Raw genomic sequence first — 553,170 nt, 5'->3', positions numbered from 1 at the left:
TGCATTTAAAGCACAGATCGGAGGATAGTTGGCATTGTTTCTATGGAAACTATTGGAGCTCTGCAGCAGGAGCGAAGATGCTTGTTGCTATGTCAAAGATGCCATGATGGGTTACCTTGGAGACTGTTCAGAATAAATAGTGAACATGGAGGGAGATCAGTGTTTACTCATACAGGTAGTTTCCTCGTAGAATAAGAAACCGTTTTGTAAATCATAGCACTTTTTATTTGTAACTGATCAAAGATAAAACAGATGAGACAACCAGCCGCTTAATGATGTCAAACCATGAATTTATTTATTAATTTTTTTGACTCTTCATGTATAGAGGCAATGAGGTACAGAAAAAAAACAAAGTGCTGAGACAAGGCTCCAGAATGACTAAATTGAACTCCCAAAAGTAAGCAACATTCACTGCTACATGACTGTGCCAACAGCAGAGACCAGTGACCAATACAAGTCAAACAAATAATACAAAATCAAACAGGATGAATCACTGCTGAGTGTCCACACTTATTAAATAAAAAAAGAAAAAAACAGGGCTATTGGTGGTTTATGCTGAGTTAAAGCGCAGAGGGATGAGATGATATCCTGATGTATTTTTTCAGTCATCATCATTCATCTGATCCAAAGCTTTCCCTCCCTCTCTGCATGTGGCTTCTGGTTGTATTACATATATGTACAGCATGTTATAGCAGGGGGCTGTTCTCCTCAAGCACAGCCTACAGCCCTATCAACAGAGCTACAGACTATAGTTTTCCTGAGTGCTAAGAGCAGGGCATGCTACTCTGCTGTTATTTACAGTACTAGTTCCAGGGCTACAGTGTTTTCTGTTGCATGGCTTATGGACAATAGGGAGCACCAGGCCAACAAAACAAAAAGCAGCGGGAAAAGCATTAACATTAAGGTCATTAAAGGCTACACATGGCCATATGTTTAATCAGTGGATCATCTTTACTCCCCTAAACCTGATATAAGAGTGCTACAGGTAAAGGGCTTGCATTAAATTTAGGAGCATTTAGGTGCCTTCTAGTTCAGAGAAAAGATAGGTGATATATGCACTAATTTTCAGCACATAACCACCAATAAAACCCTGCCAGCTACTATAACAAAAACAGTCATTAGCTCACACTGGAACACAACTCCGTAGGAAAATATAGTATAAAACTTTAGTCAGTTTTGACTTGTACAAAGAAAGAAACCCTAGAGACAGAAAAGTAATGAACAGTAAAGAAAACAAGAAATAGGCTTTGCAAATGATGATGTTGTGACAAAGTGGCTAGTGTGATCAATGTTCAGTGAGTGTTTTATTTTGACTCTTTTTCATAATCCTTTTATTAACAAAAATAGAAGCTTTTGAGTTATCTTTGAAAAGCCAGCAAGCTTAGCCCTGGTTTAGGACACAGGGTTGAACAAAATCTAGGATGAGTATAGTAGACAGCTCTGGTTTTGGTTTGGAAGGGACTGTACAGCAAGGGTACTATATACATAACATCCAACAGGATAGTCTACATACAGAAAGGCTTCTATAGGCATTACATCAAAAGCACAAAAGAAAAAAAAAAAAAAAAAAAAATCAAATATGTCGGTCAAAAAAAAAAAAAAAAGAAATATACAATTGGTACTCATTGGGCTTCATTTCTAAGCAAACTCTAGCACTGTGGCTGAAATGTACATACAAGATTTAAGCCATTCTCAAAAATTTATTTTGTTCTTTTGCTTGATGAACAGAAGCCAACATTCTCCATTTGGCTGGTCTCCATGGCACAATAATAATAATAATAATAATAATAATAATAATAATAATAATAATAATAATAATAATAATAATAATAATAATAATAATAAGATATAGTTAGGTATTTTCAGTGTTTTTGCAGATTTTGCATAAAAATAGTCTCCAAAATGCCTGCATGGCAACATAGATTCTTCAAATAATGCTACAAAACAGGCTGTTGCTGTGGGCATGGTGCTGCAGTCAGAACATCCCACATGCAAAAAAATACACCTAAGTCATTAATGGTACCTGCAGGCACAGAAGTTTAACACGTTATTCCAAAAAGGTGCAGAACATATATTGAATCATTTCATTTGTGATAGTATGACCCCTTTCATTTCTATAAGCATAGTGAAATGAACACTTGGAATAGAAAAAACGGGAAAAAAAAGATTGAGAATGAGATGACCATAGGAAAAATTCTAAAGAATAGAAGTAGTAAGAATGAGAGAATAAAAAAACCTGAAAGAACACAATACAGGAATGAACTGTGTGCTGAATGCCAAACATAGAGACGTATATGACATTTTAGAAATCTACAAAGAAACTTCAGAGGTCTTTGGACTGATAACGTCCTATCACAATCAGAGACATTTGACCAGACCATGCAGCAATGAAACAGCACAATTGTAGCAATTTATCAAGTAGAAGCTCCTGCATTGACAGCAAGGCTTCTGGTAGCAGGCAACAATTTTCAACAATTTGTAGCAAGGGGAGTTAACAGTTTGACAAAGTTGTATTGAATAACCATGAACTTAATCTGCCCATAAAATCAGTCTCTGGCTTGCTATCCTGACTGGCTTGTGGCCTTGTCAATCACTCAGAAGCTAATGTGCAAACCACAAACAGAGAAAAAAAAAAGGAAAAAACAAATCCACCCGCACCATTCCAATGTGACCAACTCAAAGTGAACATTAGTGTCTTTTCTCTTCATGTAGTCCCATATGATTCTGTGAGAGAATGCATGGTGACAGCTGACCCTCTTTCTCAGGATCGTTTCAGCTGTGCCAGCCGCTGCAGAAGTTGTAGCTGCTTTGCTTTCAGCTGCTTCCTCTCTTGAGCTTTTTGCCTCTCGCTGATGTGCAGCTGCTGCAGGTACTCTGTGGCGCGTGTCAGGATCGCCACTTTAGGGGTTTTGGGGCAGTCCGCTAAGCCTGGGATCTCGTCCCGCAGCGACAGGAAGCGTGAGCGCAGGTCGTTCCGTCGTTTGCGTTCGAGGAAGTTGTGCGCCTTGCGTTTGTCTGTGTCCTCGCAGTCAGAAGACTGAGGGCTGGAGAGGTGGGACAGGGAGTGAGGCTTCGAGGGAGAGCTTTGGGGGTGAAAGGATGAGGAGGAGGAGGGAGGAGAGGAAGGAGATGTAGCGGAGGTAGGAGACGAGGCGCTGAGGCTGGGTGACTCTGACCTTACTCCAGCCATGGTCACATGAGACTTTCTGCTGTCTAAGTTCAGGGGGGCATGGCCAGGCTGAGGCTGGTGGTAATGAGAGTTCTGGTGCAGCTGAAACACCTGGGAGGCCTCCTGGCGAACCCTTTTTCGTGGTGGTTCCACTGGAGCGGGGAGTGTGTCAGGGGAGGGTGCAGCGTAGTTGTGCTGCTGTTGGTGAATAGAGATGTGGAAACGCTTCATTCCGGGGTCGAGGGGGTCGGCTCGCACCGTTATGGTCACAGGTTTTCGGCTGTTGACCAGTCGACGAGGTTTGCGTTGCTGCTTGTGCTCCACTGTCACCACATCAATCTCCTCTTCATCCTCATCTTTGTCATCCTCATCATCTAAAAAGTACAAAAAAGTATACGCATTTAAAAAATTTCCCTGCCACACACAAACAAAATAAATGACAATGTGAGAGAATAAGCCACAGAGCATAGAGTGTATTAGTTTGTAGACTACAGTTTTGCGTCTCAAGTTTGGCATTTTGGTTGCCATCATGAGGCCTTTGGAGCCACTGTGTCTGAACAAGGGAGGAGCTGGGTAAGTGCAATGGGCAAGAAATTGCCAACCTAATGCTACTGTTACCTTAGTAAAAATAGCACCTGCAATGCTCACTAACACCTTTATGCAACTACTTTCAAGTATACTTGCGTTAAATAACAGTCATTTCAGCTTTGCCAAAGGTATTGTCAGTTGCACATCTAGTAACAAAATCTTGTGTTGTTGGTGTAAATTCGTAACTACAGTGGAGTCATCTATCAGAAAAAAGTACATTTGTATTCAATAAACTGAAGTTCAAAAGTTCAACTCTGCTGGCGAATGCACTGTAGAGCAGACATCAAAGCCTTCCATTAGCTTTGAAACCTTATTACTGGAGCAATAATCTTCAAAAAGGACCACCAGAACAGTTATTAGAAAATCTAAATAAAATGAACAAGACCAGAATTGACTCCTTGAAAAGAAAAGAAAGGATGCCATTTTTTCACTTTTTGGACTAGGAGTCAATTAAAGCTTTTTTTTTTTAAGCCAACACTGAATGGTCGACAGCATCACTACATTTAAGATACTTCCCAAAAAATGCCATTCTAAGTTGTTGCTCCTTGTTATGGACACACTCGCCCAGGCCTGCTCTCCCCATAAGCTAATTAAATGCTTCTACACACCCTCACGAAACCTAGAAACTCTCACACACGCTACAGAATACACACTCTCACCAATACTGTGAATCATTGCTGCATTAGGTCAGCCCCCTAAGTGGAAATTCCCTCCCTTCACTCATGTGGATGGAAAGAGGCTGAGAGGGAAAGACAAGGCTATAATAAGAGGCACACAGGTGCAAATCAACCCGTCAGCTTGTTAAAACGATAACTAATATTCAACACATTTAAATCCACTTGACGCTGCATTTAGTATAACAGTTAAGTGGAAGTAAAAGGTCCTATTGACTCCATTCCCACCGACGATGAGACCCCTGGGAGATTTTTGATGCCGTTGTAAACTGAAACACACTTTTAAAGTAATTGCACCTTTGCAGATATGACTGCTCAGAACGTGATCTCTAAATGAACAAAAGTGAAGAGAGGATGAACAAAAGGTTTAGCAGGGAGGGGTGCCTGCCTATTATTTCTACAGCATTTATGACAAAAGGTGACATCTCATATTACAAGGCATCCAGAGGAAGTGACACCACAGCAGTGAGTCTATTTATTGTAACTTTATCACCAATGATTGCTCATTCGCCTCTCTTTAAGTTCATATTATACCCCGAAAATGGTGTGAAATGCTCTTGTCAAAGCATTCTGTGGGTCTAGTCGACCCCTTAAATGGCTAATCCCATTCTATTCACAGCCCAGTCTGGCTACGACCAAAATCCACCCACTGACACAATTGGCGCTGCAGCCTGTTGAGCAGAGGAATGCAGCAACAAGTTCCCTTTGTGGCATTCCACAAACCATTATGCATGGTCCAAGCTCAACATCACATGGTAGCCTACATACCAAACTCAATCATATGTGAGTGGAAAAGAAAAAATTAGGTCTGGAAAATTTAAGCTATAGAATAACAACTGAAAGAGGGGAGATTTTCCCTCCTCTACCCACTCCCACCTTCTCCTTCTTGTTACATAAAGTTCCAATAATGAGTACTCTTATTGAATTCATGTCAGATCCAAGCCAGGGGCTGCGGAGAGGATATTGTTATCATAAGTCAGACTGGAGGAACAGGGAGAGAGAGCAGCTGGTCTGCTGGAGCCTTGCCAGGCAGCAGATGTTTCAATGGGCGTGTCACTCTGAGCTTCAAGCATGTGTTGCATGCACCAAGGTAACGCAATGCAGTCATCATGTGCTATACTAGTCATTAGTTCAAGATAAGAGCTAACCAATGCAAAATACTGACACATGAGGAAGACAGAGACATTTCAGGTCAAATAGAAAAAAAGTCACTCTTACAAAAAGAGGTAGTAATATTCTCCTGGAAAGGTTCTAGGAAAACTATGAAGCAGTTGTAAAATTCGAGTAAATTAACAAGAAAAAACTGTGCACACTAGTACAGAGATGTTCTAAAGCTCCTAACACTGTAGAATTTAAAAGGCAGCAGTGTTAGAGGTGTGTCTACACAGAACCTGCACAGTCCAACCGGTACTGACCTGATGAGTCTGTATGGGATTCCGAACCAGAAGACACTTGTTTCTTGCATCCTCCGCCCACAGGGAACGTGAGCACCGCGGCCGGGTCCACACAGTCCGCCGCCAGCCCGCTGATTGCAGCCCCGTCCCCGGAGGCACACTGCGCCTTCCCCGCAGGAGCCGGAGCTGCAGACCCGGTCGCCGCCACCGCCGCCGCCGCGACTTTGGCGGCGGCGGCAGCGGCAGCGGCGGCCCCCGTCCCGGGATAGGACGCGCACCTCTCCCCTACAACTCTCTCCAGCTGCTGTCCGGCGGAGAAGCCGCTCCACATACAGTCCTGGATGATGATGGAGCTCAGGTTCCCGAAGGAGTCACTAGCCGTGGTCAGTTTGCAAGGCAGATCCTGCTGGTCGTCTTCTTGTCCCAGGAACTGTGACACCCACTCCAGCTTGTCCCCCAGGGACGGGTACACCAGCCCGACCCTCCCCGACCCTTCCACCGCCCTGATGGGGGACATGGGCGGGGTCGGTACCAGCTCGAATTTCTTCCATATGTCCTCGCTGGGAGCCGTGGACTTGAAGAAATCCTCATCCGGGTCGTGGTCGTCGTAGAAATAGTGTTGGTAGTGGTCGAGGTGGTCCATGTCCCAGTTTTCATACCGAGGCGCGGTGGAGCTGATGCCCGGCATGGGGCTGCAGGCGGCGGGCTCAATCACTCCCTGTTCCCTCCGTCTGCGGAGACACAGCCAACAGTCAACAACTGAGCCTTATTCTCATCAAAATAATCACAGCTCTGTCTGTCTGTTCACACTTCGCCCTCCGGAGAGAAACGGTTCAATGTGTGACAATGTATCCTGGGATGCAGCTGCTGGAGGACGCATCACAGTTTAGTGTGGAACTATCAGAACACTGGAAACCAATTAAGGCAGCAACTGGAAATGAGCGACTACCATTAAGTCTAGAGTCATGCAAAGTATCTCCTGCTTAAATACCGCAGAGTTAAACTTCTCTGCGTTTTGTTGCTGCTGAGAAGTTCAAGTTTCGCAACAGTGTTTCATTACATAACAGTGTTTTAGTAGTAGCCGTGTCAGGGGGAGTGGAGGATGGGGTTAAAGGGTTCAACTCACTGCTCAGCACAAAATACACTGATGAAATTACATGGAGATTGATTTTTTTTCCCCTTTGGGGTAAGCCAGGTATTTGTCAGTGGACCTGCTCATATGGAGTAGTTTGTTGGTTTGATAAGGAGTTGAACCTCCTCGGTTGAACTCCTTATCAAGCTCCAAGAATTCAGCTGCGACCAAACAGCACCGACCAGTTCAATTCACCAGCACACGCAGGAAAACAAACTTCCACTGCTCTCGAACACACACATTCCACTGTCTCTCCCCTAACACGTCAAACAAGTTTTACTGAAATAAAAAAAAAATTTAAAAAAAGACTTTTACCTGGTGCTGAGAATGAAACCCCTGCCTGCGTCCTCATAGATCCACTGTGCGCAAAATTAAACGTTCAGACACCAGTGAGTCGTTGCGGTATCGCGCGCGACCAAACGCACCTTGTTCTTCCCACGTCGTGTCCGCGTGTTTTCTGTTCGCTCGGGGTTGTGAACAGTATTTGAGAAAAACGAGCCCCTTTGGTCGCAGTCTCGCCGCTCTAACGCGCTGCTGGATGGGCTTCGGCTGATGCTACTTTCTTTGCAGACTACTGCACTGTATGATCCGGTGAAACAGACTTGGCTATTATGCATAAAAGGCGGGTCGTAGTAGGAGAGCCACGCCTACCATTTAAAGGGCCAGTGCGCTCAAAACACGCACGCAAAGAGGGTCTACAGCAGTGATCTCAAACACAAAATTAGAATTTTACATCTCAGAATTTTACATAACGTATATCCCTCCAATGTTATTTTGTCTTGATTTTCTAATGTGGAAGAAATATGTAACTTTTGTCATTCTTACTCTGAAAATACTCTACACTTATTCTTTTTACACTACCAGTCAAAAGTTTGGACTCACCAGTTTTTTCTTTATTTTCATGACTATTTACATTGTAGATTCTCACTGAAGGCATCAAAACTATGAATGAACACATTTGGAGTTATGTACTTAAAAAACGTGTGACATAACTTAAAGCATGTTTTATATTTTAGATTCTTCAAAATAGCTACATTTTGCTTTTATTACTGCTTTGCACATTCTTGGCATTGTCTCGATGAGCTTCATGTGGTAAATTCACCTGAAATGTTTTCCAAAAGTCTTGATGGAGTTTCCAGTGATGCTGAGCACATGGTTGGCCATCTGTGGTCCATCTAATGCCATTTAAATGAGAAGGTGAGTCCAAACTTTTGACTGGTAGTGTATGTGAACATTCTTTTAATTTCTGGTCCAAAACTGAAAAATATATCATATCTAAAAGTAATAATAAGATACTTATAACATCCCAAAATGTAATTACATATTTTAAACATGATATTCACAATTTAGCATTTGTTGTAAATTTGTTCATCTTATTTGGAAAATTTCATATACATGAAAATAAATACACTAAAACATACCCAAATTTTAAAATCTTCCAATTGGAATTTGAAAATTATGTTAAATCTTCAGAATGTATCCATAATTTAAAAAAGCTCTAACACCCTGGCTATTTATAAAAAAATTATTTAATATTGACTGAACTCTCTGTTGTATTTATTTATTTATTTATTTATTTATATTTGTTAGATCTGTTATTTTTATATTTTTATTTACATTTCTGTACTATTATTTGTATATAATGCTTTGTATCTTTCATTATTTTCTTAAACTTATATATTCAAATGCCTTTTCCCTTTTGACATCTTGTTGTTTGTTCAAATTTTTGTACTGTGTAATTAAATGTTTTCAATAAAGTTGGGGAAAAAAAGCAAAGACAAAAAAAATACTCTGAGTCACAATGAAAAAAAAAAAAAAAAAGCAGGGATCTCAAACTCATTTTCTTTCAGGGGCCTCATGGAGCGCGATTTTATCTCAACTGGGCCAGACCAGTAAAACAATAACATAATAGCCTATAAATAATGACAACTCCAAATTGTTGTCTTTGTTTTAGTGCAAAAAAAAAAAAAAAAAACACCATTAAATTATGAAAATACTTACTTTTATAAACTATCCAAACAAAAAAGATGTGAATAACCTGAAAAAACTGAAATTTCGTAAGAAAAATAAATGCAGTTTTAACAATATTATGCCTCAACTTATCATTTCTACATGTGCATTCTGGATCAGATCTACAAAGACACTAAACACTGAGTGACAGGCAGAAAATTGTTAAAATTGTGCTCAGTTTTCTTTAGGTTGTTCATATTTGTTCAGGTTATTCATGTTTTATTGTTACAGGATAGTTTGTAAATGTAAATATTTTCATAATTTAATGTTATTTTTTGCACTAAAACAAAGACAAAAAAATGAAGTTGTCATTATTTATAGGCATAATGTAAGATTATTTTTTTTCACATCAAACCAAGAAGAAAATATGGAGTCATTATATTCTGTAGGTTATTATGTTATTATTTTACTTTAGATCATATTGGTCTGTATGTGGAACCTGAACTAGCATAAATTCGACAGCGTTGACTGTGGAATTATTGCACTTTGCTAATTCATTCCACGGGCTGGATTGGAACCTTTGGCAGGTCACATTTGGCCCCCGGGCCGCATGTTTGAGACCCCTGGTCTACAGTATAGGGTTATGTGACACGGATTTCATAGGGCAGCTGGTTCTCTGCTTTTGCAAGAATTATACATAACATAAAAACGAAGATGCATGTGTGTTTAAGAGGGAACACACTAAATCTATGAGGATTTATTACATGCACAGTCGAGACAGAAATTGACTCTTTGTTTAAATGTGATTTATTTTCCGATAGAATTCTATGAAACTGATGAGATGCTTATAATTGTGCAACAGAGCTTGTGAAAACTGCCAAAACTTTTCATAGCGTGACTGCACAATGACGGTTAATGTTGGAAGAAATACATATTTTGATTAAGATGGACAAAACTACCAACACAATGATGAAAACCTACTTCATTATGAGTCAAATTAAATATTATAAATCTTATTGGAGTAAAAGTATACAGGTATGAGCAGTAAAATGTAGCTTTGATTATACTCAAACATCAGCACCATTTTGCTACAGTAAGGAAGAAAGATATTTTGATTAAGATGGACAAAACTACCAATACGACAATGAAAAACTACTTCATTGTGAGTCAAATTAAACATTACAAATCCTATTTGAGTAAAAGTATACAGGTATGAGCAGTAAAATGTAGCTGTGTTAATACTGAAACATCAGCACCAAGTTGTTACAGGAAGGAAGAAATAGATATTTTGATTAAGATGGAAAAACTACCAATACAATGATGGAAAACGCTTCAATACATGTTGACGTTTTTGCATTTAAAGTCATATTTAAGTAAAAGTATGCTGGTATCAGCAGTAAAATGCAGCTGTGTAAATCATGCTGATTCAATCGATCAAGCAATCAATCACAATGTTACTATAGGATGTGAGGGTTCATCACATGAAGATTGAGGCAACAAAGAGTCAAAAACAAAGCTGTGATATACAAATCTGTTTTTAGTTTGGACTAATTGGTGAAGCTGTTAATAACTCAGACATCTGACATCAGAAGCCAAAAAGGTTGGAAATAACTGGTCTTTTGGGTTAAAATGATATTATTTCTGATCCACATTCAAGCATAGTATTAACATCAGGTATCACCTATTACTAAACAAGGAAAAAAAGAGTCCACTTTGTAGAAACATAAGGCAAAAATAAAAACAAAAACAAATAATGCACAGGTGAAAATATGATTCTAAATATTACCTTGAGTTTGATTCACCAAGATATTACGGATTTTGCCTTTGATAGTAAACAAGTAGAACAAATAAAGACATTTCAATCAGACTTCAAAATTCAGTTTTACTTCAATTTGTACTGAAATATTCACACATGTACAAGAAATACACGCTCTTTGAATCACCAGGGTTGAGCAGAACTGCACTGTAACAAGTTACACATGATGATAAATCACTTTGAAAATAAAAGCACCAGATAATTGGCTTGAGTTGCATGGTTTGCACTACAGAAATGAGCAGCAGACATTTCTCATATTAATGAAAAAATAATAATTGTAGGCCAACTGATTTTCATTTCATTTATTTCCTTTCTTTTCTGTATCTACATGTCTACATTTCTTTTTTCTTTGCCTCTTGTTCAGTCATTTTTTAAAATATTTGTTGTCACATGATCATCCCGTTATGCACTGAGGTTATAAAATCGACCACATCTTTTGTATTATTGTTATGTTCTCACAAAGACTCTGTGTAGTGGAAACACGTCAAAGATAGTGTCAATATAGGTTAAAAAGGACTTTTATTTTTCTGTCAGAGTGACTCAGAGTTGTTTCTGGCTATTGCATTTTTACAAAATTCCTTTTTGCTCTGTTGCTTTTCTTATCTTAACCCTCTGAGGCTTAAAACTATTTTGGTGGTGACCTTTAAATAAATTTTTCTCTACATTTTAACATTTCCTAAGTAATTTATCACCATTTATTACAATATCATCCTTTGTATTTTTCCCTTTTCAGTGAAAATCTGGTGTTTTACTATATTTAATTTACTAATCATGTAGATGTTCATAAAAGCTCAGAGTAAATTCAAAGGTTATTACATGAAAGCAGAGAAAACTGAGGAAAAAGTGAACTGAACCATAAAAACAAGTGTTTACAACCACTGCTATTTGTCAAACTACATAGGTTTTACTGGTCAATCAATGTTGCAGAAAATAACAGTGTTTCCACTTTTTCCACAGAGTCTTTGAACGTACAGATAGGTCAAATCTGATGCCAATGAAAAGCTGAGAAACTGCATTTTATCCAGAGTACATAAATGTATTCATAGGATTAATAATTTCAAAATTATTAAATATTTTAGATCAGTAGATGTTTTGGTCATCAGCAGCTGTTTAGGTCTTTGAGGATTTAATGTATAAAAAAAAGACAATAGATAAGATAATTTATATGAGCATATGAGGACAGTAACTTTATTATACCTTAAAAAAACCTAACTTGGTAGATATATGTCGTAGTGAACTCATAAGTGAAATATTTGCCTCTGAGAGGTATAAAGATACAGAGAATGGAAATCCAAGATAAATAACTCCAATCCATACTTTAACCTGCAGGTAAAAATGCCAGAATCTCTAAACAGACAGCTTTCTTCTGCATCTCTCTCCTCTTAAAACTAAAAATTGAATGTATAGATCACAGGTGTCAAACATGCGGCCCGGGGGCCAAATCCAGCCCGCCACAGGGTCTAGTCTGGCCCTTGGGATGAATTTGTGAAATGCAAAAATTACACTAAAATATTAACAATCCTTTTAGTTCAGGTTCCACATTCAGACCAATTCAATCTCAAGTGGGCAGAACCAGTAAAATACTATCATAATAACATATAAATAATGTCAACTCCAATTTTTTCTCTTTGTAAATGTAAATGTAAATATTTTCATGTATTTACACTAAAACAAAGTATTACCTCCTCAGACCCAGCTATGGGTTTTCTGTCCACATTTGTGGACAAGAGTTTCACAACTTTATTCAAAAAAAAAGAAAAGAAAACTGTCCACCACAAAGGACATTCCATAAAAATTTTAAAAACTGCATCTGAAAAAACTGTTGCATCATGATGTTTCCAATATAGGCACTTATTTAATACAAAACAAAAAAAGCTGGTACATTGCTGACATTTCCTGGGTCTTAAGAGGATAATTTTGCGAAAAATGTGAATAACCTGAAATGTCTTAAGAGAAGTAAGTACAATTTTAACAATATTCTGTCTGTTACTAAATGTTTTGTGTGTATTTGTAGATCCACTGTGATCTGTAAGTTATAATGTACATGTGTAAATGATAAACTGGGGCAGAATATTGTTAAAATTACACTTATTTTTTCAGTTTGTTCATGTTATTCACATCTTTTTAAAGGATAGTTTGTAGATGTAAATCTTTTCATAATGTAAATTAAGTTTTTTCACAGTAAAACATAGAGAAAAGTTTGGAGTTGACATTATTTATATATTATTATGTTATTATTTTACTGGTTTGGCCCACTGGACATCAAATTTGGCTGAATCTGGCCCATGACCTAAAATGAGTTTGACACCCCTGGTATAGATAGATGATGGTGCTTTTTTACACCACTGTACTTTACACTAAGCTTCTGTTTCGAGTAGAGCAGTGTCGTCACATCTCATGTCATGTGATCAGTGATTGAAACAGCCATAAGTCAGGTATTTAACCCCCTATCTGACTGAAAATATCTATGATTAAACAAAGTCTGCATCACTGAGCAGATTATCTGCAGCCTGAGTCCACAGTAGTAAGTAGATTTCTATTTTCATGTTAGATCAGTGTATTTATAAATATTTATTCTCCATTTCTCTCCTCTCAAAACTAAAAACTGAAGGTATAGATAGATCTAATGTATAGATAGATGACCTGGTGCTGTTTTACACCACTGTACTTTACACTAAGTTTCTGTTTCGAGTACAGCAGTGTCGTCACATCTCATGTAATGTGATCAGCGATTGAAACAGCTGTAAATCAGGCATTCAACCCTCTATCTGACTGAAAACATCTATGATTAAACAAAGTCTGTATCACTGAGTAGTGTTTCTGAGTCCACAGAAGTAGGTAGATTTCTTTGTTCATCTTAGACCACTTGAATGACAACATGTTGAAAGGTAACTATGGAATTTATGCGAAAGGGCAATTAAAAAAAAAATCAACCACCTTAAAATATGTAGCTTTAAATACTGAAATGCATACACGCTTGTCAACTCAGGAGTGAGCCTGAAAAACCTCAACACAAACTCTCCTAAATACAGGAGGATGTGTGAGTCTTAAATAATGAACCTTTAGTTTAATATCAGTAAATTCACATTAGCTTAAAATGAAATAAATATAATGGTGTAAAAAGTTCACTATGCACCTGAGAGCCAGGAAGGAAAAGTTTGTTCTTTTTTAAATTAAATACATGTCTCAGGTGAAAACAGCATGATGCAATAATTTTTTCAGATAGATCTTTTTATTTTTATTTTTTTTATGGAATATGCTGTGCTTTTTTTTTTTTTTTAACCCATACAGGCCCAGCACTACTTTTGTGTCAGTTCCCAAATGAATTTTCTCTATATCTAACCTTTCTTAAGTGATTTATCACCATTATATACCACCAATATTATCTTCTGTACTTTGCATTTTATCATTATAAATCAGGTATTTTCCTATATTTAATTCACTGATCATGAAGATGTTCATAAAAGATCAGATTAAAGTTGGGGGCATTATATCAAAAACAGAGAAAACTGCAGAAAAAGTGTCTTTTTCTGTAAAATCTATCATTCTATCTGAACATAACACAAGCATTTCCATCCATCATTGATCCAACTCCATGGGTTTTACTGGTGAATCAATGTTGTAGAAGATGACTGTGTTTCCACGTTCACTATGGAGCCCCTGAACATCAAAATGGGTCATATCTGATGACCATGAAAAGATGACAAACTACATTTTACACCAATAATTTAAATGGATTGATAGGATTAGTGGATCAACATGTATTAAATAGTTTAGATCAGTAGATGGTTTTGGTTGGTGATGGATGTTCGGGTTTTTATGGGTTAAATAAAGCTGTGAAACTCTCGTGCCCTTCAGTGAACAAAGATGCACTAATCTCTTTGATGTAGTACAGCAGATGAGCAGGTTTCATAAAACAAAAATTCTCCAATAAAGTAAACGTATAGACTTTATGTTGGTGGTATGAGTATGTGTTATCACAATAGCTTCATGTGGGCATATGGCTGCAGCATCTGATACCTTGGATGCATCTCACAGTTTCTGTAATCAATATCATGCTCATGATGTAGAGCCCACCCTCTGGGAAAAGTCAATATGGAAGCAGTGCTCTGTCTGCCATGTCATGCATGTTCTGTGTGTGTCCTTGACAGCTGCACACACACACACACACACACACACACACACACACACACACACACACACACACACACACACACACATATATGCCTGCAGACAACTGCTGACACCAGGTTTTCTTGCCATATGAAGCCATCTTCTTTTTCAAGTCATGAAACTGTACGCCGCACAAACTCAGCCGCTGTTGCTCTTCGGCGCCGAATGAAGAATCATCCTTCCCCATAACTGCTCCTCTGAAGTTCCTCCTCCAGCTCAGCAGCAAAGCAGACACCGTGAAATCATTGTCTGTCCAGCTCATCTTCCCATCATCCTCAGACCCCCCTCAAACCCCTTCTTCTGTCACTCATCCTCTTAGTTTCCCTTCACTCACTTCCCCCACCCCCACTTGAGCTTTTATCCTCAGTCACCCCTGATCAAAAAGATCTTGACCCTACATGAAACAGGGAGACTTTAGAGGGTTATATCCATCGTTTCCCAGGAGAGAAGCCTACAAAGACACCGAACTAACAGACTGAGAAAGCCAAGAGCGATCCTTCAGTTTTCTTGTCTGCATCACTTTCTCTCACTCGGCTCATCCCTTTCCTGATCTCTCTGTCTCTTCACGCTTTTATCTCATTCCTCTCTGTCCTCAGCGTGGTTTCATACTCTGAGATGCTTAATCTTCCTCTCCCTTTGAATTAATGATCAAAAGTGAACAGGTGCAAGGACCTTATGCACTTAAAATGTACAAAGAAATGATATGTCTTTTTGGATAAAATCAGTAGACTTTGCGAGCTTAGTTACCAAAGAGGGTCCCCGCTCTGTTAATTATTTATGTCTACAAAAAACTTAAGTGCTTCTCATATTAAAGCAACATTTTATTGGTATGCAAATGTTCCTGCACGGATGTGTTGTGGTGGTGCTGTGAGAGAAATAACTCATTTAGAGTTATTCCCTTATGGATTATTGAACCTAGTTTGCATGAAAATAGGAGGGCCAACTTGTGATGAGCGCTAAAACCTCTGATCTGTCTCTTTATATCCACGACAGACAGTCTCATAGGATTATTATCACTCATAAGGTACCAATTAAGTGCTATGTGAGCCAACAATAGTGTTGATGTAACCTATGCATACTGTTTGGAGGGTTACTTATGTATTTCAGTATGACTACAGTATTACAGCATACACAACATATAATTTAAGGTTCAGTATGTGTTTACATTATATTTGAATCTGTGTGGTCTTTTGTGGAAGTTACCTATGTTCAGCAACAGCTAATGGTTGCTAGTGCTACACACAAACACAATGATATCTTCCTTTTTTTCACTGAAGATAAAAAATGACAGTATTTACATGTGACACCAAGAAAGATATGACATATACACAATGAGAAATGATAGTAATAGTAATAATAACTAGAAAAGTACTTGGAGAGCACAGACCCCCGTCAAGGCAGATCAGTTCCCCCCTGATCACCATCAAAATTTAATCATTTGTTTCTTGTGCCAGTATCAGCATTTCCTGAAAATTTCATCCAAATCCATCCATAACTTTTTGAGTTATCTTGTTAAAAGACAGACAAACAGACAAACAAACCCCGATGAAAACATAACTGCTATTACACTTGGTGGAAGTAAAAATGAATAAAAACACAATAACTCAAAAAGGGAATGCTGACATGACAGTCCTGATAATATATTTCCCAAATAAGAAAAGCACTTGAAGAGCGCAGACCTCCGCCAAGACAGATCTGCCCCCCGATCCCCACCAAAATTTAATCATTTCTTCTTTGTGCCAGTCTCAACATTTCCTGAAAATTTCATGAAAATCCGTCCATAATTTTTCGAGTTATCTTGCTAACAAACAAACAAACAAACAAACACGTAAACACACAAAGCAAAGCGATCACAATACCTCCTGGCAGAGGTAATAAGCAGTGTGTTGTGTATGCAGACAAATCACTGTATGTGCTGTTACTATGATGATTCAGGTAAACTAAGGCTATTTTCACACTGCAGGCAAAAGAGGCCCATATCTGATTTTTTATGACAGTTTGAACAGCCCGATTCTGATGTGTTTTAAATCTGACTCATATGGGGTCTTAATCATACGTATCTGGTGTTTTTCAATGCAACTTTAGTCTGAACAGTTATGTCACATTAAATCTGATTTTTACATCAATGAAACGCGACAGATGTCACAATTCTGCTCTGTGTGACATCATGTCTTATTCTGTGCATGGTTCACTTCAGAACCATAGACTGTCCACACGAGTCTGATGGCAGTGGCATTTAAATTATAATGTGAACAACCAGCATTACAGAAAAAAATCAGACTTGAGTACTAAGACCCGCAATGTGCAATAAACCGACGCAATCATTATCTTAGAATCACAACCATCAACAATCCCAGCAACACAAACTTTACACAAGAAAAACAAGTGAATATATCGTTTCAATATTCAACAGCTGCTGTACTAAGTGTACGTAAACACAAAAGAAATGTGTCATGTTTTGTCTGGCAGCGTATGAAAAGACAATTTTTCCTTGACCTATTTTCCACTTCATAATGTTAGCAAGTGAAAACCAGTAAACAAAGATGAATAACACTTATTTCCTGAAGTGCATTTTGTGGCAACTGATCATATAAGGAAGCTGTTATATTCTCTGTTTTCTTATGAAATGGGTGAAAAACAGATTAAATTAAAAAAACAATGTAAACTTACTGTTAAATTGAACATACTTGATGACCTAGTGTAACTCCATGTCCTTGTAATATTTACCTGTTTTCAACTATATTTCAGAGCAAATAATGTAGGTTTTAACTGTATATCTACTCCTATAATGACATATAACATTACATAACAGTACTGACATACAAAAAATACATTCTGAAGTTATACTAACGGTTGCATTAGTAATATATCCTCTGTTAATACTTGTACTTAGAGTAGTAGTATTAACAGTTACGGACATTTGTTGTAGCTTTTGGTAATTATACTAGCACAAGCTGTTCTCGTTTTTAACAGTTCTTGTTCAGTTTGCTGTGCATCCACGTGCCTCCCCCTATTTTCCCCCTCCCTCAGTCTCTCTTTCTCTTTCTCATCCTTTAACCCTCTCTCTTTAACCCCAGCTGGTAGATGGCAGATGACCATCCTCCAGGAGTTGTGGTCTGCTTGAGGTTTCTGCCCTTTTAAAAGGAAGTTTTTCCTCACCACTGTCACTAAGTGTTTGCACCTGGAGGATTCTGTTGGGTTTCTGTAAATTGGCTTAAGAGTCTGCTTTCGACCGGCTCTTTATGTAAAGTGTCATGAGGTAACTTTTGTTATGACTTGACACTATATGAATAAAATTTGATAGATTGATTAGATTGAGTTGTTGTAAACCTCAGTCCTGATTCCATCACAGCACAAAAAACAGCAACTACACAGTAAAAAAAAATCTGTAATTAAACACAATTTTCACTGTTTATTTTACAGATTTTTCCTGTATTTTCAAGAGACAGGAAAATAGCAACAAAATGACAAAAATAGTCTGTGATTTTACATTTCAAATGTAAAATAACATGAAAAAACTGTGACTGTGAATAACCATAAAATTTCCATTTTTTAAAAGAATTTTTTCCTTTTTTTCTCATAAAAATACAGTTAAAATACATTTGCAAATGTATCGTAATTTCACAAATATTTCTTTTCTATTTATGAGATTACATTGTTAATTTAAAGTTTAATACTATAAAACAAAATAATAAAACGAGATAAAATTACTAACAGTTAACCGTAAAACAAGTATTTGTTCTATAAGTTTAACAAGACTTGTTTGTTAATTGACACATATCTTGTGTAATTACAGGAGGTTTCACAATAAAAATAAATGTACACTTATTGTTTATCTGTTTATTTCTGATGATTTATTTAATGTGAAGACTCAAAGTGCTTGAAATGTCTTATGTTGTTTGCTTATATACTATATATTGCTCTGTTTTTTGTCTGTTTCAATTTTTAATTCTCTAATCTTTGTCTTTAAGGTCCGCCCAGTCATGTGCCCTCTCCCTATATTTAGGAGGATCCATATAGGCGGCCTTCTTATATCAGCCCTGATGAAGGCCCATAGGCCGCAAAGCATCGGCTCAGTTTTTATTTGTTTGGCCATGCTTAAATAAAGGCTTTTTAATTTCAGTCCCACTCTGAGTGCCTCAGTTTTTACAAACAAAAAATAAATGTACTTTTGTGAATGTATAACATGTATAAGCACTGATAAACTGTCAAAATACAGTTTTTATCAGTGGATTGTACAACTTAGTCTCATTGAAAATTATTTTTATATATATATTTATAGGTAATTTGATTGTTTTAATACATGTAAATATTCTTTATTAAACATTAAAAAGTCAAAAAAAAAAAAAAGAAGCCAAATCTCATGTAAAGTTAGGACAAAAAACTGTATTTTAATTATGGAAAATTACCGTATTTTTATGAGATGGTTATTTTCTGTTATTTAACAGTATTTTTTCGGCACCCCTGCTGCTGGAATATTACCGTTTTTTTATGTTGGTTTTTTTTTTTTTACAGTGTGTGCTAAAACTTCAAGACCTCCATGTCCTGTCTGAGCCAGAGCTTTTTAACCCTTTTACCTCCTCAGTTTGTTAGTGAACTTTTACAAACATCTTCTTTGAAGGTTTGACCGCTTCAAGCAGTATTTCTCTCCCTGCAGTCTCTGTTATAACATGTTGTGGTTTTATTTGAATATGGTTGCTTCTAATCATTATATTAGAGAAGATCAAATGAAAACATAATGATCCCTGTGGGCTGCTGCGGTAGGATATGATACTACTTTAAAATACTGAACACTGCAAATAATTCAAGAGATTACACTTAACATGCAAGGAGGGAGAAAGTGGTGCAGTGGATATTAAAAGCAACAGGAACTAATTTAAATATGTATATACTGTATATCCCCCAATACATGTATTTTTGTTGCATATTTAGGCCATATCTGTGCAAAAACCATCATGTATTTGACAAGTTGACAGCAGGGAAGCCTTAACCCTCATGAAAAGCACAGCAAAGTCTGACAGAAGGACTGGAACCATTTATCTTTTATTTCACTCACATTTCAATTGTGTCTGGTATGTTAGGTGTATGTGCTGAGTTTGACAGTGTAGAATGTGATATGTAAAAAAACAAACAAAAAAACAAACAAAAAAAAAACATCAGTATTCCTCGCTTATTGCAGACATCCTCCTCTTCTATTTAATGGTGAGTTGCAACCAGCATTATGGTGTATTACCATGACCTGATGTACTGGAATGTGGGTCTATTTTGAATTTTACAAATCCAAAACCATGTACTGCAGGGGAAACAAGTGACTACAGGTGTAAGTATATAAAACTGCTACAGTAAATAATAGCAGAGTCTTGCAGCTGGAAACACTGAATGAAGCTAATAAGCTACCAAACGATATGAATAATCTGAGGTAGTGGTGCAGTGGACAGCACTGTCACCTCACAGCAAGAAGGTCTTGGGTATGATTCCAACCAGGGACCTTTCTGTGCGGAGTTTGCATGTTCTCCCTGTGTCTGCATGGGTTAGTTGTTAAAAAAGTAACTGCCTTGATTTAACTAAGCAAATAGTTCAGATTCTTCCATGGGTAAATACTGTAATGTTTCAGCTGTAACAGGTTATTTAACTCTAACTGCCATAATTAGCCTGTTATGTCTCTAATGTCAAAAGGATTGGAGAATGCCAGGGCTGATCAGGATCATCAGGCTTGTGACAGAATGGTTCAGGGAGAATGAGACATCATTTTCACACATGGATCAGCCTCCATAAAGTCCAAACACTAACATGGGATGTGATGAAGATTTGATAATAAAAAATTAATGCAACTATGGATGAACACTATATAAGCATTAAGTGACAAAAGTTGCCACAGTGAATGTCTCCTGTAATCAAAACCAAAGGTGGAGCAGTCAAATATTGCATGTGCGACTTTTTTTTTTTTGCCAGGCAGTGTACATTAGTATGTATTTCTCCCTACAGGGATAATAAAGCAAGTTAACCTTTATAATGCTTCTTCTCACTCCTTTTCAAATATGACTTTTTTCCTTTTTCTTTTTTTGTGTGTATTATTATTTTAATGCTTCCTTGAATTTTCATTTCTATTTTATGTTGTGCAAAGAACTCAATTAGTAGCAATCACTAAGCTTGTATCATTTCCATATTCAAAATAAATCAATAAAAAAAACTACCTTCATAACCTCAAAAGACAGCAAAGAAAAATAATTATATGTACGATCTGTAGATCAGGCAGAACTAAACAAAGTGATTACGGTATGATGTTGAAAACAAGTAACCAGTGTCAACAGAGACTAACAAGTACAACAAAGAGACCTTAAGAGACACAGTAGACCATTATGCAGAGATGTTCTCAGCTCCCTACTAAGTAATTTTCATCATCGCAGTAATAGGTACAATGTTAAATAATATCTGATATAGTCTCACTCTGTTTGCATCAATTACAGAACAGAAATGTTTCTAAGAAAAGCAAGTAACTTTTCCTTGTAACTAATTGCTTTTTAAATGCAGTGCCCTATTGCATAATTACCAATTCTTACTAAGTTGCAAAATGCTGGTATTGTCCATGAGCTCTGGTATGTTATATAAGCCACATCCTAATGATCTAGTTCCATCACTGGGGTATTGGGTAATAGACAACCAGGCGATGTGTGTAATAGGCTGATTTATTGATTAATTAAAGAAGAGGGAAGTAAAGGCAGCAAACCTTTAAAGAAATGGATGGAATGGAGCATGTGAAAGCAGACAGTAATTCCTGTGTCCTCCTCCACTCCACACCCTCCTCTGTGGGTCAGACCTCATGTCATTTCTCCTCCCACCCCCACTCCACCTGACACTGACCTCCCAGACTAATCAATGAACACCTAGTCTGGGATCCACCCATCAGTGTGTCTGTGTGTCTGGGCCGTCGCAGGTTCATTTGTATGTAATCTGGGAGAGCGACCAGGAAAAATGACAGCTGCTACCCACTGGATGGTGTCGACCTCCTACTGACACACCGGAGCTACAATGTCACACACAAGCAGAGGATTGCCTTTCAGCCCAGATGCTCATTACACTGCGCTATCGAAGCTGCACACACTCACACTCACTCACACACACACACACTCATGTACGCACAATTTATTTCTCTGTCTAACCCTTTCACCTCACGCTTTGCTTATTTTAAAGCATCTGTGCATTCAGATTGATTTTTTTTTTCTGTTTACCTTCCTAGTTTAGTTTTTCTCCAGGTTTTAAGACATCTCCTGCCTACACATGGAGATAAATTTAAGGCTACAATAAAAAAGGGACATTTTTATGTCTTCTTGTACAAACAAGGATGGTTACAACATAAAACCAATGTGTGACCTACAATGAGATGGAGGAGGAACACATGAGCTTCTGTGAAAACATGGCCGACGTTTGCTGGAAAACATTGACAATGTGCTATTTTTTCATTGCATTGTATCTTTGTCATCATGGATCATGGATAAAACTGTGCAATTATGGATGTATGATTCATACACCATGAGTCATCAGTTCATCATCACTTCATTAAACATGCATTCATGCTATTGCATCACCAACAAAGTGTGGCAGTGATGTCATAAGCTTCATTCACTTGCACATGAAGGTAAGAAGAAAGCAAATTTTCCACATAATACTATCGTTAAGAACCAAAGTATAAAATGAAGTATAAAGATTCCTAGTTTGTTAAGTAGGAGTGTAATGGTGCACTTGTTTGTACTGAACCGTTTTGGGCCTTTGATACAATACGGAGGTGTACCGAATGCATAAATGTAGCCTGTGTGAAGAACGCAAACACTCGCCTTAAGTTTCCACATTAACCTTGAAATGGAACGCACATAATATGAGCAGGGTGGCCACAAGCAGAACTCATGTGCAGGGTTCCCCCTATAAACATTCTGCAGAGATGCCGCTGCAGAAGAGAGTCTTCCGTAAGTAGCGTGACATACATTACTTCGGAAGACCGGGGCGCATGCGCAATGGGAGGCTACTGTGACACAATGACCGCCTTTGAATCCATTAGGATGATGGAGATCAGTTACTGCAGGACGATAAATGATTTCACGTTATAGTCTCCAAAATGCCATAAAAGTCTCCATCACCACCACAAAAGTCACTGGATTTATCACTTGCCACTTTTGAAGAAAAAGTCGCCAAGAGGGTTTGAAAAGTTGCGAACCAAAGACCCCTGTACCGAAAATTTTCTGTACTGTTACACCCCTACTGTTAAGGAAAAGAAAAACATTCATCAAAAAGTCTAACCATTATTGTGAAGAGCAGCTTGAGCTAAAGCTGTTTTCAAAAAACAAACTGAAACAAGCTGAAAATGTCAACACTGATGATAACATTACAATTATATCTTTTACCTTGAGGAAATTAAACATTATTTATTATTCATTACTTGAACATATTCTCTATCAGAGATTAACTACAGCTGTTATTCTTTAAAATATACAACACACACAGCAGGCAACGGTGGCTACTTTTCTAGTATTTGTCAGTACCTGATCTGAACCTGAAAATGCGATTTGTCAAACATGTGATAATATGACTTCATGTCACCTCTAATAATAAAATGTATCTTCAATGGTTTTGTACTAATGGAGAAATAGTGGATTGACATGATTTTGTATGAGAGACATCTTTTTCTTTCATGGACTGTCTAACAAAAGATACAGATGAAATAGAAGGTTAGCTACATTTTTCCAGAGCCTGTATAAGAAAGTGTGAGAAGTGTCCAAAATCCAACATCATAAGTAAGCTGAAGTGGTATGCGGTGTTTTTTAGTCTACTGGAAACCATAGTGTGAAACAAATAGTATGTGAGTTCCATGCTACTTAGAGGTAAATCAAGTATGAAAGACACTTTACCAGCATACATATCCCATGATTCAGTGCAGCCGTGGAAACAACTTGGACTAGGACAGAATGACAGATGGTTGTAGCAGATGGCAAACACAATTCAGTAGCCAGTAGTCAATAGTATTATACAGATACCAGTACTATCCATAATATTACATACATATCAGGACAGTCCATAGTATCACACAGATGCCAATACAGTGTGTAGTATTATCTTTTAGAAAGTAACATGTATTTGCACCTGAGCAGAACATCCATAAAGATACATTATACTGTTTATTTACACAAAAGTATGGTGAACAAATATCTTTTTTAATGTATATAGCACATTTCAGATTTCAGACAGACTGTGTTATGTGTCTCCTTGAACTAGGAATATATTAATAAAATAAAAATACAGATAGCACCAATGTAAAATTAATATATACACTTACATAGGGTTGCAGCTACAAATGATCCCTCAAAAGCTGTAAATCTTTGGAATTTTAAACTTAACTAGTAATTGCCCATGACTGACCCTGACTGACAATGATTATTTTACTAGCTACCATTAGCCACTGCTAACTCATTAACTAGTAATAGATGATGAACTGTTTAAAAAAAAACAAAAAAACTTCAATGTATTTCATTAAAAATGTATCTCACTTTTTAGCAGTTCTGAAACCAGGGTAAAACAGTCATATCTATTGTCTTTAAAATCCCAGAAACAGTCAAAAATTAAGAAATACATAAGACAGGAAGTAGTGAACAAATGACAAAGAGTCCCACCCCTTCTGTTGTGGCCAATGAGGAACAGTTTTACAGCAAACTGCAACTATCATGAATATAAAATTATCCTGTAAATTGTTAACCATTGTATGTTTAAATGATGAAGAGGATAAAAAAGGACTTACTTACTTTCACCACTGATTGTAATACAATATCTTTCTGAAATATGGTCCTATGGGGCACAAACAAAAGGAGCAGGACTTTGGATCTCTGTTGGGTTTCAGGTTCAAGTAGAGACAGTTTTTGTAATTGTGTGTTTTGATGGATGCGGTTCAGTTGTTGCCTGCACTAACAATGGCTTGTGTTGTTCACTGTCGCCACCATAGAGAAGCTGAAGAGATGAAATGAAGAACTTGGTTAAACATTTTCACACAAAAAATAGCTCTTTAAAGACAATGCGTGTGGACATGGATTGAGGCAAGTGAAACAGCTGCTGCTTAGAGATGGTCTTAGCTAAGATTAACACATGCTACAACCACTAAATTCATTGAAATTACAAACTTTACAGAAATAAACAAGCATGCCAAATGTTAAATGTTGAAATATTAACAGAAATAATGATTAAGAAAAGCTAACGAGTTAGGCTGTCAAAATTAACTCATTGACGCAAATTAATCCATCATCATGATTAATCTGATTAAAAATTTTAACGCAATTAACCCATCTGCAGCGCAGAAGGACTCTGAACATCTCTGGCAACGCATTTCAGGCAGTTTGTCTAAGTAGAGTTAGCGTCGAGCATGCGCAGATGGGCAGTTGACCCAGTAGTGACAGGCAGCAGAACTAGCCCATAAAGATGGAAGACGCTAAACAGTACATTGGCCCTCTGGATGGAAATATGAGGACAAAAATAACCCAAGACGGAACAGTCGACTGACATAAAGTATTATGCACACTCTGCAGGAAGGAGTTTTCTTTTTACCGAAGCACTTCCAGCTAAAAATGCCACATTAATGTGAAGCATATGTTAGTTGGAGATTCTGCTAGCGCTTCAGCTAACGTGTTGCGCAGCTTGGACAAACACGTTAAGTGCATATATATTCCCTTCTTTCTTGAGTGTGTTTGCTCATGCAAAATTATATATATATATATATATATATATATATGTAAGAAACTGCATTTATAAAGCACTTTTCATTCAACAGAATCTCAAAGTACCACAGAGAAAAGACAGTCCAATAAAAAATAAAAGAATAAAAATAAAATAAATAAATAAATATACTGTATCAGGAATAAAAGATTAGGCGAATAAAACAGAGCATCAAGGTGGTCCATAAAAAGCCTGTCTAAACAGGAATGTTTTCAGCCCCTTTTTGAAGGAGTCCAGGGACTGAGGAGCTCTTAGGTGGTCAGGGAGGGAGTTCCAGATATGGGAGGAGAAGGCCTGGTCGCCCATGGTCCGAAGTTTAGTTCTGGGGGGCAGGAGGAGGTTGGAGCTGTGAGGCCGGAGACTACGGGTGGAAGTGTGAGGGGTGAGAAGATCCTTGAGGTAGTTGGAGGTATTATTATGGAGGCACTTGAAGGTGATGAGGGCGGTCTAATAAGTAATTCTGAAGGGGATTGGTAGCCAGTGGAGGTTATGATGAATGGGAGTGATGTGTTCGTGTCTATGGGTCCATCTGAGAATTCTGGCAACACTATTTTGAATGGACTGAAGTTTTTGCAGCTGTTTTTTGGGGATCCCATAGAGAAGGGCATTACAGTAGTCGAGCCTTGAGGAGAGAAAGGTGTGGACAAGCTTTTCTGTATCTGAAACACTGAGTGAGGGGTGGAGTTTGGAGATGTTCTTAAGGTGAAACAAGCAGGTTTTAAACAGGTGTTTGATGTGATTTTCGAATGTGAGGTGAGGGGCCAGTTTCACACCAAGTTTTGTTACAGGGGTTGAGAGTGGTATGGTCTGGTTAGAGAAAGAGATGGAGTTCGGTTTTATCACTGTTAAGATGGAAGAAGTTGTGATTAGTCCATGCCTTTGTCTCCTCAAGGCAGATGGTGAGGGTGGAGAGTGAGGGGAGGGATGTGGAGGACGATGGTACAGATGATAAGGGGGGAGAGGGGTTGGGGTGGGTTTTGAAGTAGAGTTGCGTGTCATCAGCATAACAGTGAAAAGAGACACCTTGACGGCCCAGAGGAAGGATGTGTGTGATGAAGAGAAGCGGGCCGAGGACAGAACCCTGGGGGACCCAACAGGTGACCGGGGCTGTTTGGGAGTTGGTGTTTCCCAAGCTGACGTACATATATATGTATATATATATATATATATATATATATATATATATATAAACACTCTTTTAAACACAAATAGTACACTAATTTGTACAATGTGTGCTAGACATTATACTATCAATATGATTATTTAAGAAATATACATAAATAAGCGCAAATATATTGTTGTGTTATTAAAATGATATGGTCATAAATAATGCTATGTCTGTTGTTTCTGATGACAAATATAGTGATTAGCTAATATAATATTATTACTTATATTAAATTCACTGAAAATAAATCTCTCGACACTGCAGCTCCTTTGACCCTATGATCTTCATGCATTATTGAATTTTTGTTGCCATTATTATCTGCACAAAAATGAGTGCATGTACTCAAATGAAGAATCAATTGTAATCAAATGGCAGCACAGCTAATCATTAGCAGTTATAGAAAAAGCAACAAGGTGGCAGGAAATCCATGGAGCCTGATGAGAGTACGAATACCAAGGGTGTGCTTTCACATGTAATGAAATCACTGTGTCTGTAATGTATAGACAGATAAGTCAACTCTGTACATGCTTTATGTAGGACAGTCAAACCTCAGCCTATATTACACACAACACACTCACGAGAGGGGACTGATTGACAGGTTGTTGTTCCTCACTTGCTCCTCTTCTTTCTTCAGTGACTTTTATTGCATTCTGGGTAGAAATCAATTCTGGAGGAACAGGCTGTCAGCACAGACTGTACTCTGGAGAGACTGGGGGGGGGGGGGTAAAGACGGAGACGGAGAGAGGGCGTGAGTGTGAAAAAGAGAGGGGTCTATGCGTTTGTGTCAGGAAGAAGGGAATAACAAGTGTCTGCAGGAAAAAGGACAGAAGATGAGGATGAAACAGGGGAAGATGAGGGATGCTGAGGAAAACATAATGATTTAGAGGAGGATATGACGGATGTAGAGGCAACCGGGGTATGGCGGGAGAAGGCACAGAGAGGAAGAAGCAGCATGATGAGAGATTTAGGGAGGTGAAGAGATAGCAGTTCACAGGAACAGACTTGAAGAAAACGACGCAATTACATAACTGATATTTGGCAGGGCAGCTTTATTGAGCATTCTTGAAGCGTTGCACACTCTGACACATACACAGACAGGCAGATAATATATACAACTCTCTCACACGTATAGTCAACAGGAGTGCTGATAAGCCCACTTATATGCATACAAATCATAGTAAACAAATACAACTAAACACTTCTATGCAAACACTTCCACTAAATCGTCTGCTTTTTTGTCTTCATGTTACATAACTGTCTGGGAAATTATCAGTCACTGTGTGTATGTGTGTGCTTGTCTCTATGTATTAGAGGCTACTGAGCTGATTGTTTTGTTTGTGTCTTCAGAATAAGGATGTACATATGCATGGCATTCTAGTGATGTTGTAAGAAGGGGATGCAATTGGTTAAAGTCCCTAATAAAAAATTAACTTTCTACAATTTTAGACTGCATAAGCTTGGACTGTTTACTGTTGAAGATCCAATACCTTAAGTTCAGGCACAGTTGTGTACAGGTGTCAAATTTGGGTAAGTGTTGTGCTGGGGTCTTTTGTTGATGAAATGCTGCATTCCGGAGTACTGGGAGATGGGAAGGTTCCGACATCCAACTTGGTAAAATGCATTGGAGCGCCTGTCCAAGCTGGTGGTCCTTGTTGCAAAGTGGAGTCAGATAGAAGTACCCCGACCTCACAGCGAACTACAACATAACGTCAACACAACAATGGTGGCACACAGTGTGCAAGTTTGCAATGAAAAAAAACTTCACAATGTATAATTAGTTCAGCCATCATTTTGCTTCTTCCATCTCGTTTGTGTAAATGAGAACACTGCACTGTTGACAGTCACAATGCCTCTTCAGTAACAGATCAAATAGGAGCTGCGATCTCCATATTTGTTGTTTATGTTCAACATGGATTACCTGGAATACTTTGAGGTGGGATGTAGTTAACGCCAATGCCGCGTTTCCACTGCGTGGTACCGGCTCGATTCAACTCAACTCGGCTCGGCCTTTTTGTGTTGCCATTATGAAAAAGGACCTGGAATCTGGTACCCGATACTAGTTTTTTGGAATCACCTCCACCGAGGTTCCAAGCGATACTAAACCGTGACATATAACACTGCAGACCACTGATTGGTCAGTCAGTTTTCTCTGTGACCTGCCGTTTTACAAAAAACAGATGCGGAAGTTGACAGTAAATATAGCGGTACATTAATCCACATGATAACAGCCCAAAACTACACCAGGGTCGGTCGAGGAGATTCAGTCTTTGGTGGCCGACGTAAAAATTCAGATGAGACAACATGCAACAAGCGAGTTTATCAGCAACTCTCTGAGCAGACAACATGGAAATAACAAACTGCATCGCTATGACGTCCAGGTACTATAAAGTCAGTAGTATCCTGTAATGGAAACGGTCTCCAGGAATACCAAGTCGAGCCGAGCCGAGTTGAGCTGGTTTCACATAGTGGAACCACGGCACAAGTGAGACATATTCTACCTCCCAGCACTCTGGAATGCAGGATTAGTCTCAAAGTTAACTGTAATGAGTATTGCACATTGTTGCTGCTACAGAGGAGCAGATGAGAGATACAGAATGAAGAATTTGGGAGTAAGTGTAACGCCACCGCTAAGCAAAGGTATTTGGAAAAGATCAGAGATATTAAGGATATAGACCCTTACAAGCTACCAGTGTTCACCAGCGTCTGATTGGTGCAGGGATCTGGACTCTCTGCCGCTCTGTACCTACATGCAGTTAGTTAACTATCTCATTTTTGGCATAAGTTACTACACAGTGCAAGAATTCAAAGCCTCAAGTCCCTTGACAGCTATGAACAGTTTTGCTGCAGCTGGGTTCAAAATTTGGTGATCTACAAGCCCGATGACTGTGAAAACACTGTACTGCTGGTACAAAGGTAACCCCATGGATAGTGCAATGTTTACATGTTGTAACCAAGGGGGTAGTAATGGTGAAATACTATCAACATTCTTTCATGGTCAATAGATAGTGTTGTTTATGTTTTTTACTCCCTACATTACTCCCTACATTTTTGTTCCATGTATCTGCGAAGTGACCAGGGTTCGATTCTAGTTTAGTGATGACCTGGTTAGTGTGTTGGGTGGGTCAGTGTGTGGGAATTGTGAGCGCATTAAACTAGTCGGAAACCTAAAATAACGTACCTCCGGGTCTCTAGGTTTCGGTGCCTGGAAAAGTTTTTAATGCAGCAGTGTGTCCCAGGCATCTTCGATCGGATGGATTTTACAGAGAACTTACAAAAACAATTAACGCTCTGCTATGGAACTGTTGGCACCTGTAGGTTCAAAATGGCGAAATGGGGCCGGGATGCTGGTTGTTACATCATCTCCTCAATCCTAATTTACAGGCAGACCATGGATGGCAGCAATTCAGACAATCATTATCTTAGAGTAGAGTTATCTTATGTCAAGAAAAAAACTGCCTTTCTACACAAAACAGATGTTAATGCAAACTTCACTGAAGCACAGAAGCATTGAACTGAACCCAACTGAACTTACGTTGGATCCTTTTAGAAAATCACATCTCCGCAGAAAAATGATTAGTAAGCTAATAGAAAGACTGTCAGAATTCGAAAAAAACATTGGACCTCATGCAGAACATTACTTCTGTTCTTTTTAATTCTTGAATTCAAAAGATAAGTAGATTTTTAAAGTTAAGAAAGTCTCAGTTTGTTGTAAAACTGTTGAACTATCAGATGGTGAAAATATATAAATACAAAGACTACACACCAGGAAGTCCAGGAGGTGATGTCATGGTAACCATCTCTCTCCACAAACTGTTCTGCATCATTATAGATACCTTCGTAGCTTCCACAGGACCAGACTTCTTTCACTTCTTTTAATACTTTTTCACCTTGTTCTTGAAATTGGAGGTAAAATGTGTCAAGGCAGCACTCATTTTGACGAATACCACATGCAATAACAGATGATGTCCATTGAGATTTCTTTTTGCCATCTCTGCCACAAATGTTGACCTTCTTGGCTCATAAAATTGTAATTTAAATCTACAAAAATCACATGTGTAAGAAGTGGCAAAAGAATGTTCTCATCGCACTGACCATTGTTTGTACTTTCTCAAACGACGCAGTGGGAGGGACAGGAGTTCAACTCTCTATTATGAAATGTATGAAATATACCATCATTTAGTGGAAAAAATGATTGTATATGAAAAAGTTGAATATAGTAACGTAGTCTAAATCACTTAACAAATTGGAAAGTACTTGTGGTTTTTGCATGAGGTTCTCTGACCTGCAGAATAGCTTGGTATTCCAGAGGCAGCACCATCCATCTTTTGTCATTGGACTAGGTCGGTTGTGTCCATGTGCTATGGTGTAACGTTTTCTATTTTAAGTCGGTGATCACAGTTGAGCTACTTTCGTAAACAGACTCCTGTGTCGATGGATGCCGCGACCTTGGCTGTCGATCACAAACAGTCAGTGATGGGTTCAACTCAACCACCTTGAAGGATGGTCCTAAAATATGAGGTTTTTTTTTATAAGCTTCTGAAAATAATAAAAGGACCACTGGTATAGGTTGCTTAAACATAGTTTCCGTCGATATACTTGTTAGGACAGTGTTTTTCAACCTTGGGGTCAGGGTCACCTGGAATTTAAATGGGGTCGCCTGAAAAACAAAACAACTTACTGATTAAAATATATGATGACTTGAGAGACAATCACAAAACATAAAAGACATGACAGACTCTCAAGCTGAAACTGAAGCACTGTGGTACTGTTTGTCTTTCAAATGTTCATTGTGGTCAGTTTCAGATGCTGCAGCTCTTTCATAATTCATAGTTTGAGTTCTTGTTTGTTCAGTATTAATTGTCAGCCTTGTAAATCCAAGCTGGTCTGACTGTACATATCCTGACCAAGGAAAATAAAATTCTCACTTGGTGCAGTAATCTACACCTGGCTTTTCTGCCTCTGTCCATAATAATATACATTATATAGACTAAATGTCATCTAAAATTAATGTTTATTTGCAACATAGTATAGCAAACTATTACATGATCAAAAACAAATTAATTTTAGCCAAAAAATGTCTCCGTTTTGAATGTCTAGGGTCACTAGAAATTTGTGATGTTAAAATGGGGTCACGAGCCAAAAAATGTTGGGAACCACTGTGTTAGGATGATGTGATTATTGTTAAAAAGACAAAAAGTGAGAATGCAGAACCATAACTTGATTTGTTATTTGTATAAGGAATGGATTTACTCCTCTGTTTAGGCACAAAGCACAAATTTTCTTTACTAAAAAAATGCATGTTTTGACTAGAAAGTAGATGTATCAATGGTGCAACAGTGCTCGAAAAGAAAGACTTAAGTAAATGTAGCTGTTTTCTAAGTGTTCCTATGTAATGTGCTCACCTGTTACATTCATACTCACTTTTCACTAAAGCTGTGTCTTTTTCAACCCCTGAATTAAAACTTCATGATGTGCCTCCTCCATTTTCCTCTCCATCCTTGTCTGTTGTCACATAAAACCTCATTCAGAATCGATGTATTCCTCCCATCACAGCATCTTGGTTCATTGCATGACTCCCTCACCACTTCAGATCAGAACATAATGTTCAGTAGTGAGACATCTAGTGGTGAGAAGAACAGCTCCGGCCTTGACACTGAAGATGACCACAGAAAACTTCTCTGTTTCGTCTGCACTGCACTATCAGTCAAATTCTATTACTTTATTTATGATGTACAAATTGAAAGCAGCAATAGCACAAGAAAGCAAAACAGTTTTCAAGGTAGCGAAGTATAATACTGAAATGATTTTGTGCTTATGTGGTGTTCCACTGGAGCATTTAAGGCTGTACTAATTCATCAAAGAATGTACAGACAATGAAAATAGGTGCTGGAATCTTAGCCTTGAATGTTCTCTCTGCTTTACTGACAAAACTAAAGACCTCACATGGCTTTTGAAAGCAGAAGATGTAACCTTGATGAGCAGATACAGAACAGTCTACGTATGTTAGTGGCATTTGTACAGACAAAAACATGGTTAGCAACAGAGCTGATGCAGAGCAGATGTCAAAACAACAACCTTCTGTTGAGAATAAAAAGTACACATGAATGAATGAACCTTAATTAGACAGCATGGGGCGAGTGTATTCTTCTTAACACTTTCAGAGATCCCATTTGTTTAGGTTTTATTTGTATAAAAAAGTCACCTCAGTAAATTTAACATATTAAAGTCAACAAGACCTCACCATGAAAATGACAAAATAACTTGATCTTACAAACAGAAAAAGGGAGATATACCAGTTGATGTTACTGAATAGGGACAATATTCAAAAGAACAAAAAAACAATTGTTCATGTTCTGTTCCTCACTGATGGTAAATGCTGTTTGTTTTTGTTCCTTTTTCTCCTTTTATTTATTTTTCTTGCCTATTTTCCTGATTTTAACCACACTGTTTTTGTGCCCAATCCTAACCAACTTTTGCCATAATGTTGTCACAGCCCAAATTCAATGGTTCTGCAGTATTTTATAACCTTGTTAATGGTATATGTTTCTTTAGATTTTGTATATAGGTTCTGTTTTGGACATGGGTAGTAGGTGACCCATGCATGAGGACAAATCCATCCAGTTTGACAAACCCTTGTGCCATGTATATATGTAGACAGGAAAAACTGGTATTTTCTGGTATGGTGTTTACCTTTCATCCACATGAAACCTCACTGAAAATGATAGAATAATTTCAAAGTGCAGATTTTGGAAAACTCTGTTTCTGTGTTTGCATGTATACAGAGGAAACAGAGTTTTAGGGTCTTGAACGTCACATTATGCAACAAAAAATGCCTTAACATCATGTGAACAACATTTTTTTTTATCCTAAGCCTAACCCCATGATAGTGCTCTATTTATGCAGGTTGAGGTAGATACAAACTTTTCCAAAAATGATCTGGTGTGTACGATGTTGTTATTGAAAATAGAGGTGGAGCAATATTTGTTTCTATAAATTCCGGTTATACATGCCTTGGTAATAGCAGGGAGGAAAAACAGGATGAAACCTAAAGCACATCATGGGGGGAGGTAGAAGACAGAGGAAAAAAAGCCCAAACTCTGGGGTATATGGTGGTATATAAATGCATGGAGCGTGAAAGAAAGGAGAGGAGAGGTGCACAGTGCATCATGGGAGGTCCACCAGCTGCTTTTGTCTTTAGCATCATAAGTAAGAAATGGTTCGGAATCGCCTGAACTGATCCTAACTATAAAGTTTATCTTAAAAGTCGAGAGGCTACCTGCTGTCCGAACACAAACTGGGCACTGATTCCACAGGTTTCCAACTGAGACAGACTTCACTGTAATCATATGACCCCTGATAGAGAAACAACATGTGCTGCAAGATTCTTCTCACACTGCAGGCGGCTGAGCCATTCACCACAATAAATACTGCAATACTGCATCATGTCTGTAACCTATAGACACATCTTTTATTGCTTATAGATGTGGCGAATCTCTTATGAACTGAAAATCAACTTTTCTAGATACATGTAAGTTATGGTGTTCTGAGTTCTTATTGTTTTTTCTCAGAAATCCCCTTCATATTCAACTACTTAATCATTTGTTTATTGTTGGGTTACAGCAGGAATTCTAGTGCTGCACAAAAATCTGAGGCTGCCTTTAGCTTTGTTATTTTTAAGGGTTATAATGAGCATATATTTATTTCTCAGTCTGTTTATTAGCATACAAGAAACAAAAAAATATATGCACAGTATTAAGATATACACAAAAATTATAACTAAATGGCCTCTGCAGTTAAAAGTCAGTAAATATAAGAATAAGTACAAGCAGAATCATGAGGAAGTTTACGGTTATTGTATATTTACGACAAAATTCAGTTTAACACTCCCAACGAGCAAAAGACAAAAACACATAAACATCACAACAAGACAAAAACAGCAATTAAACAGTCAATAAATAGGTAATAAAACAATAGTATAGAGTGTGGCTTTTTCTTAAATAATCTTATTGTATATTATACCAAGTTTTTCTGTTTTTCTTACACTTGGACTGTCTTTTATAACTTTCTCTGTATAGATGATCCCATACAGCTCCTATAATATTCATGTTTTTATTTTCAGTGCCATTCACATACATCCTGTACATTCAAGTCATGCATATGTTGATACAGAGACTGAAAAATGCATGTGTATTTGTATATGTGTATTTTATGGTCATAGATTTTTGCACAGTACTATACCATAAGATGATTCTTGCAATAAGTTTTACACACAGTAATTGGTCAGGGTTTGGAAAAGACACTAAGGGTTGGTTTCAATACAGAAAAACTCTCCACAGATTACGTAAAAATGACTCGTAATAAATTTAATACCATCTAATCTAATACCACAATCTTTTAATACTCTAACCAAAGTACTTTTATTCCTTAAAGACTGGCAGGAAGTTGTGGACCTCAACGAGAAAAGTGCCTTTTTCCAGTAAAATCTATCATTAACTGAACATAAAACAAGTATCTATATCTATGTTATTTATCAAACTCCATGGGTTTTACTGGCCAATCAATGTTGTAGAAGATGACAGTGTTTACATGGTAACTACGGAGCCTCTTAACGTCCCAGTGGATCATATCTGATGGCCATGAAAAAATGACAAATTCCCAAATGATTTTTTTCTCCCTATTTACGGTAAACTTTCTTAAGCGATTCATTACCAATTATTATGAAATAATCCATAATATTTTACATTTTCCAGGGAAAATCAGGTATTATTCAAAATTTGATGTATTGATCATGTAGATGTTCATAAAAGCCCAGTTTAAAGTTGAGGATAAAAACAAAGAAAACTGAAGAAAAATACTTTTTTCAGTAAAGATATCAATAACTGAACACAAAAGCACATATATCCATCCACTGTCATTGATCCAACTCCATGGGTTTTACTGGTGAATCAATGTTGTGGAAGATGACGCTGTTTCCACAGTAACTACGGAGCCTCTGAACGTCCAAATGGATCATATCTGATCACCATGAAAAGATGACAAACTGTATTTTACACCTATTATTCACATGTATTGATAGGATTAGCGGATCAAAAGGTATTAAACAGTTTAGATCAGGAGATGGTTTTGGTCGCTGGTGGATGTTTGGGTCTTTATGGGTTAAATATTTGGATCAATCATGGCCAGTATACTGACAGAGATCTCCTATCACACATACAGGTGCTTCATTTTAATCTTTCTCTTTTCATTCATAAATACTGTACATACTACCATGGAGATAACCATGAAAACCTTTAGAGCTCATTCTTTTTATGCCATGGGACCAGTTTAATATCCTACAGCATGTGCATTTGGTTTTAAGGTATGCAGCTGAAGTGTTTTGGCTCATCTTATCCCTCTGTGTGGTTCTTCTAAGTTAAAGTGTGCCATTTTTTTTTTTTTTTTTTCAGCAAAACAGGGATGTGGCATGTTGACTTGTAAAAGCCCAATTAAGTAATTAAAATAGCTCAGGGGCAGATGGTAAACAGGATGTGTGTTTGTTGGTGGGATAAGATATAGATTTTCCAGCAGCAAATTGCACTTTTGTGACTTTTGAAGCTGGAAGTGTTATTTTTTTGTAGCTTTAACAACAGGTTTCCGCTGCTGATGATGTGATGTTACTGTTGATCCTGTGCTGGTCTTGTAGCTTGGAGGCAGGGAGGTGTGGTAACCTACAGATGGACACCCAGACACAGATGGGCACACAAACACATTCACACACAAAGAACCCCCGATGGGAGATCAAAAGAAGGAGTGTGGCTTCAGCTTGTCAGCAGAGAAGACTGATAGACGGTGGCATCTGTGTTGGTCGGAGACTGGATGAAACTGGAAGAGGAAGGAGAGATCAGAACATGCAAATCAACACCAGGGCCTTGAAAATAGTGACCCACTGAGAGCATAGCAGACTAAAAGAAACACATAGATTGAATAACATTCAGTTATCGGCCTCACTCCGCTCACTTCATGGCAGGATTAAATCAGTCTATTTGTTATTCAGATGAGCCGTACCTGAAGAACCACATCTGCGTTCTTCCTCCTTTGTCATTTTAAAGGAAACAGAAATGAACAAAGCCCTAAACAGAGTTGCCCGCACAACAGAGGAGGATAAGTGGGGATAAAAGGAACCAGGAGAGACCCCCCTCTCCTCATAATTATTCCTAATTAAGATTAATTGTCTTTCTGAGAGCTGGGGTAATTCCTATTGGCCACGTGGGTGTGATTTCCTACGCAAGGATGAATCAAAACAAAACAAGACTGGCGACACAGATTGCCTCAGTAGTTTGCATTGTCTCACAGTGCACTGTTCAATTTATTTCACTACACCGGTGCATTAATCAAAGTAGCACTTACGAATTACACAACACAAAAGTGGTAGCATGTGTGAATTCTATAAACATTACAAGGAAACCCATTTTGTTCCTCACAAGTACATTTTTTATTGGTTTGAAGCAGTGGTCATTAGCGCTGCTATTCCATTATCCCTACTATAGCTATATTTTTATCTGTACAAATGAGGTTTAACCCATAAAGACCCAGTGGTGCTTTTGTGTCAGCTCCCAAAGGATTTTTTTCTCTCTATTTAACCTTTCTTAAATGATTTATTACCAATTATTATGAAATAATTCTTCGTATTTTACATTTTCCAGTGAACATCAGGTATTTTCCAATATTTGATGTCTTGATCATGTAGATATTCATAAAAGCCCAGTTTAAAGTTGAAGATTATTATCAGAAACAGAGAAAACTGAAGAAAAAGTGACATTTTCAGTCAAATCTACCATTAACTGAACATAAACCCAGTGTGTCCATCCAATATCATTGATCCAACTCCATGGGTTTTACTGGTGAATCAATGCTGTCGAAGATGACGGTATTTCCACCTTCACTACAGAGCCTCTGAACGTCCAAATGGGTCATATCTGATGACCATGAAAAGATGACAAACTGTATTTTACACCAATTATTTGCATGTATTGATAGGATTAGTGGATCAACAAGTATTGAATGTTTTACAACAGTAAATGATTTTGTTTGATGGTGGATGTTTGGGTCTTTATGGGTTAAGGCCACACTGTAGGCCACTTTTTTAGGTACACCTTGCTAGTTCTTGGTTAGACCCCTTTATCTTCCAAAATTGCTTTAATTTTTCATTTCTCAGAGGTTTTGGTCCAGGTTGACAAGATGACAAGCTGTAAGGTTTGTGACTTGGAGAGTTACCCATCAAAAGACAGTGTACTGTGGTCATATAGGAATGGACATGGTCAACATCAGTGGTCCAAAGTGTGCCAACAAAACATCCCTCACACCATTAAACCACCACCAGCCTAAACCAATGGATCCATCTGCCATGTTTATTTTCTGACCCTACCATCCAAATGTCGGGGTATGAAGGACTCATCAGACCCAGCACTGCTTTTCCAGTCTCCTACTGTCCCATTTGGGTGAGTCCGTGTTAATTGTAGCCTGGGTTTCCTGTTCTCAGCTGACAGGAGTGGCACCCAGTGTGGTCTTCAGCTGCTGGAGACCATCTGCTTCAAGGTTTGGTGTGTTCAGAGATGTACTTCTGCATACCTGGGTCGTAAACAGTGGTTATTTGAGTTGCTTTTCCCTCAGTTTGCACCAGTTGGGCCATTCTCTGTCTCTCACTGGATATTTCCTCTTTTTGGACCATTCTCTGTGAACCCTAGGGGTGGTAATGCATGAAAATTCCAGTACATCAGCAGTTTCTGAAATAGTCAGACCAACCCAACAACCACACCATGTTCAAAGCCACTTAAATCATAAGTAACTAGAAGCACTCGGAGAGCGCAGACCTCCACCAAGGCTGATCAGTGGGCCCCCCCGTGGGCCCCCCCACCCCCGATCACCACCAAAATTTAATCATTTCTTCCTTATCCCATTTCCAACAAACCCTGAAAATTTCATCCAAATCTGTCCATAACTTTTTGAGTTATGTTGCACACTAACGGACAGACAAACAAACAAACAAACAAACAGACAAACAAACAAACAAACAAAAAACAAACAAACAAACAAACCCTGGCAAAAACATAACCTCCTTGGCGGAGGTAAATATTGAGTACATATTGTATTAATATAGATTGATATAGTTTGTGTGCAGTATTGTAATAAAAGGGTGTTATTAAATATGTGTTTACTTCTTCCCACTTCTTTTCAGATGTGTAAAAAATGCTAATTCAGTGCAATTCAATTCAAAATTTCTTACAAAATTATTACAAACAATTATTAAAATCAACAATTGATCAACAAAATACATTTTGTAATAGGACACCCCTGTTTTGTATGGTATTATAAATTTCTTTTTTTGTTCTGTTTTTGTTGTCTTATGTTGTTAATTTGCTTCGCTTTGTGCTTTTCATATACCTGAAATAAAACATCCGTTCACTCATTCATTCATTCCTTCAGTCACCTATATTCTCCATTCTATGCTTGGTCTGAACCTAATAAAGTGGCCAGTGAGTGTATAATATTATGAGAAAGACATCATAGTAAAAAGACTTAATAGTACAAGAGTTGCCAATATTACCAAAGGACACATATACAGCTGTTGAACATAGAAGCTGTTTGTATTTGATAAAGATGTATTGCGTGCTGAGTTAACAGTCTCCTTTTTCATTACATAATTTAACACAGCATCATTTCTTAATTTAGGGTGACATGGTGGTGCAGTGGATAGCACTGTCGCCTCACAGCAAGAAGGTCCTGGGTTGACTGATTGATTGATGTATTTATTATGAATATGAATGTCAAAACAGAAGAAAATAAATAAACATAACACTTAAACATAAGACAGAAGACATATAATACATATTTGAAAAGGAGTGAGAAGAAGCATGTCTTATAAACTCCCACCCCTTCTCCTTAAATAATTAATAACAGTAATAATCCTCCTAGTCTAAGCATATCAATACTATATACTATAATATGCCTGATAATTATTAAATAATTTGTTTTCTGGCTTTATATTATTATGAATGAATATAATATGATTTACATAAACACAAAATACAATAACACATATATGTAAATACATATTCATACACAGATATATACATATAGATAAATACACACATATACACATATATACTGGGTTCGATTCCAACCAGGGGCCTTGGAGTTTGTGTGGGTTCTCTCTGGGTACTCCGGCTTCCTCCCACCATCCAAACACATGCACTGATAGGTTAATTGGTCAACCTAAAGTCACTCATAGGTGTGAATGTGTGAATGTGAGTGTGATTGGTTGTTTGTCTCTATATGTCAGCCCTGCGATGAACTGGTGACTTGAAGATGAATGACTGAATAATCTGTGTATATCTAGCAATTTGTATAAATATAATGTAGAGGTAAAATATAACAACTTTTACATTTCTTGTAATATTATGACTTTTACTTTAAGTATTATGTCTAATATTAAAATACCAGATTTTTCCCTCACAGTGTGGCCATAATCCTCTGCTCTTTATCTGTTCTGTTGAATCAGACTGTAATGTTCTGTGATGATGATTGACTCCTATTCAAGTATAAAATAATCTGAATAAATGCCGAACCAGCCTCATATGCTTCATTCTGATGTATGAATTGGCTTCTTGGAAATGGTAAAATCTTGTGCCAACCATTCAAGTGCATGAGTAAAGCATTATTAGATGGAGATTGATGTTGTTCCCCTTTCTGATTCAGCAGACAAGGATAAAACTCTTCCACTTATGAATCCAATCCTATTCTTTTTTGCATCATTTTGCAGGCAATCACAGAGTAGATAAAAACATCTCCTCTGTTTACCAATCCACACATGACAAATAACATTAGTGTGATTATGTTTCCCCAGACCATATGAGTATGAATGTATGTAACGTATATGAAAATTCCATATTTCCAATTCACACATGCATTTCCTTAAACAAAGTTTATTAATTTGTTAGAGTCTGTGTTGTTAGCTAACTTCACTCCTGGACTATTTTACAATATGTAATAGCTGATAAAGAACTGGAGTCAGTTACATTTAACCAATGGCCAGTTCTCAGTACAAAACAAGCTCCAAACCAAATTGAACATAAGTACTTTAGGACATGAAAATCTAATGCATTGAGCATTTTAATTTGTCAAATATATAGTGCATAATTACAGGAATGAAAACTGGACTCATAGCACACAGCTCAAGATGACATCAGTCTTCATTAAAACAGGAAAAATACAAGGCAGACATACCCTTACCATCAGGTCTGTGATCCAGAATCTGAAATAAGAAAAACCTGAGCATGGACCAAGCACTAAGAGCAGGAGAATCAAACAGAGGTACCAGAATCAGAAATAATGAAATTCAATTCATGCAAATGTTTATTCCTCTGTTCTGCTAATTCTTTGGCCTGTGAGTCCTGTATAATGTTTTTAGACACCTGCAGCTCATATTGGACGTCCATAATTTCCTTTGAATGTACCCTTTCCTTGTCTTTTCTCCCTCTGATCCATATTTTTCAATCAGGGCTTTAATATTGTAAAGCCTGAACCATTAAGTTTCAATTTTGTATCATATTTGACACATCGGATCTCAGTGCTCAAATGTTATTATTTTTGAACAAACTAAAACATAGTATAACACAAACATGTCTAACAAATTGGTTATTCCTTTTCAAAATTGTTAAAGTTCTGCCTCCTTCCTCATTAATGACATTCGTGTAGTGTCACTGGAAAGGCCTCTGGTGAATGAATTCCTTTCCCCTGGTGGATTATCCATGTATTGCATGTATCTAATTGTATACATCAGATTTTTCAAGAAAAAAATAATCACACTGATCATGTAGAGGGCTTCAAAACTCATGTATCAAATATGATACGTTTGGCGTCATAGGGTTAACCTTTTGGTGACTGTTCACTGTCTGCATTTATTTTAGTTTTCTTTTGTGTTTTTTGTTCAGTTCATTGGTGATATTGTTGATCTTTTTTTCTCCCCAAGTTCATTTATCTTAACCTTTTGGTTTTACAGTTCACATTTGGGAGATGCTATTGAATGTTCTAATTGTTCATGCGCTCTGATTGGTTTAAAGTACATTTCCTGCCCAGTGTTTACTGATCATACTCTGTCCTTCCATATGGTCTGGCAGTTAGGATTCCTGGTGTTCACCTAGATGGTCTGGGTTCAACTCCTGGTATGGGAGCAGCTTTTTTAAATTTCTCCCTTGGCAATCAATAAAGTTTGTCTTAAGACACTTTTACACAGAGATTGTGGAAAAAAGGTGAGATTATGATCCCACCTTTTTTCCACCATTGACTGATTTCCACAGCCAAGCCAAAGGAGTAACAGAGGCGAGATAGGCTGGACTTCTACACAGCGCACCTGCGTTCCGGAATCAAATGGACGGTGACGCAGTTCAGCGCATCGTGTCGTATAACTTGCATGTCGGAAATACCCTGAGCATAGTGGTGTTGCTAACCTCTTTCACTGTTCCACAAATGTTAGCATGGATAGAATCCTCCGCCCGAAGTGACAATAGCTGGCGGATCTTGACATCTTCCCAGTTCGACATCTTTCTGGTCATGTTGATGTGTTTGTTTACTGTACTTGACCTGCGCTCAGTTTTAAATCCCCCAGGCGAAGGGGTTGCACACGCAATACGTCATCAAAACAACACCTTGGTTGCAGATCAACAGGTGTTCCTTTTACATAGCGTTCCGGAATCATGATTCGACCTTTATCACGGCTTTGTTACTACCTCCAGAGGTACGATAAAGGTGGGACCAAATGATCCCACCCTTTCATTTACACGTGTTGTTCTGGAATAAAGGCAAAATATTCCCGTAACAGAAGTGCCGTGTAAAAGGGGCTTTAATTTCTCTAAAAATTTTTAATTGTCTCTAAAAATATGAAAATGATTTTAAAACTACAATGAATAGTGATCCACAAATAAAAATAAAACACAATTACAGGTAAAGTAATCCTATTTTTGTTGTACATCACATTTGATTTCATTTATTCTTTCAACCTGACATGCTGTTATTACTGAAAGATTTTGTAGCTATAAAACAACCAAACTAAAAATTGACCAAAATGAAAAAAAAAAACAAACAAACTTATGCACCAGTAAAACGAACTTAAATGAAATCAAGACCCAAATTGAAAGAAAATAAACATGAAACTAATGAAATTTTCAAGTCCCAGAAGAACTGTGGGTGTTTTTCTTCATTTTTCATTGTGTGGGTATTTTACCAGTGACACATAGTGAGTGTTCATTGCCCAAACAATCTGCCTCTGGAGTCCTTATATTCATTGGTCTGTTTGGGTCTTCACTTCAGCACAGAGCCTTTCAGCTCTCCCTTCACCCTTCACAAACTCCTTACCTCCCACTCTGTGGCCTTAGACACACCCTGCAATTGTGCCTCCTCATGCCTGCTGAGGAAGACACAATGGTTAACTTTAACAATACCTCCTCCAGCCCCTCCTCAAAGGTAGTCAAACTGTGTGTATCTTCTCCCCATTGTCTGTGAAGCATATGGCCTTCTGACATCGCGAGCAGAAGGTCACTGACTAAAGGAATTCAAGAGATGCTGGGAATCTTTCAGTCGCGCTTTCTCCTTAACAAACTTAGTTATAAGGCGCTCATGCTTAAAAATGCTCAGAAACCCCCACACAGTGCTGTCTGTGGAAAAGGACGTTTACTCCTTCACACAGGTTTAACACAGGTTTTTCAGTTTACATGACAATTGTAACCCTGTCACACTTATAAATGATGTAACTGCAGACTGCTCAGCACAATACAGTCCAAATACAATATACTACGGGAAACTTTAACTCAGTGTTATAGTTTCTTCCTCTTCACTAGTCACTTTTCCACTGGACATCTGTGCAAAACTTTACCAATATTTACTAAATGTCGAAAAAACAGAACTGCGTAATGTCGGTTTTTCCATTAAATCACAAATGCGATGATTTGTTTATTTATTATCATGAGATGACACGAGAACTCATTCCAAAAACATGGTGACCAACGTAAATATGGTGTTGATTTATGGATATATTCATAATTATTATATATTATCCCTCTATCTCATAAATTAAAAAATGATTGGGTATCCTGGTGTGTCCACACATACCGTGACATGTTTCTTCTTCGTCTTCGCTTGTTGTAACGTACGTCAACATCCGTTTTTTTAATTCACCTGACTCTAGTTGTGAAAAAAAGGTCTTTCCATTGCAGTTCTGCATGATATACCATTTGTGCTATGGCCAAAAAACCAGTTCTTTTATCGAAAAAGGAGACTTTTGGCAAAATTGTCATTTTTCCTTTACGTAAATATTTATGCATAAGTTATATTTGCGCAATTTGAGGGTCAATGGAAAAGTGACTACTGAGGGAAATATGGCACTTGTAGTAAGAAAAGCACTTGAAGAGCGCAGACCTCCACCAAGACAGATCTGCCCCACCCCCACCCCCACCCCCCACCCCCCACCCCCAGCCACCACCAAAATGTAATCATTTCTTTCTTGTGCCAGTATCAACATTTCCTGAAAATTTCATAAAAATCCGTCCATAACTTTTTGAGTTATCTTGCTAACAAACAAACAAACAAACAAACACGCAAACACGCACACAAACACACAAAGCAAAGCGATCACAATACCTACTGGCGGAGGTAACTATATTAAATCAAAGGAATTATAGTTTTTTACTTATTTCATTTCAGTTCAGGGGAGTGCCAGAGAACATTTCTTTACAGATTTAAAGATTAAAAAAAAAAAAAAAAAAAAACGAGCCCAGATGCTAAAATAAGAAAAAATCTGAAACATTTGGTGGACTGGCTGTAACACTAAAATTCAACTTCATTTGTCAGTGGCTTTAATGGTATAAACAGCACAAGCAGCCCAAAGTGATGTACAAAGATATGAGTAAAGTACATAACATGATAAAATAGGAAAAAAGAATAAGTATAAAGATTCAAAATAAAATATCATAAAAAAAAAACAGCTAAAACACAAATGGAAGATAAAATAAATAAAAGTCCCACACCTGTAGAAAAAAAACAACGCAAATAAGTGCGTCTTTAAAAGAGATTTAAAGTGCTCAATGGATTGTACACATGTAATTTCTTGGGCCAGAGTGTTCTAGAGTCTGGGACCAGCCACAGAAAAGGTTTTGTTGCCTGTAGTCTTCAAATGGGTTCTTCTTGGTACATCTAAAACCAGGAGATTTGAGCAACATACAAACATACAAATGTAAAACACACTTAAAAAAACATGCAATAAAATCTTGTGTAAGTGACAGGAAGCCAGCACAGGGGTGATGTGGTCTGGCATTTGTTTCCACTCAGTCACATTTTGGACCATCTGTAGCTGGTAACCCAGTGGAGATGTAAAAAACATATGGACCACATGCTCGAACTGGCTCGTGGGCACATAGAGCTTCACCTTTGCTAAAAGATGTAGCTGGAAGAAGCTGGTCTTAACTAATTTTAAAAACACTATCTAAGATGACACCAAGGTTTTCTTTTTTTTTTAAAAGCATCAAGAGGGCCCAGAGCACTGTCAGCAGATAAAATAAAAAGGTGACCAAGTAAAACAATCCCCGTCTTATTATCATTTAAACTTAAAAAATTCAAACCCATTCAGGTTTTAATAGCACGCAGACAACTACCAAGATTGTGTATGCAGCCTGGATTGTTTCATGTGCAAAACAATAGAAGGAGATGTTGTGATTCTTCAGGTTGGATCTTGGTGGTAACATGGAGAAGATAAAAAAGAATTGGGCTAAAGATGGAGCCTTGGGGCACTCCACACTCAAGAGGGGCTATCCCAGAGTTATTTGTACATTGAATGACCTCTGTGGTAAATAAGACTGAAACCACTTGAGGACCATGCCTCAGAGGCAGACACATAACTCCATGTGAGAGTAAAATGTGGTGGTCAACTGTGTCAAAGGCTAATGGCAGGTCAAAAAGCAATAGGCCAGCTGGATATCCAGTCAACTGTTAAGACTTTTGAAACTGCACTTTCAGTACTATGACATGCTTTAAAACCAGACTGAAATCGTTCATAAATGCCCCTGTGATCCACACTGCAATTATTATTACCTCTGCCAAGGAGTCGCCGGTGTTGGTTTGTCTGTCTGTCTGTCTGTCTGTCTGTCTGTGTGCAAGATAACTCAAAAAGTTATGGACGGATTTGGATGAAAATTTCAGGAAATGTTGAAATTGGCACAAGGAACAAATGATAAAATTGTGGTGGTGATTGGGGGGGCACACTGATCTGCCTTGGTGGAGGTCTGCGTTCTCCAAGTGCTTTTCTAGTTTTATATATTTTTATTATCAATTATTATTTTCAAAGTTGGCCTGGTCCTATGGTTGTGCTACTGGGCCCATTTAGATGACCATAAAAATCTAATAACTGGGAGTAATCAGATAATTGTAATAATCAGATCTGACGTCTTTACATGCACTTCAGAAATTTATTAATCAAAAAACCCTGGTTTAGACGTTTCAGTCCATTATTAATTGATTTCTTACATGTGACCGCAGACTCAAACTTCCTTTTATTGTCTTCCGTTTATATTTATACTGAACATCAAAAGAAACTTATCACATATTCTATATGATGCCATTTCCCACCATTTTATTAAATATGAAAACAAATTATTTCTTGTTCTTAAAAAACATTTAATTAACAAATAAAATACAACAAACAACGAGTATCCAGAGGATAATGTAAAATATGACAAAGGGTAGTTCAACAAAGTTCACATTTAGCAACAAGCAACATTATTAATTTACAGCAAGTCAAAGATTGACCAAATGGTCCAGATCAATGTCCTCAGTACTGGGTATGTCCTCCCTGAGCCCTAACACAGGCTGTGCACCTTCTGCGCATACTGTGAACTTTGTTGAACTACCCTTTGTCATATTTTACATTATCCTCTGGATACTCAGTCACTGTTTTGCTGTTTGTTGTATTTTGTTTGTTAATTAAATGTTTTTTAAGAACAAGAAAGAATTTGTTGTCGTATTTAATAAAATGGTGTGAAATGGCATCCCATAGAATTTGTGATAAGTTTCTTTTGATGTTCAGTTTACCTCCGCCAAAGACGTCATGTTTTTGCCGGCGTTGGTTTGTTTGTTTGTTTGTCTGTCTGTCCGTGTCCAAGATAACTCAAAAAGTTATGGACAGATTTGGATGAAAATTTCAGGAAATGTTGATATTGGCACAAGTAAGAAATGATTCAATTTTGGTGGTGATCGGGGGGGGGGGGGGGGGGGGGGGGCACTGATCTGCCTTGGCGGAGGTCTGTGCTCTCTGACTGCTTTTCTAGTTAACTATGTCACTTCCGTCTTCTAGGATTTTTTTTTTTTTTACACATGCACAGATGTTAAAGAATTAAATAAATTAGGGTATTCATGCATGAAAAACTGATAACTGCTGTTATGTGGTAACTGGTAGCAGATTATGCTACTTACATAATTGCTTGAATAATCTGATAACTCCAGAAATTGAAAACTGCTTTTTGATACGGAGTTTTAGTGTAGATGCAAATGGGCTTAATGTGTGTATCAGACACAGATGAATTTGATTTGTGACATGACAACAGTAGAATTCAACCTATAAACAGGTCAATCAGCATTAAACTGCTTATCCACAATAAATAAATCAGAATGAAATAGACCATTGACAATGTCCTGCAGTCTGATTAGTGCATATACACTATACGTCCAATCAAAATGTCTAACATTCTATAAAAATGTACAGTGACATAATCTGCTAAGAAAAAAACGCAGCGTAATCAGCCAATCAGGATCAGCTGTGTTGCTATAGACACTGCACCAGCTGTGATGGTGTCAGGTTACAGACACGCTTCACTCTACTCAGCCTTTGAGTTTCCCTCAGAGAAAGCAGTCAAACAGAAGCTTCTGAGGGTAAGCTGTACAAGATATCGCAAAAAGCCCCTGACCAATGCAGACAGAAGAATCTGCTTGACACATTGGCAATTTGTTGTCCAAAAAAGGTGAAAAACAAGCATCTGAATTCTGTATTTGCTCCAAGGTTTCAGATAATAATAGCATTAGATTGAATGGAAGAGTAGATAATAAAAATGATAATAATAATAATAAGCAAAAGAAGAAGAAGCAGAAAAAGAAGAAATATGAAATGAGTAAATTACTTTTAGGTTGAGCATCAAACAACCATGTACACATGAGCAGAAATTCATGCAACAAAAAGTTACAACGACATCAGATTTTTTTCTTTGTGCTATTTTACACATTTTTTTTAAAGTAATGCGATTTATTGATTAATCGTTTAAATGAGGTGTAGATTAATTGTTAATGAGAATTTTTTTTAAAACTTTTATTTAACCGGGAAGAAATTCCATTGAGATTAAGAACCTCTTTTACAAGCGAGTCCTGGCCAAATTAAGCAGCAGCAAATACAACACACAGTTAAAACACATGTAACAAACACATTTAATAATAAACGGTAACAACAACATAAGATCCTATTCACAAGTAAAAAAAAAAAAGCACTTAATATCTAATAAAATAGTTAAAGCTAACACTGATCAGACAGACGCATGCAAAAGGACATGCTGCCACCTTGGATCTTGGATCCACCCCAGAATAAATAAAAATAATAATACAACAAAAGAGAATAAAGTGAACCAAAAACCTGTTTTTTGATATTGTTTGCCAGTATTATTTCTTTGTGACAGAAGTTAATGCTTCAGCTTATATTGTGTACACCCAGTAGGACTAACATGTAACAAACACACAAACTTTTATAACTGTATTTTAATAAGTACATAATGTGTGTATATTTTTGTGTGTATTTTTATAGGGGTGGTGCAGGCCATGGGACTGTGGCAGACAGTTCAGGATCTGGGCCACCTTCAGCAGGTCGACCAGAAGACCATCTCTGCTGGTCCACAACACTCAGAGACATCAGCTCAATGTCAAGAATTAATGTGCACAACCAGGACAATAACAAACCAGACATAAACCACTAGATGGAGACATTATGGTGGAGCTGTCATTAATGAGGGCACAGAGGCCTCAGTTAAAGCTGGATACAAGCCTGAAGTAATTACAACCTGTTAGCTTTTATTGAAAGACTCTTTTTCCCTTTTGATATATATATATATATATATATATATATATATATATATATATATATATATATATATATATATATATATATATATATATGTATATATATATATATATATATATATATATATATATATATATATATATCTCAGTGAAGACTGGACATGGAAACTCAGAAAGGCAACAGAGTATATACACAATCAACACACCACCATTTCAAAGGACTAAAACCAATATAGCATGTTTGCAGAAACACTTGAGGAGATTAAAATAGACTTTGACTAAAAAATTAAGCATGCCTTTCCATGAGTTTCCCATTGCAGACAAACATGCAAGGATGTATACAATTCAGTTCCTAGGGTACAAGGAGGGTCATGCAATAAATATCCTCTCACCAAAATTTCTTTCAATAAAAACAGAAATACAGATCTTGACAGGTCCCTTCAGAGTTTATGGCAAAGCAATAGCTGTTTGAAAGGTATCATCAGTAGGAGTACATCTACAGTTAAAAAAAAAATCCATGTTGGGACTCACTAGTTTTTCATGCTGGAAACCGCTCCTCCAGAAGTGAACTGATTTTAGCCGTCTTATTACGCTCATCATACTTCTTCTGGGTCCTCTTTGACCTCTTCTTGTTCAGGACCTCTTCCTCCTCAGAAGTCTACAGAAGAAGGACAAAGGTCATCAGAGGAACATGGTACATTGTCTACACTTCACTTAGTGGCAAATACTGACAATAGACCAGTCTTTCTCAGAGTCTTCATTATCACCACTTACATTCACTAGCAGAACTGGACAAAGTTATCTTCATGGAAGGACAGGCACCGTAGGCAGCTGATATGAAAATCTGAACTACTGAAGGTAAATCTGTCAATCTATTGAATTCAGTGAGATAAAAGGAAGGGTTGAATGTAAGGTCTTCATGCCATTGTCAGGTGAAAACTTTTGTTCTTCCTACTTTGTTTCCTACCTTCCTTCCTGGGGAACTCCTTCTGCTGCTCTGTCAACTCTGTGGATGAAGCAGCCAAAAGCCTTACATTTTTCAACAAATGAGACCTGTAAATGACTCTTGTTGGTCGCATGCTTATATACACACTGAAGAAGTCACTGTACTTGATCCTGCTGTCCAACAGCAACAATTAAGATAAAGTTAAAAATTGTGAGCCTAAAATAATGTAATTATGAAACATACAGGGTGGGGAAGCAAAATTTACAATGAACATTTAGTTGTTTTTTCTCAGCAGGCACTACGTCAATTGTTTTGAAACCAAACATATATTGATGTCATAATCATACCTAACACTATTATCCATACCTTTTCAGAAACTTTTGCCCATATGAGTAATCAGGAAAACAAACGTCAAAGAGTGTGTGATTTGCTGAATGCACTCGTCACACCAAAGGAGATTTCAAAAATAGTTGGAGTGTCCAGAAAGACTGTTTATAATGTAAAGAAGAGAATGACTATGAGCAAAACTATTATGAGAAAGTCTGGAAGATACTATTAAAGAAGAATGGGAGAAGTTGTCACCCGAATATTTGAGGAACACTTGCGCAAGTTTCAGGAAGCGTGTGAAGGCAGTTATTGAGAAAGAAGGAGGACACATAGAATAAAAACATTTTCTATTATGTCAATTTTCTTGTGGCAAATAAATTCTCATGACTTTCAATAAACTAATTGGTCATACACTGTCTTTCAATCCCTGCCTCAAAATATTGTAAATTTTGCTTCCTCACCCTGTACATGTAATCATTTTTAGGATTACATATGGAATTAAAAAATATCATCTGCCTTAATTTATAACTTTTATATCCCAATAATACTTTATTCTCAGCCGTATTCATCTGCATTTCCCTTATTGCTTAAGACCCAGTTTACAGTTGTGAAAAGTCCATTCAGCTGATGTTACCACCACCTTATATTATGGTTCAACATTTCCTGGTCTCCTTTTGTTAAGGATGCTCCAGTGCATTCTATGCTAAAAATATGAAGGGAGGCACTGATGCTCATTTCCCTTGCATTCAGAAAACTCAGACAGCTCTTATCAACACTGTCACTGAGACACTTACAGTTAAAGAAAAACTATTCAAAAGCAAAATTTTACCTCTCTGTTTTATTGTGTCTCTATCCCAACTTTCTGATAGTGTGTTGCAGGCATCAAAATGTAAATGTAAATAAATTGGCTAGTGAAACCATTAACAATATTCTCTTTGTGCTTCTTTATATAAAAAAAAACTTTGAGAACATTAACAAATCACTGAATTAAGTTTTTATTACATTTTGGACATTTTTCTTTGTCTCTCAGTTGATATTTTGTGATACCTGTCATGATGGTAATTGTGACAACTTTGTTATAGGTTTGGTACAACGGTACTCAAGATATATTTTCTTCTAACAGGAATGAGACAGTCAGTATAACATCCTGTATAATCTGAATCATTGTTTTAGACCACAGGTGTCAAACATGAGGCCCGTGAGCCAAAACCAGCCCTCCAAAGGTTCCAATCTGGCCCACGGCATGATTTTATGGAGTGCAAAAATTACTCTGAAAATATTAACACTCAAGGGTGTTGAACTGGTTTTAGCCCAGTGTGATCTAAATTAAAATAACAGCCTTTACCCTTACAATAAAATGTGAACAACCTGAAAATTACATGCAATTTTAACAATATTCTGCCTGTTACTAAATGTTTTGTGGATTTGTAGATCCGATTTGTAAGTTGTGTTAATAAGTTGGCAGATAGTATTGTAAACATTCTTATTTTAATTACACATTCCAAACTTCAAAATTTCAACAATATTCTGTTTGTGTAACATTGTGTGTAACGCACATGTACAAGTGATAAGTTGAGGCATAATATTGTTCAAATTTAGCTTATTTTTCTTAAGAAATTCAATTTTTTTTCTGGTTCTTCACATCTTTTTTGTGAAAACATAGTTTGTAAATGTAAACATTTTCATAATTTAATGTTTTTTATTGCACTAAAATGAAGAGAAAAACTTTTTTATGCTATAATTTTAATGGTTTGGCCCGCTTGAGATCGAACTGGGCTGAATGTGGCCCGTGAAAGAAAATGAGTTTGACACCCGTGTTTTAGACATTCAAGTTGGCTGCACTGAAAACACAGTAGGCTGTAACACACAACCTCAGGGTCAGATGGCAAACACACACACACACACACACACACACACACACACACACACACACACACACACTGCAAACAGCCAATCAGAAACTGGAATCACCAAATGTTAATTAAAAGCTTGTTATATTATTGCCTCCTCATTAGCCATGGGATTGAAATGCTGTGCGCTGCTCTATTAATTAGTTTTGTGAGAAAGTGAAAGTGTTTTTAAAACAGCCTGCTAGTCTGACACCTAACTGGTCCCAGTAGTTTAATGGTCTATCTGCTCAACTAATCCTCTAACGACCTTAAGGTTTTACCAGAACATGCTTTCTCTCTTCCACTCCTTTTCTCATTGTTACATTGTTTAGATCAGTGGTGTTAACATAAGGCCCGTGGGCCAAAATGGGCCTGTGAAAAGGGTCCAATCCGGCCCACAGGATGAATTTGCAATGTCCAAAAAATTACACTAAAGATGTCACAATCAACAGTCACTCATTTTAGTTCAACCACACACAAACCCAAATTGATCTCAGATGGATCAGACCCGTAAAATATTGTTGTAATGCTATTGCTATTTTCTATTTATTATCATTTGACAGCACAGAGTACATACAGAACAGAGTACATCAAACGAGACTGTGATCAGTGATTAGGGACATTGGGCCACCGCAATTGGTGCGCTGCCACATAACCCTTTTCTTCGAAATTTGCAGTAAAGAACACAGGATAATGCAAAGCACAAATGTAAGACATCATACAGTTTTCACACATTACACGTGGACACATGCTGGTATTTTTTCATGGATTTGATAGAATTCGGGGGATAGGGTAATGACGTATAAATGATGAAAATTCATGTGATGCATGATGAAAACTTTGACATTTACAAACTGTTCTTTCATTAAAAAAAAAAAAAAAAAAAAAAAAGCGAATAATCTGAACCTGAAATTTATTCAGAAAAATAAATGGAATTTTAACAATATTCTGCCTGTAACTAAATACTTTGTATCTTTGTAGATCCACTGTGATCTGTAAGTTGTAATTCACGTGTGTAAATGAGAAGCTGAAATACAATATTGGTAAAAATGCGCTTATATGTTTTTTGCTCTAAAACAAAGACAACAATTTAGAATTATTATTCACAGGTAATTATTGCTGTTATTTTACTGGTTGGGATCCAGTTGGGCTGAATATGGCTGCTGAAGTAAAAAAAAAAGTTTGACACCCCTGGTTTATTTTTTTATTCGGATAGACAGCAGCTGAACCTTACCTGTAGAAGGTGCACAGCTTCCAGAACATCTATTTATTCACACTGAAGTCATAGACAAAAACCCACAGATGCTGTAAGTAACCCTGGTGTTGACTTTGGATCCAATACATGTATCTGTGTCTATCCTTTTATTTTTCCAGTGGCAGAGTTTTCCCCACAATCTGACAGAGAGGAGACTGTCTCTATTCTCTGACAGGCCTTCAGCACTGTTGAAATGTGTACTGTGTGTCTATACCGTCTCCCTTCAGGCCCTGTTAAGAGAAAATCAGAAGACAGAGGAGGGAGAAGGCAAAGACGGCCATAAAACAGTTGATCTGGGATGCTGCAGTCTGCACACCGAAAGAGGTGAGGAGGTTTTAAATGGTTTAATGCAGCACTGAAAACTCCAGGCAGTCTGAAAAAGACTTTAGCAAAAGGCAAAACTGATAATCACATTTTATTCCATGCTGATTTATTTTGGTATGTAATTTGATAATGAGTATCCCAATGAGGCCTGAAAGCTGAAGAAAGAAGGTTCATAAGTTAAATGTTATAATATCAACATGGGATATTATTGTTATCCTCAGTGTAATATGATTTACAGTTAGGTCTGGGTTCCAGACTTCATTCATTCATTCATTCATTTTCTGAACCGCATATTCCTCCTTAATTCCATGGGGATGCTACAGAAAGCATTAAAAATAATATTTATCATGACCTTAGTTTGTCCAATTACCTTTGAGCCTCTGAAAATGGAGGGACTGGGTTTTAAATGGTTGTAATTTGTAAATGATTAACCCATAAAGACCCAAACATCCACCATCTACCAAAACCACCTGCTGAAACTGTTTAATCCCTGTTGATCCACTGATACATTTAAGTAATTGGTATAAAATGCAGTCTCTAATTTTTTTCATAGTCATCACATATGACCCATTCGGACGTTCAGGAGCTCCATAATTACCATAAAAACACTGTCATCTTCTACAACATTGATTCACCAGCAAAATCCATCAAGTTTGAACAATGACAGTGGATGGAGACACTTGGTTTATGTTCAATTAAAGATGGATTTTACTGAAAAATTCACTATTTCTTCAGTTTTCTCTGTTTTTGATAAAGTAACATTTCAATTTACTCTGAGCTTTAATTAATATCTATGTGATCAGTGAATCAAATATAGGAAAATACATGATTTACACTGCAAAAAAACTCAAACTAAAGAGGCTGATATTACAATAAATGGTGATAAATCACTTAAGAAAAGTTAAATATAGAGGAAAAAAATCATTTGGGAACTGACACAAATGTCACACTGGGTCCTTATGGGTTAATACAGTATTTCTATTCAGTCCCTTGAATTAAAGCTAGTCCACAATCCAATCACATCTGGATTGTTTCATTTCAGATCCGCTCTGATGGGGGTAAAACTACATTTGTGTCACTGCCTAAATACTCATGGATCTGACTATATTTAACCCATAAAGACCCAGTATTACTTTTACGGCAGTTCCCAAATGATTTTTTTTTTCTCTGGTCAACCTTTCTTAATTGATTTATCACCATTTATTATAATATTACCCTCTGTATTTTGCATTTTGTACTGTAAATCATGCATTTTCCTATATTTAATTTACTATATTCAATGTAGATGTTCATGAAAACTTAAAATTAATTCAAAGGTTATAATATCAAAACTGGCAAAACTGAAGAAAAAGCAACTTTTTTCCGGCAAAGACATCAATAACTGAAAGTAAAAACAAGTGTCTCCATCCACTGTCATTTGTCAAACTCCATGGGTTTTACTAGATAATCTATGTTGTTTCTATGTTCACTACGGAGCCTCTGAACGTCCAAATGGGTCATATCTGATGACCACGAAAAGATGACAAACTGTATATTACATCATTTATTTACATGTATTGATAGGATTAGTGGATCAGAAGTTATTAAACATTTTAGATCAGTTGATGCCTTTGGTCACCAGTGGAGGTTTGGGTCTTTATGGGTTAAGCAAAGGAAAAAAGGAAAAACTCAAATTTAAACCATGCCCGTGCTCATATGAATATGAATTTACTAGGTGTGATTGAATGCTACATTATGTTGGTCAGTACTTACACCTGTTGAGCTGAAGACAGCATGAATCTGTATCAGACTGTGATAGAGGCAGCAGCACTGTCTGTAAATGAATTTTTTCTATGACTAGTCTGGCTCATTTGAATTAATCAGGTCTGGAATAAGTGTGAACATTTCCATCATATTTCATAATGTGAAACTGAATGAGGAAAGGCTGTTTTCGAGATACATGAGAGTGAATATGAAGCATTAATACACACACACACACACACACACCCACATAACCCATTTAATATAAGTCCTTCAAAAATTCTAAAAGTGAATATATTTCAATGTGCAGACAATGTTTTAAAGTAGAACTGGTACATTAAATATAAAACTGCAAGATAAAATATTCCCTTTGAGTTAAATCCATTCATAGAATTTCACATTCTGACCCAACGCTGTATCTCACCTACACTCACCAAGCAACAGTTTTGACTTCATTTTTATTTATTAATGACCCAAATTGTATGAACTTTAACTGGTTTTATTCTGGAAGCAATTTGCTATATAGACCAAAGGAATGTGATTGTGTAAGAGGTCATTGTGGTCATTTATTCATTCTTACATGAAGAAATCAAGGATTTTAATGTAATTATTGACTAAAACTAGCAGTGGTAAAGTAATCTCATTACACTTTTGTACAATAAACTTATATGAATGTAAAAAAAAATATACGTCTTTCTTCATAAATCCCGGGATGAATTAAAACTAAATTAAAAGAAAATGCTTTATTTACTTACATTAATATTAAAACAAAACTGAAACTGAAAATCAAACTAAAAGGCTAAAAATAATAACTAACAAGTACTATGAAATGTTAATAAGTCTGTTCTGTATTTGGAACACCATTAGAACTTAATCCCTCAGAGATGCTTCTTTAGCACAGAGTGTGTCTGCATCTATCATCACACTTTTAATTCAAATATCAGCAACTTCTTATTTGTTAAAGGAACCATCACACCTCCTTTTTCCAACAGAACCCAAGCCTCTTCTGACCATCTGGACCAGGAACAGTAAACTCATACAAATTCATTAAAGTGATGAGAGACAAAAAAGGGAAAAAAAAAAAAAAAAACAGGAAATAGGTTTGCAGAGACTTTATATGACAGTGTATACACTTATTTGTTCTCTGTTAGACGAAATAACATGATTTCCCAGTAAAAGCCATAAAAGACTTCCGAATTACATTAAAGCACTATTAGCATATTATCTTTTTTTTGTGCTCTGAATATTTTCAAAAGTATTTTACAATTACTTTTTTCGCATCTATAACAAACACACCAGACAGACATACAGACAGACAGGCAGACAGATAGATGTAATCAGCAGAGGATATCAGTGCATCTTGTTGTTAAAACATTGCAAAAAGAGGGAGGACTAATGATCACACTGCCCCCATTGTAACACCACATTTGGAGGAGGGGGTGTAGAGACAGAGGGGGGGTGGGATGATGATAGAAATGATACTGATGCTTTGTATAGTCATCAATAGAATCTAACTCTCTAAGGAAAAAGGTGACAAAAAGTGTGGTAGTGGAACTAAGTATGATGACATATTCAGTAGTAAGATACTGTAAGGGTTACATATGGTTTAAGTATGCGAGTGTGTGGGGGTGAAGTGATCTGGCCCAACGGGGACGGTCTCCTGGTGGGCCATGGTGTCTCAGGTGGTCGACATTTGCCTCAGGGTTGGGGGTGGCCTTCCATGCGCCTGTGCTGACTAGTGACAGCTGTCTATGTGTCTGTCTAACCAGCTGATACTGTAACACAGGAGAGGAGAGCTGAAAAAGTATGGAGTATGGAACCCATCACATTCACACAAAAACACAAATTAGACATTGTATTGAGTACAAGATCTCATATTTATGAGGAAAGATTAAATATGCCATCAGGATCTTTTTTTAATGCAATAAAAAGAGGTATGTTAAATTTATCCCATGTTGTACTGGTTGCACCGGGCCACATAACAAGGATTGTATTCAAAGATGCAAATGTTTCCAAGAAAATTGGATGTTTTCTTTTAATATGTGTGACCTTCCATTTTATGTGTCCCAGTGACTCTAAATCTGTATCAAATTATAGTAGTATACCTGACAAATAAAATAAACCAATACTTTATGCTGATAAAGATACAGATAAGCCTTACTAATCCCCAATGAAAATAACATAAAATTTAATTTTATGAATAAATTTTTTTGTGTCTATTGACTATAGACACAAAAAGTGAAAAGAATTTCAAGAATTTCAAAAGGCACAACATAATTTAAACTAAAAATATAAAGGACATTTTACGGAAATTCTATGTTCAATGACAATGTCTATTGATTTATTGATTTATTTTGCACATACATAACATATATCATAGACATAATAAAACAGTAAAGGTGCAGGGAGAGGCGAAAAGCCTAAAATGGCTTGTTTTAATGCCTCCATTGTCTAAATTCATGAACATTAGAAAAGTTATGAGGCTTCCATAGTCCATACACATATTTCAAAAAAAGATATATATATATATATATATATATATATATATATATATATATATATATATATATATATATATATATATATATATGTACACATACACACACATACATATACATACATATACATATATATACACACACACACACACACACACACACACATATATATATATATATACATACATACATACATACATACATATATATATATATGTGTGTGTGTGTGTGTGTGTGTGTGTATATATATATATATATATATATGATATCTCAGTGTGATATCATAATTCATTTTCTTAAATATTTCTCAGTGGATATCTCTGGTCTGCTATTTCTAAGAACATGTGACCATTTACTCCACAGTTTACACCCTCTATACCTTATACAAAACTGAACCTTGATTTGACACATTTAGGCAAATGAAAATGTTGATTTTGATGAGTATTGTATTGATGAACTGCAACACTGGTTGCAAAATGGAAAATGAAATGCTCCAGCAAGGTACTTTGATTATACTGAATTTTATACATAAAAATACAAATCTGGTAAGCATTAATATCAAAAATATTAAGTAAATTTAGTTTGAATAATAAATAGCAGAAGAGGTCAGTGCCTTAGAATGGGACAACTGTTTGACACCTAATAATTGGGGGGGGGTTACTGATCTGCCTCTGTAGAGGTCTGTGCTCTATGAGCGCTTTTCTAGTTTTATTTTCCTTTTGTGGTAAATTCCGTGCATATCAGTAGGGGTTGGGGTAGAATGGGTGAGTATTCCTTTATTCTGAAAATGTGTGATACAGCACTTTTTTCTGTGTCCATCTCCTCTGAGTATTTGTGCACGTGTTAGCACATGGCTACATTCAGTCTTACAGTGGTCAGTCCATTTGTCTCTAAATGCGCTCCATCCCTCTCCCCCCTCAGGGGATACAGTGACTGTGATGAGAATGTGTCACTGACATGAATAGATGGTGAGGATCACAAACTGCTCAGTGCGTCTGACTCATCACAGTAAATCCATCCCTACTCAGGCTGTAATAATCAGACCTGTATCAGGGTGTATTTCTCCCATGTTGACATATACTTCAAGGGTGGATGTGGCAACAAGCCAGCACCCATGGGTGAGTTGTGCTGTGATGGCACTTTGCATTTATAGCGTCGGTGTCTTTGACTGTGTGTATGTGTCCATGTCTGTTTGCCTGTGTTCATTTATGTGTATGTGTGAGCCTGTATCTGAGCGCGGTGATGTAGTATCCTCCAGAGATGCTGATCCTCACATCGAGACTATCAATCACTGTGATTGATCAGCGTTCTGCCCCACCCTTCCTCATTCCAATCCGATCCCACTTGCCCTCTCCTCCCACTCCAGGCCCCGTGGTGATTAATCACTCAGTCAGTCTGACAGGTAGCTGTGACATCATCCAGTGCACCCCCACAATGCTTAAAGGGACCTGATGAAGGCCGCTGGTGTCCTGGAATGGATGAATCCAGATTAGACAAAACACCTCCTGTGTCAGCATTCCTTCAGTTACCAGAGACTGAATTAAATAAGTAGTGACCCATTGGTTTATCAGTGACTCTGCTGAAGTTTGGCAGTTTGCCTTTTGCTATGTTGTTTCTTTTCCTTGGAGCCAGAAGTGACCATATCAGATGAAGAGAGGTGCTAGGAGTAAAACTAGTGATACCAATGTTACTGCAAAATCTACCAACTGCACTAGTAAGTAATAACAATAATAGAGAGCAGAAGTCCTGTCCCTTCCAGTTGTGTCCCATAGGGCCTGAAATGGGGGAGGGGATGCTTTGCAGTCAAGGCAAGGGAGAGAATTTATTTTTTGATCTTTTTCTTGATTGAATTATGCCATCATTTACACATATACAGTTTTATAAATCAAGAAAATAGCAGTTTGTGGTAAAACTGTGTAAGTATCAGAATGTGGAAGCCTGTAAATAGAGAGACTGCACACATGTCATCATAGCAGTCTCTGATCTGCTGATATGCTCAAAGTCACTGAGAATGTCTCTGCAGCATCAAAATGACCAGACTGCAGTGATTTTCACCTCTATTTCACCAAAAATTTAGATGGAATATGTCAACTCAACAGCCATTTTGGTGCTGGTGTATCATGTGACAAGGGATGCAGTCCATTCAGCTGCTTAATATAAAACTAGATGTTTCTTTACTATTTTTTTCTTATTTTATCAAATTATATTTTTGACAAACTTCATAAGTGTAAATGACATCACAATTCAAACACAATAAAAACTTATCTGTCTCCCACCACTAATTGTTGTCCATATTTTTTAAGTCACATGGGTCACACCAGAAGGGGTGGGACTTTGTCTTTGTGTCTCTATGTTAACTTTGTGCTAAATGCCACTTACTGATAAATGCCTGTCCACACAATGCAGCAATCATCAGCTTATGTACACGACCAGTCAAAAGTTTGGACTCACCAGTTTTTTCTTTATTTTCATGACTATTTACATTGTAGATTCTCACTGAAGGCATCAAAATTATGAATGAACACATTTGGAGTTATGTACTTAAAAAAGGTGTGACACAACTTAAAGCATGTTTTATATTTTAGATTCTTCAAAATAGCTACATTTTGCTTTTATTACTGCTTTGCACATTCTTGGCATTGTCTCGATGAGCTTCATGTGGTAAATTCACCTGAAATGTTTTCCTAAAGTCTTGAAGGAGTTACCAGTGATGCTGAGCACATAGTTGGTCATCTGTGGTCCATCTGATGCCATTTAAGTGAGAAGGTGAGTCCAAACTTTTGACTGGTAGTGTAAGTTAAGCTAAATGCTAGTGTAGTCATGCATACTTCACATTTTTGTGTCAGAATCCTTTTTTTAGTCTTGATAGTGTCACTTTTCAACATCAACAACAACAAATCTTTCTGTTACAGGGGACAAAAACTTTCAAATACATATTCAATACAAAGAAGCTCTGAATGATGAACTCAGCAAGTTAGCAAGCTGTCAATCGCTTTTTGGAGCCTGAAGTGACCATATTTGGACAAAGAGGGTGGAGATCTAGGGGTGGGAGGGGTCAGATGTGAGCTACTGTTAAATAGCTTATTGTTTTAGTAAAGCGGTGAAATTTATCATGGACAGTCTAACAACATAACTGCCTAGTTAGTGAGACCTGTTAACCATCAACTACGTAGAGTCGAACTATCTATCAGGAATAGATGCACTTGATGAAGTAAAGCGAAACTCTTAAAGTGTGATTTAGCAGGCTAACAGGCTGTCATCTACCTGTCAGTCAAACCTAGACATGGGAGATGTAAAAGATTCTATCTGACCTGAGATCTCACAAATAGAGCAATAATTTAAAGATAAGGTGCCATTTACTAGAGCTTCCATAAAAAACAGATGAGACTGGAATGAGTGTTGCAAAAAGAATGCTCACATGACAGCCATTACGGGATAATGATTTACTAAAGAAAGAGCCAGTACTCTTATTAGAGGATCCATGTAGAGCAAATAAGATTAACCCTTTCATGCACAGTGGTCACTACAGTAGCCAGTTATTCTACAGCTGTTCTCTTGTATATTCATAAGTTTTGTTGGTTTATTTGCATTTCAGCCAACACAGTGGACGCTTATGCATCATCCCATACATTGACATGCATACCATTACTGTAATTTTGCTGTTCTTGATAAACTTGATCTGCACTGACATGTTTTTGTTTTTTTGTTTTTTTTAATTGTAAATCAATTGCTAATTATTAGATTGTAACAGGTTTTTTTTTTTTCTTTTCTTTTTTTTTTTTTTTTTTGCGTATTATCTCCATGAAATGAATAACTAGTATTAGAGTGTGTTAAATTGTGAGAAGACATCTGATTAGCAGCATTAAAAATGTTTTTATTGTATAGTTTTCCATATAATTTTCTGATATTAGGTTTCAAATACATGTTTCTTTGCCTCAAAAATTAAATACATGGAGTGGCCATTTTTCTAACTTCTTAACAAAAATAAATAAATAAATAAAAACACCTCAATTGCATTGTTTTTTTCATGCCTAAAAAGGAATAAAAACACTCAGGAAAAATATATTGGGTAAGGATATCATAATTCATGCATGAAAGGGTTAAAGTGACTAAAGAAAAAAAAAAAAATACTGATCTGTTATTTCAAGAGAGACTTCAAGATACTTTCACATTAGCTTCAGTTTCAGGCTTTATTTGTTCAAGTGGGTGTATTACATTGTGTCACACTATCACATTTTCAGTGTATATCTTTACCAGTGATCTAAATTTTCCAGATTAAATTTACCAGAAAATCTATGTTAAAACAAAGTGAAGTGAATTATCAACATCCCACTTTAAACCTAAAGTAACAACAGCCAAAATGTACACCAGTTCTCCATGTCCAATACCAAAATGTATGAAAATAGCAGGACAGTAAGTCACAAATCAGTTGTGTTCCATTTCCTGATGTGGCATTTTATCAACTCAAGCATGAAAACCGCTGCTCCATCTCAAGGACTTATTCTGTTGGTTGACAGAACATAATGTGCAAGTGTGAATACAATGTCTTTTTTGAAGATTACTGAACATATTAAATATTGCAGTCATGTTTAACCCACACAATAGGGAAATTCCAGAAAAAGTCCACCAGTACTGTTATGTTATGTTATGTTATGTTATGTTATGTTATGTTATGTTATGTTATGTTATGTTATGTTATGTTATGTTATGTTATGTTATGTTATGTTATAATTGCTTTCAGAAGAGAAAAACGTTTCTTTGGTTGATCTCACTTAAGTCCTCTATACTGGACTAAATGTCTACTTAACCCTTTCATGCATGAATTATGAGAACCATAATCAAGATTTTTTTCCTGAGTGTTTTGATTCCTCTTTAGGCATGAAAAAAACATGCCTAAAGAAAATTTTCATATGAACCTATTTTTCATGGAGTTGCAAAAAGTGTCCACTCAGCTGGACACCATGCCTTTAATTTTTAAAGAAAAGAAACATGCATTTAGTGATATACTGTGTGAAGACTATGAAATAAACATTTTTTATGCAGCTAATGTGATGTTATCTCGCATTTTAACATACTCTAATACCAGTCATTACTCACTTCATGGAGATAATATGCAAAAAACAAAAACAAAAAAACCCCCAAACTTTTGTTTAAAAAAACCTGGTAATTACAATCTAATGACAATAACAAGCAACTGATTTACACTCAATCATATTACTGCAGATCAGGTTTATCAAGAACAGTTACAGTAATGGTATGACTTGCAGTGTATGGGATGATGCATAAGCGTCCACTGTGTTGGCTGATATGGAACTAAAACAACAAAATCCATGAATATACAAGAGAACAGGTCTGAATAGCTGTCCACTGTAGTGACCACTATGCATGAAAGGGTTAAGTATGGCACATCTTCCAGTTTTTAGCCTGGTTGCTTTGACTTTTACTGCCCCCTGCTGGACATCTGGATAATTCCTTAAAAGAACCATGACTGTAGGTGTCCAAATTCACCAACAGGTGGCAGCAAAGTTTTAATTTTGGATTAAATAAAGCCATACAAGCACTTTGAGAGGGCAAACGTCACGTTCCTCAGAATACAGAAGCAGCAAACACATATATCTCTGAAAGTTACTGCACTGACCCTGAATCAGTCACTCAGTCTAATGATTCTCACATGGTATAAAGCATGAAGCTGTGAATCTGAAAATATGCTCATAAAACCACCATTGCACCTGTCAAAGTGTCCTTGCAGCTTCAGCAATAGTTCCTTGGAGCTTTGAAAGACATTTGATCAGTTAAGGCTTAAACATAGGGCCTGCAGGCTAAAACCGGTCCTCCAGAGGGTTCAGTCGGGGCCACGGGATCATTTTGCAAAGTGCAAGAATTACACAGAAGACACTGACAGTCAAGGGTGTCTCTAAGTACTAACAAACTGTTTTGATCATGAAGTTAAATGCTATATTTTTCAGTTCTAGATGCCTTTTACTACATATTTTGTGCATTTGTAGATTCACTGCGATATGTAAGTTGTGCATATGTGTAAATGAGAAGCTCAGGCATATTATTGGTTTTGCAGTAAAACTAAAAGTAAGTAAGTAAAGCTTTATTTATATAGCACTTTTTAAAACAACATGTGACAAAGTGCTTCACATAAAGGGGAGATAGATCAAATCAAATCAAATTTTAAGCCAATTTACAGAAACCCAACAGAACCCTCCAGGAGCAAACACTTATGACTGGTGACAGTGGTGAGGAAAAACTTCCCTTTAACAGCAAAAACCTCGAGCAGACCCAGACTCCTGAAGGATGGCCGTCTGCCTTGGCCAGTTGGGGTTAGAGTGAGAAAGTAAAGGAGGAGAAAAGAGAGAGCGATAGAGATAGAGAGAGACTGGGGGAGAGGGGGGAGGTAGGGGGAGACACATGCACAGATAACTGAACTAGAACATGTATAGAACTGTATAATATAATAAAAGGAATATTTGGAGTTATTATCTTTAAGGTCTGCCTGTTTGAGGTAAAATGATGCTATATGTGACCATGAACTAAGATAAGTTGACACCCCTGACATAAGGTCTAATGTATATTTATATATGTTTGCACTTGCTTGTGTTTGTGCATTAACTTTGTGAGTCTCTTTTTCTTGGGAAGCCATTATCTTTTATAGATATTTGCTGGCTCCATTTCTAACTTAGTGTTGCCTATTCTTGCTGCTGTAGAGGAGTTGTAGAAAGTATTGAAAATAATCTTGAGTGAGCAAAACATTTTTCATAAGTTTCATAAGTTCCACCTATAAAGGGTGTAGGCAAGTGAGGCAGTTTAAAAATGGAGTTGCTAATGTCAACAAAACACAAAAGTCTCCAGGAGTAAAACAGAAACACAAGCATGAGTGAATCTGACATGTTCAAGCTTGAATAGTGCAATACTTTAAAAGCACGTTTTAATAATTGTAACTCATTGTCATTGTTATTTAATGTAGCATCTCGGAGATTTGTGTGGTGGTCTGAAAACTGACCCATTTTCACTCTGGTATCCCACATTTCATAGCCACTCTATTCAGAAGAGACAAAGCATTTGTAGAGTACAGGAAGCAGGAAGCATTGACAGGAATATCTGTTAAAGATAATGGACAATGATTTTAGATATTGATGGTGTATACTTGGAGATAAGTGGCCCACAAGTGTTCTTATGATCATCAGAAACATTCAAGGGATTATAGGTGAATGATCTGCTTAAATCAGATGACACATGAATAAAGCAGCAGTAGAGGAGGTACACGGTGTTAAATGGAGTCATCTGGCAGTGAATCTGTGAACTCCAAATTTCTTTGTGACTGTCCTCGTCTATTTTCTCTCAGGGGACAGAGGTGGACATGCCAGTAGATGGGTGCACGACACACACACACACGCACACACACACACACACACACACACACACACACACACACACACACACTGACTATTTCACACGTCACAGTTTCCATTCTAAACATAAATACATGCAGTGTACCTCTGGAGAGCATACCCATACACAGTTAGCCATGTGAAGACTGTTAGGACACTCCAGCTGCTCTTGTCTGCGTTCTGTCCAGTGTCACATGAGTTAATCTATTAGGATCTGAACTCTGCTGTCGTCATGTCGTCGTCAGTGACACCCGATGGAACATCAGAAACAAACCCAGCTACTTTATAATAAACAAATCAATGTTTTGCTGTCTATATTTTGACCTGGACTACCCTAGAAGCTGAAATAACCTCCAGTAACATCAAAAACTCGTGGATAAATCATTACTCAGTCACATCATTATGAAACTTCCACGTGACAGTCAAAACACAACCTTTGGGGTTAATCTGAAATGTAATTGCCTCTACTGCTGTTATCAAGTTAATAGATGTTGTAAAAGCTTCATTTTATTACCTGCAATAATATAAAATAGTTAACACATTGACAATATTGTTTTATTAGCTGGATTTCAGTGAATATAGCCACAGCTAATTCCTAAATGTCTTGCCTAAATTAGTGGACTTTAGTTTATAGCTGCTCTAGTTATTCCTGTGTGAGATCGTGTTGGTCATTTATGCAGTAGGTGTGTATATAATTAAATGTTGCCAGCCTTAAAGCTGGAGGAGACAAAATCATGGGGTAAAAATGACTGAATGATGAATTTAATAAATATACCAACATGAATTTATGTGTATGTTTTTTACCATGTGAAAAATTAAATTAAAAAAAATAAAAAATATACCTTCTTTCTGCAGCTCCATAGACTCAAGACTAAATATAAATGTATATAACCTGATGCTGTTTCACCCCGCTGTGGAAATGTGACACCACTTTGCCATAATGAAAGCCATCAGTCACATATTTAACCTCTCTCCCTGTCTAAAATCACCTATGAGCAGACAAAACGTCCTGTCATGGGGTACATTTTCTGCACCCCAAAAACTGAATTCAGAGAAAACCCTTTCTCTGTCAAATAATGACCCTGGCTCCCAATGGCCTCCTTCATCATCATAATAGAATTAGACAAATAGACAAATTCCTGTTTCCTCTCATATTATTAGAAGTTGAAATGTAGTTAAAGATTTTCAGTCAATCAGTTGAAAAGAATGAATGAATGAATCAATCAATCAATCAATCAATCAAATACTGCAGCTTTAACCATACATGTAGGCCATGGTTTACATGAGTGCCCTTTACCCTCCTTTCTGTTGTCACATTACTTACCAGCCCACCTGGTTCATACACGGTGTTCCACAAAAACACAGCTATATTGATCTGAACCTTTCACCTATTTTAACATAGTCTGCAGTGTATTCACTGTGAACGATGATGAACTAGAGTCTGCTTCTTGGAGGCATGAGTGCAATAAACCAGGCGAGTTGTGTGGTGTTGAAAGAGTGTATTTTTTGGTCAAATTGAGGCTTTCACTCTATTAATGACTCCAGTAAATGAGAAACATGCTGTCTCCACTCAGGAGAGCGGTGTCAAATAATGGACAGAAATCTGTTTTTGCAGAACATTTTGCACTCACATTAAATTTGACCTTTTAGGTATGAATGTAATCAAGCCATTATTTTATCTTGTTCCTTATTAGAGGTCATGTGTGGCTGCAGAAGAGAAGGTAGATAGTATATGTAGTTTATGTAATATATAGTCAGTGGGTTTTATTTTCCATTCAGTGTATGTGCTCTAATTACATCTTGGCTTTTTATCTGTGTTTCTTCATCTTATGTTAAAGATATTATCTCATTTGATCATTTTTTTATGTACATTCATCTACTACATGAGCTGCATTTGCTGTTTGAATGGTGCTATACAAATAAAGTTTTTTTTTTTTAATTATTTGTATGAAATATTATCATAAATAGCCAATGGATACTTGAATTATGGCCATGACAGTGTATTGTTAAGCCACATATTCCTTGACCTGTGAGCTCTGGTGTCCAAAAGCTAATCAGTTTTACCACAAATCCAATGGATGATTGTGCCAAGAAATCCCCTCTGGGTGTTTGTGACTGTGAGAACAGGAAGGTGAAGTTGTGCTTTGAGATGTAACGTGATCATTTTAATCTGTTACAAATTTATGCAAATTTAATTATCAAATTAAATCTCTTCTTTTCTTTTCTTTTTTTTTTGACAGTTGGGGGCTTCTATGAAACTGGTCCCTAAAACAGGACATGGGGGCTAAAAATTTGAACCAGATGTTGACTAATGTTATGAAGCAAGTTTAGAAGCACTTTGGGTCTGTTCTAAGAATAAATATATACTGAGATAAAAGAGAAACTATTTTTCAGATAAAAACACATTTTCATATTTTTTTAGATTGTTTTTTATACAAAAATCTGCATGTAACACGGTCAAAGGGACACAAAAATTTCACGCTACTATTTTTTAAATATCTTTTTATTCTCTCACAGCTACATTTTGGGAGTTGAACTAATAATGCAAGGCAGAGTGCTTCACAAAAATAATTGCTGTTGCAAAATAACAATTTATTTGTCTTTAAATGGGCAGGTTCCGCATGTAACGCAAGTGGTCACAATGGGTTAGACGTGAAACCTGGAATGAGACTGCCAATTCATGAAAAACCCAATGTCTGGATTAGAAAAACCACTAGAATCTTCAAATTTAACACAGTGTCTTTATTTATAGTACTACATAAGACCATTTCAAGCCATGTTTTCCAGATCAAATGCACTGACACCTAGGTAGCTTTTCACATCCCAATTTTGGTCCTATTTTTGGCCCCAATATTTTATTAAAAATTCTGTCATGTCTGCTCCCAGACAGTGTCTGGATTTGCCTGTCTTTTCTGTTTTGTCTGTCATTCCCTGTTTTATTTTGTTAAGTATCCCTCATGTCCCATTGCCTCCTGAATTGCCCTCCTGTGTATGACCTGGCTTGTTTTTTGACTATCCTCTGTTTTGCCCTAGTCGGGGTGTTGACGGGAATCCTCCGGCTCGGCCGTGCTGACCATCCATATTCCCCGCTCACAGCCCAGACGAAGAGTCCTGAATCACACGCCTTCATAGACGTGTCAATTATTCTGTGCTGTGTTTTTCCTACTGTGATTGTGTTTAATAAACACTCTCAATTGGTCATCTGCGTTCTGGTCTTGCATTTGGGTTCAGCCTTTGTACTAGTCCCATCACAAATTCATTAATTTTGGGATGGCTCAGAGCAGGAGTATATTTTTTTGCATTTATCTGAGGTCATCATTAGGTACATCTTGGGGGGAAATATTATTATTGGGTCTAAAAAGCTGGAAAAGTGCCAGATACCAAAATGAACCCAGTTTCGTAGAAGCACCCAGTTATTTTTAATTTAGACCTTTAACCATCAGCTCATCCATAAATAAAAAGGGACATTTGTGACGAATTTGAAGAAATTACTTAAAAGCGTTCCTGAAATATTGTTCCAATCAGAGTGGGACATCAGGAGGATGAAGATGAGAAAGAAAACAACACAGAATGACGTCCACTTTTCTTCTTTTATACTCATATAGGGCTTAAACTCATCTGATCTGTGCTGAAGCCACAGCCATCTTCAAAATCTGTTTGATAACATAACATCCAGTCTACTCCCTATAATTCCTGACAGCTCCTTTAAGCATTCATCTAGGTTCTTTGTGTTATTATATGCCTGTATTAGTGATGACAGGAAATAGAGGAGCAACTGACATATGTACTAAAGGGGATTTCAACTGTGGACAGTGTGGGTGGGTATGGGTGGGTGTGGGTGGGTGGCGTGAAGCCATTAGACTTACATGGACACTCAGATGCTATTTTATTTCTGATGGAGTGAGTCATGAGTGGCAAGTGGAGCTAAGTGAGGACTGACTGCAATTAGTGAGGAGATATTTGATGTGTCATAAAATGTTGCAACCACACTGATGAGAATCACTAAATATGGAGGATTGATGAAAGAATGATCATATGTCAAAGCACAGTGTTTATCTCTGAGTTCATATTCATTCATTCATTTGAATTCTCTGGAAGCTCAGGGATTCTGGAGCCTGTTCCAGCTACTTAGAGGTGAAGTACACTCATATTTCATCCCATAATTGAAGTCCCTTCAGACCAGTAAATATTAATCCATTCTTTCACTGACTCAATCACTCATTCACTCCTTCATTCACTTTCTGAACAGCTTTTTGGGTCTATCTTGGGATCTCCAGTTACACCAAGTGTTAAAATGTGCAGTTGTGCTTGGTACCAGTCCCATCTTACTGTAATATATAACCACATTTGCATAACAGACAGAATTAGGAACATCTCGTCCCAAAGCAACACTGAAAAGTATCTTGGTGGACATGCAAATATAAAGTTGCTTTGCATTTATCATTTCTATGTACTATCAGGATGTCCAAATAATTTCCATAAAGCCTTCAGTTAATTGAAAATAAAAAATACTGAAAAATTTTCAGTCAAGTTACAAAGCCCTAAACAATAAGCTCCGTCAGATGTTGGAGATCTTCTAGTGTCTGACAATCCCAACTGAGCATTTCGCTCTTAGAGTTCAGATTTACTTACAGTTCCTTAAACTAGACATGGAGGTCAAGCCTTCAGTTACCAAGCTCCTCTCATGTGGAATCCATGGATCCAAGAGCCAGACACCCTCTACACCTTTAAGACATTTGTGACAAAGTATATGGTTAGTGTTGAACCATCCCTTAGTTTCCTCTTCATAGTCCTACACTGCTGAGGGACAGTGACGTATTGAACACCTCTCCTCCTCTGATTTCCGCTGTAGGTGGTTACAGCAGCTGCAGGTTTTTGCGTTTTCATGATGTCTTCATTCTCCAGCCCTGGAGTTTTCTGCTCATCTCTCACAAACACAAATGAAGGTGTAACCATTTGCACACTGTTTTAATTAACTCACTCCAGAACAGCAAAACTAAAGGGAACACTGCACATCTTATAATACAAGTGGACACTTAGCAGTATCTGTACTGTTCAAAACTATTATAAATATATAAATAAATAAACCTCTGATTCACTAAATTCACAGTACAATCAAGTAAAACAGGTGGGGTGCAGGTACTAGTATATTATGTATTTTCACAGGAATGTGCAGATCAATCTTACTTAACCTATAAAGACCCAAACATGCACTGGTTACCAAAAGCGTCTACTGATCCTAAATATTTAATAAGTCTTGATCCATTAATCCTATGAATCCATGTCAGTAATTGGTGTAAAATGCAGTTTGTCATCTTTTCATAGTCACCCGATATGACCCATTTGGACATTCAGAGGCTCCGTAGTAAACATGGAAACACTGTCATCTTCTACAGCATTGATTTGCCAGAAAAACCAATGGAGTTTGACAAATGACAGTAGAAGGAGACTTGTTTTATGTTCAGTTATTGACAGATTTGCTGAAAAAGTCACTTTCTCAGAAATTTTCTCTGTTTTGATATAATAACCTTTGAATTTTCATGAACATTTACATAGCCAGCTTATTGAATATACGGAAATGTACGTGTTTTACACCCAAAAATGCAAAATAGAAAGGATAATATGACAATAAATGGTGATAAATCACTTTAGAAAAGTTATATATAGAGGAAAAATTCATTTTGGAACTGACACAAAAGTAGCACTGGGTCTTTATGGGTTAAGTTATTGCATCTATATTACGTTCTTGTCTTTTCAACTGAGTCAAGCACAACTAATTTTTGTGTATGTGGATGTGTCAACATGTTCTCTTTTTCTTTTTCTCACAATTCTTCTGTTCATGACTGGAAATCCCTGGAGCTTCTCTGATACCTGAAGCTTCTCCTCAAGATACTATAGACACACCAAGCTGTTGATAATAGAAATACAACTCATGTTACAGAAATCTCCCACCCAAAGGTTTTTTATTATTGCTCTATAGCTTCTGAAACATCTTGAACCGTTGGTTAAACAAGAGAATATGACTGAAAAGACTCTAATCACATCTTCTAACATGGTAGTTTTGATAAAATGAATGAGACCTCTTTCCAAACCTGCTATTTCCCCTTTTTTCAACTAGCGGCATTGTACCCGTGGTGCCATTGTATGATAGCATGAGAGGCTAAAACCGCCCAGCATACCTCACAACATTTGAATACGGACATAAAATTGTGCCTAGTAGATAGTCAGGTGATGTTTCTATTCATTTGGCGAGTTTGGCGGAGATCGGGCCAGTGAAGGCAGAGGAAAATCCGTACAAACGCCCTCCTGTGCTGCAACATCGATTGGACAGACACAGAATGTGCATTATATAGTAGGATACTTCCAGGAGCATAAATTTTAGTATACAGGGTGTCCCATAAGTCTCCATACATAGGAGACATAATACATTCCATACATATATGGTTCTAATATGTATTTCTTTATATTTTTTCTTTATAGTTCTTCAGCAGTGGAGGACACGCATTGAAATGTGTTCCCGACAAAATGGCAGTTATATAGAGCATATTATATAAATAAAAATGGTTTATGTCAAGAAAAGTTTATTTTTCCTATGTATGGAGACTTATGGGACACCCTGTACACTCATCTATTTGTATAATTTCTTGTACTGTTTTACTAAAGTCTTTCCAATGTAACAGCTCCAGTGCCAATAACCTGCGGATGTGACAGCAGCCAGACAGCCAACGTAAACACAATGACATCACCAGTCTGGGTGAGATGTCACGATGCCAACGGGGTCAGTTCATTTTCATATCAGTGAAGTTCAATGTTCTCTTTCTCACAGCCACACTGTCAAGAAGCATGGACTCTGAAACTATCACCTCAGTTTCCTAAACATCAGGTGATTTGTTGTGTCTAGAACAGAGGTGTTGTCATTGCTGAGAATAGAGCGGCACTTCAAAAGGGCTGAAATTCATCATTTATATATTTATGTATGTACAGTACAAGTAATATAAATTGCAGATTTCTCTCTGTATTTCATGTGTCGCACTTGAATGTTTCTGCCTGTCTTTTTTGTACTTTGTTTTGTTTTTTATTTGGCAGTTATTAACACTGAATTGTGCCCGAAGTGTGATCAATAAAGTCATAATCTGTCTTATATTAACAGAAAATCTCAATGCCTTACTGTTTTTTTGGGAAATATGAATGCTTAATTACTTTTTTAATTGTTTTAGCCACTTTCTTTTGCAGAAAATTATCTTGAATATCTGTGTCTCCCCAGCAGCACTTGTTGTATAGAAGAACTTTACTTGATTTTAAATAAAATTATATTATTTAGATTAAAATATTGTTCTTCTGCTGCTGGAGTTTGTGACCTGTAGGAAGGCTCTATGTGCCTTGGAAGTAGATGAAGTTGTGCCAGATCCTTCTATTTGATTTACTTCTTATGTTTCCCATAATACATTTTTCCCTATCCACATTCAAATGTGTTTTCTTGTTGGTTAGACTACTCATCCATGTATAAACAAAGGTTCACATCACTAAATTTAAAATCTTTTAAAGCACTATCTGAAGTGAAGATTTTAAAATGTTAAATAAAATTCATTTATTCAGATTTTTTGAAGCATAACTCTAAATAGGCATTAGCTAACAAGGTGCCATCACATGTTTCCATCATTTAACTGTCATTATCAGTTGTATTACAGTACAAAAATGACAGATTGGACATCATATTAATTTCACTAAAAGAAATAGCATTTCCATAATTTTACCATCAGTTTTCTTCCTTATTCTGCCATTAGCTGCACTACTACTTGGGAAAGAAATCTGCATACCTTTGCACCAGAGGTTGAACCAAGATTAAAAGGGTGCAGCTTTTGATGCAAGTTAGAACAAGCGGCCATTTAACGAGAATCTTAACCCATTGTTGTTGGATAGCCTGTCTTTATGCCCACAGGGAAAACTGTGATACACAAACAAATACTTTGTAAGATAAAATAGCCACGCCAAGGTGGTTTAAGGTAAAGTAGACACGCCAAGGTGGTTTAAGGACACATTATGTAAAACACATTTGTGACTGACTTTGGTTGAATAAGTTTTTGGGTTAAAGGTTCTACTTGTAACAGTCATACATATGAAGCAGGTTGTTTGTTGCCATTAGCCAACTCCTTTTTATTAGTTAACAGCGGCTACCGTTGCAAACTACTGCACAAAGAAGACAGAGGAGAGGCACTGAAAAAAAGGGAAAGAAGACAAGGATTTTCCTCCTCACAGAAATCAATCATCAATCAAATTTTATCAATACAGCGCCAAATTATAACAAAAGGTATCTCATGACACTTTACATATAGAGCTGGTCGAAACTAGACTCTCAAGCCAATTTACAGAAACCTAACAGAATCCTCGAGGAGCAAACATCTGGTGACAGTGATGAAGAAAAACTTCCTTTTAACAGGTAGAAACCTGGAGCAGACCCTGACTCCTGGAGGATGGACGTTTGCCCTGACCAGCTGGGGTTAAAGAGATAGGGAAAAGGAGGAGAAAGAGAGAGAGAGAGATTGGGGGGGAAGGGGGGGAGTAGGGGGAGACACATGGATGCACAGCAAACTGAACTTGAACTGTTAAAAAGTAGAACAGCTGGTGTTAGTATAATTACCAATAACTAGATCAAATGTCCGTAACTGTTAATACTACTACTACAAATACAAGTTTTAAGGGTGGATATACTACTACTACTGCAACTGTTAGTACAAATAATAGAAACCACTACCATCTATGTAACTATATAATAAACACTATCATAACTATATGGATAAATGAGTGTTGACGATGAAGGCAGGAGAGACGGACCACAGTAGTAGGTCCAAGGATTATCCAGGGAAAAACAAAGAAATCCGTGTACAGTTATCATGGATGAAATCAGCCAAGGCAGGCTTTGAAAATGAGCTGGGGAACAAAAAAGACCAGCTCCTATGACAAAAACACTCCCAACACAAACTTCTAGAAAGTACACAAGCACAAATACTTCATAAAATTATAAAGTGCACCTAAAAAAATAAATACTATTACTGTGGTTTAGTTTCTTTGCACCTGAGGCAAAACATGGCGCAACAAAAGTAGATATTCATTGAATTTTACTGGAAACCCAGATTATATTTCATTGTTTTTTACTGTGTTTACTTTAATAACTCCTGCTAGTGAAAAAGCTAAACCCAAATGTGTTGACATCATCAGCTTGTTTCAAGATGGCTGCACCTGGCTGGTGATAAAGTGTGAAACAATAATTTCCTGATGAATCTAAGTGAATAACAAGTTTAATTTCAGCGCCATATGTTACCCAAGGTACAAAGAAAAGACACCGCAGTTTTAAGTCTTGTGTCTCATGTAGATCACAGATTTATTAAATGGTGTGGAAGTTGATACAAAGTGACTGAGAAAGGGATCAACAACTGCCCCTCTGATCTTAAGTCTTCTCTGAAAGCCAGTTCATGGGAAACTACCTGAACTTCAGGACACAAAGCACATGACAGCTCCTCCTTTTCCCCTTGACCAGCCTCACTCAACTTTATGTGTGTTTATGTTTTCATATGTGTGTTATTCCGTCCCTTCTGAGTTTCCATCCCACCTGGAGCTATGAATACCCTGCAGCTTGGATGACATGACGCAAACAAAGCTCAATCTATTGGACGCCCGCTACATTCACTGCATTGCACTCTCACACGCTGTGTTTGGCAACAAATACGGCTGTAGTCGTACATATTGTATGTACACAGGAACGCAAAATAAATTCAAACTTTAACAGAACCACTTTATGGTCACAAGTACCAATGTGATGTCTATCAACAAGTGGAGTGACTTTGACAACGGTAGAGTCACTGAATGCCAAGTGGGAGGCCCCTCTGAGTGGAGGTGGCACAAAGGACACACACACACACACACACACACACATACACACCTGCAAACACAAATACATGCCAGACAACTTAGGCTTGTACTTGCTGTGCCAGGGCCTGGATAAAGCTTTTCCAGTGAGACCCTGTCCCTGTCTGCACTCAGTTTTCCAATACCACAAACACAGCAACACAAGCCAAATCCAAGGCATTATTTCAACAAATTCAAGAGTTCTTTCAAGTTACAGTCAGGGGGCCCACCGAGCCATACATTGTGTTACATTTACAGTAGACACGCATGAGGAAATGGGACGAGTAAGATGATCCATGGGAAAACTACCTTGTGAGATCAGGGTCAGGTCTCTCAGGATGAGTGCAGTATGCTTTGTCCTGTTGTGATAAAATGCAATAGGATTGGGTTTCTGTTGAGTTAGGACAAGTGCCCCTCTGTTTAAATCAGCTTTGGGAACACAAACACATTCATTCAAGAAGCTTAAAGGTACAATGTGTAATTATTAGATGTACATGTATTAATCACCTTTTTTATTTCCATGCTTTAGACTCAAGGGTATCTAAATTAATAAGTCAAATGGAATATTCATAATTATACATTTTTTAGGCTGTAATTGTTTCAGTTGTTAACTTAAAATCATAATTGAGAATTTTTTCACAACTGAACATCACTGTTATATAGCTCTTTCTTTCTTTCTTTCTTTCTTTCTTTCTTTCTTCTTTAAACTGACATTTTTAAGCTGTCTTAGATGTATAACCTCCTAAGACTCCTAAATGTCAGCCAAGTACAAGCTTTTTTTTTTTTTTTTTATTAAATAAACGCCTATATTTGAAACATCATGATGCAACAGTTTTTTCAGAAGCAGTTTTTAAAATTTTTATGGAATGCCCTTTGTAGTGGACAGTTTTATTTATTTATTTATTTTTTTGTATAAAGTTGTGAAACTCTTGTCCACAAATGTGGACAGAAAACCCATAGCTGGGTCTTAGGAGGTTTAATAGGTTTTAGGTGCTGCCTCTGCTTGGGGACAGTCAGAAACACAGAGAAGGATGCGTACTGATTGTATTGGTCATTGCCGGAGCGGTAAAGCTGAAGTTTCATAACAAACCTCAGGGACAACAGCCCTTTTCAGTCGTGACATTAGCACACATTTTTTTGTCATCTGATCACTCACTGGTATCTGTATGTGCGTCTGTTCACACCTGGCATTGGAATGCATGTCTACATGTGTCTTGAGGGACCACTCTGTCATTGGGTCGAACTTCACTGCTCTATATGGAAATGAACAAGCTCTCCAACATTCTACCACATTTCAAGTTTAATGAATTGGGTTTGTAATTTAAGGTGGTATTTTCTTGCCTGTGAATACACATTAAGTATCAAATAAAAGAGTTCAGACTGTATGTCACATATTCAGGCTATAGAAAGATACACAGAGGAAACCCAAGGAACTCATTTTGACTAATTAACCCTTGAACAACATCAGTTTCTCCGGCGCTGCATTTTGCACTTTACAGCATTCAAATTACTGTAACTCCTGAACCATTTGTGGTATCAACAAAATTCAAATGGCATCAGAAAGCTGAGATCCTGAGCATGTTTGTGCAAATGTAAAATAGTTGAAAGTTTATTTCTGCAATCTCAAAAACTTTCATTATGAACATTTACAGTTGTTTTTGATAGTAAATTTGCTTAAACTTCCAGTCCGTTTTTCTCTTTTTTTTACTAAAACACACTGTTTTAAGCTTTTATTATTTATAATAATGATAATTAATGGCCAGATATTTAAAGTCAAGTTCTTCCTGAAAACAAAGGTGCAAAAGAATTGGCAAAATGACATTTTCTGACACATTCATTGCAAAGAAAACATGAAGATGCCTAGGCAGCCTGTTATAATGGCAGTCTTAAAAGGGTTAATTAATTTGGTTTCTTGGATAAAATAATTTCCAATGCTAAGTCAATCTTCATGTGCCTAAAACAGAATTGTAAAATAGCAATATTGTTTTTCCTCATGGTGAGAAAAATGGCAGAGAATATTTCTGTAACACTTTGCAGAAATCCAACTTTGCACAATGCCACATCATTTATTTCCATTATTTCAGTGTTGCCAAACCTAGATATGACCAGCTGAATCACCCCCACATCATAACACTGCCCCCACAGGCTTGTACTGTAGGCACTCAGCATGATGGGTAATCACCTCATCCACTCTGGAACAGGGTCAATCTGGACTCATCAGACCACATGACCTTTATTCATTGAAACACAGTCCACTTTTTATGTTCTCTATCAAACTGATGGTTGTTTAAGAAATGAGAAACTCCTCACTGCATCAGTTACAGTTAAAGAAGTCATTGCAGCTGAAAGACATTAATCACTGCACTAATTATCCAATGGAAAGATCTTGTCTATTTGCTCAGTATTCAATATTCACTAAAACCATGTGAGAATGGATGAGATGTGTCCTCAGTGCATCCTCAGAATGTTCCCATAATGCATCAGAGCCGTACACATGTGACTGAATCATCTGAATTGGCCTATACAATGAAAAAACAAATCATATGACCCACCCATGCTTGCAGTAGCATGAGCAACATTCTGCGAAGTGGATGTTGTAAATTTAACCAACAAAGAACAATCTGCAATACAAAAGCAAAAGTACAGAACAGCAGTTTCAAAATATACAACTGAAGTTTCAGGGTAATTCCGCTACCATGTTCTCTCTTCCCTCTGAAAACTGAATATCTAACATTGACTTCTGTCTCGATGAACTTTTGAAACATATTGCAAGATTGACCTCAACATGTTTCAAAAGTTCATTGTCCTCTGCTGAAATTAGACTTGAAGGGGCACAGACTGTTCCTACTGGCAGATCAGGAAGATTTCAACATGTCCATAGCTCTCTTCAACAGAATAACTCATTGTTCAGATTTATAATAATGACAATGAAATGTACTTAAATGTTCTCAAATAACTATTAACAGTATTAGAAAATCCTCTTCACCTTAAAAACAACTATTTTTCAATGTTTGTTCAATATAATCTTTAATATTTTCGTACAATGATGCCTGAGTAGAGTTCAGGACCCCATCACACCTGATTTCAATGAACATATTTTGTGATGACACGTGGCATTATGCATTTCCACATGTGTTTCCCAGTGATTTATGATCAGATTTCTGTATGACTCAATATGCAAATCAATAAGCTCACAGTGAACCACAAGTGTTAATGTCCTTGAGGGTATTCTGGGTGTAGCACAAGCTGTTTAACTTTAACAGACTGGCTTTGTAATGTTTGTGAATTATTAAAAAAAAAAAAAAAAAAAAAAAAAAAAATACAGCTGTGCTCAGCAGAGACCTGAATTTTCCAAGGGTTACCAGAAATATTTCCACCACAAAAGTTTAGATCTAATTGTAGTTTCATAACTGTGCAACCTTATCAAGTGTAACATGGAAATTAAAAGCCAAAAGAGCATGAAAGTGATGAAGGTGATTTTTTAAGGAAGTAGAGAACATATCGTAGCAGTAGCCAAGAAAATTTATTTCATAATTTAAAATATTAATATATTAATGATTTTGAGAATCCCAATTTGATTCAATGATTCTGGAGGAGGAGATGTCAGTTTATAACAAGGTCAGTGCACTTTTTTGATGTGGGGTTTGTGTTAAGGTTTGTTATATGTTGGGAGTCAGCTGTTTGCTGAGGTTAGCTACCCTGCACTTCTAAGCTAACGGCTGCCTTGGTTGTCTACATCTATAAAAGCCTACACAGCGGTAATTTCTATGTAAAGGACTGAGGTTAGGTTTTTTTGGCAAAAATCCTTGAGGTCTTTGGGGTTTCTCTTCTGCCCCTCTACAGATTTAATGTACGAAGTGACCTGGATACAGCAACAGCACTCTGAACTTTCCATAAACTTCACTTGAGCATGTGACAATTTTACATATTGAACCTTTAATATTTTCTTAAGCATGTGATCTAATATGCAATATGCAATCAGTGCCCTATTTAGCGCAGATTTTAGTCTACATTCTTTTACCCCAAAGTGTTACGAGCTATTTTACACATCACTGGTATTTACTAACACAAGTTATATTGGGCCATGAAATCTTATCTTATCCTCCATATGTTGACACACATTGATTAGTCTGTATCATCAAAAACTTGCAACACGTGTGCACATGGCCTGACTGTACAGTTGGCAAGGTCATGGTTCACCTATCAGGAGTTTATTAGTGATATCGGGAGATTCCCTTTTTAAAGGTGTGTCTATTGGGTGTGTGTAAACGAATAAGTGTATGGCTCAGAGATAAAGCTGCTTTGTAAATCAATGTTAGAACTGTGGGAGGTGGCAGAAGTGTGTTTTAGCGGTGTGAGGTGTGTGTGTGTGTGTGTGTGTGTGTGTGTGTGTGTGTGTGTGTGTGTGTGGAAAAAGTATGAGCCAACAGGAGCATACAAACATTGCAGAGATCTATACATCATCTACCTTTTCTACAGGTCGGTGCCAGACACACAGATCAGTATTGAGACTAGTGGTATAGTGAGAACTCTGCATGTGTATACATAGGCCTTATGGTATGTATGCTCAGCTAAATAGGGAATTTATACATCCACAGTCAGAGCATGAGACGTTTTGTAAATAAAGACCTGAGATTGAGAAAACCTTGGCGGCAAGTTGGCAGACTCAGGCTAGCGGCATGAGAAAAGTCTTTGTTTGTTTTACCACACATGAGGAATCTGGTGTATGTTCCCATTTATGTAGCAACGAGGCTAAATGTGTGATCAAATAAAAAGATGCTAAAGTGGTCTGACTTTGAACTGTTCTCATTGAAGGTAAGTACAGAAGAAGGAGGTCACTTTGAGCTGACAGTAGAATGTGATGGACATGTGATTTGAAGGCAACACACCCACAAACATACACATTCTCTCACTTTTTTTCTGGTAGATCAACGTACGTGCCAAAGTACACATTTTATGCAAACAAGGTGTTTGTATATGTAAATGACTGCTTGAAAGTCATCTACACTACACAGTAAGTTAGAGTAGATTCTGGACATTTGTATCTGTAAAATATTATTATCCACTACTATTACCCTTTGCATCATGTTGTTTATAATATGACAGATCATATAACTAATCACCCCAGGGTCAACTAAGCGCACTGTCTATTTTTGGTTTTCATATATAGTAGGTCTATGTAAACCTTCTTAATGCAAAAGAATAGATAAATCTAGTGATTAAAAATATGGTAATAATGACTCCAATTTATGTATTAGAAATCTTAGTACAGAGATAAATTTTTAATAAACATAAGGCTGATGGCTGGTAAAAGACTCTTACCAGGAAATGGCTAAATGAATGCATGGAAATTACCACAGGCAATTAGTCTATAAAATATAGAACAGCCTTAGTAACAATTCGAGAAAAAAAAGGCTAATTATGTATTGTTAATTTTACTTCTACAAGTAACAGTCACCCCTATCCATTTATGTATTGTTTTTCTTTTTTTCTCTATGTATGATCTATTTGGTAAATACTATGTTAAATACCAGATAAAATACATATGATAGAAATGCCTGCCTGATGCTGAATGCTAATAAAATATGTTCAATTAAACAAAGAACTTTCAACACAATAATATTCATTTATCAAACATTTTCAGGCCATTTTAAGTCTAGCACCTGAACATAAATTGAATTTTACTAAAACCTCAAACCCACTTAATGCTCAAATGTAATATTACGGACACTCTGAATTACTGCATAGTAGAACAAGCAACACATCCTGGGCGCTCCCACTGGGTGGAACCTCTACAACCCTCTTGAAGATTAAGCAGCTCAGAAAATAGATGGATAAATGTTTATGAATATGCAAACAGAATATGTACAGAGTGTTTTCTGGAACATTTAAACATATTAAGATATGTATGTGCAACATATAATACCATAAAATAATCATCTGCATACAGTGTGTTTATTATACAATGTACGGTTGTTACATACGTTGGGTATAGACACTAATAAAAACTAGTTTAAATACTATGCTGGCATAAAAGTCCTGTTAAAACTGTAAAAAGTCAGACTGAGCACAATTGGAACTTGGTCAAACAAATGCAACACTGAATTGAACATTTAAATAATTGCTTAAATACATTTCAAACAACTTCAGTAGAAAAAACTAAACTAAAAATGCACTTCAAAGAGTAAGGAAATGAATGTGTTTTACTGATTTTGAACTCACTGATCTCCATCATTCTGAATTCCCATTAAAATGTGTTGCTTTTTAAAATAGGATTCATTAAATAAATGGAAAGTTTTTTAATTTATTGTGTAAATTGTATATCATTTGTGCAAATCTTGTGAATAATAAGAAATGTTTTTGAAGACTAAATTGTAGCAACAAAATTACACTTAGTGGTATTGAAGAAATAATCGTAAGATTAAAACTGTAAAATTCATGTAACTGAATTTTACCCGGAGCTTTAGTGAATCTACAGTACTGTGCAAAAAAAAAAAAAAAAACAAAAAAAACCCACTAACATGAGATTTACTTATGATACATATGCATTTGTCTGCATCATGATACAGTTGGAATTTCCAACAAATATTAATGAGCATTAAAAACCAAAATGGGATCATCTGGACAGACAATAAAAGAATAGAGAAGTTCAGATTTGTCTAAAAAGAAGAAGTAGAAATATGCTTGGTCTCACATGACGTAAAAACCATTCAAGATAAATAGAGAAATACTCACTACATGTAGAAACCATTTAGTTCTGATTTTTTTTTTTTTTTTTTTTTTCAAAAAATCCTGTTCATACATCTCCTCTATTTTATTAGTAGATGGACTGAGAAAGAAATACATAGAATCAGTTTAATTCAGGAGAACCTCCATTTAATCTGGTGAGTTTTAAGTCACAATTTTACATTTGATTGTCTGAGAAAGAATGAATTTATTAGAAAAAAATACTGTATTGTAAATACTAATGGTTTTTAATGTGTTACCTGTTAACATGTGATTGCCGGAACATACAATAGATGACTCAGACTTCCAAATGAATTATTGTCCACAATCAACCTTTTGAATGTGTTTTTCCCTACATTTAACCTTTCCTTGGTGATTCATCACTATTGATCATAACATTATCCTTTGCATTTTGCTTTGTTCAGTAAAAATCAGGTATTTTCCTATACTTAATTTACTAATAATGTAGATGCTCATAAAGCCAAGATTAAAATCAGAAGTTATTCTATGAAAACAGCAGAAAAAGTGACTTTTTCAGCAAAATATGTAATTAACTGAACATAAAAACAAGTGTCAACAACCACTGTCATGACAAACTAAATGGGTTTTATTGGTGAATTAATGTTGCAGAAAGTGAGTGTTTCCATGTTGACTCTTCTGAACTTGAAGCAGGTTATATGTGATATTGAAATGACATTTTACCAGAAAATATTTAATCTGATATAATAACTTTTGAATTTACTCCAAACTTTTGTGAACATAGGACATGAGAGAATAGCTGATTTTCACTGAAAAATACAAAATGCAGAGGTAATATTATAATAAATGGTGATGAATCATTTATGGATGATTACATGTGGGGAAAAGTTCATTTGGAAGTTGCCACAAGAATAGTTGTGGGTCTTTAAGGGTGAAGTAACCAATGGATTATCAGAGGCAAATATGAGATATATTAGACACCCCCCCCCCCCCCCAACTTTATTGAAAACATTTGAGTATACAGTACAAAAATTTAAACAAACAACAAGATGTCAAAAGGGGAAAAGCATTTGAACATATACGTTTAGGAAAATAATGCATAGATTTAAAGATCCAAAGCATAATATACAAATAATAGTATAAAAAGTAAATAAATAAATAAAAATAACAAATCTAACAAATATGAATAAATAATGCAACAGAGAGTTCAGTCAGTGTTAAAGAATTGTTTATAAATAGCCAGGGTGTTGGAGCTTTTTTTTTTTTTTGGTTATACATAAATTCTAAAGATTTAATATAATTTTCAAATTCCAATAGGAACATTTTAAAATTTGGATGTTTTCGTACATTTATTTTTTATGTATATGAAATTTTCCAAATAAGATGAACAAGTTTACAACAAATTTTAAATTGTGAATATCATGTTTAAAATATGTAATTACATTTTCGGATGTTATAGTTATCTTTTTATTACTTTTAGATATGATATATTTTTCAATTTTGGACTAGAAATTAGAAGAATGTTCATATAAAAAGAATAAGTGTAGGGTAGTTTCAGAGTAAGAATGACAAAGATATATTAGATTCCTTATGGAAAGTGATATGGGTAGTGATGTATGCAACATGTGATATTCGCAGAAATTATATCGTGTAAAATGTAAACAAACGTAATGACTCCATGCACTGGGAGTGTTATCTGTCCAGCACAGGGGCCGCGGACCCGCCTATGGGGGGGCGGGCCCAAACATGGGGTGAATGGCAACGTTGAAAAAGGGGCGGGGCGCTCTAAAAATTACTACATCCACCCATTCCTCCACCGCATCTTCAGTTTTCAAACACATTGAGTAGACTATCGTGACTCCACTAGACGCGTTTCATTCAACTGGAAAAAAAAAAGAAAAGAAAACAACACACAGCTGATTTTTCTACATTTTTAAGGGTGTAAGGTTCATCAACGAAAAAGAAACAAGAAGACCTGCTATGGCAAAAGGAGAAGGAGGAGAACAATACTCCAACGCCAGTTTATTAAATAAACCGGTCAGCTCGGATGGCATTCAGCTCGCCAGGAAGGTAAGTTCATTCGTTTTTTGTTTTTTGTTTTCTTTTTTCATTTAATTCTGTTTTTTTTTCACCCCAAATCTAAATATTCACATAGTACAAAACGTAGAGTGGTATCTACTTTAAACCACTGAATGAATGAAGCATGCCTGGTTCACTGACATTTGTAGGGAGTGACTCATGGTGCTAAAACGCTCGTGCATAACCGTATTTTAAACCAACGTACGTCTTATAACTGAATTAGGTTCGATATATTAAACGAATTCACATAAAATTCGACGTATTGACTGACTAAATCAATTTAACCGGACACATTTCAAGCCGCCTATAAAAGAAACCGCCGTAGTAGTCGGTCAGTTAAATATAGAAACTGTAATTCACTACCTGGATTTGAACTAAACACTTACTCGTACTCATTAGCCTTAGGCGCGCACTGCTAGCTAATTTTTCTTCTTTTTTTTATAGCGAAGATGCTAACGTGCATCTCATTAAATTGATCACAGCTTTGATTCTACGCCTCAAATAAAAGTGACTAGGTTAATACATGTGGTTCCACTTGTTCTGCCAGCTGTTGGGTGTTCGGAATCGATAATAAATTCAGGTTAAAGATGCTACATTATTGATTTTATATTTCAGATTAAGCCGGTAAAAAAAATGGTGTGTGACTGTGCTGCGTTCAGATCCGTCGTTTATCGTAGGACATCAAAGCAGCCTTGTTGAGGTTTTTCCTCTTTTAAGCGCGTATCAATTACATTTTAAGCCTTCAATCTAACCTATGTGATCAAATGTCTTATCTTGATAGCTTAGTTGCAATGAGAAAGTCCCTTGAGAGCTTTACTGTCACAGATAGGTTTGATTTCCCATATACGTGAATGCAGCAATCAGGAGCACCCACGAAGGCGACGTGTCAGTCACACTGGGGTAAGCTAGTAGGTAATTTTATTTTACATTGAACCACAGGCGAATTATACTGTTATTCACGCCCATGTGATGAATCCAAAGTGGTTAGAATTTATCCTAATACTTTTTTTTCCTCCACGTTTTTAATCACCTTTTAGAATTCACCCCCCACCCCTATCTGCCACATCAGTATACAGTAGCAGCATGTCATTACAGGTAGCACTGATAACAGAAGTACAAGTAACAGTTGAAGTGGCCATATAAAGCTGTTTTTCCTGTCACACTCTTTTAGTGAATTTTATTAGTATGACCTGTGTGATGCAGAACACACACAGTCTCAGTTCTATAACTTATGTAACTGCATACCAAATGCAACTAGGAGTTATTTCAGTTAGTTGCTGAGTGACAGTGACATACATTCACACGCTCTTGGTAATACACACTCAGGTAGAAGGAGGAATATGGGGAGGGCATATGATTAAAAGGCAATGGAATGCATCAGCACAGGAACTGGCTCTAATTACCTATGAGGAAAGAAGGGGGGGGCATTGGAATTCCACAGTTGGTACCCTTTTCAGCTTGCAAGGGCAAATATGTATCACACAGTTGAGTTTGATGCATAGGATGTTATATTCTTTAACCATGGAGACATAATTACCAGGTAGCCCAACTGTTTTAAAGCCAGCCATTGTATTTGGACTTTAGTTTGAATAATTGCCTCTCTGTTATGTTGGTTTCACTATCTCATTTCAGCTATTTGTCACCTAAACAAAGGCTGAGTTGGGTGTATCAACAAAACAGAGGCTGGTTTATCCACAGTAATGCGGTCACAGTGATGTGTTTGTGTCCCAGACTGATCTTACATCAAGAAGTGTCTGTTTTCTTCTCATTGAAAACATGTAGAGCAGTGAAACTTGTCTACAAGGTCACAATGATGTTATCTGGCAAAAGTTTTTCTCTTTGTTTGAGACTCTTAATATGAGCTGTTTGAACATTCAGCCCCATTTATGAGGCGTACTTTTGTCTGCCACATAAAAAAACAAATCAGGCCACACTAAACACAAACTTCTGATTGGTCAGGGAGACAGGTGTGTTTTGACCCTTCTGCCTGCTCACTGTGGCCCAGTGGCAGTCACATCATCGGTCAAACCTGGCAGCCATCCCCAATTGGGTGATTATCCAGCTCAGACAGCTGCCAAGGGGCTGTCCGCCCGGCTTTTGGGCGAGCGTGACACGATGGTGTTGTCATGCCCTGGCACAAGTCAGCAGAGATTTGTGTTTGTATTCAAAGAGTTGTGTAGTGTTTGTCTCTTGAGGAAATTATTACATCTACAGTGGAGAAAATAGAGAAGAATGGGGGCTTGTTAGAATACCAAAGGGTTCTTGTCTCTCAGTGGCTGTCCCTCACTAATGCCAAATACGCTCCATTATGGTTAACTTTTTGCCAGCTGAACCCTCTGACTTATAAGATTCCTTGGCGATTAAGAATTTGGGCCGCATTCTTTGAACTACACTGCAAAATGTGTTATTTTCATAATCTGGCTTAGAAGAAACAGGCTAGACTAAAGATTTAAAGAACGAAAGGTTGAAGATTAGACTTTGGGAAAAATTCAGCAAGTTGCCTATTTTAAAGCAGTACGAATATAACTGTATACTGCTGCTGTCACCCTGCAAGCTCCTGCCGTCAAGTCTGCAGAATCGACCCCTCCTATAATTACAAGGCCAAGGCCTTGCCAAAACCTGAATGGGACTGTGAACAGCTGCACTTGCTTGACTCAAAGGACACTGCCCCAAAAGTAGATAATACTGAATATGCAAGATTTGACAATTTGGTATAATTTGTCAGGCATTGTCTTTCCAATCATTTGCTGATGTATTCTATATTTCGTAAATCTTCCTCTCTGTCTAATGTAATGTCTTGGAATTTTATTCTGAAATTTTTCTATTTCTGTTCTCTTCTTTTTTTTTCTTTAGCATGAGCGCAGGAACAGGTTGTCAGTCTGCAGCAAGATATGCTACGCTATTGGTGGAGCGCCCTACCAGATAACAGGATGTGCCTTGGGCTTTTTTCTGCAGATCTATCTCCTGGATGTGGCTCAGGTGAGTTGGATGGGATTCTTTTACACTTGTCCAGACATTAAGTGGCACTTTAAAATCCTACAGCATGGATAAATATAGCCTCCCCACTGGGGTTGAGGACATCTTAGAATCATAGTATGTATCCAGTACTGTCTTTGCCCTTTAGTCTGTACTGTATACCCCTGCACAGCATGTGAGTTGGCCTTTACGACACCTCCCTCGTTGTGTCCACCAAAGCTCAGAAACTAAAGGGCAGTAGTCCTGGAAAAAGTTTCCCTATTGTTTCCATTGCAGATGCCAGAGGTGTAACATCAAAAGGCTTACCGTGGCTTACTGTTTAAAAAAAAAGTGTTTGGAGAGGAGGGGTGGTAGCACAGCAAGGAGGGGCTCGATTTAATGGGCTCTGACACTAATCTGATGCTTAAGACCCAGATAGCATGTAAGTCAGTGGTATCCAAGGGTTTGGCTTTGTCTGGCTACTTTTGATTGTTGATTAAAAGTCTATTGGGTAACACAGCAAGGAGCAAATTGTACAGTCAGGAGCATTCATTGCGCCTGGCTTCCACTCAGGCGTGTCTCTTTACACAATGCAGGATGAATAGACTACAGATGGGGCTGCCAAATGGCACCATCGCTGACAGGATTGCTGGAGGATATATTTTTTGTAACTTTCACAAAGCTGACCTAAACACTTCTAATTCATGCCATGTCATACCACACACATCTTCGTCAGGCCATTGATATCTGAAGCATAGATACACTCTATAAAACAAGCAGACATAGCCTTTGTGTCTAACCTGTAATTTGTTCAAGAGGAGAAAATGGTTTTGAAATTTAAACTTGTTGGTAAATGGAGAAGATGTGGAGCTGGGCAAGAGTGAGTTGTGAAATTACTGCAAAGTTACTGAAAATACTGTCCACATGTAAGAAATGTTGTTAGTTAATGTAGGCTATTTGCAAAATGTTAACACATGCAGTACCAGTAATGCCAGCTCTGTATGGCAATTTAGCTGCCTCATTAGGAGGCTAGCCAGCATACCATATAATGCAAAACAAAATGAATGCTAATATCAGCTCCTATTGCTAATAAAATCTAATAGGATGGGGTTGTAATTAAATAGTGGCAAAGTTCAAGTGACATTTACTTCCCTTGACAGTCTTGTTAGTATAACTTGACAGCTTCAAAGTACAGTAGGAAGACAAATTTTTTTTATTAATTTAAACAGAAGCTCCAAAAGCCCATAAAACAGAAAAAGCCTACTGTTAGCCTTCTTATCAACTGAGTATTTATTACAAAAGACACCAAACAAACATTCCTGGAAAAAATGACTGACTACAGAGAAGTATATGTTTGTTTGTTTTTTAATATAAGTCAAGTGGTTACACATGTATTTGATGCTAGCATTTAGTGAGCATCAATGGTATTACAGCATAAAGATACTTCTGCGTCAGTTTGAAGCTGTGGTTGTTTCTCCTTCAGTCTAAATTCAGGGATTTAGTGACCGCTGGCATTTAGTCATGAAGTGGATAACCTACTTGCACTCATGTGTAACACCTTTGGCTCATTTCCTTACAGCGCTCATGTACTTTAAGGGTGTGCCTGTTTTATTAGTTTATTGTTTCTTTCCTGAATTAAGTCTTCCTCTGCCTTTACAGTTGGATCCCTTCTATGCATCCATCATCCTGTTTGTGGGCCGAGCCTGGGACGCAGTAACAGACCCCACAGTGGGCTTCCTCGTCTCCAGAACCCCATGGACACGTTTCGGACGCATGCTGCCTTGGTAAGCCTTTCCTGGAACTGGTTTGATAATTTACAATTTAGAAGGAAATGGGTCTAATTTTACCAGGAAGCCCCTCCTTCTACGGTATCATTCCCGTCGCCATAAACCTGTTTGCATTACCTGGCTGATAAAATCAAAGGGAGCGACCACCAAGAGCCTTATTACTCATCATTTTTACTCCAAAAATATCTATTTGGTCATTTCTGTCGGCAGCTGTGAGTCAGACCTTTCAGTGGAAGTTTTCACAGCTCTACATGGCACATGTGTCAGTGTTTGGGGGCGGGGTCTCGTGCAGGGGCTCCGGTACCAGCGTCATCAACTCCTCACGGAGGTTACTGTGGGTCATTCTGATGCAATCTCTCCCATAACACTTCCTCATTGCCCACGCATGTGTCTGTTTAAACTCTATAACCCCACCCACCAAATACCTCCCAACACTCAGACACACACTCAGCTGCTACAATGCATTCATACTGTGAAATATCCTATATACAAATGCGTTTAATTTATATATAAATGCTTGAAACACAACTACCTTTAATTTTTTTTTTTTTTTTTTTTTTTTGGGCTACACAATTACCCCTGGTTCTTGTGTATGTGCTGGCCTTGCACATTTCCCACAGCATAGCCTTTGGCGTGGAGCTGGTAAATATAACTCCTGCCTGTGAAGAGATCTCTGTGTTTTTTCCACAGAGAATTCCTCACACTTTCATCTCTGTATATTCCTAATGAATGTATCTTTTTTTTTTTTTTTTTTTTGTCAATTTCAATCAAACTAAAAAATTCCGCTCTGAGGAGCAGCATTGCCATGAGAAAAGCTACCACTGCCTTGTATGATTGTCTTTTTGGCAGTTCCTAAGCGTGGCAAGCTAAGGGCGTGGGATGCCTGTGATGCTGCAGGCCTTTTTCACTGAAAGGTTACTGACCGATTTTCTTTATAGCTGCTATATCCCTTCCTCCACCTCCCTACTCCTCGGCCTCGCCTATAATCGCAGAGTTCTAAGTGTGGCCTTGAATATTATAGGACTGTCAAACTTTGTGGTCAGAAAAGTCACATGCTCTTCTTTTGGCCTGTGTGTGAGGGGTAAAATTCACACTGTTAATACGACAGCAGCACAGGGTAGAGTTTCACCATGAAGTGATGGCCTATTAACGTTAAAGATCACACACTTGCTGATAAAGTATTGTTATAGCCTGATCAGAGGGAGATGTACAGGCAATAGGAGGAAGAAGATGCAGAGCTAGATGGGGAGGTGAGAAACGGACGTTACTGTGACGGGCCAAGGTAAATGTCCCAAGGGTCAGGGTGGCTTTGTAATGAGCACCACAGGGCAACAGAGGGTTTGACTGTTTGGCTTGATTAGAAAACTAAAATCCCCCAAGAAATACATGTGGGCTTGGGGTTAATATGGGCTCATCTGGGAGGTGAAAGTCCCAGATGGTTGTCTCTTCACTCAACTGTGTTAACGCTCCTTTGGGTGCAGTACCTGCATAGATAATTATAAAACAAAATGAATTATCAGCTGTTCCCTAGCCATAAATACAGTTCTTTGGCAGTTCTATTAATCTAATTTGCACCATTTATTTCAATTATTTTTCTATGGAGGTTTTACGATATAAGGATGGTGCTTGTGAAATAGAGAAAATACCGTTTGAGGAATAGGCGGTTTTAATAAAGATAGTCTGGAGAAGGGAAAAGCAGGTAATCAAGTAATCAACCGACACGTGACTTTGGTAGAAATGAACAGCCTCATTAGAAACTAGCTAAATGTCAGAGCCAAATTATCTAAATAAATGAATAAAATATGCATCACACTAGCTAAAAACAGTGTGTCTTGCAGCAGTTTTTTATTACCTCCGCCACGAGGTATTTTGATCACTTTGCTTTGTGTGTTTGCATATTTGTTTGTTTGTTAGCAAGATAACTCAAAAAGTTATGGATGGATTTTCATGAAATTTTCAGGAAATGTTGATACTGGCGCAAGGAACAAATGATTAAATTTTGGTGGTGATAGGGGGGGAACAGATCTGTCTTGGCAGAGGTCTGCGCTCTCCGAGTGCTTTTCTTGTTTAAGATACTTTCCCTCGAAGTCCGACATTCCAGTTGAGATGCCTGATAATAGCTGTGCAGATAGTTTAGTGTAAAAAGTAGAAATTTCCTCCAGCAGCTACAAAAGACAGGAAAGGGACATTTTTTTGAAGGTAATTATTCATATTGTTTTAAGATCTGTTATATTAAAGATGTATAATGTTGATGTAGTCAACCGAATGTGCATTGTACATCCTTGAGCTGCTCGTAACAGCTGTGCTTTATGCATGAATATCTGCTTAACTAAGCATCTTGTAATTGTTGTCCTGGATGTGTGAGGTCGGTATCATTACTATGATTTTCTGTCGGCATGGAGAAGCTGACATTTGAAGCAAAGTCTCACAGAAGTGGGTCATGCTGGATGCTGCTTATGCTGAGTGAGATTCATTTTGTCCATTTGTTGAGGGGCGGGGGCGGGGATGTAGGCGAAGAAAAGATGCAGGAATGACTGGCATGTTTGGTCACATTACGATCAGTTCAGTTGTGAAGATGTGGGGATGAGTGCGGCGGCTCTATGCTTTCGCCTCAGAGAAGGGCGGAAACGAGAAGAGAAAAAAGGCGCTCCATCTTAAAAGCTGGGGGAGGGGTGGCACACATCAGGCTCGCTCCTCATTGGTCCAGCCCATAACACACCACTGATCTCAGCCAATAGGGGCCCGGCTCTCGGCTATGAAGGCCCATTTGGATTTTTAAAGAGTGGCTGAGGAATCCTCGGGGTTACTGCAGTTCAAGTCGTGAAGCAGCGGCAGAATGACTTTTACTGTTGCTGCAGTGCTACCGGAGGAGTCAGAAGTGACACTGTGCACATTTATTAAACAAAATAATGACTTTCTTTTGATGCTTTCTGTTAAGTTTCCATTGAGTTTAATGACACAAACTACCTGTCTTTCTTCATATATAATGAAGCAACTGGGATTTTTTTTCTTCCCCATAAGCCAAATTTTTTGTTAAAACATAACACACAAAACTTATTTTTTAAGCTCTTTCAGACTAGAATTCTTTTTTTCTTCTATTGCAGGTGTTCAGTCACCAAACCCTATAATTATGCTGAGGAAAAAACAAGTTTGGATATCGCTCCCAGCTTATAGAACAAGTATTGACTGTAACTATAACCTGCCTGAATAGTGTCACCCCTCCCATGTCAACACTGCTATTTCAAACAGAGATGGCACTTTTATAACCTACAGTGTCATTCAAGATCTGTGGCGATGGGGCAAGTCTGGGCTTCGCCTTGTAAACGGAAGAAAGATGTGACTTTTCTGTGGAAAGTCTTTTGCAAACGACATGGGATGCTTGTGAAACTTTTTGATCTTCTTTTTGTCTTGGGGTTTTCATCATTGTTGCTTCATTTGTATTATAGGTTAAATGTGATTTACTGACACATTCAGGTCAAGTAGAACTGAGTGATTTGGCTCCAAACGTATTCATGACAGTCTTTTGATCATTTTAACGATAAATGCTTAATTTTTATTTCTTATAATGTGTTTTATTGAAATTTAACAGAATAAATTGGCTATTGGTGGTTGTAATCTATTATGGAGAGGTACAAATCAGTCTGTAAGAGTGTCTTTTTTTTTTTAATCACTGTGTATGTATTACACAATTTTAATATCACACAACCATTTTTCAGATCATATGTTACCCTTTGCCTAACTCATTAACCCCGTCTGCTGTGGTTAAATGTTGCCAAGCAGCTTGTTTAGCCAGTAGGGTATGAACAAAACTTTTTTTTAATTAATCTTGGCACATGCTCATACTAGCGAGGTGGAGATGAGAGAAAAGTGCCTGAGGTTGAATGATGCAGAAAATCTGCAGATTACATTATGTTCATACCTGTTTAGTAGGACGACTGCAAAAAATACCTTCCTAACTGTAGTGTCATATTGGTGTAAGGCAACATTCGATCTCATACGCCACTCCTGTACACTCCCACACATGGAATCATCACTGAGGTGTCAGACATAAGAAATTCTCTTGAAAGCTCTGTTGCTTTAAACCACATAAAAAGACTGATTCGTGGAAATTCTCAGCTGTTTTAATTTGGGATGAAAATCATGTGAATAAGGAGTAATAATAAGTTGCATCATTTTGTTTCTATGCATTCCACTGTGATGCTTACGTGGCTTCATATCCTAACTGGTGACGCTAAATCACCTGATGTGATCACAGTCAATGTTTCCCGGTCGATTGTAGTACAGTGAGCAGGATGCTGACGGTTGCTTCCTGCTCTACAAGTCAGCCTCTTATTTCCAGAGGCGTGGCCACACTCGCAATCCTGCATGTGATTGGAGAATGTTGATCTGACCATAGGAAGCAGACGAACTGGAGAGAGGAAGTGACCAAAGGCTTTCCTCTCAACTGTTCCACAGGATTTTGGGATTTTTTTGTTCCCAGCAGAGTGACATCATGGTGTGATTATGTGGGATGTTAAATATGTGAGGAGGGGTACAGGATTTCAGCAGAAGCGTATTTACAAAACTCTGCTAACATGGTCTTAGTCACACTCCTTCCTTCCTCAGGAATCTGCATATGATTTAACTGCACGTAAAACAGTAGATAGTGAATTGGTCATCCCTAGATAAAAAGAAAAGAATGTGTGAGCTCTTTCACAACATGTCACAACAGTCTTATATCTTCTTCCAACTCGTTCATCAAGTCATACTGGGAACTGCACCCATTTCATGCATGTGAATACCAGGACCATTGTGTTTGTGTTCATGATAATCATGCTAAATGGTGAAATACTCATTAGTGCTGGCACAGACTGAATAAAAGACACTTAAATGGCCTCTATACGTTATGTAACGACCGAAGCCTTTCCTCATAAAGACAACTGTTTACAGCGTAAATGCTTCATGCACGAGTAGGATCACGTTTTTCTTCCACTAATGTTGTTGTTGTCGTCTTTTCTCATTCCCCCCCCCATGCATCCTTCCTGTCCACCTGCAGGATCGCGCTGTCAACCCCTCTGGCTGTGCTCGCCTATTTCCTCGTGTGGTACGTCCCTCCTTTTGAAGATGGCAAAGTCATCTGGTACCTTTTCTTCTACTGCCTCTTCCAGACCCTTCAAACGGTGAGTGTGACATATGTGCAAACACTGAAAAACAGCTACTTGTAAGCAGCATAAACAGTGATTTCCAAATAACATAACATACAAAGTATAATCTGTTTAATATGAAATAACCTTAAATTTAAATACATTATTAGAGCTAATTTGGGCACCACATGTAAACATTCAATATAGATATAAAGTGGGTTTTTCTTGAACTACAGTGGTGGGAGACAAAAAAAAGATTTCAGACATCTCGTGTATTTGTGATCTATTGCATTAAGAACCACTCTGAAGTCATTGAACTCTACCAAGTGTTGTGTCAAACTCCAAACACTCATGCTCCCTTCTGCATGTGCACCATCATGTTGAGGTCAAAAATGGGTGTTTCAGCAAGACAATGACCCTTAAAACACATTCAGGTCATGACATATTGAAACTGCCAAGAATTTAGCTTGCATTGGATTTGTGTCTGTCTGATGCAGCCATGCCTTTTAAAACATTTTTCTTGGTAGTTCTTCTAAGTTCAACTGAAAATGAGCAAAAGTAGTACAGTTGAACCTAAAACTACCAAGACAAACGATGACCTGGGATGAAAAAGCCTTTTGAAACGTAAAAAAGACTGTTCCGCAAATATTTTATGCTAATATTTGAGATTGAGTACAATTTTAAGGGTGTCTGAAACCGTATTTCCTCTGCCATATTTTGGTGTCATTTAGTAAATAGATTTTGGAAATCCGTTTTCTAGCAGAACCATCGTAATTCTAAATATGTTTACTTTTAAACAATTTTTGGAGTCTCTGAGCTCCTTTTAAGTTTTCCTTATTTTTGTATTTTTTTTTTTTTTTTATTTCTTCTTGTGTTTAAGTGAAACCAGCCCTGTTCATTCTTTGACTACTTAAGTTTAATCCAGCAGCTAATATTTTACTCTTTCTTGCACTACTATTCAGCTTTTCTCGAATCTCTGGTGACCAAATCACTACTCCACTGAATGCATTTTTTTTTTTTAAACAGTGGTTTCTCGTCATTGTTTCCTCTTTTTCCAATCTGTTGAATCACCCAACTCCATTTTAGTTTCATCTGTGAAGTGATTTTCCTGGTTCCGGACCAATTTATTTTTCATTGGAACACTCTGAACCATTACAATAGTGTGTGGAAAAAGTGTAGTAGTGTAGCAGTCTTTCCAAATCTGTCAGCGGTGTAGTAAGCTACCATGCCTTAAAGTCTCTGCATGACCAAAAATTGAAAGAAAGCCTTGCATTCATGTGTCTCATCTCTGTGCTTTCAGTGTTTCCATGTGCCATACTCTGCCCTCACCATGTTCATCAGCTCCGAGCAGAAAGAGAGAGACTCTGCCACCGCATACAGTGAGTACCGGAGCTAAAACTCAGGATGGGAAATTATTATCCTGACATATAACTTTTATTTAGTGTGTCACCACCTCATTAAATGTCTGCCATGTGTCCTCCTGTGTTCAGGGATGACGGTGGAGGTTTTGGGCACTGTAGTCGGCACAGCCATCCAGGGACAAATAGTGGGCATGGCAAACGCTCCCTGCCTTCCAGGACCTGCTGACCTCTTGGCGTTGGGCAACACCTCTGCCTCTCACGGAATCAATGACACCGAACACGGCATTTCTCTGGACCACACGGTAGACTCTGCACCCTGTCATTGTCACACATATTAACCCATGAAGACCCAGTGCTACTTCTGTGTCAGTTCCCAAATTTTCCTCTAGATTGAATCTTTCTTAAATGATTTATCACCATTTATTATGATATTATCCTGTGTATTTAGCGGTTTTTCAGAAATCAAAATCATGTATTTTCCAATATTTCATTTCCTGGGCATGTAGATGTTCATGGAAGTTCAGATTAAAGCTGAGGGTTATTATGTTAAAAAAGGGAATTTTTAAGCAAGTGTCTCCATCCACTGTCATTTATCAAACTCCATGGATTTTACTGGTTAATCAGTGTTGTTGATGACTGTTTCCACGTTCACTTTCGAACCTCTGAACGTCCAAGCGGGTCATATCTGATGACAAATTGCATTTTACACCAATTGCTTACATGGATTGATAGAATTAGTGGCTCAACAGGTATTAAACAGTTTAGATCAGTAGATGATTTTAGTCACCAGTGCATGTTTGGGTCTTTATAGGTTAAATAAGAAGGCTTAAGTTGACATTTTGGTGCTACATGCACTTGCTCATTGCTTTTCTTCTTATTCCCCTATAGAAAGTGGCCTACATGATTGCATCTGGTGTCATCTGCTTAATCTACATCATCTGTGCGATTGTCGTCTTCTGTGGTGTGAGAGAACAAAAGGGTAAGCACTGTGGTTTCCAGTCTGCCTTATTTTGACTTTGAAGGAAGTGAAAGCGTAAATGAGGATAAAAAACCCTTCATCTTGTATCACATATATCATAATTTTTGCTTAAAATGCTAGATATGAAGTGCAGTTTTGATTCGAAAACTCACATAGTTGCATAGAGGCTGTGAATGTGGCTTTAACTCAGGGTTAAACTGCCATAAAAAGCCTCAGTTGAAGTAAAATTCCTGATCAGATGCAGAGGAATACCCATCATCCATGTGACGAAGCTGTTTTGTTCTCGTCCAATGAGGATCCACAGTCATTGCCGTGAACTGTGGTATGAGTGTGGGCTGACGTGAGCTCACACTGTTAAATTAGAAGCCTTGTGACCAGTGATGGAACTAATGGACATGCTTGTCCAGTACAGAGCGAGCCTGAATGGCAGCTCCTTATTAAGAATCAGCTAAAAAACAACACGTGCTGTTAGAAATGAGGGATTTGTAAATGAATTAAATTAACGCTACATCTTCATTTGTGCTTTCCTTTGTTTTTTCCTCCTCCAGAATCTTGTCGTCCCAGGTCAGAGCCCATGTCGTTCTTCCAGGGGATTAGGCTGGTGATGGGCCATGGACCGTACGCCAAACTGGTCATGGTCTTCCTCTTTACGTCACTGGGCTTCATGGTGAGTCAAGAGTTACACATTTAATGTATAGACACTTTCTGAAGTTTCCCCTAAGATTTTTCTCCAAGTTTATGAATAAAAAAGGGCTTTATTTTTGTTTATTTTTATTTAGCTGGTTTTAATCATTTCAACTCTTTCCTCTTTATTTGAAATGCTAAATCTCTGGATAATTTTTGCACTTTACTTTGTGTAAAGCACACGTCCTGTTTATGTCTGAGTGGAGTCCCTGTGGATCCTTACTTAAAACCCATCACAATAAAAGTAATTGTTATTGAAATGTCTTGAATCAATTGTAAATATGGATTTAATTGACATTGTGTATCATGTTAGCCAGCTCCATTTCTAAGCAGTAACTACTGTAGTTCAAACAGTAGCGAGTGTTGAACTTTGACCCTAGTGACCCTAATGATTTTCACAGAAAAATCACCTGGAGTCATCTACGTAGAAATGACAACACAAGCAGCAGAGGCACAGGGCTCATGGATGAGGGTGAAAGAGACAGTTGTTGGCATTGATTGATTGAATGAATGCTTATTAAAAGTACAAGACACTTTAACTAGGACGACCGTAGACCACTCATAATTTACAATTCCAAATGAAAATGTTAAATAACACACAACTTGCATGCAAAAGGCCTCATCTGCATTCAGCTCAGACAGAGGACACTGTCTCAGCCATCCTTTAGTGAAGTTAGTGAAGTTTTTTTTGTTATGTCCTAAAATCTCAAAAGTAATTTGTAACATTTATTTTACAACTACTCATCAAAGGCCTTTCTTATTCAGTAAATTTGTTTACACCAACAAACAACCACATCGATGATAATCATTCACTGATTTCTGTGAAGATGACAGTTTTTCCACAAATGTCTGTCCTCTAGAAACTAGACACTGTTCACCTGGAAATGGAGTTGGTGAATGTCAACACTGAGGCACAAATCCCATGTACTAAAACTGAAAGGCCTTGTTTTATGTTAATGAATTGAACTCTTAAATTAAACTCTGAGTGACAGTGTTGATAAACTTTAATCTAACTTTCCTGACATCTTTCAGTTCCTAGTTAAACCTGTAAAACCGGACTCAAATGTGATTTGTGCTTTGCAGCTCCTGGAGGGAAACTTCGCTCTGTTCTGCAGCTACACTCTGGGCTTCAGAAACGACTTCCAGAATATTCTGCTGGTCATCATGGTGAGTACGAACACACAGGTAGCCCTTTCAGACACACAGACAGAAAGATGCAGTGTTCCCATAGCAATGACCACATTTCCCTCAGCGCATGAAGCCATGAGCAGCTCCTTTTTAATGCAGAATAAGTTAAACCGTCGGCCTCTGAGTGCACACAAAAGGGCCAGCGCATAAATTGTCTTCAATTACAAGGTGGCTCTGTACTTGGTTTAGAATGTATTGTCTCAGGGCTGCCCATTACCATGATGTGTGTCCACTCAACTTGAATGCCATCCCATTCCCACAGACGGTAACGGAGACACTCAGCCTCCCTCCTCATCTCGCTTTATTTTGGATCTCAAGACAAGGTTTTTACATCAAAGACTTGTGATTCTGACAGGTTTTATCCACCGTTAATCCATAGATATGTCTACTGTAGCACGCACAGGCCAACTGTAAAGAGTGAGAAAGCGCAGGTTAGTGAGTTTGAAAAGATTACATGGTTTGATCCTTTGCTTTATGGAAAGGATTACAGAGCCAAAGCAGTGACCTTTTTAAAGTACATTTATTTAGTGAAATGACTTCTCGGAGGCTCCGACATGGTGAGCTTATGTTATGAAGTTATCCATGATCGGAGCTAAATGATCCTAATCCGCACCTTCAGTAATTTTGAAGAGACTAATCCAAAGCTAATTGGAAAAGAAGTAGACATAATAGAAGGAAATGACTAAGAGGCGGTGGTTTCACTGTTCGTTACATAATCCAGTCAAATGCCCCTCAAATTAATAGAAGGTCCAAAGACAGGAGACGTTGTCTGAGAGCAAAGGGGGAGTTCATCAGATGAACACAGAGGAGCTTTGTGTGCATTCTGCTAATGGGAAACACGTTGCAGAAAACAGGCTGCATGGCTAGCATATTGTTCTCCACCTTGAGTCACAGTGAATGATTAATTTGATCAGGCTGCTCAGTATTTGTGTTAGAGGTGTAACTGTGCTCCACTCCCATGGAGAAGGAAGTGCATTTGAATGTAATTATGATGTTTGTTATAACGATAAAGACTTACAACCTGATGATAACGGTGTTTTATTTTATTGAATTGGCTGATAAGGCTGATTAATACAGATTTATTACAGTTAAACTAAAACTAGGAGCAAAATAGTATCAAAAACAAAGATGAAACAGTTTTCCAAAATAAAATAAAGCTACAATGAATCATGCAATGAAATAGTTACAGGTATAGCCAACTTAATGGATGATGTACAAGAGTAAAATTACAATCATGCATTCCTCCATCCTGTTTTGCAGCCTCTGTAAATCCAGGTTTGATTCATAAGACTCAAACTAAGTAAAAGCTAGACTAAAACCAGTCAGTTCCTCAAATTAAAATGACTTGTACACTTTCAAAACTGACTGAAACCAAGACTAAACAAAAGTAAGAACTAATGCATATTTCAAGATTGAAGTGGTAGATTAAGATCTGAAATGAATCAGGAAGTGCCCGTAGATGTAGTTGGGGAAGAAGATATGCATCTAATCAAGCTGCTGACAAATCATTTCAGATCTGTTGCATGTGAATATGCACTCACTCGCAGTGACAAACCACAAAAAACAGGTTTTTTTAACGGAACAGAAGGAAGTAATTGTAACACTGATGACTATGCAGAGGCAGACAACTGATGTGTGGGAGCATTATCTGTTAAAGAAAAGGTGGGAAAAACACTGTAGCACCAGGGATTTGTGTAATCTTTACCTTAGTCAAACATAGAGAGGTCAGAGGTCAAAGCGATTGGAGCGAGTCCTCCGCTGGACCAGATGATGACCCCCTGCAGATTTCTGCCTTGCATTAAGATCGAGTTTGTTTTGGGAAGCGCTGTTGTTGCCGTATTGTCTCCGTGTGCACTGTTATGTTTTGCAGACATGAGAGGTCAGATGTGCTTCTGCATCAGCACGCTTAAATTCCTGTCGAACCCAAACGGAAACACAAGCATTTAGAGTATGCAGCTCAGTGGTCACTGCTTCTTTAGTGTTACATAATTTCCACACAGGTTTCGTTATACTGCCCCCGCTAAATCCTGTTATCCTGCAATAATAATAATAATCTAAGGCCTTCTGTGGAATTAGCTGGACATGTCAAAACAAAACTGTTCCTTTAACCGACTCTTAATGTTTTTTTTCTGGTTTCCCTCAGCTCTCCGCTACTCTGGCCATCCCCTTCTGGCAGTGGTTTCTGACTCGCTTTGGGAAAAAGACGGCGGTTTACGTTGGAACCCTGGTAAGGCCCACAGTCATGTCCAGACACCGCTTTAAACCACGTGAAACCTGCAAGATTGACAGGAATTAAGGATTTAATATTCTCCAACAAATACGGAGTAGGGAAATGGTTCAAGCGTCGTCAAAAGTAAATCTCCAGTGTTTCACCAGAAGTCTCATGTCGTGTGTTTGTCTTCCCTCCAGTCTGTGGTTCCTTTTATGATCCTGGTGGTGTGTGTGAGGAGTAATCTGATTGTCACCTACATCGTGTCCTTCGCTGCTGGCGTTGGAGTGGCCGCAGCCTTCCTGTTACCCTGGTAAGACACCTGTTCTCACTCACTACATGTGCAGAATATTCAGGTTTTATTGCCTTGGATTTAGAAAAAGACAGTCTCCCTTCTAAAGTTTGATGACCCTTGAATAGCAAGATGAACAGCCACTGATTTTTCTTTCTACAAACCCTTGTTCGTTTTAGGTCGATGCTTCCCGATGTCGTTGATGATTTCCAAGTGCAGAACCCTGACTCCACCGGCCACGAAGCGCTTTTCTACTCCTTCTATGTTTTCTTCACCAAATTTGCATCTGGAGTCTCATTGGGCATCTCTACACTTAGTTTAGAGTAAGTGTTCTCATAAAAACATATGCATGCACAGCAAATAATTAGAACGTGATGCAGGCCCGTGAATCAACTTAGTTTGACACAATAAAAGTCATGAATGAGGTTAAGCCAAATCTCTCAGACAGAAAATCCAACATCAAAGTAGGAATTTTTCTGCTTTTATTAGATTAAGTACAGTAAGGCTGAGTGTAGAGTGTGACTTGTGTGCACATCACATGACTGACCCTCCAGCAGAATGGGAGTCTTTGATCAGTGATTACAAAGCTTGGAGTAGTTGTGTATTTTTTGTATGTTTTGATTGTCTTTTTACTTTTCATTTTGAATGTATTTTTTGAGGCAGGTTTTATAGGTATTTCGTCTCTTAAGTTTTGCTTTCATTAGTTTTGGTGCTAGTGTTTGTCTTTTTTTTTTTTTTTTTTTTTTTTTTAGTAGTATTAACCAGAGGAGGCGAAAAAGTCTAGCAATACAGATGTGCTGCCCTCTGCTGGGGTGAAATTGTCACACAGCTAAAAATATGGACATAATATTTCATGTTCACAACACTAACCCTATGTAGATTAGATGCTTTCTCTGTAATTTTTATATTTTTTTTGCAATTGAAATACATAATCAATAACTTATCTTTATCCAGTAAATCTTAATTTTCTTTGCTTTTATCTTAATTAATCAAAATTTCCCACCTAGTTTTTGTTATTTTGTTTTCATTAATGTCTGTTACCTTTATGATTAAAGTGAGTTTATTTTCAATTTAACTCACTCTTCTAAGGCTAATGTTTAGTGGTTCATGATGAATAGAATAGAATAGTCTTGGTAGGTATTTGCATTCCAGTTTGAGCTGCTGCTTCAGTGTCACTATTTTGTAGTCATTTTTGGCAGTAATGGCGTAAGTTTTTTTTAATATAGTAACTTTTTGCATATGACGCTGTTTTACTTGCCAGTCATTTTAAGCAGGGTGTGTTCTTCCTGTTCTAGTTTTGCGGGCTACATTACCCGTGGCTGCAGCCAACCAGAGGCCGTGGATTTAACGCTGAAGCTCCTGGTCTCTGCCGCCCCCATCGCACTCATCCTAATTGGTCTGGGTATATTGTACTCTTATCCAATCGATGAGGAGAGGAGGCAAGGCAACCGCAAACTGCTCCAGGAACAGAGGTACAAAAGGCTCAGGTTGCGCAAATATTTGTGTTTGTGTGTCTGTGAGGCAGGACTCCAAACTGACGTCAGTTTTTGTTCTCTCTCAGGGACAACGAGGCAGATTCGGAAACCGACTCAACAGAGCTGGCCAACATGGTGTAGCACAAGCCCCCGGACCCCTGGACCAATCGAGTGATCGGTTGGTACTTTGCACTTAGCGGGACCAACGGACCTGGGACTGATGAAATCCACAGGACCTGCCTCGTCCAATCACACTGCTGCTGTTCAATGTCTACAAAAACTTGACTTTTTCAAAACGTGTCATGGCTTCTGCCACGTTGAAGCCTTTGGAAAACAATTCCCCTACCCTGAACGTGTGATACTCACCCTCTTCTTCTGTTCTTTCAGATCTTAAAAGCCTTAGTTTTTTTACAGCACACTACTTTTGAGTACTGCCAAAAACCTTTTTCTAAAGTTTGGTGTTGTCCTCAAGTTGAAATTGCACAAATATGGAATTGTGTTGAGGGCAGTCGACATGTTTTGTCAGTGCCACCTGCCACTGATGGTGCTATTCGCTTGAACTGAACAGTTTCCATCTTTGTACACAACGGCATTGAACATTAATGACCTTGAGCACTGCGTTAAAAACGTTTCAAAGTTCAGACATTTAAACATCACGAGAAACTTGAACAAACAGTGAAAAACGCCTTAATTTCAGCTCCGTCTGGGGTTAAAATTTCCAAACTGACACTTGGATCAGTCACTTGCTCTTGAGTCATTGACTCAGTGTGTATTACAAACACATTTTAAATGTGTGCAGACTTTCTTTGTTTTCACAGTATCTCAAAGTTTACAGAAACCATTCGGTCAGATTGTTTCTATCTCATTCCCATCCTACTGGCTTTTCTTGAAGAGGCAGTAATGTGGTGTCGGACCTTGTGGCATCAGAAAAACAGGCTTGTTTTAGTTCTCCACCATCATACTGAAACCACTACAACAGTAACGCAGTTATTTGCACAGATAGCAGCAATGTTAATCCCACAAATACATAATTTATATGAAATAATTTAGAGGACAGCTACTGAAGATGCTTTCATTTACTGCATACTGAGAAAAACCATGACCTCAGACGGTACTAATTTAGAGCTATGACTATTTAATTATTTATTAGTTCTGATTTTACTGTGTTTTGTTTGCTGGAGAATAATATTTTTGCAGTATTTAAACCTCTTTAAGGCCTGTAAGGTTTTCAGATTAGGGCTGGGCAAAAAAAAAAAAAAAAACTTTTTCCAGTGTATCCAATGGACGACTAAAGATTTTAATTTTTTCCCCATCAATATAAACTTTAAAAAAAGAGAAAAACAGTTTATTAGAAGAATACATCATATGTGCAGAGAACAAATAACAAAAAATCTGAACTTGTACAGGTGTGAATGTCTGTCTGTTAAAAAACACAAATAATTTACTATAACTTTACAAAACAAAGCACAACCATTAGGAAACAACTGCCAAAATATGTTCATCATTAATATATTCCAATAAAATGGTTATGTTGAATATTTGATGAGCAAGAAGGGTATTCAGAGGAAGCACTTACCTACATTTTTCATCCTAAATTGTTTAAAAATCAGTATGATTAATCCGACTGATGAGATATTTTGCCCAGCCCTGGCTCCAACTGAACTGAGGGTTTCAAAGTGCTAAAAATTCAGTTAGTTAGAAAAAAAAAAATCAGATTTTTAAAAGATTCACACTTTTTAATGCATGCTACCATCACTACTGTCTTTGCTCCGTGTGCAATTGAAAAGGGAAACGTAAAAAAAAAAAAAATTGCGGGCTGAGGAACGTCTTGTAGCCTCCCATGGGTGTGTCTGAATGTTGCTTTTCTTTGTATATATGCGTTTATTGAAGGAACAACCAGAATGCTTTGCTGTCATCTCAGTCCCAGTCATGAAAATGACGACTGGCATATTTCATATCTGTTGATATGGAAATGTGTACATACAGTGTCATATGTTATACATACTGTTCCATCTTTGACATGTTACTTCTGACAACCGGGTTGCCGATGTGAAAAGTGTCATATTACATCCACATTTTTTTTTTATTTTTTGTTCTTTCTTCCATTCTGAGTAGAGTACTGTACATGTTAACACTGTGCCATTTGATTTGTTAATACCCCCTGTATGAAATGTACATCCTGTAAATCTCTTATTTTATTTGTCAGTGTATTGTCTTTTTATGCCAGTGAACTTCCCTCATGACTCTTGAGGCCGTAGCCAAATGTGTGAGCTTTAACCCCACAGGGGCACACAAATGCCTTGTGACACGCCTCTTGTGCATATGTATATATTGTATGTAAACATGTAAATACCTTTGATATTTGGTGCTACAAGTGAAATGATCGTATGTACATTGTACTGTAGTTATTTAAGGAAAACAAATGTTGCGAATGAAGATATTGTTAATAAATACTAATTGTTTACTGTGAGCAAGTTGCAAGACATTTTTTTTTTTACTTGTCAGTTCTGTTGAGAAATTGTATTTACACTTTAGAGTCTGACTCAAACGCTTTTGTTTTCAGCAGGAAATATTAAAGGTTGTATACATATACTACAGGTCATACTAAAAAAACAGACCAGCAAAAATGTAGATTTTACAAAGAAATGCTCATTCACGACATTGGAATTGGAAAAAAAACAACTTTTTAATGAATTAAGTACATGTGAATTATAAATGATATAAGGACAAATCACTGTCTTGCACCAAGTTCATCTTATTTAAGTTTATATATAGACTACTACTGACACCCAGTGTATTAGTTTAGTTTTGATTTTAACAGAAAAAAGTCATGATAATCAGCTTTTTTTAAATATAATGAATACCATATTAACATGTAAGAAAATAAATAACATTTAAATCAATATATGTTGTTGTATATGTAATCTTGGTGAACCTTTTCCCATGGTATTCCTCACAAAGGGATGAGCTTGACTTGGCTTTGACTTAAATGTGCTTTTGTAAATGTATACATTGTAATACTTTTATATTGGGAATGGACCCCAGGAAGAATAGTCTACTTTGGTAGAGACTAATTGGGATCCAAGAATAAAGAATAAATCAGCTGCCAAACACTGTCCCTTGACTTCTTCCAAATGTTAGAGGTCTTGTTGTTGAGATTCACATTATGCTTTTAAGATAAAAAAAAAAAACAAAAAACATGGTTGTTAAACAGTTCTGTTGCATCACTGCTCATATGGAAGAAAAAGGCAATGATCAAAAAGACAAATGGAAAAGGGTCCTACAACATATAAGAGTAAAATGATTACAGTAGTTTGTGGAAGGAAAAAGTCAAAACCATACGTTAGATCCATATATAAAACCCTGAAAAAGGAACATGACGCACATGCTACATATAGACATTACTGATGTCTGTAATAGTCTATGTTCAACAGGTAGGAGCTCATGAATGATGAGAGCAGGTGATTATTACATGGTTATGGTTTGGGGAGGCAGGTTTCAATCCTGCACCATATGTCATGGAGAAAAGTTAGACCCATTAGTCTCAGTGGTGTAATAGTTTGGAAGACATAGAACATACTGTCATGATAGTGATAAATATGATCAAGAGAGGAGGTATAAAGAAATATACTGCAGAAGGCAGGTCCAGTCTGGTGTCTTGTGTTGTTTTTGAATACAGGACAGGAATGTGGTGAAAACAGAAACAGAAAAGGGTGTAGGATATGTATTTTAGACTGGGATAACAAACAGGCTGTAGGTGTTTTTGTTTTTTTGGGGGTTTTTTTGGGGGGGGGGGTCATGAATCAGTAACTTTAAAATTAATGAAATATCTATGTATTGTAATTTAACATCACTCTTTAATGATTAAACTGTGTATATATATTGACCACTCAAATTGATTCAGATTTAATAAATAAATATTTTAATAATCTTTTATTCAACTTAATATTTCTTGAGACTGTTGACACTTTTATTCAGTGATTTGTGTCCTTCCTGGTTAAGCATTAATTCTTTCCAGTCATTCCAGTGTGTCTGATCTGGAAATCAGGATCTTTATGGTGGTCTCCAAGTCTATAACATTATTAAAGATCAGGATGTTGTATGCAAGGGAGTAGGTTGGATTCTGACATTGGTGGGGACACAAAAGTGCTCCAAGGCAGCACTCCTGAAAGTTGATGTTTTTTTTGCATTTGCGATCATAATTTCACGTCATGTAGAGCTGATCAAACAAGCAAACAATCAGTCAGTCAGTCGGTTGTAGCCATTTTGGCATCCTAGGCGAGATATGAATTTGGTGCCCCCTCCTTAAAAAACACATACATGCACACAAACACACATGCATTTCTGCTCATCTATAGATGGTTATTTAATGCTCAACCTAAATGTTATTTACTAATTTCAAATTTCTTTCTTGTTATTATTATTAATATTAACATTATTATTAATAATGATAATATTAATAATATTAATATTAATAATGAGATATGATAGTAATATTAATAATAATAATTATTATTATTATTAATAATGATAATATTAATAATATTAATATTAATAATGACCAATTAAATATACTTCGATGCGGTAGGTGGCGTTGTGCACATAACGTTTATCCGCCAGTAAACCCCAAGAAGAAGAAACAAAAGAAGAAGCAGCAGCAGCAGCAGAAGAAGAAGACAACGTCACTTCCGGTTGTGTAGATACTTTGTTTTCTTCTATGGTTTTCCTACAGCACTGAGTGAGAAGCGCTCTTTGTAATCCACTCTGGCTGACTTTTTTTTCTATTTTTTTCTCCTCAATGTGTGTCACCTTTAAGAACCCCTAGCTGGATCTACTCTGAAGTGTTCCAAAGTGTGAGCTGATGGCTCTCTGACACTACCAGCCCTTCACCCCGCTGTTAGCTAAGTAGTCATGGCTGCCAACCCTCCAGGACAAGGCTTTCAGAACAAGACCCGGGTGGCCATCCTGGCAGAGCTGGACAAAGAGAAGAGGCGGCTGATGCAGGGCCAGTCCATGAACAGCCCCGGAGCCAACATCCCGCTGTCCTCCAGACCCAGCCTGAAGGAGGTGAGGGATAGCGCCGAGCAGCAGCACATCGCCGCCCAGCAGAAGGCGGCCCTGCAGCACGCCCACGTCCACTCGTCGGGCTTCTTCATCACTCAGGACTCCTCCTTTGGGAACCTCATCCTCCCGGTGCTCCCTCGTCTAGAGCCTGACTTCTGACTCACTGCCTCGGATGGTCAGTTTGTGGGATGAACATTAACAAGAGCTCTTTTAAAAATCAGCCACATCATGGACATTTTCCATTTAGAGTAAAAGTTTTTGATAAAACCCTACCTGGATAAAAGTATGTATAAAAGTGTTAAAGCAGGAAAAGTGCAGGTAGTCTGTAAAGATCTCTAACAGTGTTTTTTCTCTTATATATGACAGTTATGGATGTATGTAATCACTGCATTAATGTTGGTTAATTAATGGGTGTGTTACATGTACTGCAGTTGAACTCATTAGAACTGCTTTACGAAATGACAGAGTTAAATATACAGCAGTGCATCATGTTCCAGAAGATCATGTGTTTTTCTAGCCCTATAAAAAACATGTATCACTCAAAAGTAGGGATACACTGATGTATCAGACAGACAATTTACTTGTGATGCCATTTCACCAAGGTCAGCGAGTGACATTTATCTTTTTTTTTTTACTCGAGATTTTTTCATAAATTTGCATAACTGAAATTGTGCTCTTTCAAAGATAATCTGATGAAGGGCTGAAAGACTTCATTACGGCTGATTTAACTGCTTTTTGTATTCTTAAAATCAGGATTTCCCTGCAAGAGAAGGGGGGATGAATAACAAAAACAAAACAAATAGAAAATTGCATAAGTATTTGTGATGCTGTTTCTCAAATAGTCATTTTAGATATTTGTTTTGGCCTAGTGTTTGAAATATGTGCATCCCTACTAAAGTAAACTTTTGTGATAAATGGGTTTTCAAAAAATTTTTTTAGGTAATAAATGAGAAATATAACCAATAATAAAGGTAAATGTTTTCCAGTATTCTGTTTTTCACAGTTTTCTCTTTCATAAACATAGTTGGAAGCAAGTGGTATTCATTAAACTGGAGATAAAAATAAACCTCAACAGTCAAATGGAGTTGACAAAAGTACTATATTTACCTGTGAAGTTACATAAAATGGAAGTGCTCAAACTACGTCAGGTTTATTCAGGGGTGAAATTACATACATTCCACAGGTGAATCTATTCATACACGGTCTCCAGTTTAATAGTATTTTTATCATAAAAAAATCAGTTGTTGGTGCTTTTGAATAGAATTTGGCATTTAAATGACATGTTGTCTTATTGATTAGAAGTTTAGTAGAAAAGGTGCCCCCCCCATTATAGTGATATGTTTGTTTTGTATCTATAATCATCTCAGTGTTAAATGAAGCAGTTATGTACATTGTACTTAGAAAGTACCCCCATGATACCATAACACTAAGTGATGTAAAAGTATAATTGGACCAAATGCTTTGTTATGACATTTGTTATAACTGTGGAATGCTAACTTTCTCTTAACACTCAAATTTATTTTGAAAGTGATCTACATTTCATGAACAGGGGAAACAGTTTGTCCACTAAAGAGACAAGGATGTTTTACCAAACAGAACAACTGAATTACATTAAATTAATTAGTTTGTTTACAATAAAACAAGACAGTCATGATTTGTCAAAACCAAACTGTTTTAAAAGCTGTACAGTGTGGACCAGTGTTTCTCTGACGTCTACACCATTGAACAAAAAAAAAAAAAAAAAGGCCTGTGTTCATTAGAAAATTATGCTCCCAAAATATATGTATTTTTCTCTACACTTAAAACAATGTATTTAATGCAACTGAAATACTGAATATAACCATGAATTTCAAGAGAGAAATAAACAATCTTGTTATATATTTGTCAAAAGTTTACTGTTATTTTATTGCCACTGTACTGCTCAATAACATGTCTCACTGGTCACAGAATTTACATAAATGGTATAAGTAGCTCATTATATAAAATATATCATTTTCTCACTCTTTCATTATCAAAGTCTACTTCTTATATCGAGAATAATAATAATAATAATAATAATAATAATAATAATAATTATTATTATTATTATTATTATTATTATTATTGGTAGTATGTTTCGGTAATGCTTCTACAACACGAAGACCAACCTCTCTGTACTCGATTACTTCTGCCTGGAGGTCATAGTGTGTCGATGCCAGAGCTGAATCTGTCGCTGATGCAACACACTGACAGGTCCGACCGGCTTCTCACATCATCCACCTCCTGTCTCGGGTAGAAGCCAGGTTTTGAGGTAAGTCCGCAGGTTCTACTGTACAGTTTTATTTTCGTCTTATACTGCCTTCACATAAACTCAACATGTATCCGGATATTAAGCTAGTTTTCCATCCCTGTAAGCCAGCGGAGCTAAGTATCGTTAGCTGCACATGGTTGTGTAGCTAGGTGGCTAAACAGTTCTAGCTGACTCGTTCATTCATTATCAGCGTGACGCGTCGTGGAGCTGGGCTGTGGGGGGTCACCAGATTAAATGTGAGTAGACTGACTGACCTGTGAGTGACATATGGACGAAACTGGGCTCTTATGAACTCGGACCCACTGGTTCTCATACACTGCCGAGCTTTCATAGCAGCTAACAGGCTAACAGGTAAAGCGTCAAACCTGTAATTAAGACAGTTTAAGTGTTAAAGTGAGATCTGTAGTTAATATCGGTTTTGTATTCAGAGTGACTGAATCTATAATGTGTGCTCACTGTTAGCTGTCGCAATGCAGTGGTGGAAGTAACACAGAAGTAGAAATTTGAGGTACCTTTACTGGTACATTCACATTTCAACTCCACCACATTTGAAGTCTATATTTACTACAAGGCATGTTTTGTATTTTTTACTTCTCTACATTTGCTTGACAGCTTTGAAATCAAATTATTCATCCCCATCCTTTCCATTTAATACCAGTTATAAACAAATGTGTAGATTGTGAATGTTTCTGGTGAAGTGTTCCATAAAGGGTTTTGTCTGAAATCGTCCTCCTTTTTCTTCAAATATTTAACCTAAGTCTTTAAATCCCTAAATTAAAGAGCTGGAAAATACTTTGCCACAGAACTGAGCACAGGCCTGTTTAACTGAGCTCCTGTAAAGATGAGTTTTAAGAAATAAATTAGGTGTTTCTAAAAAAAACGGAATATTTTAGGGGTGGTATTCTCAATGTTACTATAATGACATGTTGCTCATTATGACAGTAGTGTTGGAATACAGCAATTCTGTGAAACATGACAAGACAAACATTAATGACACTTTATGTTTTAGCCGCACTGTCTTGCGATGAATATGACATATGGGTAAAACAGAGTAATACTGTTATTGTAGTGAATTCTTTTTTAAAGTACTCTTGTCCTCCCAGTCCAGAAGGCCTTGCATCATGGCGGATCAACTAAGCCCAGATGAAAAGTTTGATCTCATCACCAGGAACCTCCAGGTGAGAACCCCCCCCCCCCCCCCCCCACACACACACACACACACACACACACACACGATGCATCTAGACTCTACTGAGGTTCCTGAATCCCTTCTATTGCTTGGACTTATCTCTGTGGTTGAACCTGCAGGAGGTTCTTGGAGAGGAGAAGCTGAAGCAGGTTCTTCAGGAGAGAGAGCTCAGGGTGTACTGGGGTACAGCAACTACAGGGAAGCCCCACGTGGCTTACTTTGTCCCCATGTCCAAAATAGCGGACTTCCTGAAGGCTGGCTGTGAGGTCGGTACATCTCAGTAATTCTTATTTTCTGCTTAGTCAGAGCTCTCCTGTTAAGTGTGTTTTCTCCTTGTTCTTCTTCTCCACAGGTCACTATCCTGTTTGCAGACCTGCATGCCTACCTGGACAACATGAAGGCTCCCTGGGAGTTGCTGGAGCTCAGGGTTAAGTACTATGAGCAGGTCATCAAGGCTATGTTGGAGAGCATCGGAGTACCTCTGGAAAAACTGAAGTTTGTCAAAGGAACGGACTACCAGCTCAGCAGGTTGGTTGTTTGGTTTGGTGCTTTGCCCAGAAGCACAGTGTGAAGCTGGTGTTGAAGGATATGTTTTTAATCTGCTTTTGCAGAGAATACACTCTGGATGTGTACCGTCTATCCTCCATGGTGACAGAACATGATGCCAAGAAGGCTGGAGCTGAGGTTGTGAAACAGGTGGAGCATCCTCTTCTCAGCGGTCTGCTTTACCCTGGACTTCAGGTAATCACAAGGAAGTACAGATGAAAAACTTTAGGGACTGCTTCCATTCAAGTTTTATTATTTTCTTTATGGGATGGAATGTCCTGTTGCAGCTCATAATGTAAAAAACATTAAAAAATTCTGTAATTACTGAAATCATGTAAATGATGTTGTTTAATATAAAATTTCACACCATTATCCAGTAACACCCACATTTTGTTTTAACTAATTATATATTGTGATAATTACAAAATACAAGAATTGCTGTCAAGAGAACAGTGCAGTTGTAAAAATGTTGGGAGCAAAGAGTTTTTCCCGTTCAGCTTTGATATGAAGTCCCTGAGTTTAGCTGTTTGTGAAGATAAATGTGGGGAAAAGCTGCTCCTCTTAGGGATTTTTTTATTTACCTAAATGGACTCAACGTGCACTGTAATTCTTGACTAATACTTTTTAGGACATTTAATGTTTCACATTTGCATTTTAACACATTTACATATTTTTTATGAAAAAAAATCAGTAGTTGTACTACTGTGTATTTAAAAATTGTAAATGTTGCATAGTTGAGTGAAATGTTTGAATTTATCAGGCTATCACTTAATGTTGCATGTTCTTTTATCGTTGTATCAATGTGTAAATTGAGATTTGAAGAATGTATACTTACATTTTAAAGGAACTTATTTCGCATAAAGACTGACTGTGAAATTTCTCTTTGGCTTCAGGCTCTGGATGAGGAGTACCTGAAGGTGGACGCCCAATTCGGAGGAGTCGACCAGAGGAAGATTTTCACTCTGGCAGAGAAGGTACCAGCTCACTCCTTCTCATTACATTTATTTTTAAACTTCCTTCTCTCATTTTTTTCATTAATAAGACATCAGTTATCCCTCAGTTCCTGATGCTCTTAGTGATTTGAAACATTCTGATGTGTGTTCTGACTCTCTTTTGTATTCTTTTAGAAATTAAACTAACCTGGGTTACTACACACAAATAGTTGCTTCAACTCAGTAAAGATTACATAGATCTAATACATTGTTAAGAGAAAGTTAAACTCCAGGAAATCACAACCTCCTGTTGTTTTAATATCTCTAGTCACAAGGTGTAACTGTTATCATCGTTTGTTTCTAGTATTTGCCTTCTCTTGGCTATGCAAAGCGTTCTCATCTGATGAACCCCATGGTTCCAGGATTGACAGGAGCCAAGATGAGCTCCTCAGAAGAAGTAAGTCTGGAGATTCATTATTCGTTTAGAGAGAATGACATAAGAAATGCTGTCCCTAGAGCATCTCCTTTTTTACTTTGACTGCAGGAGTCAAAGATTGATCTGCTGGACTCAAAAGAAGATGTGAAAAAGAAGTTGAAGAAAGCTTTCTGTGAACCAGGAAACATCCAGAACAACGGAGTTCTCTCCTTTGTCAAATATGTCCTGTTTCCACTACGCGGAGGTAAAACTCTGCCTCTGTTTACTTGGCTTCAGATTGTCCAACAACATCTTAACATAATGTAACAGTAGAGTGACTCTTTTCAGAATTCTGCGTCAAAAGGGACCCCAAGTGGGGAGGTGACAAAGTCTACACTGTATTTGAGGAGGTGGAGAAGGACTTTGCTGAGGAGGTAAAGCACAGATTTACTGGTTTATTCAAGTGTTTAAACACCACAAACCTGCTCTTTGTACCAGTCATACTCAAGTACAACTTTAACTTTATATTTTATTAGTCGATCCACCCTGGAGATTTGAAGGCCTCTGTTGAAGCAGCACTAAACCAACTCCTGGAACCAATCAGAAAAAAGTTTGAGTCGCCTGAACTCCGCAAACTCACCAACTCTGCCTACCCTGACCCCTCTAAGACAAGTCAGTATTTTATCCACAATGGTTTTCTGACCTTAGTGCAGTTATCAATGGGCAGCAGATTGGTTTAATGTGATTCTTCATGTGTTGTTGTGGTGATCAGAATCTGGAGGTAAGGGCGCCAAAGGAGGAGGAGGAGGTGGTGGAGATGACGATGAGCTGGCCCCGTCCAGACTGGATGTACGGGTGGGCAAAATCATCAGTGTGGACAAGGTAGGACATCAGTGAAGCAAACCTGGTGTTTAGATACATAGTAGATATTTTTCTCTTTTTTGGGCAAGTATTGGTTGAAGCCAATGCTGACAAACCATATCCCATACTATACTTATCCCATACCTTATTACTGATCTACTACTTGACATCAAATCATATTTGTCATGCGCCAGCTTTTTAACCAGAATTTGCAGGCTGTCAGATCACACACTTGAATTTCAGATCTAGGTTGATCACACTGGTTCCAACAAAAAATAGAAGAAAATAGTTTTGCTTACATTTTGCACTGTTTTCATGATACCGTATTTCTGCTCAGTGTCACTGAATTCTATATATCACTATAGAACAGAGGTTGTGTTTATGTAGTTTTTCCACTTCTGGAAGATGATCATCCTTAATCATCATAAATGTGCACCCTCAAATTGTTGCCTTTTGCAGTTTTTGTATAATTATGATTACCACATTGTATTTCACCATATTGTTATATGGTCTATGAGCTAGCATGCTAATTTGACATGGTAACCAAAGAATTAGTGTTTTTATATGTTTACAAACCAGGTTAAATAACTTTACTTGATATACCACTTCTTGGTAGAGTAGCATTAGCATATGCGTGACTCAGCTTTTACTCTTCTTCTAGCACCACTCGCGTGTACAAACAAGGCAATACCCCACACTTAAATAGGAAAAAAAAAATTAAAAAAGGAATCAAATAAATGAATAATAGAGAAAACTAAACAAGTAGGTTGCAATAGCCAAAATGCCAAACCCAAGGCTGGTCATAGTCATGTCATGGTGGTTATATCCATTTATTTTATTCAGTCTGTTTCAGATAAACCATTCAAAAACCTATGTTCAAATGGGTTAATAATCAAACTCACTTTCTCATTGTATATTAAATTGGAATACAATGGAACATAGAATTTAAACTGCTGATCTGTGGTAATTATTGTTTGTGTTAAATTGTGTATTTTTAAGTCATATAGACTCATTTCATTCCTTACAATATTACCAGCGTTTTATGACTAATAGTCCTGTACTTATTATCTGTGTGTTTTGTGGTTTTAAAGTGACTTTCTTCAAATGTGCGTTACATTTTTCAGCATCCAGATGCAGATTCTCTGTACCTGGAGAAGATCGATGTCGGAGAGGCGGAGCCAAGGACGGTCGTCAGTGGGCTGGTCGCATATGTTTCACAAGAGGACTTGCAGGACAGACTGGTGTTAGTGCTGTGCAACCTCAAACCCCAGAAGATGCGAGGAATTGAATCTCAAGCCATGCTGCTATGTGCCTCCATGTGAGTATTTGGAACGTTTTGGACACACTCACTACATGTCTCTTGGCTTTTTATTTCTGGAACTCCTCCTCTCTCTTTTTTTGTAGTGAGGGTGATCCCAGGAGGGTGGAGCCTCTGGACCCTCCAGAAGGTTCTTCACCAGGGGAACGGGTCTTTGTTGAGGGGTATGAGACAGGAAAACCAGACGACAGACTCAACCCAAAGAAGAAAATCTGGGAGAAACTACAGGTTGGTTTCAGCTTGATTTTACCAGTTCTCTGTGTGAAATCCCGATACAGTAAAAATAAACCGGAAAATAATGGATAACGTAAAATGTTTTTCTCTGAACCCCAGGTTGACTTGAAGATATCAGACGAGTGTGTAGCCCAGTGGAAAGACAAGCACCTGATGACCAAACTAGGACAGATCACATGTAAGACACTAAAAGGAGGTAACATCAGTTAAATACACACATCGTACAAGCTGCTTCTGCCAACCGTGCTACACCAAGAATATGTTCATCGCCCATCGCCGTGGCAACAACATTAGAACTTCATCAGGATGGTTCTTGGAGAATGAATGGACAGTGATAGTACAACTCTGTTATTTTGTTTCAACCAAAATACGCAACTTCAAGAGCCACATATGAAGCGTACTTACCTGTAATTTTGACAACGTGTGATACATTAGACTTGTCAGTTATATAAACAAAATGAATCAACCGACTTGGTGTTTCTTGATCGCTGCAGCCCAGGTCACTTACTTCTTCAATTAGCGTATAAGAAATAGCTCAGGTGTCTTCAAGGGAATTCGTGTCACATTACTGTTAAAAATTTTCCATAGTCAGATGCTTTTTTGCCTTCAAAATAAATGTTGGTAGTGGCCAAATTAATCAACACAGATTGTGTACTTCATTGCAGACAATATTTGTATGTCGGGGATAGTACTGTAACTGTCATAATCCAACAATGCATCATCTCTAATATGAAATAAACAGTGGTTAAATTCTGTGGCGTGCAGAAATTAAATATTTTTGTGTTGAATGCATAATACACACAATAACAAGATGTCTGTTGTAGCTTTAAAGAACAACTCACACATCCTTTAATACACTTAAATTTTATTTATAGAAGTAATAACTGTACATAATTCTGTATAATCATCAAAATGTATATTTCCGACCCATTACAAAGAGCCTGTGTAATTCACTCACCAATGATTTCGCTGGGAGAAAGCATTTGTGCAAATAGACAAGAACTGGATTTTTTTCCGCCAAAAAATTTCAACGTGGAGAAAGTATCAGTTCACATTTAGTAATAAAGAAAATCTGATCTCACACTACGTCTACTCCAGTGTATCAATCATCCAGGGCCAATCACATCTCTAGCCCTAAAAGTGGTTTTCAGATGTCCTAAAGATTTAATAATTTGGTAGGAAAAGGTGACTGACAGTGCTAGAATGGAAAGAACTACATATAAATAAATAGGTTACTTGTTCTCAGGATGTGTTGGTTTTTACCCAAGAAGAGATTGTGCAGATCAGGTAGAAACACGATGATTATGATGGATTTTTCAATTAACAGTTTCAGTTATCAGATTCTTTTTTCTGAAGTCTGGTTCATCTGTTGCCTTACAAAAGTGCTTCTGTTCAATCTCATTAAATGTTGGGTTCTTGTTCTTTCGAGTGTGCAGCATTCATTGTTAAATAATTCCTTTTTTTTTTTTTTTTTTTTTTACTCACAATGAAAAACTGAACAGAAACATGTATAACAGTTTCAATTGAATGAAATGTCAAACTTTTTTTGATTTGTTCTGTAATGACAGCGCCTGTAGTGGATGCAGTTGACAGCTTTGTTTTCTGGCAACTCCTTAAATTTTAAGAATTTATATTATATTACAACAACAACAACAACAACAAAAGACTTATCAGACAATAAACCTTTGTACAGAAATGCTTTATCAAGAGAAGTCCTTTGCTGTTTGGGGTAGTGACCACTACCTAATCCTGCCAGTGGGAGGCGATGTTACACAAGCCAAATATTTACAGTTCAGCTAATGGCCAAAGTACGCCACTTCATCCTGAGGGGCCTTAATAAGAGATAAATTATAGCTTAGAAAAATACTCCAGAATAAAGCTGTGATAAGAAATTGGGAGCAACATATTTTTTGCATAAATACAGAGGAAGGCCATTGCAGGCTAAGGCTTTTGGAGAAGACTTGACACACAACAACTAGTTAGTTGAGCTTAATGTGTTTCAGTATGGTCAGTCCTCGCTTTTGTTTTCTTGTTCGGTACATGTTCGTCTCGTCTTCGGTTAAGCATCAAGCGCTCTCAGAACAGGGTTTCAATTGTGTCTGCTGTCACTCTCGTCGCTAGAGGGGGAAGATGAGAGAAGGTTAGACATAATGGCATCACCATAATACAGTTACAGGAACATACTTATGAGTGGTCTGTCCTAATCTAATTCAGTTAGTGAGTCAGGATCATGAGCTTTAGGTTAGGGAAGCACATGCTTACACATTTGACTGGAAAAAGCTTCATGCAAGCAGGCATACTTCATATTGTTTGTGTGGAAGAAGGTTTGTGTGTGCAGTTTTCTCCTGGTGGTAGACAAAGTAAAGGAAATATGCTTCTCAAAGCACTGTTAAGTGCTGAGGTGTTCGAGATTATGGTATCATAGTATTTACACAAGGGTCACTTCAGTGGTTTCACAAAATCAGCAGTACCGTGAAGTTATGTTTACATGCACAAAATATTTGTTTTTTGCTTTTATTCCAATAAGACAATATTCCTACTTAGCTAGTTTTACATGGTGCATGAAAATGAGTATTCCTTTAATATTCCTGTTCATGTGCAGCTGTGCATACGCCTTAATAATTCCTTAACATTTATCACATCAAAATATGGAAGCATAAAAAGCTGCTTGTGCTATAATGTCTGAATATTATATCTTATTGTATTTTATGATAGTATTCTACTGTGTGGGTCTTCTTATCTACACTTCACTGACTGAACAGAAGACAGTACTGACAATGATCAAAGTTGGAATGGTGTCATATAATGGATTGGTGTTCATCTTTATATGGTAGCCCTGTAATGAACTGGCAACACATCCAGTGTGTACCCTGCCTTCCCTTGATGGTAGGTGGGGTAGGTTCCAGCCCCCAGACAGCCCTCCCGAGGATTAAGCACATCAGAAAATGAATGAATGAATATTACTGTGCATGCAAACATAGTAACTGACAAATGTGGCAATCGGTCATGTTTTTCATACAGACAATCACAGTAAATAAAAGTGAAAAATGCTGTAGTTCTTACTTGTCTCTGGAAGTGTTATTTTGCCCACGTGTTGACCTGTTCCCATTGTTCCATTTCCAGCAACACTGAGGTCCATTTTTACTGTACAAGTAGGAAGATTCTGTGAAGGACTGACACTGCCATGGGCTGGTTTTTTAGCTACTGGTGGAGGAACTTTTTCTGATCTGATCCCACCATTGGAGAAAGCCTTTGAGTGGTCAGAGAACTGCATGAGTTCAGCGGCCAAACTTTGCTTCAGATTTGCCTGAGTCTCTGGAGAGGAGGCGGCAGCAGTCTCTATGACGACCTTTTTAGTGCTCCGGGAGAAGATAAAGCTGGCGGTAGAGGCTGGGGACTTCTGCAGGTCACAACCTTCTGGGGATTTCAAAGACAGGGCCCCTGGTTCACTTACAGAGCTGTACGTGGACGTCCTCATACTTAGCCTCGATGGAAGCCCGTCCCTAGAGGACATGGCTGCAGTCTTCATGCGTATGGCTTCCTGTAAGCGCATAGAAGGGGTGTTCAGCATCACAGAGGATGTTTTTAGTGTCTGTGGAGGAGACTTCAGAGACAGAGACTTGCGGATAGGTTTCTGTGGAGTGCTTTGCGGTCCTGGTGTTGAAACGGGGCTGTTTTCTTGAACCCCCAGACTCTCATTTGTTGACTTGTCCTCTGAAGGGGTTTTTATCTCATCTTCAGCCATGTTGACTGATCTGAGGCGAACCATCTGAAGCAGGGAGGGGGTGACAAGAGGAATATTAGCATCTTCTTTGGGAATTGGTGCACTTTTATGGCGGGAAAGGAGCTCCTTGCTTCTGGTGTCTCTGTTTGCTACACTGGGCTGTCTTCTGAAATTAACAGCAGATGTTAAGTTCTCCACTGGCAGAGGAGGGGCTTCTGGGGCAGTAATTGGAGGTGGAGCACTGACAAGAGGCTCTGAGGGAGTTGGCCCTTCAGTTTTCACAGAGTTTTGCTTCAGACTGTTGGTAGAAAGTAAAACAGATGCTGGGATTTCTGGTTTTGTAAATGGTGGTAAAGGTGGTGTCTCAAGTGTGGGAGGTGTGTCATTGTTAGATGAACTGTCCAACACTGGTCTGCAAGAAAACTCAACAGTTGTATTAGCTTGTAAAACTTCCTTGACAACCTCTGGTTTGTTGTCAGCCACAGGTTGAAGGACATCAGGAGGTTTTACTGGTCCACGTGTTTCAGCATCACTTGAGAGGATGACTGTCTCTTCAACATTTTCTGGTAGCCTGTTTTGGACCTCTATTTTCATGATAACTTTGTCAGTTTCTTCTGGCACACTGTCTGTCGATACAAGGGGAGGAGGGGGAAGAGGGAAATCAATGTCATCCCCTCCCTCAAAGACAGAGTCCCCTTCCAAAGGAGGTGGAGGAGGCGGCCAGCAACATTCTGAGACTTGGATTTCTTCCTGTACTCTTTGTAAATCATCAGGAGCCACAGATACTGACGAGGGAGGTGTTTTTCTCGATAGAGGGGGTGTAGGGTGGTAGGAAGGTGGAGGAGTAGGTGGAGGTGAGTCTTTATTAGCTTTAGTGACGTTGATAGAAAGTGTATGAATGGATGCAGTTTCACCTCCATCTGTAACTTCATTCTGTGAGAAGGTTGTGCGGTTCTCAACAGGTAAATAAACTGTTGAGGCACTGCTACTCTCTTCCATTTGTTGTTTCTTGACTGACTGCTCCTCTGATAGTGGTTTTTCTCTGTTTATTACTGTCATGGGTTTCTTCATGACCTGAGGGGGGTCTTTCTTTGGGAGAGCCTCTGTATCTACCACTAGAGGGCTGGGGACCTCTTGGCATTGAACATCTGTACCTGCTTCTGTCCTGTCCTGGATTAAATATGCTTCCTGTTTTGTACCTGGACATTCCTTTTTCTGTGTAGAGACACCATCAGGGACTACAGGAACTATGGTTAGTAAAGTCAGAGGCTGTTCCTCAAGGGATGGTTCTCTGTTTTCTGAAGAGTCTACCATAGGTTTGTCTGTAGTTGTATGTTTTTCAACTGGTGACTCCTCGCCAGATTCTGTTTGGGTTCCTGCTTGTTTCATTGTGCTTTCCTCCATTTGTCTTGATGCCTTGTTGTTGACATTAACATAGGGTGCACAGAGAAGCTCAAATGTGTGTCTGTTGTGAACCCATGTCTCTGGAGGAGGTGGACATGGTGCTTTGACTTTGGGAGGGGGTGGGATGTTTAACAGATCTCTGATTTCCACTCTCAGTACTGCAGAATTGCTACAGGGTGTGGGCTCTTTTGTGGGGATTGTAAGACTAGGGGTACATTTGGAAACATCTTGGTTGACTGGCTCAGGTGTACCACATGATAGAGAGGTAAGAGAAGGTGAAGGAGAAGCTGCTGAGGATGAGGCCCGAGACACAGATCTCTCCGGTTTGACCGGCGTCTTCTTCTGTTTGTCTGGGGAGGTTGGTGAAATGCCTTTTGGGGAAAGTGTTGGCGTGCCACTTTGACTGGAGTAACCACTGGAAGGAGACATTGTCCGTTCAAACTTTCCCCCATCTGATGGTGTTTTCTGAGGGGAGGAGCCACTGGACTCTAATTGGGGCTGTGGTCCTCCATCCTCCTTGGCGGGGACTTGAACAATGCTGTCAGTATCGGAGGAAGCATCTGGTGAGTTAGTGTTTGATAGAGGGGTTAGGATCCTGCTGTCTTCGGCAGTAACTGATTTAATTTCATTGTTTCCTACAATGTTCTCTGCTGCAGTCCACACCTCTCCAGACACAGATTCATTTAGAGTTTTGCTGTCCACCAGTGCACCGGCATAAGCCCTGATCTTATTATTATGTAGAGAGTTTGTTCTTCGTGGGGGTGCTGGAGGTTGCTTGGTCTTTACAATAGAAAGACTACGAGCAAAGTTACGTTTGTTCTTTGCATCCTCAGCAGCAGTAACTGACTGTGATATGAACTCTTGAACTTCACCAACATTTTCATGCTTGGTGATGGGGCTGCAAAGTACATCAGTGGAGCTCTGGAGGCTAACAAGGTCTTGGTTCTCACCAGACTGCACTTGAAGGCTCCCCTGCCCACTGAGACCCACTCGCTGTGACTTATCACTATATGAACTCCCCTTAGAAAAGGTGGGGGAGGTATTTGAAATTATAGTCTTTGAAGATGGTGTCTCGCTAAGATTTGACCCTGAAACTGATGTGGGCATCAGTATGGAGGTGTTGTGGGAAATGTCAGTCTGAGAATCATCATCGTCTGATCTTCTGGACAACAAAGGACTGACTGATGAGTCCCCAGATGCCAGGCTGCTTTTGCTTACAGTGCGAACACTCCCACTATAGCCGACACTGCTGCCTCGTGTCCTGCTACCGTGGTCGATCTCAATGACTTCAATGGAGGCCGGCAGGACTGCATTAGGGATGATTGTGGACATATAGGTTGCCTGAGGAGAAATGGACATCACTGGACCCTAGAAAAGACCAGAAACATTAATGTTTATAGCTACAGGTGACAAGTCAGAGTGGTCTAATTTGCATTCACGTATTGTACATCGACTGAATGCATCTGGAGACCAGTTTTTTAACTCCGGGGTTTTCACAGCTGGAGTTTTAGTTTGACTAAATAGGGCTCTGGTTAATTTTTCCCCCAGGCTGGATTCTTTCAAGCAAGTGCAAATGCAGTAATCTCAGTTTAGTGTAGACCAAAGCCACACAAGACCCTTTAGAACAGACGGTCTTAGTGCAGTCCTAAATGAACTCTGGAGGGGCTCGTTTGTGGCAGGACCTGACCTGACCAAAGGTGTGCTTTTCATTCTGGGATGCAGTTGTTAATACTGATTTTAATACTGACCATAAGTCTTCTCTTAGTTTAGAAGACATCTGTGATGGGTCTTCAGTTTTCATTCTCTTTCTAACCACAGGCCTAGATATGAATGTTTCCTCTCAGTCAGTTTCTCAATTCTGCTTGTTTTCTAAGCTACTTTATCTCTAACGATACCACAAGGTACAGCATAACCCAACTCCCTAAAACTTCCCAGGACAACTCCAAGGTCTTGCATTCTGTCTGTTTTTATCTTATTTTCTTTCTTCTGCTTAGCGACAGCATCATACATCATATTAACCAATGCCATTTAAGCTTAGCGCAGGCTACTATAAGTTAGATTGACTTCCTGGACAGGTCAGAACTGACTTCTGAGAGAGGGCGAAGCTTCGTCTGTCAGTTTCTCACTTGTGCGCAATAAAGAAAGGCCTGATTGACAACCAATCCATTCTCTACGAATTTCTTTGTTGTTTACGCCTCCATGACACAGCAGTGTGCAAACTAGTAAATTCCAGTATAGGAGTAACAGCATCTAGTCAATTCCATGTTAAACCCCTTGTATCCAATTTCTGCTATTTGAGGTCTCTAAATCCAAACAATCATAATGTCACAGATGTTGGGATGATGATGGGAGAAGATCTACCTGATGTGACTTCGGCAAGACAAGGTAATGTGTTAAAGTAATACATATTCATGTTGTCATGCCGATGTCATATCATTCTAATGAAGCAGCCTCACATGATGTTAAATGTTGACATTACTGTAGTTGTTTTTGATGCCGTTGACAAGTGACCAAATAAAATTGATGGTTATATTGAACAACAATAGCAGATGTGTCTGAATTTGGATATTGCTTAAAACATTTGATATAATGTAAGGACATATGTCAAAATATATAATGTTGACATCAATGTTTTTAGATATTTTAATGTGGAAATGTTACATTTGGTTGCTTCAAATTGCACGTTTCTCTCACAGAAATCTGTCATAGCCTGGAACACAGTGCATCTTCCATCAATGTTTTTTTTTTTTTTTTTTCCTGCCTCTGCAGATGGTTTGGAGTAATGCATTCTGGGTCCAGATAGCTCTCCTAAGGAGGGGAGTGTCTAACAATATGAAGTCTGTTTTCAAGAACCTTGTTTTTTTCTCTGACCAACACTTACACTTTGATTGTTGCATCACTAATGTTCAGACATGGTCCTTTCAGTTGAGAAATATTGCAATAATCAAAACCATTCTGTCAGCAAAAACATTTTAGTAAATACTTGTCTTTTTGCATTTAGACTACTGTAATATTTACTCCCTGGTGTCAGTAAGTCCTTTGTTGCTTGTCTTCAGTTGCTGTCAGGTTCCCAATTGAATTTACAGGGTGGGGAAGCAAAATTTACAATGAGCATTTAGTTGTTTTTTCTCAGCAGGCACTACGTCAGTTGTTTTGAAACCAAACATATACTGATGTCATAATCATACCTAACACTATTATCCATACCTTTTCAGAAACTTTTGCCCATATGAGTAATCAGGAAAGCAAACGTCAAAGAGTGTGTGATTTGCTGAATGCACTCGTCACACCAAAGGAGATTTCAAAAATAATTGGAGTGTCCATAAAGACTGTTTATAATGTAAAGAAGAGAATGACTATGAGCAAAACTATTACGAGAAAGTCTGGAAGATACTATTAAAGAAGAATGGGAGAAGTTGTCACCCGAATATTTGAGGAACACTTGCGCAAGTTTCAGGAAGCATGTGAAGGCAGTTATTGAGAAAGAAGGAGGACACATAGAATAAAAACATTTTCTATTATGTCAATTTTCTTGTGGCAAATAAATTCTCATGACTTTCAATAAACTAATTGGTCATACACTGTCTTTCAATCCCTGCCTCAAAATATTGTAAATTTTGCTTCCCCACCCTGTAGTTATTTATCCCATTTAAACAACAGTTCTTAATTCCCTTCACTGGCTTCTAATCAAATACAGAATTGATTACAAAATCTTACTGATTACATATAAAGCCATACATGGCCTGGCCCTACCACACTTAAAAGAGCTCCTGAGACATTATTCCAGCTTCTGTACTCTCAGATCATTAACTAAAGGACTTATTCCACTTTCTCATTGTAAATCCAAAGGTGGCTGTGCCTTTGCCGTCTTGCCTCCACATCACCTTCCTGTTTTAATCTGATCAGCTGAATCGGTTTTGTGCTTTAAGCAGTTGCATAAAACACCTTTAAAGGCCAGCTTTTTTTTTTTATCTAAGACCATACTTTGGTTTGCACATTTGGGTTATATTTGATGTATGTCTGAACATAATATACTCAGACATGTATTTGTGAAGCACTTTGTACCTTTGTATTTTAAACAGTACTACATAAATAAAAAAAAAAAAATATATAGCAATAAGGCCAAAACCTCTCCTAAGTGCACCATATTTAGGTAGAGTAATATGATGTTGCTCTAACCTGTGGTTCTTGTAGGAAGCTAAACATTTGTGCTGGAGAGGAGCAGGAAGTGGTCATGCCAGGTACTGCTACAGATTTGGGTCTTAGCATGGAGGTGGGGCCAAGGTGGGGGCTGAATCCCTGGAGGTTGTTGTGATGCTCCTCTTGGTACACTGCCTGGAGGTGCTTCTTCAAGAGCTTCTCATCTCTGGATGTCTGCTTTTTAGAGAAAATAGGACAGAGGAAAAAAACATAGACGTGGCAAAGAACTTGTATAAAACTGTATGATGACACAAATTGTCAATGCATGTCTTATAAAAATCCTCACCTCCAGCTCTGACAGGTGCACCCTCGCTCCTTCTTTATTTGCTATTGGAGTCCCTCCATCCACCGTAGGTATGATGACAACACTTGACTGGCTCTCGCTGACCTGTTTATCATGGTCAGGAAGCTGCTGGAACGTTGAGTGCCGGTGCAGTGCTGTAAAAATGCATGTTAATATCATATTTCTTAATAAGGCCACATTATGTCTTGTGGTTGTGTAATAATAATGTGGACATACCAAGCTCTTTTTGGACCTGGTTGGGGATGCCCATGATGGTAGTCCTCCTGCCCCTCTTCTTGGTCTTTTCTATCCGTTTCACTGGATGTAGAGGCTTGAATGTAGAACCTGAGAGCCAGAGGAAAACCTTTACTTAGACTGAAGAATGCACAGTAAAACTATGATGCACAAGAGGAAAACTAGATTGAGGATCAGATTGATGGAGCTAAAATAGGAAAATTCAGTATATTTAGAAACACTATATCTGAATTTCGAAAAGAAAGTTGAACGTGTGGATCAGAATACAAATCACTTATATGGCTCATCACACATACACATACAGAACTTCATACTTCATCCTTCTACTGTGATGTGCAGAGGCAGCCGCAGTGCTTTCTCCAGACACTTTGAGTAACCGAAAAAAGCTTCAGCTGTGTATATGAGTGTGTGGGAAAAGTGTATGTGTGTATGTCAAGTTCCTCTCCTTTGATTTCACACCATAACTGCAGAGGCACCAAGCAGCTGGAATGAGGATGTGCATGCTAAATAAGTACATGCCTGTGAGTTGTCATATAACAGCATAACCAAGAACAAACCTTAAACTGTTACAGACACAGCTGTAATGATTATCTCCTATTTCTCTGAGATGAATGAAATATGGATTCTTCCTGTACTGCATGATTGAAAAAAAAAAAAAGAATTAATGCACAAAACAGTTTACCTTGGCGTGTGAGTACAGGCCTAGTTGACACGGCAGAGGTTACTGTGGTATCAGTATTCCCGGTGGTGGATCTTGACTCCGGAGAGGCATCTCTGTCCTTGGAGCTGATATCCTGCTGCGGACACAGGGTGGTTGTAGACTGCAGGAACACACACACACACACACACACACACGTTAGTGCTTAGAAATGTGTTGAAAATGATCAAAGAGGTAAGCATTAGAGGGTTTTTTGTACTTACAGCAATAGTGTCATCGTCAGGAAAGGTCACTCCATTCTTGTTTTCTGTGTGGAACAAATTGGTAAGATTAATACACAATAACCTGAATATACACACATTCTATTAATAAACATGCATATACTGTATGTAAAGAATAATGTAACCAAGATCCATCAGCACAGGGGTAGGGACTTATCTGGGCTAATTTTGCAAAAATGACTGGCACTTACTAAAGTAATAACCGATGAGGAATAATTCAACTAAAAATATTGTTTAAATAATACTGGACTGATTTGAAAAAAAAAATATATAGATTTTTTTTAACTCTACAGTGTGTTATACAGAAAGAGCAAATCATAGTGTTGTTCTTGCCATTTAAGTTTCATTAATCTATTAACACAATTAAATTGCTTATTTGTGTTGAAAACGTCACAACTGTCAACACAATTATCCTGAAATAATACTAATATGATCCAAAGGCATCCTCCAATTGGTGCATGTGTAACATTCCATCACATTGAAAATAAATACGAGCATACACATATGCATGCATTCATAATTCATAATCAAATAAATAAAAGCTTTACCTAAAAGATCCCTCTCCTATGTCTTAACCATTGCTAACTTTATGGAGCTATGGTCAAATGTGTTGCAAAGCTTTATTCATTGGTTTTATATCAAAAATCTGCAACCACTTACTACTTACTTACTTATTAAAACCTAAATGTTCCAGTCTCTAACATTGGTCTATAAGCAAAATGCCTCCAGAAAAAAGTAGTAACATATTAACAATTTGAACCACTAATAAAGAAAAATTAATTCAAAAATGCTGGTTGGTTGTACTAAATAGTAAGATACAGTATTGGTTCTAAATGTAAAATTTTTATGATTTAATGAAATTCATGGAGTTTACTCAAAAGGAATGATTTTCTCTTGAACACTGTCAGTATATTGAATACATTCATTTTTCCACATTCCTTCTAATGTTCATTTATCATATACATTGGACACATTAACCAACCAGTACTTTTGTCATTTATTTTCCATTTCATTATGTAACATTTTGCACATCTTATCTCTGCAGTGGATATTTTCCAAAACCTTGTCCACCAGCAGTACACTATTATCTCCTTACATTTTCTTAGGACTAGTAAAGGCCCACTAAATATGTCTGACCTTCCTGTTGTAGTATTTTCAGTCCCTCCTGGGCCTCAGTGTGCAGGTCCTCCAGATACTGTGGCCTGCTGCCCTCGATGAAAACATTCTCCTGGTAGTGCTGTGAGGCCGTGTAATGCACTGACAACCTCTTGTGGTCTTCATTCCCCTTTGGCCCAGCTGTTGATGTGACACACAGACAAGGTTATTTGTTGGAGGAATCGCAGACAGAGGTGAAATGATGCTAGGCTAACACTGAGCAGCTTGTAGGCTTTCCATAGGTCCTCTCAGGATAAACACAGACAGACAGGTACAAGTGTACTCAACAGGTGTGTCTTTTCTAGAGCTTTTCTCAGCTTTGCAGTGAACCCTCTGCACCTCCATCTGGCATGAGTCTATGTGTTTTAATTGACACAGCACACTCTCACAGTCTCCTCAGTCAAGCAGCTGGGTGGGCAGACGTCCCAGCCTGGTCAAGTGTGCAACATTAAACCAGCCTGCCTAATCTCGCCGCGTATCTTTCTTCCTTGCTTGTCCGTTGGGGATTAGGTAATCTGATTGTCCACATGTAAAGATGCCGGTGGGCCTCCTGCTGTGGAACTTACTAGAACAGTCTCCCCTTCCAGAGGACATTACTTAGTGGTTCAGGGCAGCCAGATATCGCAGAGACCAAGTATGATATGCAGAAAATACAAACCTACAGTTACCACCTTGGGGGAATTCCCCAGGAACCTTTAGAGGATCTCAGTACTTTTCCACCCAAGGGAGCAGGTGATTAATTTACTTCTGGGAACTTGATTTTACACCAAAACTAGAGTCCTGACTTGCAGCTGTTTGCCTCCATGTAGTAGTCAAGTGTATTTTGGTGGAAGGGAAGTTCTCTCCATAGTTACTCCAACAAATCTATTCTAGTGGGACTGCTTTTACAAAGGAGTAGTTTCATAACAGAGAAGTGTTTCTAAAGAACATGATGATGTCAAAAATAAAGTTGACCTTTGGCCTTTTACATGCAAACTGTTGTCACTTTTTGCAATTTACTGTATTACACATTTGGACCATGGTGGAAATAGAGCCAACCAACAGTCTAAAAGAACATACAAGCTGTGTGGACTAGAGTTGCAGCCACTTCCTACTGAGCAACACTTTTCTGTTTTGCTGAATTTCTTTTAATTTATGAATGCCTCGCCAGACCATCCATGAATTAGTAAAACCATGATGCTATAGCATAATGGGAGTACAACCTATGGAAAAACTATGTTGTTAAGTAGCTGCTCCTTTTGCCAGTCAAGCTCAATACAAGGTGTCCACTTTCCCTCCTTTGTCATTTTCAACACTGCAGGGCTTTCAGTTTCCACTGGTTAGGTAATACTGTGTGTGTGTGTGTGTGGTCAGTCATACTGTACATGTCTGTGTGTTCCTGTAGGTGCATTTACAGACTATCCCACCCCTATCCACCTTCACTCACACAGGTGAGGCAGCCATTCCTGCTCAGACACAATACCCTCCCCTGTCTGTGGCTGTGGGAAATCTCTGTTCACTGTGAACAAAATCCAAGGAACTAAACAACCAGTTTCAGGACTGCAATGCTTGAGACACCATTAAGGACTTCATCACATACATTATTCACATTTAAGGGTTCCCAAAAAAATGATGTGATGATTTGGAAAAGTAGCCCTCGTTTGGTATTCTGTCAGATCACTGCAGGAGCTTAGGGCTTTCGGTTGATTAAGACGATCGCCAAAAAAGTCAGTTAAGCTCTTTATCTTATTAGAGAGACCCCCCAAATTGCCCTCAGCGCTAACTCTTATTTGCCAAAATGTGTGTGTTTGCAGATAAATGCAAAGATTGGCATGTGAAATCAACTATCATAACACCTATCCACCAAGAAACACAACCTCAACACAAACTTTTTATGGTGAGAGAAAGTTAACTAGACTCCAGAAAGGTCCGTCATTGCAAAGTTAAGAGCATTAATGTATGAAAATATAGCACTGTAATTTGTGCAGCTTATAGCTAAGGCTACAGCTTGTCATATTCTACTGTTTGAGTCAGCACTCACCCTTCTTTTTGAAGACTGACAGCAGAGAGTGGATGCTTTTCCTCAAGTAGACCACCATGCCTAAACTGGCAACATGACAGATATGAATTCCACTCTTAAATGTAAAAAAGAGGTAAAAAAAAAAAAAAAAGCTGCAAGTCCTTCTTCTCTGAGCAGCAAACAAGATGCAGATGCTCCACACTATGCAGAAAAATCAAACTCTGAACAGGAAGACGTCATAACTGGACTGCTGTCACTTCGAGTCACTCTTCGCTCCCTCTGCAGACTATCTGAGTGACTTGGGAAGGACAAGTGCACAATAAGATCTGCTCCCAGCCAGGCAGCCTGTCCCAGCTGCCTTATCCCTGAGTCTGATACCCTCGTCCCTTCCCCCTTCTGCTCCCTCCCTCTCTGTCTATTTTCCTCTCAGACTGTCTCTCTCTCCATTGCGATTCTCTCTCTATTGTCAAATGAATGAACCCCCTCGGCCGACACAACGGCTGTCAGAGTTTGGCTTTCAGGAGGCATCCACCCCCACCCCATGCAGTATAAACAGACACGTGTGTGATAATGCCCGTACACCGACCATGTGAATCTTCTCTTTAATTAAGTGGAGTGGATTCCCTTTTTATGTTGAAATTTTTAAATTGTAAATAAATCATTCAATAAAAGTCATGTCTCCTTAAGTATTTCATGAGCTGTCAGGGCAAGTTTTTTTCAGGGGGGTTGGGTTCACATTGAGTTGTGTGGGTCAGCAGGACAACACCCACACACATCTAAACTGCAAGTACAACAAAGGTAGAGCTCCAGCACAATCACAAGGAAAATATTAAAGGAGAAAAGACATGATGTCACACGTAGCACACTGTGTTTATGGAAGTAAATATGGAGTTTACCGGGTCCTGCTTCATCCAGCACAGAAATGGGACATCTGTCATATTTCACTGATGTAAAAGTCAGATGAAATATGACAGAACTGTTCAGACAGTTGCATACAAAACATTAGACATGCATCTGATTTAGGACCACATGTGAAAGTGGCCTGGGTCTGACATGAAAATAAATCAGGTTTGTGCTTTTCACACTGTTATAAAAAAAAAGCAGATATAGGTCACATATGGGCAAAAACATCACATTTGGGCCACTTTTGCCTGCAGTGTGAACATAGACCATGTGGAGGACCAAGGTTGGATTTTCTGCAGAAATGATTAAGCCATAAAGACCCAAACAACTGCCATCGAGCAAAAATGTCTACCCACCTAAAATATTTAATTCCTGTTGATACATGTAAATAATTGGTGGAAAATGCAGTTTGTCATCTTTTCATAGTCATCAGATATGACCCATTAGGATGTTTAGAGGCTCCATAGTGAACGTGGAAACACTGTTGTTTTCTACAACATTGATTCATCAGTAAAACCCATTGAGTTTGAGAAATGACAGTGGATGGAAACACTTGGTTTATGTTCAGTTAATGATATATTTTACTGAAAAAGTCATTTTTTTCATTTTCATTGTTTTGATATAATAACCATTGAATTTACTCTGAGCTTTTATGAATATCTACATGATCAGTGAATTAAATAAGAGGAAAATACCTGATTTTAACTGAAAAAAACATAAAATATAGAGGATAATATTATCATAAATAGTGATAAATCACTTAAGAAATGTTAAATTAGAGAGAAAAAGTTTGGGAAGTGCCATAAAAGTAGCACTGGGTCTTTATGGGTCAAACTCACCCTTGAGATTTTCATTACTTTTCTTCTTCTCTGCAGAAGCGACGATGTGCAACCCTAGCTATTGTTAGTTGACAGGTGGAGTTGGATAATGTCAACAACGATTAGATCCTAGCACAAAGTTCAAGACAAAGCTCACAGCCTTTAATATAGGGGCTAATGCTTGACAACACTTAAAATATGTTGCTCTACGTTGCTCTTGCGATCTATATTTAAATCTGTCTTCGCTGTTTGCACCTTTATTGTCTATTTATTGTCTCCTCAACCCCCTGCTGTTCATTGTTATATTCTGTGTCTATAGTTATATGGTTTAGTGTTTATAGGTTATAGTTATATTCTATTCTATTTTTTGATACTTTTTGATATTGTTTTCTACTATGTTCCTTTTGCACCGTGGCGCTTTAGAGTAGTTTTGTAATTTCAGTTTTCTGTATGTGATGCACATATGGCAAATGACAATAAAGTTGACATTGACTTTGACAAATGCCAGGCTTCACCCAGACGAGTAGAAGACAAAGCTTAAAAAAGATGAAGATCAGGCTTTTATAACTGTGTGTGGATTGTGGTCAAGTCATTTCAAACATGGGAGAGGCAGCGCTAGCTAATTATGCCCCATCATCTTATTTTATTCTTATTTGCTGCTCGAGTCCTCACTAAGACCAAGAGAGTGGACCACATCACTCCAGTTCTGAGGTCTCTACTCTGGCTCCCTGTCTCTCAGAGAATAAACTTTAAAATTCTCTTGCTAGCATATAAAGCACTGAATGGTTTAGGTCCAAAATACATCAGAGACCTTCTAGTCCAGTATGAACCATCCAGACCACTCAGGTCATCTGGTGCAGGTCTGCTCTGTGTTCCCAAAGTCAGAACTAAACATGGAGATTCAGCGTTCAGTTTCTATGCTCCGTATATCTGGAACAAACTACCAGAAAATATCAGGTCTGCTGAGAGTCTGAGTTCTTTTAAGTCAAGGTTAAAGACTCACCTGTTCACTGCTGCCTTTGACTAAAAGGCTTTTGACTTTTTAAATTTTATATTCTCTTTTGAAACTCTGCACTGCAACTCTTTTACTTTAATATTTTTGGGTTTTATGTGTTGTTTTCTTACTTGCTGTTTTTAATCACCTTTTACATGTTTCTTTTATACTGTTTTAAATATGTTTCTTGTTCTCTTGTCATTGTATTTCAATGTCCTGTGTGAAGCACCTTGAATTGCCTTGTTGCTGAAATGTGCTATACATATAAACTTGTCTTGCCTTGCCTTGCCTTATTTTACACAGATGTTTTAGAGCATGTCATGGAAAAGTCACAGAACCTAATGGTAACCTTGATCACTGCAACACACATAAGTGGGTGGAAAGATGTCACATGAAAAGAAAAAAAGTGTGAACACAGACATAACACACATACAGAATATTACTAACCTGATCATGTTTAGAAATGAATTAAAAATAGATGGCATAGACTTATTACATCTTATTACATCATTATCCTAAAGGTTTCATTGAAAAGCTTTGAAACAGATGGTGCAACTTTGATGTAAACTTTAAATAACTCACCAAAAATAATAATTTTCTGTGATAGATATATACTTCTGGCATATTCCTGCTTTCATTTATCATGTATGTACTGCTAGAAACCAGTGTTTTTGTGTCTCTAATCAGTAATTACAATACTAGCTGTAATTAAGCTAAAGTAACAGCCTCATCATTAATACACTTATTTTAGGATTAGAAGTTGTGTATGTCCTTGTCCTGTCTCTAATGGACGCCTTCAGCATCATGTTTCTCTTTGACACTCTGTCTCATTATCTAAGGGCTACAGGGGCTGAAGTTGACAGTAGAGGTTGCGTCCTCGCGGTGAAAACTAAACCAATTCATTGTATGTTTGATCCTCCTTTGCATCACTTCTCCTGTGTTCTCTGTCCGCCCTTTGTCTCTGCTCATCTCACTTCCTTCACATCTCCTCTTTCCTTGCATTTCCCTCCGTCTGCCCCCTTTGCCTTATAGCCACAAAGGTCTAGTTGGAGTTATAAATAGCTGACACAGCCTCAGTTCATCATCACAGCTCTAATGCTGCTGTGTCTGAGTTTATGCAAGTCTTCTAATGTTTCCTGACAAACTGCAGAGAGTACGAAATACAACACGCATTAAAAAAAAAAAAAAAAGCTGCTAATAAGATGATTGCATTGCTGTTCTTGGATTATTGTTCTGTTTTAAAAAGGGCACTAACATCCACAGGCTGCATGAATGGGTGTTTTTTTTCAAATCAAGCGGCACAACAGGGGGCTACAGCTGGTCCATACACCCGCACCAGCTGGAGGGACACGGTAGTAACACAATTACTTTCAACTATACACACACCATGCCTCCTTGCACCACAACAAACTCATATTAAGACTGTCAGCACATGGGAGAAGGTTATCCTCAGGACTTTGAAGCAGAAAAAAAAGAGTACCAAACCATGATCTTTTAAAACTGACCGAATATTTGTGTGGTTAAAGCTCACGAAAAATTTTGTAGTCTAAACCAATAAAAATAATGATGAAGAAACTGAGAATAGTCAATAAAAGTCTAAAAATCATCATATATGTGTTTAAAAAAATGTAGAATAAAGAATACGCATTTGTACAAATTCTTTTTACCTTGTTTATTCGTTATGTTTCTCTGGTACAGAGTTGGCCTTTTGTATATTTTCAGTATTTCTTTGTATTTTTGTATATTGTCAGTATTTTTCAGTATATGTTTTCAGAATAATTTTTGTGTGATAGATTTTATATACAGTCTTTCTTTTGCACTTTAATATTTCCAACCTGCTCTTTTACAGTATATAAACAATGACAAAAACTTGACAAAAAAAGTATCTGTATTTGTGTATACACGTGTATAAGCAACTATTAATACAATAAAATGGAAATACATTGATTAAAAAAAAAGAATCTGAAAACAGAGGTGCTAAACTGATTTCTATTCTATTCTATTCTATTCTATTCTATTCTATTCTATTCTATTCTATTCTATTCTAAACAATCTGGGGTGGTGGTACTGTTCACTGGTTGCTGAATGGCTCTTTTCTATCTTAGTTTGTCTTTTTTTTTTTACTTTCTCTGGAGGTTTCTAACATCTTATAGATGTTGTTGGACAATAAACCAAAACATAACATTAATTTCTGTCATTTTTTGGATGCATAATGTTGCTGATCCTAGACCTGACCAACTGAACCAATCCTATCCCATAACATTACCCCTTAGGCTTATACTGTAAGCACTAGGCATGATGGGTAATCACTTCTTATGCCTCTCTTCTCACCCTGATCCACCCCTTACTCTGGACCAGGGTCAGTCTGAACTCATCAGACCACATGACCTTTTTCCATTGAAACACAGACACACACACTCTTTCTGCTCTCTATCAAACTGATGAATGTTGAAGAAATGAGAAGTTACTGACTGCATTATTTAGAATTAAAGAACATGTTGCTGAAACATATTAATTATCCAATAGAATATATCCATATATCCAAATACAATAGTGCATTTTACAAGGATGTGTAGTCATAGCAGTAATCATAGCAGACAAACCCTCCCAGAATCCTCTTTGGCAGTCCTGTGTCATACAGTAACTCCTTTTTAACTCTTTCTACTGCCTTATTTAAGATTTTTCTGCCAGAAACCTTGAGGCTAAAATCTCTTTTTTCATGATTCTAAGCATCTCCTCTAAAGAAATTTCTACCCTGATGTCTGGGGTCAGACCGGCCAGTACTGCCCAGGGTTCTGGCTCTGACTCTGCCTCAGGGCGAGCGGGTCCTGGAATAAGACGAGGCATTCGGGAGAGCAGCTTTAGCCTTGGGAGCATTGCCAGAGGATTAACTTTGCCAGTGGCTTAACCTGTCCATCTCTTCACATTGCACCCGTTTACTTCTGACATTTGTTTCCCCCTCTATCAGCACTGCTCATCTCACTCCAACAACCTTTTGCTCAAACAAACCTCTTTCAATTTACATTTTACAATAACATTTGTCTACTTTAGGCTTGAAATATGCTCTAGGTGACATTATTCATACTCATGGATTCCTAATCCATATTAATGTGTGCAAGACAGTGTATCAATAAGGCACATGCAGCAGCTTATGAGCATGAGAAAAGAGCTTTGTTTTGTGGTCAAGCATCGTTTAAGATCCAAACACTCCCTTTCCTCAAAATGAAATCCTTCCACACCCGGTCCCTTCAATGCAGACCTTTACTATGTGCCAGTTTGAGGGTCTCTGCACCGCCTGTTGTTAACCAAGACCCCTCATATCAATATTCATTAGAGGGCCTAAAGAGACACCATCTGGTCCTGGGGGAGAGGGCAGAGGGGACAGAGGGAGAGCTCCAAATGCCTTTGATTCAACACAAACAACACACCATTCCACTGCACAAGCTAAAGCACACACTGCATTACAATAGAAGAAAAAGACAGAGTGTCAAACCTACATATATTTTCTACATTTAAGAAAGAAAAAGTAGAATTTTGGAGGCTACTTGAGATTTAGATTTATTGTCTTGATTGTGTATTTCTGCAAATAACACCATAAATCAATGATTGTGCTCTGTTGGTAGCTCATAAAATTAACTAAAACATGTCAAGTTAACATGTCAAGGGCCACAAAGCACTCCCCTCACTAAACTAACATCATAGTTAACTATAATAATATGACACATCTTTTATTTGATCAGCATTTAATACTCCTGTTTTCAAGTGTAGATGAGTGAAACATACCTATATTTTTATTATAATCAAGACAAGACTTCATCACATCATTGACAATGGCCAATTTAATACATTAATAACACACTAAATCTGTATAAAAAAAAAAGTTACATCTGTACTATTATGAATCAAGAAATGTCATGTCGCCTCACACCACTTGAATAACAATATGCTTATAGATGATTATGGATTTTTTTCCCCCAATGACGCTAAAAACTATGAAGTATTGCAACTTTAACCCATAAAGACCCAGTGTGACTTTTGTGGCAGTTTCCAAATTAATTTTTTCCTCTATTTAACCTTACTTAATTGATTTATCACCATTTAGTATAATATTGCCCTCTGAATTTTGCATTTTTTCCAGTGAAAATCATTTAATTTTTCTGTGTTTAATTAACTGATCATGTAAATCAGGGGTGCCAAACATGCGGCCCAGGGACCAAATGCGGCCCACCAAAGGGTCCAGTTCAGCCCCTGGGATGTTTTTGCTAAGTGCAAAAATTCCACAGTCTTGAATTGAATTAAGCAAAAAAAAATTTAGCTTGAATTAAGGAAAAAATCTTCAATTAAGCCAAAAAAAAAAGTCTTCAATTAAGTAAAAAAAAACCTTGAATTAAGCCAAAAAAAAAAAAGAAATTTTCAATTAAGTAAAAAAAAAAAATCTTCAATTAAGCCATAAAAAATCTTCAATTAAGTAAAAAGAAAAATCTTGAATTGAGCCATAAAAAAATCTTCAATTAAGTAAAAAAAAAAAATAAAAATCTTGAATTAAGCCAAAAAATAATCTAGAATTAACAACTTTTTTTTTCTTTGTTTTAGTGCAAAAAATAACATTATGAAAATATTTACATTTACAAACTATCCTATAACAATAAAATGTGAATAACCTGAACAAATATGAACAACCTGAAATGTCTAAAGAAAACTGAGCACAATTTTAAACATTTTTCTGCCTGTTCCACAGTGTTTAGTGTCTTTGTAGATCTGATCCATAATGATAACAAATGATAAGTTGAGGAGTAATACTGTTAAAATTGCACTAAATTTTCGTACGTTTTTGAATTTAAATTTCAGTTTTTTCAGTTTTTCTTTCTTTTTTTTTTTTTTTGGATAGTTTATAAAAGTAAGTATTTTCATAATTTAATGGTTTGTTTTTTTTTACACTAAAACAAAGACAAAAATTTGGAGTTGTCATTATTTATAGGTTATTATGTTATTATTTTTCTGGTTCGGCCCACTTCAGATCAAATTCCACTGAATATGGCTCCTGAACTAAAATGAGTTTGACACCCCTGATGTAAATGTTTATAAAAGCTCAGAGTAAAGTCAAAGGTTATTATATTAAAATAGAAAAAAAAACTGAAGAAAAAGTCACTTTTTCAGTCAAATCTATCATTAACTGAACACAAACCTAGTATCTCCATCCACTGTCATTGATCCAACTCTATGGGTTTTACTGGTGAATCAGTGTTGTAGAAGATGACGGTGTTTCCACGTTCGCTATGGAGCCTCTGAACGTCCAAATGGGTCATATCTGATGACCATGAAAAGACGACAAACTGCATTTTACACCAATTATTTACATGTATTGGAAGGATTAGTGGATGAAGAGTTTAGATCAGTTGATGCTTTTGGTCGACGGTGGATGTTTAGGTCTTTATGGGTTAAGTGTATATTAAGCCTGGTCTACATTCAATTATAGAAGGTGAAGGTGATGCATCAGTAGCAGCACAGCACCATGTGTACAGATATAAGAGGAATTAGAAGAAATAAAATGAAAAGAAAATATTAATAACTATAGAAACAAGCAATTGTACATTAGAAATACTAGTAATATGTAATATAAGGAACAACAATAATAATAATATGAACAATAATAATAATAATGATAATGGTAATAAGCAATAAAAAATAGCAGTATAGACTACTGCTCTGAAATGAACCACTCCACTGACTACTGCAGACATCTGAAATATCAGTCCAACCAAGTAGAAATGGTCAGACGTCATCCCTCTGAGGAGAAATCACTCAACAAAGCGTGTCATGTCTTGTACACACCCATATAACGCCTTAGTCCACTAGAGAGTGCTATATCAACCCTGACTGAGCCTGCAAGTATGAGACTGCAAAAACAGCAGGTCATTTGATGAGGACGTTCACTGTAGAATCTATGACTCCCATTGGACTGACCAAGCCCAACACTGACGCTAACACACACACACGTAGACACACATACACACTTATCGGAAAATGTAATACAGCGACCGCAGGCTGAGTATGAGCTCACACCACAGCTTCGACTCACCCTCTCATTCGCTGCACAGGAGACGAAGGAGGTAAACAGAGAAACAGTCAGAAAATGAGAGAGAGGAGTGACTGCCGTTGTGTCTTTTGTCTTAACCTCAGCATCAGTATCAGGTGGATATGTAGGCCACTGGACCGTTAGACCTGATGGGATTTCCACTTCCTGTCAGCCTGGGCTTGAAAACATAATAATGGGTGTGTGCCTCAGTGTTTATGTGCTCTGTTTGAGAGAGTGACAGGACTGTAAATGTACTAAACAACACAGGTGAAAATAAAATACTGACCATCACACTTTTAATACAGGTGCTGTCCACCGGTTCTAAGACACATAAATGACACGGTTGTAAAAAATGAGGACAACTGGCGCCTGTTCCAGACACAGAACTGGGATTTCCTCATTCTTGTTTCTAGAGGCAGCCCAGATTTAGGCCAAAAATACTGCAGTTTTCTATTGTCAGAGTAGAAACAACAAAAGACCAACCCTTCCCCGGTGCCAACTACTTTCATGTAACAGAAATGACAAAATAAGTTACAGTTACTTACATAAACATAAATTTGTAATTGGTTTAACTAATTGTAATTAACCCTTAGGGACCCCCTCAGGCCATTTCCGTATCTCTTGTCATTTTTCTTGTTTGATTTGGTGATAATTATGTCTGTGTTACAGTTTATGGCGTGGATTTCTGCCAGAATGTTGTTTTTTTTTTTTTAATGTCAGTTACTCTTCTCTCTCATACATTAGAACATTTTTTTCTACACATAGCTCTTAAACCACTTCAGCTCTTCTCAAAACTATTGAATGTTTAATCATTTACAGGATTTTAACCCTTTAGATGCCAGTTCCTTCTATTGGATAATTACTGCAGTGATTAATATGTTTCAGCTACAAGTTTAACTCTAACTGATGCAGTAAGGAGCTTCTCATTTCTTTAATATTCATCAGTTTGATAGAGAGCATAAAGATTGGACTGTTATTCAATGGAAAAAAAAACAACATCTGATGTGGTCTGATGAGTCCAGATTGACCCAGTTCTAGAGTGATGGGTGGATCAGGGTGAGAACAATATTTACATGATGTTAGAAACCTCCGGAGAAAGTGAAAAAGACAAAGAAAGAAAACAGCCATTCAGGAAACAGTATCAGTTGTGAATCAGTTGGAACAGAACAGAACAGAACAGAACAGAATAGAACAGAACAGAATAGAATAGAATTTTTGGTCACTGTTACAGGAGCAGGGAAAAACAGTTTAGCAGCTCTGTTTCCTATTTAGCAGCAAAAACACTTATAATAATAATAATAATAATAATAATAATAATAATAATAATAATAATAATAATAATAATAATAATAATAATGATGGATTCAATTTCTATAGTGCTTTTCAAGGCATCCAAAGCACTTTACATTATTGATTCATTATTCATTCACTCTCACATTCACACACTTGTGGTGGGAAACTGCATTTTGTATCCACAGCGGCCCTGGGGTAGGCTGACGGAAACACTACAAGACACAACAAGATTGTCATTAATGAGAAAGGAGGCATAATTGTGACCATTTTCAAAAGGAATTACCAATTTGTTAGACATGTTTGTGTTATATTATGTTTTTGTTTGTTGAAAAATAATAATAGTTGAGCATTGAGACCCTATGTATCAGATATGATACAAAATTGAAACTCATACATGGAAATTGATATTTTAATTTTTTTTTTTTTTTTGGGGGGGGGGGGGGGGGGGGGGGGGACTGTTCAGAAGGACCAATAAAGGCTCCAGTTTCATAGAATTGGAATTTTCTGTCAATGATTTAATGGTTCAGGCTTCACAGGGTTAAAGTGCAAAAAGACTGTATAAAAATATCACACAAAATTATAATGAAAATCTATACTAAAAAGTATTGACAATTTTCAAAAAACTACAACAACATACTAAAATATATAAAAGCCAACTACATACTATAGATAAAATAAATATATACAACATATAAATATATTCAGGCAGTATAGGATATGTACAGGTAAAATAAAAAAAACAACAAAAAAACGAGGTGCATGGGTTGTGATTATTGCACTGAGGAAGGGTGAATATTGTATTGCATTAATGCATGGAGTTGAGGTTCTAGTAAAAGAATCTCCTTTACCATAATCATACTGTAGCTTGTGATCCACATACTCCTTATTTGTTTTGGTGCTTGTGATTAGAATCAAAACATTCCAATCCTAATCCCTGTTACATTGAGGAGCTTTTATTTAAGGTTTGACATTAATCAGTGTTGAGTTGTGAGGTTTACACCACCTGCTTTAAATTACGTCTTCAGCACGGTTCGCTGCTGGGAACCAGTCGTCTACTGACGTTGGCTAATTTCATTTCTAATGGATGTCTCGGTTACACAGCCTGTACATGGAGTTCTACAGAAGGGACTTTTATCATGAAATTCCTCATGCTCACTTATTCCAATACCATGGACTTCATGTAAGTGCGTGCAGTTCTTCATAATAACCTTCATAACAGTCCTGTGTTAGAAAACTTACTCATCTGATCTCATCACATTCTGAGTTTGTTTGGATAAAGACGTGATACTTTTAAGCCTAGAAATGCAATAGTTGCTTTATTATGAAGTGGCAACCTGTCATTTCATATTTTAACAATCTGTCCTGATTGCGTCTTGATAAATTATATTCGTTTTTTTTTTTTTTTTTAATCTGTCCTCTCCTCATGCATAGATTTGCAGCAAAAACACACTATTACAGAGTCGTATTTACATGACTTCTAAGGCTAAAGGTAGCTGGGAGGGACTTTACCTCATTTGATTTAATTTATTTCTTTTTATTTTTGTCTCTTTTCCTCTTTCACCCTATTTGTTTTGCTACTTTTTTCATTGCATGACGCTTAGAGAGGAGTTAGATATGGATATCTTGTGTTATACTATTTATTTCCATCTTTAAAGAATTGAATTTATGTAATTAAAAAGTGATCATTAACAAGTTACATTATTGTAGTGAAGTAATTACTAGTAATCTGAGTCCCATTACATTTCACATAACCTTCCCTACACTTCTAACATTTACCTGAATCAAAGCCATTTCCTTTTTACTGTCACATAATCCAATTAGTGGTGTGGAATGATAACATTTACACGATTTGTGTGCACTAAATAATAATTCCATTGCCCTATTTGTCCTCCTTGGCATTTCCCTTCAAACCAGCCTCTCTCTTTCTTGTTCCTGCTTTATCTCACTTCCTAATATATGTGTGTGCTCTTGCATATTCAACTTTTAAGGTCAAACAAGCTGGTGAACAGAGGTGCCTCCAGGGATTTGGGACTCATAAAAATTATCACTTTGGGCTCCATCACGTTAATGCTGCAAACCATACAAACCCTGCAAAGAGATAACACTGTGTAGGCATGAATCAATATTCTTAAGAATTTATGATTTTGTGCATCATTAATGAGAAAGGTGCCATCTTTTACATTTTATTAAGATTTTTTTTTTCAAAGATAACGTATTACTTTGTCTTTTACATTATATTTATGTAGACTGATATACAGATAGAAAAAAATATAGTTTTTTATGCTTTGGATGAGACTAAATTTAATTCCCTTTGCCTTTCTCTCTCCTCTCATGTCCTTCTTCCTCATCATATATTCTTTTTTTTTTTTTTTTTGCAAAAACCAAACAATTGTTGGAGCAATTATTGGTACTTGGGAAGCAAACATTCTTTTGTGACAATAGGTTAAAAATTTGTGTTAAATAAACAGACTAATACTCTATTATTTTCTAGGGGCCCTGTCAGTCATGGGTCCTTGGAATCACCATCACTTTTCTCCCCAATGCTGGTAAAATTTAAAAATAGGACCAATGGCCCTGTATCTCACCTGCATGTTCTATTAAAAAATCAATGACAACTTGAATTTGTGAGGTTGTCAGGTTCTGGCGCTATGTTAGAGTCCTGTGGTCTGGATGCAGATCAATATCCCAATAGAAGTGGGTGGTACTTTTTGGTTTTCCCAGGATCATCACAGGTTTTCCCAGGATCATCTCTAGACCTGCTGCTGTCGTCCTGCCTCTCTCCTGCCTTCATCGTCATCACTCACTTATCCATGGAGTTATGATAGTGTTTATTATATAGTTCCATAGGTGTTCTAGTTCAGTTATCTGTGCATCAACTGCATCCATGTGTCTCCCCCTACTTCCCCCCTTCTCCCCCAATCTCTCTCTATCTCTATTGCTCTCTCTTTTTCTCTTCCTTTACCCTCTCTCTTTAACCCCAACTGGTCAAGGCAGATGGCCATCCTCCAGGAGTCTGGGTCTGCTCGAGGTTTCTGCTGTTAAAGGGAAGTTTTTCCTCGCCACTGTCACCAGTCACAAGTGTTTGCTCCTGGAGGATTCTGTTGGGTTTCTGTAGAATTGACTTAGAGTCTGGTTTTGACCAACTCTATATGTAAAGTGTCATGAGATAACTTTTGTTATGATTTGGCGCTATATAAATAACATTTGATTTGATTTGATTTACTTTCACTGGAGGAGAACTCAGCAAATAATATGAAAGTCCATATATCAGTGCTCAATAGTCACTATATTGCTATCTCTAACAATTTCTATTTTATAAGCCATCAAAATCTGACCCATTATAAGTAAACAACAATTTAAAATTTTCAACACTTTGTAAAAACCTGCAAAAATCAGTATCAAACCTGTGAACAAACTTTATAAGACCAGTCGTTTCATCTGAGAAGATGTTTGAATAAATTGCTAATGATGTCTGCAATCTTTAAACACTGTTTATCATTGTGCATTAGAATTCATCATGGGTTGTTGTCGTCTCACTCAACAACTGGCCTTCACTGAGCTCCCGAAGGTTCACCCACTGGTTGTCCCTGAACTATAAGGCTCTTCTTGGGTTGGTTCCATCATGTTTGTCTTCTCTTCTTCAGAGAACCAATAGCCCTTATGCCCTATGGACATGTGATATATATCACCTGAATGTTCCAAGTGCTCGAACAAAAATGGGAAAGTGAGCCTTCAGTGTTGCCACCCCCTCTGCCTGCCTCTTCAATCAGAACTAAAAATACCAGAACTCAACTCACTACAAGCTTTTCATACTATTTTACTGACTAGAGAGCGAAAGTCCTTTGGATAGCGCCTGTGTTTTTAAGTTGCTTGCTGACCTCAACCAGATCTTGCGCTTAAAAAAAACTGTTTGTGACCTAAACTACACTGCACTTTAAAATTCTGTTGAACTGTTATTATTTTGTAACATTCCTAAATGACCTGTCTTTCATTATGGTGTGTCCTGCTTGACCTCTTGGCCAGGTCACCCATGTAAAAGAGATCTCAATCTCAATGGGATTTTATCTGGTTAAATAAAGGTTGAATAAAATAAAAATGACAAAGATGACAACGATGAAGACAGCAGAGGACAAAGATGGTGGTGGACGAAGACGACGGTGGATGAGGACGGCGGTGGACACAGCATCTTCATAATAGCTCAGAGCTAAAAAGAAGAAATAACCTGTCAAAGAAACGAGCCTCCACTGCCTTGATTTTAAACATTTCACCTGAATTTCTTCCTGCTTTTGGCAGCACAAAGACACTTTAATCCATCAATCTAGAAACATCCCATTTCACTTTCTTTTTCTCCCACCTGGAAATATCAAGTATAAGACAGGTGTCTAGAGTTTCTGCTGCAGCTGAAGTCGTGCAATTTTTTTTTTCCTCGTCTCCTCACAGCTCTCTCTCTCTCTCTCTCTCTCTCTCTCTCTCTCTCTCAATGCAATGCACCATCTCTTTCTCCCAGTTGTTCTTTCAGGCTCTAAAAGGTAATGAAACTGCCAGTACACAGGAAGAGAAGGTTAAAATGTGACCAACAATAAACCTCCCATCACCCGAATACTCAAGCACACAACACACACATATGCAGGTGCTGTCATTCACCTCATTGCTGCTCCCCTGATTTGTATTCTACGGCCGCCACGCTGGACTTGACTTATGAGCTCTTCTATGTTCAATAGTGTAGTATTAACCAGAGGCAGACGGATGCAGACCACCCCCACCCCCCCTGTTCACATATCTAGTAGAATATTTCATGTTTTTCGTATCTTGTTATGATAATCCTGTAGCCTGTTCAGGTGACATACTGAGAATAAAATATACTCTGAAATGGAGCCAATTCATCACTGCATTTATCTGATGAGTGAGGATGTTTGTAGACGGTCAAAACGGGGGGTGGAGTGATGACTGCAGGAGGGTGAGGAAATCTGAGAAGGAACTGAGGAGATAGAGGGTAGAGGGCAGGGGGGAAAGAAATAAATCATCAAGTACAGTAACTGTGTCACTTCACACAGACGCATGTGCATTTCTGATTTCCTCTGGGTGGAAAACAGAAGGAATGGGATTGAAAAAGTGAGAACAGAAAAGAGGGAGACTTGTTTGAAGGGAAACACCAAGACGGACCATATTATTTAATGCATGTCAGTAATTGGATCATGTGACAGAGAATGTAAAATAGTATGATTAAGGTAAAGGTTTGCAGTTGAAAATGTAATAAATCACACATTAGTAGTTAAACCAAAATTCTCAAACTGACTGCACATTATTTATTGTCGTCTGATGAGCTGCTTTGGTTGACTGATATTCAGTTTGATCACATTTTTTGTTCTCCTTTTCCCTTCAAGTGTTTTTTTTTTTTTTTTTGCACTTTCCAGGCTGACATGATTAATAAGAAACTGCTCTTAACATGTTGTCTGATATAATAAAGGTTACAATAAAATAAAAAAAATTAAAGTAATATCAGCATTATTTGATCAAAATAATATAACTTGGTTGATTATTTGTCTGACAAATGTTTTAAAAGTTCAATATGTAAAAGGGACAGAAGACAGACAGTTCTTATTAAATTCTAATAAATGCTTTAAAGACAATATTTAGATTAAATTGCATAGAAACAGAGAAAAAAATAAGGAAACTGTGCTCAAATTTATGCTAAAGCTAACACAGTTCTTTTGAAATAAGATTACATGTTTAGGGATCAACCAGTACTTTGCTATGTATAGGATAATACAGAAGTGAAGTTGATAGAGGTTTGATCGCTTAGTTTCCTCTTTCAAGTGATTTCTGGCATTTTTTGAGGCTAACATGATAAACTGGAAAAGCACTCGGAGAGCACAGACCTCCACCCCCCCCCCCACCCCCCCCGATCACCACCAAAATTTAATCATTTGTTCCTTGTGCCAGTATCAACATTTCCTGAAATTTTCATCCAAATCCATCCATAACTTTTTGAGTTATCTTGCACACGGACAGACAGACAAACCAATGCCAGCAAAAACATAACCATCTTGGCGGTGGTAATGACATCACAAATATTGACTAGCTAAGTATCCCTATTTGCTAAGAAAAAGTACAATTATTTGGACACAAAGAAAAAAAATAAGTAAAATGTGCTGAAATTTAGGATACTGGAAGTACCATTGTTTTAAAATGAGGCTTGTTTAGGAAGGAAATATTAAAACCAATTCAATGTAAAGTACAGTATGATAAAATTATTCTTAAGGAAATGTGGCACAGGCTAAATATCAGTGTAAAAAATGCAGAAATAATGTATAATGATAATTCCAAACAGGCTATCAAGTGAGCACATGAACACAATGACACTATTCATTCCTTTTCATTCATTTTCTGAACCACTTAATCCTCCAGAGTTTTGGGGGATTCTAAAGCCGATCCCAGCTACTAATGGGTGAAAGAGGGGTACACCCTGGATATGTGACCAGTTCATGGTACAGCTGAAATATACAGATAAGCATTCACTCACATTTAGACTGACCGGTTATCCTATTTGACTTTGGACGATGGGATGCAGCCAGACTAGAGCGTTTACTAAATTTAAGCAGTTTTTCCTGTATAAGAGAACGAATCATACCTTCACTTATGTTTGGAGTGACTGCCTTACATCTGAAGACTTTCATCTAGATCTTTAAAAACCAGAGGGAGTTAAATGTTCCTTTTGTGCTGAAACATGATTTTGCTGATTTTCAGTAATATCTACCCCATTTCACTGCCTTCTCTTTATATTTCTGAGCTGATTCTTTTGCCCTACTCAGGCAGATCTCATTCAGACTTCTATTATTTAAAAAACCTGAGCTGAAGCGACTGATTTCCCTTCAGGACCCCCTACGAGGACACACAAACAAACATCTAAACTTAGCTCCTGCAGAACCCACCGCTCTTAAAATAGTAACTGTCAGTCGTTTTGTAATTATCCCGCTCTCACTCGTCACTCCCTCCTGTTCCTTTTCTCTCTCTCTGTGATAAGGGGATTGTGGGTATTTTTCCTCAAGGAGGATGAGCTGTTTTTTTCTGCTTGTCAACTTACAGCCTTTTCAAGAGCCAAACTGAAAGCTCTGTAAACACAGATACAGATATGGATGCCTCACAGCTGAGCCACAGTTGACCCACTGTTCTCTTCATCCCTAAACGAGATAGTAAATCTGTTTATTGCCAATAGGTGCGTGGGAGAGAGCAAAGAAGTCCCTGGGGTGACCCTGGAAAATGAAAGGGTATGAACAGACGCAAAGACCTCTAAACAAAACACCCAGAGGGCAGACAGAATACAAGAGAAAAGCGAAACCAGTAACTACATAAGTAATACTATGGTATCTTCAAACTACGATACATGAAAGCACAACTTGAAGTTTAGGAAAGCGTCACCACCTTTCTATACAAACAAAAATGAGATATACTTGGTTTGTAGACAAAATGGTTTGTTAAGAGGGATCATCTTTGCAACAACATAAGTGCGTTCACCATCATACTTTGTATGCTACGGCTGGATTCCCTTCTCTGTATGTTCACAGGTGGTCTCATCAGTTGATTTTCCTTTACAAATGCATTCTCGGGCTCCTCCCATCTTACCTCTGTATTTATATGTGGAAAAACCAACAAAAGTATGCTCTGTGTTCCCAGAAAAACATACTGATGGTAATTCCTAGAGCCAGAACAGAGGTGGGTAAGACTGCTTTCAATATGCTCCCCCTCTGCATGGAATACCCTGCAAAACAACCTAAATCTATCTGAACTGGTTACTATAGCTGAATTTAAAGCTATTTTAAAGGAGTGTGAGATCAATGAGCTTGGTCAATATGACTGTTTTTAAATGGGCACAAATGATTGTTTTGTCACAATCGATTGTAAGTTTTTGTATTATAAATTGATAATGTCTTGTCTTGTCAGAAACTGTGTGTTAGGCTGCTTTTCTTGGCCAGGTCACTCTTGAAGAGATTTGTAATCTCAATGAGGCTTTTTTTTACCTGGTTAAATAAAGGATATATACATAGTTTAATAATGTAAATATCAGAGGATCATCAGAGTTATTATTTACACCAGCATTGTTTTTGAAAATCTCAACTCATGGTTGCATTAAAGTATAGTCAAAGTACTTTATTTCTACCTGTATGAGATCTGTTTTGCAGTAAGCTGATGACATCCACTGTAACAGCTAAAAAACAAAACAATGTAACACACAACATAATAGATGCTATATTAATAAAACATGATAAAAAAAAAAAGTACTGCAGGCTCCACCAATCAGGACAGAAAAGAAATAAAAACTAATATGAATGAATAAGTAAGAATTAAAAAGGGAAAAAGCAGATAAATTAATAACACATTTGTATGTTTGATGGATATTCATGTAATACATTATATCAAAACAACTACAAGTTTTATTTGCAAATGTAATGCTAACGGGGACATACTTTAGTTTTAGCTCAAAAGCTACACTTTTTTCTTCATTGTACCATGTCTATATACTCCTGTTTCTAAATCCAGAGCCAAACAGGCTGTTTCTGTTGCTTTAAATGCATGATCTGCTGCTGCTATGGATGCCTTTTTCCTGTCAGTGCCATGGATATCATCATCCAAACACCTTGGCACATTATGTCTGCTTTAATGCTACATTAACATTACACAATCTGGCTGTTAGCATAACGTTACTGTACACATCGGCTTTGCCACTGGTTGCAAATCATAATGCTCTAAATCAATACTGAAATACATCAGTGATTTAGCTCTCCACTGGACTACTGTGTTGCAAGTAGCATTCAGATAAATCAAAAATGCAATGTGGTTTAGAAACAAAAACTTCTTTTTCTCCAGGTATTTGTGACTGAAAAAAACAGACCTGATCATTTTGAGATATTTCAATGTCAGAATGTTACATACTACAGCTTTAAGTCTATAAAAGTTATACATTAGAGCAGGTTATTTGAGGCCATAGCTCCCTAATGGTGATGGGCCTCATTTAGCATGACTGATGAGTTAATGAGAGACCTACAGTTTCCGCAGAGGCAGAGACTCATCTCCGAACATTAAAGTTCATCAAGTTCATCAGTTTTGAGTGCAATTCTTTTATTGGACCTAAAATCCCACTGTAATGATGTTATATGTTTGTTTCTTAATTCGCTGGTGTAACTGAAGGAAACTTAAAAAAAAAAAGTTAAAATACTCACTTTAAGATCTTATTTATTGTATGTATTTTTTTAGGTTGTGGATAATGAATGGCAAACTTTTTTTTGTGAGTTTATCCATATTATTACAGTTCACCCATGAACTTTTTGGGCTAATTCATTTCGTGCTATACAGACAATACAGACATTTAACAACGGAAAAAATCAGACTATATATTCAAGATAAAGTACTTCCACTGATTACAACTGGCTGCTAGTATTGAGTTGAAATGAGTGGATTCACAATATATTCATCAGCCCATGCGTCATCTGCATCATCCTAAACACATTACAACTGAACAGATGCAGCCTGTTTTCAATGCACACTACACCACACATATGACACCCAATCATAAATGAACAAAGACTAAATGTATTGGACTACACCAGTAGTGTGTGTATGTGAGGAAAAGATATGCAGAGAATGAGTGTGTGTGTGTGTGTGTGTAGGTGTGTGTGTGTGTGTGTGTGTGTGTGTGAAATCGTGCATGTGCTTCCAGCCCACAGAAAACAACAACTCATTCTGCCAATTGTGAGTCTTCATTAATGTCACAGAAACACTCTTCCTCGTCACTCTTCCTCACTCAAATCCCATTATGCACGGCCAACGAACTAAGCTTCGTTTTCGTAAACAAGTTGAAACTATTTTGACTGAATCAGACTCAAAAACACTAGTAAATCCCCGTGAAAAGACGACAGCATGTTAGAGTAAACCTGCTGCCAATGTGCCCGAGTACAAAAAGTCTGAGGCTGGCAAAGACTTAGCGCCATCTGCTTGGCACAGATATTACGCTCCCTACTCTAACCTCTTCAACTACATGATCCAGGGTCTACTGACACCAGTCAGATGACATAACTGCTGTTATGGAAACAATATGTGTGCAAATACCATGTAAACATTATTTTCTTGAAATGATGATTTTTTCCTTCAAATAAAACTACAAAACCCATGTCCAGCTCTTATTCTGACCTAAGCTAAAAACAATTCTCCAAATACATGATGCATAAAATAATTTAAAGGTACTCAAGTTTTTTTTTGTTTTTTTTTAAGTGCTACAACTGCCACAGACCTGAGTATGGAGCTAATTTTGTACCAAAAATTTACAAAAAAACCCATAACAGCATGTTGATTAAATGCTTTACAGGTCACAGTTTGGGTTGGAAATACACAACTAATGTATTTCTTGGCAAATATACAATTAAACATTGTGATTATATCTGGCTTGTTTTAAAAACATAAGTCATCATTTTGGGTGATGCATACAATGGGAAAGAGCTGTCTACGTGTTACTATGGCAACCTGTCCACGTATTACCACATTCTCATCAACAAAACTGAGACTTTTCAATATTTTACTCCAAAATTTATTTTCAGCATAGTTGAACATAATATCTAAAAGATTTTGTTCTACTTGATATCAATTTCTGTCGAGAACTGCATGTTTTGAATGTTTGCGTAAAGCTTAGAAAATTTATATCTGTTTCAAGTCCACGTGTTACCGAGCAGTAATTTGACATTTCTCACCTAAAAATTTTATCTCCCCAAATTTTGTTATACATAATGTTAAAGTGCTTATAAATACCTACTCAAATATGTATAATACATGTACATAAGTTACTCTGCTTACATGACAGAGACTGTTGAACACCAAATGTGTCCATCTGTTACTGCTTGATCAGACCCTTTAGCAGCTCTTTCTGTTAAGATGCAGATTCTTAAAGTGCACATATATCACATAATAAAAGTTTAACTACAGCTTTAAAATGCAAAAATGCATGTATTTTAGAATGGAAATGGCCATCCCTTGCTAGAAATTCCTAATTTTGGTAATCCAGAAATACTGGTTTCAGTGACAGAACATAACTCAGTAATTACAGCAGCTCATCCAACCAGATTTAGTCGGGTTTTTTTTCTTTTCCGGTCTGAACTCTTGTAATGGGCACTCTGAGACAAGCAGTAAAACCTCCTTTTGATTGATGGCTAATTTAATTTCAGTGAAGTTTAATCTTAGGTCCTCTTTCTTCTCTAACTACTGGGCAGGACATGTTAAGACTGTCACAAGTTTGAAATTACAGCTGGGATAGTCATGTCAGACAGCGAAGCCTTGCATAAGCAGTAGAAGATGATTCTGTTCCTATTTCAGAATGATAAACATCCAGTCCAAGTCATGTCAAAAGTTCAAACAGTGACCCGTGGACAGCAGCGCTTCACGCAGGCCTGTATTTTTGTGTTTTCTGATTATAAGCCACCCAAACACAGAATAAAAGACCATTCATTGAAGCTGATACACTGCAGATATAGGAGATGACAGCAGCATGTAGGGTTGACTGCTGTCATTTTTATTCAGCTTAAAACTGAAGTAAAATATGGCTCTAGTTGGCTGAGATCACTAAACTGATAAAAACATTTATTTTGTTATACCATATTAGCAAACAGCAAATACAGAAAAAGACAATGGATCCAGTATTTACCACTATATCCCAGATTACATCCCACTTTTTTTTAAACTTCAAAATAGTGACTTATTTTTGCAAAAATGAGTTGCAAATATACTGAAAATATGAATTTCTTAAAACTATTTAAACCTCTTAAAATGCTTTTATAGATAATGAAAATAAGTTAATACTAAAAAGTAAAATAAGTTTATACTTCTAAGATAACTAAGATAAATAAGTTTATATTTCTTCCTACTCCTTTTCGACCATGCAAAATTCAGACTTGCACAAACTTTGAAGATAGATTCTGTTCATTTAAATGTTATTTTGTTTTTGTCTTAATTTGCTTCGTTTTGTTTTATTTTGTTTCTTTGCAAGTTCTAAATCACAGGTGTCAAACATGCGGCTCGGGGGCCAAATCTGGCCCGCCAAAGGTTCCATTCCGGCCCGCGGGATGAAAGTGCAAAAATTAACCTGAACAGTCCAGGTTGTCAAAATCATTCTGGTCCAGGTTCCACAAACAGACCGATGTGATCTCAAGTTAAAATAACAACACAATAACCCATAATTAATGACAACTACAAATTTTCTTTGTGAAAAATTATGTGGAAAAAATTTAAGTAAAAAAAGAATTACACTGTGAAAATATTTACATTTACAAAATGATTCTTTCACAATACAATGCAAATAAATACATCAATAAAAACAAAGATAAACAACCCGAAATGTGCAATTTTAACAATATTCTGCCTGTTACTAAATGTTTTGTGCATTTATGGATCCACTGTGATCTGGAGTTGTATTAATAATAAGAGATGTAATACTGTAGAAATTGTTCAAATTTTAGTTCCAAACTCCAAAATGTTAACAATATTCTGCCTGTTACCAAATGTTTATGTAACATTGTGTGTAATGCACATGAATAAATAATAAGTCAAGGCATAAATATTGTTAAAATTGCACTAATTTTTCAAATGAAATTTCTGTTTTTTCAGATCACATCTTTTTTGTAAAATGTAAATATTTTCATAATTTAATTGTTTTTTGTTTTTGTTTTTTTGTACTAAAACAAAATGAAAAACTTGGAATTGTCATTATTTATAGGTTATTAAGTCATTATTTTTCTGGTCTGGCCCGCTTGAGATCAAATTGGGCTAAATATGGCCCCTGAACCAAAATGAGTTTGACACCCCTGTTCTAAATAAATAAATAAATAAATTCTGTTTTCCAAAATAATGGGCTACAGAGTAATGATTGTTGATATTTCATCATTATGAAACTAGATTGCATATACTAGTAGCACCATGAACTGTGCCATTTTTCACCCACAAGCTGCTCCATTTTAAACACCTCTTCACCAAAGATCTCCCACTAATGAAATGCCAGTGCAAACAGGCCCATAAAGTTTTGCACCTGGCTGCAATTTACTTTTGGTTTGCATCTTATTAACTGAGAGCTGTTTATTGACCAGACTTGTATCAACTGGTCCGTGTTAAACTGCACTTCATTAACACAAATGTGTACACACTGAGCTCTACACAACTTCAAACGAACTTTCATGCATTTCGCCTCTAGCATTTCATGTGTATTACACAATCTACTGAAATGCTCATCAAAATATGATCCCACTACTAATGTGACACAAAGATTTAAAGGGAAATAGATAGTGAGGAGTGAGTGTGGGTTCAATAAACACCAGCCTCTGCCTCTGCCAGTGTGTGTCAACGTGTGCTGCACTTTGACAGTTTTTGCAAAGGGTTTATTTGAAAAGAAAGATGCAGATTTTATGCTTACTGTGTGAATAATACCTCACATCCATGCATATAAGACCAAAAAATAGGCTTTTTTTTTTTACAGAAGCAAATCATCCTTTCCTCTTTATTGCAGGAAGAAACTTATTGAGGCAACTTTTATGTCAGTTTTAGATTATGGAGACATTTCATACAGGCATGCATCAGCTGCAACTCTGCATCCACTTGACACTGTTTATCATTCAGCCCTGAGATTTATTACAAACGACAGCCACAACACTCACTATTGTGACCTGTATTCTAAAGTTGAATAGCCCCGTCTATCTAACAGGCGTGATAGACATTGGATTTTATTTGTTTTTAAAGCCCTCACTGGTCTTTTACTATATTAACTCTTTAGTATTTTTTAATGTAAGTCACTGTCATACACACTCAGAGGAATGGCTCACACTGCAGGTTCCTTCAGTGCGTGCTGAATTACTACTACTATGGTTTATTTGACTGTTATGTACTTGTTTTCATACCCAACTAAAGGTTTTGTTTTTTTTTTAATTATGTTTTTTATGTTATATACCTGTTGTGAAGCACCTTGAGTGCATGAAATGTGCTTTATAAATAAGGTTGAATTGAATTGAATTGAATTGAATTAGGAAATTCCAGTTTTTTACCCCTTGACCAACTTCTGTCCAGAGGGTTATTGTAATCGTTTCGTCATCTGTCCATTCAATGACATAATCACATTATCTGAAGAATGCATTGAGATATCTACACCAGATTTATACCGTGGATACATTTTAGCATGGAGCAGAAGCCTACTGAAAATGGGTGACCTTGACCTACTTTCTCAAGGTCAAATAGCCTTGTACAGTTATAATATCTGAGTACTTTCAAATATGAATACATATGTAACTAGAAGCACTCGGAGAGCGCAGACCTCCGCCAAGGCTGATCAGTGGCCCCCCCTGTGGGCCCCCCCACCCCCGATCACCACCAAAATTTAATCATTTCTTCCTTATCCCATTTCCAACAAACCCTGAAAATTTCATCCAAATCTGTCCAGAACTTTTTGAGTTATGTTGCACAGTAACGATCAGTGCCCGCCCCCCCCCCCCCCCCCCCACCCCCCGTGGGCCCCCCCACCCCCGATCACCACCAAAATTTAATCATTTCTTCCTTATCCCATTTCCAACAAACCCTGAAAATTTCATCCAAATCTGTCCTTAACTTTTTGAGTTATGTTGCACACTAACGGACAGACAAACAAACAGACAGACAAACAAACAAACAAACAAACAAACCCTGGCAAAAACATAACCTCCTTGGCGGAGGTAATAAGTTTTACACAAGAACAATCTAATCTAAATTATAGGGCAGTAACTTTCAGCACAATCTTAAACTGTATTTGGCTGAGGGGGATTAAAAATGCACAGCACATTATGTTCTTACTGTGCACCTGCAACCTGGAACACTCTGCAAAACCATCTGAAACTTACCACACTTTTATCATTAGGACAATCTAAATCCATAATTGCATCTTATTTTACCTCGAGCCGCTCCTGTTTTTTATTAGACTTCTCTGTTTTTAATTTGTCTTTGTCACTTTTACTTTTTGGTATTTCTGTTATGTTCATTGTATGTTTCAAATGTTTTGTGTTTTGTCTCAGCTATATTGTAAATGATTTTGCTTCCTCAATATATTTCTGAGTGTAAATAAAGGTTATGAATGAATGAATATGACATCAGAAAACACTGTTACTGCCACTGAACTTTGCAGCTTTGCACACTATATTTTTTCTCTCATTTGCACTAGTTTAGTGGTCACCAGAGCAATACTTGTGCAACACTTTTGTGACCTTTTATTTTAACTCAGCAGGTCAGAGGGTATCATGCATATATTCACCAAATTATTGATAATTTTGTCTTCCTGGCATCGGTGTTGAGTGGGCAGTGTGTTGTGCTTTTATCAGAACTTTTGCATTGATATAAAGTTGCCTGGAAAGAAGGGTTATGGAGGAAGGAAAAACTGAAGACTGGAACTGAAATTTGTTTAATTTACAGTGATATTATAGACTAATTCTGCTTAATTAATACAAGAAAATAAACTGTGTCCTTGGGATGTGGCACATTAAAGTCATTATACTGTTTTTTTTTTAATGTGCAAAGCTTCCAGCTGCTTTGTTCATGGATGAAACAGCAGGATTAATTTCCCAGTGAGAGCTTAAGGTAAATTTTGGTGAAGTCATTAAATATCAAACACACAATATGCATGTTCTTTAAACATGCATGAAATTCATCAATGGTTTGTAGATCATTTAGAGCAAATTACTGACTTGACTTGAGTGTTAAGTGGATTTAAAACAGACATTTCTATTCTACATTTAGGGCTAAAACATGCAGACTAGCCACAGTTGTATGCTGCCAAAAATGAATTTATTGAAACGAAACAGAGGTTTGTTTTCTTACAGCTAAGGGGCATGGGAGAACAGGGCTGAGGAAGACGGTAATGACCTGCTTTCATCTGTACGTGAGCATGACACCTCGGTGGAACAGGTCCGAACAAAAACGACAACAATTAAAACACGCTGCCCTCGAGGTCGTAAAGGAGCTGAGGGGTGATGAATGACAGGGTTTTTCACTGCCTTTAAACAGACCGCAGGCATCTATCGCTCTGACAAAACAAAGTTGTAGAGAGGAATGAGAGGAAAGGACCACTCCCACTGTGGTGTCTCCTGTGGCAGCTCTGAAGATTTTGGATGTAGTCAAACAGTAGAAGAGGGGAATGATATATTCGTATGTTCTAGATATACACAGACAGAAACAACAACGGAACATAAAAAGATCAGGGTTGGAAGACAAGATGAAGGAGGGGTAGACGGCACAAATGGAAAGTCATCATGTTCTTCTTATCCAACTTAGCTCTCTGTAGGGAGTACATGACTTTGACAGTGGCGCAGTAAATGGGATCTTCAAAGCAGGACCAAGAAGAGAGTGTCTAAACCCTGCTTACAGAAAATCAAAAGGCTTAGGCGAGCAGCAGGATAATAGGAATATAGAACATCACCCTCTGCACGAGACAGCCGTAATGAAAATGGCAAGAAAATCTGCAGGCAGTCTTGTTAGCGAATTACACGCATCCATTAACAACATGTTATCCTCACTTCTAAAATTCGGACTTCACTCTGTTGTCACTGTTCACCTTTGCTCACCTCTATAAATCTAAACATTTCACAGCTGAAGGTAAGCTTTTAGTTGAAATGTGCACACATCCCTTTTGGTATACTGCGAGATGAATAACTCGCCAAAGATCCAAGGTCACAAAGATAACAGTGTAAAAGGAAAGGAAGCTCAGTGCACCAATATGATGAACTGAAACACAAACGGAGGAGTTTGTATTCAGGACTACGTGCTGATATTTCATCTTATTTTGTCACATGGATTATTTGACGTCTTGTCTGAGACAGTGCGTCTCTATCCGGTGATGAAAGCCAGCTGAGGTTATCCCCGAGGACCGGACAGTTATGAGAACATAATATGAAACATCTGCAGGTCCATCAGCTGCATCACATGATGCATGAACCCTCAGAGGGACTTATGCATCAAAGGATGATACTGCAAAGAAACAGTGTGTCTGTGTCAACACTGTGACCACCTGTGGATGCAGTAGAATGCTAATCCTGTCCTGTGTAGCATCTTTCCTATCATTTATATGAGCAACCGTAGGCTATAACTCATGCAGAGTGATGGTGAAAGCAACAAATTAATGGAGAAAAAAAAACATGCATGCTTTAACTGGTCTAAATCTTACAAAAAAGGAAAGCAATAAAATGTCAGCAGGTGGAGGTGATGACTGCTTTGATAAATGACCAGTGATGAAGTTGTTACTGAGTTCATTGCTTTTCTGTTTCATTAAACTGCTACAGCTAGAGGCAGAACTAATAGACTATAGATGTGGTCGTTGCCTTTTCTGTGGATCTGATGCATTAACTACGTTTAACTGGGACATAAACAGTCTATTTATAGTTCTACTTGGAGAAAACATTGCATAAACATTTAACACTACTTATACATTATTGGTGTTTGGATGACTCTTTCGAATCCTCAGTCTTTGTATTTTAGTCATCACCATCTTATTTTCTGGTGACCAGAGGGTAGAGCTGGGGAAGAATGAGAACACCGAGCAAAGTGCCACATAGGAAATGTTAACTCCAAGTAAATTCAGCTACACAAATAGAGTTGTGTTTGCTGTAAGTTATGTCACTGTCATGTTAATGACTGTGAGACACATGAATTAGCAGGGTAACTAGCCTAATTAGCATGTTATCTTCCAGATCATTTAACGACATAGTAAACATTAGCTAATGCAGTTAAACTGAGTAAACACACTGAGTAGTCTTTAATCTCCTGACAGTCTTATTAGTAACTTCTTAACCATACCGTCTGCTGCAAAAAATTGTTTTAACCAAACACAATATTTGCATAATTGGGCAAAATTAAATAATTATCACTAATCCATAACAGCGTATAATCTATTTAGTGTTTTGATTTGGACCGAGAGGAGAGAGCTGTAGAGGGAGAGTTAGGTCCTGCAGTTTTACAGTCATCTTAATAGAGATAAAAACAACAACCAGAGCCAACTGCAGTCCTCTGTGGTACAAGACTTTAACATGCTTCTGCACTGACTTCCATTTCCAGCTGTTGTTGTTTCCCCTTTGTTGCAAAGATGTATATTACAGTGCATTCTTCTTCTTAATCAGGTTCAGTCAGGGTTTTTTTGGACAACAGTGGAGCAAAGACACAGATACAAAGCTTCTCCATAAGCAATAATTGAGTCTAATTTAGAAATGTCAAAAGAAGCTGTGTGTTTGTGTGCTGGATGGGTGCCCATGCGTAAGGAAATCGTCTGGAATGTCGGAATGTATTCACACCCCAAGTTTCTGAATAAACTGCCCGTGAATGAGACAGCGAACACAGGCGAACAGAAGATGACCGTCACATGCACACGCACATGCACGACCACCCTGAGAGAAAATGAACTCGGCATGTGCCCGTATACACACATTAACACGGTCAATGTCTTATTTTTATACTTAGACACCATTGCTATGTTTTCATTGGAGGTTTCTTAACTCTGTTAATTTTAGTCACACAGCTGACGCATACCACCATACCATTAACAATCAGGGTTCAGTAGGGTCAGCTGTCTCCACGGAAACCAGTAGGTCTAGGTCCACAGACGGAGACATACAATCACATTTTCAGATCTCAGCAATGTTTGCAAAACATGAGGAGCTTCAAAGGCTGAATAGGAACAATTCAAACAATTTAAAAATAGATTGAAAGGAGGAAAACAGGTTGTAATGTCTGATAAATTCTAACAAGAAACACACACTTAGGAAAAAAATATTTTTAATAACTAATCTGGTCATGTGTTTGTCTGTTATTGCTGTACCATGCGATTGTTACATAACCACCTCTAATAAAAGATGAAATGTACAGCACTGATTTGTTGATCTATATATTTACTCCAGGGTTTATCATTAAAACTGCCAGCATCAGAAATATCATCAGTAAAGGGGATTAAGATTTAACACAGCAGCATATCCTTTTCCTAAAGTTACCAAACTCGTAAACTGGATAAAGTAAAAATGAAACTAAAGTAAAAATGAAACTGAATGAATATAGCTCCTTCCAGGCATATGCTGGGAACCCATTAGTATCTTCCAAGGTATTAGAGAACTAGTCAAACCAAACATTAAAGAGAAGCATGAATGTGGTTCATATTTATTACATGTCTCCAGGCATCTCTGACTTCAGCTCTGTTCTAGTCTCCAACAACTGCAGAAATATATAGCTGTTTTTAAGCAGCGAAATGATCCACCGTACTGAGCTCACATCATAGTGACCGGGACCAAACAACATGAATCAAATTGTGTATGTTTGGATGATTTGCGCATGTAGATTTCTTTTTCTGTCACGCAGGCATTTACAAATTTTACATAAGTTGAGTTCCATCAACATATTGTCATGCATATATTAAAGGATCGCATTAGAAATAGTTTATGGGAATGGCAAAATTATGGAAAAAAATGTAGTTAATTTGTTTAAAGGTTCAATATGTAAGATTTACACATGATTGTGTCTTGGGTTTGTGTTTTAATCAGTGCTGGGAGTGTCAGCTGAGGTCATTTCTAAGCTAATGACTGATTCGGTTGCCTACATCCATGATCAGTTTTCTGTTTTGGCCACTGCAGAGTTTTTAAATAATCTGTCTGTTCTGCTCATCTACAGCAGCAACAGTGTGCAAAAATCACAGCCATTTTAGATGGAAATCAGCAGTAAAATACCACTATCTGGGTTTTACTCATCACATTCTGATGAATCTACACACTACACCAATTCATGAAAACGCACTTAAATCACATTTTCATCCTTTTTTCCAACACTTAAAAAGTTCATTTGTTTGTTTTCATGAAGGGATTACCCTAAGACTAAGTATTAAGATGAAGAACAAAACGGACAAAACAGAAAGTATGAAACACCTGACAAAGACAAATCTCAGTGGATTCTCAGACCATTATCTGACAATCTGTCTGTGTGACTTTGTGTTAAACCTGTTTGTCTGGTGTTTTTTGTTATTCCTGCGAGTGCTTACACAGACAATGATCAATGTGGTACAGACTAACCTCTGTTTTCCCCTGCAGGTACATAAGGTCTGAAAAAAACAACTTAAAGTCTTGAAGAATAGCCCTAGTCCTTCAAAGCACAAACAACAAACTGTGGAACTGGCAATGTGGTCTTAAAAAATACCTTCCATTATTTACTCATCTTACAGCAGAAAAAAAAAAATTGTCAAAACAGGAAAAAAAAAGACACCCTTGGATCCACACTTTCACCCACAACCTTCTTCTGCACAGCAGTGCAATAAGCAGGAAACCATGAAGCTGACTAAGGTAAAGTCAGCATGGGAATATTGTCACTCTGCACTTACAAAGCACACTGTAGGAATTCATTTACACACACACCGTACACAGCTGACCACATAACTTCCAAACACGCCTCCTCTTAACACCAAAAACACATGTATATCTGCTCCATTTTACCTGTTTTTATCTTGTCGGAGTGTCCAAATAGCCAGAACCCCTTCTGATTCTCCCTGCTGGAGCTGGGTGAATGAGGTGGAGAGAAGTTCTTTTCTCTCTGGATCTTCTTTTTCTTCTGGATGCTGTTCCCCATTTTGGGGCAGTCCCAAAGCCCCTAAATGGGGTCTACCATCTCATGTACCATTGTTCCTTCTCTGAAACCTTCCCTCACTATCCTGACACAGAGTCAATAATGTACTCCTGAGTCCCTGTGGTCAAATCATTCCCCCTGATTCAGTCCTGCTGACACACACACAGCATAGAGTATGTGCACTAAAGACCCACTGACACCATTCCTAACAACCATGCTCCAGCTTGGACCACTTCATGCAAATAGATCCAAAAATACACATGCACACGCTCCAATCAGTGCTATTCTCCGAGCTGACACACTTCCAGCCGCGTACATCCAGCTGCTGAAGCGACGGCAGCATCCAACACTGACAAGCTCACTACCAAGTGTGTGTATGTATCTGTGTGACTCTATGTGCAAGTGCCCCTCCCACTCTCTGCCTCTGAGTATGCACACAGCAGAGCATTGTCATGGACTGCTGAGAAAAATCATCCCATCATTTCCATACACCTTTCAGTTCAGTCCAATCCAATTCAATCCAATCCAATTCAAATTCAGTCCTATTCCATCCAATTCAATTCTATTCAATTCAATCCAATCCAATCCAGTCCAATTCAATTCAATCCAAACCAATCCAATTCAATTCAGTTCCAATCCAATTCAGTTTGATTACTTTCTCTTCACTGCAATTCACTTCAGTGCAATGCAATTCATTTCTGTTCCATTTCATTGTAGTTCAGGCAAATTACATTCAATCTGCCAGTTATTCAGTTCAGTTCAATTTCTGTTCATTTCAGTTACATTCAGATCAGTTAAATTTCATTCATTTCATTTCAATTCAGTAACTTCAGTTTGATTAAATATAACTGACTGAAAATCAGTTGAGTTAAATGCGATTCAATTTAGTTCAGTTCAATTCAATTCAATTTAGTCTGGCTCTTATTCCACTTGATTTCATTTTATTTCACATTATTTTTATTATTATTTCATTTTTATATTCAATCATTTGTTATTCAGTTCAGTTAAATTCAATTCAATTAATGTCACTTAATTTAAGTTTAATTCAATTCCCTTCCACTTAATTCAACATTGATAAAGTGTCAAGGCACTTGAATAGTGAACCTCCTTTAATCCCATCTTTTAGAGAATGTGATCAGGTATCTTTATTGTGAGCCATTTTAAGCAGAGCTGACAGATCCTGTCAACACACTGCGTTGATGGAGAAAACACAGATCCTGCCATCACAGCCGCACACATATTCACAGACAGCTGTTGATGTGAAGAGAACAGAATATCAGCTGTGTTTATGAGTGGGAATGTGTATCACATGGAGGAAATAAATGCTGAGATAAAGGCCACAACTGATGGAATAGAAAGAGGAGCGCTAAATAATTCACAGGTGCAGGTAGTCTGTCTGATGCCTTTTGAAATTCCTCACATATCCCCTGTGGAAATGTAATACCTAACATATATGCACTTGTATCAAGAGTTATATTGCCCTTTATGTCACCTATATGACCATATTTCTAATCACAAACATACATTCTCTGGATATACGAAGGCGCACATTCATTATATACAGCAAATGTGCATTGTAAAATATGTATATAGATTTAAATTATCTACATATGATTCCATATGTGATATTATAGAGTATACTGTACATATTTTGTACATACATTTTATTTCATAAAATGTATGTAATATAAATTCAGACAGTAACACAAGCACATTTTCCTATCAATAAACAGTAATTAGAAAGTTATGGAGCGTAAACTGTAAATTAATGGCCTAGTAGTTGTAAAATATTGTCATAAGCCAAAATGCTACTAATATGAAGGTGAACAATCTGCAAGTTAACCCTGTAAAGCCTGAAACATTAAATCATTGGCGAATATTCCAGTTCTTTGAAACCTTCTGAAGAACCAATTTTTTTTTTTCAAATATCAATTTCTATGTATGAATTTCAATTTTGTATCATGTTTGATACATTGGGTCTCAATGCTCAAATATTATTATTTTTAAACAAAAAAAAATCATAACACAAACATGTCTAACAAATTGGTAATTCCTTTTCAAAATTGTCAAAGTTCTGCCTCCTTCCTCATTAATGACAATCTTGTAGTGACACTGGAAAGGCCTGTGATTAATGAATTCCTCCCCCCTGGTGGATTGTCCATGTATTACATGTATCTAATTGTATACATCAGGTTTTTCAAGAAAAAAAATATCACACCGATCATATAGAGCACAGGTATCAAACTCCGGTCCTCGAGGGCCGGTATCCTGCATGTTTTAGATGTTTCCCTCTGCCAGCACACCTGACTGTCGCTATCAGGCTTCTGCAGAGTTGGATGATAGGCTTATCATTTGAATCAGGTGTGTTGGAAGAGGGAAACATCTGAAACATGCAGGATACCGGCCCTTGAGGATCTGAGTTTGACACCCCTGATATAGAGGGTTTCAAAACACATGTATTAAATATGATACGTTTGGTGTCATAGGGTTAATGGTGAATATGTGCATGTTAATATACAGTCTATAATGTCTGTATATGTGCAATGTGTTATATTTGCGTATATACAAACTTGCCAAACAGATAAAAGCTAGAAAGAGTAGGATATATTATAGCAGTAAACCAGACAGAGAGATCAAAGCATGTTTTCTGTGATGAGAACATTCTTGCTATGCTTAGAAGAAGTGCAGATGCTGCTCCAGATGGGTGAGTTACAAAAAAAGAAAGGCAGGGGGATTCCAGAGAAGCATAATTCGTTGACTTAACCATAGCTCAGTAATGTGAGATAGTATTTGGCAAACCCAAGGAAGCATGCCTTAAAAAAACATCTCCCAGTGTTTATAGCAACTCATCATCTACCTCATTCCTCATGTTTGTCTCTTTGCATCCCTTTTCATTTGCTATATTTTAAATAATATGACAACTTGTCATTGGGGCGAATCAGAGCTTGTCCCACACTGATGATGTCAAGACACCTGTCATCGCCCAATGCTACCGACACTGTTCCAAGTATCTGCAGATCGATGGTGTTCGTCCAAAACAAGGTCAGTGGGAGACACTTGGAAGATGATGAAACGACATCAGTACCATCCGCATGTACAAGCTGCTCATATCATGTGAAACTGAGATTCCTCCCAGGAACAAAATGGACGAAGCGATGAGGAGGAAGAACAAGAAAATGAAACCACACACTTCTTATCGTGGTCACCCTGATCATGTTTCCTCCCAGCCCTTCATCTCTTACCCTTCTGATGTGTAGAAAGGAAGATAAAAAGCCTCCAATAAAAAGCAGATTTACTGACTGGAGGGGGAAGGGAGGGGGGGCTGCTGGGTAAAGAATTTACAATCCCTCGTTTTTCTACAAGAGGAATCGATTTGGATGGTAAAGGCATGGAGGAGCTACTTAGATTTTCCACATAAGAATATGCCAGGGCACTGCTATGTGTAAAAACTACTGTAAAACAAGACATGATGATATTCCTACAGTGTCTCGTTGCAGTGTAAAATGATCTGTTATATATGGCTCTGAGAGAGCTGCTGCCTCTTAATGCAGCCCCAACAGAACCACACCCAGTACATTTGTGCCGGTGGAGTACTCAGATCTCACTATCTCATCAGTCACGGAACTATGGCTTAGATTGTGTTGGTGTGTGTGCATCTGTGTGTGTTAGTGTGTGTCAGGAGCTCTATACCCTGGCATCACCTATGAGCTGCAAAGCACAAGCAAAAAAAAAAAAAAAACTGCCCTAGATACATTTAAATATCATAGTGATCAAAGTCTGTGTCACTGTCAGCAGAGAATTTTAGTTTTGACAGCTGCAGGGAAGTCAAAGGAAAGCACAAGCACGTCAACCTGCACGTGTACGTGTGTGTGTGTGTGTGTGTGTGTGTGTGTGCATGTGCATGTACATGTACGCTTGCATACAATAAATGACATTTGTGAAGAGGAATGCCATCGTCAGGGGATAGTCGTCAGGGAAAGTGGTTGTCAGGGTGACCATCACCATGGCTTTAAGACAGGATTAAGGAATTTACTTTTGTTAGTGTTTTGATTTTTTGTTTTTTTTATCAGTGAGTATGTGCTCGAAGTCGGTGAGCGATCTGGATGAGCATCTCTTTCTTGAGGTTGCTCAGCTAAAGGCTTTAATAAAGACTGACCTATATAACCTTGAAGTCATCTTTTCTCCATACTCCAAGTCTTCATCCTTACGTTTCCACATCCAGTGACTATGTAAACATCAGCCAAGTACTCCCATCTTGTGGCAAGACACTGCTAACACAAAAGCAGCCAGTGATCAAATATTTGCATTTCTGTTATTTATTTGCTCAATCTCTGAAGATTAAGTGCCTATAGCTTCCTCAGGTGTTAAAAGTATAATGTTACTCATGACGAGGCGACAATCATCAGTACAGTCTGTATTGAATAAACTGTATAAAACCAGAAGATAACTGTATAAAGAAGTGACTAGCACTGACATATTGAAAACACTGACCACACCTCTAATGAAAACAATTTCACCTGACTGATATATGTAATATATTCAGGTGTCTTTCATAACAGTCGAGCCTACTTTATGCAGTGTATATGCTAATTAGCATGCTAGCTAGCCTAATCAACAGGCGAGCTGACAGATAATATTATGAAACGCTAAATCGACTTTAACATTAACTAAAATCGTGTGACACATGAACACACTAATTAGCAGGTTAGCTGATAATCTACTGTATTTGCTTACACAGTGTCCAGGCCTTTATGCTGTAGAAGGTACCAGGACTTTATCTGCAGGTTTGTATTCGAGCCAGGCCTTTATTTCTAATTCCCTGTTTAATCAGTTCTATTTATTACAAAACATTGTTTTTATCCACTCCAGTTTGTGATGTTAGCAGTACTTCATCATGCTTGTCTACAAACATTTCACCTCTGAACATAAAAAAAAAAAAAAAAAAAAAAACACCCCAAAAAAACCCAAAAAACATTTAACTCAACATGTATTTGAGGACTGCTTTTTAGTTTTTGAATCAGCCTCGTCCTTTGCTATTTTTAGATAATAATTTTTTGATTTATAATACAAGCATAATCTAATGTAACTCAGTTGTGACAAGCATTTCCTTATAATAAAGTTTTGGTAACTTCTTATTTCTGGACAAACTGATGTATTTTTGGGAGGTGGGATTTTTTGTGGGTCATCATCTAGTGGTCATCAGTGGTACTGCATGTTAAGACACTTTCACATTAGCATTAATTTCAAATATGTTTCTTATTCTAGATGACAAACAGCAACAAAACTCCAAAGCACTCTCTTTAAGCATTAAAATGTCTTTATTCTCACCGCATGGTCATATATAGACCTTAAAAAAACTGGGAAAAAACCCCCAAAACTTAAGGTCTATACATGACCATGCCATAAGAATAAAAGCATTTTAATGCTGAAAGAGAGTGCTTTGGAGTTTTCTTCCTGTTTGTAATCTACTTTATGAATCCCTTTTTCCGCAGAGCACCTTAAACAAACTCTTTTTTGGGTCCTAGAAGTATTCCTTCCCATGATTTTTTGAATGTTTCTTATTCTGTTGTTCTGTTTGTTTGTCAGCAGGATTTTACAAAAACTGCTATAGTGATTTTAATAAAATTGCAAACAATAGGGTCAGCGAAAGAATGAATGAATAGTGCATTTGATTGAATAACAGGACTTGGTGGTCTTAACTAGCCCTACCTTTAACTGAATATTAATCATCTGTTTGTATAATTAACATTTAAAACAACAGTCACTGTGCATCTCTTATTATAATCACATTTTAGTATTGCAGCAAAAAACCGAAACAAACGCCAGATGAAATATCTTTGGTTAGTGTTCCACAAAGTTTTACACAGTTCAAGTCATCAGAAAATTCTGTATATGGTTTTAAGTGTCACAGTCCTCAAGGCTGACTGAATTCCTGAGGTCATGTGTCATTTGTCAGGTCTATTCTTCATAGAGCGAACACACAGCTGGATCAGGTAAACACTGTTCAACAGGTGTATCCATTACTGAAAGTTACGTAACAGGAGCCACACATGCACAGTCTTAGGGGTAAATCAGTTGTATATCCCTGTGTATACTCACTCCCACTGCCTCAGACCCCACACTGATGTTTTCCAGCTGCCGCCTCGCCACATCAAACACACCCTAAGTCCTATAAAACAACCCACTATCTTTCATTCCATAAACAATACCTCTGGGTTGTTATCGAAATGTTTAAAGGAAAATTACAATTTCACCATTGTCTATGACAGATACACATTAACAATGTAAAACTGCATTTCAGTGATTTGAAATGGTCTGTGCTGTATTTATCTGTGCACACATATTCCTGCATCCATCATCACAGAGACATATAAAATCTGATTTAATACAAAAGCAGTGGTAAGGAAGGGTGATTCAAATACTGATCATAATCTTCAATAATGCTGTATATTATATTTGTAGTGGTTTAATGATTTAATGTAATAATTTTTATTATTTTGCCCTTATAAGATGCTACAAGAAAATATAATGCATGTATTTGTATTATTGTCATGTTGGTAATTGTTTATAGTAGCATTACAAATGAATTGTTGCCAAGTTATCATTCTTAAACCTTTATTAACCCATAAAGACCCAGTCCTACTTCTGTGGCAGCTCCCAAATAAAATTTTCTCCATATTTAACCCTCCTTAGGTGATTTATCACCATTTATTGTAATATTATCTTCTTTATTTTGCAGTTTTTCAGTGAAAATCTGGTGTTTTTGTACATTTAATTCACTGATCATGTAGATTTTCATTAAAGCACAGAATAAAGATGAGGGTTATTCTATCAGAAACAGAAAAACTGAAGAAAAATGGACTTTTACAGTAAAATATATCATTAACTGAACATAAACCCAGTGTGTCTATCTACTGTCATTGACCCAACTCCATGGGTTTTACTGGTGGCTCAATGTTGTAGAAGATAATGGTGTTTCCACGTTCACTACGGAGCCTCTGAATGTCCAAATGGGTCATATCTGATGACCATGAAAAGATGACAAACTGCATTTTACACCAATTATTTACATGTATTTGTAGGACTAGCGGCATTGTACCTGTGGTGCCATTGTACGATAGTGCCCTCCCGTGGTGCAACAGCAGCATTGCACCCATATGCCCTCCCGTGCTGCAACATCGGGACACGTGTCGGACAAAGACGTGCCAGACACAGAACGTCCATTATAGTAGGATTACTGGAGTAGAAGTTATTAAACAGTTTAGATCAGCAGGTGGTTATAGTCTTCAGTGGCTGTTTGGGTCTTTATGGGTTAAGCTCTTTTGTTGCTTTATTAACATGCTTTATCATACATTTACTAATAGTTAACTATGCACTTATTAACAGTTCAGTGATTGAAGGATCTAAAGCAAGAACATCATCTTATTTATGTTAATGAATACTTGATTAAATTAACTGCGCTTGTTATTTTCTATCTTTGAGATATAGTGATAAATAAACTGAACTGTAGAGACTGAACTAGTAACACTGTAGTCTATTTATTTATTTATGTATTTATTTATTTGCAGCTACCACATGTGGAACGTCCATTACATGTTGTCAAAGTTAAAATGCGGCAAAAAATAACATATAAATACATAGCTTTAGTTGTGATGCAGCTATAAGAAAGTCAGAATGTGTTTATTAATGTTCTGAAGCAATCAATACACTGTTCTAAAAAAAAAAGCTAAAGAAATTCCTTATAATGTTACAATAAATGTAATTATTGTGCTGTTGCCTGAACTTATATGGTCTATAATAATGTTGATAAGCATTTTATGAACTCTTACATGGGTGTTATGATGTATTTACTGATATTTATACCAAGAAACTTAATTCAAAGTCATCTCTCCTTTATTCTTTTACGTCGCTGCAAGACATCTCTGCATTGCAGCTCATCCTTGGATTAAATGTGACTTGAAGGACGAGTAATGTTTTACTTCAACATCACAGTCAGACCTTATTGTTACCTCATGGTATTGCAGCGACAGCATCGTGTACCTCGCAGCGCAGTTGCCTGGGAAACGTTTCACCAGAGTTGCTTTAGGTCTGCGGTGATGGATGAGGGTAAAAGGTATCTGCTTACCCAGGTAAAATTACCTCCCTCATCAAAGTGTGTGTGAGTGGTGAATGATGTGTGCGCAGGACATTGTGTGGATGCATTAAACTTTCACACTCCTCCCTCTGTGCCGCCCGCTTTTATTTGCCTCCTCATCTTGTCAAACTGTATTAAAGTAGGCCTGAGTTGTGGCCTGTAATAGAGCAGAGGCTGTATGCAGGGTTCTCCATGTAATGAGATGTTTGCTCTTCAATTACTCTGCCAGGTCTGTAATCTGCATTATAGTTTGTGAATCTACACACCCTTGCTGTGTTTTGTGTGATGTGGCAACCACACACACACAAAAGCAAATGAAGTAAAGAATGGGATCCATTACAAACAGATTTACCAGGCCTACATTAAAGTATTCTCACACACACACACACTGCTTCACACATGTAAAAAAAACAATGACTACACACATGGACACACTCGTGGAATCCCAGGGATTGCGCAAAATGACCTCACCATTCAAACAGCCTGCAGCTGAAGATGGGCTGTGCTGGACAAAGCAGGTAGTTGCAGGGCTCTGTATGCCCTTGTGTGTGTGTGGAGGTGATGTAATGAGCGCCGGCGCTGGGTTGGCGCCGCCATAAGCCTAGCAATATGCCACTGACAAACAAACACAGAGATACCCTCTGATACAGGCTAGCACGATGTCACACAGAACACCGCAGACGTCCACACACAGCCTTAAATATACGGTACACTGATTGCACAATAATAAGCATGGAAGAGCAGCACACCCACAGTGGTGTTGAATAGAGGGTATTAAGCAATCTGAGAAGCAAATCAAAAACTGTAATATACAGTAATGAATAGGCAACAAAATTGCAGCAACCTGAGAGACACAGTGGATAAGTGATATGTGTTTGTGTATGTGTGTGTGCGGAGGTCGATCTAATTAAAAAAGCATTGAGAGAGTTTCCCTAAGAGTCCTCTCAAGGCTGAATAGGGCTTTGTGATTTGTTGTAATCTGTCCTCTCCATCGCATAACTCTAGGCCCAATCTGGCTACCAGGCTGCTACACACACACACACTAACAGATCTAAGCACACACACAAACCTTGCACATACACAGATTCCAGGAATTCAGCACATTTAAGAGTGTTTTTCTTTATAGTCGAGGAATCTGTTTTAAATGTTACTGGCAGTCACAAGTGGACTCTTGGTCATGGAGGTTCATCACCGGCAATGGTACCATAGATTCACCCACAGAATCATAGTACAGTTATAGGTATAGAAGGTAGGAACTGTTACCTTTATCTTTGTGCACATTAATCCTTGTCTGAGAGCATTTAGACCTGAAATCTGTTCTATATAAATGTCTCATTCATGAAGACTATAATGACTGCCAGGTTTGTTTATATAAGGCCAAAGTAAGGTGGTAGTGATTTGGTATTGTATTGTGCAATGTAGTACTGTGTGTGTCGGTGAGGACGTGTTCATCAACATCACCTATAGAAATATGCACTTGCTGACCAGAAAAAAAAGGATTTATTCTAGATAATGAGTTTCTGTTCTTTTGTCATTTCCAGGATAAACAGAAAGATTCCATGAAAAATAAAAATGACTATTTTAACAGAAGTGATGAGCTCCTGTCTAGACCAGTGGTTCTCAACTGGTCAGTTTGACAGAAATCAAACCAAGCAAATGTGTTCTTAACAAACAGGCTGGTGAACACATATGTAAGTTAAAGAAAACATACACATATTTTAATCTCCACATTCAGACACACCATTCTAATAATCAGCAGAATCAAGGTTTAGAACCTGGATGCTTCCACCTGATACACATTGTTAGGTGAAATCAGTGGATGTTTCGGTTTGGTTCAGTTCTGACATATCACATGCAGCATTTTTAACACTGGTGTTTAGAAATCCGGAGTCGTATTTGCACTGTTCCAGCAAACAACAAATGCTAACTTAGCCTTTCATCAGCAGCCAGCTCACTGCACCAGTGGTTCAGTGGTTCTCAGCTGATCTCAACTTGGGATCCACATGAGGTTTATAAGATTACACATATAAAACAGGCTCATAAACACATCGAATGTCATTGTCAAAATTCTGTTACAAAATGTACATTGTATACACATTGGATATACAGTAAGATACACATTGCTCAGCAAAAACAGTGTGTTTCATTTCTAAATGGCATTTCAGTTTTGATAGTTCAGTTCTAATTTATCATACACTTGGGTTTTAGTCTGTGTTTAAAAATACATACTGAAGACACTCATGAGCATATATATCTCACCATTAAATCACAGCATAAACTTCCAGTCAAATCCTTGCTTTACCATTACAATAGCTAAAACTCTGACATCGAATAACATTTAAAGCAACAAAAACAACTAAATGCTTTCCTTTGACCACTTACTTTGCAATTTACTAAGAAACCACTTTGAATTTGGAGTCACAATCCAACAGTGGAGGAAGTTGGTACTATACATCTGACATCTACTGCCTTTAATGCTGCAAAAAGTGATGAAATATTTTTTAAAATTCACTCAGAAGAAGTGGGTCACCAACTAGTTAAGAAATCTGGGTCTGGCCTGTACTGAATAATCCATCAATATATACTGAAGACACCACTGAACAGTCTGACAATGAATTAAAACAACAAACAATGGTCGTAAATCAAAAAGAACTTGTTCAGATGCATGTTGGTCCATTTGTGATCCTCGGGCACTTTCTCAGTGAACACTATTTCTTTGTCTCGTTAGGTCGGTTAAGTTGCCCATCGAGTTTAGAAATAATGGCGGGCAGCAGTGAGGAGAGAGATGCCATGCACCAATTATTTACTGGTGAGAAAACTGGCCTCGCTCATGTTCTCTTCTGATATTAGACAAAAGTGCCAAAGAAAACAGGACAGACGACACCAAACAATTTGTTCTCACACACACACACACACACACACACACACAGGTGAGTCAGAAAGCAGAAAGCTGTGAAATGGAATCATTGTTCCTTTGTTGTTGTGTTGAAAACCATGGGATTCCCCAGACCTCCTGGATCTGTTAGTTGGAGATTTAGACTGATGTACTCACAATAATGTCCACCTTTAGACGGACCAAAATAGATGTCTCATGAGGCATCTCTCAATCAAAATAATACAAAAGACACACTTTACTGACCTTGTGTAGCATGGAATCATGGGAAATATTTTCACCACCACTATCAGTGAATATCTGTCTGGTGTGACTCAGGCAGAAATCATGTTTACAGATGTATTAAAGTTGTATTTAGATGACATTTTTCAGACTTGTATTCACATTGTCCAAGCCCGGATTAACCATATGGGCAACTGGGCAATTGCCCAGGGGCCCGTGACCTCTGAAGGGCCCTGGGTAGCTCGGGCATAACGAAAATATCTGGTTATCTTTTGCTTATAAATGAAACTGTCCGCTGCCCGGAGCCATTGCACTGCACAGAAACCCTGCTCCTGCTGTCTGTGACCGTGAGCTGAGACCCTCTCCTCATTGGTCAGTCATAAAAAGCGAATCAGCGGTGACGCAAATCAACGTGCATGCACTGAGTGGGATGTGAGACATCAAGAACAGCGCGACATACGCAAATCAAAACATTGCAAACATGGTGAAGCAGCTAAGTGGGAGCGCCAAACGAAAATTAAAAAAAGAGAGGGACATTAAAAATTAGAAATTTAAACATGCACTTCCCCATCATTTAGAATACAAATTTTGTATTGGTCAGATAAGTATTTCTTTGAGAGAAATTGACGGTTTTCCAGATGTTTATAGTATTTAGTATTGTAGTGTTTAGTATTAAAATGTTTAACCCTTGCCTTGACATGCCTTGAATTGTGATGTGTTTTCTGTTTAAAAGTTAAACTGGGACCAAAATGTTTATTTTAGCAGATTATACTGCATTATATTTATTTTTTCCTTGTGGTGGCTCCATGAAAATGTTGAGATATGTTCATTGTTGAGAGAATGCAGATTTCAAGATGTTTACATTGCACTTACTTTAACTCTCTTCTTGAATTCTGAGGTGACAAGGGGATTTCTGTTTAAAATTCATATCTGATTCTATCAGATTATGTTTGTGTTTTGTCTGTGGGCTTTTTCTGATGATTCAATACATTTGTGTTGGCAAAAAGTGTTCTTAAATAAATACTGGATACTTTGGAAATGGTTTCTTATTTATTTTTTGTGAAAATGGAGGACACGTCCCTCTCTTTCTAATGTAGTGGATCAATTTTAGATTATACTGATGCTAATGTGTTTTGTTTTCATATCATCATATGCAAGTGAGTGGCCTTGACAAGAGGCTATAGTGGTGCACTTGTGGTTCTACGAGCATTTACTCATTTGTACATCAAAATGCATTTGATGATAGTTAGATATTGAAGTATGGGGTATATTTACATATATTCCTGGAACTTATTCTGTATTTTGCCAGATTATAGGGATCCTGGGGTTGTGATGATGCGGCCCTTGAATATGGTTGCCCAGGGTACAATGAAGTGTTAATCTGGCCCTGCATGGTCACAAGAAACAGCTGCATTGTTACTAATGTAATGTAGAAGTTTCAATATGTGAGGACTGTGGGAGTGAGTCCTTTTATATTGTGTGTATGTCACAGTCTGGTAGTTACTTCCACTTCATTACTGGGTGAGGTCAAGGACGTCACAGATGGACAGTCCACTACTTTCTGATTCATAACTTTTGAACCAGACAAGTTTAAGACAAATATTACACATAATTGGAAAAGTCTAAATGCCATCTTAAACATACTCAAAGGGCAAAATTTAGTTTCAAATATTTTTAAATGAAAAATATCAAAAACTACTGCATCAAGGATGGAAAAAAAATTAACGTCTATTTTTTTTGCAAGAATTACAATGTTCTCCAGAGTGAAGTTCCTATGACATTTTTATCCAAAAATGTATTCAGTGTATTCCTTAAACCCTCTATTTTACAACCTAATAATTGGTTAGAGGAAAAAAATATTTTATCATACCTAAACAGCAAGAGTTTTAACAAATGGCAGTGTCATGGATGGACAACAAAGTAAATATCAAATTAAACTTTTGTTTTCAATTATCAATATCATATACTTTTTTTTTTTTTTTTTTTTTTTTTTTTTTACAATATTTACAACATACAAATAACATTAACATTATATTCAAATGAATTTTGCAAAGATATGCATTTATTAATTTTAAACACTGTGTGTTTAGAATATGACATAAGTTACATAATAGTCAAATATCAATGTATTTGGAGTAAATTTAGTTTATTTATGAGAGTTTATAAACTTAACCCAGAATGACAGCAGAAGACTTTGTCACTTTCCAAACATTTACACTCATAAAACTCCTCAAATTCTTGTTCACAAATTTTTTCTCATTTCAAAATACATTCTCCTGAAAATACAAGTAATTACCTACCAAAACATGTACGTTTGGTGTAGATTATTGTAATTCACTTTTTTTGATCAGATGTTAGCCTTCCCTTGACTTTGCGCTAAAAAACTAAAGACTGTGTCATTTCTCACCTCCATAATAATAGACTGTGCACTGATCTCCATGTACAGGACATGGGTTTTTCTTTTCTTTGATAATACTTATGTTCACTGCTGAGTTGCTCAATACATTTCTTGTATTCTTCTGCAGGCTTTAATGAATCTTATAAATTGAATATAAATATACTGCATACATACTGTATTAACACGAGGTCAGTGTTATCAATTGTAAATGATCCATTCCCTATTTACTGTTAAGCTAATAGCTACTGTCAATGGACGATTTGAGTCTATGGATAATGTGAGTTGAGCATGAGTAGAAGTGTTTATGTCTGTTGGCCAAGTTTGACGACTCAATACGGCAACCTCACCAGGACAATCACTGGTGTATGAGTCAAATTATGTAAAAGTACAGAGACTTAACTTTACCTTCAAGGAGTATCTTTCTAGCAATCAGAAGTGATTTTGAGAGTCAATTTATATGCCTTCTTTCAGTTTATCATCCAGCTGACAAACATTTTGATCTAAATCTGGGGCAAACTGAGTGGTGCAGCGTAACTGCGGCGCCGTAGTAAGTCGTTTGTCCTAGTGAGGTTGCCATAGTGAGTCGTAAAAGATGGCCGACAGAAAATCGTCCCTTGACAGCTGCTATTTAACTCTTTATATCACTAAATTGTAACTCGTTGACATAATTATATTGCAAAATGCCATACAAATACTGATTTATTACTGTTACTTAAGATTAATTCTGTAACATTATATGGATTTAACAAACTTTACAACCTGTGTATGTATTCCACTGTTATGTTTTAGACTGTTGTTGTAAACACAGTTATACAAATAGAAGGTGGAGATAGGTAATATGGTCAAAAAGTTAAATGTTGACTTTTTTTCACTCATATGATTTACAGTTTTGATCGACCTTTTTGCAGCAAGATGAAATAAAAACAAAGTAGGATTCATGAATTCTCTTTCTTTAATCAAACTCTATGCCATATATGACTGGAAAATGGCATTCACATTTACTAGATAACAAATAGCAAACAGGTTGCATTTTTAATTTTTGTTGAATATCAAGTCACCAGAGGAATAAACGCAATTTTACAAGTTTTAGACAGCAAAATCTTAATTAATCAAATTAATCTGATATATTTACTAGTCCTAGTCGTGCATCAGTGATGACAAAGTAAGAATTCACTGTAAAGGGAAGAGAAATAGGCTACTGTGTGACATTTTACCATTGTTGGAAACATTTGAATCTAAGTTCTCAGGTCAACTAAATATTATAGGTCTTGTTTGTTTTATTATATCTTAAAGCAGATACTGTCCATAGTTTATTTTAATATCATCTTGTATTTGGACTCTTCATGATTGTCTAAGATTGCTTTTTTGGATATTCTCACAGTTGTCTTTAATATCACTGGGAAAAATGTCAAAAAATAAGTTTCTCATACATTCTTACCATCGGCCTCTGACCACATCCTCTGCTGAGGAATTATTAGCCCTATAACTAGTTAATCTTTGGTTTACACAGAGTCACTGTCTGTTACCCCCACAGTATTCATAGCTCTCAGCAGACCTTACAAAACCACAATGTACAGCCAGAAAAACTTCATGGAAAAAAAAAAAAAAAAACAACACAAAAACTAACCAATAAAAGTCTGAAAACGCTGTGAATCTGGATTGTTGGATGGTTTCTATGACACACACATGTACACACATACACTTACAAAGACAGAGGAGAAAGGGATGGCTTTAGAGGGGGAATAAAAACAGGAACTGGGGACTGTTGGTAATCTCTATCCTGTCGACCAAGCAAACGCATCAGTAAACAGAAAAGAGGATTAGACCCAGAGTCAGTCGTTGTGTCTGTAAATCAGCCTGATGTCCTGACGATAACTCTTTAAAACGCACTTAACTTTTCATCTTCATCCAAAAGTGAAAACATTTCTGCTAAGCATCATATCAAGATCCAAATTTATAACAGATTGCAATAACTACAGTGAGCCACTACATCAGAAGTTGGATCCTCAATCAGCCTGACAAAGAACATTCATCTTAACCTTGGTGCAACATCTGTATCAACAGAGGCCTCTTCCAGTGACGCCAATCGGATTTCTATGCTACGTTTTTGGTTTTCTTATCCACATACCAAGCCTAAATGTGCTTATGAAAAGTAAAATGACATTCACACTAAAATGGCACATTACAATGTGTTTTGAATGTAAACGACCTCCATCCACACCAGTTTTAGTGAAGTACCACACCTCAAACATAACTAATGACAGGAGGACTCATAACATCACTAAACAAAACAACTGTAGGTAGTAGTCGAGACTTTTATCTAGTTTTTTTCTTGAAGGAGTCATGTGACATGAGCATAAAAAAAGAAAAGTCTACATAACTACTGATAAGACCCAATGACAATGGCCGGATCATTGTTTCCAAACATTTTTGTCCATCATATCCATCAAATCCTGAGTAAAAGTTCTGCACAGCTTACAAAAGTGTCTGTTTTAAGGCTAAAATGTTGGGATAGTGGAGACAAAGGTTGTTACATATTTTGAAGCAAAAATCTTTGCGGCAACTAAATGTAACTATACCATTAAAAGACCTTGGATGTGAAAGGATATTTAATACCGCCTAACCAATACATATGACTTTTTAGGTTGTAAATCCTGCACTAAACTCACAAAATGGTGACTTCTATACCCTGTTTGCAGGTGGTCCACAATGATTTTATCAGACCAATGAAAACTCCCTACAAAATGAAGACTGCCAGGCACTGCCAACTTAATTTGTATGTCTTCAGTATAGTGGTATTAAATTCCATTTGATGTTTAAGTCTTCAGGTCAGAGAACATTGAAAAGATGCTATAGTTTTGAGGATTTCATACATTGCATTGTATAGATGTACCTTACGATGATAAGTGATTAGCTTGACTCATATGTTAAAGTCAGAGAGCAATGTATTAATGTTAGAAAATAAATACGTAAAAATGAAAAATAAAAATGACCCCTTATACACAAATACAATTAGCATTCCCCAAGGTTTCATCCTGGGCCCACTGCATTTTAGTCTGCTTATAAATGTCCTGTCGACAAGGTGCAAAGAAGCTGACCATCAGCTTTTTGCAGATGACATGATCATATTCTGTACAGTTACCAAATGATTTACCTAGCAACACCTTTTCTCCTTAGCACCAGTTATTCACACACTTTATGATCTTCGCTCATTTTCCATGACAGTATGGGTTCAAACATCACCACGTATCTTCAGTAAACCCACATCCTTAAACAGCGAGACTCTGAAAATATGAACAAAAGCCTCATCCAGTGGCAGATGATACATTCTGAAAAGAAAATGAACAATGTACTTTTGAGAGGTTTTCTCTCTTCTGTTTTATGTAATTAGTCTATAAATATATTAATAGTTAAGTGCCCAGGCCTCTTCCAGATACAGGACAACCAAAAAAAATTACGTAACAAGGTAGTCTGGCTCACAGGAAGTAGTCTGTTGGAATAACCATTGAGTGACGATTTCAGTCAACATCCTCCTCCCTTTCTGCTATTTCTGTAACCATTTTTAAAGCCCCTCTTGCTATACGGAAGAACAACAAACTCCAAGTGGCAACTACAGGCTGAAAATGGAAAGTTTTATGTCTATTTATGGGGCCGTAATTCAGTCATTTCAGTACACAGTGTTCTTCACCACATGCACATGTTCAACCAAAACAAGCTCTCCCTACACATTTTTATGAATGCATTCTTACTCTATCTGGAGGTTAGTGTTATCCAATGGGAAACCAATTAGTTTAAAGAAATACAAACTAGCCAAATAATGCAGTTTTCACCACAACTGAATAAATACATCTAAATAAAGTTTGTTCTACCATCTTACAATGTGTAACATAACACAAGTGTAGATATATAACAATAGCTAACTCACCTTTAGAGGATTCTTGGTTCTGTAGTCCCAGTTTGGCATCTGTCACACCAATACCAGTTCGGTTCAGTCCATTACCAATGGTTTTCTTCTTCCGGCTTCCCTTTAACCAACTGAATGCCTGTCCCAGGGAGCTTCCTGACTTCCTTTGCCCACGCTGAGCCCTTGCCTCCCAAGCTAAGATCTCAGTGATGTCCCTGGGCACCAAGTCTCCTGTAGACCTCCTCCGGGACATCCTGGAGGTCGAGCTTGGGGAAAGCACAGCCTTGTACTTCCACCCAAACCAGCGTCTTCTATTAATAAAAGGTTACAGGATCTGCAGAGTCACTGCTTGTGGAGGTTTGGTAAACCCCTCTCTGGTTCCTCTCTGCCGCTGTCTCTGTTTTTACTGCCTGTCACCACCTGGGATAACAATGAGATCAGCAGGATGAGAGGCAGAGGGCAAGATGGATAGACTTTGACAAAAAATGCAAATGACATGAAGGAGAATGAAAGCTTGAAGACTGAGAGTGATGAGAATGCAAGAACAAGGCCAAGAAAGAGAGCAGAGTAATTAGAATAGGGAGATTAGCTGGGATAAACCTAACTCACATAGGACCATTACACTATAATAAGGGGAAAATACTGCAGAGCAAAGAACAGAAGAAGATACATCAATCGGACTGTTAACAGTGTTACAAGAGCATTGTCCTACTAAAGTTTTCCCTGTAGTTCTCTGCCCCCACTCTTTTTTCCTGTTTTCAGTCAGTACAGTTTTGTGTATGTAGACGAGAAGCCCAAAAGAAAGAGAGCTGGACCTCTGCAGCATTCATGTATGTGTGTGTGTCTGACATGTGGTTCACATCAGCTAAAAACGTGTGTATATATACAGTGAATAGACTGTATGTGTGTATGGGTAAGTTACAATAGCAAGAGAGTCTCAGTTAAATTAAACTGCTCACAGTGGAAAAATACCTACATCGTACTTTACTCTTTATGGAGGTGCGTAACTAAAATATGCAGATACACACACATGCAGTACTTCTATGTGTTGTTGGTAAACCTAGGTTTTAAATAGAAGAGATAGGATATAACTGCATGCAACTTACTCAGCAAGCGTGTCGTCCTCTCCTCAGCTCCCCTCTTTTCCCTCAGTCTGAGAACAGCCTTGCAGAGCATGCATGTGTGTGTGTGTGTGTGTGTGTGTGTGTGTGTGTTTAGCTGCGTGAATGAAGCTCCATGCTCTGTGAACAGTGAGTCCCTCCCTCTGTACGAGAGCCAGCCTCTCCACCCACCTCTCACTGCGCTGTTAGGAGTTAGTCACACCATTCCAGCGCTGGTCTCTTATCCGTATGAACAGCTGGGATTTGGCATTTTAGCTTTAGCAGTGAGTCCTTCACCTGAGATGCACACCTTCACCTGCACAACCACAATGCAGTCTCGACTCCTATTGTCTTTCTAGTCTCCTTTCTGGGGATCAGGTGCAGTCATCCCAGAATCCCTCTGGAGGGGAACCCCTGGGCCTTGAGGCATCACAGCAGCAGGGGGGAAAAACACTCTGCTAAGGCGTATCCATACTACAAGCAAGAACACAAGAGAGAAAGAAGAAATAGCTGAATAATGCAAAAAGAAGAGCAAAAAGTGCCGAAAAGTCCCTTGTAATTCCTGCTGACTAGTGTTTAAAGGTGAAGAGGTTCAGCTGCTTTTCAGCTGAAAAGGGGGAGTGTCTGTGTCCTGTCACTGTGCAGCCAGGTGGAAACCTGATGCCCCTTGTTAAACAAGACAGACACACACAGTCAGACAGACAGGTAGGGCGAGTCACAGGGGGCCCGTTACCTGTAGAGCTTGTCCAGTTGTACTCAGCCTTAACGCACAACAACCCCCCCCCCCACCCCCTTAAATCTGAAATGTGTTTCAGATGTCTCTGTGGTAAAGACAAGATGACGGCACTGTGTTTGGGTGAGTTGGTGGGTGGAGGGTGACAGAAGTGGCTGGATGTGTGTCTGTCATGGGACTGGTTCATCTGGTTAGAATGAGTAAAAAACCCACTGGGGAAACTGGAGGAGACACACAGGAGGAGGTGAACAGGATGACGCTCCTCTGACTATAGTCGACAACAGCAATTGGACCAGTCAGCAAGAAGAGCCTTCACTAAGTTCATAGTTTATCAGTTATTATAGATAAACAATTTAATGTGTTTTTATTTCGGATTTTTTTTTTCACTTTCATTGTTTGTTTTTTTTTTATGTCGGTTTAGTTTTGGTTATTGCATAACTACTTTGAAGTTTTGTTATTTTGATCAACTGGCTGGTTTTGCTTTAGCTATTTTATTCGTTTAAGTTCAGATGGTAGAGGCCTTGATTTATAGGAGCTGTTCCATACTGCACAAGCACATTTGTTTTTCATCATTCATTCTGTTTGAGCAGTTGGCCATCCTGTCCTTTTTATCTGTGTTTTCATGGCTGGATGTGTGAAGTCCAGGTCTTGAACCATTCACTGCCAGAATCCAGCTCAGTGCCATCCACCCATAAAAATACATTCTTTTCTTTCTGATGCACAAAACATGTATAAATCTCTTTATTCATTGCTTATCCATATCGCTGTACACCTGTCTTCCTGTTTGGAAGTTTGTACCATTTATTTTTTCCTCAGGGTGGAATTTTTCTTCACTTCAACCAAGTTCTAAGGACAGAGCACACTGTTTATTGCACAGATAGTAAAGCTCTACAAGATAAATCTCTGATTTGTGATACTGGGTTACATAAATAAAACTGAAATAATTGAAATGAATCATTTTAGTGCTGTGAGAGGAAGAAACAAATTGATGCCTGAAATCATCACAAAGCTGATTTCATCTGCGAATCTTATCTCATTTTAATACATTTGCATTTCCGATCATATTTTTCACTTAATTTTTACTCTTTTTTTTGTTTTGTTTTTTTTTTTGTTTTTTACATTTTGGGCAAGGTTCAATATGAAAGATTAATGTATGTTTGTGTGATAGCATTGAGTTTGTGTTGGAGTTAGCATCCATTAATGCTAATAACATCAAGCTGGCATTCTAACAACAGACTTGCCTCATTAATTCCTAATTCTATGACGATGACACTCAATTTCACTTATATTGGACTTGGGACAGGGTGTCAGTAAAAAATTCATATGCTTGACGCAAAGTTCTTCAGGGCTTAAATTTGTCTATAGTAGTGACAGTGTAAAACATTAGCTTAGAAACTAAACTCCCAGCATGACTGCAAATGTCGTACAAGTACAAATCTGAAATGATGAACCTTAAACTGTTTTTTACTTTTACTTTTACATTTTCTGACTACAATAATAAATGCCATGCAGCTTACTGTATTATTTATCTCCCATATATGGTATTCTGAGACTTAACTCCCAGGTATTTCCCATGCATGGCTTCCTGATTCATCAATCAGACTGACTTTTTAAAGGGGACATATGTTTTTCAGCTCATCCAAATATTGACTTCCACTGTAGCCACAATGCTTCTTTATCCTCTCAGCTGCTGCCATAATTGATTCTTGATGGGCAGAATAAATATTAGAGTCATTGTAAATTATATCCAGACCCAGTGGATTTCAGAATCCAGTCATATGTGCCTTATTTGTCATTGTCTAACACTTCCGCACTTGCACTGTCTGATCCCTAAAGTCTGTTTCATCTGCAGTGTACTTAGTGAGCTGTGGGTCAATTTCTTCTTTTAGCTCTTGCAATGAAGCAGCCACTTACTTACCTGTCTGATGGGATTCCTGGGCTAATTCTGGCACACAGCCAAAAGATATCAATGTCAGCGCTTGTAAAAATGTCACAGCATGCAGTACACAGCAGTTTTAATGCCTTTTAACCAGTGGTGGACTGAAAATACTTGAACACATATAAGTACACTGCAAAAATCAAAATCTTACCAAGTGTATTTTCTCATTTCCAGACAAAATATTTCATCAAACTTAAAATAAGACATAATCACATAAATGAGTAACTTGTGAGATATAAGAACTTATATTTACGTAATAGATCTTGAAAATCTTATTTCAAGAAATCTTACATTCTATTGGCAGATGTTTTTTTGCTTAATTCAAGTTTTTGCTTAATTCAAGCAAAAAAAAATCTGCCAATGGAACAGGTGAAAATTACCTTGGTAAGATTTCTTGAAATAATATTTTCAAGATCTGTTGTCTAAAAATAAGTTCTTACATATCACTTATAAGATACTCTTTAGGTGATTATGTCTTATTTTAAGTGTGATGAGATATTTTGACTAGAAATGAGAAAAACGCACTTGGTAAGATTTTGATTTTTGCAGTATATAATAAGAAATAATAGTAAATAGCAGTAAATTGGCCATGTCAGCAGTGTTTTTCTTATGGATAGAATGTTTTTGGCTCATTCTTTTGCTGCATTCTGTATGTATATTCTGCATTTGAAGTTGCAGATGTGTAAGGTTGTGCACACTTTAACTACTTTACACAGTGAGGTCTATAAGAATTTGGAGAGTAACCCAAATTTTGTAACTTTCCCTCTGTACACCACCACAGTGGATCTGAAATGAAGCAATCAGCATGTAATTGTAGTGTGGACTTACATACATTGGGTTAAACAAAAATATTATATTGCCTGTTCAGAAATTACAATCATTTTTGGATGTGGTCCCTCCGTTATCAGAGGCTCAAAAGTAAAAAAAAAAAAAAACAAACTTAGACAGCTATAAATATGAGGATTGCTTCTCATACTTGGATGAAAATGAGTTTCCTCCTGGAGATACTACTCCAAGTCTTTTCTACAGCTGCCTTCTGTTTCTGCTCATCTGTGGGTTTTTTATGTCTTCATTTTACTCTTCAATAACTGAAAAACTGCTCTATTAGGTTGAAATTAGGTGCTTCTATGAAACTGGTCCCTAAACACAGGACAGAGGAGCTAAAAATTCAAACCAGATGTAGACTAATGTTATGAAGCAAGTTTGGAAGCAATTTGAGTCTATTTTTAAAAAAAGAAATATTGACCGAGATAAAAGAGAAACTATTTTTCAGATAAAAGACAGTTTTATATTATTTTTATACAAAAATCTGCATGTAACACAGTAAAAAGGACACAAAAATTATGTGCTACTATTTTTTCCAAATATCTCTTTATTCTCTCACAGGTAAATTTTGGGAATTGAAGTAAATATGCAAGGCAGAGTGTTTCACAAAAATGGCTGCAGTTGCAAAATCACTCGCGATTTATTTGTATATAAATGGGCAGGTTCTGCATGTAATGCCAGTGGACACTATGGGTTGCATACAAAACCTGGAATGAGACTGAGATTCATGAAAAACCCATGTCTGGATTAGAAAAACCACTAGGATGCTCACATTTAACACAGTGTCTTTATTTATAGCGGTATATAAGACCATTTCAAGTCATGTTTTCCAGATAAAACACACTGACACTTAGGTAGCTTTTCATGTCCCAATTTTGGTCCTGTTTTTGGCCCCAATATTTTATTAAAAAGTCTTTAATTTTGGGATGGCTCAGAGCAAGGGTATAATTTTTGTGCATTTATCTGAGGTCATTATTAGCTACATCCTGGGGGGAAATATGTCTGAATTTCTCTTTTATTATTGGGTCTAAAAAGCTGGAAAAGCGCCAGATACCAAAATTAACCCAGTTTCACAGAAGCACCCATTTAAGTGACCAACTCTGCCACTGAACATCTAATTTCTTTACCTTCAAAAGCTCTTGGGTTGCTTTTTATCCACGGCCTTCGCCACAGGGTATTATCATCAGTTCATTGTCTGTCTATCCATATGTGCAAAAACTTTGGCGTGGACTGAAGGCTGAGGGTTTTCAAGTGCAGGCACATTATGTTACAGTATGTTTTGGGTCATGATCCATCTGCAATGTAAAGTGCCGTCCTATCAGTTTTACACTTGTCTGAGTCTGAGCAGAAAGGAGAGACTTATATACTTCAGAACTCATCCTGTTGCTTCTATCAGCATCATATCTTTAATAAACACCAGTGACCCAGTTCCAATCTACAGCAATGCACCATGTTATATTTTACCAGTGCTGCCCTTTGAAATCCATGCATATCCAAAAAGTCAGCTCAGAAAAACAGGCCTTTTTTTTTTTAGCTTTATGATTTTATCCAAGAATTTATTCAGCTTAAGAAGATGACAAAACCCTGCCCATAAAGGAACACATCACCCTTCAGTTGATCCCAAATGCAAACAACTAAGTCATATTCCTGTCTCGGGACAAAAATCTGAAAAGTAATTACCTAAAGCTGCCAGTCAAATTAAAGTGGAATAAAGAGCGCTATATTTGCCTCTGAGAAGTGGTGAAATAGATGTATAGAGCTGAATAAACTGCAGTACTTAAGTAAAAGTAGATCCCACTACAGCCTGTATAGTTAGTCAGCAGCGTCTTCCTATATTGGATGTACAAAAAAGTAGAAAAATAAGGATGCTCTTCGGCCAAAAGTGAGTACATACTTATAAACTGGTCTTTATTAGGTACTCTCAACACTGTGCCAAATCAAAACGATGTCTTTTACGAGTTAGTTGGGGTTTTTTCTTTCTTCAAATAAGTAACACAAGTGGTGGGGGAATCCATGCTGAATGTATGCACTGCTGTGCTGGGAGGGGTTCACATGAGTCATAGCTCACATCACAGTATGCCTCACACACTGAAATGTTTTAATGTTTCCATGGTGATGCAACAGAAAACACCACCCTTTGTATGTCTAGGGAGAGCTACAGAGTGTCCATGTGGTTGTGTGTCTGTGTGCTGTGAGAAGCACAAAATCATTAACCAAAAGAACACTCTGAGCCTACTGGGGAATGTATCACCAATCCTCCTCTGCTCAGGTTCCCCCTGTTTTTTATGGCTGTGATTCCATGCATACAGATATTCCCTTTCAGGTGAATGCCATACTAGTGAATGGATTAAAATGAATAAAAATGTGCATAGTTTTAAAGGGGTCATGTTTTGCTTAACCCACTTTTATTAGTCTTTGGTACATTTATTTGTGTATTTGGACCCTAATAGTTCATAAAGTTTGAATTTGAATCCTCCAGGTGCTGCAAAGCTGTCTTTATATTCATTGTGGCAAAAATCGAGTGGATTTCTACAACCTGTTTTAATTCCTGCTTAATTTGTTACATTTTATAACTAGTTATGTCATGACATTTGCACATATAACGTCAAGACTTCCGGCGAACATTTCTCCAAGTATGCCATAATTGTTTGTCAGCAGTAGCTGCTGTAGTCCATACTGAAAATATGTCCAAACTTCGACCTGATTACCTAAAATGTTCTGAACACAAGTGGCTGAATGGGACAGAAAGCACGGACAACAATCTGGAGGGGGTGGGGCGTGAAGTGGCTCATTTGCATTTAAAGGCCCAGCGCTCAAAACTACCTTTCTGGTGTCATTACTCAGAAATAGGGTTGAAAATGGACCTGTGGAGTTGAATTAATGAAGAATTCAGACCCAAGCAGAGCATTTACAGTTTATGTAGACCACAAGGAAATGTTTTAAAATGCAGAATTCCATTTTAAAAAGCAAAATATCACTCTTTTAAATGAACGGCAAATGGTTTTCCAATTAACTGAATGTGATTGTCATATATGTATAAGCAGAGTAAAGAGATGGTTTTGCAGTTATGGGTGCTGTGGTTTTTTTTGGTAACCTAGCCTTAGTTACAGCTAATAAGAGCTTAGATCCACAAAGACAGGGGCGTCAAACCTGCAGCCCCAAACTGGCCTACCAAAGGGTTCAATCCAGCCATTGGATGAATTTGTAAAGTGCAACAATTACACTGAAGATATTAACAGTGAAGGGTGTTGAAGTCGTTTTAGTTCATAGGCCACATTCAAGCCAATTATAGTCTCAAGTAAATTAATATCATAATAACCTAGAAATAATGACTCCAAATTTTCTTGGTTTAATGTGAAAAACACTACATTATGCCGATAAATAATGACAAATCCAAATTTTTGTTTTAGTGCAAAAACACCATTAAATTATGAAAATATTAACATTAACAAACTATCCTTTAAAGTGCATGTCCTGCATGTGCATGTAAAGTGCATGCAGTCTGTCTCCCAAATGCATCTGTGCTGACTGTGATCTACTGCAGGTAAAGCATTGCAGGATATTTACATCTGGGTGCTTCGATGAAACTGGGTTCATTTGGTACCTAGCACTTTGCCACCTTTTTTACACCCAATAATAAAAGAGAAATTTAGACATATTTCCCCCCAGGATGTACCTAATGATGACCTCAGATAAATGAAAAAAATATATATACTCTTGCTCTGAGCCATCCCAAAGTTAATGAATTTTTAGTAAGATATTGGGGCCAAAAACAGGACCAAAACTGGGACAGGAAAAGCTACCTAGGTGTCAGTGCATTTGATCTGGAACACATCGCTTGAAATGGTCTTATATAGCGCTATAAATAAAGACACTGTTAAATTTGAGGATCCTAGTGGTTTTTCTAATCCAGACATGCTGGTTTTTCATGAATCTGCGGTCTCATTCCAGGTTTCGTGTGTAACCCATCATGTCCACTTGCATTACATATGGAATCTGTCCATTTAAACACATATAAATCACGAGGGATTTTGCAACAGCGGTCATTTTTGTGAAACACTGCCTTACATAATTAGTTCAATTCCCAAAATGTACCTGAGAGAGAATAACAAGATATTCGAAAAAATAATAGCACGTAATTTTTGTGTCCTTTTTACCATGTTACATGCAGATTTTTGTATAAAAATACTACAAAAATAATAGAAAAATATGAAAATAGACCCAAAGTGCTTCCAAACTTGCTTCATAACATTAGTCTATATCTGGTTTGAATTTTTAGCCCCCAAATCCTGTTTTTATAGGTACCAGTTTCATAGACGCACCTATCTATACTTGATGTTTCTGATGCTGTTTCATTACACAAAGCCCCAAGAGGCATACATGAATTGGGGTGTGATGCCAGTGTTTTCTATGTGACACAAACCAACCTGAAGCACGGAGAAAAATATCTGCATTGGTGCGGATGGGGCACTGATTACCATTTTGTCTATATCATCAGAGGAATTCTGTTTATGTGATGAATACATGATTACCCACAGGGTATTGTTACTACTACTATTTATAGATAATGAACGGGCGACTATGTGCATATAAACATAATCTATGTGCAAATCACTGGAAACTGTGATGACATATTGAGTATATACTATATAACAGTAAGAATATACTCTATATACATACATATACAAATATACATGTACAAATGCAGAACTCCAGTATTATTTAATCTTTTTATTTTTATTTCATTAATCTTATTTTATTTTTTTTTTTAAATTCTATTTATTATTTTTTATATTTTTTGTTAATATTTATTTATTTATTTATTTATTCATTTATTATTTTTCCCCTCATTCCTACATATTCTGTCCTCTAATTACAAGAGAGTTTCTACTTACTCCCACTTGGTGCCTAAAAACTTTTTGCTGTTGTCTCACTGGTTGCCACACCTGCAGTCCATGAGTATAAGTTAGTGTAAATACATTTTTCTTTCTTTGTGACACCCTGAGGAAGGCTCATGAAATAAAAGCTTTATACAATTTCAAATTTTTCCAACCAAGTGAGTGCCTGGATTTTTGTCTTTTTCTAACATACTCTATATGTTGGAAAATGTGATGTTTTGAACACCCTCAACATGTACAGAGAGTTGATGACCTGTGTGTGAGTGTGTGTTCAATGCAACTGAAAGGAGGCTGCCCACAGGAAATCCATGCTGCCGGTTGGGATAAGCCTGGCTCTCTCGGTCCAGCATTATCATTCCTGACCTGCCTTTGTCCTGCAACAGACCCATTCTTTATGCACTAACTGCTTCTCTCTGTTCATTTCACCAAAAACAGCAAACAGTTGTTAAACTTCATCTAAAAAGGAACCTTAACGGTTAAGATTTGGCCATTAAACCCGTTCACATGTGTATATTTATAACCAGGGAGTAACAAAAGCACAGAAAAAAAAAGAAAAATCCAAAATTATATTCTGTAGTTACCAATTTATCACATTAAACAGCTGAGAGGATGGGTGGAGTGGAAAGGGAGGTGAGAAAGAGAAAGAAAGCAGAACAGGAAGGGAATCATGGTAAGTAATAATAGTTCTAGAGAGAAGAGTGTGCTGTTCCAGGTTGATACTCAGCTGTGAAACACACAGAAGGATTCGTCCATACAGAGGAGGCTTTGTCTTGGCAGCCTACGACCAGAACAGCCTGAAAAATCTTCCTCGACACTGAGTTTTGGGAATGGATGGACAGAAAAATGAGCAAAAGTGAAGCAAAGTAATGGTCAAAAGAGGAGCTGAAAGATTCTCTGACCCCTACTGCACTCCAGTTTTTCCTGTCCAGGCATGTTTCTGTCTGTCTACTGAATGCCACATTCTTCTAAACTGCCCTTCAGAGACACAAAAGGATTAGTTTAAAATGCTAAGAGAGAGGAAAAGACATATCCATTTCATTACCTGGATGAGAAAATGGAGAGAGTCCAAGAAATACTGTAGAGTTGTGCTGGATGAGGAGGCGAAAACGACAAAATATGGGTTGAACTTGCTGAAAATGAAGTTGAAAGGGGTGTCTGCGATGTGTTTTATGGGGTCTCTGGGGAGCAATTTTGTTTAGGAGCCAGACAGATGATGTTAAAACGAGGGTTTTTTTTTTTTTTTTTTACAAGCTTCGTTTACCCGAAAAAAAAAAAAAAAAAAAAAAAAAGTAATATCTTTAAAGATTCAGTCTGTAGGATTTACATGAGTTGGTGTACTTATCTAAGTTTTTATATGAGTCTGTTTTGTCCTGGGAGCTGAGTATTTGGTCCGAAGAAAAAAAATAAGAACGGTGGTCGATGCCAAGAGACAAATAATTTGACCTACATATATTAGTCCACTTAAAATATGTCACATGACTTTAATTCATTGATTGATTTATTAATTTACAATAGGGGGCAGCCGAGGTGGAGTTTGTGCCTGGGTTGCCCATTTGATTTCCTAGACCGGCAGAGGAAGTGGTAGCTGGTGTGCCCTTGAGCAAGGCACCCAGACACCCAACGTGGCAGCCCACTGCTTCTATCTGCAGTGTGTGGCGTTTTCCTGTGTGTTCAGCAGCTAGTGATGGGTTAAAGGCAAAGGGTCGGTTTTGGTGTGTGTTGCGTGTCTGCATGTGCAATAAATACAGACAGAAATCTTAATTTTACAAGAAAATCACAGTTTGTGGTAAAGATAGTAAAGAAACTCCTAGTTTTATGTGAAACAGCTCAGTGCACTGCATCTGTGTGGCATTACCACACATAATACATGCCACCAACCCCAAAATGAGAATTATCTCTGCATATTTCATATTATACTTAAGAGGGGAGGTGAAAATGTATGAAAAGAGGTGAAAATTACTTGAAGTCTGGTGTGTTAAAGCTGCAGAGACACCTTAAACAACTCTATACAGATTCTCAATAAAGCTACAATGACAGCTATTCCATGACTTTCTGATGTGTGGTCTTTATTTTTTCTTTTAAAAAGAAAAGAAGAAAAAGATAAAAACAGGTACATACAGTGTATTCTTCATTCTCCCTTCACCATCATGCTGATGTAGATCTGGTGTTGGTTGGAGCACCTTCAATGGCAGCTCACTGCTCCTAATGTGTGCCATGTGCTAATGCTAACTGCTAATGCAATACATGCAATAATGCAATAACCAATAGGTCTGTGTGTAATTAGGATGGGTGAAATGCAGAGACAAAGTTTTAAAGCAAATGCCATATTTTTTCTATTTATGTATTTTCATAGTCTTATATTTCAGCAGTTTTACAGCAAACTGCAACCTTCTTGACTTGTAAAATCACATTTAAAACTGGTACCAAATGTGCATATAATGGCAGGATTCAAACGATCACAAAATGACATGTCTCTGGTCATTGACTATAATGCAGTAAAGGTCCAATTGGATTGTTTCACCTCCCCATTTCTAAGATAACAGTATACGCTGTTGCTGCTGTGTAGGAACAGAAGAATGTCATTAACCCTTTAACCCCTGAAACATTATTCCAAGTAAATGTGCTGCTGTGAATTTGCATCTGTTCCAGTGTCATAAAAGCAGCTGTGAGTATGTGTTTGTCTTCCTTTTCTTCAGTGGTTTTGCTGTAATGTGTGTTTTAGGGTCAAAACAGGGTGGAATAACAGAAAAAGACAAAGAGAGGACTTAAAGTTTGACAGGTTTTTACTAAATAAAGCACTCAGAATTTATATCAAAAAGAGATTTAGGATGTTGAACATGAATTGTGAACTGGAACACACTGAATAACCACCATTATTTGAATTTTGGCCCAGTAGTTTTTGTTTTGGGACTTTTTTTTTTTTTCTAAATAAGTCCAGCTGCTTTTTGGCATCTGGTTGAACTCCAAAAAGCAGTTACACGGTCAAAACTTGGTAAAAACACAGTCAAAAACCAAAAAATAGATAAATAAAGGAAAATTCACAACACTGTAAACAACAGTAAAAACAAAAAAATGACAATGAAAACTATGTTTAAAACTAGAAAAGCACTTGGAGAGCGCAGACCTCCACCAAGGCAGATCAGTCCCCCCCTTCCCCCAACACCACCAAAATTTAATCATTTGTTCCTTGTGCCAGTATCAACATTTCCTGAAAATTTCATCAAAATCCGTCCATAACTTTTTGAGTTATCTTGCTAACAGACAGAAAGACAGACAAACCCAGATGAAAACATAACCTCTGCCTTTGGCGGAGGTAAAAAAAAAAAAAAAAAAATTCCACAGGCAACGGGGGGTACACTGAGCATGCTCAAATGTCTATGGAAAGAACAAGGTCTATTCTATCAGCACGTTTCGAAAATGTTCCTGTTGAGCAAGTGCTTTAAATGTTATGAATATTCAAAATAAATCATACCTACATAATGCTCACCACAGACACAACAGGGATTAAAGGGTTAAAGAACCCTAAATTTTTAAGATAATCCAACCTGAGTCCTCTATGTAGAAATCAGTGTACAGGTTGTAAACATGGGTTAGTTTATCAATGATCATTTCCTAGGAAAAAACAGACTCCAACACAAACTTCACCAAAGTACATGAACATATGTGAATCAATGCAGTTTGGGAATCTCACAGTTCAAGACACATATGAATTTCATATCCTCAAGCTGATAAATTTCTCTCCATACTTGCTCTACAAATATTTCACTGTGTAGTACCATAATACCAGCCCTCTGGACAACCTTCTGCTTGTCAGTGAAGGCACATCTGTAGTGATGTTTCCTCAAACAACACATTTTAACCAAATGTGAAGCTTTGAACTTAACTTAAAAGCAGTGATGTAATGGAAAAACTGAACTGCAATGCTGAAACAAGATTAGTTTTCTTGTGATCTCTATCAGTCCGATGCTATCTCGGGAAGAAGACGTGGGTGGGAGTTTTATGTGTTTAACCCTGTCATAGAGCAACCTTGTGACCCGCAGTCATTCATCAATTTATTGGCCAATCAGTGTTTCCTTCTGCCTGAACATGTTGGAGCTGGTCTGTGGATGGTTTTAGATTTGAGCTGTCTTGAGGATTCTTGAATATATGTACAAAGATGGCCATTAAATCCATTGAACTATGTCATGTTATGGTCTGTGTCAAGTTACAGCATTCTTTGTGTTTTTAGCGAGAGATAAAACAATAAAAAACAGTCCGAGAAAACACATAAAGCCCTGTGTGTCCACCGTTCAGAGAGAAACTGTCTTCACATTAGACAGTAAAGTACTTCTGAGAATCAAGGAGTGGTCGGAGACAAAACACACTGACAGTGTACAGAGCCATCTGGACGATAATTCATGCAAAGACATGCACGCTCACACACAATCCATTTAAATAGAAAACTGAGAAAACCTTTACATTTTGATTAATTAATGTTATACCTTAGATTTACAGGAGCTTAAAGGGGTCATATTTTGTTTTGTTTTTTTAAAGAAATTATGCATTTTAAAACATTTCCCTGTGGTCTACATAAACTGTAAATGCTATGCTTGGGTCTGAATTCTTCATTAATTCAACTCCACAGGTCCATCTTCAACCCTATTTCTGAGTAATGACACCAGAAAGGTCGTTTTCAGTGCTAGCCCTTTAAATGCAAATGAGCCACTTCACGCCCCACCCCCTCCAGGTTTTTGACCGTGCTGCTCGTACTCTGAGAGATGTTTGTCTGAAGTCTTGACCTTATATGTGCATATATCGTGGCACAACTAGTTATAGACGCAACAAATTTAGAAGGAATTAAAACAGGTTGTAGAAACCCACTTGATTTTTGCCAAAATGAATATAAAGATAGCTTTGCAGCACCTGGAGGATTCAAATTCAAACTTTTAGAACTATTAGGGTCTGCAAACACACAAATAAATGTACCAAAAACTAATAAAAGTGAGTTTAGCAAAATATGACCCCTTTAATACTAGAGTTTGTCACTTCCACCACTAGGGGGTGTCTCATTCAAAACAATATGAATATCAACACAATATCATATTGTGAAATAGCGCAGGATCACCACAATAAAAATGTGTGTGGCTCAGGAAGAAATTGCATTCACAAATGAAGTAATAAATGTTTTATTCATATTATACTTAAGAAAAGTCACATCCTGTCTTTTCATTGTAGTGAATTATATATACATAACCAATAAAGTATGTAATGTGAAATGCAAACAATAGATGAGTTGACATATGTAATTACATTACCTTATACTGCATATTAACTCTGTGGTTTGATAAAATAATGATCACACATTACAACAAGCCCCTTCAATACTGAACTACACACAGATCAGCCATAACATTCTGATCACCGACAGGCGAAGTCTGCCAGTGTGTCTGTATTGTATTTTTTTTCCTTTCACATGCACTTATTCATACAACCAGCACGAATTACCAAAAAGAGTGCACAAGGACAAAAAATTAATTAGCAGTGGAATTTTTCTGGTGAGGTCTGACTTTGCAAAGAGGATCTGACTGCACTCAGGGGCAAACAAATGAATAGAAATACTAAAACTGTACAGACAGTATTTCTCTGATTTTCAGGCTTGTCGTAAACATCTGATATAAGCAAATATATTAAGAGTCCCAGTTGTTTTTGAAGATTTTAACACAGAAATTATTACAATAATATACTGCTATACTTTATGTAGTGTTCTTTGTCTACATGGTTCAAAATGTGCATATAATGTGTTAACATATGCTCAGAATATATGTTTTGACTGAGGCTCTGGATCCCCCTATGTGCACATCAAGGGGACTTTCAGGGTCAAAAATACTGAACATGTTGTGATAAGGGTGAACTGCTCCTTTAAAAACATGACATGAAATATTTTTGCAGCAGGAATTCCTGAGAGGGTGTGGTGGCTGCTGGGTTGTTTGGGACTGGACAGAAACTGGCCACAGCTTTCCATGCATCCCTCTTTCTTTTCTCTTTCGTTCTTTGTCTTTCCCTCCCTCCATCTGCAGAGGAACTGTCTCTCTGTTTTCACTCCCTCCAGGGGGCCATTGAAATGAGGCACTGACGTCACAGCCAGGAAACCTGAGGTGACCTCTGTCAAACCTTTATTAAAATAACACGACTGCCACTTACACACTGTCTAATTAAGAGAGATGGAAACAGAGAGTGAACCTAGTTTCACTCTGTGGTGGTTTGGACTGATGAAACAGTTTCTGAAAAACAACAGGGGTTAAGATCTCATCTGAGTGCAGTCTAAACACTGTGAGGGTTTTGGAATTGTGCAAGAACAAACTTGTTAACTTCTTAAAAGTCATAAGTTATTTCACTGTAAATAGCCATCACAATATTTACTATATCTGTGTCTCAAAATTACATTTATACCATGCTGTTAAACATCTCCGAACAGCAGACAATAACTCCTTTAAAGGATGTGAACCAGTACAAACTCCTGTGAGTAACAGCAGTATGAGTCGTATGAGCCTTTACTGAAGAGATGAGTTAGATCAGAGGAATGCTTCTTATACACTCTGTAGACTGGAACATACTTCAATATGTCAGTATGCTATCTGCGAATGTTTCTGCAGCTAATTCCTCAGTATGTAAAAAATTAAAAAACTGGAATTTGTCCTTCTGATGTTTCTCATGACATGGAAGCATTTCGGACACACACATAAAAAAGAACTTAGATCCATTGCTCCCAGTTGGAACAAAAAACATTTCTATCTTGACAATGACTAAACCCAGTGCTTGCTGGTGATTTAAGCATTTACTGAGTTTAAGGAAAAGCTAGAAAGTAGCACAAAAAGAAGTGAGCAAGTTTCTCACATACACACACACACACACACACACACACCTACACACAAATATAACAAACTCAAAAAACTTAACCCATAAAGACCCAGTGCTACCTTTGTGGCAGATTCCAATTTTTTTTTTCTCTATTTTTTACCTTTTCTTAAGTGATTTATGACCATTTATTCTAATAATATGGTCAGCATTTTGCATTCTTAAGTGAAAATCAGGTATTTTTCTACATTTAATTTACTGATCATGATTGATATCCATAAAAGCTCCAACTAGAAAAGCACTCGGAGAGCACAGACCTCCTGCCAAGGCAGATGAGCCCCCCCCCCCCATCACCACCAAAATTTAATCATTTGTTCTTTGTGCCAGTATCAACATTTCCTAAAAATTTCATGCGAATCCATCCATAACTTTTTGAGTTATCTTGCTAACAGACAGACAAACCCCGATGAAAACATAACCTCTGCCGCTCCTTGGCGGAGGTAATTAAAGTTGAGGGTTATTATATCAAAAACAGAGAAATTGGAGGAAAAAGTGACTTTTTCAGTAAAATATATCATTAACTGAACATAAACCCAGTGTCTCAATCCACTGTCATTGATCCAACTCCATGGGTTTTACTTGTGAATCAATGTTGTAAAGATGACAGTGTTCCCACGTTCACTACTCTGAACGTCCAAATGGGTCATATCTGATGACCATGAAAAGATGACAAATTGTATTTTACACCAATTATTTACATGTTTTGATAGGATTAGTGGATCAACAATTATTTAATTTTTTATAGCAGTAAATTATTTTGGTCGCCAGTGGGTGTTTGAGTCTTTTTGGGTTAATGATACTGAGACTGGAAAAAAAAAACTTGTGTCAGGATAAGGTGTTAGTATATTATGTCCTATTGTGCATTGTACACTGGCCTCCATTAATAGTTCCATCCAAAACCTGTGGAAATACAGGTCATTTCCAGGAATCTTCAACAAAACCAGGTCACAAAGCAGAACTAATTTAGTGGAAAAGACCTATCAGATAAAATCATAGAAGATAGACAGCATTAAGTCATGGGAGATGTTGTTATCAGTGCCATTGAAGGTAAATATCCGTATATATTCACATTATGTTTAGTGACGTGCATTTCAAACAAGTGATAGACAATGCGAGTTTTGTCAGTTATGTCATTAAAGATGTTTCTAAGTCACAAGTGAATGTGAATTAAAGAAATGAATGTAAAGAACAGAGCAGACTGAAATTTGCACAAAAAAGTTATGGATTGATCATTTCTTTGCATAACCTTAATCCATAAAGACCCAAACAGCCACCGTCAACCAAAACCATCTATTGATATAAAATGTTTAATACCTGTTGATCCGTTAATCCTGTCAATACAAGCTAATAATTGATGTAAAATGCAGTTTGTCATCTTTTCATGGTCATCAGATATGACCCATTTGGACGTTCAGAGGCTCTGTAGTGAATGTGGAAACACCGTCATCTTCTACAACATTGATTCACCAGTAAAACCAATGGAGTTGAATCAATGACAGGGAATGGACACACTTTGTTTATGTTCAGTTAATGATATATTTTACTGAAAAAGTAACTTTTTTTCAGTTTTCCTTGTTTTTGATGTATGAAACCTCAAGTTTAATTTAAGCTTTTATGAACATTTTCATGAACAACAAATTGAATAATGGAAAATACCAGATTTTGACTGAAAAAAATGCAAAATACAGAGGATAATTGTACAATAAGTGGTGATAAATTATTTAAGAAAGGTTAAATAGAGAGAAAAATTCATTTGGGAACTGACACCAAAGTAGCTATGGGTCTTTATGGGTTAAGGCTTTGAGAACAGCTGGAAATATTTGACAGGATACATATACTGTCAAGCAGAAAAAAAAAAGACATTGATCCTACAGCTTTGATTACTGAACATATTGGCATTGTTTATGTCACACAACACATATGCAATATCACAATAAATGTCACAACTTTTATTTGCAGCCGTAGTTGCATTCATTTTTGCCAAATTTATTGTATTGATGGTTTTAAGTCTTCTCCATCACATCCCAAAGATTATGAATGATGTTCAGGTCTGGACTCCATGGAGGCCAATCCGTGTGTTAAAATGATATTTCATGCTTCCTGAACCACTCTTTCACAATCAGATCAGGACAAATCCTATCATTGTCATCTTGGAATATGTCTGTGTCATCAAATCCACTGATGTTCAAACCTGGTCATTCAGTATATTCAGGTTCAACTAACCTCATTTTATGGACACATAATGTTAATAAACCAAGACCTGAACCAACTGAATCAACCCCAGATCATAACACTGTCCCCACAGGCTTGTATTGTAGACATTAGGCATGATGGGTAATCACTTCATCCACCTTTCTCATCACTCTGGACCAGAGTCAATCTGGATTCGCCAGACCACATGACCTATTTCCATTGAAATACAGTCCAGTCTTGATGCTCTCTGTCAAACTCACTGTATCAGTTAGAGTTAAGGAACTTGTTGCAGCTAAAACATCAACTACTATAGTGATTATCCAATGAAAGGAACTAAACTATTTTTGTAGTTTAACCCATAAAGACTCAAACAGCCACCAGCAATCAAAACCATCCACTGATCTAAAATGTTTAATACCTGTTGATCCCCTAATTCTATCAATACATGTAAATAATTGTTGTAAAATGCCGTTTGTCATCTTTTCATGATCATCAGATATGACCCATTTGGACATTCAGAGGCTCCGTAGTTACCATGGAAACGCTGTCATCTTCTACACCATTGATTCACCAGTAAAACCCATGGAGCTGGATCAATGACACTGAATGGACACACTATGTTTATGTTCAGTTAATGATATATTTTACTGAAAAGGTCACGTTTTCTTCAGTTTTCCGTGTTTTTGATGTAAGAAACCTCAAGTTTAATCTACAGGGTGGGGAAGCAAAATTTACAATATTTTGAGGCAGGGATTGAAAGACAGTGTATGACCAATTAGTTTATTGAAAGTCATGAGAATTTATTTGCCACAAGAAAATTGACATAATAGAAAATGTTTTTATTCTATGTGTCCTCCTTCTTTCTCAATAACTGCCTTCACACGCTTCCTGAAACTTGCGCAAGTGTTCCTCAAATATTGGGGTGACAACTTCTCCCATTCTTCTTTAATAGTATCTTCCAGACTTTCTCGTAATAGTTTTGCTCATAGTCATTCTCTTCTTTACATTATAAACAGTCTTTATGGACACTCCAACTATTTTTGAAATCTCCTTTGGTGTGACGAGTGCATTCAGCAAATCACACACTCTTTGACGTTTGCTTTCCTGATTACTCATATGGGCAAAAGTTTCTGAAAAGGTATGGATAATAGTGTTAGGTATGATTATGACATCAATATATGTTTGGTTTCAAAACAATTGACGTAGTGTCTGCTGAGAAAAAACAACTAAATGTTCATTGTAAATTTTGCTTCCCCACCCTGTATGCTTTTATGAACATTTTCATGAACAACAAATTAAATAATGGAAAATACCTGATTTTGAGTGAAAAAATGCAAAATACTGAGGATAATGTTATAATAAATGATGATAAATTATTTAAGAAAGTTTAAACAGAGAGACAAATTCATTTGGGAACTGACACAAAAGTAGCACTGGGTTAAAGTGTAATCCCAATGATGGCAACTAGAGGCTGGCAAAGCAATGATCACCTGTCAGTGATCATATAATGGCTGATTGGTATCAATACACACATCAATGAAATATACTGTGTAAATATTAACTTTAAATCAGATTAAATATACCACTCTGTTGTTCCTTTTCCATAATAAATCATATTACGAAACCTCTTATCAAACTAACTCATCTTGCTAAGAGTTATGTTTGTACTTGTAACACTAGACTCAGACACACAAACAGGTACAGCACATGCGGAATATGTACCGAACAGAGACTCCAGCTCCCATTTAAACCTACACTGGACGTTCACATTAATTACAGATTTACAGATCATCCTTGATTATCTCCCTCATGGCTTCATTTGTTGACTCAGTTCACTCTGTGGATTAAATCTATCATTTCTGACTGAACCCACTGCGTGATCCACACTAACTGAACACATGTGATCTAATCTCTCAGCTCGTCTCAGCTGTTCTTATCTGATGTTTTTATCTGCCACTTCATGGGAACTAGACGTGATTTCACAGCAGTATCAAAGCGATAAACGGCAAGAGATTGTGAAAAAAAGTGAAAAAGGTTGGTGAAATACAGATAGGTAATCAACACATACAGAAAATTACAAGCATATACTCTGTGTTCACATTTCACACACAAAAAAATATGTATTTACATGTATGCAGATAGTTTAGTGAGATAAACAATACATAAAAAAAAACCTCTATGGGAACAAGCCGTAACTGTTCTGTATCTATTTAAGGATACGCATGACTGTCATCTTTAAATGGGGGAAACATGGTTAATCCAGAACAGTGGAAAAAACACACTGAAGGAGGACACTGGGCCCCATACTTCATTAGATTAAGTGGTCCCTTAAGACCATGAAATGCCAGTTGGTACAAACACTAGGTGGCTGATGACAGTAAGAAGATGGCAGTTGACAATTATGCAGCTAAGGTACTCTGTGTAAAATAAACATTCCATAAGGTCGCTGTCATTAAAACACACTTTGCCAAAGTGAGACAACGCTGTATGATGACCTGCACGACAGACCGGTTCAACAGCAAAGAGCAAAAATACAGAAGAGGAGTAGAGACTGAGAAAGTGGTTGTTGTACCAGATAAAATAGCCAGACCTGCCTGAGGATACTGCTCACCTAATACATGTAATGATGGACAGATTTCAATGTAGCCTGGAGCAAGGGATCTTCATAGAGGACATGGGGAGCACACAGGTGTCAGAATGACAGAAAATAAGATGTCAGCTGGTGGAAATCTGTCATTTAACACATGACAGAAACACATTTTTCCAACACAGGAAGTGGTATATTTAGAAAACCCTTTGAATGTTTGAGTAGGCCTGTTGCAAAATATTTCATGTGCTAGTGTCAGGGATTTGACAAGTTTCAACAAGATAAATGTGAGGCTTTTAAAGACCGTTTTAAGACCATTAAGAGTTGTTTTGCAATTTTGTCTCATCACTCTGGAGCCAGTGACGATCCTGATGTAGATATACAACAATCTTAGGTGGGTGTTTGCTGGTGGCGTTTTACATCAGCTGGATGTTTTTCTGACTTCCACAGTGACCTTATTACCTTTTATATCTAATTAAATAGTTTAAAGCCTAAGATTTAAGTCATAAAAACCCAAACAGCCACTGGCAACCAAAATCATCTACTAATCAAAAATGTTTAATAACTGTTAATCTACAAATCCTATCAATACATGTAAATAATTGGTGTAAAATACAGTTTGTCATCTTTTCATGGTCATCAGATATGACCCATTTGGAGGTTCAGAGGCTCCTTAGTGAACGTAGAAACACCGTCATCTTCTACAACATTGATTCATCAGTAAAACCCATGGAGTTGGATCAATGACAATGGATGGACACAGTTGTTTTAATCTTCAGTTAATGATATATTTTACTGAAAAAGTCACTTTTTGTTCAGTTTTCCTTGTTTTTGATGAACGAAACCTCAAGTTCAATGTAAGCATTTATGAACATTTTCATGAACAACAAATTAAATAATGGAAAATATCTGATTTTGCTTCTTCTTCAGTTTAACCCTCAACTTTAATCTGAGCTTTTATGAACATCTACAGGGTGTCCCATAAGTCTCCATACATAGGAGACATAATACATATGGTTCTAACATGTATTTCTTTATATTTCTTCTTTATAGTTCTTCAGCAGTGGAGGACACGCATTGAAATGTGTTCCCGACAAAATGGCAGTCATATAGAGCATATTATATTTTAAAAAATGGTTTATGTCAAGAAACGTTTATTTTTCCTATGTATGGAGACTTATGGGACACCCTGTACATGATCAGTAAATTATATACAGGAAAATACATGATTTTCACACACACACACAAAAAAAAAAACACAAAATACAGTAGATAATATTATCACTTAAGAAGGGTTAAATAGAGAGAAAAATTCATTTGGAAAGTGACACAAAAGTAGCACTGGGTCTTTTTGTATATTGGATTTTGTCATGATGGGAGCTGGTCATTAACCAACTGTATTTGGCAGTGAACGATTGTCTCTTGCCTACATAACAGCCTGCACACTGATTTCTTTAAATAGGACTCAGTTTAGTTTTTCCACAACAAATCCTTATGCTTCGTCCCATAGTCTCCAATGTTTTTAAAACAGCAACATAATAATAATATTACCCACCACTGGCTTAGAAACAGCACTCCCACCCACACTTCATGTAAGCACTAAAGCACATGCACATTTGAGAGACTTTTTTAATCACATTGGATTTTAGATTTAAAGGTCTAAGAAAAGCCTGAGTTTTCACATTGATACATAGGATCTGTGGACTCCTTATTAGTAATCTGAACAGCTCAAGTTAATACCACTAAGTCCAAATTCAATGGATATATTTGGTGTATATCTGTAAACATGTACAATAAACTACTGCTGGCTCTTCTTGTTTTTAAATGGGTATAAATTAAGAAAATATATACTCCAAAGTTATCTTATAAATTAAATTATCTTTTGAATGAACCTGAGGATCTATTTGTTCATCATACTGGTTTGTTAATGGGGATGGATGTACATTTTTGTTAAATATTTTGCACTGTTTACAGTTTACCATCTTAACTCTTCAGTGGTCAAATGTGGGAAGGCCAAAAACAGCATGTGAACACATTACAATGATCAAACCCAGTAGAACCACTTGTAAAGAATCCCATCCTCTTTGCAAAAATACATTTCTTCAAAAGTACAATACTAATGATCAATTCTGGTTTGTTTTTTTTGTTTTTTTTACCTTGGGACAATTCCGGAGATGGAATAAAGGGCAGCTTGGATCAAACAGGAACAGACCAATCCAAATGAAGGTACAGCATATGGACCATCTCAGTAGGACTTAAGCCCCCGGACACAAACTCCCCCCCCAAATATTTAGTTTCCTCTTGTTCCCTACACCCACACTGATGATTGCTCCATATTTTAGTAGGAAATCACAGAATAAAGGCAAAGGAAAAGACACAAAGTTTTTGCATTTTGTCATTTTACAAGAGAAAAGTCGTGTCTCATTGTGCGTGGGTGTAAACCGGCACAACAGAGCTAATCTCTAGAGTCCCTGGACATAACGTCATGTAAATTACTGTCTCTCCTGGAGGCTAGACTTGCCAAAACACAGAGATATAGTGATCAACAAGAGTGAATTCAATAAACATTACAGCTCTACTGAGAAACAAGTCATGGAAACATTGAATCAGAGTCTTAAAAAATAGCTTTCATCACCTCTTTGAATTTATTTAATGGACTGAAAAATAAAGTATATTTAGAACATGCAAGTACAAGGCAGATCATGCTGCCAATGTCTGTTTTAGAATAGAAAATGTTTTGTAATTATAATTGTCTTGTAAATCTTCTTTCAAAGGTAAATTTAACAAAAAGGAATACAAAACACATGCAGATATACTGACAGAGATAACATACAGGAATGCTAAAATGTTTGTCACACCATCTTTTAGGTGCCATAAATCTATTTAACAGTACAGGTGACAGAAGGTTTTTGTTTTGGGGTTTTTTTTAACACTAAACAGGCTGTTCAGAGTGAGGCTGTGAACATTAATGTTACTGTAAAGGAGAACTTGTCTTTCAAGTCACACATTGAGAAACTGCAACTTAAATTGTGGTCCGGTTTGGTTTATTATCGAATCCAGTTTTAGCAAAATTATCTTTACACTGCGAAAACTGAAGTCTTACCAAGGGTATTTTTCTCATTTCTCGTCAAAATATCTCCTCAAACTTAAAATAAGACAGTCACATAAAGAGTAACTTCTAAATAAGATATAATAACTTATTTTTAGACAACAGATCTTGAAAATCTTATTTCAAGAAATCTTACCAAGATAATTTTCACTTGATTCATTGGCAGAATTTTTTGCTTGAACGAGGCAAAAAAACAAACAAACCTTGAATTAAGCAAAAAAAAAAATCTGCCACTGGAAGAAGTGAAAATCATCTTGGTAAGATTTCTTGAAATAAGATTTTCAAGATCTATTGTCTAAAAACAAGTTCTTATATCTCACTGAAAAGTTACTTTTTAGGTGATTTTGTTTTATTTTAAGTGTGATATTTTGCCTAGAAATGAGAAAAATACACTTGGTAAGATTTTGATTTTTTGCAGTGTATGAATTCACCTGAACAGCAGCTAAAGGAGATAAATACTGATTATTGGATGTGAAAATCTGGATGCAGCTGCTAAGCTTCCTTCTCCACATGTGCAGAGATTCTAACACTGGTCATCATCATCATTTACTTTTGAATCTTTTTTTTTTTTTTTTTTTTAATCTTTGTACATAAATGTTTAAAACTCAAAATCAATATGGTCTGCACTCTCAGGACATCCTACAAATAGTGGACCCTAGAGTTACAAAAGATGATGGTATAACAGCTTTTCAATACGCTGCCTACAATGGGAGGATTCACAAAACAACTTATTGTTCAACCCTTTATCGGGCAAGTGACTATTTTTGGTAATTTCCACACACATTACAAGATAGTGACAGCAACAGTTCCAGGGAGGACAGTGAGTCAACAATTTCAGGCCCAATGTGGTCTACAGGGTCTGTAAGGTCCACTCTGCATGAACAGTGAGTGGACCTGCTTTGTTAGGTACCATGAAGTAATGGTACTAATGTAAAGAATGATGTTCAAAGGGAGAATGTGGACAGGTGTCTGGATCAGCACTTATGTTGGTCCAGTGTTCTAAAATACATATTTCTTTCACCTTACATGTGTTTTTCATGTATCTTTTATATTTACATCTTGAATTTTTAAAATGTATTTACTTACATTTTGCCACTTACAGGTAAGGAACCAAATATGGTAACTTCACTGACCATGATTTTCGACATAATAAAAAATTTTGAAAAATTTCGCAAAAGTAATAAAGTCTTGTTAGGTCTTCCAATAACACACTAAGGTTGAAATTTTGAATTTCAGAGAATTTCTGACTGCCCTATAAAGGGCTAATAGGTATCTTTTTACAATTGATTGATTGATTGATTGACAGACAGCACTTCTTTTAGCTGTTCTTAAATTGCTTTATAGATAAAGTTTAACTGTCTAAACTCAGGGGAAGTTAAATCTATTGCACGAACTCAAGAAGATATTACTCTTAGTCTCATGACATAACTGCTTGTAAAAGTGACACTGGAATTATGTTTGAATATTAATTAATTTATTGTGTTCAGAAGTTGTTTCCTCTGTCAGTGTTTACTGTTGTGACAATGCTGCTCTCCCAACCAGGTCACTTCTGAGATCTCTTACAGGTCTTTTCCATCAAGTAAAATGAAGGATAAATACAGGTTAAATATTAAACTTTGGCACCATCTAGTGGTGTCTTCTCTTACAGTTTTATGTTTGGTCTGCCCTGTCCTCAAACTACAGAAGACCACCACCTGTCCATGGGTCCATTGTTGGGGTCAGGAGTTTATGCGAAAACCAATCCTCCCATGGGAAGCAGCCAGAAAAGTGCAGGCTGCTATTTAGAGACCACTTGATAATGAGGAGGCGCGGGTGGAATCTTGGAGCAATGTTCCCTTTCATCAACGCATATACACACCTCCCAAAAGCTGTAAAGATGAGTCCAGCTGTACCTCCTCCAATCCCACCACTTTTACTCAGGGGGCAATAATAAGGTTCTATTTGTGCTTTTGAAGAATAAAAAAAGCAAAGAGTGACCATAAAAAGGGCTTTAGGTTGATTTTATTATGCTGATATGAAATGAAGCACAAATGAAATCAGGGTGTGAGTTCACTTTACTTTCCATTACAAAAAGTTGCTAAAGTACACATGTCTGCTACTCAAGTAGAAGACAAAAAAACAAAGACTGGTTAAAATGGAAGTACTGATTCAACTTCTTTGGTCAAATTAATGGAAAAAAAATTACAAACTCTGACATGTACTCTAAGTACAAAGTTAAAAAGCAAAGCACATTCTAGCAGCTGTTTGCGTGCAAATTAAACCTGACACTATATTAATAAAATATGAAGTCTATTAAACTATTCTACCTTCACTGCCAATCACTTTTCAGTGTTAGTGACTGGTTGAATCATTATGACACATTTTCCTCTCAGTTCAGTCTCTGTTTCATGCCTGTTTCATTATGTTTGATATTTTTCGGCCATTTTTGTCCTGTTAAGTTGTTCTGCATGATATCAAGAACATGGATCATTCCATCCTTTTTGGCTGAAATCTGTTTTGTTGTTGGGAAGGCGTGAAAAATGCAAAGTAAAAAATAATCTATAATTCCCTTCAAATTCTTCAAAAATTAGTAACAGGCCTGTTTTGAAATTGGAGTTAAAAGTACAGATATTTATGTTAAAATACACAGAGTAAAAGCAGACAGTTAGACAAGTAAATACACAAGTATTGTGCAGATACTTGAAAACTCTGCTAATAGTATTTTGCATAGTTACTTGACCCTAAAATAGCACAAAATAGCATCAAGTGGTTCAAGAAATTGCATATACATTCAACATGTCAACCATCTAGAAAGACTTTTTTTAAGAATGTTATTCTCAAAGAAAATAAAAATAGACTAGATGGATATCAACACAAAGTAACCAGGTGCAATTCCTAAAGGTCTATTTTGTCAAATCCTTTATGTGGGGGGTTAAACCAGCCTGCTGTGGTTCCCCTCTCTCCCAGCCCAGTGTTTATTAATAAACCTAAACAGACTTGAGGTAGTCATGGCCACACATAACATCCCACTGACTGAGAGGAGGCTGGGTCAACTGTCCTACCCCCCCTCCTCCTTCACTTCATCGGAGCACACTGCTCCCGCTCATTCTTTGCTTTGTCGTTGGAACCACAACCTCTTTCTAACGGATCCACACTGAGGATTCTGCACATGAGCAAAGGAAACAGAAGCATCTACTGACAGGTAAGTTCATCTAAGGTCCTGTGTGTGACATCGATACTTTCTGAATGATAAACGTTTGCAGAAATGGTACAACTGGAAGGTTTATAAAGTCAGTTTTCAATTATTGGCTTACATGCTGCAGAAATAGTTGAGAATTATATTTGTTTAATGTCTAAGCGAAACAGAAACGTGTTGAGAATATAGGTCAGAGCTGTTTGTGGGTGGGGAAGGGTCTACAGGAATGTGGCCCATGCCCATGCCTGTGCTGCAGGAGGACAGCTGGTCAGTGTCATGCCTTCCCCAGGGCTTCAGTTGGCATGTTCAACACAACCCAGCTCCTGGGTCTTTAGGGATACTCGGACGAATAAAAGTATGTGAGGGCAGTAGAAAGAAAAGACTTACTGACTTGTAATTGAACAGAATCTGACTTAACCACAGAAACCAAACCTATAGCTTATATTTTGTTCAATAACGTTTTGGCCTCAACCAAGAACCTCTCAAATAAATGTCACTTTCACCTTCACATTCACCTTCTACATTACTAATCTCAATACAATGACAGTATTAGGTCAGTTTACTCTCAGAGTCTCTGGCTAGTGTTAGCAAACACCTCAGAGGGTGAAATTTCAGCCACATTATTCACCAGGGTAGAGTGTGAATGCCCATCTATCGGAGCGACGACATGTTATGATAATCCTCTGGCTAAGGTAGTCTGTGTAATGCCAGTGTGTGGAGCTTCAGAAGAGACTTGTTGGTGTGTATTTATCATAACTGAGCCGCAGTGTTGGCGTGAATGCATGATTAGGTCCTGTCTGAGGTGTGTCAGTTGGTCTATTGGGCTTCCAGCGCAAGGCAACAGCTGTCACTGGAATACTGTCTGTGGAACTGCTCAACATGCCTCCCAGTGATAATGACCTCAGCAGAAGTTTGACCAAAATATTAACCTAACTCATCTCCTGACATGCTGCCAGCGCAAGCCAGGGCTACTATTTATGACAGACAACATGACAGCCAACAACTACAGTGGCTTAACTGTTTTAGCTACTCTTGTGCTAGTTTGTGTGTTAGTTATTCATTATTATGATGTTATTATTTTTGCTGTTCTTATGTTGGGTATTCATTATCATTAGGATTTCATTATTCCTCATTAATTTGCTACTGTTGTGTTAGTGTTAGTATATTTTATCATTTGGTTATTCTTCTTTACTATTTTGTTGTTTTTGTGTTGGTTCTTGAGTTTGGTGTTCATTATTATTTGGTCATTCCTCATTATTTCATTATTATTTGTAATTTTTGCATGTGTAGGTTTGTGTGTTAGTATACTTTGATATCACTCACTGGTTTTCTTAACTGCTTGTGAGTCCTGTGTTTTTAGGTGCATAAACTACTGAATTCCTTTATTTCTTTTTGGATTAAAAACTCTATATCTATCCGACAGGTTCGTCGGCTTTTTGTGAGGAATGTAAATTAGTTTTGAAGAAGTCTTTCACATCAAAACACACCAACAAATATTAAGTTAAACCCATGGAGGATATGGATGACAATGTTTCGTCCTCTGGGTTTGCTCCACTCTTCATTCAAGAAGAGGATGGAGAGTCGAAGGGAGGTCTCAGGGAGGAACACTTGGAGAGCAGCACTTCACAGTCTGGTCTCACCTTCACTGGAGCTCAGCTCAGTCAAACAGCTTTAATGAGGCCATATTTACAGGAGATGGATGAGCTACTGAAGAGCTGTGAGGAGCTCACGGGCATTCCTTTCGGCTCCCGCTTTTCCACAAGTTTAACCGACGTCAGTTTGAGTGAGTCAAATCGGAGCAGAGACGACATCACAATGGAAACAAAAGCATCTCCCCAAGCTTATCTTTCCACAAACTACTTGGACACACAAGTGAATATGGCTGGAATAGAAGATCAACCAGGACAAGGCGACTGCAGAAGTAACAGCAGATGTGATGTGGGCCCAGAAGTCTCTCCCTTAATGCCTCTAACCTCAGCAGGTAATAAACTCAGTGAAAACATGGTGGAGTATGAAAACCAGCTCTTAGGGATGTTGGCCATGCTGGAGGGTTGTATGGAAGAGGCTGGAATGGATTATGAGACGCAAGAAAGCCAAGAATATGTGCACATCAGTAAGAACACCAATCATTTCAGGGGTACAACTCTGACACCCCTAGAACAAGGGAAGCCAATGAAGCTGGAGACTCAGACGATGCCGCTTCAATCCTTTATGAACCAAGATGACACAAGAAATATGGTTTTCCAGGAAGGCAGACGTGAAGCTACAAGAGGGCCGCCGCAGAATTCTTTATTTAGCTGCAATACTGCCAGTAGCTTTCTGGAGGAGAGACTGGAAAGGTCTGGTGGAACTGAGCTTTGTGAAAAACTTGACACAGACAAAAGCGATCTTGAACCTCAGTCAATGTATTCAGGGCCACAGATGACAGTAGAAAGCACAGACAATGAGCACATGTGCTGTGAAGAGACAAAAACAGATTACATGTCCACTGAAGATGAAGGCATGAACACTGAACAGCCTGATGAGGAAAAACAAGAGCTGAGGATGGACACCGGTGGACTGAGACCTGGCGTTAATGACCTGGATGTACTGGGGTCTCAGCTGGAGGAGTGTATAGAGGAGGTGCAGCGCTTGGAGATGAGGAGGAAAGAACTTCTGGCTGAGGTGTTGGAGCTGAGAGGGCATGAATGTCAAGGTGAAACACAGGAGGAAGAGAGGACGGAGGAGCAAATTGAAAGAAAAGTGGCAGAGCTGATGAAAGCATTTAAGAAGGAGGAAGAAGGGAGGAGAGAGGAGAGGAAGGGAGAAATCCAGAGTATTAGGGAGGAAAGGGCAGAGGAGGAGAGGAGGATGTGGAAGGTGAACCTGGAGAGACAAGGGCTACAGGATGAGCTCAGAAAGCTGAAGAGGAGGCTGTTCACCATGGCTGTGGATGGTGCCCACACCCAGGCGGCCTTGAACACCCAGCACCGACATGTGGAGCTGCTGAAGAGAGAAGAGGTAAAAAAAAAATGGATATCAACGAAAATCATCTCTGAAACATGACGACGTGTCAACCAAACTCTTTTTGTCCGATCTTTTAGGAGAAGCTGCAGTCCATGGTCGACCAGCTGAGAGAAGAGGGGTCCCAGATCCGGACCGCCCATCAACAGCAGGTCTTACGTCTAGAAGCAGAGATTCACGCCACAAGTTCCACCCAGATCTCCAACACTCAGGAGGAGCTGACTGAGTGCAGGAGGCACTCCTGTGGGGACATCCAGCAGTATGTGCAGGGTGGACTGAAAGCACTGGAGCAAAGGTGAGGTCACTGGATGGGTAATTCTACTGAACTAATGCAAAAAAAATTTTTTTTAAAAGACAAAGAATGAGAATCGAAGCTTAATAGATCCTTCTACTATCTATTCAAAACTAAAATGAGATGGATGTAAGATGAATATTGATAAAATGCATTTTCATGTCACCTCTGTCTGTGTCTCCCTCTGGCTGCATGTTTGATATCATCAGTCATTTCTGTTTCAGTAGTGACAGTTTTTAGATCATTTTAAGCCTAACTCAAAAATGCCACTCAGCACACGGTTAGCTAGCACAGATCTGAACAATTTTATATAAAAGCTACATTCTCTGTAATAATGTGCAAAAGCATATTGCAGAAAATGGGTATTTGGTAGAGAAGTTCCTTAAAATTACAAGGATTTTCAACATATTGACATCAATAATGGGATTACGTATGCATCCATGAAAGAGGAGGATGTTGACATACTTCCTCCCCAAAACTATTGGTACAAATGCAAATATCATTTCTGTATGAAGTTAAGATTTAGGGTTTTGGACAACCACTCCCACATGAAAAAAAGTACCCTATACATGATTATATACATTATATATTTATATGTCAGATTTGCATACTTTGATTCTAATTCTGTTTTTGTCCTAGTTTTGCCTCATTCCCTGACATTAAAACATACTTTTATGATTATATGTTTCATGACTGTCAGCATTTTAAGACCCAGTCAGCTCCCAAATGAAATCTCTAACCTTTCTTAAGTGATTTATCACCATTTATTTATAATAGTATCCTCTGTATTTTGTATTTTATCAGTATAAATCAGGTATTTTCCTGTATTTAATTTACTGATCATGAAGATGTTCATAAAAGCTCAGAGTAAAGTAGAATATAATTATATCAAGAACAGAGAAAACTGAAGAAAAAGTGACTTTTTCTGTAAAATCTATCATTAACTGAACATAAACCAAGCATTTCCATCCACTGTCATTGATCCAGCTCAATGGGTTTTACTGGTGAATCAATGTTGTTGAAGATGGTGTTTCCGTGGTAACCACAGAGCCTCTGACCGTCTGAATGGGTCATATCTGATGACCATGAAAAGATGACAAACTGCATTTTACACCAATTATTTTATATGTATTAACATGATTAGTGGATCATCTGGTATTAAAAATTTAAATCAGTAGATGATTTTGGTCAGTGATAGATGTTTGGGTTTTTATGGGTTAAATGCAGTAGTTGCTCATTAAAATGCTATTTCCCCAAAGTTAAATTCACAACTTTTTCCACGTGTTTATTGAACATCACTGGCCTTTAATGTCCGTCTTGGACAGGTATGAACCCATTTTGCTGGCACTGCTGAAGAGGAGAGAGGCAGCAGCCGGAGGTTTGGTGAAAGCCAAAGAACAGGCCCAGGAAATGAAAGCCCAGCTGAGCCCACTGAGGGAGGAGATCCAAAAGTTGAAGCTCCAGAAGGCTTGTCTGGAAGAAAAACTCAAACTAATTCACCTTCACAGGAGAGAGAATGTGGGGCAGTATAAGGTAAGGAGAAGAGATGAATAGAAATTTAAAACGTAACTGTAAATGAAAACTATCCTTCAAGTGTAGAACTATGAATGAATAAATTAGCTTAAGGAAACTAAAGTTATGTGTGATGTTACAGGAGACGGTGCACTATCTGGAGGAGAGAAGCAGAGAACTGAGGACAGAGTTAAACATTCAGAAGAAGAACACTAAAGAGATGGAGGAGCTGAAGGAGAGGCTTAACAAAAAACTCCTCATGTACAGGCAGGTTCATTTTGAAGCTGAATGTTTAAGCTTATTTGCAACAAGATAAAATCACTTTTAAACATATCTAACTGAACTATTTTTCTTACAGGTCTGCTATTGAGAACCACAACAAGCATGGCCCTGAGGTGAAAACATAATCTTATGTCCATCCTGATGTCACATTAAAACTAAGCTGATTTAGTGATGTGCTTTCTATGTGTAACAGTTTTAACCAATGCACTTTAAACACATCAAGTGATGCTGTTTTTAGAAAACACTAAAGACAAGCTTGACCGCTGCTGGTAAATGGGGTTTTGTTATGAATAAAGGCTTTGTATTTGTTGTAACCTGAGTGCTACTTAATGTGTCTGGGTGAAGCAGAGTGGGGTTCATGTGCATATAAGGACAATGTAGCTGAGAGCTAAACACTGAGACAGAGTAATAGAGTGAGAGTAAACTCTGGAGACGGGAAAGAATCAAGACATGACACCAGACACCGAAAAAAAAGGCTGAGTAAAACATGAGGCAGAACTGAAGCTTCCACTAAAAGGATGAGTAGAAGGTTGTTTAAGAATTCTTTGAACCTTAGCTGTTAATTCTATTCATTAAACATCAGGCTTACTGTAGGAGCTATTTGTCCGTTTAGTTTTTTGTTTAAAGTTTACATTTTTTGTTTACTAACTTAGTATTTTTTTTTGCTAATTGTTTATTTTGATTAGTTTATTTTTTGTTTGTTTAATATTTTTTGATTGTTTTTATGGTTATTGTTTTCATTCTTTGGTATTTAGCACCTTTTTGTTTTGTGTTTTCTTATTGGTTTAGACCGTGTGCACCTGGGTATAAATAGGGAGCACAAAGATAGACCAGCATGCACCTGGGTGGGCCTATGGTTTTTTACCCGTCACAGTCACAGACACACAGTGGATCAGACAGGATGAGCAGGAGAGACATCACAAAAGGCCTTAGTTGTTGTTTGCCTGCGAAATCTTGAAAATAAACCATTTGAACTACATCTATGATATGGACATTGTGTTTTGACCAAGGTTATAATAGTTTTGGATTTTTAATTATAGTTTAGTTATAATTAGTTTTGACTTTTTTTTCTCTAATTCAGTTAGTTTTAATTAGTTTTTAGAGCAGGTTTGCTAGTTTTTATTAGTTTTTTTTTTTTTTTCTGAATGCTTAGTTTTAGTTTAGTTTTAGTTATTTCATATATTTTATCTTCCTCACCATCCTATTCAAAGAAATTAGTGAGGTGCGAATCAGCGGGTTACTCTGGACGCTTTATTTGGGGGTCAGGTTAGGGCGGCTCATTGACTGAGCAGAGACACAAACACATGTACAGTGCAATGTATAAATTCCCTATAGCAGGTTGAGGAGGGTGCGATCCATATACAATGTCACTTATGTGAAAACAATGCGAAGATGTACAAAGCGTGAGAGGAGATGCACAAAGCAGCCAGCAGTAAACCAGATACAAACATAATATAAACCAGCTAACCAGCAGTTAAAGCAGATAGAAACATATATAACCCAGCTAACCAGCAGTTAAACCGAATAGAAACGTATATAAACCAGCTAACCAGCAGTTAAACCACATAGAAACATATAAAAACCATATAGAAACATATATAAACCACTTATAAACATATATAACCCAGTCCATCATCAGTAAACCACACCTTAGCAGATATCTCATGTCTTAATCATCTCCAGTTCCATTATTAACCAACTTTGCTTCATTTCAGTTCAGCTAGCTGTAGCTAGTAACATCAAACGTTTTTTTAACATTATATCAGGTTCCATACCTCTGTAATTGGATTAGTTGTCATCCTCCTCTTCTCTCCTCTTCTAAACTGTGCAGTTAAGGCCTTGGAAGGCCTTTTCATGGTGATAAACTCTCCGGTCTTTACCTGGATGCTAGTTCAACACTGACGCTGTCATTCAGCTCCACTGTCTCCGTCACTCATGCACACACAGTGAGTGCAAAAAAACAAAAAAAAACCGACCCTACTCATCACTACAGTAAATCCCAGACAGGACTGTGCTGCTTTGTCCCAGCTTTAGTCTGTATGTTCCAGGTAGAGTGGGGACCAGAAGACGACTGGAAACCACCACTGACCAGACATGACAGACTGAAGTGCCGTATGGTGTCACCAGCTCAAATTGCTGAAGCGAAATAAATCAATTTCATATCAATCCGACATTGACAAAGATGAAAACGAAGGGAATTTTATCCATAAATTTTATACGTTTTAGTTTTGTAAGCTCACAATACAGTTTCAGTTAGTTATCGTTTTTTTTCTTTTAATTAGATTCTTTATTTCAGTTAACGAAAATGTTTACAATTTTAGTTTTCGTCATTTTGTTCGTTTTCGTTAATGATAATAACCTTGGTTTTGACTGCTTAAACCACAAACCCATGGTGCATCTAGTGGTTATTTGAGTTATGTTACAGTCTTAAGTTGTGTCACCTTTAAGTTGATTTAATTTTGATGACAAATAGCCGCTACACTTACAATGAGGAGATATTTTTATTAAATGATCAATAGCATGAACAAACACCAATGAAAGAACATTTTATCTAGAGTTAATGAATACATTTGGAAATATTACAGATTCAGCAATTCAGCAATTCAGCAATTCCATATTAAATGAGGAGACATTATAAACAGATTCCACTCTGAAATGCTTTTTCTTTCAAGGAGCAGCTTGTGTGAAAATCAGTCTCCAGTAGGTGGTGAACAGACATAAGCAATGACTGTAAAATATGTTATGCAATGACATTATCAATGTAAGAGCAGGTTTAAAATGCACAGTTCAATTAATGAACACTTGAGATCTGTCCGTTTGATCAAAAACTTGCACTGTGGGAAGTTAACTTCATAAATACAAAAAAAGCCTGACCTGAATATAAAAATACATCTGCTGTGACAATGTAAGCGGATGCCTGGGACCAACTCATTCTACTTTACTGTATTCAGTGATTTGTTGTTGCTGTTAAAGCAGGAGGGATGGGACGGAAGCAACTGCATGAACTACTGAGGTGGCCCTTTTCCCACAAAGACCCCATCACACACTGCAAATTGTCTAGAGGGTGTGTTGAGCTTTAACGATGACTCTGGTGGAGTTCTTCAGCCTATAAAATAAAGAGAGAAAAAAAATAATTGAGTCACAAGCCACAAACTGTCAAATTTACTTACAGATCAATGTCAAGTTCCATCTGGCATTTGAAGTGTAATTTTAATAACAAATACTAGTACATTCTTAACTTTTAGCTTTTTTTTATGTCAAATATGTTATAGTAATACTGACAGAATTGGAGTACTTATAGCTTTTTTTTTTTCAGAAACTTAACTTGAGTAGGATGCAATATTCTCACTGAATTTAGTTTTTTTTTTTTAATTACAGCAAGATTATGCAGTATTTTCCCCTTACTGTATTAAATAGCTGAATTGTCAGGAAACTCTGATCATAACGTTACCTCTTACAATCTCTTCTATATTTGGTACTTTTGCGGATTTTTACATAATTGCCACGGCATCATATACTAGGGAGAGTGGACAATTAAAATAATCTCAGATGATACACACACACCTTTTTACAGAATTAACGGTGTGATCTAGATGACTACCGCTAAACATGTTTGACTCACAAGCCTCAGTCTCACCATTTGCCATATTTGCAGGATGTTGTCTTCAGAAACGGAGCACATGACCCATCGCTCTTTGGCGTTCCAGCAAAAGTCAGAGACTTTGGCTGTGTGGCCTCCATGAACAAACTGGACGATACAAGTAGAAGCAGTTTTCATTACTAAGGTACAATAGTGTTGAGATGGAGATCCAAGTTAGCCGTCTACCGAGATGTTTGTGCAGCTGTTGATGTTGCAAGGTGCTGATATATAATGACAATATCAGGTGGTTGTCGGTTTTGTATCTGATAGTACAGAATTTTAAAAATTAGAAAATTGCTCCTCCTGTGACCATATTTCTTCATATACTCCTTGCTTAAAAGGAGGGATATTTTACCTTTTTAGACAGAATTAAGCATTTTAAAACATTTCCCTGTCGTCTACATAAACTGTAAATGCTATGCTTGCATCTGAATTCCTCATTAATTCAACTCCACAGGTCCATCTTCAACCCCATTTCTGAGTAATGACACCAGAAAGGTCATTTTGAGCGCTGTCCCTTTAAATGCAAATGAGCCACTTCACACCCCACCCCCTCCAGGTTGTTGGCTGTGCTGCTCTGTCCCATTCAACCACTTGTGTTCATTAATACAACTAACAACTGAACATTGTCGGTAATCGGCTCGAAGTTTGGACATATTTTCAGTATGGACTACAACCGCTGCTGCTGACAAACAATTATGGCGTTCTCGGAGAAATGTTCATCAGAAGTCTTGACCTTATATGTGCAAATGTTGTGTAACTAGTTATAGACGTAACAAACTAAGCAGGAATTAAAACAGGTTGTAGAAATCCACTCGATTTTTGCCACAATGAATATAAAGTTAGCTTTGCAGCACCTGGAGGGTTCAAATTCAAACTTTGTGAACTATTAGGGTCCAAATACACAAATAAATGTACCAAAGTTAATAAAAGTGGGTTGAGCAAAATACGACCCCTTTAACGCAATTAATCCATGATTAATCCAAGTAAGTGTAATCAGTTCATCCTTCAGTCCAAGTGGGAAAAAACCCACAAGGGGTTCCTGAGATATCACAAGATCGAAGTCCTATTGCATGTTAAATGTCTTCATAATCTGATAATTAATTAATGAACTCTCGAGTCAAAGTGAAGGCTTATGCCAAATTACAAATTTTTAAGCCAAAATGTATCCTCTCAACATGTATCACTTTCTGAATTTACGGGGAACAGACTGAAAGAGCTCTCAGAGGATGGCATATCCCTCTAGCCGCCACAAATCAAAAAGAACATCAGCTTAGTTTCACTGACTTTGCTCAATGACAGCAGAGGAGAGGAGTCATTTTCCTGGAGAAACACTGAATGCTTTTCTAGTTCAGCACCAGCAATGAAATGACCATGTCATGACAGACCAGCATTTAATCATCCTGATTAATCTACTGCTAACAAACTGAAAAGCAGGCCTACCAGTAGCTCAGCTGGGCCATCCGCTGCATCTTCTGCTGACTGTTCCTCTCCGATTTTACTACAAATACAGACAGAAGTATTTAGCTTTTTACCAGATGATGACAAAATATGACTCAGGTGTAGAGATGCTTACCTGAGGTCCCAAATGATGATGCTGCCGTCGCTTCCACTGGATGCCAGTATGGTCTCATTATGGGGTGACCACTGGACCTGAAACAGCCAGGAAGAAAACACAAATCACACACCACATACTTCAAATATATGTAAGGAAAAAATGCTTTACATGTTAACTTAAAGGAGTGAGGAGGAATTATGCATTTTAAGACATTTCCCTGTGGTCTACATAAACTGTAAATGCTATGCTTGGGTCTGAATTCTTCATTAATTCAACTCCACAGGTCCATCTTTAACCCTATTTCTGAGTAATGACACCAGAAAGGTCATTTTGAACGCTGGCCCTTTAAATGCAAATGAGCCACATCACACCCCACCCCCTCCAGGTTGTTGGCTGTGCTGCTCTGTCCCGTTCAACCAACAACTGAACATTTTAGGTAATCGGCTCCAAGTTTGGACATATTTTCATGGACTACAACAGCTGCTGCTGACAAACAATTATGGCGTACTCAGAGAAATGTTCACCGAAAGTCTTGACCTTATATGTGCAAATATTGTGACATAACAAATTAAGCAGGAATTGAAATATAAAAATGATCCCCAGTTTACATAGATTCCTGGCTGAATTTGAAATATATATATATATATACACACACATACACACAAATACATACAGTATTAAGCTTATAGACTGCTCCAAATGCGAAATGCAAATGCAAATGCTCCAAACTATATGAAGAACATTTTACAGAGAACTAATGTTTAAGAATCCCTTTGTATGTATTTGTTTGTATGTTAAGATTGTTGTAAGTTCTTGTGGCCTTGTCGATTGTATATTTGATCTTTGCTAACTGTAGTCTTTGAAATAAAGGTAAAAAAAAAAAAAAAAGAAAAGCAGGACTTAAAACGGGTTGTAGAAATCCACTAGATTCTTGCCAAACTTAATATAAAGATAGCTTTGCAGCAGCTAGAGGGTTCAAATCCAAACTTTTTGAACTATTAAGGTCCAAATACACAAATAAATGTACCAAAGAATATTAAAAGTGGGTTTAGCAAAATATGACACCTTTAAAGCTGCATAGTTTGATAGTTTTTTGGCATCATTGGGTAAAAATTCCTTAATCACCTCTGAGCATACTGTAATTCAAGTGCTCTGAGACAAAACAGGAATTCTATCATCTCCTGAGGTTTTCATCCTGTAGAAAATCTACCCTGACAGAGTTTTGGCTGGCTGTAATTACTGATCGCTGTTAAGGTGTCCTCAAATCCAAATTACTGCCCTAAAGCTGCAGAAAGTTGGTGTACGTTCCGAAAATCTGCCATTTTTCTATTAATTTTAGATCTGGAGGCTTTTTCTTATATATGTCAGGGATTCTTTTTGAGGCTTTGCAAATGTTTAGTTTAAGAACTCAAATGTTTGTATTTTCATCGCATTATGTCATCTTGACCTACTTTTCAACAGATTACACAGATCTAAACAGAAGATATAAAGGTGCCATTAATTCCAGGAAATGTTTGGAGAGTCAAAGCTCTTACCTGGAAGATCTCATCCTTGTGTGACTCCAAGGAATGAAGCTTCACCTTTGGGTTTCTCAAGTCAAAGAGAGCTACCGTCTGCGAGTTTGGAGACATATCAGCTATATTACAGTCTTCTGGGGCCATACTGTAGCCTTGTAACATCAAAAACTGTCTAAAATTGATAATTAATGGAGTATTGCTTTACCTTGTCTGCAGAGCCGGTGGCGACGTAAACTTCGCTGAATGGGTTAAATGACAGACAGTTGACCTCTTCTTTGTGAGCATTTATTGAATGGGTGGGTTTGACAGTGCTGCTTTCACGGGTATCCCAACTGATGGAAAAGAGGCAGAGCCATGTCATTTACATCATTTGATCAATGGCAAACACACCTTTTTAAAGTATAAAAAAAAAGTTTCTCACAGCATGAACTTCCTGTCATGTGATACAGATCCAAACAGTGATTCGTGGACTAAGTGCCAGGCAACGTCTTCCACCACATCAGTGTGACCGGTAAAGGTTGAAATGGGATCAAGCCCATCCCCCGTGGGTATACTACAAAGATTCCACAGGCAAACTGTCTAAAGATGAAGGACAGATGAAAGGGTTTAATGCTCTAACATTTACTTTCACATCACAAGCAAGAGATAGGAATATGTCTCACATGTAGAGTAGGTCAAATGTGCACAAAATGCATCTTAACCCTAAAGACCTAGAACAATTTTTGTAGCAACTTCCAACTTACATTTAACCTTTCCTCATTGATTCATCCCCACTTATTGTAATATTATCCTCTGAATTTCTCTGTGAAAATCAGGTTTTTTTTTTATATTTAATTTACTGATGATGTAGATGTCCATAATAGCTCAGAATAATTTCCAAAGTTATTATATTAACCTCCTGAGACCCAGGAGAGTACAAATTTCTGATTTTTTTAATGAAAAAATTGCCTAGACTGAAAACAGCATGACACTGATGCATTTTTTCAGAAACATTTTTTTTTTCTCCGAGTGTCCTGTGCAATGGCTTTTTTTTTTTTTTTTTTTGAAGATAAAGCTGTGGAACTCTTGTCCACAAATATGGACCAAAAAACATAGCTGGGTCTTAAGAGGTTAAAGCAGAAAATTCAGAAAGGGTGAACTTTTCAGCAAAATATATGATTAAATAAAGAAAAAGAAGTGTCTTCAAGCACTTATTTGTCAAACTACATGGGCTTTACTAGTATATCAATCACACACCCGATGCTGCTGAAAAGCTGAGAAACTGCATTTTACCTGAACTATTAAAATGCACTAGTGGATCAAAAGTTAGTAGACATTTTAGATTACTAGATGCTTGTGGTCCCAGATGGCTGTGTAGGTTTTAGAGGATTAAATAGCATATTAGAAGGATTATACCAATTCAAAAAATGTATATACTATATGTAGCAGGAAAAAATAGCTCACTTTAAAATTAAGTTTGGTTAAAAACAAATGCTCTAAGGTTTTATGTTAATAGAGAAATCAGACCAGAGTTTAGTGAGGGGGATAAATGACAGCGCTCCATATTTAATTGAATTACAACCTCAGTTTAAAAGTCCAGAGCCTCTATGATGATATTTTCCATTCAGTGGCACTGAGCAGTTTATAAAAAACTATAAAAAAATGGAAGATGCTTTTGAATTTTCATGTTTAATATATTAAATTTGTATATTTGAGATGCAAGAAAAATATACATTTTTGTTGATAACCAAGTAAAAATTGTCAAAAATAAAACGCAATAGCGCAGTCCTACAGTGGTATTATGGGTCAGATTCAATTGAAAGACATGGCCACAAAACCTTGTTCTGTAATTGTTCTTCTATTTGGTTTATACATCTAAAATGGGTTGGTGTGCCTATAGATTGACAATGTAATGTTGTTTGGCCAAGTTTATTACGAGACCCTCGGGTGAGAGATTATACAATGACTAAGATACATATTTTAAAGTTTTCTTGTCACAAATGTTCTTGCATTTTTCTGCTGTGAACCTCTCTTTGGAGAAAACATGTATGCTGTGTGGTCATTATTTCCCAGGACCAGTGTAGCTGCAAAGACAAGTGACAATACTTTAAGGAAGAATCTTAAATGATTTCTTACATGGTCATCAGATGCACTAATCAGGCTGCCAAGCACATTTTCATTCCAGGAAATACCATAGCCTTCTTTCGTATGACCTCTGAGACGCATTTCAGGCCGACACTCTCCAGATGGATCTGAGGACAATTAAATTAAGTGCAAAAGAGTCTGTAGATTTTCACTGGATGAACACAGGATAAGAATATAAGACACAAGTTCTTTTAGTACGTCTTTAGTTCATAGGCTGTCTAAACATCAGTTAACTCATGGGCTTTTCTTCATGACTTATGTACCTGGCTTTGAGGTGTGTTTGGTGCAGTCAAACACTAGCACCTCTGAGGAGGGACTCTTGGTGGCAATAATGGAGGGGTTCTGGGGCATGTAGCGGGCACGGTTCACCTCTCCCTCATGGTTAATCTTGGTTTCTATCTCAAACTTGCCAATCATTGAGCCAAAGCCTCCAAATTCTGAACAGGGAAATACAGATGCAAATAAAAACACTACATGCATTTTAAGCCTGGTTTTGTACACTGTTGCCCATAAAGTTGGAATGAAATATCTTTACATCTTCTCATGAAATGATTGTGACAATGTGATGTATTCTAGATATATAAAGTGTAACGTGGACTCTGTATGTATTTACTGCACCTGATCAAAAAGGATTACTGATGTGTATAAATAGGAATAAAAAGAGTGTCTGGAAACAAAATTACTCCAGTGTTATAGGAAACAGTGTTTAATGTGGAAGATTCATAGAAAACATCACCATGAACCCCCTGACTGCCTGCCTTAATTAACACGTGAGTTTAATTTTCGCCAACCTTTTTCACCATCATACTCTGAGACCTCAGCCTCGTAATCGTCGTTTGGCATATGGACACTTGCAATGACCAGGTGATTCTGCTCATCAGTTGTGTGAGTCCCCAAAAGCAACTGCTGCACATTGTAATCCTCCCCATCTGGCCTGGCAGGGGACAAAACATTGGCATCATTATTATGCATGTTGTTACATCCACATGCTAAACATCTACTAGCCAAGGGTGTTCTCATACCTGAAAATGTTTGTTATATTGAAAACATTTGGTCAGTTTAGTTTGTTTTCATGCTGCACTTTTGTTTTTTTCCAAATATGCTACATCTCCCTTACTGGTAGCCATATTCCAATGTCATTATCTTGTTCATTTGCCACATTTAACTTTTTCTGCTTGTTTTTCTACTGTTGATGGTAATGATAGCCTTGCATAACATCCTGTGATTGGTACAAACGATCCAAAAAATGTTTTTGCCCTACACATGAACCAAACCATGGTTAGTTAGTTTGGTCCGGACCAAGAACAACTCTTTTAGGCACCTGTTTGGTCTGCAATGTGGTAAGGAGGTTTCATAAGTGTAAATTTGGCTCAAATCAAACTTGAATGTCCGAAAGTCCAGAGCAAATGAGATACAGTTGTTGTGAAAGTATCCTTAACCACACGTAATGATAATAATGGTGTTTACTTTGTGACCTCAGGCATCCACTGAACTGTGAGGCTAGGCCACTCCAATGCATGGGACATAATGAGGTCATACAGGAATGGAGTGTTTTTCTTCCAGATCTCATACTCCTCATTTCTCATGTTCTCCAGAACTGCCTCATCCGCTGCACCTGCACCAGCACCAGCAGATGCACCAGCACCGGCAGATGGACCAGCACCGGCAGATGGACCAGCACCTGCAGATGGACCAGCACCTGCAGAGGCAGAGAGCAGAGCAAGATGTCAGAACCTGCAACTTTGCTTCAGTTTGTTTTAAAACCTTCAACAAGATCTAACAGCAGATTTCAATTGCAAATAGTGACAGAAACTGCCATTACGTCTCAGCAATTGTCACATTCCTATTGACTAAAGCAGTTCCTTGAAAAGGGTGTACATTTCATTTAGACAAAAATTAACTCCCACTACCAGCAGGGGGCAGTAGTGTACAGTCTATCTGCCAACAGGTGGGTTAGCCAGGTGACTACATGTCATATTATATTATGTTACTTGCCGTTGCATCCATTGACTTTACCCTCCGTGTCTGCCATTGTGGGTTAAATAAATAGTTGAGCTCCAGACGTTCGGATTAACCGAGACGATTAAAGTCTCAGATCCTCCTGTCGTGTGCTAACAAACCCCGCTGGTATTCCTACACAGAGGCTTTTTCTGACGTTAATGAGTTAAACAAACAGCTGTGAGTAATTGATGCAATGTGGGAATATAACCTATTGGTACAGAGAAAGCGTCCTTTGACCAATCAGGACGCAGCAGATGCGCTCGTGTCTATCAGGGGGTGGTGTTAACTCTTTAATTATTTCATTATTATTATCATTACATATAATTTTCTTTTTATTTATGTTTATTTCAGTCACAAACGGAAAGGTTAACTTGAGTTTGGTCTATACAATACTTTTGTGAAATGTTCAAATTATCTAACCTTTACAAACATAGCTGTTTTTCTACGGACTTTTTCCACAAGCTGGCTTTTTACTGCTTATTATTTCACACGTGGGCCTGTCTGTCCATCTTGACAGCAAAACTGAAGAAAGACAACATTCACTATCTTACTTGCTATTGGTCGACAGTGAATCGTCGTTTGAGTATAACACGATATGATTGGTTGGATATAGAAAGCGGATCTCTTATTGGTTGTTGCTGACGCGGGTTGTTAAAACAGTACATTTGCTCCACATTCACCGTATAGAGGCTGATATGCCAGGAATAACAAGACAGCCAGTATGTCTACGACTGATCTGTCCCGTGTACTTGACATTCTCCGGGTAATATATCGCCATGTACAGACGCTGGAGGAGTTTGCAGACAGCATCGTTTTCAGAGAAGGCCAGAGAGCAGTGCCCGTTGAACAAGGTGACACGAACCGCTTCAAGACATTCGTCCGGGGCGTTTTTGTCTGTGCTGACAAAGAACTACAGCAAGTGCCGAGCTGCAACCAGGTAACTTTTGTGAATGTACATGTAACTCTTTTGTCGATAGGCGTTAACTCTAGTACAGTGGACAAAACCTTCGCGATATGGCTCTTTAGCTAGCTGCTACATGCTACTGCTATCATGGCTATGGAGCAATGTCTGAGAATGAGGCTATGATAGAAAAAGTCAACAATATATTAGATAATGATCCTTTTTTTATCACAAGTAGAGCTGCAACCGATTAATCGACTCAAAGTGATCCCAAAAAAAGGCATTCAACCACAATTCTCCTGAATCAAAGCTTTTTTTCCCCTTCATTTCTCTGCTGTTAAACATTGGTTCCACTGTTGTGTTTCACACGGATGCTTATTGTGACGCACAAAGAAGCTTCAATTCAGGAAAAGTGCAATAGAATATCTCCCTTCAATCAATTCGAGTCGATAAATCGAGTCGGGACTTTTTGCATTGACTTCAAGCACCTAGTTGATTAATCGGTTGCAGCTCTAATTACAAGTTAATCACTTTGGTCTGGTAGCTTTCAGCTTTGTTTCATGGGTTAGGACAAAAAAAAGCTCAATTCAATCTACAATCAATGAAAACAGTGAGCCTCACAAGACATGGATTAGTCGTAAATCATTTATTGATACATATGATAAAATAAACAGTGTATTGGTATGTTGCTGTTTCATAGAAATATACTATGAACTGAAACTTGCACACATAAGCATTGAGATTAGTAAGGTTTAGTTTATAAAACCACAAACAAAAAGATGGTACTAGACTGAAAGATTTCAATTCATTGACAATTAAATGAGTTGTGTACCTTTTGTCTCAATGTACTTAAAATATGATGTTATACTTTCCACAGATCTGTACTTTGCCTGAATTGCTGGCCTTTGTTCTTAACAGTCTGAAGAGGAAGAGAAAAAGAAATGTGTTGGTGCACGGTTACAACTTTCTGACTGTGGCTCAGGAGGAAAGAGATGCAGACCACTTCAAATTCCAAGGAGATATCACTCAAAGCGCCGCTTACATCCATGGTAGCGATTTATGGAAGAAAGTGACTAAACGACTGGGCACAGACATCACACGGTATCTCTTTGAGAGCTGTTCAGTGTTTGTGGCAGTCCCCCCTTCATGTGTTTTCCAGGTTTGCGGTAATCCTGTCTATGACAGGGTGTCTGTGACAACTCCCACCTCAGGGATTTCTCTCCAGCCTCGATTAAAGACACACATTAGCCATCAGACCAGACATCATGGAGGTGTGGTGAGTCTGAAAAGGAGATGGGGAGCTAGTAACCCATCTAACAGCAAAAAGAGGTGGAGAAAGGATGATGGAGAGAAAATACAAAGGAAAAGAAAGAGGGAAATTGAAGATGATGAGAGTATTAAATCTGCAAAAAGGAGAGCAGCTGAACAACCTGAACTCACACTAGACAATCACAAAGCTTGCTATGAAACAGCAGTAGAGCAGACCATGTCAGTAGAACCAACACCATTTGTGAAATCTGTGGAAAACAATTGCACTGCTTCTAGAAATTACACAGAAAAGCAAACAACTACTGTTCCTGTGGAGGGAGGACCCAGCTGGAGATCAGGGATTTTCCCCCCTTTGCCTCCCTCACAGTGTTTTTTCCGCACATTGGGGATATTGTATGGGGGCAGGGGGATGCGTGGCTTTCTTCTCAACAGGAAGAAAAAGAGTTTGCAGGGATCTAAACAACTTCAAGGGAAAGATTTGATAAGAGTTATATTCTTTGAGGGACAGGCATATCTAAGTGGAGTAGAAAGAAAACCGAAGAAACTTCCCCGGCGTTTTTTTAATATGGTTCCTGTATTTAATCAGCTGTTAAATCGACACCGGAGGTTTCCCTATGTGAGAATACTTCAGAGGCTATGCCCAGACTTGGAAGACAAGGATGCAGGTGAAGCAGAGTTAACCTCGCTCGTCTGTCAGCACTGTGCACCTCACCGGGTCTACCTCTTCATCAGGCAGTGCCTCATAGCTGTCATCCCTCAGGAGCTCTGGGGTTCTGACCACAACCGGGTTCATTTTTGTTCAAAGGTCAGAGGCTTCCTGTGCAGTGGGAAATATGAGAGGCTCTCACTGGCTGAACTGATGTGGAAGATAAAGGTGAATGATTGTGATTGGCTGAAGATCCGTAAAACAGGTAGGATTATCTCAAAATTATAAATCTGTTTCCCTTCTGATATGTCTGTTTTGACCACAGTACACTACAAGATTAAAATTAATGTATGAAAATGTTCATGCTTCTGTAAGAGCATGTAAATTGGTACACTTGAGCAGTTTGGGGCATAAACCTTTTAAGAAAAGAGACCAAACTGCTTCCTGGTGGCCATGGTGTTACTCTACTTAGAAATTATTTAACCAATCTAAGCAGAAAAGGTGATGCCCACTCCTGTGTTTTGATGATTGATGCTCTGATAGAATATAAAACATCAATGGTGAATTCAGTGATTTGAGAAAAAAAATCATGGTGTCTCATGGCATAGGCTACACTTAATATCATGTCTGGTGCATGCCTGTAGTGCAGAGTAAATACTTGGTTTATTTACTCCGATGTTACAGATTCAATATAAATATAGCCTTAGCGACTTTACTTTCACTCTATCTCCATTTCCTTCAGGCTTCTCCCGATGCCATTAAATTCACTATTAACTATAGTTTGGAATTTGGTATCATTATAATCCTTAACCATCCAAAAATAAAAGAAAACATAACCTTTTCTGAATCATGACGTTTTGTTATAGGCCGCTTCCCACCCAGTGAGCTTGCGTATCGAACACAGGTCCTGGGTCAGTTCCTGGCTTGGCTTTTAGATGGCTACGTTGTAGGTTTGGTCCGAGCTTGCTTCTATGTCACTGAGAGTGTGGGACAGAAAAACGCCCTGAGGTTCTACAGACAGGAAGTCTGGGCCAGACTGCAGGACATGGCCTTCAGGTACAAACACATTTACAGTGGTGCATTTGTGCTGTTGTGGGACACAAGCTGACAAAACGTAAACCATTGTTGTGATTTAGAGGTCACCTCTCTAAGGGTCAGATGGAGGAGCTGACTCCAGCTCAGGTGGCGTCCCTCCCTAAAGCTACGGTGATCTCCCGCCTTCGCTTTATTCCCAAGACTGATGGCATGAGGCCGATTACACGAGTCATCGGAGCCAATACCAAAACCAGGGTTCGTTCTCACTATAACCATGACACCGACAAGTGCCTGCTGTGATGACTTGTTTGAAAACATGTAAAGATTGTTTGGTGCTCCCTTTTTGCTCTTGTAGCTGTACAGAGGTCGTGTTCGTGATTTGATGGACGTGCTTCAAGCCTGTGTGCACTCCACTCCATCCCTCCTGGGCTCCACAGTGTGGGGAATGACTGACATCCACAAGGTGTTGAGTTCTCTGGCTCCGTCCCAAAAGGAAAAACCACAACCACTCTACTTTGTTAAGGTTTTAAATTTTCTTAAGTTTTTATGTCCTATTCTTCTGAACACAGTATTTCAATATTACCATGTAGGAGTTTCCTCAGATTTGGCAAAAAGGTTCATTTGGACCCAAGGATGATTAGGCCTAATTCGATTCGGACCAACGGAGGTCACTGTGAACGTCACAATACACATTTTTAGTCAAGTATTCATACTCAAATTATGATAGAATTCCACATACACTCAACAAAAATATAAACGCACCACTTTTGTTTTTGCTCCCATTTTTCATGAGCTGAACTCAAAGATCTAAAACTTTTTCTATGTACACAAAAGGCCTATTTCTCTCAAATATTGTTCATAAATTTGTCTAAATCTGTGTTAGTGAGCACTTCTCCTTTGTCCTTTGCTGAGATAATCCATCCACCTCACAGGTGTGGCATATCAAGATGCTGATTAGACAGCATGATTATTGCACAGGTGTGACTTAGGCTGGCCACAATAAAAGGCCACTCTAAAATGTGCACTTTTACTGTATTGGGTGGTCCAGGGGGGTCAGAAAACCAGTCAGTATTTGGTGTGACCACCATTTTCCTCGCAGTCTTCATGAATTCTCTGAAACAGCTTTGGAGATGGCTTATGGTAGAGAAATGAACATTCAGTTCACAGGCAAAAGCTCTGGTGGAGATTCCTGAAGTCAGCATGCTGATTGCATATTCCCTCAAAACTTGTGACATCTGTGGTATTGTGCTGTGTGATAAAACTGCACATTTTGGAGTGGCCTTTTATTGTGGCCAGCCTAAGGCACACCTGTGCAAAAATCATGCTATCTAATCAGCATCTTGATATGCCACACCTGTGAGGTGGATGGATTATCTCAGCAAAGAAGAAGTGTTCACTAACACAAATTTAGACAGATTTGTGAACAATATTTGAGAGAAATAAACCTTGTGTGTACACAGAAAAAGTTTTAGATCTTTGAGTTCAGCTCATGACAAATGGGAGCAAAAACAAAAGTGGTGCGTTTATATTTTTGTTGAGTGTACATCTGCAATAGGGTCAGAATAATATGTTAACTTTAACCGTAACTAAAACTATCAGTGGAAAAATGTCAATAACTGTAATCAAAATTAAAACGGTTTTCATGAAAATTAAAGAAAACATGATACTGTCAATTATGCAGCATGAAATAAAATAAACTGTTCAACTGTAGGTTAAATCAGCTTCATTTTTGTTTAACCTTTATTTGTATTGTGGTTGCTATACTACAAATATAATCATTATATTCGACATTTTAATAAAATTTTGTGATAAAATGGCTTTTCACAACTTGGGACCTTTGGATTACCAGTGGTTTTGTAAGTCATATTTGATTTCATCTTATCTTTGTCAGTCTCACCATTAATATCTGTAAAACTAAAACACCAACACTGAATAGAAACAGACCAAAAGCTAGATAATTACTTCAACTTCAACTTTATTTGTCCCTTGAAGGGCGATTTGTTTTGCAGCAGTTACACAAGTGTTCACAATAAACAAACAATAAAACACAGTAAAAACACAATAAAAACAATAAAATACAGTAAAAACAATAAAAATATCAGAAACATAAAATAGACAAAAAATAGAATAGAAAAATAGAATACTTATAAAACTATTTTCATGCTCATGAAACTAACAGAGCAAACTAAAATCTCTCTGAAAGACTAAAAAGAAATGTATCAACTTCAAAACTATAACTCTGACCTTATTGTATTATTAATCCATTTTATTCAAAGGTCAACTTCAGTGTGACTCACTGTGACTTACCAAATCACTTTTTCTGGTCTATCTTCAACACCATAGTCCCATCATACCTGTGGATCTAGTAAGAAATGTATTTGTTCTCTGTTTAAGGTGGATGTGAGTGGAGCCTATGAGAGTCTGCCACATGATAAACTCATGGAGGTGATTGGGGAGGCTCTGGCCCCTGTCCTGGAGGAGCCCTTCACCATACGGCGCTATGCCAAGGTCTGGGCAGACTCCTATGAGGGCCTGAAAAAGACTTTTGTTAGACAGGTATCGTCTTATACACAAAAACACGTATTTACACAATTGGACCACAATTATTTCATGATTTCCTGTTCATAGTTGAAATAATTTTCCTTCATCTAAATAAAAATCTGTCCACAAAGATATACTATCATCATTTCCATGTTATTGTCCATAGTTTGAGGTTTGGTTTGTGCTTTGTTAATGATAAAGAAATATGGCCAAAAGTATTGGGACACATTGAATTTAGGTGTGTCTTTTCTAACAAGGGTCTGGGCTACAAAACAGTAATGACAAATCTCCTTATATAGTTTTATATTGTAAGATAAGACTTTATCCCACCATGGGGAAATTTCACAGTTAACAGCAGCAACATACAACAAGCAATTGTAGAGAGAAAAGACAGGCAGAAAAACCACACAAATGAAAAATATAAAGAGAATTGGATAGTTTCGTTTAAATTGTTATCTTTGCTTCCAAAATGCCTTAGATGGGGTTTTTGCTTAATTTCATTCAACACTGATATTTTTGGGTTTTTTTGTCCATAACTATAATTTTAAAAGTTCTACCTCTAAATTTGTAAAATGTTTTTTGTGCTTTGATTGTAAATAATAATTTTCTATCACAACTAACCATCTACTTTCTTCACATCTCACTTAGGAAGAAAAATCTCCCATTAAACGTTAAGGAAATATTGACATTTAAGTCTCAAATCAGCATGAACAGGACATCTTACAAGCTGTAGCCATGATGTGTCCCAATATTTTTGTCCACATAATTTATAAACATTAATATTTCCTTTATATACAATGATCATAGTCATGGATTAAAAAAAAAAAAACCTCTCTCTGAGCCATTTTAGAAGCAAAGATAACAATTTAAGCAAAACTAACCAATGCAGTGATATTTATCACAATATAAAACTATATTATGATGTTTGTCATCATTGTTTTGTAGCCCAGACCCCTGTTGGAAAACAAACACCTAAATTCAGTGTGTCTTAATACTTTTGTCCATGTAGTGTATCTCATTGTGCTCCCTGTGCCATTGTTTAATCGCACTCGAGTGGAAAATTAGGTCTACCAATTGTTCAATTTCTGAGATTTGGTTTTCTGATTTACTGTATTTTTTCATGAGTTAGCTGCAAATGGCATCACGCTGCACCATGTTCAGTGCCAACAAGTGTCTTGTCCTCATTAGGTGTATGATATTATTAGGCTTCTACTATAATGATAGAAAAACATATTTAGTCAAATCAAATGTGATTATCACGATAGTCCAGTGCATGATATTTGATGGTGTTGTTATTTTGTGGTATTGTAGGCAGATCTATTAGAGGATAACATGGGTTCCACCAGCATGAAGGGGTTTGTAATGTCGCTGCAAAAAAAGGGAAAAATTCATCACACAATACTGGTTGAGCAGGTGAGATCTGGACACATCCTTAAATTTGAAGTTAATTAATATTTTCCTACAAGATGCATTTTCTTTTCTTCCTTTCAGCATTTCTGCTCAGATCTTCACGGCAGAGAGGCATTAGAGTTCTTCACACAGATGCTGACTGGAAGTGTTGTTCAGTTTGGGAAGAAGTGAGCTTTGTTCACATGTCACGTAGTTACACATGTGATGTCATTTGTTGACAGTTACAGTGTGTGATGGTCACCGTTCATGTCATTATGTCCCTGTGTGTTCCAGAACATACCGTCAGTGTCGTGGGATTCCTCAGGGATCAGTTGTGTCCAGTCTGCTCTGCTGTCTCTGCTACGGTCACATGGAAAATGTGCTGTTCAAAGACATAACTGAAAACAAAGTGTGGGGTGGATGTTTCTGCTTCTCAGTCTGCATGAGCTTCTGTCGCTGTAGTAACGCATCAGCTCCAGTAGCGAGCAGCCTTACTGTTTCGAGGTTATTTACACCTGTGGATTATTCCTGTGTCTCTTTAGGTGTTTAATGAGACTCGTGGACGACTTCCTTCTGATCACCCCAGACCTACATGAAGCACAAACCTTTCTCAAGTATGTCTTTATTTCTTGTGCAATATAAACAACAACATCGTAATCACAAATAACTAACAGTACAATGTGTGACGTACATTTGACTTGAAAGGAAAGTGCTTTTAAAAACTGTGTGAATGGAAATGAAATCTGAATAGGAAAACAAAAAAATATTACAATAAGCTAATTCATGGGGGAAATGATTAATCTGGGGGGAAAAAAACAAATTTTGTATGTTTATGTATACAAAGCAAAAGCTTAATAATTGTTAGAAGATCTTACCAATTTTTTTGTTTCATTGTTAAGATAGAAAATATATTTTTTTTGTTTATGTATTTCTGAATGTTAACATGGAATGTGTGTAATATTGAACAACATGAGGAAAACGTTATTTGTAGTTGATTTGTAATTGTAGTTGTAATTGATGTCATTTTCATGAAATGAACGCACATTATCATTAATATTAAAACATATCTTTTTAAAATATTTTGACAAAGCCTGATCTAGGAGGAATGAAACAGTTTAGTGCAGTATCGGTCTTAATCCACTAAACTAAGCATGAAAGGAACGGTTGAGGGACACAGATTGAACTCAACATTATCCTGCATTCACACTTTGACACTTGTATTGTCTCTGTAGGATGTTGCTGGCTGGAGTTCCGGAGTACGGTCTGGTGGTCAACCCGCAGAAGGTGGTGGTCAACTTTCAAGTGTCGGGCAGGGTGGGCTCTTATCCAGATTTTCGCGTGCTGCCCCCTCACTGCCTTTTCCCCTGGTGTGGTTTGCTGATAGACACACATTCACTAGATGTCTACAAAGACTATTCCAGGTCAGGTCATTGCTGTCACATGTAAACAAAACATAGATTTAATATGTTAACTGCTCCTACGTGATACGTTGCTGTGCATTTGGCTGTCTTTATGGTTTCTTGTAACCTGTCTGAAACCCCTTCTGTACTTTGCACTTTCTCATAAACAAGTGACAACTCCCAGACTGGATGATTCATATTCTGGCATAAAACCCAGTAAAAGATTTAGCTTCTTGACCATTTTACAACATTTTTTTTTTATATTGTTTTTCTTCTTGTCTACTTATTAATTTTCATTCCTCACAGCTATGCGGGCCTGTCTCTGCGCTACAGCCTCACTCTGGGCTCTTTCCACTCGGCGGGACAGCAAATGAGACGAAAACTACTGGCGATACTCAGACTCAAGTGCCATGCCCTGTTCTTGGACCTGAAGGTCAGGGAAATACTAAGTATAGAAATATGTTATCAAAACACAAGTGAAATCAAAATCCTCCTGATTATTACATGTATAGACAAATACTCAACAGTATTTGATGTCTGATGATGTTTAGGCCACAGGTCTTTATTGTTGCTTGTTTGTTTTTTATTTTCATGGACATGAGGTGCACAAAACAGCAAAAATCATTATTTCCTTTACAGCTTTGTGCCTAAAATATACCACTCTTCATAGATGGATGGCTGGATGGATAACTTGCTTTGTCCCACAATTGTCAGTTCAGTTCAGTCCCCAAATGCAGTTCAAGTGTATCATTGTACAACATACAAAACACACAACACAGACATGGACCATTTCATCCATCATGTATACTGTCAGTGTGAGCAGCTCAGTGCAGTCATTCAGATATACAGGGTGTCCCAAAAAATGTATACACACTTTAAACAATTGTAAAGTAGGTGTTTATTAAAATTAATTTAATTTTCAAAATGTAATAGAATTTATGAACATCATTTTGTTGTTTTGTCACTGCCTGTTCTCAAACTGACGTGCGTTCTGGTCCAGACACTGCTGACAACGCCAAGCAATGGAATCGCACACATCACACAAAAAAAAGTCTAGTGGTGTGAGGTCTGGTGAACACAGAGGGTATTCAACAAAACCCCTCTGTCCAATTCACCTGTTTTGCAATTTCACCAGACCTCACACCACTAGACTTTTTTTATGGGGATACCTAAAAGACAAAGTCTACGCCATGAGACCTGCAACAGTTGCTGAATTGAGAGCAGCCATTGAACATGAATGCACGCAAATACCAAGGGAATTGTTTCGTGATGTGTGCGATTCCATTGCTTGGCGTCGTCAGCAGCGTCTGGACCAGAACGGATGTCAGTTTGAGAACAGGAGGTGACAAAACAATAAAATGATGTTTGTAAATTCTATAACATTTTGAAAATTAAATTAATTTTAATAAACACCTACTTTACAATTGTTTAAAGTATGTATACATTTTTTTAGGACACCCTGTGCAATGACACAACACACACACACACACCGGGAAGTAAGTCAACAGGCACAACATTTCATACTAAACTACTACCCTGACTCATTCATTAGCCTGATGGCCGGGGGTATAAATTAGCTTGCATATCTGTTTTTCTCCTCTGAAGCACATAATAGCGTCTCCCTGACGGCATCAAAGTGAATCTGTCCTTGAGGACGTGGTCTGCTTGGTTTAAGATACCTCTGGCTTTCTGGACAACCTCCTTCCTCCACAAAAAGTTCAGGTGTCCTAGCTGGACTCCTACAATTTTGGAGCAGAGCCCAGTGATGCTACACAGACTGTTCTTGTCTTTCACAGACAGTCCATAAAAGAAAACGGTTAATAGACTTTCAATAGAAGAATGATATTTTCTCTCCTAAGGTGGGCAAAAAGAACTACAACAGAGGTGTCCTCCCTAAAGCATTAGTCATTTGTCATGTAGAATGTCATTTTACTACAAAGAATACCCATTATGTCCTTGTAAAAACAATAATTTCCTTTAGCTCATGTCTGTTCTCATCTACAGTGACATGAAACCTGCTGGTTATGGATAATGGTAATGTTCTGAACTGTGCACTCAGGAGTCTTTATCTCTTTTTTAAGTTGCACAGTACGTCGGATAGGATCCTACACTGCAGTTACAAACTGTGAGACATAAAGTTTGGAATTTTTGCCTATAAATCAAAAATACTGGTTTTTCATATACATATGTACGTATATAAGAGAAACCTTGTTCTGATTCTTGTTTCTGTTCTTCTCCTTCCTCCTCCCTATATTTGCCAATTATTTACTATCCCAAATTTAGGTGCAAAATGAGAACCTATTTTAATTGGATGACTAATGTATTAATTATTCTGTATTATGAGCTTTGTTCACATTTGCTGATTTCCTTGGTTATGTTGTTCATTGTTCATTTTGCTGCTTATTTTGATTATTTTCTTTCTTTCTTTTTGCTCATTTTCCTTGATTATGTTATTTTGATCATTTTGATTGGACAAAATACTTTCAATCTTCATTCTTACACATTTTATCTTTCATGTAGTGATTACAATACATAAAACACTATGACGTGGGTTCATTTTTGGTCAATAATGTTATGGCAGTTTACAATGATTTTTTTAATTTATTTTTTTTCCAAGGGGACACTTAATTTATCTTTTAGGTCTTGAGCTGATAAAGTTTGGAATTGTTTGAGGTTCATTGTATGACATTTTAAGCAGATTTCAGAAATTTGGTAAAGGAAAGATATTGCTGAGTTAAAAAAAAAAAAGTGTTTGTGACTGTGATAAATACAGAGCAGATGATGATTCATGCCCAACTTGTATTTTTATTTTGGTTTATAGATTTACTCTTTCACAAACTACATTTTTATTTTGTCTTCTTTTTACATCTCAACTCTAAATGTGCTTTTCTCTGCTGAAGATTAATCTGTAGATTTGTTTTTCTTTGCAGACCAATTCAGTCGAGGCAGTTTACCAGAACATTTACAAGCTGGTGCTTCTTCATGCATGCAGGTAAAGCCAGTATCCCATTTGTGCCTATGTCAATAGTAGAACTTTTGCAAAAATAGATTATATTATTTAAATAAGCTCTGTGGATGATTTATTTCCATTACTTCCCTGCAGTATTGAAATACAGTGGCGGTAAACACTAAATAGGTGAATCATAAGCTGTCAAACTCATTCTTACGTGTGCTCACTGACTGTGACTTAATAAATAGGCCTGTAAAGACAATAGTGCTATTAAAATAAGTGCAGGCTTAGTCGTTAATCAATATCTCCACTGAGCTGTGAAGTAACTACACCACCTTTTATCACACAATGTAAATATCTCAATGGCCAGGGGTCTGTTTTGTATTCGTTTTTTTTTTTTTTTTCTGTTTTTTATTTTTCTGCTTTTCCAGGTTCCATGTGTGTGCCCAGAGTTTGCCCTTTGGTCAGACGGTTGCTAAGAACCCCGTTTACTTCCTGCGGATGATATTGGACATGGCCGAGTACACCAACCATCTCATCAGACGGAGCAACAAAGGCAACGTTTCCCTCTGTGCTCTATAGGGAAAAATGCAACGAATACCACATTAAAAATGTATTTTCATCATTTCGTATATTTGTCTGGTTGTTTGTCCTTACTTTTGTACGTGTGCCGTCTACCCCTACAGGGCTGATTTTAGGCACTAAGGCCCAGACAGGCATCATACAGTACGAAGCCGTGGAGCTGCTTTTCTGCCTTTCCTTTTTACTGGTGCTGTCACAACATCGTCGTTTTTACAAGGATCTCATCCCTCATCTGCACCAGAGTATGTAAACATATGCACATTCACAACAGTGATCATTTGGTCTGTTGATTTTATGGAAAAGACAAATCATTAAAAATACTGTAACAGCTCAGGTGTTTTCTGCACTGTTTGGCACAGGAAACCATGCCCAAAACACAAATTGGATGCACTCATGCCACCGTATTCTTCTATAAAAATAATAATAAAACTTTTAAAAATGGAATTTACAGTCCTTTAGAATAGATGCTGATAAATGCTGAGACTGATGATACTTTTAGAATTGTTTTAGGAGAAACAAAATCAGAATTTGTAAATGGAGACCTTCTGCAGCTCTTTCCTCTCTGTCAAAATCAAAAATCTATAAAGACAGTTGGCCTGGTATTCATTTATGCTTTTATAGAAAAATGAAGGTGGATTGTGACAGTTACGTGAGCAGCTGCAGAGCAGGAAAGTAAAGTAAGTCACATTTTACAGGATCATAACAGCAATCCATGTTAATGCCAGCGTGTGAGGCAGAAATATTCTGTTCACATTAATACACTATTGTACGACATAAATCTAATCAAAAGGGGTTTTTTGTAAACCCTTCCTGCTGTTTAAACGACTGTGATGATGTGAATGAGAGACTGGTGTTTCGTTTTGGTTTTTCCTTGTGTGGCAATGTTAGCGTTCACACATGTTCACCAAATTTCTTCAAATAGTGGCCAGGGCCTTTGTTTACCTCTGCAACAGAAGGTAGCAGGCCTTTATTTAAAGGAGGCTTGTATTAGAGGCAGGCCTTTATTTCGAATAGGCTCTGTTTTAATACATAGTAATGATCTAATTTAGTGGAAAAACCTAGTTGTGATCTGTCCCCATTTACAGTTTTTAAAGCACTGCAACACTACAAATACAATGTTTAGGTGGGTGTGAACCATTCATGGTTTGACAGTTTTTATTTTGTAAGTGTTGCTTTCTCATGGTGCTTGTAATTTTATAGAAATGACAGTTTGTCTGAGAAAAGACACACACCTGTAGTGACTGAAATCAAGCAGTAAGACTTTAGATCTGGAACAACAAAATGTTCTAGTCAGCTGGATTATATCGTTGGAGGTGTTACATTAAAGTAGTGTAAAATTTTCATTGTTTTAACTAGCAGCACATAACATGTTTAGCACCTAATGTTTATCTACAATATTTTTTACTTGATTTGTATTTGAGGATCAGGTTTCATTTGGTCGAATCAACACCGACCCACCCTATTAGAAATCCAGCTTTTAATTAGCTGGTTTTCATTTGAGGAAATGCAGTTACCTGTGTTTTCTACCACAGATTCATCCCCTCATCACTTAGTCTATCCAAACAAACAGCAATTATCCGGCAGGACCTTTATACAAGGACTATGAATTGTCTGCCAACCACTGTCTTTGTGGTTTAAAATAAAAAATAAAATTATATGAAAACATCACGGTCTCAGCTTCCCAGGAAGTCATATTTAAATAGAGCACAGTGTTTCAACCAGACAAATATAGATCAGTTTATTGCCATGTAAATACAGTTTTATGGGTCTGCTTGGATGACAATTTACAGGTTATCACCAAAGAGGAAAAGTACAATGTTTTCTGTTATCTTCCTAACAGGGAAGCGCAGTCTGGAGCGACGTCTGGGAGATCTTAGGCTGGCGAGGGTCAGACAGGCCACCAGCCCCAGGACTCCAGTGGACTTCTTTGCGATCCAGACCTAACGCCCCAGTTTATCCCAGTTAAAGCTTTCATCACAAATACAAAGCCTTCTACTGTTGAAAGGTATGGATGTGTGAAGTGTCAGCTTTTCTTAAACAATTACATCGTCAGATTGGTCTGATTTGAACCAGAGTCACTTGAAAATGTGTGTAATATTGATCTGATCTGAAGTTGTACTTACATAATTTTTCTGTTACGGCAAAAGGAGGAGTCCTTAGTTAACGTCTGATATGAAATACTTAAGTGATAAACTTTGATGATTTTGATCATAAACACCCTGTAACGTCAACCACTGGATCAATTTAGGTAGGTAATTGAAAATTGAGCTACTGCACTAAACCCCATCTCCTTCCGCAAGAGACACTCTGGACTTTGATTTACACTTTATGGGATTTTCCATGAAGCTGGGAGCAGTACTTTTCCACAGCACCATTCATGCAAATAATTTACATGTATGGTACCGTGGAAAATTTCTAGGCCAACATTGGTTTATTGGTTTAGTAGAGCTGTAAGGATCACACATGCAGATTTCTCAGTCTCTGTATTACAATACAATCTGGATATGTATGAAGTATTTACAGCATTAAAAACAAAGGTTTCAATGAAAAAACAGCTTCTATAAACCAAAGTGATTTCATGTGACCTCCCTTTGCATTAACATGCCTTTAACCCTTTTGTACAGACTTTATACCAGATATCATTCAACATGTGTCAGATGTTTCAAACTGTAACAATAAATAGTGTCTTCAACCTTTAGAATCCATTTACTTCAGGTTTTTGTGCATGTCTGTTAAGGCTGTAAACATATTTCCTATATTTTCTCAGTGTATCTGAAGAAAAGAGAATGAGAAGTAAATATGTATGCTCATTTCCACCCTGCAAAAACAACTAAGCTAGAGGTGGCCTAAGACTTTTGCACAGTACTGTAAATATGTCGACAGAGATATTATTGGCCATTATAGTGAGGTAGTTAGGTCAGTAATAAAACGGATTTTAAGAGGAGGTTAAACATCCACCATAATGATGTTTAATATGAGCATGAGCGTGACAAAAGTCAGATTTTGTACGCCTTGAAGCGGAGATTACTTTGTATTTTGGTGTAATGTGTACCTTTTATATACCCTACATAAACAGTATATTATACCGTACTCCGAAAAGGACTGACCCTTTGTATATAATATTGTAAATATCCATATAAAGCTCAATGTGAACATCTTTATCAAGGTCATCCATAGTTGACTCATTACATGTCAGATTTCGGGAATAATCCATAACGATTAAGGATCCATGTCTGTGTAGACAACCATCAGTCTTCTGGAAGTTCTCTGTTCAGGAACACCAGGAAGTTTGGGCCTCATTCACTAAAGTCAGCCAAGATGAGACACTCACTGCAATCTTTTTGTCAAACATACCTGTCAAACGAAAGCTTTGCCAACAACGAGCACTTTTACCAGTTTTTAACCTGTTTTTAAGGATATTTCTTACTTTTTTACCAGATGAGCCTGAAATTTGTTTGCCTCAGGTTTTATAATTCAAGAGTTTTAAGAAATCAGTAGCCTAGATTGACCCCAAATAGCCAACTAACAAACCAGGTATACATTGGCGGCAAATTTACATCCTGAAAGCCTGGTCTCCCCACCACCAGAGCTACAATGCCTGTTACACCCCAAAATGACAGCAAGCTCCTAAAAAGAGCAAATAAGAAAACTGCCGACCCGAAGGAGGACATCCATCGTCTGTCGGAAGAATTACGAAGGCAGGAGTCACTCCTGTCCAGTTTCTCAGCTCGTCTTCCTAAACTGTCCAGCTTTGTGGTTGCGGAGCACTCGAAGTTGTCAACAACATTGAGTGCAAGCCTCCAAGATACAATCCCATGGGATCCTCTAACTTCCCGGCAGCCCTCCAGTTCAACCCCTAATCACGGGTCATCTTTGGCCGAGGTGGTGGTCCGCGGCTGTAACCGTAACGCGGATGGTGCCGCCGTTCTCTCCAACCGCTTTGCTGTCCTGGATGATGACAACCCGGCTCACCCAGCTGATGCCCCCGCTCCTCATCTGTTCACGGCTCGGGACACCTCCACCCCACCACCTGACGCCAGGACTTCTTCGCCGCTGGTGGCAGATACCGCCTGTGATGCTCAGTTGGCTGAAAGCCCCACTGACAGACCAACCCAACGTCCATTCACACGGACCTCGACGACCTCCACCTGGCGCAGGATCCTGAAGGAGGCCATGCTCCGACACTCCGGTGGGCTTCCTCGTCCGGACACGACCGGGAACCCTCCGTGTCCTGACGCCGTGAGCCTGCCTCACTCGCCTGCCTCACTCGCCTGCCTCACTCGCCTGCCCGACCAGGCAGTGTAGCTGGTTCACCCACAAACCATGAGTACCACTGTTCCACGTCTCCTCGTCCTCTGTTTGAGCCCTCCACTCTGATTGTGGGTGACAGTATCATCAGACACATTCGCTTCGCCAACTCTATCACAGGCTGTTTTCCTGGAGCCACAGACATACTGGACAAACTACCAGACCTGTTACCGTCACCTCCATCCTCTGTAAAACGCATTGTAGTTCACATTGGCTGCAATGACACAGCTCGTCTGCAGTCCGAGCTGACAAAAATGATTTAAGACCCTTTTAAGTTTCCTGGAGGGCTGTGGCAGGTCTGTTTTTATCAGTGGTCCAATACCAACACTGTCTTGCAGCACAGAGCGTTTTAGTAGACTGCTCAGCCTTAACACCTGGCTCCAACTGACCTGCTGCACATACAACTTTGGTTTTATTGACATTTTTAACATCTTCTGGAACAGTCCCTTCTTTTACAGGGCCGATGGCGTCCACCCAAACAAACTGGGATGCTCTGTTCTAGCTTGTAACTTTCAGTATGCCTTACACTCTGCCAACACATGACTGACTGTTTACACCACACACCCCTACACCTGTGTTTCCCCCCTCGCGCAGTGAAGCAGCTCACAGCTCCCTCCTTTGGTCACACAGTATACTCCTTGTCAGTCACATCCCGGTTTGGACAGCACACAGACTCCCCAGATGCCCACCAAAAGTACCTCGCTCAATGGACCCAGACAACCTCATCATTCTCACAGACAATAACTCCAAAGCAACCACACCTCCAACCAATAACTCACCAGCAACCCTCAGCATGGCACTTTTAAATGTCCACTCTTTGTCAAACAAGACTTTTATTGTCAACGATTTGATTTTAGATCATAGGATTGACTGTTTATTTTTAACAGAAACATGGCTGAGTATGGATGCACCAGCAGTTCTCACCGAGACCTCCCCACCAAATTTTAACTGTTTTTTCCATTAGAAAGGGCAAGAAAGGTGGTGGTACAGCCTCAGTTGCCTCAAACACACTTTCCACCAAACAAATCTTATTTGATGACTATAGAGGGTATGCATGTGACGTCACCGCTAGTGGAAGTCACAGCGGTTATGCCCGCTGAGTGGTAGACAGAGGGAGATGAGTGGCAGCGTTGGTTTCAATACCATCTAAACTTAAGAACAATATTTAATAAAAAAATGGGGAAGAGCTGCTGTGCAACTGACTGTATGAACAGGTTTGAAAAGCAGTCGGAGCTATTGTTTTACAGGCACCAAAAGACAAAGAAAAACTAGTAGATGGATCCACAAATCCAGGAAACCAAACCTAGATTTGTGGACTCTGGTGGCTGTGGCGCCTTCTTTCACTGGGGTCTGCTCCTTTCTGGTGGGTGGGGGTCCCTGCCGCCACGATGCGGTGGCAGTTGGCCCTCTCCCACTGGTTTGGATGTGGCGCTGTGTCGCTGGCGCCTGGCTGCCAGGGTCGGCGGCTGCCTCCTGGTGTGGATGGCTCCCTGAGACAGCGCCTCCTCTTTTACTTTTACTTTGTGGTCCTCTCGTGCTCAGTCAGTCTTTTTAAGTGTATGTGTACTTGTGTGCGTGTGTGTGTGAGTAGGTGGGTGGGTGTTTGGGTGGTACTGATTTTTAAACTTATATGTAAAGCACTTTGTGCTACATCCTCAGTGTATGAAAAATGCTATATAAATAAAGATTGATTGATCTTTGTAAAATCAGCCTGTTTTTTTGACTTTGTTTACATGTTTCTATCTAAAAAAATAAAAACAATATCTTTCAAAATTAAATGCAGCAGTGTGGTATTCGCAGCTTTCAGAGTCCACTTCCTAAAGCAGTAAGGAAACGTGTATAAAAAGCTTTAAACCTCTTACATTTGAATGATCTAATTATGATTATATAATTAATTAAAATGAAAGTTCATAAATTCCATGGTTATTTATTACATTTAGCCAAAAGCAACAGAAAATTCACATTGTTAAATATGGTCTGTTAAAGGTTTTTCCTAAGGAATGTGGCTTTAATAAAACACACACCTTAGTTAAAAGGTGTTCTTAGTTAAAATGTAGGCATCTGTTTAGAAAAAAACTAATTCAGGTAATAAAATATCGATGAATCCCAGTATTGTCACAGAATTGTGGGTATGCTTTGTCTGTGATTGAAACCAATTGGCCCTAGGTACTCTGGCTCATTTGTTGGAAATTTTCAACCTCAAGTCCATCGTTGCAGTGGGGAGTCAGGTCACCACTTGTAGAGGATCGTCTCATTTCACGGCGGATCAGTCTATAGATAGCTACAAGTGGGATGGGAATCACAGGCACTGAAGAGAGGAGGATGATAATGGCGAAAACCCAGTTTGGATATGGCACTGTTTCAGTATCAGGAAATTCTTCCTAAAGAAAGAAAGAAAGGATAGCAATTATAATGCTGATGGTTCCACACACCTGTTTTAGCACACGCGGTGACAGGTCTTTTAAAGCTGTGGCACCACGTCTATGGAATGACCTGCCTCTGCACCTACGGTCCATGGACTCTGTAGAGAGCTTTAAAAAACACCTCAAAACCCTCCTGTTCAAAAAGGCTTTTTAGTCTCCCACCTGACCCAGGGCCACCACAAACTGATTACACTCTATGTATTCATCATAACGTACTCCATGTGCCCCCCCCCCCCTCCCCCAGTCTTTCTATATCTCTATCGCTCTCTCTTTTCTCCTCCTTTACTCTCTTTAACCCCAACTGGTCAAGGCAGACAGCCATCCTTCAGGAGTCTGGGTCTGCTCGAGGTTTCTGCCCGTTAAAGGGAAGTTTTTCCTCTCCAGTGTCGCCAATCACAAGTGTTTGCTCCTGAAGGATTCTGTTGGGTCTCTGTAAACTTAATTTGATTCTGATTTGAATTGGTAAAGCACTTTGTGACTCTGTCTGTGAAAAGTGCTCTATAAATAAAATTTACTTACTTACTTACTTAATGATAAAATATATCAAACCAGTGGTGCCAGGCACACAACAAACCCCACCCCTCACACATATTGTAGCTTATTTTGGCATCGATCCAGCTGATGTCATCATATCTATATATGTGCTGATGTCAGCACATCAATTGCCTCTATATTTGTGCTAAGTTTGAAGTAAATTGAAACAAAATTGATGTTTTTATAGAACTGTGAAATCTCTCCCATTGTAAGTAAATGGGAAGGGATAAAAAAGATGTAAAAAATGTATAAAAATTTGAACTTTGACCTACTTTTCCCAAAATGTAATCACATATATTCCGGGTCACTGGCAATCTATCAACCCAATTTGGTCTGAATTCAACCAGTAGTTTTGCTGCTAGAGTGTTAACAAACAAAGAAACAAATCAAACCAGAAACAATACCTGAAGATAAAAGTAAAAACATTTTAATGAGGAAATCAAAGTTGTTTTTTTTTCTGTTTTTTTTTGAGGGGGGGGGTTCATTCAGACTGTCAAGCAGATAAATTACTTTCAGAGCCTTGTGTTGGGACAGTAAACATGAAGATAGAGCTGAGGAGCAAATAGCTTAGCATAGCAAAGGCTGTAAAACCAGAAGTGGATATCATTCCCTTGTCCTAATTTTGACAGAAATAACTTCAGTTAGTCTTTTACAAAGGACACATTTTGATCTTGACTGAACTTTGCTGTTTTCTGATGTAGGCAGACAAAGGAAATGGAACAGAAAATGGTAGAACCTGGAAATACAGACTTTTCCCTGCTTTCTTTGTCCTAAATCTGTCTTATGAGCACAGACATTTGCAATGTGAATTTGCTATTACCATTGGCAGCCTCTTTTTTTTTGTTTTTTTTTTTTCAATTGAAAGCGTCTCACTCATACATTTTTCTGGCTTATGGGTTTACTTTTATAATATGCATCCACAACATACAGATGTTTCACCTACATGATCCACTACAGTTTTTTGGCATTCAGAAATCCTGAAAATGGAGCCAAGAAGAGGTGCAAAAGTCCACTTTATGCTAAAATCGCTTCTTGAATTACAATATGTTTAATTTTATTTTGGAACTTTCCCCAATCGCACTGAAAAACACCTACCTCAACTTTAAGTCTTTCTTAAATTTATCTATTGTAATACCTGATGGTTCTCACACAATATTTTGCCAACAGATATAAATGTGGGATAATGGTTTGCACCAAAATGCCAAACTGACTTCAATACGTAACATGTTATTCTCTTAGATCTGTGACTTGATTTAGTACCATGCTGTTGCATTCCTACTGATATCCTACTTACATAGTCGGGGTTCCATGCCGGATAGACAGGGTGTTTCTGTATCTGGATTACAACATATGCGATAAACACTACCACCAGCATCACAGGACTGATGAACCACCAGCATATCTTCCAGTAGATGTTTGGCCTCCTTCCATTCATGAAGAGGATGTCATCACTGAACCTATCAGAGGGCACACAGACCAGAGGGAATGTTAATCATGTAGGGTTTCTAATTGATATGAATGACATTTTACTTCAGAGGTCTACCAGAAAATCATAAAAATTACGTTTTCATTCCACGGATATAAATGACTCCTATCACTTCAAAGACTGCAATGATGAGTAGAGGTACAGAGCCCACGTAGCTGTTGAAAACCTCCACCCAGTAATTCCCTGAACCCTGGGTAAAGATGAGGGCTATCAAGAAGCACATCAAGCAGGCGATTCCTGGGAAAGTGAACAAAAGAAGGGGTTCAAAACTTTTTTTCCCTTTAACGTCACCTAAAATTAACCAGATGATCACGTTTCCACGTACCTGTAAAAACTGAACTTGGGATCCATTTCGGCACTAGTTTGAGGTCCCTAATGGGTGTCAGGACACCCTCCAAGTTGCCAAACATGGAGGAGAGACCCAAGCTGAAGAGCATGATGAAGAACAGGATGGCCCATACCTGTGAGCCTGGCATCGATATTACCGCTTCAGTGAATGCAATAAAAGCCAAACCGGTACCTGATGCACTCTACGAGGAGGATGATAGAGAAGAAAAAAGCAGTAATGGGAAATCTGACCTGAATATTACTTCTTGATTGGTACAGTACACCCCGTTCTTGGGACAGAGAGGGAGGTAAGAACAGAGAATAAACAAGATAAAAGGTTCAGAAAAGTGAAGTAGGTTTCATTATTTTATTACAGTACCTGGTCAAGGAATTTTTCCAGATCACAGGGTGTCAGAACCACACGGGCAAGTTTATCTGGAAATGTCCTATTTAGATATGCAAGCCAGTCGTCATAATTCTCTGTGGTTATGTTCTGATCAGAAATGTCAAACTCGTTGGTCAGATCTAGGATGTTTCTGCAAGTTAATAAACAACAAAATGTCATTCATCAGTCATTCAGTCTGTTACAGCCTAAGGCAAACAGTCCCACCAACCAACATTTATCTCAAACCTTAAAAGTCTGTTGTGAAACAAGCTTTCAGAAACAAAGTGCTTTATGGCTAATATGAGAAGTCAGAGAGACAAGGTAGTGATTAATCTACACCCTTTATTGTCAGCAGTGAGTTATCTAATGATCATACTTCATTATTGTTTTATTGGGGTCATATTTAGTAATAACTCAGTCACTTTGACAGTAGGGCAAAATAACACTGTCATAACTTTCATATGCTACATCAGCTGATTGTTTACATTATAGCTCTGTTATCTTAGGGCTAGTTTTAGATAGAAAACAGCTACAGTAAAACCTTAAATCACCTCTGTTTTCTGTACAGTTTGTGTTGTCAGTAGCTGAACTAAAAATCTGTTTGGAATCGACCAAACAAAGTCAGAACTGTCACAGTTTAGTCTGAACCATGGATTAACAAATGGTGAATTTAGTAAAAATAATGATATCATATCATAACCTTATACTGTCATAAGCCTCATAATCCAACTCACCCATGTAGAAGAAATGCTGTGATTTTATCATCAAACACCATTCTTTTCATTTCAAACAACAGTGCTTCGAACTTTTATCACTTTGTCTCTTTCTTTGACTCTAAAAGTTGTTTCTTAGTGGTAGTCATTGATACTTTCTGATACTGTGGCATTAATTTTCCTCACCATGGGAGACTGGCAGTGTGACTCACTACTCCTTTTAGTGGTCATATACAGGGTGGGGAAGCAAAATTTACAGTATTTTGAGGCAGGGATTGAAAGACAGTGTATGACCAATTAGTTTATTGAAAGTCATGAGAATTTATTTGCCTCAAGAAAATTTACATAATAGAAAATGTTTTTATTCTATGTGTCCTCCTTCTTTCTCAATAACTGCCTTCACACGCTTCCTGAAACTTGCGCAAGTGTTCCTCAAATATTCGGGTGACAACTTCTCCCATTCTTCTTTAATAGTATCTCCCAGATTTTCTCGTAATAGTTTTGCTCATAGTCATTCTCTTCTTTACGTTATAAACAGTCTTTACGGACACTCCAACTATTTTTGAAATCTCCTTTGGTGTGACGAGTGCATTCAGCAAATCACACACTCTGATGTTTGCTTTCCTGATTACTCATATGGGCAAAAGTTTCTGAAAAGGTATGGATAATAGTGCTAGGTATGATTATGACATCAATATATGTTTGGTTTCAAAACAACTGACGTTGTGCCTGCTGAGAAAAAACAACTAAATGTTCATTGTAAATTTTGCTTCCCCACCCTGTAAATCCCATCGGTGGAAATACAGTAAGTTTGCATCTTTACAATCTAATACATTGGCATCTTTAGCATAACTTCAAAGAGCTTTATTCTAAATACACCAAGTATAATTTTAGGTCATTATTTTTACTACACTAAGTACTATATACAGCCTCTTTTTTTGAAAAAAGTTGGAGAAAATTGTTGAAAATCTCATGTTGTCATTGTGCATCTTAAATCAGTTGTATGTGATTCTTACATGAGGCCTTTTCTTGTGGGGGCCTTGCATGCTCACAAGATGACCAAGTAAAAAGAATGAATTTATAAAATTGTGCAAACATACCCTTGTAGACAGGCATTGTAGGCATTGTTAGCTTTGAATCCTAGGATGGAGAAGATGGGAATGGAGGCGTAAAGAGATGTGGCACTGTTAATGATTCCTACCAGAACAGCATCCCTCTCACAATTGTTTCTTATGGACAGCAAAAAAAAAAAAAAAAAAAAAAATCAGTCATATTAAACCACATGGAGGTGTTAAACATCTAACTTTTTTCAAGACATAAAATATATATACTTCTCATCATTATAGCTGGCAAAAGCTATGAGACCTCCAAAGGCCACAGATAGAGAGAAGAAGATCTGGGTAGCAGCATCCAGCCACACCTGTGGATTCATCAGTATATCCCACTGCAGAAAGAAGGAAAACATACCATGTCATGATCCAAAATGCAACAGAACACATTTGCATCACCTGTAGTTGGAGCAGACAGCCCAACTCACATCAGGAGTGAAGAGGTACACAAGTCCATCGGTAGCTCCAGGAAGAGTGAGGCCACGGACCAGGAAGATGGTCAGAACCAGGTAGGGAAACGTGGTGGTCACATACACGGCCTTTGGATGGATTCACATTGTACATATTAACAACAGGTCACAGTCAGATCAAAATAGAAGCTTGATTTTTAGCTTCACTAACCTTTCCAATGGATTCAATGCCTTTGATAAAACAGATGTAAAGCACACACCAGGCACTGGCCAGGCAGATGACCAGCCCCCACTGCAGGGACCCACTGTCATCAATGCTCCGTGTGATGTTCAGGGTCTCACGGTACCAGAAGTAATTCACTGGAGTGCTTTTCTCACACTCTGCATTATAACCTGACAGAAAGAAATAAAGTTAGAGATCTGTGAAGCTGAATTTACTTTTAACCCTTAAAGACCCAGTGCTACTTTCGTGTCTGTTCCCAAATAATTTTTTCTCTCTTTTTAACCTTTAAGTGTTTTATTATGGTCTATTACAATATTATCTTATGCATTTTGCAATTTTTCAATGAAAATCAGGTATTTTCCCATATTTAATTCACTGAACATGTAGACGTTCATAAAAGTTCAGATTAAAGTTGTCATAATATTATGAACTGAGAAATGTTAAGAAAATGTGACGTTTTCTACTAAATCTATCATTAACTGAACATAAACCAAGTGTGTCCATCCACTGTCACTGATCCAACTCCATGGGTTTTACCGGTGAATCAACGTTGTAGAAGATGGCAGTGTTTTCATGTTCACTATGGAGCCTGTGAACATCCAAATGGAGACTATCTGAAGACCATGAAAAGATGACAAACTGCATTTTACACCAATTATTTCCATGTATTGATAGGATTATTGGATCTATAGGTATTAAACAGGTTAGATCAGTAGATGGTTTTGGTCACCAGTGGCTGTTTGGGTCTTTATGGGTTAAACATTCTTGAAAGTTTTGTAGTTATGAAACCACTGTGATGGAAAATTACAATTCACCATGTATTCAAGTTAACCTTTTGAACTTTGTGCTTGAACTTATGAACGTTGTGTTCTCATCTCTGCTGCATCTAGCTAAAACTGTGTTTTCACTTCTGCTGTGTCTAGCTAAAACCAGCCTGACCTTATGTTTGTGGTCACAGGGTGCGACTTCCTTTTACCATTGTCGCACCTGGTTTCTGGCTACACTCACTGTGTTAGAAATGTGCAAAAGTTCATCCAATACACACCAATGTAACTACAAGTGAACGCATAGTTCCTGTTTACTGTCTAGGAAATGTCTGTAATACCATTATAAAAACCCAGAGAGCTCTCACTCTTGTGAGACACTCATAGGATGTCATTTTGATACGTACTTGACTGTCTCCTGATTGCAATCAATAAATGCTTTTGTAAGACAACGGACCGCCTGAACCTCTTCACTCATCGAGTTACAATAGAAATTTCCAACACACCACATTGCACGCACAGACCTTAACAAAAACAAGAATATCATTTGTGTTGGCGCCATTACCTACCTTACATTATCAAATGAGCTGCATTACCACTGTATGTTCTTAGCAAATTTTACATTGATCTGACAGAAAACAGCTTAAAATTTTGCAACTGGATGTGACCAACTAACCAACAGACATATTTACTTGAATCTGGTCATATTGTAGCAGAGGCCTGGCCTGTATAGATTTAAGGTTTAACCCTTGTGTGGTGTTCAGATTTTTGTTATTCAGCCAGTGTTCGTGAGTGTAGTCGACCCGCTACATTTGTGGGTTTTTAATTCAACATAATCAAACAATTTTATGTTAAAACACTCAACAGATGTTTACTTCATCCCAGTTACAAGCAACATAAAAAGCATGTATGTTTAATTTTTGCCTTTTGCCTTTGCTAGATCACATTTATGAATTAAAATGCTACTCATTTTTAGTTAGATTTTTTTTTTTATAAAATGTAATATAATCAAGATATGAGGGGAAAAAATTCATTAAAAAAAAAAAAAAGAATTACTCATCATTTGTCTTTTAATAAAAAATGAAAACAGGTCCCACAGACCCAAACACCATACAAGGGTGGAGGTGATACAGTATATAACAACTCTGCAACATGTTAGAGCTACACCACTGACACAGATACGATGATGATTATTATTATTGGAGATGTGACAGGTTGGCTGAGTGTTACTGAGGACTAAAATCCAATAAAAGAAAAGACCTATTTTTGCTGTGAAGTTTCATGATTTGTAATTGATATGGAGTACAAAATGATGATCTGGAAATTACACAATAGTAACTCAAAAATATAAGAAAAAGTGTCCAAGGCTATGATCACACCTCAGACAAAAGTGATGTAAATCTAATCTGTTTGTTCATATTCTCCTGAGACCCAACAATGCATTTTTGTCCTTTGTAGGGAACAAGAGTTGCACAGTTTTACTTGTCCACTGCAAAGGACATTCCATAAAAAAATAAAATAAAGATTGTATCTGAATAACTGTTGCATTATGCTTTTTTTTCCCAATCAAGACAATTATTTAATGTAAAAAAGCCAAAACATTTACTTTCCTGGGTCTCAGGAGGATATGCGACTCATGTGTTTTTTGGTTTTTTTTGTTCTGTTTTTTTTTTCATGACAGTGTGAACAACACAAATCACACATAATCTGATCTTCTCAAATTCAATCTCAAAATGGGATCCTAAATAAGATGCAGATCTGATCTTTTGAATGTGACCTCAGTCTGAACAGTCACAGAATTAACATTTGCATCCCTTAAAATGGAAAATCGTCACAACTTTACATGGCAACTGTCATCCTATGGACTAGTTCAAATGCTATATTCATCCATAACAGTAAAACACTAACAGAGACTTTTTTTTTTTTTTTTTTTACAGCACAATGAGTATTGATATTTTAGCGTAAGCAGTAAGGCTGTGAATGCATAAAAGGACTATTTAACTGTTTATTGTACTGATGGAAATGATCTGAATAAAACAAGATATTCCTGTTTTAGTCCCATAAGGGGAATTCCAAATGCCTCTAATGTCACTGCTTTTGTTCTGGTAGTTCATTTTAGGATCAATTAACTGGAATCTGACACTGATCACATAAAAAAAACCATGAACACTAAGGCTGGTATGTGAATGTAGCCTAACGTTGTGTATGCATTGCAGTTCAGTTTGTGCCTCATGTTGGCTGTGTGTATTCTGATTAAACAATATCATACTTTGACAATTTTTTTTTTGTTTTCAGTGTTAGTGTATCAGTGTATCTGCATTCTCGGTACTTGGTGAGTGCAACTTTTACCTGTTCGATTTTCATTGAGTGGACATTGGGTCCATGGCAGAGGGTTTTGGAAAGAATGGAAGAAGTACCAAAGGATCCAGGCCATGATAGTGTTGTAGAAAAGGCAAATGAGTAGTGACACAATCATGGAAGCAATGCCTAAGCACAAGAGAAAATGTTATCCACAAAACAATATTTGAAGACAGAAAACTAAATCATGCACAATATGTCTTACACCAGTAGATATAAAGAAAGAAATGGAATAAATGCTTATAAGAATTCCAACAAACAGAAAGAAGCACTACAGGGTTTATGCATATTCCAATTTACAACCAATTTTCTTAACTTTTCTGAAACTAACTTTTTTATCTGAATAGAATCTGGATCTGTTTTATGGGCAGTTTTGTGAAATAGTGCTACTTCAATATCTGTCATTAGAAAGATACATTTCAGGGACAAACCACATTTTAACCCTTTCATGCAAAGTGGTCACTACAGTGGACAGTTATTCTACAGCTGTTCTCTTGTATATTCATGGATTTTGTTGTTTTATTTTCATATCAGCCAACACAGTGGACGCTCATGCATCATCCCATACACAGCAATTCATACCATTACTGTAACTTTGCTGTTCTAGATAAACCTGATCTACACAAACATGTCTGAGTGTAAATCAAGGGCTTGTTATTGTTATTAGACTGTAATTAACAGTTTGGGTTTTTTTTTTTTTTTAACAAAATGGTTTATTTTTTGCATATTATCTCCATGAAATGAGTAATGACCAGTATTAGTGTATGTTAAAAGGTGAGAAAACATCAGATTAGCTGCATTAAAAATGTTTTTATGTTATAGTTTTCACGCAGTATATCAGTAAATACGTTTCTTTGCTTCAAAAATTAAATGCATGGTGTCCAGCTGAATGGACATTTTTGCAACTCCATGAAAAATAGGTTCATAAAAAATCTCAATCGTATTGTTTTTTTAATGCCTAGAGGAATAAAAACACTCAGGAAAAAAAAAAAAAAACTTAATTAAGGCTGTCATAATTCATGCATGAAAGGGTTACTGAACTATGTGAATACTTTCAGGTTACTCACCAACTCCACCCAGAAATGGTGATATTGAGTTCCAGGCACCGATGCTGCCCAGGCGGAGCCTCTGCCCTATGGCCATCTCCAAGTAGAGCAGGGGGAGGCCCTCAAATACCAGCGCTATCAGGTAGGGGATGAGGAACGCACCTGAACACAGGAAGTAAACACATCACACAGTTACACTGCAAAAATCACAATCTTACCAAGTGTATTTTTCTTATTTTTAGTCATCACACTTTTAAAATAAGACATAATCACCTAAAGAGTAACTTTTCAGTGAGATATAAGAACTTATTTTTAGACAATAAATCTTTAAAATTTTATTTCAAGAAATCTTACCAAGATAATTTTCACTTGTTCCATTGGCAGATTTTTTTTTTTTTTTTTTTTTTTGCTTAATTCAATTCAGTTGTGCTGAATTCAAGCAAAAAAAATCTGCCAATGGAACAAGTGACAATTATCTTGGATGAATTACTGTGTGTTTATTTTCTAAAAGCTTGACAGGAATATGTAGTAATTGATTTACTGGGTCACGAAATGTAACAACACCCTGTTGTAAAATCACTGTAAACCACAGACTCTTGATTTATTGCTTTAATAAAATATGAAAAGGTGAATAGAAACCTCATTTCAACTTCAGCTGCAAACTGAAATAGAAGCAAAATGTGAATGGAGTCAAAAAATATCATAATATTTAGAATAGTTTGAATGATGGCAGTAAATGAATACATGCTGAACATAAATGTTGTTATCTAAAATTCTAAATATTGAAATGGAAAATCCAATTGTGGCACAAGAAAATAAACTACAGAGCATAATGGAAAATAACCATTTTTTTTCCTATTGTCACACTATCTATAGCACTGTGGTAAAGTCAGATGTGACCTATAGCTTTGCTGTTCTTGTAGAAGATATATATTTATTTCTCAGATTTATTCATTCACTCATTCATTTATTCAGATGCAAGGAAATATACAGTATGTATGTGCATAGTTCTGAAAACACACAAAAATCAGATTAAATTGCATCTATAGGCAACAATAGCTCAAACAACAAGAACTGTTTAACATGTGTTGAGGGAAAGTTATGAAACCAGAAAATTATACAATAAGTCTCATATTTTCTGCACAGGAGATGTTAAGTGTAAAGAGAGGTTACACTAAACGCTTACACTCTGGCCTCTAGAAACTTTTATTTTCTGAAATGTTTATGCTGTTTCATTATTTCGTGTATATTCAGTTGGGGTCTTGATACAGAGGCAACAATGCATATGTGTGGTCATTATAAGTTTGGTGAAACAGCTGTATATTGTTGTACTGTATGACATAGGCTTTTTCCTGAAATCTCTTGCTGGGGTTAATAGGCAACATGAAAATGAATGGAATTTGATTTACTCACATTTTGTGTCTGAATAAGAGGAAAGAAAAAAATTTTTTCCAGATATTACTCTCCAGTTTTCGAAAATATATAATTTTTAAATGGACCACACCAGCAGAGTGTTCATGCCGACTGGAGGAAGCATTTACCACTCTGTCACGGTTTAAGCTTAATTTTGTTGTATATCTGATACTACACACTCCAATGAAAAACTGTCTTTGGGTGAAGTCAAGGGAAGGTTAACATCTGGTCAAAAAAATAAAATTACAATAATCTACACCAAACTTCTATTTTTGGGCAGGTAATTACTCATATTTTCAGGAAAATGTATTTTCAAATAAGAAAAAAATTGTGACATGAGTGTGAATGTTTGAGTGTGGGTGGGGGGCGGTACTGATTTTTAAACTGATATGTAAAGCACTTTGTGCTACAGTTTTTAATGTATGAAAAGTGCTATATAAATAAAGATTATTATTATTATTATTATTATTATTATTATTATTATTAAGGACGAACTCTGCTATAATTCAACATATTTACAGCCCACATTAATCTAATACAGATGCTCATCAATATGCACCAAACACAGTGACTAAACAAATAAATGAAGAACACTAAAGCCATTACACTAGAGCCATGGCCGCCACTAAAGGGGCGGCCATGGCTCAGTTGGTAGAGTGGGTCGTCCAATAACCGAAGGGTTGGCGGTTCGAATCCCGCGACACTTCACCCTCCTTGCCTCCAGTGCCACCCACACTGGTGTATGAATGTTCGGTGGTGGTCGGAGGGGCCGTAGGCGCAAATGGCAGCCACGCTTCTGTCAGTCTGCCCCAGGGCAGCTGTGGCTACAGATGTAGTTTACCACCACCAGAGTGAGAATGTGAGCGCGAATGAATAATGGGTCAATAATGTAAAGCGCTTTGGGTGTCTAGAAAGGCACTATATAAATCCAATCCATTATTATTATTATTATTAAAGCCATATAGAAGTGTGAAAGCACTCCTGACTAATCCCAGCATCCTCTACAACCAACGGTACCACTTTTTTGCCCCAACCTATTCTACAAAAGCGGCATGAAAATGATTTATTCATGTCAAAATCTGATATCAAATAAGCTCTGGAAGTGTGGAAATTGAAATCACTATAAATCGAAGTGGGAAATACCTATGAAACTTGCACTGGATGTGGATAGACATTCCAAAGCTACTCTACATAAAGGTCTAAGCCTGAATTGAGCAAATAATAATCAATCACAAACCATAATTGATCACATGGAGGCTCTGCTATAAGACAGATTCACAATCTCAGAGTCAATGTGTAAAGCTGAGACTCCTCATGCATATATGGGATTGGCTGTTTACTCAATTTTTTTTATTTTATTTATTTGCACATCATAAACAGCATGAGAACATTAAAAAAAAACAAAAAAAAAACTCTTTTCATGAAAGTAGTACCATTGTGCAGGAGAGGATAGAAGCCAAAAAAGGTTCATGTAAATACCTCCCTGGAAATAAACAATACATAGGAAAAAAATAAAAATAAATAACTAAATAAAAATATGATATAACTGAAATAATGATCTAAAGTAAAAACAATAGAAATACAAATCAAATGATATTCAGCCTTACATTTTTTCATGAAATAGAGTCCTTTTCATATGCTTTTTAAATAATGATAAAGAAGATGCTGATTGAAGTTCAGGACGTAGATGTTTCCAAAAATGTGGTCCATGATGTTTTAGAGAATACTGACTGACAGGAGTTCAGCAGTACGGAAGATAATATTTACTTGAGTACTGTGTAGGATCATTGTAAATAACAGAAGACAACATACAAAAGTTCTGGAAAACTTTAGAAAGGATATGAGTTATGTGAACATATTTGTACATGAAGACAAAGGTCTGGTAAACGTTCACATCAAAATTATTCCACCAGGGGGCAGAAAACAGGTATTAGGTCATAAATAACTGATTTTTAGTGAAAATACTGATCTTGTTGATTAGATAAGGGTCTCAGAACCTGGCATGGCAAATATGACACAAATACAAAGGTTTAAAGGGTTATGGGAAAAAAAGAAAAACAGAACCCTCACTGCAGCCAAGAAAATGCTGGCATTGAGATAGCAGCCGCCTCATACTTTATCATGGCAACAGTGGATCAATTATTTTCTTGATATAGCTATGATGGAAAGGTCAGTGGCCTGGATGCATGCAGCCAGCCGAAAAACCCTTAGTACGTGGGATGTTGTTTACATTATGGTTAAAGAAAGAGTGCAACATAATTGTCTATGACATTTATATATCTGTAAATTATATTCCCTTTCATCTGTATACATGTATTTGTTTTTATTAGTGGTTTTTGTGAGATTTTTTGAGATCCAGGTTGGGTTGATATGGGGGTCGCCATTGGTTCTGGGGGGTGTGGGGTTTATACTTTGTGTGTCACAAAATCTTATATCATAAAATGTGAATTTCTTTCTTCTTTTTTTTTTTGTATTGTACTTTTGGAGATGTGCAATGAATACAAATAAAAAACTGATTTAAAAAAAAGGAAAGGTAAAAGGAAAAGGAAAGAAAACAAAAACAAAACTAAAAAACTGCAAAATCAATAACCTCAAATGCAATAATAGTGACAGCCTTTCCTTTCTTTTTCTTCCCCCCTCTGGCTGTTTACTCAATTTAACCTTGGCCCCTCTGGAGTTTGCGATTATGGGAGTCAAGATATCTCAGTTGAAGCTATGAGGAAGTAAATACAGAGGTGATAACTAAATATACTGATTTTGTAAATCTATCGATTTGGACATAGATAAGGCAGAGAATGGCAGTGACTTCACCTGCTAATGTTTTAACTGGAGTCAAGATTAAATAAAGTCTGATTGGATCAAACAGAATGCATATTCCATGCTTTTTTAGGTACATGTACTAGATCATAAAATCAAATGCAGTGTGATGTTAGAGTAAATTGGGAAATCTCACCTCCTCCATAGATTTGGCAAAGATAGGGAAATCGCCAAACATTTCCAATCCCCACTGCAAAGCCAATGCAGGTCAGCAGATACTGGATCTTGTTGTCCCATTTGGGTCTCTCCTCTACACTAGAGCCCATGTTTAAGATGACTACTACTCCAGTTTGGTTCCAAGACAGCGTTGAACTTTCTTAACAGGCAGTGCAGTTATTACCCAAACAGCTTTTTATCGTCCAGTTCCAGTGGGGAGTGATCTAAATGATGCCCAGTGCTCCTGTCTTTGTCCTGTGTCTGATCACTCCCCCCTGGGCCGTCCTATCAGTTGCTACGTGGAATCAGGGATGCAGATTTTATTAGTTTTTATGAATAAATCACACCATAGGGAGAGCAATAAAAACACAGACGAGATGATTTAATGGCGTTTTTTTTTTTTTTAATGTGTGTGTAAAGCATGAGATTAATGGATAACCTGTTGATCACGTTTCTTTTTGTCAGTGACCCACAATTAGACACATTCAGTGAGTTGGATCAATAAAGCTTTGTCCATTACAACATGAAGCAAAGGGATTAATACAGATTCATAGAGGAATTTTATTAACCCTTTCATGCATGAATTATGAGAACCTTAATCAAGATTTTTTTCCTGAGTGTTTTGATTCCTCTTTAGGCATGAAAAAAACAATGTGATTTTTTTTTTTTTTTTTTTTTTTTTTTTTTATGAACCTATTTTTCATGGAGTTATAAAAATATCCACTCACCTGGATGCCATGTGTTTCATTTTTGAAGCAAAGAAACATGCATTTACTGTCACACTGTGAAAACTATGACATATTTTTCTTAATGTTGCTAATTTGATGTTTTCGCACATTTTAACATACTATAATAGTAGTCATTACTCACTCAAATAATATGCAAAAAACAACAAAACACAACAACTTTTCATTTAAAAAAAAATCTGTTAATTGCAGTCTATTAACAATTAGCAAATATTTTGCTACAGATCAGGTTTATGAAGAACTGCAAAGTTACAGTAATGGTACGAATTGCAATGTATTATGGAATGGTGCATAAGTGTCCACTGTGTTGATATGCAACTAAAACAACAAAACCCAAGAATATACAAGAGAACAGCTGTAGAATAACTGTCCTCTGCAGTGGCTGCTATGCATGAAAGGGTTAATTCACTTTTTTAATCAGCTCGAGAAAGAAAAAAAGAAAGAAAGAAAGGTGATAAAATAAAATAGTGTTTAAAAAAGCATTAAAAATAAAATTAAAAGAAAGAATGACTCATTAAACTGAGGTGTTGTAGACTCTGTGGCAGCGTGCATGGAGGCTATTAGAAATAATAGCAGTAAAATAGCAGAAAAATGTAGGTTCTTTAAGCACATAATAGCACTGAAATCAGAAGAATGAAGTAAACAGTACAACATAATGCTCACACACCCTGTTTGAAATATGTGTCATGTTCTGGCACTAACAGAACCTTTGTACAGGCACATCTAGTCTCTGGCATCACTTGACTGACTTGACAAAATGTACTTGTTAAAGACGAAACAAGAAATCAGCACATGACAGCATTTTCTATAGGCATATTCACCTAACTCTGGCACGTTGTTTTAGTTATGATCATATCATCATGTCCACATTTTTTTCCAGTGAAGTGAACAAACTGTTCAGCTGAGTTCAGTGAGGTCTAAAAAGTGACTGTAACATTGAGTCTGGTTACATGCACACTAATACTCTGATTATTATGTGATCTCTGGAGTTATTAGACTATTCAAGTGATCATGTAAACAGTGTAGTCTCATATGATTTATGAGATTACATTACATTACTTTACATTGCATTTAGCAGACGTTTTTTCGAAAGCAATTTACAAAAGAGAGGATCAAATCAAGCATCAGTGCTAAAGTACAAAGTGAGATGACAGCAGTAATATGATTATGAGAAATCAGATTAACACTCCTGGATTTCAGATTAAATCAGATTAACACACCTGGATTTCAGATTAAATCGGATTAACACACCTGGATTTTAGATTAAATCATTTTAACACACCTGGATTTCTCCCCAGTGCTCTGATCTCTTCCTACATGTGTACAGATGAATCTGATTTATTCATTTATTTATTTATTTTTTACATCTGCGCATGTGTAAAAACAATTAAAATTGTTGAAAACAGAAGTTATGTAGTCAAACGTGAGTGGAAGACAATAACAGGAAGTTTACCTTTACCGTTGCTAAACACGTATGTACTCTGAAAGAAATCTGTTAATAGACTGGGGCGTCTAAACCAGGGTTTTCCGATTATTGCATTTCTTAGGTGTGTGTAAACAAGTCAGATTTGATTTTTATAATTATCCGATTAATCTCAGCTATCAGATTTTTATGGCCATGTAAATGTCAATGAGTCCATTTACATGGCCATAAAAATCTGTTAACAGGGAGTCATCAGATCTGATGCGTTTACATGCACTTCAGAAACGAAATGATAAAAAAAAAACCCTGGTTTAGACATTTCAGGCCATTTTTGGATTTCTTTTGAAGGACGTACATATGTAGTAACGATGGACTCAAACTTCCTATTATTGTCTTCTGCTAATGATTGACTACATCACTTTTGTGGTCTATGATTTATTCTTTTTCCCAAATGCATAGATATAAAACAATGAAAGTAATCAGATTACGCCCTGGCTCAGTGAGTGCAACATAAGTGAAGACAAAATCTTTAACATAAAATATAGGATTTATTAATACAAAAAGTCCAGGGAAAAAGTAACAGAACAAAAGGGGAGAAGTGCTGGTGAGCAGCAGTGCTGCTGGTCTGGCTGCCAGGCTGGAGAGAGAGAGCGAGGGTGTGGCCAAGGTGGACCTTGAAAGGCTCCGGATCAAGGGCAGGCCGGAAACCCTGGAACTGGAGTAAGAGTCAGGACGGCTCAATACATAACAATTGGATTTCTTTTGGAGTACGTACATATGTAGTGACGATGGACTCAAACTTCCTATTATTGTCTTCTGCTAATGATTGACTGCATCACTTTTGCGGTCTATGATTTATTCTTTTTTCCAAATGCATGGATATAAAACAATGAAAGTAATCAGATTAATGGGTATGAAGTACATGCACAAAGATTTTGAGGTATTAGAGAGAAATTCAGTCGTGTTAATCCAATAATAACTGCTGTTATGTGATTAAAAAAAAAAAAAAAAAAAACATGTCAGATTACGCTGTTTACATGATGATCCAACAACTTCGAAAGACATTTGAAAGGAAAATGATTCATTAAAGCAAAATAAAAGTTTATTTTTCTTACTTGTATTTATGTTTTTATTGCAATAATTGATACAGCTGGCTCACAAGCCAATCATAATAATAGACACAAGACCACAATTAACTGATAAACTAAGCTTTTTTGAAATAATAGAAAATTAAATCAAACCAGCAGGAAACCCACAGGAAACTTTCAAAATAAAGCTGGATGTAACATAATATTAACACCAGTTTACCATTAGAAGACATAATCCAAAATATACTTGAAGAATGTACCACATTGTTAATTTTTTAACTCTCAATTTTCACTATCTCTCCAATTTATTAATTTATTTATTTATTCTGCTGAATGACAGCCTCCTTCACTCATATGAATTCCTCTTTGGACCTCATGTTGAGAATTTCAGTCACCAGCTACAAAATGTAAATTCAACATCTGGAATCATCTCCAAACCTTTTATCTGTTTCATTTATCATAGAATAACCAGGGAACAGGACACATCTGGACATGAAGCCACTCATCACAGTTGTTTAATTCCTTCTGAGCCTCTGAAAATGGAGAGACTATGTTTAAAATGGTTTTAATTCCTAGACAGTTGATACAATATTTTTGTTGAACCCCTTGAATTAAAGCTGAAACTGCACACAATAATCAAACAATTTGTGTCACAGTCCAAATACTTATGACCTGACTGAATTTTCCTGTCCTATCTCGCATTTTGTATAACTTTTTTCTTTCGCAGATATTTTATCCCATTTTTTAAAAAAGAAAGCCCTCTTCATATCTTCCAGCTTTAAGAATGAATGACTGTCTAATCATAACAGAAGTGACTGAAACCATTTTACACTCTAAGTAGAGATAGTTCTGGACAGAATAGACACCGCATTTGGGATATAATATTAGCAACATTGAATCTTCATCCAAAATTATTCAATTTCCACATGCACAGTGCATGTATCCTCATTCCCCCCACATTTCACACGTCAAGCAGGCAGTTTTTTAACCTAAGTCTTTTTATAAGCCCGACTCTCACATGTCTAGGCATTATCTGAGAATTACCACAAATTTCATGCTATTCTTGTTCCTTAAATCATGCATCTCAATCCCTTTCCCTCACATATTTAAGAGCTTTGAGTTTTAATTCCTCCAACTTCCAATAACAAATGCATTCTGCATTTGTTATGCTGCAGAAAAGTGTTTTACTATAATTTGACTAGAATTTGACGAGCTGAGAATTTTTACATGGATGGACATATGGACAAACCTTCTTCTAGAAATACATGAATTCATATAAGAGTTGACAATATAAAACAACATATGAAATTAGGTTTCAAAATCTTGAGAATCTAAGTAGCACTCTCTGCTCACAAACCCAGGGAATTTTTTTTAAAATGAAAAACAGTTTTTAAGGGTGTTAATGGTCTTTTCAGGACCTCTTCTACTATTTTCTTTCATGCATAATCTCTGAAATTATATTAAATTGTGAGCACCTCAACTGATTGACATAGTTAGTATATATATGCAGAAGTTATTTCAACATGTATCTAAAAAGACTGTCTCAAGTCCATTGCTTTTACACTGTTGTGTAGTCAGAATACACCAATACAAAACTTTTTAACGCACCTTAGTATAGACAGTACAAACACATAACGACAGATGGCGACAAAGCAACACAAGAAAAAAAAGCAAACAACATTTGTCATTGTCTCAATCAGTTGAGTGTTTTTAATTAGCTTTACCCTGTTGTCCGGTACGTCACGAATGGAAGGTGGGATACATTTCTTTAAGAATTTTTACAATCACCAAATTAACCTTTGTCTTCATGTTTTTATCATTAAAACATCCAAGAAACTTCACATTTTAATGTTTAAGAACCGTAACAATACTGTAGAATAAATAACCATGATCATTACAGAACCTCTGCCTCCTGAATAACTCTTTAATTTACTTCTTGTAAACTGATGTGATGTGTTACAAATTCATGTTCCTAATTCCTTAGTACAGGGGTCAGCAACCCTGGTCCTAGAGAGCCCCTATCCTGCATGTTTTAGATCAGGGGTCTCAAACTCAGATCCTCGAGGGCCGGTATCCTGCATGTTTTAGATGTTTCCCTCTTCCAGCACACCTGACGGTCGTTATCATGCTTCTGCAGAGCTTGATGGTAGGCTTATCATTTGAATCAGGTGTGTTGGAAGAGGGATACATCTAAAACATGCAGGATAGTGGCCCTCGAGGACCGGAGTTTGAGACCCCTGTTTTAGATGTATCCCTCTTCCAACACACCTGATTCAAATGATAAACCTATCATCAAGCTCTGCAGAAGCCTGATAATGACCATCAGGTGTGCTGGAAGAGGGAAACATCTAAAACATGCATAGTGGCTCTGTAGGACCAGGGTTGCTGGCCCCTGCCTTAGTACTACTGGTGAAACTCTTAGGCCCCCTGGTGACACTAAGAGGAAAAATATCTGTACCAAACAAGGCATAGATAGAATGAACTACTATTATGTAATTAACAATTTGTTATCATATTGAATGATAAAAAGTTGTGCATGTACATAAATAAACATGTTTTTTTTTGTTTTGTTTTTTTTCCAGCAGTGGCTCCCAAACTTTTTCAGCTAAAGACCCAAGATAGAAATGTTATATCCTGTGGGATGGGTGGTGTGTGTGTGTCTGGGTGTCAGTGGGTGTGTGTGCACATGCTTGTGTGGGTGAGTGGGGGACTGGGGGGTGTGTGAGGTTTGGGGGTTGGGCTTGGTGGGACGGGGGGTAGGGATGGGGGGGTGGGCCTCCGGCCCCCGGCGCGCTTGGCCATGGCATCGGGGTGTGCACCGGTCTGTAGCGGGTGGCTGTCTGGGCCGGCTTGGCCACCCAGTGCACTGGGTGGGGCCCCCTGCCCGGGGATATGGGTGGCTCCCGGGCTTGTGTGGCTCGGGGACCAGTGCCTCGCTTGCCCCTGGGTGGCCAGCCCCCGGTGGAGGGGGTGGCGGCTGACGTCCCTGGCCCCCTAGGGCCTGGGCTCGGCTGCTGTGGGGCCTCTGGCGGGGGTCTCCCTTGACCATCTTCGGGGCGGGCGCACTGTCGCCTCTCGGGTTGGCGGGCTGGATCCCCCCTCTCTGAGGTGTCTGCCGGTTGGCCAGACCTTGGGGCCCTCTTGGTCGGTCCCTGATCCTTGGAGGGAGTGCGGTTGCATGTCTGTGTTCTTCACCTCAGTCTGTTTGCCTGGTTCACTCTGTCACAGCAGATGAATGTGAACAACTGATGTTGTGTGGATTTGTGACTGGTATTATTTGTTACAGGTATTATTTGAGTGAACGTGGTGTACGATATTTTGTTCATGCTTTCTTTTCTTATATTCATCCTTTAATAGGTCTTACGTATTTTATTGTTTTGTTTTGGTTTTTTTTGTAGTTTTGTTTGTTTTGTTTTTTCTCTCTCTTCTGCCCAGTTTACTCAGTTCTGGTTGTAGTTACTGTTACCATTATAATTGTAAAAAACTATGAAGGCTGATTTGTGTTGGAATAATTAAAACTTCTGCATTGGCACACAGTTAGACATGAAGCTGGTCAGGGGTTCCATTTATGCTTTTATTTTCTCTTGAGGCAGAATTATTACAGGTGGAATGGTGCAGATGATGACATGGATAGGATGACATGGATGAGATGATTTTAGTCTTAAACAAAGGGAAACAATAACTATTACCAAAACAATTCCAAACATATTCAAGGATATTCTAGTGACAGTAACATAAAATATAACTCACTCAGATATGCATCTATCCAGTTTATGCATTTAAGTCTTTGTTACTTCTTCAGGCCGCATGCTCCACGTCCAACAAAGGGAAAAGAGGATGGGCTGGGCTTGATCCTTCCTCTTATAAAGGGTTGGGTGTGGCCTGATAGGTGAGGCAAGGTCCTGCCCCTCCCCAACCAGGAAGTGGAGTTTTTAATAATTATCACCATGGTTGTTACTGTTTGTATTGTTGATACTTCCTTGTGAGGGTCTTCACCACCGTCTTCTCCCTGGCTCTCTCCCCTTCACTCCCCCCCCTCCATGTCAGGCCCGGCAACGAAATGTGGTTCAACAAAACTCATAATAAACACAGTAGAATATCAAGTGGAGCTTCATATACTTTATGAAGTTACCTTTGGCAAAGCAAATTTGTTCAGCACCATAAGGAAGCCAGACTACCATTCTGCTGTTAGGATGCTGGAGAAGATGAGTGAAAAAAAAAAAAAAAAAAAAATGTTGTATCCTCTCAGAATCCAAACTTAGGATAAGGTTTTTATTTTTTTTGCATCACTCAGGTTTTTGTCATTCTATCTTACTACATTATTTTTGTCTTGTTACATCTTTTATGTAATTCTTTATGCATTTCACATAGCTTTGATTTCATTTATAAACTCTTTCAGAGAACATTTTTCTTTTGTTCTACTGTGAAAAATGAAGTTACATATTATGTTAGTGCTCTATACTAAATTTAAGCCAGTATAAACATCTCTGGAACCAATTTTGGGTCCAACCATAAGTTTGGGAGCCACAGCCTTGAAGCAATGCAAGATTTTTCAGTTTGAAGGATCTCTGGAGCTCAGCTTTCCGATGCCGTTTGAATTTTGTAGATAGCGGAAACAGTTCAGGAGTTACAGTAATTTAAATGCTGTAAAGTGCAAAATGCAGCGCCGGAGAGATGGCAGTTGTTTGTTCATTTGTTTGCTTATTTTGAATATAACATTAAAACCAAACCACAAAAAGATTTGTATAAAAAGAAAGGAAAGCATTTGAAAAGGAGTGGGATGAAGTTAAAAGGTTAAAGGAAAACTTTAAAAAAAATAACATCTTATTTCCTGTTTGTTCCACAGGGTTTATGTTATAAAACACAAACACAGCCACACCATCACATAACTTAATGGGAATGCTCGAGGAAAAAATACAACTGAAAGCACTTGCAACCACTGCAGCCTACTTGTCCTCTGACCCGCACCATCAGACAGACTGGTAATGACAGTGTTTGTGCAATCCCCTGATGATATTTGGTGCTAAATTAGCCATAAAATTAGCGCTGCTGAAAACTATACATCGCTATTGGCTCGACGTTTCCTAAAAAATAAACAAACAAACAAAAAAAAACCCCCAAAGTCTGTAATTTCAAAGCTTTGTTCAGCTGTTTACTTGCATTTGTCATGCTTAATAAAGACAGCGAGGCAGAGAATTTAAAGACAGTTTTACTACTCTACAAATTAGACAAGTTCACTAGTTTTGGTTTATTTACAAACATAGAATTGAATTCAAACTCCTCCTGTACACATTTAAATCCATTCACAGTCTCGCCCCTCAGTACCTGTCTGACCTCCTCCATGTCACCATTCCAGTCCGTTCCCTCAGGTCCTCCTCCTCTATCCACCTCACCGTGGCCCCTGTCCGTCTCAGCACCATGGGAGGCCGAGCCTTCAGCCACTCTGCTCCTCAGCTCTGGAACTCCCTCCCACCATCCATCCGTTACTGTGACTCTCTCCCCACATTCAAATCCAGACTCAAAACTCACCTTTTCAGAATAGCCTACCCCCCATAAGCTCTAATCTCCATTCTACTACTTCATTTCTATATATAGTAATTATTTGTTTTAATCTGTTTATTTCTGTGTATTTTATGGATTGTTTGTTTTATCTTGTTGTACACTGTCCTTGGGTGTCTTGAAAGGCGCTTATAAATAAAATGTATTATTATTATCATTATTATTATTATTATTATTATTATTTAAAATCGTAATTATTGAATTGAAGCTAGGTCTTAAGTTGAGCTACATGACAATTTGGTGAGGTATATTGTGGTATGCTGCTAATGTAATGTTTATGCTTCAACTCTGTCAGAAAACAGCAAAAATAAATGTGTGCACTGTGTTGTCAGTGTAACGGAGTTAAAGTATGTAGTGTGTGATTCCACTTGCCCTCTCACACTGTTTTATTGTATTAATTACAATTTTATTTTATCACCATTGAATGCAACACCCCTGCGGACTAGGGAAGCGCACCCCAGGGAGATAGCAACAGTTTGGCTATGCTGTCTACCTGCTAAGTACACATATTGTTAGTTCCGTCATTATTTTACATTTTGTATTTTAATTTCTTATCTAAATGATTGTATTACACCATTATATTTGTGGAACGCTTAGCTCCCTATCGGTCGAGCATATTCTTGAATGAAAATGACAGTATTCTTAATTATATGTTCATAGCATGATTAAAATGTGGTGTGTTAGCTAACTTTGATTTTTGTTTTTTAAATTTTAGCCTAGCAGTGTGAGAACAAAGTTTGGGTGTTATGAATGAGACTGACTGTATACTTTTCTGCCAGGAATAAACGGCAAGTGTCCAAAGAAGTTCGGTGTTGTCATCTCTAACACAACGCATGAATACAGCTGCTACATCAGCTGTATAGAGATTCTGTAAGTCACTCTTGATTATTATGTCCTTTGTTTTGGCTCGTGCACCTGCCGCCCAAAATGTCTGTGCATGTGTCTGCTCTTGTCTGTATTTGTGTGTCACCAATAGGTCTGTTTAGCCAGGCATATAATAGCCTATGCAACTTGGGGTTTTCCAGACAAAAGATTATTGAGGTTTTGCACAAACGTCACATGATCACGTGGTTTGCTGTTTACGACGCCATATTGGTAGGCAAGCTCTCCTTGGATCGTACAACATGTTAAACGATGGACCTGCTAAACTCCTGTGTGCCGTTTATTACTTAGCTTTCACCAATTATAAGTTAGGCAGAAAGACCACTTAGTTCCATTGGTGGCAGTGGTGGTTCTATTCTGCCGACCGCTGTTTATAGTTATTACTGCGGTTAGCGTAGCTTCTCAGTATAGTTAGCCTGTGTGTCTGTTGTAATTAGCGGCATTGAAAAAAAGAATTGTCATCATGTGGTACGGTAATGAAGACCCCTTTAAACCTACCAGGAGGGCTTCCCCTGGCCTATCACCCTATAGAGAGAAAGTGATTGTGGATCTACCTGCTCCCTTTGAGTTTCCTCAGCTGGGTGAAGCAGATGGAAGTGGCAGTCGGAGCTACGGTGGGCGACACCGGTGAGTTCAGCAGGAGCTGGTGACAATACTCCCCACCTGTCTGTGCAAGTCTGCTTTTCTACAATGGGACGGCCTTCCCGATGCGGTCAAGTCAAATTATGCAGCCGTGAAAGAGAAGATGGGATCAGCTTTTGGTCAGAGATACTTAATGGACTGTATTAGAGCTAACATATCGGCTCGTTCACAAGTTCTGGGGGAGAACCTGGAGGTGTACGGCTGATGTGAGCTGGCTGGTAGCTGGTACTCCTGTTTTTACCTCCGAGTTGTGTGCGCATCACTGTTGTTAGTAAACATTGAAACTCATCTATGGTGCCTTTATCACAAGCAGACATACTCACAAATAACAAAACACACAAACACGAGTCCAAAGAAAAACACGATATAAAGCAAGAGTTCTGACTTTCTGGATCCAGATAGCGTGCCTACCAATATGCCGGTGTAAACAACAATCACATGACCAGTGATGTCAGCTGCAAGTCCTCAATAAAGTAGTGTTAGTGGTATCTCTGGTTATAATTTAAAAAATTGTGGTTGTGTCCTGAAGAATTAGAGTGGTCTAAAGATGGCTGTTGACATAGGCTTTAGGTCTCTAACTCTTTGCTCAAAGTTTTGTCTCTCAGACAGAACAGCATCACACTAAGAACAGTATAGTGAGAAAAGCAGAACAAATGGCTCAATTAGTTTTTTTGTCATTCTGCCTGTATGTGCTGTATGATGTTACTACCTATAGTACAGGCAGAGGGGATAGTCTGCAGGTAAATTCACCACCACACATTGAGGGTCACAAGTAATGATTCAGGGGGAATTGTATTGTGTTGTTATACTGTGTATGCATTGGTTTTCTGGGAGAAAATGTTACATATTTTGGCCTTAAACGTTTTATCCTCATATCCATCTAAATGAAAGTTGGTTACTAGTATGGGTTTATCTTTTTTTCTTGCAACTAACAAAGATGAGTCTACATAAAGCATACAGAGGCATTGCCAGACTGGGGATTCCTGCCAAAAGAAAGATGACTGCGTTGATCCATGGAGGATAGGGAATCGATGCCAAAGTTGGGAACTCCTCCTGTTAACCATAAAAAAAAATCTAATAAGTTATAGCGTACTTGTAAATCACCAACATGTTGTTTTCTGTCTATATCATTTACCAAAATAAGTGTAACAAAACAGTGTGCTTACAGAGTCTGGATCCCAGACTAAATACGTTAGCTGTTGTTGCGTTTGAGTCACCAGGTAGAAAACTAAGATGATCAATATTATCAGCGGACTGATGATCCTCCAGGAAGCTTGCCAGAAAATGTTGGGTTTATGGCCAATCATGAACTTGATGTCCTCATTAAACCTGCAACACAACAAGATTTTCATACAATCCTTCATCAATCAGCATCATTAATCTGATTACAGTTAATAAAATATGTGAAAAATGAAGTGAATACTCAACAATTAAATGTTAAGGTGTGATCAAAATAACAAGAGGATAAAGAGAAAACTTTGCTAAAAAAAGTGCAATGCCAGCCTTGGAAATAACATAATGAAGAAAAAAAATATTACTGAATATTAAACATATCAATTATCTCCAAAACAATTAATTTAAAAGTAAATAAATTGTGAAGAGATCCCATTTGCACACAATATATTTAATGGTTGTAATTGACCATGTTAAACAAATGATGGCAAATATAATCACTAACCTGTCTACACCATAAATGTAAACAACGGCTATCATCTCAAAAAATCCAATCGACAGAAGTGGAACAGATCCAGCAAAGTTGTCAAAAAGGGTCAGCCAATAAAGCCCAGAATGCTGCGCAAACAGGAGGGTGAAGATGAAGGCGACAACACATGTGACCCCTGAAAGACATATGGAACTTGTATTAAAACAGAAACCACATGTGATCAGTTTTATGAAGTTTACAAAATAATTGATGTAGGTCTGACTTTGAATTACCAGTCAGTGCTTCTTGAGGCCATTTTTTAGGGAAGACCCCCAGGTCTTTTAATGGAACCACCACGCCCTCAATGTTGCCAAAAAGGGTTGACAGACCCAAACAGAGAAGCATGACGAAAAAGAGGACAGCCCAGGCTGGTGAGCCAGGCATCTTAGTGATGGCTTCAGTGAACACAATGAAGGCCAGTCCTGTGCCCTCCACTCCCTGCAAAAACCCACAAAGCACTCTTATAGGACTTAAACTGCATCTCGTACAGATATTTCAAACTCTCACCAGCAGGGGGAAGTCACATACCACAACACACTTAGGACAAAAACCAACAACAAATCAGAGCTATGTATCTACAGACTGTATCACACACTGAATAAAGTATAAAGCTCATTGTTTACACACATCTGTATTACAGTGTAATCAAGTTTTTTTTTTTTTCTCCAAAGTAGAACCCACAACTGCTTTTTTTTTTTTTTTTTTTAAATCTCTTTTCTAACTTGTCTTGTCCAGCTTCATAACAGCAGAATGGTAGTCTGGCTGCTTTTTGGTGCTGAATAAATTTGCTTTGCCAAGGGAAACTTCATAAAGTATATGAGGCTCCCTCTGATATTCCTCTGTCTTTATTATTAGTCTTGTTGAACCACATTTCGATGCCGGACCTGACATGGATGGTGAAGGGGGGAGAAAATATCAACAATACAAACAATAAACATGTTGATGATTATAATGGCAACAATAACATGAACAAGAATGGCAGAAAGACAGAAAAAAACAAACAGATAAATAAACAAAACAGAACAAAAATTTAATAGAATATAATAAATGAGATCTCTTAAATGGGGAATATAAGAAAAGAAAGCATGAACAGAATATCCTAAACAATGACTGCCCAAATAATACCAGCAACAAATCCTCACAACATCAGTTATTCACATTAATCTCTTTCGACAGAGTGACTGCATCAGAGTAAAGCAAAGAGACTGAGGTGACCTCAGTGATGAACACAGCCATGCAACCGCAACCTCACCTCCTTCAAGGACCAGGGGCCAACAAAGAGGGCCCCAACGCCCGGCCAACCATCAGACACCACAGAGTGGGGGATCTAACCTGCCCCCCCCCCGAGAGGCAACAGTGTGCCTGCCCCAAAGATGGCCGTGAAAGGCCCCAGCCGGAGGCCCCTCAGCAGCCAAGCCCAGGCTCCAGGGGGCCAGGGACGTAAGCTGCTGGGGGCCAGCCACCCATGGGCAAGCAAGGCACCAGTCCCCAAGCCCCACGAGCCCAGGAGCCACCCAGGCAGGGATCCCACCCAGCACACTGGGAGACCAGGCCGCCCCAGACAGCCACCCGCCGTGGGCTAGTGCACACCCCGATGCCACAGCCAAGTGCCCCAGAAGCCCAGAGGCCCACCATCTTATGTAATTTTTTTTTAATATTCGAAAGTGGAAACACTACATATAGCCCCTTTAAGTGGTAATAGGTAGAAACTACGGCTGTATAAACAAAGGAGTAGAGGTACCTCACTAAGGAGTTTGTGCATGTCACAGATTTTGATGTCTAGTCCAAGAATAGTATCTGGATGGCTGCTGTTGAGATGAAGAAAGGCTTCGTCATAGTTGCTTGTAGTTATGCTGTTTTCAGGGACGCCAAATGCATTTAATAATGTCCTGATGTTCCTAGGGAGAAAATAAATAGATTAGCAGGTACACTATTTGCATATTCATCACAGACAAAATGTATGCAGATATTGTAAACTAGGTCGTTATTACATGACCAGTTAGTCTATATAAGAACAATAAAAGGCACCAAGCCTATGTGTAAAAAGTGAGATTTACTTTCTATCCAATTAAAGCACTTAAAATTAGTATGCTTTGGCTACTCACTCACTGATACATTGTTCATATTTTTCTGTGGCTCTGAATCCAATGATGGTGTAGGTGACTGTGGCAGCGTAGATTGAAGTAAAGCCAGTTACAGCAGACAGGATGATGGCGTCCTGCTTACAGTTGTTGCTGAGGAAAGGAAATGACCACAAAATCATGATATGGATTTTAAGAATGTCTTCCATATACCCGCTGTGGCCTCAGTCTTGAGTGCATCATATATTATATATTTGTTAAATTATGCAAAGATCTTTTAAAAGAACTACCACTCTTCTAATTTCCTAATTTGTAGCTCCTCGTATCCTACAAAACCCAAACCTAATGAGGTGGAATACAAACAAGTAAACATATGACAATGACAACACCAAATAACACCCACTGAAAGGACAAAATGAATCAATAAAATGACAAATCTATCTATGATTAGAAAAATGGTATTTTATGATCTCTGTCGGATGCACAGAACAGTGGTCATGCGAGCCTCAGGTACCTACTAATTCAGTTCACAATATGATAAGAATATTTCACATGGCAAGGGTTTTTAAAATCAATTTAAGACGTTTGATTACATTTTATTATTTTCGATAACAAATAATACTAACTATAATAACGATGACAAGGAAATTTATATAGGAATTTATATAATAGAGTTCTCTGTCTTGCCAAAGTCAAGGTTAATGAAGTTACCATGTTTGGTTCCTGACCCAAAAGTGGCAAAAAGTTAACAATCCAAGAAGTGTGTGTGTGTGTGTGTGTGTATATATATATATATATATATATATATATATATATATATAACATCTAAGTTGAAAAGAACATGTATTTTAGAACATTAGAACATCACTTTTAGAACATTAGACCAACATATGTGCTGGTCCAGACACCTGTCCACATTATCCCTTTGAACATCATTCCTTACATTAGTACCATTACTTCATGGTACCAAACAAAGCAGGTACACTCACTGTTCATGCAGAGGTGGACCTTACAGACCCTGTAGACCACATTGGACCTGGGATTGTTGCCTCACTGTCATCACTGAAACTGTTACTGTCACTGTCTTGTAATGTGTGCGGAAATGACCAAAAATAGTCACTTGCCCGATAAAGGGTTAATTCTCCTGTCAGTACACCTGAACATGGTGCTGATGAAGATCTGGAGTTGGTCCCTGGGTGCCTCCAACGGCGACTCACTCCTAACATGTGCTACTGCTAATGCTAGGTACTGTGTGTCTGTTGGGATGGGTAAAATGTGGATAATAAAACGAGTTAACCTTTAGTTTAGAAATTATGACGAAATAGAAAGTCTTTCCTTGAGTTGGCTTAATGTGTAACTTTTCCCCTAAAAGGGGTTTAGAGTGAAGTGTCCAAGTATCGATATGAGACAGGAGTAGTTCAGGAACATCTGTATGTTTAGAATAATTTCACAGCTTTTTCTTACAGTTCTTTCCCATGGAAAAGTTAAGTCCTGAAGTCTCTTAAACCTACCAGAGTTCCTTGACAAAAAGAGCAATTCTGCAGCTTGCATTGTTGTGTCACTGTAGTGTTTTGATATATTAAATTATTTGAATTTAATATTTGCACCAGTTTTATCCTTGACCCTATACGTGTCCTGTGTTTCAGAATAGGGTAATAAAAGGCTTCAGTCTGATCCGTTGAGAAAAGAGATTTTGGATAATGTTACTGCCATCATCAAGAATGTAAAGGTTAATAAGATTGTAAAACACAGTGGCAATTTGAGCTGAGATTCAAACTGTAAATTGCTGAATTTTACATTTTAGAAGTTTTTTTATAATAATATATTTCATCACAGTTAAGTTTAAGTACACTTCACCTGGTACATTACAGTCTTCAATCTTCTACAGAAGTGGTGCACTAAGACTTGAAATACTGTGTGGTATTAAACACATAGGGCTTTTAAATCAATCAATCAACGAATAGATAAATACACAATAAATGGGTTCTTACTGGACAGGGTTATAGCTTGAGAAGGAGATGAGGCCTCCCCATGCCAGACTAAAAGCGTAGAAGACCTGGGCTCCTGCATCCAGCCAAGTGGTTGGGTTCATTAACTCATCAACCTAAAAGAGCAAGGCATTAATTAGATTAGAGCTTTAATTTCTACCATATAAATGAGAAAGCATTTATTGAGAAATTATATAAGGAGATTGGAAACCTACATTTGGAGTGAAGAGGAATTTAACTCCAGTCATGGCGCCTTTAAGGGTTAGTCCTCGGATCAGGAAGATGGCCAGCACAACATAAGGCAGGAGGGCTGTGACGTACACCGCCTGAAGTCATGACAGACAAAAATATGAAGTAATATTGATATCTAGCATCATGAGGTCACATTTACTGGATGTTCAACTAACTTTTCCTGAAGTGCTGATCCCTCTTATGTAGCAGATACCAATGACAGTCCAAGCAGCCAAAAGACAAACTACTACAGGCCAGTGGAGACCTCCAGAGTCAGTTATAGAGGCTGAAGTATTCAGAGTCACTCTGTAAAAATAGTAATCCACAGTGGAGCTCTGTTGACACTCTGGTACATAACCTGTAGAGGACACAAAGAACCTGCTGTACATGTGTCAATCATGTTTACAGTTTGGAATATTATTATGTATTTACCAGTCCTGTTTTCATTGAGAGGACACTGGGTCCAAGGCAGGGGGTCTTGAAAGGAATTGAAGAGATACCACATGATCCAGGCTATTAGTGTATTATAGTACAGTCCAATCAGTAAGGACACCAGCATAGAGGCAATACCTGAGAAGAACAGAATCAGTAATGATAAAACATTAGCAGGTAGCCTGATACTTATTAACAGCTGCAAACATGGGTTGTATTTTAATGTTGCTCAGGGCTTTTTAAGACTAAAGCCTATATTACTCACCGATACCAGTCAGATAGGGGTTGATGGCCCTCCACACTCCCACGCTACCTTTCCTGAGGCGCTGGCCAATGGCAAACTCCATTAATAGGAGAGGCATTCCCTCCAGAACTAGTAGGATAAGGTAGGGAATCAAAAAGGCACCTGGAAAAGGGATGCAATCAGTAACAACACTATTGCTCACTGAAACTTGGAAAGTCAGATCCTATCACTTAGGAAGAATACATTTAAGTAGACTTAGTAGATACGCCATAAATATTTTAGAGTATGAGAGATGTTGAAATGTGCAGGTTTGTAGAACCTAACTGCTCCCATTCATACCACTTTTCCACAGAGGAAGCAATAGTAGGGGTTGGATAAAAAAACAACTTTGTATGTGCCATTTTTGTTAAAAACAGAGCTAACATAGCATCTTGTCTGTCTATTCCAAAGAAGAAAAACCAAGTTGCACTTAATTTCAGGCTGTTCAGGTTATTCATATTTTTTGTGAAATGATAGGTTGTAAATACAAATACATTGCACATTTTCTTAATTTAATTGAACTTTTTGCTATAAAACAAAGGGACAAATTTGGAGTTCTTATTATTTATAGCAGTGTTTTTTAACCTTGGGGTCGGGACCCCACATGGGGTCGCCTGAAATTTCTAGTAATTGATATTAAAAAACAAAACAAAAAAAAACAACAACATACTTATAAAAATATATGGTGAGTTGAGAGAGACAATCACAATACATAAAAGACAAACTGAAGCTGAAACTGAAGCACTGTGGTACTGTTTATCTTTCAGATGTTCATTGTGGTCAGTTTCAGATGCTGCAGCTCTTTCATAATTCATAGTTTGAGTTCTTGTTTGTTCAGTATTAATTGTCAGCCTTGTAAATCCAAGCTGGACTGACTGTACATATCTTGACCAAGGAAATCAAATTCTCACTTTGTGCAGTAATCTACACCTGGCTTTTCTGCCTCCGTCCATAATAATAAACATATAGACTAAATGTCATCTAAAATTAATGTTTATTTGCAACATAGTGTAGCAAACTATTACATGATCAAAAATAAATTAATTTTAGCCAAAAAAATAAAGTGTCTGTTTTGAAAGTCTGGGGTCCCTAGAAATTTGTGATGTTAAAATGGGGTCATGAGCCAAAAAAGGTTGGGAACCACAAATTTATAGGCTGTTATGCTATTATTTTACTGGTTCAATCCACTTGAGCTCAAATTGGGCTGTATGTGACACCTGAAATAAAATGAGTTCAATGCCTCTGCAGTAGAACCTAGATGCAATTTGTCGCTGAAGATTCCTCTACTTCCACAATGAAAATGTGTACATGCACACTAATATTACACTATTATTCTAAAGTAGACAACATTCTGAGTGGAACATCTTCTGATATGCTGAAGTTACTCTGCTTTCATTAGGATGCTTTGGACATTTGTATATTCAGAATATGCCTCTCATGTTTCCCACAAGTTGTGACTCATTAGGATGCTCTGAAGAAGGTCAGAAGGAGACATAGTACTTCTTAGTAAAACATTATGAGAGCGGACATGAGCAAGATTTCGAAAATGAGCAAATATCAAAAAGCTAACCTTTTTAAGATGGTGTTTGAAGGAAAAGTACCTCATCTCAGTTGGTCAGCAGAGGAAAAAATCTGACTTTTGAATCAGGGTATGTACAGCTGCATGTAAATGTTTGATTTTCATTAAAAATGTAAATGGAGGTGGTTGGTGTGATATTGGTACCAGTTTGTATCCCTACACCGACAGGTTTTTATATTCAGACAATAAAAGCACTTACAGCCCTGGAAAGTTGGTTTAAATATTAAATATATGATGAATAGCTTTTGAATCATACTGTATCAAACATCCCACTATCACACCAAAGCATGTGACAGACTGGACAGTTTACTAAAGGTTACTGTCAGTGTCACACTTTTTGTCACTTATGGCTTTGTATCTGACCCGAATCCTAATTGCTGTCTACTTTAGACCAGCTCTGAATTTAAAGTGTCATGAGAATACATGTGTTATGATGTGGTACTATAAAAATAAAATGTTATTGATTGAATTCCTAAGCCTAAGTGATTATTCTATTAACTTTTGATTAGGGTTTCAGTTTCTTTCAATTTGTCTGAAATAGAGTAGTCCTGTAGAGTCCATTTAGAGCTTTGCATTTAAGATCTTCAAACTTCACTTACCTCCTCCATGACTCTGACACAAATAAGGAAATCTCCACACATTGCCAATCCCAATGCAAAAACCCACACAGGTTAAGATGTACTGAGCCTTATTGTCCCATTTAGGCCTGTCCTCAGCCTCCTCTTTGTCCATCCTCTCCAGGTCCTCATAGCTATGGATCCGGTCATCCAGTCCTGGGTTGGGAAGTAACAGCCTCATGGTGGCTACACTGACAGAGAGATGCAACACTATCAAACACAAAATGCTTTGGGTATTCTACATAAGAACACTTGGTTCATGTGTTTATGATCTTTATCTCTCAGTCGTCAGATTACGCATTGCACACTTGGCACTTTTATCTTTATAGAGTCATGTAGTCATTTAATTTAATAAAACATTAAACTTATAAATTTGCTCTATGGTGGTGGCAGGTTAGTAGCTCACTTCACTTCAAGGTGTTCCTGGGTTTAGAGTAAGTGTTTTAAGTGTAGTCCCTCTCTCAACCCTGTTTGAACTCCCTCACACACATAGTCGTCATGTAGTTGTGATCTGGATAATAGAAGTATAACTGGAATAGATAACATTTTCAAAGGTGCAGCCACTGGTAATAACATGAACAGAGTCCAGCACTGAGTTATTGCTACAAGAAGTCATGGTCAGTGGAGGAAACTGTAGATTAAACGGTGTACACAATCACCTTCACTTCCTCTAAAATCTGTACAGGTGCTTCTTACCAGATTTGTGGACATGTGAATGTATTTATATCCAATAAACTATAGGACAGTATCGTGTTAGGTGTACCTAGGTGTTAACAAATAAAACACTGCCTGTTATTAACTCAATGTTCAGTCATTTAATGTATGTTATTGCTGACTCAGGATCCAGATAAAAGCAAGAGGAGAATTAACACTGTACAGAAGCACAATAAATAAATCCTGTAAAAATACTGATAAAGAGGTTATAATTTAGACTGATAGGGTAGTTAATGATTTATAACGATAAGAAAGTTAATTTTTGTGTGCCATTGGTCACATGATTGTGAGTATGATGCTTCTTTAAACAGAATCTCCAGTGATAACAGTTTTATTACTGAAGTCAGCTGTGCAGTTTTGTGTGAGTTCGGAGAACTGGATTCTTTACCGGCCATCACTTAAGGCTCATAAAACTAAAGTGTCTGTCTGGTGTTTTGAGAAAATAGATAACTTTCTCACCCATGACTCGATATTAACCCACAAAGACCCAAACATCCAAAATCATTCACAGATATTAATTGTTTAATACCTGTTGATCCATTTATTCTATTAATACACACTAGAAAAGCACTCCGAGAGTGCAGACCTCCGCCAAGGCAGATCACCCCCGCCCCCACCATCACCACCAAAATTTAATCATTTGTTCCTTGTGCCAGTATGAACATTTCCTGAAAATTTCCTGAAAATCCATCCATAACTTTTTGAGTTATCTTACTAACTAACCAACAAATAAACAAACAAACAAACAAACCCTGGCAAAAACATAACCTCCTTGGCAGAGGTAATAAATAATTGGGGTAAAATGCAGTTTATCATCTTTTCATGGTCATCAAATGTGACCATTTGGACGTTCAGAGGCTCTGTAGTGAACATGGAAACACCGTCATCTTCTACAATATTGATTCACCAGTAAAACTCATGGAGTTGGATCAATGACAGTGGATGGGCACACTTATTTTATGTTCAATTAAAGATATACAAAAATAGGAAGGAAAAAAAGAACTTTTTCTTTAATTTTCTCTGTTATGAACATAATAACCCTCAACTTTAATCTGAGCTTTAATGAACATCTACATAATCAGTACATACCTGATAAATACCTGGTTTTCACTTAGAAATGCAAAATACAGAGCATAATTTTGTGAGTGAATGGTAATAAATTGCTTAAGAAAGGTTAAAAATAGAGAAACATGTATTTGGGACCTGCCACAAAGTCACACTGGGTCTTTATGGGTTAAAGTTGCAGGAGCTGAAGTCAGGATTTGGAAATACTAACCTTCCTTCTGCAGCTTTTCCTCTTTGTCCAAAAATAAAAAGTTGCAGAGGTAAAGTTGCATCTGAAATATGTAAAACAACACCTTAAAGCAGTGTTTTTCAACCTTGGGGTCGGGACCCCATGTGGGGTGGCCTGGAAATCAAATGGGGTTGCCTGAAATTTCTAGAAATTGCTAAAGAAAACCCAAAAAACCTAGGAATAAAAAATATATGGTGAGTTGACAATCACAATCCATAAAAGACATGACAAACTGTGAAGCTGAAACTAAAGCACTGTGGTACTGTTTATCTTTCAAATGTTCACTGTGGTCGGTTTCAGATGCTTCAGCTCTTTCATAATTCATAGTTTGAGTTATTGTTTGTTCAGTATTAATTGTCAGCCTTATAAATCCAAGCTGGACTGACTGTACATATCCTGACCAAGGAAAATCAAATTCTCACTTTGTGCAGTAATCTACACCTGGCTTTTCTGCCTCCGTCCATAATAATATACATAATAATACTGCCTAAATGTCATCTAAAATTAATGTTTATTTGTAACATAGTATAGCAAACTATTACACGATCAAAAACAAATTAATTGTAGCAAAAAAAAAGTCTCCATTGAATGTCTGTGGTCACCAGAAATTTGTGATGTTAAAATGGGGTCACGAGCCAAAAAATGGTTGGGAACCACTGCCTTAAAGCATCATTTCTACATCCCAAAAACAGAGCCAGTAGATGTAGACGTCTTGTTTCCTCAGACCACTTGTTTTACCATATACTGATGTATAATTATGGAATTTTAGTCCCCCAAAACTATCATGAACCTCTTTATGTTATGATGATATAACTGTAAAAGATCTTAAGGCATCAGCTTTGCTGCTGAAATGGACCTAAAGGCAAAAACAGCTTCCCGGCCCAGTATCTACTTAAATACAAACATAACTGTTTTATGGCTGCTGAGTCCAGACTTGCAGACTCCTATTCTGTCAAACTCAGACTAATATTTTTGACTTAACTTATACGCGCAAATTGTAAAAATTGTCCCTCCAGGATTTTGTGGGATTTTTTTTTGATTGTTGTGGCCTAAAAAGCCTGATTTTGCGGCAGCTTTTCCAAAAAATTACGGTGAAAGTTGCAATGATTTGAGGCTTCTTATATTGAAGTCACAGGAACATGGGCATTTGCAAATTACCTAGAACAGTTTTTTTGAGTTTTTAGCCTGAAAAAGCACTAGGAAGCAATGATTTTAAACAAAACAGGCTTCTTTTGATTCATTAATTTATTTGTTTTGAGCAGCCAATGAAAGCAGAGCATCACAGAACGTCAGCCGATGAGAGCATAGCGTCACAGAACGTCAGCCAATCAGAACGCAGTGTCACAGAACGTCAGCCAATGAGAGCGCAGCATCAAAAAACATCAACCAGTAAGAGCGTAGCATCACAAAACATCAGCCAATGAGAGTGCAGCGTCACAGAATGTCAACCAATCAGTGTGCAGCGTCACAGAATACCAGCCAATGAGAGCACAGCGTCACAGAACGTCAGCCAATGAGAATGTAACATCACACAACATCAGCCAATGAGAGTGCAGCGTCACAGAACACCAGCCAATAAGAGCGTAGAGTCACAGAACGTCAGCCAATGAGAAAGCAGCGCCACGGAACGTCAGCCAGTGAGAGAGCAGTGTCATGGAATGCCAGCCAATGAGAGCGCAGCGTCACAGAACGTCAGCCAATGAGAGCAAAGTGTCACAGAACGTCAGCCAATGAGAGCTCAGTGTCACGAAACGTCAGCCAATGAGAGTGCAGTGTCACGCAACGTCAGCCAATGAGAGCGGAGCGTCACAGAACGCTAGCAAATGAGAATGCGGCGTCACAGAATGTCAGCCAATGAGAGAGCAGCGTCACGGAACGCCAGCCAATGAGAATGCAGCGTCACAGAATGTCAGCCAATGAGAGAGCAGCATCACGGAACGCCAGTCAATGAGAGCGCAGCGTCACGGAACACCAGCCAATGAGAGCACAGCGTCACGAAACGTCAGCCAATGAGACCGCAGCGTCACGCAACGTCAGCCAATGAGAGCGCAGCGTCACAGGACATCAGCCAATGAGAGAGCAGCGTCACAGAACGCCAGCCAATGAGAGCTCAGCGTCGCATAACGTCAGCCAGTGAGAGAGCAGTGTCACAGAACGCCAGCCAATGAGAGCGTAGTGTCACAGAATGTCAGCCAATGAGAGCGCAGCGTCACAGAACGTCAGCCAATGAGAGTGCAGTGTCACAGAACACTAACCAGTGATAGCATAGGGTCACACAACCTGAGAGCCTGATCCTTCTTTTTTCTCTTTCCTGTTGTGCTGTTACACAGTTATTACAAACATTTTTTGTAATAAATAACATATATACAAATGCAATGTAGAACAACATCACTTTCATCCAAATACATGCAGTATGTTATTAATAAAGTCCCTCCAGGATTTCGCGGGATTTTTTAAAATTATTATTGTGGGCTAAAATGCCTGATTTTTGGCAGCTTTTACAAAAAATTTGCGGTGAAAGTTACGATTATTTGAGGCTTCTTTTATTAAAGTCACAGGAACATGGGCATTTGCAATTTTGTCTAGAACAGTATTTTTGGAGTTTTTAGCCTTAAAAAGCACCAGGAAGCCATGATTTTAAACAAAACAGGCTTTTTTGCATTCATTTGTTTCTTTATTTTTTTGAGCAGAAGAAAAATTTAAACATTTTTTGCGAACAAGGAACTAATATCAGAGCAAATACATTAATAAAAATGATCAAGACAAAATAACAATTGCCATGTACACTAGTAATAACAAAATAAATTCAATATGTACTGCTGAAAAGGAGTGGGAAGAAGAAAACTTATTAAATCCCACCCCCATCTCACATTTATACAACACATGGCTTTGGCTTCCTTAATGATATAGTAGTATATTTAGAGTTAGGGTTAGATGGGTTACATGCACACACACACACACACACACACACACACACACACACACACACACACACACACACACACACACACAGTGCAGGCAAACTTGGGTTGCTTTCTATTTAACACATCAGAGTAAACATTAATATTAACACCAAGTTTAATGACTATTTTCGATTGTGAGCTTGTTTTTTAACTCCACACACAGACTTGCGCTTGCACTCCCTCACGCGCACACACACACACACACACACGCATGCACGCACACACATGCACAATCCACAGAAAGGAAAGCATGCCTCCACAGGTTCTTTCTTCTTCTCTTCTATTGCCTTATAGAGTAGATCTGCGCTAACCTTGACCCTTTCAGCTCCTGCTGTTGTTCTGGATCCAACAGTCTCTGTCAGTGGGACTTGTCTGGTCTTTCCTCTTCCAGTTTCAGCCGTTCTCCTGCATATTTTGCGGTTGAAAGGTGTCTGTGGAGCATCCACTTTCATTTGTGTTCCAGCACAGTATTGCAGCCAGTGCAGAACAGTATACTTCTGCTTTTGTGTAACACATCTGGAAACTGAATTGCACGAACTTTGGCAGTGATATTTGTTGGTAAATATGAGTGTTTTGAATCGCACATGTCTTCATTTTCTCAACCGCCAACAAGGAAGTGAACGTGATGATGTACATGTCACGTAGACAGGGGTGGGCGAAAGGGGGCTAAGGTGATTAGTCAAATTTGCGGTGATTGGACGAAATTGCAGCACTGCGCAGAATTTGCGGTGATTGGTTGAATTTGCGTTAATAGTTGCGATCGCAACATCGCAAATTCCTGGAGGGACTGAAAAATTCAAATAATCCATGTTCTTCAATATATTTCTCTTAAGAATATTGTACATTCAACTATTCAATTCTGGGAGATATGTATTTAAGTATTATTATATATTTAGTGATGGTTCATTTTAAGCAGTTGAATGGTACATACAGTATCAATGATTCATATATGAACAAACATGAACTACCAATGTTTTATTAGTATCAAGTCTATAAAAAAAAGTCATTACCATTTTGGCAGTTTACAATAAATCAACAAGACAAAATCACTCAACTCATGTTCTCCCTCTTCCTCCAGACATATGACATGTACAGCAATTCTGATTTCCAGAACAAGTTATATTACTATTTGTTTTTAAGAGTTTGTTGTATTGATGGAGATCATTGAAACAGAACTTGGCTGTTTATCTTGTGTATATGACACAGCTGATGTCTGCTTGTTGGTTTTCTGTGAGTGTGAAGTCTCCCTCTAGTGGCCACTTTCCTGCTTTGCAGCTTCAGTCTAAATATTTGTGCTGCATGTCTTAGAATCAGACACACTAACAAAAGTAAAACATTCCATAATGTATTTGCAATTTATTCTGGATTCATCTTGTTTTCTTGCAGCTAACAAAGATCAGTCTACATAAAGCATACACTGGTATTGTCAGACTGGGAACTCCTGCCAAAAGAAAGATGATTATGTTGATCCATGATGGATAAGGAACTGATGACAGTGATGGAAACTCCTCCTGTCAACAACAGAGGTAAAATTACTCATTTTATTTTTTACGTTTCGGCTTTACAAAATGTAGGTATCAAGTGTTGGGTTCAGTGCTTACAGAGTCAGGATCCCAGACTAAATATGTCAGCTCTTCCTGCGCTTGAGTCACCAGATAAAACACTAGGATGACCAGTATACTCAGAGGACTGATGACCATCCATGTGACCTGCCAGAAGATGGTGGGTTTATGTCCGATCATAAACCTGATGTCCTCATTAAGCCTGTCACACAACAAGACAAGACTATGAATTTTTCAGTGCAGTGTGAAGATGAACAAAAGCCCCTAATCTCTATCCATCTCAGATCATTAGATGATACAGTGAAGCATTACTAACCTGTCTATACCGTAAACGTAAACAACAACTATCATCTCAACTACTCCAATGGTCAGAAGTGGAACAGATCCAGCAAAGGTGTCAAACAGAGATACCCAATAAACCCCAGATTGCAGCGCAAACAGGAGGGCGATGATGAAAGACACAGCACATGTTGTTCCTGTGAAACAAAACAAAGAATAGCATTTGTTGTAGACACCAGAGACATTTGGATCAAATTGATGTGACGCTGAGTTACCCATGACTGCTTCATGAGGCCATTTTTTAGGGAAAACACCCAGGTCCTCTAATGGAACCACCACTCCTTCTATGCTGCCAAATAGAGATGACAGACCCAAACACAAAAGCATGACGAAAAACAGCACAGCCCAGGCTGGGGACCCAGGCATCTTAGTGATGGCTTCAGTGAACACAATGAAGGCCAGACCTGTTCCCTCCACTCCCTGGAAGAACATGCAAGACACATTTAAGTTTAACCCACATCATTTAAAGCCCTATTCACATGAGACTAGAATTACCTATAAACCTCAGGTCATTTGCAGCAGGTCAAGGACAACTTTATTTAACTCTGTAGTTAGAAAGTAGAACCTCAGGCTGCTCATGTTGTGATATATAATGGATATTCACTGGAAGAAGAATCCAAAATGCTTCAGAAGAGCAACATCTCAAAAAATGAGGAGGTGGATGACATACTGCAAAAATCAATATCTTACCAAGTGTATTTTTCTCATTTCTAGTCGAAGTATCTCATTACACTTAAAATAAAACATAATCACCTAAAGAGAAACGTGTCAGTAAGATATAGGAACTTATTTTTAGACAATAGATCTTGAAAATCTTATTTCAAGAAATCTTACCAAGATAATTTTCACATGTTCCATTGGCAGATTTTTTTCCTTGAATAAGCAAAAAAAAAAAAAAAGTCTTGAATTAAGCAAAAAAAAATCTGTCAATGGAACAAGTGAAAATTATCTTGGTAAGATTTCTTGAAATAAGATTTTCAAGATCTGTTGTCTAAAAATAAGTTCCTACATCTCACTGAAACGTTACTTTTTAGGTGATTATGTCTTATTTTAAGTGTGATGAGATATTTTGACTAGAAATGTGAAAAATACACTCGGTAAGATTTTGATTTTTGCGGTGCACTGAATTTAAGTAAAAAACTGATTTTTCATGTTCTATAAAAATACACTGCGTGAAACACAGATGTGGAGAGTTAATTTCCAAATCACCAGAGGTCCATCGGTGTGAACAGGATTTATGTGATTGGTAAAGAGTAGAAATCAGTAGCTAAGAACAGTGTAAAGAAACAGGTAGTAAACATTAACTGACACAGATACCTCACTAAGAAATTTGTGCATATCACAGATTTCAATATCCAGTTGAAGAATGGTGTCTGGATGGCTGCTGTTGAGACGATTAAAGGCTTCATCATAGTTGCTCGTAGTTATGTTGCCTTCAGGGAGGTCAAATGCATTTAATAAAGTCCTGATATTTCTGTGGAGAAAACATGTCACATATCAGCGACTATGCAAAGATCAATGCTGTTACTGAATATGTGCTCTGTGAATTCAGACACACATTCATGTTATTCTGTGTAATCCAATGTGATGGCTTCATTACTAGGGGTGTTACAGTACACAAAAAGCATGGATTACAGATCATGGTACAATACAACACAGTAAAATGAGGAAAAAGAAACTAAAAATCCCAAAGTACCTTAGTTTCTTTTCATTAATTTGGAGCACAGCAGAAACACTTGTTATACCATTGGATATCGAAATAGGAAATCATGAAGATGATATTGACTTGTTACCATTTTAAGTTAAACACAGATGTTTAATATCTAAGCAGACTGGACTGGATCCACCTAGACACACACTGGACCACTACACAGAACACAACCCAATGAACAACTGTTTACGATTAGAGCTTATTTTACTCTTTGACAGTCAGAGAGAAGCACACATTGAATGACTAATCAGTCACTACACAACCCACTTAAGCATCCTTATCCAGCCCATCATCTCTGTTTGATTCATCAGATATAGTCACTAATCTGGAAACACTTAAAGTAAGTATGATTTGATCCATATGACGCAAACCAAATCTTAAGACTTGGTTTGATGTCAATAAATTATCTTTAAACATTAAGAAAACAAAATTTGTGGTTTTTGGGAATCTAAATACAAGTGACTGTAATGTTAAATTAGAAATTTGTAATGTTGATACTGAAAGAGTTTCTGAGACTAAATTCCTTGGAGTCGTCATTGATCAAAAGCTAACATGGAAACAACACATTGAATACATTAAAGGGAAAATCTCAAAATCACTTGGAATCTTGTATAAATCTAGAAATGTATTGAATTCCAAGGCCTTGCATTTAATCTATTACTCATTGATTGTTCCCTATAGAACTTACTGTGTGGAATTGTGGAGATCCACCTTCAAAACCACCATAAATTCAATAATAAAACTGCAAAAACGAGCTATACGTATTATCAATAAGGCTGATTATTATGCTCACATGGAGCCACTTTTTCTAAATTCTTATGTGATGAAATTGTATGATCTCTTTTATTATAAAATAATGCAAATTATGTTCAGAGCAAAATCAAAAATGCTCCCTGACCCAATACAGAGGTTCTTTTCAATTCAGGACATTCCATATAATCTCAGAGGTGTTTGCAAATTTACTGTACAAAAAGCTACAAAAGGTATGAAAAGGAGATGTGTGTCCATTATTGGAGTTAAATTTTGGAATGATGCCAACATTAATTTAAAAACATGTAATTCTTTTTTAGTTTTTAAGAAAATGGTTTGTAAAGCTATTTTTGAAGCTTATAAATGCAATTAATTATCTGTTGTTGTTTCTTTGGAGGTTGGTAGCCTAAAAAGTTGTAATATAGGATAGGCTTTGATAAGCAGTCTGCTTCCGCCTATACCTTTTCGGTCATTATTCAACACATTATTCAACACATGATTCTTGATTTTGTGATTGTGTTTTTTTTGTTTTGTTTTTTTTCTTTCTTTTGCGTGAAATGTCAATACTGTGTACAATATTTGGTGTTGTCATGACTGAATAAACTACTACTACTACTACTACTACTACTAACTGAAGCTGCTGTTCATTAAAGCCAGCCCCTCCTTTACAAATGCTTTTACCTAATACTGTAAATGTAAACTAAGCACAAAATGTGAGGAGATTTGTGTTTGGTAGATTATTTATTGTAACAACAGGGTTTCTGTAGATAGATAGATAGATAGATAGATAGATAGATAGATAGATAGATAGATAGATAGATAGATAGACAGACAGACAGACAGACAGACAGACAGACAGACAGACAGATAGATAGATAGACAGACAGACAGACAGACAGACAGACAGACAGACAGATAGACAGATAGATAGATAGATAGATAGATAGATAGATAGATGGATAGATAGATAGATAGATAGATAGATAGATAGATAGATAGATAGATAGATAGATAGATAGATAGATAGATAGATAGATAGATAGATAGATAGATAGATAGATCTTTATTGTCATTGCACAATTATACACAGTATAAAATGCTGTGAAATTAGGGCTCAATGCTTTTCGGTACAGAGGAAGATAAAAAATATTTTAAATGTATATATAAATATACACAGGGCAATTAAAAAGTGCAAAGATATAGAAATATATTCAAATATGTTAAAAAGGTAATACAAATTGCAGGAGCAATTGAGACTGTGACTATCAGCAAATCTAATTTAATGCTGTTTAATGCCCTTTTTACTGCCACTTTAAACAAATTTAATGCCCATGTCCAACTGCAGATACAGTTTTATATATAGTTTTATGACGGTTTACTGTCGACAGGCTTTAACCAGGTTCTGAATAGTTCCTCCTCCAATCACTTCCACTGAAACTTGCATTTTCCAGTTTTTCTGACATTTGCTAATATCCTCTCCACTCTTTGGCCACAGTATGAGCACGCTCAAAGCACATTGCATTCCAAGCATCCAGTGTTGTCACTTCATGTATCGGCCATAAACAATAGCCAATTAAAGGGTTCGGCCTGTCAATCATCACACTATACTTCCAACTGAAATTCTTAAATATTTAGATAATCAAAATAAATCGTGAATAACAATGCTTTTTTTCCACCAAGTGTATTTAATTTTTTAATGCCTCTGGACATCAAATTCAATGCTTTTTAATGCCATTTAAGGCTTAAGATTCCACAAATTCTACTTAATGACTTTTAATGCTTTTTAATGACCTGCAGAAACCCTGAACAATGCATCTTGGCAATACATCTTATACCAGCATTTGTCACAAGTCAGGCCAAGTGCCTCCAGAATTTAGGAGTGGAGTGGATGGAATGGCCTGTTGGCAGTCCTGACCTTATCCACACTGAACACTTGTGGGATCAGCTTGGGTGTGCTGTTCATGCCAGAGTGACCAACACAACCACACTGGCTGACTTGTAACAAATGCTGGTTTTCCCACAGCAGTGAGTGACCAGACTGCTGACCAGCAGGTGGTGAATGTGTCAGGCTGTTGCGACTGTGGATGGTTCTACACTGTAGAATCTACATGCTACTGAGGCTCCTGTTTGTCATGTGAATAAATGTGTTAAATTCCCAATATGACTCGTTTCTTCAGACTTCAATCATCCAATCCACTAAACAACACCAAACAAGAGTCAACAGCAGAAATAAAAGGTGGCACTGGCAGAGGAGATTTGGCAAATCTGTCATGGGTACATACTCAGCCCCTGTTCCTCATCCCACAAATGCATGTTCCTTATAAATGTAACAACATTTAAAAGGGAAATAATCAGGATTTCCAACAGCATAAGATTTGTTGCCAAGAAGCATTCCTTACTTTATGTGCTTAGTTTACATAGAAGCCACATAACAATGTGGAAATAAAAGCTACGGCTTTAAATAGAGACAAATCTGTAAATAACTAAAGGAGTGTACAATTAACTGATAGAAAAATATTTTATGATTTGTATTCATTGTAATAATTAAAAAAAAAAATCGTATTAAAGCTTTGGCAAGCAAAGCGATGCAACGCTGACAGTCAGGACCAAAAATGGTAAAATAGGCCCACCTAAAAAGAAACCAATACCATTCAAGAGTATTTAGAATAATTTTACTGCATACTGCATCCCTACAGACAGGAATTACATCAGCAAATGGATATCCATCAATCCTGGTCTTATATACAGCCTGTTGGGAGTGGATCTCTCCTTCACTGTGGTTCTACCTGAGGTTTATCTTTTTCCCACTGAGTTTTTTGGAGTTTTTCTTTACCAAGATGGAGGGTCTAAGGAAAGGGAATGCCCAGGACATTGATCCATTTGCTTCACCGACTGTTTACTAACTGATTACTTGACTATTTGTTTATTTTCATTGTGGGTTTTAATCAATACAACAATTTCTGTAAAACCCTGTGAGGTGACTTTGTTGTGATATTGGGCTCTATAAATAAAAGTGAATTTAATTTTACCATTTTACCTTGCTAACAGACATTCCTTGCTTATTGTAGTGTACTGTTGCATACATGAGTCTCTGCCACACAGTGTATTAGGCTGCAGGTCATCTGTGTCTGTCAGAAAGGTCTACCGATGAATAAAGCAGTACAAATAATGGAAATAAAGTGTAAACATAAACTGATTTGGATTTTTTTCGTTGAGCATTTTTCAGGTGATTAAAATAACAGCTTTTGCTCCCAACCCCATCCTCAGCAGGGCATCATTTTGCTTCTTTGGCAATAGTGGTGTGTTTCTGTGATATGAGGCTGCAATGACCACAATCAATCATGTGTTGTTCTTGAAGCTTGGTGGCATTTGTTCACTGCATGTCTAAGCTAATAGTAGCTACTTCAAAAAAAATAAATAAATATGAACTAACTTTTGTAATTGCCATGACACAAGGAAGGATTGGGGTTAGTGATTTGAAGGTCCCAAAGGTTTCACAGTTGTGATATTAACAGTAGCCTACTCACTCACTGATACAGGCATCATATTTCTGTGTGGCCCTGAAGCCAATGACGGTGTAGGTGACTGTAGCAGCATAGATGGCAGTGAAGGCAGTGACAGCAGATAGGATCAGTGCATCTTGCATGCAGTTGTTACTGGGGATGAAAAGTAGACACTGGTATTCTAACAGTTGGTATCAAAAGGGCAACAATATGTTTTACAGTCCAACAACCAAAAGACCATATCATATCTAAAACTTAGTCTCTTACTGAACAGAGTTGTAGCTTGAGAAGGAAATGAGGCCTCCCCATGCCACACCAAAGGAATAAAAGACCTGGGCCCCTGCATCCAGCCACGTTGTTGGATTTATTAACTCACTCAACTGCAAGATAGAGCCATACGCTGTAATGGTAGGTTATGGGAATGACACTGTACAGAGATGGTAAACTTACATCTGGCGTGAAAAGGAAGATAATTCCACTTATGGAGCCTCTAAGAGTCAATCCTCGGATCAAGAAGATGGCCAGCACAATGTAAGGCAGGATGGATGTGACGTACACTGCCTGACATGACAGAGAAATTAAACAGAAAAAATATAAACATTACATTGTATCACAAATGACCATCGAGTGCAACAAGTGGTCAAACCATATAATGACACCCATTGGTTTATGAACTACTGGTGAAAGCCATCTTTGTTTTTTGTGAAACATAGTGACTATATGTGGACAGAGGATGGATTTGAGGAAATGTGCAAGGTGAATGTGCAGAACCTATGAGCCTATTTGTTGAGACAGCTGGAGACAGTGGTACTGGTCAGAGGTGTCACCAACACCCAGAGTGGTCACTTGTGACACTGTAGCAAATGGATACCCCAATATTAAAAGATGCTTTTGTAAAACTGCTGACTGGACATCTACAGGGTGGGGAAGCAAAATTTACAATATTTTGAGGCAGGGATTGAAAGACAGTGTCTGACCAATTAGTTTATTGAAAGTCATGAGAATTTATTTGCCACAAGAAAATTTACATAATAGAAAATGTTTTTATTCTATGTGTCCTCCTTCTTTCTCAATAACTGCCTTCACACGCTTCCTGAAACTTGCGCAAGTGTTCCTCAAATATTCGGGTGACAACTTCTCCCATTCTTCTTTAATAGTATCTTCCAGACTTTCTGGTAATAGTTTTGCTCATAGTCATTCTCTTCTTTACATTATAAACAGTCTTTATGGACACTCCAACTATTTTTGAAATCTCCTTTGGTGTGACGAGTGCATTCAGGAAATCACACACTCTTTGACATCTGCTTTCCTGATTACTCATATGGGCAAAAGTTTCTGAAAAGGTATGGATAATAGTGTTAGGTATGATTATGACATCAATATATGTTTGGTTTCAAAACAACTGACATAGTGCCTACTGAGAAAAAACAACTAAATGTTCATTGTAAATTTTGCTTCCCCACCCTGTACAAGAGCAAAAAATGGTAGGATATTGTTCTGTTTATTGTCATTTTTACTACCATGGAGGTGAGGCAGGTGTTTTTTTTTTTTCAACATGTTTTATATTTTTCATGTTAATCACTCATCACTGGATATGGGAAAGGAAGTAGGCATCTGTTCTGGTTTGACTGTGCCTAAGCCATTAAACTGTTTTCTTCCTTGTTATGGGAATTTTAGCATGGGACTAAGAGTCTTTGTAAGATGTTCATTCTTTCAAGGATAACTCATGTAATCATGTCCAGGTCACTTTGACTTGACATTCTGCCACAATATCCAGGATCAGTTGTGTAACAGACATGGGTGAACCTCGCTTAAAGGAGTTGTATGTAGGATTGTGGCCAAAACTGGTACTGCAATCACATTCAAAATACTGTAGAGCATGGTTTCCCCTCCCCCTCCTCCCAGACTAAGGGTTGCCAGATCCAGCATGAGCATCAACTACAAAGAACTACCATATGGCAAGCGACGAGTCCTACACCAGTACTTATACCGGGCCCAGTCTCTTCACCTGGGCCGAAAACACCGTGGCACAGGAGAAGACATCATGACCACAGCAACACTAGAGCTGTCTGGCACTAAAAACTGTTTTATTTAGTAAAAAAAGAAAAAACCTGACTCACCACCTGCAACAATACTAGCATTTCTGTGTTGGCTTGCACTTTTCAGAACAACTGATTAGGTCTGACAAACCTTTCCGGAAGTGCTGATCCCCCTTATGCAGCAAATACAGAGGACAGTCCAGGCAGCCAAAAGACAAACCACTACGGGCCAGTGGAGACCTCCAGAGTCAGCTATAGAGGCTGAACTATTCAGATTCACTCTGTAAAAATAATAATCCATAGTGGAGCTCTGTTGACACTCTGGTACATAACCTGTAGAGGACACAAAGAACCTGCTGTACATGTGTCAATCATGTTTACAGTTTGGAATATTATTCTGTTTTTACCAGTCCTGTTTTCATTGAGAGGACACTGGGTCCAAGGCAGGGGGTCTTGAAAGGAATTGAAGAGATACCACATGATCCAGGCTATTATGGTGTTGTAGTACAGGGAGATCAAATAGGACACCAGCATAGAGCCAATACCTGAGGAACAGTTTTATCAAGTGTGATCATAGTACTTTGTCAAGCTGTAGCACTAAGTGTTTTAACTCTTCTTAGTACTTTTCCTCACCTATACCAGTCAGATAGGGGTTGATGGCCCTCCACACTCCCACGCTGCCTTTCCTGATGCGCTGGCCAAGGGCAAACTCCATAAACAGGAGAGGTGTTCCTTCCAGAACCACTAGGATCAGGTAGGGAATCAAAAATGCACCTGGAAAAGGGGTACAATCAGTGCCAACCCTAGTCATCAAAAGTCAGATCCTTTCACTTAGGAAGAATATGTTCATGTAAAGTACATATGTGATAAATATTGTAGGGTATGAGAGATGTTGAAATGCATGTGTGCAGGTCTGTACAACTTAACCGCTCCCATTCATACCATTTTTCCACAGAGGAAGTTTTCAGTTTTGGTTGGAAGTCTCTGCCTAATCTCAAACCACTTCTCAATCATGAAGGGTGGATCTACAGCAGCACTAACATTTAGCTGATCTGTCACCAAGAACTGTTTATGTCAGTTGTAGGTGGTGGGATAAACAAAAACTTTGCCCCCACGATTAAAAAAAAAAAAACCCAAAACAAATCAGAACTAACATAGCATCTTGTCTCTCTATTCCAAAGTACAAGACCCACACTGAACATTGTAATGACCCTCACCCACCCCATTTTACAATGAGATCTGCCCTGCACCTATACCCCGGTTGCTCCCTGCTCCCCTACCAGTATCACTGTCCCCTCACCTCATCTGTGGTAGCTTCTCCTATTTGACCCCATGACCATATATTGACCCCAAAAGATCTGAAAAATGAAGGTCAACATTGCCCTTCAAATTTGAACTCCAAGTTGCACTTGAATACCAAACATGACGGACATCAGGTGATTTGTGTTGACACGATGGACAGACACACAAACAGACACTGCAGAGAATGACATTACTCCTGCAGCCAAAGGGTGAAATCCATAGCCTTATTATGGAAGAAATCAGCAGCAGAGATTTGTAGAGGAAACATATTGGTTGCAGTAACTTCAAGATCCACCTCATCCTCCTCATCGCCTACAAAGCCCTACACAACCTTGCCCCCCTTTACCTGACTGATTTACTTCACCGCCACTCCCCTACTTGCCGCCTCCGCTCTGCAGATGCTAACCTTCTCACCCCCATCACCAAGACTAAGTTCCGCACCTTGGGTGACAGGGCTTTTGCCATCGCCGCCCCCACCCTCTGGAACTCTCTACCCATTCACATCCGGAACTCCGACACAGTCACCTCATTCAAAAGCCAACTCAAATCCCACCTCTTCAGATCATCATTCGAAAACTGACCACCTGCTCAACCTCCTCCACTCTCACATACCTTCTTTTGTGTGTTTTTCTTTTATCAGTATTTGTCTCTGTATTTGTTCTTCGATTACCATTTAGCATTAACTTTGTATCTGTTTACCCGTTGGATGTGTGTTTGTCCCTTGGTTGTTTTTTGTAAAGTGTCTTTGAGTACTTAGAAAAGCGCTATATAAAACTGATGTATTATTATTATTATTATTATTATTATTATTATTATTATTATTATTATTATTATTATGTGTTGAAATATTATTTTAATTTAGATAGTTGAAGTCTTAAGTTTAATCACATATTAGTCAGTAGTAGTTAATGTTTTATGATAATTCCTTTGTTTCACTAGATTTCTTTGTTTGACTAGTGAGTGGTTAAGTTCTTAGGATCGTATGGGTCACATCTTGGTCAACATACTAAAATGACAGATTTATGAACACAGCTCCCAGATAGCAAATATTTTGGCAGTATTATGGCATACATTTGGCATTTTTGGCTTTCTTTTGGCATCATGAAAACCTTTAGGCTTAACTGTGGTATGATTAAGGTTATCCATAATAGATATGGAGGCACCAGCAATATGACTGAGATATGGCATATGTCTGGTTATCCAAAAGACTGGGCAAAGAGTGGGATCAAGTATAGGGATGGTATGGCATGTTTATGGCAAGCCAGAAGATTGACTAAAGAGCGGCAAAATCTTATTCCATATATGTGTTTTTTTTGGTTGTGTTTTGGCATATTTCTGTAAAGCAAAAACACTGCGCAAAGAGCAGGAATTTCTACCCAGAGGAAAACCCCACTTCATTTTAAAAGCATGATCAACACAAATTTTAGGTGAATTTTGGACTCCTTTACACAAAAAATGTTTAATTTTTTTCTTCTGCTTAAAAAAACAAATAAATGAATGAATGAAAAAAAGCCTGTTTTGTTTAAAATCATTACTTCCTGGTGCTTTTTAAGGCTAAAAATTTAAAAAAAGACTGTTCTAGGTAATTTCCAAATGCCCATGTTCCTGTGACTTTAATAAAAGAAGCCTCAAATCATTGCAACTTTCACCGCAATTTTTTGGAACAGCTGCCACAAAATCAGGAATTTTAGGCCACAATAAAAAAAAAAATCCCGTGAAATCTTGGAGGGACTGATTACCTCCGCCAAGGAGGTTATGTTTTTGCCAGGGTTTGTTTGTCTGTTTGTTTGTTTGTCTGTCCATTAGTGTGCAACATAACTCAAAAAGTTATGGACAGATTTTGATGAAATTTTCAGGGTTTGTTGGAAATGGGATAAGGAAGAAATGATTAAATTTTGGTGGTGATCGGGGGTGGGGGGGCCCACGGGGGGGGCGCAGACCAGAAAATTTCATCAAAATCTGTCCATAACTTTTTGAATGATGTTGCACACTAACGGACAGACAAACAAACAACTGATCAGCCTTGGCGGAGGTCTGCGCTCTCCGAGTGCTTCTAGTTAATAATGTACTGCATGTATTTGTATGAAAGTGGTGGTGTTCTCCATTGCATTTGTATATATAAGTTATTTATTACAAAAAATGTTTGTTATAACTGTGTAACAGCACAACAGGAAAGAGAAAAACTAAGGATCAGGCTCTCAGGTTGTGTGACGCTATGCTCTCATTGGCTGGCGTTCTGTGACGCTTTGCTCTGATTGGCTGACATTCTGTGATGCTACATTCTCACTGGCTGACGTTCTGTGACACTGTGGTCTCATTGGCTGATGTTCTGTGATGCTACTTTCTGATTGGTTGATGTTCTGTGATGCTGCGCTCTCATTGGCTGATGTTTTGTGACGCTGCGCTGTCATTGGCTGACGTTTTGTGACGCTCTGCTCTGATTGGCTGATATTCTGTGATGCTACGCTCTGATTGGTTGATGTTCTGTGACGCTGCGCTCTCATTGGCTGACGTTCTGTGATGCTCCGCTCTCATTGGCTGATGTTCTGTGATGCTGTGCTCTCATTGGCTGACGTTCTGTGACGCTGCGCTCTCATTGGCTGATGTTCTGTGACGCTGCGCTCTCATTGGCTGACGTTCTGTGACACTTCGATCTGATTGGTTGATGTTCTGTGACGATGCGCTCTCATTGGCTGACGTTCTGTGACTCTGCGCTCTCACTGGCTGGCGTTCTGTGATGCTCCGCTCTGATTGGCTGGCGTTCTGTGACACTATGCTCTGATTGGCTGACATTTTGAGATGCTACATTCTCATTGGCTGACATTCTGTGACACTGTGCTCTCATTGGCTGATGTTCTATGATGCTACGCTCTGATTGGTTGATGTTCTGTGATGCTACGATCTCATTGGCTGGCGTTCCGTGACACTGCGCTCTAATTGGCTGACGTTCCATGACAGTGCGCTCTCATTGGCTGATGTTCTGTGACGCTGCGCTCTCATTGGCTGACGTTTTGTGATGCTCTGCTCTGATTGGCTGACATTCTGTGTCGCTACGCTCTGATTGGTTGATGTTCTGTGACGCTGCGCTCTCATTGGCTGACGTTCTGTGATGCTGCGCTCTCATTGGCTGATGTTCTGTGATGCTGCGCTCTCATTGGCTGACGTTCCGTGACAGTGCGCTCTCATTGGCTGATGTTTTGTGACGCTGCGCTGTCATTGGCTGACGTTTTGTGACGCTCTGCTCTGATTGGCTGATATTCTGTGACGCTACGCACTGATTGGTTGATGTTCTGTGACGCTGCGCTCTCATTGGCTGATGTTCTGTGATGCTCCGCTCTCATTGGCTGACGTTCTGTGATGCTGTGCTCTCATTGGCTGACGTTCTGTGATGCTGCGCTCTCATTGGCTGATGTTCTGTGACGCTGCGCTCTCATTGGCTGACGTTCTGTGACACTTCGATCTGATTGGTTGATGTTCTGTGACGATGCGCTCTCATTGGCTGACGTTCTGTGACTCTGCGCTCTCACTGGCTGGCGTTCTGTGATGCTCCGCTCTGATTGGCTGGCGTTCTGTGACACTATGCTCTGATTGGCTGACATTTTGAGATGCTACATTCTCATTGGCTGACGTTCTGTGACACTGTGCTCTCATTGGCTGATGTTCTATGATGCTACGCTCTGATTGGTTGATGTTCTGTGATGCTACGATCTCATTGGCTGGCGTTCCGTGACACTGCGCTCTAATTGGCTGACGTTCCATGACAGTGCGCTCTCATTGGCTGATGTTCTGTGACGCTGCACTCTCATTGGCTGACGTTTTGTGATGCTCTGCTCTGATTGGCTGACATTCTGTGTCGCTACGCTCTGATTGGTTGATGTTCTGTGACGCTGCGCTCTCATTGGCTGACGTTCTGTGATGCTGCGCTCTCATTGGCTGATGTTCTGTGATGCTGCGCTCTCATTGGCTGACGTTCCGTGACAGTGCGCTCTCATTGGCTGATGTTCTGTGACGCTGCGCTCTCATTGGCTGACGTTTTGTGATGCTCTGCTCTGATTGGCTGACATTCTGTGTCGCTACGCTCTGACTGGTTGATGTTCTGTGACGCTGCGCTCTCATTGGCTGACGTTCTGTGACGCTGCGCTCTCATTGGCTGATATTCTGTGATGCTGCGCTCTCATTGGCTGACGTTCTGTGACAATTCGATCTGATTGGTTGATGTTCTGTGATGATGCGCTCTCATTGGCTGACGTTCTGTGACTCTGCGCTCCCATTGGCTGGCGTTCTGTGACCCTGCGCTCTCATTGGCTGATGTTCTGTGATGCTACATTCTCATTGGCTGGCGTTCTGTGACGCTGCACTCTCATTGGCTGGTGTTCTGTCACGCTCTGTTCTGATTGGCTGGTGTTCTGTGACGCTCCGCTCTGATTGGCTGACGTTCTGTGACGCTCCGCTCTGATTGGCTGACGTTCTGTGACGCTGCGCTCTCATTGGCTGGCGTTCCAAGACGCTGCCATCTCATTGGCTGACATTCTTTGACACTGCGCTCTCATTGGCTGGCATTCTGTGACGCTCCGCTCTTATTGGCTGGCGTTCTGTGACGCTCCGCTCTCATTGGCTGATGTTCTTTGACGCTCTGCTCTGATTAGCTGGTGTTCTGAGACGCTGTGCTCTCATTGGCTGACATTCTGTGACGCTGCGCTCTCATTGGCTGACATTCTGTGACGCTGCGCTCTCATTGGCTGACATTCTGTGACGCTGCGCTCTCATTGGCTGATGTTCTGTGACGCTCCGCTCTCATTGGCTGATGTTCTTTGACGCTCTGCTCTGATTGGCTGCCGTTTTGTGATGCTGCGCTCTCACTGGCTAGCGTTCTGTGATACTGTGCTCTCATTGGCTTACGTTCTGTGACGCTATGTTCTCATTGGCTGATGTTCTGTGATGCTGCGCTCTCATTGGCTGACGTTCTGTGACGCTCCGCTCTCATTGGCTGATGTTCTTTGACGCTCTGCTCTGATTGGCTGCCGTTTTGTGACGCTGCGCTCTCACTGGCTAGCGTTCTGTGATGCTGTGCTCTCATTGGCTTACGTTCTGTGATGCTATGTTCTCATTGGCTGACGTTCTGTGACGCTGTGCTCTCATTGACTGATGTTCTGTGATGCTCCGCTCTGATTGGCTGGCGTTCTGTGACGCTATGCTCTCATTGGCTGGCGTTCCGTGACACTGTGCTCTCATTGGCTAACGTTCTGTGATGCTGCGCTCTCATTGACTGACGTTCTGTGACGCTGCGCTCTCATTGGCTGACGTTCTGTGACGCTGCGCTCTCATTGGCTGATGTTCTGTGATGCTGCGCTCTCATTGGCTGACATTCTGTGACACTCCACTCTCATTGGCTGATGTTCTGTGACGCTGCGCTGTGATTGGCTGACATTCTGTGACGCTCCACTCTCACTGGTGTGCGTTCTGTGACGCTCCGCTCTCATATGCTGCTCAAAACAAATAAATGAATGAATGAAAAAAAGCCTGTTTTGTTTAAAATCATTGCTTCCTGGTGCTTTTTAAGGCTAAAAACTTTAAAAAAAGACTATTCTAGGTAATTTGCAAATGCCCATGTTCCTGTGACTTTAATAAAAGAAGCCTCAAATCATCGCAACTTTCACCTTAGGTTTTTGGAAAAGCTGCCGCAAAATCAAGGCATTTTAAGCCACAATAATAAAAAAAAAAAAAAAAAAATCCCGCGAAATCCTGGAGGGACTCATCAGACATGTCACTCTCACCAAGGCATTTGACAGACTGGACCATTTACTGGAGGTTACTGTGTCAGTCTCAGTTTTTTTCACTTAAGACCCATTATCTGACCCTAATCTTAACTGCTTCCTAAACCTAAATAATGATTCTATTAACTTTTGATTAGGGTTTCGGTTTCTTTGAACTTGTCTAAAAGAAAATAGTCCTGCAGTATCCATTTACAGTTTTGCATTTAAGATCGAGACTTTAAACTTCACTTACCTCCTCCATGACTCTGACACAAATAAGGAAATCTCCACACATTACTCAACCCAATGCAAAAACCCACACAGGTTAAGATGTACTGAGCCTTATTGTCCCATTTAGGCCTGTCCTCAGCCTCCTCTTTGTCAATCCTCTCCAGGTCCTCATAGCTATGGATCCGGTCATCCAGTCCTGGGTTGGGAAGCAACAGCCTCATGGTGACTACACTGACAGAGAGATGCAACACTATCAAACACAAAATGCTTCAGGTATTCTACATAAGAACACTTGGTTAATAAGTTTATGATCTTTATCAGAGTCGTCAGATTACCTATTGCACACTCTGCACTTTTATTTTAATGAGTCATCTAGTCCTTTCATTTAATAAAACATTAAATGTATAAAATTATACCATGGTGGCACCAGGTTAGTAGCTCACTTCACTCAAAGATCTTCCTGGATTTGTTCCTGGATAGTGTAGTCCATATCTCAACCTCGTTTGAACTCGCTCACACACACAGTCGTCCTATAGTTGCGATCTGGATAATTGAAGTATAGCTGGAGTAGATAACATTTTCAAAGGTGCAGCCATTGGTAATAACATGAACAGAGTCCAGCGCTGAGTTATTGCTTCAAGAAGTCATGTTTAGTGGACGAAACTGTGGATGTAATTTAACCCTTTCATGCACTATTTATGTGAAATTTAGTCAAGATCTTTTTCTGCAGTGTTTTTATTCCTCTTTAGACATTAAAAAAAAACCAATGTGATCAATTTAAAAAAAAAAAAAAAGTTACAAAAATTTCCACTCAGCTGGACACCATGTATTTAATTTTTGAAGCAAAGAAGCATGTATTTAAAATCTAATATCAGAAAATGATATGGAAAACTATGCAATAAAAACATTTTTAATGCTGCTAATCAGATGTTTTCTCACATTTGAACATACTCTAATACTAGTTATTATTCACTGCATGGAGATAATATGTAAAAAAAAAAAAAAAAAAAGTTTAAAAAATACCTGTCAATTACAGTCTAATAACAATTAGCAATTGATTTATACTAAAACATGTCACTGCAGATCAGGTTTATCAAGAACAGCAAAGTTACAGTAATGGTATGAATGTCAGTGTATTATGGGATGGTGCATAAGTGTCCACTGTGTTGGCTGATATGGAACTAAAACAACCAAAACCCTGAAAATACAAGAGAACAGCTGGAGAAGAACTGTCCACTGTAGTGACCACTGTGCATGAAAGGGTTAATTTAATTAAATGGTGTACACAGTCACCTTCCCTTCCTTGAAAATATGTGCAGGTGCTTCTAACCAGATCTCTGAGCTTGTGAATGTATTTAATACCAGTAGACTGTAGGGGAGTATCATGTTCGTGTGCCTACGTGTTTATTAACTTTTAAGTAATACGGTAGAACACTGCCTGTACTTAAGGTAGTATTCAGTGACTCAATGCAACTTTATTGCAGACTCAGGATCCAGATAATAAGCAAGACAAGGAGTATACAAGTACACGTGAACTTAATCAGCTCAATGAAATAATAAAAAAAGAAAGAATGACTCATTGCAATGAGGTGTTAAAATAAAAAGGTTTTAAATGAAAGAGCTTTAAAACAATGCTCAAAATACGTTCAAAATAAAATAATAAAGAAAGAATCATGTATTAGACTGAGGTGTGGTAGGCATAAAGGATCTTCTATGCCTCAGTCCTGCATCTTAATGAGGTTAGTTGCTTACTGTAGCTGCTCTTCTAGTTTATCAGAACAGAATGATGATCTGGACTTTCCAAGATGCTCTCCACCGCAGTCCCTGGTGCGTCCAGCTTCTCTCCAAAAACAGAACCAGATTGGCCCCTTGTAAGTGTAATCGTTGTGGACCCTACAGAAATTGATTATGTTCTCAATTTGTCAGATGGGGGGGGGGGTGCGGTCCATAAACAACGTCACTTACGATAACATGAAAACGAAACTGAAGCTTAACATGCTTTCAACATGCCTCCCGCCTTCTAAACGTGTCTTATACAATGGATCTTACATGAAATTTTCACACCTTCTAACCTGTATCCACCGGGCCCCCTCCACTGCTCTATGGGCCCCACACAAATACTGGGCCCCATGAATTTGTCATGTTTACCCCCACTTATCAACACCTCAGCTGTTGCCAGTGATAGTATTAAATCCCTTCCACGCTTCTCTGATGTTATTGTGTTGAACTTCCTCATTGCATTGTTTCTGTAGTCCTTCAGACTCCACTTCAGCTTTTGTTACACTTATTTGAGTCTCTCAATTACCATTTTTAAATGCTTCTTTTTTGTGGTTGAGGATTGCTAAAATATTTCTTGGTGACTTAGGGTTTGTTATTGGGGAAACAGCATATGCAATAGTCTTTGTGGGTATAATAGTGTCGTTGCAAAAGTTGATCCATTCTGTGGATGATGGTACTGTTCTCTTCTGTTTCCAGCAATACATTCCAATTAGTGCTTTCAAAGCAGTCTCTTTGAGCCTCTGTAGCCTCAGTAGGGTGACCAGGTGCTTACGAGCCACATGTGGGACAAGGAGTGTGTTTGTGTGGGACAATGTGGGACACGTAACCGTAATGCTGGAACAAAGTCTAGATTTTTAAACAATGTGCATCTTATTGTCGAGCTTATAAATATGAATAACAACAATTTGATGTAGTTGCACACAGTATGCATATTTTTGCATTGGGCATTTATTTTTTGCTTTTTTTGCGCAGGTTTCAACAACTTTTTTTTGCTTGTAAAAACAAAACAAAAAAAATCTACTTGTAAAAACTCAAAAAGAAACCTCAAGTTTCAAATATTGTAATTAAATACTTTTAGAAAATCAGCTTTTTTCTTTTTTTTTATTTGAGTACATGTTCTCAACCCTCCAAGGTAAACTAGTCTGTGTGCAATAAAACAAAAAGGCATAACTGACAACATTATCAACAGCTGTTTCCACTTCCAGCCAACCTAAAATTACCTAAAATTGGGCCAAAAACCTTTGTGCATCCATACACAGAGCAGTCAAGCATTTAACATTCTAAAACAGTAATAAAAATAGAATATGATAAAGTAAATATCCTGTGGAATTTTGTCAAAAAATAAATATCCACATATTTAACAAAAGGAAATTTTGTCACCTTAAGTCTCTCAGTTCAAACTCCAAACTAAAAAATAGGTAAAAGTGAATATGGATCAAATCTAACCAAACATCACATACATACAGTGTGTCGCTTCAAGTCATACTCGTCTTCATGTGCGATGGAGAAATAAGTTTGACATAGTTCGCAGAATACCCTCCATGAATCATCCCCCACCGCTTTCACTCATGTATAAACATTTTCCCATTCTTTTCTGTAGCTACACCTTCTTTTCTTTTTTGTGCGGAGTTTCCATGCTTTCCACCAATATTTGCATGTCGGAGTGAGGCTTTTGCCTTTGTTTTTTGTGTGTCAGTGGGCGGAGCTCAGAAGGACACCGGTGACAGGTTGATGGACTCTTGACCCCACGTGTATGTTGGTTGATCGACAGCAGACACAGCCAATGGTGATAGCAACTGTCCTGCACTTTGGAGCGACAGAGCCAGTCAAATGCGGGACATCGTCTCAGTTTGCGGGATGTGGAAAAAATGGTATAATGCTGTACAGTCCCACACAAAGCGGGACACCTGAAATCTGTGTATCATTCATTCATTCGTTTTTCAATTTAAAACCAAAAAAAAAAAAATACGGCTCGTTTTTTTTTTTTTTTTCATTTTCAAAACCAGAATGAAAAACGGATAACGGTTTGTTTTTCCATTTCCCAATTTTGTGCTCAAATGAAAAATGGAAAAAAAAACGGGTAATGACCGTTTCATCCAATTTTGCTATTTTCAACATAGTTAATTTGTCTGACCCGGAAGTAGTCGTAACTACAGGAAAAAATAAACAAACGGAATAATGGCCGGACTGGAGGAATATTTTGCGATAATTAAGCTGCTGTTTGATATGGAAGCGTATTGCATTCACACAAAAAAATTAATTCGGCTCTATTTTTCTGAATTAATGAGATAAACAGCAGCTTTATTATGGCAAAATATTCCTTCGGTCCGGCCATGATTCCGTTTGTTTATTTTTCCATAGTTACGACTACTTCCGGGTCAGACAACTTAACTATAGAGAGAATGCTCATACGTCACTTCCCCCCTGGGCCACGCCCCTCTAAGTCAGACTGAGTGGCAAAAACAAACCGGCTCAACATGGCGGAGCATAGCAGTAACTACAGCGAGACCAGGAAAAATGTGGAATATAACATGAAATTAAAGACAGTTGGACTGGACATGGATCCATACAAGCAACCAAACAACAAGTGGTCTATGAACATTGATATGAGGCTGGAAATCACGTATACTGACATTTTTATGAACCTGATTTCAACGCTGGGAAAATCCCCAATGCAAAGGCTGAAAGCATACAAAAGCCAAAGAGTTGTTGACATCCTGGTCATCGTTAATTAGAGGATTACAGCTGGTGAGTGCTTTCAGTTCAACATACTATTGTATTTGAGGTTTTATTTCAGTGCAGACGTATTTTCTTGGCAGTGATTTCCAAGGTAAAGGCCCAGCAGTAGTGCTCACAGTTCACTACTGATTTACTGGAGCTGAACCCTTAGTATTGACCCAAGTGAGGGTATGATCTACTGGTACTGTGGAGATTTAAGTAGAGTTTACATCAAACACTTGATCCAACACAGCTACAACAGCTTTGTGCTAGAGTATCCCCTTATTTGGAAAACTAGGTTAGCCTCAGTTTAAGCTAGTTTACAAATCATGTAGAGCACAAGGTTCATAATCACACAACTGAGGACAAAAACGTTTCAGTTCTGAAATATAGAACTAAATGACAGATGCTAACATTAAGAGCTTTACTAAGCAGGAACATTAGCCAAAATGAAATGTAATTTAAGGTATCATTTTATGCAAGAACACAGCATAAATTAACGTTACCTGACACAAATCCAGGTTTCGTTGCCTGGATTCCAGCTATTTCTATGAATTGCAGCAATCCATCTGCTTCTTCTGTCTTTGACTTTAGGTCGCCGGTTAAACGATAGCTCCGAGTGCTTTTTAAAGCTATTTGTGCGATCAATGGCACAACAGCTCTTCCCCGTTTTTTAGATGTTCTAAAGTTTTCACAGTATTCTAGCCAAATGTCCTTCTTTCTGCCACTCAGTGGACGTAACCACGGTGACTTCCGCTAGTGGTGAGTGCATACCTATTTTTGCATAAAATCATACCTTAAATTGCATATCATTTTGGCTAACGTTACTTATTAGTAAAGCTCTTAATGTTAGCATCTGTCATTTAGTTCTATATTTCATAACTGAAACGTTTTTGTCTTTAATTATGTGATTATGAGCCTTGTGCTCCATAGAGGGTATGCACGTGACGTCACCACTAGCGGAAGTCACCGTGGTTCCGTCCACTGAGTGGCAGAAAGAGGGAGATAAGTAGCGGCTTTGGCTTGAATACTGCGAAAACTTTAGAACAATCTAAAAAATGGGGAAGAGCTGTTGTGCCATTGATTGCACAAATAGGTTTAAAAAGCACTCGGAGCTATTGGGCTCGTTCCCTCCCGTCAGCTGTCTTTCCAGGCTGTTGCCAGGTCTTTCCCTGGTTGCCAGTTGCTCTCTTCACAACAGTCACTGGATTAATCCAGAGTTCAGTTCAAAGAAAGGACTAGTTGATACACTCCCCTGTGACCAGTGTTGTCTGAGGTGATGGGGTCTTTGTGTTGTGGGTTTCGGAGCCTTCGGCTAGGTGCAGGGAAACACGGTAATATTCTTCTGTTTAGAAATATTTCAAATTCAACCATTCAATTTCAGGATATGTGTATTTAGTCAGTGATGGTTTTTTAATCAAATGACTGGTACATGTCAACATAACATTCAATACTACCAAGGCTTTAATAGTATCATTCAAATGTCAATACTTTGATATGAATACTTGAATGACTGAGGTACATGCACTGATCTCGTTTGTTTAATGCACTAACAGACAACATTTTGGCAGTTTACAATAAATCAACAAGACAAAACTATTCAACTCATGTCCTCCCTCTACCTCCAGACACATGACGTACACAGCAGTTCATAGCTGATTTCCTAAATGAGTTTTCTTACTATTTCTTAACAGTTTGATGTATTGATGGTGATCATTTAAACAAAACTTGGCTATTTATCTTGTGTATATGATACAGCCGATGTCACTGCTCATTGGTTTTCCATAAGTGTGAAGTCTCCCTCTAGTGGGCGCTTTGCTGCTTTGCATCTTCAGTCTAAACATTTGCACTTTGTGTGTTAGAATCAGACACACTAACAAAGATAAAACATCCCATAAATGTCTTTACAATTTATTCTGGATTCATCTTGTTTTCTTGCAGCTAACAAAGATCAGTCTACATAAAGCGTACACTGGTATTGTCAGACTGGGAACTCCTGCCAAAAGAAAGATGATTATGTTGATCCATGATGGATAAGGAACTGATGACAGTGATGGAAACTCCTCCTGTCAACGACAGAGGTAAAATTACTCATTTTATTTTTTATGTTTCGGCTTTACAAAATGTGGGTATCAAGTGTTGGGTTCAGTGCTTACAGAGTCAGGATCCCAGACCAAATGTGTCAGCTCTTCCTGCGCTTGAGTCACCAGATAAAACACTAAGATGACCAGTATAATCAGAGGACTGATGACCCTCCATGTGACCTGCCAGAAGATGTTGGGTTTACGTCCGATCATAAACCTGATGTCTTCATTGAACCTGTCACATAACAAGAATAGGAATTTTTCAGTGCAGTGTGAAGAGAGGATGAACGAAAGCCCCCAATCTCCATCCATCTCGGATCATTAAATGGCACAGTGAAACATTACTAACCTGTCTGCACCGTAAATGTAAACAACAGCTATCATCTCAACTAATCCAATGGCCAGAAGTGGAACAGATCCAGCAAAGTCATCAAAAAGAGTTACCCAGTAAATCCCAGATTGCAGCGCAAACAGTAGGGTAAGGATGAAGGAGACAATACATGTTATTCCTGTGAAACAAAACAAAGAACAGCATTTGTTGTAGACGCCAGAGACATTTGGATGAAACTGATCTGAAGCTGAGTTACCCATGACTGCTTCATGAGGCCATTTTTTAGGGAAAACACCCAGGTCTTTTAATGGAACCACCACTCCTTCCATGCTTCCAAAAAGCGTTGAAAGACCCAAACAGAGAAGCATGGCAAAAAACAGTACAGCCCAGGCTGGGGACCCAGGCATCTTAGTGATGGCTTCAGTGAACACAATGAAGGCCAGACCCGTTCCCTCCACTCCCTGGAAGAACATGCAAGACACATTTAAGTTTCCAGCCCCCACTGGACCCAAAGCGGTGGAGACTGTTCTCTGGAATGACAAATCACACTTCTCTGTCTGATAATCCAATGGACAAGTCTGGGTTGGACATTTGTCAGGAAAATGATACTTGCCTGACTACATTGTACCAATTGTAAAAGTTTGATGAAGGGGGTTATTATGGAATGGGGATGTTCCTCAGGGGTTGGGCTTGGCCCTTGAGTTCCAGTGAAAGGAACTCTTAATGCTTCAGTATACAAGAACATTTTGAACAATTTCATGCTCCCAGCTTTGTGAGTTAGGGTTAGAACAGTTTGGGGATGGCCCCTTCCTGTTTCAACATGACTGTGCACCAGTGCACAAAGCAAGGTCTGTGAAGACATGGATGAGTCAGCTTGTTATGGAGTCCCAATCTCAACATGACAAAACACCTTTGGGGTGAATTAGAGCTGAGACTGCAAGCCTGGCCCTCTCATCCAACATCATTGCCTGACTTCACAAATGTGCCTCAAGAGGAATGGTCAAAAATTCCCATAAATGCACTCCTAAATTTTGTAGAATAACTTCCTAGAAGATTTGAAGCTGTTATAGCTGCAAAGGGTGGGCCAACTCCATAATACACCCTCTGGATTAACCTATAAAGACCCAATGCGATGTTTATGGCAGCTCTCAAATGCATTTGTCTCTCTACTTAACCTGTCTTAAGTCATTTATCACCATTTATTATGACATTATCCTCTGTATTTTGCATTTTTTTCAGTGAAAATCAAGTATTTTCCTGTATCTAATTTAGTGATCATGTAGATGTTCATAAAAGGTCAGATTAAAGTTGAGGGTTATTATATCAGAAAAAGAGAAAAATGAAGCAAAAGTGACTTTTTCAGCAAAATATATGACTAACTTAACATAAACCAGGTGTCTCCATCCACTGTCATTGACCTAACTCCATGGGTTTTACTGGTGAATCAAGGGTGTAGAACACAGGTGTCAAACATGTGGCCCGGGGGCCAAATCCAGCCTGCCAAAGGGTCCAATCTGGCCCGCAGGATGAAATTTGTGAAATGCAAAAATTACACTGATGATATTAACAATCAGTGGTGTCAAAATCATTTTAATTCAGGTTCCACATATAGACACATACAGTCCAATTAGATTTCAAGTGGGTCAGAACCAGTAAAATATTATCATAATAATCTATGAATAATGACAACCCCAAATTTTCTCTATGTTTTTTTGGTGTAAAAAAGTAAAATTACCTGAAAATGTTTACATTACCGAACTATACTTTTACAAAAAATCGGAATAACCTGAACAAATATGAACAAATGGAAATGTCTTAAGAAAGCAAATGCAATTTTACCAATATTCTGCCTGTTACTAAATGTTTTGTGCGATTCTAAAGTACATGTGTAAATGATAAACTGATAAGCCGAGGCATAACATTGTTAAAATTGCACTTTTTTTTCTTAAGACAATTCGAGTTGTTCATGTTATTCAGATTTTTACGGGAACTTTGTAGATGTAAACCTGATCATAATATAATTTTACTTTTTTTACTGTTATTATTTTACTGGTCCGGCCCAGTGGAGATCAAATTTGGCTGAAAGTGGCCCCTGAAATAAAATGAGTTTGACACCCCGGTGTAGAAGATGATGGTATTTCCATTTTCATTACGGAGCCTCTGAATGTCCAAATGTGTCATATAGGATGACCATGAAAAGATGATGAACTGTACTTTACAACAATTATTTCAACATATCGATAAGTTTAGTGGTTCAGAAGTTATTGAACATTTGAATTCAATAGACGATTTTGATCCCTGGTGGATATTAGGGTCTTTATGGGTTAAGAATGGGATGTCAGTCAAGTTTATATAGTAAAGGCAGATGTTCCAACACTTTTGGCAATGTAGTGTAGCATGGATATTCACCGGAAGAGTCCTATATGTGTCAGAAGAGCAACGTATGAAAAGGTGATGAGATGGATGACATTCATGATAGCCACAGTAAGGATCATTCTTTTGTCTTCCGGCACTTATCTGTGATGAACCTGCCCTTCACATCATGTCACTGAATTAAAGTAAAGAACAGATTTTGCTTGTCCCATGCAAATGCACTGCATGAAACACAGATAAGGAGGGTTAATTTCCAAATCACCAGCAGTCTACAGGTATGAAAACAGTTTAATTGGTAAGAAGTAGAAACTAGGAGCTAAGAACAGTATAAAGAATGGATCAGAGGTAGTAAACACTGACTGACATAGATACCTCACTGAGAAGTTTGTGCATGTTGCAGATCTCAATATCCAGTTGAAGAATGGTATCTGGATGGCTGCTGTTGAGACGATTAAAGGCTTCGTCATAGTTGCTTGTAGTTATGTTGCCTTCAGGGAGCTCAAATGTATTTAATAAAGTCCTGATGTTCCTGTGGCAAAAACATGTCATATATCAGTGACTATGCAATGATGAAAGCTGACATTTTGTACCCTGTGAATTCAGACATGCATGTTATTCTGTGTAATCCAACATTATTGAGAAAGTAGAAAACATCATTACCAGGGGTGTTACAGTACATAAAAATTGGTTTGATATGTACCATGGTTTTTGGAATAAGGGTCATGGCACAGTGAAACACAGTAAAATGTTGAAAAAGCAACAAAAATCCCAAATGCAAAATCCTTAGTTTCTTTTCATTTATTTGGAACAAAGAGTAGTGTTTGTGTTGTATTGAATTTTGTTGACATTAGTTCACTGTATTTCTAAGCTAATGGTAGCTACCTCTGCATGTCTTTGCAGCATTAGAGGAGGAAATGAGTAGCACTGACAGTGAATGCTAGGATTTTTGCAGAATCTGGCCTCGAAACAATGCATTTTAATTGTTCTTGTGGATGTAGGCTACTGAGACCGTTGTTAGCTAATTTAACATCAACAAACAAACTCCTAAAACAAAACATATAACATAAATTTCACTTAGGCACATGCAAATCTTCAACCTTGCAGTTTGTATACTTGCTTAAACAGTAAATGCTTATTTACTTAATGTGATTATAATGCTATCACTAACACTATGCATTTTTATTATTATATTATAATTTTAATGGCTTAACACTAGAACCACCATGAGCTCATTTTGATTTCTAGCACCTATTAAAATGCTTAGAACTGTCTGAATTAAAAAACATGTCTCCCAGTCAATAACTTTTCCCACATCCCTTGTATTTCACCTAGAGGGATGGATAAAATAACTGATAAATCATAAATATGAGCACAATCAACTGCAGGTTTTGCACAGTTAATGTCCCTTTAAATGTTCTTTGTGTAAGCTTTGCATAGAGAGTAAGTTTGTGTTGTGGTTGAATCTTGTTAACAGTTCACTGGATTTCTAAGCTAATAGTACTGCTTCTAACAAGTGGTGCGAGGCACAACAAACCCCCCTCTTGCATGTATTGTAGCTTATTTTGGCATGAATCCAGCTGATGTCATCATGTCTATGCATGTGCTGATGTCAGCATATCAATAGCCCCTATATATGTGCCAAGTTTGAAGTAAATTGAAACAAAAGCGATGTTTTTTTTAGACATATAAAATTTTGTCCATTATGAGTAAATGGGAGAAAAAACAGATTTAAACAAACTCATTAAACATTTGAACTTTGACCTACTTTTCCCAACATGTAATCACACCTATTCTGGGTCACTGGCAATCTATAACCCAATTTGGTATGAATTCAACCAATAGTTTTGCTGCTAGAGTGTTAACAAACAAACAAACCAATCCAAAAACAATACCCCTTGCCTCCCCTTCGGGGGACGGGGCAATAAACAATTAGAAGAAGTCACAGTTGTGGTATTAACAGTAGCCTACTCACTCACTGATACAGGCATCATATTTCTCTGTGGCCCTGAAGCCAATGATGGTGTAGGTGACTGCAGCAGCATAGACAGAGGTGACGGCAGTTACAGCAGACAGGATCACTGCATCTTGCATGCAGTTGTTACTGGGGATGAAATATAGACACGTGTATTTGGTATTAAAAGGGCTACAGTGTGCTTTACTGTCAAATGACCAAAACACCATATCATATCTAAAAGTAGGTCTCTTACTGAACAGAGTTGTAGCTTGAGAAGGAAATGAGACCTCCCCATGCCAAACCAAAGGAATAAAAGACCTGGGCCCCTGCATCCAGCCATGTGGCTGGATTTATTAACTCATTCAACTGCAAGGAAGAGCCATACACTGTAATGGTACTGTAGGTTATGGGAATGACACTCTTTGTATAGAGATTCCAAACTTACATCTGGTGTGAACAGGAACTTTATTCCACTCAGGGAGCCTCTAAGAGTCAATCCTCGGATCAAGAAGATGGCCAGCACAATGTAAGGCAGGATGGCTGTGACATACACTGCCTGACAGGACAAAGCAAACAAAAAATATAAACGTTACATACAGTACATTGAATGACAAATGACCATAGAGCGCAATTCAAGGATAACTCATGTGATCATGTCCAGGTCACAATATCTACAAACAATTGTGTAACAGCCAAATTTCTGTAACGTCTTGTCTGTATTGTCATTTCCCAAAAAGTGATGATGCAAGGATGATGAAGAAGGCTCCACTAACACCATCTTGATTGTGTAAAAAGATTTTATAAAAAAACTACGGCATCAAACAAGCCCCATGGACAACCTGGAGAGCATTCGGTCAATGTGAATGTCTGGGGTTTATGTAAAATATCTTTGGACATCTGGTTAAACAAAGAAAGGATATTGGTGTGACAAAAGAGGATATCTGGCATATCTAAAAAGGATTCCTGGTTTGACCAAAAAGGTTATCTGGTTTCCCCAGCCTAGAAAGCAAACATACATTAGTCCCTCGGGTACATCTAAACATACATCAGATACTTCAGTATTTACTTTTATTCTACGATCATGATTGGATGGTTTGTGAGACTATGGCATTAACCACCTATAAAATGTAATATAAGTGCCCAGTATCTTAAGTTGTTTCACTGTAACCTGAAAAATAAACTCCTCTTCCACAGAGAAATTTGGGGAAGACTAAAACTATAGTCATTGTTTTGTCTGAACTGCACCAATGAAAACGCAATGAGCTGCGTAATGTCATAAAATCAAAAGCCAGAAAGTGTTTTGGTCAAAATGTCATGCATAATTGTATTAAAACTCCAGCTACCTTTGAACTATTGACATATGCTGTCGTGTTTCACTGAAAACAGTAATGTCAGTTCTGCAAATGTGGCAAACAGGCCATGTACTGCAATTCAACACTGGTGAACTTCATTAAACATTTACTTAACAAAATCCTTTGGCACTCTTTATGCTATAACATCTCAACCACAACAACAGTAGAGCTGTCTGTCAGGATGAAGAAGCCTGCAGTATCAAATACACCTAACAGCTCACCATCTGTAACAGCATCCTACCTTCAGTCATAGTAGGCAGGTCCTGGTTTATGCGTTACTTTAACCCATAAAGACTCAAACAGCTACTGGCAACTAAAACCAGCTACTGATCTAAAATGTTTAACACCTCTTGATCCACTAATCCTATAAATACTTGTAAACAATTGGTTTAAAATACCGTTATTCATCATTTCATGGTCATCAGATATGACCCAGTTGGATGTTAAGAGGCTCTGTAGTGAACGTGGAAACACTGTCATCTTCTACAACACTGATTCACCAGTAAAACCCATGGAGTTGGATCAGTAATTGTGGATGGAGACATTTGGTTTATGTCCAGTCAGTGATCGGTTTTGTTGAAAAAGTCACATTTTCTTCAGTTTTCTGTTTCTGATATTTTGACAGTCAACTTTAATCTGAGCTTTTATGAACATCTAACATAGTCAGTAAATTAAATATGGAAAAATACCTGATTTACGCTGAAAAAATGCAAAAAACAGGATAATATTATAATAAATGGATTCTGATTGGGAGGAGGATTCTGTAGAATTGACTTAGAGTCTGGTTTTGACCAACTCTATATATAAAATGTCAAGAGATAACTTTCTTGTGATCTGGCGCTATATAAATAAAATTTGATTGATTGAGTGATTTAATTGGTTTTCCCCTGTAAGTCGCTTTGGAAAAAAGCGTCTGCCAAATGCGTAAACATAAACATAAACATAAATGGTGATAAATCAGTTAATAAAGGTTAAATAGTGAGGAAAAAAATCATTTGGGAATTGCCACAGAAATAGCACTGGGTCTTTATGGGTTAAAACTGTAGATAGATAGATAGATAGATAGATAGATAGATAGATAGATAGATAGATAGATAGATAGATAGATAGATAGATAGATAGATAGATAGATAGATAGATAGATAGATAGATAGATAGATAGATAGATAGATAGATAGATAGATAGATAGGGAAATTTACAGATTCCAGCAGTATCCACAAATTTCAAAAACAACAGTAGTGAAGCACAATAGTAAGAACACAATCGTAAAAAGAAAAAACTTTAACTTTCCACAAGGAGTCAATGCAAACGGAGACTGTGGTGCTTAGAGTCAGTGCAATGAATGAGTCTGTGCAAAGGATAAAGTGCAATGTAAACAATGCAATGTAAAGCGTGTAAGTCCTACAGTCCAGGGGCATGAGTAGTGCTCATACATACTGTCATTTAATAAGGGAGTTAAATAAAATACATCATCTGACCAGCTGTCACAAGAAATTAGCATCAGAGACTAAAAGTTGCACATTTTGGCATTTCTGTTTTGGTTTTGTATTTTCAGAACAACTGGTTAGGGCTGACAAACCTTTCCTGAAGTGCTGATCCCCCTTATGCAGCAAATACAGATGACAGTCCAGGCAGCCAAAAGACAAAGTATGATGGGCCAGTGGAGACCTCCAGAGTCAGCTATAGAGGCTGAACTATTCAGAGTCACTCTGTAAAAATAGTAATCCATAGTGGAGCTCTGTTGACACTCTGGTACATAACCTGTAGAGGACACAAAGAAGCTGCTGTACATGTGTCAATCATGTTTACAGTTTGGAATATTATTATGTATTTACCAGTCCTGTTTTCATTGAGAGGACACTGGGTCCAAGGCAGGGGGTCTTGAAAGGAATTGAAGAGATACCACATGATCCAAGCTATTATGGTGTTGTAGTACAGTGTGATCAAATAGGACACCAGCATAGAGGCAATACCTGAGGAACAACATTATTAGGTGTGATCACAGTACTGAAGCTATAGTGCTAAGTGTTTTAGCTCTTCTTAGAACTTTGACTCACCTATACCAGTCAGATAGGGGTTGATGGCCCTCCACACACCCACGCTGCCTTTCCTGATGCGCTGGCCAATGGCAAACTCCATTAATAGGAGAGGCATTCCTTCCAGAACCAGTAGGATCAGGAAGGGAATCAAAAAGGCACCTAGAACAAGTATATATGAGTTATCTTATAGTTTTTTTCCCCCTGACACACAACTATGAATATACCTTAATGAGTCTCATATTTGTGGTTGTGACACATAATAAGTTGTTTTCATTTGTGATTGCAGGATTTCTGTGTGTTGTGGTTTTTTGGGAGTTATTGGTGGTAATTAAAGATCTATGATTCTGTGTCTGTATCATGTGGAAATGTTATAGTATTAATTTCCATGTAACTGTAGCAAACAAAGGGTAGCTCTTTGCTGATCCATTGTAAAGTACAAGAGGGCTTTTAACTTTATAGTGGTTTTAAATGTACTGGTTTAACCGTTCTAGTTAACAAGTTACAGAAAAACCACAAGCATTACTTTTATATGCTTGCCTTAGAATTCTGTACAATCTCCTGTAGTTTGACTCCTGACTCTACATGCCAGCTGCTCTCTTTATTTTGTTAAATGAAGTCCGGTCAGTTTTATTTCTGAAACTGAAAATCAAACATTTGCTTCAAGGGACAGTACCTTTTGTACAACCCCCCTTCCTTAAACATGTACGTATGATGCAAAAGTTTAGCCGTTACTGAGAAAAAGCCCCTATAGTTTGACAATCATTCATAAAAACCTCAAGCCACAAATGGGTGATGTATTAAACAACTTGGAGTAAACTCGCTTACCATGAGAGAAAATACTGTTTTCCCGCAAGTAAGAAAATAAGAAACCATTCCAGCTTTCAAGACTTGAATCAAATTGAACCAAGAGGCAGCTGGATGATCATAAGTTGATAAATAAAACCATGCCAGTTGCATTTTTGCACCAGGAGTGGCATAAAACACCTCTGACACACTTTTGAAGTGTTCCAAAGTTAGAACATTGTGTTGTGCAAAATTAATTTCTATGTATTATGTGATATTATTTTTATTTGGAATGTGTGAAATGTAGGTTTTTAGAATAAACAAGATATTCATTTTAACATTAATAATGTCAAAACTATAGATGCCACTCCTGTAAATACCTATGGAGCCCCAGAAGGGACATGAAGAAAATAAAAACTATTGCGTTATAATGCAATACTTTTGTGTTATAATGCAAATATTTTTGTTTTCTTCATGTCCCTTCCGGGGCTCTGTAAATACCCATACATAAGTCATCTATTGTTTTTTTCCACTTCATCTTACCTCCTCCATGACTCTGACACAAATAAGGGAATCGCCAGACATTTCCAAGCCCGATACAAAACCCCACACAGGTTAAGATGTACTGTGCTTTGTTGTCCCACTTTGGTCTATCGTCCACCTCCTCTTTCTCCATTCTGTCCAAATCCTCATGGTTAGGGATCCGTTGATCCAGTCCTGGGTTAGGAAGCACCAGCTTCATGGGGATGTAGTTAGTGAGTTCTGCAGCAGAGAAGGAGCCTCAGCCGTAGGTGAAGCATAAAGTGGTAGATTAACAATGCTGTAATCAAGTTATGGTCGTCTTTATTATCAGTCACAGCCTACAGATTAGCAAAAGTAAACTTTGCACTTTTGACTTTTAACAATGTATTTGTATTCAAGAAGTCCACGTTCTATCTTTTATGAGGAACAGACTGAAACTGTGGGATTACAAAAGTTAACATTTAATTTCGATTAGGTTGTTTTTTTAAATTACTATGAGCCAATTTTCAATCCCTCCTTACCACCACCCCCACCCCCCACCCCCCCAAAAAAAAGAATCATGACAGTGATATTAGAAATAATTTGTTTATTTTTTATAGCAGAGTACTTGGAAGAAAAAAAATAGAATTATTAACCAATCATAGCATTAAATCTATGCATGTGAAAATGTCAAAGAAATTGAGTTACAAACAGTTGCCAAAGCAGGAATTAGCTTTACACAGCAGCTTCAGCAAAATATTAAGATTAAACATTATTAGGCACAATACAATAAATGCATTGATACACAACATACACTGATTTGTGAAACAGAGCAAACTAACATAACATCAGTATGACACATGTCAGTTATTTTTCCCTTCAGATAAAAAAGTGCCAGGTCAACCCAAAATATTTTATTAAATATTTATTTTTACAGTGTAGTGTAATATTTATAATTATAGTACAAAGTATGATGAAGAAAAAAAGCATCAAGAATAATATATAAACAACTGGTTTTAAATATTCCTATTAATAATGAGTTAAAACTTAATTTTGTCGCTCATTTGTATTTTGGCAGAGATTGATTCCACTGAGTCGCCGCTGTGGTCGTTGTGCTTGCAGCATTTCTTTTGGATGAACTTGAAGATTGCGACCACTGGAATGGATAAACTGGGAAATCCAGCCAAGATGAAGATGATGACGTAGATCCAGGGAGGATATTCACGGTTTTCGAGGGTGGGAAAACTCTCCTGTGACATGAGTACAAAAAAAGGTAAATTTCCTACACGTATCTTTTTATTGTATCACCCTAATCTACTCTCTGCTGTCTTTAATTGCACCTGATTCCGCAAATTGCTTTGAGAATGTCAGAGAAGGGGGGATTTATCTTGACTTTTACTACTTTGAACACAGGAAACAGGTTACAATGTAGGTTCTAATAGTTTTGGATTTTTTGTTTTAGTTTAGTTTTATTTAGTTTTGACTTTTTTTCTTTTATTCAGTCAGTTTTAATTAGTTTTTAAAGCAGGTTTGCTAGTTTTTATTAGTTTTCATTTTTTTTCTAAATGCTTTGTTTTAGTTCAGTTTTAGTATTAGTTTTTTCACATCTTTTATTTTTCTTGCCATTGTATTCAAGGCAATCCCATGCAGTACTCTGCTGCTTTCTCCCTACTTTAGTCTCCATGTTACCAGGCAGAGTGTGGACAAGAAGCCAACAGTCTGTTGCAAGAAGTGACGGACTGTGAAGTGCCGTATGGTGCTGCCAGCTAAAATTACTCAAGCGAAATAAATTAATATCATATAAATCTGACATTGACAGAGGCGAAAACAAAGGGAATTTTATCCATAATTTTTATACATTTTAGTTAGTTAATTCAGTTTTAGTTAGTTATTGTTTTTTTTCTTTTAATTACTACCCTCGGCCACACTGGGTAATGGGCTCTATGCACAGCCTGTCTTTTATTATTGGACACACTGATTAACCCAGGTGTGCCTGATTAATCAGTAGTCACGACAAGAAATAGCAGACACACCTGGATTAATCAGTGTGTCCATTAATGAAAGACAGGAGATAAAGAACCCGCCTGAAGTTCAGGAAGTAGTGGGGCTGTGCATAGAGCCCATTGTGCAAAAACTGTGGCATGCACCAGCAGTTCTCAACCGCGGGGGGGCAGCAGATAGTCAACAGCAATGATAAGGTGAGGGGAGCTCACGTTCAATGTCTCACAACTTTATCAACCTGTCCTCTACATACAGGTCTGTCACGTTACTTGGAGGGTTATGTATTAAGGTCCAGATTGAGGACGGAGTGAGATCTGAGTGAGCGGGGGGTAGGGGTGGGGGCACATCATCCGTCTGTCTGCATGTGCAAAAACTTTGGCGTGGAGGGTTTTTAATTGCATGCACGCTATGTTAGTTTTTATTTATTTCAGTTACTGACAACCTTGGTTACAATACTCACCGACTCGGAATCCCAGACCAGATAGGTGAGGCTTTTGGTGACTTGGGTTACGAAGTAGAAAATCAGGATGAAAATCATAATGAGTGGACTTATCACTCTCCATGTCGCCTGCCAGAAAATATTGGGCCTGTGGCCGACCATAAACTCAATGTCCTTGTTAAATCTGTGAGGGGGCAATAAGAAAAAAGAGTTAAGAGTCAGCAGAATGTATAAAAACATAAAACGTGACCTTGTACCTTTATTACTTACAGTAAATATATATCTCTTATGGCTGTTACTTAATGTTCAGTGTGTTGGACATTTTATGAACTTATCAGGAGCATAGACAGCATTATTGAGAGAAACATCACAAGTTCTTCTTGTCTACATTCCTCATTATCTTGCAACCAGCGACTCTGCACTTCTTTATCTTGTATAGAGGGAATGACTAATAGATTTTTCCCTCTCCAAGGTCAGAATGTAGCTTTGTTCTAATTACCATACTTTCCAGACTATTAGCCACACCTGACTATAAGCCGCACCCACCCTGTCTCTAACTTCTCACCATCGATTCATTGATGCCAAGCTTACATGCAGCAGCTCTATTTCCTTCTTCGACAGCTGGATCGATCGTTAGCCCGGAAAACATAAATTAGCCGCATCACTTTTGAGCGTGTGGAAAAAAGTAGCGGCTTATTGACCGGGAAATTACGTTAGATTAATATTCACCACAGGCTGCATTGAGTATTTTACACCATCACTGCAGACTCACCTATCTATACCATAGATGTAGATAACAGCAACCATTTCACAGAATCCAATGACCAGAAGAGGGATAGACCCGGCAAAGTTGTCAAAAAGTGCCAACCAGTAGTTTCCAGAACGGAGAGCAAATATGAGCCCAAGACCAAATGAGACCAGGCAAGTCAGACCTGAAAACACAAATCAGGTATTAAGATCCAATGCCAATATAACAAGAGTAAAGTATTGTCATTGTGTGTTTGTGCAAACCACAGATATTATACCAACATCTTAGTACTAATCCATTTGTCTTTTTTATGCTTTGCAACAAAATGTTTTCTGAGAAAAATATCAGTGATTAAAAAACTACTGCATTATATTATGTAGATACCTCGAAGATGATTGATTACATGACTTGTAACACCAATGGATTTGGAATATTTAACTCTTAAAGACCTAGAGCTATTTTTATGGTCACTTCCAGGTACGTTTTTCTTGTACATTTACTCTTTTCTAACTGATTATCCTCCATATTTTTCAGAGAAAATCAGGTATTTTCTAATATTAAATTTAGTGGTGCTGTATATGCTCATAAAAACTTGAAGGTTAGTATATCAAACCAGAGAAAACTGGAGCATAAGTGAATTTTTCAGCAAAATATATCATTAACTAACTACTAAAACAAGTATTGACATCCAGTGCCATTCATGAAACTACATGGGTTTACTGGTTAATCAATATTTGCAAAGATGATGGTGTTTGTATGTTCATTACAGAGCCCCTGAATGTCCATCTGATGTTGATGAAAAGCTGAGAAACTGCATTTTACATACATTTGCATGTATTGATTGATATAGTGGATCAAAAGTTGTTAAATTTTTTAGATCAGTAGATGCTTTTGGTTCCCAGTAGCTGTTTATGCCTGTGAGGGTTAATATGGGTTCTCTGAACCTGTTTTTTGGTCTGAAGAAGAGCAACGTTGCTCAAAATGTGATAGCAGACATAAACCCTAACAGATGTGTTATATTAGTGTGCAGATTTTTTGCTGTTTTAGTTGTGTTATTCTGTTTTATTATTTAGTTTATAACTTTTTTTTTTACTACAGGGATGTACATGTCTTAGTGGTCTGATTAAAACATGACACAATTTAATACACATCTGTCTAGTTTTTCCCATCTATGGTTTGCACAATTGTTCAATAGCAACATTTTATTCTGGCAAATACAGAATGAAGTGGTGGTTTATTTTTAATCCAGAAAGACCCAAACATCCACCAGTGACCAAAATCATCTACTGTTTAAAACCTGTTGAGCCACTAATTCCATCAATACATGTAAATAATTGGTGTAAAGTACAGTTTGTCATCTTTTCATGGTCATCAGATATGACCCATTTGGACGTTCGGAGGCTCCGTAGTGAACGTGGAAACACCGTCATCTTCTACAAACGTTGATTCACCAGTAAAACCCATGGAGTTGGATCAATGACAATAGATGGAGACACTTGGTTTATGTTCATTTAACGATATATTTTACTACAAATGTCCCTTTTTCTTCAGTTTTCTGTATTTTTCATATAATAACCCTCAACTTTAATCTGAGCTTTTATGAACATCTACATGACCAATAAATTAAATATAGGAAAATACCTGATTTTACATAAAAATGCAAAATACTAAGCATATTATTATAATAAAATCACTTAAGAAATGTTAGTAATGGAGAAAAATTCATTTGAGAACTGCCACCAAAGTCGCATTAAGTCTTTATGAGTTAAAGGAAATTTTACCACAGAAGATTTCTTTAGGCCAAGTTTTGGGCAAAATATTGAGGTCCTGCAGAGGAACCACCACTCCCTCAATGTTCCCAAACATAGTTGAGAGGCCAAGGCAGAAAAGCATGATGAAGAAGAGGACGGCCCAGAGAGGAGAGATGGGCATCTTGATGATGGCCTCAGTAAACACGATGAAGGCCAGACCTGTCCCCTCCACGCCCTGAAGGAGTATACCACATATGTCAGCTTTGTCCAATCACTGAACAACAGTAGTAACAAACATAATCTACTGACCTGGCTGAGGTACACCTGCATGTCACAGGTCTTTAAATCCAACCCCAGTATGATATCAGGATTTGTCTGGTTGTAGTGGTTCAGCATGTCTTCATAGTTGCTGTCTGTGATGTTCTTTTCAGGTAGATTGAAGGCATTCATCAGCTTAATTATGTTGCTGTAAAAACAATTGAAATTCATAAAATGAACATAGGGTTCTGCAGCAAGATCTCATTTTTATTGCCCCACCTGAGAACAATCTCAAACTCACTCTGACATGCAGGCGTCAAAGTTTTGGGTAGCCCTGAACCCGATGATGGAGTAGATAACAGTGGCTGAGTACACTGAAGTGCAGCCGTTGATGATGGAGATGAGAACAGCATCCATCTCACAGTTGTTGCTAAAAGAAAGTGATGGAGATGGGAGATTACTATGTCAGAAGAACCACTGAACAAGAGGTTTTTGTATGACAGACAAGCTGAGGCAGGTACTCACTGTACAGAGTTATAGCTGGAGAAGGAGATGAGACCTCCAAAAGCTAAAGAGAAGGAGTAGAACACCTGAGCACCTGCATCCAACCATGTCGCTGGATTCATTAATTCATTCACCTAAAAGAAAATAGATGATAACAAATTCAGTAACACTGAGATTAAGCGTTTTACATCTTTTATTCATATTCTGAATACTGAATCCCTCACAATTGTTAATAAATAATGTGAATGATGCTGCACAAGAGGATTATACTATCGTCTGAAGTCTTTTTTTCTCGAACGATAAAGAAGGAGTAATAACAGTAGCTTATAACGACTGGCTGTTACGTCGGCATCATAAACTACTAAAAATGTTTTGGCATGCTATTTATAATTTATTGGCAGTAAAGATAATTGTGTAACACCACTGGAGGCCATTAGAGTATACTGTCTCTTGAAACTGCTGCTTCAATTTGACATCAACTTAAAAAATATCAATTTATTTGTAGAAATGTGAATTTACTTATTTTTCTGGTATTCTGGTTTGTTTGCTTTATTTGAATTATGTGATAAGTGAATTTTAGCTTCTGCTTAATGAAATATTTTCCCCTAAGAAGCTGAACTGAGGTGTTCCACAGGGGTTACCTATGTTAAATTGTACTAAGTTGCCTGTTAGTATAATTTAGTCAACATTAGCTTTAACTTGATAGTCCATTATGTGCTCTAGGAATTGGTCTGCTTATTGTGTTCCATGTACGTATCATTACAATTATCAAACATAACTGTATGTGTTAACATTTACCAAGTTAATGGAATTATTTGGTAGTTTGTAGCAGGGTAATAGTTAATTGTTTGGCTGGCGTTTTCAGCAAGTTAGTAATAATATTAGCTTTGTTAGCTTAAGCATCACCATTCTCTACCACTACCTGCTGGTCTGAATAGGTAATTTTTGGCTCCAAAAGGCTAAGATGGAGATAGTAATGTAGGTCCGTAAGCAGGTACAGTAGTACACAAATCAATGGTTCCCATCTTTTCAACAATCTTCAGTTTTTACTTTACTAAATGCAATTATTCATTTCTCTTCTGTAATCGATTGTACTGATGAAATTTCTGGTTGTACATTCCAGTTAAAGCTGAAAGTTTGAATGAAAAAAAAAAAAAAAAACATACTGTAAATCAAGGATTAAACCCACTTTTCTGCTCTCTGGGATCATGGGAGATTTGGGCAGTATAGTTTTCAGGTGGGTCAAATATATGATCGGCAGGTGCAGTTACATGTTAGTGTTCAGATTCATCAGACATGTCTGTACTTAGAAAGTGACTTTTCTTTTCCACAGTGGCATAAAATGGCTTCAGATCATCTAGATTTGTCATTGGTCTTTTGATTTGGACACAGAGGAAAGAGCTGGAGGAGGAAGGTGTGTATTTCCACTTATTTTGGCTCCTGTAGTTTTTAAGTGAAATGTTTAGTGCTTACATCTGGTGTGAAGAGGAACTTGATTCCTTCTACGGAGCCTTTCAGAGTGAGTCCTCTGATGAGGAAGATGGTGAGGACAAGGTATGGTAGAGTAGATGTGATATACACAGCCTGGAAAAGGAGACCAGTTAGCCCAAGACAAACCTGTATATTGAAACAACATATTTAGAGGTCAATACTTGAATGTGACTTTCAGACCTTGCCGGTGGTCTCGATTCCTCGAATGCAGCAGACGTATAGCACAGTCCAGGCCGCCACCAGAGCCATGACCATCCACCACTGCAGACCTCCAGCATCATCGATAGCAGTTGATGTGTTCAGGGTCTCTCTGTACCAGAAGTAGTCCACGGTACTGCTCCGAGCACACTCATCAACCACACCTACAGGGGGCAGAGTCTGTTACTGCTGTACACAGACATATCTACAGTATCTGGCTCATTAAACAGAGACAGGATGTTTTACAATGATTACATAATGTACATTTCCAGATGTTTATACAGGCTTTTTTGAGTTTAATTTTCAATGATCCAGATTTATTTATTTATTCGGGTATTTATTTCTTTGACATATGCAGTTTTTACCACTGTCAATGGACTCCATGCACAACCCACTAATTCCTGAACTTCAGGTGGGTCCTTTATTTCCTGTCTTTCATTATTGGACACACTGATTAATCCAGGTATGTCTGCTACTTCTTGTTGTGACTACTGATTAAGCAGGCACACCTGATTAAATTTAAAATTTTAAAAATTGTACTGATATATGTATGAATGTATATGTATGATATATGTATGATATATGTATGAATGTTTCCCATTCATAATAAAACCCAGAATTGCAATATTTTGCCATGTGTTCATGGTGACAGTTAGATTCTGCTTGGGGACACCAAAGGCACCTTATAGTGATATTGACCAGTACTGTATAGTAACAAAGTAATAATACTTCACCCCTGTACTCAAGTAGGTTTCAGGAGACTTTGAACTTTACTGAGTATTTTTTATACTGTTTACTTTCACTTTTACTTCACTGCATTTCCTCACACAATTACATACTTCTACTGCGATACATTTTTAATGCACAGTATCTTTACAAAAATTAATTAAAGGAAATTTGGTGGTTTTACCGCTGAGACTAGCAGCGACTGCAACAAAGTCAGGAAGCTGATTTGTCTTTGGGCCAAATCGCGTAATGAACAAATGCAAACGACAGTCCACTCTCAACATGTCGGTTATCTGTTGATGTGAGGGAGAGTTGAATGAAGCTATGAAAAAAACACAGGTTGGTATTATGTCAACAATTTAGGCCAGTGTTTTTCAATATTGGGGTCACAACCCCATGTTGGGTCACCTGGAATTTAAATGGGGTCACCTGAAATTTCAAGTAATTGATTAAAAAAAAAAAAAAAGACTAATAAAAAATCTTTTTTAATGATTCAGTATATATTTTGTTATAATTTAAACACCACACACTTTTCCTAATAAAAATCAAGTTCAAATAAAATGCAGCATATAATATCTGATAGATCATATCTTGATAGACCTGATCATGTGACCACGTGCGTTTCTGTACCTCAACCTGCCTGGGCACTGTCACAATCAAAAAACCAGACTGAACAGAGAATGAAAAGATTTCTTCCCCAGCCTAAGACATCGCCAAGATAAACTGAGAAGCAGACACCAAAAAGGTGCATTATATACATTATATAGCCTAAATGTTGTCTAAAATTAGCATTTATTTGCAACATAGTACAGTAAACTATTACATGATCAAAAACAAAGTAATTTTAGCAAAAACATGTCTCCGTTTGGAATGTCTGGGGTCACCAGAAATTGGTGATGTTAAAATGGGGTCACGAGTCAAAAAAGGTTGGGAACCACTGGTTTAGACTTTGGATTCCTTGCTTACGAAGTGTAATGTAGCCTCCATGTTTTGAAGTGCCACATAAGCGTCATAATTTTCTTTTCTTTTTCTGTTTTCAAAATTCTGACATAACAGCTGTAGCCAGCACCTGTTTAGGTTTCTGAAACCTTGTTTTTGTAGGCATCGTTTTTAATATTTTGATTGCTTGTGCTTTATTTTACCATTTTTTAAAATCCTGGATAAACTTTATATTTATATTCAGTATTCTGACTGCCTTGGGTGTTACTAACATTTACTTGTACTTTTGCTTTTATTACTTGAGTACATTTAATTACTTGATATATTTAAGTACAGTAAATACTAGATACTTCAAGACTTTGACTTTAGACTTGACTTTAAACTCAACATCCTCGACTTTAAACTCAACATCCTCTTCACCTTGTATACTGCCGATTTCCAACACAACTCAGGATACTGCCATATGCAGAAGTACTCTGATGACACAACAGTTGTGGCATGTACCAAGGGGAATGAGGAGGGGGAATACAGGAGACTGGTGAGTGACTTTGTAGGGTGGTGCCAGAAGAACCAGCTGCTCTTAAATGCATCAAAAACTAAGGAGATGATGCTGGACTTCAGGCGCAAGCCCCTCACCCCACTCCCTGTTTACATCGAGGGGGAGGCGGTCGAAATGGTACCCTCCTACAAATACCTTGGCCTGATAATAGACAATAAACTGGACTGGTCTCTGAACACTGAACACATTTATAAGAAGAGTCAGAGCAGGCTCTACTTCCTGCGCAGGCTGGCATCATTTAACATCTGCACCAAGCTACTACAGATGTTTTATAAATCTGTAGTGGCTAGTGTTGTTTTTTACGCTGTGACCTGCTGGGGGCGTAGTGGCAGCAAGAAGAACATCCAGCACTTGAATAAGATCATTAAGAAGGCGGGCTCTGTGGTAGGCCTGAAGCTGGACTCCGCAGAAGAAGTGACAGAGCAGAGAACCCTGTCCAGACTGAGGGCAATCATGCATAATGGCAACCACCTATTATGCCGTGTCCTAAGCCAGCAGAGGAGCACCTTTAGCAACAGACTGCGTTCACTGAGCTGCTCCACCACTAGATATGCAAAGTCGTTTGATCCTTGTGCAATATGACTATATAACTCTTTAAGTGAGAGGGGAGGTGGGAGGAGACGGGAGGAGGAGCAGCTGAGTGGGGATGTACAGTATAGGAGGTAAAAGCTCAGGAACACTTCTGTCATCGGGTGGGTTTCTTTGATTTAATGTTTTTATACTTTTATGCTTTTATGTTTTTATGTGACAGGTAGAAAACACATCTTGTCTTTTAAGTCTACCTCTTTTTAATCTAAGTTATTCACAGTTACTTGTACTCTGATTTATTTATCTATCTATCTATCTATCTATCTATCTATCTATCTATCTATCTATCTATCTATCTATCTATCTATCTATCTATCTATCTATCTATCTATCTATCTATCTATCTATCTATCTATCTATCTATCTATCCATCGTTCAATTGTCCAGTTTTCTGATCAAATCAAATATAACTGGTATGGATATTAATCGGCTGTCAGCTTTTCCTACTCTAAGCTATCATTATAAATCTTCTTTTTAGTGTTTCAGCAGAGGAGGCATAGAGTACCTGTCCTGTTAGCGTTTAGAGGACATTGACTCCAGGGCAGAGGATTCTGGAATGAGTTGAAGAGGTACCACATGATCCAAGCCATGATGGTGTTGTAGTACATGCCCACCAAAAATGACACAAACAGGGACGCAATACCTGTAACAGATGAAAACACTGAGTTTTTAAGGCACTGATTTAAAGTATTATAACATCCAAATGTGCTGTCACCTACCGACTCCTGTCAGGTAGGGGTTGATTGATCTCCACACTCCCACGCTGCCTTTCCTCAGGCGCTGGCCGATAGCAAACTCCAGGTGCAGCAGCGGGATTCCCTCCAGGACCAGGAGGATGAGAAACGGGATCATAAACGCTCCTGAAATTGCACCATTCACATTGTTATAATGAGTTAAATTCACATCATTTAGCTCTTTAATGGCTGTAAGCAAATAGTCAGCAGCCCGCTTCATCCACAAAAACCTTTCCATAAAGACACTCATAAACTGTAAAAAGCCCTGGATGTGTTTAATAACCCACACTAAATGTTAGAAAAACCAACAAATAAGGCTTACACGGTCATTTGTTCCACCGCAGCTTTTGAAAAACACAAAAACAAGTAGATAGTTCAATTTCTCGTCTTGCTGTTTGATCCTCTGGCTACAATTTTTTATTGCAGATGAACAACCTTCAATAGTGTGTTTTTAAATATATGAAAAACACTAGAATTCTGTTATTTCTATGGTTATTATAGAAAAATGGTATAGAGGTCATAGGTTCTCAAACTTATTCACACCAAGGAGCACTTTATTATAAAAAAAAATAAAAATTCACAAACCACCTCACCAACCCACCCTTAAAAAACCCTTTTAAACAGCCTATATTACAATATTATTATATTTTGTATATTACAAATTAAGTCTGCAAATGGTGCTGACAGCTCGATGCTGACAGAATGTCTTTGAACCTTGTTGCTCACATTGGTTGTCGTTTCTCTAGCTTTTCTCTTCAGTAACCAATCCATTGTCGTATTTTAGAAGTGTTAAAGTCACTCTTCATTTCATTTCACTCTTTGTTTCTGATTAGTTAGCTCTTCTACTTCATTTCCACCACAATTCTCAAGTTACAAGAGGTCTTTGATATGACAGTAGGCAACCCAGGTAACCAAACTGTATAGATAGTGACACAAAATGTGGGTTTGCGTAGACAAATTCATTAGAAGTCTACTCTTAGGCTTATTTAGGCTACATTTGATTCACTTTTAATTTGGAAAACAATTATCTGTACTCGTAACTTTGCTTTGAAAGTCAGATGAGGGAGATGAGAGAAACAGTGATATAAATTTGACTTTTTTTTTTTACATCCTCCTCCAGACCACATGGGGGTTCTGGTCTGCAGACCACATGTTGAGAATCACTGCTTTAGATCATTAGGACTCTCACAGAAAAGAAGCAAAGGAATCGTAAAAAGACCCTTATTGATAGATTGGTTGAAGTACAGTGTGTCCACAGTCTCTTTGCAATTAAAAAATGTATTACAAATGCAACTGATGAGGTATGTTACTCAGATTTCTTCTATGAACTCAGTTTTTAATCAAATAGCAGGATCATGTGCAATCGAATCATTGGTCCATTTTTCTTCAGTGAGAGATCAATTATTGCAAATGCTTCCTTTGACCGTTGGATTGAATTTGTGGCACCACAACTGACCTTCAACCAGCCATCATTTTCCAGGTAGATAATGCACCACCACATTTGGGACTGCATGTTGGTGGGTACCTAAATCAGACATTTCCAGACCGGTGGATTGAAAGGGATGGCCCAACTCCCTGGACACCTCATTCACCAGATGTCACTCCCCTGGATTTCTTTCTTTGTGGTTATGTTCAAGATATCACATATCAAACAAAGATAAAGGGATATCAACGACCTGAAACAAAAAGCTCATTGATGCCATTGACACCATTGAGGAAGCTATGCTACAACCAACATGGAAAGAAATCCAGAACCATCTGGATGTGCTTCGCGCAACTAATAGTGTCCATATAGAGGTGAATTAAATGAGGCAAAAAAAAAAAAAACCTTCAATATCTACTTTACAATTTTTAACAATTTCCACAGATTCACCTACTCATTTGCTTTAGTAATAAATTTCTTAAATTGCAAAGAGACTTTATGGACACCCTGTATTTTCTTCTAATTTAAATCCCCTAAATGGGTCAAAAAAGGGTGTTTTTTATTATTTTTGGCTAAAGTGAGAGTTTAAATTCCATCTAATGCTTCATATATACTGCTCATTTGCTGACAGATAAATAATTGTCTATATGTCAACTTACCTCCTCCATGGCTTTGACATAAGTAAGGAAACCTCCACACGTTGCCTAGTCCCACACAGAAGCCCACACAGGTGAGCAGATACTGGGCTTTGTTGTCCCACTGGGGCCTGTCTCCGGCCTCCTCCTTTTCCATCCTCTCCAGGTCTCCATGAGAGGGGATCCTGTTGTCCAGCCCTGGGTTTGGAAACTTCGGCCACTTCATGGCGCTTTCCCTTAATTTATTTCTACTGGATGCAGAGAAGAAACCGTTAGCTGCTCAGTGTCTCTGTAAATAACCTGTGTGTTGCTTCTGTCTAAAATCAGAGGCTTCTTCTTTTCCTGTCACTGATTCTCTGTTATCTATCTCTCTCAGTTCTCTATACTGTGACTCCAGGGAAGGGGCACAGAGGTATCTACTGTGACCTATGGTACCATGACTGTAGTTATCTGTTGCTTATTAAAGTTATGTCAGCAGGTTTAAACGGAAAAAGGTGCAGCTGTTTTGATAATGGTTAATTTATCACACAAGGGGCCATTTTCAACATTTTTACATGAAGGTTTTTTTTTTTAATATTCATGAGTTTGTGAGAAAATATAACATGAAGACAGACTAACATGAAAATGATCCAAAAAAGAATTCTTAAAAGTAAATAATTAATAAGAACCCATTTTAAAACAGTAAATGTTTAAACATGACTAAGAACACACTACATAACATTTAAAAGCTACAAACTCCAGTTTGCTTTAACAAAACGAAGAACAGAACGCTGTACAGTAAAAGTAATGCATTTCCCACTACAGCTTATCTTGATAATGATGAGGACATTCCTTTATGAGTCCTTGTGAAATTAAATTGTTTTATGGCATCGGGACCTGCTGGTCTCCAAATGCAATGATAATCCACATTTTCAGGTATGAGATTAGATGTTAATAAATTTACTAATTTATTACATCATTGGGAGTAAATATCTGTATCTCAGAGTAAAAGGCAGTGTTTTTCTTTTTCTCTAGCGAAACTGTTAAACAGTTCAGAGTGAGTATTTATCTTATCGGTGTTCCTATCAAATACAATAATTAACCAGAAAAAGCCTGTTGTCTGCATTTACACAGTGGTGTATATGGAGTCTATGGCTGCAATAAGAAGAGTTATTTTTAGAATGTCCATAAAACTGTCTGTGTCTGTGAACAACATGTACATCAGGCTCTAAATAATGAATCTTAAGTTGCACTATTTCTTGTCATGTCTCAACATAAATTTTTATTCTTGTACTAAATTAGGGCATTAAGTAAAGTTTCAGAACCATCTTTTTACCTGCATAAACTCACTGAGTTTCACAACTGCAGCTTATCCAGAGCTCAATACCCAACTTATGAACTCATCTGCCCTGGTGTAACTTCACTGTATATTTTAAAATATTATTAAGGCAAGGCAAGGCAGATTTATTTGTATAGCACAATTCATACACGGGGCAATTCACAGTGCTTTACAAAAATGGAAAAGAGACAGGTTAAAAACACACAATTACAATTAAAACATAATCAATAAAGCATAAATAATAATCAATTAAAACAAAGTAAAAGAGCAGAGTGCAGATAGAACCTTTTCAGTTGTTCTATGCACAGTTGAACAGAGCTGTTTTCATTCTGGACTTAAACATTGTCAGAGTAGAGGTCTGTCTCATATCATCAGGAAGACTGTTCCAGAGTTTAGCTGCATAGAACTGAAACGCAGCTTTACCCTGTTTAGTCCTGACTCTGGGCACCAGCAGAAGACCAGTCCCTGAGGTTCTTAGGGTCCGAGATGGTTCATATGAGCCCAACATGTCACAGATGTACTTAATTAAAAGAACTGTACTCGTGTACTCTTGTACTTTACAATGTGTGCCTTTCACCCACTCTTGGAGTTCAGTGTCTTTCTCAAGGACACTTCAACATGTGGACAGGGATCAAACCACCAACCTTCTGGTTTGTGGATGACATGGGTGTACTCCCTATAAGCCAACCCAAAACTTTAAAAGGTTTAAAAGGTTAGGAACATCCTACAGTAAAGTTTCTGCTTTAGCCAAATGAATAACCCCCTAGTTAAGTGGATATTAACCCTTTCATGCATAGTGGTCACTACAGTGGACAGGTGTTCAAAGCTGTTCTCTTGTATATTTATGGATTTTGTTGTTTTATTTCCATATCAGCCAATGCAGTGGATACACTTATGCATCATCCAATACACTGTAATTCACACCATTACTCTAAATTTGACAAACCTGATCTGCACTAACATGTTTGAGTGTAAAAAAAAAATGCTGTTTGTTATTGGACTGCGAATAACTGTTTTGTTTTTTTTAACAAAATTTTTTTGTTTTTTTTTTGCATATTATCTCCATGCAGGTATGTTAAAATGTAAGAAAACATCAGATTAGCGGCATTAAACATGTTTTTATTTCATAAATTTCATGCACTATATCAGTAAGTACATGTTTCACTGCTCATTTAGCTGAGTGGACATTTCTGTAACTCCATGAAAAATAGGTTTATAATTTTTGTCTTTTTTTTTCATGCCTTAATGGAATAAAAACACTCAGGAAAAAATATCTTGATTAAGGACCGCATAATTCATGCATGAAAGGGTTAAAATGTGAGAAAACATCAGATTAGTAGCATTAAAAATGTTTTTATTTCATAGTTTTCCACACAGTATATCAATAAATACATGTTTCTTTGCTTCAAAAATTGAACGCATGGTGTCCAGCTGAGTGGAAGTTTTTGGAACTTCATGAAAAATAGATTCATAAAATAATTTTCAATCATCTTGTTTTTGTCATGTTTAAAGAGGAATAAAAGTACTCATGAAAAAAAAATCTTGATTACAGTTCTCATAATTCATGCATGAAAGGGGTAAAGAGGCTATATGTAATATTTCTACTTTCAAATGTTATAGAATGCCCTAAAATTATCCTTAGAGTGTTTAGAATAAAGAGCCATGAACTTCTGCCACAAAAGTCAGTATACTGGATTGTAGAGATATGCACTGAATCTGTTCATACCAGCGGACCATTGGATTTATGTGACCACTAGAGGGAGTAGTGAGTCACTCTACTGGTCTCCCACAGTGAGGAAAAATTACCACCGCTGGGCCTTTCACCAAAGAGTAAGAAAGTGATGAGATGGGATGAGAACCACTAAGAAACAACTTTTAGATTCATAGAAAGTGACACAGCTCTAAATGAAAAGAATGGAGTTTGATGCTGAAATCACAGTGTTTCTTCTACATGGGTGAGTTTGATTATGAGGCTTAAAGATCTGAAGTTATTATGTGATAGTATTATGTTCGCTAAGTTTGCTGTTTATTGATCCATGCGTCAGACTAAACTGTGACAGTTCTGACTTTATCTGGGATGATTCCAAACAGGTCTTTGGTGCAGCTATTGACAACTTAATCTGTACAGAGGAGATAATTTGTGGTTTTACTGTGGCTGTTTTATGTCTAACTATAGACTATAAAATATGAAGTCACGCAGCAGGTGACGATAAGACACAGTGTTACTGTGATCGAGTGTCAAAATAACAGTATAGGGGAAGAAAAGTTGATAACATAATACAGTTGTGCGTCATCAATGAACTTTACACTTTATTCACTGAGTGTCACTGTCTGTGCCAAATAATGCCAAAGTAAAGGGCTGGGTCTGCCATACTCCCAACCTAAAACTAACACTAAAGGGACGGATGGTGATGCTGTGGCAGCAGGATGTGGCTGTCGAGGAAGGGCTCTACTGCTGTGGCTTCACGGCTTTGCTTCCTCTGGCCAACCAAATTGCATCAGGTTAATGCTAAACAGAAGAATAGGAAGTCGGGGTGTGTACATGATGGAAAAAAAAAAGAAAAAAATTGAGTGATTTAGTGCAGCCCAAAATGCTACAGTACTACATACATCACACAATTAAACAATTTACTGAAAAGACTCATTGTCAGGGTAGAACTTTTTTTATTTTACAAAGACACAAATAATCTCACAGATTATCTGTTAGTTCACATAATTTTTATTAATACATCAAAAGTTTTGTTTTTCTAAAACTTTAATTTCAAACCAAATATTAGCAGATATGAATGAAAGGAAACAGTCACAGTGTCATCACATCAAATAATAAAAGACAGTTGTATTGCACCACCCCTATGTGAAAAGTACCGTTATAGTTTTTGACTTGCTCCCTGCTGTGTAGATTATATCAGAAGGTTGTGTACATCTAGTGACTGTATTTACATGCACACTCGTATCCTGGTTATGAGGCTGATGCTTTTATTCAAAATGTCCCAAGTATGATAGTTTATTTATTCCCTTTTTTCATTTCTGATACGAAACTTCATATCACCATTGATCCAGAAATGAGATGCTTCAGTTGCAGCTGGCATGTTTGTGTTTCTGTTACTTCTTTTTACTGGGGGGGGGGGGCTTAATATCAAATTCCACATTAACCCTGATTTTCTGATGCAACAAGATGTTCTAAGCACTCCTGTGTAATTTTTTTTTTTAAATTTCGTCCAAAACCCCCCCCCCGCCCTGAAAATTACTTTTTTAACTCTGAAAATCGCAACTTTCCCAGCTTCTCCACTCTTTTGTCCAGTGCAGTGTATAAATACGTTCATGATGGGCCATTTAATGATCTTGTAAGTGCCATATTGTATTATAAGAGTACTTTGTACTATGAAAGTCTAATGTCAAGGTCATGTTGGAGGTCAAAGCTCACCAAAAGGCCTAGTTTTTTCAAAAATTCGTATCATTCTGACATTTTATCAGATATGGCCTCGGTTCTCTTCCCTCTGGTTTCCTGGTGGGATCCCCCAAGGCCTTTGGCCTTTTCAAAGCCACATTAGAGACTAAATATTGCAACATGTATATTCCATTTGAATTTGCTGGCATTAGTGTGGCGGGAATCTTTAGCACACATTTTGGCGGAAATCACTAACACTTCATTCATTCATTTTCTGAACCCTCTTTATCCTTACTAGGTCGCTTAGAGCCTATCCCAGCTACTTACGGGCAAAGGCAGGGTACACCCTGGACATTTCACCAGTTCATCGCAGGGCTTACATATAGAGACAAACAGTCATTCTCACATTAACACCTATGGGCAATTTAGATTAACTAATTAACCTATCAGTGCATGTGTTTGGATGGTGGGAGGAGCCAGAGTATCCGGAGAGCACCCACGCAGACACGGGGAGAACATGCAAACTCCACACAGAAAGGTCCAACCCCCATGGACTGGTGTTGGAATCGAAACCAGGACCTTCTTACTGTGAGGCACAAATGGAGAATACATTGAGTAAATATTTCTGTTTAATGTGTCTCATTGAATGGAAGTTGTTTGTGGTCACTAGATGGGTTATGAGGAGAGAACCTGAGGCCAACATTTTGAAGAACCCACATTAACAGCTTAATTTCATGTAATATGCATTTTTGACCATTTGGGTGACCTTTGACCTATAATTTGACCTTGACACTACACTTTTTGCAAAGCATTCTGAAGACATGACATGTCTCACAAAAAAACATGCAAGTGCCCAGCATGAGCTTATTGCTACATTGTACTTTATCAAAAGTGAAGAAGGTTTGAAAGTTGCCAAAAACCCCACATTTTCAGGGTTGAAAAAGTAATTTTCGGGGGGGGGGGGGGGGGGGGGTTGGGCTTGATTTGAAATTTTTTCACATTTTTGTATTCCCAAGACATGGGAGCATTAAAAAATCTGAAAATTTTCCTGAAATAAGCCCCCCCCCCCTATTTTTATGCCTGTTCAGTAAAACGCAACTGTCAGTGACCAGAAGAATGTGTATATACATAACAGTCTTCTGGATACTCTCAGAGTACTCCAGGTAGATTATACAGTTTTGTTAAAACCTGTATAGGGTCATACGGGTCTGATACAGAAATTAGGATAAATTGTGTGTTTAAATGTGTGAACATATGGACTTAATATTCCAAAAGCCCAGCTGTTTTCATGCCAACACAGTCACTGATGTACTTTAATGTAAGATCAGATATATTGCTTTGTTTGTCTGACAGGATTACGTACAGTAGAGAATGAAACAAGGATGAACCCAGCAGGCCCAGAGAAAAACAACTGTGTAATGTAAATGTGAATGTTAATTAGAATAATTCAGTTTAGTTCAATCATTAGACTGTGGTTCCTTGGTGAACATAGGTCATTCTACTTGTACATGTTTCTTTTGCAGCAGCATCTTTGGAATAATTGGAATAGAGCAACTCCTGGGATCAATAGACTGGGAACTCCAGCAAGAATAAAGATAACAATGTAAACCCACTTAGGATATGTTAATATCTCCAATATCGGGAAGTTTGCCTGCAAGAAAGAGATGACAACATTTAAAAGCAGGTTTAACTGCATATTAAATTCTAAAGCATCTATTTAATAGACGCTAATAATATTTTTTTATCACTCAGTAAAAAACCCAAGTAAGTCAAAAGTCACAAAACTGCAGTAAATGCACTTGACTGAGGCAATTCGGTGCCCACCTAATGGTCAGAAGGCCCTTTAGTCAGAAAATTAGTTTGGATTTAGTTGATAAATCTAACCCTAGCCCTTTTCTGACTAACAGGCCTTCTGACAATAGGGCGCCTCCCAGCAATTCAGCATACCGAGTTTGGATTCCAGCTGATGTAGGTCAGTTCAGCGTTGACTTTAGTGATGAAGTAAAACACAAAAATGACAAAAACAATCAAGGGGCTGACCAGTCTCCACATGGCCTGCCAGAAGATGTTTGGTTTGTGTCCAATCATGAACTCAATGTCTTTATTAAACCTAATGGAAAAAAAAAATCACATCTGGATCAGGACGTTGGTGTCTCTTAAGAATATTTAACATTTCACTTTGCCGAAACAGGCTCAGCAGCCTCTGGTTGAACATGTCTCGCTCTCTTACCTATCTATTCCATATATGTAGGCTACAGCTGTCATTTCACAGAAGGCAATAATCAGCAGAGGGACGGAGCCAGCGTAGCTATCGAACAGCACTAACCAGTAATTACCCGACCGCAGACAAAAGATGAGTGCAATCATGAACGACAGAAGACATACAATTCCTACAACATGAACAAAATAATTTCATTAAACATCTCTCAAAGTTGTGTACACTTTCAGTATTTTGTCTTCTGTGATGAGGTTTTTTTTACCCGAAAGCGCCTCTTTAGGACACTTTTTTGGGAATATCTTCAGGTCCTGCAGAGGAACGACCACTCCCTCTATAGCTCCAAACATGGTGGAGAGTCCAAGGCAGAAGAGCATGATGAAAAAGAGGACAGACCAGAGAGGAGAAACTGGCATCTTTGTGATGGCCTCTGTGAACACGATAAAAGCCAGACCTGTTCCTTCCACCCCCTGGAAAACAACAGACACTGAGTATTCATTCACAAGCTAAAAAAAACGTCAGTTTACCCTGTTGAGACTGGATGCATCATTGTTCTGCTTCATACCCATGAGCTGGATCTATACAGTGTTGTGCAAAACACAAATGCATTTCTCAATCTTATGTACAACTGTAATATACAAGAAATATGTAAACAACATTAAAAATCTACATTTCAGAAAAAAATATAAATATTTTAGAAAATGTATAGGATCATCTGGATGGAGAAAATCCCAAGTGTTGAGAAAAACTCTGGGATGTTCTGCAGGATGCTTGGTATAAACTACTGTAATATTATTCAGGAAATCATCCAGACAAAGATTCCTTGTCTCTCATCCAGACAGTTAACCCCAGAGAGTTCAAGATGTACTGAATCCAAATGGAAGTCACACTACATACTGACTTTTACCTGGAGAGGACATTTAAACCTGACTTTTTTGTATTTAATGCTGTGCATATTTCCTGCATATTTTTGCAGTGCCATATGTAAGAGAAATAAAGATGTTTGCTCATTAAAATTCTGCAGAAACAACAAACAGTTTTTGCACCATACAATAAAATGTCTCTTTGAAGATATGTGACCAGTGATTGTGAGATACTGAAATAAAGACAGGAGAGAATGTAAAATATGTCATGGAAAGTTTCTTCTACCCTACCATTGTTTTTTAAAGATATACTGCACATACTGTCCACATGTAGGCTTTGATTAACACCTTCTTTGGCCACTGGGATAGACAGTGTGAGTAAGCTACATTAGCATGCGTTAGCAGTCTGCAGTCTGATATTGCAGTATGTGGTGTGTCTGCTGCGCATGTGCCATTTATGACAAGAGTCTGTATGTAACTCAAAAGTAATACAGGATACATTCATGTAACACATTACAATTCTGAGATAGTAATATTGTATGGTAATGAATTACTTTTAAATAACAGTAACAAGTAATCTGTAATGTATTACAGTTTGGAAGTAACTTGCACAACACTGGTAATGTAAATATAATTGTCATATTATTGGGGGGGGCTTATTTCAGGAAATTTTTCAGATTCAACTTTAGCCCAGATTTTCAAATGCTCCCATGTCTTGGGAATACAAAAATATGAAAAATTTCAAATCAAGCCCAAAGCTCCCCCCTACCCTGAAAATTACTTTTTCAACCCTGAAACGTGGGGTTTTTGGCAACTTTCAAACCCTCTTCACTTTTGATAAAGTACAATGTAGCAATAAGCTCATGCTGGGCACTTACATGTTTTTTTTGTGAGACATGTTATGTATTAAGAGTGCTTTGCACTTCAAAAGGTGTAGTGTCAAGGTCAAATTATAGGTCAAAGGTCATCCAAATGGTTAAAAATGCATATTTCATGGAATTAAGCTGTTAAAGTGGGTTCTCTCCTCATAACACATCTACTGACCACAAACAACTTCCATTCAATAAGACACATTAAACAGAACTATTTACTCAATGTATTCTCCATATAGACATGTCAAAAAGAACAAACAGTAGTTTCACATGACTTTGCAATTTACATGTACATGTCCTGTTGCGGGAGACACAGTGGTGCAGTGGATAGCACTAGTGCCTCACAGACAGAAGGTCCTGGGTTCGATTCCAACACCAGTCCATGGGGATGGGACCTTTAGTCGATGGGGGTGAGACCGTTCTGTGTGGAGTTTGCATGTTCTCCCCGTGTCTGCATGGGTTCTTTCCGGGTACTCCGGCTTCCTCCCACTATCCAAACACATGCACTGATAGGTTAATGGGTTAATCTAAATCTCCCATAGGTGTGAATGTGAGAGTGATTGTTTGTCTCTATATGTTCAGCCCTGCGATGAAGTGGCGAAATGTCCAGGGTGTACCCTGCCTTCGCCCGTAAGTAGCTGGGATAGGCTCCAGTGACCCCTAGTGAGGATAAAGAGGGTTCAGAAAATGAATAAGTGAATGTCCCATTGCAATACTTGTAGCTCCATGACAATGGGTTGTAATGTAGTGTTAGTGATGAGCGACACAGTGGTGCAGTGGTTAGCACTCATGCCTCACAGCAAGAAGGTCCTGCGTTGGATTCCAACACCAGCTGATGGGGGTGGGACCTTTGTGTGTGGAGTTTGCATGTTCTCCCCGTGTCTGCGTGGGTTCTGTCCGGGTACTCTGGCTCCTCCCACCATCCAAACACATGCACTGATAGGTTAATTGGTTAATCTAAATTGCCCATAGGTGTGAATGTGACAGGGATTGTTTGTGTTATGTTCAGCCCTGCAGTGAACTGGCAAAATGTCCAGGGTGTACCCTGCCTTCGCCTGTAAGTAGCTGGGATAGGCTCCAAGCGACCCCAGTGATCCTAGTGAGGATAAAGAGGGTTCAGAAAATGAATGAATGAATGAAGTGTTAGTGATTCCCGCCACACTAATGGTGGCAAATTCAAATGGAATGTACATGTTGCAATATTTAGTCTCTAATGTGGCTTTGAAAGGGCCAAAGGCCTTGGGGGATCCCACCAGGAAACCAGAGGGAAGAGAACTGAGGACATATTTGATAAAATGTCAGAATGGTATGAATTTTTGAAAAAACTAGGCCTTTTGGTGAGCTTTGACCTCCAACATGACCTTGACATTAGACTTTTCATAGTACAAAGTACTCTTACAATTCAATATGGCACTTACAAGATCATTAAATGGCCCATCATGAACATATTTATACACTGCACTGGACAAAACAGTGGAGAAGCTGGGAAAGTTGCGATTTTCAGAGTTAAAACAGTAATTTTGGGGGGGGGGGGTTGGACGAAAATGTCAAAAAAAATTACACAGGTGTGATTAGAACATCTTGTTGCATCAGAAAATCAGGGATATTGCAGTATTTGATATTAAGCCCCTACCCTAATATTATGTTCCTTCTTTGGAAATAGATCCCTCTACATCTTACACATTGTATCTTACTGGTATTCTCCAGGTAATGACTGACAACCTGAGTGAGGGAACCTTTTTCTTTGTTGTCAGCCCACATTTTACAGCATATAATGATGTATCTCTTTGGTCGTGTGTCTAGACAGCAATGACGTCTTGTAATATAAACGACTTAAGTGCTGACGCTCATGAATTAATATTTTAAAGATGCCTTCATGGTATGTTGTATTGATTTTGTAAAGTTCATACATCACTGAGAAAAGTCTCCAAGTTACAAGTGCTCAGGTCTAGCCCCTGAATGGTGTCGAACCCTGAGGTTGTACTGTTTAGCATGCGCAGCATTTCATCGTAGTTGGTCTCTGTGATGGTCCCCTCAGCAAGATCAAATGCATTGAGCAGCATCAGTATATTTCTGTGAGGGAGAGTTTAGAAATGTTATTGACTGATTATTATTCTTTTTTTCAAATGTGTGAACTAATATTCCATGTACATACTCATTAAGGCAAGTATTAAACTGTTCTGTTGCCCGGAAGCCAATGATGGAGTAGACAACAGTGGCAGCGAAGACAGATGTACAGCCATTTATAATACCGATGATAACAGCATCTTGTTCACAATTGTTGCTAGAAATAAAAGAGAACAGTTTTAACTTTGGAGTTTTGCAAAGTTTGCAATATTGATGCTGCAGATCCCCGACGCAGACTATTTAATCCTGTTTATCTGCTGTGATAAGATAAGGTCCCATTCAGACTTACTGAACAGGATTATAGCTGGAGAATGAGATAAGCCCTCCAAAGGCCAAGGAGAAAGAGTAGAAAACCTGAGCTCCTGCATCCAACCACACTGATGGATTCATCAACTCCTCTAACTGTAGGGCAATGACAGAGCAGGAAAAAAACATGGAATATTTCCCATGATAGTATGATATTTTTGAAAGAATGTGTTTTTTCAGGCTGGGTACCGGGAAGGTATATTACATGTTAGCTTATAACATATTGGGTGCACAGTATTCACTAGCAACATTCAGATCTGCACATACAAATGGCCTTTTCTGTCTCTGTTGTGATCATTTCAGTGTTTAGATACAAGCACAACAAACTCATTTTCTATGTTTCTTATTTTTAGGGTGATAAGTGTTTCCCAAAATGACTGGTTGTCTGAAAAGGAGTATCAGTGACGACACCATAGTCTTTGTGAAAAGTTGGGTAATTTTGGAGCATCTGTGCTAAACAAGCTGGATGCATTGCTTTTCCTCTGGGTTATAGTCTCTCCTCATTTGGAACAACTGAAAAAAGAGCATAGCACTCAAGCAATATCAATGTTTATTAAAATACTGACACGTGGTGTGAAGAGGAACTTGATTCCATCTACAGATCCTTTAAGGGTCAATCCTCTGATAAGAAAGATAGTGAGGACCACATATGGCAGAGTAGAGGTGATGTAGACTGCCTGAAAAGGGAAAACGTACAATGTCAAAAGTGGTTTATTCTATTTCTTTCATATGTAACAGTTCAAAGCACAGGTATGACCAATAACATTAATCAGGGCTACTTTGAGTTATTAGTAACACTCCCATGACCTTGTTCATACCACAAAGGTTGCTAAACAAGACACTTTTCAGTAATGTATGCCATGAAAAAAAACACAAATTTTATCGGTGTAAGTTGAGTTATAACAGTTTGGTCAAATTTTAATGCTGTAAATGTCATATAGTACCTTTCCTGTTGTCTCAATCCCCCTTATGCAGCAGATATAGAGCACAGCCCAAGCACAAAACAAACACAACACCATCCACCACTGCAGGCCTCCAGACACGTCTATGGTCTCTGAGGTGTTCAGGGTCTCTCTGTACCAGAAGTAGTCTATTGAAGAGCTACGTTTACATTCTGAAACTAGACCTAAAGGAACAAAAAATGTGAATGTAGCTATTGCGTTGTTAAAAGTTGGACTGAAGTTGAAGGAACTGGTAAAAATGGTGCCATGCCTGTTCGATTGTCATTGAGTGGGCATTGGCTCCACGGGAGGGGGCTCTGGAAGGAGTGGAAAAAGTACCACATCACCCAGGCAATGATTGTGTTGTAGTACATGCCCACCAAGAATGACACACACATGGATGCAATACCTGTTTCAGAGATTGAAACATACCATCATGATTAGGTACCAGACATATAAACTGTAAATTATCTCTCAGACAGATCAGTCATCCAGATACTCATACACTGACTGGGTGGATTAGGTTTTGCTTGGACTCACCAACACCTGCTAAGTAGGGATTAATCGCAGTCCAAACCGCGACACTGCCCTTCCTTAGACGCTGACCAATGGCAAACTCCAGGTACAACAGTGGGATACCCTCAAAGATGAGCAGGAAAAGGAATGGGATCATAAACGCTCCTGGGAATACACCAAAGTAAAATTAGAGGTGGAAATAGAAAGTTCATATACTGTAGGTTCACCTAATTTATGAACAGTCATTTTAATACTTCATTTGTTATGTTCAAACGCTACATGAAGTATTGTCAAAAGTCCTGTTTTTACTTGAATCTTAAACATTAAATTAAAAATTAAATATCATTTAATAATAGGTAAAATGTGTTCCTCAAATTAACTACAGAGCAATGCTATCAACCCATTCAGTAGTATATTGCAATATTCCAACTGTAAATTTTCTTAAGACAGTGATACACATATTATAACCTCAGTGTTTCTCAACCAGAAGATGCTATTGCTATGTAGCGACATTAAAATGTTTTAATGCAAAAATTCCCCACATAATCGGTGATACAAATCCTACATTTATTTTTTAAAATAAAATCCGCCTTCTGGATCAGATGCGGCTCAGCCTTTGAAATGTGATAGAGGACCCCATTGTCAATTCCTGAGTTAAATTTCATGAGTTTTGGTCAATAATTAAGCGAGATATTGGGAAACGAAAATTTTGGCCCCATTTACCACAATGTTAACGAAAATTTCAAAGTGATCCAGAATCCAGGATTTCTTCCAGATCACCCCCAAAAGTTAATCATTTCTTCCTTATCCCATTTCCAACAAACCCTGAAAATTTCATCAAAATCTGTCCATAACTTTTTGAGTTATGTTGCACACTAACGGACAGACAAACAAACAGACACACAAACAAACCCTGGCAAAAACATAACCTCCTTGGCGGAAGTAATGAAAATATCCATGTAAAAGGCCGGCACTTTTGTCCATGTTTATGTCCCCACCAGTTCATTTCCAGTTGTGAGTGACTGACAGAAGTCTTAAGCCCACTAATAAGTACTAATACTAATAAGCCCAATAATATGTGATGTTCAGTTGTTAAAAGCAAGCAAAGGGGGCCCTCTAGTGGTCAGAATAAGTTGCACTAACATATGTTTTGTCCTTGCAGTTTTACCTTAGTCAGTTCAGACATAAGAAGGAACTAACAGACACGTTTCTTTCACTCTGTTTGTATGGCCCGAAAAACGTTTGCCTTTGAGTATTTTATGTTCAGTTGTTTTAAGAATGAATAGTATAAAATATCTCTGATGTGAACCTTTGTTACTGGAAAAAAAGATGTTGTAAATCTTAAGTTAATCAGTAAATGCTAATCGTTAGCGTGTCAATGGATTTTCCCTTTCAAGTTGGCATTGAGCTAGCGATCTTTTTCCCATTCATTTAAATGTATAATGCCATGTAAATGTACTAAGGCAATGAACAGAACTGAGACATATTTTGTATGTATGTTGCAGTTTTACAGTGAGTCTCAAGTAAAAGATTTGGACAGAAGTTTTGGGCCTCAGGCTTTTCTTGGGAAACCTGTTGTCTATCTGCCAAGCTAATCGCTACATGAACACAAGCAGAGGCAGAAGAATACGAGTGTACTGTCCTCGCTAAGACGTCTGTACTTAGTCTGAGCTAGACAGCGAGCTAAACTCTGAACTGACGATGCAAGTTTGCAGTTTGCAAGTGTCCTCTTTGAAGTTTGCAGCTTTAATGTACATACTTGACATCATGCAGATTGACAGAGTGAAACTATAAAATAAAGACAAAATAATTCAATTAGATATGTCTATTAATGATATGCATATTCACGGAGAATGCATAGATATAATTATTATAAACTTAAATTGACTGCTAATACAACAATCACATCGTAAATAAGTAAAGGTTAGTTCAAAGGCTGGCAAATTATACCTAAACACAACCAATTAATTTACATAAACTTAGCATGAGCCTGCATAAAGAATTAGTAACCCATCTGCGACTGCTAGCATAAACGAATTAGCTTAAACATATTAGTAACACATTGTAATAAACATATCCAAAATAACGTCATAAACATGTTTCTAACAGCATGTTTGCATGTAAAATTATTTAGCAAACAACAGAATGACTGATACATACAGGCATTGCTTCTGCAGGAGTTAAAGTTTGATTCAGCATTACTCCGAAAGCTCGCTCACTTCTCTCAGCTACGTGCACAGTTCACACACAGCACCAGCGCTTGGCTCTACAGTGCATGTGGAGCGCCAAAACAAAAGCATGAGTTTCAAAATAAGAGTCCGTATGTATAAATGAACACAGACTTGCTTGAAAGGCAGAACGGCATTAACGGGATTTTAAAAAATTGTCGGCGTTATTTAATGAATGCGTTAACGTGGTAATAACGCATTAACTTGCCCAGCCCTAATATATATATATATATATATATATATATATATATATATATATATATATATATATATATATATATATATATATATATACATACAGGGTGGGGAAGCAAAATTTACAATGAACATTTAGTTGTTTTTTCTCAGCAGGCACTACGTCAGTTATTTTGAAACCAAACATATATTGATGTCATAATCATACCTAACACTATTATCCATACCTTTTCAGAAACTTTTGCCCATATGAGTAATCAGGAAAGCAAACGTCAAAGAGTGTGTGATTTGCTGAATGCATTCGTCACACCAAAGGAGATTTCAAAAATAGTTGGAGTGTCCATAAAGACTGTTTATAATGTAAAGAAGGGAATGACTATGAGCAAAACTATTACGAGAAAGTCTGGAAGATACTATTAAAGAAGAATGGGAGAAGTTGTCAACCGAATATTTGAGGAACACTTGCACAAGTTTCAGGAAGCGTGTGAAGGCAGTTATTGAGAAAGAAGGACACATAGAATAAAAACATTTTGTATTATCTCAATTTTCTTGTGGCAAATAAATTCTCATGACTTTTAATAAACTAATTGGTCATATACTGTCTTTCAATCCCTGCCTCAAAATATTGTAAATTTTGCTTCCCCACCCTGTATATATATATATATATATATGTGTGTGTGTGTGTGTGTGTGTGTGTGTGTGTGTGTGTATATATATATATATATATATATATATATATATAGTGGCACAGAAAGGGTCCCCAAGCAATATATATATATATATATATATATATATATATATATATATATATATATATATATATATATATATATATATATATATATATACACATAGATAGATAGATAGATAGATAGCCTGCACACTCTCTCTCACTCTGACAGAGACAGACAGGTGGGGGAGGGGCAATTTGGACTCAGGGGGCCCCTTCAGAGAATTTGAGACAGCTAGTTGTTACTGCATCATCTCACTGCTGCTGTGAAGTGAACTTATTCTTTAGACTGTTTGTGTCAAGTCTGTTGGCCCTTTGGGGGCCCCTGCTGGCTTAGGGGCCCCAAGCAGCTGCCTGCCTTGCCTAATGGCAAGCTGCACCACTGTACATGTATATATAAGCTAAGTGGCCTCTGTGCGTGTGTGCGCAGGGGCGTAGAATTGCGTAGGGACGCTAGTGGCACGTCCCTACCAATATCCAGCCACTACTGTGTTGTTCCTATCAATACAACCGCTGTCCATAGTGTTTAGTCAATGATTATGGTACACAAAGGGTTAATAGTCGGTCTCTGCTAGAAGTCCCGCCTCTAACCTAATTATCATTCTCCGATTGGCTCAGCAGTTTTGTTATCATACATGTGATTGGCCGTCCCCGCTGTTACTCCATCTACTTGTAAAAGCTACAGTTACCCGCTATAGTTGGACAGGACAGGAAAAAAAAACAGTTGGACTGGACAGGAGGCAGTTCGTATCTCCAACTGCTTAGTGTAAGTTGTCAGCATGTCTGCATTTGTTCTGCCTGGGTCACGTCAGCTAGACGGATTTGAATATCAGAGGTGTCATTCACATTTATATTTGTACATGTGTCTGTTTGCCTGCATGTGTATGTGTGTCCGTGCATGCAGGACCGGTTAGTGGTATAGGCTGATAACTGATGTAAGGCCTTTTTTTATTTTATTTTTTTTTACCTTTTTTTAAAAAAATTAATCAAATTCTTTCACTAAGGTTTTTACGAATCTGTTTATAATAGAGACCGTATTAATTACATGTGTTTATTGAAGGTGACTGCAAGTACCATGATGCAATGGGTTCTTTTCCCGCTAAAATGTCTATGTTGTAACCAATCCTGTGTACGTTTAGAGCAGTGGTTCTTAACCTTGTTGGAGGTACTGAACCCCACCGGTTTCATATGCGCATTCACCGAACCCTTCTTTATTAATAAATACAATATGATTTTTTTCAAATTCAAGACACCGGCATATGTTTTACTGGTGCACAAAATGAACAATGAAATGCAAAATGAAATGCATTAACATCACTGTGCTCAAAGAACAAAACCAATACAGTGCATGAACTTTCAACAAATTACATACCTTTTCACAAAGACATGACCTTTTTTAGTACAACCACACTGAAATGGTTTTAATTTGTAACCTTATGTGTTCCAATAATGAACTTATTGTATTTATGCTATTTATCATTTTTAACATTTTAACACACACCCATCACCTAATTTCCATCAGGCTACAATAATAATGAATATTTACTGCAAATCAGTGTGACTTCTGCTGTCGTGTATATTTACAGGGGTTGGACAAAATAATGGAAACACCTTCACCTCAAGATGATAATGCCCCAATCCATACAGCTAGAACTGTTAAAGAATGGCATGAGGAACATTCTAATGAAGTTGAGCATCTCGTATGGCCGGCACAGTCCCCAGACCTCAACATTATTGAGCATTTATGGTCAGTTTTAGAGATTCAAGTAAGACGTCGATTTCCACCGCCATCGTCTCTAAAAGAGTTGGAGGGTATTCTAACTTAAGAATGGCTTAAAATTCCTTTGGAAACAATTCACAAGTTGTATGAATCAATACCTCGGAGAATTGAGGCTGTAATTGCTGCAAAAGGCGGACCTACACCATATTAAATTATATTTTGTTGATTTTTTAAGGTGTTTCCATTATTTTGTCCAACCCCTGTATGTGTAGGCCGTCAGGTCAACCTGGTTTTCATTTCATCTCGCTCCGAACTTTCCGAACCACGCAATTTTGACATAAAAAAAGATAATTGCATGTAGTGTATAAAAAAAAAGTTCTCATTATACTCCTTCAGTATTTTTGAGATCGTTGTTTTATTACGGCACTAGCTCGGCTGTAGCGTAATACAATTTCTCCATCCGCGACGGTGCGTCGGTCGTCACATGACTGTAACTGACCAGTGCGGTGACCGAAAAATGTAAACAAATGCCACACATGGCTGCCTCCGTGGTTACCAGGAAGTAGCAAAAGTCATAACAACGATGTGGAAAATACTCAAATAATTCATCGTCAGATGAGTGGAAGAGATTATAAACACTTCCGGATGTGTTGTAGTGCTATAAGCAACAACAATACACCGTGTATATTGGATGTCAATCAGAGAAAGAGTCTCCGAAGCCGTTTGTTTACACAGACCTAGCCCGACACACACACCCGACTAATGAGTCGAGTGTGTGTCTTGACCTCCGCCGAACCCCTGAGACTGACTCACCGAACCCCTACGGTTCGATCGAACCCAGGTTAAGAACCACTGGTTTAGAGGTAGCATTGTGGATTGGGCTAATTAGAATCGGGGACAGAGGTATGTACTTGGCGGTGACCGGAAAAGAGAGAGAGAGGAGAAGGGAAAAGAGAACGGTGGGTTTTTTTTGGAGCGACGGCGATAAAAAAAGGGATGCTGAACCGAGAGTTGGAGGAGCTGGACCTTAAAATCGAGGATTACTCTTTGCTTGTGTTTTTTTTGTTTTACTGGCCAGCTCGCGATTTTCACAGTGTGTGTTTTTTTTTTTGACAGCGGATTAAGAAGGGCTGTAGCCTCTGGTAGCGGCCAACCAAGTTCAGTTTTGAGTTTTTCTTTAATACGACATTGAACTGAATGCACACACTTTAACAAAGCTAGCTAAGTCATTTTGGAAAAAAAAAAAGTCTTGCTTTTCAAAAGCTCATCGTCTTTTTGCTTGGCATCCTGGACTGTAACGGAGAAAGCCTGGTACTTGTCTTTTCGCTAGGTATCCTGGACTGTAACAGAGAGAGCCAGGGACATCGTCTGTTTGCTACGCATCCTGAACTGTTCATGAGTAGTTGGCTTGAAGCCAAACGGCCGTTTCATCCATAGACCATAGATCCATAAGTGAACATCATTATTCCAACGTCGGTTTTCCTTCTACAGTGAAAGTTGCTTTGTGGATTACTTTTTTTTTTTTTTATTATGTGCACCAACGTAATGGGCCCCAATGTTTTTTTTTTTTGCAAGCTTGCTTTTCTAAGACTGAGTGAACTGGTGTTGTAAAACTGTACATTTGAGTGCATTTGGCGCAGAAATAGGACTTAGCAAAAGTTTAAATGGTAAATGTACATTGTTAGGTGTACTGTTTAATCTGGTTTTAAGGTTGCATCAGTCCATGGTACAGTGTTTGTGGTCTGGGGATATTTTACATTATGGTTATAACTGTGTCAAAGGTAGCAGGGTCTTATCAAGTTTACCTCATTCCTTATTAGCACACTTACATTTTACACACACATAAACACCCACACACATTTTATTTCACACATTCTTACATGCTATTTCATGTTGACAAAAAGGTAAAATAAAGGTTGCCTATTTGTTACATTTCATCAGAGCTGTGGAATTGCATTTATTGTTTGTTTTTTTTTGTTTAATACATATCATTTCTGAAGATTTACATAGTGTATGTCAGCGACTGGTACAGTATTTCTTCAGTGGAGGTACCACGCAAGTTTATTTAAATCATAGGCCTACTGTTCTAAGTGCAAGGAAAATTCCCTAACTTTAAAAGTAGACAGGAAAACCTGTAAATTCACCATTACCAACTGGAAACCCAGAACCCTGTGTGTTTGAGTGTAACCTAATTGTAAGTAATGCACTAAAAAGGGGTTACGCTGATAACATGATAATTTCTCACTAATTGTCTTAAAAATAAAGAAGTGAGAGGAAAAAAAAAAAAAACAACAACCCTCCCTGTAATTTCTCAGGTGAGCTCTCCCAGACCGGTGCTCACTGTGTGTGTGAGTGACAGAGACAGAGTGGAGCTGAATGACAGTCAGACAGGTGTAGAGCTAAACATCCAGGTAAAGGATGGAGAGTTTATCACTATGAAAAGGCCTTCCAAGGCCGTAGCTGCACAGTTTAGAAGAGGAGAGAAGAGGAGGCAGAAAAATAATCCAATTACAGAGGGATGTAACCTTTTATAATGTTAAAAAACATTTGATGTTAATAGCAACAGCTAGCTGAACTGAAATGAAGCAAAGTTGGCTAATAATGGAACTGTAGATGATTAAGATATGAGATATCTGCTAAGGTGTGTGGTTTACTGCTGCTGAACTGGGTTATATGTCAGGATCCTAGTGTTTTCTTGTGGTCCCCCTCCCTTTTGTGAGTGTGTGTCTTGTTTGTCCTTTTCCCTGTCTTGTCTGTGTGTGTGTTGTCTGGAGCTGGGCAGAGCTGGAGGTCACCTCTCACCCACATACCTGCCTTCCATCTGCAATCAAGCCACCTGCCTTCAATCATCTACTCCTCTCTTCTTTATTTAAGCCTGGTCTTCAGCACCACACATTACCAGATTGTCAGCTAACCTCTCATAGTAGTACATGAACTTTGGCTCTGTAGTTCTTTTTGCTTTGCTACTTTCTGTTTTTGCTAATATGATTGTGCTCTTTTTCCCAGCTCCTGCCTTTGCCTGCTACCTCCCCGGACCCGACTGCCACCTAAATCCTGCTCCAGCTCAAGCCTGTTTTTGAACACTCATTAAAGATTTTTGTCATTTTCACAAGTTCATCTCTCTCATCTGTAAGTCTGTATCATGGGTCCATCTCTCACAGAACTTATGACAGAAGAATATAGGTTTCCATGTGGTTTATATATGTTTTTGTATGGTTTACTGCTAGTTGGCTGTTTGATATATGTTTCTATGTGGTTTACTGCTGGCTGCTGTGTGCATCTCCTCTCATGCTTCATGTATCTCCTCTTCGTGCCCCCCCCCCCCCCCCCCATATGTATGTGTGTGTGTTTGTGTGCATGTGTGTGTTTTTTAAGGGGGGGGGGGCACCAAATTCACATCTTGCCTAGGGTGCCAAAATGGCTGACTATGATTGTTTGATCAGCTCTACATGATGAGAAATTATGATCGCAAATGCAAAAAAACATCAACTTTCAGGAGTGCTGCCTTAGAGCACTTTTGTCAAATCAAATTTTATTTATACAGCGCCAAATCATAACAAAAGTTATCTCATGACGCTTTACATATTGAGTTGGTTAAAACCAGACCAGACATTTATGTCCCCACCAATGTCAGAATCAAACCTACTCCCTTGTGCGTGTGTGTCTCAGGAATCACACAAAATCCAGAAAGAGCTGACTGCTGCAGTTTGTCATACTAATGTATTTCTGATCAAGGAAGACAGTAGCAAAAACAGCAAGTTGGTAGGACCATTATTTTGAGAGATCTTTGTAATTTTGGAATACAATAGCCTTACAATCATGTTGCTATGCCTAGATCACTTTGGCGGTGACTGCTGGACAAATGCGGTCCAGCATGCACAAATATAGAACATCATAAAAACTACCACATTTAGAACATGTGGATCCCCATGGGTCAGCGCACTAGTACTTATATATACTTATAATATTCCTATATTATATAAATGTGATGATAAATGTATTTGTGTCTTGCTGAGGTGTGCAGTGTCAGTATTGTATAATGACAGGTTGATTCTCTTTTATAGTAATTTGCAGAGAGATAAATGCCCTTCAGTTGAAAGAAACAAGAGTCAATCACAACTTTTGTTATGTTCCTTATGAAGAATTTTATAATGCCAGAGGAGTGATTTCTGGGCTGAAAGTTCACCCTGAGGAGTGGTTCTGGTCTGTATTATGTTGGCAACATCAAATTCAACCTCTTATTGTTACTTTGGGTCAGTTTCAGACTAGACAAGACCCCTGAGAAGTGTTCTTTTTATCTTTCTTCATGGCTGCATTGTAAATGTTGATTTATGGGGAAAACTTTGCAGCTTCAAAGCACAAACTGGTGTTAAATTAACTACTTTTTTCATTTTGATGAACATGTTTATTTTTCTCAACTGCAGAGTCACTCATTTAGAGTTAGCTAAGTCCAATAAATACTGTCCTAGCCCAACTCTAACACAAACTTAATGTAAGGACCCTAGAATATGTGAATCTTACATATCGCACCAGAATATAATTTGCATTTACACTTGATATAAAGATTTAGTTTTTACTACATTATCTTAGATGTTAATTATTCCTAATCATGTATGCACAGTGTAAAACATGCGGCACTCCTAAAGGGTCTATAATTAAATCAATAATAAACATATTAATATTGTCAATACTTAAGTGTGAAATGATGAAACATCTAACACAATTATTTTGACATGTAATTTAATTCAGCTTTAAAGGTAACATTATTCATTGTAAATCACTTTCATTTCATGTTTTTGCTTAGATATGCCCTTTTTCTAAAGTTTTTTCTAGGTTCTAAAGCTTTTATTATTAAGTGATATTTTTCCAAATGGATTTTTTGTTTAATGTTTTGGGGTTTTTTTGCAATTCTGAATAAACTGGAGTTATATGTAATCTTTCCATACTAGGGCAAAGGCATTCATTGATCTGGCTGACAACTCGGACTCCTAATGTGCTATTCTCTGTGATAAGTGACTGTTATGTTTACAGCACACACACCTGTCAGCTGACCCCTCAGCACACAGCCATGTTTAAATTTACATGTAATGACATGCCTCACTATCAACATGTAAAGTTCAACTCTATTTTTAGTCTTTTTACACACTGTTCACACTGTATGATCTGAGATCAGCCTTTTGTGTGTAAATGTTCACCACAACTACTGAATCTGTAGAGCTTTAATAGTCATTCAGGCTTCAGGCTTTAATTTGTCATCCATTCACAGAACTAAGAGTTAATAGTCATACTGGTCAAAAGCTTTGTAGATGTCTTCGAAAATCACCAAGAGTCATTCAAGGCAACAGAGATTTATCATCAACAAAAAACCCCGAAAGCAATTCACAGCATCTCCAAGCAACACCAGAATTACTCTGACCAACAGGGCTCATCTCCCTCTTATATTCATGTCAGAACTGCTGTTTTCTATGCCCAATGATCATTTTATCGGATTTTACAAAATTACACCATTAGAGCATTTTAACCCATAAAGACCCAAACATCCACCGATGACCAAAAGCATCTACTGATCTAAACTGTTGATCCACTAATCCTATCAATCCATGGAAATAATTGTAAAATACAGTTTATCTTTTCATGGTCATCAAATATGACCCATTTGGAAATTCAGAGGCTCCGTAGTTACCATGGAAACACTGTCATCTTCAACAACAGTGATTCACCAGTAAAACCCATTGAGTTTAATCAGTGACAGTGGATGGAGACACTGGGTTTATGTTCAGTTAATGATAGATTTGGCTGGAAAAGTCCCTTTTTCTTCAGTTTATTCTGTTTTAATATAATAACCTTTGACTTTACTCTGAGTTTGTATAAACATCTACATGATCAGTCAATTAAACAAGAAAATAGATGATTGTCACTGAAAAAATGCTACATTCTGAGGATAAAATTATAATAAATGGTGATAAATCACTTAGGAAAGGTTAAATATAGAGAAAATTCATTTGGGAACTGATGCTAAAGTCACACTGGGTCCTTATGGGTTAAAGCTCATGGGCAACTGTATCAGATTACACTGTAATCATTACACCATTCCCTCATCATATTAAGATTTCTGGATAGTTTCCAAGGTCCACCTGACCTGATCATATAGCCCTTCTTTTAACACAGTCTTATTGCACTTTACACCATTATATCTTAACTGTTACTTATACTGATTCTTAAAACAAATTACCCCAGTCTGACACTACTGTATTTCAGTTCCTTTACATTTAATTTTTAATTAAAAATGTTTTAAAAAGTTTCTTCGCATATATATGCATTCTATTTGATACATACTTGCATGTAGTGATCATTTCATATGGTGACCTTTTAACACATATTTTAAATCATCATTCTCTTTTCAACTCTTCATTATTTCACTTCCACAACATTCAGTAAGTTTTAATAATATTGTTTCCCAACTTGTAAGTAGAAATACATTTTTTAACATCTTCTCATCACTAATCATAATTTTGCAGCATAATCATCACTGTAAGTAAATTATTAAACTTCAGTCCATCTCCCATCTGAACAATTATACTATTTTTGCTCACCAGAAGTGCTTTGATTTTGTGATAATACTGACATCGATTCCAAATATATTCCACAAAATCACACGTTATGGCCTTCTGTTATTATAGAAGATAATGTATATATTGAAAATATGAAATGAATACCTTATTTTCTAGATAGTTGCACAAAGAATTGTCTTTTTCCATATTACTTACATTAAATATTTGAAGCATGTAATCACAGGTTTACCTCCTCCGTGGCTTTGACACAAGTAAGGAAACCTCCAGACGTTGCCTAGTCCCACACAGAATCCCACACAGGTGAGCAGATACTGGGCTTTGTTGTCCCACTGGGGCCTGTCTGCAGCCTCCTGCTTCTCCATGTCCTCCAGGTCTTTATGAGATGGGATCCTGTCATCCAGGCCTGGGTTTGGGAGACGGATCTTCAACTTCATGGTGGATCCTTATTAATGTAACTGGGATAGAAACTAGGTAGTTTGCTGCTCAGGCTCTGTTAATAAACTGTGGGTGGTGTCAGATGTTGAAGAGGCTGTGTCATATCTGTTACTGATTCTCTGTCATCTGTTTTAATGGTTTGTACACTGTGGCTTAGGAAGGAAATCCATGCATTTACTGTGACCTATGATACCCTGTCCACACTATCTGTATCTTAGCAACATCTGTTTTTTATTGAGTTATCATATTCCCATCTTAATTTCTGACTATATAGATAAATATTCCATGTTTTAAAGGTGTGATAAGCAACATTTGCCCATGTGCTTGTGTTACAGTCTGGGCTGGCATTGATTTGTGACAATTACAGTTCTTTCTAAACAAACAACTAAAATCCATGAAAGTAGTAGATTTTTGGCAAAAGGACTCATTGGGTTTTTTTTTTTTCAGCAAAATATGTATCTTAAATTCTGAATCCATCAGTGAAACTTCAATTATCAGCTCATCTACAGCAGATAAGTACACAAACACACACACCCCTTCACTAGCATTAACAGACTCAATGGAGGAAATCACGAAATCAATAGATCAAAAACATCACACAGTTGGAGTCTTTATTGAGTTCAAAAAAAGTTTACACACAATAAATCATGGCATATTATTCATTAAATAGAACATATGGCATCAGGGAACAGCACTGGACTGGCTAAAGATTTACTGAACTGACAGGAAACAGTTTGTGAAGATGGGTGATCACTGTTAAGGATGTTTGGGCATTACTTATGGCGTCCCCCAGGGATCAGGGTTGGGCCCAAAATTAAAGTGTCTAAAGTGTTGAAGCTGGTGTATTTGCTGATGACACCATTTTTTTTTTAGTTCTGGCAGTGATTTGAAGGTCTTAATGCAAGATATAAAAACAGAAGTGAGTAAACTAAAGGTATGATTTGACAGAGATAAATTATGACTAAACCTGAACAAAACAGCGTTTATGCTCTTTGGGAACTCCAGAAATGAATTGCAAACAGGGATTCAGATGGATGGGGAAAACACTGAAAAAGCCAATGAAATCAAATTTCTCGGGATGACAACTGATAACCAAATCAGTTGGAAATTACATATCTAGCATGTACAAACCAAAGTATCAAGAAGCATCGGTGTGTTAAACAAAGCAAAGCAGATCCTGGGTCGTAAATAACTCCTTATTCTACACTGTTCACATGTTCTTCCAATACTGTGCAGAGGTTTGGGGTAATGACTATATCACCACAATACATCCACTAAGAATTTTGCAAAAAAGTATTATGGGTCATTCATGAGGCAGGTTACAGAGATCACACCAACCCATTATTCTTCCAGTCAAAATTGTTAAAATTGAAAGATCTCATAGAATTTCAGAGAACTCAGATATTTAAAGTGAAAACAAATTACTACCAGAGGAAATATTCAGAAATTATTCGTAGGAAGGGAAGGGGTTTTACGGAAGCGTATTGCATTCACAAAAAAAAATAATTTCGGCTCTGTTTTTCTGAATTAATGAGATAATTATCTCATAATTACAAGAAAAAATAAGTTAAAAAAAAAAAAAAAATCGGCGCTGTTTTTCTGAGTTTATGAGATACTGTTTTCCGAAAAAAAAAAAAAAAAATCTGTTTTTCTGAGTTTATGAGATACTGTTTTCCGGGGGAAAAAAGCTCTGTTTTTCTGAGTTTACGAGATACTGTTTCCTGATAAAAATAAAATGTGGCTCTGTTTCTCTGTGTCAGTGGGACAGTGGTCCTTGGTCCAGGCAGGAGCTCCTTCTATCTGGAAGGAAGCCGGCTACAGGCTCCGAGCGCCGCTGTTCTGTCGAGTTGAGCTGCTCCGTCCACCCGCTCCAGTCCGGCTTACACACCGGGGAGCGGATAGCTGTCCACCTGGACCTGATGGAAAGTTATCCAGGGGGTGGGGACGAACCGGTTCACCAAGCCGCTCCTCCATGGATCTAGTTCTGACTATGCTTTCCATCAGGTCCGACAAATAAATGAATCCACATTTGCACTCTTCTGCTGTGTATATTTTCTTTAATGCTGGTGAATGTCATTTTATTTGACTTCATTAATGCCAACTCCCATCACCGCGGTCGTGTCCTGTCAGGAAGCAGGGTTACAGGCTCCGAGCGCCGGTGTGGTTGAAGGGCTTGATCCGTGCACAAAGCGGGGCTTGGTTCTGATTTCTGTGAACGAAACTAGTTCCATGATCCGTAATCGGAACCGGTTACGAGAACAGAAACAACTTCATGCTCCCCCGAGAGGCTTTCAGCAGCACAGATAGAAGGAGCTCCTGCCTGGACCAGGGACCACTGTCCCACTGACACAGAGAAACAGAGCCACATTTTATTTTTATCAGGAAACAGTATCTCGTAAACTCAGAAAAACAGCGCCAATTTTTTTTTAAACGTATTTTTCCTCGTAATTATGAGATAATTATCTCATTAATTCAGAAAAACAGAGCCGAAATAATTTTTTTTAGAGGACAACTTAATTTCAAAACCTTAAAAGTGAGAACGACAAGGAAAAGTTTTTGTTTCAGTATATGGTGTAAAATTATTGAACAGATGGAAGGTGGAGCTCATAGAATGTCTAAACATCAGCCGGTTTAAAAAATAGGTATTAAAGAGAAGGTTAATACATGGTACAAAATTGTAGAAGGTGTCTGAGTCAAAATGTAATAGATGTAAGTTTTCATGTGTTCTTTGAAATCTGTTTTATTTCTATGGTTATTTTGTTTGTTTTGTTGCGTATTTGAAATAAATGGAAACTGAAACTGAAAACAGATGACCATTCATTTGTTCATTCCTTCATTATCTGAACCTGCTTTATCCTCACTAGGGTCATGGGGGTCGCTGTAGCCTATCCCAGCTCCTTATTTACTAAGTTTGTTACTTACAGATGATAATATTCAAGAGAAGTTCTGTCAGGTTGAAACATTAACCATAAGTACTGATGTATGTCATTCTCAGGTAAAGCATCACTAGGGCATTTTTAAAATGGTAAATGTAAAAATCAATGTGATTTTTGTTTTTTTATTAAGTTTTGTTTGTAATCTTTTGGGGTGTTGTTTTTGTGTCCTATCTTATAAATGTTTGTGGAAAATCACAGTATCACTGACAGTCCAAAATTAAGTGAAATGATGTTTTCTAGTTTTTTAATACAATGTTTTTTCTCTGTGCACCTTGGAAGTAGGTGGAGTTGTGCCAGACAATCCTACTTTAAAATTTATCAGTGGAAATTACAAAATTATGCAGTGGCTAGTAATGTAATGAAATGAAAGCCTATTGGCTCAGCAGCAAACCTATTTATCAGACACAAGCAATAGCTGGTGGGCTCAGACTGCTGCATGTGTGTCAAATGGGAATTTTAAAAACACAAAGAACCATTTCATAAAGTTGAATGTATTTTAATAACATTAAATTCGATGCTCTGCCTTTTTTTTATTCTGCAATTTCCTTAAAACATCTCCTTTTCTTTCACTTTGGCTAGGGATGGGAATCGTTAAGAATTTAACGATTCCGATTCCATTATCGATCTGATTCCTGCTACTGGGAACCGGTTCTCAAAAAAGAACCGGTTCTCAATTCCCATCCCTAACTTTGGCTCTTAATAACATAACAATATGATAACATAGGTTTTCCACATAGCATAATCCTCTGAGAGCCTAAAGAAGCTGCTGTATTTCATAGTAGCATTGATAAGATAAGATAAGATAAGATAAGATAAGATAAGATAAGATAAGATAAGATAAGATAGTGTAATGGCAAAATTACTTATATCCATATATATTCATATATATTTTCATATATTTCATATATCATATAGGCTTCTAACTCTATTTCAGATATATTCCTGTCACTGTGTATTATAGAGCAGTTTTGACCTCTTTTGTGTTTTGTCCACAGTAGAAGGCCAAACCAACATTTCTCACAGGGGTCTTATCTCTAAGTTCCTGACACTAACCAAAACACTTTCGACACATCATAATTTCTCATGGGAGACAGAGGACTACATTGTGATTTGTATTTTTGGGTTCAGACCATCTCAGTCTTTTGTCTGAGTGATATCTCTTTCTATGGAGCTCCAAATAAAGTGATTTCTTTGACACTGATCGCTTGAACTGACCCTTCCTTATTGAAGACAAATTAGAAGAGGATTATTTTTCCATAACAATTGGTGTCAGAAGTGGGATAGCTGAAGATCCACCATGTGACACTCGAAGGCATTGGACAGGTTAGCCACCAAGAATCCACAACCTACGGGTTCTCCTCTACCTCACTGAAAATCTTAAGAGACGAGAGGGTCTGACGCCTGGAGTGAAACTGGTCGACTTCACGTCTATTCAACGAACTCAATACTCTACTTCCTCGTCTGAAGGGTGAGATATATTTTTTACCAATTATTCAATTGAAGTATTTGCTTATTAATTAAATTGGAAAAAGAAAAATTTTAATTAAAGTAAATTTAGTGTAGTACCACACATGTCATGTCTATCTACTGGGGCTGACTGTCAGTAGGAGCCTGAGATGAGGAAGTCTGGAATTAAAGTCAGACTTAACGTGGTTAGGTCCACAGGGTTTTTAATCCACTTGTACCTTAGAAACGAAGTGTGATAAGCACAGGGACGCCTGTGTTAAATATCGTTAAATCAGGAAACGTGGCAGTGCGGCGTCACGGCATTTCATGGTTAGGCTGATTTAATCAATAAAAGGGAAAAGCGTTTGGAACGCAGTCAACCAGTTGACATCACAACTAACACTTTTAACCGCGCATTGGAGCACTCACTAGGGCCTTGGTGGGGAGGTTAATAGGTTAGTTGTTCAGTGACCTTTGTTCTGTGCCCAACCGCTGTGGCCGCGCCGGATAGCATCCGTGGAATCTTCCTACGGAGGGTCATGGGGTTCAGTCAAACCAGGATTTGGCTATGGGCAATGAGCAAAGCAAAGGAGTACAGGTGCCGACAGGGCCTTTAGTGGAGGACATGAGGAAAATAGGGTTCTGAAAGCGTTCAGTGTCTGGCGGTCTGGACAAGCCCATTTGGCTTTCTTAAGGGGGGTTCTTTGAGTCAAAATCAGCTGAAACAATTAGACCAGGACTTACAAGACAAGGAAATTAAAAAAAAAAAAAAAGAGCTTGATTTTCTACTTGTTTTTTCAAATTTTCTTACTTATTATTATATGGTTGATAATTTTGTGGGGGTAAAGCTCATGACATTGTGAATCTTGTTGTTGGTCAAAGTCGATGCCGACTGATTAATTTCTTTATCGTAGGGAATTAATTATTTTGTTGTAGTTACGCAGCAACGTAATGTAAGTTGGGGATGCCCAACGCCTGGTAAAACACAGTACTTGACAATTTCAGCATTTTAAAGTTTTAGTGGCCCAGATCGTCGTGTCTGGAAGATTAATGTTCCAAGGGGGACATTAATAAGTAGTTTAGGAAATGTGTGTTTTTGTGTTATTTAACATAAATTCAGCTGCGGTAACCCAGACTGAGGTCTGTCCCTGTTAGATGGGAAGTGCAAATTTTAAGTCCCGCCACTGGATTGTGACGGGCCAAGATTCAAATGCATGAGTAATAATAAATATGGGCTAGATGTTTTAAAATGGGTCTGTGAATGGGGTGAACATGATAATTTTCCTTCTGAAGGTACCTTGTCTTTACAAAATGTCAGAATGTAAGAAAACTAAATTTGAAAATTTTGCCTCACACAGACACAGATTGTTCTTTGTCACACACAGGAAACTGCATCTAGTGCGTCAACTTTTGCTCCTCCCCTGTACCCCGTACTCCTCCTCCTTTCTCTGCTCCTCTCTATACCCCAACCTCACAGCTCTGAAGTTCCTCCCAGAAGATGATGACACCTGCCTGTGTCGACCACAGCCAATGGCACACCCACAGACCACCAGCAGCAGGAAGCCATTGTCCGTCCCCCTGAGCATGCAGCTCCTCCTCCTCCTCCCCTTCTGCATCAACCTCAACAGTGTCATACCAGAGCAACTGTCAACATCAGCAACAAACTCAGAGCCAAAGGAAAAAGCAGCTGGGGTGAGATTGTGACTGGTTATAATCTGAGAAAGACTGTTTGATCTGAATCCCCACCAGACTTTGAATATGAAGACATCAGCGGTGATAAGCCTTGATAAGATAGATAAGATAAGATAAGATAAGATAAGATAAGATAAGATAAGATAAGATAAGATAAGATAAATTAGGATAGATGACTTCCTCTCTGCTGAAAAGACCCAGAGCAAATAAAACACAAAGGATATTCTACATTTTCTTTGTTTTGTTAAATGTTATGAATACAAAATCTAAGATTTCTCATGATTGAGTTTGTCCATGTGTTCAAGTCTGTTTTGTGATTGGAGCTAGTATTGTATCAAACTCTGCTTTGCCGTCAAGACATGGGTCATCTGTTATTTGCTGACTTTTGATAATATTTCTAAAATAATGACTGCCTTGGTTTTCAACATCTATTATACTAGCCTTACTTCTATGTAGTGTACCCAGATAGCAATTACCTTTGGGCCGGATCCGCATTAAAGCCTTTACATCTGTTTATAGCTCACATTCGTTTTCTGACTTTGGACCAAATCTGCATCGGATCCGTCTTTCAGCTCTTTCTAGCAGTTCTGGAATTGTGCTGGCTTACCGATTCAGCCCAGAACAGTCTCCCATCACACAACCAAGACTGATTTTCAAAGTAGTAATACTGATTTGGACCAGAATCGTAATACGAATCTGGACCAGAGTCGTAATACAAATCTGGGCCAACATGATTCTTGTGTATATTCTAGATGTGATTGTACGGAACTGGGCCAGAGCTGGACCATTTCTGTAGAAGATCCGTTTGGCGGAGCAGTACCTGTTTTGGCCCGATGTGCATTTGGACACCGGGCCAGATCCGCCAAACGGTTTCAGGCCAAATTGGGGTGCGATTCTGTTCCAGATCCGTCCCAGTATCTCTTTGCCATCTGGGCAATCACAGTAAAGCTTTAAAGCCCATGTTAGTTCAATATCTAAAGTGTTCAGATGCAAATCTGTGGCCACTGCGCCTCATTTTACTTTTACACATAATTTTTAAAGGCTCTGCTGACTATTCAAATGAAATATTCTATTAAGATGAAAAGCACAAAGGCTATAGAAAAGTATTGTATTTTCCTTTGTCGGACTGGGGTGGGGGTGGTCAGCGAACAGATGGGGGGGGGGACCAGTCAGCTGTCACCCCCTCCATCATCATCATCAGCAGCATGAGCATCATCATTAGCTGGATCTGATGTATCTGTTTGAGCTGCTCCAACCCGACCCCCAAATAAAGTGACATTTTCTTAACCCACCCCAGCCCCACCCATGGGTCCCACGGGTTACCCCCATCAATGATCTGGGATCACTGATGATCAATAATGACAATCGCGGCCACGTCCCCAAATCGCTTTATCCCTTGGAAGTAACTCAATATGACATTCCTGCCAGTCCGCTGAAATGCCGTTTCACGGAACTCAGCTAAAAGCGCCGAAACTGTGTGAGAGCGGGATTTGGTTCCGTCTCAGGACAGGTACATGGACCTGGCCCACATCAGTGTTACAGGTTTATGCCAGAAGCACCGGAATTTAATGGAATGGAACGAGTAAAAAAAAATCACGGGGGTGTATCCTCTGATATGTCTAAACCAGTGGTTCTTAACCTGGGTTCGATCGAACCCTAGGGGTTCAGTGAGTCAGTCTCAGGGGTTTGTTGGAGGTGAAGACACACACTCGACTCATTAGTCAGGTGTGTGTGTCGGGCTAGGTCCGTGTATGTAAACAAATGGCTTCGGAGACTCTTTCTCTGATTGACATCCAATATACGCGGTGTATTGTTGTTGCTTATAGCACTACAACACATCCGGAAGTGTTTATAATCTCTTCCAGTCGTCTGACGATGAATTATTTTTCACATTGTTGTTATGACTTTTGCTACTTCCTGTTAACCACGGAGGCAGCCAAGTGTAGCGTTTGTTTACATTTTCGGTCACCACACTGGTCAGTTACAATCATGTGACGACCGACGCACCGTCGCGGATGGAGAAAGAGAGTGGCACTTGCCAAGGTGAAGCCACGCATTTCTGAACTGGTCTGTAAAAGGCAACAGCAGAAGTCACACTGATTTGCAGTAAATATTCATTATTATTGTAGCCTGATGGAAATTAGGTGATGGGTGTGTGTTAAAATGTTAAAAATGATAAATAGCATAAATACAATAAGTTCATTATTGGAATACATAAGGTTAAAAATTAAAACCATTTCAGTGTGGTAGTATTAAAAAAGGTCATGTCTTTGTGAAAAGGTATGTAATTTGTTGTGAGTTCATGCACTGTATTGGTTTTGTTCTTTGAACACAGTGATGTTAATGCACGGTTCATTTTGTGCACCAGTAAAACATATACCTGTGTCTTGAATTTGAAAAAAATCATATTTTATTTTTTAATAAAGAAGGGTTCGGTGAATGCGCATATGAAACTGGTGGGGTTCAGTACCGCCAACAAGGTTAAGAACCACTGGTCTAAACCTTTTGGAATTAATAATAGTAAATAAATGCATTTAAATATAAAAAGTGTCATAATTGAATAATTAATTATAAGTAATCATATTTTTGAATAAAGGAATGAGAAAAAAAAATAAAATCGCTTAGTTGTTTCATTAAGTCTACCCCATTCAGTGAAGTTGACTGGTCCAGTTTGTCCAGCTCCACTGTCATCCAGATGCTGATGCGTGGACACACTCCACATTATAGGTGAGTACTCTGATTTTTTGTTCTGATTTGCAGTATTTGATTCAAAGTATGTCAAACTAGTATGATGATTGGTGTAACAGTTTTTCCAAACATAACTCTGTTCACCTCAGTCAGTTGTTTGTCTGTTTTAATAGAATAGTCGGTTGTTACAGTCTGGAAAGGGGAAAGCTGCCGTGACTGTGTCCGATGAAAAGTAATGATTAAATAATGTAAATAAATTGAATGATTGAAAATAAAAATTATAGTAATGTTGTGTAGTGAGTTTTGAGGCGCATATGGATGCCAAATGCTAGTTAAGAGGTGAACTTCAGTCACACATTACACGGTAATGTGGTGACCAAAGTTACTATTAGCATCCGTTATATTAGCTAACATGCTATGCTAAGCTATATGATGGTCATATAACAGGGCTGCAGACGAACAGTCTAAAACTGTGAAAGTAAAAAACAAAGCTTAACGCGGATTAATGTCTGAAAACTATGATCAATCATCACCAAATTTTGTTTGAACATATCTAATCATGTCAACTCTCACCTCTCCTAAAATCAAAACGAAAACCCTAATATTATGGATGTTGTCCTGTTAAGCTTTATCAGGCACACATTAGAGAAAAAGCTTAATGTACACTGACCAAAAATATAAATGCACGACTTTTGTTTTTGCTCCCATTTTTCATGAGCTGAACTGAAAGATCTAAAACTTTTTCTGTGTACACACAAGGTTTATTTCTCTCAAATATTGCTCACAAATCTGTCTAAATTTGTGTTAGTGAACACTTCTTCTTTGCTGAGATAATCCATCCACCTCACAGGTGTGGCATATCAAGATGCTGATTAGACAGCATGATTTTTGCACAGGTGTGCCTTAGGCTGGCCACAATAAAAGGCCACTCTAAAATGTGCAGTTTTATCACACAGCACAATACCATAGATGTCACAAGTTTTGAGGGAATATGCAATTGGCATGTTGACTTCAGGAATCTCCACCAGAACTTTTGCCTGTGAATTGAATGTTCATTTCTCTACCATAAGCCATCTCCAAAGCTGTTTCAGAGAATTCATGAAGAAGACTGTGCGAGGAAAATGGTGGTCACACCAAATACTGACTGGTTTTCTGACCCCCCTGGACCACCCAATACAGTAAAAGTGCACATTTTAGAGTTGCCTTTTATTGTGGCCAGCCTAAGTCACACCTGTGCAATAATCCTGCTGTCTAATCAGCATCTTGATATGCCACACCTGTGAGGTGGATGGATTATCTCAGCAAAGGACAAAGGAGAAGTGCTCACTAACACAGATTTAGACAAATTTATGAACAATATTTGAGAGAAATAGGCCTTTTGTGTACATAGAAAAAGTTTTAGATCTTTGCGTTCAGCTCATGAAAAATGGGAGCAAAAACAAAAGTGGGGCATTTATATTTTTGTTCAGTGTAGTTTCATGTCAGAAAACAGCGGCGGATCAACAGATTAGAGATGGACTTGTTATTCTTATTCTATTCTATTTTTAAAGGTTACTTATCATTACCATTTATTAGATGGATTTTTCATATTTTAGATACACGCACACACACACACACACACACACACACACACACACACACACACAGACAATTTATTAAATAAATATGTTGATGATTGATGGCAGTTTTTGGACATTAAGGGCCGGATCTACGAAGATCATAATTTGCGTGTAGTAATTTGCTTACACAATTTTGCGTGTGGGGCTGGACTGCGGTTTGTGGGTGATTTACAAAGATTGCGCAAATAACAACAGGTGCAAAGTCTTCCAGACCGCCCTATTTAAATGAGGGTTTTGTGTATGCTACTGGAGACAATACGCTGTAGAAACTGCTGTGGGATACACCAGCACTAATGGTAACAGTGCACTGAATGATCCAGATGCATGGAAATGTAACGTTGAAGGAGTTTAGTCATAGAAGGTATTGCATGACTCATTCATTCATTCATTTTTCATTTTAAAGGTGTGTGTGTGTGTGTGTGTGGGGGGGGGGGGGGTTGGATTGAATATACTGTATTTACATTTTCTCCTCCCAGCACACGTACAATTGTGTATCAACGCCCCATATTACATATTCATTCAATCTGTTCTGTCGTTTATGCGCTCTTCCCACTGTCACATACTCACAGGCAGCTATGGGCTTACCTGAAAAATTATCTGAAAAAATATTCACTCTGTTTGTGTCTATTTTACATTATAGGTGCTATGAGAAAATGCGGCTCCACCAGATCCGCCACCATTGGAGTCAGCAGCTATAAGATGGTTTGGATGGAGCGGACGTCAGGAGAGGGAGAGACGCGTCAACGCTGAGCCAGGCATTAAGTTTTTGTTTTCGGGCTTTTCCAGTCAGTTTGACAGTCAGTTCAGTTTTTGTCCCAATTTACTGTGTTCTATCAGTTGTTTAAATTTTTTCATACATGTGTTTGTTAATATGGCCTAGCGTTAAATAAAACTGTTTCATCTATATGCACTGGTTCTTGATTGAAGATCTACTTGTACAGACAAACCCGACTCAGACTAAAAAGTAAGCCATGTTAAACAGATACATAGACTACATCCTTGATTCAGCTTCAAACATTCATTTGTGTATAGATATTTTTGGTCTTAATTTTTCCACAGTCAGGTATTAGCCCCTGCAAATTCATGACCTGTCTGACTGATCTGATCTTGGTATTTTACATATAGCCTAAACAACGACTACAGCATTAGGCCAGTTAATGATGATAGTTATAGTAATAATAACAACAACAACAATAATAATGCCATACATAACCCAGAGAGCAAAGAGATGCTGGTGTAAGCAATGTTTCTGTGCTGCTGATTTATAGAATGATTTATTCATGCGGACTGACAGGATGTAATACGGAGTGCTTTTATTGTGAAGGCAGGAAGTGTGTTATGTGTGTAAAAACACAGGATTGTTCATGCTAGTGTTGAAGACAGTCCTGTAAAGAAATAAAGTGCCTCCAAAGTTAAAACTGTCATCTTTTTCACACATCATGCCGTCAGGGCTCATCTTCCAGATGCTTGGTTACACTGGGACGGATCTGGAACAGAACCGCTGACCGATTCGGCCCAAAATCATTTGGTGGATCTGGCCCGGTGTCCAAACACACATCAGGCCAAAACAGGTACTGCTCCGCAAAACGGATCTTCTACAGGGCTAACGGGTCTGGCACCAATCTGGTAAATGGGTCTGAAACGCATCTGGAATGCGGGAGACTCCGGCACAACGGAGCTGGGCCAGAGCTGGACCATTTCTGTAGAAGATCTATTTCGCGGAGCAGTACCCGTTTTGACCCGATGTGCGTTTGGACACTGGGCCAGATCCGCCAAACGGTTTCGGGCCGTGTCGGGGTGCGATTCTGTTTCAGATCCATCCCAGTATCTCTTTGCTATTTGGGACGGAACTGGGCCAGAGCTGAAACGCCTCTGTAGAAGATCCATTTTGCGGAGCCATACCAGTTTTGGCTCGATGTGCGTTTGGACACTGGGCCAGATCCACCAAACGGTTTTGGGCCGAATCGGTCAGCGATTCTGTTCCAGATCCGTCCCAGTGTCTCTTTACTATCTGGGTATGCATCAGTTTTTCCACAAAAACCCTTATGGTTACTGTCTCTCTTCTGCTCTTCTACAGCAGCTACATTGTATAACGTATTAATGAATGTAGGTATTGGTAGTGTAAGCATGGCATCTTATGGCAATAAATCTTACATTTTACCTCCATTTCTTTAAGCCTGAACCATTAAATCCTTGACAGAAAATTCCACTTCTTTGAAACTGGAGCCTTTATTGGTCCTTCTGAACAACCAAAAAAAGTTTTTTTTTTTTTTTTTTTCAAATATCAATTTCCATGTATGAGTTTCAATTTTGTATCATATTTACCTCCGCCAAGGAGGTTATGTTTTTGCCAGGGTTTGTCTGTCTGTCTGTCTGTCTGTTTGTTTGTCTGTCCATTAGTGTGCAACATAACTCAAAAAGTTATGGACAGATTTTGATGAAATTTTCAGGGTTTGTTGGAAATGGGATAAGGAAGAAATGATTAAATTTTGGTGGTGATCGGGGGTGGGGGGGCCCACGGGGGGGGCCACTGATCAGCCTTGGCGGAGGTCTGCGCTCTCCGAGTGCTTCTAGTTGATACATCAGGTCTCAATGCTTAAATATTATTTTTGAACAAACAAAAACATTATATAACACAAACATGTCTAAGAAATTGGTGATTCCTTTTCAAAATTGTCAAAGTTCTGCCTCCTTCCTCATTAATGACAATCTTGTAGTGTCACTGGAAAGGCCTCTGGTGAACAAATTCCTCCCCCCTGGTTGATTATCCATGTACTGCATGTATCCAATTGTATACATCAGGTTTTTCAGGACAAAAAAAATTACACTGATCATGTAGAGGGCTCCAAAACTCATGTATCAAATATGATACGTTTGGTGTTAAGGGTTAAACTGATAAACTATTGTACCATTAACCATCAGATGTTGATTGCCTAACTTTAAAATGAAAGTTAACTGGGAGGAAACTATGGTGTAAGCTTTGGTGTCAAATACTCCTTGATATAAAAGCTGTTACTGTGTTCTCACAGCCTCTTAAACGGCATATTGTCTGTTCAAACTCAGAAGTGACTGTAATTACATTGGTTGATAATGGTTGATAAGGTATAATAATGCAGCAGAACAGTAAAAGCCCGCAGATAAGAGAACCACAAGGAGAGCTTTTCAGGGCGTGTGAAGGAATCTTTGTACTTGTACTTTACTGCAGGCCATTAACTGTGTTTACTATTTACTAGCAGAACAATGACCTGGAAATGATGGATTTTTTTCCCCTGTCGACTAATAAGTGAAAAAAAAAAGTCTTCATCCGTCTAGTGGTAAAAGGGTTGATCATTGACTTAAGTGTATGTAATGATGATGATGCACAAAGATCCAAATGGTACGGTCAAGGTATTAGTGTTTCCTTGTTCCACAGTGTAACAGTGTGTTAAGTAGTATCTGACACACAAGTACATACAGTCAGAGTAGAAGAGGATTGATTTGATACATTTAGGATTTGGATGAGGTTGGTGTCCAGCGTGAACTTTAGATGAAAAGAGTCGTCACATCATTTCATTAATGATTTACTGAAAGAGCACATGTCATACTTCTAATAGTAAAGCTGGATGGTTGAGCTGTCTCTACAGTCACCTCAGGGCCATAAACTCATCAAAACAAGGAAATGACTTAAAGCATGCTCATGATTTCATAAATATGGAAAGGAATTGCATGTTTTTCACTCCATCGCCTATAGGGGGCTAAGTAGTGGGAGTCACGTGTAAAAAGTCAACTTTTCATGAGCTCAGAAAAACAAACCAGTTTTCAGTGTTTTGTCCATGTATTTTCCAGCTGAACAAATAGGGTTTTAAAAAAGTTCATGTAGGAAGGAGGATGATTTATACTTATCCCTCATCCTTCAGTTTAAATGAAGCCTTTCAGATACATTTGTTATTGATCTCTATTTTCTTTCTTTCTTTTTTTTTCTATTTATTATGGAAGCGTATTGCATTCACAAAAAAAAAATAATTTCGGCTCTGTTTTTCTGAATTAATGAGATAATTATCTCATAATTACGAGAAAAAATAAGTTTAAAAAAAAAATCGGCGCTATTTTTCTGAGTTTATGAGATACTGTTTCCTGAAAAAAAAAAAAAGCTCTGTTTTTCTGAGTTTGAGATACTGTTTCCTGAAAAAAAAAAAAAAGCTCTTTTTTTCTGAGTTTACGAGATACTTTTTTCCGAAAAAAGAAAAAAAAAAGCTCTGTTTTTCTAAGTTTACGAGATACTGTTTTCTGAACAAAAAAAAAAAAAAAGCTCTGTTTTTCTGAGTTTACGAGATACTGTTTTCTGAAAAAAAATAAAATGTGGCTCTGTTTCTCTGTGTCAGTGGGACAGTGGTCCCTGGTCCAGGCAGGAGCTCCTTCTATCTGTGCTGCTGAAAGCCTCTCGGGGGAGCGTGAAGTTGTTTCCGTTCTCGTAACCGGTTCCGATTATGGATCATGGAACTAGTTTCATTCACAGAAATCAGAACCAAGCCCCGCTTTGTGCACGGATCAAGCCCTTCAAACACACCGGCGCTCGGAGCCTGTAACCCTGCTTCCTGACAGGACACGACCACGACAACATGGAGTTACCATGGAGGACGCAGAGCAGCTGGAGCAAGACCACCAGCCATGGACAACACTGGTTCACCTGGTCGGCCCAATGCACCGGGACGGGACACCCGCCCCATGGCAGGAGTCCTAGTAGTGGTAGTAGTCATTAATGCCAACACCCATCACCGCGTCGTGGTGCCGGGCTACAGGCTCCGAGCGCCGCTGTTCTGTCGAGTTGAGCTGCTCCGTCCACCCGCTCCAGTCCGGCTTACACACCGGGGAGCGGATAGCTGTCCACCTGGACCTGATGGAAAGTTATTGGGGGGGGACGAACCGGTTCACCAAGCCGCTCCTCCATGGATCTAGTTCTGACTAATGCTTTCCATCAGGTCCGACAAATAAATGAATCCACATTTGCACTCTTCTGCTGTGTATATTTTCTTTAATGCTGGTGAATGTCATTTTATTTGACTTCATTAATGCCAACTCCCATCACCGCGGTCGTGCCCTGTCAGGAAGCAGGGCTACAGGCTCCGAGCGCCGGTGTGGTTGAAGGGCTTGATCCGTGCACAAAGCGGGGCTTGGTTCTGATTTCTGTGAACGAAACTAGTTCCATGATCCGTAATCGGAACCGGTTACGAGGACGGAAACAACTTCACGCTCCCCCGAGAGGCTTTCAGCAGCACAGATAGAAGGAGCTCCTGCCTGGACCAGGGACCACTGTCCCACTGACACAGAGAAACAGAGCCACATTTTATTTTTTTTCAGAAAACAGTATCTCGTAAACTCAGAAAAACAGAGCTTTTTTTTTTTTTTTTTTTTTTCGGAAAACAGTATCTCATAAACTCAGAAAAACAGAGCTTTTTTTTTTTTCAGGAAACAGTATCTCATAAACTCAGAAAAAAAAGCGCAGATTTTTTTTTTTTTTAACTTATTTTTTCTCGTAATTATGAGATAATTATCTCATTAATTCAGAAAAACAGAGCCGAATTTTTTTTTTTTTTTGTGAATGCAATACGCTTCTGTAATTTCTCTATGACGTTGTGGGAATAAGTTTTGTTGCATCTTTGAAGACAGTGAAGTTGCATTTGCAGGTTTTGGTCACAAGAGGGCGGAATTGACTTAAACTACACTTCCATCAAAACTCAACAAATATTCCACAAGTGCAGTGATAACCCTGTGTGCAGAGGTGTGTCAGTGTGCGGGTACAGGACAGTGGTCTTAGCTGAGTATTTTAATGTCAATGCAGTAAGGCTGATTATTCTATTTTTATCAGAACAGTCTGACTGGTCCTGTGCACACTGCAGCCCTGTCTAAAAAGTTACTAAAGCTTACCTACATTTAAGTACATTTTCTTCTGTTTTTTTAAAAATATATAATACTGATGTAATTACACTATAGTTTATTTATGCGTTTCTTAAACATGTTGCTCCGCAGGTCATTCCCATAAAGGAATCCTCTCCTAAGCCGGGGACAGTGATTTGAAGGGAGGGGGAGGAGGGAGAGATGAGGCAGAAGGGAAAATAGATATGGGGGGTGGATTTACTGGGACTCAGACAGACAGCAGAGCGGCTGTCCCAAGCTGCGCTGATCCTTCACTCTCCGGTGTTCTGGTGGACCGGCTGCGCACTGTGCGCACTTGGCGACCCGGGTTTGTTGTCGTTACCAGGACAGGAGCGCACAGCGACGGCGGCACCACCCGCTGCCCCATTGAACCGGGCTGCCACCCGCAACGGAGCCACTTGCATGGATGAGCCATGGCCACGTTTGTCTGCAGGGTTCAGTTTTTAGATGATACCGATCCGTTCAACAGCACTAACTTCCCAGAGCCGACCAGACCACCACTGTACACCTTTAGGGAGGACATCCCCCTCATCAACCAGTTAGCAGGCGTCCACCGGCTGCTCAAAGCCCCACACAAGGTAGGATTACCTATGGTAAACAACCAGCCATGGAATTAACTCAACTCTGAGGAACATAACTATGTAGTCTGATGTAGAGAACACTACATGAAAAAGTGAAAAACAATTCTAAACTGAAATAATGTGGGTTTTTTTTGTTTGTTTGTTTTGAAGCTATACCTACCGATGTGGCATTTCTCACAGCACTTATGCCGCGTTTCCACTACTGGAACCAGCTCGGCACGACACGGTATTCCTGGAGACCGTTTCCATTACAGGATACTACAGACTGTACAGTACCTGGTTGTCATAGCGATGCCGCGTGTTATTTCCATGTCCTCTGCTCAGAGTTGCTGATAAACTCGCTCGTTGCCTGTTGTCTCGTCTGAATTTTTACATTGGCCTCCAAAGACTGAATCTCCTTGACCGACCCTGGTGTAGTTTTGGGCTGTTATCATGTGGATTAATGTACTGCTATATTTACTGTCCACTTCCGCATGTGTTTTTGTAAAACAGCGGGTCACAGAGAAAACTGTCTGAGCAATCAATGGTCTGCAGTGTGTACACCTCGGCGGAGGTGATACAAAAAAAGTAGCACCGGGTACCAGATTCCAGGTTTTTTTTTTTCGTAATGGAAACGCAAAAAAGGCCGAGTCGAGTCGAGCCGATACCACGTAGTGGAAACAGGTAGTGATGGGACTTTTGGCTCTTTTGAAGGGAGTCGTTCACTGAAAAGAGCCGTTCAAAAGACTGGCTCTTTTATGTTTTTTTCCCATTATTTTGAAACACCAATGTTTTAATGACTAAATAGGCTACATGTGATGATTGACATTACATTTTAAAGGTGTTTTATTATCTTACCATAAAAAAGAAGTTTGTTCAAATGTGTGGGTAAATACATGACATGAGAGGTGACATTAGGCAAATGCTGGAATTTGACCAAAAACATTACGGTACATTATGTGGACTAGTCTGTAGCCTAAAAATGAAGAAAATAAAACATTTTCTTATGAAATAACATTTTATTCTCCTCAAAACAAGAACAATAAATGTGTGTAAACATACAGAAAAAAAACTGCACAAAACACAACAGTGATTAATCACTGCAATTACTTAAATACCTCCTTTTTCTTTGGCTCATTACTCACAGGGGGTCACTCATTCACTTTCAAACTTTTCTCCAGTCTTCCAGCTCCACCTCCTCCAGTATGCTCACCTTACGCTTCAAACTGTTGTTTTTTTTTTTTTACTAACTTCTTGTCAGGAGACATGCGCAGTGCGCAAGCACTCTTTTTTTCTGCTCGAACATTCTCCTCCTGCCCAATGCCTCCCCCAGTGACGCTAAATTGACAGGCAATCGGACACTCCCTCCTTAAAAGAAAAATTAAAAAATAAAAATGAACAGCTCTTTACAAAGACTTGGTTCCCATCGTTCATTTCAAAGAGCCGTTCAAAAGATTTGATTCATTCGTGAACGTCACATCACTAGAAACGGGGCATTAGTAAAAGTCTGAACATGAACAACCCGCCTCCCTCCAAAGCCCCGCCTGCTCATCCCAAGTTGTAAGAAATTGATGAATGCTCAGAGCCCCATAGCGGCACTATTGGACGCAGGGGGTACCCCTTCCGGGTCGGATTTCGACACGGAGGGAAGCCTGATAGAACTGCATGTAAGTCACTCAGTGTCCTTGAGCTCTGATGCTCTCCTCCACTTACCTGACGCATGTGGTGGAAGCGGAGGTGGAGGTCCGGTCGCTTTGGCATGTATGTGGACCCCTCCCTCAGTAATCAGATACGTCATCCACCTGCCACAGCTCCTGTTTCATCAGTAGACCCAGTATTTAAGGGTGTGGTCTGTATTTAAGGGTGTGGTCTGTATTTAAGGGTGTGGTCTGTGCAGCGCTGGGTCAGTGTCTTCAGCTGATGAGTTGTCCAGGTGATCGGCACGCGCACTGTGAACACGCAGCCTCCGCGAATTTTCCGTGGACATGTGAGGTTTCATAGTCCATATATTTATCATCCTACATCATCCTACATTGTGTGACACCAAGTACATGTACGTGTATGAGTACTTTGGTCATAAAAGCTGACCTTTGACCTGTCTGTTCAGGCCAGTACATCCGACTTCCGGACTTTTATCTCCATCTCTCATTCATCAGACTCCTCTTTGTTCCTCTTAGTTGTTGTTTCTGTTAATAAATCTGTTTTTTCCCTTCATGTGCATGTCAGTTCTATCCAAACACATCCTTAGACAGTAGACTGTGGTCAGTGACAGCAGGGGCAGCGCGAGTGAAGTGTCAGATTCAGAGGGACACATATCGGATGCGGAGACGGCAATAATGGATCGGATGCTGAACGGCTGTAATGGATGATTGACAGGAGGCTCAGCCAGGTTCGGCCAATTATTTCATTCGGACCGAATAAAATGATTGGTCAGAATTTTATCAGAAATATGAGCAATATATGAGAATTAAACATTTTTGAGTTTCAAAACCTGGTGGATTTCTTTCACATTTTAGTTTGACACACACTTATTAGGAGCATTTTAAGACGACAAAAGAAAAGTGTAAAAATGCCACATCATACGGTATAGCTTTAATGTCATGATGCGCTTGTTAGTTTGGTTTGGTTGTGTCCTCTGCTCCCTCTCCTCCCCCTCTGATTGACCAGTTAATGGCACACACCAGGAGCTGATCTGCAGTCAAGCTGTCCTCCTGCTTATAAGCCCTGCAGCTCCTGTGCTGTGTGCCAGAATGTCTTCACTTCCATGCTGGTGAGGTGGTTTCTCTCTCATTTTGGTGTACTTTGCATTGTGGTTTCCTGATGCTTGAGTCTTTTGTTAATTTGTCTGTGTCTGACATCAGGCTGTCGTATATATCAACTCTCTGTTTCCATCTTGCGTTTCTTTCCCTGTGTGTGTTTTTGAACACCACATTCTGCTGTGTTTCAGGTCCAGTTCCCTTGGTTCAGTTCACGTCTATCTCCTGGTTCGGTGATACCTTTGGTTCTCCTTTATCAGAGTTTGGCTTTTTTTCAGTATGTTTTATGGACAAATAAATGTTTAAATTGCATTCACGCTTGTTCGAGTCCGTCTGTTGTTGTTCACCACACACACTTGGGTTCCACTAGTCTCAGATTCTGACACTTAATCTGTACAGAGAATGGGAGATAATTTGTGGTTTTACTGTGGCTGTTTTATGTCGAACTACAGACTATAAAATATGAAGTCACGCAGCAGGTGACAATAAGACAGAGTGTCAAAATAACGGGATAGGGGAAGAAAAGTTGATAACATAATACAGTTGTGCGTCATGTATGAACTTTATACTTTATTCACTGAGTGTCACTGTCTGTGCCAAATAATGCCAAAGTAAAGGGCTGGGTCTGCCATACTCCCAACCTATAACCAACACTAAAGGGACGGATGGTGATGCTGTGGCAGCAGGATGTGGCTGTCGAAGAAGGGCTCTACTGCTGTGGCTTCAAAGCTTTGCTTCCTCTGGCCAGCCAGATTACATCAGGTTAATGCTAAACAGAAGAATATGAAGTTGGGGTATGTACATGATGTGTGTAACTATGAAAAAATAGAGTAATTTAGGGCAGCCCAGAATGCTACAGTACTACATACATCACACAATTAAACAATTGACTGAAACGAGTCATTGTCAGAGTAGAACTTTATTTTTACAAAGACACAAATAATCTCACAGATTATCTATTAGTTCACATAACTTTTATTAATACATCAAAAGTTTTGTTTTTCTAAAACTTTAATTTCAAACAAAATATTAGCAGATATGAATGAAACAGTCATAATGTCATCACATCAAATAATAAGACAGTTGTATTGCACCACCCCTATGTGAAAAATCCCAGAATAGTTTTTGGTTTTTGACTTGCTCCCTGCTGTGTAGATTATATCAGAAGGTTGTGTACGTCTCAGTGACTGTATTTACATGCACACTCGTATCCTGGTTATGAGGCTGATGCTTTTATTCAAAATGTCCCAAGTGTGATTGTTTATTTATTCCCTTTTTTCATTTCTGATACGAAACTTCATGTCACTATTGATCCAGAAATGAGATGCTTCAGTTGCAGCTGGCATGTTTGTATTTGTGTTACTTTTTTTTTTTATGCCTGTTCAGTAATACACAACTGTCAGTGACCAGAAGAATGTGTATATACATAACAGTCTTCTGGATACTCTCAGAGTACTCCAGGTAGATTATACAGTTTTGTTAAAACCTGTATAGGGTCATACTGGTCTGATACAGAAATTAGGATAAATTGTGTGTTTAAATGTGTGAACATATGGACTTAATATTCCAAAAGCCCAGCTGTTTTCATGCCAACACAGTCACTGATGTACTTTAATGTAAGATCAGATATATTGCTTTGTTTGTCTGACAGGATTACGTACAGTAGAGAATGAAACAAGGATGAACCCAGCAGGCCCAGAGAAAAACAACTGTGTAATGTAAATGTGAATGTTAATTAGAATAATTCAGTTTAGTTCAATCATTAGACTGTGGTTCCTTGGTGAACATAGGTCATTCTACTTGTACAGATTTCTTTTGCAGCAGCATCTTTGGAATAATCGGAATAGAGCAACTCCTGGGATCAATAGACTGGGAACTCCAGCAAGAATAAAGATAACAATGTAAACCCACTTAGGATATGTTAATATCTCCGATATCGGGAAGTTTGCCTGCAAGAAAGAGATGACAACATTTAAAAGCAGGTTTAACTGCATATTAAATTCTAAAGCATCTATTTAATAGACGCTAATAATATTTTTTTATCACTCAGTAAAAAACCCAAGTAAGTCAAAAGTCACAAAACTGCAGTAAATGCACTTGACTGAGGCAATTCGGTGCCCACCTAATGGTCAGAAGGCCCTTTAGTCAGAAAATTAGTTTGGATTTAGTTGATAAATCTAACCCTAGCCCTTTTCTGACTAACAGGCCTTCTAACAATAGGGCGCCTCCCAGCAATTCAGCATACCGAGTTTGGATTCCAGCTGATGTAGGTCAGTTCAGCGTTGACTTTAGTGATGAAGTAAAACACAAAAATGACAAAAACAATCAAGGGGCTGACCAGTCTCCACATGGCCTGCCAGAAGATGTTTGGTTTGTGTCTAATCATGAACTCAATGTCTTTATTAAACCTAATGGAAAAAAAAAATCACATCTGGATCAGGACGTTGGTGTCTCTTAAGAATATTTAGCATTTCACTTTGCTGAAACAGGCTCAGCAGCCTCTGGTTGAACATGTCTCGCTCTCTTACCTATCTATTCCATATATGTAGGCTACAGCTGTCATTTCACAGAAGGCAATAATCAGCAGAGGGACGGAGCCAGCGTAGCTATCGAACAGCACTAACCAGTAATTACCCGACCGCAGACAAAAGATGAGTGCAATCATGAACGACAGAAGACATACAATTCCTACAACATGAACAAAATAATTTCATTAAACATCTCTTAAAGATGTGTACACTTTCAGTATTTTGTCTTCTGTGATGAGGTTTTTTTTTACCCGAAAGCGCCTCTTTAGGACACTTTTTTGGGAATATCTTCAGGTCCTGCAGAGGAACGACCACTCCCTCTATAGCTCCAAACATGGTGGAGAGTCCAAGACAGAAGAGCATGATGAAAAAGAGGACAGACCAGAGAGGAGAAACTGGCATCTTTGTGATGGCCTCTGTGAACACGATAAAAGCCAGACCTGTTCCTTCCACCCCCTGGAAAACAACAGACACTGAGTATTCATTCACAAGCTAAAAAAAACGTCAGTTTACCCTGTTGAGACTGGATGCATCATTGTTCTGCTTCATACCCATGAGCTGGATCTATACAGTGTTGTGCAAAACACAAATGCATTTCTCAATCTTATGTACAACTGTAATATACAAGAAATATGTAAACATTAAAAATCTACATTTCAGAAAAAAATATAAATATTTTAGAAAATGTATAGGATCATCTGGATGTAGAAAATCCCAAGTGTTGAGAAAAACTCTGGGATGTTCTGCAGGATGCCTGGTATAAACTACTGTAATATTATTCAGGAAATCATCCAGACAAAGATTCCTTGTCTCTCATCCAGACAGTTAACCCCAGAGAGTTCAAGATGTACTGAATCCAAATGGAAGTCACACTACATACTGACTTTTACCTGGAGAGGACATTTAAACCTGACTTTTTTGTATTTAATGCTGTGCATATTTCCTGCATATTTTTGCAGTGCCATATGTAAGAGAAATAAAGATGTTTGCTCATTAAAATTCTGCAGAAACAACAAACAGTTTTTGCACCATACAATAAAATGTCTCTTTGAAGATATGTGACCAGTGATTGTGAGATACTGAAATAAAGACAGGAGAGAATGTAAAATATGTCATGGAAAGTTTCTTCTACCCTACCATTGTTTTTTAAAGATATACTGCACATACTGTCCACATGTAGGCTTTGATTAACACCTTCTTTGGCCACTGGGATAGACAGAGTGTGAGTAAGCTACATTAGCATGCGTTAGCAGTCTGCAGTCTGATATTGCAGTATGTGGTGTGTCTGCTGCGCATGTGCCATTTATGACAAGAGTCTGTATGTAACTCAAAAGTAATACAGGATACATTCATGTAACACATTACAATTCTGAGATAGTAATATTGTATGGTAATGAATTACTTTTAAATAACAGTAACAAGTAATCTGTAATGTATTACAGTTTGGAAGTAACTTGCACAACACTGGTAATGTAAATATAATTGTCATATTATTGGGGGGGGCTTATTTCAGGAAATTTTTCAGATTCAACTTTAGCCCAGATTTTCAAATGCTCCCATGTCTTGGGAATACAAAAATATGAAAAATTTCAAATCAAGCCCAAAGCTCCCCCCTACCCTGAAAATTACTTTTTCAACCCTGAAACGTGGGGTTTTTGGCAACTTTCAAACCCTCTTCACTTTTGATAAAGTACAATGTAGCAATAAGCTCATGCTGGGCACTTACATGTTTTTTTTGTGAGACATGTTATGTATTAAGAGTGCTTTGCACTTCAAAAGGTGTAGTGTCAAGGTCAAATTATAGGTCAAAGGTCATCCAAATGGTTAAAAATGCATATTTCATGGAATGGACAAAATTTTTTAAAAAAATTACACAGGAGTGCTTAGAACATCTTGTTGCATCAGAAAATCAGGGATATTGCAGTATTTGATATTAAGCCCCTACCCTAATATTATGTTCCTTCTTTGGAAATAGATCCCTCTACATCTTACACATTGTATCTTACTGGTATTCTCCAGGTAATGACTGACAACCTGAGTGAGGGAACCTTTTTTTTTGTTGTCAGCCCACATTTTACAGCATATAATGATGTATCTCTTTGGTCGTGTGTCTAGACAGCAATGACGTCTTGTAATATAAACGACTTACGTGCTGACGCTCATGAATTAATATTTTAAAGATGCCTTCATGGTATGTTGTATTGATTTTGTAAAGTTCATACATCACTGAGAAAAGTCTCCAAGTTACAAGTGCTCAGGTCTAGCCCCTGAATGATGTTGAACCCTGAGGTTGTACTGTTTAGCATGCGCAGCATTTCATCGTAGTTGGTCTCTGTGATGGTCCCCTCAGCAAGATCAAATGCATTGAGCAGCATCAGTATATTTCTGTGAGGGAGAGTTTAGAAATGTTATTGACTGATTATTATTCTTTTTTTCAAATGTGTGAACTAATATTCCATGTACATACTCATTAAGGCAAGTATTAAACTGTTCTGTTGCCCGGAAGCCAATGATGGAGTAGACAACAGTGGCAGCGAAGACAGATGTACAGCCATTTATAATACCGATGATAACAGCATCTTGTTCACAATTGTTGCTAGAAATAAAAGAGAACAGTTTTAACTTTGGAGTTTTGCAAAGTTTGCAATATTGATGCTGCAGATCCCCAACGCAGACTATTTAATCCTGTTTATCTGCTGTGATAAGATAAGGTCCCATTCAGACTTACTGAACAGGATTATAGCTGGAGAATGAGATAAGCCCTCCAAAGGCCAAGGAGAAAGAGTAGAAAACCTGAGCTCCTGCATCCAACCACACTGATGGATTCATCAACTCCTCTAACTGTAGGGCAATGACAGAGCAGGAAAAAAACATGAAATATTTCCCATGATAGTATGATATTTTTGAAAGAATGTGTTTTTTCAGGCTGGGTACTGGGAAGGTATATTACATGTTAGCTTATAACATATTGGGTGCACAGTATTCACTAGCAACATTCAGATCTGCACATACAAATGGCCTTTTCTGTCTCTGTTGTGATCATTTCAGTGTTTAGATACAAGCACAACAAACTCATGTTCTATGTTTCTTATTTTTAGGGTGATAAGTGTTTCCCAAAATGACTGGTTGTCTGAAAAGGAGTATCAGTGACGACACCATAGTCTTTGTGAAAAGTTGGGTAATTTTGGAGCATCTGTGCTAAACAAGCTGGATGCATTGCCTTTCCTCTGGGTTATAGTCTCTCCTCATTTGGAACAACTGAAAAAAGAGCATAGCACTCAAGCAATATCAATGTTTATTAAAATACTGACACGTGGTGTGAAGAGGAACTTGATTCCATCTACAGATCCTTTAAGGGTCAATCCTCTGATAAGAAAGATAGTGAGGACCACATATGGCAGAGTAGAGGTGATGTAGACTGCCTGAAAAGGGAAAACGTACAATGTCAAAAGTGGTTTATTCTATTTCTTTCATATGTAACAGTTCAAAGCACAGGTATGACCAATAACATTAATCAGGGCTACTTTGAGTTATTAGTAACACTCCCATGACCTTGTTCATACCACAAAGGTTGCTAAACAAGACACTTTTCAGTAATGTATGCCATGAAAAAAAACACAAATTTTATCGGTGTAAGTTGAGTTATAACAGTTTGGTCAAATTTTAATGCTGTAAATGTCATATAGTACCTTTCCTGTTGTCTCAATCCCCCTTATGCAGCAGATATAGAGCACAGCCCAAGCACAAAACAAACACAACACCATCCACCACTGCAGGCCTCCAGACACGTCTATGGTCTCTGAGGTGTTCAGGGTCTCTCTGTACCAGAAGTAGTCTATTGAAGAGCTACGTTTACATTCTGAAACTAGACCTAAAGGAACAAAAAATGTGAATGTAGCTATTGCGTTGTTAAAAGTTGGACTGAAGTTGAAGGAACTGGTAAAAATGGTGCCATGCCTGTTCGATTGTCATTGAGTGGGCATTGGCTCCATGGGAGGGGGCTCTGGAAGGAGTGGAAAAAGTACCACATCACCCAGGCAATGATTGTGTTGTAGTACATGCCCACCAAGAATGACACACACATGGATGCAATACCTGTTTCAGAGATTGAAACATACCATCATGATTAGGTACCAGACATATAAACTGTAAATTATCTCTCAGACAGATCAGTCATCCAGATACTCATACACTGACTGGGTGGATTAGGTTTTGCTTGGACTCACCAACACCTGCTAAGTAGGGATTAATCGCAGTCCAAACCGTGACACTGCCCTTCCTTAGACGCTGACCAATGGCAAACTCCAGGTACAACAGTGGGATACCCTCAAAGATGAGCAGGAAAAGGAATGGGATCATAAACGCTCCTGGGAATACACCAAAGTAAAATTAGAGGTGGAAATAGAAAGTTCATATACTGTAGGTTCACCTAATTTATGAACAGTCATTTTAATACTTCATTTGTTATGTTCAAACGCTACATGAAATATTGTCAAAAGTCCTGTTTTTACTTGAATCTTAAACATTAAATTAAAAATTAGATATCATTTAATAATAGGTAAAATGTGTTCCTCAAATTAACTACAGAGCAATGCTATCAACCCATTCAGTAGTATATTGCAATATTCCAACTGTAAATTTTCTTAAGATAGTGATACACATATTATAACCTCAGTGTTTCTCAACCAGAAGATGCTATTGCTATGTAGCGACATTAAAATGTTTTAATTCCTCGGGCTACTTTTCAACTGTGTGTCTTTAACAGATTATATTCACATGTAACTTTAAATATAATCTATATACAAGCGTACATTAAAAATTTTGGAATATCATGGAAAAGTATTTTCTGTTAGTTATTTCAGCAAACAAAAACTGTATCTACTCTGAAGTCCGTAAGTATTTGGACAGTGGCACAAATTTTATAATTTGTACTCTGTACCCCACCACAGTGAATCTGAAAATAAACAATCAAAATGCAATTGAAATGTGGACTTTAAGCCTTAATTCAAGGGGTTTAACAAAAAATATTACATTAATCATTTAGGAATTACAAGGCTCAAAAGTAACTGGACAACTGACTGAGAAGAAGCCTCAGGCCAATGCACACACACGCAGTGATTAAAAATTTTAATCGCAATTAATCGTGTGGACTTCTGCGATTAATCGCATAGTTTTTTGTTTTTGTTTTTTTTTGGGGGGGGGGGGGTTTGCCAGCATCAACAGCGTGTATTGTCTTTAACTGATATTTCAGACTTGAAGTACTCCGGTGATAAAAATAATTCCACATGTCAGTGCTTCCAAACAACTTTGTCCTTCTCAACCCCACCATCTGAAGACATTTAAAACTAGAAAAGCACTCGGAGAGCGCAGACCTCCGCCAAGCGCAAAAATTCCCCACATAATCGGTGATACAAATCCTACATTTATTTTTTAAAATAAAATCCGCCTTCTGGATCAGATGCGGCTCAGCCTTTGAAATGTGATAGAGGACCCCATTGTCAATTCCTGAGTTAAATTTCATGAGTTTTGGTCAATAATTAAGCGAGATATTGGGAAACGAAAATTTTGGCCCCATTTACCACAATGTTAACGAAAATTTCAAAGTGATCCAGAATCCAGGATTTCTTCCGGATCACCCCCAAAAGTTAATCATTTCTTCCTTATCCCATTTCCAACAAACCCTGAAAATTTCATCAAAATCTGTCCATAACTTTTTGAGTTATGTTGCACACTAACGGACAGACAAACAAACAGACACACAAACAAACCCTGGCAAAAACATAACCTCCTTGGCGGAAGTAATGAAAATATCCATGTAAAAGGCCGGCACTTTTGTCCATGTTTATGTCCCCACCAGTTCATTTCCAGTTGTGAGTGACTGACAGGAGTCTTAAGCCCACTAATAAGTACTAATACTAATAAGCCCAATAATATGTGATGTTCAGTTGTTAAAAGCAAGCAAAGGGGGCCCTCTAGTGGTCAGAATAAGTTGCACTAACATATGTTTTGTCCTTGCAGTTTTACCTTAGTCAGTTCAGACATAAGAAGGAACTAACAGACACGTTTCTTTCACTCTGTTTGTATGGCCCGAAAAACGTTTGCCTTTGAGTATTTTATGTTCAGTTGTTTTAAGAATGAATAGTATAAAATATCTCTGATGTGAACCTTTGTTACTGGAAAAAAAGATGTTGTAAATCTTAAGTTAATCAGTAAATGCTAATCGTTAGCGTGTCAATGGATTTTCCCTTTCAAGTTAGCATTGAGCTAGCGATCTTTTTCCCATTCATTTAAATGTATAATGCCATGTAAATGTACTAAGGCAATGAACAGAACTGAGACATATTTTGTATGTATGTTGCAGTTTTACAGTGAGTCTCAAGTAAAAGATTTGGACAGAAGTTTTGGGCCTCAGGCTTTTCTTGGGAAACCTGTTGTCTATCTGCCAAGCTAATCGCTACACGAACACAAGCAGAGGCAGAAGAATACGAGTGTACTGTCCTCGCTAAGACGTCTGTACTTAGTCTGAGCTAGACAGCGAGCTAAACTCTGAACTGACGATGCAAGTTTGCAGTTCGCAAGTGTCCTCTTTGAAGTTTGCAGCTTTAATGTACATACTTGACATCATGCAGATTGACAGAGTGAAACTATAAAATAAAGACAAAATAATTCAATTAGTTATGTCTATTAATGATATGCATATTCACGGAGAATGCATTGATATAATTATTATAAACTTAAATTGACTGCTAATACAACAATCACATCGTAAATAAGTAAAGGTTAGTTCAAAGGCTGGCAAATTATACCTAAACACAACCAATTAATTTACATAAACTTAGCATGAGCCTGCATAAAGAATTAGTAACCCATCTGCGACTGCTAGCATAAACGAATTAGCTTAAACATATTAGTAACACATTGTAATAAACACATCCAAAATAACGTCATAAACATGTTTCTAACAGCATGTTTGCATGTAAAATTATTTAGCAAACAACAGAATGACTGATACATACAGGCATTGCTTCTGCAGGAGTTAAAGTTTGATTCAGCATTACTCCGAAAGCTCGCTCACTTCTCTCAGCTACGTGCACAGTTCACACACAGCACCAGCGCTTGGCTCTACAGTGCATGTGGAGCGCCAAAACAAAAGCATGAGTTTCAAAATAAGAGTCCGTATGTATAAATGAACACAGACTTGCTTGAAAGGCAGAACGGCATTAACGGGAGTTAAAAAATTGTCGGCGTTATTTAATGAATGCGTTAACGTGGTAATAACGCATTAACTTGCCCAGCCCTAATATATATATATATATATATATATATATATATATATATATATATATATATATATATATATATGTATGTATGTATGTATGTATGTATATATATGTATATATATATATATATATATGTATGTATATATATATATGTGTGTGTGTGTGTGTGTGTGTATATATATATATATATGTATGTATGTATATATATATGTATATATATATATATATATATATATATATATATATATATGTAAATACAGGGTGGGGAAGCAAAATTTACAATGAACATTTAGTTGTTTTTTCTCAGCAGGCACTACCTCAATTGTTTTGAAACCAAACATATATTGATGTCATAATCATACCTAACACTATTATCCATACCTTTTCAGAAACTTTTGCCCATATGAGTAATCAGGAAAGCAAACGTCAAAGAGTGTGTGATTTGCTGAATGCACTCGTCACACCAAAGGAGATTTCAAAAATAGTTGGAGTGTAGTTATCTAGAAAGAAGGAGGACACATAGAATAAAAACATTTTCTATTATGTAAATTTTCTTGTGGCAAATAAATTCTCATGACTTTTAATAAACTAATTGGTCATTTACTGTCTTTCAATCCCTGCCTCAAAATATTGTAAATTTTGCTTCCCCACCCTGTACATATATATATATATAGTGGCACAGAAAGGGTCCCCCGGGGCCCCAAGCAATATATATATATATATATATATATATATATATATATATATATAGATAGATAGATAGATAGATAGATAGATAGATAGCCTGCACACTCTCTCTCACTCTGACAGAGACAGACAGGTGGGGGAGGGGTAATTTGGACTGAGGGGGCCCCTTCAGAGAATTTGAGACAGCTAGTTGTTACTGCATCATCTCACTGCTGCTGTGACGTGAACTTATTCTTTAGACTGTTTGTGTCAAGTCTGTTGGCCCTTTGGGGGCCCCTGCTGGCTTAGGGGCCCCAAGCAGCTGCCTGCCTTGCCTAATGGCAAGCTGCACCACTGTACATGTATGTATAAGCTAAGTGGCCTCTGTGCGTGTGTACGCAGGGGCGTAGAATTGCGTAGGGACGCTAGTGGCACGTCCCTACCAATATCCAGCCACTACTGTGTTGTTCCTATCAATACGACCGCTGTCCATAGTGTTTAGTCAATGATTATGGTACACAAAGGGTTAATAGTCGGTCTCTGCTAGAAGTCCCGCCTCTAACCTAATTATCACTCTCCGATTGGCTCAGCAGTTTTGTTATCATACATGTGATTGGCCGTCCCCGCTGTTACTCCATCTACTTGTAAAAGCTACAGTTACCCGCTATAGTTGGACAGGACAGGAAAAAAAAACAGTTGGACTGGAAAGGAGGCAGTTCGTATCTCCAACTGCTTAGCATAAGTTGTCAGCATGTCTGCATTTGTTCTGCCTGGGTCACATCAGCTAGACGGATTTGAATATCAGAGGTGTCAGTTACATTTATATTTGTACATGTGTCTGTTTGCCTGCATGCGTATGTGTGTCCGTGCGTGCAGGACCGGTTAGTGGTATAGGCTGATAACTGATGTAAGGCCTTTCTTTATTTTATTTTTTTTTTACCTTTTTTTTTTTTTTTTTTTTTTAAATTTATCAAATTCTTTCACTAAGGTTTTTACGAATCTGTTTATAATAGAGACCATATTAATTACATGTGTTTATTGAAGGTGACTGCAAGTACCATGATGCAATGGGTTCCTTTCCCGCTAAAATATCTATGTTGTAACCAATCCTGTGTACGTTTAGAGGTAGCATTGTGGATTGGGCTAATTAGAATCGGGGACAGAGGTATGTACTTGGCGGTGACCGGAAAAGAGAGAGAGAGGAGAAGGGAAAAGAGAACGGTGGGTTTTTTTTGGAGCGACGGCGATAAAAAAAGGGATGCTGAACCGAGAGTTGGAGGAGCTGGACCTTAAAATCGAGGATTACTCTTTGCTTGATTTTTTTTTTTTTACTGGCCAGCTCGCGATTTTCACAGTGTGTGTTTTTTTTTTTTGGCTGCAGATTAAGAAGGGCTGTAGCCTCTGGTTGCGGCCAGCCAAGTTCAGTTTTGAGTTTTTCTTTAATACGACATTGAACTGAATGCACACACTTTAACAAAGCTAGCTAAGTCATTTTGAAAAAAAAAAAAAAGACTTGCTTTTCAAAAGCTCATCGTCTTTTTGCTTGGCATCCTGGACTGTAACAGCGAAAGCCAGGGACGTCGTCTGTTTGCTACGCATCCTGAACTGTTCGTGAGTGGTTGGCTTGAAGCCAAATGGCTGTTTCATCCATAGACCACCACAGTGTAAGTGAACATCATTATTCCAATGTTGGTTTTCCTTCTACAGTGAAAGTTGCTTTGTGGATTACTATTTTTTTTTTTTTTTTATGTGCTCCAACGTAATGGGCCCCAATGTTTTTTTTTTTTTGCAAGCTTGCTTTTCTAAGACTGAGTGAACTGGTGTTGTAAAACTGTACATTTGAGTGCATTTGGCGCAGAAATAGGACTTAGCAAAAGTTTAAATGGTAAATGTACATTGTTAGGTGTACTGTTTAATCTGGTTTTAAGGTTGCATCAGTCCATGGTACAGTGTTTGTGGTCTGGGGGATATTTTACATTATGGTTATAACTGTGTCAAAGGTAGCAGGGTCTTATCAAGTTTACCTCATTCCTTATTAGCACACTTACATTTTACACATACATAAACACCCACACACATTTTATTTCACACATTCTTACATGCTATTTCATGTTGACAAAAAGGTAAAATAAAGGTTGCCTATTTGTTACATTTCATCAGAGCTGTGGAATTGCATTTATTGTTTTTTTTTTTTTTTGTTTAATACATATCATTTCTGAAGATTTACATAGTGTATGTCAGCGACTGGTACAGTATTTCTTCAGTGGAGGTACCACGCAAGTTTATTTAAATCATAGGCCTACTGTTCTAAGTGCAAGGAAAATTCCCTAACTTTAAAAGTAGACAGGAAAACCTGTAAATTCACCATTACCAACTGGAAACCCAGAACCCTGTGTGTTTGAGTGTGACCTAATTGTAAGTAATGCACTAAAAAGGGTTTACGCTGATAACATGATAATTTCTCACTAATTGTCTTAAAAATGAAGAAGTGAGAGGAAAAAAAAAAAAACAACAACCCCCCCTGTAATTTCTCAGGTGAGCTCTCCCAGACCGGTGCTCACTGTGTGTGTGAGTGACAGAGACAGAGTGGAGCTGAATGACAGTCAGACAGGTGTAGAGCTAAACATCCAGGTAAAGGATGGAGAGTTTATCACTATGAAAAGGCCTTCCAAGGCCGTAGCTGCACAGTTTAGAAGAGGAGAGAAGAGGAGGCAGAAAAATAATCCAATTATAGAGGGATGTAACCTTTTATAATGTTAAAAAACCTTTGACGTTAATAGCAACAGCTAGCTGAACTGAAATGAAGCAAAGTTGGCTAATAATGGTACTGTAGATGATTAAGATATGAGATATCTGCTAAGGTGTGTGGTTTACTGCTGCTGAACTGGGTTATATATCAGGATCCTCGTGTTTTCTTGTGGTCCCCCTCCCTTTTGTGAGTGTGTGTCTTGTTTGTCCTTTTCCCTGTCTTGTCTGAGTGTGTGTTGTCTGGAGCTGGGCAGAGCTGGAGGTCACCTCTCACCCACATACCTGCCTTCCATCTGCAATCAAGCCACATTCCTTCAATCATCTACTCCTCTCTTCTTTATTTAAGCCTGGTCTTCAGCACCACACATTGCCAGATTGTCAGCTAACCTCTCGTGGTAGTACATAAACTTTGGCTCTGTAGTTCTTTTTGCTTTGCTACTTTCTGTTTTTGCTAATATGATTGTGCTCTTTTTCCCAGCTCCTGCCTTTGCCTGCTACCTCCCCGGACCCGACTGCCACCTAAATCCTGCTCCAGCTCAAGCCTGTTTTTGAACACTCATTAAAGATTTTTGTCATTTTCACAAGTTCATCTCTCTCATCTGTAAGTCTGCATCGTGGGTCCATCTCTCACAGAACTTATGACAGAAGAATATAGGTTTCCATGTGGTTTATATATGTTTTTGTATGGTTTACTGCTAGTTGGCTGTTTGATATATGTTTCTATGTGGTTTACTGCTGGCTGCTGTGTGCATCTCCTCTCATGCTTCATGTATCTCCTCTTTGTGCCCCCCCCAATGTATGTGTGTGTGTTTGTGTGCGTGTTTGTGTGCATGTGTGTGTTTTTTAAGGGGGGGCACCAAATTCACATCTTGCCTAGGGTGCCAAAATGGCTGACTATGATTGTTTGCTTGTTTGATCAGCTCTACATGATGAGAAATTATGATCGCAAATGCAAAAAAACATCAACTTTCAGGAGTGCTGCCTTAGAGCACTTTTGTCAAATTAAATTTTATTTATATAGCGCCAAATCATAACAAAAGTTATCTCATGACGCTTTACATATCGAGTTGGTCGAAACCAGACCAGACATTTATGTCCCCACCAATGTCAGAATCAAACCTACTCCCTTGTGCGTGTGTATGTGTGTGTGTGTCTCAGGAATCACACAAAATCCAGAAAGAGCTGACTGCTGCAGTTTGTCATACTAATGTATTTCTGATCAAGGAAGACAGTAGCAAAAACAGCAAGTGGTGGCTCTACAGTGTAATCATTACACCATTCCCTCATCATATTAAGATTTCTGGATAGTTTCCCAGGTCCACCTGACCTGATCATATAGCCCTTCTTTTAACACAGTCTTATTGCACTTTACACCATTATATCTTAACTGTTACTTATACTGTTTCTTAAAACAAATTATCCCAGTCTGACACTACTGTATTTCAGTTCCTTTACATTTAATTTTTAATTAAAAATTTAAAAAAAGTTTCTTTGCACATATATGCGTTCTATTTGATACATACTTGCATGTAGTGATCATTTCATATGGTGACCTTTTAACACATATTTTAAATCATCATTCTCTTTTCAACTCTTCATTATTTCACTTCCACAACATTCAGTAAGTTTTAATAATATTGTTTTCCAACTTGTAAGTAGAAATACATTTTTTAACATCTTCTCATCACTAATCATAATTTTGCAGCATAATCATCACTGTAAGTAAATTATTAAACTTCAGTCCATCTCCCACCTGAACAATTATACTATTTTTGCTCACCAGAAGTGCTTTGATTTTGTGATAATACTGACATCGATTCCAAATATATTCCACAAAATCACACGTTTGTCATACCTGCAGCCAGACGATAGTCTGGTTTTGTCTGTCTTTTATGTTTTGTGTGTCACTTCCTGTTTTATTTGGTTAAGTTTTCCCTCATGTGTCTTGTCTGTCGTCTTTACTTCCTGTTCCCCGTTCATCCTGACCTCTGTCCTGATTACCTGTCTCCGCCCTGATTTGCTCCACCTGTGTCTAGTTGTCTTCCCTCCCTTTTGTGTATTTAAACCCTGTCTTTTCCTTTTGTCTATCGCCAGTTTGTAACTCCTGTAGTTCAGACCAGCGTTTTTGACCTCGTTTGTTCGTTTGCCTGCCTGTTTTTGACCTGTTTTGGATTCCTCGGTTTCTCGTCTTCTGCCTGATCCCTGTTGGTTTTTGTCTGCCTCATCTGATCTGGTTTTGACCTTCTCGCCCTGACTACCGGTACGTGAGTTTGCCTTGTCCTTATGTCCTGTTGCTCGATTGTTAGCCTGCCTGTGTATGACCTGTTTCCGTCCCTGACCTCCCTTTGCTTTTCCCCAGTCGGGGAAAGTACTCCTAACACCGCTCGGGGAGACGGGCTGCTGCCCTCGATCCGGAGGACGAATCAGAGGAGGAAATCTCCAACCATTATCCTCAAGATTCTGTCTCTCATAATATTTTTTCACCTGTGTGTGAATAATAAATCTTTTGGAACTAATTTTTGTTGTCTGAGTTCTGCATTTGGATTCTGTGGTTGTACTAACGTTATCACAGTACAAACTGGCCAAAGTATGAATCCAGCAGAACTCACACAGGTCAAGGAGGCTATTCAGTCCCAGGGGCACAGGCTGGGGGGACATGAGAAGGCGCTACACTCCTTGGTGGATAGGATGACACAGTTAGCCACACAGGTTTCCCAGCTCACCCGTACCCAGGCTGTGGTTGCAGCTGTGTCAGGCGAGAGTCAGGCTGCCAGCCCGCATGTTCGAGACTCGGCTGAGCCGGACATTCCGGCGCCATCCAAGTATTCTGGTAACCCCGACACCTGTCGAGACTTTTTTACACAGCTTCAGTTAATTTTTGATTCTCAGCCTATTCGTTTTGCTAAAGACACTTTAAGAATTGCCTATGTGGCTAGCCTGCTGGAGGGTCCCCCTCTCAGTTACTTCAACGCTCTGTTTGAACAAGGTGCTCCTGCTGTTCAGTCTTTTTCGGCTCTGGCATCCGAACTTAAGAGGGTATACGATCACCCGGTTCGGAGCCAGTTCGCTGGTCACCAGATTATGAGGCTCAGACAGGGAGAAAAGCCTATCAGGCAGTATGTGAGCGCATTTCGTTCCTTAGCAGTGGAATCAGGGTGGAATAACCAGGCCCTGATCACTGCTTTTCTGTCCGGCCTTAATCGCTCTGTTGGCCGTGAGATGGCGCTCCGTCAACAACTTCACTCCCTAGACGACGTCATTACCGAGGCCATCCGGGTTGCTGACCAGGAGTCTGTTTGGCAGTCAGTGGAACCAGAGGTCAACTCTCCGTCCTGTAAGGGACCTGGTCGTGAGACGCTACGCCTTCCGGTGGCAGAGACTAAGTGTAACCGGGAGGAACCTATGCAGTTGGGACGAACTCACATATCAGCAGAAGAACGTCGTCGACGCATGACTGAGGGTCTCTGCCTGTACTGCGGACAAAGTGGACACAGAGTTAGTAACTGCACTCTTAGACCTGATGCCAAGACAGGGGAAGGGTCGCTGTTGAGCAGAACTGTGTGTTTATCTACTGTCACTCGCCCGTTTCCTGTGGTTCTTCTGTGTTCTAACTCTCTGTCTCTCCAGCACCCCGTCCTGATCGATTTCGGGTCCGACGCTAACCTTATGGACCAGAACCTGGTTAATAAACTGGGACTCATCTCGACTCCGGTTCAGCGTCCGCTGGAAGCCCGAGCCCTGGACGATCACGTGATTTGCCGCATTACTCATTGTACTGAACCAGTTGCTGTGCAGTTCCTGGATGGGCACTCTGAAAGCATTAGCTTTCATGTTTATAATTCTGAGACTCAGCCACTAATTCTGGGTTACCCATGGTTACAGACTCACGAACCATTTATTGATTGGGGCACAGGGGAGGTTATTTCGTGGAGTAAAGATTGTGAGACTCGTTGCAAGTTTGTTGAATTGCCTGTTTGTCCTCCCAAAGTGTCACAAATTTCTGTAGCCCCAGTTAGTGTTCCCTTGGAGGAAAATAAGGATATTCCTGCACTAGAGAAGGTTCCATTGTGTTACCATGATTTAAAGGAGGTTTTCGGTAAGTCCAAAGCTACGGCCCTGCCTCCTCATCGTCCTTATGACTGCTCCATAGACTTACGCCCTGGTACGTCTCCTCCTAAAGGGAGGTTATATTCTCTGTCTGGACCAGAACACTTAGCCATGAAAAAGTACATTGATGAGTCCCTGGCTGCTGGGTTAATTAGGCCCTCTTCGTCGCCTGCAGGAGCAGGTTTCTTCTTTGTGGATAAAAAGGACAAGTCACTAAGGCCATGTATTGACTACCGGGGGCTTAATGATATTACAGTCCGCAACAGATACCCTTTGCCACTGATGTCCTCAGCCTTTGAACTATTGCATGGTGCTAAGATCTTCTCCAAATTAGACCTTCGTAACGCCTACCATTTAGTTAGAATCAGGGAAGGAGACGAATGGAAGACAGCGTTCAACACCCCTAGTGGCCACTACGAATATCTGGTGATGCCCTTTGGTCTGACCAACGCTCCTGCTGTCTTCCAAGCCCTAGTCAATGATGTGCTCAGAGACATGTTGAATGTATTTGTGTTTGTCTATTTGGACGACATTTTGATTTTTTCCCCAGACGAGGAAACACACATTCAGCATGTGCGACAGGTGCTCCAAAGACTCCTCGCTAACCAACTGTTCGTCAAGGCGGAGAAATGTGAATTCCATCAGCCTTCGGTGTGATTTTTGGGCTTCATCATTTCTGAAGGAAGCGTTCAGATGGACCCTGAAAAGGTTAGTGCTGTTAGGGAGTGGCCTACTCCAACGTCCCGGAAGGACGTTCAAAGATTTCTAGGATTTGCTAACTTCTACAGGAAGTTTATCCGGGGGTTCAGCAGCGTAGCTGCCCCCCTGCATGCTCTCACTTCTTCTAAGTCTGTGTTCAGGTGGAATCCTGAAGCGGATAAGGCCTTCAACCGCCTTAAGGGGGCATTCTCCACGGCACCCATCCTGTCCGTCCCCGACCCGGCTCTGCAGTTTGTGGTGGAAGTCGACGCCTCCGACTTGGGTGTGGGGGCGGTTATATCGCAACGCTCTCCTTCTGACAACAGGCTCCACCCCTGTGCTTATTTGTCTAAAAGACTGTCGCCTGCTGAACGGAACTATGATATTGGAAACCGTGAGTTGCTGGCCATCAAAGTGGCGTTGGAGGAGTGGCGCCATTGGTTGGAGGGGACGGACGTGCCGTTTCTCATCTGGACAGACCACAAAAACCTGGAGTACCTGCGCTCAGCTAAACGCCTCAACTCTCGTCAGGCCAGGTGGGCTCTGTTTTTCACTCGTTTTAATTTCACCCTGTCCTACCGTCCTGGCTCTAAGAATGGGAAGCCAGATGCCCTCTCCAGAGTGTTTTCTCCTGACACATCTTTTTCTGAACCTGAGACTATTCTGCCCAGTTCTTGTATGGTGGGGGCTTTTCAGTGGGGTGTTGAGAAGTTGGTCATGGAGGCCCTTAATAATTGTGAAGTTCCGGATGGCGTCCCGCCAGACCGCCTGTTTGTTCCTCCTCACCTCCGTTCTCAGGTGATCCAGTGGGGCCATGCATCTAAGGTGGCGTGCCATCCCGGAGTGAAGAGGACTCTGTTTGTGCTGAAACAGCGCTTCTGGTGGACAGCTATGGAAAAGGACGTCGCTGAATATGTGGCCGCCTGTCCTGTGTGTGCGGTCAGCAAGGTCTCTAATAAGGCTCCGATGGGGGAGTTGCGTCCGTTGCCTGTCCCCAAGAGGCCCTGGTCGGACATCGCCTTGGACTTTGTGACTGGGTTACCTTTATCTAACGGTAACACGGTTGTACTTACGGTAGTGGATAGGTTTTCTAAGATGGTGCATTTCATTCCCCTACCTAAACTGCCTTCGGCTAAGGAAACAGCGGAGGCGCTGTTAACCCATGTTTTTCGCCTGCATGGTTTTCCCAGAGACGTGGTCTCTGATAGAGGGCCCCAGTTTATTGCCAGTTTTTGGAAAGCTTTTTGTTCTCTTGTTGGTGCTTCTGTCAGTCTGTCTTCAGGTTTCCACCCTCAGACCAACGGCCAAACGGAGAGGCTGAATCAGGTCCTGGAGGTGGGACTCCGTGTGCTGGCCTCCCAGAACCCCGCCTCCTGGAGCCGCCAGTTGTTGTGGGTGGAGTTCGCCCACAATTCACTGCCCAGTGCGTCTTCAGGTTTATCACCCTTTCATGTGGTGTATGGTTACCAGCCGCCATTGTTCCCTTCGTTGGAAAAGGAGGTGGGCGTGTCTTCGGCCTTGGCTCTCATCCATAGATGCAAGAGGACCTGGACTCGAGCTAGACAGGCCCTGCTGAAGGCGTCGGGCCGTTACAAGACTACGGCTGACTCCCGGAGAAGCCCCGCTCCCGTTTACCATCCGGACCAGAGGGTTTGGCTGTCGGCTAAGCATCTTCCTCTGCGGATCGAGAGTCGCAAGTTGGCACCCAGGTTCGTAGGTCCATTTCCTATCTCGAAAATTATTAACCCTGTTTCTGTACGTTTAAAGTTACCAAGGTCTATGAGGATCCATCCCACGTTTCACGTCAGCCAAATCAAACCGGTGAAAGAAAGCCATCTGGTCCCGCCCACCCAACCCCCACCTCCTCCACGAATGATTGACGGGGATCCAGCTTACACGGTCCGGCGGTTGATGGCAGCTCGTCGCCGGGGAAGAGGATTCCAATACCTTGTGGATTGGGAGGGTTATGGACCTGAGGAGCGTTCCTGGGTGCCTGCGTCCCGCATTCTGGACCCTGACCTAATCCGACAGTTCCATCAAAGTCATCCTGATGTCCCTGGTCCGTCTGGTGCCGTCCCTAGGAGGGGGGGTACTGTCATACCTGCAGCCAGACGATAGTCTGGTTTTGTCTGTCTTTTATGTTTTGTGTGTCACTTCCTGTTTTATTTTGTTAAGTTTTCCCTCATGTGTCTTGTCTGTCGTCTTTACTTCCTGTTCCCCATTCATCCTGACCTCTGTCCTGATTACCTGTCTCCGCCCTGATTTGCTCCACCTGTGTCTAGTTGTCTTCCCTCCCTTTTGTGTATTTAAACCCTGTCTTTTCCTTTTGTCTATCGCCAGTTTGTAACTCCTGTAGTTCAGACCAGCGTTTTTGACCTCGTTTGTTCGTTTGCCTGCCTGTTTTTGACCTGTTTTGGATTCCTCGGTTTCTCGTCTTCTGCCTGATCCCTGTTGGTTTTTGTCTGCCTCATCTGATCTGGTTTTGACCTTCTCGCCCTGACTACCGGTACGTGAGTTTGCCTTGTCCTTATGTCCTGTTGCTCGATTGTTAGCCTGCCTGTGTATGACCTGTTTCCGTCCCTGACCTCCCTTTGCTTTTCCCCAGTCGGGGAAAGTACTCCTAACACCGCTCGGGGAGACGGGCTGCTGCCCTCGATCCGGAGGACGAATCAGAGGAGGAAATCTCCAACCATTATCCTCAAGATTCTGTCTCTCATAATATTTTTTCACCTGTGTGTGAATAATAAATCTTTTGGAACTAATTTTTGTTGTCTGAGTTCTGCATTTGGATTCTGTGGCTGTACTAACGTTATCACAACGTTATGGCCTTTTGTTATTATAGAAGATAATGTATATATTGAAAATATGAAATGAATACCTTATTTTCTAGATAGCTGCACAAAGAATTGTCTTTTTCCATATTACTTACATTAAATATTTGAAGCATGTAATCACAGGTTTACCTCCTCCGTGGCTTTGACACAAGTAAGGAAACCTCCAGACGTTGCCTAGTCCCACACAGAATCCCACACAGGTGAGCAGATACTGGGCTTTGTTGTCCCACTGGGGCCTGTCTGCAGCCTCCTGCTTCTCCATGTCCTCCAGGTCTTTATGAGATGGGATCCTGTCATCCAGGCCTGGGTTTGGGAGACGGATCTTCAACTTCATGGTGGATCCTTATTAATGTAACTGGGATAGAAACTAGGTAGTTTGCTGCTCAGGCTCTGTTAATAAACTGTGGGTGGTGTCAGATGTTGAAGAGGCTGTGTCATATCTGTTACTGATTCTCTGTCATCTGTTTTAATGGTTTGTACACTGTGGCTTAGGAAGGAAGTCCATGCATTTACTGTGACCTATGATACCCTGTCCACACTATCTGTATCTTAGCAACATCTGTTTTTTATTGAGTTATCATATTCCCATCTTAATTTCTGACTATATAGATAAATATTCCATGTTTTAAAGGTGTGATAAGCAACATTTGCCCATGTGCTTGTGTTACAGTCTGGGCTGGCATTGATTTGTGACAATTACAGTTCTTTCTAAACAAACAACTAAAATCCATGAAAGTAGTAGATTTTTGGCAAAAGGACTCATTGGGTTTTTTTTTTTTTCAGCAAAATATGTATCTTAAATTCTGAATCCATCAGTGAAACTTCAATTATCAGCTCATCTACAGCAGATAAGTACACAAACACACACACCCCTTCACTAGCATTAACAGACTCAATGGAGGAAATCACGAAATCAATAGATCAAAAACATCACATAGTTGGAGTCTTTATTGAGTTCAAAAAAAGTTTAGACACAATAAATCATGGCATATTATTCATTAAATAGAACATATGGCATCAGGGAACAGCACTGGACTGGCTAAAGATTTACTGAACTGACAGGAAACAGTTTGTGAAGATGGGTGATCACTGTTAAGGATGTTTGGGCATTACTTATGGCGTCCCCCAGGGATCAGGGTTGGGCCCAAAATTAAAGTGTCTAAAGTGTTGAAGCTGGTGTATTTGCTGATGACACCTTTTTTTTTTTAGTTCTGGCAGTGATTTGAAGGTCTTAATGCAAGATATAAAAACAGAAGTGAGTAAACTAAAGGTATGATTTGACAGAGATAAATTATGACTAAACCTGAACAAAACAGCGTTTATGCTCTTTGGGAACTCCAGAAATGAATTGCAAACAGGGATTCAGATGGATGGGGAAAACACTGAAAAAGCCAATGAAATCAAATTTCTCGGGATGACAACTGATAACCAAATCAGTTGGAAATTACATATCTAGCATGTACAAACCAAAGTATCAAGAAGCATCGGTGTGTTAAACAAAGCAAAGCAGATCCTGGGTCGTAAATAACTCCTTATTCTACACTGTTCACATGTTCTTCCAATACTGTGCAGAGGTTTGGGGTAATGACTATATCACCACAATACATCCACTAAGAATTTTGCAAAAAAGTATTATGGGTCATTCATGAGGCAGGTTACAGAGATCACACCAACCCATTATTCTTCCAGTCAAAATTGTTAAAATTGAAAGATCTCATAGAATTTCAGAGAACTCAGATATTTAAAGTGAAAACAAATTACTACCAGAGGATATATTCAGAAATTATTCATAGGAAGGGAAGGGGTTTATGAATTAAGAGGACAACTTAATTTTGAAACTTTAAAAGTGAGAACGACAAGGAAAAGTTTTTGTTTCAGTATATGGTGTAAAATTATTGAACAGATGGAAGGTGGAGCTCATAGAATGTCTAAACATCAGCCGGTTTAAAAATGGGTATTAAAGAGAAGGTTTATACATGGTACAAAATTGTAGAAGGTGTCTGAATCAAAATGTAATCGATGTAAGTTTTCATGTGTTCTTTGAAATCTGTTTTATTTCTAGGTTTATTTTGTTTGTTTTGTTGCGTTTTTGAAATAAATGGAAACTGAAACTGAAAACAGATGACCATTCATTTGTTCATTCCTTCATTCATTCATTATCTGAACCTGCTTTATCCTCACTAGGGTCATGGGGGTCGCTGTAGCCTATCCCAGCTCCTTACTTACTAAGTTTGTTACTTACAGATGATAATATTCAAGAGAAGTTCTGTCAGGTTGAAACATTAACCATAAGTACTGATGTATGTCATTCTCAGGTAAAGCATCACTAGAGCATTTTTAAAATGGCAAATGTAAAAACCAATGTGATTTTTGTTTTTTTTAAGTTTTGTCTGTAATCTTTTGGGGTGTTGTTTTTGTGTCCTATCTTATAAATGTTTATGGAAAATCACAGTATCACTGACAGTCCAAAATTAAGTGAAATGATGTTTTCTAGTTTTTTAATACAATGTTTTTTCTCTGTGCACCTTGGAAGTAGGTGGAGTTGTGCCAGACAATTCTACTTTAAAATGTATCAGTGGAAATTACAAAATTATGCAGTGGCTAGTAATGTAATGAAATGAAAGCCTATTGGCTCAGCAGCAAATCTATTTACCAGACACAAGCAATAGCTGGTGGGCTCAGACTGCTGCATGTGTGTCAAATGGGAATTTTAAAAACACACACACACAAAAAAAAAACATTTCATAAAGTTGTGTTTATTTTGGTAACATTAAAATTTGATGCTATGCCTTTTTTTATTCTGCAATTTCCTTAAAACATCTCATTTTCTTTCACTTTGGCACTTAGTAACATAACAATATGATAACATAAGTTTTCCACATGACATAATCCTCTGAGAGCCTAAAGAAGCTGCTGTATTCCATAGTAGCATTGATAAGATAAGATAAAGTAAGGTAAGATAAAGTAAGATAACATAGGATAGTTAACTTCCTCTCTGTTGAAAAGACCCAGAACGAATAAAACACAAAGGATATCGTACATTTACTTTGTTTTGTTAAATGTTATGAATACAAAATCTAAGATTTCTCGTGACTGAGTTTGTCCATGTGTTCAAGTCTGTTTTGTGAGTGGAGCTAGTATTGTATCAAACTCTGCTTTGCCATCAAGACATGGGTCATCTGTTATTTACTGACTTTAGATTACATTTCTAAAATAATGACTGCCTTGGTTTTCAACATCTATTATACTAGCCTTACTTCTATGTAGTGTATGCATCAGTTTTTCCACAAAAACCCTTATGGTTACTGTCTCTCTTCTGCTCTTCTACAGCAGCTACATTGTATAACGTATTAATGAATGTAGGTATTGGTAGTGTAAGCATGGCATCTTATGGCAATAAATCTTACATTTTACCTCCATTTCTTTAAGCCTGAACCATTAAATCCTTGACAGAAAATTCCACTTCTTTGAAACTGGAGCCTTTATTGGTCCTTCTGAACAACCAAAAAAAGTTTTTGAATTTTTTTTTTTTCAAATATCAATTTCCATGTATGAGTTTCAATTTTGTATCATATTTGATACATCAGGTCTCAATGCTTAAATATTATTTTTGAACAAACAAAAACATTATATAACACAAACATGTCTAAGAAATTGGTGATTCCTTTTCAAAATTGTCAAAGTTCTGCCTCCTTCCTCATTAATGACAATCTTGTAGTGTCATTGGAAAGGCCTCTGGTGAACAAATTCCTCCCCCCTGGTTGATTATCCATGTACTGCATGTATCCAATTGTATACATCAGGTTTTTCAGGACAAAAAAAATTACATTGATCATGTAGAGGGCTCCAAAACTCATGTATCAAATATGATACGTTTGGTGTTAAGGGTTAAACTGATAAACTATTGTACCATTAACCATCAGATGTTGATTGCCTAACTTTAAAATGAAAGTTAACTGGGAGGAAACTATGGTGTAAGCTTTGGTGTCAAATACTCCTTGATATAAAAGCTGTTACTGTGTTCTCACAGCCTCTTAAACGGCATATTGTCTGTTCAAACTCAGAAGTGACTGTAATTACATTGGTTGATAATGGTTGATAAGGTATAATAATGCAGCAGAACAGTAAAAGCCCGCAGATAAGAGAACCACAAGGAGAGCTTTTCAGGGCGTGTGAAGGAATCTTTGTACTTGTACTTTACTGCAGGCCATTAACTGTGTTTACTATTTACTAGCAGAACAATGACCTGGAAATGATGGATTTTTTTCCCCTGTCGACTAATAAGTGAAAAAAAAAAGTCTTCATCCGTCTAGTGGTAAAAGGGTTGATCATTGACTTAAGTGTATGTAATGATGATGATGCACAAAGTTCCAAATGGTACGGTCAAGGTATTAGTGTTTCCTTGTTCCACAGTGTAACAGTGTGTTAAGTAGTATCTGACACACAAGTACATACAGTCAGAGTAGAAGAGGATTGATTTGATACGTTTAGGATTTGGATTAGGTTGGTGTCCAGCGTGAACTTTAGATGAAAAGAGTCATCACATCATTTCATTAATGATTTACTGAAAGAGCACGTCATACTTCTAATAGTAAAGCTGGACTGTTAAGCTGTCTCTACAGTCACCTCAGGGCCATAAACTCATTAAAACAAGGAAATGAGTTAAAGCATGCTCATGATTTCATAAATATGGAAAGGAATTGCATGTTTTTCACTCCATCGCCTATAGGGGGCTAAGTAGTGGGAGTCACGTGTAAAAAGTCAACTTTTCATGAGCTCAGAAAAACAAACCAGTTTTCAGTGTTTTGTCCATGTATTTTCCAGCTGAACAAATAGGGTTTTAAAAAAGTTCATGTAGAAAGGAGGGTGATTTATACTTATCCCTCATCCTTCGGTTTAAATGAGGGCCATTCCACTGAATGGGTGCCATTTCCGTCCCCAGGACATTATATGTATAAATGTGCATGAAAATCAGCTCTAAAATACATTTTACTATTAAGCAAAGTGTCCTGCACATTGATCTAATTGCAAATTTCAAATATTTATTTGAAAACATTAATAAAAACTACCTAGAACACTGAAAAATAGCATTTGTTACCTATCTCCATTCTCTAATGCTACACTTTACCATGAAATATAATGATTAAAATACTTAAGAAATGTTTTTTTTTTTTTGCATTGTTGTGTGACTCCATATTCCATCTATGCGTTAAATACATTTTTTTCATGAGAAATCCATAATATTTTTGTGAAAATATACATTTTAGTCATGTCCCTGGGTTCTCACTCAGTCCTGTTACCCTAACATATTCTCCCCTCTGAAAAATTTGAAATATTCCACAAGTCTCATGTTCAGCAGGAAGTTACATCAGCTGGATTTTCTGGAGGCCGTGGGAAGATCAAAACTAAATTCTTTCTTTTTTTTTCTATATATTTGATGATATTGTAACTGTGACTGTGAAGGTTAATCTCAATGCTCAGTCCTGTTACCAAAATTATTTCTTAGATGTTATTTATGAATGTGCTCAGTGTCCTCATGCTATTACCATGAATGCCATGTGGCTGTATTTCATGAACTTGCTAATTCTGTGCTAAAAACTCATTCCTGTTACTTTCAGTCCTGTTACTCAAATAAAGAGTAACAGGACTGAGTAACAGTAACGGGAGTGAGTAGCATCCTCTGGTTTACTGATTTATTAGTGAATGTTACGCAATATAATACTATTCACTTGATTTTAAAGTTTTACAATTGAAATTATTATATTCATTTGGCTAGTTATGTTATAGTATATAGAGCAATCTGCATGTGTCTGTGCAACCTCTAAATATTAATTAATTTGCATAAAATTTGGACCAAAGTAATTTGGCCAGATATGGAACTAAATTCAAGGTTCTAATCCAGAGAATCTGAAAAAAAATTTTTTGGACCACCCTAACACACACACACACACGCACACACACACACACACACACACACACACACACACACACACACACACACACACACACATTCCTGTTACCCAATGTTCATTCCTGTTACTAAATAACTTTTTCTAAAAAATAAAGATAAACCACCGGATTTTTTCAATTATGTGTGGTCCATTCTTTGTCCAAGTATTTAATGAATTGAATCATAAAAATTTTGATAAATCTGAGGTTTGGGTCTCCTTTAAAATGAAAAAGTGACTTTGCAGTTTTAAGAAAATTACAACTTGTGTGCATATATAGTGATTTTTTTAGTCACAAATATTAATTATTTTAACATGTAACCAACCATTTCTTTAAAATAAACACTTTGTTGAGAGGAAAACAAAGGAATTAGTTGACAAGCTTTTAAGTGTGCTTTTTAAATGTCACATGAGTTTTGGTAACAGGACTGAGAAAAATGCAATCATGTTCTGCTTAAAAACCTTGTAAAAAATGAAATAAAGTTGCCTGAGATGGACCAATACACAGTTTGAATAGTTAAATATGTGTGTTATTAGATTCAGTGTTGAAAAAAGATTAAAAAATGAAGTTTAATTTGGAAGAGTTATAACAAGCAAATGGCACCCATTTGGTGGAATGGCCCATGAAGCCTTTCAGATACATTTATTATTGATCTCTATTTTCTTTCTTTCTTTTTTTTTTTTTTTCTATTTCTCTATGACCTTGTGGGAATAAGTTTTGTTGCATCTTTGAAGAAAGTGGAGTTGCATTTGCAGGTTTTGGTCACAAGAGGGCGGAATTGACTTAAACTACACTTCCATCAAAACTCAACAAATATTCCATAAATGCAGTGATAACCCTGTGTGCAGAGGTGTGTCAGTGTGCGGGTACAGGACAGTGGTCTTAGCTGAGTATTTTAATGTCAATGCATTAAGGTTGATCATTCTATTTTTATCAGAACAGTCTGACTGGTCCTGTGCACACTGCAGCCCTGTCTAAAAAGTTACTAAAGCTTACTACATTTAAGTACATTTTCTTCTGTTTTTTTTTTTTTTTAAATATATAATACTGATGTAATTACACTATAGTTTATTTATGCGTTTCTTAAACATGTTGCTCCGCAGGTCATTCCCATAAAGGAATCCTCTCCTAAGCCGGGGACAGTGATTTGAAGGGAGGGGGAGGAGGGAGAGATGAGGCAGAAGGGAAAATAGATATGGGGGGTGGATTTACTGGGACTCAGACAGACAGCAGAGCGGCTGTCCCAAGCTGCGCTGATCCCTCACTCTCCGGCTCCAAGCTGGAGTCCTCCTGCTGCCACCTGCCTCTGCCACAATAACAGCCCAAAGCTCCGGCCGAGCCAAAGCACAGCAAAGGAGGCGAGGACACACACCGACCCGGTTCTTGTGCCATCTCTCTCGGCATCTACCGAACCCCCCTCTCTGCCTGCCTTCCCCCCTCTCCTCCTCCTCCTCCTCCTCCTCCTCCTCCCTCTGTCCTGCGGGAGGACCGGCTGCGCACTGTGCGCACTTGGCGACCCGGGTTTGTTGTCGTTACCAGGACAGGAGCGCACAGCGACGGCGGCACCACCCGCTGCCCCATTGAACCGGGCTGCCACCCTCAACGGAGCCACTTGCATGGATGAGCCATGGCCACGTTTGTCTGCAGGGTTCAGTTTTTAGATGATACCGATCCGTTCAACAGCACTAACTTCCCAGAGCCGACCAGACCACCACTGTACACCTTTAGGGAGGACATCCCCCTCATCAACCAGTTAGCAGGCGTCCACCGGCTGCTCAAAGCCCCACACAAGGTAGGATTACCTATGGTAAACAACCAGCCATGGAATTAACTCAACTCTGAGGAACATAACTATGTAGTCTGATGTAGAGAACACTACATGAAAAAGTGAAAAACAATTCTAAACTGAAATAATGTGTTTTTTGATTTTTTTTTAATGCTTCTTGAGGTTTAGAGTCCGAACAGATTCCCATGAGCGCACGAATGTAAATCAGGAGCGCACAAGGTTATTTTGCAACCTTTGAGGCTGCTGTTTTTTACATCAAGCCAACTGCAAATAAACTTCCACAGCCACCATTCACATGCTATTTTGAGAACACATGGAAGCCCAAACGATTGGCTCTGCGGCCCCAGGAATGCAACAAGGTTGCAAATGTTTGCCTGAAATCCCACAGTGGCACCAAACATGCCGAGTCACTTGTTTGAGATTGAGTAATAATGATGCACCTGGTTAGATAAAGGTTAAATAGGTAAATGAATAAATCAGATTAATCTCAGTTTGGTATGGATGGGTGACAAATGAAAAGAAAAGCCTGCTGTTTCCTCTTTTAGGATGATGATGTCTCAATCCATAGGTCACTGAAATGAGTGTGAACATGGTGTATCCTATGGTCTGGATTGTCACAACTGAACACATAAGGGATATTTTGGACAATCATCAAAACACCAAACGGGTGAATATGTTTTTGGAAGAGTTGTGTTCATCCTTTCAGTGGAGTTCAATACCAAAGTGCACTGAGGCTGTTCAACCTGTATATTTCATTAGATTTTTTATTTTTATTTCATCTCTAACTTTGATTTTAGGTAGTGCTATGAGTGCCTAAGGAGTCCATTCTGAGTGAATGAATGCATGCCATTTATTAACCCGATATTTATAAAAGATCTCATTATGCAAAGCTATTTTTATTGAGAAAAAACAATATATGGTTTATTGTAGTTTTTACATTGGCTAGTTTTTGTGTTGGCCTTTATCTCAGTTTACAAAATTGTTATTTTTTCAACTCAAATTTTAGCTTCAGTCTTTTTCTTCAGTAAAGCTAATCATGTCAATTTAATGTAGAGTCTGTGTTGTGTAGAGAACCTGTTTGTGGATGTTGGCTGGTTACATTTTAAGAGAATGTGGCTAATGTTGCTGCTGTAGAGGAGCATAAGAGAGAAATGTTAGTTGTTAGATTAACAGTCATGATGTCAAATTAAGTAAAAAATGAATACATACAGACCTTATTCTAACTTTATTTTAGCAGATATGGATCAAAAGGTATCTGTATCTGGCTGCAGAACATGATGGATTCCTGACTAGCTTAAGGGATCCCTGAAGGACAGTGTAACCTCTCTGCTTCCTGTTGAGGTGGTACTGAAATCAAAACACAGCTGTTTGAGAGTCTGACGTTCCATTTATCATATAGAGTTCATGAAATTGAGGCCATTTTTGCTGTATTTTTGGACTCTGTTTGCATGTCATAGTGACAGGTGCAACCAGCAACAGAATATCCTGCCTTGCTGACTCATTCATGTAGTCATATGGCTCCTGATCCCACTGTGGGAGGTCAAATTAGTGTTAAGTGTCAATTACAATGAGTGTGTCAATAAGAGAATGTGTGCAGAAATTAGACGTAAAGACTGATTTGGTTTAGTGTATTTTTCAGCCAGTCTTGGCGTTATAGGAACAATGTTGAAAACTGTAGCACATTCCTCACAGACAAGGTTTGACTCAAACGTACAAACACATGAACACACCCACAGAGGCTAGACAACAGCACTGTCACCTGTATTTTCATCACTCATGATGCTGTACAACCTGAAAACATACGATAAAGTGGTTTTAAAGAATCAGGTTAGACAGAGATAGGAGATTCGTACTGTGCTGGCACATATTCCTGACAGCAAACCAGCGTTCAACAGCGGTGGTTTTCCAGACCAGTAGATCTTTTGCTGCCCCATCTTTAAAAGCCACAAAACAAATGAAAAATGGTCTGCAGAAAAGAAAAGCTTATGATTACAACCTATACATGGACACATGGCACAGCCCGTATTCGTGTTTTTCAATTTTGTGCACATCAGGATGAATCTGTGCGTAATAGCAACTGCCTATTGCTTTTAGATTATAGGGAGGACACTGTACTTTGGAAAATTTGCCCGTCACACTGGCCATCTGTAAAAACTGATGCTTGAATGTCATTATAATATTTGAGAATGTCAAAGCTGCTCAGTTTTGACTATTTACTTAGCTGAGTGTTTTGAGCTTTATTCAAACAGACTTTCTTTTGTTTTAACCTTCTCCGCTCAGACAAACCCATTTCTACTGTATGATTATATTATGATGGTAGAGCGCCGTGTATGGCTGGCTGGGCTACATGTAAAGTATAGGTCACTGGTCCCAGAATTCCTGTGGCCGGGTCCTGGATCCCTGCGACACTTTGTTCTACTCACTCTGGTCGCTGTGGTTTTCCTGACCTCTTCCTCCAGCTCCTGTTCCACCTCTCTGACCATGCACCAGTTTGTACACTCAAACACACATAAACAGACACAAGGTTAGACAGACTTGCCAGAGCTAAATCAGTGTCTCATTGTGTACTTGAGACTTTTTGTCACCCACACTGACACTGATGCATGAAAAAAGTTAGCTTTTATTGCTCCCAGACAGCCCTACCTGAATGCAGTTAACCCAATTGCTTTGTTTAAAAGCTGTAGGGGGGAAATGCTGGAATTTGAGAATGCTCATCTACTTTCTGCAGTCCAAATCAAAAGACTTAAAGGAGTGATATATTGCTTTTTCTACATGGAATTATGCATTTTAAAAAATTTCCCTGTGTTCTACATAAACTGTAAATGCTATGCTTGGGTCTGAATTCTTCATTAATTCAACTCCACAGGTCCATCTTCAACCCTATTTCTGAGTAATGACACCAGAAAGGTCGTTTTGAGCACTGGCCCTTTAAATGCAAATGCCCCATCTCCTCCAGCCGCTTGTGTTCATTAATACAGCCAACAATTGAACATTTTAGGTCATCGATTTGAAGTTTGTACATATTTTCAGTATGGACTATAACTGCTACTGACAAGCAATTGTGTCGTACTTGGAGAAATGTTCATCTGAAGTCTTGACCTTATATGTGCAAATGTCGTGACGTAACTACTTATAGACATAACAAATTAAGTAGGAATTAAAACAGGTTGTAGAAATCCACTAGACTTTTTGCCAAAATTAATATAAAGATAGCTTTGCAGCACCTGGAGGGTTCAAATTCTAACTTTTTGAACTATTAGGGTCCAAATACACAAATAAATGCACAAAAGACTAAGACAAGTCTGTTTAGTAAAATATGACCCCTTTAATATAAATATACTGTAGATGCACCTGACTTTCTTTCAAGGCATTATGGAGTCACATCCAGGTCAAGGCTGACAGAATCTGATCAGTGATTGGTTATTACAGCTGTCAATCACATTGTTAGCCCTCCTACCTATCTGAAAATGCCTGAGATTTGATGACATTCAGGCATCACAGGGTGGAATTTTGACCAGAATGAAAACACAAGCAAGGAGTATGTAGACATCTTATGTCCTCTCAGACCACATGAATTACAATTTGCTGAAAGGTCATCATGGAATTTTTGCCCAGTGACATTAAAAAATATTAAGCAAAGAAACAATGAAATGAAAAGAGTGACATTGAAAATTATCAAGCAAAGAAAAAAGGAAAAAGAAACATGCAAATACAGCCAAATTTTTGGTGATTTCCAATTAAAATTAATATTTTACGTATTAAAATATCATAACCTTTTGAAAATTCTGGTGATTACAAGCAAAATATTAATTATGAATATTCACGCAATCTCACTCACAATCTTCTTTCCCTGCTGAGATATTTTTGTTACCGGTTAAATGTACAACATGAGATTTTTTGTTTTTATTAAAACATCCAAACACGAATAGGCCTCTGAGTTAAATTTGCTTGACTTGTGTACTACACCATATCAAATATTTTCAACAATCTTTGAATTTACAACAGTCTGTGTTTGATTTGTCATATCCCGTTAACTGAGTTTATTAGCACTTCTGATTACTTGCTGCTTTGTCGCTACAGTGAAATGATTTAATGTGAATGTGTCACTAAACATATGAGCTATTTTATTTGGTTATTTTCATTGAATGGGTAAGATAAGTCACTCAGTGGATGTGTTCAGTCTTGAAATTCTGATGATTGTTAAAAACTTTTATAATGTTATTTATTTTGAATTAGCATTAAAACCAAGCAACAAAAGGATTATATATAAGAAAGTCCAAATTTGAAAAGGAGCGGGATGAAGTTTAACTTACAATCTCCCGCCCCCTTACCCCATTCTTCAACATACCCTAAATTCCTATGTCAGCTCCCATAAGTAACTCAAAAATCTTACACATATCAGACTAAATTCTAACTAAGCACAAAACACAAAATTGCTGTACATATCAAGACTGACCCTTTTGCAGCAGTGTTTCATATTAAAGTAAACTCTGTCCTTTTCATAGCAATAATAGTGCACATATCAAAAACAAAAATAAACTCTGTCCTTTTCATGACAATATTACACATATCAAAAACAAAAGTAAACTATCCATTCCATAACAATAATGCACAAAAATAAACTGTCCATTTCTTAGCAGTAATAAACTTATCAAAAGTAAACTGATTATTATAATATTAGCTCACTTCTTGAGATTAGTTTTTTGCAGTGTAAGAGGTGATTGTTTTTTATTTAATTTTATATATAATACATATGAGATCCTCAAAAATGATATATCACAAGCTCAGTCCGTCAGTTCTTCCTTAGCTTCTATCAGCTACACATCCCCCCCCCCCCCCCCCAAAAAAAAAAAAAAAATCAGTTCCTTTAAAAAAGCAACAAAGCAAAGATTTCACAACTCAGCATTTATTTTATTTACCGAGGGGTTCCCATTAAAGCCGCATTTAAAGATTTAATAGCTGTGTTGAACACGCCCTCCCCTCTCTTCAAAGTGCCTCATCCTTCTGCCACTCTAATTTTACAAAACTTCTTAAAAACTCAAAGTTACGTAAGGCCATCGTTAACAGTCAACCCACCATGATCGCCAGCAGGCTCTATGTTGTTTTAACGTGGAAGTAATTACTCCCCTACCCCTGTTTTTTTCTATGCTTCACTCTGCTTGGAGAATTTGATTAAATGAGTGTAAAGTATACTAGCCACTAAGTGTTTCCCTGGCCCCCAAACTGAAACCTCGAGTGTGAAGTGCATGTGGTTCCTTCAGCAGCAGCGTCTTTACCAGTCCAACATGATGTATTTTGTTATGTTGATACTCTGGTTACTAAATGAAGTGTTTTAGGAAAGAGACACCCTTTGGAGAGTGTGGCGTTAACATATTGGGTTACAAAGGGTCCAGGGGTCACTTCTCGCCATCCAAGCAGTATTTATGCGATTGAGTAATGTGTGTAGATAAAGCTACAATAATAAAATAAAGCAGGGATGTGTTAAACATAATGAATAAGTCATGAAAGGAGCACTTGATTTCTAAATTGTAGCCCATATTGGTGAGATTTAAGGAAAGGTGCTGAATAATGTGAACAGATTGGCCATAACAGCTGCTTTGGGCTTATTTCTATGTGAAAACTGGGGTACTGGGACAGGATGTGATTAAACCCACCTACTGCGTCCACAGCCCCTCCACTTGATCAATCCCTGAGATGAGATTTACTAAATCTTGCCTGGTGTTTTGACATGAAAAGTTTTAATATGACTAGAATTAAATAGGGTTGCTGTAGTACTGTAGATGAATAACCCTTGGAAAAAAAATAAAAAAGCTTCCCTTAACGTCTACTCACACTCAACATGATTCATTTGGTCTGATAAATATTAATTTGCTTTTTGGATTAGCTGTGTAGTGCTCTGGGATTAGAGTCCGAAAGGCACCTTGTTTGTTTATATCCCATAATGCATTGGTCTGGATCCCAATCAAATAACCTCAAGTAGCTTCTGACTTAAAGTCTGTTTATTTGGACATAAACTGAATGTTTCCACTAGTAATTACGTTAATGTGTCTGTTGTTATACTTTTCATACAAACCACTTATCATTAGCTGTTTTAATATTCTATTTATGTTAGTATATATTGGACGGCATGTTTTCAGTGCTGTTACTTTAGCTTTTTTGGCCTATACATTCACTAACCTACTCTGAATTTTTTTTTTTTGCGATTGAATTTTTATTTTAATTTTCATTCCCACTTAACAAATAAAGTCCAACAGAGGTATTTCAAGTTATACAATATTACTAGGATGGATTCTCAGAGCAAAAACACCAACAGTGAGCCGACGATATAAGAGTGTGTCATGGGATACCAAAGAATATAGTGATACCTATTCTGAATTGTATTTTTTATGCTCACTTACAATTGTAACACAATATTTGTAGTATTCCATCTGTTACTTTTAGTTAGTTATATGAAACATGCTTTACAATTACCTAATTATTATAGTTTTTATGTAGGATTAAGTTTTCAACTGACTGATGTCACTGTTATCTCACTACTTATTGCACATGTACTAAAGATCAGCATAGCATTTGATTTCCTTCATAAATTTAAATAGATTTATATGATAGTCCTTCTCCTTCAGAAGTACAGTAGGCCTAATGTCAGGCAACTGAAGGAACACCCCCAAGGGTCCACACACCCTAGTTTGGAAGCCCTGCCATCTCATGGAATTATTGACAATCTAAGATAGTTTGAGTAATTAGGTAAAATATCTGCAACATAGATAAGTATCAGCTTCTTAGATTAGCCCTGGTAACATTTCGGCCTTGGCTTTGGCCCCTTCAACTCTCCAGCTCTCGTGGACACACCCACCCATGAGCTCCTGTGTGCATGCTGTCTCAGAGCAGAGTAAATTTAGCAAGGTTATATTTATGCTGTGAGTCCATCCGACAGTCCGTCTCTCTGTTACCAAGTGAGAGGAGGGAAAGACAGGGAGCAGCAGCGGGTCTTGTGATCTGCAGTCATCGCTGGTCAGAAAGTGTCGTCATGTTCATTTGTCGACCGGACGGCCAAGGGGGGCGTTTGGAAGTCCACCAGAGGCCAGTCTGGGTTAAACCCACACTGATACTGTACAATGCTAAATGCTAATTCAACTCATGACTGTGATCTCATTCGCCTGTTCTTCCATCAGCAGCATTAACAATAGGTTTCAAAGCTGCAGGCTGATTACAACAATGATGTATGTTACTTTTTATGAGCCATAGAGGATGGCTTCTTGCACCTGCTATCAACTTGTGACTACTCATAAACATCAGTACCAGTGCTGTGCAGATATATTACTCTGCACCTGGTCTAGACTCAGCAGGGTTTCTCATTACACAGGATAGTGGGTCAATTCTGACGTAGGCTGCTCTTACCAATCGCAGATGGCGCAACCAACGGTGTGTTGTCGAGACATTACAACAGAGCTCAGTCCCTAATGCACAGTATATATGACTATGCAAAATGTTATCTTTCACAAAATAAGAGCTGAGGGTGTGAAAAAGTGTGATTCAGAGTTGAAGAATCGACCCTTTTCTCACAGATGGATGTGAGTTTCACCTTGAAAAAGTATGTTAACATGCGGCTAAAATGTACAATATGGTGTCACAACATTAACACTAAAATTGTCAGCATGTCCTACCATTAAGTATTGACTTCAGACTTTTTAGAGCCTGTAGAACATGCCCTCATGTTCTATAAATCAAGATTTGAATGATTTTTCAAACATAATGATACAAAGGAAGTCAGTTTGACCTGAAACTTTTTGTTTTCTACGTATGAATCAATGAATCAAATAATGAGAACACACAATAGATCTACAATGAGAGCAGTAATTGACCAACCTAGCCACCTCGTTTAGGATTTTTTTTTTTTTTTTTTTACAGATAATGTGATGCGGCTAGCTACACAGAGTAATTGTTTCATACAGCACATTTGTTGACAGCTCCAGAAGCCTGTTTATCACCTGTTTAATGGTAGCAACATTCACATACTTTGAGTTGGTTCTCATGTCTCTGACTCTGATGGCTGTTCAGTCAGTCTAACTGGAACTTTATGTGCATTTTTCAGATACACAACTTCTACTCTCCATCCTCTATTTTTGTTCCATCCCATAAAAAAGGGGGACAGAATTATGTTAGTGAAAGCAGAGTTTTATAACATCTTCATCCTCTGTGGTTGTAATGTCCATTTACTTCCTCCACAAACTGAGTCTCTGATGCAAAAACATAACCTCTCACATATTAGTTTTATATACAACAGTGGTATATGAGTACAGGATTAAACATTTTGTATGATTCTCACAGATCTTTTAATACACATAAATCAAATCCCTTCGTCTCTCTCATGTCCTCTGGTTTTGGTGACATGTTTTGCAACCGTTATTTCATGTAGTTAATTCTTTTAACAGTGCTGTTGAAAGCAAAGCCACACTGCATTTAGATCGGCCCCCTTTCATGGATCATTGTACCTCCCATAAACCAGCATTATTTTACTGGCTCAAGTGGCTTTAACAACAGGGTGTGAAACGCGTGCAAGGACAAAGTGAGGAAACCTTTAAAAAGTGGGCTCAGGGACCAGTGTCATTCCTGTGGGTTGCTCATGTACGCACATCACACCAAGGCCAGGGAAATTTCACATGCCATGCCTATGCGTCTAAATGCTCAATCATATTTTCCATCCCTATTTGAGGTATAAATGTCAATTTTAAGCTGATGACCACTTTTGCGTTAGTCGTTTCACCCCAGTTTTGTTCACTATCCAGCTGGATTTAAATTACTGATGCGCATGAACCTCTGTTTCATTCATTAAGTGTCTAGTGTTAAAAAGATTTCCTTTTCTTCACAGCTTGATGACTGTGCACTCCAGCTCTCACACAATGGCACCTATCTGGATCTGGAGTCCTCTCTGGCCGAGCAAAGGGATGAACTGGAGGGTTTTCAGCAGGATGACACAGGGTAAGACTGACTCACATTTATACCAGATTCTCACACACACTCTCACTCTTCGCTGTCAAAACATTCTTAACCATGTGAGACAAAGTGATGAGCCCTGTGCCCTCTTTATCCATCACACACACATTTCACATTTCAAGCATGATTCGATTCTTGTAAAATGGGAGGAATCACAAGCTGCTGGATACAGAGTTCTTGGAAGCAAAAGTTCATGGAAAGTATGAATCGCTCTGGAAAGCAGGACCGATATACCCTCCCTTCCACAGCTCTAGCTCTTCTGTTACTGTTTTTATAGTGTATGCTTTTTTGTGTTCACAAGTTAACAAGTCACAAACTGTTGCTTGTTGTAGGAAGCAACATGGAAGTTGAAGCTGATTATTGGTTGACATTTTAATTCTGTCATGTCCTGGCATCAGTCCTGATCCTTAGTTTTGGACAATAGAGATGGAAAAAGGGAATCTTTCTTTCACAAGAGCCTATGTTTTCCCACGGGGCCCAAAGAGCATCAGAGATAGCCTATCTTGACCCATCTTGTTTTTAAACTAGAGCCTCTAGCAGAATCGATAACCACACACGGTAAGAGATGCCAGAATTACTTATGTTAATGTGCATCAGTTGAATTTATTTATTTATTTATTCATGTAAACATATTTTGTTTTCTAACATAAAGAAATACAGTGCAATAACACAGCAAAACTAAGTCACACTTTTATGTTATTGTTACTTAATTGAAGTTAGCATTAGTTAGCTAAACATGTTATGGCTAACTGCTCCAGTTGTACTGAAGCTAAGATAGTTAGCCTTGGAGCATATTTCTCTTGTTATGGCTAAATAGCCAAATATTTATGTTCATTGTAAAAATATGGTTTTCTAATATAAGAAAAAAGTGCTGTGCAACCATTTCAAAAGAATAAGGTACAAACCAACATGGGTGATAACATACTTTTTTATGTACTGAATGTGAAGTTAGCAATTGTTAGCTAAATGCGCTATGGCTAGCTGCACCAGCTATATCTATCTTAATCATTTACTCAAGTTAGCATAGCAGCAGATTATATTTTTCATTTGTCAAATAGCTAAATATTTAGTCAGGTGTTCAATGTTAAATATCATTTTTTAATATAAGATAAGTGCAATTGCAAGCAAACACTGATGATATAATACCTTTTAATGTTCTTACATAACTGCTATGACTAGCTCCACCAGCTCTCTAAGCTAGCTTGTGTAGTTAGCCTAGCAGAATATTTTTTTTTATCTATTCTTGTGAATAAATAGTCAGCAAGCTTGATACATGGACAAATAGGTATTCAGTTGAAGTAGTAGATCAGAAATTAACTCAACATGGTATCTTCATAAACAGTTTTGACCAATATTCTGCAATTAGTTGCCCAAGTGTTGCAGCTTTAGGTAGTGTAAAATAGATATGGGTTAACAGACATGCAATGAGTAAATGTTATCACTGGTAAAATTATATGTTCCTATTTACAAAACCATACAGAAAATGTAATGCAATTGACAGCCCTGTTGAGATGGCTGAGCTCTTGGATCTCTGTTGTTGCCTCCGACATGGACATTGTATTACCTGAAAGCCTTTTATATAAACAAAGCATTGTGACATAGAGCTCTGAGAATCACACTGAGGCGGCAGCTGTTGATGTACTATATGTAAATCAATGTGTGACTGTGTTGTAGTTTTGGCAGAGAGTTGTGGTATGTTGATCTGTCTGGGGACAGGGTAAGTAGAGTGATGGCAATTGAAGGTTCACAGAGCCTGGGTTGCCATGTATACATTTATTTGTTTGTCTGGGCTTTGTGTGGGTCTTGTCCTTTGCAAGCCATGTGACAGATGATGGACAGGTAAATAAAGGTGTGTGTGTTTCTAAAGTGGCTGAGATGTTGGGGAACTGGTTAGATTGGACCATCCTGTCTGTCATCCTATGAAACAGAGGTATCTACAGAGAGTCGGAAATGAATCACACAATGGGCTGGGTTTGATCTGTTCTTGGAAAAATATCACAAAGGATGAGGACAGAATCATGCCTCTATGTAGGTCTGTCCTCCCTCTCTTAGATGAATGTTGTTTAAACACTGTTATCTCATCTTACACCATATCAACTACTTATGTATGGATGACATCTATTAGAGAGTGTTTAACATTTGTCATGTCTAGCGTTGAAGTTACAAATTATAACCAACTGAATATCAATCTGCAAAGGCCCTGCCACAGCCAGTGTTTTAGGTTAACAGGATAATAACTTTAGTTCCCACTTAATCTTTGTAGGTGATGGTAATGGACCTTTGAAGTCCATGGTGAGCCCTTGTAGAGAAATAGCAGCACATGATGGACTCAAGGTAATAAAAATATAATACTTATTTTAATTTGATTATATGCATCCATCCATCTTCTGAACCCCTTTATCCCCGAGAGGGACGCGGGGGGTGCTGGAGCCTATCCCAGCTACCTATGGGCGAAGGCGGGGTTCACCCTGGACGTGTCACCAGTTCATCACAGGGCTGATTATACACTTATGAAAACATAATATTTAATTATATATTCTATTTTGTATTTAGATCAGCCTAAAGTCCCCCTAAATCTTTCACACTGGACTCCTGAAGAGGGACCCACTTAAACATGTTTTCAAGCTGTGAATTAAAAAATATGATGTTAATCTGATGTAACAGTGCAGGTGTTACTGACATTTCTCACCAGTTTTATGACAATAGACATTACATGGGTTAATAATGCCATAACATACTATCTACTGTTTTAAAGAATTCTCAACCTTGAAAAGTTTTTGGTAGAGAATAAAGTGATTTTATTTACTTCATGAAATTTTTATCTAAAAATAGATGTCAAATCAGAACTGTGTTGCGGTAGAAATATGCTATAAGAAGCATTTTATTACCCCTATTGGTCTTTTGCTATCTCTGTGTTATAGTACATCTGAAAAGCACATCTTTTCTGAACATTCACCATTGATACTTGTTGTAAGTCTCTACAATGGCTGTCATTCTCACACAATACAAATGGTTAAAAAATGAACTTGTTGGAAAAATAAACATTTATCAGCAGATCATGTTGACATTTTGCTCTATTTCCAAGCACCACTGATAACGCAACCTAACAGAATAACAGCAAGCTAGCAGCTCTCATGTTTTGGTATTATTCAAAAACATGTATGTTAGGCATAACAAACATATCCCATCATTGTGTGTTATCGGAACTGCTTTCCCCGCTTGAATCGTTCATAATGTTAATGGTGATGGATGTGGACATAGAATTGTGCTCACAAATACCACCATACTCTTCTTTCATGTTTGCTGAATGTGTGCTTATTGTGATGATGGTATGCAGAGGTGTATTATATGTGCTTGTGTGTGTGTGTACATTATGTGTGTTGTGTCTGCTCCAGCAGTTCTGCTGTCTGTCCACAGGACACAGATGTTTATCAGTATAGGGGTCATAATCTGTGGCATTTTTCTGTTTACTCACTCTTTACGCTGTTCTCATCATGGCTAGTGTTCGTACACTGAAAAATCATCTGTTGCTTCAAGTCATTGTCTCATAATTTAACTTAAAATGTTATTTTTCTCAACAAAAAAAAAAACAAACAAAAAATACATTTCCTTGGATATAATAACTGTTCTTTTTTTCCATCACTCTTTTATTTGATGCTAGATATGCTTTAATTTAGAGATGTAGCTATCAGTTATTTTTGTAACTGATTAATCTATCAGTTATTTCCTTCAATTTGATTCAATCTGATTAAATGATGTTTGGTTAAACAATATATGAATAGGTGAAAAAATGCTATAAATGTCCCAACTTTATTCCAGAACTACCATAAAAGTTTATATAAAACAAATTGTCTGTCTGTCTGTCTGCCTGTCTATCACAAACAAGTCAAATGACACTCTTAAATTTACTTAAAACTTATTAACTTAAGATGCAACTTAAGATGTAAAATCAAAAATCGAAAACTCATTTAGCTCTAATCTAATTACTCTTTTAGTGCAACAAGACAATAAAAGAAACAAGTTAATTAGCTTTGGCAGTAAGTAATATTGTTGTGGAGAAGTTTTCATTAAAATGTCAAATATCAATTGCATATCTGTTTTCTTCTCTCTCTGTCAGGTCCAGAGGGAAGAAGCACAGTGTTATTTTACGAACCCAGCTGACTGTCCGTGTACACGCCTGCATCGGTGAGTGCTGTCTGATATGTTTATATATGTGTTTAACATGTGTTCCTCCCCGGACACATCAGCAAGTCTGCGGAGAACACCGTGTACTTCACGTTCAGATGGGGTTGACATGTGGGGTCAAACCTGAGACATAAGATGTCTCCAGTGCCTGAAATTTCTGCAGATTCAACAGAGTGTCATGTCAATAGTTGCATCACTTGTGTAGAAAAAAGTTAGTGTGTCTTTGTAGCTGTGATGTGATTTGGGGCTGTAAGTGTTATTACAGTAGCACTGTGCAGCTCGGCTTATTCCCTGCAGGTTCTGGTGAAGCACTCACAGTGTGACTCTTCTCTGCCTGTAATGACAAAGAGGGAGAGAAAGAAGAGGGAGTACTTATGACTGCTGGAAGGTGACAGAGGAGAATGATATAGGCAATAAAGGGAAACATCATCAAAAGCGGAGGGAAAAAGAACTGAGTGAAATGTACAAAGCAGGCAAGAAATGAAAGAAGGATATGGAGGTCGGAAGATGAAATGCTGTCAAAAACACAAAGCCAAGCACCTTGTTTTATCATCCAACCAAGACATTGATCTATCTCAATGGAATTAACCCATTTTGACAAAACGGTGTGGATGCTAATATGTGTCTTAGCTTGATGGCTATTTCATCTGTGTCATCTCTCAGTATTCATGATCAGTGTTATGCAAGTTACTTCCAAACTGTAATGCATTACAGATTACTTGTTATTGTTATTTAAAAGTAATTCCTTACCTTGCAATATTGCAGTCTCAGAATTGTAATGCATTACATGACTCCTGTATTACATATGAGTTACATACAGACTGTTGTCATAAATGGCACGTGTGCAGTAGAACCCATGACAATTACCTTGTCATTGCTGATCACAGGGATCATGCTAACTAGCTTCTTGAAAGCAGGGTTAGGGTTAGTAATGAGTATACATCCTTGTTGCCAATGTACTGTCTTGTGCCATCTTTTACCCATTGGGTGAACACCAACAGAAAATAGAACTTTCCTGCTGCGTTTTCAATTCCTTAAGGTCTCACTGTCTTGTTTTTTTTTTTTTGTGTTTTTTTTTAATCTGAGCAATTAAATTATGGGCAAAAAGTGTGTTGTAACACAAGCACATTTGAGCATGTAACGAGTAAAATATTACTGAAAATTGATTAGTAATGCCTTACACTACTGCGTTACAGCAAAAAGTAATTAAGAAAGTAGCAGTACTTACTTTTGTAATGTGTTATTCCCAACACTATGAATGATCCATAGAAAATAACACATTTTTTATTCATTTTTAAGACAGATATGGTGGAAATGGTGTGATCAAGTTATTTGATCTTGTATTTTTTTCACTCTTATACTGTAATGCAAGCAAGTCCATATTAACGATCTGTAGATGTGTGTGACTTTAGAGACTATATTCCTCTTTCTCTAAAAGGGTTAACTGTTATTGTCTTTTATTTATTTATTTATTTGTCTTTGGAGGTTTTAACTACATCATTTTAATTTTTCCGTATATTTTCACATATTCCAACACTACCTCTTTCCTCTTGGTGAAGTTTCCTCTCTCCTGTTCCCCAAGCTTTGTCTTCATGGTCAACATTCTCTGTGCCAGTGATAGCAATGCTAATTCTGGATGTCAGGCCTTGGTTTGGCTGAGAATGTGCAGGGCTGAAAAGTCACACAGAGTAGGAACGAAGGCGTGAGAGAGAGAAAATGTGCAATGTTGGTGCCTTTCAAACAATTTGATCAAGATCTAATTTTTCCAATTCATGTATTGATTGAAATAGATTCCCTTTATTGCTCATATGTAGTCCAGTCACCAGAATAAAATGCTGCAACTAATACTGTGTACATGCTGTCTATAATGTCTGAAGCAAAAATATACTGTATATTAGTTTATATTTGTTGTATTGTTTAAGAGCAACACTGCTTTTCATCCAAGTCTCTGACAAATTCCTTTCACATTAAACTATTTAAAGATTTTTATGTTTAGGGTTAGGGAAAGATAGGCTGCCAAGGCTCAGTCTATTTAAGAGAATGTCTGCAAAGAACTGTTAAAAATGCCTCACAATGTAGTTTTTCCAAAAATGTTTTATTGTTTTTCATTAATGTAAAAACGGACCAATACACATGAGATCCTGGACCACTAGTAGGCCTGGCCACATGGCATGGTGTATTATCTGTATATGAGAAAAGAAAAGATAGATAAAAAGATACAAAGTAGACATTGAAATTACAATAGGTCAGATAAAATATATATAAAGAAAAACATTTATTATAGCAGAAACAGTAATGTAAAGTATTATGCATATGTGCCTGAAATGTTTTAAAGCAAACAAAATAAGACAAATAAGCATATAAATGGGGTCAAACAGCATTATAACAGTTCAATAATAATGTTTCTCAGGAATAGTAGGGCTGCCTCAAAATATATTTCGTAATATTAAAACCAAACTATGAAATTGTCTTAACCCTAACCAAAACATGATTATTGCCTAAACCTGAAAACCTACAGGAACCAGGGTGTAAACTACAGTCTGTATTGGAAAAGTCCTAGATTTTGTTTATCTTCCATCCACTTCCAACCACCTCCTGCTTAATAAAGAAAGGCAGCACGTTTGTATATGAATGGTTTATAGAAATACACAATGTCAGCTTTTTATTATTGCGACACTGTTGACATATTCAGTATGCTGTTACACATGCAGAGTTAAACAACATTTACCAATCCACTGATTGATTAGATGGCATAGATTTCCTATTTTTTCCACACTAGTGACATGACCCCACATGCTCTATTTCCTATCTTTAGAAGCAGCAGTTTGCTGTTGGGCTTCAGAAACAGACATGCTTTTCTCTTAAAGGGATGAGTCTCAGTGTACAGCCACCTGCTGCATATATAAATATATACACAAATGCATCCACATCATACTTAGAACAAGCATAATGCAAGCATGAACACACTACATTTCTTAATCCTCTGATGGTTCTGAGTGAATGGCGTGGGTAGTGGTGTGAGCTAAATCTTTCTCATGCACATGCTATGTAAGTTAAAACACCCATACTGACATACACACCCAAATAAACATGAAGGATCTTCCCTAAATTCATCCTAATTTGAAGAAAACCAGTTGCTTGTCCCTTTTAGTATAGTCTGAAAAAACAAAAAAACTGCGTCACTGTCAGATGAATTTCCCTTTAAAAGGCATGGGTGAAGCGTAAATTCTGCCCAGTGTCAAAGCTTGAGGACAGAGTTTGTTCACCATATTGACCACAATCTAGATTTCATTCAGCATGGCACAGATGCCGAGCAGCAACCAAATCCTAACTCCGTACTGCGGAGTGGCAGTTTGTAATTCTGCTGCATTAAACAGACATTCAGTGTAATCAGACAGCTTAAGTGAGTGGGAGTGATCCACTCACTTTAGAGATCCACTGACCATTTCCTCCCGCTGCCTCAATGAGCCGCTTCAGCTGTCCACTCATCCCATTCGTTTAACGCTCTCTAATCCTTCAGAGCCTTGACCTTAAAATCGCCTGAGTAGTGGTCAGCATACTATCTACTAAATGAAAAATCTGTCACAATCAAACATGCAGATTGCTTTTAGTATCAAATGTTTGTCACTCATAAGCAGTTGGTGAGTATGCATGTATGACTTCAGTTGAGTAAACAGCATATTTTGCCACAAAAATATGCATAATAACACAAAAATATGCAAAAATAAACAATAAAGAAGAGTGTTTTAATGATAAGAATACAGGAAAGGATCAATTCCTTACAGATTTTCTTAATCTTGCCTCACCAGTTGCTAGATCTGATCGGCACGGATGCAGATTTGATTGCATTAGGGTCAAATGTCAGAGAGATTGATGCTTGGAGTATTTGAGACTTCCTTCATCCCTTCATTGATCTCCTATAGGGCTCCCTTCAAACAAGGATTACCCGAGTTGACTGATTAGAACCAACGATCAGTCGACTGGTCGCTGCATGTTACGAAGTTTACAACTGAGGAAGGTTAATTTGAGTAACACTGTTAAAAGCTGAATTTATGAGATTTATGTGTTCATATGTGAAGTTTGTGTTTGTTTCTGTTTTGAGCTGGGCTGGGTGATCTCATGATCTCTAATTTGTCATGTGATCTCCTTTTTATACAGATCGTGTCATCATATAACAATGCAATCTAACCTACCGATTCAGTTGTCAATCATTTTAAATTGCGTAAGTATACTATAATTACAGTATAAGTGGTTTAGTGCCAATGTGTTGTGCAAGGTATTGTTTTACTGCTGCTGAAGAAATGGTGGCTCATGAAATGGCAAAGAATTACCGTAGCTCTCAGATGCGAAGATTCACAGAGACGGTTTAGAGTTTCGATAGAGTTCAAAAAATATTTTTGGTTTGCTATGAAATTCTTTTGAGGCAGATTAGGGTGGTACAGTCTCTGAAATTAATGTGAAACGATGCAGGGTCATAGGTGCGTGCATAGCTCGGATGCAGATTATTGTTTACCTCATCAGCTGTTGTCAAAATGTTGCAAAAATGTTGGTTCAAAATGATGCAAATATGCAGATAACAACAAAAATACAGCTCAAGCCTCCACAAACCAAAGGAAAACCTGTTGTAACTTGCCTACATTTTATAAGAGGTGACAAAATTGTGATTCAGATTCAGAGGATTTTACCTCAAAAGATCAGTCGTATCATCTTTTGGCCAGATTACCTCTAGAGTCTCTACACAGAAACATAGCATAGATATAAACAAATGAGACAGTTGTTTGCTTGGAAATGGAATTAGCTAACATAACCACATGTGCAGCACATGTAATTGTTACATAATAAACCTTTAATGCTGTGCTAATCAACAAAGAAATAGAAAACTCTAACAGTGAACATTTACATTTGGATATTAGAAAAAAGATTCTCTGAACATTTTATTTCTGTGCAGTGTCTGCAGTGTAGTGGATGCATCTTTAAAGACACATTGAACTGAACATGCATTTCCCAAGATAATTTAGCTTAACCAGTCTACACAAACATTTGGATAAACCTATTAACCCATTTTTTTCTTGAGTATCCCCATGTTTCAGCTACAATCAATTAATGATAAGTGAATGTTTTCCCAAACTCTATATTTTGTGTTGGGATCACCTTCAATCCTATCCAAACAACCTCAACTTTTGGATTTCCTGCACAACATTAATTTAATAACCAGGTAAACAACTTGCTGAGTGACTGAGTTGTTTTTTTTAACCTGTGATTAATCAACCAGTTAAAACTCAGTTGACTAAGACTCTTCTCATGGTCTAATGTTTGTTTAACTACGAGGGAACAGCCCTAATCTTCTTTTAAGACCACAACATTGAAACAATGAGTAGAACTGAGGAGAAACTCGGCTCTCCTTGGCATTTCTTGGCACTGGTGCAAAAGATCAAATTACATGCAGGCTTGCCAGTTTGGGATTAAGGATGCTCTGTGATGTGTGTACAGTATGTGTGTGTGGGTGTGTGCTAATGTGTAGAGATAATGTGTTAAAATTCTGTTGATTATCAGCAACTTTGTCTCCTGGTATAAGCACGACTCTGAAGTTTAATGATCCAGCTTTTCTTGGCAGTTGTTGCGTGAAACCAACAAAGGGACAAGGGTACATTTATATAGGAATTTATTTATTTTCTAAGTGGGACACTTGTCCTGAGTGTCCTAAGCTGTGGGATAAACTCTGTTTTGCCCTCTGCGCTTATGCCTCAGCCTCTTTTCTGTGCTTGTCTGTCTCTCAGTGTCTAATTGTGTGCCCTCTGTCCCATATCCACCCCTTCTCTCACTGGATCCCATGGTCTGCAGCCTTGTCAGAGTGCCAATCAGAACCCCTTGTTTAAGGGTTAATTTTAGCCTTGTCTGTTGCAGCAGACTTGTTGTGAACCATAGCTGAGGGGTGGAGAGAGGTGGTTCAGGGGTGGGGGGTAGATGGAGGTGTTATCTTTAGAAAGTGTTGACAGCACAGAAACATGCGAGGAAGACGGAATGAGGCTAAAGCTTGACTCACTAAATGGGAGTTACGGGAAGGAAAAAAGATAGAGGAAGATTACTGGTATTGACAAGAACAAGTAAATATTGTTGTAGTAGAAGGCTTTTTAATAAAACTGCACTAACCAATACATGTTGACTAGGAGTGTAACGATGCACTTGTTTGCTCCAAACCATTTTGGTTTGGGGCCTTAAATACAATACAGAGGTGAATGAATTCATGTAGCCCATGTGAAGAGCGCAAACACTTGCTTTAAATTTCCACACAAACCTTGAAGCGGAATGCACACAGTATGAGCAGAGTGGCCGCAAGCAGAACCCATGTGCAATATTTGATATCCTAGACGGACGTCTACACGGTACACACACCATACACATGCTGAATGTGAACCAGTATGGCAACTCAGAGCAGCATCACAGGTACAAAGCCAAAGCTGGAAGACCTTCCATCTTCTCTAAGGTCTCCGATTTGGGCACATTTGGGATTCCCTGTCAGTTATGTCAATTGAGAGAGACAAGTCGACAAAACAAGAGCGGTGTGTTGTAAAGATTGGTTATATTTATGTTGCATTTTTATTTCAATATAGTTTTTTTTAATGAAACTGGTCTCCTTCACTGTACCAAAAACGCTTTGAAAATGTATTGAACCGAAGACCCCTGTACCGAAAACGTACAGAGCCAAATTTTTTCTGTACAGTTACAGCCCTAATGTTGACACAAGGAGAAAGTATGAAAAACAGCCCCTACAGCAATCAGTTTGCATTACACATTACAATACATACGTTCATGCAAAAGGTGTCATAATTTATAGACACTATGAACATTAGCTAGGCTATGTTTTTGTAATTGTCAAGTGACCTTGAAGTGAACTTGCAGAAATGTTGCAAAAAAGTTGGTCTGGGAGTAAAATGTGTAGCGTCATTAGAAGGTGGTGGTATAGGCTGTGATATACATAGATGTAATATGACATGTTGCTGTTTTTCATTTAAAATGACTGCGATGATTTTTGTTAGTATGTTGTATTTTTGATGATTTGCAACTTTTTCTTCTTGCAGTGTTACACTGCAAAAGGAATTAGTAATTAGTGGTTTAAAAGAAAAAGCCCCATTTCTGGGAAATAAGTCCCTGTTGCTGAAAAATTATCTTATTCGAACATGTCTTTATTTAAGAAAGTCAACAGAATTTGCTTTCAACTGAGACATATTTTATTGTTCAGTACAGAACAGTTTGGTTGTTTTTCAGTTTTTCATTCTTTTTGTCATGGCTGTTTTTGCAGTGCCAGTGTTCACTGCATCAGAATGTATTTTGAATAGATGTTTCCATGTCTGATTACCTGCATTAAAAAAAACAACAACCAAAAAACAACCATTTAGTGTGTATAAAAACTTTTTTTAAATACATTTTTGGACATTTCTGTCAATGTTTCTATCTAATGGGATACAACAAAGTTTGCACAACTATATGCTGATGGAAATAAAATTAGTATTTGATTACTTCCTTTAAAATGCACATACCTTAACATGACATTTTAAAAATCAAAATGCCAAATCTTTTGTTTCCTAAACAGCCCCTTTTCCCACCATGTTCTGAAAAGACCAGCTATGCAGTAATTAAATACAGTTTAAGTGATCAGCTATAGAGAGGGTATGCTCTCTGACAGGTAAAGCCCCCTGTAATGAGCACTACAGCAGGTGAAACAAAAGAGCTGGAGTGCAGAACAAAAGACCTTGCATGTGTTTTGGAGCCTGTTCAATCCCTTGGCACATGGGACTGGAATTTAGTGAAAAATTTGGCTTCTGTACTCTTGGATTTCTGCGCAGCAATTATCCGTCTCTAATCACCCCCCACAGCATTGTAAAGGGGAGGTGGGGGTCTGAGGCTGAGGCATAGTGAAGGCTTACTCACTTTGATTTTCTGTGGTGTTTTTTTTTTTTTTTTTTTAACAAATTAGGATCTTGTTGAGCAGTCCATCTGAATCTGTTTTCTTTCTGCCATCTTTTCATAGCATAAGTAATGACAGCACCTTTTATCATGTTTTTTGTTTGTTTTTAAGTATCCTCATTAGTATAGATTGTACATAATACTAGGTTAGTATTGATGTATAAACACTGCATGGTTCTCATTCATAGGGCAGGGTATTATATTAAATTCAATTCATTGAGTGCTTGTCTTTCAGTGACATAAACAATTGCGATTAGTGCTTCCTCTTCAGACCGTTCTTTTTCAAAATGCAATTCAAACATTATTGCTGTATTATTGCTGTATTATTCATCCTCCTGTCACTGCCAAACAGTTGCACTTTTACAAAAATTGTTGAATTTTTTTTAACAAATGTGCATTGGCACCCTTGAAATTTGTATCAGTTGTTGGTATTGAACACATATGGCTTATATTTTTGATAGGAAATATATTTTAAGTCATTTCATTTTTTTTGACGGAAAAAAAGTTGTTGTGTTTGAGTTACTGATAAAATTGAGATTCACTTTTGTGGTCTGATCACCCAGCCCTACGTACTATCATGAACAATTCCAAAATGCTACAATATTTCTGACAGTGTTTTCAGAATCAGATGTAGTCCACAAAAAAAATGGCATGTTTGGTTTTCCTGGTCAGAAATGGTATATACAACATGTACAAAGGATGAGATCCCTTTTCTTGAACATACTTTCTCACCATAATAAAGCATTGTACATTCATTGTTGAAATGAACAGCAGCACTTTTTCTTCACAACTGCTTTCTTAACCCTTAAAGATCTACCACTATTTTTGTGGTGACCTCAAAATGCTTTTTTTTCTCTACATCTTTCCTAATAGATTCATCACCATTAATTATAATATTATCTGTATTTTGAACTTTTCACTGATCATGTAGATGTTCATAAAAGCTGAGAGTAAATTCAAAGGTTATCAGAACATAGAAAACATATGAAACATGATTTTTTAAAAGCAAAATATATCATGAACTGAACACAAAAAGCATGTATTTGTCCAACTACATGGGATTTCCTGGCCCTGAAAAGCGGAATTCCCTGAATTACACATACAGGTAGGACTAGTAGTAGTAGTACAGGGTTATTCAAAAAGAATTAACTGATTTCATGACACATTGCTTCAGTTCTCAAGCATCATCATGGAATGAGTCAGTGACCATTTGAAAGAGGAGTTTTCTAACTTTTGAATGGCTGCCTCAGTGACCTTAAACATCAAATAACAACAGCGACCATCTCAGTGGATCGTGAAATGCTGATACGTGTCTGGGAGGAATTCTCTTATCATATTGATGTTGCCTGTGCTGCAGGTGGTGGCCACATTGAACACTTGTAAGACAGGAAATAAAAGTTGATTGTGAGTAGAATACTTGTGACTTGGCTATAGTTTTCTATTGGTTTTCCTTATTAAAATATTGCATAATGAAATCGGTTCATTCTTTTTGAACAACCCTGTTGTTTTTGAGGGTTAGGTAATCTTATTCATATTTGTATAATTCACTTTCTTCAAAAAAAAATTGTTATAGAATGATGGAATGATGATGAAATGAAGAAATATAAAGCTAAATCAAGTGCTTTAGAAATGTTGTATCTGCTGTTTCTGACTCTGCAAAATAAACAGCAAGCCCCAAATCCACATCTTCATCCTTAAGCTGCCTTGGTGGTCTTCAGGACTGATGCAGCAGTCACTGCCCTGTGTTGCTTTGTCGATGGGGGTGCCGTGATAGTGACAGCAGTCTGACCTTCAGATGCTCCAGAATGAGATGACTACAGCTGGTTGTAACAGCGATTTACAGTGTCGGCGTCCCCCCGCTGTTGGAGATAAGGTCTGGTAATGGCATGGTGTGACAGGGAGATAATACTTGGTAATGGGCGACCTGGGAGGGGGCTGTTGTATAGGACATCTGCGGCTGTGTAGTTGTAAAAGTCCAGACACATTATACGGTTTTGCTGACACGCTGCCCTCTAATATCTGAGCTACACTTAGCCAACATGCTCCACTAACTACTTTCCAATCTGTCCTTCTCTCCCCTTCGTTCTGCTTTGCTTTAAGTGGCAACGTTTGTCTCAATTTCTGTTTCCCATCTTCTCCACACTGGTTCCATTCTCTGTCTGTTGTTTAACCCCTGCTTTTCTTCTTTTTCTTTGGCCTTCCACTCAAAATCTATATTTACTCGGCTCAGCTTCACTTAGTGTTTATGATTCTTTGTTCTCATAGACACCTGTGGCTTTGGCTCAAAATGTGGGCCTCTGATCCTTGCATGCGTGTGAGTCGACAGGGATATTTTGCTATGCTTATGAATTGTTGGTGTGGTCTTTGACAAGTTTAGACCTGTCACTCATTGGGTTTTATCTATGCTTAGCAGTGCAAATGTGGGTTTATGTTTATGTGTCATTCCCGCTTTTTAAAACTTGAAATCAGCGGTTATGCGTTCGGGATACAGAACACCATCTTCTCTTTTTATCATTTCTCTTTCACAGAGAGAAAGGAGGAATGAAAAAAAAAAAAAAATCCCTGAAATAGTTTCCCTTCTTCCTTCACCAGCAGCTGAGACCCTGAGGAGTGACTTTGAGCATTGCACCCACATGAGTCATGCCTTACTTACTGCTGAGGGAGATGGAGAGATGGGCTGATGAGGCATTAGGGAAGGAAGTGTAGAGCAGTGAAAGTGGCGGAATAACTTAACGGCAGTGGTTGCTGTAGGAAAGCTCATAACATGCATCTATCCTGCAGCTGTTCCCCGTTCCTTCAGGAGGAATCACACTGTAAAAACTGACTGTCTGGCTTCTCTTGCACTTTGGATTTTGTTCCATGTTTATTAAGGGAATACTGCACATTTAAGCACTTTATCTACGCTAGAAAATCATTGCTGAAAACATAGGAAAAGCATGTGTAGAATTCAAATGTTCTTGTTTTTCATTATTTTTTGTGAAAGTGATGATGCATTGTAGCCATACTTAACCTTTGACCCTATAATGACTGATCATGTTAGTTTATCATTAATTACACTGTTTCTCTCACTTGTTGGCTCTCATTGGTCCTGAAAACATTACAAAGAAGATGTATTTCAACTTAAAGTGTAATTAACTGCACCCACATTCTTAGACTAACTAACCAGAACATGACTCTAAAAATTACAACAAAGTTGAAAACAGGCTGAGATGGAGGTGGTTAGTATCTGAATGTACAGGTCAAGGTCAAGGTGACTTTAATTTGTACCCGCAAGTAGATTTGTTCTGCAGTAGCAGGAAAGGGCATCAGCATTACACAACATTAAAGCAAAACAAAACACACAGAGGACAATAAATATGCATGGGCAAGTCCTCATAGAGGCTCACTGATCTTGACTCAGATAAGAATAAAATATAAAATAAATTAAGATACCAAGACAAATAAAATCTCAAACTGTACACTGTCGTTTCCATGTGTGGATGCCAGACTGGATTAGTTCTGGAACATCAGTACAACAGACAATCACGAGGCACTCAGAGGAGGCTCTGAATGGTTAGTTTGAATTTTTGTACTGATTTTACCACCTCATAAAGGCCACCTATAACCAGAATCCTTTTACATGTTCGCTATACATAGAATGTTTTTACCACCTTTTCTTCATCGTCATACAATCCATTCCCAATTAGAACTCAGGCCCTGAAGTGACCTTAACTGACTAAAGGAGTTGTTGTGTCACTGTTGTGTTTGAACGTACGGAGGTCATGTGACTCCAGTGGTTCAGAATAGAGTAATAACATGGCTTCAGTTTGACCGATTGGAAAGTTTGACACAACCTGACTGAGGGACAGATGGATTGAACATCTCTGATCAGCACTGGTAACATTGGCTTTTTCTAATTCAAATTTCATGATGTTGAGTCATACTAAAACAAGTACAACTGTCATGAAATGGGTGGGAAGGCTCAAAAAGACTGTCAAACAGAAAGTGGTGAGTTGAGCTATTTTCACCTACAAAATGCAGATTTGTTATGTATTTGCATAATTTTTTTGAGGTGCATTGTCGCCAGCATTGAAGTGTTTCATTAAAATGAGTCATTTATTTCTGTTAACAGTCATAAAGCATTGTTTTTAGTGCTTATTATCACTTTAAATTATAAAATAATAAACTCTTCTAATATGGTTTGTGAGTAGTCAATTAAAACCAACCCCATTAAAGTCTTCTAATTAAATGTACAATCTAATTGAGTGATAAAATTTGTTTACTAGGGTAGGGTATGTCAGTCAACATACAATGCTAAACAAATGAACAATGTGTTTGAGACTGGACAGTGGCACCAACTGTCAAAAATTACTCAAAAAAAAAAAAGTATTTTTTTAATGGTTTGATGATGTTGTAGAAGAAGAAGAGTGGACTGGCCTGGGTGAAGATCTGTACACTTTAATTATTTGGTGTAACAAACACAGAAGACATATTTGTAACTGTTTTACAATGACTTTGAAAATGTTCAGACCATAGGGATGAGAGATGAGCAGAAATACTCAGCTATGGATCTGTTTACAACCACAATATGCAATAAAACTGTGTTTCTATAACTTGTGTTTCTAAGTTCAGCTGTTTGTGTTTGTTGTCAGTGTGATCAGCTGCTGTGGGGTGGTGAGTCCTGCATGTCAGTGTGGATGTGGCAGGGTTTTCCCTGGGCTCTAGTTATACTGACAAACATGAGCAGCCCAACTGCGCTGTGGTACAACACACTACCGTTTGGGGTTTGCTCTCCCAAGGCTTAGGGCATTTACTGGAAGAAAGTAAGAAATATCTCAATACATATGTGCTTGTGTGTGTCTGAGTGTTGTGTCTGGGCTTGTTCATATATGCACCCCAGTGTGCCTACGCAAACCTCTGGCCGGTCTGTTTTAATCATTTTGAGCCTATTACATAATGCAATAAAACATTACAGTTACCAAAAGCTAAACATCCACAGCACACACTGGAGAATCTGCAGGCTTGGCATCTGATTCAGCTGTGAGGTTTCAGGCATGATGGGTTTAGGGGATGTGTGTGGAGTGAGACAGGCAGAGGGATGGTTTCCAAAGGAGATGGTGAATCACTTAGGGAAGGAAACACAGGGGAAAAACAAAGCGAGGAGGAAATGCACCTGCCAGATAGAGCAACAGTTGGCTAGGAGCTGCAGGAGTTATGTCATAGTTCTGCAGGTCGCCTGGTTACAGGTGGAGCTGCTGACTGACAGAACATTTAAGAATATTACTGCAGCAGCGAGATTAATTCAACTGGACTGAGAAGTTCAGTTTCTTATCCCATATTTTTCTTAGTCATTACAAGTTTGAGTCATAGTCCAATATAAGCATATATTTTTTTATAGTGATTGCTGCTCCACAGTATTTATTGTGTATATCATCTATATTTAGGTTATTTGCACAGTGAAGGCTGGTGAGTTCATCATAAACTGTATGTAAACCAACATCAGCCGAAAAATGGTCATAAAAAAGTGGAGCGGAGACATAGAAACACGTATATTAACAGGGAAGTGCAAGTTAGAGGATTTTTTTTCCTGCGTTAATCTTCTCAGTAAGCAGCACATATCCTCCAATATCCTTTCTATTTGCTTGCCCAGGCTTCTGTTAGTCTTACTCCGGTCTCTCCGTCTGTCTCATCTGTTTGTCTTTCCTTCTCTCTGTGTTTGTCCTTCATTTCTCTGTATTGTGTCCCTCAGTATTTTTTTCTACACCAATCATTCCCAAACTAAGGACTGCCCCAGCCCAATTTGAGATTTGAAGCTGTTTTCTCATCCTGTAAAAACAAAATGTTGATTAACAAGCAAGACTAAGATCTAGCATGAGTGTAGAATTAGTAACTTAAACATATTTACTTCATAAACAGAACAATTTGATATGAATGTGGGTTTATACTGATTAGAATTTACTACAGTTCCCAGTTAATGATATAAAAGGATCCAGATCCATGTCAGGAGCAGACCAGGTTAGACCTAGACCATATGGCCAAAAATGTTGTAAACAAACTGCATATTATTCATATACACAATATGCACAAAAGTATTGGGACACATTCAATTCAGGTGTTTAATTTCTAACAGGGGCTAGGCAACAAAACAATCTAGATCATAATATAATTTTATATTGTAGTAATTATTTTTGCGACAAACACCTATTTGGTCTTCACAGTTACTTTCCTTTACATTCTCATCTAAAACACATTGGTTTTTTTTTGGTTTTTTTTTTTTACTTAATTTTATTCAAGGTTGATTTTTTTTCTTGATGATTATAATTGTTTTAAATGTTCTGCCCATAAACGATTATTTTAAAACACAAGTAAGCATCTGGTTTCTTCAGATGTCACACTAGAAGAAAAATCAGCCTTTAAACTTAAAAAAATATTGATTTGACAATTATCATGATAATTATTAACAGATGACATGAACATTTTGATCATAATTTTTCTAATTATCAAAAATGGGAAGCCCTACAAGCTGTGGGTGTGATGTGTCCTAATATTTTTGTCCATATACTGTAGAAAAGTATCAAGATTAATTCTAAATCATTGTTTCTTGCTAGTCTAAATGCATATTTTTGGTTCTGAATGAAAGTTGAATGAAACCATATGATTTTAACTTATTAAAAGATATTAAAAAAGAAAGGCTGATTTAAGATATTCTTAAATTTCAGAGCATAACAAACATTTTCAACACAATTCTTATTATAAAAACATTTCAACTCAAAATATGCATAGATGTGTACAACACTGAAGCATGTTGTCAGTATTTTACCTGACAATGCAAAAGAAAAGAGAAGAGAAGAGAATAAATAGATATAAAGACCAAGACAAAAGGAAGTGTATATTGCAAAAAGCTATATTTTGCACAATTTAAAATGCTCCCAAAGGAATTATTATAGTTAATGCCCAACCCTGGGCCAGATAAAATTAGCAACAGTTAAATGACATGGACTTTTTTTATTAGTTCTAATTAAAATTGAATGCATTTGCCATGTGTTACCACTGGCAAAGTGGGGAAACTCCATTGAACCTGACTTTTTAAAGAATATGAGCAGGATTAATGGTTCAGAGGTTATTGAACATTTTTGAGAAAAAGCCATTTTAGCCACAGATGATGTTCTCGCTCATGGAGGGTGAACTTACGAAAGACTATTCTGCTATAGTGTGTTTTCAAAGGCACTAAAGAACAAATCTAGACACTGAAGCTACATTCAGGTACATTTGAAACGGTGAGACAGTGATTGAAATCAAGTTTCAGTCTCTGGTTTCATTCCTTCTCCCTGCTTGTCTCTTATTTCTGACATGCGCCGTCTCTGCACCCGGACATCGATGCCAACCAATTAACAATGACATCAACAGTAGGCGTGAGAGAGGAAAAGAGAGAAAAGAAAAAGAAATGGTGGGCGGAGCTATGGGAAAACACTGGGAGCTTGTTTTGCACGTGCGCATTTGCATGTGGGAATGAACGCCACAATATTTCCCACAATCACCTTTTGTGTCTGGGAGCAGAAAATTAGGTCACACTAGAAAAATGCACAGTCAGGGAAATAATGCACCGGCAGAGCAACTCCTTGACATAACATCAGACCATAAGGACAAGCAGCTATGTTAAAGAACTTTAAATGAATAGTATCTATGAGAGATTTTTATTCTAAGGATATGTTTGTGTTAATGTGTACATACTGCTGCTGCCTTTCAGGATCAGGCCTGTCATCACCGTGGTAACACATGGTGCTTGAAAGAAAAGCTGGGTATATTTGTGTTGTGGGTAACTATTCCTGTATCCGTGTGTGTGTGTGTGTGTGTGTGTTTGTGGGCTAATTCTGAGGTGCCAGGGGCATGTGAAGGGCACAGGGCATGTTCTGGTCCTGGGGTGTGTGTGTGTGTGTGTGTGTGTTTGGCTACAATTGTATGCATGTGTGTGTTTGCATGTGTGTATGTAGCAGTAAGTTCTGCTTCCTGAAGACATCTGTTTCTGAGCTTCTTTCACAGCTGATGTCCGGCATCACTATGCAAGGTTTCAAACTGGAAACTGGGTCCAATGTCAAACTTTTTTAAAGCATAAAACAACTGTCGCCTCCTTCATGTTGGCTTCAGAAAATCCTGGCCTCAGCTGACATATATGTTTAATTTAGTTTACCAGCACTTAAACACAATACATGGCCTGTTAGCATAGTTTCGCTACATTAGTCAGTCTTTTATTATTAGTCTGTCAGCTAGTCTAATAATTATTATGTCTATACATTCAGTTATTTATTTAAGTTTGCATTACTGTTATCATTGCTTTGCATTACTGTTATACTGTTAAGAAAACTATTGCATGGATTAATGTTTTAAGCTGTATTTAACAGGACATGTCCTAGTTTCTAGTCTGACTTGTATAAATTAGCTGCAGCATTAGTTTTAGCTGGTTCCACCTCTCACATCCACCTTCTTATTGAAATACAATCATTTCTGTCACACTCAAGGTTTCAAACAAGTAGTGGTGTCCTAACTAAGGGACATTTTCGGGACTTCAGTACATTGCCAGTCATTGGCACAAATATTCAAAGCTTCACAGTGATGAACAGTATTGTGCAAACATCCTAGGCCAGCTTTAGATTTGCTGGTTTTGTGAAGTTCTACACACATATGCATTTGTGAGTCTCTGTATTAAGATACAATCTGATATATGTGAAGTCTGTACAGCAGGAAAAACAAAGGTTTCAAGGAAAAAACAGCCTCTATGAACCAAAGAGGTAGTATTTAATGTGAACTCCCTTTGCGCTTAACATGTCTTTAATCATTTTATTCAGACAATGAGATTTATTGCTTTCATTTCTCACGTTTTATACCAGGTTTTACTCAACACATGTCAGATGTTTGTGCTGCGTCTTGTCATGGGGTAAGGGGTCACATTAAATAGTGACTTTAACCTTTAGAACCAATTTAATTAAGTTTTTTATTTGTCTTTTAACACTGTGCACATATTCCCTGTATTTTTTTGCTGTATCTGAAGAAGACATTAATGTGTATGCTCATTTCAGCTCTGCAAAAACAACAATAAAGGTGGCCAAAGACTTTTGCAAAGTACTGTAAATGACATTTTTGCCGCATACACTTAAACTAGATGATCTTCACACTCCTGTCTTTGATTATTTGAAGATTCATACATCCCAGTGCTACATTATGCTCATTTGTGGCCTCAGCTTTGACAACCCAACTTACATTGAAATAATACATAACATGATAAAGTGAATGGTAAAGATAATAAAACAGATCATAGAACAATAGTAAAATGAGTTTAACTGTCACTAATGTAATGACTTTACAGCATCAGCAAACACCTCACACAAAGTTCAGGGGGTTAAAGTGAATGACCCCAACCCTTTTAGTACTGACAGACTTTAAAGAATAATTGTAAACAGAATGAAATAACCTGTTAGTCCACTCAAATATAGTAAGTGAAAGGAAATGCTGCTGAAGACAACTCTCCCATCTTAACAAAGTTAGGTTATGTGTGACAGGATGCACCGGTTCTTGTTTAACTTTTGTGGCAGTTCCAACATATTTTTTCCCCCTATGTTTAACTTATCTTAAGTGATTTATCACCATTTATTCTTAAATCATCCTCTGTATTTTCTGTTTTTTTCAGTGAACATCAGGTATTTTCCTATATTGACTTAACTGATCATGTAGATGTTCATAAAATCTCAGATTAAAGTTGAGGGTTATTACCGCGCCCTCTGAAGGGGAGGCAAGGGGTATTGTTTTTGGTTCAGTTTGTTTGTTTCTTTGTTTATTAACACTCTAGCAGCAAATCTAAAGGTTGAATTCATATCAGATTTGGTTTATAGATTACCAGTGACCCACAATAGATCTCTTTACATTTTGGGAACAGTAGGTCAAAGTTCAAATGTTTTCTGAATTTTTAAAATCTTTTTTCTTCTCCCATTCACTTATATGGGGAGAAATTTCAAATGTCCATAAAAACATCAATTTTGTTTCAATTTACTTCAAACTTAGCACATATATAGAGGCAATTGATATGCTGACATCAGCGTGATAGATGCCAAAATAAGTTACAATATGTGCAAAGGGTGAAGTTTGTTGTACCTGGCACCACTTGCCAAATCAGAAACAGGGAAAACTGAAGAAAAAGGGACTTTTTCAACAAAATCTATCATTAACTGAACATGAACCAAGTGTGTCCATCCACTGTCATTGATCCAACTCCATGGGTTTTACCGGTGAATCAATGTTGTAGAAGATGACAGTGATTCCACATTCACTACAGAGCCTCTGAACGTCAATATGGGTCTTATCTGATGACCATGAAAAGATGACAAACTGTATTTTACACCAGTTATTTACATGATTTGATAGGATTAGTGGATCAGAAGTTATTAAACATTTTAGATCAGTCAATGGTTTTGGTCGTCAGTGGCTGTTTGGGTCTTTATGGGTTAAAGCCTTTGTTTGCCCCTGTACAGTTATTAAAAAAAAAAGGGGATGATCAGATTATTAAAATGGAAACCTGATTGCCCACCCACTGAACTAGTACTGGAATAGTTGAACTTGTTCTACACCATCTATAATGTACAGAGAGTTTATTTTGTGTGTATGTGTAGAAATGTTATATGCGAGTGTGTTAACTGCACAAAAAAGAACCTACTTGTTTCCATAGGGGTGGATTTATGGGAATCACAAAACCGCTTTCATTTACCCCCAAATGTTTCCATTCACAGTACATTTGAGTTTAGGCCTGTAGTCATCTACAGTATCTGCTTGTGGACGTGTGTATTGTCGCTAAACCTGGTGTAATCTCTGTCTAGGTTCATTGCTATTCTTTAAATCTCATGGATCCTGTAGTGAAACCTTGGACGTCTCTCTCCCTTTTTTTTTTTCCTCCTTTCTTCTTTCTCGGACACACATTCAGTGAGTTCACAGGCCCGCTATCGTCATCTGTACCATCAGCAGCCTCCAGCGCTCGTACTGTAGGCCAAGACCAACAGACAAAAAATAGACAGTCGCAAAATAACCAAGACGTCCTCAGCAGTCTGGCCTTTGCCGCCTGCCAACTTTTCCTTTTCACTTTGCTTGACAGGAGTCTGAAATTGTGCATTATTGTCCAAACAATCCTGAATTATGACAGATTGATGAAGTATTTACTCCTTTAACTACAGATTAATGGACATATGTGCACGGGGTGAATGTACCACCCAGTTGTACTTTCAATCAGGGACACATAAGACAAACTTAAAATAAATCATACACTACATAAAATATCAGATTTGAAGATTGAGTTTTGCTGTGAATTCTACATGCACAATGCACTGCATGACCTGAACAAAGAGTGAACCTGGTGCTGAGGGTTATTACAGTATGTTTGATACTCTGACCTGCTATATTTAGCCTGATACTGACACTCAGAGGGAGAGACTTCCTAGGATTAAATCAAGCTCTCCAGCGTGCCATCACTCCTCACGCTCCCCTCTCCTTTTTATTTTAGATCCCACTGCAGACCTAGTTAGAAAGCCAACCGACTGATTGGCCCAAACAGCCGGACGGGGGCGCTTTTTAAAGTAGGAGGGGAGGAGGGGGGCGGAAAGAAATCCTCCAGAAACACAAGTCAGCAGTTATATGTGAGCTTAAATGCAGGACCACCAGCTGTTACTTGCCCCTTTGCCTGCATGACCCGCAGACTGTATCTTGACAAATATTACCCTTGGTTGATTTTAGTGGGTGCTTATCTGTAAATATCCTGTGACCTAATAAAGATGTGTCCCACTGAAATAATTCCCCTCAGTAAAGAAGACTGTTTTGAAATTTTCTTTTCCTTTTTTTTTTTTTTTTTTTTAATCTTGCATTTAGTCTTTTAGTTTCACTCAAGAGTGTTTAACAAGTGGAGAAGTAGGTTAGTTTAATGTAGTTTTACAGCTGGTTTTAGTTTTTTCTGGTTTTATGAGGAAAACTTTGATGTGTAGAAGATATAAAAGGTATAACATCAAATAAAATTCACAAAACTGTTGTTAATTCAAAGTCCCATGTTATGTGAAGTCATTGTAGTCCCTGACTTTACACTGTGACGGGTAATATTAAAGGAAAATAACTGCATTTATACTTCAGTTTAGTTTGTGTTGCTTTCTTAATTGTAGATTTTAATGTCCTGTTATTTAATCTTGTTTATGTCTTTTTTCCTTTATTCCCGTTGGAGAAAGTTATTTTATCCCTGCTAGATTCATTTGTGCATTTCTTCATCGAGCACCTCATCTCACAATGGTTTCCAGTCTTAAAATCCCACACTGAATAAGAAACAGTATTATATTTTTTATATTTAAAAGTAGTTATCTCTCTTTCTATTGTTCATTTTCATTAAATAGATGACTTTGGTGCATTATTAGTTTTTGTGTAGCATCAGATTTAAATGTTACTACCCTCTTGAGTCATTAGAGGACAAAAATGTCCCATTGAGTCTCATTATGACCACATTTTTTAATCTCAAATCCATTATGAAAATATTCAACCTGGACAAGATGTTTACAGAAATCTCCAAATGTGAGACTTCTGTGAAGCCAAACTAAACACCAAGGCATTAAGTTGCTTGAAAATCCTTGATTGCATTATAATAACTAGATGAAAGACCTGACTCTTTTGCCTTTATATATATATATATTTTTTTACTCCTTTCTTCTAGGTCTTTCTAACGAGGTCACCTTTAAGAAACATCTGCTGAGCTGTTTGTTAATCCTCAGATTTAACATAATACTAAATTATTGCAACCTTTAGCTGCGATCCATACAAAATATTAGACAGTTTTGAACTAAGGAGTATACTTGAAATTATCCTGTGGTGTTAGGGTTAGGGTATGACCTGCCTGTTTTTCTGTTTGAAGATGTGTACAGCAGAGGGTGCAGTAAATGTTGAGGGATTAGTCAAAGCTGAAGGGCACTAATCTCATTATGGGAGGAGGAGAAGGAGGGATCTGACCACTGCTGCAAGACTTAGCAGGCAGACTTGGCACCGGGGGAATCCCTGTTTCCCCACTGAAGACACTCCCACGCACATGTACATGTACATTAAAACAAGGCCACACACACACACACACACACTCACTGCAAAAAAGGTTGTCTAAAAACAAGATAAAAACACTAAATCTGAGGAAAAAGGCACTCAAAACTAGTGAATTATCTGTCCATGCAGCAAGATAATTTCACTTGACAAGATTTCTTGAATTAAGATCTAGAAATAAGCCTGTCTACAGATGTATGAACACTTAAAATTAGAAATTAACTCTTAAAACAAGATCAATTATCTAGCACTTCTAAATCTAATTTTTTTTTTTTTTTTTAATCTTGGTAAGAACCAAATAATTTGCAGTGCACACACACACACGTCCTTTACCTACATGATTCCTGGTCATACAGAATAACGTGTTCTTAAATAAATGCTTAGATTTGATTTAGAATTGAGTCTTATAAATGGTTGCTATGACATCTTTAACAAAGTTGTAATTGTAAAGATTAGTGTACTGCAGGAGTGTGTTCCTGAGTCCTTAAAACACATACAGCTGTCATTCCACCACTGAACATGTGATGATAAAAAGCAGAGGAAGTGGATGAAGTTGATAAGTCACAATTCTTAAACGCATGAGAAAAAGAAGTTTGGCACTTAGCGCATTAGCTAACTGACATTAGTGCCCAAACTGGATCTTTGTGGATTTCGCTTTTATAGAATAAAGCTTTAATGAGGTGTTTCCTCATCTTCACACTTAATGTTTTGTTTGTTACTCATATATCTGTGTTGTCCAGTTCAGGGGAGAGTAAATAAAGTAACTATGTCTAATTTAGTGAAGAGATGCACAGCAGTAAATGGATCAGGAGCTTATACAGTTATTAAGACACTTACAAAGATCAACTGAAAAAAAAAAAGTCTGTTTAATTGTACATTATATTCAGATGAATTTTGTTGTTTAATAACTACTAATTCTCTTGTGTCTGTCTCCTAAATGTTTCTCTACCATCAAACACTGACCACGGAAAATTACACTTATTGTATTTGAGATAATAAATGTATTTAGCGGTTTCTGAACCCTAACTTTTGCCTGACTGAAAAAACTAAGTAGTAAACATGTATGCAGGCTTTTCGTTGTTGAGTCTTTGGAGCTGGAAATTAATTGCATAATCAAATCAGACTTAATAAATAGTTAGACCTTTGGAATTTAGAGGTTTTCCAAAATTTAGTTTAATATATAGTAAGAACATCCTCATGTGTGTCCTTGAATTTTGTGTTGAGGTGTGTTTGTGCTGGTTGTCATTAGTTGCTGATGTTAGCTACCTCCATTTGTAAGACAGGCTGTTACTACTTATGTAAGTGTATATGGGAGTTGAAACCCCATTTCAAAGGTAACAATTGTTAGTATTTCACTCTGTTGCTGTGGAAAAACCAAGAGAGTATAGCAGTCTTTGTGAATAAAATGTCCTCTAAGTAGAAATCAGTAGGTTGTTGTCGTGGTAATTCAGACAGAGGTGAGCTTTGACTCAACAAATGCAGATTCCAACACAAACTTCAAGTATTTAAATGTGAATCTAGCAAAGAATTAAAGATTTAAAATGTATGAACATGGTAAGATTATGGAAGGTTATTTTCTATGTATTTTTTCCACCATTCAAGTGCAGAATTCTAAAAAAAAAAAAAAAAAAAAAAAAAAAAAAAACTCCAGACAGCTAAAATCAAATTAAAGTTAAAATCAGACACAAGTGGAATATCTTCTTCTACTTGAAGTTTTTCCTCATTTCCTTTAAGAAATGTAAGATTTTAATATGGAATATGAGGCTAAATGACTTGTTAAGGCTGACATATTGCAGTTCATGTGAGGTCATGGTGAAACAGTGCAGACAGGAACAGTTCACCCTCCAAAACAAAACCGTAAAACGGAGAGCAAACCTATAAATGAAGTGTGCCTTTCTGTCTTTTCCTTCATCTGTCTGTCCACAGTCACTGGCGTACACATGGGAGTGTGTGCACATGCATGTGCACGCACACGCTCTGCAAAAGCACATGGACAAATGCACAAGCCACAATGACACATCTCAGTGAGTGCTTCAGTTTTTCTTGTGACAATAATAAAACCTGGGGCCAGGAAAAAAGAGAGTGACCAGCAAAAGACACGTGGACAAACTGATCCTTCCTTACACCAGCACCAACCTTTTGACTTTTCTCTGTCCTTTCAGGCTGTAAAGCTGGACTCTTTGACCCTGAGGTTGAAAGTGAGGGTTATTTGCTTGAATTATTTCCAGGTTGAATGCTCAGTCACCCTTGACACCATGTGAAAACAGTTGGAGCCCTTAGTGCCAATGGGAAAATGGCCTGTTGTTTATTTAGCATGTCAGCCTATGTTTACTCTGGAGCAGTCAGATAATTATGTTGACAAGATTCGGTTAAACCATCAAGCCATCTTAGGATGTTTCCATGACAACATTAATGTTGGCATCGGTCCACATTGTGACCCTATACAGTTTCAACTGCAAAAAAACACCATCAAAGTTTAACAGTGAATGTTCTCAAAACAGTCAAAGGGTTTGTTAATGTTTTCGTTTTTCATTTGATATGACTCAATAAAAATGTGGAAAAATTGGAAAGCAATATCACCTCATCTCACTGGTACATATTCTGTCCTGTCTGCAAATAAATACACCATAGTATCTTGCTCTATCAGAATAAAGGATCTTGAATGCTGTCAGTGCTTCTGCTCTTCCCACCCAGTTTTGTCAGTAACTAAATAAGATAAAGTTTAAGTTAAAGCTGTGATTTGTAAGAATAATCTGTGAAATGGACTCCAGCTCCAGGATTATACTAGAATGTTGTCGTACTTTATAACTCACCAGATCCACGTATAAAAAGCTCACTTTGCAAACATAGTAACACTATCAAACTGTAATGCTGTAACTACCTTTATAAGTTATCAGCCTTACAGTTTAGATGAAACCCTGCTTCAGATTTCATTTACCTGCTCAAAGGTTTATTTTTTTCTCCATATGTTTTCTTTGCCTTCAAATGTGGTTTTTGCTAGAAGCAAGTTGGTCTGTTGGTAGGAGCTTCAGCCATCGTTACATGTGCTAATGCGTTTATTATTCCTCTCAACTCTACCACTTGCATTATGACTGGTCATAGGACACGTTTCAGGCTGGGACTAGCTGGTTTACCGGCTAATGGCGATGGATATTTCTGCAACAGTACACACTGACATGTGTGATTCGATTCCAAAACTGTTCCCTTTGTGGAACTCTGTGGGAAATTTTGAAAGTTTTAAACCATAAATATTAAAAATTGCCCCTGTAACAGGAGTTGCACCCTGTTGACAACTGACAATTCAATGTTATGTTTTCACTAGTCTTTGTTGTTGTCAGTTGTACCTAATAAAAGAAAGTTAACCTTTATACCAGCCTCTGTCACTATTACAGTGGAACAAATGAAGCCAAGTGTAAGCCTTATCACTGTTGCTGACATGTTCCTGAAACACAGCAGGCATTTTTAGTAAAGGTTACCCTGACAAGCCCACTCACAGCATGAGAGCCTGACTGAACCATTTACCTTCAAGGAGTGAGTGTTCACATCATCATTAAGTGCCCACTTGATTTCCAGGGAAACCTAGAAAAAAAAAACAGCAAAGGCTAGACCACTCATGACTTCTTGAAAATGGAAGTTGTTGTTGGTCCACTATTTAGAGACTGTTGTGATTTGATGAATGAAATGCACATCATTTCACATGTCACCTGTTTATAGTGTAAAGTAGAACAGCTAGGCAATAAGTGCAAGGTGTCAGTTTACATTATTTTTTAAAAGGGAATATCTTGTTTCTCAACATCACCAAACTTCTTTTCAAAGCTCAGAACTGCAACACCAGACTTTACACTGATTTCTATGTAGAGGACTTAAATCCAGTGTTCTGTGAAAAGCCTTAGGATTGTTCTTGTTTTTTCATTGTCTCCCTTCTGCTCCTCTACAGCACCACCAGTGTATAACACCAGCCTCTGCTACTTCATAAAAATAGACCCAGCTAATGGTTTCTGGGGTAACACAGTTCAAAATTGACTTGATGTTAGCACATGAAACAAACATGAATTCTGCTTATTGTCAATTAAATCAAGTACCACTGTAAGCAGTGATCATTCACTATGAGTTAGAGCTGCAACCGATTAATCGATTAGGTGCTTGAAGCGAATGCAAAAATTCATGATTCGATTAATCAGCTCAAATTGATTGAAGGGAAGTATTCTTTTGCAGTTTTCCTGAATTGAAGGTTCTTTGTGCGTCACAATAAGCGTCCGTGTGAAACACAACAGTAGAACCAATGTTTAACAGCAAAGAAATGAAGGAAACAAAGCTTTGATTCAGGAGAATTGTGGCTGAATGATTTTTTTTGGATCACTTTGAGTCGATTAATTGGTTGCGGCTCTACAATGAGTCCATAAACAAACAGAGGTTGACTCTTTCTGTCACAAAACCTAAACCTTAGTCAAATCAATTCAATGTATTGTTCAGCCCTGCTTCCTTATCCTACAAAATGCCACATTTTCTATCAGGAGTTTTAAGTGTTGAGTCTCAGTATGAATAACTTAGAGGATAGGAAGTATTCCTGTGACCATTCTAACGATCAGTATAGCCTGGTAAAGTAGTTTCAGGACACGTAAGAGTGTTGTAATGAAAGTTTTGCTTTTCTCACCAGTGCATAAGTAATGTGTGTGTGCTGTAGGCCTGTTGTCTCTCAACATTAATGAATTGGATGACTTGATCATGTTCTCTGCAGAGTATCACAGATGTATTTCACGAGTGCAGCTGCTGATCTCACAAAGGTCCCTGCAGATGGAGAAACAGACTGGCCTATAATTCTTTGTCTGAATGGGGAATAATCATGATTTTGACCCTGGCCTGAGGTCAGCCTTCCCTCTTTTTCCCTGAGCTCCCGTCTGCAGAACAGACAGGAAAACGCTGCCTCTCTGATTTCAGGCTATAGCTCACATCTGGACCTACATCAGGGGGTCCGTTGTTCTCCTGCCCTGGCCTCACCTACTAGATGTCAGCTTTTAACTAACCCCCTGCCTCCTGATGAACTGAAGGATTTGTCATTAACATGCGAACTGGGGATTTACACATGCAGGTTCTCAGACCCCCTGCTGTTACACAGTCGAACGCACAACTGTTCATACACACAAATGGACAATACAGATGCTCAAATAAACAGACGTTGAGCTTAATGCAGAGCACTCAGGGAGATTGCTACCATTTTTCCTGGTCATTATAGTGGTTACAGTTTTAAACACAAGTACTGCATAATATGTAAATGAGAGCCATACTAAAATACTCGACTCAAAGATACATCATGACCCTTGTACATTATTCACACCATTTCTAATGCCCTGCAGAGGATTGCATGTTGTATTTTTTTAATATTTATATGATGAGATGGGTTAAATATTGTTATTAAAAATGCTCATACGTATACTATAGACCATAGCCTGACTTTTTAACATTTTGTAACACTTTTTCTAAATAAAAGAGAGTTAAGATTTATTCACCTGTTCGTGTAAAGTATGGTAATAGAGAAAATTTGAAGAACCGGAGGCATTGGAGATACAGCAAGAACCATTAAATTGGGGCAGGTCTATTTTATCATTTCTGTATTTCAGCCTCAAAATAGTGAAAATGGCCACACACAGCTATATAAACAAAACACTGAATAATATTCATAATTTGCTAATATTTACTTAATATGTCCTATAACTTGATCAACAAATTTATGCATTAAAGAACAGGCAAATGTCGAACTGCAGCAGTTAATTAAACTAAAATGAACAAGCCTTTATTTGTCCTGTATTGTAGAAGTCAAGGAAAATGTTTTGCACACGTAGAGTAATTTATGTCAGAATTGGCCATGTTTCCAGTTGTGGAGGAATATTTGGTGACTAATTTCAGCATTTTTTTCCCCCTGTGATCAATCAGTCTCCCAATTAACAGAGGTTACTTTAAATGTCAAAACAAGCTGTTGACTTAGAGCTAAGTAGCTTCCCATATGCATTACACTTCACTTGTCACACTGCTGTGACATTAGACATATGTGCTAGCTCCTACCTGAACAGACAGATTTCTACATTTGATCTTTGCAGATATGTAGCCTTTAGAATATATATAATATAATGATAATAACAGTTTTAACATTTATTTATTTTTTTTAGCCGCCTGGTATTATCCTTGGGGTCAATTTGACCCCATTCAATGTTTATCATTCAAAAAATAATCGTTGACTTTTTTTTGGTTTTGTTTCATATTTCATGACTTTTCTTAATTTAATGTGGACAACTGATTAAGGATAAAATTATCATAATGATATTTTTTCAATGTGCTGAACACACATTGCATGCATTGGTGTTCTTCTGGGGTCAATTTGACCCAAAGCTGTTTTATCTGTGTAAAACTTGTCTGTCCTTGTGTGTGACCTAACATCTCCACACCTGTAGATGCAGAGTTGATACTTTTGAGTTCATACATAACGGGGGGGGGGGGGGCAACAACTACTCCCACCAGAACTTTGATCGTTCTCGTGGTGTGGGCATGTGGGAAACAACTGGACTTGTGAGCTCTTGCCAAAATTAGAAAGCCAGTGTAGACTTGTGACTTGATCACATCCAAGTCTTTCCACCTACACATGCCTCCCTTCTGAAATTATCATCTCAAGTACAACAACAACAACAACAACAACAATAATAATAATAATAATAATAATAATAATAATAATAATAAACAAAGTGCCTGACACAAAAACTTGGTCAACAATTTTATGTAAATCATTTTCTGGAGGCAAATATGACTGGGGTCAGATTGCCCCAATGGTAAAATGTGTTAGTAATATTGAAGAACTGTGAGAAACGTGTACTTCGCTTGAGAAAGAAGAAGAGGTGGTACCTAAGGAGGAGATTGGAGTAAAGACGGAGATTGGCGTGAAGGAGGGTTAACAAGTAGTTGGTACTCTGCATTTTGGTTCCATACAAACTTACTGGAGTTGAATGTTGAGGCCAGTGAAGATTCACAGCTCTGATGTAAATGCAAATATTTGTGTATACCTGTAAATGATATGGATGAAGTAAGAGCAGATAAAGAAACCATCATAAAACAACCCTAAACAGACATCTGAGTTGAGTTTTTACACTGATTTTCTGATAGAGGTGTCATTATAGTGACACAGTAGCAAGTCATGTTTTCATGAGTAAAATTAGCAGTGAAACATATAATAGAAGAATATTAATCATCCCTTTGTGTTCATGGATAGGAATAATGGGGCTTAATATCAGTATGATGGTTTAGTCATTGCTTATGAGTGCTTTCCGTGTCGTGACCTGAATACCTCACCGTTGAAGCCCTGCCAGCCGCTCATTAACATTCCAATACAACCCTAATCACCACTGCAGCCGGTGTGTACATGTGAGCAGTGGTGTATGTGTGTGCGTTACACAGAAAACATATATGTGTAGTGCTGAGAAGTGAGGACGTGGTGAAAGTGTGTGATGAAGTGCCTGCCTCAGGTGATCAGAGCTGTGCCGTGTGATTGGTTCCATCACATCCCAAAGTGTTGGGCAACTTTTGCACAGCTGAACTTCATTTTGCTTTCAAGTTTTATTGACCAAATCATCATAATGGAAAAAAAACATAAAGATTACAGATGAAAGGCAAGTAGGGGAATATACTAAGTAAACAGAATGCGTATAAAAGCTTGTCTCACTTCTGTTGTAAGCATAATTTTTCCATGCTTTGTGCACATGTTTAAATGATCAGCCTTGTTGTATTGTTTATGTTTGATGCATAAGAGACACATCAACCTATTATTTCTTTCTTCTTCTGCAGAAAAATTGTACAACTCCAATGGACGCGACTTGAGAAGGGCATTGTTCTCTTTAAAGCAAATTTTTCAGGTAACACTCACACATTTGACATGTAATTACTGTCAGTGTGACAGTGAGACAGTTGGTTATTGTGGCCACTGTGTGCTTCCATGATGACAGGGATCTCTATCAACGTGGCGTTTCTGTGTGTGGGTGTGTGTGTGTGGGTGTTTGCATTTGTTTTCGTGTGTGAATCTTTATTTTAAGACAAAAAGAGTCGGCCACTGAAATAACCGAGGGCTTTTTCTGGAGCTCACACACAAAAACACCCAGAGGAGCGATCAAAATAAAAAACACATGCGTTAGCAAACAAAATAGAAACATGAGAACTTTCAAATCAGATGCCACAAGTAATGACCAAAAAACGATATAAAACATTTAGAAACAGAGTTAAGTTGGATCAATCAAAAACCTACTCCTACTTTTGTGACCTGTGACAGATTGTGAAACTGTTTTTGCTCCTTGGAGGTGTGCATCAGCTGGCATAAACCTGCCAGAGCTGAAAGTTTATGTATTCATGCAATCAACACATTAGATTTAACCTGAATGCAAATCCTGCACATTACTGCCCCCATGTGGCATCTTATAATATTACAATAATACTCAATTCAGGAGTGTCAGGAGGGATTTTGTAAGGGTAGAGTTGTAGTTGTTATTTGTTTTCTTTTGTGTTATTACAGGATGACAAGGACCTGGTCCATGAGTTTGTGATGGCGGAGGGTCTGACGTGTCTCATCAAAGTGGGAGCAGAGGCTGACCAGAACTATCAGAACTACATATTAAGAGGTGTGTCTCTGGTACTAACTAAACTAATACACAGTAATTCAGCTTTCCTGTTTATTTCTCAAAACTCACTTTAAGTTTTTTTCACTTCTACTCTGAAGTGAACCCAACATTCACAGTTGTTGTTTTTGACCTTTTGCCAGAATGTGTTAATTAAAGTGACTGCATTGCACATTTTGTTGGCAACATGTCTATCATATAACGTCAACAAATGTCCAGATATGAGTACAACACAAACATGTACAAATGATTGAAACTGTACCCTTAATACTACCAAACAATATCGATTTATTAATACAAAAAAGACACAGAACTTGAATAAGTGTCTATAGCATCAACCAGGAATTTACAGGAAGTCCTTTCAATTATTTAGGGACATTATGGTGTTGTTAATAGTCATATTCACCATAATCTTCATCATATCCATCATTGTAGTCAAGATCACCACCATCATAGTCACCAGTGTAACTGTCACCATCATAATCATCATAATCATTACAGTCGTCTTTGTTTTCATCTTCATCATCATATTCACCTGTGTGGTCAATATCACTGTCAACATACTCAACACTGTTGTCATCATCATCATTATCATCATCATCACCTTTGTTGTAATCATTTTCATCTTCACAATCCTCAAATCCATCATTGGTGTCAACACAATCGTCGTCATTACAATCATCATCATCATCATCATCATCATCATCATCATCATCATCATCATTACAATCATCATCATCATCATCATCATCATCATCATCATCACCGTCATTGTAATCATTTTCATCTTCTTCACAATCCTCAAATCCATCATTGGTGTCAACATAATCATCGTCATTACAATCATTATCATCATCATCATTACAATCATCTTCATCATCATCACCGTCATTGTAATCATTTTCATCTTCTTCACAATCCTCAAATCCATCATTGGTGTCAACATAATCATCATCATTACAATCATTATCATCATCATCATCATCATCATCATCATCATCATCATCATCATCATCATTGTAATTATTTTCATCTTCATCACAATCCTCAAATCCATCATTGGTGTCAATATAATCATCATCATTACAATCATTATCATCATCATCATCACTGTTACTGTCCCCACTGTCGTCATATTGATCATTGTAATCTTCATCCCCATCATCATCGTCAATGTGTCCGCCGTCACCATCGTCATCAGCATCATTTAGCTCCTTAATCAGAATGCCATAAGGTCGAATAGAGCTCTCCACTATCTTTCTCTCCTCCTCTGTAGACACTCCTTTACGAATGGGGGTAAGCCAGTAGTCCCTCCTGGAGCAAATCTGTCTCATTTGAGGATTAATTCGATTCTGCAGGATGATTTTGTAACTTTTCCCCGTCGTCTTAGACTTGAACGTCTTGGCGTACTCCTCTCTCTCAGCGACATGTATATCTGGTGTTGAGTAGATTCCTCTTCCATATAAAGCCCTTTCTCCTGCTTTATAGTGACTCCTGATGATGCCTTTAGCTCCGTCTATGCTTGTTCCATGGTAAGACACAGGCCATTCCCCAGGTACGGAGTGTCTCCTCCGTCCCTCAGTGCCCAACCAGGCATCCCCGTCTGGATATTTACCTTTGACCTTTAGAGCCATGCGGTACCAACCCTCTGGCCGGTCGTAGGGCTCATCTCCTCTCATATACTGACGAGAATCTGAGAGATTTCTGAAGTCGCAGTCAAACTCGGCGTCAAAAAACTCATCCACATTGATGCACAATCCTTTCATGTGAGATTTTCTCTTTCCAGTGAGGTTGTGGATGTGAAATTCATCAACAGACAAAATGTTCTTCCTTTTTCCCTGTGACTTGTCATAGTGCGTCAGGATCTGTCCAAAAAGTGCAGATATGATTTCCACCTTTAAATTTGAATCAAAATTCATGGTTGAGGAGGACGAGAGCTGCTGCTGTTTTCTTGTCTTGCAACTATTTGGAGTTTCCTGATTCGAAGGCGTATCTTTTATCACACGGGCTTCTGAAACAAAACAAACTCCTTTACTTTCAATTCAGCTTCTGATTTGAATGTCACACAGTTTCATCTACAACAACAGACAACAAGAGAAACCCGTTTTACATTTGTGTCTAATTATATAATCATCCTGAAACTTCACTGTGAATAAAGGAGGAGCTGCAAAATGCTAGTTACCTTTCAGTGGATCATAGGCTCTTTTCCCAAATCTTGCTTTGCCATAGGCTTTTAAGATCTCTCCAATGGGAGAGGATACGATCAGTTTAATGTTTGAGTCCAAGTACAAGACGGTTGGTGATGATAGGAGTCACGTTCTCTGTCTTTATGTTGGTGAGCTCTAACATGCAGCTCACACTTTGCAGTAAAAGCAGATGGAACAGTTTCACTTTCATTTCAGGTTAGAATATAATTCAGTCTGTCACGTGATTTGACTTTTAGCATGAGTGCAGGGACAACAGCTGTAGCTCGACACAGGAAGTCTTATTAAATAGAGCTGCTGTGTTATACTATAAAATTTGCATATAATTATATGATAAATGCAAGTTTGTTGTGAAGCATAAACAGAAACTAACTGTCTCTATCTCACTGATAACACAAATTTTAGTAACTCTGTCTCAAGTAGTGTATAAGTACTGTTTTCTTCTTGAATATTTCCATGTTATATCATTTCTTACATCTATTTCACCACATCTCAGAGACAGATATTCTGCTTTTTACTCTAGGACATTTTTACTGATAGCTTTAGTTGGTTTCTATATTTTATAATTTTTCATCCATGTCCTGTTCAGTGAAAACTAGAAGTATCTACCAGTGTTTTTGTTTTTATTTATTTACATATATATATTTTATAGATAGATAGATAGATAGATAGATAGATAGATAGATAGATAGATAGATAGATAGATAGATAGATAGATAGATAGATAGATAGATAGATAGATAGATAGATAGTTTTGTTTCCCATTTGTTCACATTCAGGTACGTAGGAATTATTATGCAGATGTCTCTCAGAGTGCAAGTATAAAGGTTAAACGATACAATCAAATAAAAGTCAAAGATATAAGCAGTATAAAAGTATAAAAAAATATATAAAAGCAGTGTAAAACCAATTGAAAGACAAAAACTGTCTATTTTATGTTGATCCCTCTTAACAATACTCTTGCTTAAATGCAGAACTTTTACATGTAATAGAGTATTTTCACGGTGTGCTGTGCTACTTGTACGTCAGATCTCAATACTTCTTTGACCACTGCATGTTATGTAAATACTCAGTAGGAGAGGGAAACCATACGCCAACTTATGTAACATGTTCAGTCAATGATCTGTGTCCTTCGGCAGTTTTAATGTTGCGAGGGGAAACTTCACTTATCCATTTGACAAAAAGCATTTTCAGATATTTTTAATATTCTGCTTCATTCTGAGATTTTGTTTTTTGTCTGCAACTTTTAGCAGAGTAAAGAAATCTGTCCCTGTTATTTGGATTTACAGTAGACAGATGTATTTGGTGCACAGATGTCATTTTGAGCATATGGTTTTTGTGTGTGTTTTAATCATATATCTATCTTTTGTCTAACTTTCTGTTTCTGTTTCTCTTCTATTCTTAGCTCTGGGACAGATCATGCTGTATGTGGATGGGATGAACGGTGTCATTGGCCACACTGAGACAATCCAGTGGCTGTACACACTTGTTGGCTCAAAGGTATAGCCGTGTATGCATAGAAACCCAACCACAACCACATTCAAACTGCACAGGGGTTATTTTAAGTCTCTTTGTGTAACTTCTCCCTCAGTTTCGTCTGGTGGTGAAAACAGCCATGAAGCTGTTGCTGGTGTTTGTGGAGTACTCCGAGTCCAACGCCCCACTGCTCATACAGGCCATAACTAGTGTGGACACCAAGAGAGGTATAAAAACTTCCTGAACTAAGCTGGAAGGAATGCGATTATCAATATTAACCCATAAAGACCCAAACATCCACCGGCGACCAAAACCATCATCTGATCTAAAATCTTTAATACCTGTTGATCTATTAATCCTATCAATCCATGTGAGTAATTAGTGTAAAATGCAGTTTGTCACATTCAGAGACTCCATAGTGAACATGGAAACACCATCATCTTCTACAATATTGATTCACCGGTAAAACCCATGGTGTTTGATCAATGACAGGAAATGGAGACACTTGTTTTTATATTCAGTTATTGAAATCTTTACTGAAAATGTGACCTTTTCTACAGTTTGTTCTGTTTTGATATAATAATCTTCGAATTTACTGAGTTTTCTTGAACATCTAAATAAAGTATAGGAAATTAAATACAGTAAAATACACAATTTACAGTGAAAAATGTAAAGTACAGGGGATAATGTTATAATGAATTATGATAAATCACTTATGAAGGGTTAGAGAGAACAAATCATTTAGGGACTGCCTCAAAGTTTGCACTGGGTCTTTATGGGTTAATTCACAATATTGATATCAGGGGAATTTAATAGTATCATTTCTTTAAAAAAAAATTGGTACTTTGCATCTTTATTTGTGGACTAACACCCCCAAGGGTCAAAACATAATATAATTTCACAAAAGAAAACAAAATTTCTTAAAATAAATCATAAATCTCAACATTTCACACCACATGACATTTTTTGTGATAAAATAGAAGTCAAAAAGTCCCTAGTGACTGCTGTAATTTCCTGTTTCTGTTCATTAAATAAACTCTGAATTGACACAGATTCTGTCCAATCACAAATAAGAAGCACTTCCAAACCTTCTCTATAATCTACAATATCATCATGTTTTCTCAAAAGTTAGGTTTTTGACTGTTGTGAACTGATCTGCGCATTAATTTATAGGTTCTAAGCCATGGTCCAATGCTATGGAGATTTTGGATGAGAAAGACGGAGTGGACACAGAGCTTCTGGTCTATGCGATGACCCTCCTCAACAAGGTAAAAAAAAAATAAAAAATTAAAGCAGACATGTGATTCAACAGCTGAGGATAATATCCTTTCTGAAGTGAATAGTGACACCTTTTACATTTCCTTTGCTCTTTGTAGACACTTGCAGCACTGCCTGACCAGGATTCATTCTACGACATGGTGGACAGCCTAGAAGAACAGGGCATGGAGACTGTTTCCCAAAGACACCTGGGGAGGAAGGGCACTGATCTGGACTTAGTCGAGCAGCTCAACATCTATGAGGTTTGAGATAGAAATGATGGACTGGACTGTGTATTATGACAACAGATACTCCATGATAAGAGAGTACAACTATGCTTTCATTTATATATGACTGTGTTGCAAATCACAATCTCTACATCAATACCTTTTAGGCTTTTGACAACACTTTCTGTTCATTTATAGGACATGGATGCAGGCTGTGCTTTTGTTTGTTTGCTAACTTTCATATATGTGTTTCATGAGCCTTATTTTGCAGCTGTAGTTTAGTTGCTAAGTGTTTTATATACCAGTAAATATACAAATATTTATGACATATTTATGTTAATGTATGATATATTTATTTAAACTTTTAATTCATGTTTAGTGTGACGCTAAAAGTCAAACTGTTCTTCTGTTAGAGCGATTATATGCTATATATTATTGATCATATTAACGTTGCAGGCCTAAATTTACTTTGTTTGAAACTATATTTCATTTATATAGTACATTTTCTATGTACATATTTTTTATGTTAAAGTGTGATATGTGGCACCGTTACACAGACTTTTCTGCCTTTATCCTGAATTGGTCTAAGCCAGTGGTTCCCAACCTTTTTGGCTCATGACCCCATTTTATCATCACAAATTTCTAGCAACCCCAGACTTTCAAAACGAGACATTTTTTTGCTAAAATTTATTTGTTTTTGATCAAGTAATAGTTTGCTATACTACGTTGCAAATAAACGTTAATTTTAGATGACATTTAGGGTATATAATGAATATTATTATAGATGGAGGCAGAAAGGCCAGGTGTAGATTACTGCACAAAGTGAGAATTTTATTTTCCTTGGTCAGGATATGTACAGTCAGTCCAGCTTGGATTTACAAGGCTGGCAATTAATACTGAACAAATAAGAACTCAAATTATGAATTATGAAAGAGCTACAGCATCCTAAACCAACCACAATGAACATTTGAAAGATAAACAGTACCACAATGCTTCAGTTTCAGCTTCAGAGTTTGTCATGTCTAAGCGCTGAGTTTTTTAGGGGCTTCCTGAGGCTCTGGTAACCGCCTTAGCTATCCTTGATTTTTACCCACCGATGTACTAATCCTGCGACAGTCTAAGCTAACGCCCATGTGTTTCCAGGCGTACGACCCTCAGTGCCACTCTGACCTACACTACCCTAGTATAGAGACTATCTGGTGCCTATCGTTAGGCTGGACTTATCTAAACTATTCAAAAGGGGGGGTTAACATTGTGGATGTAAGCGTGCCTTCTACTCACCAATCTAAGTTGAAGATAAAGAAGAAAAAAGTCTCGCTGGAGTTCAGAATAAAAAAGTATTAAGTATTTATTGATTACAAAACGCTAACACACTAACAGCATGACACCAACAAAAAGAGAGCCCTTAGCACTCCGGATCTTTGCCTTTTATACTCGGTGAGTCAGGGGCTTTTCATACATTCGTCATTTCCTTGTGCATTTCCTTGAGCATCAACACATATTAACTTTCCTGTCAACACATCTTAAAATTACTCATTTCAGTACCTCTGAAAACTAATAATAGTACTTCTAACCTACTGTACACACACACACACACACACACGGAAGTATGACAAAACATTACCATATATGGACAGATATCTGACACCTGTTATGTGTGTGGGTTTGCCTGCTCTAACCACGAAGATTTCCTTTTCTGTCAAATGTCATCTAACACAGACTTAGGTCTCACAGAAAATTAAAACTCCGTGTTTGGTTAAACAGTGCACCTTTTATTTGTTAATAATGTATTCAAAATTATTAACAAATAAGCAGCATATATTGACAGAAATATGGACTTCAAAATGTAATATCTCGATGTATGTAATTTCATGTCCATTTGATAATACATGTCAGAATATTGCACATTTTTAGTGCATAATATCTATAAATTAACTATTTTTGAGTATATTCTTCACAAAAATAATCAAACAGCACTATTCATACGTCAAGAATATACTCAAAATGTAATAACAAATGTGGTCATGTTATAAAATGTATTCATTGAGTTTTGTGATGTATCTATTATATTATATTATATTATATTATATTATATTATATTATATTATATTATATTATATTATGGATGTGAATTTACTTATATCCGGATATGAAATTTTGATTATGTCACATGCCCTGATAGCAAGTTAATATTTGCAAATTTCCGTCAATTATTCTATTTCATTATTCATTTTTCATTTCTAATAAATATTATATTTGAGGAAAAAACATTCTGTGAGAGAAACAAACACACCCACAACCTGTGAACTCTTTTTCAGATGACCTTACGGCATGAAGATGGTGATGATGACAGCAAGCCTCCGCCAATGGGACGCCGGGACCGTCGTCGAGCCAGCCTCGGGGGCGGAGACAAGAAGCGTGGATTGGAGAGGAGGCGGAGCCGCAGGGCATCTCTCGGGCGATCTGGCCAGGCCTCACCCTGCAGCCCTGCATCCCCACAGAGAGCAGGCTTCCATCCTTTTAATGGACAGAAAACTGAGGATATGAGCGAGAGGTAAGAGGGAGGGGAGGACAGTGAGGGCTCTAATTTTTAACTTCTCTGTTTTGCTGAGTGTCAACTAAGCAGAGGATTGAAGGGACTGGCTCAACAAGTATAAAGAATATGTTATGTGAAATATTGATATGTTAAAGGTATGTTCTGATTTTTTGAAGTGGGGTTTTATGAAGTGTCAGTATTTTACTTACACCAGTTAATGGTCAGTGCCCCCCAGTTTGGAGAAGCACACAGGAGTAGCAACAAAGACACTGAGAAATGTATGGCTTTGGACTGGAAAACTAAAGCATGTTAGCCAACAAAGCAGCCTTGTGCAGATAAATTTGCCTTGCCATTAGATTTTCTGTAGGCAATTGAATTTATTTTATCCCTATGATCAAACCTAACCAAGTCCTTTGACAAAAACAATCATTTTACCCCATGGAACATGATAGTTGCTGGTCTGCTTGACCTCATTCTCTGTTATTTGGTTAGTTAGTTTGTGTTATTCAGAACACCACAGCTGTACAACAGCAACTGTCAGGATTTGTGAGGTAAAATTGCTGTTTGTATCAATGGGATCAAGGAGATTTAAGGAACAATATACAGTATAATAGCTACAGTTTCCTTGCCTAGAGTAATGTAAAGAGGTAGAAATATTCTTACACTGACAGTGATTTTTTTGTAGGTGGACCGTCTTTTTAGGTAGCTAGTGTACAATATATATAATATATTTGCTACTGTCATGATATGCAGCAATATATTGCTTATCATCCATGCCAGTTCTCCTGTCTGCTTGTCTATAGTGGGAGTTGCTGTCCACTCATGATGGAAACCCACATCAAAAACTCTGAACCAACCTTTTGACTGAGCTCAGAAGTGACTTTCTAACTGTCTTATACTTACACTTTCTACTTCAGAGCACTGTCAGGTTTCCTTCCGTCCATGTAAGTCCAAATGTCACTCAGAAAAAGGTCATCTCCTGACCTCCCGCCTATCCATTACAACCACTGCTCCTCACCTTAATGCTGCAGCAGCTACTACTGTGTCTCACATGGCATTAAGCACTCAGTGTGGATTTTTCTCTGCACTGAACAGTAGTGCAGACCTAATTAAATAATTTCCTCCAAGTTCTTAGCCAGCGCACAAGCCTACAAGGTTTGTTGATTTGTTTTGCAAGTAATTCTAATACAAGTGTACACATAATTAAACCAGCACAGGCTTATAACAGTGCTGTGTGTCTGTGCACAAAAGGGGAAATCAGAGCCATCTGTAGCCGTTTACCACAGGTAAATGTTTCCTTTCTCTGTCTGCTTTAAAGACACTATTGTTTTACATTTCTACATGTTCTGTCCAAGTTAAATTTACACAAAGCAGATTCTGTCCCTCCATCACATCATGTGTTGTAGCTACTTTTAAAGTTGTGTGTGTTTAGGATAATACACCGTTATACAAATTTGTGACAGGCAGTTGCGAAAATGGTTTGTTCGATGAAGTGATGGGTGAAAGTTGTTCACGACATGCTGCACATCCTGCCACATATCATGCATAGGCACAGAGAAAAAACAAACACACTTTTATTAGCTGTTCCTTTCGTCACACACACATGGCTCTGGTCTTGTGGAACAACACCTGGCAGCACACACTGACTGGACTGCAACAAGACTCATCTGGTTTTACTAAACACAAGACTGTGGTGCCACTGATGTCATGTCAATTTGTACTTCTTTTCGAGTTTTCAGGAGTCATCAAGCGCTGATCTCTGGTCAGCTGTTCAGCTTTAACTCATTCATCTCTTCACACTTTTTCTTCTTTGCAAGTAAAACTAGCTAACTGTGTTAATGTAGTGTGTGATGAAAATCATTTATCTACTATTTCACCTATTTTGTTTTCCCTTTTTTTAATCTCACATCCTTGCTCAGGCATCATCTAAATTCTTATGTCTTGTGAAAGTACAACACTAAGCACTATTTACCCACATCTTTCATCTAACCCTCCATCCTCCTTCATCCTCATCTTTTTACTCCCTCCAAATTGTATTGATTTACATATTTGCATGCTATTCCTATGTATCGCATCATCTCTCCCTCCATCCACCTCTCCATTTCCATCCTTCCACCCATGTATCCATCCTCCCCCTCTCAACCCCCCCACCCCTCCCCCTGCTCCTGCAGAGAGGAGGAATGTGAGGATGGGGTGGAGGAGGAGATGGAGGAAGATGAGACTCCAGTGACTGAGTCTGATTCGGATGAACAGGAGGGGGCTGATTCATTGTCTGGTCAGACCACCCCCAGGTATTTTAGGACATGGTGGTGTTTTGGAAATCTGCTGTGGTTGTTTATGTCTGCATGTACGTGAGGCTGCTGAGCTGTGATTGTTGTCATTTTGTAATTTTTGTCTGAAGTAAAATTGTTTGGTGAGGCCATCGGCAAAATTGGTAGAAGCAAATTTTAGATCAATTGAAACTCTAGGCAATTTCTAGGAATAGATGGAAGTCTAGTCTAGTTTTTATCTGTTTTATCTCTGAGGACCATTTGTAGAGTACTTTGAGAACACAGTCCAGTCCATACAGATTTTGTTTTAGACATGCAGTGTACATTTTATGCAAACAGATAGGAAAGAACCATTCCAATATGTGCTAACCAATCTGAGTCTCCAAATGCTCAAAGATGACCACTTCACAGCAGCGTACTGACAAATATATTGTGCACGATGTCCACTTCCTGCATTTGAATGATAAAAAGGTATACAATAAGACTCCTTTACACACTAGTTAAATGCATTCGTAAAGAAGAGGTTACTATCGTCCAATACCAGTTTTAAACAGTTGGTAATATCAAGCATTTATGTGCCAGGAGACAGAGCTAAATCAAAGATAAAATTATTACTGGTAAATTATTACAAAATATGATTCATTAGGAGAGCGGCTGTGGCCCTATGATGGAACCCTGGGGCACACCTTTTCGTACAAGTAGTGGGGAAACATTTATTTACCATTCATTTACCCAGGTCTTTCCATTTATTTCTCCTGTTCATCCATTCCTCCTTTTGTAGCCCGGCTAGACCTCTTCCCTCAATAGTACATCGAACAACTATCCAGTCCATCACCATCACTTCCAGAGTCCAGGAGACTTTAAAAGAGGAAGAGCAAAGAACTCAAAGCGGACCAGCACCTTCACCTACCATCAGCTCCCCATCTACTACCACCCCTTCCTCTCCCGTCTCTTCCCCTCTCAGTCCCCCAGCCCAGCCCTCCCTACTGGCTACGCTACTGGCCAGGAAGAGGTCTGTTGTGACTGTTCCAGCTTCCAAAGACATCAGCCCACCATTGCGGGGCAGCAACCGTCCCTCACCTGACCACCTGCCCTACATGCCTCACTCACCTTTTCACCTGTTCTCCTATGACCTCGATGAGGAGCCTTCACCTCCAGCTCCAATCAAAACCATTGATGAATCACCCAAAACAACGTCTCCCAGGTTAGAGGGACTTGCAGAACTCAGTCTCCCATGAGTCTGCACTCTAGAGGACAAGGGAGCTTTCCTTTCTTCTCTTTGACATGCACTTTTCTATTTTCCATACCCACTTCTGTTTCTGGCTTGTATTCTGGCACCAGCTTGGATCTCTTGGCACCACTTATTTTAGTCATCACCTCCCCTTTCACCAGCTCTTTTCACTTATTTCACTTATTTGACTGCACTGCTTCTCATTTTCAGTCTGTCAATGCTTCTTTTACCACATTCTGCTCTTTGATGTTTCTTTTCCTTAGTTCCGTGACTGCGATGGTAGTCCACACTTGTTTGCAATTCTTGCTTTACTTCCCAATTCCACTCCTTTTCCTTCTTTTTAAGAGCATCCCAAGGACTGTAGTGTTTTCACAGATGTCTTTTAGAAGTCTTCTGTTGTAGAGTTTCACTTTGCTTCTTAGCATGATCTTCTCCGTTTCTCACCTTTACTATGTACATTGACTTTCCACCTTAATTTGTATGTTATATTATGACATTATATTACAATATATGTGTATATATAGTACAAGTGTAAGGCACTTTTGTGTTTGTATTGTTCTCTTGACTGCATTCTTACTCTATGTAAGACCAAACCCTTATCAATGTTAGGCCTGTGCAATGGGATCCTACCCTTAAAATCCTATTTATTTTTACATTTTAGTCGATATGTAAATAGTACTCATATCACAATCTTTGTGCAAAGATTTAAGCATACATTTAACAAAATATAAAATATTATAAAAAATATATAACAAATACCTCACAACTAGAGTTGCAAACAAAACAAAAATTGTCCTAAAATGTGAATATAGCTAAAGCTTAATACCCAAATAATGTTCTTATAATAGAAGTATCTCGTCTTTTGTGTCGGAACTCCTCATTTTCTCTTGGTCAGTCTTTCTTATGTTCAGAGTTATCCAGTTTGGTGTGTTGTTCTCTCTGTTCCATGTTTGTTTTGGTTTCCTTCAAGCAGATTTCCTGCCTTGATTGATACCACATCAAAATAAATGATAAAACATACTATGAAAGGATCTATCATCATATAATATATAGCGTCGTACCCATACAGCTCTAATTGGCATTCATTTATAAAAAAATAATAATAATAAATAAATAAATATATATATATATATATATATATATATATATATATATATATATATATATATATATATATATATTATATCTGTTTTTGCAAGGTAGTTGTGTTTCAGGTCTGCTGTTTACTGTGAGGTCCCAGACAGTGTAACATTGCTCAAAGTTGTTCCCTGTTCCCACTTGCTCAATGATTTGTCAAGGTAAATAAGTTTCACTAAAGGGTCTTTTCATGTTCACACTGTGCTGTGACTGAGGAGAAACACCTTGCCTGGAATTTTCCAGAAACTCTAGGAAATAAACACCCCACTGGTTGCTAATTAGGGTCACTCTCAAGTTGCACCAACAGCATTCCTATTATATAACAAGGTGTCCCATTCGTTTGACCACTTGGTCTGAATGGTGTCATGTAACCTACTGTCTGACTCTCACTATCACCTATTTTTTCACCCTCTGTCTCACCCAGGAACGGAGGCCTAACATCCTACTCCTCTCTGAGCAGCCCGACTACACCCACAAGGTGAGTAGATGCGTCATCATCTGCAAAATACTGTGTGTCTTAAGTGCACAACAACACATTCCTAAAATTCATTCCCTGTACTGTTATATAGAGTGTGAATTCATGTGTTTTATCTGTACACAGACATGCACATACACACAGGTCATTGCATACCTCACCCTTTCACTTCATAAATTAAAAAATGATTAAAAACAGTCAAAAATTTAATCAAAGTTGTATTAAAGACTCTTAATTTACTCTTAATTTAGAAATGATTTGCCCGTTGGTAGCAGTCCTGCTACCCACAGAAGGATTAAGTGGTGCAGAAATCAATGAATAAATGAATGAATGAATAAATGAATACTTTCAGACAGCACAAGAGTAAAAACAATTTAATAAAAATTATAGTGATGACAACTGGACCAGTTTTCTGCTCAGCCAGGACTAGTATCATGTAATATTAACCTTTCTATTGTCAAGTACATGATGATTTCATTTTAGAGTAATTATATTGCAAAACAAATGTGTGTGTATATATAAATGTATATATAAATTTGTATAAATAGCTTCAAATGTGTTGAAACACTTCTCTTGTACTTCACTCTCTAGGTCTTTTGAGTAATAGTCTCCTAGCCTCATTATAAACTTCTTTAACCCTTAAAGACTGAGAGCTAATTTTAAAACTATCACCAGCAGCTATTAAGGGTTAAGCTTAAAAAAAGAAATCCAATATATTTGACGTTATCACAGACAATGATTTTTTTTTTTTTTTTAAAGGTAGATTTTAGATATTTATCCTCTTTGGTTCAGCAAATACTACTCTTATGAGTACTGCATTTACTATCGTGCTCTACTTCATGCTTCAAACTTCTTAGAAAAATACACAGCCAAAATATGTTTTTTTTTTCAGCTATGAAGCTACAATGAGTAAAATATATGGCGAAGTAGAAGTATATTATATTGTATAGAATATAGGAATTAATAAGTGGGTACACAAAAATGAAAACAAGTGGAAAGATTAGTTTGTTGTTGTTTTTTAAATAAGACATAATTTTTCATGAATTTGATTTCAGTAACAGTTACTGTATTTAAAACACACAAACACATGATGCAGATTATCTTATCTTGATGCTGAGAGCAAACTTCAATACAGTTTTATGTGAAAAATAAGGAACTGGTGAGAGTCATGAGGATATTTATCTCTGAGGATAAAACTCATACATTTAAAACACAGAAATGAAAAAAATCTTTGGTGTTGAGCTTTGAGATTTTGCAAGTTCTCAAAAATTTTTCCAGTGATTTATTTTCCTGAGATGAAAGGAGTTGTTGTAGGTGATTTGGTACTAAATAACCCTTTATGTTTATGTTTATGTTTATGCATTTGGCAGACACTTTTTTCCAAAGTGACTTACAGGGGAAAACCAATTAAATCACTCAATCAATCAAATTTTATTTATATAAAGCCAGAACACAAAAAAAGTTATCTCATGACACTTTATATATAGAGTTGGTCAAAACCAGACTCTAAGCCAATTTACAGAAACCCAACAGAATCCTCCAGGAGCAAACACTTGTGACTGGTGACAGTGATGAGGAAAAACTTCCCTTTAACAGCAGAAACCTCGAACAGACCCAGACTCCTGGAGGATGGCTGTCTGCCTTGACCAGTTGGGGTTAAAGAGAGAGAGTAAAGAAAGAGAAAAAGAGAGAGTAATAGAGATAGAGACTGGGGGAGAGGGGGAGAAGGGGGGAGTAGGGGGAGACACATGGAGGCAGTTGAGGATAAGTGAGTGGTGATGATGAGGGCAGGGAAGAGGCAGGACCACCGCAGCAGGTCCAGAAATAATCCTGGAAGAATCTGTGGTTATCCTGGGAAAAACTTTATTAGAATATTTAAAATGGAATGTTTGAAAGTGCTAGGATAGGAGGTGCTCTCAGAAGAGCTGGGTCTTCAGGAGCTTCTTGAAGATAGGCAGGGATGCCTCTGTTCTTGTAGCACTTGGTAGGGCGTTCCACCAACGTGGAACGACCCGTGAAAAGAGCCTGGATTGTCTTGTGCAAGGTCTGGGGACCACCAGACTATGTTCCCCAGATGAGCGGAGTGGTCGTGGGGCGACATAAGCTTTTTTCAGTGCACCTAGGTAGGTAGGAGCAGACCCACTGAGAATTTTGTAGGCTAGGATTAAAGATTTGAATTTGATGTGGGCTGCTATGGGTAGCCAGTGTAACTCAATGAGTAAGGGGGTGACATGTGCCCTTTTAGGCTGATTGAAGACCAGACGTGCTGCTGCATTCTGGACCATCAACATTATTGTAGCTTTGTGGTTCTTGAGTTAAGGTGCTAGGGTTTCTTGTTACATTTTTTAGGCATAGTCTGAATATGCAGACAATAATCATAACACAAGTAAAATAAGTATAAATATGTTTATTATTGCAGTTAATGGTAACCCATAAAGACCCAGTGCTACTTTTGTGGTGGTTCTCAAATAAATGTCTCTCTAGATTTTACCTTTTTTAAGTGATTTATCACCATTTATTATAATATTATACTCTGTATTTTGTGTTTTTTCACTGAAAATGACGTATTTTCCCATATTTAATTTACTGATCATATATATATTCATAAAAGCTCTGATTAAAGTTGAGGGTTATTCGATCAGAAACAGAGAAAACTGACAAAAAAGTGGCTTTTTCACCGAAGATGTCATTAACCAAACATAAACCCAGTGTCTCCATCCACTGTCATTGATCCAACTCCTTGGGTTTTACTGGTGAATCAATGTTGTAGAAGATGACAGTGTTTCCACAGTAACTACGGAGCCTCTGAACGTCCAAATAGGTCATACCTGATGACCATGAAAAGATGACAAACTGTATTTTACACCAATTATTTACATGGATTGATAGGATTAGTGGATCAGCAGGTATTAAACATTTTATATCAGTACATGATGTTTGGGTCTTCATAGGTTAAGTTTCTAGCACCACACTTGTGCTGTAATTGCACATTGTTTTCCTTTTCTTTGTGTCTGTAGGCCTGCTCTGGGGGGTCTTTTGTCCTCCTCGTACCGACAACACCAGGAATCCCTGGCGGCTGAGCGAGAGCGGCGCCGTGTGGAAAGAGAGGAGAGACTGCAAAGGATAGAAAGAGAAGAGAGGAACAAGCACAGGTGGGGAACCACTGAGATTTGTATAAAAATAAGTAAAAAGTAATAGTCAACCCAAAACATTATGTCCTTGTGGAGAAATGAGGCATGTGTGAGCTGTAACTGCTCGATATGCAAACACTTGTCAAACTGGCAGCTCTACAGAAGAACACACTGGGCATTCCTTAAGAGAGGGACTGATTATTATTTTTTAAACTTTTCTGTTTTTGCCTCTCACAGCCGAGACTATGTGGATAAAATGGAAGAGGCCAGGCTTGCACGAGAGGAGAGGTAAGTGTGTGCCCTAAATCAAAACAACACATGCACACAGAACAGCTGAACCCGGGGGGATATGTTTCAGCCTGCGGTTTAGGAACCTCGGTAATAGTGTAATTGTTTTCAGGTTAAAAAGGTTCCCCTTGCTGCCAAAAGCTGAGAGGATCCTGAACCGATTTTCTTTGCTCTGTCGGCCCAGTTCTCCTCTTCTTAAGGAGCTGTATTTTAACTGCCAAACTCTGCCAACGGCTCGGTTGTTTTGGCTGCATGCTGCGAAAAGAATCTGATTCCGGGATTCGTCAAGCTTTTTACACTGAATTCATATGCACAAGCTTTTCCCTCAAGCACGCGGACACAAGAAGAATTTTGATGAGGCCAATAAATGTATGTAGATGGGAATCACAGGAAGCAAGACGTTCATCCAAGAGGTTGTGTAAGGTCATGATCAGACATAGGATCCTGCTCATCATCGCATACATGAGTAGGAACTGATGATGCTAAACGGCACATAAAACCTGATAATCATTACAGTCCTTCACTGTAGGAGAAGGTAAGGCTTCTTTTTTTGCAAGAAGGAAAAAAGAAACGATAAACAAGCTGGTGCCAACAAAATAAACTGACAACGTTCTGGATGTATTCACTAGACCATTTGGAATTGGATTTATGTCGTATTTTCATCTAAATTTTATCCAAAAACATGACAGTTTACCCCAGTTCACCTCTCTGAGGGAATTATGTATCTAACAAAACACACCTGGACTAAAAGACCAGCATTAGGAATGATGACAGCGCGCTTTCCAAAACACTTACTAATACTGCTTACTTGGTTCAGTGTTTTTTAAAGCCTATGAAACCAAATTTACCACAAAGACAATCTAGAAACACATGAGATATGAGAGTATTTCACCACTCACTGGATGTTGTTTGATGTTTGATATGAAGGTGATATTAGACTAATATTTGACTGGAAATAGCCCAATAAAGAGTGATTTGTGGGCATAAACTAACAGAGAACAGAACTTAGTGTTTTTTGGTAAGCATCTAAATATATATGTGTCAGTGCTGAGGTTTAACTATTAGAAGGAAAAATCAGTCTAATGTCATGCTTTGTTGTATAGGAATAATAAATGAAATATTAGTATAATAGTGTTTAACATGAACCAATAATTATTATTATTTATACCTTAAACTAATTTGTTATGCCCACTCAGTATAGTCCATTAAAAACAGTACAGACAAAACAAGAAGCACAAAAAGGTTTGAAACTACATACTTGATACATTTATATGTTGATTCCCTGAATAAAATAAGCTGTTTTTCCAAATGTGCTTTCACATAAAGGTACCTTACAGTTCCTATTACTGGGCCCCAAACTTTGAGAGAAAGTACAGGGTCACTGAACAACTGAGGAGCCTGATTATGCAGACATTTCAGCATTGAAATATTGAAAAATAGACTAGATCCATGATAAATAGAGTGCAGTTATATTATTCAAATAACTCTTGTTTTTATAATATTATTATTATTATTAGTGTTGTTGTTGTTGAAGTCTTTTACATCATTTTTTCATGTCTGTTTTCTAATTTTCATCCTTTTGCATTATTCATGAATGTTGTTTCTTATATTATTGGAATCATATGACCTTTAATAACATTAATGTTAACATTTAATATTAATTGTGGCTGTTTCATTTGAATAAAATTACATAGTGTGAATATTTGTTGCTAAATGTAGCATAAATACTTAAACACATTATCTTCATTTGTGTTGGTGAAAACACAAACTCTGATTATCCCAACATGCTTTCAAACATCATCTAATACATGCACATGCATTTTGTTACTGTTTTGATTAAGGAAGGCATAGTAGCAGAAATTATATAGTATCATGGTGTCGATGTGATATAATGGGTTGTCTATACAATTTTAATTGCTTGACTGTACATCATCTCTACAGTTTTGGTTGTTGTAGATGTTTCTGACCAACTTTTTGCAGCATTAGTCTTAAAATTTGTAAGTTTTTCTTTTGTCACCATTTTAACATACTCCTCAAATTTTCAGTAGGAATCTAATTTAGGGTTGAGTTATTTTAAACACCCAAACACACATGTGTGTTAGTATCAGTTTCTTTAGACCTCTGAAGTGGCCTGATGCTAATGAACTCTGAACAGAAGCACCACACATTCATGGTTCGGTGGGAAAGAGGAGGAGGGGTTAGAAAAAGAAAGAGAGAGAGAGGGTCGACCCAGTGCCCAAAAATCTTAGACAAGCAGGTTGAATGGTTTTTGGTAAATGGAAACAAGGAAGGAGAGCAGAGAAAGGAACAGGAACGAGGGAGGACAGCTGATCGAAGCTCATCTTCAACAGGTTTCAACTGATTCACTTCTGATATTTGCGCCTTAACATGATCTCACCCCTGTCCTTCTACCTAAATCTGTCTTTTTCATTAAGTGCATCTGTTCACGTATTTGGGAACACTTGGCATTTGCCTTACCAAGACAAGGAGACTACCGGAAATAATGATTAATACAGGCTTGTAATGTACAGTTTTATGGCAACAGAGAATTAGAGGAGTTTTAAAAGGGACTAAATCTAGTAAATGTTCTACTTTGTGGAGAATACAGAAGGTATAAATTGGCAAAAAGTGGAAACCAGTGATTTTGTGAGTGTGTAATTTGGTGAAGAAGAGCATCAAGAGCAGCTCGACAAACAGAACATGCTTTGTCTCTGACTCTATTTTTACTTCTTTCCTCCTTTCTCTCAGGTATAAGAACGTGGAGCGTCTGGCAGCGGAGGAGTATGAGAGGGATCGCGTCCGGACATCGAAAACTCGCCCTGACCTTGACCTGACCTTTGAACCCTCAGATGCCTGGCCCTCGTCATCACGTAGCAGCACACCGTCGTCTTTTGCCTCCCAGGAGGATGCAGATGCTGACCTTGAAGCTGAGACGCCCGCCACCTCCTATGCACCCTCTGAGACTGGTACGAGAACTGAGAATACTAGACAGAGCACACATTCACTGAGGGTTGGTTGGATCAAAAATATGATTTTAATCCATATGTACTCACTGGGAAGCCACATAAAAGTGAATAGGATTAATCTACATATCATGTTGCTACATAATATGTTGTAATACAGTATCTAGTACACAGAGCATCTACTCCATTAAACATGTTGGAATAGAAGTTGAAACAGTTAGCAAAAAGTTGCTACAAATAGGAGACAAAATAGTTGTATAAAATAATTAAATGAAAATAATAGCAATGAACTAGTTACTTATTAACTGTTCCTGTGTTAAAATATTATTAATATATTTTGGTGTCTAAAAATTTTTGGCTAAAAGTAGCTATTAAGAAGAAAAGATTAGGCAGAAAATAATTATAAATGATAAAGGAATTGATTCCTAACTATTACTATTTTAAGATATTAATTATTGCTATAATGGCAAAATAAATGGAAGTTTAGCTAAAATAGCTATGAAAAAGTGTCTAAGAAAATATAAGTGATTAATTTATTATTAACTATGACTATATTAAAATATTTATTCTTAAATGCTAAAAGGGGTGAAACTACACAATATAACTTTTAACGTCAGATTTTTTTTAAAAAAGGATGTTGGTGTGAAGGTTATCAAGCCAGAAATTGCAAGATGCAGAAGGTGAAAAGATAAAGAAGATTTACTCACATTTAGAAATAATTACTTGTCAACAATTAAAAAATATCTTTGCTTTTCAAAACAGTATAAATTACATTTTATAGGTTTGGGAATTTAGTAACAAACAGATCCATTTGATTGTTTTGGTGATTATGGAGCTCAGAAACAGTATAGTATGTGATAGTTGGAGAAAAGGGTATTCTAACAGACTATAAAACCCTTTTCAGGGGTGTGTTTCAATGTGAAAAGGGTCACTTTAAATCTGAACACTTGAATGACTTTCAGTTCTGGTTCAGCTCAGTTTTTTTTTTTTTTTTTTTTTTTTTTTTGCGGGGGGGTGCTATAATTAAAACCAGACTGCTGCCAGTTCAATTCCCAACAGTGTGCCCGAAAGCAATCACTCTTAACCTTAAACTGCTTCAGTTTGCAGTCAGCTGTTTAAATGAGTGTAGCATGCAGGCAAAAAGAAAGAGAGGAATGAAAGATTGTGGTAAATGGTAAAAGAGATGAGGCCGATGGAGATTGGGGGGGGGGGGGGGGGGTATTAGACAGAAAAATAACAGAGGGGATGTGGGTGAAGGGGTCAAGCGGGTGTTTGAAAGACCTTTTTCAAAGTGTGATGCCAAAACACCTTGTGTAACTAAACAGCCTTGTGCATGTGCAGCCGTGAGCTGAGGTACTGTAGCTGAAACAGGCTAGTGTATGAGGGCTCACGGCGTCGTGTTATTTTAACCCCGCCTGCATCACTACATGGACTGTACTGAGAGTTACGTGTGTGTGTACCGTGTACGCTGAGTGTATTTTGACGTAAACAGGAACTTAATTCTTCATTTCCTGTTCATATCCTGGCTGTTGACAACCCAGCTTTCTGTTCCTCCTATATTGTTGACATTAGCATATGGGTGTGTGTTTTTGTTTTTCTTGTGAGCGCGTGTGTCGGCGTGTGTCACATGTGCAGCCCAAACAGAAGCACCTTTAAAATCAAAGACAGTGATGTGATATGTTTTAACTACTGTTGACCCTTTGCAAATGGACGGACAGACAGACTTTATTGATCCCAAACTGGAAAACTGTAGAGCAGCAGCATGACAGTGAAAATAGAATTTAAAAATAAAAATATAATATAAGAGCAAGCACGCTATACATAATAAATTAGAAGAATAAAAAAAAGAAATGGAGAAAATCTGTAAGATGCAAAATTAAACAAAAATAAATTAAATTATTATTATTATATATCTTTATTTAGGCAGGAGAGTGTATATTAATGAACACATTTATACATTCCATTTCAGTGTAATCCAGACATGAGAGGCTGAAGTAACTGATGCTGAATAATAATAATAATAATAATAATAATAATAATAATAATTATTATTATTATTATTATTATTATTATTATTATTATTATTATTATTATTATTATTATATAGTAATAATAATGAATTATTTGGATGTTTCTTATCTGTGTTAAAGGAGAGGCTGATGACTCTAGTGCCAGTGTAGAAGCAGAGGAAAAGGAGACGGAGGCCACTGCCGAAGAGGAGGAAGAGCAGAAGGAGGAAAAAGAGGAGGAAGCACAAGAAGAAGAGGAAGAAGAAGAAGAAGAAGCAGCAGCTGTTGCAGAAAAGGAGGAAGCAGAGGAGGAGTGTGAGCAGGAACCAGAGAAGGAGAGGGAGGAGCCGGAGGAGGACAGTGGCATCTTGAGCGACAAGGAACGGCAAAATGAGGAGGTGAATGAGAAGGACAACTGTTCAGCCTCCAGCATCTCCTCTGCCAGCAGCACTTTAGAGAGAGAGGAGAGGGGCAGCAATGAGAATGGTGGGTAAAAACAACTGAATCATCTTATTCATTCCCAGGAGTGGTGTTAGGTATTTGATTAAGTCTCCCAAAATTTCAATTCATTTTTACAGTTGTACAACCCTGCTTCCTGAAATAATCTACACTGTTCTTGAACAAATAAAGTGATGGTAAACCACTAAAACTGTTTAGGAAGTGTATACCAGTATTTACCATTAACAAATAACTTATTAATTTATATAACCTCCATATGTTTATGTGTCATCATCTGATTGATTCTTACTGAAGCGTTCACCTCAACTAATACTATGATATTGTAAGCAATCCCGAGACATTTTCACATTTTACCATATCTTCAAATGCAGACATTGAGTAACCAGTTACTGTCAATTATAAAAGAACTACATTACATTTACAATAATTTTGCTGTGAATTTGGACATGATCCCAAGGATAGTCTAGGGATGTGTTAGCTCACAGAAAGACCTCAAAATGTCTCCATCAGAGCTTTTATGCAGTTGATGATTTGACAGGACAGCAATGAAACCTCACACAATTAACATGGAAATGTCTCAAAGCCTGCTAGCCCATGAATGCCCAGAACATCACAGCTCAAACATGCTAGATCATACACATTCAGGCTCCTTAATGCAAGTAAAACAAACACACAGGAGAAGACTGAACATGGTGAAGCTTTTGCAACAACGATTAAAAACAAAAATGATAAAATGATTGTAACAATGATCAAAAAATACAAACTGTACTTCAAAAAATATCATTTATAACATATTATTCTTTACTGTTTTAATGACTGTGACATATGTGCACCTTCTAATACCTCAATCCTCTTCGTTTTCAGGCTTTAAGGAGGCAGAGGTGAACGAGCCGTGCAACAAACTCCTCAATAGCAAACTCTTCATGCTGGATATGTTGTACTCCCAAAACAAGAAACCCAGTGATGAGGAGGAAGAAGAGGACGATGCTGACAAGGAGAAAGAGAAAGGAGAGGGGGAGGACAAAGAGAGCCAGGGGGAGGCTGACGGGCAGCTGGGCGACGCTCAGGAGAACAACAACAGGGAGGACAAATCCGACCACCGCGGGAGCATTCGTCAATTCGCTGAGCGCTTTGGGGATTTGGTCAAAGACCTCTCTTCACCTCATGGTCACTTAGAGGGCCCGGTGAACGAGCCTCCTCCACCCCCGCCCCCACCCAAAAAGGAATCGGACACAATCTGGGACCAGCTCCTGGCCAGCCCTCGGGAGCTTCGCATCGGTGACATCAACTTCACCGACCTGACGGAGGACGATGACAAGGACATTCTTGATGCTGTTCTAATGGGAGGGTGCAGCGACCTCCCACCCCCACCACCTCCTCCACCTTTCATCCCCCGCTTCCCTCCGCCCCCACCTATGCTAGGCGTCTGCCCCCCACCCCCTCCGCTGATTGGGATTGTGAGGCCACCACCACCACCTTTATTTAGTGCACCAGCTCCAGCACCTCCTCCCCAAGAACCGCCTCTGTTCAACAAGAAGAAGAAGACAATCAGGCTCTTCTGGAGTGAAGTGAGTACAGAACCACTGGAGCTGGGCAATACAATGATCACAAAATGTAACCACAATTAAAATTTATATGGATAAGAATGATAACTTTTGGGTTTCTTGAAATCTAACATAACACAGCAGAAAATAATGTGACATAAGTCAGTCTGTCTGCAGTTTTTATAGTAAAGATTTGTCCCAAACATACAGGACATTTCATTGTACCACGTACTTAGTATGCCTGTGCAATGACAATAAAGGTTTATCTTATCTTATCTTATCTTATCTTATCTTATCTTATCTTCCGTATCTATCTATCTATTCTATAAAGTCTGACATTTACATGACTTTATTGACGTAGACAGACCTCATGCTGCATTCAAGTGCACCATGATGGGATGACAAAGTTTTCTTTTCAAACTTTCCCTTAGTTCCAATTAAAGAGTCATTAAAAACAGTGACTCATGTTCTTGTTGTATCTCTTTGTGGTTGTTTGTGGTCAGACTCTTTCATTTACCTTTTTTATTGTAGGAAAACAGAGTTTACCACATGTCTCTGCCTAATTCAGTCCATTCTTGTTCTGTTTGTGATCAGGTGCGACCGACAGACTCTCAGTACAGGGACTACAAGCGAAGTGGAGACTCGTTGTGGTCCAAACTGGAAACAGTAAAGTTGGACACAGCCAAACTGGAACACCTGTTTGAGACAAAGTCAAAGGAAATGCCAGTTACAAAGGTAAACACCCAGAATGATACTGTATGAAGTTATCAAAACTACTCACCAGGTCATGCATCCCATTTAAGGGTTAGTGGTAGACCTTACATTTGAGAGATGTTTGAGCTAATATAGAATAGAATAGAATAGAATAGAATAGAATAGAATAGAATAGAATAGAATAGAAAAGGTTTTATTATTATTACACCATTTATGCAACGAAATTGCAGGTGGTCTCTGCCAGCCAGTGCACTTACATCTAAATGAGAAGACAAAAGATACAGACATGTATTAAAAATATATATATAAAATATAAAATAGCGTGCAATCGAAAATATGTGCAATTTAGTTTATGGTGTGTTTTATGCATATGGTAAACTCACTTTAAAATGAAGTCTAAAGTCCTAGTTACATAGGAGTTGTACAACCTGTGGACATCTGGTCATTTTTAACCATTGCAGAGGTCGTCTCAATCTCAATCCCATGCAATTCTGTCACTGCAAAGCAGGTTCTGTAATAATATTAGTCCCATGTGAATCAACATCTCATATTTTTTGTTTCCCCACTGCTTCTATTTGGTCTTTTTCCTGGTTGCAGACTATGGAGGCTGTGTTGGTGTTGAAAAATTAAAGCCTTATAGTTGCGTAATCCAGATGCTCAGGCCACGACTTAACATAGATACTCACTTAAAAGAACTTAAATTGTTCAGAAAATCAACATCTCAAAAGATGATGGGATGGGTGACAGCTTCAGTAGTAGTAGTGCAGTAAGTATTACAGTAGTAGTTGCAGGCCTTGACATCAGAACCAGGGAATAATGTCAGTGAATCTGAGTAAACAACAGACTTTTGCCACAAGAATGGGAAAATACAGTAGTAGGATGTTAATTTCCAAAAAAAAAGAGAGGCCCACAGTTTGTACCAATTCCATGCAAAAAGGGCTTAATACAAGCAATTTGGATTTACACTTTTGTTACAAGCCCTATTCTGAACAAATGTCCATGAACTTTCACTTAAGGTAAGGAGTCCTTGGAGAGGATGGATGTTAAACAGTTAACAAAAAACAATCTAAGAAAACTGTCAGTTCACCTACAGTATGCGTTCTGCCAAAACACACGACAGACTGGTTAGAAATTTCTGACATCAGGGTCTTGTTTTTGAGAGTCACATGACCACATTTTGTTACTCACTATATAATTCAGACTCTACATTTTCTGGCCATTCCTTATACTTAACCCTTTATAGGAAACTCATTGAAACACTTTCAACTTAAGTGTGTTATTGGACATCGTCATCTACATCTTTGTTGGTTGCCGTGACAACAGTCTCCCTCCTCATGCAATTAAACAACTGTTATAAGGTCATAAACTGACAAAAATCACTCATATTCACTCTTTACTATTTAAAATGCCTCTGAATCATTGTATTGCGTTATAAAAACCAACACGCTTCTTGACCTCACTGAGGCACAGGATCGGCCCCATATTTAAAGTTTTTGGAAATTACCAAAAATAGTCACTTGCCCGATATTAAAGTTAAAGTCATGTCAGCGTCTGTCCTTTTTGGTTTTGTCTTCATGGTTATGTCATGCACTTGTGTTGCTGCTGCTATATGACAAACACCTTCTGACTGCCAGTCACAGGGCTTGTAGATTTGGAGCCTCATTATCTCCAGCACTAGAAAGCTGATGGTTTAAGGGTTAAGCAAGGTCATGTGTGTTCTGATCAGGATCAAACAGAGGCCTACTGAGTCCTTTGTACTTCTCACAAAGCCTCTAAATAGAAAAGGTATGGTCTACTAAGGTGGTGAGCTGAGAACAGGCCTCTGACACTTTGAACTCCTGAGCCACTGCTTTAGGAGTAAAACTGTAGCCTGTTAGTAACTCACCGCTGCTGGGCTTCTGGTTTACACATAATGTGACGGCCAAGTGCTATCTACACTATGGAGTTCTGTTGAAGCTGACAGTTAATGGAATAATCCCAGCTTTTAGGGACCACCGGGATACAAAAGCCAGAAGAAGTCAGAGCAAACAGCACTGATACGTCTTTGTTATTGCCTAGACAGACTCCCCCATATTTCTGTGTTTTTGTTCTACAGATGTAATACCTTTGATTGTATTTGAAACTAAAAAGATAAGCTAAGGGAGTGAGCCAAAAGAAACTCCTTAGTATCATTACAGCACAAACTGCAACCACTCAGTAAAATGTCCATTCTGTTCAGTCAGATGGCTGTGAAATAAAACTTCTGAATATAAACAAGTAGCAAATATTGAAAATTTAACAAACAAATTATGTAATAATTATTAATGGTAAAGAAGCAATGCAACCATAAAGAAAAAACAGTGAACGGATTTCATGAAATTCATCTTGGAAGTAGGTTAGGGTTGTGCCAAACTCAGCTTTAACTCTTCAGGGTGGGGATTTTCTTTTTTATCTGTTTATATTTTCATATCTGACAATCAGAAAATGCATCAGTATGAGATTCAGGGATGATTTGAAAGCCACAGAAACATTTTCCAGCCTTTAAAAATACAGAATCAGATAGAAGACAGTCAGAAGATGGCTTCCTCCACCTAATGAATTAAGAGGAAAGATGAAAAGATGCACAGACAATCTTTTCAGAACATAAATAACCTACATATGTCCTTAATGCACACATCTGATGATTATAGACAATTTTAAAAAGTTTTCTAGTTTATTTTATTGGTTTATTTAACCCAAGCAGCCACCGACGACCAAAACCATCTACTGATCTAAAATGTTTAATAACTTCTGAACCACTCATTATATCAATCCATGTAAATAATTGGTGTAAAATGTAGTTTGTTGTCTTTTCATGGTCATCAGATATGACCCATTTGGACGTTCAGAGGCTCCGTAGTGAACGTGGAAACACCGTCATCTTCTACAACATTGATTCACCAGTAAAACCCAGGGAGTTTGATCAATGACAATGGATGGACACAGTTGTTTTAATCTTCAGTTAATGATATATTTTACTGAAAAAGTCACTTTTTCTTCAGTTTTATTTGTTTCTGATATAGTAACCCTCAACTTTAGTCTGAGCTTTTATGAATATCTACATGATCAATAAATTAAATAAAGGAAAATACCTGATGTTCACTGAAAAAACACAAAATACAGAGGATTATGTCATAATAAATTGTGATAAATCACTTGAGAAAACCTAAATATAGAGAAAAAATATTTTGTAACTGCCACAATAGTAACACTGGGTCTTTATGGGTTAATAGGGACCATGCATAGTTATGAACATTGTTGTATAAAAAATACACCCATGTAAATATGCCAGAATTAGTAAATATAACTACTTTTCATCTGCAGTCCCTTGGCAGGTGACAGAACAAGACATAAAACACCCAACACTTATACAGCACTCAGTCACTATAAATTAAACATCATCAAAACAAACAAACAAATAAACAAAAACCAAATAGACATAGGATGATTACAGCAAATGCCAACAAGTATAACCACAGTGCCTGAAAAAATTGTTAACTTGAGCGGACTTAGTGTTTTGTCTGTGTTCAGTTGCTCCTCATAACAAGAGGTTGTAGGCTTTCGTACAGAGATTGAAGAAACAAAACAGGATTGCATACCTACAAGAATCACAGTCAGGTGACTCTAATCGTCAACTTTCAGGAGTCAAAATGTAGATTTTTCAACCTTCATTTGGCAAGAACTTCAGCAGTCCATTTTTCATGCTTAGTCAAATAACTTATAAATTTAATAGTACTGTTTTCATACTACACAAAATCAAAGGGTGGTGGCCACAAAGTAAAAATGGATGGAAATATTAAATTTGGAAACTGAAAAATTCTTCATTCAGGTAAAAAATATATGAATTAAATTTCAGCAGCAACATTTATTGGAATACATGTTGAAATTTGGGTTTTCGTGGCTGTTCAGTACAAATTTCAACCTGATACAGTGAAAAATAATGAACACAAGTACACATGGTAATGATTAAACTTGACTCCAGACTGGGATCATGCGAGGTTTATTACAGTTAAAAGAAAAGGGAAAGCCAGGTGATTCGACACTGAATGACCCCATATGTGGATCTGTATACTGTAATGCAGTGTAATGTAAATCTCCCCTCATCCATATGGGGACTATACAGTTTCATATTGGCAGTAACCAGGTCTTATCACCTCCTCTGTTACTCTTTTATGTGGTGACATATTACGACTTCCTGCCACTAATAGCTTGTAAGTGCTGGTGAAGTCATCTGTGTACATGCAGTGTTAAGTCTGCTCTGCAAACACACACATAAACACATGCACACAGTGCAAACCAAAGCCGCCATGGTATCCTCTGCTCCTACTTATCTTATAGGGTCCTGCAGCTGCAGTCAGTGTAACCAGAGTGATGAGCTTTGTAATCCTTACAGGCTCATAAAGCGGACCACACTGACAAACACTGAATGAGTAGGAGAAGTGAATGTAGAAATAGTGGGACCCTGCACTGACCCTCATGTTTTTTTTTTTGTTTGTTTTTTGTGTGTTGTAGAAAACAGCAGCGGATGGAAAGCGTCAAGAGATAATCGTCCTTGATTCAAAGAGGAGCAACGCCATCAACATAGGCATGACGGTCTTGCCTCCTCCTCGCACTATCAAGACGGCCATTCTTAACTTTGATGAATATGCGCTCAACAAAGAAGGAATAGAGGTGACTGAAATAGACCTAAAAGGAGGAAAATGTATTGATATCTCACATATACTTGGTTACAGTAATATCCCAGTTTTTCATCAATGAAGTCTGTCTGTCCATCTCTCTCTCTCTCTCTCTCTCTCTCGCTATCTATCTATCTATCTATCTATCTATCTATCTATCTATCTATCTATCTATCTATCTATCTATCTATCTATCTATCTATCTATCTATCTATCTATCTATCTATCTATCTATCTATCTATCTATCTATCTATCTATCTATCTATCTATCTATCTATCTATCTATCTATCTATCTAAACATTGTGTCTAACCTAGGTGTCTGTGTCCTTAGAAAATCCTGACGATGATCCCCACAGAAGAGGAGAAGCAGAAGATCCAGGAGGCTCAACTGGCCAACCCTGACGTCCCCCTGGGTTCAGCAGAGCAGTTCCTCCTCACACTGTCCTCCATCAGCGAGCTCTCTGCCAGACTTCAGCTCTGGGCCTTTAAAATGGACTACGAGGCAACAGAAAAGGTTAGTGAAGACAGTAAAAGATGAGATCACACATAGTGGTGGAAAAAAGTCTTTGAACACAATCTCAAATTATCTTGAAATGTTTGCAGGAAAATCTTTATTGTGTTTCAAAAGGTGTGGCTGCATCAGATGCAAACAAATACAAATAATTTTTTTGTTTATCGTTGACAAGAAAAATAACAAAACTACATTTTTAACAGTTTCAACATGTCATGGCCTGGTTGTGTTTCATTATCTTGCTGAAACACTTCCAGTAAAATCACACAATTAATGAACGTGGAATAAACAAAGGATGTACATCCCATATTGATTTTATTTATATTAAACATTTTCTCTCGGGATCTATAGATTTCCAGTAAAACCATCAAAAAGGCATAAAAACACACATTAATGACCTGCAATAATAACGATATTACAGAAGTACTTTGACTGTTGGGCACCAATGTACGTCTGTGTTTGGTGGTGGAATCAGATACTTATCCTTTATTTTATTTCAGATCATGCCAGCAAGAACGGCTTTGTTTCAGCTTCAGAAATTATTAAAATCAGAATCAGAATACTTTATTAATCCCAGAGGGAAATTTTTGGGTGTTACAGTCGATCCATTCAGTTATAATAAAAAGTATCAGGAAAGAAATGATCAATACAACAGAAAAAGAAAATATACAAACATATATATAGCTCGAAAAAAAAATATATATATATATATCAAATATATATATATATTAGAACACTATTAAGACACAAAAATCAAAAATAAGACAGCCATTTGTACAATATGTACTAGACAATATATTATCGATATGATAATTAAAGAAATATACATAATACCTGAAAATAAAACGTAGCTTATGTAGACATTATAACACTACTTTAGTTGAAGAAAAAAAAAAGATTAATATACAGTATATAGCAACATTACCGCCATGCTACTGAGAAAAGCAGTCGTAGTAGAAATAGTGGTCATACTTAAGTCACCACAAAGTGTAACAGCTATGTCCATTGCACGTTCAATATTTCAGATTAATTGCAAAACTGAATGACAGTGAATGAACGGTAAAGTTATATGAGCTTGTTACATGGTAGAGAACAGAAGTGGGAGAGCTGAACTAAAGCTGTTATCAGATGTTGATTTAAAGTCAAGCTAGTCTGGTTTTATTACAGCATAACCATGTACATAAAATCCAAATGAACTCTGCAGTGTGGAGTACATGTGCACCACATGTGTGCATTTGTGTGTTGTCACTATGCATCAACATCCCTGCACACAAAACATCCGCCAAACATCAACATAGCTCCATCATAACATCATAACAAAATATGCACGCTTGTTAGCGGCACCTCAACTCCTTCTGGCACACCATTTTTTACACAAGAATGCTTTCAGGAGGAGAAGTTCAAAGTCTGAAGCAGAGAATGAAAAACATGCCGCATCCCTCCGTTGCCGTCCTGTAAATTTTATGGTTTTCCACAGGATGTAGTTGTCTTTAATCTCTCCATGACCGCACATTGGGCAGAGCGGCGTTCCTGCCCTGACACTGTGGGACGGTTTAGCAGTGGGATGCTTAATGGAGGGCAACATACCGCACTGGCACACAAATATACACACACACAAGAGAACCTGCTGCACTAAAACAAAAGGCTCACGTAATCAGAACCACATTTGATATCAAAGGGTGACCAGAGCAACAACCTTTAAACAACCTCTCCTGACCTCAAAGAACAAGAGGTGCACCTGTCGACCACTTATGTAACCGCAGACTAATGAACCGCATGTTGTCCAGGCCCATAATAGATTCAGCTAACGATGGGTGTGTACGTCTGTCCTTTCACAGGAAGTAGCAGAACCGCTGCAGGATCTAAAGGAGGGTATGGAACAGCTGGAGAAAAACAAAACTCTGCGCTACATCCTGTCTACGCTGCTGTCTATCGGAAACTTCCTCAATGGAACCAATGTGAGTCATGAACAGTCCACAGAGTGATGACAGTTATTCATAATCATTACAGCCAATTACAGCCGAGTGTATAATTTAGAATGAAAATGGCATCACATATTAGCTACTACACTTTTATCAGGTGAAGCTGTTCATCCCATGGGAATCCTTTAACAGTAAAATTGCGTATGTGTGTGTGTGTTTTTGTGTGTGTGTGTGTCTAGGCTAAGGGCTTTGAGCTGACTTACTTAGAGAAGGTTCCAGAAGTGAAGGACACGGTTCATAAACAGTCTCTGCTGCATCACGCCTGCTCTGTGGTGGTGGAGAACTTCCCTCAGAGCACCGACCTCTACTCTGAGATTGGAGCGATCACGCGATCTGCCAAAGTACGTCACACACTCAGTACTTGTGTGTTCAATGTCAGTGTTTATTTTGCATCCTCAGTTGAATCATATAAAGAAAAAAACACAATAATTTGCAGTTTGTCATGGCTGCAATTTCAGTAAAGACACTCCCATGCATTTATCACAAAGAGGCTTACTTGGGCTCAAATTAGGGTTAATAATGTTTACACAAAGGTTTGGCGATAAAACATAATGGTTGGTAAGAATGTACAATAAATCTGCATCTATAGAAGACATTGAAAAAAAATTCTAAATAAGTGATGAGTTTTTTGTTTCTTAATCTTTTAAGAAATTGTCTGATCTTTTGTATAATGTAAGTCCATTCTACTGCACAAACTTGAATATCTCAGATCCATTATACACGTTTACAGACATATTTATAATTGGTGAACATTGCTTTACAACCTGAAAATCCAGCTGACCCTAATTTGATCTCATGCCTGAAGTTCATTCTATTAAGACAACTTTATTATATTTTCCAAGGTCCCTATATATAGCACATGTAATAATATCATTATATACGAACATATATACTAGCATACTTCTAAGTCTAGTTTTACTTCTTGAGACTAAATTGGCCTAATTTTATTCTTTAAAGTATAGGGGTAAACTTTGAGTACAGAATTACAGTCAAGTCCAAACATTTTGGTGGTGACACTAATCATTTATTACCAAATTAAAACATAAAACGCTTTTAAGTGTTCTTTAGTGTGCCTGAGAAACACACAAGAAATGTAAAGAGAAAAATATAAAAGGTTGCAAAAACAAAATTTGTTTTACTGACTAAACTTTTGACCATGACTGTAGCTTCATGAGTGTTTATTTTGTGCACTGACTACACTGTGAACTTATGGGTACTAGCTATATACTTGTGGCCTACTTTAGAGTTTATGAAAGTATATGTTTAGTGTAACATTACAATATGAGCATGCAAGTTTACAAGATTATAAGAAAAACAGTTCAGGTAGAGAACTTCAGTGAAGGCAATCTGTGCACAACAGTGCTAAATATTACTTTTTAAAATTTTATTTTGTCTTGATCTAAACATTACATACAAGTTGAGGCCATATACTTTTCAGTACAAGCCAGGTGTACTTAAGTATTTTGTTAAGTATATATCAAGTACATAAAAAGAGAGAATTCAATCCGCTTCTTAATTTAAGAAGCAGTAATATACTAGTAGACCACTTGAATAATCCTATTGTTGTCAGGGTTCCATGGTCAGAAAGTCCCTGATGTTAACATCTCTTCCACCAGGTGGATTTTGATCAGCTGCAGGAGAACCTGTGTCAGATGGAACGGCGTTGCAAAGCATCATGGGACCACCTGAAAGTGATTGCCAAGCACGAGATGAAGCCTCAGCTAAAGCAGAAGATGTCTGATTTCCTTAAAGACTGTGCAGAGAGGATAATCATCCTCAAGATAGTTCACCGCAGGATCATCAACAGGTGGCGGCCCTCACAATAATCATTCCACCCCAGAGTCTGTTTACACTGCATTCATTTACGGAAAAATACTAATATTTGGACAATTTGAAGGGATTAGTCTGTAAAAAATACCATATGGCATATGCATACATGCAGTCTCAAAATACTTAAGTTTTTTGTTACTGTTCATTTTTATCTTTAAGGTATTTACGATTTTAGAATTTTGTCATATTTTATAATAATAATAAAAATAATAATATAATAAAGTTTATTTATATCGCACTTTTTGCAGAAAATTTCACAAAGTGCTTTACAATAAAATCAGAAGTAAAATACATAGGAAAAAAAACCCCACACAGCTACATACCCAGGTATAAAACACACACACACATGCACACACACACACACACACACACACACACACACATGCTACATACACAGACACAGGCATAAAAATATAAAAGCAAATGTTCATAGCAGTGGTCATGGTCATGGTCATTTTACTTGTAGTAGCACAAACATTTCAATTCATTTAGACTTAAGGATACATTAATTACAATATGATGATCAGAAATTGAAGATCAATGCTGCTGTGGCCTCACAAGAAAACATCTGCTAATTATGACCAAATTTAACCTAAATGTGTTGTAGGATACAATAGTGAGAACTTTATTTTTATATATATATATATATATATATGTGTGTGTGTGTGTGTGTGTGTGTATGTATGTATGTATGTATATATATATATATATATATGTATATGTATATATGTATATATATATATATATATATATATATATATATATATATATGTGTGTGTGTGTGTGTGTGTATATATATGTGTGTGTGTGTGTATGTATGTATGTATGTATATATATGTATATATATATATATATATATATATATATATATATATATATATATATATATATATATATATATATATATATATATAAAACTAAATTCCTCTTCATATAGTCGTTATTACCTGAGTTTTCTGAGCTGTTGGACACATACAGTGACATGTGGTGGTGTTTCTACTTTATCATTTACCATATTAAACCCTGTTCTTCCTCCTAGGTTCCATTCCTTCCTGTTGTACCTTGGTCATCCTCCTTACAGTGTCAGAGAGATCAGCGTCCACCGCTTCAGTAAAATCCTCAGTGAGTTTGCTCTAGAGTACCGAACTACCCGTGACCGCGTCCTGCAGCAGAAACAGAAAAGGGCCGACCACCGTGAACGCAACAAGACCAGAGGCAAAATGATCATGGATGTCAACGCTCCTGTGAGTGTCACACACAGACACAGTTCACATACTTCCAGCTTTATCTTCTCATTCTTCTTTTTCCAAATCCACTGCAGCTCTTGTGCTTTTCTTTACCTTTTCTTTTCTTTGGCTCTTTTTTCTCCTGTAGTCTGATGATGAAGAGGAGAGTGAGGTATCACCATGTGTGCTGCCTGTCTGCATGTTTGTCTGAACGCATGAAACAAACAGCTAATCCAGACTAGAACACTCAAGTTTTTACCAAAAAAACTCTTAATCAAAGATAAGATAATTTAACCCATAAAGACTACTGCTACTTTTGTGGTCGTTCCCAACTTAATTTTTCTCTTTATTTAACCTTTCTTTAGCAATTATCACTATATTATTATAATATTTGTGGGGGGGTTTTCCTCATGAAAATCATGTGTTTTCCTATGTTTAATTCCCTGATCATGTTCATTAAAGCTCAGAATAAAGTTGAGGGTTATTCTGTCAAAAAACAAGAAAACTGAAGAAAAAGGGACTTTTTCAGCAAAATATATGAATAACTGAATGTAAAAGCAAGTGTCTCCATCCACCGTCACTGATGATGCTCCATGGGTTTTACTGGTGAATCAGTGTTGTAGGAGATGATAGTGTTTCCACGTTCACTACGGAGCCTCTGACATGGGTCATATCTGATGACTATGAAAAGATGACAAACTGCATTTATACCAATTATTTACATGGATTGACAAAATTGGTGGATCAACAGGTATTAAGCAGTTTACATCAGTAGATGGTTTTGGTCGCTGGTGAATGTTTGGGTCTTTATGGGTTAATAAAATCAGCTATGTATTGCCTGCTCTGACTATTCTCTGTGATGCTTCAGTTGTCGGTGGGCGATGTCAAAATGCAAAAATTGTTTAATTTGGAAGTTTGGATATATTTTTTTTACTTTTTTTGCCCAATCAGTCCGGCCGCTATGGCTCAGGCAGCAACAACAGCGGCCCCAGTGGCAGCCAGCAGGAAAGCGAGCAGCCTCAGGGTCTGGGCCACGCTGAAGACGCTGTAGAGCACGAGCACATGAAGGCGGTGCTGAGAACCAGCCTCACAGGAGGAGACAAGGAGGCCAGTGGTGTACCAGGACTCCGCACACGGACACGATCACGGCCCGGACGGGGAGGTGAGCGTTATTGTCTGCATCACTTGGTGCTCTAAGTTAAACCTTTTGACATAGCCATCCTTTTTTTTTTTTCTTTCTTTTTTTTTTTTTTTAACAAAACACTGCTTTTTCTTGTATAGTTGGACTTTTAATTTTCTATTTCACAAAAGATAAACACAGAAAACAGAAAAATCAATAGTAAGGTCACAGCACTTCAATTTTTTTTGGCCATTTGTTGAAGGAGCAATTTGTGGTATTTCTACTTTAAAACAATCTATGAGGTTCCAGTGATGTGGAGGAGGGTAGATGCTAATTTAGTGAACCAGAAAGTCTCAAATATTAATAGATGCATGAAAACGTACCTGAAATTACCATGTGACATAGTACCATGACCTTTATCAGCTGTAGCTCTTTTTCATTGAAGACAGTTGTCAACACTGGTGCTCAGTCTGCACTCAAACATGAGTCAAACATGAAAGGAATTCAATTCAGAAAACTTTATTTCTCCCCAGGGGACAAATCAAGTGTTAAACTAGGGGCACTTGAGCTGGTGAGAGATTGCAAAAAGTATTGGTTATTTTGTCAAGCGAATGTGATCAGGTCATTAGATGGCACTACATCAAACTGTACTATTAGACCATCTCACTTCAAAATAACACATTTTGAGAAAGCAGTACATATATTTTGACAATTGTACCTTCAAGAACTATGTTTACTATGACATTCAAGATGATATTAATGTTAATATCTAAGTTAAGCTGTATATCTCTGTTCAAAACTACCAGACTCCTTTGATAAAAACTGTATTTTTCTAACACAGAACACAGAAGTTCTTCATCTACCATTGCTTTAACTTATTTGATTGTTTGTTATTGTATGACTTTAATGTTTTAACACTTTAGTTTCACTGACTAGTCAAACTAACTGAAGCAGAAACTCAGAGGTTTGCATGATTTGAATAGTGCATTAATGTCATTTGTTACTAATATATTTCTTTCATTTGATGAAACTTATAAAATGCGTATCATTGTTCTTCAGTGTGACTCAGAAACACGTAGAAAAAAAGTTATGAAAAAAAGGAAACATGTAGTTTACACCTAAATAAACAAAACATTATAAAATAGGGTTAACGTTGCCTGCCCCCCCACCCACCCACCCACACACACACACACACACACACACACACCCCAGGGGCAGCAGGTAGGTCATGATAGTGATAGTGGATGCATGATAGTGGAGCCCACTTTGACTTTCACTTTGACCTTCTCACAGCTTTATCTACAGAGCTATATAACCCACCACGTCCTCTTCACGTTACTTTTAGAATCCCTCCCTCCTCCGGTCCCACAAATTTTTGGGGGCATGTGGGGGGGCACCAGTAGGCTCATGATACTATTAGTGGGGCGTGGTTCAAAAAAGGTTGAGAAACCCTGCATTAATCCTCTCTATTTCTGCTCGGTCTCTGCAGGCCGCACCGCACAGACATGGACACCAGCTGTGGAGGATGCACAGATCTGTGGAGAAGATGCTGCAGATGAGATCATGGAGCGTATAGTCAGATCAGCCACTCAGGGTCCAGGAACCAGAGCCCAGCCCAGAGAGAGGAGGAGGTCCAGAGCCAACCGCAAATCACGTAAGATCTGAACGCTAAGGATGCTCTCCATGAGGACAACAGTGGGCGTGTATTAACCCCTCGTCTCCTTTCTTCACAGTGAGGCGGACTCTGAAAAACGGTTTGACCCCAGAAGAAGCACTTGCTTTAGGATTAGCCGATTCTCCAGACGGACAGATGTGACCGTCCACCCTTCTGCCCGTCCACACAGATTAATCGCCACGTCTTTAACGTTTTGTCGTCCGTCAGTCTCAGTCCCTCTTAGGTTGTTACCAGCTGCTAATTTTGCCTGATGTGTCTGAGTGACGAAGCTGCAGCCATGATAGTGTCTTTAAGAAAAACGGAAGTCAAAGAAAAGGAACAGAACCAGAATGTCAGATACGGACTGATGAACGAAATTGGGTGATACAGCCTCTGCACTAATTGGAATCATGTTATTTATCGAAATGTATTTTAAGCACATTATTAGAACAAAGGGATCTTTTCTGTTTGTCGACGTCACCATTTATTTGAGCTGTGAATCTTGACTGTAAAGATTAACAGGAGGTGTTTAGGAAAGAGTTTTAAAGAATCCCAAATGTCAAAACTAACAACGAGGCAAATCATCCTTTGTGAAAATGTAAATGTTTGCTTCTGCAGCTGCACATTTGACAAGTGACAAACGTACATGTGTTTTGTAGGAACGTGAAAGGTTTTCAGTCTGATGAGTGCCTTTCATTTTAAAGGGACAGCGCTGTACCTTTTCGCCATCTCTAGTGTTTCATTCACCTCCTACTTCACAGGTGTCTCAAATGTCACATTCACAGGTGTAGTTATATCCCACTGAAACTGTATGCACCATGGACACAGTTTTTACTCTGGCTAAATGTTCTCAGTATTTATTTGCAAAGCTCAGATAGTCCTTTTGTCATCAAAAGACATTTTGCACCTTACACTTTCTCTCAATTTTTGTCATGGTGAAATAAGTGACTGATGAATATTCAAGGAAAAGGAACACAGTTTTTATCTCAGAGGAACTGTCTGTAAAGTGTAAAAAGAAAACAAAGATTAGGACTTTTTTTTAAAAAGAATTTAATCTATTTTGAAGGACATGCAGAGACTCCTGCATTAAATGTGTAAATGCCCTTGATAGCTGCGAAGTACTATATACCGTAGTACTACAGTGTGCATGTGTAGTGCGGTTCATGTTCTGTATTATTTTTGTAATTTCTGTAGAAACTTGTATTATAGTCTGGTGTGAAAAGAGGCTATTCTGTGAATTGTATTTAAAATGAATAGAAAGACGTCAGCTGAGGATTCAACATGTTGCTCAAAGGGGGCGGCGGTTTATGAGCTGGATTTGTAACAGACTCAGCGGTCGCATTGAACTTCATGAACTTGAACAAGTTGTGGGACAGTTTGGATAATATCTCATATAAAATGCCGGCCTCGCTCACGCTTCAGTGAGCTGATCATGCAGCCAGGGTTGCATACACTTTCACTTGAAATGCTGTGTATACACATTCTGCAATAAAAATACAGAAACCAGTGAGATAAGTGTTGATGTTTATTGTCATTTGTAAAGTCAGATGCCTGAATGTGTATTAAAAAAAGCTAACAAACAGAGGAGTGAAGATCTGAGCCTTCAGATCAGGTGGGTGTGACGCTACTGACCAACCTTTGGATTAATGAGACCATAAACTCCTCTACTTCTGCTTACAGTTCAAAGTTGTGTCCTCTCATTTCACTGCCATAGTTTTCAGGTTTCCGTCAGTATTACCTGTCTGTGTCCATGGCCAAGTCAATGAATCTCCTGTGGGGGTCCGGGTCGCCTCCCTGTTGGCGGGTTATGATCACTTTGGAGGAAAAGAAGCTGCAGGGCTACAAACACAAGCTGCTGTCATTTGAGAAAGGAGAGCACAAATCTCAGGAAGTCCTGGAGATCAACCCCAGAGGGCAGGTACTGTGGATTCAGCCTGAATATGCTACTGTACTATATATCACTACAGTCAAGTACAAGCTCATGAATCATCCTCTATGTCTGCAAAATATGTGAAATTCTCTAAAAAACACAAGTTGTACAGACAGCGCCATACAATGGATTAGTGCACGGGTGGCAAACATACGGCCCTCGGGCCAAAACTGGACCACCAAAGAGTCCAATCTGGCCTGTAGGATAAATCTGTGAAATGTAAAAATTACACAGAACATATTAAAATGATCGTGTGAAAATTATTTTAGTTCAAGCTCCACATACAGACCAATTCAATCTCAAGTGGGTCAGACCAGTAAAATCAGTAAAATAAAAACTCCAATTTTTTTTTCTCTTTGTTGTAGAGTAAAAAAGTGAAGTTAAATGAAATCCTATCCAGTCCTTTTACTAAAAAGTGTAAATAACCTGAAATGTCTTAAAGCTGCGGAAGACCTTCGTCACCAATTTTTCATCAAATCTGTCAAACCCCAGTCATAGCCTAAGAATCACAAATCTTTAAGTCTTTCTGTGATTACTCAGCTGAATCTCTTCCCTCACTGTGAACAGTTTCAAAGTGTACTCCACCATAAACAAGCCATTTGTTTACAAACAGAGCCGGGAGGTAACTCAGGCATCTTTGAAATTTTGTCACGATATGCATTGTGGGAAGCGGAGGTTCACGCAGCCGCCTGGCAGCAGCAGTGTAACTATATGATATCATATGGCTGCAACAAACAGGATGCGGAAACGGCTGGGGCTCCACTTCCCTCCAGCCGTTTCTGCATTTCAGCCATTTCCGCATTGTGTTTGTTGCAGTCATTTAAAATGTACTGCATGTTATAATACTGCTAATATGGCTTCTTCGCCAACTTCCAGTACAGACATGAGTGAAATTTCTGAAATGAGCCAGCGTCGTCCATAAGGCACAACATCTCAGGTTTCAGAAACTGTTGGAATTTTTCCAACTGGACAAACCAGAGTACCAGTAAAATGCCTTTTTTAAGGTAACATAGAAAACAGAAGACTTATTTACATTTGCAGGACTAAAAAATGTGTGATTTGTTAAAAAATACAAATTGCTCCTCCACAAGATGATGTGGAGGAAGGAAGAAGAACGTTGTGAGAACTTTAATTCTGCTCTGAGAAATGTACAAAAGTGACAAAGACTGAATATGTTCATTTTGTCAGTAGTGCTTCTCTGTTTTCTAAATGACACAGTGAAATTAGGACAGTTTTTTTGTCTGCACAGCTTGAAACCTGCTTCTTTATTCCAACGTGTTGTCATTTCATTCTGCCAGTTGCCAGCCTTCAGACATGGAGACAACATAGTGAACGAATCAGCTGCAACGTGTTTATATCTGGAGGTAAAACATCCCATTGACTGAACAATAACACACTAATGTAACGTCCTGCACCACTGCTGCACTAATCAGCTTAACCCTTGTGTGTTGTTTGCATTCTTATAAAAAATTAATTAAAAATCTGTCGTTCACAGGTCTGACAGACTCATGATCAGTGACTGAAATCCACCACCGGGCCAAATAAATAAATTAAATTAAATTATATTCCCAGGTGGATTTAACCCATTAAATAGTTCCGATCCTTTCAGTGATTAATTTGTTTCATCTACATCAAATTCATGACTATAACTGATGCAGTGAGTAGCTTTTTGTTTCTTAAACAACCATCAGTTTGATAGAGAATATAAAGATTGGACTGAGTTTCAATGGGAATAGGTCATGTGGTCTGATGAAATAATTACCCAACATACCTAGTTGTGGCACTGCTTAAGCGTATTGAAACAATGTCATAAACAAAACTAATGGCTAAATAAAGCTAACACTAAATATTAGGACAAGGGGCTTTTTTTTTTTGGCTTAATACATACTGACAATCAGTGAAAAAGCACCTAAATTAAAAAAAAACTTGTGTTTTATAGTGTATATTCCACTTATTTGTATTCATTAAATCTATTCACAGTGGTATAAGTGCTCAAATCAGATAACGCTTCAATTATTTTGTTTATCAAAAGTCAAAAGCACCACTGTTCACATTTAGTACTGGGTTAGAAATGAAGGACTGGTTAGTGCTGTACAAGTATTCTATATATAAATCCAAATCCTGTGTAAATGATACTGCACTTTGTAACCATATTATGCCTAAAACACACATCACCATGTATTTGGCTTAACTGAGGGTGGTGCATCCCAGAGAGTCATAACACTCTGGTTTTATTTGTGATCCATAGATGATACACACATATGGGAAGGACCAGTGTCAGGACCCTGTTTCTTATTTTTCACAGAATAAACATAGTAAAATACACTCAAATCCTCGAGGTGACAGGTTTTCAATGTCTGTCAGAGTATATGAAACACTGAGAAGATGTTCAAGCTATTAGACAACATTTATGACCGTGGGAAGATGTAATATTTGTGAAAGAAATCAATGAAGACAATACATGTAGTAAAGTAACAATAATATGCGCCACTACACAGATTATGTCTGTTCTGTAAATTTTCTGAGCTGGGTGACAATTAACACATCAGTAATCTATGTATTTTCCTGTATTTTTATTCATATATCAATTGATTTGTGAAAATACTGACTCTGTTCCCGTGTTTATCTATTTTTAGCTACGTCTCAGAGATCCGCTAATGTCATAGTGTACCACAAAACATGATTTTTTTTTTTTTTTTTATCATGTTCTTTAAAGAAAATTAGCGACTGTGTTTAAAGCTGAAAAAGGTACATTTGCAAATGTGTCACACAGACAAAAACACCACACAAGGGCCTCAGGTAATCGGAAGTAAATGATACTTTATGAGGACGGTGCCAACTTGGTGTCATCGTTATGTTCTCTATATTTTCTTCTGCTGTAATAGAATGAGTTCAAGTCCCAGGGCACCAAGCTGATTCCTGACAGTCCAGCAGAGCGGGCACTGATGTACCAACGCATGATGGAGGGTCTGACGCTCACGGATAAACTCAGTACGACAAACACAAACATTTTTCACCTCCCTCTGTTTGGATAGTCACATAAGTACTATACAATACCAACACTGTAAAAAGTTATGCAGGAAAAATCCAATCAATTGTTCAATTTCACTTCATTTGTGTGCAGTTCATAAACTACACTGCTGCCCATTAATGTGGAATAATTGTGTTTTCAGACAAATTCCTCTTTTTATTCTTATTTATACACATGCATACACAATGATTACATACTGAGTCCCATTACACTTCATCTATTAAGAATAAATCACATTTTCATAACCATTTCTTGAGAAGAGGTAAAACATATTTTATTATAATTTCATGGGCAACAGTGTATGCAGACAAAATAATGGGACACATTGAACTCATTACTGACAGGGCTCAGCAACAAAATGATAATAAGAAATGTCATAATATAATTTTATTATGCAATAAATATTGTGTTTTTATTCCATCTTTAGGGCTGATTTTATCCTCTGCAAAGGAGGTTTTTACTTCATTTTACTCCATGTCATTTTTTTTTTTATCATTGCAATTATTGTAATTCTAGATTTCTGAAATATCTGTCACATTCTGACAATAATTAATAATTTTAAACCTAAAGTAACCATCCAGTTCGTTCAACTCTGTCTTTAAACTTCAAATATTGATTTAACATTTATCATGATAATTAGTAACAAACATTTTTGTCATAATTATATTTCAAACAAACAGGAATATGAACTCCTACAAACTGTAGGTGTGATTTGGCACCGTTGTTTTTGTCCATATAAGTGACAACAGGTTACTGGTGGGACAGAAAATGTAATAGATAAAGATACAATAAATTATAATGGCAAATACATAAAAATAAGATAATATATAACCTCCTGGGACCCAGCTATGGGTTTTCTGTCCATGTTTGTGAACAAGAATTTCACAGCTTTATAACAAAAAGAAAGTCCACCACAAAGGACATTCCATAGTTATTTCAAAAATCTGAAAAAACAAACAAACTGTTGCTTCATGATGTTTCCAATATAGGCAATTATTTAAATAAAAAAAGCCAAAACTTGTACTTTTCTGGATCTCATGATGTTTAAAAAATAAAATAAAATGTAGAATAATTAAAAATGATTATAAAATGCAATATAATGTAAAATAATGAAACCGTCATCAGCAGAATACAATGTAATAAAATAATTAATTACTAGATAAATAAAATACATAAATACATTCAATTAAATGAGGTCACAAGAGGTTGGTTTTCCTCGACCCATAAAGGAACGTTTGACAGAAAGGAAATGATAAAATGTAAAGTAAGTATTAGTGTCAGATGACACAGTGGAGAAGAAAATGAAACATTTGCCTTTAAAATGCAGGGGAGTCAAAGCATAAGGAAACAGAAAGTGGAAAAACTGAAGTAAAGTTCAAGACGTTGATGTTTCTGCTTTATTTTGGTCTTAGATGCTGTTATCTACTACGAATGGTTTGTCCCTGAAGGTGAGAGACACAACTCAGCTGTGAACAGAAACAAAGAAGCTCTGGCCACTGAGCTCAAACTCTGGGAGAGTTACCTGCAGAAGGTAACGGATGATCTACAACAACAACAACAAAAAAAACACACACACACACACAGTCTATGCTGACGATACCCTGCTCTTCCTCAGGTGTCTGCAGGTTCATACCTGGCTGGAGCCTTCTCATTGGCTGATGTGATTGTTTTTCCAAACATTGCTTTTGCTTTTCGTTTTGGGTACGTACCGTAACTGCTCTGCCTGCAGTTTTTAATCCACTGATTTGTTTGTTTTTTTCATGACTATGTTTTTTTTTCTTCAGGTTATCTGTTGGACGTTACCCAAACCTGGCCAAATACTACAGGTTTCTGAAGGACAGAGCCAGCATTAAGTCCAGTTGGCCGCCACAGTGGCTGCCCAGTGCACAGGGTTTTGACAACCTGAAGGACCTCTGAAACACACAGACCACTTTGTATCTCCTACACCACTTTATTATATTGGTTTGTTAAACAGTAATAAATAAAATATCATTTTCCATAAAGACTCTATATTTATTGATGCTTATTTCCTACAGAAAAACAGATCCTTCTCAAAATATATAAAAAAAAATATAATCAGTATCTCAGTGATGTTAAACATTAACTCATTAGCTCTCAGATATTAATCCATTATTTTGGAAATGCGTCATATTATTTTCAGTTAGTAACTAATTTTTGAAGAATGGTTCGCAGTATTCTAAGATATAACCCATCATTGTGAAAAGCTTCTCATTATTTTGAGTTGATGATCATCATTTTAGGAATAATTCACCGTGAAGATATTGAAAATAATCTTTATTATTTTTAGATAGCATGTCATTATTTTCATGTTATTTTTTAGACACTAAGCCATAGTATTTTGAGACAGCAATCTAGTACTTTCTGAAAGTTTCTCCTCATTTTGAAATAACTTTGTAAATGTTTCAAAATGTTTGAGAAAACGCCATTATCATGAGAAATACTCTCATTACTTTTGTAACTAATTCATAATTTGAGGACAGTTTAATGTTATGTCATACAAATCTGTTATTTTGTGAACTTTTCACATGATTTTGAGATGCTGAGTTATTATTTTGACAAACACTTTCATGATTTTAGATACAAGCTCAGGCTTTACTTGAGGAAACTTTCACAGTATTTTGAGATAGTGATGCACTATTTTCAGAAATGTTCTCATTATTTGAGATACTAAGTCATTACTTTGTAAACATTAAGAAATATTTGAGATTGTGAGTTATTATTTTTGACAAATTTTTACTAGATTTTCTTGTGATTTGTTTGGCTACATAAAAGTGTGTAATCATAGGGCTCATATGTGCCTTTAAATTGCCCCCCGGGAACAAGTAAATGCTTTTTTTGAATTGAATTGAATTGAATCTAATGTTAATATTTTGCTTCAGGCATTTGCTTTTGTTGGTGGTTGTATTGTGTTTTTTTTGTTTTCCTAAATTTATTTTATTTATTTATTTATTTATTAGGGACAGTGCATATTAATGAACATCTATAACAATTGCAGCTGTAAATATGTCAGATTGTCGCAGCAGTGCTAATTTCCATCTGTAGTCCCTAGGCAGATGACAAGACAGACAGTTGATAAAAAGGCAAAACATCATAAAAACACACAGTGAGGACAATCTACTGATAGTCACAGGCTTGGTTTTTCTTCAGCCAATGTTTCAGTTGTGATTTGAAGGAAGCATATGACTGTGAGTGTCTTATGTTGAGTGGTAAACTGTTCCAATTTTCAGTTCCAGTGACTGAAAGTGTAGTTTGTCCAACAGTAGTGTGCCTGCGTGGCACCTCAGTCTCCTGGAGCTGTGGCCCTGGTGACCAGCCCACTGACAGAGCAGGATTTGATCAAATCTGTCAAGGGAGGAGAGGCAAGTCCATGCAAGACTTTAAATATCAGGCACGCATTTTTAAAATTCACAAAATTCTTAAAATTAAGACTTTTATATTTATCTAAAACAATGCAGTGGTGGAAATTAAATGTTTTATTGTCAAATATTTTTATGGCTTTCTTAACCCTTTCATGCATGAATTATGAGAACTTTAATCAAGATTTTTTTTCCAGAATGTTTTTATTCCTCTTTAGGCATTAAAAAAAAAACAATGCAATTGGAAAAAAAAGTATGAACTTATTTTTCTTGGAGCTGCAAAAATATCCACTCAGCTGGACACCATGTGTTTAATTTTTGAAGCAAAGAAACATGTACAGGGTGGGGAAGCAAAATTTACAATGAACATTTAGTTGTTTTTTCTCAGCAGGCACTACGTCAATTGTTTTGAAACCAAACATATATTGATGTCATAATCATACCTAACACTATTATCCATTACCTTTTCAGAAACTTTTGCCCATATGAGTAATCAGCAAAGCAAACGTCAAAGAGTGTGTGATTTGCTGAATGCACTCGTCACACCAAAGGAGATTTCAAAAATAGTTGGAGTGTCCATAAAGACTGTTTATAATGGAAAGAAGAGAATGACTATGAGCAAAACTATTAGGAGAAAGTCTGGAAGATACTATTAAAGAAGAATGGGAGAAGTTGTCATCCAAATATTTGAGGAACACTTGCGCAAGTTGTGAAGGCAGTTATTGAGAAAGAAGGAGGACACATAGAATAAAACCATTTTCTATTATGTAAATTTTCTTGTGGCAAATAAATTCTCATGACTTTCAATAAACTAATTGGTCATACACTGTCTTTCAATCCCTGCCTCAAAATATTGTAAATTTTGCTTCCCCACCCTGTATGTACAGATATTACTGTCTGAAAACATATTTAATGCTGCTAATCTGATGTTTTGTCACATTTTAACATACTCTAATACTAATTATTACTCACTCCATGGAGGTAATAACGCAAAAAAACCCAACCATTTTGTTAAAAAAAAAAAAAAAGCTGTTATTACAGTCTAATAACAATATCAAGCAATTTTTTTTACACTTAAACATATCACTGCAGATTAGGTTTATAAAGAACAGCAAATGTACAATAATGGTCTGAATTGCAGTGCATAGGATGATGCATAAGTGTCCACTGTGTTGGCTGATATGGAACTAAAACAACAAAATTAATGAATATACAAAAGAACAGCTGTAGAATACAGGGGTTGGACAAAATAATGGAAACGCCTTAAAAAATCAACAAAATATAATTTAATATGGTGTAGGTCCGCCTTTTGCGGCAATTACAGCCTCAATTCTCCGAGGTATTGATTCATACAACTTGTGAATTGTTTCCAAAGGAATTTTAAGCCATTCTTCAGTTAGAATACCCTCCAACTCTTTTAGAGACGATGGCGGTGGAAATTGGCGTCTTACTTGAATCTCTAAAACTGACCATAAATGCTCAATAATGTTGAGGTCTGGGGACTGTGCCGGCCATACGAGATGCTCAACTTCATTAGAATGTTCCTCATGCCATTCTTTAACAATTCTAGCTGTATGGATTGGGGCATTATCATCTTGAGGTGAAGGTGTTTCCATTATTTTGTCCAACCCCTATAACTGTCCACTGTAGTGACCACTATGCATGAAAGGGTTAAAAAAAATTCTATAAATTAAAAAAAAAAAAATCATTCATTCATTCATTCATTCAACTTTACTAATGGCGTGTTCTTCCCTCATCGTGACCTAAATGTTCTTCCATATATACAGGGCTTTTGCCTACAGTTACTATTAGCTGCAGGGTACTCATCCAGACACTAGATGGCGGTGTGCGCTGTCATCCCGTCTTGAATGACACATTATTAACTGGTGGAGGAGAAGCGCGGTCCCGTTGTTTGATGCGCAGATCTAATCAGAGCGCATGCGCAGACACGGACCCATTTGACACAGCGATTTAGCCCAGGAGTTTGGTTTGGTCTGGTGTAAAATCCACAACAATGGCCCAGGACATGACTCTGCTGTGGGGCACCGGCTCTCCTCCCTGCTGGAGGGTCATGATAGCTCTGGAGGAGAAGAACCTGCAGGGATACAACAGCAAACTGCTTTCCTTCGACAAAATGGAGCATAAGTCCCAAGAAGTGTTAGATATGAATCCCAGGGGACAGGTAGGAGGTGCACTCCAAAACACACCTGGACATGGACACCACAGGAGAACTGGGCACATGATAAGACATTCATTCCCCTGTCAGTTTAGTCCTGGACACGGCTCTCAGCTTTATCTGTGACATCTGTTTACAAAGTGAGCCTCATTATGTTAGGTTTTTAAGATGCCCTTGGTGACACCGTATGATCTGTTCCAACAATAAAAGGAAATCCACTTTATTTCTGCTGACATGTGGTAACCAAACAGTGAAATAAGTTTGTACTGAAGTGCATTTTCACTCAAAGAACCATAGAGGGCAGTCATAACCAAAGAAATGAAATAAGAGCAGGACGGAGTTATTAAAAAGTTGAATATCATGTAAAAACACTATAACATGATGTTTTTTTCTCTACATCTAACCTTTCCTTAATGATTTATCACCATTCATAAAATTATCTTCTGCATTTTGCATTTTTTCACTGAAATTCAAGAGAGTAAGAGAGTGAGAAAGCGCTGTGCAGCAGTATTAGAGCTGCAACCGATTAATCGATTCAAAGTGATCCAAAAAAAATCATTCAACCACAATTCTCCTGACTCAAAGCTTTGTTTCCGTCATTTCTCTGCTCTTAAATATTGGTTCCACTGTTGTGTTTCACACGGACACTTATTGTGACGCACAAAGAAGCTTCAATTCAGGAAAACTGCAATACAGGGTGTCCCATAAGTCTCCATACATAGGAAAAATAAACGTTTCTTGACATAAACCATTTTTATTTATATAATATGCTCTATATGACTGCCATTTTGTCGGGAACACATTTCAATGCGTGTCCTCCACTGCTGAAGAACTATAAAGAAATATAAAGAAATACATGTTAGAACCATATATGTATGGAATGTATTATGTCTCCTTTGTATGGAGACTTATGGGACACCCTGTAGAATATTTCCCTTCAATCAATTCGAGTCGATTAATCCAATCGTGAATTTTTGCATTTGCTTCAAGCACCTAATCGATTAATCAGTTGCAGCTCTATCCAGTACTAATCATTCCATATCTGCTTTTAAAAATTAATTTAGCCGCAACCATAATAGCTCAAATTGTAGGTCTAAGCTAGTACTTTAATATGCCATTAAAGAATAATCACCAAATATTTAATAAAAACATGAATTTATCATCATTGACAAAATAACGAAGTGAGGAAAAATATACAGCTGTTATTCGAGGTTTGGAAAAAACACCAAAAAGTGCTGTTCCTCGAGGAAAGTGCAAATATTTAGCATACCACACTTTCTTAATATATGAGAGTACATTATATCCAAAAATGAAACTGATATTTTTATTTTAGTTTTAAAAAAACATTAATTCATGGTAATGCAGTGAAAATCCAAAAAAGTAACACAGTGAGGTGTTTGTTCAGTGTGATGCACCAGAATAATCAAAGATTTTATTAAGATACTGATAAAATTATCAGTTTTTGTTGATATGTTTTATTACTATATTTAATTAATACACATCTTTCTGCTGTGTTTTTTTTTCTTCTTTTTTTATTTTTTGTTTTTATAATAAATAACATTCAAAATCATTATAGGTTTTGATATTTATGAAATATGAGACTAGACACAGGCATATATTTTGAATATATATATTTACACATTGCTATTTGCATTCTGAATTTATGCTGTATACATTCATTTACAACCTTTACTGTTCTTAATTTACACTGTATTCTGTATACGTGGCAGCAAATAAATAAATACATTAAATAAACACATTTTTAGAAACTAGAGATATATGTTTTTCATACTGAGTAATCAAAAATATTGTTTTAGAGAAAAAATAAATTGACCCTGATGTTCACTTTTGCATGGCCAGGCCCATTTACTGACCACGTAGATGTTCATAAAACCTCAGAGAATATATCAGTGAAAACTGATGAAAAGGTGACCTGTTTTTTGCAAAGTTTCTCATTAACTGAACATAAACATGCATCTATTTGCCTAATAACATGGGTTTTATTGATTAATCAAATTTATAGAAGACTACAGCATTTACACGTTCACTACAGAGCCTCTGAATGTCCAAATAAGACACATCTGATGCCACTGAAAATCTGAGAATCTGCATTTTACCTGAATTATTTACACATATTGATAGGATCAGTAGTTCCTGAGCCTCCAAGCCAATGATCAGTTCTATGAAAAGTTCTGCAATATCTAACATCTTTCTATTTGATACTGTAGGTTTTCCTAAGCAGCTCCAATATGAACAATGCTGTAATAGGAATTAATTAATCTGATGAAAACAAATGGTTGATCTCATAGTAACATGTTGTGTTTAACAGAATTATTCTATTTCTCAGCTTCCCACATTCAAACATGGAGACAACGTAGTGAATGAATCCTATGGAGCCTGTTTTTACCTGGAGGTGAGGCAAATCAACTTTATAGACAGTACATGTGGAGTGTGAAGATGTTCAGTTGTGCATCTGTTTATGTGTGCTTTCTTTTGGATAACAGAGTCAGTTTAAGTCCCAAGGAAACAAACTGATCCCAGACAGTCCAGCAGAGCAGGCCCTGATGTACCAGCGCATGTTTGAAGGTCTTCCATTCTACGAAAAACTCAGTAAGAGGCTAAATCCTGTTTGATGGCATTGTCATAGTAGCTCTTTTTTATCATAATTAAGCAATTATGTAAATATAGAATGAACAATTAATGAACAGTTAATAGTTGGGTTTTCGAAAGACGACATACACGTAAACCTGTTTCCACTGAGGCTTTTCTGTAGCTGGTTCAGAGCCGGGACCTAATGTCAAACCAGTTCTTTGTGTTTCAGACAAAGAACCAGCTCTTTGTTCAGGTCTAATTGCATTCTGGTCTTCAATATTTAAAGCGTATTCCGCAATTTCTGGTCTGACCATTGACCCCTGCTCTTTTATCGGACTTTTTGGTGTATCATTAGCAGATCTCCCACTACAAAGGCCGCAATTAAATAGTATAGCCTACTCGTCCTTTTTAGCATGGCAACTCATTCTTTTAAACTGGAAGAATGACAAACTCCCCTCCTTTGGCAGATGGATATGTGATGCCATGTGTTTCCTTAAAATAGAAAAGATTAGATAGACATTGAATGGATCAATGGGGAAGTTTACTGTGCTATGGCATCCTTTTATTTCTTATGTAGAACAGCTGACAATGCACCTTAACTCTGGATAATGTGTCTGTATGTGTACAAAGTGATTGGGTAACTACATAGTGGAGTTTGTTTGTTTTTTGTTTTGTGGCGTCTTATACCCCTGCTGTATGTCTCAGTGTTTGTATTACTTTTTTTGTATGTTTGAAAGATTTAATAAAAAAAAAAGAACCAGCTCTTGTTCAGGAAAGCTTATTTCAGAGAAGAACCAGTGCTTTTTGGGTCTAGAACCAAGAGCTCTGTAGTCCAGGGGTGGGATTATTGATGCCCTGTACACACTAGTAACTTTTCCATTGACCCTCAAATTGCGCAAATATAAGTTGTGCATAAAAATTTACCTAACGGAAAAACAACAATTTCGCTAAAAGTCTCATTTTTTGATTAAAAGTTTTTGCACTGGCAAGAGGTGGTTTTTCGAGCGTAGCACAAATGGTATACCACGCAAAACTGCAATGGAAAGATCTTTTTTCGCAACTAGAGTCAGGTGAATTAAAAAAACAGATGTTGACGGATGTTACAACAAGCAAAGACAAAGAAGAAACATGTTGTGGTATACAGGGGTTGGACAAAATAATGGAAACACCTTAAAAAATCAACAAAATATAATTTAATATGGTGTAGGTCCGCCTTTTGCGGCAATTACAGCCTCAATTCTCTGAGGTATTGATTCATACAACTTGTGAATTGTTTCCAAAGGAATTTTAAGCCATTCTTCAGTTAGAATACCCTCCAACTCTTTTAGAGACGATGGCGGTGGAAATCGACATCTTACTTGAATCTCTAAAACTGACCATAAATGCTCAATACTGTTGAGGTCTGGGGACTGTGCCGGCCATACGAGATGCTCAACTTCATTAGAATGTTCCTCATGCCATTCTTTAACAATTCTAGCTGTATGGATTGGGGCATTATCATCTTGAGGTGAAGGTGTTTCCATTATTTTGTCCAACCCCTGTATGTGTGGACACACCAGGAAACCCAATCATTTTTTTAATTTAGTACAAGATAAAGGGGTAATATATAATAATAATGAATATATCTGTAAATCAACATCATATTTGTATTCGTCGCCATGTTTATGGAAGGACTTCTCGTGTCATCTTGCGATAATAAATAAATAAATCATCGCATTTGTGATTTAATGGAAAATCCAACATCACACACTTCTGTTTTTTCGACATTTAGTAAATATCGATAAAGTTTTGCGCAGATGTCCAATGGAAAAGCGACTACTAATGCACATATTTTGCAGAAACTGATATTTTTCTCTACCTTTACACCTCTTGTTCACATGTGAATGGTGTGTTATGATGCTGAAATAGAGGTTTCTAAATATGCTTTTCAGATTGAAGATTCAAACTCCAAGAAGAGAGAGATTACACACCTCATTTTGTGCCTGTGTGTTACTGCTTTGTGGAATGAACCTGCATAAGTCCAGTCCATTTACACAGTCTTAACCTTTGTCCTCAGATGCCGTCATCTACTATGACTGGTTTGTCCCTGAAGGTGAGAGGCATGACTCAGCTCTAAACAGAAACAAAGAAGCTCTGGCCACTGAGCTCAAACTGTGGGAGAGTTACCTGGAGAAGGTAGTGTCTGCACCACAAACATTTGCAAACCAAACACTCCCTGACCCACCCAGTGCTCCGTTTTGATCCTGTCTTGTTTTTTTTAGTTGGGCCCAGGCTCTTACCTGGCTGGACCACTCTTCTCACTGGCAGACGTGACAATCTTTCCAACAGTGGCCACACTGTTTAGATTTGGGTATGTTTAAAAAAAAAAAAAAGAAGCCCCTCCATATTACACCTGCAGTATAAGATTAATTTGCATGTCTTCTATTTAAATCCCTCAGGTTATCTGCAGAGCGTTATCCCAAACTGGCAGAGTATCATGCTTTGGTAAAGGATCGACCCAGCGTTAAAGCCAGCTGGCCGCCTCATTGGCTGGAAAACCCAAAAGGACAGGACACACTGAAAGAGATCTAAGATTTAAGAGAACCCAATTAACGGTCAGATCCCAGTAATGTTGATGTAGTTTGATCTGGATGAAAAGTTTCACCACATTCAGTATTAGATACGTCAATTGTGTTGATTTTTTTTTTTTTTCTAAGTAGCTAAAAATGTTGTGAAAGATGCCGACTGTTATAAATTACTGCCACAGTAGCTGAGGTTTTGTGTGTTGTTTATTGATTGGTTAAACATTAAAAAGTTTATCTGCCCTTAGTGTTCTCTCTTTACCAATAATCGTCTGGTACTTTACACTGTTCAACATTCCATCTCTGTGTAGTAACAGGCAGAGGGATGAGATCACATTGTTTAATTGTTTTCACACATATACATTTACCAAAAAAAAGTTTCTCTGTTTTTTGCATAAATACATAAATAGAAAATACATTACACAATACATTTGGACTTTTATGTCCTATAATTATTTGATGGAAAATCAATTAAACAAAGATGGTTGCACTTCTTTCTTTATTGACTAAGAAAAAAATTCCAATCTTGCATTTTTTTATGTGGCAAAAGTTAAAAGATTATGGATTACTTTTAAGGGAATGTCAGAGTTGTGTATTTCAATCAGTGGTTTGTCTGTGAAGTGTGTGTTGGTGTCTGTAGTCTGTGTCATGGGTTTGTGAAAGTGGCTCATGGCTGGAGCAAAGTACATTTCTGCAGAGTGGGAGTGTTGGATAAATTAATCAAATATGGCCTGCAGAGCTGGAAACTCCTGATTTGATTTTGTAATGCAAGTAAATTCACAATGAGAACTCTATCAAATAGTTTAACTTTGCTTTTACCACTAAAAGCAATTCAACCCTTAAACTTTTCTATGTATCTGTTCTATAGTCTTTGTGTCAGTTTCTTCTGCAGGTGGATGCCAGTGTGCTTACATAAAGTGTGTGTTCTGATGGGAGGTGATGTTGGCTCAACTACTAAACAAATAACTCTCATTTGCTTATAACCATGACTTTTTTTGTAGGACTCAGGCCACAGTGGATCCCAGGTGAGCCTCTATGAAACTAAAGTTTGCTCTTTTCATCTGACTTCCTATGTACACATGTCCATTGAGCTCTCTGAACAAACTGCATTGTAAAGTGACATTCTGGGTCTGCACTTAAGTCAAATAAAGCGAGATGGCAAAGCCCCAGATGTGTCATGAGTCTGAATAAAAGTTGGAATTTCACAAGTGCTATTATGTATTGTGTAATCAGCACATAAGAGGTAAATGCATCATTTCAAAAGCTCAATAAGACCTGAGTTTTAATCTCAGATCTTTATTGAACATGTAGGCGGGCTTAGGATGACAGGAGCTGTGTTTTATTACCTGAATAGGCCTGTCACACATGGTTTACTCTGCACAAAGTTAACTGAAATGACCTGTCATTGTGACTCTGCATAAATTAGAAAACTGTCTCTAAATCATCACCCAGTATCATCCCATGCAGGCATTTGCGCTTTTTGCATTTGTGTATTAAATGTACTGCATGCTCTTTAAATTTTACTATATCAGTTAAAATGTTAAAGCATGTCCTCTTTATGCTTTGTCTTCTGTTAACAACTATGACAACTATAATGACAAACCAGTTTCCCACTCAATGCATGATGACTTTGCAGAATGTCCCAGCTAGTATGCATACCGATGAGGACGATTATTATCAGTGCAAAAAAGATTATTGCAGATTGTGAGGGATCTGCAGGCAGGGTTAGGGTTAGGGTTATGGTATATATGAATTCTGGATAACCCCCCTTGGTCTTTTGGGGAAACAGTTGGGACTGGGGCCCCCATTGTTGGGGGCTGGTGTGGGAAGGGGAATCCATGCTTGTTTCTGGTGTGACATTGTTGCACATACTTTAAAGAAAAAAAAAAAAAAACAGTAAAGAAATAAAAGAGCTCTCTAAAGTTGGATGCTGTCTTCTGTGGGGGAGTAGTTTGCACCACAAACCCCACACAGATGATATGTCACATTCAGAGACGCGCTATCAGCACTCTTCTCAACAGTTATATCTAGTTAATTTTGTGGTAGAAAAATTGTCAACATTTCAATTTATCACTGTTGTCAATTAACTTATGCATAAGTTGCAGCTGGAAACATTATAGAGGATTTTAAGGCTAATTCAGAAAACAGATTGCAAAGAAAATGAAAAATCCATGTGAAAAAAGTTATAAGGCAAATGAAACACCAGCTAAGCTTGTTACCTCTGCCAGGAGCTATTGTGATCTCTTTACTTTGTGTGTTTGCGTGCATGTGTGTGTGTTTGTGTGTTTGTTTGTAAGCAAGATAACTGTAAAAGTTATGGACGGATTTTCATAACATTTTCAGGAAATGTTGATACTGGCACAAGGAAGAAAAAATGGTTAAATTTTAGTGGCGATGGGGGGCAGTGGTGGGGGTGGGGTGTCTGTCTTGGCGGAGGTCTGTGCTCTCTGAGTGCTTTTCTTGTTTGGACTGAGATACAGCAGCAAGAAAAAAATGTGTGAATCCTCTGTTTTCTGCATGAATATGTCATAAATATGATCTAATCTCATTCTGTCACAAGTTTATTCTGTTGCTTCCATAAGATTCTTCTTAATGAGTCTTTAGGCAACTTTAGCACTGGGGCAATTCTTCTCAGTAGTGGACACCCATCCAAGTTGAGTCCAAGCATACAATGCAAAATGCTCAGTGAAGTAAAAACAAACAAACAAACAAATGAATGAGTAAATAGGACCAATGCCCCTGTATCTCACAGTCATGTTCTATCAAGAATCAATACCAAGTTGAATTTGTGAGGCTGTCCGGTTCTGCCGCTATGTTAGAGTCCTGTGTTCTTGATACAGGAGAGCTACTGCACACTTGCTACTTTATCATTCTTATTGCTATTTTTGTCACTTTTCGCCACTTTAAGAAATATATTTTTTTTAATCTTTTAAATGTTTTATATTGTATTTGATGCATATTGTCTTGTGCTGCTGTACACACTTCAATTTCCTCCTTGGGGGATCAATATAGTATATCTTATCTTATCTTATCTTATCTTATCTTATCTTATTTTATCTTATCTTATCTTATCTTATCTTATCTTATCTTATCTTACCTTAATCTCCTAATAGAAGTGGGTGATACTTTAAGTGGAGGGTAACTCAACAAATTAAATGAAAGTCCATATATGGCCTCCTATCAGTGCTCAATAATAAATATATTGATCTATTAAACCATTTCCAAGATATAAGCCATCAAATTATGGCCCATTATAAGTAAAGGCAAATGTTTAATATTTCAAAAAATTCGTAAAAAATCCAAAAATCACAATCTGTCAAACTGTGAACAAACATTGTAGACACTGGCCCCTGAGGAAGCTACATAAAAAATTTGAAATGAATGTGACCCGTAGTTTTGTAGGAGAAGATGTTTGGAGAAATCGCTAATGATGATGAAGACGACGACCAAGACGACAATGACGACAAAGACGATGACAAAGACAACGAAGGTGAAGACAACAAAGAAAATGACGACGAAGATGATGATGGACGCAACCCCTTCACAATAGCTCATGGCCTATTGGATAGTGAGCTAAAAAAACAACAACCCTACAAAAACAGCTAAAGGCTTGATGGAATCACTGGAACAGATGAACATCTCCATTCATGAGACGACAATATGTGAAAGACTATGTCCATGGCAGGACACCAAGGAGGAAGATGCTGCTTTGCAAAAAAAAAAAAAAAAACCTTACTGCATGACTAAAGTATGCAAAAGAACATCTTTAACGTCCTCAACACTATAGGGAAACTTTTTTGCGGCCGGATGAAACTGAGGTTGCATTGTTTGGGAAGAACACACAGTACTAGATATGGTATATAAAATGAACGTCATGCCAACATGAGAAAATCATCCCCACAGTGAAGTACAGTGGATGGACCATCGTGATTCAGGGCTGTTCTTCTGCCTCAGGTTAAGAACATTGTGTTTGTCTGTACTTGTGACGTAGATGGAGGTCAGATCACATTTCATGACCAGTTCATGCAGAAAAATATAGAATTTCAAAGGGTTCACATAGTTTTTTCTTGCCACTGTATGACATGCTGGAGATTTTTTGTTCTGTTTTTATAGGAGAAATGTCATGAGTAGTTTTGTGTGCAGAGTGAATTAAATAATTAAACATGCTGAGTCACTGTGAATTTTTACAAGTTAAACTGTAGAACTTCACACTTCACAGAAAGTAAAAGTCAGTAAAGTAGGCATTAAAGTCCAAAAAAAAAAAGCATGACAAGAATGACAATACTTTATTTTTTTTCCCCATTTGATTTTATAATTCCATTTATTTGCTCATTTTATTGATGTAGTTTTTAAAATGTCTGTCTGTTTTATTATTATTCATATTATTAGGCCAACATTGCATTTTATTTGGGTTTTTTTTTAAATAACAGCAATTTTATAGGGTTTTTTTTGGGTCATTCGAGTAATTATTTGGCACAATAACTTTTTATTTATTATGAACCTAAAACAAAAATTTCTACCATTCTAACCATTAATATCTAAAGTATTGGAAATGTTGCTATGCAGGTACTGCAGTCGTGGAAAAAATTATTAGACCATCAAAAGTCATCAGAAACAATGGTTATGCAATCAAGTACTAACTCCTGCATGAACAGACAAAAAAGAAAACATGGAATGCCTAACAGCACTGTTTTTGTCAGTACAATGCCATAGTTATTGATGTAAGAACTGAAGTGATTTTGGTTATTATCAAGAAAACATGGAAAATGGATAGATATCAGCTCTGAAATTAAACTCTTATGAGCTATTTCTGTTGTTATCATTATATTTGTCCAAACAAATGTACCTTTAGTTGTACCAGACATTAAAATGAACAAGAAATTGAAGAAAACAAGTGGTGGTCTAATAATTTTTTCTGCAACTGTATTTATGAAAGTATTAAAGTACTAGAATATTTTACCCAAATTTCCCAAACCTTAGTTCAAAGAGTGTCAAAACAAATCAAGAGAAGTGTCTCCTCCTCACAGACCACGTCTTTAATGTCTTTTAACATGAAAACAGAAACTCTACGCATTAAAAGCTGTTTCTAATTGTTAAAACTCATCTGTGCTGTTTCTGTGTAAATATTAAAACATAACTTTTGTATTTCTTCAGTTAACAAAGGGGGGTTTTTTTTAGAGTTGGAGCTGAGAGTGAACTATCTTTACCATTGAGGATCCTTTTTGATTTAAGAAAAGTGGAACAGGATTTTTTCCCCACTGGGTTGAATTTCAGCAGCTTGATATAAAAGCAGACAACTGTCACTCTTCATCTTCACTCTACGTTTTATCCTGCATTCATTACTCCTTACTCCAGGAGATCCATCCATTCAGCAGCCATGGCCCAGGACATGACTCTGCTGTGGTTCTCTGGCTCTCCTCCCTGTTGGAGGCTCATGATAGCTGTGGAGGAGAAGAACCTGCAGGGATAGAACTGCAAGCATCTCTCCTTTGACAATAAAAGGTCAAGTCCCAAGAAGTGTTAGATATTAAACCCAGGTAGGAGGTGGACTCTAAAACACATCACCTTTTCATGGATTTATGGATATATTTCTAAAATATTTTATTCTGAATATATTACTGCTTCAACTTTAGTCTCTAAAGTTTGTATTCCTTCAGCTTTAGTCTCTAAAGTTTGTATTCCTTCACCTTTAGTCTCTAAAGTTTGTATTCCTTTGTCCTTAATGAGTCTCAGGGCGCCCGTATGTACCCGGAGGTAAGACGAGGTGAAGGTGCTGACAGTGGGTGGAACAGTTCTGCTACGCAACAATGCCTTAAAGACAAACAGTAACCCTACACTTTAGGGTGTGAGAAACCAGAGCTCACTGCCACTCTTCACAACAGCTGCTCTTTTTATGTGTCAAATATCAGGACCAGTTCAAGTCCCAGTAAAACAAGCTGACCCCACACTGCTCCACAGAAAAGGTATGATGTGCCAGCACACGCTGGAAGGTCATACACTCATGTTTAACCCATAAAGACCCAAACATCCTCCAGCGACTGATCTAAACTGTTTAATAACTGTTGATCCACTAATCCTATCAATCCATGTAAATAACTGATATAAAATACAGTTTGTCATCTTTTCATTTGTTTGTCATCGTTCAGAAGCTCTGTAGTGAACATGGAAACACCGTCATCTTCTACAACACTGATTCACCAGTAAAACCCATGGAGTTGGATCAGTGACAGTGGATGGAGACACTTGTTTTTATGTTCAGTTAATGATATATTTGCTTAAAAAAATCACTGTTTTCTTCAGTTTTCTGTTTCTGAAATAATTACCCTCAACTTTAATCTGAGCTTTAATGAACAAAGTAAATTAAATGTAAGAAAAAGCCAGATTTTTACTGAAAAAATGCAAAATGCAAGAAGTGAAATCCCAATAAATGGTGATAAATCATAAAAAAAAGTTAAATATAGAGAAAACATAATTTGGGAACTGCCACAAAAGTAGCACTGGGTCTTTATGGGTGAAAATTGCTATTTTAATATTGACGTGGCCTCATGCACAAAAAGCTAAAAAACAAAAGTCACTTCTCACCAGCTTTAATGAAAAATAGACTTCATGTTTTAATAGCACTCCTAGAGCACAAATCTTTGCCAAGGCTCCACGTTTTCCTACAGCAGCCCCGCCTACACTGACCACAGAGCTAGAGAGATGGCAGATAAGGATTCCCAAACATTTCCTGTTATGTTCAGTTCCCTCATGCAAACTTAACTCTGATTCTGAGCACTTGCTAATGTTGATCCTAATGCAAATATAAGCAAACTTGCACAATTTTGTTTTGCTTCCTGAAAGACAATAGTTGACAGCAGTTAAAATATGAAATATGTGCGCAAAATCTTCAGTTACAGTGATTTTCATATAGTGTTGCGTGATTTTGACCTTTAACCTTTCAAGAACTCAGTCAGATCTTGACATTACACAGTCAGATCCATAGGTATTTAGACAGAGATGGAAATTGTGTAAATTTGCCACAGCGGATCTGAAATAAAACAGTCAAGATGTGATTGAAATGTGGAAGGGTTTGACAAAAATATTGCATTGACTCTTTAGGAATTACAACCATTTTAAACAAAGCTCCTCTGTTTTCAGAGGCTCAGAAGCATTCAGACTCTGGCTAATAAGCAGCGTCATGTCCAGATGAGTCCCTGGTTATTCTATGACAGATGAAGCAGATTAAAGGTCTGGAGTTGATTCTAAATGTTGAATTTACATTTGGTTGCTGTTCACTGGAATTCTCAATATGAGGTATAAAGAGGACTCAATGTAAGTGAAGGAGTCTGTGATTCAGCTCAAAAAACTAAATAAATCTAACAGAGAAAGAGCAAACACTTAAGGAGTGGCAAAATCAACAATTTGGTCCATTAGTAAAATGAAACAGACACTCAGACAAAGAACAGTGAAAACTTAACCTCCTTGGAGACGTTAATAAACAATGTGTCTGATCTCATCTTACATTTGAGACACTTATTTTTGAGTTGGAAGTCATACTCAGGCTTCTAAAACCTTTTTCATCGAGGCTTAACTGCTGTTGTTCCATCTGGGACATGGAGCTACAAAGCTCTTGGCAACACCATATGACTTCGTACACAGAAGCCTTAAACCTCAGAGGCTTTAGTCCATCTCAGAGGAAAATGACTCTTAACCTCACCTGAACAGAAACGTGAGTGTTAAAAACAGAAAGTGTGTTTTGTCAAACTACGTACTTTAACCCTTTCATGCATGAATTCTGAGAACCATAATTAAGATTTTGAGTGTTTCAAGAGTGTTTTTATTCCTGTTTAGCATGAAAAAAAAATGCGATTGAATTTCTTTATGACCCTATTTTTCATGGAGTTAAAAAATTATCCACTCAGTTGGACATCATGCGTTTAATTTTAGAAGCAAAGAAACATACATTCACTGATATACTGTGTGAGAACTATGAAATAAAAACATTTCTAATGCTGCTAATCTGATGTTTTCTCACATTTTAACATACACTAATACTAGTTATTATCACTTCATGGAGATGATATGCAAAAAAAAAAAACAACTTTTTGTTTAAAATTAGGAATTAGGATTTTTTTTTTTATGTTCAAACATGTTAGTGCAGATCAAGTTAATCTAGAATCGCAAAGCTACAGTATTGGTATGAACTGCAGTGTATGGGATGATGCATAAGTGTCCTCTGTGTTGGCTGATATGGAATTAAAACAACAAAATCCATGATTATACAAGAGAACACCTTTGAACAGCTGTCCACTGTAGCGACAATGTATGAAAGGGTTAAATATATGTGAATTCCATGAAGAATCACATCTCAAGTCCTCTACTACATGTATTTGTTTGCAAATCTATAAACCTTAATGTGAATACAATATATTTCTAGGTTTCTTCAAGTGTTTGTAGTTAAATATCCTGACTGACCCCACCAGTGACAAAAGGAAAGGAGATGAAAGTATGGAGTCAAAACACCAGGTGGATGTGTTTGTTCTACACTGATGGAATCCCATCACAAATGAAAACCTGTTGACATTTTTCAGATGATGTTATCAACTACAACCTGGAGGTCCCTGAAGGAGAGGGACATGATTCTGCTGTGGAGAACAACAAAGAGGAGGAGATCGAGCTTTGGGAGGGATACCTGCAGATGGTAAAGACAGAATCAAATCCAACATCCTCAGGAAGGTCTGAATATGATCGAGTTGTAGGGTTTAAACTGAAGTGATACATCTATAAGTTTCGATCATTAAGTCCTGTGTATGTGCTATTAGATGTAAAAAAAAAATGATGGAGCCAGCAAGGATTACTGTGGCCCCTCCCTCTTTCATAAAAGTGGGCGGGGCTATAGACTTAACAGATAGCGTATACTGTGCACATAGACTGTATATATATGTGTGTGTGTATATATATATATATATATATATATATATATATATATATATATATATATATATATATATGTATATGTATATATACTGGGTCCATGACGTCACCCATTGGTGTCTGATATTACAGCTGGTAGTTTATGATTTGGCCCTTGACAATTTGGATATTTGGAGCCAGAAGTGAACATATTTGGACAAAAGGGGCGGGCCTATGGGATCCTGAGGAGACAGAGGTTCGCTAATGCTAGTGCGAGCTGACTGACTTGGTAAAATGGTCAAACTGTATCAATACTGCATGGCAAAAATTTAGTCTTGTTGGTATCAAGGTTCCAATAGTTCTGTATTTTTCATTATAGTTTAGTTTTATTTAGTTTTGACTTCTTTTCTCTGATTCAGTCAGTTTTAATTAGTTTTTAGAGCAGGTTTGCTAGTTTTTATTAGTTTTCATTTTTTTCTAAATGCTTAGTTTTAGTATTAATTTTAGTTTTGTCGTATCTTTTCTCTTCTTCACCTTCGTATTCAAATAAATCCCAGAAAGGACTCTGCTGCTTTCTCCCAACTTTAGTCTCCATGTTTCCAGATAGAGTGGGGACCAGAAGACGACAGGAAACCACAAGTGACCACAAGTGACGGACCCTTAAATATAAAACGGTGCCGCTAGCTAAAATTGCTAGAGTGAAATAAATTGTTTTCGTATCAATCCGACACTGACAAAGACGAAAACAAAGGGAATTTTATCCAGAATTTTTATACATTTTAGTTAGTTTTGTAAACACACAATACAGTTTCAGTTAGTCATCATTTTTTCTTTTAATTATAGTTTTTATTTATTTCGTTAACGAAAATGTTATTTCAATTCTAGTTTTCGTCATTTCATTAGTTTTCGTTAACGATAATAACCTTGGTTAGTATATTGGCCAACTTGGTGGTGCAGTACTACGGCTTCCTCCTACCATCCTAAAACATGGCAAGGCAAGTTTATTTATGCAGAACAGCTCATATACATGGCAATTCAAAGTGCTGTACAAAAATAAAAGGCAAGTTCTATCAACAAGAATCATGTTAAGAATAGAAAATATAGAATTTTAAAAATAAAATAAAATATATATAAAAAAAAGAGAAGACTGCAGATAAAACCATTTTAGTTCAGTCATTTACAAAGCTAAAAAGAATATTTTCAGCTTGGATTGGGGCTTGTCTAATATTGCCACAGAGGCAATTCCAGATTTTAGCCGCATAAAACTGAAATGCTGCCTCTCCCTGTTTAGTCCTTACCCAGAGGGCCTTTCCCTGAGATGGTTCATATGGAACCGAAGCCCTAAGAAATAAAAATGAGGAAACCGTTACCCTAACTTGACAGCATAGTACAACTCCCTGAGGGAGCAACCCAGCATTGAAACCACCTGACCTGCCATCTGGAAGGAGAACCCACAGCAGCAGGATGTTCTGAAAGATATCTAAGATCCAAACACTCAGCTGACACACTTGTCCTTCTTCCTTTGTGGTTTTCAGTCACTCCTATTGTATGACTGTAGCTTAGATTAAAAATGCATACGTTCCTGTTGTGTTAGTTTCCTTTTGTTTCATCATCTATCTGCAACTCAAGCTGCAGGTGACTCTGTTTGTACCTGAAAGCAAAAGTCATAAAAATATCTCAGAGCAGTTTAATTTTGTTTTTTTGTTTTTTTAAAAACATTTGGCCATAGTTTTCCATTATTTTGACTGAAACTATAATGTTAGTTGATATTTAGACACAGGTTTCCTCACTATTATTTCAGATGCTAAATCATTATTTCTGACTTAAAGGGTCTTAAAGGCCTGTTTATTTATTTATTCCTTCATCCATTTTTTACAATTAGACATTTTGTGTGACATGAGACCATTAGATGTTTTCTGGACACTAGATGGAGATGAGAACTTCCATTAGTGCTTCAAAGCCACATTAACTGTAAAGCTGAGAGAGCTAAATCATTTTATCTTGTGCACACACATATTTAGTACGATTACATGAGTCTATTTAGTTCAAATAGTGAACTCTTAAAGACATTTTTTTTTTTTTTGACAAATTAGCTTTTTTTTTTTTTATTTAACCTTTCCTAAGTAATTTAACATTTGTTATAATATTATCCTCTGCATTTTGTATTTTTCAGTGACAGTTGAGTGTTTTCCTATATTTAATTTACTGATCATGTAGAAGTTCATAAAAGCTCAGAGTAAGTCCAAAGATTATTATATAAAAACAGAGAAAACTGAAAAAAAAGTTTTTCAGCAAAATATATCATTTCATAAAAACATCTACAATCACTGTTATTTGTATGGGTTTTATTGGTGAATAAATGTTAATGTAGCTCTGGAGTGAACATGGAAATGGAGCCTCTGAACATCCAAAAAAGACTGAAAAGCTGACAAATGGCATTTTACTCAATTTACTTAAAGGTTTTGATAGGATTAGTGGATCAAAAGTCATTGAACATTTTAGATCAGTAGATGCTTTCTGTCACCAGACACTGTTTTAGTCTTACTGGGTTAACATATTGTGATAAATACAGACTACTGCGTTCTACATGGGTACAACAGTGGCAGATGTTGTATGTGGTGCTCACTCTGTTGTCAAGTAATAAATACTTGTGTTAGACTGTGTGCCAATTTTTGGCAGGACTCAGCTGGCACATTCATTCATTTCAACATTTGATCTCTGCATAGTTACAGGCAGAGGAAGTGAGTACATTGTCACATTGTGTGTTATTGTTTACACAGTAGCTTTATGTTACCCGTATATTCAGTATTAACCTCTGAACACTACTGCATATAGATTTGTGAATAAAAGGTTTGTGTAATTTGGTCTTTTTCCTGCATAAATATGACCTGGAAACATTTTCATGAAAATAGTGTATGTAACTAGATACTGAGAAACCAGTTAAACCAGCATGAGTATGACAATTGTTCATTTATTTAAAAAGAAAAAAATATTTCTATATGTAGGTATGTAATTATGATATGTTTTGTTACATTATGTTACATTATGTTACATTACGTTACGTTACGTAATGTTGTGTTTGTTTGTTTTTTAATATATCAAATTGAGCTATGAAAAGGTATGTATCAAGGTGTTGTTTTTTATCCAGCCTCAATATGCTTTGTATACATATTTTTAAGTTCTACAAACACACATTGTAACATGACATTTTAGGACATTTAAGTCAAATAAATCAAGATGGTGTGGCCCAAAAAGACTGAATAATAATAATAATAATAATAATAATAATAATAATAATAATAATAATAATAATAATGATTATCATTATTATTATTATTATTATTATTATTATTATTATTGTTGTTGTTGTTGTTGTTGTTGTTGTTGTTATTACCTCCGCCAAGGAGGTCATGTTTTTGCCAGCATTGGTCTGTCTGTCTGTCTGTCTTTCTGTCCATGTGCAAGATAACTCAAAAAGTTAGGGATGGATTTGGATGAAAATTTCAGGAAATGTTGATACTGGCACAAGAAACAAAGGATTAAATATTGGTGGTGATCGCGGGGGGCACTGATCTGCCTTGGTGGGGGTCTGCACTCTCTGAGTGCTTTTCTAGTTATTAGTAGTAGTAATAGTAGTAGTAGTAGCAGTAGTAGTAGTATCATTATTATTATAATGAACTCTCAATAACCTCTGTAGTCATGCAGGGTTTTAATCTCTGCTGAACATGTAGGCGGTGATTTGGCAGGCGAGAACATCGATATAAAAGAGAGAACTGTGCCCTTTGTGAGATGTTACCATGGCGCCCAGAGGAGGGGTAGGTCATAATAGATTTCAATGTGATGTGCAGTAGCTGTTGTATATGTATTTGTACATCAGTCTGCATTTCAGGTCTGACATGGCTGTTAATAATCATCCCATTAACATTTAGACACCTTCAACTATTTATTTGGTGTTTTCCCCTGTTTTTTTTCCGCTGTATTTAACCGTTCCTAAGTGATTTATTGCCATTTATTACATTATCTTATCAAGATAAGCACTCCCAACACTGCTTTATAACCACATCAAATGTAAAGCAAACAGGACTGAATAATTTTATCTTGTGTACACACATATTTAGTATTATTAGTTGAGTGTATTTGGTTAAAATAGTTAACCCTTAAAGACCTACAACTATTTTTGTAGTGACAAACCACCATTTATTATAATATTATTCTCTGCATTTTGCATTTTTCAGTGAAAATCAGATATTTTCCTATATTTAATTACTGACAATGTAAATGTTCATGAAAGGTCAGAGTAAAATCAATGATTATGAGAAAACAGAGGAAAAAGTGTCTTTTTCACCTAAATTAACCGAAAATGAAAACAAGCACCTACAATCACTTGCTAATCAATGCTGCCAAAGATGATAGTGTTTCCATGATCACAACAGATCCACTGAATGTCCAAAAAAGACTGAAGAGCTGAAAAATTAAATTATCTAAATTATTTACATGTATTGGTAGGATTAGTGGGTCAAAAGTTATTAAACATTTTAGATCAGTGGATGCTTTTGGTGACTGATGACTGTTTAGGTCTGAATAAAAGTCAGTGAAGAATCTAATAGCTGTGAAGAGTGTTTATATGAGTGTAAAGGGAATATATTGTATGTAAAATCAATTCTGCATATGACTTTACACCTGAGGTCAACAATAGAGATAAACCAGTTTACCAACTCTGTTCATGATGACTTCACACAATGTCACAGCTAGTGGAGCACTGAACAAAAAAAGATCTTTATCAGTTCCAAAGAAGATGAACTGGAAAGATATGTCACAGTCAGAAACCTGTTGGTGTGCTCTGACGTGACCTCTCATCTCAAAACTTGTCCATTTTAAAATCTTTTTAGCAGAAAAATAAATAAATACACTGTGTTGTATTCACTCAGTATTAATAACTAAATGTAAAAACCTGCACATTTCACAGCTGGAGATGTATTTACTGCAAGCTGTACAGGATTTAAAAACGATTAAGAAAATCAGTCTGGGGGAAAATGCAAATTGTGTGTGAGCATAATGATAAGTGGGTGCACAAATGATTTATTGTTTTCGTCAAACTAAACACACATTGTGCACAGTGCGCTGTACTTCGTGCAGCAGAGGTTTTCTGTTGTGTTCACACAGTAGTGACAGGACTGGGTATGTTTGCGTGCAGAGGGAATGAAAAGTGCTGAGTCACTATGAGTTCTCAAAAGCAATCATGAATGCAGACATCAGAAGAAAGAAATAAGAATTTTAAAAAATAATGGTTGTCAAAAGAAAAAGAAAAATCAACAAAACATGACAAGAATTATTTTTCTTTATTTTACTTTTATTTATTTTTATATGTTCTTTATTGTTATGCATACCTTATTAAGTAATTGCAGTATTTCAAAGCTTTGATTTGGTTTTTTTATTTATTTTGATTCATTTTGCCATGTCCTTTTTTTTTTTTTTTTTTTTTTTTTTTTTTAAATAAGTAGTCATTGGAGTAATTTGGGTGATTATTTTAAATAACATCAACACTTTAAGTGTAATATTATATATCCATTTCTGTAATTTTGATATACTCACTAAATTACATTAAAAAAAAAAAAAAAAAAAAGGAGTTATAGCTTTTTTTTTTTTTTTTTTTTTTTTGAGATTTCGACATACCTGAGCTCAAAGACTATCGAATCATAGCAAGAGAAAAATCTCCACTTCTTGACAAATGTTTCTCTATTTCCTGAAAACTAAACGTGTGATTCCATAAACTCCACACTAAGGGAACTTAAAAAGTTAAAAAGAAACTGCTTTGTATAGCTCATGTCTAAGTATAGGGATTTTTTTTTTTTTTTTTTTTTTTTTTTTTGACTTTCGTAGTTTTCCGATTGTTGCCAGAGACCAGTTTGGGAAGTGAACTATCTTGGCCGTCTTGGGCTGAGAACTCTCTTGAAAAAACAAAAATGGGATGGGTCTTCCTTCCTCCAATCCCTGTGCAAAGTTCTACAGCCTGTTATAAAAACCACACAGCTGTCACACCTCAGCTTCACTTCACCCTTGTCTGTGTCGTCCTTCTTCTTCTTCTTCTTCTTTTCAGGCTTCTTTGGATCAGTCCGTTCTGCAGCCATGGCCAAAGACATGACTCTGCTGTGGGGGCCCGGCTCCCCTCCCTGCTGGAGGATCATGGTGGCTCTGGAGGAGAAGGGCCTGCAGGGATACAACAGCAAAATGCTCTCCTTCGAAAAGGGAGAGCACAAGTCTGCTGAGGTCATGAAAGTGAACCCCAGGGGTCAAGTGAGTACATTTTGTGCACTAATGGAAACTGGGTGTTCTTACAGCAGCATGCATATTTTAGTTCATAAACTTCAGCAGCATGCGTATTTTAGTTCATAAACTTCAGCAGCATGCGTATTTTTGTTAAACTTCAGCAGCATGCATATTTTAGTTCATAAACTTCAGCAGCATGCGTATTTTAGTTCATAAACTTCAGCAGCATGCATATTTTAGTTCATAAACTTCAGCAGCATGCATATTTTAGTTCATAAACTTCAGCAGCATGCATATTTTAGTTAATAAACTTCAGCAGCATGCATATTTTAGTTAATAAACTTCAGCAGCATGCATGTTTTAGTTAATAAACTTCAGCAGCATGCATGTTTTAGTTAATAAACTTCAGCAGCATGCATGTTTTAGTTAATAAACTTCAGCAGCATGCATATTTTAGTTAAACTTCAGCAGCATGCATATTTTAGTTCATAAACTTAAACTTCAACTAATGATTTTTTTCCTTGTTTTTTCCTGCAGCTTCCTTCCTTCACAGTTGGAGGCACTCCCCTGAATGAGTCCATAGGCGCGTGCTTTTACCTGGAGGTGAGACTCAGTGTTAAAGTTAGTTTGAGTTAAAATTTAACCCTTTCATGCACAGTGGTCACTACAGTGGACCGCTGTTAAAAGGTGTTCTCTTACATATTTTGTTGTTTTAGTTCCATATCAACCAACACATTGGACACTTATGCATCATCCCATACACTGTAATTCATACCATTACTGTAAACTTGCTCTTCTAGATAAACCTGATCTGCAGTTACATGTTTGAGTGTAAAAAATTGGTAATTTTTATTAGATTGTAAAGGTTTTTTTTTTGTTTTTTTTTTTGCATATTATCTCCATGCAGGTATGTTAAAATGTGAGAAAACATCAGATTAGCAGCATTAAACAAGTTTTTATTTCCTAGTTTTGACGCAGTGTATCAGTAAATGCATGTTTCTTTGCTTCTGAAATTAAACTCATGGTGTCCAGCTGAGTGGACATTTTTGGAACTCCATGAAAATTAGGTTCATAAAAATTTTTCAATTTTTTTCATGCCTAAAGAGGAATAGAAACACTCAGGAAAAAAAACCCTCTTGATTAAGGTTCTCATTATTCATGCATGAAAAGGTTAATGCAGTCATGTGTTGTCAAGGAGCTGATATGAGGGAGGGTTCCTTATGCTGTGTAACAATGCTTCAAAGGCAAACTGTAACCCTACCCTTATGGGTGTAAGAAACCAGATCTTCATAATAGCTGCTCTTTTTGTGTGTTTAATAACAGGACGTGTACAAGTCCCAGGGAAACAAGCTGATCCCAGACTGCCCCAAAGAAAAGGCCGTGATGTACCAGCGCATATTTGAGGCCATGCCACTTATGGACAAAATGGGTATGTTCACACACAGAGACACAAAAAGAAAAAAAAAAAAAAAAAAAAAACAACCCCTGACCAGTCCTTACTAAAAGACATACACTTCATGTACATTTAATATTCATCCTTTCAGTTCAAATATTTGTGTCGAGTATACTGTATCTACACTTATACTCTGGTATTTCAATACTTGTAGAATACACTGGCCGACTCTAGTTTATAGAAGTATACTTTTTCGGGTACATACTTGCCATACTTAAGTGAACTTTATGTTTTTTTGTTTATTATATTGTGGAAAGTCCCAATTAATTAACTGTATCAATAACAGTAAAAAAAAAAGCAGCTTTAGCCAACGTGGCTCCAGCTGTAGTCCCTGGACTGATGACAATAGGCACCCTAAAAAAACAATATATTACAGCACATTAATTAAAAAGAGAGAGTTAAGACTGCTAAGAAACAAAATAAATCAAAAAAGAGAACAGTGAAACATCAGTACAATCATACAGAGACAGCACATATAATCCAAACATACAAAAGCAGCACATACACAATACATCAGCACATAATCACAGACAAGGATGCAAACAGACATCACATATGGACAGACCGCATCCACGATCATGATGCAAATAACACACACCCATATGATAGTGTGTGCAGGTGTAGTGGTTGGTGGACCATGTTTTTAATTTGGCTGTAAAAGTCAAGTATGTATGTGTATGTCAGCTTTATGTTTGGATTGTAAACTATACTACAAGTAAACATAGGCAAAGTTAACTGTTCATTTACTTATTGCTTTTTGTACCTCTTTAATTTATAAAAGTACCCTTTCAAATGGACTTTAAATAGTAATATAGTATAGTTTATGCTGTTATTTAAGTATTTTGGTGTAAAAGTAATACATTTTGAAATCATATTTGGACAGTGTAAATGTTGACACTGTAAAACGTGCATAGTGTATACTATTATTGCTACTACTAAAGGCATGGAACTATTTTTGTGGTGAGTTCCAAATGAAGTCCTCCCTACATCCAACCTTTCCTGAGTGATTTATCACTAATATTTTATCCTCTGCATTCAGTGAAAATCAGGTATTTTCCTATATTTAATTCACTGATTGTGTATATGTTCATTAAAGCTCAGAGTAAATTCAAAGGTTATTATATCAAAACAGAGGCAACAGAAGAAAAATGGAATTTTTCAACTAAATATATCATTAACTGACCATAAAACGAGCATCTACACAGGTTTTAGAATATGACAGTGTCTCTATGTTCACTATGGAACCTCTGAACATCCAAATGGGTCATATTCAAGCTGAGTAACTGCATTATATCTGAATTATTTACCTGTATTAATAGTTCAAAATGTATAAAACATTTTAGATCGGTAGATGCTTTTGGTCACCGGTGAATGTTTCGGTCTTTGAGGGTTAATGACTTCTAAATCTTATTCAAGATGCAGAACTTTTTTTCTTACATTATGAGTAGACTGTTGTCAATGCCGTTTTTTGCCTCTGAGATGTGCAGTGACATAGATCTAGGCAACATCATGCAAGACACTACAAGTGATAAACCTCTGAGACTTCATTTTCAGTCTCCTCAGAGGAAACTAAGCATTAACTCCCCACCCCTCGAGACCTGATTTGTGCAAAACAGATGTGGAGCAGTAATGACCTGTGTGTTCACCTAAGCTGTGGCACAATGCAGCAAGTCATGTTATAAGTAAATCCCACAAAGAATCACATGGTGAGGGAGTCATGAGATGGGGGGGGGGGGGGGGTTGTCTGGGTTACATATCTTAGTGGGAGGGTTGCACACAGAGGAACATTTCTTCCCATCTTTTAATCTGCATGTTTTTGTTCCCCCACCCCACCCTGAAGGGGAGGCAAGGGGTATTGTTTTAGGTTTAGTTGTTCAGTTTGTTTCTTTGTTAACACTAGCAGCAAAACTATTAGTTGAATTCATACCAAATTGTGTTTATAGATCGCCAGTGACCCAGAATACATGTGGTTACATTTTGGGAAAAGTAGATCAAAGTTCAAAATTTTTATGAATATTTAAAATCTATTTTCTTCTCCCATTTACTTATAATGGGCGACATTTCAAATATCTATAAAAACATAAATTTTGTTTCAATTTATTTCAAATTTGGCACATATATAGAGGCAATTAATAAGCTGATACCACACACATAGACATGATGACGTCAGCTGGATCGATGCCAAAATAAGCTACAATACGTATGTTTGCTGTGCTTGGCACCAGTTGTTTTGTAAGGCAGCTTGATCATGATAAAATACTCCCAAAAGGCTCCTTGAGATGTTTTTATTGCAAAACTCTTGTTGTATAATGTCCTGACTTACCCCACCAGTGGAACATAGAAGGGAAATGAAAGCAATTAGTCAAAGCACAATATGGAAGTGGTTGTTGTACAGAGCATGGATGGACTTGATAACTGTCATTCCTTAGGGAATTGCCCTCACAAATGCCTGTTGACGTTTTTCAGCGATTGTCGTCTACTACGACTATAAGGTCCCTGAAGGAGAGAGACATGACTCGGCTGTGAAGAGAAACAAAGAGACTTTGACCGCTGAGTTGAAACTTTGGGAGGAATACCTGCAGAAGGTAAATGGAGAAACAGAACACAGCTTTTCCTTCAGCTCTTTTCAGTTTTCACTAAACATTCTACTCATGTGTTCTACCTTGCAGACTCCAGGTGGTTTCCTGGCTGGAAAGACCTTTACATTGGCCGACGTGGTGCTTTTTCCAGTTATTGCTTATCTCTTCCGTATGGGGTAAGTGGATGACTTTTAGCTGCATGGCATGAAAATTTGATCAACTAATAAAAAAGCAAATATAATGAAAACTTAACATTCTTTTGATTCTGTAGATTATGTGAAAAGCGTTACCCAAAACTGGCAGCATACCACAGCGCTCTGAAGGACCGACCCAGCATCAAAACCACCTGGCCTCCCACCTGGAAGGAGAACCCACAGACACAAGATACACTGAAAGAGATGTGAGCTCAGCTGACACTTGATTGCCCCTGCTTATAATCATTCCTATTGCACTACTCTAGCTGGGTTGCATTTGAAAGCACATATATTATTGTTGTTTTGTGTCTCAGTTTTCTTATATCCTCCAATTAAAGCTGCACATTACTGTGTTTGTGCATTTTCTCCACTACATTTAGGCCCTTGTCATCTCATATTTTGGGTTAAACTTTGGAAACCACTTTTTTTATAAAGGTTGGTGCTACATCAGATCAGTTGGAGTGATCGGCTCTGATTCAGGGTTTTACTCTTGACACAAATACGAAAAAAATTGCATGGCAGCTAAATGTCCACACAGTGGAGAACTATACATTGCTTTTTAAATGTTTTGATAAACTGCTTTGCTGCTGATGTATACAATAAAAAAGTTTCAAAAGCATCAAAAATTGAGATTCTTCATGTCTTGTGTCTTAAGTGGTTCTCTGCAGGTCTCTGTCCACCTTAAAGGAATGATTTGTATGAGCATTAAGGTCACCAACCAAAAGCCTAAACATCAACAATCAATTACTGTAAGGATCGCCAGAGAATTCACACATTTTACAATCTGAAACCTTGACATTATGGTGTGTCCTACATGAAAAATACTTGTAATATTAACAAAAGACTTGTAATTATAGGGCCATGAACAAAAATATATGTAGATATGTCTGGACTCAGGCGCTGTAACATAACATTGTAGCAGCCATGTCAACTGTTTGAAGACATTTTGAGAATGCATTCATATAAAGTAGATCTCCATAATCTGCCACTTTTTTTTTATCAGTGTTAGAGTATGGAGATTTACTTTATATGGTTGCATTGTCAAAATGTCTTCAAATGATTGACACAGTTTATCATGATTCACTGAGGTTTAGTACTAATTCTAAAGCCATGACACATCACTGTGAGTTGTATTCCTGAGTCAGATGGCCTGCCCTGTCCACTATGTGGCTGGGACACTGGTACACCTTCATTTACAAGGCCATACTTGGACTATTTCCTTCCTATGTCTGTAGTTTAATAACAAGAAGAAGTGTTGATTCTTATTGTCCGTGATCAAAGGATCAATTGTTCCTCTCTGTGCCATATGCCCATACAGAGCTGGGTCAAAGGGCATTTGTCTACTCTGCTCCTTCCACATGGAATATGTTGCGAAAAGACTAGAAACTGACTGAAATGATGTCCTTGAATGCTTTTAAATCCAAACTCAAAGTGCTAGAGACTAATTCAAAAACTTGCACTTGGTTTTCATAGTTTGACTTGTCCTGTAAATTCTTGTATGCTGGAACCGTGTATTGTATTTCATGCTGCCTCTTGGTCAGGACTCCCTTGAAAAACAGGTTCTTATTTGCAATGGGATGTGTTTTTCCTGGTTAAATAAAAGTTAAATAAAAAAAAAACAAAAAAAAAACAGCAATAAGCAATGCAACTAAAACAACAGCTAGAAAAAATGTCCGAGGCTCTGATACGAAACAGGCATCCCCTTGATAAAAGATTATTTTTGTATCATAGTGCCTCAAAGGATTTTTCTGACTGTTATTTTTGTTGCTTTTACATATATATATATATATGTATATATATATATATATATATATATATATACACACACACACACACACATATATGTATATATATATATATATATATATATATATATATATATATGTGTGTGTGTGTGTGTGTGTGTGTGTATATATATATATATATATATATATATATATATACACACACACACATATATATGTATCAGTGATGTGCGGTGAGGCACTGATTTTTCTTGAGTCAGATTTACAATTGTAAGAACTGAAAAGAGCATCTAATTTCACTCCTCATCTAACAGCATGCAACTTCATATCCCATCAGCATTCCGCTTTCAATTACACTTACACCAACACAAACATATACACAGGAACATATTTGTCCTACAAAGAATGTTTCTTTTATAGAAATGGATGGCGCACTCTTCTTGTGTCTAAGCAATTCATATTTACTGTAAACAAATTAAAGTATAGAGATATGTGCAGCACATATTTAATTTTAACCTTCAGCAAAAATTTCTGTTATTTTTCAAACTTTAAGTTCTGGTGCTTTAATCAATTTTAATAAAGGTTGTGTTGTGATCTGATTTATTCATGTTTTACAAATTATTGTCAGAAGGAGGTGGTCAGGGGAGGAGGCAGTGCCTCACCTGCCTCCCCTGACCACACGTCACTGATATATATATATATATATATATATATATATATATATATATATATATATATATATATATATATATATATATATATATATATATATATATATATATATATATATATATATATATATACACACACACACACACATATATATACATATATACATACATACATATATATATATGTATGTATATATATATATATATATATATATATATATATATATATATATAGAGAGAGAGAGAGAGAGAGAGAGAGAGAGAGAGAGAGAGAGATATTCTTATACTTCCTAATGAATGTCTTATCAATGGACTAGAAAGTGTTTTAGGTGTACTATATACAATTTAATCTATGATAAAGCATTGCACAATAATTCATAAACTTCATGTATTTTGTATGTCGTGGGACAGAAGCTAAAAATGGAAATACTCAAGTAAAATACAAGTAACTCAAAATTATACTTATAATATACCAGTCTAGTTTCGTCAAAGTACTTATTTACATTCCACCACTGCACTAGTGTTCATCAGAGTTTAGTCAGATATGGTTGAGGATGTGACCACCAATCCTTCAGCATCCCTCAGACTGATCCAGTCCAATCTGTGGTAAACTGACCTCTTCAAGCCAGACATTTTCGTTGATTCCCACATGTTCATAATTCCAACAGCAGAGGGCTCAGTGAGCTCTGCTTTCACTTCTGTGCTTTGGTCCTCTTTGTCCCCTGTTAACACAATCCATTGTTTTCACATTAGGGACATGTTTACAGATCACAGAGTCTGAAAGTTTACTTAGGTCTGAGATCCTGGGGCCAAAGCAAAGTGGCCCATAACAATACTGGGAATCTACCAACTTGTCTACAACTTTCTACACTCACATTTAGTTAACCAAATTATGTTCAATGTTGTGGGAAAGTCTGTAGGATATACTAGGCAGAAAATGAACATGCAGACAATGGCTGATGTGTTGAAAACAGCAAAATGATCAATAGTATGGATCTGAACAACAGTGACTAGGGAGAAATTGTGATGGTCAAATCACTGGGTCAAGGATATGTTCAGGTCTTGTTGGTCATTCCAAATGTAAATTGGTTAATATTTACCAAAAGTATCTAAAGGACAACAACCGGATCCCAAACAAACAAAAAACAGCTCTGGCCCAAGACCTGGACTCCCCTAGACCTCTGAAGGTGTGCTGTGGTATCTGGACCAAGACATTTGCAACAGATCCCTGAAGTCCTGGAAGTAGAGAGGTGGACCTCCATGGATCAGATTAATTTATCCAACACCTCCCATAGATGCTTTAGGATGTCCTTCCTTAGTCCATTTTTGGTCAGTTCTAACCGCTGCAGACCAGGAACACTCAACAAGACCTGCAGCTGTGGAAATGCTCTGACCCAGTCATCACCGTTACAATATGGACCTGGTCAAAGTCACACAGTTCCTTACATTGCTCATTTTGCTTCTTCAAACACATCAGCCTCAAGGACTAATGTTCACTTCCTGCCCAATATATCCAACCCAGTGTTCCATTGTAATGAAATTATCAATATTATCAGTACTTCTCCTGACAGTGGTCAAAAGGTTATGTCTGATCGGTGTTAAAGCGGGTAAAAATAAATAATATTGACACATGAATACAGTTGATAGCTAAACCAAAAGAAGCATCTGACGATGATGAACATTAAGTCTACTGGATTTCCCCCTGTGATACAGAGCTGCTATAAGCTAACGTAGAGAATGCTCAGACTAGGGAACCTAACATGACAGATTCTGAGACGATGCGATAAATCATGTTGAAGTACAGGCAAAGTAGGGCAACATTCAGGTGGACAAATAGTTCAAAGGTACAACTGTGGTGTTTGCAAAACCTTTGGTCATCATGTATTTGCATAGTCACAACCCCAGACATAAAAAAACCAAGTCCTTTGCAGAACATCAGCAAAACTGACAAGATGGAAACACATCTGTTGTTGGCGTTTCTGCTCTCCCTCTGTGGCCTATCTTTTAGTGACGGTAACACATACACCACTGTAACATTTACTACATTTATAGTACATACACATCATATATATATATATATATATATATATATATATATATATATATATATATATATATAATCTAAATGTGACCATATTTAATTGTCTTTTGTCCTCAGAGTGTCGACCGAATCTTCTGGAGAATGTGGATTTTCCAGGAACAGACATTACATCGCTGTATTCCCCTGATGTGAATCACTGTCAGCAGCTGTGCACCCAGCACCCCTCCTGCCTCTTCTTTACTTTTATTCGGTCTGACTGGACCAGAGATGACAGGTACAAATCAAAAAACAAACATGGCAACACTAGAAAAAATGTAAACTTGAGTAATATTTGGTTGTAAGTATTATTTTGCACGACCACCAAAGAAATCTACATCTAAGTTTTTGGCCACCAGACACTTCTACTGCTACCTGAAGCACACGTCCTCTGGAGAGCCCAGGACTCAGACCTCACTCCTGGGAGTTACCTCTGGTTATTCTCTCAAACCCTGCACATCAAACACTGGTAGGCCTCTATGGTAATTCACAACCAGATTTCATTTCCATGTCTTTGGTGTCTCTGTCCTTAACGCTGATGGACCATCTGTCTACTGTGCAGATCAATGTTTCTCTACCGTCTACCAGAACATGGACTTCTTAGGTGCGGATTATCAATTCTTGTTCACGGCTGACTATGAGGAGTGTCAGAGAGCCTGCACACATGACCCAGCCTGTCAGTTCTTTACTTTTGCCAATGGGGACTTTTCGGATACAAAGATCAGGTAGATAATGAAACAGCTTTATATACAGGTGTGTGCAATCAGCATTTAATGAAGAAAAAAAAAAAAACTTTAAAGTTCTCATAAGTTTCCCATTATTTGCATCAGTAGAACTATAGAAGTGTTAAACATAAACATGGTTGTTGTTAGATTTTAAGACATTTGTAAGCACTTATGATAATCCATTTACAGTTTACAGACTGGTCAGGGGTGTTAATCATTAAAAATACTTTCCAAAGTAAGGTGGACAAGCATAAAAACTGCAGTACATTTATTTAAAAAATTACTAACTTTAAGGCACTGTTATTGCTTTAGATCTCATGGCTGAAAAACATAATGAATCTTTAATAAATGTAAAATAAATTCTGCATTATAAATCAATAAGCAAAACTTGGTACAGGGTCAACCTTATTATAGGCAAGTTTCGCCACAATCAATCAATCAAACTTTATTTCTATAGCACTTTTCATACACATGGTACATGTAGCACAAAGTGCTTCACAACAAATCCCCCACTGTCCCGCAGTTGCAACTAAAAATAAATGCAACAAAGTAAAGTAAAATTTACAGTAAGAGTTTAATTAAAAGCTAGACTAAAAAGATAAGTTTTGAGTTTACTTTTAAAAATATGAACACTCACAGTGGACCTCAGATCCTCAGGTAGACTGTTCCAAAGTTTGGGGCCATAAAAGCTGAATGAGGCCTCACCATGAGTTTTAGTGTGGACTCTTGGAACAGTTAAGAGATTACTACCTGAGGACCTGAGAGTCGTTAAAAGCAAATCAGATAAATAAATAGGGCTAAGATCAATACAATAGCAACAAAAACAATAGCTATGTTTCTACAGTAGTAAATCATAGATGGCTCTGGCACAATTTCACCTGCTTCTAAGGTGCATGGAGAAGGACATTTATCACATATAACCCTTTTATTTCACTCTAAAGTTGGACCGATGTGTTTTGGCTTGTGGCCTTCACTAGGGTTATCAGAAAGTTCAAGCTCCGCCCCCACCTTTACCATATAGATTTGTTGTCCTAGCATGATATTTGTAGTGTCTCTATTTGGACACTCTCCTTCCCTGTCTGATACATGGTACAAAACAGTGACTGACCTGGATCCATATATTCATATTTCCAGTCCACTTTTGCAGATACCCTAATGACATAATAACTGTAATTGCTTTGCAGTTTGTTTGTTTTTTTCTTATTTGAATGCAGCTGCTTTTGTATTTCCTTATAACCCCAAAGCAGGCTGCGAGCTGAAATGTGTGAAATGCGGTCTAACTTTACAGTTAAATGAAATTCTTCCATTAGACAAATACCGACGGAGTCCTCGACCTGCTGCAAGTTTCTGCAGTCTTCTTTTTTTATTTCATGGCAGGTAGAATCCAGTATTAGGGTATATTACTTCTGTGACTGGAGTTAATATTTTCTTGCTTGACAAAAAAAAAAAAAAAATCTAAATCTAACAAGACCTTTGGCATTCATGGCCACCTTAGGAGAGGGTGAGACAAGGGGTTTTAGTTAGTTGCAGTTACAACTTCACCAGTAGATGTCACTAAATTATACACACTGAAGCACTGAAAAGTGTCGAATCAAAATCCTTATATGTCTCATAACTGAACAATAACATCTTTAAGACACTATTAGAACACTTTAACACTAATGATGATAATAATACATATAATGTTTATTGGCATATTAAGAGTCTTGTCTACACCAGTGTCATGATTTAACTTTTGTTATGATTTGATGGTACACTGTAAAAAAAACAAAAAACAAAAAAAAAACGTAGAAAAAAAAAGGTATTATTCCAGCAGCAGGGGTGCCAAAAAAATACTGTTAAATAATGGAAAATAACCATCTCATAAAAATACAGTAATTTCCCATAATTAAAATACAGTTTTTTTGCCCTAACTTTACATGAGATTTTGCTTTTTTTTTTTTTTTTTTTTTTTTTTTTTACTTTTTAATGTTTAATAAAGAATATTTACATGTATTAAAACAATCAAATTTCCTATAAATATTTATATAAATAATTTTCAATGAGACTAAGTTGTACAATCCACTGATAAAAACTGTATTTGGACAGTTTATCAGTGCTCATACATATTATACATTCACAAAAATACATGTATTCACCATTTTTGTTGTGAAAACTCCCGTAATTACACAAGATATTTGTCAATTGACCTACAAGTCTATTTAAATTTACAGAACAAATACTTCTTTTACGGTTAATTGCCAATAATTTTATCTTGTTTACTTTTTTTTTTTTTTTTTTTTTACAGTATTAAACTTTTAATTAACAATAAAATCTCATAAATAGAAAATAAATATTAGTGAAATTACGATACATTTACAAATGTATTTTAACTTTATTTTTCTGTGAAAAAAGAAAAAATGTCTTTTAAAAAATGGAAATTTTATGGTTATTCACAGTTACAGTTTTTTCATGTTATTTTACATTTGACATGTAAAATCACGGTCTATTTTTGTCATTTTATTGATATTTTCCTGTATCTTGAAAATACAGGAAAAATCTGTAAAATACATGGTGAAAATTCTGTTATATTTCAGTTTTTTTTTTTTTACAGTGTATATAAATAAAATTTGATTTTATTTTGTTTTGATAAGGACTTAGACGGACCTGATTATAAATTAATAATTCACAGAAACACTCTAATACAAGACATTTGATAATATCAAACTTTTAGACACAAATCCCAAGGGGGAAGAAACAGCATAAGCTTTGCAGTTGTAATTGTGTGGTTTCTTACCCTGTTTTTAGGCATAAGTGCCATCTGAAGTTCAGCTGGACCGTGCCACACACACCTACTGTAGTAGAACGGGCTGGTGTTGTGTCTGGATTCTCTCATAAAATACGCACATCCCTGAACGATGGCCCAGGTAAACTCATTCTATCTAAAGCACAGATTTTATAGAACATAATGTAAGTTGTGTGTGTTTCTTCACATTACTGTTTACAGTGTGTCAGGCCAAGTTTTTTCCCAATACTGACATCCCAGCCAGTGACCTTGTGAGGATGCCATCTCCCTCTGCTGAACACTGTCACACACTGTGCAGTGCTCATCCAAGCTGTACCTACTTCTCCTTTAGCAGGTAGAGTGTACTTCTGCACTTGGTTGTTTTAATATACTATGAAACAGTTGTACATATGGTCACCAGACACAAGTAATAACATAAGGTAACAAAAGACTTTACTGATCCCACCATGGGGAAATGACAGCACTAACAGCAGCAAAAATGCAGAAAACAAAGTACAGAAAACATTCAAAAGTGAAACATATAATGTAAATAGAAAGAGAAATTTGCCATTTATATTACTTGTACTGTACATACATAAATATTATTTGCACGATCCCAATATATTGTGCATGCGTGATACTGGATATCTACAGTTGCAGAAAAGATTATTAGACCACTCTTGTTTTCTTCAATTTCTTGTTCATTTTAATGCCTGGTACAACTAAAGGTACATTTGTTTGGACAAATATATTGATAACAACAAAAATAGCTCATAAGAGTTTCATTTCAGAGCTGATATCTATCCATTTTCCATGCTTTTCTTGATAATAACCAAAATTACTTCAGTTCTTACATCAATAGCTATGGCATTGTACTGACAAAAACAGTGCTTTTAGACATTCCATGTTTTCTTTTCTGTCTGTTTTAGTCACATGATACACACAGGAGCTCGTACTTGATTGCATAACCCTTGTTTTTGATGACTGCAGCCATGTTTGTTGGCATGTTCTCCACCAGTTTCTGACATTGTTCTGCTGTCACAGCAGCCTATTCCTGTCGCACAAATTCAAACAAATTTGCTTTATTTTATGCTTGTGATTCTCCATTTTGCATTTGATGATTTTCCACAGATTTTAAATTGGATTTAGATCTGGTAATTGAGCAGGCCAAGGCATGGTTCGAATGTTGTGGGTCTCCATCCAGGATTTAACTGACCTTGCCGTCTGACAAGGAGCATTGTCTTGTTAGAAAAACCAGTCATTTGAGGCAGGAAAGAGAGCACATGCAGACAGCTGAGGGGGTCCATCTACAGTCAGATGAGGGTGAGGAGGTCCATCCAGACAGGCGCGGGTAAGGGAGGAGGTCACAGATAGCTTATAATACTTCTTCATTCTAACCATAGTGCTGTCCGATGACTGGAAACAGTGGGAGCGGAGGCGTTCATTCTGGGTTAAATAGTGAACGTACCAGTTTAGCGCACCCTTGAATGCAAATATTGAGCGAATGATGGCTTAGCGAATGCAACGAGCGCAGAAATGGATTTTACATTTGTTAAGCCTCTGCATTCGCCAACCCATCGTTTGCTCACCATTTGCGTTCAACGGTGCGCAAACGGCTGCGCTCACTATTTAACCTAGAAATGCGTCCCTGGTTCATTTGCCCTTCACACAACTGCATTTGCCCTGTTCCACCCATACTGAAACAACCCCAGATCATTACTGATCCACCCTGGAGGGGCAAGACAGTCTGGTTTGTAGGCTTCTCCACTCTTCCTCCTAACCATTAAGTTGGCTGGAGTGGGCATCAACTGAAAATTGGATTCATCACTGAAGAGAACCTTAGCCCAATCATCAACAGTCCGATCCTTGTGATCCAACAAAGAGTAACCGGGCTTTCCTCTGCCTTTCATTGATGAAGAGCTTCTTCTGTGCCCTGCGTGACTTCAGACCAGCTTCAAGAAGTCGATTTTGAACTGTCCTTGCCAAACAAGTCACACTTCTCGACAGTGCCCACTCATTTTTGAGGTCCCTGGAGGTCTGACGACAATTCCTGACACAGGAACGGATGTGTGCACGGTCGTCTTGTGGGGTAGAAAGACGTTTCCTTCCGTGTTCAGCCAGCAATTTGGTAGTACCATGTTCGGCTTTTTTTTCCTGGTGTAATGAACGGCTGTCTTGGAGATCTTCAGTTTTTTCACTACCTGTCTCTCACTCATGCCAATTTCCAGCAGTGCCAAGATGACTGCCTTTGTGGCTTCACATAATTCTTTTGTTTTAGGCATTATGTGAGAGCTGACACTTCTGAGCTGTGCTACGGCTTTAATGTCAGCAGGAAACCACTCTAGGCCTTTGCATGTACAGTGCTGCTTATGACATGAAATGGCCTCTTACATACCCTGGGAATACAATTAAGCTTAAGCATGTCAAATAGGACATAAAATATTATATAATCAGCTGCATTTTTTGTCGTGTTCATTGTATTCTTCAGGTACTGTACCTTTAGTTGTACCAAGCATTAAAATGAACAAGAAATTGAAGAAAATAAGGGCGGTCTAAAATTTTTTTCCACAACAATATAATATTTACTTCATCAACTTCCCAGTATCCTGACATGGTTAAATATTTCATCCTAATCTGACTAATCTATCCTTCTCTTCATTTTATTTCATTTTTGAGATGTATATATGTCATTTAATGAACTGATTTCAATTATCCTTCCAGAAACACTTGTTACCTGAAGAAAAACGTTGATCAAATGGTGACTGTAGCTAAGGATGGAGTCACATCTGGGATACCATCTCGTTTCTGTCTGGCCGATAACGGTATGTACAGCAACTGGAACTTTTACAATAAACACAACTTCAGCAGACCACTCATTTTTTTCTGCTTGCTGTTTTGCCTTAGAATTGCACAGATGTTTTTCAGCAATTTACTCCTACTGCAGAAGTGATGGTTTTGTTTCATATGCCTGAAACACTGTGGAAATTATAGAAAGATGCATGTACAGGAGCAGTATTGGAAACCTCAGAGATTGCCTAAATCTCCTCTGACCATAAGAGGGTGTCCAAGAGCATTTGACATGTCTTACAACAGATGAAGGGTTAGTTTCTTTACAGTAAATGCATTTCTGGTTTATTTTGTTTCAGTATGCCTCCTTACAAGGGAGTATGAGGGCTCTACAACAAAAAAATATTTATTTTTCGAAAATTAAACCATGATATTTTGAGTGAAAAAGTCAAATTACAATAAGAACAAAATCATTGTATTTGGGAGATAAAGTTGCAATATTCATTAATTTAAAAAAAAAAAAATGCAATTATTTGTTGAATTTAGAACTCATGTAGCATCAGTTAGTGTAACATTAACACAAACAGTAAGCTTGTTTGCTCAGCGTGTGTCTACTACAGCTGGGATTCTGACTTTTCTTCATAGAAATCAGATTTTTTTCATGCGAAAGTATGACTTTTTACTCATATAACACAAAGTTTTTCCTTATGATTATGACTTTCTTTCCTTGAATCAATGCAACTTACTTTCCATTATGGTATTACTTTTTTAAAATTGAAATATCATACTTTTTATTCCTAGGCTGACCTGTTATGTCCCTGTGAATCGCAAAATGCAAATTAACAAATGAAACTGACACATTGTTTAGAAGATTTAGAAGATTAAAAGCCCTACAAGAGTAAAAGACTAACATTGGTATACTGCAATAAGCACAGTGACAAACAATACAACTGGACAAGTTTTTGTTTGGTTTAGGTTCTGTGAGTCAGGCCCCAGGTCAAATTCTACTTAAAACCCAATAAAGCATGGATTTACTGTCACTGATGTAATGAAGACGTGCTATTAAAAGGTTTTTTTTTTCGATTTATGAACATTCATACACCCAGACATTGTTCCAAACAGTTCACTTCTGTAACACAGATGTAGTTTGTCCTGCAGCAGTAGTGTAACTCTGTCTGTTTGGTCATAGGATGGGTCAAAGTGGCTCATGAAGGACTAGATTTTGCAGGCTCCGACATTCGTTACGTGCTGCTGGATGATGCAGATTCGTGCCAGAGGACATGTACTGAGGACCCCAACTGTCAGTTCTACACCTACGCCACTGAGGACTTCTTTGACTCTGATTACTGGTACAGTTGTTTTTCCTTCAAATGGAATCAGCAATTCAGGAAATGTATTCATTTATTTTGCATCAGCAATTCAGTTGGTCTGCAGTAAGGAAATTATTGCTCATACTCTTTTACATTTTTATGTATTTACATGTAGTCATTGAAAATGCTGAGGTTTTGTTTTGTATTTTATTTTACAGGCGCCGCTGCTATCTGAAGCGAGTTATTTCCATTCCTTCTCCTCCTAAAGTCACCAAACTGAATGGTGTTGTGTCCGGCTTCACTCTGAGGAGCTGTGCAGTGTAGGTGTTTTTCAGGCACGAAGTGAGACAAACAAAACAAAACCAAAGCTCAGGCTATTACTTTGCGAATAACACAATAAAACTCTCAAAGTGAAACATGTTTGTATGTTTATTACAAAATGAACAACCTCTAGCCTTTTTTTTCTCTCCTTCTCTTGACATAGTGATGAACTTCTGTCAATATCTGTTTTTTTTTCCATGTTTATCTCCACTCTTGTTTACTGAGATATTTGACCTGCAGAAACTGACTCTATATTGGGCAACTGTAGTTTAGACCCTTTATTTTAGGCAACCTAACTTAGTATAGGCTGGTTTTCATTTGTTGGGATCTCTCCGAGAAAAAAAAATACCTGCATTAGCCTGATGTTTTCATGTTTTTATACTGTCCCCACTTACCACTTTAAATGCCACCCAAATAAACAATCACATGGAGTCACTGCTGTAAAAATAATCATATCTTACCTTCAGCCAATAGGCTTTATGCACAGCCCCACTACTTCCTGAACTTAAGGCAGCTCCTTTAATACCGGTCTTTTATTACTGGACACACTGATTAATACAGGAGAGTGTGCTACTTCTTGTTGTGACTACTGTGCTATATAGGCACATCTGGATTAATCAATGGGTACGGTTACATGATGTTTTTTGAATCCGATTTATTTTTCCAGAAGAAATTAATCCAGAATTAAAGTACTTTCTCTTCTGTTTACATGGAAATGTTAAACCCGAATAAAGGTTTACATGAGAAATTTTTATTCGGTTTTCGCAGCCCTTCTGTTAGCTTAGCTTAGCATAGTCACTGCATTTCCATGGTCACACGTAGCCAGTTTTTTAAAGGTGATTTGTTGTCTTTTGTAAGTGATTTTGTCAAATCCGCTTCTCTCTAATTATTTCTTTAGATCCGCGACTTACAGCACTCATACAATCTTGGGACTGTTGATGGAAGTTGGAAAATCTTTTTTTTGGAAGGGATGCATGCGCTAAAGTAGCTTTGCTTTACCGTTTTAGCTCTGCATTAGTTTTTATTTCCCAAGATTTTCTTACTGCAGTAAGTCACATGGCCATGATTTGAGCCTCAATTTGTGATCATACTGACCCCGCCAGACTAAAGTAATGATTAGGGAGAACTGAATTTCACAAAACTACTCATAAAATACTACAGATCACCCATAAAAGCCTAGCTACGTCTGACCATAGGAATGAAGCGATTATGCTAAACTAGGCTAAGCTAACGGAAGGACTGTGAGAACAAGGCAGTCGGTGCACTAGACTCGGCTGACTAGACTGCATTGCATATTCTTCCGCCAGCGCAGAATGTGTGTGTTATCGCGACAGGACAAGACAACGAGCATGTGCAGAATGGCAGGAATAAAGTCCAAACGGAATAAAGGGTTTACATGTCCGAGGAATAATTTAGACCCGATTCAAAAGTGGAATAAACCAGTGACTTTAATCGAGTTTGAATTTAATCCGAACTTTTCTTTTTCAACTGGAATAAGGTGTTTACATGGGCATCTTAAATAGGATCTAACCTTTAATCAGTTTAAACCAGGAATAACAGTTGTCACGTAAATGCACAGAATCTGTCCAATAATAAAAGACAGGTAATAAAGGAGCTGCTTTGAGTTCAGGAAGTAGTGGAGCTGTGCAGAAAGCCCATTGGTTCAATAGTGTTTTAACAGTCTAAGCCAGTTTACACTGAATCATAGCAATATTGAGTCACAGTGTATAAATATCTAGGTATTTGACTTGATTAATTATTTATTGCATATTTCATATGCCAAGAAAATGACTTTTTGTACAGAAATAGATCAAGCTGCCTTTTGTATTGAAGAACAGTCTTATATTATAGTGCTATGGTGACATTCATCACTTAAAATCCCTATGATATTTTACCACACTTTCATAAGTCTGTGAATGTCTTCCCTCCTGATGCCTGCACTAATATAGTTTTGACAGCAGAGGCCGCTAAAGTACAAACTAGTGCTGATTTCTCTGTCTTCCCTCCCTGACATCACCAGGTCATGTGTGTAGAATCTAGAATATGTTATATTATAATAAATGGTGATAAATCACTTAAGAAAGGCTAAATAGAGAGAACAATTAATTTGGAAATTGCCACAAAAGTAACACTGGATCTTTATGGGTTAAAAAAGCTAATTTCTTCATTTATTTTTCTTCTAGCTCATGCTGAGACTAAAAAAACTAGGGTCTTTTGAGGGGATTTCTCCTCTGCCAGTGTGGCTTTGATCCTTTACCATTAAATTTAGGTATCTTGATTCTCTGAGTCTAAGACTGACAGCTGGTGGTTAACCTGAAGTATAACCGGTCGTCTTTGACCTTAAAACAGCAACTCATGGAGCGGACCATCCTGGAGACAAATCCTTTTGTGTATTGTCTTCTGAACATGTGGTTTTACCATCACTGCCAGCTTTTACTTTGCCACTTCCAGAACCAGAGGCAACGTCCCTGTTTTCCAACTGATGCTTGTGTTCCCATCTGTGACTTTCCTTTCACATGGAAATGAGGGACTTGAACTGATGGGAGGTTCACTGAAGTTCTGCATTTCACCTGCTGGAAGGAACTGGATTTTAAAACCATGCCATTCCACACGTTTAGGGACACTATTGTTAAGAATACTCCTTAGCTGTCCATCAACATTCCCAGGAACTTTAACTACCAGGAATTTATTTACCTGTTTTAACCCATAAGGACCCAGTGCTACTCTTGTGGCAGTTCCCAAATGAATTTTTCTCTCCATTTAACATTTCCGAAGTGATCTGTCACCATTTACTATAATATTATCCTCTGAATTTAGCTTTTTTTTTTTCCAGTGAAAATCATGTATTTCCTATGTTTAATTGACTGTTTGGAGTTGCCAACTTTGAAATCTCACTGAACTGAACGTATTTAGCAAATATGTTCAACAAGGTGCATATATTTGTGCAATAAATGTCAAGGCTTTTTACTTCCACATTCTGGCCCAGGCACAAGGATGTCACTGTGTAGCCAAGTTCCTATATCTTGGCACCAAAGAGCAGTTTGTAAACCCTGGTACTGAGACTTAAGTGTCCTTAACAACAGTGTCCTTCTGTCTCCTATGTCCTTTTGATGGAGAAATTTGTTGTTAGTATACATTATATTAACTCTTAATCAGCCCTGAATATTGTAAAGAGGAGTTGATAATATTACTTATTACCTCCGCCAGGAGATATTGTGATCGCTTTGCTTTGTGTGTTTGTTTGTTTGTTAGCAAGATAACTCAAAAAGTTATGGATGGATTTTCATTAAATTTTTAGGAAATGTTGATACTGACACAAGGAAGAATTGATTAAATTTTGGTGGTGATCGGAGTTGGGGGGGGGCACGGGGGCCCACTGATCTGCCTTGGTGGAGGTCTGCGCTCTCCGAGTGCTTTTCTTGTCTTGTTGTTTTTTGTTGTGTTTTTTTTTTTTGTGTGTTTAATAGGTTTGTAGGTTTGTTATATATATACATACATACATATATATATATATATATATATATATATATATATATATATATATATATATATATATATATATACACACACACACACACACACACACACATATTTATATATAATGTCTGTCTGGTTCCTTATGTCTAAGTACATGTTTATGTAAATGTATATTTTAAAATAAAAAAAAAAAAACATTTCCTGTTTACACTGAAAAAACAACAACAACAACAACAACAACAACAACAACAAACTTTTCTCAACACACCATTAAAAATAAAAAAAGTCAGTCACTTTAACTGTCTGTGAGATGAAGGTCCACCAGCCTGACATCTTCTACATGGGTTACATTTTAAACAGGTCACCAACTCATAACAGGGTGAACATATGAGGACAGGCAGCCATTCATTCTCACATTCACACCAACAGGCAATTTAGAGTGATCAAGTAACTTGTTAGTTATATGGTTTTGGATTGTGGAAGATGGTGCAGACGGGGAGAGAACAAGCAGAAAGGCCTCAGACGGACTGGACTGGGTTCAAGCACAGGACCTGTTTGCTGTGAGGCAATAATACAAACCAATGTTCCACTGCACCACATTATAAACTGGATAGAGGATATTTAAATACCGATGCATCTGCTTTTTTCATACTCTTATGTTTGTTATTAGGGGCTGTAAATGACTGATTGATTTTAAGAATGTGACTGTATTCTAATCTACGCCTATTTAGAGTCTACTGTACCTGCGGTGGCATAGCAGTAGCATTTGCACCTCACAGCGCTGCATTTGATTCTCATCTGGACCTTTATGTGTTGAGTTTACTTGTTCTCTCCATGCTGTATGGGTGTCTTCTGGGTTCCCTCGCCATTAAAAACAGGTACAAACAGGTTAATTCTTCTGTCGGTGCCCCTGATAATGGTACTGATGTAGATCTGGAGTTGGTCCCCGAGGGCCGTCGTTGGCAGCCTAATGTGTTTTCTATGTGTTGATGCTAATTGCTAATTGTGTGTATAAGGATGGATAAAATACAGAGACCACATTTTCCACTGGAATAATGACACAAATTAACCTTTAACCTTCATATTCATATGGCTGTATCTCAGGAGGTAGAGCGGGTCGTCCAATAACTGAAGGGTTGGCAGTTTAAATACCACTCTGTCCTAGTCATGTGCCGTTATGTCGTTGGGGAAGACGCTTCACCCACCTTGGCTCCGGTTTCATTCACACTGGGTGTATTAATGTTTGGTGGTGGTCATAGGGGAGATATTATTATTTCACAACAAACCAATCTCTTTGTGTCAAACTCTGCCAGTGTTATTAGTTATACAACCAATTTGAGGACAGATGTATTTTTACTCTTTATCTCTCAGCTGTTTATGTATCTGCTCATCCCATAATTGCTAATATTTTAAGTGATTTAAGGAATAAGTTTGCTAATTCATGTCTTAGTTTTTATGTACATGTCATAGGAGAAATGCTTGCTCATTTCTTGATTTCAGACCTGATTTCTCTCACTTTTACCCTCCTTCCTGCTTGTTGAACCCTCCTCTTTTCCTCACACACACACTTCCACCCATCTACACTCCCCTCCTTCGTTCTGTTATTCCCTTTGCTCCTTCCTTTTTTGCTCCTTTGAGCATACCCTCCCCCGTGGGAAACCCAGTGCAGTGTGACTGTGGTTGTCCTTCCTGGAAGCTGTGGTGGTGACTCTGGCTCCTCCACTCAGAGGCTAGAATAGTGCCAGCCAGTCCGCCAGTGTGTGTGTGTGTGTGTGTGTGTGTGTTTTTGTGTGTCTATGTTTGTGTGTCTTGTGTGTGCATGCACCCTCCACAAACATTCCACCACCATACCGTCCGTCCGACCGCCGGCCAGCCTCGCACGAGAGCCACGCCGCCACCGCGGTTCGGTTCCTGACGCCAGCTCTGTAGACTCACATTACACACACATGGACACACACACACACACACAGAAGACGAGTGCACACACAACACCACATAAACAAAACACTCAGCGAGCCTCAGACAAACACACACTCGCAGGGCAAGTGAGCACATGAGACTGGCTAAAGCACACACTCGCACACTCACTCAAATAAACAATATGCACTTTGCGGAACACACACATTTTAGAACCGCAGACCACAGACATTGCATCCTGAAGTAGATCAAAGCGTTCTCCAGCAGTAAACACACACAAGCTTCTTCTCTGCTCTCTCATCCCCGAGGAGCTGTTTTGGTGAAGCACGGCACAATTATGCTGATCTTCTTGAGAAACAACTCATTGCAACTGTCATTCATCATTGTTCGGGGTTTCTTCTGGACCCCGTGCATGCTGGCCGACTCTTGGTGATTCACACTATTTCTCTTCCCTGTCCTTTTAAACCTCCACCAGTCCTTCTCATCTCGCCTTAACCCTGTCTCCTGGCTCCCTCCCACCCTGTTATTGAACGTCTACGCTGAATCAGTCACCCAACCACAGTCCTTCAGATCTTTTTCTTTGTTTTCTCCTTTCTTCATCCCTTCCCATGTCGCCCTTCGTCCTTACTGTCTGTCCATTGTTAAGGAGACAGTGGCGCAGACAAACAGGGAGAGAAGATATCCGCTGGTGTACCACAAGATTGGAGTGAAAGAATGGCAGAGAGACAACAGAGGAGAGGAAGATACATAGACTGATATGAGGGTAAAGTTAATTACAGGGCCCTGCCAATTAGAGGGCAAAGTGATGGGTCTGTTTGCCTCGCCGCGGCATCCCAAAAACATCACCAGCTCCCACCATGTTTATCCTCTGCAGCCACAAGACCACAGCTCCCCTCAGCCATCACTGGAGACAGCTTAGATGCTGAGGGGGTTACGGCTGGGGAACATGCAGCAGTGTTTGCACACAAAGGCTGATGAAGATGAAAGAGGAACATGTAGATTGCAGCCATTCCTTTGCCATTTGTATTGATAGAAGATGTTGTACAAAGATGCAATTACATGTTGGCATACATTACATTGTCAGTCAACAACACAAACGCAGTAAAAACATAAACAAGGGTAAAGGCACTTAGTCTTTATAGAGATTTTTGTCAGACATTCCTTGTCAATCAGACAGAAATTGTAATCAAATGTATAAATGATATGAAAAGAAAACAAATATCACAGTTAAAGATCAGTAAATACTCAACATGACTCTCTGTTGAGCATATGGCTCTGTTGGACACTCCTGTATTTGTGTATTTACTAAGCAAGATCATAAACAATTCATTGAAATTCCTTCACGTTCTCCCACAGTATACTTCATTCTTCCGCTATACATGATTGTAATTATTTGAAACTTCTCCCATAGTCAGATATGGCTTTCAGAGTCCCTAAAAAGAGAGACAGTCATTAAATGTTCAGTATTTGTTTCCAAAAGTATCATATTTGTTGCATGGTCCACATGCGAGGTCCACAGCACAGAGTTTCTTGGAGAAAAAAAGCAGAGGTGACTCTCAGAATGCACCGATCTCAGTCCCCCATCCCTGGGTCGACTTGGCTGATCCACTCAACCCCCTGCGCTGGACTGTGGGAGACCCCAGAGGTGCAAAGGGCCTGAAGGAGACTTGCGATGGCGCAGAAGATGACGAAGTAGAAGCTGAGGAGGAGGTGGAGGGAGAGGAAGAGGAAGGAGTGGAAAGAGGACGAGGTGAGGCCCTGGAGCCGCTGTGAGGGGACGGCTGGCTCTGTCTGTGGGCAGCTGAGGGGGCGAGCACCGGGGAAGCAGCGAGGGAAGGCACTCTGTGGACGGTGGCCAGGGCTGTGGGTGCGAGGAGAGGCGGTGCACCCTGCTGGCAGCCGGCCAGAGGGTTGAGCCGCAGGGAGGTGGGTGACGGGTAGCTCCCCAACAGAGCCAGATCCCTTCGTCCCCCGGGGAAAGGAGGCGAGGAGGAGGCTGACGAGGTGGGGGAAATTGGAGGGAAGGATGCCCACGGCCACGGAGGGAAAGGAAGGGCCGACGCAGGGGGTGACTGTAGGAGGAGAGGGTCTAACTCGCTCGCACAGTGGGAGAGGTGGGAGACAAGGCGGGCTCCTATGGGGTCTGGTGATTCCCCTTCCAAAGAGCTGAGGTACCGCACCACCTCCCCAACACACTCCCTGAAGCCAAGGGTCCTGTAGTCCACCGCCAGCGCTCTTGCATCAAAGTAACCTGATGGCGGAAAACAGAGTTCAGTCAGATGAAAGCACAGGCTGCGGAAAAGAAAACAATGATGTCACCCTTTGGTTTGTAGAGTACAGGTCTGAAGAACTGAGTTTGGAACATTTTGCCATCTTGACAACAAAGTGTGAGGACTGATGGGTGGAACTTAGCAAGCCAACAGTACCTCAAGTTAACTGAAGACCTGAACATGCAGCTAATTAGCAATTCTACGATGAAAACGCCATCAAGTCATGTCAGTTACTTGCGAAATGTTAATATAGTTATGTTTGATAATGTCAACTTTGCATAAAGTGTACACACTAATCACAATGCTAGCAAAGAAGCACGTTAGTTGACAGACCATATAACGCAATACCAAACAGATGCTAACATTAGCTGGTGCAATTAAGATATACTAGCAGCACATTTCATTAAATATTTGCAGAAAAAAATTCATTCACTTTTTTTCCCCTTTTTTTGTGAACTTTTTAAGCCAACTACAGTTGAGCTGCCTGTCAGGAAAACATGTTTCATCCAATAAATACAAGCATGCGTCAGATCCACAGGTTAATCACAATATCCATAACTGAAACCAGCCATTAACTTTATATTTCACTTTATATTTATATTTATACTAGAGTTTGTACTTGGATGAAAATGATCAAATGTACATTCTGTTTGTGAAATAGGCTACTGGGTATATTACATTCAAATCTGTCCCAGTCTGATCCTCTCTACAACATTTCCACCATATTTTTCATTTTATTATTTTTTCTTTCTTTTTTTCATGTTCCATGCAACACAAATAAACAACAATCAGCTTCTCACCTTTCCCCCCCATGGCATGCAGGAGTTTGAGGTGGTCCACTGTCATCTGCAGAATTTCTGCTTTCTCCAGCTTAGATGAACCCTACAAGGAAAGGAATCCTCTTTACTCGCTGTAATCATTTTTTATTCAGAGGTTTCATTAGTTTTGTAACAAAAATGTGACAAAGCATTTTTCTCAAACCAAATATTTATCGTTTAGAATGTCCTTATAAACATTTACCTGTTTCTCAAAAGCACTGGGCACCAGTCTCCTCAGCTCCGACAGACTGTGGTTGATCCTGTCTCTGCGCCTCTTCTCTATGATCTTCAAAGGAAGAAGAGCAGAGGAACATCAGGACAAACCATACAGACAGAACTAAAAACTTACAGCTCAAGGCTATAATCCACTCACCCCTCTTCGCTTTTTTCGGGCCAGAATCTGTGAGGCGCTGCCAGGAGACATGGACCCGGTGACCGGGCTGAACCAAAGAGAAAGAGAAAGAGCGAGAGATGAGGGAGATGGAGTTGGGGGTTGGTGCTGGCAGAAGCAGAAACTTTGATTCTTCTGCATATTGTTATTATTACCCTCCCTAATATGACACAGAGGCAGGATGGCACATCAGCTCCTTTCAATCTAATTTGTTTTTTGGGCAAAGGAGTACCCAAGAGAGGAGGGAAGATGAGATTGTTTTTGGTTTAATGCATTTCTGGACATTAGTCTCACTGAAATAACATGCTGTTCTTCTTTCCATCTGAGCAAAAGCACTTTTAGAAAGATGATTATATAGCCTCGGGGCGATGCTTTTCGCTCGCATGGGGCTCCGACATGCAGCATGAGATCTGAGCTCCTCAGAGTACAGTTACTCACCATGGATTATGTTTGTTTGTGAACGCTCATCTTACAGGCCTGAAGAAGCCTGACAGCTCAGAGGTCCCTTCAAACTGCCCCATCAGAGACTCATTGAGCTTCTATTAGATTTTAACGTGAAGGCTGCCAATTTAGCTGCGTGTTTTTGTTTAGGTTTACGTTTGATGGGGCTGTCTTCAAAAGCCTCTGCTGTCTTCTGTTTGCATGTCACATGAAAATTTGATTTATATAAACTGTCTTTAGTAGTGCTGGCTCACTCGTTGCTTGTGATGTAACCAATATTGCTGTCAATGTGTTTTGTAAACCGCAGTTGCAATAACTATTCCCTTTAATGCACATTTGCTTAATGATGGCCAAGGCATGTGGCTAATGCACCTTAAATGCAAAACAATATGATGACTGAGGCTGTGAGGTTACTGTGGGTTTGTGTGGGTTATGTTACTGCTTATCAGACATTTTCCAGAACATTGAAACAAGTTATTAAAGTTATTTGAAATGGACAGAAAAGGCTGCAGCCACAAAAAGGATTTAATTTTCTCCGTTATTTCCTTTCCTCTAAACTTACTCTGACATGTAAGTATATATGCCTGTGTAATGTGCTGTATCTATGAAAACCATTAAATGTTCTTCATTCTTTCAAAATAAAATGTTAAAGTATGGATTTTATTTTATGTTTTTTCTAGGGATTTTTTATTCTTTTTTTTTTTTTTCGAAAGTGTAAAAGCTTTTGATATGAAAGAAACCTTATGGCCAGACACAAAATTCACCATAATTTTTCGTCCTAATGTTTGCTAACATGGCATATTTTTGGTTTGTTTTTTTCTGTGTGTGTGTATATATATATATATATATATATATATATATATATATATATATATATATATATATATATATATATATGTATATGTGTGTGTGTGTGTGTTATAACTTTATTGTCACTTTACCTCTTATTTGTATAATAGCTTGTTGACCGTTTAAAATACACAGCCATATTACACACATTTCTGTGAGTGTTTAGTCCATATATGATGAAACTTTGTTGCTACATCTTGCAAACAGAAAAAAAGCAAAAGCACCACTTTTTTTATTTTTTTTTTTTACACAATCAGTACAGTGTTGGTGCTCAACGGAAGTTTGTGTGCACTGTAAAGGAGCAAAAACTCACATTTTAAAATGACTTCAATTAGTTTTGCGCAAGGTTTTGTGTTTTTGTATATAAATGCAAAAATACTGTAGCTTACGGACCAAAAATCTCAACAAAAACAAAACAAAAAAAAATGTTTATGGGTTACCTATACAGAAAAAAGAAAAGATGCTGTGAGAGAGGGAGTATGTAAATAACATTCTCTCAAATGTGTCCTCAGATTTTCTAATACTATTTTTTATGTAACAGGAGATCATGCATAATTAAAATAATTAAAATGTTAAACATACTCTTTGTTTCTGATGTATAATTTCTGACTCGTGATTTGCAACAAACCATTTAGTCAGAAAAATCTTATATAGATATGCACACGTTAAGCGAATTTTTCAGTTTAGAAACTAAGCTCATAACTATGTAATGTCTGCAGCTCCATGCTACAGCCTTACATCATATTGAACCTATATTTAAATCATGTCTTGCATGCAATGACTGCTCCCAACCCACGAACATGGGAAAGTAAACGAACCAAATGTGGTTATGTTTCATAAAGTATTAGAGAAAGAGGAAGCTCACCAGCTCAGGGTTTAGTTTTTTGTTTTTTTTGCTTTACCAATCTTCGTTAAGTGTAACAATTATATTATTTTAAAAGTTTTTCACTGAATTTAAAAAAAAAAAAGAAGGGAATCCATTTCTTTTCATTTTCATACCGTAAACTACAGTTGAGACAAGTCTTTGAACTTGGTGACAGTTTTGCAACATGTAAGTGTCAAACTCCTTGTAAAGATAAATGTTCGTGTTAGTTTTACAAGCACTGATGTCTTGCAGATGTTTGGATGCACATTTATCTGAAGCTTAATAAGTACAAATGGATTCTGTGCAGTTTTCTGTTCAAGTGTGATGTTTCAATCTCTGGTCCAGTTAGGGGATGCTCACCAGTAGTTGTCTTCTTGTCCCACGTCAATAAACTCGTCTGTGTCCGAGTCTGGTGAGCTGTAGTCGTGAGGTCTCTTCATCTCCGATCTCCTTCCTCACCGGCTGCACTGATGGATGATGGGTATACAGATGATGATGATGATGATGATGATGATGATGATGATGGTGATGGAAGGATGGCTGTGGATGTGTCTCTCCTCTTATCTGCCTCTCACTGTGTGGAGGACCGTCTCCCCTCTGGACTAACCCTGATCGCCCCTCACTCTCTCTGTCTCTCGTGATGTCACTTATAAAAGCCCCGTTGTCCGCAGTCACTTCTCTGGTTCTTCAGGGGGGTTTCTTCGATTCATGTGTCTTCTGCCCTTTGTGAGTCAGCTGTGCCACTTGATCGACCCCCAAGGGCCCATGACAACTAAGAAAACTCACAAGCAGCTTAGTCTTTTACTCTATCGCTGGCATCCAATCATATTCTCCCTCTCTCCCTGTGTTATTTCTCCCTTGGCTGCCTCTCTCTGTCACATCCACCCAATGACAAAATAGCACTTTGGCAGTTGGGGCAGGGTTGCCAGTTTTGGCTCCCCCACCCCGCCTCCTCTCCCCTCCCTGTCCCTCCTCCCTCCCTTTAATCTGCCCTTCTCTCTCTTGTCACCCCTCCCGGCCTCATCTTTTCCACCCTCCTTGCTCAGTCATCCTCAGTCAATTAGCCTCCGATCTCATCCTCCTCCTCCTCCTCCTTCTCTCCGTCTTTCTTTCTGTCTTTCTTTCTCTCCTGCTTTTTTTCATTTTTTTCCTGCTCCTTTAATTATTGTCGGTTGTAGAACAATGGCAGTGGGAGGGAGGGGAGGTGAGAGGTGAGGAGTGTGGGAAAGATGAACTGTAAAAAAAAACACACCATCATCTGTAAGGGGAGTGTGTGACGCTACGAACAGATGAAGTCTCACAAAATCCCACAGGTGACTCGAACAATGGACTTACTGAGGGTTCCGTGTGTGTAGCCATGTGTGGGATTTACATTTAAGTACAAATTTCAGGTACTTAGTATTTTCTGCTACTATACTTCTACTCCACTGCATGTCAGAGGCTGATATTGTACCATAAACACCACAACAGGTTCTAGTTACCTTTCAGATGAAGATTTCACACAGTGGAAACCAACAACTTGTTAAAAATTAAACTTTTTTTTTTTTTTTAGCTTGTGATGTCTTACAAAGAATAATCAAATAGTGACTTTCCCTTTAATCCTTTGATGCATGAATTATCAAAACCTTAGTCAAGATTTTTTTCCTCAGTGTTTTTATTCCTCTTTAGGCATTAAGAAAATAATGTGATTGACATTTTTTTAATGAAACTATTTTTTATGGCGTTATAAAAATGTCCACTCAACTGGACACCATGCGTTTAATTTTTGAAGCAAAGAAACATGTATTTAAAACGCAATATCAGAAAGTGATATACTGTGTGAAAACTGAAATAAAAATATTTTTCATGCAGCTAATCTGATCTTTTCTCACATTTTAACATACTCTAACACTAGCTATTACTCACTTCATGGAGATATTATGCAAAAAAAAAACAAAAAAAAAACCAAACAAAAAAACCCCGAAAACTGTTAATTACAGTCTAATAACAACTAGCAGTTGATTTATACTCAAACATGTTAGTGCAGATCAGGTTTATCAAGAACAGCAAAGTTACAGTAACTTTTTGCAGTGTATGAGATTATGCATAAGTGTCCACTGTGTTGGCTGATATGGAACTAAAACAACAAAACTCATGAATATACAAGAGAACAGCTGGAGAATAACTGTCCACTAGAGTGACCAGTATGTATGAAAGGGTTAAACATCTCTTATGGTTTCATTTTAGAAATCACCCAATACCTCATTAAAAAACTAACAATAAGAGAAAAAGTTTTTAAAGTAAATGCAGATTTCTTTTCCATTAATCATGTGATGAGTCTTCAGATTTATCTGGCGTCCTCCATGGAGAAGGGATTTAGAGTAGATCCAAGTGGCTCCACCTCCAGTTGCTCCAACAGTGACATGATGATTACACCATTGTGTGTCACTATTAACAACCTAATGATGCCACAATAATATATCAGTCATGTACAGTATGTATGTCAGTATACTTCTGCTGCGAATACAGTTTTTAACTTAGATATGGCTTTGAACAAAGGGCTTTTACTTATTACTTTTAGAACATTAATGTGTTAGTTTATGTGTGTGTTTATGTGAGGTTCATATTGGAGTGTGTTCTGTGGTAAGAATCTATTATTTGCTCCATTTCTAAGCAAGTGCTGCACACCGTTGTCACTATACAGGATCAGAAAACAGGCATTGAATGTAAGGATATTTGTGTTGGAATTGACCACTATATTAACTTTTATTGTATTACAGCAGAAAAAATTATTAGACCACCCTTGTTTTCTTCAATTTCTTGGTCATTTTAATGCCTGGTATGGCATTTTTGCACATTTTTCTCAACTTTTTTTTTCTCCATTTGGTGATCATTTTAGCTGTGGCATGAAACTGAACAAGAATTTTTCTTTTTAGTCAAATTTCTATTGGCGCTCACATTAACTATGTTTTTATACATACAGTCACAGAAAAAATTATTAGACCACTCTTGTTTTCTTCAATTTTTTGTCTATTTTAATGCCTGGTACAACTAAAGGTACATTTGTTTGGATAAATATAATAACAAAAGAAATAGCTCATAAGAGTTTAATTTCAGAGCTGATATCTAACCATTTTCCATGTTTTTTTTTTTTTTTTTGATGATAACCAAAATCACTTCAGTTCTTATAACAATAGCTATGGCATTGTACTGACAAAAACAGTGCTTTTAGGCATTTCATCTTTTCTTTTCTGTTTGTTTTAGTCACATGATACACACAGGAGTTAGTACTTGATTGCATAACTGTTGTTTTTGATGACTTTTGATGGTCTAATAATTTTTTCCGCAACTGTATTTAGCTCATCCAAAAATGCACACAAAGTGAATTGAAGGGCACTGACAGGAGAATTGGCCTAGCATACAGGGTGGGGGAAATCAGTAAACTGCACAGACCAGAGGGGCTCTGGTCCAACTGGGAATCAAACTCTCAAACTCCTTGCTGTGAGACGACAGCCATTCCCACTGTGCCTCTGAGATGTCCCGTGCTGTATACGCTGTTATTATGGATGCAGGCTTTGAAACAGCCAGTAGCTTAGAGACACAGTAGAAAACAGACCACAATATTTATTTATTTATTTGTTTGTTTGTTTGTTTGTTTGTTTGTTTATAACACACAAAGAAACAAAATAAAAACAAAACATATCAAAATAAGACAAAAACAAAATAACATTTAAATGAACAGAATCTATCTTCAAGTACGTGCAAGTCTGAATTTTGCATGGTTGAAAAGGAGTAGGAAGCAGTACAATACAGTCTTCATATGAATACATGAGCATGTGCAGATCTTACATGGAAGGATTTGAATATTTCTTTCACATGTGCACAACACTGATGCAGTAATTATAAGACAAAGCCAAAAACTTTGATGAAATATAAAACTTTTAAAGCCGGGTGTGTCTGTTTTGTGTATCTGTGCAAAGAAGAGCGGGTCAAGAGAGGAATCAGCCCAGTGAGTGTCTGAACATCTGGGCTCTTCACTGGACAAGATAACACTCTATCCACCTACACACACACACACACACACACACCTACACATACACATACACACACACACATACACACAGTCCCGTACAACATTTAGCACTCAGTTCTGCTGCCACCGTGGGAAGATTGCTGGTACAGATTGCCATGGAAACATGAGACCCAGGCGCCGGTTGTTAGGAGCGATGCCTGACTTACCCGGCTGTGTGTGCATATGTGTGTGTTCAATAGAAAGGGAGGCCAAGTGGCATGCCCCCTTCCACACAATGCCCAGCTGAGTGTGGCTCTTCCTGCCTGGCAGACTGGAAGGGTGTGTTCGTTTAGTTTAACGTAGTACAATGCACAAGTGCGAGATCTTTGTGAATATTTTCAGAACAAGCATCATGTCTTTTCTGTCGCTTATTTTTAGGTGGTAATGAGTTCATTTTATTTCATCTACGTTCACTGAATTTTGTTTTTTATTTTTTTTTGACTGTTTTGGGAATTATAATTGGGTTGCACTCATTGTTCATTAAATCCAACAATTAGGTTTAAAAATCTCTAATTATAACATTACACTGTTCCTCATTTAAAAACTAATGTGCGTTAATGAAATGCAAATTAGCAAATTAACTCAAAAAGACCCAAACAGCCACTTGAAACCAGATTCATCAACTGATGTAAAAGGATTAATACCTGTTGATTCATTAATCCTTTCAATACATATAAATAATTGGTTTAAAATACAGTTTGTCATCTTTTCATGGTCATCAGATATGATCCATTTGGACGAGCAGAGGCTCTGTAGTGAGGATGAAAACACTGTCACCTTCTACAACAGTGATTCACCAGGAGTTTGATATATGACAGTGAATGGAGACACTTGTTTTATGATCATTTGATGATATATTTTGTTGAGAAAAGTCACTATTTCCTCAGTTTTGTCTGTTGTTTATACAATAACCCTTACCTTTAATCTGATCTTTTATGAACATCTGCATGATCAGTGAATTTTATTTCAGAAAATACCTGATTTTCACTGAAAAAACACAAAATACAGAGGATAATATAATAATAAATAGTTATAAATAATTGAAGAAAGGTTTGATGTAAAGAAAAAGTCACACAAAAGTGTCACTGGGTCTTTATGGGTTAAAGAGCTCAACCAATATGGAGATGATTCCTTATGAAATGTAAATCACTGGATGAGAATAAAACACATTTGCATACTGTCAGGACCTCATATGTGTAAAGGAGGGGAAAACCCGGGAGGAGTTCAAAGAAGGGGGTAGATTTCTTACTTTTTCTTAGTTCCACTAAAATTACAACATGTTGAAAGGTAATTATGGAAAAGATTTGCCCAATGACGCAAAAAAACCAAAACAAACAACAAAGAAAAAAAGACTGCTGTCTAGCTCTGCAAGAACAAATGAATTAAGGTTGAAATAAGGGTTTAAGTTAAATCTTTCTTCACTTTAATCTTGAAGTGCAGTGAATATAACCATTTAATTTGGTTTAAAAATTAATCCGTAAGCCAGCCCTTAGTCTAAAATCCTCTGCTCTTCTGTCTTGCGTCAGTTGTAATTTTCTTTTGCCAGTCTGCATTTTATCATTTTGTATGTGACACTAATGCACTAAGTTAAAACATGTCCATGTGCGTGTGTGTTTAATACACAAGTGTTGGTAATCAATATGACCATCACCAGGGGGGGCTTATAGTGTGGTGAGTATGAGTCAGGACAAACAGAGGAGAGAAATCCCTTTTTCTCTTCTTCCCACCCTCCCTGCTTCCAAACAACCCCCCCTCGTCCACAGATCCTTTCATTACCAATCATTCCTTAATTCAGATCTGGATCTCATTTTAGCATCAGAAAACAGGGAAGAAAGAGTCTGAAAGAAAAGAGACATCTATGAAGTCAGGCTTCAGTCTCTTCTCTGTTGTTATTTTTATAACCCACCCACCCTTTTCTTCAAAGAATAACTAGTCTCTGTATCATCTGTCCTTCTTTTTTATTTAAACGGAGTCACTGGTTTCACTTATCACTTATGGTTGGTCTTTCTACGATGATGCAAGTTGCATGAAAAACATGCTCCGTGTGGAAAGTAATTAAGAAGATGAATGAATAAATAAATAAGTTAATTATGAAAATAGTTTCATGGTGGATGTGTGAAGGGAGGGTGATGGAGAGAAACAAAAGAGAGTGAGAAAGAGCTGGCACTGGTTGGTGGGATGGAATTCTGGGAGATTTCTGGCGATCTTGGTCGGCCACTTCAAGTCCTTTCCCTCCCATCCCTCCAAACCACAACAAGGCAGCGTCCCTTATTGAAATTAACAAGCTCATACTTTTACAATTTACACACACACGCACACATGCACAACTGGAATATGAACGTGTGAACGCTCAGGGACACACACACACACAACACGTACACACACAACCATGAACTGATTCACGCAAACACACACACACACACAACCAGCTCACACGAATGTGGACAGTACATACCCACAATTTATAAGGCACAAACACTCAGCTGCAATTATTGTTTCTGATGCATGACTATTGCTATTGTTTAAGAGTCTGTGAGATGGAACCAGCTCTGCAGGATATTTTGTTTGTGACTTTTTTTCTCCACATTCTTGTCAAACCAAATAACTGATCAGATATGTCTCACTGCACTGATGACTTTGATTATTTGTACTTTGTTTTTGAGCAATACAAAACCATCTTTTTCACCAACTTTTTCCCCAATAAAATGTACGCAAAACTAACTAACTAAAGTGTTTTGACCTGTTTAAAGGAGGAAAATAAGGAAACTTTGGCACAAAGGCCCAAAAGCACGCACAGCCCTGGAGTCAGTTTAGCACACAGGCTTTGACAAGTTGCCTTTGGCTCAAAAAACACATTTAACTCCGTAAAAACACCCAAGACTGACACTAATGTCATTCGCAACCCCCACTAAGTGCATATTGTATTTTATGCCAGTTTTCCACATACAGTCTTCTCCTGAATGAAATAAAATACAGCTTTAGTTGTTTTTTCCTAATAAAAAACGAAGACATATGTTTTATTTATATTTTAGATTTTTATAAGTGTGAAAAATAACTTAAAAATTTCTAAAATATAAAAAAAATATGCCACCTTTTTCATATATTGAAATCATACATTTATGAAAATGCAAGGGCAAAAACAAAACCATGATATTACCTAAAATATTAAATACCTTTGCTGAATAAACATCAAGAGTGTTTGCAAGTACTTTAAAGCTATAATATGCAACATTTCACATTATCACATAAAAATTTCACTTATATAATATGCGTCGTTGGCTTTTGTGAGTATATTATAGCAGATATTAATACAACAATGTTAAAATTAAGAGAAATCTGTAACATAATGTAACATTCAACTTCATTTGGTCACGTATGCAGTGTTCCCAAATATTTAACTTTACTGACAAAACATGAATATAAATAAATGTAATGTGAATAAAACGTTAATAAACTACCATGTCATGAACATGATGTGTGTGTCACATTAGAATCAGTGGTAATGCTGGGGAAAATAACTCCCATGATTCTGTGCTAGTTCACAACATCATCAAACCGCTTCTTTTGGTAGCTGTTCTAATTGCTGCCCATCAACAGCAGAATTTAGAAACTGTTCATTTAGAAAAGTGCAGCGCCTTCATTGGAATTAAAATGTTTCTGTTTATTCCTGTAAACTACAGATATGTTTAATGTCAGCATAATTTTCCACTCAAGTCAATCCATGACTTTAGCAGTTTGCGTCATAACTCTTACAGGATTTACAATTAGGCATTAACAGCATTTTAGTCAAAGTTCAATCGGGAAAATAATGTGATTTGGGTCAGATGCTCATTATGTAACATACACGTAGAAAATACACACACATTAATCTGTTCTGCTCTTCTACAGCAGCCACATTGTGCAACACTAGCTCCTATTACTATTGTCTTACAAATGGAGTCAACAAGAACAATAGAAGACAGATAAAAACACATATTTCAGTATTTTCTAATACATTGTGAATCACTTTTTACCATGTATTTTCCCTGTAATGAACCAAGCCGTGGTGTTTTTTCTCTAAACCCATCTAAGCGCTGGAAATGAATAAATCTAATCCATAAAACACTGTAAATTTGATACATCTGTAAAAATACTGATATAAAATGTTATACTTCTTCCCACTCCTTTTTGAATACGCAAATGAAGTCCTGCTTTGTTTTTATGTACATGTGTATGTTTTTTGTTTGTTTGTTTTGTTTTCTTATAATCTGTCTCATTTATAAGGACTAAGAAGGATTATTTTGTTGCATATTCAAAATAAACTAAACTAAACTGAATAAAAACTAAATATATTTTTGACTCAGAATTGTTATATAGCTATATTTTCTGACAAGGCATCCAGAAGTATTTCATATATTAGTAATAATAAATAAAAGCCCTCTAGCTTACTGCTGAGGATCCCCTACATGATGTTTATGTATGTAAGTGCTATTGACATACACCCATAAAATCAGCTCAATGCTTATTGGTATTGGCCCTTTGTAGTGACTGGGCGCCCAGTTGCTGTGGTCAAGATTGGATTGGCATGGGAACTGGCAACAGAAAAGTTTGGCACTGTCCAGACTGGACCCATGAGGGAATGATCTGTTGTTCAGGCACATACTGTAAGAAATGCCTGGGACCTGATTCAGAAGGAACAACCTGGTTACATGAGACATTCCAGGTTAGTGCCAGCTTTGAGCCAAGGAGTCTGGCATCTATGAAGTGTTTCCAGGAGCCGCATTGTGATTTTATGATCTGATTGAGGCGATATGAGGTGTTAATAAAGTTTAGAAAGAAGGGGGTTAGACACAGTCAGTATATATATGTGAGATAGTGACTGCAGTGACGTGAGGTGTCAGGAGGGCTGCAGCGATGGGTCATGGTGCCTGTCAGAGAAAAGAGTGAGAGACATAGGCAGAAACTAGGAGGAAGAGAAAGAGAGAGAGAGAGAGTCCTCCCCCCTCATCCGGCTCCCCTACGTAAAGATAAATAAAGAGGCTAAAAGCCGAGGAGAAGAAGCAGAAAGGGGCTTTTGTGGCTTCTGAGTGGGGTCCCTTTCATGGCGGTTCCCACAGCACTGGGCCTGTGATGACATTCAGCATGTTTCACACACACACACACACACACACACACACACATCGTGCTGCCGCGGCCCTGCGACTGCGGTGACTTTCGCTGGTGCCGGGCCCCAGACGGGACGGCGAGGGCCCCGAGAGCCACAGGCAGCCATTGTGCTGTCGCCGCGGAAACCAGCCTCTTTATGTCAGACATGTTTTTCTGTTTGTTTTCTTTTTTATGTCTTTAATGTGGGCAAGGGGGAATGTTTCCCCTCTCATCCCCCCCACCCCCTCCTCGCTGCTCTGTGTTATTTCCCCCCAATACCCATCATCCTCCCCTCTCCTCACCCCCACCACCCTCCCCCCTTCCAATCCATCCACATTTGTTTCTCCTCTTTTTACTCCCTCCCTCCTTTTCCACTCCTCCTTTCTCCCTTATGTTGTCTCCCCCCTTTTTTCCCCTGGAGATTGTCATTTGTAAAGCTCTTTGCTTAGACAGCCCATATCTTTGTCGTGGTGTTGCGGCCTCCCCCTCACTCAACTCCTTTTTATCTATGCTTCATGAGGTTTTGGCACAAACTGGCACTTTCTCTTCCTGGATTGACAAAAAAAAAAAAAAAAACACAAAGGAAAAACAATGCACACAACTCTAAAACAACAAAACCTATCCCTGAAGAATTCTCCCTTTCCCACGCTAAGCCAATTTTCTTCATAAGATTAAACAAACTCCAAGTAACAGAATGAGAAAAAAAAAGGGTGGGAGGGTTTTTAAAAATCTGGTTATGATTCAAGAAGCAAGCAGAGGATGCCCCAAAGTCCTTGAATAAGAAAAAACAAACCTGAAAAAAAGCCAACTGTTACTATTTTTAAGCGCTTCAAGAATGCCGTTTGGTGCCATGACTCAAAGGCACGCCGGCTCTCGTCCGTAATCAGTTCATTCTGACTGCACTCCTCCACCACATCACACACAGGACGCAATCTTTTATGAGCCGCAAAGAGAGAGAGAGAGAGAGAGAGAGAGAGAAGGGGAGAAAAAAAAGGGAAAGTGAAAAATGAAAGAGTTCAGGGCTAATCCATGCTGTCCCCTCAGTCGTGCATGCATCCGGGGGTTTAAGACTCTGCTAATATTAGCCGCTGTAAAACTAGTTTTGCTCGTGCATTTTCACTTGGAAGCTGGCTATCATTCATGTTTATGGAGGAGACTAATTTTTATTGCATGGAGCCATGTCATACTTAATGCTTTTATCTTCTGTCTATTTTTGTCCATGTGCCTTAACCCATAAAGACTAACTCAGTGCTACTTTTGTGATAGTTTCCAAATGAATTTTCTTTAGATTTCACCTTTCTTAAATGATTTATCACCATTTATTAGAATATTATGCTGTGTATTTTGCATTTTTTCTGTTTTTTCCTATATTTGATTTATTGATCATGTAGATGTTCGTAAAAGCTCAGATTAAAGTTGATAGTTATTATATCAAAAAAGAAAAAGTGACTTTTTCAGCAAAGATATCAATTACTGAACATAAACCAAGTGTGTCCATCCACTGTCATTGATCCAACTCCATGGGTTTTACTGGTGAATCAATGCTGTAGAAGATGACGGTGTTTCCATGTTCACTACAGAGCCTCTGAACGTCCAAATAGGTCATGTCTGATGACCGTGAAAAGGTGACAAACTGTATTTTAAACCAATTATTTACATGTATTGATAGGACTAGTGGATCAACAGGTATTAAACAGTTTAGATCAGTAGATGGCTTTGGTCGATGGTGGATGTTTGGGTCTTTATGGGTTAATGTGAGAGAATATTTTATATTTTTTGTAAATCAAAGGGTTTGTAATGTGTTTATAAAGCTGCACAGATTCATCTTAATATGTAAAATATGTATGTCTCTGCCTGTAATGTCCAAATGGGTCATATCTGTTGACCATGAAAAGATGACAAACTGCATTTTAAACCAATTATTTACATAGATTAATAGGATTAGTGGATCAGCAGTTATTAAACAGTTTAGATCAGTAGATGCTTTTGGTCACCAATGGATATACAAATGCTCAAAGCTGAAAATCTACAACTATAAGCCATAAAAACTCATATATATATGATGCTATACAGTTCTTATTGGTAATTTATCTCCTTATTGATTTTACAGTGATGTATGTACGCACTGAGAAATCCAGATATTGATTAAAAAAAAAAAAGTCCCAGGATGGATCTGAACACACACACAGCTCTCACATATAATCATAAACCATCCATCCTTGTTTTACACTCTTGGCTGCTGCCTTCTGACAGCCTCTCACTTTCTCCAAATCCCTCTTATAACTTTACACCTCAGATTACAGCCTTATCATCGAGGCATCCAGCCGACACCTCGTTGTGACGGCAGCTCGAAAGAGCAGGCGTAAGCCCCTAAAAACCAGCATAAAAACTTGCCGCCACCGCACTTGCAGGGTAATTTTTAGCATTCCTGGAAGGGGATTACAGTGAGTGTGCAAGAAAAGACAGAAAGTGTTTGAAGGAAGAGGTCGAAGGCTGGTGGGAAGCAACGTTTTATGAGTAGGTCGACTGAAGGAGTTACTGTACTTATTGACCAGTCACTTTAATTGTGAGAAGGAAAATGCACTTATCATTTAATCTGATTTCCAGAGTATCAGTTGGCGTTTTTTTTTTTTTTTTCTTGATCTAACAGTAGTTTTTATACTTGCATGTGCTGCACAGCTCTACATAAATCCAAGCATGTGTTTGTACACGTGTTTGCTGTTTGTTTCCGTTTGCCAATGCTTCACATTTTGGGTTCTGCAGGAGATATTTGTCCATTTAGCTTTTTGTTCAAAGTTAATTTATTTTTTTGTCTAGTAATTTAATTTTTTTTACTTTTTTTTACTTTTTTTTATTTCCGATTGTTTACTTTTTTGTTTTCTTAACATTTATTAGAATATATTTTTTGACTTTCATGGTTATTCAGTCTTTATCATTTAGCACCTTTTGTTATGTTTTTCTTATTGGTTCAGACTGTGGACACCTGGGCATAAATAGGCAGCACCAAGGGAGACCAGTATGCACCTGGGTGGGCCGATGTTTTTTTTTACCAGTCAGTCAGTCAGTCAGTCAGTCAGTCAGTCATCAAATCAGCCAGGATGACAGGATGAGCAGAAGAAGCAGCACATAGGCCTTGGTTGTTGTTTGCCTGTATAACCTGTGAATAAACCACCTGAAATACATCTGCGGTATGGACATTGTGTTTTAGACTGCATAAACCACAAACCCATGGTGCATCTGGTTGTTATTTCACTTATATTAAAGTCTTAAGTTGAGTCACTTGTAAGTTGGTTTAAATTTGATGACAAATAATCACTACAGGTTCTATAAGCAGTAGTAGATAGGCAGTATGCCTCTAATGAGTCCCTATAAGATACCTATTAACATTGTTATGTGCTAATATAAGCGCCATCATTAACATATTTACTGTTAGATTACTAGCATTTAGAAGCACTTTTAGGACACTTGTTCACAGACTGCATTAGTACATTAACAGAAGCCTTCTGTGTTCTATATAATTCTCCTTAATAGCTTTACAAACTCACAGCTTGGTTTATTTATCATCACGAGCCTTCTGTTTCATAAAGACTGGTACAAACCAAACATTTGCAATGAGACACATTTGTTTTCGTAGGTTTCAGGGTACAGTTGCTCTCCTCAGCTTCACTTATGCTGGCTAATGGCAACTAATGCAACTCAGCCTGTAATAATGCCAGGATGGTCCAAGAATGTAGTCTATAGTGTACGTTTTTATGCTTTTGCTCTGTCAACAATGCTAGAAACAGTACTGTAGCAGGTTCTTCACTATAACTGTCCTCAGTCATATTTTAAGATGCTGTAAGTAATAAAGAGGCTGAAACAGTTAGACAGAAACAGACTTCTGCGCTATAGTCTTTTTTAGTGGCATTGGTGTAAACACCTTTCCAGAATATTGCAGAACGGTAAGTTTTCTCATCATGACTTGTGAGTCTGAACAGAACTTTTTGTAGAAAATATTATGAATGAATGATTTATTAAACTTCACAAGTCATTGTTCTACCTTTTGGCTTTTACATGACAATGTCTTCATGAGAAAACAGACAAAAACAGCATAATGATGTCAAAATAAATAATTTATTAAATTCAATAAATGTTTGTAATGCTATTAAACATTCAATGATGCTGCTTATTACACTTTTTCAATCTTTTTAATACACTGAATTTTTATTATGCATCTTATATGGACCAGGTATCTGTTAATGAATGCTTATTATAGTACTTTAATACATACAGTATACCATAACATAAACATGTTTTATAATACTATTAAGACTTCTCTTATTAAAGATTCTATTCTATTCTATTCTATTCTGACTTAAACTTACCTAACAAATGCTTCTTTCAAGGACCCTTATGTGTCTTATTCTTTGTTCAAATGTCGTGGTCAGCAATTAATAGAGGCAGAGGAAAATTACACACATTTTCATAAAAGAATGCATCAAAACGTTCATGTAAAACTGATGTGCTGAAATGCCTATTTCTAAAGTGAACTAATTCTGCCCATGCAGATCGGACACAAACACGCGCTGTCTCTCTCAGACATGAAAACTTACTTGAGGTCAATGCTTAAAGACGACAAGCTAACTGTATATAGTACAGGAGGCTTTGATCTGTGGACTTGGCTGTGGCAGAGACAGCCAGCCAGCGCTGAGGCCCTGCACCGCCGGAAGTTTGTGGTCTGGGACGGCTCCATTCACTACTCGGCTCTGGTGCTAAATATACAATAATAAAACGGCTGGCAGATTTATTTCAGGCTGTGATACATTTCCTCTCCAGTGAGGGAAGAAAGGACTATGCAAGAGACAGACGTCTCCAGATCAACAGTGGACATTAACTGATAATTACAGAGAGAGAGATAGACAGAAAGAGAGAGACGAGGTTTCCCCCTCTCACTCGCTTTACTCTTCCTTTTCCTCCGATACCACAGAGGAAAGTGGTGTCTCCAACATAAAGAGGGGCGCCCGCTGTATTAGAGTCCCAATGATTGGCTATGATTGCATTATCTGATCCCATGAGGGATAAAAGGACAGCTCTGCACACACCACATGGCTGGGTTTCATTGCCCAGTGATCAGTGCCTCCTCAGAAGTCAAACATGGCTTTCTGAAAAACATCTCTAGTTAGACACAAAAGAAAATAAGATTCAAGCTCAAACATTGTCTTTATCTTTTTCAAGTCAGTTTTCTGGAGCGCACAAGCAGACACACAAACACACGCATATATACATGCACACACACTCATACTCCCCTATGTACTCGGCTTCACCACCAGTCCACCGCACTCCTCTCAAAGCTCTTTGATCCCCGGTCGAGGGTCCTCTCCGCGGTGCCTCTGTCTGAATTCCAGAGATTCTGGGATAATTCAAACGTTTCACGGCACATACTTGGTCCCCCCAGGAGACAGCGGCGGAGATGGAAAATGCCACCACGGTCCCCGGCTCTCTCTCCCTCCATTGTCCCTAGTCTTTAATCAGGCCTTCTCTGTGGCTCGCGCTGCCACCGTGGTGTGTTGTCTCAGCCTGGGAAAATGCCGGCCTAAGTGGCTGTTATGTGCTGAGGCGCAGACCACAGAGACCCAGAGGGGTGCTGCTGGAGCCCTCGGTGCCAGCCGTGGGTCTCAGAGTGGCTAACACACACAATGAGTGAGGTCCCAAATCTGGATGTAGCCTTACATAACAGCCATCACTACATCTATTTACTTTCTAGACTGGGCTTCCATCAGTAAATTACACACCATCATAATCACAGGCAAAAGCCAAAAACCCAATCATAAATCATGAATATTATTTGTTTCTTGCAGGGTGTGAACCGCTGCCACACAGATAGGCCAGTATTGTAGAGACTGTAATGTGACTGTTTGGCTGTGAAGGGACCGTAGAGAGGGAGTTTCCTGCCCTTGTGTCAACAAACGACCAAAACAAAAGGCCTTGTGTTTCCCTCAGTAAGAGTGAGAAGGTCAGCCACCAGATCCACCTCACTGTTCAGCCACTCCAGCTTTGTTCTGGGATAGACTTGTGTTAGGGCCGGGCAGCCGGGTCATCTGACGGTTGGCCTGCCTTCAGCCCCATCAGGTCAAGTTTACAAGGACTGACTCAACCCCTACCGCTTTATACTAGTTTATATTTAGTGCTTATACGCGTGAATAGAGTTTTTATGAGGTGCCGTAAATTTCATTTTCAAAAGAGGGTGAGTATGGAGGCTCATGTACGCCTACCCAGTGGTTTTCTTCAGGCCACCACGAAGCCTTTGTATTCTCCTCTTTTGCCATGGGAAAATATCTGAAACAAATAAGTCGCTCGGTCGGCACCCATCAGTGTAAAAGAACACTTATAAAGGCTGTGGATTGTGCTGGGAGGGTGTGGCGCAGCACGGCAGGAACTACTTGTTTACCCTCGCTGTGTCCGAAAATAAAAAAGGAACTATTTTTTCTCAGAAATGAAATACAAATAAACAAGTGTTCTTGAGCAGACAATGTGGGAAGGAGCAAGCCGCCTGTGGTGTGCAGCCGCATGCTGGAGTTGGTTGGAGAAGGAGGGCGGTATTGTGCCTCCATCATCACTGGCATCATTTCCATCATCACCACCAATGAGCCTCTGAGTGGGAGATAAACACACAGAACTCAAACTGTGTTGAAATGAGTCTGTTATTTAATATCGTATCTGGATGAAATCAAAAACATACTCTTTGAGCTTCACTATGAGCTCATATTGAATGCTGTTTGTGCAGATTTTGGTGCTCTTTTTTATTTACACACCTGTTTAAAGCATTCTGACAAGTTTGTGACTTAAATCCTTCAGAACCAATTGTGATCTGTTCTGCAAGTCATTGTGGAAATCTAAGTGCATCACTGATCCTACACTGCAACTGGACCCACCATCGACCAAAACCATCTACTGATATAAACTGTTTAATACCTGTTGATCCACTAATCCTATCATTACATGTAAATAATTGGTGTAAAATACAGTTTGTCATCTTTTCACGGTCATCAGATATGACCCATTTGAATGTTCAGAGGCTCCGTAGTGAACATGAAAACACCATCATCTTCTACAACATTGATTCACTAGTAAAACCCATGGAGTTTGTAAATGACAGTGGTTGGAGACACTTGTTTTGTATGTTTAGTTGATTATATTTTTGCTGAAAAAGTAATTTTTTCCTTTTTTTTCTGTTTTGATGCAATAACCTTTGAATCTACACTGGGGTTTTATGAACATCTACATGATCAGTTAATTGCATACTGATACTGATTCATGATCAGTAAATTGTATACTGAAAAGAACTTAAAATAAAGAGGATAATCTTACAATAAATGTGATAAATCACTTAAGACAGGTGAAATCTAGAGAAAAATTCATTTGGGAACTGACACAAAAGTAGCACTGGGTCTTTATGGATGAAAGTTTCAAAATATAAATTTCTTGCACACTCTTATGTTGATGTGAATTTGTGTTTGAGTCTGTGTTTCACTGGTTGTTTGTTGATGTTAATGGGCAGCAGTTATTGTTGCAGTTTGTTATTGCTGATATGACAATAAATTGAACCTTGACCTTGACCAGATAAGAGGCACTGACACTCAGGACCAAGTGTGCATAGAAATCAGTAAACAGGGCTGTTGTGATGGGTACAAATAATGGAAGCATCAAGGAAGGTGGCCATTTTTAAGATTTCTGACACATGCTCTGGTATGGCAATGGAGATATAACAGCAAATAATACATTTAAATGTCTTCTCAAAGTTCCCCTTTAAGGAAAACAGCAAGTACCATGTACAGGGTGGGGAAGCAAAATTTACAATATTTTGAGGCAGGGATTGAAAGACAGTGTATGACCAATTAGTTTATTGGAAGTCATGAGAATTTATTTGCCACAAGAAAATTGACATAATAGAAAATGTTTTTATTCTATGTGTCCTCCTTCTTTCTCAATAACTGCCTTCACACGCTTCCTGAAACTTGCGCAAGTGTTCCTCAAATATTCGGGTGACAACTTCTCCCATTCTTCTTTAATAGTATCTTCCAGACTTTCTCATAATAGTTTTGCTCATAGTCATTCTCTTCTTTACATTCTAAACAGTCTTTATGGACACTCCAACTATTTTTGAAATCTCCTTTGGTGTGACGAGTGCATTCAGCAAATCACACACTCTTTGACGTTTGCTTTCCTGATTACTCATATGGGCAAAAGTTTGTGAAAAGGTATGGATAATAGTGTTAGGTATGATTATGACATCAATATATGTTTGGTTTCAAAACAATTGACGTAGTGCCTGCTGAGAAAAAAATAACTAAATGTTCATTGTAAATTTTGCTTCCCCACCCTGTATTCAATAAATAAACTTTTGAAATAATCATTATTTGCATATTCAGCAACATCTTACAACATGCCTGGGGGATATCTTTAAATACTGATGGGTGGAACATGAACTTAATACATATATAATGTAAAAACTACATTTTATTCCATTTTATGTTAGTGTTTTCAGATGAAGTTTCAGTGTCCTGCCTCAGGTGCCTGTAGAAAAATGACAGATAAGTACGTGCTGTCACAAAACTAGATCAGGCGTCAGGGTTTTTATTCAGAATTCAGTGATACGCTTTAGATTCTTTTCTCTAAAATTAATACACTGTTTCATACAGATAGGCAACTAGAGATCCCAAAGATGCAGGTAAAATGCAGAGAAAATTCTGTTTCTTCAGTTTACTATTTAAAGTATTATGAGTAATTATATCATGCATGTAGATTGTTAAAAATAGAAGCTGTCTAAATACACTGCTGCATGTGATGTTATGAGTAATGAAAGGGCTACTGTTTGCTGAAAGTGGAAGTTCACAGGGGCAGGGGCATAAATTCAAGGAAACACTCAGAGGAACTGGAATTTAATGGAAGGTAGGACCCTCTGTATGCCGGACACTTGGTGTAGGCCAGTGTCAATAATGAAAAGAATTAATACAGAAAGGTGAAGACGGAAATCCTGCTGCATGTGTAGAGGAATAGGTGGGGTAAA

General features: G+C 37.8%; 21 protein-coding genes, 1 non-coding gene and 1 pseudogene across 30 annotated transcripts; 10 read left to right on the top strand and 13 right to left on the bottom strand.

Moving 5' to 3' along the window:
- Window positions 1-1,868: 1,868 nt before the first annotated feature.
- myclb (MYCL proto-oncogene, bHLH transcription factor b) lies at window positions 1,869-7,543 on the bottom strand. Its single transcript, XM_030148124.1, has 3 exons — window positions 7,273-7,543; window positions 5,847-6,556; window positions 1,869-3,543 (listed from the first exon to the last, which is right to left on the bottom strand). The coding sequence occupies exons 2-3, from the start codon at window positions 6,511-6,513 to the stop codon at window positions 2,762-2,764; spliced, it is 1,449 nt and encodes a 482-aa protein (XP_030003984.1). The 5' UTR covers window positions 6,514-6,556; window positions 7,273-7,543; the 3' UTR covers window positions 1,869-2,761.
- Window positions 7,544-49,690: 42,147 nt separating this feature from the next.
- LOC115428999 (small nucleolar RNA SNORD38) lies at window positions 49,691-49,760 on the bottom strand. The gene has a single exon (XR_003936728.1). It is a non-coding gene; the product is annotated as a small nucleolar RNA SNORD38 (small nucleolar RNA).
- A 33,984-nt stretch (window positions 49,761-83,744) lies between these two features.
- On the top strand, window positions 83,745-104,533 carry mfsd2ab (MFSD2 lysolipid transporter A, lysophospholipid b). The gene is made up of 14 exons (XM_030148202.1): window positions 83,745-84,001; window positions 86,864-86,989; window positions 88,625-88,749; window positions 93,788-93,911; window positions 95,176-95,254; window positions 95,366-95,538; window positions 96,125-96,215; window positions 96,764-96,882; window positions 97,983-98,066; window positions 100,231-100,314; window positions 100,497-100,609; window positions 100,768-100,911; window positions 101,884-102,060; window positions 102,150-104,533. The coding sequence occupies exons 1-14, from the start codon at window positions 83,912-83,914 to the stop codon at window positions 102,202-102,204; spliced, it is 1,584 nt and encodes a 527-aa protein (XP_030004062.1). The 5' UTR covers window positions 83,745-83,911; the 3' UTR covers window positions 102,205-104,533.
- Window positions 104,534-106,737: 2,204 nt separating this feature from the next.
- LOC115428936 (SOSS complex subunit C pseudogene) lies at window positions 106,738-108,895 on the top strand (annotated as a pseudogene).
- A 401-nt stretch (window positions 108,896-109,296) lies between these two features.
- yars1 (tyrosyl-tRNA synthetase 1) lies at window positions 109,297-115,680 on the top strand. The gene is made up of 14 exons (XM_030148200.1): window positions 109,297-109,417; window positions 110,521-110,595; window positions 110,726-110,872; window positions 110,959-111,134; window positions 111,218-111,347; window positions 112,046-112,126; window positions 112,449-112,541; window positions 112,629-112,764; window positions 112,848-112,933; window positions 113,036-113,171; window positions 113,272-113,381; window positions 114,485-114,678; window positions 114,765-114,906; window positions 115,012-115,680. Exons 2-14 carry the CDS (start codon window positions 110,539-110,541, stop codon window positions 115,120-115,122), a joined length of 1,599 nt encoding a protein of 532 aa, XP_030004060.1. The 5' UTR covers window positions 109,297-109,417; window positions 110,521-110,538; the 3' UTR covers window positions 115,123-115,680.
- Window positions 115,681-115,919: 239 nt separating this feature from the next.
- nhsl3 (NHS like 3) lies at window positions 115,920-178,343 on the bottom strand. Of its 3 annotated transcripts, none has more exons than XM_030148198.1 (10): window positions 159,457-159,935; window positions 126,855-127,013; window positions 125,700-125,743; window positions 125,461-125,599; window positions 124,761-124,868; window positions 124,527-124,678; window positions 124,220-124,417; window positions 117,976-121,408; window positions 117,175-117,257; window positions 115,920-117,029 (listed from the first exon to the last, which is right to left on the bottom strand). In XM_030148198.1, the coding sequence occupies exons 1-9, from the start codon at window positions 159,587-159,589 to the stop codon at window positions 117,214-117,216; spliced, it is 4,410 nt and encodes a 1,469-aa protein (XP_030004058.1). In that variant the 5' UTR covers window positions 159,590-159,935; the 3' UTR covers window positions 115,920-117,029; window positions 117,175-117,213. The 3 variants fall into 3 exon arrangements, with proteins under 3 accessions (XP_030004058.1, XP_030004059.1, XP_030004057.1); XM_030148199.1 differs by lacking the exon at window positions 159,457-159,935 and adding an exon at window positions 128,893-129,219; XM_030148197.1 differs by lacking the exons at window positions 117,175-117,257; window positions 159,457-159,935 and adding exons at window positions 177,159-177,557; window positions 178,244-178,343 and having other exon boundaries at window positions 115,927-117,029.
- Window positions 178,344-204,493: 26,150 nt separating this feature from the next.
- Window positions 204,494-209,993, top strand: sync (syncoilin, intermediate filament protein). The gene is made up of 6 exons (XM_030146493.1): window positions 204,494-204,596; window positions 206,014-207,590; window positions 207,674-207,888; window positions 209,211-209,418; window positions 209,540-209,664; window positions 209,756-209,993. Exons 2-6 carry the CDS (start codon window positions 206,100-206,102, stop codon window positions 209,802-209,804), a joined length of 2,088 nt encoding a protein of 695 aa, XP_030002353.1. The 5' UTR covers window positions 204,494-204,596; window positions 206,014-206,099; the 3' UTR covers window positions 209,805-209,993.
- A 2,762-nt stretch (window positions 209,994-212,755) lies between these two features.
- Window positions 212,756-220,134, bottom strand: rbbp4 (retinoblastoma binding protein 4). The gene is made up of 12 exons (XM_030146997.1): window positions 219,986-220,134; window positions 219,310-219,452; window positions 219,262-219,264; window positions 218,782-218,955; window positions 218,510-218,625; window positions 216,816-216,973; window positions 216,600-216,726; window positions 216,413-216,490; window positions 214,896-214,972; window positions 214,763-214,820; window positions 213,317-213,427; window positions 212,756-212,785 (listed from the first exon to the last, which is right to left on the bottom strand). Exons 1-12 carry the CDS (start codon window positions 220,102-220,104, stop codon window positions 212,756-212,758), a joined length of 1,194 nt encoding a protein of 397 aa, XP_030002857.1. The 5' UTR covers window positions 220,105-220,134.
- A 1,062-nt stretch (window positions 220,135-221,196) lies between these two features.
- Window positions 221,197-236,059, top strand: tert (telomerase reverse transcriptase). Its single transcript, XM_030146465.1, has 16 exons — window positions 221,197-221,456; window positions 222,298-223,600; window positions 224,202-224,391; window positions 224,472-224,625; window positions 224,726-224,893; window positions 226,765-226,926; window positions 228,223-228,324; window positions 228,403-228,488; window positions 228,595-228,711; window positions 228,843-228,914; window positions 229,533-229,721; window positions 230,007-230,133; window positions 232,631-232,692; window positions 233,082-233,206; window positions 233,337-233,474; window positions 235,073-236,059. Exons 1-16 carry the CDS (start codon window positions 221,241-221,243, stop codon window positions 235,174-235,176), a joined length of 3,315 nt encoding a protein of 1,104 aa, XP_030002325.1. The 5' UTR covers window positions 221,197-221,240; the 3' UTR covers window positions 235,177-236,059.
- Window positions 236,060-239,702: 3,643 nt separating this feature from the next.
- Window positions 239,703-253,814, bottom strand: LOC115428148 (sodium-dependent neutral amino acid transporter B(0)AT3-like). The gene is made up of 12 exons (XM_030146996.1): window positions 253,685-253,814; window positions 249,340-249,480; window positions 248,264-248,401; window positions 245,139-245,320; window positions 244,946-245,056; window positions 244,740-244,852; window positions 244,509-244,637; window positions 242,690-242,846; window positions 242,309-242,513; window positions 242,061-242,220; window positions 241,792-241,954; window positions 239,703-239,921 (listed from the first exon to the last, which is right to left on the bottom strand). The coding sequence occupies exons 1-12, from the start codon at window positions 253,812-253,814 to the stop codon at window positions 239,703-239,705; spliced, it is 1,848 nt and encodes a 615-aa protein (XP_030002856.1).
- Window positions 253,815-264,953: 11,139 nt separating this feature from the next.
- On the bottom strand, window positions 264,954-273,138 carry LOC115428473 (sodium-dependent neutral amino acid transporter B(0)AT1-like). Its single transcript, XM_030147532.1, has 12 exons — window positions 272,940-273,138; window positions 270,744-270,884; window positions 270,479-270,616; window positions 270,223-270,404; window positions 270,031-270,141; window positions 269,819-269,931; window positions 267,852-267,980; window positions 267,488-267,644; window positions 265,980-266,184; window positions 265,723-265,882; window positions 265,211-265,373; window positions 264,954-265,097 (listed from the first exon to the last, which is right to left on the bottom strand). Exons 1-12 carry the CDS (start codon window positions 273,136-273,138, stop codon window positions 264,954-264,956), a joined length of 1,842 nt encoding a protein of 613 aa, XP_030003392.1.
- Window positions 273,139-279,295: 6,157 nt separating this feature from the next.
- On the bottom strand, window positions 279,296-297,018 carry LOC115428147 (sodium-dependent neutral amino acid transporter B(0)AT1-like). The gene is made up of 13 exons (XM_030146995.1): window positions 296,976-297,018; window positions 295,141-295,344; window positions 288,466-288,606; window positions 288,240-288,377; window positions 287,984-288,165; window positions 286,244-286,354; window positions 286,061-286,173; window positions 285,818-285,946; window positions 281,147-281,303; window positions 280,045-280,249; window positions 279,807-279,966; window positions 279,530-279,692; window positions 279,296-279,439 (listed from the first exon to the last, which is right to left on the bottom strand). Exons 2-13 carry the CDS (start codon window positions 295,337-295,339, stop codon window positions 279,296-279,298), a joined length of 1,842 nt encoding a protein of 613 aa, XP_030002855.1. The 5' UTR covers window positions 295,340-295,344; window positions 296,976-297,018.
- A 4,519-nt stretch (window positions 297,019-301,537) lies between these two features.
- LOC115428146 (sodium-dependent neutral amino acid transporter B(0)AT1-like) lies at window positions 301,538-311,286 on the bottom strand. The gene is made up of 12 exons (XM_030146993.1): window positions 311,076-311,286; window positions 309,768-309,908; window positions 309,546-309,683; window positions 309,290-309,471; window positions 306,803-306,913; window positions 306,611-306,723; window positions 306,376-306,504; window positions 304,776-304,932; window positions 302,287-302,491; window positions 302,049-302,208; window positions 301,772-301,934; window positions 301,538-301,681 (listed from the first exon to the last, which is right to left on the bottom strand). The coding sequence occupies exons 1-12, from the start codon at window positions 311,272-311,274 to the stop codon at window positions 301,538-301,540; spliced, it is 1,842 nt and encodes a 613-aa protein (XP_030002853.1). The 5' UTR covers window positions 311,275-311,286.
- Window positions 311,287-312,073: 787 nt separating this feature from the next.
- LOC115428943 (sodium-dependent neutral amino acid transporter B(0)AT1-like) lies at window positions 312,074-324,253 on the bottom strand. The gene is made up of 12 exons (XM_030148207.1): window positions 324,052-324,253; window positions 321,955-322,095; window positions 321,741-321,878; window positions 318,406-318,587; window positions 318,208-318,318; window positions 316,756-316,868; window positions 316,532-316,660; window positions 316,282-316,438; window positions 316,003-316,207; window positions 314,246-314,405; window positions 313,495-313,657; window positions 312,074-312,283 (listed from the first exon to the last, which is right to left on the bottom strand). Exons 1-12 carry the CDS (start codon window positions 324,251-324,253, stop codon window positions 312,074-312,076), a joined length of 1,911 nt encoding a protein of 636 aa, XP_030004067.1.
- A 5,858-nt stretch (window positions 324,254-330,111) lies between these two features.
- Window positions 330,112-348,482, bottom strand: LOC115428944 (sodium-dependent neutral amino acid transporter B(0)AT1-like). Its single transcript, XM_030148208.1, has 12 exons — window positions 348,248-348,482; window positions 336,598-336,738; window positions 336,329-336,466; window positions 336,061-336,242; window positions 335,679-335,793; window positions 335,100-335,208; window positions 334,839-334,967; window positions 334,594-334,756; window positions 331,214-331,418; window positions 330,964-331,123; window positions 330,681-330,843; window positions 330,112-330,384 (listed from the first exon to the last, which is right to left on the bottom strand). The coding sequence occupies exons 1-12, from the start codon at window positions 348,450-348,452 to the stop codon at window positions 330,232-330,234; spliced, it is 1,863 nt and encodes a 620-aa protein (XP_030004068.1). The 5' UTR covers window positions 348,453-348,482; the 3' UTR covers window positions 330,112-330,231.
- A 21,257-nt stretch (window positions 348,483-369,739) lies between these two features.
- LOC115428655 (sodium-dependent neutral amino acid transporter B(0)AT1-like) lies at window positions 369,740-389,289 on the bottom strand. Its single transcript, XM_030147807.1, has 12 exons — window positions 389,055-389,289; window positions 374,818-374,958; window positions 374,549-374,686; window positions 374,281-374,462; window positions 373,899-374,013; window positions 373,320-373,428; window positions 373,059-373,187; window positions 372,814-372,976; window positions 370,843-371,047; window positions 370,592-370,751; window positions 370,309-370,471; window positions 369,740-370,012 (listed from the first exon to the last, which is right to left on the bottom strand). The coding sequence occupies exons 1-12, from the start codon at window positions 389,257-389,259 to the stop codon at window positions 369,860-369,862; spliced, it is 1,863 nt and encodes a 620-aa protein (XP_030003667.1). The 5' UTR covers window positions 389,260-389,289; the 3' UTR covers window positions 369,740-369,859.
- Window positions 389,290-396,092: 6,803 nt separating this feature from the next.
- Window positions 396,093-477,979, top strand: fhod3a (formin homology 2 domain containing 3a). Of its 4 annotated transcripts, XM_030147803.1 has the most exons (29): window positions 396,093-396,666; window positions 405,530-405,639; window positions 409,772-409,839; window positions 438,709-438,776; window positions 439,427-439,532; window positions 443,139-443,233; window positions 443,325-443,436; window positions 444,383-444,477; window positions 444,586-444,729; window positions 447,012-447,247; window positions 449,401-449,520; window positions 450,281-450,703; window positions 452,292-452,345; window positions 455,360-455,494; window positions 455,711-455,761; window positions 458,510-458,727; window positions 460,875-461,219; window positions 462,057-462,760; window positions 463,331-463,471; window positions 467,981-468,139; window positions 468,478-468,660; window positions 470,496-470,615; window positions 470,819-470,980; window positions 472,256-472,446; window positions 473,509-473,713; window positions 473,844-473,867; window positions 474,647-474,857; window positions 476,305-476,469; window positions 476,549-477,979. In XM_030147803.1, exons 1-29 carry the CDS (start codon window positions 396,502-396,504, stop codon window positions 476,629-476,631), a joined length of 4,893 nt encoding a protein of 1,630 aa, XP_030003663.1. In that variant the 5' UTR covers window positions 396,093-396,501; the 3' UTR covers window positions 476,632-477,979. The 4 variants fall into 4 exon arrangements, with proteins under 4 accessions (XP_030003663.1, XP_030003665.1, XP_030003664.1 ...); XM_030147805.1 differs by lacking the exon at window positions 449,401-449,520; XM_030147804.1 differs by lacking the exon at window positions 473,844-473,867.
- On the bottom strand, window positions 439,424-446,122 carry LOC115428656 (protein PFC0760c). 4 transcript variants are annotated; one of them, XM_030147812.1, is made up of 2 exons: window positions 445,975-446,122; window positions 439,424-441,537 (listed from the first exon to the last, which is right to left on the bottom strand). In XM_030147812.1, the coding sequence occupies exon 2, from the start codon at window positions 441,446-441,448 to the stop codon at window positions 439,919-439,921; it is 1,530 nt and encodes a 509-aa protein (XP_030003672.1). In that variant the 5' UTR covers window positions 441,449-441,537; window positions 445,975-446,122; the 3' UTR covers window positions 439,424-439,918. The 4 variants fall into 4 exon arrangements, with proteins under 4 accessions (XP_030003672.1, XP_030003669.1, XP_030003668.1 ...); XM_030147809.1 differs by having other exon boundaries at window positions 439,424-441,540; window positions 445,975-446,114; XM_030147808.1 differs by lacking the exon at window positions 445,975-446,122 and adding an exon at window positions 441,712-441,900 and having other exon boundaries at window positions 439,424-441,540.
- Window positions 477,980-478,067: 88 nt separating the features above from the next.
- On the top strand, window positions 478,068-483,378 carry LOC115428658 (glutathione S-transferase A-like). The gene is made up of 6 exons (XM_030147814.1): window positions 478,068-478,387; window positions 479,698-479,763; window positions 481,285-481,390; window positions 482,843-482,961; window positions 483,046-483,131; window positions 483,215-483,378. Exons 1-6 carry the CDS (start codon window positions 478,220-478,222, stop codon window positions 483,345-483,347), a joined length of 678 nt encoding a protein of 225 aa, XP_030003674.1. The 5' UTR covers window positions 478,068-478,219; the 3' UTR covers window positions 483,348-483,378.
- A 3,357-nt stretch (window positions 483,379-486,735) lies between these two features.
- On the top strand, window positions 486,736-493,305 carry LOC115428657 (glutathione S-transferase A-like). The gene is made up of 6 exons (XM_030147813.1): window positions 486,736-486,989; window positions 489,331-489,396; window positions 489,488-489,593; window positions 491,632-491,750; window positions 491,837-491,925; window positions 492,014-493,305. Exons 1-6 carry the CDS (start codon window positions 486,822-486,824, stop codon window positions 492,144-492,146), a joined length of 681 nt encoding a protein of 226 aa, XP_030003673.1. The 5' UTR covers window positions 486,736-486,821; the 3' UTR covers window positions 492,147-493,305.
- Window positions 493,306-507,061: 13,756 nt separating this feature from the next.
- LOC115428767 (glutathione S-transferase A-like) lies at window positions 507,062-512,147 on the top strand. The gene is made up of 6 exons (XM_030147982.1): window positions 507,062-507,322; window positions 507,833-507,898; window positions 508,619-508,724; window positions 511,215-511,333; window positions 511,418-511,503; window positions 511,599-512,147. The coding sequence occupies exons 1-6, from the start codon at window positions 507,155-507,157 to the stop codon at window positions 511,729-511,731; spliced, it is 678 nt and encodes a 225-aa protein (XP_030003842.1). The 5' UTR covers window positions 507,062-507,154; the 3' UTR covers window positions 511,732-512,147.
- Window positions 512,148-514,481: 2,334 nt separating this feature from the next.
- On the top strand, window positions 514,482-523,962 carry LOC115428145 (coagulation factor XI-like). Its single transcript, XM_030146992.1, has 10 exons — window positions 514,482-514,543; window positions 515,946-515,950; window positions 516,096-516,252; window positions 516,374-516,483; window positions 516,577-516,739; window positions 519,527-519,645; window positions 519,726-519,858; window positions 522,225-522,325; window positions 523,480-523,639; window positions 523,819-523,962. Exons 1-10 carry the CDS (start codon window positions 514,482-514,484, stop codon window positions 523,922-523,924), a joined length of 1,116 nt encoding a protein of 371 aa, XP_030002852.1. The 3' UTR covers window positions 523,925-523,962.
- A 6,445-nt stretch (window positions 523,963-530,407) lies between these two features.
- Window positions 530,408-535,827, bottom strand: heyl (hes related family bHLH transcription factor with YRPW motif like). Its single transcript, XM_030146663.1, has 5 exons — window positions 535,310-535,827; window positions 532,777-532,843; window positions 532,606-532,689; window positions 532,386-532,467; window positions 530,408-531,566 (listed from the first exon to the last, which is right to left on the bottom strand). Exons 1-5 carry the CDS (start codon window positions 535,387-535,389, stop codon window positions 530,872-530,874), a joined length of 1,008 nt encoding a protein of 335 aa, XP_030002523.1. The 5' UTR covers window positions 535,390-535,827; the 3' UTR covers window positions 530,408-530,871.
- Between the last annotated feature and the right edge of the window lie 17,343 nt (window positions 535,828-553,170).

The sequence above is a fragment of the Sphaeramia orbicularis genome, chromosome 11, assembly GCF_902148855.1.
Source record: "Sphaeramia orbicularis chromosome 11, fSphaOr1.1, whole genome shotgun sequence".
Lineage (NCBI taxonomy): Eukaryota > Metazoa > Chordata > Actinopteri > Kurtiformes > Apogonidae > Sphaeramia > Sphaeramia orbicularis.
Note: the sequence above shows the minus strand (reverse complement) of the source record. Positions and strands in the feature narration are given on the sequence as shown.

What these genes read in the sequence shown, in the direction of transcription:
- myclb (XM_030148124.1), bottom strand. Translation starts at nt 6,513, where the DNA reads ATGCCGGGCATCAGCTCCACCGCGCCTCGGTATGAAAACTGGGACATG. An exon ending in ATCCCATACAGACTCATCAG is followed by an intron (nt 3,544 to 5,846) that starts GTCAGTACCGGT and finishes TGTACTTTTTAG; the next exon opens with ATGATGAGGATGACAAAGAT.
- mfsd2ab (XM_030148202.1), top strand. Translation starts at nt 83,912, where the DNA reads ATGGCAAAAGGAGAAGGAGGAGAACAATACTCCAACGCCAGTTTATTA. An exon ending in TTCGGACGCATGCTGCCTTG is followed by an intron (nt 88,750 to 93,787) that starts GTAAGCCTTTCC and finishes GTCCACCTGCAG; the next exon opens with GATCGCGCTGTCAACCCCTC. An exon ending in GCAGCCTTCCTGTTACCCTG is followed by an intron (nt 100,610 to 100,767) that starts GTAAGACACCTG and finishes TGTTCGTTTTAG; the next exon opens with GTCGATGCTTCCCGATGTCG.
- yars1 (XM_030148200.1), top strand. Translation starts at nt 110,539, where the DNA reads ATGGCGGATCAACTAAGCCCAGATGAAAAGTTTGATCTCATCACCAGG. An exon ending in AGATGAGCTCCTCAGAAGAA is followed by an intron (nt 112,542 to 112,628) that starts GTAAGTCTGGAG and finishes CTTTGACTGCAG; the next exon opens with GAGTCAAAGATTGATCTGCT. An exon ending in AGAAGGACTTTGCTGAGGAG is followed by an intron (nt 112,934 to 113,035) that starts GTAAAGCACAGA and finishes ATATTTTATTAG; the next exon opens with TCGATCCACCCTGGAGATTT.
- nhsl3 (XM_030148197.1), bottom strand. Translation starts at nt 177,390, where the DNA reads ATGTCCCGGAGGAGGTCTACAGGAGACTTGGTGCCCAGGGACATCACT. An exon ending in GCTTCCTACAAGAACCACAG is followed by an intron (nt 121,409 to 124,219) that starts GTTAGAGCAACA and finishes GGTCTTTTCTAG; the next exon opens with GGTCCAGTGATGTCCATTTC. An exon ending in AATAACACTTCCAGAGACAA is followed by an intron (nt 117,030 to 117,975) that starts GTAAGAACTACA and finishes TTCCCCCTCTAG; the next exon opens with CGACGAGAGTGACAGCAGAC.
- sync (XM_030146493.1), top strand. Translation starts at nt 206,100, where the DNA reads ATGGAGGATATGGATGACAATGTTTCGTCCTCTGGGTTTGCTCCACTC. An exon ending in AGCTGCTGAAGAGAGAAGAG is followed by an intron (nt 207,591 to 207,673) that starts GTAAAAAAAAAA and finishes CCGATCTTTTAG; the next exon opens with GAGAAGCTGCAGTCCATGGT. An exon ending in CTGAAAGCACTGGAGCAAAG is followed by an intron (nt 207,889 to 209,210) that starts GTGAGGTCACTG and finishes CGTCTTGGACAG; the next exon opens with GTATGAACCCATTTTGCTGG.
- rbbp4 (XM_030146997.1), bottom strand. Translation starts at nt 220,104, where the DNA reads ATGAGAAATGAGGAGTATGAGATCTGGAAGAAAAACACTCCATTCCTG. An exon ending in CAAACACACCTCAAAGCCAG is followed by an intron (nt 218,626 to 218,781) that starts GTACATAAGTCA and finishes AATTGTCCTCAG; the next exon opens with ATCCATCTGGAGAGTGTCGG. An exon ending in ATCATCATTTGGGACCTCAG is followed by an intron (nt 214,821 to 214,895) that starts GTAAGCATCTCT and finishes CTGTATTTGTAG; the next exon opens with TAAAATCGGAGAGGAACAGT.
- tert (XM_030146465.1), top strand. Translation starts at nt 221,241, where the DNA reads ATGTCTACGACTGATCTGTCCCGTGTACTTGACATTCTCCGGGTAATA. An exon ending in GTTGTTCAGTTTGGGAAGAA is followed by an intron (nt 228,489 to 228,594) that starts GTGAGCTTTGTT and finishes TGTGTGTTCCAG; the next exon opens with AACATACCGTCAGTGTCGTG. An exon ending in GACATAACTGAAAACAAAGT is followed by an intron (nt 228,712 to 228,842) that starts GTGGGGTGGATG and finishes GTGTCTCTTTAG; the next exon opens with GTGTTTAATGAGACTCGTGG.
- LOC115428148 (XM_030146996.1), bottom strand. Translation starts at nt 253,814, where the DNA reads ATGGGCTCTAGTGTAGAGGAGAGACCCAAATGGGACAACAAGATCCAG. An exon ending in GCATTGAATCCATTGGAAAG is followed by an intron (nt 245,057 to 245,138) that starts GTTAGTGAAGCT and finishes ATCCATCCAAAG; the next exon opens with GCCGTGTATGTGACCACCAC. An exon ending in TACAATGCCTGTCTACAAGG is followed by an intron (nt 242,847 to 244,508) that starts GTATGTTTGCAC and finishes ATTAACTTGCAG; the next exon opens with AAACATCCTAGATCTGACCA.
- LOC115428473 (XM_030147532.1), bottom strand. Translation starts at nt 273,138, where the DNA reads ATGAGGCTGTTACTTCCCAACCCAGGACTGGATGACCGGATCCATAGC. An exon ending in AATTCCTCTTCACTCCAAAT is followed by an intron (nt 269,932 to 270,030) that starts GTAGGTTTCCAA and finishes TTGCTCTTTTAG; the next exon opens with GTTGATGAGTTAATGAACCC. An exon ending in TAGTCTGGGATCCAGACTCT is followed by an intron (nt 265,098 to 265,210) that starts GTAAGCACACTG and finishes TATGGTTAACAG; the next exon opens with GAGGAGTTCCCAACTTTGGC.
- LOC115428147 (XM_030146995.1), bottom strand. Translation starts at nt 295,339, where the DNA reads ATGAGGCTGTTGCTTCCCAACCCAGGACTGGATGACCGGATCCATAGC. An exon ending in TCTCAATGAAAACAGGACTG is followed by an intron (nt 288,166 to 288,239) that starts GTAAAAACAGAA and finishes TGTCCTCTACAG; the next exon opens with GTTATGTACCAGAGTGTCAA. An exon ending in GGATCAGCACTTCCGGAAAG is followed by an intron (nt 286,355 to 287,983) that starts GTTTGTCAGACC and finishes CTGTCATGTCAG; the next exon opens with GCAGTGTACGTCACATCCAT.
- LOC115428146 (XM_030146993.1), bottom strand. Translation starts at nt 311,274, where the DNA reads ATGAAGCTGGTGCTTCCTAACCCAGGACTGGATCAACGGATCCCTAAC. An exon ending in TGCACAAACTTCTCAGTGAG is followed by an intron (nt 302,492 to 304,775) that starts GTATCTATGTCA and finishes ATGTTCTTCCAG; the next exon opens with GGAGTGGAGGGAACGGGTCT. An exon ending in TGGTCTGGGATCCTGACTCT is followed by an intron (nt 301,682 to 301,771) that starts GTAAGCACTGAA and finishes TGTCGTTGACAG; the next exon opens with GAGGAGTTTCCATCACTGTC.
- LOC115428943 (XM_030148207.1), bottom strand. Translation starts at nt 324,253, where the DNA reads ATGAAGTGGCCGAAGTTTCCAAACCCAGGGCTGGACAACAGGATCCCC. An exon ending in ATGTCAAAGCCATGGAGGAG is followed by an intron (nt 322,096 to 324,051) that starts GTAAGTTGACAT and finishes GTGCAATTTCAG; the next exon opens with GAGCGTTTATGATCCCGTTT. An exon ending in GAATCGAGACCACCGGCAAG is followed by an intron (nt 318,319 to 318,405) that starts GTCTGAAAGTCA and finishes CTCCTTTTCCAG; the next exon opens with GCTGTGTATATCACATCTAC.
- LOC115428944 (XM_030148208.1), bottom strand. Translation starts at nt 348,452, where the DNA reads ATGAAGTTGAAGATCCGTCTCCCAAACCCAGGCCTGGATGACAGGATC. An exon ending in TCCCTACTTAGCAGGTGTTG is followed by an intron (nt 336,467 to 336,597) that starts GTGAGTCCAAGC and finishes TCTCTGAAACAG; the next exon opens with GTATTGCATCCATGTGTGTG. An exon ending in TCCTAAAGAGGCGCTTTCGG is followed by an intron (nt 331,124 to 331,213) that starts GTAAAAAAAACC and finishes TTCATGTTGTAG; the next exon opens with GAATTGTATGTCTTCTGTCG.
- LOC115428655 (XM_030147807.1), bottom strand. Translation starts at nt 389,259, where the DNA reads ATGAAGTTGAAGATCCGTCTCCCAAACCCAGGCCTGGATGACAGGATC. An exon ending in TCCCTACTTAGCAGGTGTTG is followed by an intron (nt 374,687 to 374,817) that starts GTGAGTCCAAGC and finishes TCTCTGAAACAG; the next exon opens with GTATTGCATCCATGTGTGTG. An exon ending in GGATTGAGACAACAGGAAAG is followed by an intron (nt 374,014 to 374,280) that starts GTACTATATGAC and finishes TTCCCTTTTCAG; the next exon opens with GCAGTCTACATCACCTCTAC.
- fhod3a (XM_030147803.1), top strand. Translation starts at nt 396,502, where the DNA reads ATGGCCACGTTTGTCTGCAGGGTTCAGTTTTTAGATGATACCGATCCG. An exon ending in AGGAAATGCCAGTTACAAAG is followed by an intron (nt 463,472 to 467,980) that starts GTAAACACCCAG and finishes TGTGTGTTGTAG; the next exon opens with AAAACAGCAGCGGATGGAAA. An exon ending in ATGATGAAGAGGAGAGTGAG is followed by an intron (nt 473,868 to 474,646) that starts GTATCACCATGT and finishes TTGCCCAATCAG; the next exon opens with TCCGGCCGCTATGGCTCAGG.
- LOC115428656 (XM_030147812.1), bottom strand. Translation starts at nt 441,448, where the DNA reads ATGAATTTTGATTCAAATTTAAAGGTGGAAATCATATCTGCACTTTTT.
- LOC115428658 (XM_030147814.1), top strand. Translation starts at nt 478,220, where the DNA reads ATGGCCAAGTCAATGAATCTCCTGTGGGGGTCCGGGTCGCCTCCCTGT. An exon ending in CAACGTGTTTATATCTGGAG is followed by an intron (nt 479,764 to 481,284) that starts GTAAAACATCCC and finishes CTGCTGTAATAG; the next exon opens with AATGAGTTCAAGTCCCAGGG. An exon ending in GGGAGAGTTACCTGCAGAAG is followed by an intron (nt 482,962 to 483,045) that starts GTAACGGATGAT and finishes GCTCTTCCTCAG; the next exon opens with GTGTCTGCAGGTTCATACCT.
- LOC115428657 (XM_030147813.1), top strand. Translation starts at nt 486,822, where the DNA reads ATGGCCCAGGACATGACTCTGCTGTGGGGCACCGGCTCTCCTCCCTGC. An exon ending in GAGCCTGTTTTTACCTGGAG is followed by an intron (nt 489,397 to 489,487) that starts GTGAGGCAAATC and finishes TTTGGATAACAG; the next exon opens with AGTCAGTTTAAGTCCCAAGG. An exon ending in GCCACACTGTTTAGATTTGG is followed by an intron (nt 491,926 to 492,013) that starts GTATGTTTAAAA and finishes TAAATCCCTCAG; the next exon opens with GTTATCTGCAGAGCGTTATC.
- LOC115428767 (XM_030147982.1), top strand. Translation starts at nt 507,155, where the DNA reads ATGGCCAAAGACATGACTCTGCTGTGGGGGCCCGGCTCCCCTCCCTGC. An exon ending in GCGCGTGCTTTTACCTGGAG is followed by an intron (nt 507,899 to 508,618) that starts GTGAGACTCAGT and finishes GTTTAATAACAG; the next exon opens with GACGTGTACAAGTCCCAGGG. An exon ending in GCTTATCTCTTCCGTATGGG is followed by an intron (nt 511,504 to 511,598) that starts GTAAGTGGATGA and finishes TTGATTCTGTAG; the next exon opens with ATTATGTGAAAAGCGTTACC.
- LOC115428145 (XM_030146992.1), top strand. Translation starts at nt 514,482, where the DNA reads ATGGTTGAGGATGTGACCACCAATCCTTCAGCATCCCTCAGACTGATC. An exon ending in ACCCTGCACATCAAACACTG is followed by an intron (nt 516,484 to 516,576) that starts GTAGGCCTCTAT and finishes TCTACTGTGCAG; the next exon opens with ATCAATGTTTCTCTACCGTC. An exon ending in TTTCTGTCTGGCCGATAACG is followed by an intron (nt 522,326 to 523,479) that starts GTATGTACAGCA and finishes GTTTGGTCATAG; the next exon opens with GATGGGTCAAAGTGGCTCAT.
- heyl (XM_030146663.1), bottom strand. Translation starts at nt 535,389, where the DNA reads ATGAAGAGACCTCACGACTACAGCTCACCAGACTCGGACACAGACGAG. An exon ending in CCAGTGCTTTTGAGAAACAG is followed by an intron (nt 532,468 to 532,605) that starts GTAAATGTTTAT and finishes CTTTCCTTGTAG; the next exon opens with GGTTCATCTAAGCTGGAGAA. An exon ending in GCATGCCATGGGGGGGAAAG is followed by an intron (nt 531,567 to 532,385) that starts GTGAGAAGCTGA and finishes TTCCGCCATCAG; the next exon opens with GTTACTTTGATGCAAGAGCG.